The 576,716-nt window shown below is 40.9% G+C and overlaps 5 protein-coding genes across 8 annotated transcripts; all 5 read right to left on the bottom strand.

Annotated features, from left to right (window-relative positions):
* Positions 1–74,193: 74,193 nt before the first annotated feature.
* TRIM36 (tripartite motif containing 36) lies at positions 74,194–141,636 on the bottom strand. 2 transcript variants are annotated; one of them, XM_075179627.1, is made up of 10 exons: positions 141,358–141,636; positions 98,967–99,201; positions 90,394–90,719; positions 84,575–84,721; positions 84,033–84,128; positions 82,662–82,915; positions 82,010–82,131; positions 80,156–80,437; positions 77,166–77,463; positions 74,194–76,281 (listed from the first exon to the last, which is right to left on the bottom strand). In XM_075179627.1, exons 1-10 carry the CDS (start codon positions 141,427–141,429, stop codon positions 75,927–75,929), a joined length of 2,187 nt encoding a protein of 728 aa, XP_075035728.1. In that variant the 5' UTR covers positions 141,430–141,636; the 3' UTR covers positions 74,194–75,926. The 2 variants fall into 2 exon arrangements, with proteins under 2 accessions (XP_075035728.1, XP_075035719.1); XM_075179618.1 differs by lacking the exon at positions 141,358–141,636 and adding an exon at positions 107,038–107,261 and having other exon boundaries at positions 74,195–76,281.
* Positions 141,637–235,073: 93,437 nt separating this feature from the next.
* PGGT1B (protein geranylgeranyltransferase type I subunit beta) lies at positions 235,074–262,548 on the bottom strand. The gene is made up of 9 exons (XM_075179606.1): positions 262,378–262,548; positions 261,275–261,393; positions 250,463–250,530; positions 249,480–249,631; positions 248,592–248,724; positions 243,691–243,736; positions 242,396–242,580; positions 242,004–242,112; positions 235,074–236,484 (listed from the first exon to the last, which is right to left on the bottom strand). The coding sequence occupies exons 1-9, from the start codon at positions 262,503–262,505 to the stop codon at positions 236,303–236,305; spliced, it is 1,122 nt and encodes a 373-aa protein (XP_075035707.1). The 5' UTR covers positions 262,506–262,548; the 3' UTR covers positions 235,074–236,302.
* A 6,975-nt stretch (positions 262,549–269,523) lies between these two features.
* Positions 269,524–289,829, bottom strand: CCDC112 (coiled-coil domain containing 112). Of its 2 annotated transcripts, XM_075179555.1 has the most exons (10): positions 289,689–289,828; positions 287,353–287,465; positions 284,306–284,427; positions 282,118–282,207; positions 280,377–280,452; positions 277,792–278,176; positions 276,497–276,913; positions 273,288–273,383; positions 272,091–272,209; positions 269,524–269,905 (listed from the first exon to the last, which is right to left on the bottom strand). In XM_075179555.1, the coding sequence occupies exons 1-10, from the start codon at positions 289,737–289,739 to the stop codon at positions 269,875–269,877; spliced, it is 1,500 nt and encodes a 499-aa protein (XP_075035656.1). In that variant the 5' UTR covers positions 289,740–289,828; the 3' UTR covers positions 269,524–269,874. The 2 variants fall into 2 exon arrangements, with proteins under 2 accessions (XP_075035656.1, XP_075035663.1); XM_075179562.1 differs by lacking the exons at positions 280,377–280,452; positions 282,118–282,207; positions 284,306–284,427 and having other exon boundaries at positions 289,689–289,829.
* Positions 284,631–568,667, bottom strand: TICAM2 (TIR domain containing adaptor molecule 2). 2 transcript variants are annotated; one of them, XR_012678221.1, is made up of 3 exons: positions 568,478–568,667; positions 557,450–558,224; positions 284,631–284,652 (listed from the first exon to the last, which is right to left on the bottom strand). XR_012678221.1 is itself a non-coding variant. In XM_075179593.1 (2 exons), exon 2 carries the CDS (start codon positions 558,174–558,176, stop codon positions 557,532–557,534), a length of 645 nt encoding a protein of 214 aa, XP_075035694.1. In that variant the 5' UTR covers positions 558,177–558,224; positions 568,478–568,667; the 3' UTR covers positions 556,882–557,531. The 2 variants fall into 2 exon arrangements, 1 of the variants encoding a protein (XP_075035694.1); XM_075179593.1 differs by lacking the exon at positions 284,631–284,652 and having other exon boundaries at positions 556,882–558,224.
* Positions 481,184–498,258, bottom strand: FEM1C (fem-1 homolog C). Its single transcript, XM_075179542.1, has 3 exons — positions 498,119–498,258; positions 495,932–496,628; positions 481,184–483,434 (listed from the first exon to the last, which is right to left on the bottom strand). Exons 2-3 carry the CDS (start codon positions 496,473–496,475, stop codon positions 482,125–482,127), a joined length of 1,854 nt encoding a protein of 617 aa, XP_075035643.1. The 5' UTR covers positions 496,476–496,628; positions 498,119–498,258; the 3' UTR covers positions 481,184–482,124.
* Positions 568,668–576,716: the final 8,049 nt, after the last annotated feature.

Here is a 576,716-nt window from a genome sequence, read left to right as displayed (position 1 = left end):
CCACCATTTTATTACATGGGATTTTAAAATAATATTTATACTATACATTATGACACAATGGCACACTTTTCATTAAATATTACATTTATAAAATTGTTCATGAAATTGATACAAAATCGTTAATTAAAACACATGCAATTTATTTTGATAGAAGAGCAACCCTTCTGGGCATTGAGAAAGGAGTCTATAACTCTTATACTAAGTGAGGCCTATACACAGAAGGAATAGTCAAGAATACACTAAATATATATATATTGGAAATGTTTGAATTGACAGATTGGTACCTATATAGGAAGATTGGGGATATCTCCCCGAGATGAGAGAGACAATGAACAACAAAGCAATTTATCAAATCTGCAATCTCCTTCAAGGTGTTACCCTATGACTATAACCATGTAACCGCCCTCTTGGTTTTCTTCCTCTTCTCCCCCTTGCTTCCAAAGATTGTTTCAATAACTCGCTCTGTAAAGATTACTGCATATATCTTATTAAAGTATGTACCAGGTGAAACGACTCTGATTTTTCCTTTCTTTTTATTGTTGTTTTCATTTTATTTCTTAACCCTTTTATTTGTTCTCAAATTTGTTAGAATTGAAGCTTATAAAACCCTAATTGTAGAGGCTTCCATGGATACAAAAGATACTGACGGCCATGTACGTATCTTACAAGTTGTTGCTTAGATCTTGGTATTGTGCTTTCTTCTCAAATGTTTAAAACGTTATAACTACAGATAAGACTGTTACATAACTTGTACCCAGTACCTTTATTATACCTCAATTGTTTGGATTGTTCTTTGTCTCATTCTCTGTTAGCTGGTATTAAAACACTCAATAAAACACATAAAACTTATTGCAGTTTTATATATTGCATGTTAAAAATTAAGAGGCACTCAAAAACCCTTAAACATATATATATATATATATATATATATATATATATATATATATATATGTATGTGTTTAAGGGTTTTGAGCGCCTCTTAATTTTTATATAAAACATACATTATAATAAAACATAATTTTATATACATAGGAAAGTTCACGGAACACCTCGCAGCGGAGATTCCAACTGTAATTGCCAGCAATGTGCGCAGCCAATGTCCGCGTGCCACATCGCTGGCAATTGAATCGCCCCCATATTGTTCCTTTATGAATAAATTAGTTTGGAGTTATGTCATTTTCTCTCATTATTGAATTTATTTTTACGGGTTTTTGAGCACCTCTTAATTTTTATTGTGCGTTTATCTTTGTATGGAGTTGCAGAGTCCCTAGAGGCAGCCATTTCTCTTATACACTTACAATTGTTTCATTTTCTGACCATTTCCAAACATATAGGTATCTGCGATTATTTTTATCACACATATTTTGCTTGTTATATAATTATATACTGCATGATCTGTGTTGGGTACTGTGTTCACTAATTATTTTCCATATTTCATGTATCTTTACATTTTCGAAACAGGTCCCAACATTCCAGGATCCATACAAGAATCTAGTACCAGGTTGTGAAAGCTGCAATAACAGGTAGGTGAGAGCAAAACCATTTTAATACACAATGGGGGGAATTTAATTGCCGGTGATGTGACGCTCGGACATTTCTGACAAAATGTCTGCCGCAAAGTGTCTCACAGACGTTCCAGAGACACTTTGTGGCTAATAGACTTGCCCCCATAATGTCATGTGTAAAGAGGCGCAGCCACAGTCTATGTTGGTCACGTCCCTATCACTATGCAAGTATCACTTCTCCTACTATACGCGGAGGGGGGCCCAGAAATTTGCTGTAAAGGGGCCACAAATTCCTCTTGGCAGCCCTGGGGGGTCAGCAGAGGAGAGAATAGGAGGCATTCACATGTTTGTGTAATATAAAATCTGGTTTCAAGTATGGAATGAAAAAGGTAATTAACAGTCTGAAACATTAACGCTCGCGATTTGACAATATTGGGAATTAAACCTCACTTTTTACTGAGAATTTTTCTACTAAATAAATATTCATGATGATATATATATATATATATATATATATATATATAATATGTTATTGCTATTTTTTATATTATCATGAGGATCTAAGAAAATCTAAGAAATTCATACAAATTTAAAGTTCAGACAGATCAATTCGCTTGTGAGCTGTGAAAAACAGTGGGAGTGAAAGATAACTTTTGAATGAATATTTTTAATATCTGAATGAAATATACAACTTTCTCTCTTTACTTCCTACAGTGGCTTTTCAAGCAAATGGAAGTCAAAAGAGCAATAAAACTTCAGAAATAAAGTAATGGGCATTTAATGAGTGGAGGACCAAAAGAACAAAGATAAGCAGTGTAACGGCACCTAGAGTACACAGGACTCTTTAGTGAGTAGTAATCCCATGTTACAGATGATGAGCAATTATGGACAAAATCACTTTACATAGACTTGTGTATGTTTAAGCACTCAATGGATAAAATGCTTTACTTCGGTGACATATACTAGTATATTAAGTACTTCTGAAGGAAAATATTTTTAACTTTTAAACAAGTTTCTTTATGATATGATAAAACACAATTTGATGTAACATAATCTTTTCAACAAACCACAATCATTGTTTTAGCACAACGCCCTCATGCACACATAGATATTTTGATCTGGCTTTGTAACATTTAGTTTTTAATAAAAACTTGTTCTTTGTAGACAAATGTACTTTTGTGACATTTCACAATCTAAATCATTAATATATAGTCAAGCATGCTGCATACATCTGCAGAAGGCATGTATTATGTCAGTCTCTCACATCAACATTTTGTTTAAGCTCGAAATTACAGACAAAGGCATCTGTTGTCTTCAGCTTGACTAATATGTTTTGCAATTTGTCCTTTAATTCCACATGGGTGATTGTCAATCAGAATTTGAAAACACCCCAAAAAGTAACAAAAATAACACATTGCATTAGGGAAACCTTGTTTGATAAGCAATGTTCCAGTTCTTCCTCCTTATGAAATACTCAAGGTTACATTGATTAGATCACAATAATAGAAAGGGATCTGGGAAGCTGGGATGTATCGATTGAAGTAGATACATAACAATCACAGACTAACGGTCTATTACCTTCTGAAATAAAAGTTGAGCTCCAGCATCAGAGTATCCACCAAACTTCACCATGTACAAAATATTACTTTTTTACAGCAGATTTTAACTGAAAAGAAAGTGTTAAAAATTGCAATGTGTAAAAAGGAGCAACTAGTAAATGCATAAAGAATATTCTTTTCTGCCAGTGCTTAACAGATTTATACAGATGACATCTGCAATTGAATGAGACGGAAGATCATTTGCAGTCTGCATACATATCTGGCGGTGGAATATAGACACGTGCTATTGACGTATATATTTGAATGAATGAATGAACGAATCAAGCCTGTGCAATTAGAGAGGGATAGGGCAACTCATCACATTATACTTACATGTTAGTGGCTACTATATCCTATTTGGTCATTATATAATTTACTGATTTGAGTTCCATTCTATTTTATGTTTAACCGTTTCGGTGAATATCGGGAGGTGATCATTAGTTGACCCAGGTGCAGATCCCAATATATCAGGAACAGAGCTCTTAGACTTTGTGTAACCTAACAGACTGATTTATTCCTATCATTCTCTGAACCCCCAAAAAGCTGGGACTCGCAAACAGGCTTTCATATGAATTGGAGTATTATATAGTATAACTGTACATCACAGAACTGACACAAATACATATTATTATATTGCACACAATTAATAACATAAATCCAATATTTAAGTGCTTTTCAACATTAATAATCATTTGGAAATTTGGAATCATCTCCTCCCACGAGCAGCTCTTATGGATTAGCATGCACCAGTTGGGTAGGTTAATTAATATTGGTGTACTGTGTTTGGTTTGCACCAAACATAATGCATAGATCTCTGTTAATTTTGGTCTCAACGTTTTGCCATATGGCATCAGAGTCTTCCAGGTGTGTTTTTGCAAAGTGCAAACGAGACTGAGTTGAGGCACTTTTTCAGAAAAGGCTGCTTACTTTCCACCATGCCATACAGGGCAGCTTTGTGTAAAGCTTGTGAGATAGTTATCACATGCACAGACCAACCAATTGCAATCATAATGACTTAGTTGCCATTGGCCTCTTTGTAGCTTCCAGTATCCATTATTGGTGTACTGAGATTGCATTGTCCTCAACTACAACTCTGCCTGAACTCTTTGCTTTATTTGCTTCGCTGGGTACCGGACTCAGCTGCCATTGTCCATTGTTATTATAACTAATCTTTAGTGGCTTGCCTTCCTTCTTGCCACTGGACTCCAATTCAATTTCAAGACCATTATACCTCTCTAGAATTCCCCTGAACTTCCCAAGTTTGGTGTGGGAGGAACTGATTTCTCATTTAGGAAGCATTTAAAGAATGCAACAGACAGATTACCTTAAGAATGAGTAAAAATAAAAACCTTTACAACACGAGGAGGACCAGTGGTGGTCCAAGCACCTCTTTGGACATGAAGCTGCTCAAACGGACTGCGTTGCACTGCAACCAGGAGATTGAAAGGGTAGGCTGAGTGGATAGTGATGGCTGCCCCCCTGTGCAACAACTATCTGACTCCTTATCGTTATTATCAAAATTATATGCTATAGCAATCCTAGACCTCTATATACACATGTCCTATTGCTCACTCTCACCTCACCCCCCTTGGATTTTTATATAAAAAAATGTATGTAATCAAATTATATAGAAATTATATAGATATAAATAGAAAGCGACACATACAAAGATAGATAAATATTAACAATATAGGATTTGGTCCTTATGAATATATATATATATTTCTATAATATGCAACACTATATCTACTATATCACTATAACATTATATTTATATCTATTGAATTAAAATTAATTAACGGTGGCTATTATTTACATTGCTTGATCCAACCAGTTCCTTCTTAATTGCTCTTCTTAGTCTGGGATAAACAAGTGTCAGAAATGTTAGGAATTAGGGCCATGTAAAAAAATATTGATAAAACTAATTATTGACTATCCTAACTTTGTATGTACTAATTAAAATTTCTATGGCAATTTTAATTTATTTTTACTTACTTTTTTGCCGACTACTCAAAATTATATTTTTTAGTAAAGTTTTTTACTACCAGAAACTTGTAGCCTGACTTCAGAGGGCAATGGGATATGGACAAGTAGGCGTTCCTCATTAGGTTCTGTAGGTTTTTGTAGAGATCTGTGTGCTAAAATATATTGAGAAATGCTGGTTTTGGTATTATTATTATCATTTATTTGTAAGGCGCCACATGGTTTCCGCAGCGCCGTACACGGTACGAACAGTAGACTATACAGGGTAAAACAGTACAGAACAATAAACACAAAGTATCAGTACTTCAGAAACTCCGGGCAGGCAAATACAGTAGAGACGAAGTAGAAGAACAGGTATGGAGACAGGCGGGAAGATGGGCCCTGCTCAAACGAGCTTAGATCCTAAGGGAGGGTAAACAAATCAGGCACAGAAGGGAGCAAGTGAAGCAAAGAGGGGAGAAAAAGGGGTCAGTGGAGAAACAGAAGAGATGAGAGGTTAAGTGGATGGTTGGTAGGCCTTAAGGAACAGGTGAGTTTTAAGTGCCCGCTTGAAGGAGCACAGATTGGGTGAGATACGATTGGAGCGAGGGAGGTCGTTCCAGTGAAGGGGGGCAGCGCGGGAGCAGTCTTGGATTCTAGAGTGGGAAGAGGTGATCAGAGTGGAGGAACGGCGGCGAACATTGGCCGAGTGCAGGGAGCGGGCGGGAGTGTAAAAGGAGAGGAGGTTAGAGATATAAGGGGCAGTAGACTGGGAGAGAGCATTGTAAGAGGTGGTAAGGAGTTTGAAAAGGATTATGTAGGGCAAGGGGAGCCAGTGTAAGGCAATACAGAGAGGGGAGGCAGAGGAGGAGCAGCGTGAGAGGAAGATGAGTCTCGCAGCCGCATTGAGTATAGAGCGGAGGGGGGCGAGGTGGGAGCAGGGGAGGCCAGTAAGGAGGAGGTTGCAGTAGTCGAGGCGGGAGATAATGAGAGCATGGATGAAAGTTTTGGTGGCATCTTGAGAGAGGAAGGGACGGATGCGTGCAATGTTAAGGAGTTGGAAGCGACAGGCTTGGGCAAGGGATTGAATGTGGGGAGCAAAAGAGAGAGAGGAGTCAAGAGTGACTCACAGGCAACGGAGTTGGGTGACAGAGGAGATAGTGGAGTTGTTAACAACGATAGATAGGTCATGGTGGTGTCACGGGCACTAGGAGTCTTTACCCAGTATCACCCGCTGATGGTCTTATCAGAGCAGTTGAGTTGGTATATGATACTCTGATGGCAGGGTGATAATGGAACTGGAAACAGCAGATGGTTAGAGAATGCTCAGAAAGTCTATGATTAGCAGCACTGGTAAACAATAGGTAACTGAACACGAGGATCTGGATGGACAAGGGCACGTGAGGGTAGTCAGTGGTCTGCGCACGGCAAGTTGTACCACTGCTATAGTGAGAAGAATGTCCAGGAGTAATAAGGAGGTGGAAGTCAGCGGTCTGTGTATAGCAAGTTGTACCGCTGTCTGTAGTGAAGGAATGGAATCCAAGTGAAGGTAACGGGGAAGTCAGTGGTTTGCGTGTAGCAAGTTGTACCACTGCTTATGTGAGAGGATATATGCAACTGGTGACACAGGGAAACAGGAATCAGTGGTTTGCCTCTAGCAAGTTGTACCACTGAATATATATGTGAGGAAGGACACGAGGAGATAAATGCAATGCAGAGTCTACACGGGTACACTGAACTTGATCCCAAGTTGAACTGCACACAATAATAATAATGAATGAACAGCACTGCACAGATAAACAAAGTCACTCGAATAGTCCAGCAAAAGGAAACACAGTCAATAATAGCAATAGTCTCAGAGGATGGAAACTCCGGAGGAGAACAACTCAGTCCAGATGGATATGCAATACACCAGCACAGTCAATGAGAAGTATGCATACCGTGGTTCAGATGAGCAGGCTGTTAGAGATAGCTGCAGGGATACCTGAGCGGCAGGGAACAGACGATATGAGAAGTCCTTGCAGAATGGAAGCGGCAGGTAGGTGCAGCGCACTGTAGGTAGGCCAGCAAGGACGACAAATACTCAGGAAGCAGTAGTATATCGAATAGAACAGCAGGAGACCACGGGAGAGTTGAAGCGATGTAGCAGAGCTGGAAGCCAAGGAGCGTAGACTCGATGCTAACAGGCAAGTTGACACAAATGGATACACTGTAGAAGCAGTAGGCAGCGGGTCAGCTGACGGCAGGTAGAATGCAGACTGGAGTGCTGAGACGAGCAGGACTCTGTAGACACGCTGAAGTAGCTAACAGGAATCAGCTGGAGCAGTAGCGATGTAACACATGAGAGTTTGAAGTAATCTGTGACTGTAGATACACGGAGGCAGCGGATAGGAATCAGCTGCTGGAGTCACGATGACACACAGGGGAGTTTGCAGTAATCTGTAACTGTAGATACACGGAGGCAGCGGATAGGAATCAGCTGCTGGAGTCACGATGAAACACTGGAGAGTTTGCAGTAATCTGTAACTGTAGATACACGGAGGCAGCGGATAGGAATCAGCTGCTGGAGTCACGATGAAACACTGGAGAGTTTGCAGTAATCTGTAACTGTAGATACACGGAGGCAGCGGATAGGAATCAGCTGCTGGAGTCACGATGAAACACAGGAGAGTTTGAAGTAATCTGTAACTGTAGATACACGGAGGCAGCGGATAGGAATCAGCTGCTGGAGTCACGATGAAACACAGGAGAGTTTGCAGTAACCTGTAACTGTGGAGCAAAGAGGGGAGAAAAAGGGGTCAGTGGAGAAACAGAAGAGATGAGAGGTTAAGTGGATGGTTGGTAGGCCTTAAGGAACAGGTGAGTTTTAAGTGCCCGCTTGAAGGAGCACAGATTGGGTGAGATACGATTGGAGCGAGGGAGGTCGTTCCAGTGAAGGGGGGCAGCGCGGGAGCAGTCTTGGATTCTAGAGTGGGAAGAGGTGATCAGAGTGGAGGAACGGCGGCGAACATTGGCCGAGTGCAGGGAGCGGGCGGGAGTGTAAAAGGAGAGGAGGTTAGAGATATAAGGGGCAGTAGACTGGGAGAGAGCATTGTAAGAGGTGGTAAGGAGTTTGAAAAGGATTATGTAGGGCAAGGGGAGCCAGTGTAAGGCAAGACAGAGAGGGGAGGCAGAGGAGGAGCAGCGTGAGAGGAAGATGAGTCTCGCAGCCGCATTGAGTATAGAGCGGAGGGGGGCGAGGTGGGAGCAGGGGAGGCCAGTAAGGAGGAGGTTGCAGTAGTCGAGGCGGGAGATAATGAGAGCATGGATGAAAGTTTTGGTGGCATCTTGAGAGAGGAAGGGACGGATGCGTGCAATGTTAAGGAGTTGGAAGCGACAGGCTTGGGCAAGGGATTGAATGTGGGGAGCATAAGAGAGAGAGGAGTCAAGAGTGACTCACAGGCAACGGAGTTGGGTGAACACAGGAGAGTTTGAAGTAATCTGTAACTGTAGATACACGGAGGCAGCGGATAGGAATCAGCTGCTGGAGTCACGATGAAACACAGGAGAGTTTGCAGTAACCTGTAACTGTGGATATACGGAGGCAGCGGATAGGAATCAGCTGCTGGAGTCATGATGAAACACAGGAGAGTTTGCAGTAATCTGTAAATGTAGATATCCGGAGGCAGCGGATAGGAATCAGCTGCTGGTGTCACGATGAACCACAGGAGAGTTTGCAGTAATCTGTAACTGTAGATACACGGAGACAGCGGATAGGAATCAGCTGCTGGAGTCACGATGAAACACAGGAGAGTTTGCAGTAATCTGTAACTGTAGATACACGGAGGCAGCGGATAGGAATCAGCTGCTGGAGTCACGATGAACCACAGGAGAGTTTGCAGTAATCTGTAACTGTAGATACACGGAGGCAGCGGATAGGAATCAGCTGCTGGAGTCACGATGAAACACAGGAGAGTTTGCAGTAATCTGTAACTGTAGATACATGGAGGCAGCGGATAGGAATCAGCTGCTGGAGTCACGATGAACCACAGGAGAGTTTGCAGTAATCTGTAACTGTAGATACACGGAGGCAGCGGATAGGAATCAGCTGCTGGAGTCATGATGAAACACAGGAGAGTTTGCAGTAATCTGTAACTGTAGATATCCGGAGGCAGCGGATAGGAATCAGCTGCTGGAGTCACGATGAACCACAGGAGAGTTTGCAGTAATCTGTAACTGTAGATACACGGAGGCAGCGGATAGGAATCAGCTGCTGGAGTCACGATGAACCACAGGAGAGTTTGCAGTAATCTGTAACTGTAGATACACGGAGGCAGCGGATAGGAATCAGCTGCTGGAGTCACGATGAAACACAGGAGAGTTTGCAGTAATCTGTAACTGTAGATATCCGGAGGCAGCGGATAGGAATCAGCTGCTGAAGACACTAGGAACACGAGGAATAGAAGTGGTCTGGAAACCACAAACGACAAACAGGAATCAGCATGAGCTGAACACACGAGCAGGCACTGGAACACCTTCAGAGACTCATGAGGAATGAGACTCCAAGATCAGGCCCCGTGGTATTGACCACAGGTGCTTAATATAGGGAGTGTTGCCTGATCAGCCAATTAAGTTAAAGGAACAGAACTGAAGGTTAAAAGGGACTGCACATGCGCAGTACCTCATTATAATGGACGGACACGGTTCCTAGCTACCTTAGAAGTAGCACTCACAGTCCGGTGAGTGACAGGTGGGAATTATATTACTATTATATTACAAGTTAACCCGTGCATAATACTCATGCATTCTAGTCAAATCAAGCTACTTAAGGTGTTAAAAAGGTTCTTGTCATGCATTTGGGGCTAGGCCAGGCCTCCTTAGGGGAAGAGCGTTATTTCCCAACGTAAGCACCCTTTTTTAACAAGGTTTTGTCCACATGTCACCACCTCATCATTCTTCTCCATCACCTCATCCTTCATCTTCATCGCCACATCCTTAATCTCCATCGTCTTACTGTTCTAAAACCTCTCGATACACAATGTTTCTGCTAAACACCTTATCGCTGTGCTCAATCAGTCTTCCTTGAAGGGCAGTATTCATAACCTGCACTTTCACATCCCTGCTTCTCCGTACTCGTGAAAATGCGACATACAATTGTCCATGACCAAACACAGGCTCTGGTAAATAAATACCCACACGGTCAAGAGTTTGAGCCCTCAACTCGTAAATTTAGCTTTTACTACCCCTCCCACGGGGGGAAGGGGGGATAATGGGAGTTAACTGACTTCACTGTTATAATTTTTTTAATAATTATAACAGTGAATTTTAATAATGTCAGTATACCAAATTTCAGGTCAATTGGATGAGCCCTTTCTGAGAAAATAGTTTTTTCCACACACACACACTAACACACGCCGCTAGGCTTATATATATTAGATGTTATTATATGTTCTAGTTAGAAATATAAAATAGGAAAACATGCAATACTTGTGTTTCACAATATATTTTTATTCTGCACTTACAACTGAAGTATTATTAAATAAAGTGAAAACCTCTGCTTTTTTCTTCCATGGGGAAGGTTCCAGATCATGATCTTTTGGTTCCTTCACAACAATCTCTACCTCAAAAGGCATCTCATCCTTAATGATGATTTAATAAAAAATGACACACAGGCCAATAATCTCACCACTTGGCACATAGATGAGAGCTCCTTCAGACTGGTCAAAGCAACAAAAATGTGTTTTGAGGAGGTCAAATGTTAATTCAGTGTTGGTCTGTCGCTAGTAGTAAAATAGGAATGAAGAGCTGCTGTCAGAAAGGGTAAGCACTGTTTCCTGAAAGTATAACAAAATGCACTTTAGTCAAAAATAAAGCCTATGTTTGGTTCAATGGTATCTTACTACAGACAATTTAAAGTGTTTTAACATTTTAGAAAAGAAACATCATTAGACAAAATGGCTAAAAATGAGATTAAGACATGGAGCATTGTGGCAACTGTAGTGCTCTATGTCCATCAAAACTTACATTACCATAGTAATTTTCACTAATTTCTAATACATAAAAAAAGAATAGAAATATTACACTTTAGCCATGCGTGTTCACCTTGCCTCTGTGATCATCTATGTCATATTACTGATTACCTCATAATGAATGAGTCATTGGCACTTCTGGGAAACTTGGCAACAATGAGGTGAGGAGAAGTGTATCATATATAGTCTGAACATTGAGGAATGCAAATGTTTTCCATTCCTAAAAATGTATTCATTTCTTCCCGTGGTATCAGGTCTATATGTGTAGCATCCACTGCCCATATGACAAGTTGAAATTGAGCAATGGAGCAAAATTGCTGTTTTATTGGCAAAAGGGATTCCTCATCCAATGGCAAATAAATAAACTCTTTGATGCACAACTGGAATGTCCATAGTACCTATTTTGGTACCCCGACTAAAAGCAGTCTGGTATATTCCAGCCATCGCAGCTACTGTGGTCCAAAATGATCCAGCCAACAATTTAGTCAAACCAATATTGGTTTTACAGCTGCCAAGATGGATGAAAACATCAGAGCTGAAACTAGTTTGCTATATTGCATTCTGCAATCCATTCTGAAGAGGATCACCTCCGGGAACTTGTTGGATCAACTTTTAACAGACAACTTCATCTGTATTGTACAAATTGCACTTTGTTGACCAATAGTATCAATGGTCCTTATATGCTGCCTGACCTCATCACTGATATTGGCCAATCTCAGTACTCAATTGGATGGAAGAATTTGTTGTATATTCATTTCCTTCAGAAGAATAAGTATCAACGCTCAGACAAATATGTATGTCACTTCCTCCATATGTGTGTTAATAAAGTTGTAAAAACAATGCCGAACAATCTTCACTATATTGTTTCTCACATTGCCCTGAGACAATGTGAATATGCAAAGAAATACCAACTAATTAATCAAGGGGACATACCACGGAAGCTAATTTAATTATAGGCTACAATATGGCTCTCCATTTATGATTGTTGTATATTTATCCTGGGGGAGTTGAAATTGCATTTTTAGTTATCAAATGAAACATCTGCTGCCGAGTTGAGATTAAAGATAAATATAGAAGCCAGCACTGGCTGGGACTACATATCCAGTGAGAAAGTGAGAAAAGTGGCAATGGTATCATCAAACCCTGGTTCTTGTGAGTAAACCTGAGGAACTATCATATCCTTATATTACATAAACTTGAAGTGAAAATGAGCTATAGATTTAACATCTGCATCAGTATAAATATTTATTTCAGAAGCTGTGATATAGATCCATTCAAGATATAATCTGCATTAGTATAAATGTTTATTCAGAGACTGTGATATAGATCAATTCAGTATATTATTGAAGATATCATCTGCATCAGTATAAATGTTTATTTTAGAGACTGTGATATAGATCAATTCAGTATATTATTTGAGTCATTAGAAATACTTATTTCAAAGAGTTATATATAAATTTATTATATCATCTGAATCACTAGTGATTTGGAATTCAAATACATATCTGGAGAAAATAAAATGTACATATAACTAAGTGAGAAGTAGTTACCAGTGGTATTATAAGTGCACCAACGACAGCCTATCCTGAAAGTGAGGGATATTGTAAGAATTAATACTATGAAGTTTTAAATGTTTTATCATAATAATTAGTTAATATTTATTCTAAATAATTAATGTAATTTAGTATTACTTTCAGGCTATCATAAAGTAATTTAGTGTGATATGATCTCTATATATGTGTTAGACATAGTGATATTTTATAGTGAGTTAGGATTAGTTTATAAAGGGAATTTTGTAGTCTATTAGAAATAGTTAACATAATATCAAAATTACATAGATACTATGACACACAAATGTATTGATATATCTATAGTGAGTCTAATACTCAACTTCATAAAAGTGTTTGTGATTTTTATTATTATTTATTCCCTAATTGTACTTCTATTTAAAACATATATATTTATATATATAAATATTTTTTACAATTATATTTATATAAAAAAACAATCTTATTGTGTGTCAGAGTTGTGCGAAGTGTCACCTGGTGGTCATTACATCCTCTTCCATACATACCCAGACTAAGAAGACTGAGCATGAAGAAGTAAGTGATACACACAATGACATTACATGTATACCCCTTAGCATGAGTGAAGGGGTGTTACAGAAAGGATAAGCAACAATGGTGTAGAGGTGCTAAGCAGAAGCCATGTATCAGATGTAGTGTGACCTGAGAACAAACTATATTTAGAGTTTCTGACACCCAATCTACAGGAATTTATTTGCTTCAACACACTGTTCCAGTTGGACTCTTGCTTTCGAGATGCTGGACTTGCTCCAATTCTCTTTCAGGAGCCTTCTGTCAAGGGTATTTTCCGTAAGCAATCCGTGGGAAAGATTCTAAGCGTTTCAATGTTTATTTGTGTGACATGTCCAGTCACCTTCCACTATGTACTGTGAATTTCTGGGTCAATTTCATAACTGATGTAAAAGATGTTCAGCTAAACAAAGCTGTTGAAACTAACCGACAGATACAGAAATTGGAAGTTGCAAATTAGAAACAGGAAAGATGTCCAGGCAATATTTTTCTGTGGAAGTCTATGTCAGAATTCAGTTCATAGATATTTATTTCTTCAAAACCACACTGCTAACCAAACTCACAACTATTTCCATGTTGTAACTGTTCAAACGTGTCTTGGGATCCTTGCATGCATAGTACCAAGCAATCATCTTCCAGGAGTGGGCGTACAGAGAGGATAAACATGTAGATACCTAATGAGTGGATGTTCATATTATCAAAAACAGCTAAGATGCTTCAAAGAGCTGGCACAGTTTACACTTCCATGCCCATGTAGAATAAATGTTCTCTCAGGAATGAAATGTGTGCACAGACTCAGCACCAACACCTGTTGTGGGGGTTCATCATCTTTGCCAAGAAGCATCAATTTGCTAAAGCAGCTAAAAGTGACATCTCTCAAAAGGAAAATGAAGCCAGTGCATAATAAGCCTATATAGGTTAAGCTGAAGCTACTCCTAGCCTTTCTGTTGACTGTTGCCATGTATTACCACATAAATATTTTGCCATCTTGAGGTTGTCAACATTCATACTGCCAGTCAGGCAACAGGAAGCCTGTGCACAAAGCAGAAATCCCCCTGTACACTTGCACTAGTCTATATGTTTTAATATTATTAGTTTACTTTTAATTTAGTGGCCATTATTATACTTGTCTAATAACTCAGTTGGAATATTGTCCAGAGAACATTATGTTATTTTTCTCTTTATTTCAAAGTTATTTTCAAAAAAGTGTTATGCTTTTGTACACTATGGAAAATATTTTGGAGCTAAGATATGTTCAGCCCTCTATTGGTTTTATATGATTGTATCACATCAGCACAAGTTTTTGCCAGGGCAAAATGTATTATCTGACAGTGATTAACATTAAAGATGGAGCTATGCAAGAACTCTCAGTGGCCAAGTATCATTTCAGAGAGATAGATATGGAAAAAAAAATCAATAATTTCCTACTAAAATATATGAGATGTATTTATTCAAAAGGTAGAAGTAATTTATTGATAAAGGCAAATGTATACTCCTGTGAAGCAAAAAACACAATGAGCACTTCAAAGTGTTCCATTAATTCCACTCAAGCCTCTTTCCAAAGGTTTGAAAATGTTTTACAGTTAAAGTGTCTGAAAGGGTATTTGCACAGTAATAAGACTTATACATGATTTATTTATGAACGCCTTTTTTTAAAGATATCTTTTGTTACTTAGACTCGATTATGCATTTTTACCTAATGTTTTATCAAAGTCATAAAAAGCACTCAATTACAACTACCATGCCAAAATTAAGCTATGAAGAAAATTAAAGAAACAGTGTCTGTATTTTATTTTACTTGATTCGTTCAATTACTATATTACCATAATCATAGGCTTTATTTTGCAGTGGTACTCGTTACTACAAAACTCGTTATTGCGACACGTAATATATAGACAAAACAATTCCGAATAGTATCAGTGCGACTTGAATAAAATGTAGACTTACTATAAATGAGACACAGAAGATCTCCGACCTACCTGCCATTATTACCGATTAGAGAAAATGCCGGTGCTTCACATTGATGTCATATAATATAGCGACGTAGGGATTTCCCTATTTAAAGCGGCAATGTCAGGACAATTTTATCTAAGAGTTAGGGTTAGGATTAGGGTTAAGGTTAGGGTTAGGGTGACGGTTAGAGTTAGGGTTACGGCTTGTGTTAGGGTTAGGCTTAGGCGCCGGGACCCGCTTTAAATACGGTATTTCCAATGTCGCTATATTAAGTGACGTCAATGTGAACCGCCGGCATTTTCTCTATTCAGAATTAACCTCAAGCAGGTCGGAGATCTTGTGTGTCTCATTTGTAGTAAGTCTACATTTTATTCATGTCACACCGATACAAATCGGAATTGTTTTGTCTATATATTATGTATTGTAATAACGTACCCCACCATTTATTTTAGTTTGTGGCACAATAAGTATGGTTTGGTAGTTATCAACTAATTTCTCCTGTTATACCTACAGCATCTACTATTGTTACCTCTCAGGTACTCAGGTGGAACATCTGATTAGAATATTGCTCATCAGTTTGTCACTGTAGAGGGAGTGAGTATGGTTAGCGGCCCTTCAGCATGCATTGTTTTGAAGAGTTGGCCAATTTGTTAATCTCTTCCTATATGATCCAAACATTTTTTAAATAAAACATGGAATATGAGTGTGCCATAGGGGCTAAAAGAGCACAAAACTAATTAGGCATTGGAGGGGGAGAGATTCCCATTGCTAGGGTACCACTCAGGTCCCAAGATAGTCTTAAACCATGTCTGCCTTCAAAAATATATTTAGGGATCAGGCCAGAAACGAAAGGAGGAATAAAGTGATGAAGAAATTTTAAGTAAAGCAAATGACTTTAAAGTTGATTCTAAAGGATAAGAGTGCAGGTTATGACATAGAGTGGAAGCTGCATTGGAGTGATGAGAGAGGGGATCGGTCTGGAAGTGGCTTTGAGGACTAATTATAAAGTATTTGGAGTGGAGTTAATAATATGTGGTATTTGTCAATGTGAGATAATATGAATGGATTAATTGTTTAGTAGAATCTTCCGTGAATAAGGAAGCACTGCTATATTAGAACACTTATGCATTACACAAGACAAAGAGATTTTCTGTCACACGTAACACTGTGGCCTTAAGATATAGTGTGGCTTCAGAAACACAAAGGAGCTCATTAGTGAACAAAGAATTGCTAAAGTGCAGAGCAAAATCCTCTTTAGAGCTCTTTACTTTGATTTGTGCAGGTGCACCAAGATGGCAGCATTTGTGTCCAAACAGACGTTTGCCCCAAGAGTTGGGAGAATTCAGGGTAATCCTTGCAAGGTATATATCATACAGACACAGAGCAGTGCCAAAGTGAGATTTCATTTTGCGAAGTGAGATTATTGAAGTTAGATAGAGGGATGTTCAGGGCACATTTATTGGGCTGTTCCTTTATGTGTGGAAGGGACCGTAACCAGTTCCACTTGGTAAATGGAGTGGTGGAGATTGGGATTCATCATTTATGTTTAATTGGACGCATTACTCTCCATCCAGTGCTCCCCTTCAGATTTTTTCTCCCTCTCCACGAATGAAGTAGGTCTGCACCTCCATGTGCTGTGGACACACCATGTAGAAGCAGCAGTGAAAAACCAAGGTGTTTGTGCTGCATATCCAATGTGCTGTGTACATTAGGTCCAAAGCATGCAAGTATGTAGCAACTTGATTATTCCTATTGATTACATACCTGTCCTTTTGCTCCCTTTCTCTTATTTTTCACATGGAAAATCCCTTCGCCACTTACCTGCTATTGTCAGCAGTCAGAATGAAGAAAAATGGGGAAGATACATTTTTGGGAGAAAAAAAATAATTTATTTAACTAGGAGACATAAGCACCAGAAATTAAAGAGAAAAATACATCAAGTCTTGAGAAATTATATTAGACCCATTGATAAACAAATAAAATATTAAATACCGATTTATTTTACGTATACAGCATCATCCCTTAAGTAGACCTATTTCCCAGCACATCCATTGTCAGCAGGATACTGCAGGCAAATTTAACCAGGTGAGTCTGAATAAATGCTTTTGTTGAATGAGTGAAGACGCTCAGGAAAATATTTTATGCTGCTCAGTGCACAGTGGTGTCTAGGTTTTGGCATCTCCAGATCTATATGGCAAAAACACATCATATATGTACTGTATACTTTATAACCGTACAAATTGTTATGTAGAGCTGAAAGCGATCAAGAGAATGTTATTATCAATAATGCTGGACACACACAGGTCAATTCTGCAGCTCAGTCCAAGCACTGAGTGAGAGGATCAATGTCTACTTTAGATGAGATTCATCCATACAGCCAGTAGCCAAATCACTTTCAGCGTCAATGTGGCATGTTAGTGTCATTAACTAGATACATGTGAGTGTTTCTGCCTTTCAGTTTAGCCATATATATATATAATCAGAACACTTGTTAAAGTATAAACTCAAGAAATCATAAATCCTACTGTACAGAGAAGGGGAATGGCCAAGGTGGATTGTGGATGTGGTTGGATTGATGTATTTGGATGAATGGGCGATGTGTTCGGGAGGGTTGAAGGTAGTGGCCAAGGCAGATTATGGCATAGACAATTGTTTTCTGATTTTTTTCCAAGTTTTGGGAATATTGGAATTAATCAGAGTTCCATGGGGGAGTGTTGAGCAGAAGCATCTAAGGCAAACAAATAGCTTCATATGAGGATCATCTCTTTAAAGGGTGTGAGGCTTATAGACTTGCAATGTGGTCCAGAAGAATTTGGAACATAGTTGGGTGGATTGGAAGTGGATGGGGCCATGAACAAGTGTGCTCAGATTTTTTAAATGGGGAATATTGACAACTGTTATGTAATAGCATTTACTGGGGAGGAAATATACTTATTAAAATAGTGAAAGGCAAGCAAGGCAGCGACTGTACAACACTTTGCCTTTACTGTGTTATCCAACGAGGATTTACATTTAAAATTTAAGAGCCAACTGCATATATTGATCTTGCTCCAGAACAGTTCTAATCCAAATTTCATATATCCTCCTGTACTGTTGAAATTCCATCTTTGATTACTCCATTAAAAAGGGATTATTATCCCCTTTACACAGAGAAGCTTTTCTAATATACTCCAATAAAGAGTAAATCTGTGTAATCATAAAAACTTTGATTATAAATCTTTATGATAGCCTGCAAATGCTTTGCTTGGCAGACCTGCATTGCTTTTAAGCTATGTTGATCCAGTATCTCCTTCATTTTTAAACTGCAGCTCTGACGTATTGTGGCTTTTTCCCCTATTATGGGGGCTAGTCTATGGACATCGAATAGAGTTATTCTGATGTTAATGAATGAACCATTAAATCTAAAATGTTAATTGTTTTATATAAAATAGCTACTAATAACATTGACAAATACATGACAAGTATATATATATATATATATATATATATATATATATATATATAAGCTTATCAGATCTAAAGATATTTAAACTGAGTTTTCCACTTCTAATAACCACAGTGTTTAATACTAGAGATGGTCAGGCTCGGTTCCTCGAGAACCAAACACACCCGAACTTAGGGGATCCGAGTACCGAGCCGAGCCGGCTCGGTACTGTCGCTGGATGGTAAACGACACTCTCGGAATTGAAAACAAGGCAAAACGTCAGATCTCAGATCTCGCAAGTTTTGTATTCCTTTTAAAGATCCAACATCACGGAGGGTGGGAGGGAGGGCGGACCCCCATTTTTCTTTTTTGCCACTGCTGTGTGCCAATGTGTCCTAGATGTGCTAGGAACTGCCGTGTTTGTGTATTGCTCTGTCGTTTACCATCCAGCCAGGCCGATGCAGTCTTTGTTTGAAAGTGTATGAAAATAATATTGTGACCTGTGAGGTGGTCTAAATTGACTGAAAATGACTTGAAATGAGTGTTTTTGAGGTTAATAATAATGTAGGAACAAAAAAAGATCAAAATTAGGTGATTTTAGCATATTTTAGGTTGTTTTCTAAAAAATCCAAAACCAAAACCAATATACACGAGGGTGGTTTTGCCAAAACTAAAACACGCAGCTAATAAAGATCCAAAACCAAAACCAGTTTACGGGGGTCAGTGAGCATCTCTACTTAATACCCCCTCCCTTCTTGAGCATAGTACATTCTCTGGGCCTGATTAGTCTTCGGACGGAAGTGAAATAGCTCTGCGCATTTGTGCCAGAATGGGACAAATTCAAATGTACTCAATTGTACTTAATTCATGCAAATGACATTTACAATTGGCAACAATTTGGGCAAAATGGGTGAGGGAAGGGGAGGACTGAGGTAGGCAATGTACATTAAGGTTGTGCCAATGCAGATGTGGCCAATTCAAGTTATGGCTTTCCCTTAAATACATATTTTTTTAGCCGTATCATTTGCACCAGCTCCGGTGTAAGTGCTGACTGATGTTGATGACTGTCATGGCATCGTCTTTGTATTAAAAAGACATATATGTATGCCACTACATAACACAGAACATGTGTTTGCAAGTAAGAGAAACTATTAAAATGACATGTATGTACATTACGTTTTAAAAACATCCTGATTTATGTATTTAATGTAAAAAACATTTTTAATAATGATTATAGTATTAAGAGTTGTTCAATTATTTTATAATATTTTTTGCATGCATTCTTATTGGATCTTATATTGCACACATGCATGTACGTATCCTGCAGTCTATGAAACAGATATATCGCACCGGGAGGTCCTAGCTTCTCTTATATTACTGATATTTTCCCAATTAGTAGACTAATACCCATCAGTATATTTGTAATACAAGAGTGGTGCACCCACACATTAAGAACAGAAACCATAGAATAAAAGAAAAAGAAAAGTGTATATAACATAATATACATTTTATTGGTAAACATTAAAACTCATAAATATGCTACACACAGAATTAGCGAAATAATAAAAGATGGATGTGATATGAAAGACCAAAAAGAAAAACATAATAGTAAAACTGTTAAGATCAGCAGGAAAACACTGCTGAACTCATATATTTTTTGTTAATAAATGTAATTGCAAATATAGTATTATGCTACAGACAATGAGTCAAGAATCATCACCAATGGGGTATTAGCACTTAGGGTCTATCATAAAGACCACTGAGAAATTATATATATACAAGTTAACCCGTGCATGATACTCATGCATTCTAGTCAAATCAAGCTACTTAAGGTCTTAAAAAGGTTCTTGTCATGCATTTGGGCCATAGCCCAGGCCTCCTCAGGGGAAGAGCGTTACTTCCCGACGCAAGCGCCCTTTTTTAACGTGGTTTTGTCCACATGTCACCACCTCATCATTTTTCTCCATCACCTCATCCTTGATCTTTATTGCCACATCTATCCAGATGTCTATCCAGACACAGGGATCTCTCTCAGCGGTCCTGAGTATCACACTCCTCTCGCTCTGTCACCCCCGGCAACCACCAACCACTCCCCACTGTCACCCCCGGCAACCACCAACCACTCCCAACTGTCACTTCTTCTTCAAGAAATATATATATATTTTTTTAAATCTTTATAAACACTTTTAACAATTAACAAATTAAATTAACAAATTAAAAACATCTTAGTATACCAAATTTCAGCCCTTTTTTGAGTTTTTTTTTCCCACACACACTAAGAATTTAGTAGGTCAGTATATAACTCCGCCCAGCAGATGGCGTTGCAGCAAATTTCAGCCCTTTCTGAGTTTTTTTTTCCCACACACACTTAGAATTTAGTAGGTCAGTGTATAACTTTGCTCAGCAGGTGGCGCTGCAGCTTGTTTTTTTTTTTTTCACACACAGACACATGCCACTAGGCTTTTATATAGTAGATATGTCTCATATGTCAATAATGTGAGGCTCCTCCCCTTTTAGGGAATTGGAGTTAGTGGGGTATTCTGCAGTCTGTTGTGTCTGTCTACATAAGGCAAGTAATGTTTAGGCAGAGCGTAATATATAAAGCTGAACTTGTATTTTAATATGTTAGGAAATACGCTCAAGCTCTGTGTGTGCTTTTTAATCGCAAGATGCGTTCAGGTTAGGTGAAGATGAGCTTTCAATTTGTTAAATATAAAATGTATGTATGAATTTGCATGACAGTATTAACTAAGCATTATGTCATGTGATATTGTTACTAGGAAACAAAACTGTAATTTCGCATTTTTATAACATGTCATTTTTGTCATGATACTATGTTTTGAGTTTACTGCTTTTCTGGATAGGCTGCAGCAGCTTCCAGTTGTTCTAAAGAGAGAGGCATGTTGCAGTCTCTTATTAGTGTGCATCTGTGGATTGGATGACCCTGGCTGTATGGACACAATGGGCCCCTACCCCACATCTGAGTCTTGACTAGATGTCAAAAGTACATCATGCAATGCAGCCAACAAATTTTTCCTACATATCTCCCTGGAGAGTGTTATAGCGATAGGTGTAGCCCCTAGACTGAAGATTTAAATTTTCCAGGATGGCAAATAAGAAAAAAATAAAAATTATGAGAAAGTTTGGGTGCCACCACATCACTTTTACAACACTGGCACTTTGAATAAAAGCACTTTTCCAGCTAGGAAGTGTTAGCATCCATAACTCTCAAACAGCTTATTGCTGACACATTTGAAGTGGATGGAACAGTTAGTCCTCTATCACACTAGAAGTCCTGCAATAGAATGTGCCAGAGTATGCATGTGAGGTGTCTCTTCTCTCCCCCTTCACATAACTTCTAGATATGTATAAGAAGCCCATTAAAACAATGTATGTCACCTGTGTTATTATATTATTATTATTCACTATTTATAAAGCTCCATCATTTCATGTAGCACTTATAGATAAGAACTACACAGCTATTACACGCAAGAACAAACCAAAAGGATGAATCAGCCCAGATCCTCTGTATATCTCAGGTCAAATGTACAATTGTGCAGAAAATGTCAGTACATATAATATATATAAAAAGGCACATACTAGTGCATATGTAATAAGTTGAAAATAAAAAGTAAATGCAATAATATAGCCCAAACATAGCTTCATAAATATATAAATGCATCTACTTTTATCATTTTGTTTAGCTATTTACAGGCACAGCCAGAGCCGGATTAACAATAGGGCTAAAGGGGCTACAGCCCAGGGGCCTCCGGGCAGCTGGGGGGCCTGCCGGCATTCATCGGGTCAGGGGGTGTCCTTGCCCCCGGCTCAGACTGTCACCTGTTCAAGGAGAATGGCAGGCAGCTAACAGCAAATGTTATGCTGTTAGTTGCCTGCTGTCACTGTAGGACTTGCGCGGCGCGCAGTAATCTCCTTACTGAGGAGATGTTGTGAGAGTGAGACTGCGCTCCGCATAAGTCCTACAGGGAGTGGAACAACGGAAGGAGGTAAGCTCACGGGGGGGAGGGGCCTCATGGCTGGGGGGCCCTCACAGAGCCCTTAGCCCAGGGGCCTCCCTTCCCTTAATCCGGCCCTGGGCACAGCACTGGGACGTATTAAGCATTACTTTGAACAAGGAGGAGAAAACTGATTGACTCATGAATGCCAGCAGCTTGTGTTTTATCCTATAAATACCAAGAGCAACACATTTCTGTAGTATCCAGTTCTCATAGAAAGCCTGTTAATGTCCTACAGAGTAGCCATTAAATAAAGACAATAGCTGCCTAAATATCAATTGATTTAAACTTTTCCATTATGTGCAATAAACAATTATGTCTCCACTTATATTTAAGACATCATATTCTATGTTACCCCATATTCTATGTAGGTATATATGCTGTATTTTGCATGTATAAATGTGAAAAGGAGAATGTGTCATCTCTACATTTCTATTGTATAGTGAGTGCTATATGAATTAATGAAAAGTTATGGCATCTGGGATATCATAGTTTAAAAATTGCAAGAAAATGCCAGAAGTCTACTTAAGATATTTTCTCCTAATGTCGGAAATCTTTGATATTATTATTATTATTATTATTACTTTCTCCAGGGAAATCTTCCTTGTATCACACGGTTTTGTAAACTAAATGCAATAAGTAGTTAATGGCTGGGGTGCAAAGAGCATGTCAGCTTCACCAAACCAGAGAAATACTGCCATCTAGTGTTAAACTATGAGAAAGTTTACACAGGTTCCAAATTTTGGATATATTTTTTTATACAATAAGAAAGGTTAGGTTTTTTAGAAATAGCTAATTTTTTTAATTAGTGAACAGCTATATGATATTGTTTTTCAGTGTGGATGTTTTAAATGTGTATAAAAGCAAAACAAAAAAATAGGGTGAGAGTTCGCAGTAGAAATAGACTTCTTTCTAATGCCAACTTAACTTGCCACCAAGACAACAGATGACACATAAACCAGGATTTCAACTGTTTATGACAGATGAACAAAGAGTTACACATCGTTGCAAACATTTCTCATGAATACTTTGCTGCAGGGCAGTTGAATTTATTAAAATCATATGCAGCGCACTGTAGGCAGAGATATGCTATTGGAATTGTAACATATTGCTTGAAAAAATGATTGTAATGTATTTAAAGTATTACATTTCGTTAAATATCAATATGTACATCATATACATTAATAGCATAAGTTAGATTTATCATATTTCAGACGATAGGAGTTTGGTGGACTGGGGCTCTCCTTGCTGAGTAAAGATTAGGAGCATGAGTGCACCAATATGAGTGGAAAAAAGGAGGGTGCAGAGGGCGCATTTAGGGGGAGTTGCACTTTTACAGGAAAGCACATTTCGACCATTGCAATAAAACATATTCAAACAAATGGAAATGATAAATAAAGACAAACCTGATTTCCTGCACTCTCATGATTCATTTAAGACATAAATGAGGATTAACATTAGTGTTTTAGTAGAAAACCTATAAAGATGAGATAGGTAACCCGGGTAGTCCTGAAGTGGTAGTGAGTTGGACTTTGAAGTGAACAGTCACTCTGCCCAGCATACACATTTTAAGTTGCATGTAGAAACCAGCAAAGGAAGGTGATTAGATTACTTTGCTAGGTCGGGAAGCACACGCGCAACTTAAAATGTGCTAATTGGACAAGTAGCAACACAGATAAAGAAGCAGTTTCTGCCAGACGCCATCCTCGCTGATCTCCTGTCAGACGGGGACGGATGCCTGCCTCCTAGCCTCCTCCAATCAGAGGCAGCCTGTCTCTATTTAAACTAGAGATGCTCACTGACCCCCGTGTTTTGGTTTTGGTTTTGGATCTGGATTACCTTCGTGGATTACCTTCGTGTTTTGGTTTTGGTTTTGCAAAACCGCCCTTGCGTGTTTTGGTTTTGGTTTTGTTTGGTTTTGTTTTGCTATTATCATTAAAAATCAATGTTTTTGGCCCTAAAATAACCAAATTTAGTGCTCCACCTGTTTCTAGGATAAGTAATGTAATTGTAAAGCTAATAAATTATCCAAAAAAACAGTTTCATTCCTGGTAGGCTTCATTAATTCTACACACAAACCAGAATGTCTTCCTCTCCATCTATGAATATTGGCAATGCAGCCATCGTCTTTGGATGTATATTACACCCTACACTTATACTTAAATATGTAAAGAAATGAACAAAGGCAGTTTGGTTTCTGTCTCTCTAGGCCCCCCTCCAGTTGTTGTAAATACCAAAAAATTCAGCCGTTATAGACTGTACAATATTAATTGACATGGAGAAAGACAGTTTGGTTTCTGTCTCTCTAGGCCTCCCTCCACTTGTATAAAATACCAAAAAATTCAGCTGTTGACTGTACAATATTAAGAGAAATGGACAAAGACAGTTTGGGGTCACTCTGTGTATGACACCCTACCCTTAAGGAGAAATTGCCCAAACAGCAGCCTTTCAAGAAGGTACGTGATATGGAAATGCCACAAGTCCCTTTCCTCTTTGGGGGTATATTGCACCTTACACTTGCATAGAAAGTTTTAAAAATATGTTATCGTCATCATCTTCAGCTTCATCCTCACCCTCATCAGTGTGTACGTCATCATCACAGACTATCAATTCATCGCCGCTTGAATCCGCCATTAGAGAACAGTCAGTGCTTGGATGTCTTGGATGGTGAAGGCCTTCCTCGTGGGAAATGTAGTTCATTTTAGTAAACATCATTTTCTCCACATTTTTGGGAAGTAACCTTCTACGGCGATCACTGACTAAGTTCCCTGCTGTGCTGAACACTCGTTCAGAGTACACAGGGTGGGCAGCTTAAGTATTGCAAAGCAAGTTTGTACATGGGTTTCCAAATGGCCTGCTTTCCTTCCCAGTAAGGAAAGGGACTGTCTGACATTTCCATATCAAATACTCTTGAAAGTAATCCTCCACCATCCTTTGCATGTTAATACTCATATTGGATGGAGTTATGGGCAAGGTCACAAATTTTTTAGAAAAATCCTTCAAACCAACCCAGATGTTAAATTGTTCTGGTCTCCACTCTACGTCCTCCCTGCTTTTTTGGGGAAAATTCAAACTGTAGGAGGACACGTCGGCAAGCCAAGGCCCAGTTCAGCAGACAACTTGCTAAGCAATAGCTCCTTGCAAAAGTTCACATCTCGTTCATTTTGAAGCAAAGACTCAATGTAGGTCTTAATCCTTGGACCAAGCACAGTGGCCAAAACGTAGTGACTCGAGCTCAAGATCTTAATAACTCGAGGATCATTGTGAAGCAAATTAAGTACTTGATCGACAAGGCCAAACTTTGCAGAAATGCTTGCTTTCATCTCCTCCCTCAGTTTCTCAAGCTGCTTTTCCAATAGTCTAATTAAAGGAATGACTTGGCTCAAACTAGCAGAATCAACTTCAAATGGTTTCAGCACCTTGCACAGCACTGAAAGGATTCCCCACTGTGCAAAACTGAAATACATGCCCCCTCCTTTCCCAATGTCATGGCTTGTGGAATACGCTTGAATGGCTTTGCGCTGTTCCATCCTCTGCAGCATGTACAGGGTGGAATTACACCTAGTTACCACCTCCTGCTTAAGTTGGTGGCAGGGCAAGTTAAACTGCTCTTGGAGCTGCTGCAATGTCCTACATGCTGTGGCGGAATGTCTGAAATGGCCTGAAATCTTACAGGCCACCAAAGGCATCTCCTGCACCTCATGGTTATTTCGTAGGAAGCTCTGCACCACCAAGTTGATGGTGGGAGCAAAACAGGGAATGTGCTGGAAATCACCCAGCTGTAATGCTCGCACTATATTGTTGGCGTTATCAGAAATGACATTTCCTGGGGAGAGTCCAAGTGGTATAAGCCATGTATCAATCGCATCTCTGTTTGCGTAACAAATTGTCAGCCGTATGCCTGTTAGTGAAGCCGGTGATACAAAGAGTGGCCTGCCTGTGACAAATGTTATGTAGTGGTGAACATGCTGCCGCTGTTCCCTCTGGTGAAGGTGAATGACCAACCCAGTGGGCTGTCACAGTCATATAGTCTTTGGTTTGACCACTTCCACTTGTCCACATATCTGTGGTTAAGTGGACAGTGGGCAGAATGTCATTTTTCAGCGCAATCTCTACATTTGTACACACTTTTTGGTATAGTTGTGGAATAGCTTTACGGGAAAAATGGTGTTGCGATGGAATTCTGTAACGCGGACACAAAACCTCAATTAACTGTGAAAAACCAGCTGTGTTTATTGTGGAGATTGGACGCAGATCTAACACTAACATGGCAGCCATGGCGTCTGTGATTCGCTTGGCGACTGGGTGACTGCTGTCATATTTGCTTCCCATCACAAATGATTGTTTCACAGTTAATTGTTGAAATGTAGGACTGCTCTTTTTCTTGGCCTCCCTCTGGGCTGACGATTCACCCCCAGCAGCAGCAGTGGGACTAATGCTTTCGTCAGAGGAATCAATAATAGTGCAGGAGTCATCCTTAATAATTGGGATGCAGGGCTAACTCCGAGCACTACTGAGGATATTGATGAGGATGGTGTGGTGGGTGTATTTTGTAGCCGTCGGGATGTCGGTGAGCGGAGGGTCCTAGCTGATAATGGAGTGCTTGTAATTTTTTGGGAAGAACTTTCAGCTTTTCCCAACACTTTGCCATGAACTCTTGTCAAATGGCGTAACATAGACGAGGTTCCAAGATGGTTAAGTTCCCTCCCTCGACTGACTGTGGCTTGACATACACTACAAATGGCTATACAGTTGTTGTCTGGATTGGGGTACAAATAATTCCACACATAAGAAGTGGATTTTTTTGTTTTATGGCCTGGAATGACAATGGCCTTTTTCTAGTCACGTGCCAGAACTGCTGCCACTGGTGCAGGACTGACACAAACAACCTCATCCTCATCAACATCCTCATTAGCGCCCTCGTCACCTCCACAAATCTCCCCTCATCCTCTTTTATTTACAAAGTGGCATCCTCAATTTGTATATCACCAGTTACACTCGGGCTGTTCAGGCACACATCAGCAGAACTGCTGAAAGGGTCCCTCTTTATGGGTACACTAACAGAATGCTCACGATTAGACATCCCACTGTTGGATGGACTCTCCACAGGGATTGGTGTAATTTGTGATTCAGAGCAAACATTATCCTCTAATGCCTTACTGTTATCTTGTAGCTCGGCTTTGACCCATAACAGTAGTTTTGCACCACTTGTAGGCTCGGTAACATTTTTTGATCTGCCGCTAATAGACAAAGGTGAAGGCCTCATTCTCTCTTTGCCACTGTGTGTATAGAATGGCATGTTGGCAAAAAAAAATTTATCGGCACTTAACTTTTCCTCAGTTACACTTCTTTTGCGCTTCAACACGGTAAAAAAATTTTGGGTGTGTGTTTTTTTGTCTGATTTCAAAAGACTCTGTAGTTTGACATCGCCTTTCCCAGATGACATACTGGTAACACTACCATCAGGACTGGTGACAGAACCTGGTTGCTCATTCTGCTCATAGGTGGACTGCTTTGAATCCATTCTGAGCCCAACGCACTTGTAGTGCTACAAATTGTTTTAGATACTGCTGACAGATAGTACTTTTGACAGCCAGAAATATTAATTCAAAAGAATGGGGGACACCCCAAAAGCACTTTCGAGTGCTACAAATTATTTTTTTCAATCTGCTGACAGATACTACTTTTGACAGCCAGAAATATTAATGCAAAACAATGGGGGACACCCCAAAAGCACTTTGTAGTGCTACAAATTATTTTTTCAATCTGCTGACAGATACTACTTTTGACAGCCAGAAATATTAATGCAAAAGAATGGGGGACACCCCAAAAGCACTTTGGAGTGCTACAAATTATTTTTTCAATCTGCTGACAGATAGTACTTTTGACAGCCAGAAAAATTTATGAAAAAGAATGGGGGACACCCCAAAAGCACTTTGGAGTGCTACAAATTATTTTTTCAATCTGCTGACAGATACTACTTTTGACAGCCAGAAATATTAATGCAAAAGAATGGGGGACACCCCAAAAGCACTTTGGAGTGCTACAAATTATTTTTTCAATCTGCTGACAGATAGTACTTTTGACAGCCAGAAATATTAATGCAAAAGAATGGGGGACACCCCAAAAGCACTTTGGAGTGCTACAAATTATTTTTTCAATCTGCTGACAGATACTACTTTTGACAGCCAGAAATATTAATGCAAAAGAATGGGGGACACCCCAAAAGCACTTTGGAGTGCTACAAATTATTTTTTCAATCTGCTGACAGATACTACTTTTGACAGACAGAAATATTAATGCAAAAGAATGGGGGACACCCCAAAAGCACTTTCGAGTGCTACAAATTATTTTTTCAATCTGCTGACAGATAGTACCTTTGACAGCCAGAAATATTAATGCAAAAGAATGGGGGACACCCCAAAAGCACTTTGTGGTGCTACAAATTATTTTTTCAATCTGCTGACAGATACTACTTTTGACAGCCAGAAATATTAATGCAAAAGAATGGGGGACACCCCAAAAGCACTTTGGAGTGCTACAAATTATTTTTTCAATCTGCTGACAGATAGTACTTTTGACAGACAGAAATATTAATGCAAAAGAATGGGGGACACCCCAAAAGCACTTTCGAGTGCTACAAATTATTTTTTCAATCTGCTGACAGATAGTACCTTTGACAGCCAGAAATATTAATGCAAAACAATGGGGGACACCCCAAAAGCACTTTGTGGTGCTACAAATTATTTTTTCAATCTGCTGACAGATACTACTTTTGACAGCCAGAAATATTAATGCAAAAGAATGGGGGACACCCCAAAAGCACTTTGGAGTGCTACAAATTATTTTTTCAATCTGCTGACAGATAGTACTTTTGACAGACAGAAAAATTCATGAAAAAGAATGGGGGACACCCCAAAAGCACTTTGGAGTGGTACAAATTATTTTTTCAATCTGCTGACAGATACTACTTTTGACAGCCAGAAATATTAATGCAAAAGAATGGGGGACACCCCAAAAGCACTTTGGAGTGCTACAAATTATTTTTTCAATCTGCTGACAGATAGTACTTTTGACAGACAGAAATATTAATGCAAAAGAATGGGGGACACCCCAAAAGCACTTTGGAGTGCTACAAATTATTTTTTCAATCTGCTGACAGATACTACTTTTGACAGCCAGAAATATTAATGCAAATCCTCTATCCTCCTCTCTTCTCTATCGATTGTTAGCAGAATTGGAATCAAAATTGTATTGTCTGTCCCTGCTCTAATCAGCCTGTGACTACACCCTGCTCTCTCCCTCTGTCAAATGGCGATGGATTGCTGTGGAGGCAGGTATTTATAATTTTCAAGTATCGCGAGAACCGAGCCCCGAGATCTGACGACGTCACGATGACGTTCGGCCTCAATTTGGATTCCGAGCGGGCGGGAGAGTACTGAGCCTGCTCGGCTCGGTACTCGGATAGCCTAAGTTCGGGTGGGTTCGGTTCTCGGGGAACCGAGCCCACCCATCTCTAATTTAAACCTGCCTCTGGCGCCATTAGGGTGCCAGAGTAACAGGTTTACTCCTAGTGTTCCTGGTTCTCCTGCTCCTTTTCCTGTTTATGCTTCCAGTGTTCCTGCTTTCTCATTGTGACCTGGCTTGGCGACCATTCCTTCATCTGTGTGACCCATATTGTTCCTGCGACCTCGGCTTGTTGACTATTCCTCTGGATTCTCCCTGGTACCTTGCATTCCCGATTTGGCTTGACCCGGACCGTCTGACCCTTCTACACTACACCGGCAACTGGCTAGTAGGACCGCGACCTGCGTGCCCTGTGCAGTGAAGTCCTCCTTGCGGGGGTCCCTGGCGAATACCAGGGGTACATTAGACTCCGCACCTGCTAGCTCAGTAGTGCTAATACCGGTTAGTGTTCTACTTCATTGTAGTCCTCAGTAGGCCTACGGCCTGACAGTTTCGTTCTGCATATGTGCAATTTATGACTGCGTTTTAATGTTCATGTTGTAGCCACTATTCTTTTTGTCTACTACTACTGAGGTGGGTATAACACACTTATTAAAATTAGGATAGTGATCACGTCGTTAAAAAAAAGTGATGATGCGACAGACACACACACAACAATTGGGCTAGAAAAATGCTGTATTTTATTTGTTATATCACCTTTACGTGATCTAGATTTCTCTACATTTGTTTAATTACTTTTACACTAAACATCATCACCATTAATATAATGCTGAATCTGATTTATAAATACATACAGAGGGGTGATTTGCTCTTTTTAAGATAGTTACTGTGAATATATTAGGAATTCCTCCAACCAATTATGTTCAAATCTACCCTTTGCCAAACACTAACACTAAGGTTAGCTACAGCAATCAAGCTGGCACTGTTGTTTTTCAGATTTTATCTAGGAAAAGAGAAAATCACTTTAGCAGGTTGTTGGCTGCTTATATATAAGAGATAAGCTGATTGGATACTGCTGAATCTGGCAATGGTGAGTTTCACCAATCTCAAATTGATCCGGAAATTCCCTCTCACCTTGGATCTGAAAGAAAGGCAAAATGCACATTCCTGTTATGTCGGACTTTCACCAGTCAATGTGCAACTGACTCCTCGTGACAGCCATCAGTTTGTGTTGGGAAGCACATGGTAGAAGGTCACGTGGGAAGCACGTGGTAGACACTAGAGCACTCTGAGTCTGCAGCAAACAGCTGTGCAACGGAGTGCAAATAATTTTCATTAACAACATTAATAGTTAGCGGCTAATAATTAATTTAATTGGAATTACAATCCTATAGGCTGTGAAGCTGATGACCGGAGATCTATCCCTCTTTCTGCCAGACAACATACAGAAAAGGCATATACTGCAACTGTACAATGAAAATGGGTACCTTATATTACTCTGAGAAAAAGTAATCAGAGATCACTATTCAACCAAAGAAGGGAAAAGTAATTTCCCAGGGTTGGATACGTACAGCCAATAATGATAACCCAGACACTTACTATAGTCACATTAAAAACCCGGTGGTTACATGGCCGACCAGAATTGAATATACACTGACTTTATAAATGGCAGTGAATGTATTCGACACAGTTAAGATAAATTCCGAAGACAAGAAATGCAGAGACGCCAGTTTGATGTCACTTAAAATGTGACTGTCCTATTTGCGGTTTTAAAGCAACAATGCCGTGTCCCGCCGCATAGCTAATGTAACCTAAGTGTTAGGGTTAGAATTAAGTTTCGGAACCTGGCATTGCATTTTTAAGGTCAATGTAAATTTATTTGTGGTCGGCCATGTAATCATTGGGTTTTTAATGTCGCTATAAGTGTCGGGGTTATCATTATCGGAAAAGTGTCTACCACTGCCTATTCCAAGATGCTGCTATGTTTTCTTCCAGAGATACTTCGACTCTCCATGAAGATGATGCACTAGCACTTGCTGATCTCGAGCAGAGGCTCTGCCGGCACTTCAAAAGGATTGAAATCCGAGGAAAGCTATGTAGGAAACATTCAACCCTGCTAACACCAGCAATGCAAAGTGCAATTGAACTTCTTACAGAGAATGTGGAATGGCCACTGAAAATGGCTACATGTTTGCTCTGTCACATTTCAGAGGTTCTGATTGCATACGCCAGCGGTTCCCAAGCTGTGCGCCACGGCTCCCTGGTGTGCCACGATAAGTAGTGTCCGCTCATTCACCAGCCAGCAAAAAGTAAATACCAGTACGGAGGTGGCACCCTCCTCCCTGCTCCCTTAACACTGACTATCTGGTGTGACATATACAGTATTTGGTACGCAGATGTTTTTGCCACTTGTATTGCATACTACATGTCCATGCAGAACAGTGATATTGTTGTTGTAGGCAGGCTCTTCTTATAATACAGAGAGCCTCTGGTCACTTCTATGAGGCTATATGTTTAAGTAGAAATACAGATAAATGTAGCTCTAGTAGACAAGTCTAACTCCATCAATGGTCACTGGAAGAATGTCACAAAAGCTTAAATTCTGGTCCTCACATGTGCAGTAGCACAAAGTGATCATTCAGACTATGCCCCACTTCCTGTTAGCACTAGACCACCAGGGATCAATGTAAACACGTAGGAGATGGAGCGTAGCGCTCCTCATCTACAGTAAAGAAGTGAGGGGAAAAAACCTAGGACAGAGTGGAGGTTAAAGTTGTGAAGAAACACTTGGTGAAGTTTATTCAGACATACAGGGTGCCTGAGAAAGCCAGGAAAAATGCTTGATCATGACTATGCCATCGGCACTGAGAGATCGGAGCTGATTAGCTGTGACATTCTACAGATAACAGCTATAAAGAGAAATAAAAATGTTTGAACTGATACACAGATGTTGACCATGACTACAACCAGTTTGACTACCCATGGCTAGGTGTTAGTGTTTGCGTCTTTATGGATGTCCTCAGATGCCGGAACGCATAAAACTGTCCCTGCAAGGCAGTGAAATGTCAAAAAATAGGACAATCTGAAATCTAAAGTGATAACTGCAGTGTCAAACAGCTCATAAACATACCCATTTGATTGTTCTGTTGATAAGATATTAGCAAATGCCTATGAGGCATGTTCCAGATATGGGTCCTCATGATGCAATCAAAAGGAAGTATGTGTGTGTGTCACTGGCAGAGCAAAACACTGTTATTGTGGACAGTTACTGTTGATTTTAATTTATTTCATTGCAAGTTTGTCAAAATGGTCAGATCAATGTTGTATGGCAAAGCGAGGGGCAAAAAGTGGGTGGGAGAATAACATGTAGAGAAAGTGTTCAGCGGAGCACATACAAAATAAAGAAGCGGAAATCATTATTTAAAATAAATGTATGAAACAGAAAAATTAATAGTCAGATAGCAAAACAAAACTATTGATGTCACGCAGATCACTAGTTGAACTAATATTGGATACTAGTGACTGATGATTACGTTAGTACTATTAAGTTGAAAATGTTACACATTTAACACTATTGTTTATTCCAGTGGTAGAGCAAAACGATGTTGGTATTTTTGTTTTTAACTATTTTTGCTTTGCAAATCAATGATCAGACCAATATTGTTTGGCAGAACATGTGGCAAAAGTGGATGTGAGAACCACATATAAAGAAAGCAATCTGTGTAACACATACAAAGCAAACACAAGCACAAAACGCTATCTAAAATAAATTTATGACACAAAGAAATTAGAAAAGTTATGAGAGCAAAAATACAATATTGTGTGGTGGTCAGGGCCTCTTCTAGATGAAGTTGAGCCTGAGGCGAAAAGTGCCTTTTGGTGCCCCCTTCCACCTCCCAGATAAAAAAGACCTCCTCACAAATAATTCTCCCAGGAAAATATGTCATTATATGAACATTCAGCCCCCAATAATTGCTATTATATTTATTCTTATGCAAATTTATTTAAGGATTTTGCGCATTATAAAAACTGGTGGTATTAATATATATCTATGTACAATGCACATATATGCATTCATATCCCACTATTCTGGACAAAGTAATTTTCTTTTTCTCTCTCTATTTCCTTTGCTTGCCTTACTCTCCTATGAGCTATTCTCTATTAACTATAACGTTGAACAAATTGTTTTTCTTACTTTCCCTCCATGACTTTATACATAGAACTATCCACAACATCATTCAACCTTCCTGCATCACACCTCATTATTCAGATTCCCCCCCCCCGCCACAACTACACTCCCCTCTAATTAACACCCATGCACTTTCTGCCTATCTGTATTCCTTAACTGTAATATCTTCAAGCTGTCACCAGAAAATAAAAGTGCACGCATCTTACAATTATATTTTTATTTCTCTCATCTTATGCTTCTAATAGTTGTCTCATCTGTAGCCCTTTCACATGGTGGTCTCTACCACCCACACCTTCAGACCTGGAATCAGACAAGGAGATGGGGTTGGACTCCTCTATCCCCACATTACACATTCAAGGTTCTACTAACTCACGTTCACATCTTTTAAAATACATGCCCATGTCCAGATTATCAACCCCTTCTCTCTGCATGTTGCTGTTATCTATCATCCCCATGGATCACTCCTACAATGTCTTGAACTTTTATCTTCCTTGTTTCTTAAGTGTTGACATCCCCACCATGATCTTGGGTGATGTCAACATCCCTATTGATTATCCACATCCTCCAAACTACTCTCTTTAACCTCCTGTCTTTGTCTCTTCCAGTGGACTGACTCTTCTACTCATCAGCATGGGCACTGCTTTGATCTTGTTTTCTCTAGAAAATGTTTAGTTTCTGATTTCTTTAATACTCCATTCCCCCCCACTCAGATCATCACCCTATCACCCACAGGCTCTTCCCCATTGCATTAAACTCTTTGCTGATGAACTCTACCAAGCCTCCTCATATATGCAGAATTCTCAAGTCCTGTTAATAATCTATGATAATAATTAGCAACAACTCTTCACTACTCTGCAACAACTTCTCTCCTCAATATATACATTCTCATCTGCTGACTTCAGCTACACTCTTCATTCTGCTTTGACCATGAAGTACCCTAAAAAAACTGATATCTTCAAAACCTTCCTCGCAACATAGAACTTCAAGAGCAAAACTTTCATACTTCTAATGACTTCCTCACATATACTGCTATCGACCACTCCTGTAAGATTGCTCTGGACAAAACAAATATACTTCTAATCTTTCATCTCCACTCAGGCTTCTAACCCCAAATGCATTTTGAACACATTTAGGTCTCTTCTCAACCCTTCCACACCAACCCCCCCAACTACCATCTATACCCAAGATCTTGCTTCTTATTACAAAAAGTAGATTGATGAAACATATCATAAAATGAATCCCACAAATGAAGATGAAGTATCTACTTTCTGCCTATCTTCCAACTCTACCCCTTCTTCACTTGACTTTATACCCTCAATTGACTCTATATGCAATTAGTTAATCCCTGTCTCCTGTGCTCACTCCAGCCTTAATTAAAATCTGTAATCTCTGTCTCTACACTGGATTTTTTGCACCAGTATTCAAGCATGCTGCACTTACTCCTAACCTGAAAGCTAATTGTGACTCTTTCTTAGATTAACATACCTTCTCTTAACTCCCTTGCCCCTCTAAGCTTCTTAAAAGGCTTACCTACACTTGTCGCACATGCTTTATTTCCTTACACAACTAAATTCACCATCTTCGGTCAGTGTTTCGTTCCCAGCACTCCACAGAGACTTCACTGATTAAAGTGGTCAGTGTAATTAATCAGTTATAATTCTACTGAACATCTCTGCTGCAATTGACACTGTTAACCATTCACTTCTCGTACAAACACTACATTTCCTAAATCTTCAGGACACAGTCTTATCTTGGTTCTCATCCTAACCAGACTTTCACCCTTATAATATAACTACTAATACTGCAGGTAAACTAATTTTCCTTGTAAAACATTCTTTTACTGTTGCTCCGCTCTGTTAATCCCTACACTGGTTGACTGTATTTTGACAAACGAACAAGGCCAAAAACATCACTGCAACAACATACAACGCTTCACTTGTTTCAACATATCATTTAACTAGACCACTCTGCTCTGCATCTTTCATCCACACTCATCACTTGCTCCCAATCCTGGTTACAGGACCTGTTTTGTCATGCACCAACTCTGTGAATTTCCCTCCATTGCACAACAATACTTTCCTTTAGCCTCCAAACCATCAAATGTTCCTTGAAAACTCACCTCTTCAAACAATCTTATCAAATTGCCAAACTGACTTCCTAACCTTCCTTAGCTACTGTATCAAATTACTGCCCTCTACATAGTTCACACAAAACTTACATGTGTTCTCCTTACATGTGCAAACAACCCTCCGACAAACAGACCAATATTGCTGTGTGACTGGATCTAAGCCCACAAAGCACTTTTTTACATTTTCAATCTGGCGAGACCAATATCTAGTATGTGGCACTTACCCTCATGTATCAAATCTCCTATTGTCCTATAAATGGTAAGCTTGCAGCTGGGCCCTATTACCTATTTGTCTGTTTCTTTATACCTGTCTTGTTTAATTACTATATATGTTCTCAATTGTAGAGCGGTACGAATTATATTGGTGCTATATAAATTAATGTTAATATTAATAATAATAATAATAATTGCATTAACACAAACACCCCTACATCAATTCCTGCATAACATTAACTGCCCAGTCGCCACATAACATTAACCACCTACAATCTCCACATCAGTCTCCTCATAATCTTAACCCTTAGGGACAGATTCAATTTAGTGCATACTGCTGGCTATTATGGCAAGAAATCTCTACTCTTTTTTCTACACACCTCTATAGTATGCAAGAAATAATTAGCGGAAATTGCTGTAAAACCTCTGACACGATGTGTGTCCACGGACTGTTCCGGAGACACAACAGGTCATTTTGCGCCAAATTGAATCTGCCTGTATAGTGTTAGGTATGCACAGGAATAACAAGGTTGTGTTGTAGTGAAAAGCGTTATGGAGTTTAATACAGAATAAGGAGCAAACAAGAAAAACATAAAGATTGATGTATTGTAGGAATGACTAATTGACACAAAGAAGATAATTCTTTTGTTGCATCACTGAAATAAACAATATCTCTTGAAGTTATACTCGAGTGGATTATACAGTCTACAGCAAGACAAACTAATGCAAATTATCTCTTGAAGCAATGCTGGTGCAGATTAACACAGAGTCCAGTAATCGCTGCCAAGTCCCTCTCGAGAGCAAATGATAGTTACCGCAGTCCAAGCATGGGGATACTGAGTTGAGCTAATTGTGAATAGCTAGTAGATGCAGACCAGTAGACAGGAGCCAGGAGACAAACAGAAACATACTTGAATGATGCAACCAAATATCCCTAGTCCAATATGAGCAGAGTCAGAACCCAGTAGATTTGTATAATGCAATCCAGACATCAGAAATCAAATTAATGCAGAACCAGAAACTGGTGTGAGGTCATGAACAAACTGGACAACATAAACTGGAAAAGATACACAAATCCAACTCTATCCTACTTTATCACTGGTATGAAGGCAGGAGGGTTCTTGAAATAGTGTAGCTCACCAATCAGCTATTCAGTGAAAAGCACACCTGCACTGCTGCACAGAACTAATTAAAAGTGAGGAAGCAGGGAACAGTTCTTAGAGGGGGACACACCTGCACAGCAGCTAAAACTTGATAGAAAGCAAAGATGCAGGAAACAACCAGCTTAATCCTACCACTCAGCCACCATAACATTAACTCCAAAGTCCTCACACCAGTACCCAGATAATGTTAACCCCCTTTCCCCACAGCAGTCACCACATAACATTAACTTCCTAGTACCCATAGCTGTCACCATATAACATTAAACTGTCATTCCTCACACCAGTTCCCACATAATATTAACTCCCAAGTCTCCACATAACATTACCCACCATTGACAGGTAAAACATGTATTTGTAGTAATAACAGAAAAATACATATGAAAAGCCAGTGTTTCTGCAGCTTGCTCAATGGTCAACACTTCAGCTGCATGAAGAGCTCAACACTTGACATCAAAATCCCCAACATGTTCTGAGCATGAGCAGCATTTTAAAACAACATTGTGGGGAAAGAAGGGATCAGCTCAATGCATCTATGCTGAAAATGTGGCGACAATGTGGAACATACCCAACATACCCAACTCATGCCTAATTATTTTTATTTTTAATTATTTAAATTTTACTTAAACTAATCTATTATGGTGACTATGGCAGTGCCCCCTGCATGTTAGACCATGCCTTGAGCTAGTAGACGTGGCAGTAGCTGTTTTGCAATGTAATACAATTATGGAGTTCCTACTTTCCCCACCTCATTATGTATTCACATGAAATCAGATAATATTGTTATTTGAACTATTTTATTGATGACTTAGAACAGTCTTTTGAACAGGACCATACCATTGCTAGCACTGCCAGTAGAACATCTGCTAGAAGAAAAGGTCATATGAGAAGTAAGTCCCAGACAACACCTTCCAAAAAATGCTTGATGATCTCTCCCAAAACACCAGCTTAACAGAAAACAAAATGATAATAAAAATGATTGCAATGAATGTCATGAAAAAAGAAAGAAAGAAAACAAAATGCTAACATTACACACAACATACACAGTAGCAAGCAAAGGCTAGACCCTAGATAAACCTTCTTAATAGTGCTGGTCAGGGTCTGATTAAGGGTCACAGACGCCCTAGGCTACTACACCAGTTGCCCCCACCCCCAACCACTGTGTGTGTGTGTGTGTGTGTGTGTGTGTGTGTGTTTGTGTGTAATATATATATATATATATATATATATATATATATATATATATCTAATATATAAATGCTTAGTGGCGTCTGTCTGTCTGTGTGTGAAAAAAAAAAAACAAGTTGCAGCGCCACCTGCTGGGCAGAGTTATACACTGACCTACTAAATTCTTAGTGTGTGTGGGAAAAAAAATTCAAAAAGGGCTGAAATTTGGTAGGGCTCAAACTCATTTTCGTGAGGTAATTTTACCTCATGAACACACATGTGTAGAGGCGTGCGTTAGTGTGTGTGTGTGGAAAAAACTATTTTCTCAGAAAGGGCTCATCCAATTGACCTAAAATTTGGTATACTGACATTATTTGACAAAAAAATTAGAATAGTCAAGTCAGTTAACTTCCATCATCCCCCCTTCCCCCCGTGGGAGGGGTAGTAAAGGCTAAATTTACGAGTTGAGGGGTCAAACTCATTTTCGTGAGGTAATTTTACCTCATGAACACACATTAAAAAGGCCGCTTGCATCGGGAACTAACGCTCTTCCCCTGAGGAGGCCTGGGCTAGGTCCAAATGCATGACAAGAACCTTTTTAAGACCTTAAGTAGCTTGATTTGACTAGAATGCATGAGTATCATGCACGGGTTAACTTGTATATATATATATATATATATATATACACACACACAAAACATTGTAAAATATTAATTGATACATAAAACACACTTTAATCTACACTTCAAGTCTTACCTGATCTTGCAGCGTAGACTACCTGGTGTTCTCTTTTGCTTGTTCTTGGAGCATTGTTGTCAGTTGGCAGGCTTCTGGAAGTTGGAGTTTTGTATTTAAAATGTGCAAAAATTGTATTATAGTGCAAAATTTTAACAAACCCTGAATGTTTCAAACACATCATTCCATTATGACCATATAAAACAACCCCCTAATACAGATATAGACAATAAAATATATGAAGATGATTTACAATCATATACTAACATCTACTAACCCTGACTGTCTAGTATTTAACATTCTAGTCACAGTCACACAATACAGAGATCAAGCACCCCACAAGCTAATTCATCAACTCCCCCCACCAGCCACTACATCCCCCAAGCCATTTTTATCAACCCGTCAATTCGTCAACCTCCATAGTCAATTCATTAAGTCCTCCAGCCAAATTCATCAGGCACCATAGTCAATTCATTAACCCCTCCAGTCAATTCATTAACCCCCCTAAGTCACTTCATTAACCCCCCCTCAGTCAATTCATTAGCTCCTCCCAGTTAAATCATTATTAACCCCCTCCCAGTCACTTCATTAACCCCCCTCCCAGTCACTTCATTAAACCCCCAGTCAAATCATTAAACCCCGCCCCCCAGTCACTTCATTAACCCCTCCCAGGCTAGGGGAGGAGTATTTAAACCTGTATTATTGTATTGTGTTGTGTGACCAATGCCGAGCTAGCTGGCCGGTGACTATGTCTCGCCAGAGCTAGGGTTTCCTGGTGTTATCCTGAAAAAGAGTGTGCTGTGTATTATTGGAGATGTGTACAATAAAAGCACCCTTATTCAGGAAAGAAGGCATTGTGTCTGTCATCTGCTGGATGTCAGGGTCTCTCTCTCTCTCTCTCACTCTCTCTCTCTCTCTCTATATATATATGTATATAAATATATATACACATATATATATATATATATATATATATATATATACACATATATATACATATCACTCACTCTCTGCCCCCCCTTTTCTTCATCACTCTCTGCCTCCCCCCCACTCTGTCTCTTTCCGCTTCCTTCCCCTTATTTACATTCTTTTACTTATTGGCTTCTTTCATATCTTTTCTTCTCTTCTGTCTTCTTTATTCCGTGCTGGGTCCTCTCTGCACCGCTCTTCAGTCAATGTCGAGCGTGATGACGTCACGCCCGACATTCAATGCGAACGGAGCAGAGAGGAGGGAGGAGGGGCGCTGGCGCCGCGACGTGGTAAGTATATATTTGTTTTTTTAAAACAAAATCTGCTTCCTCCACCAATGATGGGGGCAGAGTTTACAGGGGTCGGGGCCTACCGGGGGATAGCCTGGCTTCCCGGCAGTCCAGGCCGATCCTGCTTGGTATATCCCATGATATAGCCGAGGCCTGCCTTCCACGTGCTCCTACCTGCTCCCTGGTTTGGATCCATCTCCCTGCTTATCGCTGCCTTGTGATCCGTCCTTCAACCCACTGTTTTCCTCCTTTGCATTAACTGTTTGTCCTCTTCCATCCACGGATCTCCTGCTGCCAACCTACACTTCTGGCCCCACACATGTGGCCAGCCCCAGAACCCCTCCTGGCTTCATTATCTTTTCACTAACTGCCCGCCCAACATCTCCACTTCTGCTGTACTGTGTCCTTGTCCTCACTCCCTGCACCTGGACCCTCCTGGACTTTATTCCCTGTAACTGTACTCACCTGTTGTTCTACTCACTACATCACTACCCAAATTCACCTGCTCCTGTGGACACTCATCCTGCCTTCCTCATTGGCTCTCTATCAAATCCCCTTTCACCAGGGAGGTTGCACCCCTGGATTCATGTTCAATACCTCCGGACCTGCTGCCCTTTTCCTGCTCACCTGCTAGATTTTCATTACTCCTGGACCTCCCCATACTTTACTCGTGGACTCTCAACTTCCCCTCAGGCCCACTCTCCCTCCCTCCATCCAATCTCCTCTTGGACTACTTACATCCTTATGTCTGGTAGAGTACCCACTGTTGCACTATTAGAAACTGTTTGCAATTTATACTTCTTACTTATCGTTGCACTGTATATTACCATTTATTACCATTATTGCAATTTATATTACCAATGTTGCTTTGTATACTACTGTTTGCTGCTAGTTTATGTTCTCTTTAGTCATTGTGTACTACATCTCCATTCTCCTGTTACCTCACTGCATACTGTTTGATCTACTTCCTGTGTATTGCAGTATGCACTGTTCTCGGTCATTATTCCGTGCCTCCCTTGTTTCCCCCTCGTCACTTTGTCCTTTCCCTCCCCCTCCCCTCCGCGGCTCTCACTGTGGGCTTCCTTTAAGCGCATCCTCCCGATTTTCACAATAACCACCCATCTCTCTCTCAATTTAGCCTCATCCTTTTCTTCTGTCTCACCTATTTGCTCTCTTTCTATCCCCTCCCTCTTTTCACACCATGCCTCCTTGCTCACGTCCCATAGCCATTCTTTTCCCAAGCCCTAGTCTATGGCCTAAACCCTGCTCTCCCACACACACCTGTAATCATGCTAATCTTATTCACATTTCCCCACTTCCCACTCTCTTGTGCCCTTTGGAATGCCAAATCCATCTGTAATAAACTGCCCTCTGTCCACGATCTCTTCATCTTCAGTTCTCTCAACCTCCTTGCCATTACCGAAAACCTGGCTCTCCTCCTCTGATACAGCTTCCCCTGCTGCTCTCTCCTATGGGGGTGTGGGCTTCTTCCTTTCCCCCACATGCTCCTTCCGTGCCAACCGAATTTGGATTCCACCTCCCTGTCCAATTACCGCCCCATCTCTCTCCTCCCCTTCGCCTCTAAATTACTTGAATGGTTAAGTCTACAGCCATCCCACCAACTACTCACTCCTTAATACTCTTCAATCTGGTTTCCGTCCCCTCCACTTCACCGAAACTGCACTAGCTAAAGTCACTAATGGCCTCCTTACTGCCAAATCCAAAGGCCACTACTCCCTCCTCATCCTCTTGGACCTGTCTGTAGCCTTTGATACTGTTGATCACCCTCTCCTGCTGCATACCCTTTGCTCCTTTGGCCTTTCCAACACTGTCCTCTCTTGGTTCGACTCCTATCTCTCTGACCGCTCCTTCTCTGTCTCTATCTCTGGCTCCTCCTCTGCCTCCTCACTTCCCGTAGGTGTCCCTCAAGGCTCCATCCTTGGTCCACTGCTATTTTCTTTGTACACCTCTTCACTGGGTGATCTTATCAACTCCTTCGGCCTTCAGTACCATCTCTATGCTGATGACAGCCAATTCTACCTTTCATCTGTACTCTACCCTTCTATCCTCAATAAGGTGTCCTGCTGCCTCTCTGCCATTTCCTCCTGGATGGCTCAACATTTCCTCAAACTTAATATGGGCAAATCTGAGCCTATCACCTTTCCCCCATCTAGTGACTCCTCCCCTCCCACCCTCTCCATCACTATTGGTTCTACCATCATCTCCTCTTCACCTCAAGTTCGATACGTGGGGGTCACCCTGGACTCCTCCCTCTTCTTCACCCCTCACATTCAATCCCTTGCCCAATCCTGCCGCTTTCATCTCCGCAACATAGTCCGGATCAGAGCCTCCCTCTCTTTCGAGGCCACCAAAACCCTCATCCACTCTCTGATCATCTCCCATCTGGATTATTGTATCCTCCAACTTACTGCTCTTCCCCACTCCCGTCTCGCTCCTCTTCAGTCCATACTCAATGCTGCCACCCAACTTATCTACCTCCCTTCTCTGTCAAGCCCTTCACTGGCTCCCCCTCCACTTCAGAATCCTCTTTAAACTCTTCACCCTCAGTTTTAAAACCCTTTCTAATTCCATTGCTCCATATCTTTCCAACCTCATCTCCACTCATACTCCTTCTCACCCACTGCAGTCATCCAACAACTGTCGCCTTACCTCTCATCTGATCACCACCTCTCATTCCCGCATTCAAGACTTCTCCAGTGCTGCCCCCCTTCTCTGGAATGATTTCCCCCGTTCTATCAGACTTTCGTCTAGCCTGTCAAACTTCAAACGCTCCCTTAAAACCTACCTGTTCAGGTTAATATAGGTTATACATTCTCTTCCACCTGAAAAGAGGAAAATTACAGGAAGGATGGTCTCCTCAGCTCCAATCCAGGCTTCCACTCAAGCGCTTGCTCTGTCAGAGAGGAGGGGAAGAAGTGCAAGGAAATCTTGACTTTGGATAGGAAAAGCACATCTCTAGACTATCCAGACTCAGGAAGCGGAAACCTCTTTTCTGGAATACTAGATGAGGCAGATTGTGGTCCTGAAGCTGAAGGAGGTAGACAGAAGAGTGCCTGATATGATGATGTATTTCTTTGAGGAAATGATTCTGTAAAAAGATGAGATCACCAGCATCCAGAACAACTTGAAAGGCAGCTTCCATGTGACATTTGCATTAGTAGTGATCTGCAAAGGTACTAGGAATGAGTAGTCTTTTTTCTCACTTTGTAGGCATTTGTACTATTTAAAGGGGGAAATGGAATGCAACACTTTCAAAACAGAACCACTCATACTCATCGTAGAGACATCACTAGTTTTCTTAAGAGCTTCTGCCCAATGGTAAAGAACCACACCCAGATCATGGACGGAACTGGCTTTTGGATCGGTAAGTGGTCTGTCATTGTCTAATTACAGAAGAATAAGAAAATCCAACACCTACCACATAGCTTCTCCCTGCTAGCCATAGATCTGCAGGAAATTCATCTAGACGAGCTATAAAGGACTGCAAGGAATCCAACTGATGGATGCTCGTCAAGATCGAAAGTTACAAGAGGTATGCCTTTTAATCTCTGTGGATTTACTATTCACATATACAGATACTGCCTCCCAACAAGTCACAAACTATTAGCTGTGAAGGAGGATGGAGGAGCCCCTCTTTGATTCTGTCATCGCACAAGGGGCACATGTGACAATACACTGCATCTGTGCAAGTGCCAAAGGCAAATTCATAGGTCCATTGTGTGTGGACTTAGTCAGCACGTTGCATTTTGGGAATAGTGTGCATATGGATTGATACTGGGAATAGTCTGCTGTATATTGGGAACATTTTACCTATGTGGTTAAGAAGGGCCAGATTAAGAGCCACATTGGTCTGGGGCTGAAAATTATAAAGGGCTTATTGCGAGAAGTGCCATCCCACCAGAGGTTTGGCCAGTGATGTGTGGATGGGCCAGCACCATGAAGGGCATAGCTTGCACTTCCCTCCAACCACCTACATCTCCCTCCCATCTTCCCTTATATAAAATGAGCTCTACTAACTGGTTCACACAGCATGTATGTAAAGTGAAGAGTGGAAATATGTCCCAGCTGTCCCTCATGCTACTAAATTGAGAAGAAATACAGCCTGCCATTAGTGGTCGAAAATATCCCGCACTGTGGAAGAATGTATCTTAAAAACACCAGTAATATGCAGATCAGCATGTTTCTTTATCCACACATGTCCACTACGTGGAAGCTACCTGGTTGATCCTGCAAGTAGCATATGCTTGTCTCAAAGATTAAGCCATGCACGTGTAAGTGCACACGACTGGTACAGTGAAACTGCGAATGGCTCATTAAATTAAATTAAATTAAGCAGGTTCACCTACGGAAACCTTGTTACGACTTTTACTTCCTCTAGATAGTCAAGTTTGATCGTCTTCTTGGCACTCCTGGCTGATCAGGATAGTCCCCTAAACTCAGAACTATACTGATGAAATCAGAACAGTTAAGAGGCAAAAGTATGCTATTTTCTAAACAACTAAAGACAAAAATACAAACAATGATTGATTATTTTTATTTAAAAAGAAATATATATGAAAAATGCTCATTTTCAGGTTTTTGTCATTGAACAAAGTACAGGGTGCTGAAAACTTAAGAAAAAAAACAAAACCTTGAATCTATGTATAAATATATTTATACACTGACTACTGTATGTATCTATATTGATCTCCTAATATATATATATATATATATATATATATATATATATATATATACTGTATATACATATACATTCAATGTCCCCTTTATTAGTTGTATCCAAACACCTGCTAGTTAATGCAAATATCTAATCAGCCATTCATGTGGCAGAAACTCCATGCATAAAATCATGCAGACATTGTTGTTCAGGCCAAACACCAGAATAGAGAAGAAATGTGATCTAAGTGACTTTTACTGTGGAATGATTGTTGGTGCCATACGGGCTGTTTCAGTACCTCAGAAACTGCTGATCTCTTGGGATTTTTTCCACACAACAATCTCTAGAGTTTACAGAGAATGGTGTTAAAAACCAAAGCCATCCAATGAGCGGCAGCTCTGTGGGTGAAAACACTTTGTTAATGAGAGACATTAGAAAAGAATGGACAGCCTGGTTCTAGCTGACAGGAAGGCGACGGTAACTTAATTAACCATGGGTGGTAGGCAGAAGAGCATCTCTGAATGCACAGCATATCCAACCTTAAAATAGATGTGCTACAGCAGAAGACCACACAGCACTCTTGTGACCGCCAGACAATACACAGTAGCCTTGTGACCAGGCCCGTCGCTCCCATTAGGCAAGGTTAGGCACTTGCCTAGGGCGCCTGGAGGGCGCCCTCCAGAATGAAAATTACTTTAAAACTGTGCGGCGACCGCTGACCATACCTGTCACGGCCGCCGCACAGTATTCAGATACACGGGGGAGGGGGGAAGAGGCTATTGCTCACCACCGCCGCCTCTCTGCTCCGTCTCCTCCCCTCCACTCACTTTGCGGGGGGTGGGGGGCGCCGATTTTTTCAAAATGCCTAGGGCGCCATGGACCCTAGCACCGGCCCTGCTTGTGACTACGATACAATACACGGCACTCTTGGGACCACCACATAATACACAGCACCCTTGTCACAGCCACATAATACAGAGGAAAACCTTGTCACCATCACACACTGTACAGGATAACCTTGTTAATGCCATGCTGCATGTTGGGCAAGCTTGTCACCGCCACACAATACAGAGGGCAAAATATGATTTGTATTGATAAAAAATGTGCAATTAATGTGTGAAAACATGATAATCAGCTGTTGGTTATTTTCATACCTCCTAACACCTCAAATGGCCAAAGGAGAATGTATAAGATTTGTTATATATAACTATTCTTTTTTCAAGTGTTCAGTGCCCTTGCTGCTGGAGAGGAGAAGAAAGAGAGTGTGTCACAAAAGTGGCAGAGCTAATCAAATCTGAAGAGAGGGAGAAGTAAACAGAAAAAGAAGGGCATACATTTTGGGGTACAGTATTATACAATTGTGGTAGGCGCAACACACTGAGTGATAGGACAGACTGCACAAATCTAGGGTTAACCACACCCCACATAAATGCAAACAAAATCAATAGAATTGGTGCTCAACATATAAGACAGCATAAAAGGAAATAAATAAATAGAAAGATAAAGATAAAGATCAGCTTTGCGGTATCATACAAGTATGTAAGACTCAATCGAGTCTATTCCAGTTGATGAATACATATATCAGAATGTCCAATAAAATGTCCAATATTATAGTCTATGCAGAAAACGATAGTATCAGTCCAGCGTTCGTCATAGATGTAAAGTAAGGTGATCTAATTACCTTGCACCAAAGATCATGCGCGTGATAGACAATATGTCCAGACCGAACTATTGTAGCTCTCACTCTTGCAGTCCCAAATCCTCCGTTTGTGTACATAGCTCAGCTAACTTGCCGTGTGGTCATCTGACTCAATGAGACCAGCTGTTTCTCTCTTTCTGCATTCACTTGCTGGTCTGAGATGGAGCATTGGGGACTGCAAGAGTGGGAGCTACATTAGTTCAGTCTGGACATATTGTCTATCACGCGCATAATATAGACTATAATATTGAACATTTTATTGAATATTCTGATATATTTATTCATCAATGGGAATAGACTCGATTGAGTCTTACATATATGTATAATACCACGAGGCTGATCTTTATCTTTCTATTTATTTATTTCCTTTTATGCTGTCTTATATGTTGAGCACCATTCTATTGATTTCATTTTTTTTTGCATACATTTTGGAGAGAGGAATTGAGGAGCGATTGGAGAGAGGTTGTCCAAGTGAGAAGGGGCAGTATGGCCAGCTAATGTGACTGAGCTCGGAAAGCTTGATATAACTCCTGATCCAGGAGACAGTGCTGGCAGTGATGACAGTGAGGACTGCAGAGAAGGAGAGAATTGCCAATCTGCATTGTAGGGCAGAAGTGTTAGCTGCAGGTGTGTACTAGATCACAGGCCATAGGCCATGTATCCTGACTGAGAGTGGTGACCAGCATATGAGATCTGTTGGAGACAGAGGGATGATGGAAGGAGTAGAGTAGTGTCCCTACAGAATAATGAAAGCAAAAAAAAAAAAGGTGGAGTTAATACAGACGGCCATTATAGTTATCTGAAGTTTGGACTACCAGAGTCAGTTAAGTGGTTGAGAAAGTAATATAACCAGTGTAAAAGTACAGGGAACCATCTTTAATACACACATATAGTGGTGGATAGATACTGTTTTCTAGCAAAAGCATGTATACTGTCATACTGCATATAGCATATATACTGTCATACTACAGGTTCTACTTCTAAATTGTTTTAAACCCTCACCTTTAACAACCATTTATAACAATTGCCTTTTTTATAAATACTTAAAAATGTGGTTTTACATATTTACTGTCTTTGCTTGTCATTGAGTGTCACTTGTGTAAGGAACAAATGGTCCCCCGAGTCGTCTCCTGGGGGAAAACAACACATTCCCACAAGGTCATGAAGACTCGGTTGGATGCACTGCCCCACGAGAAGCTGAGAGATACAACCACATCCATAGCAACATACTGTCACACCCTTCAGAGTTACAGAAAAGGGGTGCTACACTTAATGTGTGTGCCTTCACTGAGAAAAATAAGTGCTTAGAACTATTCCAAACCTTGCAAACCCAGGTTGCTTCCACTAGAGCAGAAGTGCTGGGAAGAGACTTCAACTGCCTCAAAGAGGTGGACAATGACAGTTCTCATAATACTGCTGTGGCTCACTGGATTTAATTTTCTCTCAGCTCTATAATGGTAAAACAGAATAGGAATTCCATGGTACCCTGCTTCTTCCCTGACTACAGAGGCATTTACTTTCAGGGGGACCTGAGTCACAGTTTCTCTCATGGCCTTAGCTTCTGGAAGCTGACATGTGTCCTGTTGAAAAGAGAGGACTTTCTCTAAGTGTAAATCCTGAAAAACAATGAGAAATATAATCCTTTCTTTTCCAGGAATTTCACTGCAGGCACACACCCCTTTCTGAGCTGTGGTATGAGACTGGGAGCATCAAGACAGGGAAGGAGGGTTGGAAAGAGAGATTTATATGGCAACCTCTACTCTCCAAAGATGACTGAAAAAGCCAAAGCTGATAGGTTCATGCCAGGTATCACTAAAACTGTTGATTCTGCAGGTAAATTAACTATTAACATTCCCTTAGCTTTGGAGGAGCTGCACTCTGTGGCTAGGTAGCACCATGGGCAGTGATGGTCTCCCAGCAGAGCTGTGCGTATCGCTATGAGTCCGCAGACAAGAGGCCAAGTGCAAGCCCTATATGGATGATGTCAATGTCTTGTGCTCAGACCTGTGTTTAGCGACAACACTGGTTCAGACCCATGAAGACTTTAGCCAAACTGCAGGACGTCAGAGGAAATGATCTTTGAGCAGTGGCATCTCTAATCCACTACACCTCATCTTTCAACATCAGACCAGACCTTATAAAAATCCTGTCAGTCTGGTTTGGAGCAGAAGGCATGGCCCTGAATTGATGGGACTAGAGATTGGCAAAGGTCAACCAAAAGGTTGTACAATGGAGCCTCAGAGACCTTACTAGTTAGTTAAACATTGTTGCAGAAGATTATCTAAAGTCAACAGAGTGAATCAATCATTGGCCCCTCAAAGGTGAAAAAGATATCAAGGACATGCCCTCCATGATGCAGAGCTGCATTTGTCTGCAGCTGCATCGGTAGGGTTTATTCTCTTATGAATGGGAAAATCTCTGGTTTTAACTGGATGTTCTTAAGTTTATAAGAGGGCACCAACTTGAGAAAGTTGAGCTGACTTGTGGAAAACAAAGTCTATCCACAAGCACATCAGGACTGAGTACATTATAGAGTCTATTCCCTGCTGGTAAAGTAAAGACTATATGGAAAATGCATCTTCCAGGAAGTTTACCAGGAAGCGTGGCATAGTTACCTAGGGTTCTGTCTCACCTGTCTCACATGTCAGGAACCTGTGGAGGAAACATCTTTGCACCTGCTCTTGAAGTGTCTCTATGCTTAGATCCTATTGGATGCCCTAGAACACATAGACTGTATGGCCAGAATCAGCCTTCCATTCCATTTGATACTTTATGGACTATTTTTTAGGGGAGAAATAAATTGGCCGTGTTACTGCCGAAAGGAACGCGGCCTGGGCTCTACTACAGTTAATATGGTCATTTTAACCCGGATTTCTGCACGCGGCTCCCTGAGCTGCAAGCAGAAATCAGCGTACAACATTACCCTACTATCGGTAATAATGTGCACTATTACCGAAGGAACATTAATAGTGGGCAGGCCACGTTACATTCAGCAGTAAAGAGGCCAATTGAATTCCCCCCTTACCATGCACACCTACAGAGAAACTAAGGAGGGCTTGTAATTCAAATCTCCCCAAAAATTCTGGCGTATAAGGAACGCCAATAAATGAAAAATTAAAATATTGTGTATTACATAACATCATAGGGCCTGAGTCATTAAGGATAGCAAAGCACAAAAAAGGAGTAACTTTGCACCTGGGCAAAACCGTGTTGCATTAAAGGGGAGGTAAATTTAATATGTGGGGACAGATTTACAGTTGGGGTAGGTCATATGCTAGATCAACTTTAAATTTCAGTGTAAAAATAAAGCTTTCAAGTATTTGTGTACTACATGAAAAAGCAACCAGTATTAACTTATGTGCAAAATAATAAACTCATTTGTACTCCTTGCATTGTAACATGGTTTGTCCCTGAGAACATTTACTCATATACTTTATTAGCCTTACTTTCTTTAATGACTCAGGCCCAAAGAGTATAACCAAAAAAAGTCTGTAGTTTCCAAACTCATCCAGCAAAGATGCATTGTCAGCAGCATATACAATGTTGTGTTGTCAAACCATGACATAAAACATAAATAGGAGCAAAGATAGTGCTCTCAATGTGTATCAAATATTCAAATAAAAAAGAGACTAATGCTCAACGTAATTTTGTTTTGTTTTTTGTTTTGGATCCCTATTTTTTTCTAAAATTCCATTTTTTTTTCTAAAATCACATAATTTTTCTTTTTCCTCTACATTATTATTAACCTCAATAACACTAGTTTCAAGTCATTTGCAGTCAATTTGGACCATCTCACAGGTCACAATATTATTTTCATACACTTTCAAACAAAGACTGCAGCGACCTGGCTGGATGCTAAGCGACAAAGCAATGACACAAACACACAGCAGTTCATAGCACATCTAGGAAACATTGCCACACAGCAGTGGCAGAAAAGGATAGTGGTGCAAGATGGCATTGTGCTTGGATTATGAAATCAGTTATCATTCATTTGATCACTCCACCCGTTCCTTGGATAACTGTAGAAATTCTACAGCTAATACATGGCAACGAGCGCTCCTGGTCTTCTGTGTATTGCTGTGAATCTATTTTGATAACATAGTACAATGTGACTACAGATTAAGAACAACACTGCCAGCCCTATTATTTCTATTTCAGCAATGACAATTAACAATGGAGCTCTCCTGAATGTCACTGGAGATTTTGAAGAACACCGATACCCCTCCTCTCTCTTTTCTACCTATGAGATTGCCCAACTGCGCTAGAGACTGCCAAGAACTGTGCTACCCCTTCTCTGTACCTCTGTGAAATGGTGCTGGATCGCCGTAACGGATGGTACTTCTAGAATCCAAAACTTGCGAGATCTGAGATCCGACGACATAACAATGACGTTTTGCCTTGTTTTCAATTCCGAGAGCGCGCGAAAGTACAGAGCTGGCTTGGCTCGGCACTGCTAAGTTTGGGTGTGTTTGGTTCTCGGGGAACCGAGCCTGATCATCTCTAATAAAAATGTGCTCAAATCAGAAAAATATATATATATAGTGGGTATTGCCATTACCATTTACTTTGTGAAGTGAAAATACCTAACCAACATCTTGTAGAAGACCGTTCAATTTATCCAGTCTTTGCTGTGTTGTTGCAAAATAATTTATTTTATTTAGATGAATTACAGCTAATTTTTAAATCAAAACTGAGCCTCTATTTAGGTAATTGCAGAGCAATCAGATCCTCATAAATAGCACTCAAGCGCGTTTTCCAGGCGTGCAGCCTGCTTCTTCTTGGGAGCGTCTTTTTATCCAGGAAGAAGGGGCTACTTCTTCAGATTTGTCCAGATCACCAAATACACCGCTAGGTGGCGCCAGTCTCTTTCCAGGTTCAAACCATATGCCTTGTGTTACAGACACTTTGTTGCTTGCCAGGAATTTCTTCTTGCTGAGAAGGGAGAAGTCTATTCAGGACTGTCACAGGCTAAACCAAAGCCTGATAAGAGACAATTCCATCCATAGACAGTACTGAGAAACAGGAGGATGATTCCACCACTCCTTTCCCTTCTTACTCCATATGTGCCTTCAGTTATCATTTACAGCATGGGGTACATTATATTATATATAACATATCAATGTTTATGTACTTGGGTATGTTGTTTCTAAGCTGAACTGCATGTTTTTCTAGATTTTATGTAAATAATGTATCATTTCAAATATAAATTGTTTGTTGAAGTTGCATGTTAAAATACTCATGTCAGTAAGGGGACATTATATCTTTATCTCACGTGTCACAACTTTACATATTCATACATTTCTTTAAGTGCCAAACAACCATCTTCTCTAATAAATAGAAGTTAAGCGCATTGGCCAATAACCTATGCAACCTGTCAGAAGTTAAATTAATTGCCCCCTGTCTTCCAAAGTTTTTACAAACTTTTAAGTACTTGAAAGGGCTGTTTACTATTATAATTTTAAAGAATAAATTCTGTATTTCTTTATAATTTAGAAACATGTATAATTCAGGAAACGAAAAGTCTTTAGGAAGTTGCTTCTTAAAAAATAGTTAATGACACAGCACCATTAGGTCTAATTCACCAAAACCCTGACATCTGCTTTGAAGATGAAACCACATTGCATGCGTGGGAGAATGTTACACAGTTACTCACTAAAAGCAATATGTTTTATGATTGAGAAAAGGAAACACCACTTATTAAACACAGAGAATAAAATTGAAAGACTTTTATTGTAACAAGTTAAATAAATAGAAGACTTAAAACAATAGCGGAATAATGGTGTTGTTATAACATCTGTTTTATTAAACTGATATCCCGCTGTAATTGATTTATGAAGTTATGTTATTTGTATTTTTATTTTTATTGTGTTGGTTATTGATCTAATTGTGTTTTTCATTTATCTTAAGTATAGGGATAGAAATGTGACACAATATAACGATCCAAATGTTACTTGATTGTTTTATTTAAGACGAGAGTAATGTTGTTTCAATTTGAAATATAAACCTGCCAAAGAAAACAGATCTTGAGTTCTGAATTAGCGGAGGTCTGAATGACCAAGATAGTCGAAACTGGATTTAATGATACTCGACTGATGGAGACTATGATTTTCAGGTTTTGAACAAGCGGGTGATTGATTAATCCAATTAAGGCTATAAAACAGGATATCCGGATGTAGCAAACTATTACCTCTGATGAAATCACTTTTAAGTGAAGAAACGCATCAGGTTACTTCAAGCTTCACTTGGCCATCTTCTATTTGCCTGCATTATCATATTTGAGCCATTTATGCCTTGGATTAAAGGCTTAGATTCCTGAGAATCAGTTATCTGACGTCTTGTACATCTGAGAGGCATGTTGGTGTCAGTATCTGAGAGGGGGTACTGGCACTGAATTGCTGTTTGGAGGCTTCTGGGGTACCTCTTTGGTAAGTTGGCTCTCAATTTAAAAACACATATGTATGGCCCAAATATATGGGACTCTCATTGTTTAGAGTAGGACCATCCTATTAGCAAAAGCGCCTTGGCGTGGCGGATGGCTTAAACATACATTTGCAAATGTGTGCAACAAAGACTTTTGCATTTTTATCTACAGTAGAAATGGCAGATCTGTTGCTGGCTATAGCAGTGTGCTGGGGGAAAAAATGTTGTGTGTGTATGTTCCTTGCAGGATAACCCCACCCTTTCAAGCACCTGTTAGGGCCTATAAATTGATTTGAGCAGCTTACACTTTTGTATTTGTCTTGTACATCACACAGACGCTAAATCAGCGGGATCTAGCTGTGGGATATGAGAGTGACTGTTACTTACCGGACCGTGAGTGCCTCTACGCTGGTGCGTGGCTCCCTAGCCTTCCTGCTGGCACCTATCTTGAACCGTGGCCGTCCGCCATCCTGATGGACTGCGCATGCGCAGCACCCAAGAACTCTTGTGACTGTTGCTTTTAATCTAATTGGTTGATCAGGCAACTCTCCCTATTTAAGACACCTGTGCTCATTACCTCATGGCCTGATCTTGAGTCTCATTCCCTGTGAGTCTCTGAAGGTGTCTCCTGTGTTCTACTAGTGTCTTCAGTTTCCTGCTGATTCCTGTTCTACTCATCGCTGGTCTCCATACCCGCTACTGTCTCCTGTGTACTACTAGTGTCTTCAGTTCCTGTGGATTCCCTGTGCTACTCATCGCTGGTTTCCATACCTGCTACAGTCTCCTGTTTCCTGCCTGTGTCCTCAGCTGGACTCTGATTACTGGATCTACTCACCTGTGGTTCCTACACTCGTCTCTGCCGTTCAGCGTCTATGCAGTCCCTGCATCTTCCTGTGGACAGACTGTTCTACTGAATAGCGGTATGCCTATCTGTTATTGACTTTCTACGTTTAATCTGCATATCCGCTAGGACAAGTTTCCACTCTCAGCAGCGGTATCCATACCCGCTATAGACTGTTATTGTTACGCTGCATATCTGTTTGGAATTAACCGTACTACTCAGTCGTTATATGCATAATTGTGATTGACTATCCTTTATTGGCCTGCATATCTGTGCTGAGCAAGTCTCTACCAAGCAGCGCCACATACCGTTATAGACTTTGCTGGATACGCTGCATATCTATTAGGATCAAGTTCCTCTGTGCTCTCAGTGTCTGCATCCTATTATCCTTTGTATGCCTCCACTCATAAACACCTGTACACATCCTCACCTATTAAGCAGTGGTACAACTTGCTGTACGCAGACCACTGACTTCCCCGCTACCTACCTGCACCTGGACAAGTCTTCTCACCATAAGAAGTGGTACAACTTGCTGTACGCAGACCACTGACTTCCCCGCTACCTACCTGCACCTGGACAAGTCTTCTCACCATAGCAGTGGTACAACTTGCTGTACGCAGACCACTGACTTCCCTACTACCTCCCGCATCTGCTCACGTCCATCCTGATCTCCGTGTTCAAATCTGCCTTTCCACTATATCAGCTAGTCGCTGACTCATTGACCAAGATTGCTGCAAGTCACTGACTTTCCTATTCTTTATTGGCATTCTCTCTCCATTTGCTGTGATATATGTTCCGCTAGTCACCCTGCTACCAGAGGACCGTTGTGTTAACTTCACTAGTCTGGTAAGCCCAGTCATCTGGTGAATTCCTGGGCAAGACTCCTAGTGCCCGTGACAGTAAGATCAGGCCATGACAGACCCAGGATCGGAACCAACAGCTAAAGAGATGCTGCAGTATCTGGTCACCCGAATCGAACAACAAGATGTTCGCCAACAACAGTTGTTGCAATATTGTCAGGTTTTAGCCTCCCAAGGAACCCCTGTGCAAAATGTAGCAGCTACCGTTGATCTTCCAGTATCTCCATCTCCTTCCCCAGTGCCATCCCAGGTGTCCATCGCTTCCACGCTACACCTGCCTACTCCTTCTAAATATGATGGAGACCCCAAAACTTGTAGGGGCTTTCTTAACCAATGCTCCGTTCATTTTGAACTTCAACCTCATAATTTCTCTACTCATCGTTCCAAAGTGGCCTACCTCATCTCTTTGTTTTCCGGACAGGCTCTCGCATGGGCCTCCCCTCTGTGGGAAAGAAATGACCCTTTATTACAAGATAGTGCCATGTTTATTTCTACATTTCGAAGTATTTTTGACGAACCTGGTTGTGTTATCTCTGCAGCTTCCAGTATCCTCCGACTACGCCAAGGATCTCGGACTGTAGCTCAGTATGTCATTCAATTTCGGATACTTGCCTCTGAACTTCAGTGGAACACTGAGGCATTGATCGCCGCCTTCTGGCAGGGGCTTTCCGATAAAATTAAAGACGCACTGACCTCTCAAGAATTACCCTCCTCCTTGGATGATTTGATTTCCCTTTGCCATCGTGTAGACATAAGATTTCGTGAGAGAGATTCCGAGAGAGTAACTTCCTGCAAAGCGCCTCTTCGCTCAGTATCTCAAGTTCGTCATTCTCCACCTCCAGTAGAACCTATGGAGGTAGGTCGCTCTAAACTAACATCAGAGGAGAGAGAACGAAGAGTGAAAAATAAACTCTGTATCTATTGCGCTGACTCTACTCACATGCTGAACTCATGTCCTAGGAAGTCGGGAAATGCCAGGCCCTAACCAGTTCTGGAGAGGTAAGGTTAGGGTCCCTGGAGTCCTCTCCATGTTCTACGAATGTGAAAGTTTGTGCTTTTGATGTCACCGTTTCCTTTGCTACCAAATCCTTTGTCTCTCAAGCACTTATAGATTCTGGAGCTGCTGGAAATTTTATCTCTAGTTCCCTAGTGAATCAATGGTCTCTACCAGTGATTTCCTTAAAGGTACCCATTGCCGTTACTGCTATCGATAGGTCACGTATAATTAATGGTCTCATTACTCAAAGTAGTCTCCACTGACTCTTCAAATTGGAGCCTTACACCAGGAAAAAAATTCTTTACTGATCCTTCCTGTTACTACCAGTCCCATCGTACTAGGCCTTCCATGGCTTCAACTTCATTCCCCTCAGATTGACTGGAACACTCCTCAAGTCACTTCCTGGGGTCCCGAATGTCATCATCGTTGTCTCTCTCAAGTTGTTCCACTCAAAATACAGCAGTCTTCCATTTCACCGTGTCCTCCGGGTCTCCCCCCACAGTATGCTTCCTTTGCGGATGTGTTCAATAAGGTTCAATCAGAACTCCTCTCTCCTCATCGGGCATGGGATTGTCCGATTGATTTACAACCTGGCAAGAATCCTCCTAGGGGCCGTGTGTATCCACTTTCATTACCTGAGACTCAAGCTACATCTGAGTATATTAAAGAGAACCTCCAGCGAGGATTTATCCGACCTTCTACCTCCCCCGCTGGAGCGGGGTTCTTTTTCGTAAAGAAGAAAGATGGATCATTACGCCCCTGTATAGATTTTCGTGGACTCAATGCCATTACCATCAAAAATCGGTATCCTATTGCGTTAATTACCGAGCTCTTCGATCGCATTAAGGGAGCCCGGATCTTTACCAAGTTGGATCTTCGAGGTACCTATAATTTAATCCGGATCAAGTCCGGAGACGAATGGAAGACAGCTATTAACACCAGGTATGGTCATTATGAATATCTAGTTATGCCCTTCGGGTTGTGTAACGCCCCCGCTGTCTTCCAGGGTTTCGTGAATGAGAAATTCCGGGACTTGCTGTATGTCTGTGTCGTCGTCTATCTGAACGACATATTAATTTTTTCCCAGGATCTGCCCACTCATCATCAACATGTGGCACAGGTCCTTTCTAGACTCCGAAGAAATTCTTTATTTTTCAAATTAGAGAAAGGTTCATTCGAGTTATCCGAGATTCCATTCCTGAGATATATTGTGTCCGGAGTCGGTCTTAAAATGGATCCAGAAAAGGTGAACGCTGTATTACGTTGGCCCCAGCCAACTATTCTCCGAGCAATCCAACGTTTTTTAGGTTTTGCGAATTATTACAGACGCTTCATTCAAGGTTTTTTGTCCATTGCCTCTCCTATAGTGGCCCTGACCCGCAAGGGGGCTAACACTAAGCTATGGTGCTCCGAGGCTCTTCAAGCTTTCCAGTCTCTCAAAGAGTCCTTCTCTTCCGCTCCTGTTCTTCGACAGCCTGATGTGACACTTCCCTTCTTCTTAGAGGTAGACGCCTCTAATGTTGGCTTAGGGGCCATATTATCCCAAAGATCGGAGCAACAAAAATTCCATCCTTGTGCCTTTTATTCCCGAGGTCTTCTACCCGCGGAGAGGAATTATACCATCGGGGACAAGGAGTTGTTGGCCATAAAAGCAGCATTAGAGGAGTGGAGATATCTACTGGAGGGAGCTCGTCATCCTGTAACCATTTTTACAGATCACAAAAACCTGTCATATTTACAGTCAGCTCAATGTTTGAATCCCCGTCAAGCAAGATGGTCTCTTTTCCTTTCCCGTTTTGAACTTATTATAACCTTCAAACCTGCTTCCAAAAATAAAAAAGCAGACGCCCTGTCTCGGGCATTCGTGACGTCCTCAGACGTTGAAGATGGTCCTAACCACTCTATATTAGACCCCAAGTGTGTGTCTCTGGCCACTTCGTCCACCAAGGTGCTACCATTTGGGAGAACCCTCGTGCCTCCATCTCTTAGGAAGAAAATTTTGTCTTGGTTTCATTCTTCACGTTTTTCTGGACATTCGGGTGAACGCAAGACCTTAGAAATCCTTTCTCGAAGCTACTGGTGGCCCTCTATGAGGAAAGACGTCAAAGACTTTGTGGCCACTTGTGAGCTGTGTTCCCAGTTTAAAACTCCCCGCAGAACACCAGCGGGATTACTGCAACCACTACCCATTCCACCCAAACCTTGGACCCATATTAGTATGGACTTTGTCACCGATCTTCCTCCAAGTAAAAAGTGTAATACCATCTGGGTAGTGGTGGATCGATTTTCAAAAATGGCACATTTCGTTCCTTTGACCGGTTTACCTTCTTCATCTACTCTGGCTGATCATTTCATCAAAGAGATTTTCCGAATTCATGGATGTCCTTCTGAGATTGTTGCGGATAGGGGAGTGCAATTCGTTTCCAGATTCTGGTGAGCCCTTTGTAAAACCTTGGGTATTCGATTATCACTCTCATCTTTCTACCATCCTCAATCAAACGGACAGACTGAGAGAGTCAATCAAGATCTTGAAACTTTCATTAGGATGTTCTCCTCAGCCAACCAAGACAACTGGGTAGATTTACTCCCATGGGCTGAATTCGCCCATAACAACATGTATCACGAGTCATCTTCAAGAAGTCCATTCTTTGTGGTTTACGGTCACCATCCGTCTTTCCTGGAATTTCCTGCCCTCCCTCCCACCCAAGTTCCTGCTGTGGAGACTGTTTGTCAGACCTTCAAAGATATCTGGTCTCAGGTTAAAACCTGTTTAAAGAAGACATCTGCCAGATACAAGTCCTTTGTGGATAAAAAGAGGCGGGCTATTCCACCACTTAAGATTGGAGATCGTGTATGGCTTTCTACCAAAAATATTCGTTTGAAGGTTCCATCTATGAAGTTCGCTCCTCGTTTCATTGGTCCATATAGGATCACTCAAGTGATAAATCCAGTCTGCTTCAAACTTCTACTACCTAAGAACATTCGTATCTCCAACGCCTTCCATGTGTCATTACTCAAGCCTCTTATCATCAACCGTTTCTCTGTTCCTCCTTCAGCACCTCAGCCAGTTCAAGTTCATCAAGAGGAGGAGTTTGAGATCACTCAAATATTAGACGCAAAAATTTCGCGAGGAGTTCTTCGTTTCCTTGTACAATTAAAGGGCTTTGGTCCAGAGGAGCGTTCGTGGATCCGGGCAGATGATCTCAACGCCCCAGCTCTTCTAAAACAATTATATTCCAAGAATCCGGGCAAACCTGGCTCCATGAGTTCTGTGCCCACCTTTAAAAGGGGGGGTACTGTCACTCACCGGACCGTGAGTGCCTCTACGCTGGTGCGTGGCTCCCTAGCCTTCCTGCTGGCACCTATCTTGAACCGCGGCCGTCCGCCATCCTGATGGACTGCGCATGCGCAGCACCCAAGAACTCTTGTGACTGTTGCTTTTAATCTAATTGGTTGATCAGGTAACTCTCCCTATTTAAGGCACCTGTGCTTATTACTTCATGGCCTGATCTTGAGTCTCATTCCCTGTGAGTCTCTGAAGGTGTCTCCTGTGTTCTACTAGTGTCTTCAGTTTCCTGCTGATTCCTGTTCTACTCCTCACTGGTCTCCATACCCGCTACTGTCTCCTGTGTACTACTAGTGTCTTCAGTTCCTGTGGATTCCCTGTGCTACTCATCGCTGGTTTCCATACCTGCTACAGTCTCCTGTTTCCTGCCTGTGTCCTCAGCTGGACTCTGATTACCGGATCTACTCACCTGTGGTTCCTACACTCGTCTCTGCCGTTCAGCGTCTCTGCAGTCCCTGCATCTTCCTGTGGACAGACTGTTCTACTGAATAGCGGTATGCCTATCTGTTATTGACTTTCTACGTTTACTCTGCATATCCGCTAGGACAAGTTTCCACTCTCAGCAGCGGTATCCATACCCGCTATAGACTGTTATTGTTACGCTGCATATCTGTTTGGAATTAACCGTACTACTCAGTCATTATATGCATAATTGTGATTGACTATCCTTTATTGGCCTGCATATCTGTGCTGAGCAAGTCTCTACCAACCAGCGCCACATACCGTTATAGACTTTGCTGGATACGATGCATATCTATTAGGATCAAGTTCCTCTGTGTTCTCAGTGTCTGCATCCTATTATCCTTTGTATGCCTCCACTCATCAACACCTGTACACATCCTCACCTATTAAGCAGTGGTACAACTTGCTGTACGCAGACCACTGACTTCCCCGCTACCTACCTGCACCTGGACAAGTCTTCTCACCATAGCAGTGGTACAACTTGCTTTACGCAGACCACTGACTTCCCTACTACCTCCCGCATCTGCTCACGTCCATCCTGATCTCCGTGTTCAAATCTGCCTTTCCACTATATCAGCTAGTCGCTGACTCATTGACCAAGATTGCTGCAAGTCACTGACTTTCCTATTCTTTATTGGCATTCTCTCTCCATCTGCTGTGATATATGTTCCGCTAGTCACCCTGCTACCAGAGGATCGTTGTGTTAACTTCACTACTCTGGTAAGCCCAGTCATCTGGTGAATTCCTGGGCAAGACTCCTCGTGCCCGTGACAGTGACAGGTTTATCCCCTGAGCGAAGCATCGGCTCTGCTGTTCACCACTGACTTTACGGTGTCGCCGTGTATACTTACGGATCACGCCACTACAGACCATTATACGGTACATCGCTACGGACCAGGTCTGTTTTTGTCAAACCGCAATTAGCGGTGAGAGGAGTGCTGTGTTACAAGTGATTATATTATATACATGGATTGACGGTCAGTTTATTTCCCAATTGTGTTGGCTTTTAGAGTATCTACATGTTTATATATATTGGAGGAGACTCTCTACTGATTAACGAGGATATTTATTTACTTTATATCCACTCACAATCAGGTGTGGCCACACCGTTCTATTCAGTTCTTTGGAATCGCCACATATTGGGACATTGGAGAGTTTATTGTCCATATCTCGGGGCATTGAAACGGCTATTATTCTGGCTCAATATCATATTTATGTATTTATCACCATATACTATTCCAGCTTTATATTCAGGCTACATTTATGTGTTGCATTGTGTTTTTATGATTGTTTACGATCTTATCAATTGTTTGAATACACTGGCCAGTGTTTGTTCTGTTATGTCATATACATTTTAATAAATTGGTTTATATCATCACGGATCAAGTATTGGGTTTGCGTGTTACAGAGGCCAACGCTGTTCTTTTTGGTTTTTTTAAAACAATAGCTAACAGTATCAAAAGACATAGGGGTAAATTTATCAATCTGCGGGTTTGAAAAAGTAGAGATGTTGCCTATAGCAACCAATCAGATTCTAGCTATCATTTGTAGAATGTACTAACTAAATGATAACTAGGGGCCTGATTCATTAAGGATCTTAAATGAAGAGGTATCTTATTTCAGTCTCCTGGACAAAACCATGTTACAATGCAAGGGGTACAAACTAGTTTTCTGTTTTGCACATAAGTTAAATACTGACTGTTTTTTCAAGTAGCACACAAATACTTGATAGCTTATTTGTACACTGAAATTTAAAGTTGATATCTGTGTGCTACATGAAAAAAAAGTGAGAGGAGAGAAAAAAAAGTGCTCTCACAAAAGTGATCAATGATCTACTTACTGCAAAGTCTAAAGCTGGGTACACACTACAGAAATTTCGACCAAATTTTTATGCCGAGCGATTTCACATGCGATCGATGTTCCGATCGCTCGGTCCATGGACTGCATACACACTAGCCATGTTTAGGACGAGAAAGGGAAGAGCGGACCTCACGTTAGCGACTTTTTACAGCCATGTTGTCGTGAGCAATGACTGTATTTTCATACTCACTGTTGTGGATCGGTCGGCAGTTTATACACACTACACAGCGGAAACGAAATTGGAACGAAAATATTAAACGGTACGACCAACCAAAAGAGGCGACAATCGTCCATTTGGGCAGACTTTCGACCATCGTGTCACTGTACACACTGACCTGACTTTTGAATGAGCGGTCGTATGTCGGCTGATTTAGCCGATTATTGGTTGAAAACTGTGTAGTGTGTACCCAGCTTAAGGGTCATTTCTGCATACTCATTCTCCTGGACCTCTCTGCTGTTTTTGACACTGTAGATCTCCCTTTTCTCCTACACAACTTTCACTCCATTGGCCTTCATGACACAGTTCTTTCCTAGTCCACTTCCTGCCTATCAAACCGCTCCTTTAGTGTTTCTACCACTGGCACATCCTCCCCTCCCCTACCACTATCTGTTGGGTTCCCACAAATCTCTGTTCTTAGCCCTTTACTTTTTGCATTGTACACCTCTTCTCTTGGGGCACTGATTCGCTCATTTGGCCTCCAATAATACCTTTTCGCTGATGACACCTAAATCTATATCTCTTCCCTTGACCTATCTCCTTTCTGCACATGGCTGTCCAAACGCTACCTAAAACTCAAAACTCCACATGTCCAAAACAGAGCTCATTATCTTCCCTCCTGCCAGAGTCACCACCTTCCCTCAAATCTCCCTCACTGTCAATAACACCACAATTTCCTCAGTCTCCCAAGCCTGTTGCCTTGGTGTCACACTTTACTCCACCCTCTGCTGTATTCCTTACATCCAGACTTTCTTTCAGTTCTGTTAATTTCACCTTAAATACATTGCCAGAACACGCTTTTTTCTTACTCCACATGCTACCAAAACTCTTATCCATTCTTTCATCATCTCCCGTCTTGACAAATGCAACCTCCTGCTATCTAGCATTCCTGACACCCATATATCCACACTTCAATCCATCCTAAATACTGCTGCAAGACTTGATCTTCCTCTCTCACAGCTCCACATTTCCTGCACCACTTTGATTATGGAGTACACAGGGAGCCAGTGTAGGAATTTGCAAATTCAAATTACTCACCCTTACCTACAAAGACCTCAACAACACTACCCCTGCATACATCTGAAATCTCATATCGAAATCACTCCCGGCCTCTTGGATCTACCTTTGATCTGCACCTTGTCTCGTCTCTGGTAACCACTTCTCACTCTTGACTTCTCCCGTGTTGCTCCCCACTTATGGCATTCCCTACCACGCTCATTTAGACTTTCTCAGCCTTCAAATCTTTAGAGGCTCTTTGAAAACCAATCTCTTTTTTTTTTTAGAAGTGACCTTATCCCCGATAACACTATTTACACTAATACATCCTCACAACTGTTCCAATTGACCCACATTTGCTCCTCTTGTTTCAGCTGTGCCCTCTTCCACTTAGTATGTAAACTTTCTAATGAGCAGGATCCTTCATACCCTTTGTTTTCACGTCTGCGTTAATTTTGTCTGCCTTGTATGTCCCCATTTGCTTTAAGTACTGTTTTCCCTACTGTATGGCGCTGTGAAGCACTGTGGCACCTTACAAATCTACGATGATAATAATAATGTCAATGGTGCTTATGTTCTGAGTGGCTAGATAGCACAAACATGCAGTTTGAGCAATCTTATCTCTCACAACTACATCTTTTGTTTTGCCCATTTGGATTGAGGTTTGCTAAACCCTAGCTTAGTAACTCTGGCTGTTTGTATGTCCCTCATTGGTTATTAAAAATGCTCATTATGTCTGTTTGGCCTCGAGTAAATCCAAAAACAGCCGAAAACTGGTTATTTCATCAAACCACCCTTTAGTAAATCTACCCCTAGGACTGCAATGAGTAACACGGATTCTTCCCTGGGGGGTATATTTACCAAATTGCGGATTTGAAAAAATTGAGAATTATACTCACCGTTAATTTCCTTTCCTTGAAATACTCCATGGCAGCTCTTACAATGGGTTAATACCCTGATCAGCTTAGTGTAGACAGGAAAAATTCGCCCCACCTGAATCATATATAAGGCAGCTCCTCCTCCTCCTCCTCCTCCTCCTCTGTGTCTTTTGTAACTTCCCAAGCCGTCCTTAGAACATAACCATTAGAACACGGGTGGGAAAACATAGGGCTGCCATGGAATATTTCAAGGAAAGGAAATTAACGGTGAGTATAATTTTCAATTTTCCTCAATTTATTGACACCGTTTGCTGGAGATATTTTCTCCAAACTGTGTTTCCGTAGAGGCTGATACGTCAAGCAGATAATGTTTAGAAAAAGTGTGCATCGATGACCATCTGGCTGCCTTACAGATGCATGTTGCCGATGCCTGGGTTCTATGTACCCAGGAGGTCGCCACCGTGATCGTTGAATGCGCCTTCAGTATTTTAGGCACTTCACGCCCTTTCCCCCTGTAGGCCTCTGCAATCACTTCTCTAATCCACTTTGCCAATATGGGTTTGGATAGGGTATGTCCTTTGCCAGGAACTTCAGGAAGTATAAATAGTTGCATTGTCTTCCTAAGATTTTCCGTCTTGACAATGTAAGTAGATCTAGCTTTCACCACATCCAAAGCATGAAGCTGTCTCTCTTCATTATTAGTGGGATGAGGGTAGAGAGACGGTAGTACCAATTCTTGATTGATGTGAAAGGAAGAGACACACTTGGGTAGATACTCCGTATTCGCCCTCAAGATTACTCTATCTTCGTAAATGTTCAGGAAGGGTTCTTCACACCATAACGCATGTATGTCCCCTATCCGACGAGTCGAAGTGATTGCCACTAGAAAAAGTATTTTCAGAGTGACCCATTTGAGAGAAATTTCCTGCAATGGTTCTAAGGGGTCCGAGGTTAAGGCGTCTAAGACAATATTAAGATCCCAAGGGGCTAAAAATGGTTTCACACTTGGTCGTAACCTCTTCAGTGCCTGAAAGAATTGAAAGACGAAATTCTGAGATGACAGCTTGGTATCAAGAAGGATGTTAAGAGCAGATATTTGCACCTTTAATGTAGATGGTGCTAGTCCTTTAACGAAGCCATCCTTAAGAAACTCTAACACATCTGGGACACAGGCGGACATGGGATCCTTCGCCATGTTCCCTGACCAACAAAATAATTTTTACCAAATTCTGTAATAAATCAAATAATTTTTCTTGCCTAAAATAGAATGTCTATTACCTCGTCCAAGACAACTTTGAATTTCAATAGCAGCTGCTCAGTCTCCATGCCATCTAACCAAGGGAGTTTGGGTTTGGATGCTGAACTGGACCCTGATGTATGAGGTCTGGTCTGACCGGCAATGGCCATGGTGGCTCCCACAGCATCCTCCATGCTACCACGAACCAAGGGTGACGTGGCCACAACAAGAGGACCGCTATCACCTCGACATTTTCCTTCCTTATCTTTCTGAGTACCTCAGGTATGACTGAAAAGGGAGAGAACACATACCGAGCTTGAAGTTCCACTGCACTGACAGGGCATCTATCTTTAGGGCCCTGTTGTCTTTATGGCGGGAGCAGAAGAGGGGTACCTTTGTATTGCTTCCTGTGGCCATAAGGTCTATTTCTGGCATTCCAAACCTGTGTCATATGAGCTGGAAGACTTCTTCGTGCAACTCCCACTCTCCTGGATGGACTTGGTGTCTGCTTAAATAGTCTGCCACCACGTTGTCCTTGTCTGCCACGTGGAGGGCTGAGAGACTCTTCAGATTCGTCTCTGCCCATGTTATTAGCCTAGTTACCTCGGTCAGCATCGCTCTGCTCTTGGAACCACCCTGCTTTTTTATAAAGGCCACTACAGTCCTGTTGTCGGAGAATACTCGCAGATGTTTGGATTGTAGATAGGACTGGAAGTACTGGACTGCATGCCAGACCGATCTCATCTCCAAGATGTCCCCCTGGAGAAGTCTCTCTTCGTCTTGCCAAGTGCCCTGCGGGACCATCGCCTGCATGTGAGCACCCCAACCTACTGAACTGGCGTCTGTGGTAACAACACACCAGTCAGAGAGCAGAGGATGGTGACAGCGGGGCAGAGAAGGGGGGACAGAGAGCAGAGGATGGGGACAGAGAGCAGAGGAGGGGGACAGAGAGCAGAGGAGGGGGACGGCAGGGCAGAGAATTAAGACTGTAAGCTCCAATGGGGCAGGGACTGATGTGAATGAGTTCTCTGTACAGCGCTGCGGAATCAGTGGCGCTATATAAATAAATGGTGATGATGATGATGATGATAAAAGCCTGACCTTTTTTTAATGATTCTCAAGTAGAGGCTAATTAATAATCAACTGTTAGGTTAATATCTTTCATCTGTGTAAAATTGGAGCTTCCACAGCATATGGGGTTGAATACTTATGCATGCACAATGTCCCTAAAATGATTTTTCAAAAGTATGCGCTAATCTCTATGAGTAGGTCTCAAGGCACTACACTACTCTGACCCAGATTAAGTCTTCACCTCTTTCAAATTAAGGCAGGAAACTATGCTCTCATTGGCTAAACCACCAAAAACAAAAGGAGAATAGGAACCTAACCCAGCTAGCTGACACTACTATAATAACAGGGACTGTTCGTATAATGAGAGATGGGGAATAAATCTTACCTCCAGGACCTCTTTTACATCTCTGTTATATCTTTACACCAAAATGACCACCCCTTCTTTCCTATGCCTGTGTTTTCCCAGTGGTAGAGGTTGAGGTTAAGACTATGGAGGAGCACATAGAGATTGAGGACATATGTGCATGGGCCTTGAGAAATTGTGAGCGAGCCCATGTATTTAAAATGCCCGATTGTTTGGCATGTGGGATGCCATGCAGCTAGAGCCACACAGAAGCTTACCCAACATGGTACCAGGATTTTCAGGCCCATGCTAAGCTTGAAATAAGCTTGGCAAAAAATTAGTCCTTAGTACGAGTATTGTATTGGGTAATCACTGATAACTTAGACAAGAAAGACGTGGTGACCCTTAATTTAGATAGTTGTTAAATACATATACAGTGCAGTCTGGCAGATAGGTGAGCAGAATTCTTGACTGCATATACAAAAGAATTAGCAGTGGGAGGGGGGCCTTTGATTCACTGTATATAACTTGTTTTACGCTTTAGTTAGATTATTATAATTTTGTTTTGGAGATCTCACTTTTAGAGGCATATTCAATTAAGCATGGAGTACCTCCGAAACAGGCACAAGGCACTCTGCATTACTGCCACATCATCACCTTGCAAAGGGTTGCAAAAAGAAATCCGCAATGTTGCGGTATCCTATTACCATAGAAAATGCGCAGCCGCGATATTCACCCAAACAACGCGGCTAATTGAATATGCCCCTTAGAAAGGTATTATAAAAAAGAAAGCTATTATAAAAATTAAAAGATGCAGAAAATGAGCAATAAGGATGTGTCTTAGCCACAAGATTTATAATAAAAGACTTGTGGCACTTGGAGCTAAGACAAGTAGGGGACATGACAGGTTTAGGATGGGAATATTTTATAAACTAAGTCAAGCTCTACTACGAAAGTAAGGCAGAAAAATTTAAATTTTACTAAGAGTAGTTGATGCCTGTAAGATACACCCTAAGGATGTAGTAAGAAAAACAATTACATAATTTAATCATAGTTGAGATGAACTTGGATTTGGCGTGAGGATAGATCATTATTTAATAAATGATCTATCTAGTCTTTATCTGCTGCCAATAGGGCTCATTTACTAATATTTGCATTAAGGTGCACAATTTAAACTATAGCAATGAATGATACACTTATTTTCATTGTCTAACTTACAAGGGACGAATGAAAGCTGATTGGTTGCTGTGTGTCAGTGCTAATTTGTAGCATAAAATGCAACATTAGTAAATGAGACCTATAATCTTTGTGTGATTTCATTTCCACTGTCAGTTGTTTCTCGTGAAAATTTGCAAATTATTAGGGTGTGATCAGGCCCTACCAGAGGAATGGGGGGGAGGGGACAAAAATTCCCCAGGCCACAGAGTGGTAGGGGGCCTCAAAGTTTTCCAGCTTATTGTTTTTGTGTTCCGACTTTCTTTATATATATACGTACATACACATATAGATCTATCTATCCATCTCTATATATCTATATATTATATACACATATATATTTATTTATATATACACACATTTATTTATATCCACATACTCAGTCATGGCCAAAAGTTTGGAGAATGACACAAATATTGGTTTTCACAAGACTTGCTGCTTCAGTGTTTTTAGACATTTTTGTCAAATGCTGCTATAATATACTGAAGTAAAATTACAAGCATTTCATAAGTGTCAAAGGCTTTTATTGACAATTACATTAAGTTTATGCAATATTTGCAGTGTTGGCCATTCTTTTTGAAGACCTCTGCAATTCGCCCTGGAATGTTGTCAATCAACTTCTGTGCTACATACTGATCAATGGCCACCGATTTTTTCCTAATCAATGCTTGGAGTTTGTCAGAATTTGTGGGTTTTTGTTTGTCCACCCGCCTCTTTCGGATTGACCACAAGTTCTCAATAGGATTAAGGTCTGGGGAGTTTCCTGGCCATGGTCCTATTTTTTCATGTTTTGATCCCCGAGCCACTTAGTTATCACTTTTGCCTTATGGCAAGGTGCTCCATCATGCTGGAAAAGGCATTGTTCATCACCAAACTGTTCTTGGATGGTTGGGAGAAGTTGATCTTGGAGGATGTTTTGGTACCATTCTTTATTCATGGCTGTGTTCTTAGGAAAAATTGTGTCAGGGAGGAGTAGGAACTGCAGCTAGAAACACCCAATGCTTTCTGAAGTGTGTGTGTGTGTGTGTGTGTAGAGGGGGGGGGGGTGTAGAAGATTATGGAACTGGAATAAGTTACAGTAGTGAGAGAAATGAGTAGAAAAGGTCAAGGGTATGAAAATTCATAACTGCAATCTCAGCAAATACTCATTTTTAAACAACTGATGTTTGATTATGAGAAACCATTCAGCTTTTGAGGAAATTTGAAAGTGGGGCATCTAAAAGGCGACAGCAACAATCAATGGAAGACGATCCTAAAAAGTTAAAGCCAGTAACTTAATTTCTTAAATCATCAGTATAAGAAAAAGCTCCTCGCCCAAGTGATCCAAGAACAAGTGATTCAGGATCAGGAGCTTCAGGTTCAAACCCAGTTGAAAGTGAAACCAGCTAAACCACTGCAACTGCAAAAAATGATAATTCTGTTCCAAATTCAATGTCTGAGGCTGAAGTTCAACATGCGAATGAAGACATTTGTCGAGAAGGAAATGTGCCAACAGCAATATCGTCAAGTCTGCCCACACAGAGACAAGCAGCAGAAGATCCAGTTTACAATTTTGCTTAAAGTTTTACTACAATCGACATTATGAACAAAATAGATGCTGCCCAAATGAAATAATTTCTTAAGATTCCTAGTTTTGACAGGTCAAATAACATTCCAAGATGCGAGTAAGCATATATTTCCCTTATCTGCTTCGGTTTTATCTGCTCAATCCATACGGATCTTAAGTAGATTTTGGAAAAAATTGTACGACCGAATACCATCACATGAGATTTCAACGCTGCATAAAAAAAAAGTTATGTGGCATGGAAGTCAGTCTTCAGAGCAATATTATCTGACATTTCAATTGACAGTTTACTCTCTGCCAAAGTCACTACACAAACATTTTGTTCCTTATTATTTCTGAGAGGGGATTAGCATTCTTTGGTTTCAGTGCTCGCACAGGTGACTGTAATAACGGAAACTTTTAGGCACGATTTTTATCGAGGCATGTTAAACTTGTACATGAATCGCAAGAGAGCAAGATACGCCTGGAAGTTCATTACCTTTCAACGTGCATACAAACAATTTTATTGAGATGGATCATCCGTACAAGGAGCAATTCTTGATGAAGTTGCCATCATAGTTGATGCCACTCCTTATAGTTCTCACAAGCAATTGACCTCTCTGGTGATTCATTATGTAAGGATTGTAGAATGCTCAAAATTTTCAAATGAAGAACAGTTTATCATGTTTGATAATTTCACACAAAAAATGGAATAGAAATTGCTGATCGAGTATTGGAACGTTTGGTGGGAATAAAATTGGATTTTCAAGCATGCATTGGCCAAGCCTACGACAATGGATCCAACATGGCCTTGACATACAACGTAGTACAAGCAATTCTGCATGAGCAAAACTCATACTGTATTTTCTCCAGCTATGGAAACCACACACTAAACCTGTGCTGAATCCTTTAAAGAAGCAATTACTTACTTTGGAACTGTGCAACAAATGTACAATATGTTCAGTTCCTCTCCACAACGGTGGGAAATTCTGAAGGGGCATCTCCCTGCTTCACATCATATTATATCCACAACTAGATGGTCTCTGCACGCATGGATTCTGTTAAACCAGCTGCACATCATTTGTATTTTTTGGGAGCAGCTTAACATTTTGAAATTCTCAATCTCACTGCACAAACTATCAGAAATTCAGTCCAGTAAGAAGAATTTGTGGAAATTTGAATTAGTCATCTTTGAGGATAAAGCTACTTATAATGATCCTACCCTCCATATTGAATGGTATTGAATGCATAAATGGGATGAGATCAGAGAGTGTAAAACTAGAGCAAAAAACATTGAGCTTACAACAGAGTTCTCCACCAGGTGCCAACCGATGCTGAAAAGCACTATTCTGTCTGGTCTATTTACTTTATTGTAAGTAATTTTTAACTTGTTTAAATTTCTTTGGTAATGCAACAAAATGAGTAATGTGCTGAATCATCCGCAGCTGAAAACTTTCAGCAACAATACAAGATAGATATTGCCCAAGATTTGAGTGAAACTAAAACTTTCCTGAAGCAAATTTATAGAGAACAAGCCAAAGGAACTTCTTACAACAATCCTAGAGCTAGGACTTTCTGGGACGTTTTCCAGCATCACAATTGCTTTGCGCATTTTCCTCAGTTTGCCAGCATTGATTGCTTCTGGTGAACACATCTAGAAATAGGATTTATTTACATGTAAGAACGTTGGACACCCAACTGGAGGAGTTCAGTTTTCTACGTTCAGTGTGCTGAAAAAAAAAAACCATCATCGCCCAACTATGGGGCAGTTGAATGGGCTGACCATGTTCAATATTAACTGTGAAAGCAGGATTTTTCCAAATTGCTGCATTTGCAGAAAAAAAAAAAAAAATTAAAGTACTGTGAAATCTCCAATAATCTAGTGCATCAGTATATGTATACACTATTTAACTTGTACATTTTAATAAAAATAAGAATTAAAATCAATTTAAAATAAAATTTAAAAGCATTTTTAATGGGGTTTTTTTTTTTTTTTAAAGAAAGATGGGGTGGGAGACCTCAATTTGCGATTCCCCAGGCCTCTATGAACCTCTGAAAGGGCCTGGGTGTGATAATTATTGATGACTATGTGAACACTGTAGTTTACTCTCGTTTGTTTGTATCTGATGTTTATGCTTATAAATTAATAACTGCAATCTAAGAACACTCCTAATAAGCAGCACAATGGCCAGAGATTATACTAAAGACCAGATTACAAAACTACTGTTCTTTAATGCACTGTGACTTTGGCCTAAGCATCATTCTGGCTAAGCATACGTTACATTTTGCTTTTTTTTTTTTTTTTATTATTTTATAGGTTATGCTACAGCCATATTGTGTTTATGCATTTTCATGTAAAACATCTACAAGCACTGTACCTGGGTTTAGACCATACTGTTTATTTCTGTGCTTGGGCTTATTACTATCTCTAAACTTATCTAAATATAAACTAATTTTAGGTATCTATATACATATAACTGATACTGGGTATCATTGATATGATTGCTATAAAGCAGTTTTCCTTCGTTTTAAATTAGTGCTGGTCAAGCATTACCAAGAAAAAGGTCCACATTTCTGTTATAGCAACTCAAATACTATTATAAAGAATTCACGTCCTCCTGCAGAGTTTATAGTGCCCAGAGAAGCTGGGAGTCAAACACAGTTATTTGGTGGGACACTTCCAGCACACGAGCCTCCAGATGGGTGTTCAACTTTCTTGCATGTAAATAAATAATATTTCTAGATGATGTGGCAGAGCCTTTTTTCTATACACTTTCTTCTTTGGTCATTTAATGGTTGAAATACTTTGGTTTGCAAAGCAATATAGTGCAATGCCACTGCCTTTATTTACTTAAGTTGAGTCTTAAGTAATGGAAAAAGGTGGTCGTGCATCCTCTGCTGTGTAGAGGAGTTAGAGGTGTGTTGAGTGACGCAGAGTTTGGGGCATAATTTGTTTAGATCATGGGATGAATAGTGAAGTTAGAAGTTTGTTGTAGGATCCAAGTGTCCAATATAAACAGGTCTATTCTTGGGTACATGTTGTGCACTCTGGAAAGAAAAGCTTAATCTGGTCACAGATCAAACTGAAAGAAGCAAATTAAAGCCTCCCATAATATTCAAAGATCCCTGGTGATATAATTTCATCAGTGCAATGAACACGGAAGAATTTAATTTGGTTGCCATTGGGAGCAATGAGGGACACTAATGTGGCTAAACTGTGTTCTCGGTAATACCCAGATTTATCTGCTATGACCTCCTATAGAGAAAAAAAAATGGGGAGGAATTTCTAAAGAGATTGGGAACACAAATGTGCTTGGTTGGCCCATTTGCAGTATAAAATAATAGAGTTGACCTCCAGACAAGACAACCTCAGATTTAGAAGTGTAATGTGAAGTGTTATGTACATTAATCTTTTATATAAAAATCATAGGTGTGTCTGTCTGTCCAGTTATACATTTGTTCACCCCTGCACTGATTGAGATGAAACCAACGCGAGGTGGTCCAGTTGGATCCTGGCCAGGTTTTAGAAGGGTTAGGGTCCCAGTCAGACCTCCCGTTGGTGTATGCTGGCCAGAACTTTGAGCCAGAGAGCCAGTTCTGGGCCTACCACTGGATGGATTTGAATGACATTTTAACTGCTAATTATTTTTAAAATGTTGACAATTACATGCAAGTCAATGATAACTTAACTTGAAGATTTAAACCCGGGCAACGCCGGGTACTTCAGCTACTAATGAATATAAACACTGCCTGAGGGAAAGGTAAATATACATAAGCAGGCCCCACAAAGTGGACTTGCATAGTTGGCCCAGAGAGTTTGGAAGGGACCATCTTGTGAGAAATAAAAAGCCTTACTGCACTGAAAGGCTAGAGTAGGCCAGAGAGTAAAGGTGCAATAAAGCCTATGACACTCAATTTAATCTAGTCTCCTAGTGCTCTGTAGGGGGTGAACCATATGTGCTTTTAGAAATATCAATTTACAGGTGTGTGTGTGTAAAAAAAAAAAAAAAAAAAAAAAAAAAGACACCATGGAAAACCAGCCCAGATGTCCATCTTGGCATGATCCATAGTTACTAACTGGGACTGGGAATAGGTAAGCAAGATTAGAAAACATACATACATGCCTGCTCCATAGGGCATACTGTACTAGTCACATCTATTCACTGTAGCTGGAAATACCAGTAGGTTCTTTGCATTTTGCACACAATTATTTGAACAGCATTCCCTATGCATTACCAGCTAAGCAACTTTTCAGGACAAATTATCCAACATATTTAACACGAAAGGTACATAGTTGCATTAATGTTAACCATTTTGATGGGAAGGGGATATTGACACCTTCACAACTGGTTCTATCAGTGTTGGTTTGGATGCAACAAAATAATCACCCATCAGCTAAGTGGCAGGTAGATTTTACTATCCAAATTAGCTCTGAATATTTGGAGCACCTACTCTCCCATAACACAATCTTTTTTTGTTTTGTTTTTTTTAAATCATCCAGATTGAGGATTATACCGCTGCAGAGTATACTGCCTTCAATACTATGTTCCACTAAAGTTTTCACCATCATACTGGTTTCCTTAAAATAATTATTTTTCAGACATACTTAACTTTTACAATCACTAAAAACCACTTTCAAACAGACCACTATGGCTAATAGACCAATAAAGGTTTCAGTAAATAGGGACACAAATACACTTTGTATAAAAAAAAGGAATTTTAATACATAAAAAACCCACAAACACAGAAACATTTAGTATTTTTACTTTCAGATGCCTTAATAGTAAAGCTTTCTTGGGAAATCAAGAACCGCATAATGTATTTCATTCATTACAGTAGTACTCAATATATTTTAGTTTAGCAGCTTAATTGCACATTTTTTTCTTCCAACCTTGCATAGTATGTAGCAAAGTTTACGCTATAAAGTGCCATTTAACCAAGGAAAATAGCCAAGCCAACCTTAGTACTTCTAAACCATTTATCAGCAATGCATAAAACCAGAAGCCGTACACCATGCATGGAATTTGTTCTGTGAATCACATCAAAAGATCTGAACCTTCACAAGTTTGACGCCCAAGTCCTTCACAGCCCACATTGCAATAAACCATGTTACATTACCCATAAGCCTTCAAGTTTGTGAAAATCTATAACTTCACCAAAAATACAGTATGCAATATGGGTTTAGATCAGTGCACAAAGGAAAGGAGAGTGTTTGAAAAGAAATAAAAATAACCTAAATGACCAGACACCTATGTAGTGTTAATCTCCCTCTAAATTGTGTTTTAATTTAAAGTGTTTGTTAAAGGTTAATTTTACTAACCTGGTATTCATAATTTACCGGGGGTTAAAAAAAAAAAAAAAAAAAAAAGTTTTACAGTGAACTTGGAAGAAAACATAATAATCTGAAGACATAATGGGGGAGGGAGGGAGCTCTCAGCCACTCTTACCTGTAGTGGGGGAGAAGTTCACCAGTGATCTTCCAGGTCTTGCAATCTGGACTGTGAATGTAAATAGCAGCAGATAGGGGCTTTTGATGCTATTTTTGGACAAGCTGAACTCACTTCCAAACCCCCTTTAACCTCTTTATAAACTTTGATTTCTTACCGCAACACGTCAGCATACTTAGGAAACTGGGTAAAAGACCCATATAATCATGCATTTCTCATTTCCTCATAAGGCAATGTAGGAAATCTAACCTATTGTGTGCAACACCCACTCCTATAGTGTAACATACTTGTGCCCAGTGTTTTTGGTTATCTAGGATTTCTGCTAATGCTTAATAAGGCTAAAAGATTTTCACACAGCATAAATAGTACATAGAAACGACAGTGTTTTAAGAAAACATTCAAGTGAACAGTAAGTCAATCAGTAATTTCAGACTAAAGCAAAAACAATAAATACACATACCAATAATTTCACCCTAAAAACTCCATCTGTGAATAGCTTTAAGCCAGTTTTACCATCTAGCGGTCACTGGCAATGTAGAAAGGGCTTTAAAAAGGCTGTATAGAAATAGAAATGTGATCCATATGTTAGAACATAAATAAATTTGTTTTATTCACCACAAATCAATTTAATCTCTTGAATACTTGAAAATTCTTCTGGATAAAAGGGTTTTCATGGTCATTCAGAAGATACAGCTAAAACAATCCAGAACCAGACGATTCTAGATATTAAAATATGACAATTGTCAACAAATATATGACACTTTAGCCCTTTTGGAAGAGTCATTTTAAAAGGGTCCCAAAGGAAGCTTAGACATACAAATATACCCGGTTGGAAGGCTTATATTAGTGGCCTTCAGCTTAAAAACACACACAGTGGAATGACATTTAAAATGAACAGACTGAAGTGCAAACGATGCACTAAAAGACATTTGTTGAAATGTATTCATTTGAGAATTCATAAGCATCATAAATGAACCACAATTGGTTATTTTCCTATTACATTTCAGGAGAGTAATCTAAGTGTTTCACAGTGATGACTTCCTCCAGATGAATTGCTCCACCACCCATCATTGCAAAGGCAGGATACATGGTTCCAATGCAGTCAACTTCCCGCTCATAAAGACATGTCATATTATCCGCATCATAGAACCCAACTTTGCCTTTATCGTAGTCCAGACAAACACCTATTCTGCTAGGAAGGGGAAGAACACGTTCCGTGTATGTAGTAGAAACGTTAGAGGCCTTTGGGATAAAAAGCTTCCTCATTCCTATTGTAGCCAGGGTAAAAGGGTGTGATATATCAAAGGCAACATCTTCACTGCCACTGTCATGACCACTGTCTTGATCATATCTGGGGAGGGGGGAAAAAACAAAAAAAAATTAGCATTATTTACACAGTGTGGGTTTACCTACAAAGGACGAAAAAAATAAATAAAAAAAAAAGTCACATAAACATGTCACTATTGGTTTAAGTGGCAAATGTCTTCAGATACACTCCACAGATGAATTCACACATAAAAAAGGCATGGCACAAAGGTTCAAGATTGTTCCTGGTTTAGTGTTGCCAAAATGCTGCATATTAAAAATTAGAATTTATGTTGATCATCCGTTCAGCTTGATATTGCCTGGAACGGAATCCTATGCTCATTAAAGTGTCAGTTTGGAGTTTTCTTAAACAAGTGGTGAAAACGAGCTGAACAAACACCTCAACACACATAGGATCCCGCTCAAGTCAGTATTAAGCTAACAGCATAAATACGAATTTCTCTGCACAACTTTTCATGCATTTATTTTCATTTGATTAATGATGAATGCACCCTGTAACGTGTAATGGGCTTTATTCTCCAAAATACTGGTCACACACACACACACATCAAGGATGCAAAAAGGATACTTTTACATACAATTCACCAAGTGATATACCAAGGCAAGTGCTTCCATAGAGCTCTATTGTGAGCTTTGGATGGCCTTAACCTATCAGGGCCAACAGCAGCACCATGACCCAGCTTTCAGATTCTGTTAATGGGGATGTGGAGAGGATTCTGGTAATTTAGTGTAGAAAGGGGTCATTTTTTGAGCAAAAGTTGTCCAACTATTTTGGGTTTGTGCAGCAAATGCATTTTAAAATGCACTATGGAAAACTAAGCGCCAACTCTTTTAGATAGAAGTGCAGATATTAAGACTGAACAATGACTTTAAATTGGACAGTTTAGCTATATCACTGTTATACATTACCTTGGACTGCTGATGTCACGAGGATTATGCAGCCATTCCTGTAGTTTGATATCGGATGCAACTCCAACTTTCACCATGTACGAGTAGGGCTCTACAGCGAAAGCCCAGAAATGCTTCCCCTTCGTGATTCCAGTGTCACCAATGATGTAATCAAGGCACATGTAACTTCCTACTTGTACACGCTCTGCCCCAAGCAGTAGGGGAAGCCCAGCCATGCTCTCCACCGTGTCCCTTCCATCATTAAGCAAGATATGTTCCTTGTTATATCCACATTTATCATCAAACAGAAAACTAAACACTACAAGAAAAATGAAAGTTTGTTAAGGTAACAAGCACAAATATATGTAATACATGACACTTGCACCGTGTCCACAAACTACTAATCTAGTATTTTAATTTCTTCTGCAAGAAAAAAAAAAATCCTACATCACTGCTGTCCAACTAGCGGCATGTATTCAGTCCACTAGGCTATTACCTGCTTGACAAGATCGAACAAGGGCAAGAGCTCAGCAATTTTTGGTTATAGACATCAGTATTTTTTTATTCTGTATCAGGAAAAGCGTACAGTGCTAATTTTCTTGCTTAGTTAGGCGAACATAAGTTACAATATCTGCTCTCAGCATGTATGGACATGGCGCAGTTCCACATTTACAGTTCTGTATTGTTACTGTACAGGAAGTCACTGTATCTGTCTTTACTTTGTATGATGGCTCATACTATGTCTCAATCTGTTCATCTGTATTACCATGTTATTCATCTGGACTACCAAGTACCTCTATCCACACTACACTAACTTCTTTGTATGTCTCTCCACAATCCTCTCCTCGCTCTCTTACCCATCCTGCCCAATATCCTTACAAAATTCAACACACCCACCTGCCAGTTGGACTGCTTAGCATCCACCTCCTCTGCTACCTGCCTGGACTGCTAATATTAAAGTCCCCTTAGCTCATAATGTCTCGCTTACCCCCCTGCCTCTAGAATGTAAGCTCTCTTGGGCAGCATCCTGTACCCCATGTCTCATGGCAATCCAGTTTCCATCTTCTTGTTTGTCACATGCATGTTTTATGTTAGACTATGTATGTCATGCAATTTGTGCTGTTAATTGCACCCATCCATTATTCGCTCTGTACCCATGTATATATTATGTTCATGGTTTTCATTTAGATCATATTTGAACTACCACCATAGTCCCTACGGAATCTGTGGAGACATACAAATAATGTATCGTGCACTGCACCATTTACATTCTTTATCTGGGGTGTTGATCCCATAGGACAAGGATAGGCATCTGAATACACAAGTCAGCATGCTGATTGTTTTATGCCCATCATGTACACGAGGGGCATAAAAAAAACAATTTGTCAAAATGCATGCTGCAAGTCTCACATATACATCTACCCCCATCAGTGTTTGAATACCAGAAACAAGATAAACAATAATTAATGTAAACCCCCCTACTTCTCAGGGTGTATCATGCGCTTATTAGTCAATTAGATCATTGGAATATGCAGCACAGCAAGAAATGATGGTGCTCATCTTGTGAGAGGCAGTGACCTGTTCACCTGTGTGATTATGTTATGATAGTGCTGGCTGTGAGAGGGACAGTGTCCTAATATGTGGGGGGATAGGGTTAAGCAAGAAGTCACCATGGTTAGATAGAGGAAGGAGCAGGGTGCCCAACAGCAGTAGTGATGATGTGTGACTCCTGCATACTGAAGAGGGAAGACTGGTGTCCAACATATCTCTATATGAAATTAAACTCATACATCTTGTTTTCCTCTGTGATGTTAAATTGGCTTATCAGATTGGTTGATCACTGGTTGTTAAAACAAACCATTGAAAGAAGACTACAAAATGTTAAAAGTTTGAACCTGTCTTTTTAAACCTGGGTAAATTTGGTATCAACAGTAAAGGCACATTTTATAGAACATCCTGTTGGATTGGCCAAATGTAAATTATAAAGACAAAATGTATATTATTCCAAGTGCTCCCAAAAGCTCTCCTTTAAAATCACATTTCAAATAAAATAAACTTCTGACACCACTACTCGAGGGGCATTGCTTACTGCACGGGGTCAAGCGACATCATTGGATATGTGAGGAGGTCTAGCTGGACCAATGATAATAGAAGGAATTGTTTACATTTTGTCATAGCATGTACCATCAGTTTTAACATGTCTAGCATATGCGTTCACCATGTACAACTAAATAAAATTGTTTGATGGTATAAGTTCTGCTAAAACACAGGCATAATTGCCAGATTGTTTTTGAATGATTAGGTCACCATTTTTTTTTTAAAAGTTCTATTTGTGGTGTGATACTAAATTATTGTTTAAAAATATTTTATTACTACTGTTTAGGAGTGGGTGTTTGAGTCTTGCATGAAATCTCCTAGTAATGATAGAAAAAATTAAAAAAAATAAAACAAACAGATATGCTTTTCACTTTGCAACCACCTGTACCACTCCAGCCCCCAATTCCACCTGGAAGCAACTGAACAACATGGGATGTAGTTATTAAACTACGGGTCTGAAAAAGTGAACCAAATCAGATTCTAGCTGTCATTTTGTAGAATGCACTAAATAAATGACAGCTAGAATCTGATTGGTTGCTATATGCAACATCACAACATTTTCAAACCCTGCCGTTTAGTAAATATACCCCAAGAGTTTTATTGAATGATTAATATATACTCTGCTGATCACAGACATTACACATCTTGGTGTTCCAAGCACAAGTTTTTCAAGGCCAGAACTCCTAATTTACTGAGTTTATGCATTATCTTACGCAGATGTAACAGCTATAACAGTGCTAGAAAAACACCTTGTCGTCCACCTGTGGGAATAAGATGGTATGCGTTTTAAGTACTAAGATGTAGCACCGACTACAGTTAACCGAAGAACGATATTCATTAGGAATAACAATCCTTATCAACTATGCAAATATTTTTTGTTGTTCTAATACTGGGCGTAAAAACAAAGTGTGTACCTGGAGCAGGAGGCGTATACAAGGTGACTTCCCTACTGTGGGGACTGTACACAGAACCTCGGAGCCCTTGCACTCGGAAGCAGTAAGAGCTGTTGAGGTCCAGATCGGAGATTACTTTACTTGTACTGGTGGCTTCAACTTCATTCCATATTGAATCTTCATTTTTTCGGTATTCAAGAATATAGCCATCTGCAAGACCAGAATCACTGGGCTGATGCCAACTAATTTTGGCGTTGTTATACATCTTGCTCTCTTTCAAATTAATTTCAGGTACATCTAGAGCTGAGGATATAAAGAAAACAGTCAAAAACCAAAAAGACAAACAAACCTGAAAATGGAACAGAAAATCCTACTGTGATAGCACAACTATGCAGTTATAAATCATTAAGTAGCATGTTATATCACGTAACACCTAATTATTATATCTGTGGGTGGGGTAAGATTGAACAAACTGCATAAAAAGTTATCAGCCATTGACATCTTCATCACTGATTATAGTTTTTAAACACCTTCATAAAATCTGAAGATGTAACAGAGCCACTATAAACATGACAGTACAGACTGAATACAAAAAAAATAATCTTAGTGGGCACAACAGTTATTGCCAATGACCAAAACATTTGAGAAGCTGGAGATTTTTTTTATGCTGCATAGAATTTTCTTGTTTGATCTTTAGTATTGGTCACATATCTATATACAGATTGGCAACTATGGTTTCTTTCGTATTTCAGGTTTGAAGGAATGAACCACCAAATCTGCTCCTCCACAGATATTGGTAAAGTCAAGAAAGGTCTTGAACGGATCAAGGAGAAGAGTTTAAAGCAGCAAGCCCAAGAAAAAAAAAAACAAAAAAAAACACAAATATAAATCTCTGTGGAAAATTATAACATTGGAATTTACCATTTCTTTTGACACATACTATCTCCCCCCCAACCCCGTAAGGCTGCTGCTAACGCTGTATGATCCTGGACTCCCATAGCAACCAGTCACATGACATATGATATAGTGAGCCAAAATACTTTAGAGCGCCCCTCTCTGTGTCTGCACTCAGACATCCCCTTCGCCCCACTCTTCACATACCATGCCGAGTGCTTTCAGCCTGTGCAGCGGACTGACTGTCAGTCATTTTTGTTTGCCAACCAGAGTGTGTTTGGAGTGAAGATGATTTTTTAGAAGGATAGCCAATGAGATGCACGTTTAAAAAGGGACTTAAATTGCTAATTATAAAAGACATATTAAATAAAAAAAAAATCTTCCATGTCGGCTTTAAAAACAGTTTTCTACCATCGTGATAATGTTACAAGTAGGTGAACTAAGAAAAACTTGTAGGCCTTCAATAATTTCAGAGGTTAAGGCTGCATACACGAGTGAATGCCATCATTTCCAGTGTATATTCCTTCACAGAGAAACATTGTCCACAAGAAAATGCTGTAATGTGCACTTCCTTATAGTCAACATAATGTCCAGTGTTTACCATACAATTCCCCAGCATTAGAGGGCTGTTCTCGGCAAAACATGGAATAGTCCTCTGATGCTTAGCATACTGTGCACACAGTCCATATGCCATCTTAAAGTGCAATTATTATTCCAGGTTACCAGCTACCCAGAACGGTGGCTACATATTCTTTAAACAAATCTAGTTAAATCATTTTTGTTTTCTTATCTACCCTATGATCAAACAGTTACCTCCAGCTCAGAAACTTTTCCATAATTATTCAGATAGTAATTGTATTTTACGAATCCTGTATGCCATTTGCAATTCTATCAGAAAGACCTTTGTTTTAGGTTTAGTGATCGTTTAATGCCAGATATAGACCATTCTTTTGGTGTAATATACAAGATTTCTAAATTTACCTTTAAGGAAGGACAAGTCAGTCAATACACTTTCTTCTTTGGAGACATCAACAAAATATTCTTCAAAGTTTGAACCTGCAGCTGGCTGGAAAATTTTCAAAGACTCAGTTGCTTTTTGAATTCTGTAACACAAAATTATACACATGTAACTATTATACTTACATATACATGCTGTATACCACACAACATAAAATGACCAACTTAGCGCATCTGCCCTTTTAAAAGGGAAAAAGCAATCATGGAAAACAATATTTAACTGCAAACTATGGGACATCACTCTTTACATGCTATTTTAAATGCTCAGATACCGATTTGCATTAACTGATGCAATAAGGTAAAAGGCACTATTTCAAGCATTATATCTTATAAAACATAACAGGGATACAAAAACGATGTATACATTATAATAAATGTGGCAGCTTAAAAACAGTTAACATCCTCTCCGTTTTGGAATACAGTTTACAAGTACGTTCTGCCTTTGATATAAGAGCTGTGGGAGCGCCATGTATGTGTGCATATACATACACTTTTTATTTTTTTTACAGTGAGGGGAAAGGTATTGCCAAATCCTCTGCTACAAACAATGAAACAGTATTTCTAGAGATTGCAATTTTGGATAAGACAAAGATATCATTCTAGACAATGCAAGCACCTGGTGTGTAGCTGTTTTGCAGTTTGAACAAAGCACGAATGATCAGTTTCTTTCAAAACTTCCTGTGCATAGCCTACTAGTCCATTATTCTCTAAGAGACCTTGGTATTCCTCCATTTGATCCTGCAATTGTTCCAGTCTAGCAGCTCGTGAGTCTTGTATAGATTTTAGCACAAAAGATTTCCGATCTTCCAAGATATTAAACAGCTTATCAAAATTGTAGGTTGCTTCTTCTACGGCTCGATCTCCATTGCTCTGAAACGCAAAGATCCCATAAGAAATATTGACAATGCTCATTACTGTACAGAGCTCAAAGGATTGCAAGAATACATGAGATTCTGAACGGAGCCCAAATAAATAAAAATGCAATTAAAACTAGCAGAGACTATTCAATGGTATCAAAGTGGCTTTTAGACCATCAATGTGATATGATGAACGACACTTGACAGATAGAACTATTAATATGAACAGTTAACAGAAATTAAGCATTGACAGGGTTTTTTAAATCTACATCAAATAAATACTACCCCCAGAATATTTTAGATCTGTACTCTTTGCATTTAAAAGAGGTTTAATGCAAGTAAAAATACTTATAAACCTCATTGCATTTGTATTTGTAAGTGTTATCTGTGCTGATGATCAAACACAATAAAATGGATCAAGAAACATTCAAAATAACTCAATGCAGAGCATCGCAAGTTAAACACACAGAAAACGCAAATAGGTATAGTCTCATTTGGTATAATCTGTTTACATGCACTTTACTTGCATCGAAAAGGCATATCAGAAACAATTTAATGGCACTTCATAAGTTGCCTAATATTACCAATTTTTCTCATTCCTTTTTAATAGTAAACAAGCACACTACATAAAAGATGGTCAATCCAAAGAAACATATTGCAATTGCAAATGTTTACAAAAGTCATAATGCAGAAGTAGTAGGTATTACAAATTATCATTTCATTCATTGTACTAAAGTTTATTCATAAAAGATGTTGTCCAAAAAAGCCACTCTTCCACAATGCTGGTATACTTATATTATCAGTGGCCTTCTAATAAAATTAGAGGACTAGGAAACTGGGTGGAAATCCTCTTTAAAGCCATCTTGGGACCAGGCACAGAAATCCTATCTGCGCTTAACAAAACTTACAAATGAACTCTCCAAGTTTGTGCAGTCAATGCTCATTTACATATCAAGGTAACAATTCCACCATCCAACTGACATTGTTACACACATGGTGGCAAAATCCCGGTGCAAAGAAAACTTAATGATTTCTCAGATAGATTCTCCTGTCTTCTCGTTTACAGCCACCTCATCCACCTGTTCATACCCCTTATTGCGCCGCTATATTCCGCTCTCCATTGCACTTACCTCTGTCCGTTTAATTAAGATTTCCAGTTCAGATATTTGGGTCTTTACTTGGCTTTCCTTGCTAATAAGATAACCGATGCCCTTTGTAAGTTTTTCCTGTACATGAAAATCAATGAGAATTACAAATTGTTCCAAAAGTTTAAATAAAAAAAACCTAACATTAGTCGCAAATACAAATGTGTAAACGTTTAGGGAGCCAATATAAAAACTCAAGATCTTCACGATAAAAGTGATCATGGGAAAAGAAAAGATCTCCAGAGTAGATTTGTGGGTTGGGACTTGACCATTACGAAGGAGTGTACAGCTGGAATTGTGGGGGTCTGAGGCAAACAAACCAAGAAAAGAAAAAAAACAAACAAAAAAAAACAAAACACACCCCCTACACAGCAGAATGAAATAGTTGTACACTCACACCCTTGACATGTTTGTGTACATGGAATTCTAACGAGAAATGAAAATACATAAATAATAATCTAATTTGTTATGCAGCAACTAAATTGCTGAATTCAAGTAACATTATATTGATCAGAAGACAAGCTTACCTTTAGTGTTTTGTAGGCATGACTCATTGTGGTCACTTTGTGGTTTGCATGTGTACCTGCAAGTTTACACAAGTGACAAACCGGCCTCCGGCAGATTTCACAATACATATTCACCTTTTCAGCCTCGTGTTCTGGACACATGAGCACCTGGAAATAGAGCAGAAAGATACAATCACATACTGACGGTACCCTTATTTGTGCAATTAAATCAATGTAATCTGCATAGCAACATGACATTATGACGTCGAAAAGATGAAAACATATGCTATTACTTTTGGATTTTAAAACAAAATATTATGTCCATTGGCATATAAAGTATTACATTAAATTAGTTTTAGGGTGTTGGTGCCATTATCTCCTCTTTATTGTAGAATGCTGGCGTACCGTTGTCTCTGGGCTAATAACCTTTATTTACACAATCACTCAGACAATCACTGAGTCCACCATGAACTCCACTTTATACCAGAGTATTCCAGAGGAGAACGTGAGGCTATGTGTGGTCTGACAACTGAAGCTCGGCTAAAACCAGATCATGCAATAGGACATACACCCTAAAAACATCAGCAGATCTACAACTGAGTGGCTGAAAAATAAAGGGTGGATTTCGAAAGGCCAAGTCAAAGTCCAGTCTTGTCCCCACTGAGCAGCTTAAACAGGACAAGAGACGAGAAATTTGTTGAAATCAGTTGCGTTATTTAAAACACGAGGAGTAGATTGTTTTCACTTGTGTCCCTAAGTGTAAAAACCATACTTGCCTACTTTCAGTAGGAGACGTCCGGGCGAGGGGCGTGACTAATGGGCGGGAAGCCTCGAATTGCGTCATTTTGGCCCTGCCCCCACGAGTAAAATGGCGTTTTGTCGCGGGGCCAAAAGGACGCAATTCTCGGTGAATCATGTCATTAACAACGGAATTTCGGGATGCGGGAGAAATGCCAGCTCTTGCGGGAGTCCTAACCCGAATTTCGGGAGTTTCCCGGACTTTACCGCAAGTATCGTAAAAACAGATATAAGAGAGTACATTATTTTTTATTAAAATACGGTGTTCTCTTTATTTACCTAGGAGGCCAACATTTCAAAAAGACTAATTGATTACATGGACCTCACCTCCACTGTATGACCAGAACTAGGAATTTACATCTGCAGCTCACATGCAATTTACTTGACAGATCTGCTGATCGATATCTGTGCAATAGTTTACAATATATATACACACACACATATATATATATATATATATATATATATGTGGTGTGTCTCAAGCATGATCATCTCATTGCCGTGTTCTTTTGTGCATGAATGTGACATTTCAGATTCCATATTATACCACGCTTGACTGAGGACCCAAATAGTTTTCAATGCTTGCAGTAAAAATATCAATTTAGCCACTTAAAAGGGAACGATTTGAGGTGAAACTTAAGTTCTGCTAGGCTACATGTGCTGAGCTATGCCACCATTTTCAACCTCTCCCCCTATTAATAATAAACTCTAAGGCCACAACTTAGAACACCATTATTATAGGCACATGGCGTAAATGATGTGTTACAACAGCTAATAGAAAGGATTGCCCAAGTTTGATTTTTATGCTGGCAAACAAAGTAAAAATAAAGTTGACAAGAAGTTTATACAATGGGCAGCCTGCAACCCCTGTAATTCTGCCATCCTAGGCTAGGGATTTATCTGACCTCTGCACAAATCTGTGCCTTCCTAAAGCCGGATATGGACTATCTGCTGCCAACTAGTAAAAGCGCCCCACATTATCCATTACGCCTCTTATCTATTATTATCTATTACGGTGACATGCCTCTTCCTCGTCTCAAAAGTACAGCATGGAAATCCTAAAGTGTATAGAATTAGGATTAGTAGAGAAAACAATTCTATACTACATAAAACAAGTTGGACAAGGAATGAAATACACGACAACTATTGTTCATAATTATGTAATCCTGTAATGTAAAAAAAAAAAAAAAAAAATACATAAAAACTTTGGGGAGATTCAGGGGTGCGCCACGCAGACATCGCGCTGTGCACATTGCCAGCAATTACAGTAGGAATTTCCGCTCCTTTTCCCCCCTCGCACCTCATCATCTATTTATATAGCGCCAGCAGATTCCGTAGCGCTATAAACCTCTATGGGGTCAAGTCTCCGTCACAAGATCTCTCTCGACCATTCCGGAGACACTTGTCGTCTAATGAAGTCTCCCCATTATGTATATAGCAGTGATTCAAATGAAAAGCATTAATGGACTCTGCATAAAAGCTAGTTGTGTGATGTGCTATTAGTTTTTAAAATATGCTTATTGTTTTGTCTCCATCTTAACTCTTACATAGGTCACTTAATCATTATGAAATCCATATATGGTTCAGCCCCTCTATACGATCATTCACTACTAAAGGTCAAATGGAAAAGATTCTAAAATTAGCTAAACTCGCCTGCAGTGCACAATACAGGAATTTGCAGCTTGTTCTTCTACTACATAGACATCACATTAAATAAAAAAATAAAAACCCACCTTCAAACAAATGGTTTTTAACAAAAAAATGGTCACTACTTTACCTACATCTAATCACTAGAAAATTATTTTAAGGGGATGCAATTATGTAAAATAGTGGGTGGTTTTATTCGGGACGTGCTGGTTTTGTTTTGTTTTTGTTTTTTTATTAAAATTATCCGTTCAAAAAGGACAGATCCATGTACAGGGCAGCACAGCAGGGACATCATACCCAGCACTGATCCCTATGCTCCTATACAACAAATTACCTCCATTCGTCTTCCGGACAAAGACAATCACCAGGTATTGTAAAGCTCTCTCCCATTGTTAGAAAAGGGCTGCACATATACCACCCATTGGCAGACATACAGCAGAGATATAACACCAACGGCTAGTCATGTCTGTTACAGATACCAACATCTCTACTGCCAGCCACACTTTTAGCACATATGGAGCGCCATTTTGCAGTGACAAAAGCTGTCGCGTCATCTGTGTATTTTGGATATGTGTGCAGTGGACATTAACAGCCTGCACTTTATTAGTTATAGAATAAAAGCTCGGGCCGTGGATGAAAATCAGGGAGTCAAAACACAGACCAAATATGATCTTGCTTTCTGTCCAGAGCAGTTGTCTATCACATCGCCGCCGCACAGCTCCAGCAGACAATCTGATGTAGAGTCTGAACCACACACGCTCTCATCTCACGATGTGAAAGAGCTACGAGATTCTGGTTTACTTCATTAAAGATTTTATGGGCGGCTACAAGACAGTTGTCACTTGTAACGCTTGTTTATCTTGCATTAAAGCCTGCTGATTTGTTACTACAGAATGGTGCTGTTCTTAGGATAGTCATGATGAAGTACCAGTGATTTTGCTTGATTTACACTTGCCCAATTTTCCTGCTTCCAACACATCACCTACAAGTACAGACTGCTCACTTGCTGCCCAATCTATCCCACCCCTTGACAGGCGCCATTGTAACGAGATAATCAATGTTATTCACTTCACATGTCAGTGGTTTTATTGACGTGGCTGATAGGTGTAGCTCGACAGCTAAATAAAAATAAATACGGAATCGGACACTGCAATAAAATAAGACCGCAAAGAAACATTCAGCTGAAAGGATGGTTTCAACAATGTGTATATTTGTAAAATCATAAATTTGATGAGCAGTAATTAAAATATATCTATTGTTATATCGCTGGGTTTTAAAATATACTGGAGACAGATGGTTCTGCTACACAACGAAACATAATATCCCAGCAACTGGGAATGATCTCACCAAAGATCATATACAAACCACTGAAAATGTTATGTGCCATATGGGAACACGCTTTACTTCTTATACAAGACTCATTTTCAAATTTGTTAGAATTTATGACCAGTATATTGTATTAAGAAAGCATAAATCACACAACACTGCTTTCAAAAGGTCTTAATAATAATAATTTGCTCATAAAAGGCACAAACAACAGACTTACAGGATCAATTAAAGTTTACAATTTCCCTCACTTAACATCTACAAGTGTATAGTTCAAGTTCTTCCTAAACATGAAAGGTTGCAGAGAGCACCTCTTAAATAAAATGATATCCACATCTCGTCCTCTGGATTGTAAAGTTTTGGCCGACTTCTACATTACTCATCCACGGACCTCAAAGTGAGCAAACAAATGAGGGAAGATATTGTCTGGTCCAGTATTAACGGAGCACTTTAGAGAGAACACATGAATCAAAGCAGTGTGCTACACTGCTATGAAGGGGTATACTTGTACATCCAACTACTGTACATATCTACAGTTATCTTTCTGGTCCAAGCCTCCTATAGTGAAATATCATCAATTGTGACAACCATCAAATAAAGCCGCTCACTTCTTGCACTGCACAGTCCTTCCTTGTCACCAGCAAATCTGCCCCAACCTTGCCAGTTCCCAAAACTTGCATAGCCCTACAAACTGGAACACTGTTGTAAAGAGCAGTGCCCTATAGCTATATTATCACAGGGATGCTATTTCAAAAAGTAAACATTTGAAGGGGTTTAAATATTTATTAGGTCATTTTAGTTTAAAGTGAAAACACATGAATAAATTCAGGCTGAACATGAAACAGTCAACTGTAACTGTCCCTCCTTTGCATTCCCCAGAATGGTATTTTAATTTTAAATGCTGTTATGTTATGTTGCCCAGCAACAGTCTGCATAGATATTACAAATAGCTGTCTCAGAATGCATGATGTCAGTGCACAGTATGAGTCAACGCCATTGGGGACGAGAATGAGGATGAAAGGTGATAACCGGCATGCTGGACACAAATATAACATTCGCTTTATGTGAAGCATAGGTTTTGTCCTTCCTGAAAAGAACTAAAGTATATAAGTATATACAGCCTTGAAGGGCTTGGAACAACTAATCAGACTGGCTCGAATAAGAAAATGTTATACCTATCTTTACATATCCATGGAAGCTGGGGGAAGGCAATAAGTGATGTATGGTCATTCTTATAATTCTGTATTAACCAAATATGCATTACTGCAAATAAGGTGTCCTCTTTCAGTTTGAAAGTGGTAGTTATTATGCCAGCTTTGCTTCATTTGTCCCTCACAGCCAAATTTTGCGGGGTAAGTATGTTAGTGCTACCCTGCCACAGTTATAGCTATGCAGGTGGCATTATAGTGCAAAACCAAACAAAATATGGAACTAAGCAACCCCTATTCTCCATGCACTAATACTACACTGAAAATTATCTGACCTTGCCCTGCCAGCTATATATGGTTCCACCACTGTCTGAAACCAGATTTGTCTTCAGTGACCAATGAAAGTAACAGAAGTAGTTAGATTAAGGGGCCATTCCATTAGATGCAAGTTGCCTCACACTTTGAGTTACTCTGCTCATTCCATGCAGGAAAATAATTACAGGACCTGTGATAATTAGCACATCTGAAAATAGGACTTTATTTGCTCACACCTCAACCAGCCCACCCGAAGAAGTCCTACTTATTTTTTGGGTCAGATATGTTGGCAATGCTGGTCAGCTGATCAATGTCTATGTTGGTGTTCAGACAGGGCAAATGCCACCATTAAGCAATCAGGCCACTACTCTTACACTGACCATGTGCAGGTGAGCATTAGTTTTGATATGCATTGCAAACTGGACAATTGACAATGGTCAAGACCTTATATATGTTCATTTATGCTTTACTGTTCCATAAGCAGTTTGGTCAGTACATAAAATATATTTTGAAAGGCTGCCATTAGTGGTTTTGTTTGCCTTGTTTTATCTAAAACTAAACAACTTTTGCCACAGATTGTCAGTATATGGAAACAAGAGAACTCACTTTTGGCCTGAAGTTTGTTGTAGGTGGACCATATTCATGCTGGGCTTTGATTGTTCCCCAGGGATGGTGAATTTTGAAGCACTCATTGCAGAAGCTGGCATTACAATCCATGCAGCTTTTGGTGGACTCTTGAGCTGGTGGCTTGCAGAGGTCACACATAATAGCCGTGGCTGCACGAGCTGCCTGTCTGTAGCGCTCCACAATAGCCTCCAAGGTAAAGTTCCGAAAAAGGCCATTAATGCCACGTTCTCCAAGGTCTACATCACGTAAGCATCCAGGACATGAGAGCGTGGTAATCCTGGGAGTCAAAGAATTACGCTTTGATCCTATAAAGATTATACATTTTGGTTAATAAAGAAAACAATACTATGCACGCATCTTACATAATGAACACTCAGGACATTTTTTTATTTAGTAGTTTATTTGTAGGTTGCAAGACAGCATTTGCAATGTATGCAAAGGGCATGCTTGTAAGCGACCATCCTCAAGATGGTGCGGCGCTTGGTAACGAAGATAAGCATATGCACTAAATAGGCTATTGCAGAAATTAACCAGGCTACTATTATGGAAAATACAAACACTAAATCAAGTGTTAAATCACAGCATATATGGGCACAAGCCATCAATCCTGATCAGCATCTGATGTATATTGAGGGTGAAATGGCAAAGATCTAGCCATTCAGGGATTCATGCAGTAAAGACAACTCATGACTACACACTTGCCAACGCAATGCATAGTCGCATCTGATTATCTTCCTGGATGATTGCCATTATGATTTTGTTGTAAACAACCAAATTGTAGACAGCATTGGCAGCTAATTTTTTTGCTTACACTAAATAAATTTATATAACACTAATATGTAATAATAATCGATAAACTCTAACAAGTCAAAATAAGCAAACTAAACAACTAAAAGTAATATAAAAGGGGCATTAAGAGTTAATGGGTAGCTATGTTGAAAGTAGGGGAATTCAAATACTACACATATGGTTGCATGCATGCCACACTTTTTTGGTATCGGTCAGATGTGTCTTTTTAGTAAAACATGGCTAAAGTGTGTAACGAGGGGGGAAAAAATTCTCATTAGCACAAGATTTTTAAGTGCACCTTTCCAGGAAATTCAGGGAATAGCAACTTGACCTCAGTAAGGTATTGGGCTAGCAAGAGAAAACCAAATACAAAAAAAAAAAAAAACACAACAAAAAACGGATATGTCTCAGTGATGCCATCTGCCACAATGAAGGAGAGGGGGGGGGGGGGGGGGCTGGGAGTGTGTAAAATGTTGACTACATTGCGTTTAAAAGTGGAAAAAGTGCTGTGCATAATGCATGCCTATTTTTAATATTTTCCCTGTATGACAGCAGTGCCCACATACACCATACTGACTAGTGCCAGTGTACAATGTTCAAAATAGGCACTATTACATAGTCAATGTAATATGACAATTTTAATAGTTTAGGATTATAATGTTAATATATTTAAAGAACTTTGGCAATGACAGAACACAGAGCTCTGCACCTTTGTGGGGGATGTACTAGTGTTAACCACTAGAGTTGCAGAGATATTCTAAGGGGTGAATAGTCCGAGACCACAGAGCAGCAGAGTGGAGAGGGCCTGGGCAGCCCTAGTAAAGCAACCTTGCGTTCATGTCACAGTGCTAGACAAGCCTGCTGCCCAGAGCTCAAGTGCATGCAGCACAACGACTGTCTATGTACTGCAAAATTGTAAATAACCAAAAACTGACCTGATGGTCTGTTCTCCAATTTTCCCACCCAAGAACCACAAATCAGGTAACTCACAGCTGGCTGTACTGCAAGTCTGAAGGTACAAGACCGTATGTAGATCTATTCTTTTACATGTCTAAGTCTTAGATGAAGGGCAGTGAACAGTAAACTGGATTGCCTTCGGCCACCCTTGACTCGCTGTATTCATCCATGCCTCATTTGGTAGATATTAGGGCCAAAGTTCATTTAATGCATACAAGAGAAGCACTTTAACAGCATTCTGAGATCAGGAATTACATTTTAGTATTTGTTTGGACAAATACTTTTATAGAAGGTTGAAGCTGCAGACTTAGACTTACGAGCCTGAACTTCTTGTTGATAACATTTGGATATAAAAATCAGAGTAACGCTAAAGGGATGCATCTGTAGGTCAAGCGATATGGATTTATCAACTGTACCACTCATGCTAAATCTGTACAGGTTGAGATTCTTGATTGATAATTAGTAAGACAAATTTCCAGACTGAGGCAGTGACTTGGAGACCATGCATTTTGGGAAACTTTTGATGTCTTCTGCGTGCACAAATTAATGGCATATCATAAGGATAATACTGTCTGCTTATTTGTAATTGTCATTTAACATTTAGATTCCAAGCACAGGAACCTAAAAACACAGGGGGCACTTTATTAGCTATGATAAGAAAGGCCAATATAATAGGAGAACCATTAAGTAAGACAGTTAAAAGGCGGGAACAAGACACAAACTAGGCCAACACTCACATTGGGGCATATTCAATTGGCCGCGTTACTGTCAAAAGTAATGTGGCTTGCGCACTATTACCGTTATGACGGTAATAGCGCGCGTAATTATCGTTATTACGGCACCTGTAACGCCGTAGGGAGCTGCGAGCTGAAATTCTGGTTAGAATCACTGTAATAACGGTAATACTTTTAACGCTGCATTACTTTTGCGAGTAACGTGGCTAATTGAATATGCCCCGTGGAGTCCCTGCATTTGCATAGCCTGTAGTGTTTTTCCAAGTTACCTCAATCTTAAGATTAGGTTTACCACCTATCTTACATTTCTTTTTTTGCACATTGTATCACTTTACTTTGTTTTAATGCACCACACGGCTGGGTAGACACTTAGGTGCTATAGTCAGGCTTTGCCGAGGCCAATCCAAACCTAACCAGAAGAGTGCGTGAGAATATCAGCACAACTTATACTGGCAGATGCGAGACGGCGAATCTTCCTCACACAGGCCTGGTCCAATTGAAATGGTCAGAGTAATATGTTTCGATGAAACTACAACCAGGTCAATTACATAAATTCACATCCGTACCGATGCTTTTTCTTAAAAGGGACAAATCAGTCTTCAACAGTTGCCTTATATTAAAAAGCATAAAAAAGTATTACAAATTTATAATACATGGACATAAGATTTATGGCACGTTATTTACATTTCAGCTGTCTTCAGCAATTACAGAAAGGAAAATAGGCTGCAATTATAGTTCTCTCAAATAAACTTCAGTTCTGAAACACTCCAGACATTTTTACATATTTGTTAATTTTATTAGCAACTCTTTTACATAGGGTAACTTGTAGCTTTTGACTGTTTAGTGGTCCCACAAGATCTAGATATTAAAAACACAATTAAAATCTCAGAACATGAAACAGTTTGTGTTCAGCAAATGAAAATGCATGCATACACCGAAGAGTGAGGCACACAGAAACAAACACCAATCCGGGCAACATAAGCTGCACTTTCATTCTGTTGGACGCTACTCCAAAATGGCATGAATTATGGTACACAAAACATATGCAGAAATACAACAGAATACCCAAAATGCTTGTATAAGTAAAAAAAAGTTACTTTACATGAAGGTTATAGTATAGGCTTGAGGAACTTCAAAACAAAACAAAAAAAAACACAAAAAAAAAAAAAAAACAATGATTCTTATTTCTATATTTTCACAATAAACAATAGGTGGTGCATTAGTACATTATACATAACATAATAGGCCCTAAGGCACCTATTGTTTAATAGAAGGATATTACAAGTCCCACAAGAGTTCCATGAAGCCCAAGGTGTTTCATAGAACCTTATACTTCATGAGTAGTCAAAACATTTTAGTATTTTAACTACTATTGTGTTAAATCATGTTTTGGTATACTTCATTTTTTCATTATGTACGCTCTGTTAATGGAAGGAAAGTGGTCAGTCTGTCACACAGTTGTTGACGTGTGAGGCTATTCCAGTGTTGGCTAACCTGTGACACTCCAGGTGTTGTGAAACTACAAGTCCCAGCATACCCTTCCAGCAATAAGCTGCTATATATTGGCAAAGCATGCTGGGACTTGTAGTTTCACAAACACCTGGAGTGTCACAGGTTAGCCAACAATGGGCTATTCCATCTGTTACAGGCGTTCAGATATATTTTTATCACTGGTAAAAAACGCATATCAAATGCGATATGTATTCGTTTTTATAAACATTTGAGAGATGGTTTACTATGAAATGCACTGACACAGGAAACGCACAAGAACGGAACATATGTTACTCATAAAGTCGCTACAACAATGCAGGCAAAAGAAAAAAAAAAAAAATTGACATGTATACACATTTAATAATTATTTTTAGGGGAAATTCAATTAGCCGTGAGGTGCCGCAATGTTCTCCTCAACAGTCTGCGAAACACAAATTGCCGGCCAAGAAGAGATTTGAGAAATCTGAGGCAATGTTCGCTGCCACTGGTGGGCAATTAAATTCCCCCCATAGTGTTAAATGCGTTAAAAGCTCATATAAAACAGCATAATTTAAATGCCAATGTGTGTGTACCCAGTGTTTAGTGTCAATAAGGTGAAAAGAGAAGCAACTACTTGCAGAGTAGGTTTTCTCATCCTAAACATCCATTAGCTTTAGCTGGCACCTTTAGCTTATATTTTCCGATTTAAGAGTATAGCAAACCATGTCTAAAATGTACTATAGGGACAGAATACAGAAGCTTCTGTTTTTAAACACACAATAGGCTACACAAACTCTTACTTAATGTTTTGAAGGCACCACTGTAATTTAAGGTTTAAGTTCAGTGATTCACTGTCAGCTGTTTACACAACTATATTCAAAACAAATATGGAAAACCTGCTCTTCTGTAGTGGTATTAGGAAAGGGCTTTACAAACACACAGCAAGAGAACCTGCTGCTTGTTTAAAAGTCCAGAAGCAAGCAAGAGAAGGAGACTGCACAGCATTCGGTCACTGACCATGCTGGGAAAGACAGAATAGACAGCCTGTGCAAGTACAGCCACCAAACATGGGAGAAAGACATCAAATATTGCAGAGTCTTCAGTTTCATACAGCAAGCTGCCATAAGAGACAGAGCTTCTACACTATCAGACAAGGCTGCAAGACTACTGAGAGAGGACTATAATGTGCCAAGGATTCTGTACAAGCAGCAAGAGAGAATGAGGAGTCCAGGTTCTGCACAAGGGGAAGAGAGCCAGATATCAGCACAGAGGAGAAGAGAAAGCTAGTTGCCAGACATATCACAGAGATCCAGAGAATGTCCAGAAATGCCCCTAGCTGTACACTGCCTGTTCCTTTGCCATTTTTACAGGGTCCTTCTGCCGTAATTGCTATTGCTCCCTTCACTTTGCCATATGGTGAGGAGACTGAAAGATCTGGAATGTCCTTCTGTCATTCATATTCAGAGACTACTACAACTTCCAGAGATGGTCAGTGTCTGCTGCATGTGCGAGTAACCCAACAACGCACTGCACCAGAGCTATTTGACCCAATACTGTTTAGAGACAGAGGTTCCGCCTAACACTGCTGGGACTACCGCGGTCTCATCCAATCCTACCACACATTAAGTAGGGACTACTCTGTCCCTTTTCATTACCTCTACCTCCATCTCTAGAAGACCAGTGTGCTGAAACTCCAGGTACACAATACTTTGAACATATTGCCTGCTGTTATAGGAACGTTACTCATATCTGACAAATATAGGGACTACCACCCTTGTTATTGTTTTCTGCATTATCTCAAAGAATATACCTAGCAGACTGCAGTACTTGTCTTCACCTGCTACAGGTTGTGAGTTACTGCATTACTGCCTGTGCCAGTGTATTGTTATTGCATTATTCAAAGCTACTGTTGAATTTATCGTTAATTTTTTTAAATTGCTATTCCATTTCGACAATGTTTTGTATTGTATCGTCCAAATGCATCCTACTCCAAGTGTTTGTTTTTGCTACACTTAATCCACAAAAGCTTACAGTTCTACTGCTCAATATCCTTGACCTTTATTGTTGCTACAAGTAAGCATTACAATGACCACCCACATAGTTACAAGTCTATAGGTTACCAGGCCTTATCCTAATAAATGTGCCAAGTGGTTTATCCAAGGGGTTTTGAGCGAGTCAGGTAGGGTTCCAGAGACAACACCTGGTGGTATCTGGAAGGACCCACAACCAGACGAGTGAAACAGACTCAGGTGGAGGCACGGAGTTAACAAGAGACCTCAGAAAAGATGAGACATGTCCAATTGTGAGTCTGAGAACCCATCTCCCCTCCAGGTGCAGGGGCTTCATAAATGAAACTGAAATGTAAAATCACATGGCTTACATCAGTTTCATAGCATTCTGCCTGACCTACCTGAATACAGTTTACTAAACAAAGGACTGCACAAGCCACTGTTGCTTATTTTTTATATTAAAAATCAGAGATCATGTTTATGTTTCAGGTTGAATTATATGATCTGAGAAGTCCTACGGAAACCCAGTTTTTGTGTTTGATTACTGTGTTTTTCATAAAAACAGGACAATTATAAATGATACATTCCATTTACATGCGAGTGATGCCCATTGGAGTGCTACCCCTGGCCTGCTCTCATCAACATAACATACAAAAGGGCTTGTCATATGGATTAATTAATGGTCCATATGACAATCAGTCTGTCTTCTTCTCAGGTTACTAAGCATTAATGCCAATGCATCCAAAATTCTCCTTGTGGTATTTTAGACAAGCTGGCATTAAACATTCGCCATGAGTGAGCAAGACAGACTGATTCCACAGACAACTGTATTTTTCAAACTATATGAAGGAGTCCTGGGGGTAAATGCATCAAGCTGAGAGTTTTCCGGCAGGTTTGAAAAACCAATCAGATTCTAGCTATCATTTATTTAGTACATTCCACAAAATGACAGCTACAATCTGACTGGTTGCTAAGGGCAGCTCCACTTTTCAAACTCGCTGGAAAGCTCTCAGCTTGATACACATTTATCCCCTGATCATGGGTAACTCTCCAGTGTTCCAATGTAAACAGATCCATACATGATATATCCATTAGAGAAAAGATAACCTATAATTACATTCTTTATATTGTACAATTGTATATAATATTAAAAAACACATTGCACCAGCAAATCCTATTAGTCATACTGACAGAATATGATTGGGTACCAAAACTCAAAGAAGTTTTACCTCTCCAACAGAATGAAACCTAGAACACACAGCAGAAACCAGGAGTAAAGCCAATGCACACAGAAGCACACAGTCTAAGATCTAGAGATGGAGAATAAGTCACCTCTACTTCTTAGTAGAAGAGAGCTCCATTGTGAGGCTGCAAAACATTAACATTTACAAATTAAGACATTTTAGAAAGTGACAGTGCTTACAGAACATGCATATCCTTTAAGCTTATACAACCTTAACAGTAACAATATAAATATGCAATACAATATTTATAAAATCTAATGTTATTTATTACATCACTACAAAATTACTATTGAGGAAATTAGATAACTTGTCTTGGTTTATCTGCAAAGAAGGTCATTATACGTAGGTTACATTACATGTGCATGTCTGTGCCCTGAAAGAATTCCATAAATTAGTAGTCAGTACCCCCAAATAGATCATGTTATATTATATAACTGCTCCCAACACCGTGCTGAAATTATTACGATCCTTCCTAAATATCTGGATGCAAAGTACACATCCAAAAACTTGATAAAAAAAGAAACGCCTACATTAAGTAATCCTTAAATGTATATGTTTAGCCTTTGAAGAGGTTCTCCGCTCAAGTTAATGAACAGAGAGCAGAATATAAATAAAGAGTATTCAGCTCCCATCTTTAAGAGCAACAGCTTATCCGGTCTTCAGACCCTTGTTTCCATGCGGCTCTCCTGCCTCTCAGATACAAGGTAATGTGCTATATTTAAAAGTACATTATGATGGAACCTAAACATAGGTAGCAAGACACACAAACAGGAGCGAGTCCAGACTTTGAAGTTGTTACCATGCAAGGCTGGGAGCTGAGCTGTGTAGTGTCACTACACCAGAAGCGGAACTAGTGAGCTGCGGGCCCTGGTGCAGGTAGACAGGAACTGGGGCCCCAGACACTCTGCATCTGCCATGCAGCGGGTCCCATTATCTCCACGGGCCCCGGTGCATGGCACCTTCTGCACCAATGGTAGTTCCACCATGGCACAACACTACTCAGTCATCAGCGGAATTAAAAAAATATAAGAATCTATTATGATGCAAGAAGATTGACAACACCTTCAAGAGGGAGGGACTTAAGAACATGTGATAGACACACCAAATAAATAAAGTTATCCGTGCCGGTTATAAAATATTAGTACGTTTTATAACTAGTCAAACACATCAAAATCAAAAACTTTTTTATATGTTTCAACAAATAAAGCCTAATATTCCACTAGTTATTTATTATATCGTTAACATGCCAGCAGTTATCCAGTCCCTATATTTGCTGAGGAACTGGGGTACAGAGGGCCACTAGCAAAAAATAAAAGATTTTCATAATAAAAAGGCACTACAGCACCAACCTGATCGGAGAAGTCTGTCGATTCTTTCGACACTAGGAGAGCCTATACGGATGCGCGGGCTTCCAGGTGTGGAGGTTTCGGAGCTCACATCAGTGGAGTCCTCCAGGGTCATAAGAAGCAGCTCCTTCACGCACTTATGACAAATGCTATGTTGACATGGTAAAATGAGAGGGTGCGTGTACAGTTCCTTGCAGGAGGGACATAAAAGTTCCCGCTCAATATTTTTAATTACAACCTGAAGAACAAATACAAACAAAAACAAAAAAACACAATCAGTACAATTAGATAAGTCAAATTTGAACCTGCAAGTGATTTTAAGCAATGCAAATTAAGCATGTTTAAAATAGCAGGCAGGCTAGCCAAGCTACAGCAATAGCAAAATATAGACATAAAAATAAAACATAAAACACACATTGCAAATTTTTACAGAATGAACAGAAATAAAGTCACCTAGTTTCCATTTAAAATTTCCTACTTCCAATACAAATTTGTACATTAGCAGTATATGTAATAAACCTGAACAGCACTGGGCCTTATTCATAGACGCGAGTCCACTGGCGCGTCATATCTTGCGTGAAATAGCTCTGTGCATGCTCAGAAACGGCCCTTATGCCAATGAACACAATTCATGACCAAACACAAACATTTACAACGGTCTACGGCTTGACGAACAGAGCGGGGGAGGGAAGTGGCGGACTAATGTAGGCAATGTACAGTAAGGGAGAGCCAACACAGATGCTACCATTTAAAGTTTCTACCATTTTCTCTTCAGTACACTAACTACTGGACAGGTGTAAATGCAGACTGTCACGGTATAGTCTTCGTAAAAAAACACGTATGTGTGCCACTAGCCAGCACAGAACATGTGTATGATAGACCATAAAAAAGCATTGTATGTACAGCACATATTAAAAACATCTTGATTTATTTAATGTAAGACATTTTTTTTTTTTTTTTTTTTAAAACGTTTTTAAACCAACCATGTTTATTAATGATTATACCGTTTAATCAGTTGTTTAGCATTTTGTGTGTGATTTATCATACAAGATCAGAGTCACAAATCTAAAAAACAAACAAACACATGACAATCAAGTTAAGACACACAGCCTACAGAAGTGATATCATCACAACACTGCATTTCCCTTGAGGATATGACACTGATCTCATATTACTTCCTCTATTACTTGGTCAAGGGTGCAGTTTCACATGTCTTAGTCTGGTGTCATATTTTACTGCCATCTGGTAATATAAGAGGGAAATACCATGAACAAGATTATGTGCCATCATTAATACATTTTGTATTTATTCAAATTTACAGTCACTGTGCAAGCAAATATTAAATATGCATATGTACATATACAAACACACACAGATATACACATACACACATCTATACACCCACAGTAGACCAATAAAGGGATACCACAATAAAGTAATAGGGTCACTTAATAGGGCATGACTAGTTGACGGTAGTGGAACGAAACAATGCAACTTAGTATGAAGACGATCACTCAGTACCATTAAGTAGCAATTAGCACTGACCTGGCCTTCTAAGGCAATGACTACACCCAAACCATGCAGGGATAATGACTCCCTACCTACAACATTATAGAACGAGAACTCTTCACTTTTGGAAACATGTACTCCAAACTATAGCAATCTGTCAGTTGGGGCCACACTTCACAAGTCTGTTTGTCAAAAACATGGTGAAAGATGCTTCATCTGACCGCATCACTTTCTTCCACTGCTTGGGAGTCCAATGCCTATGTTCTGTGCACTACAGAATGCGCTAGTGTGCATTGCTAGGTGTGATGAGCGGTTTATGCACCCGACTACAAAATCCTCTCTCTCTCTTTCTGGAGGTCTCATCAGATTATTTAATGAACAAAAAGCAAGGACAAAAGAACAAACAAAAATTGTCTAGAATTTGATGTGCACTGACTTTTCTTTTACTTTCAATTCAAATTAATTAACATATATCACAATCTGGAAGTACTCGCTTCCACCAGCTATTACCCTTAGCGGATTATTTTTTTTTTACCTCTAAGTGATGTCATTTACCTCTATGATGACATCACTTTAGGCACAGTAGTAGCTCTTGAAACATTAATCAGGTGAGCAGTTTGATCACGGTTTCTCTCCTCTTTCAAACTCATCAAGATCTCCTTTTCCAGCCATGCAAGACATAGTTACAGTCAACAAAGGCAGTCCAGCATTTTTATACATAAAGGACTATGCTGGGATGTTATTCGCTTAATTAACATAGGAAGCCTTTGCTTTCATATGCTTACTACACCTCACTTATCAGCTATTTATATTGCGCCACTAAGCAACGTGAATAATATTGATTATCTTGTTACACTGGCACCTGTCAACAGGTGGGATATACTAGGCAGCAAGTGAGCCATCAGTTCTTGAAGCTGATGTGTTGGAAGCAGTGAAAATGGCTACACGTAGTGATCAGAGCGACATTGCTAGGGCCAAATTGTGATGGCTAGAAGACTAGGTCAGAGCGACCTCCAAAATAGGTCTTGTGGGGTGTTCCTGGTATGGAGTGGTTAGTGACTACCGAAAGTGGTCCAAGGAAGGTCAACCGGTGAACTGGCGACATGGTGACGGATGCCAAGGATCAATGATATGCGTGGAGAACGAAGGCTAGTCTGTCTGATCCAATCTCACAGAAGAGTTAGTGTAGCACAAATTGCTAATAAAGTTAATGATGGCTATGATAGAAAGGCGTCAGGTCACACAGTGCATCGCAGCTTGCTGCGTATGGTGCTGCACAGCCCGGTCATGCCGACCCCTGTCCACCGGCAAATGCACATACAATGTGCATGCAAATGCTAGAACTGGACCATGGAAGAAGGTGGCCTGGTCTGATGAATCACGTTTTCTTTTACATCATGTGAACAGCCGGGAAAGAGAAGGCACCTGGATGCACTATGGGAACAAGGGAAACTGACGGAGGCAGCGTGATGCTCTGGGCAATGTTCTGCTGGGAGACCTTGGTTCCCAGCATTCATGTGGATGTTACTTTGACATGTGCCACCTTCCTAAAGATTATTGCAGCGTACACCAAATACACCCCTCTTTCAGCAAGATAATCCTCCCTGCCACACTGCAAAAATTGTTCAGGAATGGTTTGAGGAACCTGACAAAAAGTTCAAGGTGTTTACACCTTTAGAGGCCTTGTGGAGTCCACGCCTCAATGGGTCAGAGCTGTTTTGGCAACACGAGAGCGACCTACACAATATTAGGTAGGTAGTTGTAATGTTGTGGCTAATCGCTGTATATGCTGTATTAGCAATGGTGCCATGTTATCTAAAATTGCATTGATTCCTTGAAATGTTTGCGACGTGCAGAGTTTATTTTACAATATTACTGGCTCCTAAGCTTATAGAGGCCTTCTCTGTGGCAAGAGGGATGTGCTATGAAAGGACTACATAGAAGTGGTGTTCTGTCAAACTGGTGAATGGTAACGTAAATTTTGTTCTTTAGCTCTTTAGGAAAGTCAACTTGACCAATTTTACTGGAAATACATTTGATATTCGTGAAGTGAATTAACCTGGGCTCAATCAATATTTGTATATGTCTGATGAAACTGTAGGTCTGCCATTAGGGATTATGTACTTTGACATCCTTCATGCATATAAACGAAACCATATCATATTAAACATCTTCTGATGTTATTCAGGTTTGGGAATGGAGTCTTGTTTTTGTTTTAATTCAAAAAAATATTTAAATGTTTTCTCCGTCAATATGCAGTGTAGCAAAACATGCAGCTCTCCATCAAGACATATTAGAGGCCACATATGCAATTAAGCATGACAATCCATAGATTCATAGAAAGGACAAATGTACAACAAATTTTTAGGTCTATTTTTCTTTTCCTATTAGGACTTTCACTCCTATCACGTAAGGCCACTTACTGCCTGAAACCCAGGCAGTAGAGCTTGTTCCCGCCATTGCACAGAACTCAGCACAAACTATTTCATACATTAACGTGCACTAGCAGCACAAGGGGTTGTATTGGTGAGACACTCATGAATTTTTACCAGCACATGTGTGTGAACAAGTCTTTACAGAAAGTGCTTTGTGGCAGTTTGTTTTAAATGGAGATAATCACCACTAGTTACTTATTCAGATTTTGCACAACTGCAAAAAAGGTAAACAAGACAACTACACTGAAACTCTTGTATATGTGCACCAACACTATCCACTGTAGTCTGAATAAATTACATTTGGTGGCTGCAGGATGGGAGACTGTCACCTTCAATTACACAGATGTACAGATCAGAGTGAATTACAATCCAACTGAGCGAATTAGGAGAAAGCTTAGGACTGCAGTTAATCATTTGGAAGAGGAGTTTTGACTGCACATTTCAGATTTCTGTGGGAAAACAAACTGAAGGCACCCATGTTCTAGAGCAAGATATACACATGTCACTGGGACATGCTTGTACTGACGTGAGACGTCACGTACAATAAAGTTAATTTTGATAATCATATCTTGCCATCAACAAATTAACAGCACAACATGCAAAACCATTACGTGTTTTGCAATGCATCATCTTCTCTACTAACCTGCGGAGGGTTTATGCACGAGTCATCTATAAAATACATTAGTGTATTGCCACCTAGTGATCTACTATACAGGAGAAAAGTCAGCTAAAGCATTGCTGCTCTTACAAAAAAACAATATACATATTACCACTGTTTAAATGTCCGTTTCTGCCTTCAATACAGGAGCTACAAAAATCATATTTGATATCAAAAGGGGAAAAAAAAAAAAGTAAAGGGCACCATACACCTACACATGGTGAAAGCAGCAACAATTTACTAGGACCAGTTACAAAATTATTAGTGTGGTTTCTCAGGAATGAGTACTGGGTCCTGTCCTCTTCATGGTGTAACCATGCCTGCCAGACGGGGGTGTGGGTGCATTTCTTCAGGACACCAACCTCTAGAACAGGCCTGTCCAACCTGCGGCCCTCCAGATGTTGTGAAACTACAGGCCCCAGCATGCTTTGCCAGTAGACAACCTGTTGATAGCTGGAAGGGCATGCTGGGACTTGTAGTTTCACAAACTTCTGGAGGGCCGCAGGTTGGACAGGCCTGCTCTAGAACAAACTTGGGTCCGCCAACCATCAATCAACCAATCAGGCTTCAGTGGGTGTACCAGACACAATCATGTATAAATACAACAAAGTACATGTAGCACAGACACAACAAGAGTAGCACTAGGGTTGTAATAAGTGGGTGCCAGACAATTTCTTGATGAAAAGAAATAAGGTAGGACTTTATTTACATTCAGTTATTTACATTAGGTACCATAGTTCTTAACACCAGAGTTGACAATCTCATAGTGGGACTGTAACTAACACTCCTCCTAATTGTTTCTATCAACACAGCCTGAATTACTCACACTGGGTGCTGGCTCCCCTCCTCTCATATTTAGCTACACTCCCCTTTGTTTAAATAAAAAAGGAAGAATTTTCCCCCTTTCAAATTTGGCTGCCCCAAGTTTTTCCTGTATGTGGTATATGAAGTTTGAGGCTCTGATCCCCGCTCACAACCCTTACTACTGGCCCCTGTCTAGAGGCATACTGTGACATACTCACATTACCCTGTGGCAATGCATCTCCCCTGCAGAGCAAGAAAACCCACCAGTGGGCAATACTAGGCTTTCTTGTAACCCCACAGAGGAAGGGATCACCTTTAGCAGTCAAGGGATTAAACACCCAAGTCCCACAAACAATCTCATAAGACCCTGGGGATGGCACACAAACCAGGGGCAAAACATTGATTCATACATGCTTGAAGGCAGCGTCACAATTCTACAAATATATTCACTGACAATAATTTATGCCTAACAAGCTTTTTACACTAAGGACTGTAGAGATGACATCCACTACGATTGCAAGAATTAGGTTTTTACTACCACGGTTTTCACCGCGGGGGTAAATTCAACTGTGGATTTCAATCTCAAGGCAGGTAGTAATAGCAGAATCATATATCAATTTAAAAGTTAAGTAGCTCCCTTTCTTTCCCCTCTAGGATTAACCTGGCAGAGGTTTTTGGTCTATCATTCCTCTTGATCAAAATATGTAAAATTTATAGAAGGTTGAATTTTAGAAACTTGTCTTTTTTTCATCTTCACTATGTAACTATGACATCACGGAGGCACTTCATAGCCTTAATAACAAGACATACGGTTTCTAATGAATTGATAGGGTTAGTTTCATAAATATTGGTCCAGCTTACATAATAGTTAATTCACGTCATATGGACGTTATACTACATTGCTCCATTGGAGCCTATTGACTGGGGGGGTGCAACAAACAAGAAAAATGGCAGCTCCCATTTGCAAAATCCAAATATAGGGTAAAAAGTGTGTACAGAAGTACATTTGTTGTACTGAACATTAATTATACACAATCTTCAGGTCAGGGGTAAGCAACTTTTTTTTTGTAATGTCAGTGTGCCATAGACGTCAGTCTCTAGAGAACGTATTGTATTTATGACGGACTACAAAAACAAAATTCTGGGACCCCCCTTGGTATCACAACCCATAGATTGCTCTGGGACATAAATTTTCTTTAAGCCTAAAAGAAACAACCTGTTCTCTTATTAAAGTATAATCAACCAAGGAAAACAATAGTATCATTATCTGGATGCTATATTGCTTTAGAGATTTGACATCAAATTTATTATCATTAGCTTTCGTGTGCAAAACAGCAAAGTTCAGAAAGATATGCATATTCTTGGGAAGAACAACTTTGGAAGCAAATATTATATACACACACACATACAAATATCCAGCTCCCCAAGCCTACAATTTAAAACTCTGCACAAGTGGGTAAACTAGCAGATAATCTGCAATGAGTCATTAGATCAGCCTAATCTACTATTCTTACAATGAAAAAGGGAAACTAAAACATTAAGTATTATCATTCATACCCACAGGACAGTTACAGATGCTAAACAAGTTTTACAGATCAGTTATTAAAGATTATTCATTTTATTTATAGACAAAGCACGACTTCCTGTAAAATAGATGCTGAAGACAGCCAACATGCAGTAAAAGCAGAGTGGAAGTGAATTTGCTTGGTCACTTTTAGATCATCAATATATGTTACTGCTGAAATGCTGTTACTAACAGGAACCGCCCCTGACTATTACTGCAGCCTACAATAATGATGCAAAGTTACCATTCTAAAAACTATATATTTAGTGGTGTAACCATCAAAACCACAGGTGCCATTAACGTGGGTGAAAAGTCACAACTAAATCTGCTCATTCCAGTAACCAATAGAATGAAAATTTTAAAATTATATATAAGAAGAGAGATAAATAGCACAAGTAACTGCACAGAATCTGGTACAATTATTTTTCTTAAATGAATATTGGCTTCATTCAGGTAATCTGGTTTCCTCCCACAATCCAAAGACATAATGGTAAGGTGATTTGGTTTCTGACTAAATTGGCCCTAATGCGTTTCTTGGTGGGTGTGGTACAGGATCTAGATTACAAGTGTCTATGGAGTAAGGTACTGATGTAAATTAATAAACATGCATTGGACTGTAAAGAACATAATATTTTGGCACAACAGAAAAAATAGCACAATAAAGCATACAGCATTATAAAGTATATTTTCAAGATTTGGAAGACAGCAGTTTGGAGAATGGGAATAACGCCTATACAAGAAAGTATTACAACCATGTTCTCTATGCTCTTCCACAAAATACCCCAATGTACTTTAAAACACAAACATGGTCCATGTACTGTACTATATGTGCTGGGGCTCAAAGTGTCCCACTCATGTACAGCTCCATTCATGTACAGCCTGCCTGTCAGTAGTCACTGTAGCCGCATTATCACCAATCACAGTGACCTGTGGCTGCAGGGAGAGGCAGACACACATCATGCGCATGTTGGAGACACACATGGACAGCATCTCACACCCCAGCACACTACATCACGTGCATGACCAGACTGACTCTCGCATGTTACACACTAACTTATGCATGTGCAGCCGGCCACACACGTTACATATACATAAGTCACTTACTTTGCTATCCCCGGACTCCGGCAGCGGCTGTACTTCCATCTCCGGCTCCGTGTGAGAAGAGTAGTCCCCAGACATACAGCCCAGAGATAACACACCCTGCGGGCTGCTCCCACGCCCTATCAGAACCTCTTGGTCTGTCGGCTAAGGACGAGTAACTGAGCCGTACGCGGACAGGTCTAACACGTAATAATGACAGAGTTGTGTTGTCACCCACTATACGTCCAACAGACGGATCTCCCAGGCTGCTACCACTATACGTCCAACGGACTTCTCATCAGCCGACTCTCACTGCACGGATCTCACAGGCTGCTGCTTCTTCGCTCTGGAACACTCAGCCATTACCATAGGAGGCGTGGTCAGGCTGGCGTGGAAAAGTGAATGGGATGCTGTCTATTGGCTGCTTACTACCGAGGGGGCGTTCCTAGTGCCTCGTGGCGGGGGCGCGGCTTCAGAATACTCCCTCACCCGGACCTCGGTATTGCTCTCGCGGCGCAACGACTCGCTGCCCGCTAGGCTCGTGGCACGTCCAGCTGTTACCTGCGGTGAGGGGCGGAGTGTGTGTCACCATGGCGACCAGGACCACCTGCACATTGTGATGACAGTGTCCCACTGCGGACCATGACCTGGACACTCAGTTCACGTTAGGAAAGATGCGTTCTGCAGTGGGTGTGGTGTATGGCTTGATATATACTATACATATTTTATATGCATCATATATAGGTTTGTCTCATTAAAGCTGGCGTGGTACGTTGTGACTTATTGTTCCAGTAGGCGAGTGATAGTGGCGTCTATGTACATGTGGAGTCCTCATCCATGGTATGAGCAGCTGCACAGGACAAACAGTTGCTCCTTATCCTATATCTTCTGTTGCACATCCAGGGCTGCCAAGAGGAATTCAGGGCCCCGGTACAACAAATTTGTGGGGCCCCCCCTTATAGTTGAGCATGCAAAAAAATTTTGCGCCGCCTCACGGCGGCGCAAATTTTTTCAAAGTTGTAGTTAGGCATTTGGGGGCGTGGCTAACATCAAAATCACTAGGCACTCAATTCGCCGGAGCGTCACATATGTCCAAGCACTCCTGACTTTCAGGACATCTACCACCACAGTGTAGTATACAAAGAATGCAGTGTGTACACAAACAGTTCAGTCTTGGCCTGCACCTAACATTGGGCACAACACTCACCAAAAATTGGTATTGTCCCTACTAGAATCACAACATTTCACACACTCTGCTGCTCTCTCCTACCTGTTCTTCTCACTTTCTCCACCTGTGGCTGCTGGTTTCTTTAGTTGTGGCTTGTCTGGATCCTGGAATGTTGAAGGACCTATTTGGAAAAAAAAATGGCTACACTTAGAAAATTACAGCCAGCCCCGGCGTTAAATCAATAGCACCCACAATTAATAATTAGGCATTCCTCCAGCCCCAACATTAAAATAATAGTATTCACATTTAATAAATAAACCTATTCCCTTCCTGCAAACAGCAATACCTATTTCCCGCAACCATCACTGCCATTAAATAACTCATAGTCACATTTAATAAATAGACCTCATTCTCCCCAAACTCATCCCCACATTCAATAGCCCCCAAACCACCCCATCTTAAATTAAGTCCCCACTATTAAATTGCCTCCCCATCACCCTACAAACAAAATAGCACCCATTAATTTGCCACCATCTACCTCACACTCACTACATTGCAACAAGCCCCCTGTGCACATTACTGTGCCCCTTCATCACTACACTGTGCCCCCTTATGTTCACACTGCGCCCTCCATGCTGCTTCCCCTCCTTTTTATTCACTCTGTACATTTCTCCCACTTTTTTTTCATTCTGTACATCTCTCCCCACTTTTTTTTCATTCTGTACATCTCTCCCCACTTTTTTTTCATTCTGTACATCTCTCCCCACTTTTTTTTTCATTCTGTACATCTTTCCCCACTTTTTTTTTCATTCTGTACATCTTTCCCCACTTTTTTTTTCATTCTGTACATCTTTCCCCACTTTTTTTTTCATTCTGTACATCTTTCCCCACTTTTTTTTTCATTCTGTACATCTTTCCCCACTTTTTTTTTCATTCTGTACATCTCTCCCCCTTCTTTGTCACACTCTCCCTTTCTACTTTCCTTCCCTTGACTCTCTGTTCTTTACTTACTTGTTAGTTTCTTTCTTTTCTTCTGTGTTCTCTTCTTTCTTCTTGCTTGGTCCCCTCTGCGACGTTCCTCACTGACTGTCGGGCGTGACTTGATGACGTCACGCCCGACAGTCAGTGTGAAACGAGCAGAGAGGAGGGAGGGCGGCGCGATCAGGTGAATATGTAAATTTTTTTTTTTTTTAACTATCTAGCTCCCCCCACCAACGGACGGGTCGGACACCCCAAGCCCCCCCCCCCCCCCCCTCCCCGGGAAAAAAAAAATAAAAAAGAAGACAAAAATAAAAAAAAATTGCAATAAAGAAAAGTGTAAAAAATAAAATAAAATTCAGCGGTGGGGGCCCGGTCCGGGCCCCCTGGCATGGCCGGGCCCGGGTAAATAGTACCCGCTCCCCCCCCCTCTCGGCGGCCCTGTGCACATCTCTATCTACCTGTCACATTTTCCCTCCCATTACTAGAGCTGCCTCTAGGTCATAAAATGTGGAATAATAAAATCTATATGAAGACATGAAGCCCATTGAGATTGTGCAATGTGTGTATTTACTGCTGCTAGCTACTAATTGCACCAATAAAGAATGTCATCACTGGATGCACAACATCGATATTTGCATTGTTCCAAAACCGTCATAGATTAGAGATGTTCACTGACCTCCGTGTTTTGGATCTGGATTAACTTTGTGTTTTAGTTTTGGCAAAACCGCCCTTGTGTGTTTTGGATTTTGTTTTGGATCCTTATTTTTTTCTAAAATTCCAATTTTTTATTTCTAAAATTACATAATTTTGCTTTTTTCCCCTACTTTATTATTTACCTCAATAACACTAATTTTATGTCACTTGCAGTCAATTTGGACCATCTCACAGGTCACAATATTATTTTCATATACTTTCAAACAAAGACTGCAGCAACCTGGCTGGATGCTAAGCGACAGAGCATTGATTCAAACACACAGCAGTTCATATCTAGGAAACTTTGCCACACAGCAGTGGCAAAAAAGAAAAGTGGTGCAAGATGGAATTGTCCTTGGATCATGAAATCCGTTATGGTTCATTTGATCGCTCCACCCGTTCCTTGGATAATTGTGGTAATTCTACAGCTAATACATGGCGACAAGTGCTGAAAAGAAGACAAAGCTCTTAAACCGAGGATCAAGCACAGTCGCCAAAATGTAGTGATCAGATTTCAAGATTTTGATAACTCTTAGATCCTGGAGAAGCGAATAAAGTATTTCATCTACAAGTCCGAAATACTTAGCATTATTGCTTTGTTTAATCTCCTCCTTCAGTTTCTCAAGCTGCTTTTCCAAGTCTAATTAAAGGAATCACTTGACTCAAGCTAGCAGTGTCTGAACTCACTTCACAAGTGACTACATTGAATGATTTCAGCACCTTGCACAACACAGAAAGTATTCTCCACTGCGCTTGAGTAAAATATATCCCCCCTCCTTTCCCAATGTAATGGCTTGTGGAGTAAGCGTGGATGGATTTTCACTGTTCCTCCATCCGCAGAAGCATATACAGGGTGGAATTCCAACTTGTCACCACCTCTTGCTTCAGTTGGTGGCAGGGCAAATTAAATTGCACTTATAGCTGTTGCAATCTCCTACATTCTCTTGCCGAATGCCGAAAATGTCCAGATATTTTACGGGCTACAGACTATCTCCCTGTCATTTTTTAAAAAGCTCTGCACCAACAAATTTATTGTGTGAGCAAAACAGGGAATGTGATGGAATTCACCCAGCTGTAGTATTGGTGGCGTTATCAGAAATGACATATCCTGAGGAGAGTCCAGCTACACTTGGGCTGTTCATGCACACATCTGCAGAAATGCTCAATGGGGCCTTCTTTATGGGTACATTAGCAGACAGGTAAGGATTACACATAGCACTCGTGGATAGACTCTCCTTAGGAATTTGTGTCATTTCTGAATCTGAGCATACATTTTCCTCTAATACCTTACTGTTTTCTTCCAGCTCGGCTTTTACACGTAGAAGTATTTGGACACCAGTTTTGAAGTCCAAATGACAAGGTCTTGCTTGGTCATGACTGATCTTACAAGAAGATGCCTCAGTGACAGTTGCAGAACTAGCACTCATAGAGAAAGGCAAAGGCCTCCTTGCCACTGCGTGTGTAGAATGGCATGTTGACAATTTTATTTTTTTCTGCAAATAACATTGCCTGGATTACAGGTGTTTTTTTCTTGACCAACGTAAAAGGTGTTTTTTTTTTTACATTTTCGTTTCCCTGACTTAAAAACACTATGCACTTTAACATAGGCTTTAGCAGAGGGAGATTACTATCATCATGACTGGTGCCAGCAGCTGCTTGGTGCTCCTGGTTTTCTGTGTACTGCTGTGAATCCCTTTTGATAACACAGTACAATGTGACTGCAGATTAAGAACAACTCTGCCAGCCTTATTTTCATTTTTTTCAGATAATGACAATTAGCAATGGAGCTCTCCTCTTTGTGTTTTACCTATATAACACAGTACAATGTGACTGCAGCTTTAGAAGACCAAGCCTGCCAGACCTATTATTTCTATTTCAGCAATGACAATTAGCAATGGAGCTCTCCTGAACATCACTGAAGACTAGAAGAACAGTGCTACCCCTCCTCTTTCTTTTCTACCTATGACGCTGCCCAACCACTAGAAACTGCCAAGAACTGTGCTATCCCTTCTGTGTCCCTCTATGAAATGGCGCTGGATCGCCATGGAGCAGGGGCGGATCTAGAAATGTAATGTTCCCGGGGTGATTTAGGGGGGGAGGGATTTAGGCCACGCCCCCTTTTTTATTGTACCGCTTGCTTGCGGCTGCACACTATGTGCAGGTCCATTAAGCAGAGACAGTGTGCTGCCTGGCTGCTCTGATTGTGTTTTAAAAACAATCAGAGCAGCCGGCCAGCACACTGTGTCTGCCGAACGGACCTGCACATAGTGTGCAGCCACCGGCAGCAAGTCCCTGCTAGGGAGGGGCGATCACCCCCTTCCCCCCCGGATCCTCCGCTGTTGCGGAGGGTGGTACTTATAGAATCCAAAACTCCCGAGATCCGATGACGTTTTGTCTCGTTATCAATTCTGAGGGCGCGAGAAAGTACCGAGCCGGCTCGGAACTCGGATCTGCTAAGTTCAGGTGTGTTCGTTTCTCGGGGGAACCAAGCCTGAGCATCTCTATCATAGCACTTCTGCCTCACAGCGCTGGGGTCATGAGTTCAATTCCTGACCATGGCCTTATCTGTGTGGAGTTTATATGTTCTCCCCATGTTTGCGTTGGTTTCCTCCGGGTGCTCCAGTTTCCTCCCACACTCCAAAAACATACTAGTAGGTTAATTGGCTGCTATCAAAATTGACCCTAGTCTCTCTCTCTCTCCATCTGTGTGTGTATGTTAGGGGAATTTAGACTGTAAGCTCCAATGGGGGCAGGGATTGATGTGAATGAGTTCTCTGTACATCGCAGCGGAATCAGTGGCGCTATATAAATAAATGATGGTGATGATATATATATATATATATATATATATAGTTAAATAAAAGTACTGTATGTAGATATTATAAAATAGAAGGTTGTGTAATGCAATACAAATGTATGCCAATCTATTTTTTTATTATAGATGGCCGCGCGTTAAACCTTCCCATTCACGCTCCTAAAAAGTTGCAAGCACCAATGATTAACGCGCGGGGGCTGAGTTACCTGTTTTCAAATTGAATAGCACGCTTTTTTACGCTGCGGTACCTAAAAACGGTCATGCCCGCGGGTCAAAACCCGTGCGGAGAATTTTAATTTTTTAACGCTGAAAAAAATATGCAATACGCAAGCAATTGAATTCCCGCCTCTGTGTACCATACACTTCTTTCCAAACATGACTTATGCTCAGGTGACCAGCCACACACTTGTAGTAGTACATGCCTGTCATCTTACAATAAATAAATTTATTTTTTGTTTGGGGGCTAGCAGTGGCGCACACAGGGCGGGTTTCTGGGTCTCCAGAAACCGCCTCCCCCTCCGCTAACTAAGTGCCAACCATAGCGGCACTGTACTATACAGCAGCCGCAGCGCTGTCCAAGAAGCGGCCGTGGACGCTTCTTGGACAGCGCCACGGCTGTTGTACAGTGGTCGCTGCCGAAAGAGAGCTGCTGCGCATGTGCTCTCTCGCGTGTTTTTTTTTTTTGGTCGGGGGGCGGGGGGGGGTTCCTTCCCCCCCGACAATCCTGCGTGCGCCCCTGGCTAGGGTACGGTGAAGTTTGGAGAGGTTTGTTGTCTTTACAAGTTATGTTTTTATCATATTTCAGGAGGTGAGGAGTAGAAGGGAGTCTAATTTAGCTTTTCCAAAACCTATGGCTATGCACACCATCAATAAAACAATAATAATAATAGACTAAACAGGTGTCAAATTTAAATAGGCAAGTGAGCATAGACTGCTAGTACAGTTTTACTTTATGTGGAACCCAAAAGAAAGTATTGGGTTCATTTTATAGAGTAAGCAAATATCAGATCATTGGATTTCCTAATTTTTTTTATTTTTTTTTTATTTTAATTTACGGTAGTTCCAGGGGCAAACGCAGAATTTGCAGAGGGGAATTTCCACACCACGCCGCCTGTGGGTGTGGCCAGCATGCATGGGGGTGCGGCTATAATTTTAGAGAGTGCTTGGCTGCTCTCCAACTCTCTGTATCCCTATAATATACGCGGGGCCGCCGAGGGGGGGGGGGGGTTGGAGCGGGTACTAATTACCCGGGCCCGGGCATGTCAGGGGTCCGCCCGGGCCCTTGCGCTGCTGATTTTTTTTTTTTTAAAAAAAAAAAACTTTTTATCTTTTTTTTATCTTTTGGTTTTTTTTGCGGCGGGGGGAGCAGGCTAGTTTAAAAAAAAAAAAAAACATACTCACCTGATCGCGGAGTCGGCATCCCTCCTCTCTGCTGCTCTGTGCTCCATTCAGACTGTTTAAATGCCGGGTGTGATGTCATCATGTCATGCCCAGCATTCAGTCAGTCTGGAGCAATGGAGCACAGAGCAGCAGAGAAGACCAAGAAAGGAGAAAAGGTAAGTGATGGGAGGAAAACGAGGGGGGGCACAGAGGGGTTAAAAAATGGGGGGGGGCAGCATGACAGAGGGGTTAAAAAATGAGGGGGCACAGAGGGTTTAACAGTGGGGTTAAAAAATGGTGGGCAGCATGGCACAGTGGGGTTAAAAAATGGTGGGCAGCATGGCACAGTGGGGTTAAAAAAAGGGGGAGGCATGGCACAGTGGGATTGAAAAAGGGGGGGGGGAGCAGCATAGTATAGTGTGATGAAGGGGAGCCAGGTAAAGGGGGCAAAAGCAGCATGGAGGGCACAGTGTGCTCATAAGGCATGGCGATGATGAAGGGGCACATAATTGTAATATTGGAGCTGGAGGAAGGCCTAATTATTAATCGTGGATGGTATTGATTGAACGCCAGGGTTGTTTGGAATTATCTAAATGTAGCTATTTTTTTCCAAATAGGGCATTCCAGGATCCAGACAAGCCGCAAGTAAAGAAACATGCAGCAACAGGTGGTGAAAGTGAGAAGAACAGGTAGGAGAGAGCAGGACAGTATGTGAAATGCTGTGATTCTAGTAGGGACAATGTAAATTTTTGGTGAGTGTTGTGCCCAATGTAAGGTGGAGGCCAAGACTGAACTCTTTGTGTACACACTGCATTTTTTCTATATTACACTTTGGTGCTAGATGTCCTGAAAGTCAGGAGTGCTGGGACATATGTGAAGCTTGGGCGAATTGAGAGCCTAGTGATTTTGATGTGTTAAATGGGCGTGGCAAATGGCGCATTTGCCACGCCCCCAAATGCATGATCACAACCCCGAAAAATTTTGCGCCGCCTTAATTTTTTTTACCATACTCAACTATGGGGGGGGCCCCATGAATTTGTTGTACCAGGGCCCTGAATTCCTCTTGGCAGCCCTGAATATACATGAGCAATGCTGCGTTCACTACTGTTAGATGCACGCAGCTCTCTCTTTTCAAGCAAAGCAGAGTGAAGCGGGGGCAGGGTCCAGCCACCTCAATCATACAGTGCCCCAGGCTTGGAGGCGGGTTTCCAGGCACTAGGACCCCCCTCAGTTTGCCTATGAGTTCTACATTCAGCCCAGCCGCTAAGCATATTGGACAAATTACACACAAAATCTATCGTCTTCTGAATAGGTCAAACAACCAAATCTGATTATATGTGACCACTTATCAGCAAAAAGGGTCCAAACTTTAAGAAGCATTTCTATTATTGTCTGTACTTTAGTTTCTGTCTGTTATAATGCTTTCATACTTGTCTTACCTTACATCATTTTGTATTGCCATAAAGCCACACCCTGGCAATGACATAATACTACTGCAAAGGATAAACTATTGTTACTGAACACATAATAACTCCCTAACATACACCTCTTAATGAATGCAAAATCATGCAAATTAATGCAACACGCATATTACAAATATAAAATGAAAAAATCTATGCAAATAAATGTAAAACTATACAAATACATGCATAGTACCAAAACAATCCTGTGCAACCAAGACACTTGGAGCTAGATTTACTAAACTGCGGGTTTGAAAAAGTGGGGATGTTGCCTATAGCAACCAATCAGATTCTAGCTATCATTTATTTAGTACATTCTACAAAATGACAGCTAGAATCTGATTGGTTGCTATAGGCAACATCTCCGCTTTTTCAAACCCGCAGTTTAGTAAATATACCCCTTGGGGTGTAGTAGCCTCTTTAAAAAGTGTCAATGGCCTTCACCAGTCAGCGACTAACATTTTCTGATTACATATATGGAAAATACCCGAATACGTAAAAATTGGTACAAACTCCAGAAATGCTTCTTTTGCTCTAGTATTAACAGTGTCCTATTTGCCCCTACTTTTGACCCGGATAAACAATCTTTACACTCAAGGGAGAACATCCTACAAACCAGTGTATTACTGATTCTTTACTAATTGCTAGATCACAAGACCATCTCATTTGGACATTGTCAGTCAGAATATTTTTACCCTTTAAGGTGGGCACACACCTATGCAATTATCATGCAGATCATACGATTCACAACTATTTGTTCAGATATTGCAAGAGTGTGTACGCTGTTTTATCGTACCAAAACACACTGCATCTGTTGAGTTGGTTTTCTAAACCTAAAAATCAGGATCAACAATGGAACAATGTGGAAGTGTGTATACACTTATCTGGAAAGTATGTGCAGTCAGGGTCTTTTCAGGAGATGGTTATGAGAGATGAAGGTGAATTGTGTAGGTCTATACAAATGAATTTGCACATTCATCAGGACTTTCAATCACTGGTGAAATTGTTGCATCTGAAGTAAGATTGCATAGGTGTGTACCCAGCTTTATGTCAGACAAGTGGGTCCAGGTACTATTGATCTCTTTATGACATACTCAGACAGAATTAAGGTATCCTTCTCTAAAGATATACGGTTATTCCATTCTCTTAATGTGTTTCAAGTCTTGTCCAATATCAGTTGCATCCATTTAAAGCATACCTGGCCAACCTGTGGCTCTCCAGCTGTTGTGAAACTACAAGCCCCAGCATGCTTTGCCAGAAGATAGCCAATCGATAGCTGGCAAGGTATGATGGGACTTGTAGTTTCACAACATCTGGAGAGCCACAGGTTGGCCAGGCCTGATTTAAAGGTTAAATGATGGGAGACACATTGGTAATACATTCTCATATAGTATAAGGTGAAATGTGGAAGAGGACAGCAAGAGTAATTACAGCAGCTGTGCTGTTGTTTTTTTAAACGCATACTCAAGTAAACACATTTATTACCAACAAATAATATGCTTGGGTGACTAGTCCACTTGGTGGAGTTGTGCACAGTCTAGGGAGGTCTATATTTATACCATGCTGCTAAATACTTTGTTGTTCTGTCTACTATTCTTAGCAGATCCCACCTAAAGCGGTTTCTTGTGCTGATAGAAAGATGGTCTGGTTGTGCTGTCCATCTGATATGTTTACTGTACATGGTAGGCATGAAAAGAAAGTAATTATAACCATAGAATTGTTTTAATTATATAAATACAATAGTGCTCATTAGTCCATGTGGAGGAAGTTGAAGATAGGTACTATAGCATGTAATTACATACTGTACTTCTCTATGGTTGTGGAAACATAATAGCAGCGTTGCTGTAGTCTAATCCAGTCTTCTCTTGTTTCTTTGCAATAGCTCCAAACTGGTACCAAACACGAGCAGCCATAGAAAATGTACATGATGGCAAAGATTCTGGTTGCCACTGATCTCTTTCTATTCATGGTGATATAAAATCACTCATTGTTACTGTATTCCGATTTACACTCTACTGTTAGTTAACATGATAAAAAATAGATTTTTAAGAAAGACATTTGCACTATAAATCAATGCATAAAATATTACATCGCAGACAAGCCTTCCTGGGATTTAGTAGTATCTCCTAAAGTGATCTATGGAGAGATAGTGAGCATTACAGAGAGGACTGCACTAATGGTATTTCAGCCTTCATCTGAGACAAATGTTTCCATTAGCGGTGTATTCTGATTCAGCATAACGAGAAGAATAGTATTTAATTAGTTTTATGCATTACTAGGAATACTCTGAAAGTGGGAGTTATTGGAATATGGGGCAGTAGACACAGTATAAGTATTGATATATAATACAAATAAAGGACAAACTAAATTGTTATTGTTATTTTTTTATAACACTGTAAGACATATGGTATACTGCACCTATACAAATCTCTTTGATATAAAGAGCAATACCTAAATATGAGATTAATGAGGTAAATATAAGCCAGAAACAGTAATGTGTTTTGCTTATTAAATCTGTTCATCATGCATTTTTCTTATTCCTTTGCTGACCAGCTTGCAGACACCAGTTGTACTAGTGTTTGCTCCAGAATCATTGTAATAAACAATCATAATCTGGTCAGATATAAAGAAGGCAGAAACAACCCAACTGCAGCCAGTAACAGATGTGAGGTCATCAGCCGCCCAATAAACCTTAAATGCAGATGTGTCTCTAGCTTTATATTGTAATTTAGTCATTCATCATGGCTCTTTTACAGGAGGATCTGTGTAATCTGGCCCTAAACATGTCACAATGCTATTTTTAACATTTAGCAATAACCTGTTATGCAGCACTTTACAGAGAATGTTTTCAATCATTCACATCAGACACTGCCCCAATAGAGCTTACAGCCAAAATTCTCTACCACATAGTGCACTGTTCGGAATACATCCGATGTCTGCGAGGCAACAATGCCAACCACTGTAACCCACACAAACAGATTTACTGCTATTGGGCTCAGTGGTCGGTGGACATTTAGAATTGACGGTATGAAAAATTGTAATAGGAATATAAGTGAATGGTATGTGATAGTTTTACAGTGAAGCCAGTAGAAATGGCAGTGTCGTATACTACTGTGTGCACCCCCACTATGACCACCGATTGGGCTATATAACTGAATCGCACCATGTTGCCGACAGTCACTAGCAGCCTAAGACTCAGTCCTGTTACATTTAACATACCTTCAAGATTATTATTTTTACTGCCAATTATCTTACTATACATGGATAATGTTAATATTTTCATTATGTGACCAATACAGAATAGTTGTAAAATCCATCATATATATTCTATATTGCTCCATCTCAGAACACACTGGGAGGAATATTATGAATCCTGGTGCAAAATAAAATGTTACTGTCAAGAGGAGCCATGCAGATTCTAAAGCTGACCTTACAATGGCTAATCTGGCCTCTCAGTCCAATTTTGGCCATACATGGACATAGATGTACTGTGCCAACGACTGGATCAGGCAGGACACCATTAGTGCGGTCGGATGACAACCACATACACACCAGGTACAGTCATCATCCGACTATTTACAATATTACAATATATCCTGACCAATATCTGATGGCTACCCATCAGATGTTTATCTGGAAGAGTGGTCTTTTGGGGCCCATACACACAGGGCCGGTGCTAGGGTTTTCGGCGCCCTAGGCAAAATTTCAAAACGCCCCCCCTTCCTGCCCCGCCGCCCCCCGACGAACACAATAAGTAAATAAATGATTAGATTTTATTTACCTGGTCTGTAGATGCAGGGGGGCTCTTCAAACCTCTTCTCTTTTCTTTTCTTCACTTCTCTTCTTTTCTTACAGTGTGATAATACAGCAGGCGCCGCCGGGTAAAGATCTGTCACCTGATCACTGACGTCAGTGATCAGGTGTGCAATTTAGGCCACGCCCCCTTTCTGACATCTAAGGCTGCCGGCGGCTGCACACTATGTGCAGGTCCGCTCGGCAGTGACAGTGTGCTGCCCGGCTGCTCTGATTGTGTTTAAAACACAATCAGAGCAGCCGAGCAGCACACTGTCACTGCCGAACGGACCTGCACATACTGTGCAGCCGTCGGCCACAAGTCGCTGCTATGGGGGCCGATTGCCCCGATCAACCACCCCCCCCCCCCCCCCCCCCGCCCCCCTGGATCCGCCACTGTTGAAAGCAACACCATACATTGTATATATCGCTGGAAAAGTACAAATGTCACTGTCTGCAGAGTAGAACGTGTGCAAGTGTACTGTAGACAACTAGTGTCATAAGAGCATATAAACAAATCAGCCGGGAACACTTCCAAAGCCATCAATGTTTGCCCTCTGCAACGTGCTATACTGCTATGGCACGAACACACGTGTCTGGTATTGTATTCATGAGTAAATTTACTTCTGGAAATTGCAAATCACTCAATAATGAAAATTATATTGCAAATAAAATAAAGGAAATGAGGCACAGAAAAATACTGCCTTAGTTTTATAAACTGTTCTGTAAGAGTCTGGACAATATTTAAATAACTTGTTTTACATACGACATTCATCAGAAGAGGAAATGAAAGTTTTGAAACTGGATCCTTTAGCTTGGAGATGGGAGAAATAAAACAAAACAGAGTAAACCATGTAAACATGTAATAAGACATACTTGTAGTTACAGGCCTGTTGTACACATACAATCACTCCGTTGAAATGGAACATTGGAGGTGTTCAAACACCATGGGGATGAAGAGGAAAATGTAATATAAGATTACAGGGTAGTAACATGGCAGGATGCACACATTTGTTAATTCCCCTCTGTCAGGTAAGAGGAAATTAAAGGCTGGCCTTACCCACCTCAAATCTAAAAAAAACACATAAATAATTGCATACTTGCCAACATAGGCAGGTGGGTGACTGGTGACAGTTTGGGGGTGGGGCTAATGACAATATTCTTCGAGTCCCGTCCCTAAACTGTCAGCAGTATTTTGAATCAATAAAAATGTGGAGGGGCCACAATGACGCATGCACAACGTCACTAAGACCCGCCCCTCCATTTAATTTAACAGAGCTGGCCGGGATCTGGGAGAATTACCCGCTCTCCCAGGAGTCCGAGAGTCTCCCGGACATTCCAGGAGAGTAGGCAACTATGAATAATTGCTATGATATTGTGCCCGATGCCATGTTTTAGTCCAGCAAATGAAAATTAAGGCAAGTCTGATTTTAAATATTTGTTGCACACATAGGATTGAGCAAGTAGTCAAGTATAGGATAACACTTTTATTCACATTATTTATTTATATTTTATACATAACATGTTTGGAGGACCTTTAAGCTAAAGTGAGTCTGGCTACCTTCAAACGTGCAGTGTGCTGAACGCCAACATGGAAGACTAAAAAGCAGCCCTCCAAAAGATCTTCTGGAGGAACACAAGTAAGGAAAGGTAGACATATACTGGCAGAATCTGCCTTAACATTATCTGGTTCGGCTTTATTACGGCTCCTTTTTAAAATCCCTTGTGATGCAGTTATCCATCCGACTCATCTGAGATTTGGAGGCTTTTTGTCCTCATTTGTTTCCTGAATGAAGTATAAAGAGGAAGGTGGACATTTTTAAATCTGCCATTCTTTGTACATAGATTGAACCACATCTAAGTTCGGACAGATTTAGGGGTAAATTTATCAAACTGTGGGTTTGAAAAAGTGGAGATGTTGCTTATAGCAACCAATCAGATTCTAGTTATTTATTTAGCACATTCTACAAAATGACAGCTAGAATGTGATTGGTTGCTATAGACAACATCTACACTTTTTCAAAACCGCAGCTTGATAAATTTACCACATGTAGAGTTGGAAGGGAGACACATTTACACAAATAAAGCCACCCAGTATATGTTTTCTACATGTAAAATCAAGCATTATTTTCCATTCATGCAAAAATTAGATTCTTAATGAATTCATAGAGGTTATTGCAATGAAGACCTGTGAAGTAGTCATACTATACTGAGAAGACCATGGATTTCTATGCCACCATGTAGCTACATTTATAGAAAGATTTATTCTATCGGTTTGCAGAGAACGATGACGGCCACTGCTGCCTGCTTTTAGAATAATGGCAAGTAGCTTTAAACAGTTGGAAAATACTTTCAAATGTTTATATTTGTTCCTTTCAAGTGTTTTCTTTGTCACACCTGTGACCTACACCTACATTAGCTTCATTTCATTTCTCTAGGGCAAGATGCAGGCTAGTTCATGTAGTGCTTCCTATGGGACCCTATGATTATGAGTTTCCATGTAATTTGTTTTCCCCTATTCCAAGTTTTTAAGATTGCATACCCTCAGCACCTGTGGTACAATGATTTCGATAATGATCAAATGAAACCAATAGTCCTCTGTGAAGAAACACACAGTGAATGCTATAACGGGCGTTGACTGCAAGAAATGTTTTTGGGTTTTTGTTTTACCTCCCACGTTTTTTTTTTAACATCAGCTACAGTGTTTCAGTGTTTTGTGTGTACTTCTAGCCTCAGATGTATTCAGCAAGAGGGTGAAGCTAGCGTACCATGGAGGCCCAGCAGCATGTAGCCAAAGGCTCAGGTTGTCTAACCAATATCAATTTAACATATAACACTCCCTTTGCCAAACAATTAATAAAATATATTAGCCAAATTTATTTACTCAAGGTAGAATGTTCAGTATTATACGGCATTGTAGAAAACAACAAACATGATTTTGTTACCTGGCATGGATTTAATATCTGTTCTGATTAACAACCTTCACCTGTAGCCATGTGGTTAGATTTCATTGCAGCAGTCTTTTAATGGGTAAATCTATCTCTGCCTTGTTATAACTGGATTATACAAACAGACAGGCTGTTTACTTTAATGGGTGTGTTATAGCACAGGTTGTTTGTTCAATCCTTTGTAAGCTCATTAAGTTATTGTCTGTATGTTTGCATGATACTTTATCTTCTGCTTGTACACTATTAGTTAGGGATGTTTTATCCAGTGGGTCAAGGTTTTCGAGGAAGGGGGGCTCTATTGGCCTTAAATGTTACAGAGGGGGATGGAATGCATCTGTTCACTATCCTATTCATGCCACATTTCTCCCATTGGTAATCAATGTGAGAAAAATCTCAATGAATGGACTCCAGCTGGGCTATCTAAGCCTCACAGTATAATTGAGGGTCTGGTGCAGGGCATGTGTATGTGTATATATATATATATATATTAATTATATATATATATATATATATATATATATATATATATATATATATATATATATATATATATACACACACATTTTTGCTCCCAGCATTTCTTTTATTTATAAAATGGCAAACATGACACAGACCCAGGGCCGGATTAAGGGAATGGAGGCCCCTGGGCTAAGGGGGCCTCCATTCCCCCGTGAGGGCCCCCCCCCCATGATCCGAGCCACCCCTGACGCACTGTACGCTCTTTGCTGAGGAGATCTCGTGAGAGTGAGACTCATGAGATCTCCTCAGTAAGGAGACTACAGCACGCCGGGGAAGGACCGCAGTGAAAGTGCTCAGTAGCATTGATCGCGCCGGGGGCGTCCCTGCCCCCGACCGATCAATAATGCTGCTGAGCACTTTCAAGGGCCCCCTGGATGCCCGAGGCCCCTGGGCTGTAGCCCAGTTAGCCCTATGGTTAATCCGGCCCTGCACAGACCTAATATATTTGAATGAAGTTAAACGATAACATTTTAAATAAATAAATAAAGCCTGTGTTCAGGGCTCTGATAAACAGAGGAGAACTCTACATTGTAAATGGCATTTCATTGTATGTTATAGCCATTGAAATAGGAGAGAGTTGGAGCATGATTATAGAAGTCCTGGCTAGGAAGTGAATGGGATCTTTCCACATGGGTCTTTATTGAGAGTTATTTCACTGTGCTCTGAGTAGGGCTGGGTACACACCAATGGGTTTTTTTCCACCCATTATCGGGCAAATCAGTTGATATATGACCGGGTGGCCCGATATCACAGTAGTGTGTACCCTGCAATGATGAACAATTATCATTCCACAGCCCATCGTATCATTGAACGAGATTTTTAAACTAAGTAAAACAATGTTGTTCCAATTCTGCAGTGAGTATGCACTCAAAAAATTTTGGGACTCTGAATAGAGACACAAAGTATTAAATTTGAACAACTTTGACTTCAAAGTGTGATTTATGAGAGGCTCCCCTAACGGACTTTGAACTGTCAGCGCCATTAAGGCCACAAGTAACAGCACTGCTGAATCCTACAGAAATACTACCAAATAGTAATAACTACTGGCAAATCTATACTCCTGGACTATAGTCAAGAACACTTTCATTCAATAAAAGTGTTGTAATACTATTGATATAAATTGGTGAACTCCGTTATCTTCCATAAGTAGACAGCTATATACTAGTTTAAATAGAACCAGGTGTATTATAAGGACAGCCGGATACTTCACGGAGAAGACTACTGTGATACAGGCAGTGGGCTAGATTTACTAAGCTGCGGGTTTGAAAAAGTGGGGATGTTGCCTATAGCAACCAATCAGATTCTAGCTTTCATTTATTTAGTACCTTCTACAAAATGATAGCTAGAATCTGATTGGTTGCTATAGGCAACATCCCCACTTTTTCAAACCCGCAGCTTAGTAAATCTAGCCCAGTTTCTCCTTCTCCTCATCCTCCTCGGGTGGCTTCCCCTATGACAGTGGAGACCTTTTCCCAGGAATAAATGGGGGCAGCTCGGCTGTGAAGCGGAGAAGAAGGATCAGGTGTTATACGGAGATGCTGCAGATGAGACAAGCAGCCAATGTGGAGAATACAATCCATCAATGATATCTTTGAGGGACTTAGATCGCATATCCCAACAATGCCCTATGAAAAGAGGCTATGCAAAGTTGACACTCTGTGTCTGGCCATCGGCTACATCAACTTTCTCCACGTGCAGTCTGATCTCCAGCTGAGGAACCCCAACACACAGAGCTCACTGCAGCCTAAGAAAGTCATCATCTGTCACAGAGGCACAAGTGAGTACTGGAAAGATTAGATCTGAGTCAGGCAACCTGTGGCTTTCCAGCAGTTGTGGAGCCACAAGCCTTATGGAATACTGGGGCTTGATCCACAATCACTGCTTAGCCAATATTTGACTAAGCCTGCACTAGATGCATTGTCTTGTTACATAGTGTGGCCAATGTATCCACATGTCTGGTAACTGATCATCACTGATCACAAAACAACTATGGATGTAATACGTTTTTTTAATCAGTTATTACAATTGTGTCAAGCTGCTTGTTGCTGACAGTCTTCATTTTACCACAAAGTAGTATTGTAACAACATTGTTTTAGTAAACTTTTCAGCCGATGGTTATGACAGATGAAGAGCACAGATCTGAAGGTAAATCTTGTAAAATGTGTATAGTGTGTACACATGAATAGGCTGCTGATCAGGACTTTTTTTTTTCTGACTGGTAAAATCGCTAAAACTATCGCATCATTATAATTTTCTGTAGTGTGTACCCAGCCTAACAGTGCTGATGTGACGGTGTAATACTCTTCTGGGGTTGCTCAAGGCGTGGCTATTGGCAGTGTCCAAATGCTCATTATATCCAGTTAGAAACCTGTGTGAGTGAACAACTGAGTAGTAGCCTGGCCTGAGTTCTTGCAGGTGCAGCTCGGGAGAAATCTTGAATTCTGGGGTGGGATGAGGTTGAATTCTGGAGAAGAGGCGATGGTCATTGGCTGATTGCAAGGAGCGGGTGGGAGTGTGGATGGAGAGAAGATTGGAGATATAAGGGGCAGGAGAGAGGGAGATAGCCTTTTAGGTGAGAGTAAGAAGTTTGAAATGGATTCTGTAGGGGAAGGGGAGCCAGTGTAGGGCAAGGCAGAGAGGGGAGGCAGAAGAGGAGCTGCGTGAAAGGAAGATAAGCCTCTCAGCCACAATGAGTATAGAACGAAGGAGGGTGAGGTGAGAGAGGGGGAGGCCGATGAGGAGAAGGTTACAGTAGTCAAGCCAGGAAATGATAAGCGCATGGATAATAGTTTTGGTTGCTTCCTGAGATAGGAAGGGCTGGATGCGGCCGATGTTGCATAGTTGGAAGCGACAGGATTGGGCAAGGGATTGCATGTGGGGGGCAAAAGAGAGGGAGGAGTAGAGGGTGACGCCCAGGCAGCGAACTTGGAGGACAGAAGAGATGGTGGAATTGTTAACAGTGATGAAGAGATCCAGGTGGGATGAGGACTTAGGGAAAACAATGAGTTCAGTGTTTGCAATGATAATTTTGGGAAAGCGTGAGGAAATCCAAGAGGGGATGGCAGAGAAGCAGTCAGATACACGAGAGAGGAGGGGGGGGGGGGAGATTAGGAGAAGAGATGTTGAATATCATCGGTTTATAGGTGTTTCTGAAGACTGAATGAAGTGATGAGAGCACCTAGGGAGTTAGTATAGAATGAGAAGAGTAGAGGGCCAAGAATAGAGCCCTGAGGGACTCCTATAGGGAGGACGGATGGGGGGGGGGGGGAGGATGAACCGGACATGATTACAGAGAAAGAGCGGTTGGCGAGGTATGAGGTGAACCATGTGAGGACAGAACCAGTGAGACCAAGAGAGTGAAGGGTCTGCAAAAGGAGGGGGTGGTCCATGGTGTCAAAGGCTGCAGATAGGTCCAGCAGGATGAGCGGGGAGAAGTGACCCCTGGATTTAGCAGAGAGGAGATCATTAGTTACATTGGTCAGGGCGGTTTCAGTGGAGTGGAGGGGGCGGAAGCCAGATTGGAGAGGGTCAAGGAGGGAATTGTCTGTGAGGTGACTGGTTAGGCAGTTGCAGACAATTCGCTCGAGAAGTTTAGAGGCATAGGGGAGAAGTGAAATGGGGCTGTAGTTAGCGAGTGAGGTGGGATCAAGATTAGGTTTTTTTTAGAATCGGAGAGATAAGGACATGTTTAAAGGTGGAGAGGACAATGCCAGTGGAAAGAGACAGGTTGAAGAGGTGAGCTAAATAAGCACAGACAGTGGGGGATAGGGAGCGAAGAAGGTGAGAGGGGATGGGATCCAGGTGGCAGGTAGACGGGGGAATGGAAAGAATGAAAGCGTTGACTTCTTCGCCCGTAGTAGGGTGGAAGGAGCACCAGGGTGGGTTGTAGGAGGGAGGAGCGAAGAGAGAGGCAGGAGAGGAAAGGGAGGAGAAGATGTCAAGTCTGATGGCCTTAATTTTGCCGGACAAAAAGGAGGCAAAATCTGTAGCTGAGAGGGAGAGTGGGATAGGAGGAGGGAGAGGGGTGAACGTGGCAAAGAGGCGGCGGGGATTAGAGGACTGAGAAGAAATGAGGGACTTAAAGAAAGATTGTTTAGCAAGGGAGAGGGCGGAGCAGTAGGAGGAGAGGATGAACTTAAAATGAAGCAAGTCAGCCAGAGAGCGAGATTTCCTCCAGAGGCGTTCAGCATATATATACATATATATATATATATAGGGGCGGGCTATTAGGGCCGGGGGGTAGGCCGGCCGGCCGGCCCCGGATGCAATATATCACATATTCACCAATGACGTGGCCGCATCCCGTGTCATGTGATGTGCCCGCCTGTGTGCCCCCCGGGCTTCCCTCTCCCAGCCCGCACCTGTATATATATATATATATATATATATATATATATACATACATACATACATACGTTGGCTAAGTGGTTAGGATCTCTGCCTCACAGCGCTGGGGTCATGAATTTAATTCCCGACCGTGGACTTATCTGTATGGAGTTTGTATGTTCCCCCCATGATGATGATGACATAGGTGACCAAATTGGGTGAGATACTCACAGATGAACTGATAGCCTGTGCAGGGTTATATCACCTATAAATAATATACAGTACATGGTGTTAGACGTGAAAATGAAAACTGTTCCCTTATTCCTACCACAAAGAAGCTGGTTTAATGTGCTCTAAGGTCAGACTTTTTTTCAGGACCATCGGGATCTAAGAGGAGGAAGACAGACTACAAGGGCTCTATGCCAAGACACTATGCACGCACGTTACTTTTCTCCCAGGACAATATATCCTTTAAAAAATTGATGAAGTAAATAACATCAGTTCATGCACTAACAATCAATGACAGGAAGACAGGATAGAGTCAATTTTTATGCATGGTGATTAAAACGAAAAATAAGCTTTTAAACGTTTATTCAGCCACAGACATTTTATTATATTCTGTGCGGGTTATTATTGCAACAGTTATAAAGGAGCTTATTCTTACAGCATACACATTGCAATTTATAATGTAATTATCAAGGAAGTAGTTTAGTTTAATTTCATAATCAGTGTTGGCTAAAATTACCAGGAGCCACAACTACCTTTGTAAAAAAAGAATCAGATGATGTTAAAAGATTAGACTACCAGTAGGACAAGTTCACTTAGACCAAACAGTAGGTGAAGCTAAGTACACACTACAGAAAATTTATCTTGAAGGACTGAAAGTCCCGATCAGCATGCTGATTCATGTGTATACACTTACATGATTTATCTTCAGATCTGTGCTTTTCATTTGTCATAACCATCGACTGAAAAGATTGTCACTCTGTTAACTCTATGGAGATCTGCCTACACTGCTAGTCGTGAGTGCATACCCACTTCAGAATTTGCCCGACATTTTTCCATCATTTATAGAGATTTTTATCTGGTCATAAAATCAAATGAAAAGACACGATGTTCTTTGGTACAATTAAACATGAACGTAGGAGTTTACACACTAATGCAAAATCGGACCTAACACTCGTTTATCGTGTGATTGGCACGATGATTGGATAATAAACCTGTTGTCATGGAATTGCAGAGATGGGCGCTAATCAGTATTAGTGCAACTGAACAGGGAGGCGCAGAGTCTAACATACCCCCGGTATTCACCAGGGAACCCCGCAAGGAAGTTTGGCCTTCGCTGCAGAGGGTAAGCAGGTTGCGGTTCTCCAAGACAGTCACTGATGTAGCGACAGTAGTAGACAGGAATAGTTAGGTGGTCTAGGTCAAACCAAACAAATAGTGCGGTACACAGGGAAGATCCAGGAGAGAAGTCAGGACAAGCCAAATAGTCAAACCAGCCGAGCAACGAAGAACCAAAATGCAACACAGGAGAATAGAAGCAGACAAGTCGAGTCAGGACCAGGAACACAGGATCAGAATTTCAGGAAGTGCTGGAGTAGGGAGTGAACCAATATTCTGGCAACCAACAGGTTTCAGAGGGCGCTATATATACCATAAGGTGCATCCTGATTGGGTGATGGAGATTCGGTGGTCAGAAACGCTGACCGTCGACAGGAGAGCGGAGATAGTGTCCCGTTGCTAGGCAACTGAACCGGGCATGCACACACATATCGTGCAAAAGAACAAGGGAGCGGCCTGTTGCTAGGCAACGGGACACAGCTGCCAGGAATGTGCAGGTGTCCATCTCTTGCACCAAGTGTCGGTATGCACCTAGCTTTACTTTATGGATTGCTAGTCAAGTTGGTGTAAATACAAATCCATGGTATGATCCTGTAGCTAGGTCCAAGCACTACAGTTCCTAATAGTACCAGTGATGCTGGAATAGATCAAAGTGCAAGGTTGTGTCCAGTTGACTGCATAAGGTGCAGGCCAAATTGGACAAAACCTGGCCAGTCGGTGCTCGGGATGAGCAGTTGGATCTGTTCCAGCATCTTGGGGCTTGTTAATGCAGTGAGAAGATGAACGATGATGGTCGTCTGTGGTCATCTTCTGAGCGTATGTAGCAAAATGCACCATAAATATCTAATGAATTTCATATCAGTCACTAGAAAGAAAACCTTTGGTCAGGAGCTCTGGATGTTACCCACCAGTGATGTAAGCCGTGGTTATATTTATATTAAATCACACACCTTAGGAAATAAATTTACTTAAAACAAGGGCACAGAATAAAAAATAATGCAGTGATATGAAATTCTTCCCTAGAGTCTCAACTTTTGTGGGACAGTTATTCATACTTACCAACTTTTGAAAGCTGATTTCCGGGAGCCTGCCGGGGGAGGTGGGCGTGGTGGGGGGCAGGGCTCCAAATGGCGTAATTTTGGGCCCCTACCCCTGACGTAATGACGCAAACGCATCATTTTACAGCAGGGGGCAGGACCTAATTCTGCCCACTTCACTAGGAAGTGGGCAGATGCAGGAGATTGCCACACTCTCCCAGGAGTCCGTGAGACTGACGTGAAATGCGGGAGTCTCCCGGACATTCCAGGATTCCGGGAGAGTTGGCAAGTATGCATTACATACATCTGGTTGCAATCCTCAACCAATTATTACTGAAGATTATTATCTTCATTATGATAACAGTGATATGGTTTATAAGTGGATCTTACCTGTCCAAGTCAATATTCTGGCACCGTAACGCGTCATTTTACAGCAGGGGGTGGGGCCAATCGGCTTTTTGGATCTAATTCTGCCCACTTCACTAGGAAGTGGGAAGATTCGGGAGATTGCCACACTCTCCAGGGAGTCCGTGAGACTCTCGTGAAATTCCGGACATTCCGGGAGAGTTGGCAAGTATGCAGTTATTTTGGAGATAAGAAGAACAGTGACGTTTGTTGGATATGGTTATGTCATGGGCGTAATACGGATAAACCCTGGGCTGGGCCTAGTTACATATTTATTGGTAAAGCTTGTTTGTTCTTTTCCAGAATGGTTGTTCTTGTCTGCTAGTTGAAGTTCCATTTAAACAGCATTGTAAAGGTGGTTTGATCAAATAGGTGTACAACATACAAGAAGAGACTTGAATGTTTGTTTTTCAACCTTTTATCTATGATCAAGGGTAAATGCAAAGCATCAGGTCTATCTATACAAGAAAATTACAATGCAAATCCTTTCAAAGTAATTCCGTTATTATTTGTTTGAAGTTTAGTAAATAGGCTATATCTGGTGCCTGAATAATGAAAGTGAAATATCACATAGCACCTTAATCATCACTTGAGACAAAAGAATAAATCAGGACATTGTTCTCCTACAACTTTGCCTCCAATATCGGGACTTCTGCCTCACAATCCAAGGGATGACTCTCAAAGATTTTTTTCAGAAAAAAAACATCCATTCTGCGCTAGCCTCCTACATCTAGAGCGCAAAGTTGCGGTCAAGTCTTCCGTGTATTGTATTTAGCGACAGAACAGGTAATTTCACAAGTCTTCCGTGTATTGTATTTAGCGACAGAACAGACCATTTCACAAGTCTTCCGTGTATTGTATTTAGCGACAGAACAGGCCATTTCTCAAGTCTTCCGTGTATTGTATTTAGCGACAGAACAGGCCATTTCACAAGTCTTCCGTGTATTGTATTTAGCGACAGAACAGGCCATTTCACAAGTCTTGCGTGTATTGAATTTAGCGGCAGAACAGGCCATTTGACAGAGGTGTTAAGTCGACGCAATCTTTAAATTCTGCAATCTGCAGAATTCAGAATCTATAAATTCGGCTGGACTGATGACGATTTATTCTGCTCTGTGTCGTGGCTGCGGTAAGACTGGGAATTCCTGATACACCAAATATAATAAGCCTAAATTTCCACTGGAGAAAGGTGTGAACTTTTGCAGCCAAATGTGGCATACTGAAAATATTCTATAGAACAGCTTTGAAAATTTTGCTCATCTGTACTAACATCTGAAATCCTGTCAAAATATAATCACATATACTGTTTATCCATGGGAAACAAAGGCATGAGAGTAAAAAGAAAGCTTGGTTCTGTAATATGCACTACTGAAGCCTGCCTAATACCGTTTAACCCTGACAGAACAAAAATAATACAAATACAAAAAGAGAAAAGAAAATGTGTAGACTTGAGGCACTCATAGACCAATACTTCAATTAGCTAAAAACTGCATTACTGCTTTATTAGTATTCATTAAAATATCACATTTTGTTGTTTATATGTAGTATACTAGCGAAATATTAAAACGGAAAATAAATTGAATTGACCATGAAAGTTAAGTTCTGTTAAAAAGCAGTGATTTACTGCTAGCAATGTCTTTCCTATAATCAATATATTTGTTTTTAGATCCTCTAAGGATGTCCACTCTAATAGCACCACTTATATAGCATTACGGTGCCAGAATATTGACTTGGACAGGTAAGATCCTCTTATAAACCATATCACTGTTATCATAATGAAGATAATAATCTTCAGTAATGATTGGTTAAGAGGATTGCAACCAGATGTATGTAATGCATATTTGCCAACTCTCCCGGAATGTCCGGGAGACTCCCGCATTTCACGTGAGTCTCACAGACTCCCGGGAGAGTGTGGCAATCTCCCGCATCTGCCCACTTCCTAGTGAAGCCCGGCCCAGCCCCTTGCTGTAAAATGACGCATTTGCGTCATTACGTCACGGGGACGGGTCCAAAATGACGCAAATTTTGGAACCTCGCACCCCATCCCGCCCACCTCCCCCGGCAGGCTCCCGGAAGCCAACTTTAGAAAGTTGGCAAGTATGATGTAATGCCACAATTTCAAATAGTATCCTAGGATAAATATTGCTGTTAATATTAATATTATTATTATTATTATTATTATTGCTGCTACAACTTGATATCTTGTAGGCAATAAACCACACCTATTCATTTATGTTATCAGAGTGTTCCGTAATGGCTTAAATATTGTGAGACCTTGCAACTGATAGGGCAGTCCTATTCACTACTTATAATATTACAAAGCTTAATCATGCATCTGCATTATATATATCTCACGCCCCCTGGATTATTGTATGACCCCTAATTTAAATAGTTTCCTTGTTCTACAGAACAGCTAACTATTGTATATTATTCCTAGGATGCATCCATACTCAGGTCTTAAACTTTAAATATAGGAGTAGCATATATATAAATATATATATATATATATATATATATATATATATATATATATATATATATATGTCCCAAATACATTGTATTTTGAGTATTACACACAAAGTAATAATAATTATAAGATATATTAAACATTCATATTTGACAATAAAATCTGCGTTTGGGGCAAGCTTTAATTAAACATGCATATAAAAAACACCACTTAAAAATATGCACTATATACTGTTCACATGGAGAACACAGTTGACTATCTTGACCAAATCAATTAAAAACTTGAAATTAAAAGCTCCAAAGTCAAAGGCTATTTTTGTTGGCATGTGGTGTTCATTAATACTGTCTGATATCCTACAGAGATGCAAATGTTCAACATGTACACTAAAATATAGGACAAGGTAAAATTGTTTACATTTGAAAGAAAAATTAACTGTCTTGGTCTCCTAATGCTGTCACATGTTTGACAAAATAAATCTGACCACATTTGAAGAACTAAAGCGCTCTGTTATACTAGGCGCAAGTTAAACTGAAAGACATATTTACTACTTAGCATGAAAGTCACGCACAAGTGGTGCTGCTTGAATGCACACTCAAAAATATAAATTTTTTATGAGCTATGCACACAAATGTCAATGATAATTAGACAGGTCTAACAAAATAAATATTAATAAGAGTTTACTATTTTTGCCGCATCCAGTTTTCTTGCCCCTTCTTCACTATATTGGGACAACCTGTAGACAGCACCAGGGTCGGACTGGGCCACCGGGGAGCCAGGCTATCCCCGATAGACCCTGACCCTGATCGCTCCCCTTTTCGTTGGTGGGGGGAACGGGTAACTTAAAAAAAAAAAATTAAAAAAAATACTCTCATGACCGCGGCGCTCCCCGATTCCTCTCTGCTCCGTTAGCACTCAATATTGGGCGTGACATCATTACGCCCAACGTTCAGTTAGGAGCGGCACAGAGCGGAGTCGGCAAGAAGAGAGAAGACAGGAGGCAGAAGAAGAGAAGAAAGAAGCCAATAGAAAATGTAAGTGTAAGAACGGAAGCAAGGGGGAGTAAAGGCAGCATGACAGTGAGTGAAGTGGCAAAGGCAGCATGGCAGAAAGTGAGAAGGGGCAATGGCAGCATGGCAAAGAGTGAAGGAGGGCCAAAGCAACATGGCAGAGTGTGAAGGGGGACCAAAGCAGCATGGCAGAGAGTGAAGGGGGGCCAAAGCAGCATGGCAGAGTGGAAGGGGGACCAAAGCAGCATGGCAGAGTGTGATGAAGGGGGGGCAGGAGAAGGGGGGAGCAAAAGCAGCATGGAGGGCGCAGTGTGATCATAAGGAGGCACAGCATGGTGATGAAGGATTGAAAGTTTGTGTGTGTGATGGCACTGTGGGCTTGTGGCAATGTAATGTGTGTGTGTTAGGTGGTGGCTAACTAATAGGTGCTATTTTGTATGTGGGGTGATGGTGGGACAATTTCATTTTGTAGTGGAGACTATTAGTTTAAGATGGGGTGGTTTGGGCGCTATTAATTGAATGCGGGGCTGAGTTTGAGGAGCATGAGGTCTATTTATTAAATGTGAATATGAATAATTTTATGGCAGTGAGGGTTGCGGGAAATAGGTATATTTATTATACGTAAATGCTATTAATTTATTTCTGGGGCTGTCTGGAGGGAGGGAAATAAGTTTATTTATTAAATGGGAATACTATTACTTTAATGTTGGGACTGGAGGAAGGCCTAAGTATTAATTGTGAGTCCTATTGATTTAACGCCGGGGCTGGTTGGAATTTTCTAAATGTACTAATTTTTTTTTTTCAAATAGGGCCCCCAACATTCCAGGATCCAGACAAGCTGCAACTAAAGAAACCAGCAACCACAGGTGGTGAAAGTGACAAGAACAGGTAGGACAGCCTGTCAAATGTTCTGAGTCTAGTGGGACAATCACGATTTTTGGTGACTGTTCTGCCCAATCTAAGGGGCAGGTCAAGACTATGTATTCTTTATATACACACTGCATTTTTTATATACTACACTATGGTGCTAGCTGTCCTTCATGGGCTGACCACTCCCCCTCTAGTGTCTGATCTCGCCTCTTTGATGGCTGGCCACACCCCCTCTGGTGGACCCCTATCGTTGCAGTTCCGCGTTGGGCCCTTCATGCCCCAGTCCGACACTGGACAACACTCAAGAGTAACACTATCCTGGTGTATGTATTGTCAGTATTTTGGACTGGTGGTGGTACATTTGTGCAGGTTCTCCTCCTCTAACTTGTTATAGCCCACTTGTTCCCTTTCAGTGCAGGTAGTGTGGAGGAGTTTAGATGGGAGGACTGTTACTCCACCCACCTGTCATCCACCAGTTATCTTCTGACAGGTATGAGTGCTGTGTAGAAATAAGTGACCCCCATATAACCAATAACTACTTTTTTTCAAAAACAAAAAACTTTTGGCTTTGTTTGAACTTGAATTTTCTGGCTTAAAAGCAAATTATAGATAATGGTGCTTAACTTGGGGATCACAATCCAAAATACTAGGAAAACATACCTGTCAACAGTTTGTAAATTCTGACAGCCACAAAGGACATGGCCTCAGCCAAAATGGGACAGTTTGGCCTGATCAGGGGCCTAAGTCCCAATTTTGCAAACGCAAAGTTGGTAGGTATGAATTCCAATGCCATTCAGAGTAAGTGGACATGTTCATTGTTTTGCGAAACTATTGTGCAATGCCAATTTATAAAGCACTATACAGCATTACGGTGGTGGAGCGCAAATGTACTTGGTACTATGTAATAAAATAGATTTTATATCCATGGTAAGGGGGCATTGAGGAAATAGTGATCACAACATGGTAACACTTGACTTGAATAAAACATTTTGCAAGTAAGCTACAAAAAAAGTTTAGAAGAGCAAGGTTTAATCAGCTCAGAGAAGTACTTACAGTTGTAGAACAGAAAAATTACTTTAAAGTAAAAGCACAGAGACCAAATGAGAAGTTATTGAAAATATTTTAAATAAACTTTATAGCAAGTACATACTTTATGGCAACATTTCTAAGAATGAAAGGCAACCCATGCGGTTAATTAAAATTACATTTTATAACTATTTTAACAGGTTTTTTTAAGTGAATACAGCAAACGTTACTGTGTTCGAAGGATTTGTTTATTGTTGGAGGCTAAATTTGTAACCGCCACACTGAGGGTTTTATTTATCCTTCCTCTGGATCAACATAATTTGAATTTATGAAAGGGTGAACTTAATTGACCTATGTCAGCACTTCAAACTTACTATGCATATGGAAGCCTTTCCAAGTTCTAAAAAGGAAAGACATTATTACTGAAACAGTGAACTGTAGGTGCCAAAGCTGATTCACAGACAGAAAAATGCTAAATCCTTTTGACTAAAGATGTGTTGGGGTGATTATTTAAGAACACTTGAAAATAAGTAACCGTTATAACCAACTAGTAAAAGTTACAGGAAAGCACTTACATGCCCATAAATTATCACATAAAGGCCTAAAACCCCTTTAGGGGTTAGTAGTCACCCATTTTATAAGCTATAAAAAGTTTAAAATTCTCCAGTAGTTGAATATTTTTAAAGTAATAGGGTATATAGAGACATTAAAACAAAATGCAGTTGAATGGGTCTGGAACAAGTTTCGGATATGTTATGTTCAGTAAGTATATACTGAACGCTTCCTAAAACATTCAAATAGAGGTCTCCCAGTTTATAAAAGTGCAACGCATTGCAAATCATGACCAAGATTTCATAGGAATTTATGAAGGAAAGTGCGTATGAGATCTTGGTTATGGACATATTGCATTGCAAACGCCCATGATCTAGGCCTCATAGGCATAATACTCTTCTGTTCTTTCCACTTGTGCCTTAAATGTGTGTAGAAGATATTTATAAAAACAAAACACACAAAAAACATCCATATGTACATATGAAGATATTATGCACTGTTTAATATGTATGTAAGGTATTTCAGAATTCATAGCTCTTAGCTAACCTAATATTGTCTTCCATTTTTAAATTAAAAACACAAATACGCATTCTACATCTGCCTCCACCAATTGCGTAATACCATGATCCCATTTTACAGGCACATTAGCTCTCCATATTATATAACACCATGCACCCAAAACAAGCTATTTTTGCAGTATCATAGTGTGGTCAAATTTAAACAATTTTGTATTTAGCCTCTGATCAGGTTGCAGACTATGGGGCTGATTTAGAATTAGATTCAAGTGTATTTGTACATTGTAATTGTGTTTGTTATGCACAATGGGTCGCACTGTGTAGGCACACAACTTCTGACAGTATTTTCATCTGCATGTATAGGACACTTGTGGCCCCTTGAGCTTTGATAGGTCGATCTGTGGTGCCATCATGCATGTGGAGTAGAGTAAAGGTGTGGAGATGTAATTTAGTTACGCCTTTAAACTGCGTCAGGTCTTTGGTTTCCATATAACCATGAAAACATTACTTCCAAAATTTAAATAATGTAACTATGCAAGACAAGTGCAAAGTCTGCACTTTGCAACGACACAACATGCACGTATTCACTGTTTTTAAGGTTGCACGTATCAGAAGATATGTCTTGCACAAAATACAAGTGTGCACCAGTTCGGCACAGGAGAGATGTTTTCAGAGGTGGCATCCTGTATTACGCAAACTGTATTAGGGCTTATTTACATGAGAGGTTTTGCTATTTGGAACTTCCTTTTGCCCTGTGATTAATTTAGTTCTTTGTATTACACTCATAAGTTTGTTATTTACCTCTAATTTCAGTTCATAGAACGCTTTCCACATGAGAAAGGTGACAGAAGTGAGCATGAAAGTTTTTGTCCAAAAGAAAGTACGACTTATTTTGTCTATATTTTGTATCAGTTGTATAACATATAAAAATGTATTATGATTATATAATGAATATGGACCTGACTGGATATGTTCCATAGCCAGCTAACCACATTCACTACACATCTCCTCAACACAGATTCTAATATTTCCTTGTTGCACACATTCTCCAATTTTCTGCAAGGTGGCTTCTACGAAGTGCATCAACAGCAACTAAACGGTAATTGTGGAGTTTGTAAGGGTTGGGGATTTTTCTAAAGTGGACAACGCCATTAGCCATCAAAGTAATAGGACATGACATAAGTGGATAAAAGAAGGGCATTTAAAATGTTCTATGGCTCTCTGACATGTATCACTACACCACTATCAGTCTAAGAGTCTGCAGACAGCAGTATATAAAACACATAGGTGGTCATAGACTCTAATTATATATTTCCAGGAATATCATTCCAGCAGGACACTCAATCTGCCAAGTGACTAGAGCAGTTCAATCGATGTGGCTGACTGAGCAAACTTGCGAGTGCGAGTAATGGGGAAGATTATAAAAACTGGGGCACCGTAGTATTAGAGCAATCAGATATTTTCTTTTAAGAAAGTGGTTATTTTCCCAGCACAATATTTATATAAATGTTAAACAGTTTCGACTGATTGCTTTTTTCTGTTTAAAGGTCTCCTGCTCCTGCCGTACACCAGATCTATATGGACAGTAACTGATCGCCATTTTTGTGACTTAAAACATTTTGCACTTCTGTCAAATATGTCTCAAGATTGTTACTGAAAATTCCCACCCAACTCACAGCCCCCATCAGCGTCATAATTTGAAAAGAAGTTGCGCTTGGAACACACAGCATACCTACCAACTGTCCTGATTTAGGTGGGAAAATGAGGATATTTGACCCAACTACTGGGAATATTGGGTGTTATGTACTGATCACCCTGCGGGTGCCGCACATCCCCACCACTGGCGCTCGCAGGAGTGCAGGGGTGTTTTTGGGGAGGGTGTTTGTGGTGGCCTAACAATTCCCCCACAATGCAATCATGTAGTCAAAGTGGCGCAAGCATAGCCATTTTTTGTGTACATTGTTCTGATTTGCATTGGTAGATCGTTTAAGGGTATGCTCAAAAGGAAGGACAAAAATATGCATGTTCAATTACAAATATATTGCATGTGGTGTGCAGATTTTTTACACACAATTCCAGTGCAGGAATTTTAAAAAAAAATGGCCCTCCAAGATCCTCCTTGCTCCTAAAATGCCTGAAAAAAAACGTCAGTGTGGACGTAAATCTTATTCCACTACTGCACATAAATCAGTAGCCAGGAAGACAAGACAAACAAAAATGATATAAAACAATATTATGATGAAGTGAATGGGCAAATCTCATATAAAAACAAAAACAACTGGTTGAATTACTTCAATTGAAGTTGCATATATTAACTATTGATAGTTTAAGGTTTACTTTACATTATAGACCAGTTAACACAAGCAGGTTTACAATTGTAATTCGTCTCCAAGAAATGGGGAAGGGGCGTATGCACGCAGTCAGTGTACAGTAAGGACGTTCCGAACTCGAGCGCACAATGTCATATCACTTGCACCAGCTACAGGTCTGGTGTAAGTACCGAGTGATGGTGATGCACGGTTGCTTGATGGTCAGTCCTTCTGCCTCACAGCACTGGGCTCACGAGTTCGATTCTCGACCATGGCCTTATCTGTGGGGAGTTTGTATGCTCTCTCCATGTTTGCGTGGGTTCCCCTCGGGTGCTCCGGATTCCCCCCACACTCCAAAAACATAATATTAGGTTAATTGGCTGCTATTAAACTGACCTTAGTCTCTCTCAGTCTGTGTGTGTGTATGTTAGGAAATTTAGATTGTAAGCTCCAATGGGGCAGGGACTGATGTAAGTGAATTCTCTGTACAGCGCTGCGGAATTAGTGACACTATATAAATAGCTGATGATGATGATGGCGGGGTACGCATGCTAAAATGTGTTTGAAATCAAGAACAATTATAAAAAAAGGAATTCTATGTACAGTACACATTAATAACATCATGATAAATTTATTTCATGGGGGGGGTATATATAACTTTTTTCATTTTCCATTAATTACTAGATTATTACAAAGTGACAACAATTATTTTTTGTGTGCATTCTGCTGGGACTTCATATTTCACATATGTATTGTACTTATCTCTTTCCCTATAGAATTATTTTCAAATTCCTCACCTTAACTTACAAGGCTCTCTCCCACCCAACTGCCCCTTATATCTCCTACCTCCTCTCCATTCACCCTCCCTCCCTCTTCCTGTGCTTGGCCAATGACTCAGCCAATAGCCTCTCCCCCCACTCTGATCACCACATCCCATTCTAGAACCCAAGACTTCTCCCGAGCTGCCCCTCTCCATTAGAATGTCCCCCCACGCTCCACCCGACTGTCCTCTAATTTCTGCTCCTTCAAATTCGCACTTACAACTCACCTCTTCCTCAAAGCCTACCAGCTGCCCGCCTAAACCTCTCTCCATGCTTGTTCTCATCGCCTCTCTCTTCCCGGCACCCTTTGCTTACTCCTCCTGCACTTGATCCCCTCTACTGACTCCCCTTTGTGTCTGCTATCTGTTTGACCTCCCTTTAGGATGTAAGTTCTTATGAGCAGGGATCTCTTCCCTCCTGTCTTTATACCTATTCTTTTGCTCCAAATTCACTGCATTTGCTATGCCTGGAGCTTCTGGAGTCTTGATATTACTCGTTTTTTGCTCTGTACTGTTTTCACTGTATGTTTCTATGGTGTGTGTGCGGCGCTCCAGAAGTCTTGTGGTGCCTTACTAATAAAGGATAATAGTTTTTCCTACACGCCTAATTGCAAACAGATATAAAATGCGATTGTGTAAAACCTCTACATGAAGAAATGACGCAAATTACTATGGCCAGAGTGAGATTTCCGTTTTTAAAGCGCCAATGGCTGGACCCAATGCCTGGATTACATTATAAAGGTGTTGGGACCAGCCATTGCCGCTTTAACAATCTCCCTTTGCCCATTGTAAGTAACCTCATTTCTTCATGCAGAGATTTTACACAGTTGTATTTTATATTTTGCTGCAAATTAGGAGTGTAGGAAACATTCTATGTCACTTCTATAGTAAGTCTATATTTAATCCATGTTGGGCTGATACTGTTCAGAATATTCATGTCGGGCCAACTGCTGTTGGGATTATTGCAGCCTAAAAAAGGTACCCCACCCAGAAAGTCAACTATTATTAAAATTCTTTACTTTTACTGTCTATTTGAAAAAGTTGGCTGTAGCATTGAGATATGGCAGTAAACATTGAGAACCCCTTTTCAGTAAAATTAGTTTAGTTCACTGTCACCCTGCATATAACAAATGTACAGCAGCTTTTTATGTTATGTCCCTCTATAAATGTAATCATATTTCACTTCACTTTATATTTCAAACTTCACTGAAATACCAGGGGAAAAAAACTATGCATTGATCTGATTTAATTTGTATTACTGGTTGCTGCTTTAATTAACAATAGTTATAACAATCTCTAGAGAGAGGTCAAGGACAACGGTTGGCAGCTTTTGACTCCTTAATCTCATAACAGACGCGATCATATACTTTGTAATATCTTGTTTAGCATAGTGTGGACTAAAACAGACCTTTACAGAAATTTGCACTGGGCCCATCTGGACACACAATTATCCAGGATGTATGATGTATTTTGGAGCAGCACACAGATAAATAATATCAGGCATCACTGAGATGCACTAACCAAGCGTATAGTGTAATATTGTTAGAGTATGTGCACAGCATAGAAGTTAGATAACACAAATAATAGTTCTTAATGCACAAAACAGTGTAATAGAGCACCTGTAAAACACACGAAGCATTGTAGTGAACACACACAATGGACAAATGAGCTTTTTCAGACATTTGTATGACTTGCTAAGAAGACACACGATGGAGTGACACTTGGCAGAGAGATCGCCACACTTCATTACAAAGACCCCATTCTCTGCACAGATATCTGATAGGCAGAAACCAGTATTAGCAGCTTTGATTTTGCACTTACTTTATAATAACATTATAAAGTCTGCTAACCTGCTCCTGTATTCACTTATCACACGCAGCTACGATCTTATCAGCCTTTAATGCTCTTACCTGGTTTGTGGAAATTGTATCAATTATAAAACCAAACTGATTGATTTCTTCCGACCCAATCATTGTAACCATCAGCTCCAAAATAGCAGTAATTCCCCCGGAGCAGTCAGCACATGGATGTCAGGGACAGCTGCAGCCAAGTGTGATACAGGGATACTGAAGATAACGGCACTATAAAGAGACCTGCTTAGAGATCTGGGCTGTTGCCTTTATTGTGCAACTGAATCCAGCTCATGGAAAATAAGGACAATAAATTTGATAGGCTGTGTTTATGTGCTGAAAATTTCATGAGAGCAACTCAAGCTGTGCAAAGATTTGCACCGCCCACCACCGACAAAGCACCCTCCTCCAAACTCAAAGACTTCAGTTTGTCAGGGTTCTTCAAGACAAGAGTCTGAGTAACTGATAGCACAAGAGGGGTAAAGCAAACACCCCTGCTGATTTCATGGACTTGTATGTATATTACTGGGTGTATTACATATTATGTGAATAGACACCCAAGTTTTTTGGTAAAAAACTGAATATCAATTTACTATATTATAGAAAATAGAGTTTGTAAATATATGTTTATAATTTGGAAAATAATTGCATATATTTTCGTTGTTATAATTATCACAATATCTTTGGTTTAGGAATGCTTTGTGGGTGTAATATTTGGAGTATTAGCATACAATGGTATGAGATAACTAATCCATAAGCCACCAATAAACATACATCCTAATCAACAAAAGCAAAGTGCAAAGGTGCATTTTCTAAAATAAAATGCAAGCAGTGGGTTCATTCCAACATGTTCAAAACTTTCATTATGTTACAATTTTGATAAATTTAACAAAATAAATTGCATTAGAGATGGCAAGTTATTTCATTATGAAAAATCCATATTTTGGATAACATTTTTTTATGATGCCCTTTCTTTCTGTTATGTTTTTCTTTTGCTTTGTTTTTATACTGTGCAGATACCACTTACTACTGCCCATAAAGAGGTTGGACTAAAAGATCTTAATAGAGATCAATATGCCTGAAGCAGGGCACTTGAACTTTATACCTGGCACCACTTAACTCCGCGCACCTGCCAACCCAGGGAGAATTCATTTAGCTTGAGCACATGTGGGGAGCTTAAGATAACCTCAATAAGACAAGTGTAGAGTAACAGACTGTAGTATATGGGAAGGCATCTCTGTTTATGAATAATTCCTGCCCCCCTTCCCAAGCCTCATCACCGCCTTCAGAGGGGTTACAGGGCCTTTGCAGATAATGCTTAGGCAAAAAGATGTGACCTTTCCAAGCTTCTGTAAAGAATTGCAAGTCCCTGCATGTCACTGGTGACAGTTACACAACAGGTTTTGGTACTTGATAATCAAAATGACATTTGGGTGGAGTGCACTCTTCAAGCGGTGTTCAGGTCTTTAACAAGCACAATCCATTTGTACATATTTATGTGCATACATTAAAACAAATACTTCAAAGAAAATTTTCATATATGCATTTCATCTATATTTATTAATAATATGCTCCTTCAGCCTCTCCTAACACTTATATACAGACAACACACAAATTTACCTCTCCTTCCCTGATCTCTCTCTTTCTCTTTCATCCCGTGTGTTCAGTCAACAAGATATTTGTTAAGTCCAGCCGCCAGCTGCAGGTTCTGCAATTGGGACATGACTCACGATTGGCAGGGCATCCTGGTATCAGGAAGACTAATAATTTGGTCCTCCAATTTGGTCCACTGTCTAGAAGGATGTTGCTTCATCCAATCTTGCACTGCTTGTGCATGCACCAAGGTACCATGGATACTGTTTTCTGGGATTTTGATGCCCCTGTACATTCAACAGAGGCCATGGAGTCACGTGTCATGGATTTCATCACCGACCTTTCCAGCTCTCAAGACAACATCACCATCCTGGTGATAGTGGAATGCTTCTCCAAGAAAGTGCACTTCACTGCCTTGAAGAATCTGCCGTCAGCACACCAACTCTCCCAGATCTTCACCAAAGATGTCTTGATTGGACTGCCCTTATTAGGCAGGCTGTGGCACTTATCCAGTGCAAGAGTAGTAGATCACTCCTCTAGTGATCTGGTGTGGTTCCTAGTGCTTCTAGTTCCTCTGTACTCCTAGGTACTGTTTGGATTTCCTGGTTCTGACTCAATATGTTCCTGACTATTCTCCTGCCTCAGGAGGTGGTCATTCCATATTCACATGCCATCTCTGGGGTTCCTTTGGCAGACAAACATGCACATGATTTCCAGGGTCTGTGGAAAAGGTTGCAGGAGCAGCTGAAGACAGTAGCTAACCAAAAAAGGTTTGTGGTCTAGTGGAATGGGATGGGATGGTATACTCACTGGGTGATAAACATTGACCTGAAGATGCCCTCTTTCAAAATGGGGCCTATATACATCAGCAGGAAGATTAGTCCAGGCTACGACTACCACCTTCCTTTTGGAACCATCCAGTATTCCACATTTCCCTTCTGAAAACGGTGGTGAAGAATCTATTTCCTAGATGAGTGGAGGTAGAGGACCTCCAAGAATATATTATTCAGTTAATCTTGGACTCTGGGAGAGGAGTGCAGTTCCTAGTGCACTGAAAGTGCTTCAGTCTGAGGACCGCTCTTGGATTAAGTCAATCAAAGTTTACGCACCTGAAATGCTCACCAAATTCTTCAGGTTGGCAAGTCTAGAGGGTAGTCTGCTCCTCAAAGGGGGATCACTGTCAGAAACCACAACACTACCTCCACCTTCTCTCACTTCTGTAGTCAGCAATCTGCTAAGATCAGCAATCTAGCTAGCCACCTCACCTGGACTACTGCACAGCTTTCTTTGCTCTGCAATCAACCCTACAATGAAAAAGTCAAGTCAATAAGAACAATTTATCTCATCTATTTGTAGCCTTTATAAAGTCCCTCAGTTCTACCAAACCTTTACATGAGCAACAATTTCTATGCTTGTGCTTTGAAGAAAACTTGTTATGTTTGACTGTAGTTCATGATTCTACCTTCTCCAATCCTTCAACCTCAGCTTTGCCCCCCACTATTCTTCCTTCTGCAATCCTTTGACTTCAGCTTGTGTCTCACGACCAGTCCTCTCAGGAATAAGCAGCTTGGTCATAAGTGATGTGTCTCTGATAGCTTTCTGAGCCAAGTGGTTCTTTCATGGGAGCAGCCAGCACTGTGACAATTTGTAGTATAAGTTCAATCCTTACATTTTATATCTCTCAATGGAAGTTGCAATAGAGAAAACAGTAAGAACAGTAACAAATCATAGAAACAGTGTTTTACAGCTGAGCTAGAAATGTATCATTTTTAGTTATTTTCCCATTGATAAGGTCATAGCTTTCTTGAAGCAAGTATATGGATTATATTACTTAGAAATTCTAATCATATTTTAAAGGTTAAGTAGAAATAAACTGATATTATAATTCAAGTATTATAGAATCAAACCAGTGACAATGAATTGCTACAAAACATTTTGTGTTCTAATTATCAATAATTAAGTACATTGAATGATGAGATGAGCTTATGTTGATATGCACTATACAGTGTTTTTTTGTGTGCCTAAAATATATATATATATATATAATTAATAATGCCGTCAGATTATTTTTTTTGCTAATTTTTAATCTGTAGCTGAGATGACTGCACTCTCATACTTTGCAACTGCTGTGACATTTAAGTGGCAGCTTCTGACTAATCAGTAGTAATGAATGAATCAATTAATCAAATTTCAAGTTCTTTAATGAATTTCAGCTATTTGCAGCCATCAAATCATTTCACAAATGAGAAGACTCAAAGGGCCAGATTTACTAAACTGCGGGTTTGAAAAAGGGGGGATGTTGCCAATAGCAACCAATCAGATTCTAGCTTTCATTTATTTAGTACCTTCTACAAAATGACAGCTAGAATCTGATTGGTTGCTATAGGCAACATCCCCACTTTTTCCAACCCGCAGCTTAGTAAATCTAGCCCAAAATGTTTCTTAAAAGTTCCAAAAGTAAAAATCAGCCATTAAGAATGCAGTCCTAATTGAGCTTAAATTCTAAATACTCCACTAGGCACTATTTTCATTTCAATACAGTAGTGATAGGAAACTATTGTGCTGCTGATATTATTAAAGCTTAGTGCTACCAGTATTTGAGTAAACTAGTCTGCAGGCCAAAGGGCATGAAGAAGGAACAAGAGACCAAGCCAAGGATGACCAGAGTAAAAATGTCACAGACCTTGTGAAATAGTGACATTGGCTAGCTGTCTATCACTCTACAACCTCCACTCAGTGCATAGTGATCTTTAGTGTTGTAAAAAGTTTATTAAGTCTATTAAAATATATACACCGATCAGCCACAATATTAACACCTTGGACAAGTGAAGTGAATAACATTGAATATCTTATTACAATGGCACCAGTCAAGAGGTAGAATATACTAGGCAGCAAGTGAACAGTCAGTTCTTGAAGTTGATGTGCTAGAAGCAGGAAAAATGGGCTAGCATGAGGATCTGATCGACTTTGACGAAACTGTGATGGCTAAGCGACTGGGTCAGAGAATCTCCCAAACGGCAGGTCTTGTGAGGTGTTCCCGGTATGTGGTGGTTAGTACCTACCAAAAGTGGTCCAAGACAGGACAACTGGTAAACCAGCAATAGGGTCATGGGCCCCAAGTGTCATTGATGCTCATGTAAAGTGAAGGCTAGCCCGTCTGGCCCAATCCCACAGAAGAGCTACTGTAGCACATATAGCTGAAAAAGTTAATGATAGGTATCAGAAAACACAGTGGATTGCAGCTTGCTGCATAGCCCCAGACCGGTCAGAGTGCCGATGCTGACCTCTGTCCACCACCGAAAGTGCCTGCAATGGGCACCTGAGAGCCAGAACAGGACCAAGGGGCAATGAAAGCAGGTGGCCTGGTCTTATGAATCATGATTTCTTTTACATCATGTGGACGGCCAGGTGCGTGTACGTTGTTTTCCTGGAGAAGAGTTGGCACCAGGATGGACTAATAGAAGAAGGCAAGCCAGCGGAGGCAGTGTGATGTTTTGGGCAATGTTCTGCTAGGAAACCTTGGGTCCTGTCATTTATGTGGGTGTTACTTTGAAATGTACCTGTAAGGAGCAGCAGGTAAATACTGTTTTCATTTTGCAGCTGCAGTGTTGTAGTCAGCCTGGGTGTGATCACATGACTCCACTCACCTGCAGCTCAATCTGACACCTGCCCTGATTGGCTATTGCTGCTTTAAATACCTGTCAGTTTCACTGAACCTTTGCAGGTTATTGTGTTCATACACGTGCTCCTGAGAATATTCTGCTCCTGTCTGACACTCTGTTTTGTCCTCTGCCTGTGACCAGACCATCCCTATTGCTGCCTGGATAGACCTTTCGCTTGTGACCCTGACTACATATATTGCTGCCTAGACTGACCCTTTGCCTGTTGTTTGACTCTGCCTTTTGTCTATGAAACCACCTGCCAGCTGCAGGATCGTGGTGCTAACTATATGCTACATTATTATTATTATTATTATTATTATTATTATTATTATTATCCTTTATTTGTTAGGCGCCACAAGAGTTCCGCAGCACCGTACACAGCACAATTGAACTCACCTGTGTCAGCTGTGTTTCACCTTCCAGATTTACAGCTCAATCTTGGTCCGGCACCTACCCTTGCACTGTGTTGCTTTCCAGCCCCATCCTGTACTCTATACTGGTAGAGGTTGGTACTACATCCTATTGCAACTCAGTATACCTGCTTAATCTGCTCCAGGTGCATGCTGCATCCCTGTTGCCATAGAGAACTCTGCTCAGCATCCCACCTCCAAGTCATCTGTGGTGCCCATCTACCCGAGTTAAGTTACCACTACTCAAGATGAATAAGATTTTGGTTGCAGGATAGAAAACAGAGAGTTATGGTAAATGGAGTACATTCACAGGAGGGAAAGGTTACAAGTGAAGTATTCCAAGGATCTGTACTTGGACCAGTGCTTTTTAATATCTTTATTGGAGACATTGCTAATGGTAGTCAAGGGAAAGTATGCCTTTTTGCAAATGACACAAAGATATGCAACAGGGTTGACACACCAGGAGGGGTAAAACAAATGATTGATGATTCATGTAGATTAGACGAATGGTCAAGAGAGTGCGGCCTCATATAGAATACTGTGTTCAATTCTGGAGGCCATAACTCCAGAAGAATATAAATACATTAGACACTGTACAAAGAAGGGCAACTAGAATGGTGCATGGCCTACAGCACAAAACTTACCCGGAAAGACTCAAAGATCATAATATGTATACTTTGGAGCAGAGAAATGAAAGGGGGTTTCAACAAGGTACAGAAAGGAAGCATTCTTCAAAGGAAGAGAAGTACTAGAAAACGAGGACATGCACTGAAACTGGAGGGATGTAGGTCCAGAGGAAATTTGAGGAAACACTACTTCACAGAAAAAGTAGTGAATAAGTGGAATAGCCTCCCATCAGAGGTGGTAGAGGCTAAAACAGGAGGCTAGAGCAGTTTAAACATGCTTGGGATAGGCATAAGAATATCCTTCTAAAGAATAAAGGATCAAATAGGGTTTAAGGTACCATAGGTTAATAAAAAAAATGGGCAGACTAGATGGGCCAAGTGGTTCTTATCTGCTGTCAAATTCTATGTTTTTATGTTTCTAAGATTAAGTCCTGGGGACAACTGAATACAGGCGAACATATCTGGATCCATGGGATAGGGGGGTAGCTAAAGGTGAAGCTCTCATTAACAACAGGATCTGATAACTTAACTTATAGGGTAATTTGTGACAGTACCAACTACATAAACATTGTTGCAGACCAAGGACACGACTTAATGGCAACAGTATGAGGACAGCGAGGCACAGAATTGGTATCCTGGAGGAGCATCAAACAAGCCAGGAACTGGTGCACTGATGGTCAGAGGAGTGCAGAGTCAGGATCCGAAAACAGTAGTCAAACAAGCAGAGAATCAATACACGAAGGATTAACAAATGCAGAAGCACTATCCAAGAAGATATCACAAGGAGAGCCAAGATCAACAGCAATACAGCATAACAAGGAGTCAGACTGGGTATGGATACCTGTTGCTCTGACACTGCTGCAGTGTCAGAGTGAGCTTTATATACTGTGCAGATGAAGATGCCGGCTGTCAGCAATGATCACGTGACTGCCCGAACCAAGAAGAGCTGACCTCTACACAGAGGCAGAGAAAGTCAGCAGCACAGGAGCGTGAAGCAGGTAAGTTTGTGACACTCTTCCACCATGGCTCCCTATTCCCTCCAGAATACAATTCAAGTTGCTTAGCTTCACTTATAAAGCCTTCTTTAATGCCTCCCACTGTTACATCTCCGACCTTGTCAAGATATACTTCCCTACTCATCCACTACCTTCTATCAACGACCTTCATCTCTCCACCTCATCTGTCACCATTTCCCACTCCTGTCTTCAGTGCTTGCCTGCGCAGCTACCCACATTTGGAACTCCATGCCCTGCCTGACAAGGCCCCCAACCTCGAACCTTGCAAGTCATCCCTTAAAACTCACCTTTTCTTACTTGCCTAGCCCACCCCATCCTATGTCCATTCCCTCTTCACGCTCCACGTGCCCCTTCCACTCCTTTCCCTCCACCTTTAATATCTGAATTTACTACCTTGCCCAATTCCTAAACAGCTCCCTCTTCTTATTCCACATTTCTTTTCCTCTCGCATTATTCCACTCCTATTGCCTTTGTTTACTTCCCTAATACTCTTGAATATTAACTCACATAAGCTTGGTCTGTACTACCTTCCATATCCTCATTATCTTTGTAATGTTTGCTTTGTTCTAGGTGTGCCTTCAATAGTTGCTTTCTCTATTGTCTCTTGTATTTATTTTTACTGATTCTATTGTTTCTCTTGCCCCTTACTTATCTTTATTTTGTTCTGTTTATTTTTTGTTAGTTGTCTGCTACTGCAGATACTGTGATGCAATATAAATAAGATGATGATTCCTGTTGTTCATTAAGCAAATTATTAATTGGCCATTGGATGAGGAATCCCTTTTGCTAATAAAGTTTACTCCATTGCTCAATTTCCGCATGTCATACTGGCTGTGGAGGGTACCCATGTAGCCCTTGTACCACCAGGAAGAAACGGATTCATTTTTCAGATCCAGAAACATTTTCATTTCATCAATGTCCATGGTATGTATGAGGCATCCATCATCCATAGCATTGTTGCCAAATTTCCATTCCGATATTTGGCCTTCTCAAAGTCCATTTTCGTTGCCTTTACCGGTCTAGAGGAGCCCTAATGTGTGTGCCGGATGTTGTCTACAACATTATTGGTCTGTGTGCCATTCTTCAGCACATTGCCATTAAGAATGGGAAATCTTTTGAGGAGGAGGTTGACATTTTTGTGAAGGAAACCAGGAGATCATAATCTGGTACCTTCTACCATGGAAAAAAACCAGAGTTTACAAAATGATGATATTTAACAATACTTTTATACATACAACCTAAAAATACATATTGAGAAACAGCAGTACTGTATATGTTTCTGTTTTCTATTTGTGTATAAAACCTTAATAATTGATTACCTAAACCATGCTAACTTATTTTAAAAATAATTGGATCAATATTGCATACATCAGCATTAAATAAATGCTGCATGAAAATTTTGTAAAACATTTTGACACATGGTAATTCATAAAAACATTCATAATTGTACATTTAGCCATGCAACATTCAGTATTATAGTCAACCAAATGTATTGCCCATCGTTTCTAAGAACAATTTATAATATTTTTTATTCTATTACATGTGTAAGATTAATTGAAAACGACCAGGAGACTTTTTGTGAATTAACTACATTTTTTAAAAAATAGTAAAATAACTAAATTCTGCAATCACAATATGCCACTATTTAGAGTTTTCAGAAATTTCCCCTTGTTTCGTGTGACCCGAGCACTAGGGGGTGCAGGAACAGAGACAAATGATGATGCCTCTGCTCCCTAAGGCTCGCTACATGGGCAGGACTTGGGGCTGGGGAGACTAACCTATTGAGCATGGCCATCATTGCAGTGCCAGCCTCACCCAGATATCTTGGCGGACATAATGTTGTACCTGCAAATCCTGGAGGATTGATGGATGACATACAAGAGTTGTTTTACTTCATTTAAAAGACCGGTGGAGAGGAGGTAAGCATCACTGGTGGCTCATTCTTAATCCTGTCATCAATCATCTTGTTTGGAGTTGGAAATTAATTTATACACTTTTTAATAATATTGAAAAAAATGTTTATACTAACATAATATAGATTAAAACTTAAGTAAAAATGGCCCTAAATCCTGACACATTTCTGACAACTGATCATACCAAATTTTTTTTAATATGTTGCCAACTCCATTGTTATTAAGAAGGCATGAGTTGTATCGAGTGATATAATTAATAACAAGCATTTAGTCATTTTAATTCAACGTAAAAATATTATCCTATAGAATGATAAACAAATATTATTTTTTAAGTTTCAGTGGAAAAAAAAAAGATTTATGAGCCCCTAATCCTTTTTTTTGCTAAATATTTATCTCTGTCTGCGGTTCTTCCTATATCTATATACTGTATGTATATATACATACAGTATGCTACAACTTACCACTGCTTGATGTCACGCTTCAGAGGATATCAGAGTTACGGAACCCGAGATATGATGGAAGCATAAAATGTTTATTAAATTGGTTTAAATCAGAAGATACAGGAAATGGTACGAACCGAGCATAGAACATACTGAACAGGGATTTCTGAGTAACGCTGAAAACTAGTAGCAAAGGAATGCAGCAGATGGAGGTAGAATGGTTGAGTGGAGAGAAATCTGGTGCAGAGATGTCAGAAGCAGCATGTAAAAGTCCTAGAGAACACGAGAAGCAGGAGAACATAACTTAAGGAACAGCAACCAAACAACAATGGCCAGCACAGGTAATAGAGATAGGCAGGTATAAATAGGGAACCACCAGGTACAGAAGATAATTAGTGCAACAGGTTAACCCCTAGTAGTGAGAAAGGGAATGGCGCAATTACGGCACCTCTGGTGAATTAGATGTATTGCCAGATAATACATACAATGTACAGTCCAATATAGTCCTGGATGCAGGAGCTGCCAATACAAAGCAGTATGCAGATGCAATGCTGCAGAAAAGGTGAAGGCAGATCCTGATACTTGCCTCTACTCCAGTCCACCATCTCCTCTTCTGGACAGCTGATTCTCTGAATCCGAGTCTTCAAATCTGCAACTGTGCAAAGTGGTTTCATTCAATGATCCTAGAATTATTATTATAATAGATAAATAAGTCGCCTTCTCATACAAAAAAGATTATTTAACTATTTAATTAAATAAACAATATAAACACATCAGACTACGGAGTACATAATACATAAAATATAAATGATGTACCATACAAACAAAAATAGTAATACATAAAGAATAATATATATATATGTATATATATATATATATATATATATATATATATATTTCCAGTATTTGTTGATAATTGAGCAAATCGAATATAAATGTGCACAGTATAAATCTTAATAATAAAAAAAAGGAATAAAAAATTGCTATGCAAAAAATTCTGAAGGTGAATGGTATATGTGCTGTATTCACATGTAGCCGGCTACTCACAGTTTGTTGTATTGGATCGATTTGGTCAATCTAATTAATTAACAAATAAATTAAACAACTATTTTCTGTATTTCATAGAGCAGCAGTGTGTAGTGCAGGCCGCATAGGTGGCCCTGGCGGCAGTGGAGAAGGAATGCTGAAGGAGTAGGTGCTGAAAGAGCAGGTGCTGGATAAGGAGGCCTAAGAAGAAGTGAGCCTGTGGGTAGAGGGGTGAGTGGAGGAGGCAATGGCAGCGTAAGTGGATGGCCTATCAAGCTGAAAAGGAGAAGAGGGTGAAAAACATCTTTGTCTTTGTAGGCATTACCCTTTAGGCTTTTGATGAGTCAATGTTGGCCAAGTCAAGTGATTATGTGTGTGTAACTTTAGTGTCCAGATATCTGCATTAATTGAATTGTAATATGTTTTCACAAATTAAAAATATCTGTATTTGCTTACAGAAACAAGTCTGGAGCAAATGTACATTTTCACAAAGTGCACTACATTGGCAATCTGTAAGAGACATGTAGAACAGATGTGTTAAAGTAATGTAATAATAGAGGTTTCCGCATATTCTTGTCATGGGAACAGACTTGTTGCCTTCTGCTTTATACAGTAGAGCTATGTATAATAGTTGCTCTTGTGCAATCTCATGCTGTTTATCTGGTCCTGGGTCTGGCATGCTCTCTGAAGGTTTCATCCCTCCTTCACCTGCTACAGCAGTGGGCGCACAGCGACACCAAGATTTAAAGATGTGTTTACATAACCATCTTTCTCCGAGGCCTCACCCCTCATCTCCAAGTGGGTTATTTAAACTCACTCTGTGCACTTTAAAGTGCACAGTCCTCCTGTGCCTTAATATCCTTTTAGCTCCCTACCATTTTGTTGGACATTTCTCCTTTTCCTATTGCTGTTTCCTCCATGGTATCTCCATGCTCCATGCCTGCAGTTTGTCTACAGTTATTCTGTGTTGGGAATCCTCATCCTTTCCTGGTGGATTCCGACTATCTGATTTCTACCTGGCGCTCATGCTTAGCAATGAAACAGGAGATTTTAATAACAGTATGCAAATAAAGTGAACGCATTATTAGTAAACAGTGTTTTTAATGTGATTAATATGAGCTGTCAGTGGTGCTGAGGCAGTACATATACATAATAAGATGTTAATAGGAAAGGTCCAAAAGTGTTTATTGGTTACAAATGGGGCAGTCACAGAACATTCTCAGTTGCCAATACATAGATAAGCAATAAACACATAATAAAGTGATAATAAGTATGCTCCAAATAAATTAGTCAGTTCCTAATGGGATGTGGCAATACACAATAAATAGTGCCCGATTCATCTTCGGACGTAAGTTCCGTTGCATGTCATATCTTGTGTGAAATTGCTCTGCGCATGCTCAGAAACTGACTTTAAACCAGAGAACGCAATTACATTCAATTAATGTCCACATGCAAATGACACTGCCGAACACCTATGACTTGAGGGGCGGGAAGGTGCGTACGTACATAGGAAATGTACAGTAAGGGCTTACTGAGGTCTAGCGCACACACATTTGTCCAATTCAATCTCTGAGCATCTCCTTGGTACGTGTTTTTAGCTGTATCACTTGCACCAGCTACAGAGCAGGTGTAAGTGGCGACTAATAGTGATGACTGACATATATGCATGCCAGAATATGTGTTTGCAAGTAAGAGAAACTATAAAAATGCATTATATAAGTACACATTAAAAACATCCTGAATTATGTATTTAATAAAAATAAAGATTTTTTTTTTAATGATTAAAGTATTATTAGTTGTAAATTTTATAAAATATTTTATTTTACATGTGTTCTGATGTGGCTTTATATCCTGCACTGTCTGCAAGTGACGTATAGCCAGCGCGTACTTATACCCATATTGAAGTGGAAAAGTTTCTTGAGATCCGCTTGAACTTCAATATGGGCGTACGTGTGCAAATGGTTTTATGTGCAAGTTGTGTTCACTATGCATTTGAAGAGGAATCAGGTCCACAGTGTACATGAAACATTACTGTGTTCCTATAGAATATGATGTAAAAGGACCTTTCTTAGTTGTGAGCAGTCTTAATTCAGAAATGCGGAAATCACTGCACTCTGCATTTGTACTTTATGTACTTTATGCTATATGCACTCACCTGTACATTCTGAGGTCTTTTGGGTGTAAGTTTACCTACTACATATTCTACTGGTGCAGAGCTGGACGCATCTTGAGATGTGTACATCTCATCATACAGTTGTAAAGGCGCAATTTTTATGTGCGGCTTTCTTGAGGGTAAATTTTAACACAAATCAAACTCAGCACCAGGCTCTAAGAATTCCCAAGAGTATAGAGCCACATGCATGGCACAACACTGGCTCTTGAGCCTCTCCTTCCCCCTGTACCAGCCCACCGGTAATATACCCGGGTTAACCAATACCTATCAATGGATTAACTAGCTCTCCTATTGGACTCACTGAGAGCCCCCTTTGTTATCATCTTACGTGTTTGTTTTCACGCTTTGCCCAAAATCTCTTAATAAAGAATTTGGTATTTCATTTAAAACACCAAAATCACCAAAACACTTTAAACAATAATTACACTACAGAGTATAAAGCAATATGACATAAAAGAGGGTTACAATACATCAATGAGCAATAGTCACCGGGCACTTCGGCATTGTTTATCCATAATGAATCCCAGGGATACGCTGCTTCTCTTTCTGGTTGGCAGGTAGTGGTCTGACCCAGAAGTCATCCCACATTCAGCAGACACAAAAAAATGATCAGACCCTTTTGGGGAGCTAAGGTTCAGAATATCTTTGCAGTCTTTTTCCATCCCTGTAGCTATAAACTCCAGCCAGTACTGCAATAATGAATACCCTGATTTGCTGCTGGCACAATCCTTTTAAGCACCCCTGAGTTACAATAGTCCAGGGAGAGTTGGTGCCTCTGGAGTTACCCTCCCTCCTCATCAGGATTGGTGGCCTATATCTTTCTGGGGGTGTCTGTGTGTCAGCTTCTTCCTTCACATAGCCTGGGGCTCCCTGCTGTTTTGGCTCCCCAGACTTTGTGGCTTGTTTGTATTGAATAATAGGAGACCCCACTTGCCACACCATAGGCTTATTTATGCAAGATGATATTAATTCCTAGCTTGTGCTGTAGGTTACCTCTTTAGTGTCTTTTTCCCCCTAAAACATGGCCAAGACCAGATCAGGCTGACGACTATAGGTAGCCAATCACTACTGCTCAAAGACCCATAGACCATAAAGTTAGTGGTTGGTACAAAGAGAGATGTACAGTTTCACTTTAGAATAAGTAAAACCCCAAGTGACCATACTTTTTTGGATAACAATGTAATGTTGCATGGAATTAAACATTAACTTGGCAGAATTTAAGAGCAAACTGGGAAATGCCACTGGCATTTTTCCCAATGAGAGGGTTCCCCAGCAGGCTTAATCTTTACTGACAGTGCTGAGTACCCCGCTCTTATCATAGTGGGCTGTCATCTTTTTGAGACAACTTTGCCTGACCAGGCCAGCAACGACTCGCCAAGAGTCCCATCTGCATCAGATGGACACTATTCACAAATTGTGTGACACCCCATTCCCTACAAGGGTGGCCTTCAAGCCACAACTGTTGTACATCTCTTTAGAAAATTGTGCAAGCAAACCGAAGGAGAGACTTCCTCTTAACAATTGACAAGGTGTATCCTTTCCCGGCATCTGTTTTTCGCTTCACTCAATGTTTTGAAAAGATCATATATAGATCAAGGTATCTTATATAATAATTTTTCATTCACTTTTTTTTCCAGCCATGCTATTGGTAGGGTTTTCATTGTGAACGTTTTAGATCCTTGTCTCGCCTGGGGTCCCTAAAATATTATTATTATTATTATTATTATAAACAAAAGATCCAATAACAGTCCCCATGTTGAGTACTCTCTGGCCCAAGGGTTTTCTTTCCCCAAATGTAATTCTTTTTGACAGTTACTTATGAGGCTGGAAGCTTGGCCAATAATAATATTCTTTTTGTAGCCTTACAATGGAGACCTGGTGACTGTGTGCACTTTTTATGCTGCCTATAATGACTCCACAATATTTATCGGTGCAACAATTGACTTTTGGAACCTAAAGACCCTACTAAGATCACTGAGAAACCTAGTTTTACACATCAGCTCTTCAATTTTCCACACAAGAAACCTGACATTAGATTTACCTCACTAAATGTTAAAAGTTCATATAAATACTGTACCTGAGAAACACAGAAGTGTGCTCTGCAGCTTACCTAAAACTAAGGCTGAAATCATATTTCTTCCTTCATTGCAATTAGAGACTCTGCAGCATAAAATAATGCTTCTATAGGTTTCCACAAAACACTTGGTTTCATCAGTCTTTCAGAATTAAAAGGAAAAAAGTATAATTTTATTATTTAAGGGAATAATAAGATTATGCAAACTAACATTGATGAACATTTCTGCTCCTAACCTGGGTCAAATACAGTTTCATATTTCCACATTATTTACAACAGCTCCATAAATGGTAGGAGGACATGTTTATGTCGGAGGGGGGTGAACTTAGTTATACACCCCACCCAAGACTGCTAAATATGTACTTCTACACTTCCTTTTAGTATTAGCCAAGTAAAACATACCCTACACACGTTGCAGTTGGTGGATTCCTGGCATATTCTTCACCTCGACACTCCCCATGATATGGTCAGATCATGCACCTGTGCACATGACTTTAGCATTTAGAGAGATCCCCTAGGCAAAGATTATACAATCAATCACAGATTTCACTAAAGTCCCAGAAGATACATCTTCTGTTATAAATTGGAAAGCACTAATTTGTGCACTGAGACGGACCTTGCATGTGATTGCAGAATTGTAGGTAAAACATGACCTTGATGGTAACTATTCTTACACAGGTGGCTTGAGTTGAAAGAGGTATTCTCACATCAGACAGCTAAACTTTACCTCTAGACAGATAAATTTTGAATATGGAAGCAGCAAATTACTTTCTAGAGCTTTAGCTGGGTACACACTACAGAAATTTCCACTAACTTTTTATGCCGAGCGATTTTACATGCGATCGATGGTCCGATCGCTTGGTCCATGGACTGCATACACACTAGCCTTGTTTAGGACGATAAAGGGAAGAGCGGACGTCCCTTTAGCGACTTTTTACAGCCATGTTGCCGTGAGCAATGATTGCAATTTCGTACACATCGGTCGGAAGTTTATACACACTACACAATAGAAACGAGATTGGAACAAAAATATTGAACGGTATGACCAACCAAATGAGGCGACAATCGTCCATTTGGGCAGACTTTCGACCATCGTGTTGCTACACACACTGACCCGACTTTTGAACGAGCGGTCGTATGTCGGCTGATTGAGCCGATTATTGGACGAAAACCGTGTAGTTTGTACCTAGCTTTTGAGAGAAATCCAAGCCACCACTTACATTTCAGATATAGTTGATAAATTAGGAGTTAAAAGTGCAAGTTGAAGGAAATTGCAACAAGATTCCATTCATTCTGCTCATATTTCTACAACAATGGCCTATCCTAGGTGCGGCAGCCTAACAATTCACACCAGACTTACAGCCAAAACTTCATAAGACAACACCCACTAACTCAAATCACACCAGAAATGGCAATTAAATTAGAAACCCCATTCACTCTTCAAGTAATACAGGATGCAATTAAGTCCTAGCCCATATCGGTTCACTACTGAATTTTATTACAATCTGCAGGAAAATCTGTCCCCACTGTTTGTAGTAGTGATTATCTACCTTTCTGAAATCACTGAAAAATCACTTTTTGGAAAGTGCATTCGAAGAATACATTAAAACCTAATCTCCATCTTGGATATATAAACAGATTCCTTAAAGTTATTATTCTATGTATCATATATCTTGACCAAGTGGGCTTTATTGGACTAAGATTAGGCACAACACAAGTCAAAACAATAGGTGCTATTCAGTATGCTTAATGCCAAAGTACCCCAATGGTGCTTTGATCCACTGATGCAGAAAAAGCTTCCAATAGGGTCTACTGAACATGCATGGTAAGTACATTTTGGGTGGTGGGATTCAGAAACCTTTTTGCTGCTAGAATACTGGCTCTATGTAAGTCTCCAAGAGTGAGTATCAGAATCAGCGTCATCCTTTCAGAACCATTTCTCATAACAAACTAAACTAGGCAGGAGTGTCCTCTCTCATCCCTGATCTATATTTTACAAATGGAAGATTTGGTGGTTTTGATCAGAAATAACCCAGATGTTGATTCGAGGAAAAGAATACTCTGCTGGGGTAGCTGCTAGAGACATGCCACATCCAGCCATGCCCTTTACTTCTGAGGGATGAAGCTGAAGTTGAAGGGATGGAAAAGGTAGAATTATGAATTATGTGAAGCTGAAGTCAATGGGTGAGAGAAGATATAATCACAAGGGTCGAAGCTAAAGTTGATGAACAAGCACATTAAACAAGACTGTTTGAAATACCAACAGATAAACACAAAACCAAACTTTACTCATGTAAAGCTAGATAGAACTGAAGGCTTCATAAAGGCTACCTATAGTTAAGGTCTCTTAGTCCGAATTGTCTTGACATTGGTAAAAGTATAAGAGTACTCATGTACATACAGTATGCTTTTGTTATGATGACGCTGGAGTTAGTGTTGACAACGCACTGCCACCTGTTGTCTGTAGCCTGTAATCTGGTGGATCTTCACTGACAACTTGCTTTGTGTTTCACTCCAACCCTGATGACTAGCAATAAGGTTAAGATATTTTCCTCTGCAGATGGGCATGAGGGGAGAAGGGATGTGCCACAACACCCCCACTAATTAAATGCTAATCACTGGTGAGCTGCCAATTGCCAGATATAGATGGACAGTTCCAAGAGTTAAGCTTAATGGATTTGTAAGATAGATGGCATAGAGCAGGCTTTTGCAAGAGTAGAGGGGAAACGTGATGATTTTACAAAGTTTCAGGTATTACTGTTCCTACAATTAAGAATATTCCCTAATAGGGAGGGGATGGAAGTTAAATCAAGCTACAGCAGAAAGCAAATTTCCATTTGTGTCTATTGTTCTCTGCTGGTATTGCAAACTTTTCATGTGCAAACACATATTTGGATATTAAAAATGTAATTGCTTAAAACAATATACACTTTGATTTCATTTTCAAGCCAACAAAAGATAAAGAACCTTAACATATCTGTCTATTTCTGTCTACCTGCTAGTCACATCCAATACCTTGGAGGATCGCGACCCTTGTGGGATTCCTGGTGAATACCTGCCCTTCGTTAGACTCCACAGCTCCATTCCAGTTGTCATAACGATCTGGCTGTTTGAATCCAAGTTCTTTTGTGATTCATGACAATTATCTTTATTTTCAAGTCCTCGGACAAGTGCCCATGGTTGTTGAGAGCAAGCCCAACATCATGAGAGGTAAGATGGTGAGAGTTTTTATTCAATTACATAGTTCACAGATACTTATTTGCTTAATTTAAGACCCAATGAGTCAATCAAGTTTTGGAACCTTGGGGCTATATTTACTAAGCTGCGGGTTTGAAAAAGTGGGGATGTTGCCTATAGCAACCAATCAGATTTTAGCTGTCATTTTGTAGAAAGTACTAAATAAATGAAAGCTAGAATACGATTGGTTGCTGTAGGCAACATCCCCACTTTTTGAAACCCGCAGCTTAGTAAATCTAGCCCTTAATGTATTACTGAATCAACTGGATTTGTGCCCAAACTTTGCATAAGTTGTGTTCACTGTTTTATTTTTCAAGAAATAAACAGTTATAGTGCAGAAATATGTCAACAGTACAGTCAATCAGAGATGATTTGCCATGCAGTTCCCTCCAGGTTTAAATCAGCATTGTGACTCCACTAAGAGTAGTATTCACCATCCATTAGGGTGTTTTTTATTTCCTATTATAAAAGAAAATCCTCCTAGATTTAGGAGTCAAAAAAGGTAATACCCTGGAGGGTATGTTTAAATTAAAAAATGTTTTTAAACCCTTGTTTGTGGATTGTTTTCAATTACATATTGTTCCAGCAACCCTTGACTGCCAGAGCATGCTGGTGCTTGTAGCTTTACAAGCTCCAACATGCTCTCACAGCCATTGGCATGTTGGTGCTTGTAGTTCCCCAAGGGTCAGCATGACCAAGCAGTCACATGCCAATGCTCTTATCAGCAGCAGCAGAAAATATATTTACACCAAACCCTTCACTGTGGCCAAAAGATACATATTTTATGAGGTATAACTTTGTTGTGTATGTGCATTTTACAAGGCACAAATGGTCTTATGTCCAACCTAATATTAGGCCCATAGAATCAAACATGGCTCTGTTGGGAAAGGTTTCATACACTGTTAACATAACTCCCATGTTAAGTTTATCAATTTGTCCAGTTTTAGGCATGTCCTTTTAAAAATCTAGTGCTTACTGGATATGGAGGGCCATGTACACAAACAAAGTGAGGTTTTTTTAAAGTTTTTTTCAATTAAAATAAATTAAACTATTCTCAACATTCTTACAGAAGCACCTCATCTAGTTAAAACTGAACTAGCCCAAGTTTGTCATGTTTATATAAAGTCTGCAAGCATGCCTGGCACTACCATTAGGCAGCTTCGGGCAGCTGCCTAGGGCGCCGGGACTTGGGGGGTCACGGAGGAGGTCATCTGGCATAAAACTGAAGAGCTTTATTAATTCCATGTTGGTGGTGTCTTTGGTGTTTAATTGAAGTAACGTAAAAAGCCACCAGCCACCCCACACCTGACATACTTATTATTTGTCTCCCATCTTGGTTCTGAATTCCCAGGTCTAAAACTGGTTGAGAGATTACATCTTCATTAGCAGCTTTTATCTACTTCTGCTTCTCATAGATATGTATTTTCATCTGCTTCCATGGCTCAGCTGATGAAGTTGTTCAAAACAGGGTAAATAGGTGTTTGGATGGGATACTCTTATTACATTTTGTAGATTTTCTAGCTGAAGGTAGAGGTGAGATGGTATTGCTCTTTCTATTTCTCCCAGAGTCTTTGGCAATCACTATGCCTTTGCTAATTGTTGCCTTGATGGTGCCTTGGTGCAGAATCATGCATCCCTTTTGGCTTTTGTCATAGCCTAACAGAATTGCCTTCCTTTGCATGAACTTCCCACTTGGTATGTTTTTCTTTTGTAAGATAAACATAGGCTTTGCTTCCCAGTATTTTGATATATTGTGGCTCAAGCTTCTCACTGTTTATATGTGTTCTATGTAATCTTACTGGGTAAACGATTTTGGTGGAGATAACAGGCTGCCATGATTGCTTCATCCCAAAACATCTTTGGTATATCTGTGTCAAAGAGCATACTTTGCCTGCTTTCATATACCGTTCCTTCTCTCTGCTATACCATTCTGGTTGGTGTTGTATGATACTATGGCCTTAGTGGCACACGCAGGGGGGTTTCTGGGTCTCCAGAAACCCCCCTTCCTCCGCTAACTAATTCCCCCCCCTGACAAAAAAAAAACGCCCCTGGGCCTGGAACACAATTCTGTGCTTTTTCAAGTTGGCTCGTGTCTAACCACTTGTATTATCTGCATGTAATATATTTAACATCTTGTTTCTCACTTGAGAACTATATTATTTGAGTTTCTGTTGTACTTTATCCTTGCTCTGAAGCTGCTTGATTATTGTGTGTCTTGACCAATCATCTAGGAACATGAGAAAATAATTCTTTCATCGGGGGTCTCACTGCTCAATGGCCCACACAAACTTGAATCAAAGCAAATCCAGGGTCTGTTCTGGTGTGCTGCCATTGGGTTTTGTAAAATATTTCCTTGTCATTGTCCCTTTCAAGCCCCTAGTACACTTTGTCATGTGGCTGCACTAGTCAGTGTTGATGCCTTTTGAGAGCTGCTCTATAGCTATTTTACTTGTTGCTTCAGGTCCTGTTTGGCAGCTTCTTAGTATTTCATCTGGTACAATTCACGAGTGATTTTTCTTTCTGCAAGATTATGACTTGTAATAGTGCTGCTGTCATCCTTGAATGTCACAACATTGCCTTGCATTGCAAGTTTCTTCATAAATTGCTTTCAAAATTAGGCTTTTATAGTACATTATTTACTGGTATTGGGGCAATGAAGATAACCTTCCCATCTTCTTTCTGAGGTCATATACTTGCCATCAGCTACAGAAAACTTTCTGTTTTACTTTAGTTAGGATGAGAGAAGAAACTTATATCATTAGTACATGACTCATGGCTCTGGAGTTACTACACCATGTATGCTTTGATGATGAACGCTCACAAGAGCTACTGAGACTTTTTCATCCCAGTGCTGAGCTACATTGGCTCTTGCTGGTCTGTTCACGTTACAACATCAATGTTAGTGATTTTTCTGTACAGTACCCAGACAAATCATACATTGTTTTATCAAAAGTCTGTATATTTAAACATACAATTGGGTATTGATGAATATTGGACCCTTGGAATGACAACTTTGCCAATGTAGCAGGACCTAGTTTAATGGCAACGGTTCAATAATACAAAAATAATAGTGAAGAGTAAATGAAACACATACATGTTTGTTACAGAAACTTTTCTAAAAATAAAAATCTCTCCAAATCCTTGTATTCCAATATGATCTTCTTTGGGAACTCAAATGATATCAATGGCATATTCATTCCAATGAAATGTCTATAAAAACACAATGCCATTAAAATGAATGGGCCATTAACATGAGTGTGAAAATACAGCACAATGCTGGTTAAATTTCTAGTGTTAGCCCTTCATGGGTATGTATACAATGGGCCTGATTCAGAATAAGATGTACGTCCATATGCATAGCATATCTTTGTATATTTATGTACTGCTCAGAAAGTGAATGTATGTAGCTGCAGCTGTCTGGTCCTGCAACTCTTTGGTACATATGACTCCTCATGCCTTGAGAGACGTGACAGGGAAGGGAAGGGTTGTAATGTAGGCAATATACAGTAACTGGGGCAGATATGGCTGACAAAGCATTTTTTTGGTGTAAATAGTGAATGATGTTGATGATGAACCCCAGAACTAGCAAACTGCTTGTAATTAGAGCTTTGTGAATGATTCACAGGCACTTATTGAGACTTGTAGTAGCTCAGACATAGATTAGGATTTGCCGGGCATGTTTCTTTATACCAATTATGTTCTTAACTTCTAAAATAAAAGGTTTTGTTCTAACAATTTTCACCCATTTTTCTTGCAATCATGAAACCTGTTACAAAAGATCAGAATAGGCTTCTGGGGCTACTAACTGAAACATCACTGCTAAGAATTAATGGAAATGTTACTTAGCTATAATTATAGCTGTTCTGTTGTTTCTGATGAGAGAAATCATCATACTAAGTGTACTTAAACTAAGAGGACCATCTTGCATATATAGGTGAGATGATTGATAGTTCCTAGCTCAGTGCTAAGTTGGACAGTCTGAGGGTTATGCCTGTTGTCAAGCAGACACATCTGCTATTCATTCAGACCTGAAAGCGTCTTCAACTCTGAATAAAGCCCATATTCACAGTCAGACATAGGACCTGATTCATCAAGGCAGGTATCTGCTGATTTTGAGTGTATCAAATGCAAAATCACTCTGCGCATGCCCAGAACTGTCAGAAACAGCCGGGAAAGCATCGCACGGAAAGGGCATTTACTAGAGCCTACAATTTAGGCCGGCATTCACACGTAGTAAATGTATAATAGGAGTGTGTATTATTTCTCACCTCTCCTCTGTGGGGGTATTATCTCTCAACCCTCCTCTGCGGGGTATTATCTCTCAACCCCTTCAGTGTTTGCTGCCTCTCCTTTCTATCATCCTGTCACTTTCTGAGATAGTTTATCCCTGAAATCTGCCCCATGTCACTAGTATTATATCAGTGATGTTGTACTTTGGTCCCTTGTGGCAGCAGGAGATGGACCAGCTCCCCAGATTACAAAGGGGGTCCCAGGACCTCCTCCCCTCTGTCCGGGGTCCCTGACTGTCCCTTTCCCTTTCCACACAGGTTCTGGCTCCCTTATACCATCCTGATGTTGGTGTTTGCATATGTTTGCAAACTTACTTTTAATAAGCAGAAGGTGAACTGTATTCCTCCATTTTCAGGGACAAATCTTAAAAATTTCCCTGGAAATTAAGGACAGTTGACAAATATGATATTATTTAGCTCTGTAATGCATAGCCTTTGATATACAGTGTATGTCAAATAGTGGCTTTACTTACTCTTTAACAGCTTTATATTAGAAAAAAATATATATCTAATAATAAATGATTCCTAGATTCTAATTCTGGAGCAATACAGGAGGGATACGTTTACCCCCCCCCCCCCCTCTAGAAGTCAACAAACCATAGGATTTTTAGTATATAGCAAAGGCTCATATATAAATACTAGAAGAGCTTTCATTAAATTGGTGTATCCCTTGAGATGTAAGTAAACCAGGGTTCCAAAGTTTGAGTATATTTATCTCTTTTATCAAGTAAGTAGAAATTGAGTAGTCTATGAATGCAGTGAACTATATATTATTCTTTACTACTAGAATGTAGACAGGCACAAGTTTTCTCCAGAACTTTGCATAAGAAAAAAATTTATCAGAAATTAGCAGAAAAAAAATTAGCAGAAAAAATCAACACAAAGATGTAGGAGTTAAATACGTTTTATTAATTCTAATGGATGCCGAATAACATCTTGTGCAAACTTTATTTAATTAATGTTGAAATGGAGAATCTAGACACTCACTGTCTTACTTTCAACCAGTTATATTCAACTGGTGGAAGGTCGAGGTTCTCTCCCTGTCATTCTCATGCTTCAATAAAGGTTTTAATTTACCAGATCTCAGAATATAATAAAGTATCCATATCTATTCATAAGAATAATAGCATAATCTCTAAAAAGGAGTAGATGGCCTCATCCCTTGGGATTGTATACAGCAACGAATCTCTAAGTATTTGTAAAGCCTTGGACAGAATAAGTTCTACTTTTCAGTTAATGGGACTAGGGATCGCCACATGGCTTCATCTACTAAATCAAGTACTAATTTAGGTCCTTGTCTAAGCTTCTTCTTGGATGGGACTGAGAATGGGGATGTCTGGACTGTCCCAGAGTTGAGTTAATGAGGATGAAAATTTAGTCAAATCAAATTGTCTGATAAAAGTATTCCAGAAAGGTGGGGAAATTTAAGGATGGGATTTCACCATATCTCTATTTGATCTCAAGGGCTATAAAATAGATATCAATAAAATCTCCTTCGCACTAGAAGTTTCAATCTGAACCCAACTCAAGGTTCCTAAGTTGGGTTCAGACAACTTAGGAACAGGCAAAGAGCTGACTCAAGTGTTTGCCATAATAATATTTTTTGATATCTGGTAATCCCCCCCCCACACACCCACAATAAGTTGTTCAGGTCAACATGGGAAATTTTAACCTGGGTAGGTTACCCATGCAGATAAATCGAGAGAAATACTTTTTCATCTGCTTAATAGTGTTTCCACAAACATAAACTGGAATTGTTTGCAAGAGATACTGTATCTTAGGAAGGACATTCTTTTTATTATCCACTATGCATCTGAACCAGCAGATGATTTACTATCCCTACACGTGGAGCCCCCTCCTTCTGCTGCCCATACTCTATAACTGTGACAATCTTTTAACACTTCCTGACACAGATTCTGCCTATTGATCAGTCACTGCAATCTCACCTCTTCTCCAACACAAAGTATAAACGCTGGCTGCTCTCCAGCCAAAATATAGCAGGCTTTAGTTGAAAGCATCTAGGGCATGTTTAGATAAATTTGTAAGAAAAGAACGGGTCACTTTATACACCTCAACTGTATCTTGTGACAAACAGAAAGGATATCTGCTAACATGCCCTACTTCCTCACAAAGAGATATCTAGTTTCACATTCAGCTCTGATGAAGGAGGCTCAGATGATGTTTCCTCCATATAATGCTTATGCAGGAATAGTGTCGGCTAATGGGAACATGTTGAAAAGAAACTAAGAAATAAAGACTAATTATTCATGGAATTAAAATGAGGGTTAATCACAGTCAATCTACAAAAAAATGAGTGTTTTAGTAGCAAAGAGTTTTTACAAAATTGCCGTTATCTTGCTCAGTTCCCTGGGGAACATGTCCTGTCGATGAAACATGAAGCCTTATCTCAATATCCTGTAGTAACACAAAGTTCTTCACATATACATAACAGGTAGCACCAGGGGAGCAAATAAAAATAAAGTGACCCCATAACAACCTCTCTTCACTTCCCTACACAACACCGCTCTGTGAGTAGGCTAAAGGCATAGAAGTGCAGAGCTGGCGCAAGCACCCTGAGTGCCCCTTACTCAGTTGCCCCCTCACAGGCAATGTCACCCCTCCCCCACTTCTTACTTTAGTAGGCAGGAGGGATGGGCAGTATCTTCTACTCTGTCAGACTGCGACTATGAATAAGAGGCACTAAAATGTTCCTGGCATACACATAATGGGGAAGCTCTAATATGTCCATGACATATATATAATAGGTAGCACTGACATGTTCCAGGCATACATATAACTTCCTGACACACATACACGGATTACTGACATATAGATAATAGGTAAAATGGTCCTGACACGCAAAAACTCATTCTTGACATATACATAATTATTATCTCAAACACATTCTTGATTTATAGATAATAGGCAGCAATACCATGTTCGTATCATACACACAATAGCATTAAAATATTCATGGCATATACATAATAAGGCATATATACATGCGTATACACATAATAGGTAGCACTAACATGCTAATGGCATACGCATAACATGCAGCATTAACATGTTCCTGGCATATACTTAATAGGTATCTCAAACCGGTGGTAGTCATTTTCCCGAACCTCTAAAAGCCGACAACAGTTACCATAACATTTTAAAACCGACTGATATAATTTCCTACTAGATGTTAATAGCAACAGGTATAAATGCTGACATACATAAAAATAGACATCTTGAAATAGTGACCTACCAGAATTGAGACAAGCACACATCCCGACACTGACACTGACGTCACTTGTAAGGGCTGATGCTATTAAAGGGGCAATACGAGTGCCCAGTGGCTGTAAAACATTATACAGCCCCTTCCCCTTTTGTCCCTGGGATTTGCCAAAGCTTCGCCCAGGGCACGACAAGCTTGCCAATCCTCTGGTGGGTTCAGGGGGGCTGGAAACTAAGGGCCAACAGAGGTCCCTTCTAGATATTCGGGGACGCTAAGCCTATAAGGACCTACCCGCACGTTTAAAAATCTGTGAAACTAAAAGAGCATAAAAGTGAAGGTGACAAACAAAAGGTGTAGTACATAGAAGAATGCAAAAGTGCAGAGTGGTTATGGCCCCAGCCTCATGGCTGGGCTCTTATAAAAATGCTCCCACCAAACCAGAAAGCCAGAACAAAACGAAGGCGAGTGCATAAAAGAAAGTGGTCTAAACTGCAAGATGCCAACAAAATCCTATGTTTTAAGGTGAACCAGTGGATTTATGGCACCCCTGGGTCGCCACTCCGCGGGCACATTAGCCCCGGGCTTTCAATGCAGCCTGCCAGCCCTCTGGTCAGAGAACCAAGTACAGCTCTGCCAAAACTGCACTTGATCTTAGCTAAAAGTGATATTTCTTATTATTCTAGCCCTGCACACACTTTAAGGGAAATCTGATTGTGGTCCATACTCTCCACTATGCAGATCTTCTCTGATTCCAACTTGTAGGGAAACACAACAGGTATAGTATAGACGTAGTTTTAGATTATCCCTCTGTGCAGACTATGAGCAAATTTATAGCGTTGTTTGCCTGCTTCCTGTCATATTTCGCTCCTAATGACATCACGCATATCTCTTGTCATATTTCAGGTGTTTACTATAACACGTCAATAAGACTGACAATAGAGCTCTGGAAGGAGAGGAGGAACCTTGTGGACACCAAGCATTAGGTCCTCCAAAGTAAATAATTACCTGTTGCACTATTATGCCAAAGCAGAATATCATTTCTGGCTCTCCCATTTGTTAGCTGCTTCCAGGACTCCCACAGTGGTTTTCTGGCTTCAGTTGAAGCACTATACAAGTATTTAAGTTACACAAAGCAGTAGCAAACAGGAAACAGACTGGTAGAGAATCTACTCAGTGTGACATGTCTTGTAATATGCGGTGCTGAGATAATTATGTGTCACACAGGGCCAGTGCCTCTATATTCTTCTACTAAGGGGGCAGGGGGTATAACAACACATTCTGAGGCAGCTGTTTTTATGGAACTAATGTAAAAGATACCAATTCAGATGATGTATACGTTTTGTAAGTATGTCTAACAATGCAGTATTTGTCTTCTGAAGTGCACTCAACTCATATACAAATATTTACAGTAGTTTTTGTAAAGAATACGAGAGGAGCCATATCAGTTGTCAGCTCAGGCAGCCAAATTAATAGACGATACAGAAGTGGAAGTTGCTCAATCAATTTATAGGTTCATAGCAGGTGGGGTTATCCTGAAAGGAACAAATACAGAGAAAATCCCCCAGCACACTGCTATAGCCAGCAAAGGAGCTGCCATTTCTATTTGTACATAAAAATGCAGAAGTCTCAGTTCGACACATTTGCAAATGTATGAAAAGCCACCCGCCACTCCACGGCACTTCTGCTAATATGGTGGTCCTAACTCTAAACAGTGAGAGTCCCTATATTGGGCCATAAATATGTGTTTTTAAACTGAGAGCCAAATTAATAGGCAAACCCCTGTTCTACCCAAGATAATTATGGGAAAATAAGGTCTGCTATAATGGAGGGGAAGGCGCTGAACAATATTGCCATGAAATAGTGTGCAATTTCATCATAATTAAATATTTGTTTATTAAGATCAGACCAATGTAAGTAAATACAGCTTAGGAAATTAAATATTTCCTTTCAGATCAAATGACATGCTCTTTAGGCTTTATAAACAAATGTAATTGTTATACATTATTATTTTTACATAAAAGTTGTACAAATTTGAGTATGGTAGGTTTCCGTGATACATTTTTTTTCTTTTATTTGGACTATGTACCCTGCAGCTACAGATTATTTATATGCAATGTGCCAGGTGCTGCAAGAGACAGAATCATGGGCATTGTAGTGTATGCAGCTGTAGTCTTATTGATTCATAACAAACTGAGATAGGTCAGCTCATAGGGCTAGTAGACAGCATCCAGGCGAAAAGCAACATTGACATATTGGCATAGTTGCCTACTCTCCCAGAATGTCCAGGAGACTCCAGAATTTGTAGGAGTTCACCTGGGCTCCTGAGAGTTACCTCCCGCATCAAGCCCACTTCCCTTGTTAAGTGGGTGGGGGAGTGGCCTAATGACGAGATTCGCTGAACCTAGAAAACCTAGAACCACACCTGGCTGGCTGTATTATCCCACAAATCGCTGCATTTTAGCGGGCCTAATGACACGCTCTTCACGGCCACGCCTCCGCACTTGGCAACAGGATCTCCCGGAGGGGATATCATAGCAGTTGACAAGTATGAATATTGGCCTTAAGAAATAGCCCTTTTATGTAACTTTAATTTATTAATCGGAATTGAAGACAGGTTTTCAGCAATGTATATGTTATGAATCACAGTGTGTTTTTACTGAAGCAGGAATCAAGATTAAGTGAAATATTATTTTTCAATTTTTATTTTTCATTAAAGCATGTTAAAAATAACAGAAGTGTATGGAATAGGATGCATACATTATACAGCATAGACAGAAACACTCCAAACTTATAATTAAACAGTGGTTACGCCTAACATCGGAGATGAATTCTGGAAAGCACTCAGCACAGCTTATGGAACAATGTCAACAGTCAAAATAAAAACAAAATTAGGATTATATAAGAAAAAGGCGAGTAATAAATGCACAAAGAACCACAGCATAAGTAACAGAAACAATATATGGGAGCCACCCCTGGAGATGAAATGGGAACAATAGTAGCTGAAGAGTTATTGGTGGGTCATTAGCACACATACGGGTTTCATACCAAGTGGTATCTCTAAAATAACTTTGAATTCTAGCTTTAAATGTCTATGAAGCTCTCCAAAGATGCAAAAATGACTGTATTTTTTTCAAGAATGCCTCAAACCAATCCATTCGGAAAATATGGAAAAGCTTTTACTGCAGCAAGGAGGGGGCAGGGGCACGTTCTGGACCCACATTTGGAGAATACTTTTCCTTGCAGCTTCTGAGACTTAAAAAAAAAAGTTTCCTACTACCATTTGACACTTGCAAACCTCTAGACAATATTCCAAAGATAGCCCACTCCACCATCAATGGAAGATAATTAACCAGGTAGTCATTTGTAAATCTCCAGACATTGGTCCAGAATCGTTTTACTGGTGGGCAGTGGATGATATCCACCATTGGGGAGCCACATTTCACACATGAGCAGTCAGCCGTTAAACCCATTATGAAGCGATGTGGCGGGGACAAGTAGGCTGTATGGTAAATATTAAGATACATTACTAGGTAAGTTGTTGCTGGGAATAGCCTACTAGAAAGAGCCAAGGAGCGAAGAAATCTGAGGTCAATTCAGGAAAGCATTCATTTCATTGTCCCAGTCCCGTTGCCAAAGTGATACGAGAGGCGACGACCCTGCTTGCATCCCAGCTGTCATGGCAACAGTCGGTACGTCACTTTCTGTTTCTAGGTCCCGGGCTGTCACCGTGGCAATGACTGGGACGCTCTCATTGACAGCCCTGCTTCCCGGCATTAGAGGCAGCCGGGTGCAGGTGCAGAATTAATTAATCATGTATTTGCAAACCTCATGTGGCTGATTTAACCTCCAGCACCTGTATTTAAGGCAGGGACGACTTAGCCTCCCTGCCAGTTATAGCGACCTGTGTATCCACATTGCTGACCAGCTCCCTGTTTCTGCCTGTACTGCTGTATCCTGATTGATCTCCTGTTGTGACCGTTTGCTTGATTTCGGACTGGCTGTACTCCTGTGCCCTCTGACTTGTGCTTGTACTTGGATCATCCGTGTTTGCAGCCAGCCCTGATTATTTGCCTGTCCTTTGGTTATCCTGCTTGTTTGTTGCTCACGACCACCGGCCTGTATTTGACACCTGCTTCCAGTATTCCGGTTACCTTATCCTTGCACTGCGGCATTTTAGGTAAGCTTCCACTACCTTTGAGCGTAAGTCCTGGGGGCACCCGAGTACCTGCGAACAATAACAGTTCTATGGGAAAGGCAGCTGCTAAAGGTGAAGACTTCTGTTAGCCTGGTTCTAAAAGCTCATCTAATAACAACAGTCCTAACACAAAGTATCATAGTCAAGTGTGGCCCATAGAAATTTATCATGGATGGAAATAGTCCAGCGTAAAGGAGGTTGTTTAAGAAGCAAATAATCTAGGGGGTTTTCCCAATCAAAGCGGAAAAATTATCTGCCCACTGCACTCGCATAAGGTTGAGCCTAAAGGAAGGCCAAATTGAACATCTTGACCACTTCATGACGGTCTCCTGCTTGTTGAAAAGTCATGGGATTTTTAGAAAATGAATCAAGAAATTGCCCTACTGTCCCTAGACCAGCACTATTCCAGAGAGTAAAGGGATAGGCAGCCATGCCATCTTGGAAGCTAAGATTCTCTAGCAAGTAGAGATGAACAAACAAATATGGATTTAAGTGTTGTTAATGTTGTAAGATGTGCTACAATGTTCTAGTAGACATCAAAAAAGGATTATTAATAACTTTCGCTCGCACCTCCTGGTCGTGGAGATGTAGAAAGCTAGTTAACTGCATGCCAAATAGGAAATATGGTTCACAGGAAGTGCTGGCATAGGTATCACAGCCCCACAACCAGTCCCACAGATAGCGAAATTGGACAGCTTGGCTATAAAGTTCTATATTGGGCAAATTAATTCCACCATTTGCCCAGGGCTGTTGGAGGGGAAAAAACTTAATTGAAGTCATAAAAATTCTGTGAATATCACAGATTTATTTTGCATTTATAATACTGGTAGGGATTGCATAGAAGTCTGGGGAAAGATATCACCTTAAGTAAATTCGCCCTCCCCATGTAGGAGAGACGTAGAAGATCCCCAACCTCCCACTTCCCTATTGAGGTCGTCCCAAAGTACTTTTGTGAAAGTGAGTCAATATAGTTGGCTAAAATGTTTAGGAATGTGCACACCAGCATAAGTAAGATCCTTTGTCGACCACTTAATTGGAATGTCTCTAGCCCTGCGAGGTTGAATAAATCGAGGTCTAAGGTAGAGAGCCAAGGAATTATCAAAGTTCGCTGAGAACCCCGAGACTCTTCAATACAAGACATTAGGAAGTCCTTATGATTAGATAAATATAGTAAGATATCATCCACAAAAGCGGGTAGCTTGATCTCCATGTCAGCTACAAATATGCCCTTAAATGCAGGTCATGATTGGAGGAAGCTTAGTATCTGGTAACAAATTAAAGAGTAATAAAGACATAGGGTATCCTTGTTCGGTGCCCCTAGTCATGGTTACTGCTTCACCTATCAAACCATTGATCAGTAAAAAAGTACAGTCATGGCCAAAAGTTCTGGTATGGCACAAATATTATTTTTTACAAAGTCTGCAGCCTCAGTTTTTATGATGGCAATTTGCATATACTCCAGAATGTCATGAAGAGTGATCAGATGAATTGCAAATAATTTCAAAGTCCCTCATTGCCATAACAATGAACTTTATCCCCAAAACAACATTTCCACTGCCATTCAGCTCTGCCACAAAAGGACCAGCTGACATCAGGTCAGTGATTCACCTCGTTAACACAGGTGAGAGTGTTGAGGAGGAGAAAGTTGGAGATCACTCTTTCATGCTGATTGAGTTAAAATAACAGACTGGAAGCTTTAAAAGGAGGGTGGTGCTTGAAATAATTGTTCTTCCTCTGTTAACCATGGTTATCTGCAAGGAAACATGTGCAGTCATCATTGCTTTGCACAAAAATGGCTAGGATATTGCTGCTAGTAAGATTGGACCTAAATCAATTATTTATCGGATTATCAAGAACTTCAAGGAGAGAGGTTCAATAGTTGTAAAAATGGCTTCAGTGCACCAAGGACATCCAGCAAGCGCCAGGACCATCTCCTAAAGTGTATTCAGCTGCAGGATCAGGGCACCACCAGTGCAGAGCTTTCTCACTAATTGGCCACAGACAGGAGTGAGCGCATTTGCAAGCACAGTGAGACAAAAACTTTTGGAGGATGGCCTGGTGTCAATAAGGCCAGCAAAGAAGGAACTTCGCTTCAGGAAAAACATCAGGGACAGACTGATATTCTGCAAAAGGTACAGGGATTGGACTGCTGAGGACTGGGGTAAAGCCATTTTCTTTGATGAATCCCCTTTCAGATTGGGGCATCTGGAAAAAAGCTTGTCAGGAGAAGGAAAGGTGAGAGCTACCATCAGTCATGTGTCATGCCAACAGTAAAGCATTCTGAGTCCATTCATGTGTGGGGTTGCTTCTCAGCCAATGGAGTGGGCTCACTGACAATTTTGCCTAAGAACACAGCCATGAATAAAGAATGGTACCAAAACATTCTCCAAGTGCAACTTCTCCCAACCATCCAAGAACAGTGACAAACAATGCCTATCCCAGCATGATGGAGCACCTTGCCATAAGGCAAAAGTGATAACTAAGTGGCTCGGAGATGAAAACATCGAAATTTTGGGTCCATGGCTAGGAAACTCCCCAGACCTTAATCCCATTGAGAACTTGTGGTCAATCCTCAAGAGGCGGGCGGACAAACAAAAACCCACAAATTCTGACAAACTCCAAGCATTGATTAGGCAAACATGGGCAGCCATTATTATGTGGCCCAGAAGTTGATTGACAGCATGCCAGGGTGAATTGCAGAGGTCTTCAAAAGAAGGGTCGACACAGCAAATATTGACTCTTTGCATAAACTTAATGTAAATGTCAATAAAAGCCTTTGACACTTAGGGAATGCTTGTAATTTTACTTCAGTATATTATAGCAACATCTGACAAAAAGGTCTAAAAATATTGTAGCAGCAAACTTTGTGAAAATCAAATGACTATAGATGGGGAAGAGTAGAAAAAAATGATCAGGGCAGTAATTTCATCTCTGTGTCAACGCTCTGCCTGCTACCCAGTAGTTCTGATTGGTAGTAAGCGGTCAGGAGGAACCAGCCAACCCACAGAAAAAAGGTGCTGTAGCAGCTATACGAGTCACCCAGAAGTAAGCGGCTCTAGGTGCCGTAAAGGAGTCTAGTGGTGGTGAGATTCTCCTACAACTATTGTGCATTTATCATTCACAGGCCGAGTGTCTGGTGGCAAGGTGACAACAGAAAGAGTTGTCAGTAACAGTCTGTTACTGGCGGTGAGAAAGAAGAACATCCCTTCACCCTCTTCCCCTCAACAACCCGGTGGAAAAACAAGCTCTTCTGGTCACAGCCGAATTAAAGGTATGATAATGGGATATCAGAATCAAGTAATTCCATTTGAGCAGTACTACATTTTGGGAGTTTAGCTTAATTCAAGAGATCATCCATTAAAGGGACATTATGTGGGTTGACAGTCGTCACTTGGATACGAGACAATAGCGCTATAGCGTATGTTGATGTAAGGAGGAATATTTTCCCTATTCACTTTATTATAGGTGGATGTACATGTAAGAATATGGCCATGCTATGGATGCCTGCCAAAAATGAATTGGGGAATCCCAATGGTCAATATTACCAAATTCTTGACATTTATGGAAAAGAATTTGTAGAAATTTCTCAGAATGATAAAGATGAGAGGGGAACCTCCACGTACGAGTCAGTGTTATAGGGAAGGGTAGTCTAATGATGACAGAGACTTTGGCGTGATCAGAGATCAAGATATCACCAATCATTGAGTCACAAATTTCAATCAGATTAGCAGACATCAAGATATAATCAATATGGGAAAATGATCCGTGAGCTTTCAAATGGAAAGTATAAGACCGCTCAGTTTCAGAATTTCCATTGGTCCACTAAATCTTGAGCCGCTTGAAACCTAAACAGTTGTCCTTGTTCCTGAGGTGTGAACAGATTAGGGACTGGGAATTTATTAAGTGTGGGGTCATCTACCTGATTGAAATCTCCCCCTACAATAAGGTTGGGCATGTCTCCTTGAAGTAGCAAATTATAGATCTACAATATTAAGTCCTTTTGGTTAGAATTATGGGCATAAAAATTGAACAAGGTGTAATTGGTGTCCATAAACCGTAGGTCTAGCAAAATATATCGACCATCAGGATCGATAACAGTATCTAGCACAGTGAATACCCCAGGTTCACTTCTCTGGCTGCGTCTCACATTTGAAGGAAGCGCGACTCATCCCAACCTCTTCTAATTATATTATACCAAAATCCCTAGGAAAAGGTCAGCAGCATCCTTCACTTTCATTTCTAATTTATTTTATCTTTACATTTATCCATATACATTCTGAGTTTTAGGAATGATACACAACATTAGGATGTAAAGACTTATTAGGGCAGGAGATATCTTTTCTAAGAAAGAAAAGATAATAGCCCCACAAGTAGACGATGACAACTTCTGTTCCTACTATATCAGATATGAAAAATTATTGACTCTAGAAACAAAGTATTGGTGGGAATCCACCACCCTAACAAAATATATAGAACAAAGTCTAATTCCCAGAGGGTTAAGAATTAAAAAGACCCAACATTTACACCTGAAGATAAAGATTTTCTGAATAAATGTAACAGCATATTAGACACATGTTCCTACTCATTAATGAGGCTTATCATTGAGAGTAGAACTGCCTCTCTTTTAAAGATAGATGAGGAACTGAACCTCATACTGAAAAAACTCAAACCTATTGAACATCTTGCAGATTTCAAAAATCTAGAAAAACTGACCCTGAATAAAATACAAAGTATTGAAGAGGACATCATTAGGTTAAAAGAGAAAACATTTCAGAGAGACCTCAATGATCTGGAACAAGGTTACCACTCTCCCCCAAAAGAACGAGAATCTCAGTCCCATCAAACTTTGAAACCTCAACTGAGGAAACAAACCAAACAATTCAATCATGTTGGACATCCCATTAATACACCTAAGAGGAATGTCCATCGTCTAAACACATCTAGGTCTCCCTTACTAAAGAATCCACCAAAATATACAGACACTACCAGAATTTACAAACCATTAAATTATTGGAATTTAGGACCAACACAGGGTCCCACCAAGGGCCCTCCCAAGATTAGAAAGGACAACTATGGTGCAGTCGCTAAAGAGGGATTTTATAGAGTCATAAAGGAAGCACGCCATCTACTATCCCAAGACCAGTCCACATTATTGGACAAACTTAAATACATTGACCCATATCAGGGCACAACTGAAACAGAAGAACCTTATGCAGATGATCTCATAGAACATTTTTTAGAACTAGCTAAGGGGACCACTCAAGTACCTCCAAGCCCAATGAGTATCAGAAAAAGGAAGGAAAGATCTCCATCACAAGAGGGAAACAAGGAAGGGATAAGGGAAATAGAGCACGAAGGAGCAAGGCCCAAAACAAAACTAAAGAGATAAACCCTGAGACCAAAATAAGCACAAAGGGAATATTCAATCTGAGCAGTCAAGAACTAACCACACCTCAAATGGATCTTTTAAAAAAGGGCCTTAAATTTGCACCAAATAGATCATTGAATACGTTCGAGACATATATAGATTTACACAAATTCATCAGGAATTTAACTTTAAAAAAGTTTTTTCTCAATAATAAAACTACTGCCAAAGCAGACACAATAAATACAGGTGAGGAGATCACCACGTACAAACACACCCAATTGAAAAACAAATCTACCTTCTTTCCCATTCACCAAAAAGGTCCATATTTGGAGACTTTCCAAACATTTGTAGAGAACGGTCTCGCTAAACTAAAGACTAAACCCACCAATAGAATGTATAACATCACCAAATTAGAAAGAGGAGCCCTTAAGGATTTACAATCCAGTAAAAACCTGGAGCCTGATTCATTAATGATCTTAAATGAAGAGGATTCTTATTTCAGTCTCCTGGACAAAACCATGTTACAATGCAAGGGGTACAAATGAGTGTTCTGTTTTGCACATAAATTAAATACTGACTGTTTTTTCATGTAACACACAAATATCAACTTTAAATTTCAGTGTACAAATAAGCTATCAAGTATTTGTGTGCTACATGAAAAAAAGAACTGTAATCCCAGCTGAAAGATACATCCACATATAAGTCTCTACCTGGGGATCCGACCCCCAAGTACAAAAAAGAACTTACCACACTTCTGAACAGAGCACTTGAAAAGGGAATACTCACAAAAGCAGAATACCAGTATTTACTTATTCAACACCCAAGACTCCCGGTTATATACTATCTGCCCAAAATCCACAAATCCATCACTCATCAGCCCGGCTGACCTATCATATCTGGGCAGTGGCGCATGCAGGGGGGGGTTTCTGGGTCTCCAGAAACCCCCCCCCTCCGCTAAAAAGTGCCCTACGTATCAGCACTGTAGTAGACAGCACCGCCGCGGACGCTTCTTTGACAGCGCCGCGGCTGCTGTATACTACAGTGCAGCCGAAACGGAGCAGCCGCACATGCGCGGCAGGTCTCTGGGATTTATTTTTTTTGGGGGGTGGAGGAAACCTCCCCTGAAAAATCCTCTGTGCGCCCCTGCTGGGATCGAGTCTCTCACTACACATCTCTCAAGCTATATTGATACTTTTCTTCAACCTTTAATCACTAACCAAAGAAGTTACCTTAGGGATACCGGTCACGTTCTACAAATTTTACATAACATAGAATGGCACACAGGATATTTACTCATGACATGCAAAGTCTTCTCACTCTATACCATTATAGACCACAAAGCAGAATGTGAGCATGTAAAATGCAGCCTTACCACGGAAACCAACATCCATTTTGAACAAATCCAGTTCATCATGCAAGCCATCGACTTCACCCTACATCACATCTTTTTTTGGTCTAATGGAGGCTACTATGAACAGGTTCCCGGAACCGCTAAGGGCGCGAAATTCGCGCCCAGTTATGCGAGCCTGTTCATGGCCCATTGGGAAAATCTCACCATCTGGCAAAATAACCCATATAGTCCATACATCTTGGGATGGTTTAGATATATTGATGACGTCCTATGCATTTGGACTGGGAGCAAGGATACACTTCAGGAATTCCCTAACTATCTAAACACCAATGTTCTCAATCTCAAATTCACTGCCCAAATCAGTGACACAAGGGTAGAGTTTCTAGATCTAGATATTTCCATTGTTGATAATTGCATTCAGACTAAGTGCTAGATTTACTAAGCTGCGGGTTTGAAAAAGTGGGGATGTTGCCTATAGCAACCAATCAGATTCTAGCTTTCATTCATTTAGTGCTTTCTACAAAATGACAGCTAGAATCTGATTGATTGCTATAGGCAACATCCCCACTTTTTCAAACCCGCAGCTTAGTAAATCCAGCCCTAAGACTTTTTTAAAACCAGTGGATTGTAATTCCTATATTCCAGCATCTAGCAACCACCTAAAAAGATGGCTTACAAATGTATCCAAGGGCCAGTTTTCCCGGATTAGGCGGTATTGCTCGAACCTCATGTTATATGAGGAACAGTCAGAAATTTTGAAAGACAGATTTCTGGAAAGGGAGTACAAAAGCGATATAATCAATACAGCATTTCAAACAATAAAAAAAAACTGACAGGGAAACTCTTCTCATACACAAAATAAAAAAAGACACAGGAGTTCTGTCACAAACCGCTTTCATTACCAAATACAGCTCCAATCATAAGGATTTGGAGAAAATTGTTCGAAAACATTGGCATATATTGCTGATGGATGACAATCTGAGAGGTATTCTCCCGAAAAATCCAAGGGTTATTTACAGAAAATCTGATTCCCTCAACACAAAGCTAGTCAAATGTTGTATCCCTACAGCCAACAAAGGGCAAAAGAGAGCTGACTAAAAGAGAATCGTGGGTTTTTTTCTCTCCTATAACAGGTGCCAGGCTTGCACACTAACCCAACATAGGGGACTCAAACCCATCACCAGCTTCCACTCCAACACTACAGGTGAGTCCTATAAAATAAAAAATAAGATCACATGTGACACCATTGGTGTAATCTACCTGTTAGAGTGCCCATGTGGGCTGCAATACTTAGGGTGAACAATCCGAAAATTGCATGTAAGGATCTCTGAGCACATCCGTAATATCAAGAATCAGTCAGAGAGCCACAATGCATCAGCCCATTTCCTTGAACATCACAACCACAATCCCAACACTCTCAAATTCATGGGGATCTGCAAAGTTAATAAACCGTGGAGAGGCGGTGATTATATCTCCCTCATCTCAAAAGAGGAAACTAGGTGGATCTTTAACCTTGACTCCAAAAGGATTAAATATCGATTTCGACTTGGGGTATTTCTTAAACTCCTAGACATTAGATCGAGGGTTAATACCTCACTCAAAACCTCACACACTACCTCTGTGTGCCACCCCACTCCCGCTGTGTAATTATCCATTTCTTTTACATGACTACACCTCAAACACATACAGCTGTTCTATGTTTAACTATCTTGTATAGTGTCCATACTCTATCTGAGATCTGCATACGGTTTATCAGCTTACATTCGTATTCTGTCTAGATATGGCTAATGCATAGCCTAGTCCGCTTCCCCCATCATCTGGGAACACTGTACACCCGTCATAGATTGCAGGTTGCAATATTCTAACTCTCCCTGCTTGGTTATTTGTAATTTTGTGACACAGTCTTTTACAATGTTATTTCTCAATATCGCTGACTGCAAAAACTTCTTTTGCATATCATCACTGTTCAGCACACCAGTCTGCATTCTTTCTGCATACCATTATTCATTTATTGTGCATAAACATGCCAATGTAAGACATATTTTTTTCTCTGCCAGTCTGGAAATTGAATCATAACTTGCTTACAACCGTTGACTGTCATTAATGGGGGTATATCGAAGCAACTCTATTACCATTGTTTTGCTTCATATACATCATCTGCTTACATAACAAGCTGTTTAATGCCTCTTTGTTTCACCAAGCATCAGCTAAGCTATTGCTTAATTGGAGAATTGGAGAATTAATTAATTAATTATACACATCTGACAAGGAATCCTGGATCTTACAAATACTGTCAAGAATGACCAGTATGGCTGCACAAATTCCTGAGGAAGCACATTGGCATTAACCATGGGAGAAACGCGTAGGTTAATTATTTTGCTTATAACCATCAGAATTTATTCACTCAATTGAACTATTCTCACACTTTCTGGCATGCTAGAAAAACTTCATTCATTTAAACCCCACGGAAACACTCAGGCATGCTCCGTCCACGATTAGAAGTTTAGATCGCGCATGCCCCACCTCCGACAGAGGCTGCGGGACCGCCAACAACTAGTCACCTATACTTGGGGGAGAAAAAGGCGTCTCCGCACCCCAGGAGGATTCACCACTCTGGACCATACCACCATGCCTACTTCTGCATTGTAAGTGTCTTTTATTCTTACTTGGACTTTTATTTATATTGGAATATCAATTGGACACAGCTGTATTTCGGACATTAACTGCTTTTTTCTGCCACATTTTTTTCTGACACAATTTTTCTGTGTTTTTCTCTCTGCTACATTTATACATGGACTTTGCTATACCCAACTAGCGGGTTGGACTTGTTATATCGGGCCTTGAGGCTATCTTTAACCAACACCCACACAGCAATTGTGTTATCGTGTGTACACTATTGCTTACCATTTGATATTATCAAAGTTATGTATTACAGAATTATATGTTCCGGCAGGAATTGCTGCTATATACCAGTTTGTACCTAATAAAACATCCATATATTTTATTCTATCTCTCCCAGCGCCTAGAACCTGTCTATATCTATTGTAAATGGTGAGCTAGTATTATCACTACACCCCTAGCTTTTGTGCGATAGGAAGCCAAAATACAGTCCCCAATCCGCATCTCTTTAAGAGTGGAATCGACTCTGCCCCACCAAAGTGTTTCCCGTAGAAACGTGATGTTTCAATGAGAGTTTAAAGATGAATGATTACGCTTTCGTTTAACTGGAGTGTTCAAATCGCCCACATTCCAGAAGGCTATGGTGAACTGAGGGGTGGAAGTAGTGTAAATGTGTACGTCAGTGACAGATGGCGTGGCTAACATATACCCACTCCAGCGGATACTCAATAGAAGAATCAGTAGCCCAAAGGGCAGGATACCACTCATCCCAACTTTGAGTAGGGACCGTTGCGGCAATGAATCAGGGTGGCTCCCAATTATAAGTGAGTAATGAATCTTCAGCTGTAGTGTATGCAGTAAACAATGAAAAGAGAACAACAGACATGCTTTACTCCATTTTCAAAATGTTCCTAAACTAAACAAGTGTAAGGGTGAGGCCAGGGTATAGCCCCAGGCAGGGCCCTCTTAAGAACCTCTTGGGCCCCCGGGCACAGCAGTGCACCGGGGAACCTATATATACGGGAAAAAAAAAAGATTATATATATGGGCCCTGCAGCCCAGGGGGGCCCTCCGGAGGCAGGGAAAAAAAAAAACCCTGCAAAAAAAGAAGAAAATACTTACCGTGCTGTCAGCTGGCGATCCGGCTCCCTCCCTGGTCTCCTCCTCCGTCGCGCTCCGCAATGGATGTCGGGCGGGCGTGATGACATCACGCCCAACATGCACTGCCAGCCACCTGGTCTGCTTCTCTGTCGCCGACCTTTGCATGGATTCTGACTTTGATTGATTGCCTGTGACCTTGACCCCTGCTTGTTTTAGACGCTGCTGATTTTCTTGTGACCCTGTACCTTTTGCCTGGACTTGAACTCTGCCGTATTGCTTGTGACCTTTTTGACCTCGGCCTGGACCTGACACTGCAGTTCGCTAGCCACCATACATCCCTTGCCGGGATCTTCACTCCACCTCTGTGTGAACATCTGCGCGACGTTCTCAGGTATCAGCTCCTACTACTAGAGTACAAGACTTGGGGGCATCAGAGTACCTGTGAGCGCATCTAGCTCTACGGGAAAAGCGGTTCCTATAGGTGAAGTCCTCTGAAGCAGTTCTAGGAGTTGATGCCTGGGGTCGTGAGCCGTAACACCTACAATAATAAGGGTGAAGATGTTGGACTTGTACTCTATAGTGACAGTCTTTGGATAGCTAATAATCAGAGTACATGGTTGTTAAGGAAAGCATGGGGCATTCACCAAATGAAGGAGGACAGAAAATCTGGTAACCAGAATCAAAAGGCAACTGAGTCTGACTAATGGATTGGCAGCAATAAAAAATATGAAAGTGGAGCACCTTCACCTTTAAATGTTACAGGAAAGCACAAGAAATGTAAGCTACAAATACAGTAGGAAATACAGAGCACTGCTTGGAGGAAATACTGAGCAAACCATATAGAATAGAACAGGTTAATGAAAGAGAAACAAACTGCATTCTGTTATGGCACTATCAATGACGGTGCAGTTTCTTCATAACAGGCAGGTGTGTCAGTAAGGGTAATATAGCATCACGGGAAAGGGAGACAAAGTCACAATAGAAGATAATTGTAACCTTGGGCAACAACTGATGAAACAGTTTATATGATTTCAAAGTCCATCGTAGGCTCTCAGCAGAAATCAATAAAAAATTGCAAAGTAGGCTGTGGAGTAGCTGTACTTGGGGAAAGAAAATAATACTAAAAAGGCCCGGAAAAAAGTAGTTGTAATAACATTCCTATAGCAAGATGTCAATAAGAACTAGGGGATCTAAGTCATATGGGAAATGTGATCAGGAGTATAGCAGGAGGCTCCAGTAGGCAATAAGCCCCTATTCAAGGAGGGCACCAATGAAGGAGTCCAATTAGGTAGGACATTAAAGCTTCCAAGAAACTGGAAACAGCAATAGTGGTGTATTGGGAGGACACACACTCCTGGGCCAGGAAGGGGTGACTGGCAGTTTTCTAGGCTCCAATGAACAGGTATCATGGAGTTACTCCAGGTAAACTTGATGGTGTAACAGTAGGTATCTCACATAAATCACCAAAGGAAGAAGCAATACGTCTCAAGTGGATACTAGACCATTCCACTAAGCCACGTGTATAGTGTACTTTGGGGGGAAAGAGGCCTTCATCTTGCAGTAGTGTAACTCGGCTCCAAAGTGGCCAAATTGGCAGTGTGGTCAGAAGTCCAAGAGTAAGCCTCACACTAGGAGCCAATTAACACTCAACCCTCCAGCGACAGTCCAAAGCGGTTGGTATCAGATTGCAGAGTGTTAGCCATCAGGGCATTAGTCCCTACTGATATAGCCAGGGAGACTGAAGAAGACTGATGTGGTGCGGTGTCTCCACAATGGTGGAGGCAAGAAACTGAAACTGTTTGCCCCGTCAGGAGGCAATGGCAGCGGCGGACGTGATTATTGCAGGGCTCAACCCCTGTTATCTTCAGGAGGTGTAGATGGTATACCCGAGCAGCAATTTTAGTATTTTAGTTTGTTTCTCTGTCTCATTAAACATTTATTAGCCACATACATCTTTAAAGGAAGTAAAATCCTAAAACTACTAACAATCATACTGTGATCATTTCCTTCATTTGCTTTCTGGTACTATACCAGTGCCCATTTCTGCTTGTCCACACCCTTCTGTATGTTACCATTGACTCTAGAATCATTTATTCTCTTTTTGTTTGACTATATCCCCCTCCCCCTCGCTCCCCCCCACCGTGTCCCTCTGTTTGCATATTTCCTATTGTCTCTTGTCTGTCTCCAATTGTTTGTCCCCAGTTTTATATATGCCTCCCTGGCTACTTGCATGAACTACCTCTTGAATGTAGATTTGGTACTATGATGACACAGGTGTGAGGAATGTTCAAATGGCGGTAGTCTAATTTGGCTGCAGAGTGGCCCAGCCGGGAGTGTGCTCAGGAATCAGAGAGTAAGCCCCACATGAGGAGCCAATTAGCACTCACCCCTCCAGCGACATTCCAAAGTGATGCGTAGCATAGTGGTTGTCTTTAGGGTATTAGTCCCTATTGAGAGCCAGGTAGAGTAGATGGTATACCCGAGCAGAGTGCCCCGGAAGTCCAAGGTATGTATCCCTGGTCAGACAGGAGATAACAGAGCCTCCAATTACCTGGATAGAATACAAAGGGGGGACTTCATGCCAGAAATGTTTGACAGCCGAGGGATCACCAATTCAGCTGCTGAAATCTGCCACCACAGGTTGCCAGTTGGGTGTCCCCAATAAGGTTCACAAGGTACATTTGGGTAACAGAGTTGCTAGACAAGTGACAAACTTATTGTTTCTCTATTTTTGCCACCTGAGTGACCTTTGTTAAACATTTTTTTTAGTTTTAAAAACAGCAAAGGGACATACTTTTATGACCAAACTTAAATTCCTCAAGTTAATTTTAATTTCTTATTTCATTGATAAGAAATGAATTAACATGGCAATTTATTAAAATTGATTAGCTGGGACAGTGGATCCTGTAGGAGTCTGTCCTAGTGAATAATCTATAATAAAGTGAGCACAATTGTGATCACTTTGCTTATAGGTTTCTATGGCCAGGCAGAATGAGTGCATGAAGCCTGCAGGGGAGGAATCCAAAGATCCCTTTCCTGCGATGCTATCAGCATAGATTATAACTGCTAATGCCATCTCGCCATCTCCTAATTTTGGAGCTTGACAATTAGGGCAAAATCACAGTCTCCATAGACATCAATGGTGATTGGATTTGTGATTGAAGAGAGATATCTGCTGTGGTCTATTACTTGCAGTAAACAGAATGAAAATATTGCAGGAGTTTATTCGAAATTGGTTTGTAAATCTACCCCAAAATGAAACACAGTATAAATGCCATTTTTTTTAAAAAAAACACATTGCTATTATTTTCTGTACGTGCTAAAGTATATGCAATATGTGCAAATATTTATTCTGACTCAAATGTAGACATCATGTACTGCTTTTTAATTTTAGTGCCAGAAATGAGCCTGTGGCAAATGTCAGATTAATGAAATATGCTTTGCGTGTTAAACTTGGGTGCGACTTCTTATTATAATTGTTTTCAGCTGCTGATGTCCATGTTAACCCAATTTTGCACTGTACGGCTTTAAGGTTTTGAGGTGTTTAGTAGGACTTTATTCATTTAGACTGGAGTGCTAATGAGTTCATAGCAGCATAGCTGAGGCTTAAATACATTGTACAGCGAGTCTCAAGTATAGTATGGAGTGACAGACATTCACAGGTTCCAGGAATAGTTCCTGTTCTTGCAAGGTGTCCGCAAATATAAAGTGTCTCTGGATGAGTCCCCAGATAGAAGCACATTTCTGCTGCATTTCAGCACCATTACCTGAGATCTTGAATCTGCAGGAATAAGAAGCACATCCATTGAATTAGACTCTGAGCCTTGATAAAGACCCTTATTGTGCGGGTCGAAACCCGTTCGCAAGAAGCTGTTGTTTGGGCATAGACTTTTACCAGTTTCAAAAGGAGAATCTTTTTAGTGTGAAGTAAGCACTCTACTAAAGGGAGCACTTAAGGTGTTCAAACTTTGATCTAAATGCACATATTATTAATAGTTAATATTTATATATGAATAGTGCAAGATATACTGTTTGGATTTTCCCACTGTATTAAAGCATTCAGCACCATATTCCTGTACTAGTTCTTTTGCATATACCGAGGGAATGGACGGTGGAAAGATCTTCACTAACACCAAACTGATCTTATGGATTGAGCTTCCATCTTGTGGAAGAAAAAATCATTGTGTGAAGAACACAATATCTATTTGTATGAACTAAAGCCTGGTCAGATTAATTTGAAATGCATTACTTATGCACATAATTGTTCACAGGTATGTTTATATCTCTAGTAACTGAACAATGTGAATGCTTTCTTTTAGGTGCAAGATTTTTGTTTTTGATGTATTTTTATATCTAGATTTTTTTTATTTTTTCCAAAAAAAAAAGAAAAAAAATTTAAACTCTTCATTTTCAAACCATAACAGTAGTACAATGCAAAATGTCAATCCATTGACAAAATATGTTTAAATCTTATAGCAGTGCTATTGTATGCCAGCGTTAATGGAGACCTTAGCTGTTTTGGTGCGAATCACAGACCAGTCCTCACTGTCCAGGGAGACCCCAAGGTCGTGTTCTCATGACTCCTCGTGGGGTGCAAGTATTAGATCGGGTGGGGCTGTTATGGAATGTAATTGAGTTGGAATTGTCACAAATCGGGATCTTAGCCGCACTTACTCCATCCGCCGCTGTCATATCATGGCTACCTGGGACCCTTCTGGTCGTCTGCAACATTCCCGTCCTCCACACCTCCGTTTGTAAACAAACACACACTGTTTGTTCTGCTGCATGGGCGCGGCCATCTTGGATGCAGTCAGGTGATCATTCCAGACCAACCAGATTCAGCAGCTGTGATCACATGAACTGATCAGCGAAAAGTTGTTTGGGACACCCTATTTAAACCTGCTGCTGTGATCTGTTCATTGCCAGAACAACACACTTCTCTCCAGAGGATAGTTCTTGGCTCCAGTTTTCCTGTCTGCATTACAAGTGCAGTGTTCCTGTCTGCATTACAAAGTGCAGTGTTCCTGTCTGCATTACAAAGTGCAGTGTTCCTGTCTGCATTACAAAGTGCAGTGTTCCTGTCTGCCTTACAAAGTGCAGTGTTCCTGTCTGCCTTACAAAGTGCAGTGTTCCTGTCTGCATTACAAAGTGCAGTGTTCCTGTCTGCATTAGAAAGTGCACTGTTCCTGTCTGCATTACTAGTGCACTGTTCCTGTCAACATTTCCAGACTGCTCATTCCCCTGCTATATTCTACAATCAGCAAGAACATGAGCAGAAAGATCATCCAGGCTGCTAGGTTCTGTTTCAGTCCTGCTCCAGCTAGTCCCAAGGGTCCCGAATCGGATCAAGAAATACAGACGACCGTGACAGGAATGTTCCACCTACGGCCAACAGAGTAAATGCAGTTACGTTCAAATGGTGAGAGAGCGCTGAGTTTCGTTGACTGAGACTAGTACTGAATAAATCCCCAGATTTGAAGAAGTGCATATTTAGCGTGGATTTCTGTATATGACATAGGGGCAGATTCGTCGATAATATGGATGAAAGGGTCAAATTTTTACGATTTTCACATTCCTGTGACAGTGCCTGACTGACCCAGGGGAAACAGAGGGTAGTTCCATAGTAGTGTCAGAGGGGAGGGGTAGGGGGACAGATCAAAATGGCTTTTGGCCAGATCCCATGTCGATAAAGTGAATGAAATAGAGGGGCAAGCGTAGACCAAGGCAGGCCTAGGATCCTAGTGAGCCAAGGGAGGTAGTGCAGGGGCATGTCTGAGGCCGAGTCATTCTCTATATTAACCAATTTTTTGTGACCCGGGTTAATGTGCCACGAGATGAAATGGCTGAGTTGTGTGGCAAGATGGTAGTTATGGATTAAGGGAAGCTCCAGGCCTCTAGATTCTTTAGGCTTGGACAGTAAAGCCTTGTCTGGGCCTCCACCCTCCCCAAATAAAACAATTGCACAAGAATTGTATGCTGGCAATAACATGTGGCGAAACTTTTGTAATAAGACATAGGTAGACCATCAGGACCAGGAGCCTTGGAGGGTTTCTGGGAGCTGAGAGTGAGCTTAACCTCCTCCTCAGTGATTTTCTCACACAGAGGATTTCATCTAAGTGGCATTATCGAGGTGGTGCAATGTGATATCCCCCGGAGGTGGGAGGTTATAAAGAGCATTGTAGAAAGAGTGAAAGGTTTTATTCATGACCCGGAGATCATAGGACAGAGAGCCCTTGGGATCTCGTATTGCATTAAACATTTGTGAGGCGTTTAGCCTTAAGACTGTTGGCTAGGAGAGTATTGGCCTTGTTTCCTTTTTTATAACGGTGGTAATCGTTTTAACGATCGTTTTAACGATTACCACAAATCCAACAACGAGAAGGCCTACAAATAAAATCTGAATTTACCAAACACTGATTGCAATATAAACAGACTTAGCTGAAACCCGACTCTGCAGATCTCCGATGGCAGCTGCATGCTGACAACAACTTTTTTCGAATGGACAGCTCTCCGGCACTACACTTTGACGTCATCGCGACCTCTATCAATGTTAATTTAAAGCGCCAATGTCGGGTTAAGTGTTTAAACACTTAACCTGCATGGTTCCGACATCGCAATTGGTGTTTGGTAAATTAAAAAATTTTTTGTAGGCCTACTTGTTGTCGAATTTTTGCTAATCAATAAAGCGTACCCAACCCTTTCATAAAACCTCTGGCCCAAATAGCAAAGGCTCTTTTCTGTTTTTTCGGCCAGGAGGTGGCTTAACTCACCCCTGAGTTGACTCAGTGACTAAGAAAAAGCATGGAGATAGAGAGGGTGCGTTTGTGCTGTAGTTCCATGGATTGGATTTGAGAGGTGAGCAAATCGATCTGCTTCCTTTGTTGCGTATTTCATTATCTCCCCGCATAGCACCGCTTTGTATGCTTCGATAGAGAACGTCATCAGTAGTGTTATTCTTGAAATATTCAGATAATTTCTCGCTCACCAAGTCACGAAATTGCATTACTTGGTGTAGTCCATGAAGCTCGACCGCCTCTACTGTCAGTGAATTTGAAGGTGGCCTAGGTAGCCGATTGATCAGACCAGGGGTTAGAGTGGATATCCACAGATGCAAGGGTGGACTTTAATGAGGGGCAGCAGAGGACCAGATCAATCCTAGAGTACGAGCTCCAGGTTGGTGGGAGTAGAAGGTGTAATCTCTTGCGGTGGGGCACAAAGATCAGCTTGAATCAAATAGGCCTGCCTCTGTCACATATTTGTTGAGTGGCCTAGATCCCAGCGTGTGGGTGTTAGTAGAGGGTGTGCTAGAGCAATCTAGAGATTGTGAAAGTCCCTCCCTAGTAAAACCTTGCCGATGCGACGAGTCTCTAACTCATGAAAAAAGGCGTGCGAGAGAGAGGAATGACCTGTGGTTAGGTGTGGCGATATTCGCCAATGTAAAAGAACCTACCTTCCTCTGAAGTAACCGCCTTGAAAATCATTAGTGGTGTTGTGCTACAAACCATAAAAACAACCCTATGGCGCTTAGTGGAGATCTGCGAGGGATGGTGACCTTTTTTGAGGTGAGCTTCCTGTAAAAAGACAATGTCTTCCAATGTCTTTGAAAGGAGAAACCATGGGTGTTACACCACATCCCTTGCAGTATTTGACTGAGAAAAGTCTGCTCCACACAGGAGGTGATGGGGCATTGACTAAGTCCAGCGAATATATTCATCTTCCTCTGAGAGGAACATCTACTTGGTTAGCAGATTGTTGTGCAGCGATAACCCAGTGCCCCGGTCCGGGGGAAGAGGTTGTGGATGAGCACATGTTCACTTCATATACATTGTTGCTTTCAGCAAAGCAGCATTTTATAATCAGGATCAGACGCTATAATATCCATGCCACAGGACTTTATAATAAGAAGACCTTATTCTCAACAGCTGCCAATCACATTAGATATATCATTCTTGGTAATGAAGGATATCAAGTGATGTTTCTATTTTTTAGTGATGTTCCTATTTCAATGGTTTAAAATCGACTAAGAGGAAGAGACTGTTCACTATTTTCATTTTTGGCAATAGAGTAATTTAAGTGTGTATTTATGTTTCTTATTCATTTCATTTAATTTTCTTTTTATGTGGTGTGTACACCAGTGCACTGATTTAAGATGTATTACATGTTTTATTTATTGAATTAAATGTATGATGGATAATCTATCAGTTTCACAGATTCAGATATTGGTCAGTGGTGTTCCAATACTCTGGCGCTGTCATTTTTGTTTATTGTATGCATTTTTTCTTGACAACCCACAGGTTCTGTACAGCTGCGGGTATTGGGTCACTAGTTAACTAATCATTTTGGAACATAGTGTTACAGCGCCAGGAAAACTTTTTGTGGTCATGTAACGCCCCCTGCGGGGAAAGACAGGGACAGACGCAACAGAAAAGAACTCACCTTGTAAACGATGGTCACCTCCAGTCCACTTCCGATTTCCCAGCTGCGATCTAATCCCAGCAGATCCGCAGCCGCAGTCACCTCCAATCACGTCCCTCTAAGATAGAGACAGGGATTACGGCCGTGCCTACCAGGTAAGGGCTGTCCGAGACTACGGCAAAGGACAAGGACACGGTCAGTCCAAGCTCCTTGCCGCCTCCTCACTTTGTTCTTGCCAAGACGCGGGGGACTACAGGCACTGAAGGCCAAGACTAATCCGAGGACTAATCCCGCCTCAAGTGCCTCACACACCTGCCGGTGAGGGCCTAACCGAAAGGAGGAATCGAGCGTGATACTCACCGGGACACTCCCACTTCCGATCCGGTTCTCCTGCACCTTCCCGACTCCTGCGGATGACAAGAACACACAGCCTCCCTCTACGCTCTCCGTGAGCCTAAGATGGCACCCACAAAACTGAACTGACTACAACGGCGACCCGACCCTAACAACGTTCTAATGGTCGGCAACGCAACTACATCAAAACACTAGGACTAACTAGGTGTGGTGCACTAACAGAACTGCTCACTTACACGCTACGGGGAACACCAGCCGGTGTTCACAGCCTAAACCGGAGGGCGGTTCCTAACCCCCTCACCCAGGTCGTACCAAGAAGCTGCCTTCTTGCTATGGAGTCACACACAGGCCCTAAGTACGGGTTCTTTAGGCCCGGCTGAGGCTCAGTAAAACAGCACACTAACCCGCGGGCCGACTGCCGCACGGAACAGCCGATCGAACTGAACCGCCCGACTGCCTGTACTCGGGTATCTCACACGTGTCCCTACGTCCGGAACCACAGGTCCACCTGCACGGAACCGGCCTTGAGGACCCTTGATCAGAACCACGGCCGCCCCTGGAACTGCCTCAAGGTGTGCTGTACTGCCACCAACTCACTCAGCCACCCCCCTCTGGGTACCAGTGTGACCCCGGGGACCTAAGGGACAGGGAAACTACGTGTGTTCTCCCCTGACTATGTGTATGCTGGTACTTACACTTGTCCCCCACAGCACGGGTTAACACAGGAAAACCACAGGAAACAAGAGCCTACCTTTAATGGGGGCCTGACGTCTTGCCCCTGGACACAGTTAGAAAGCACACCAAAATACTGTAATGTAAACTACACTCGCCACACAGACAGAATAAATAGATACAGTATACAGTACCTTGCCCGCTACTTACCCGAACACACCGCTGCTAGCCAACCAGCAGGTTGCTACAGCACCACAGGAGCCTACGCTCGACCGTACCTCCTAACCACGTGTGCTCACCTCACACAGGACCGCGCCTACTCTCACGAGGCTCCCACGCCTCTACCTCACACCACCAGGGCCTTATGCCCTACACACCATGGGTCTCTGCCCAGCTACACACAGAGCCTTGTGCTCTGATTAATGGGCTTCAGCCCCCTCTCTACCTCAGGGCTCTGAGCCCACGCACTAGGGCCTTATGCCCTGCTACCTAGGGGTCCTAGCCCCTGCCTGAGGCCTGTGGCCTCCCTAACTAACTGAGGGCCTTGTGCCCTTAATAGCCTACAGGCTACCAGCCTCTAACCAGGCCCTCTGGCCTTCCTATGGCCTCTAGGCCACTCACTACCTAAGGGCCTTGTGCCCTTGTATCTGGGCTCTCACGCCCCTGTCTGACTAGCTAACCGGGGCTTGTCCCCTTTATCATATATATACTAATGGCCTACTGGCCCACTACTTCGTTGGGGCCTAGTGCCCAGGTCCCTGGGCCTTGTGCCCCTACTTTACAGTGCCACGGGCCTTGTGCCCGACTGTGCCACGAGCCTAGTGCCCGACGTTATTGTTGAGTCTACTTACCTGCTCTGCGCAGGATACTCAACTTGACACGCCGTCTTCTGTTTCTTTCTCCGGGTCTTCCAGACCCTCCAGCCGGCGGCGCCTCTTCTCCGCTTCGGCGCTGGGTCTCCAGTTGCAGCTGGGGCGGGGGCGCTCTCAGCCCTGACAAGGGCTCCCCGCCGGCGATCTCCGCTCCGGCGGCTTGCTTGAAGTCTTCTGGCGGCAGGGTAGCTCACGGCCCTTACAAGGGCCCCCTGCCGCCGCTGCCGCTGGTCTTCTTGCTGGACGTCTTGCAGAGACGTCCTCTCTCTTCTCCGCCGACGGACTTCTGGCAAAATGGCGCCACCCGGCGACTTATATAGTCGCCGGCGTGACGTCATTAGCCGGCGCGAGCGCTGATTGGCTCGCGTCGGCGCCAATCTTTTGAATGGCCGGGCGCGAGCCGCGATCGGCTCGCGCATCCGGCCGCTGATTGGCCAGCGGGGAAAGATGAGCCCTGATTGGCTCATCCTTCCCCCGCGCACAGGACCTGCAAGAAAGAAGTTATACTCACCGCCGCTGGATCGATGGACGGGTAAGTACTTCTTCTCTTCCTTCTTCCTGCTGGGCACCATCGGGGACCTCTTCAGCCCCTCCAGGGGCACAGCGCTGCCGGACATCTTCGCCCTCTTCACGGGCACCGGCTCCGGCGTCTTCTGTCCCTCCACATTTCCGCCGCCTTTTTCCATTGTGGTCCCCACAATCAACGTCTCCTCCTCTACGTCCACCTCCAAGGGTCGCTTACCGGCATCCCTGACTTGCGTCCACCGGGTCCTTCGCGGTAAAGCCCTCTCGCGCAGGATCCACACCATCCTGGCAACTTCCTCGCCCGAAGTCGGTATCCAGGGAGTCTCTTCCTCGGCGCATGCCGGAACCTCCCATCCGTCCGATACCTCCTCGGTTGTGCGGGAAGCTTCTTCAGAAGGTGACAACATCCACCACTCTCCAGCTGCGCTCTCTAAAGTACAGTCTTCGTCAGGCAGTACTTCTTCAGCAGCTCTCTCTTCCGGGGTACTGATGGCTTCCATCCTCTCAGGTACCACCGGGCAGACATCTTCACATGTCTCCGGACACAACGTTGCCCCGTGGAGGGTCTGCTCAGTTCTCCCTTCGTCCTCAGGGACCAACTCTTCCACAGCCACGGACAAGTCGTCTGACGTATCCGACGTCTCCAATACCCCGGCTCCAGCATCCGGCTGACGCGGGTATTCCTGTCGCGAATCTTGCTTAGACGGGACGATCACCTGCGATCCAACAGTCAGCAGGCTCTGCCAATCCTTCCCTCCGGATTCCGACTTCTCTTGAGACCATGGATGGAAGGCTTCCTCGTCCTTCCACTCGAAGACTTCTACGTCTTCCCATTCATCGGAGACTTCTTCATCCTCCCATTCATCAAAGAGCTCCTCGGCAACTGGGCACTGGTATGCGAAGTGTCCAGGCAACCCACACTTCCAGCACAGCATTTCTTCCACCGGTTGCCGTTTAGTACCTTTGTTCTTCTTCTTCCTTGTCTCACAACGTTCCAGGATTTGCTTCGTGAACGCTGCCACTTCGTCACGAGAGATGACACAGCTGTATCCCTCGTACAGCGGAATGATCCCCCGATGAGCCATCGTTGATCCTGCCGACTACGCCAAAATGTAACGCCCTCTGCGGGGAAAGACAGGGACAGATGCAACAGAAAAGAACTCACCTTGTAAACGATGGTCACCTCCAGTCCGCTTCCGATTTCCCAGCTGTGATCTAATCCCAGCAGAACCGCAGCCGCAGTCACCTCCAATCACGTCCCTCTAAGATAGAGACAGGGATTACGGCCGTGCCTACCAGGTAAGGGCTGTCCGAGACTACGGCAAAGGACAAGGACACGGTCAGTCCAAGCTCCTTGCCGCCTCCTCACTTTGTTCTTGCCAAGACGCGGGGGACTACAGGCACTGAAGGCCAAGACTAATCCGAGGACTAATCCCGCCTCAAGTGCCTCACACACCTGCCGGTGAGGGCCTAACCGAAAGGAGGAATCGAGCGTGATACTCACCGGGACACTCCCACTTCCGATCCGGTTCTCCTGCACCTTCCCGACTCCTGCGGATGACAAGAACACACAGCCTCCCTCTACGCTCTCCGTGAGCCTAAGATGGCACCCACAAAACTGAACTGACTACAACGGCGACCCGACCCTAACAACGTTCTAATGGTCGGCAACGCAACTACATCAAAACACTAGGACTAACTAGGTGTGGTGCACTAACAGAACTGCTCACTTACACGCTACGGGGAACACCAGCCGGTGTTCACAGCCTAAACCGGAGGGCGGTTCCTAACCCCCTCACCCAGGTCGTACCAAGAAGCTGCCTTCTTGCTATGGAGTCACACACAGGCCCTAAGTACGGGTTCTTTAGGCCCGGCTGAGGCTCAGTAAAACAGCACACTAACCCGCGGGCCGACTGCCGCACGGAACAGCCGATCGAACTGAACCGCCCGACTGCCTGTACTCGGGTATCTCACACGTGTCCCTACGTCCGGAACCACAGGTCCACCTGCACGGAACCGGCCTTGAGGACCCTTGATCAGAACCACGGCCGCCCCTGGAACTGCCTCAAGGTGTGCTGTACTGCCACCAACTCACTCAGCCACCCCCCTCTGGGTACCAGTGTGACCCCGGGGACCTAAGGGACAGGGAAACTACGTGTGTTCTCCCCTGACTATGTGTATGCTGGTACTTACACTTGTCCCCCACAGCACGGGTTAACACAGGAAAACCACAGGAAACAAGAGCCTACCTTTAATGGGGGCCTGACGTCTTGCCCCTGGACACAGTTAGAAAGCACACCAAAATACTGTAATGTAAACTACACTCGCCACACAGACAGAATAAATAGATACAGTATACAGTACCTTGCCCGCTACTTACCCGAACACACCGCTGCTAGCCAACCAGCAGGTTGCTACAGCACCACAGGAGCCTACGCTCGACCGTACCTCCTAACCACGTGTGCTCACCTCACACAGGACCGCGCCTACTCTCACGAGGCTCCCACGCCTCTACCTCACACCACCAGGGCCTTATGCCCTACACACCATGGGTCTCTGCCCAGCTACACACAGAGCCTTGTGCTCTGATTAATGGGCTTCAGCCCCCTCTCTACCTCAGGGCTCTGAGCCCACGCACTAGGGCCTTATGCCCTGCTACCTAGGGGTCCTAGCCCCTGCCTGAGGCCTGTGGCCTCCCTAACTAACTGAGGGCCTTGTGCCCTTAATAGCCTACAGGCTACCAGCCTCTAACCAGGCCCTCTGGCCTTCCTATGGCCTCTAGGCCACTCACTACCTAAGGGCCTTGTGCCCTTGTATCTGGGCTCTCACGCCCCTGTCTGACTAGCTAACCGGGGCTTGTCCCCTTTATCATATATATACTAATGGCCTACTGGCCCACTACTTCGTTGGGGCCTAGTGCCCAGGTCCCTGGGCCTTGTGCCCCTACTTTACAGTGCCACGGGCCTTGTGCCCGACTGTGCCACGAGCCTAGTGCCCGACGTTATTGTTGAGTCTACTTACCTGCTCTGCGCAGGATACTCAACTTGACACGCCGTCTTCTGTTTCTTTCTCCGGGTCTTCCAGACCCTCCAGCCGGCGGCGCCTCTTCTCCGCTTCGGCGCTGGGTCTCCAGTTGCAGCTGGGGCGGGGGCGCTCTCAGCCCTGACAAGGGCTCCCCGCCGGCGATCTCCGCTCCGGCGGCTTGCTTGAAGTCTTCTAGCGGCAGGGTAGCTCACGGCCCTTACAAGGGCCCCCTGCCGCCGCTGCCGCTGGTCTTCTTGCTGGACGTCTTGCAGAGACGTCCTCTCTCTTCTCCGCCGACGGACTTCTGGCAAAATGGCGCCACCCGGCGACTTATATAGTCGCCGGCGTGACGTCATTAGCCGGCGCGAGCGCTGATTGGCTCGCGTCGGCGCCAATCTTTTGAATGGCCGGGCGCGAGCCGCGATCGGCTCGCGCATCCGGCCGCTGATTGGCCAGCGGGGAAAGATGAGCCCTGATTGGCTCATCCTTCCCCCGCGCACAGGACCTGCAAGAAAGAAGTTATACTCACCGCCGCTGGATCGATGGACGGGTAAGTACTTCTTCTCTTCCTTCTTCCTGCTGGGCACCATCGGGGACCTCTTCAGCCCCTCCAGGGGCACAGCGCTGCCGGACATCTTCGCCCTCTTCACGGGCACCGGCTCCGGCGTCTTCTGTCCCTCCACAGTCATAACATCCTGAGTGTGTGCAACATCCACTCTGCTGGCAGGGAACCAGAGTAGAGCTGTGAGGGGTAAATGGGATAAATGTGTCCTTGTGCACTGGAACAGGGTAGAGTAGACAAGGTTAAAAGGTACAGTGAGTGAAAAACGCAACCTACATGAAAACATGTCTGGTAAACAATTTAAACAACATATATAAAACATGCCTAAAAGCAACATAAACAATCAAGGACTGTCAATGCGTGCAGCATCTGTGACCCCAGATAGAGACCAAAATAAGGGGTGTCAGGTTCTCAAAGAGGAACAAGAGGGGCTTAGAGTAGTGCACACACAGGGAAGTCAGACCAGCAGGCTCAAAAGATATATTGAGTGGGAATAGTAACAAGTAATGTCGAGTCTCTGCTTAGGCAGTTATCAAACATGGTTGTGTGTGCTCCACCCATGGTTCTGAGTGAAACCCAGCACAGTGGAATATTGCGAAATAGCAACATTGGGTCAGGGCGGTACCCACAGAAACATCTCAGGTTAGCAAACATAAAAGGCATATAAAATTTGAAGATCAGCGGTCATTCTAAGGGAAAAAACAATAAGAGACATCAACACTCAGGGTGGTTGGGAACCAGAGGCCTCCTCTTCCGGACCCAGGCCAGTGAATGAGTTGAAGCTGGAATAGAAGATTTTTGCCCTTCTCCAATGTTCTTATTGAGACCTGGCGGCCCCCGGCCTCCACCACTAGGCAGAAGGAGAACCCCCATTGATATTTGTAACCTTGGTTCCATAGCGCCAAAGTGCAGATCGCACTTTTTGGCAATAGTAGAGGGGCCAGATCCTGAAATATTTGTAATTCGGGGCCTTCAAAGTAGATGAAGTTAGAGTTCCTGGATATGAGAGTTATATGGTCTTTAATTTTAAAGAAAAAGAACTTCAAAATAACATCCCGCAGTGTGGCGGAGTCTTTCGGTTTGGGATGGAGAGCTGTGTGGGCCTGTTCGATGAGTATCTCGGAGTCAAAGAGGGAGGGCACCATGTGTACAAAGGCGGGCAATAGGTACAATTCATGAGATGGTGCATCAATATCCTCTAGTATGTTCCAGATTCGGAGGTTGGTCCTCATTTTTGTCTCGTAGAAATTAAATTTCTGTACTGCAGTATTCAATGTCCTGACCCACTTCAGTCTGGAAAGTCTGACATTGCGTGTGGGATTGTTCCAGTGTGGATGTGTGTTGACTCAATTATGTCCTTTTTTAGTTCCCCCCACAGTTATTTGAAGTTCATTGGTGAGAGTTTTTTTAAGGTCCATGAGAAGATTGCGTAGGTCTGATATGTCTTTTTTAGTAGCCGGGACATCTTCAGTCTCAGTGTCCTCCTCCTGCGTGGTGTGAGACAGAAGGGGAGCGAAGGGCCTGTGGTCAGAGTTTTTTCTTGTTTGGAAGTGGTGCGTGATTTTAACAGCATTTCCCTTCTTATTTCTGGATGTTGACTTATTTATGATGGAAGTGGTGATGAGATCAGGTAAGACAACTGAGTAAAAAATATACTACAACTCGACATATCCGATTACAATGGCCGCTTAGCCACGCCTCTGCTAGATTATTTTTTTTTAAGACATACCCTGTCTCTTTAAGTTCATCCGAAACCATGGGGAAATAATCTAATTTCAAGCTTAGTCCTGGGAGCAGCCTATGTAAGACGGCCCTGAATAAGAGTTGTCATTACTATGGGGTAAGGTAAATGGTCAGCCCCAAAGTCTTTTCAAAATTAACCTTGTCTTTGTGACATTTCTTGGAACTGTCATTTCTGTTGATTTCTCTTTCAATCCCAAGTTACACACAGCTAACACACTGCAAGAACTGATATATTTACTGTTCTACACAGCCATATGATTATTATTATTATCTTATTATTATTATTATTATTATTATTATCTTTATTTGTTAGGCGCCACAGGAGTTCCGCAGCGCCGTACAATGCACAAACAATAGACAGTACAGGGTAAAACATTACTGAGCAGTAACCAAAAATATCAACACTTCAGAAGCTCCAAGCAGGCTAATGCAGAAAAGACGGAGCAGAAGAGTAGGTAAGGACACAAGAGGGAGGAGGGCCCTGCTCAAATGAGCTTACATCCTAAGGGAGGGTGAACAAAACTCAGGTACAAAGGGGACCAGTTGATGTAAAGGAGAGAAGAGATGACGGGAGGAGGAAGGGGAGAACAGGTTAGGTGGAAGGTTGGTAGGCTTTAAGGAACAGGTGGGTTTTTGGTGCTCATTTGAAGGAGCTTAGAGTGGGAGAGAGACGGATGGAGCGAGGGAGGTCATTCCAGTGAAGGGGGGCTGCCCGGGAGAAGTCTTGGATTCTGGAGTGGGAAGAGGTAATCAGAGTGGAGGAGAGGCGACGGTCATTGGCCGAGCGTAGGGAGCGAGCAGGAGTGTGAATGGAGAGGAGGTTGGAGATGTAGGGGGCAGTAGACTGGGAGAGTGCCTTGTATGGGGTGGTCAGGAGTTTGAAGATGATTCTGTAGGGAATGGGAAGCCAGTGTAGGGCAATGCAGAGAGGGAAAGCGGTGGAGGAGCGGCGAGAGAGGAAGATGGGGCAGCACAGTGGCCTAGTGGTTAGCACTTCTGCCTCACAGCACTGGAGTCATGAGTTAGATTCCCGACCATGGCCTTATCTGTGTGGAGTTTGTATATTCTCCCTGTGTTTGCGTGGGTTTCCTCCCACACTCCAAAAACATACTGGTAGATTAATTGGTTAGTTTTGGTGGCATCCTGAGAGAGGAAAGGCCGGATGCGTGCAATGTTGCGAAGTTGAAAGCTACAGGCTTGGGCAAGGGATTGAATGTGGGGGGTAAAGGAGAGAGAGGAGTCGAAGGTAATGCCCAGGCAGCGAAGTTGGGTGACAGAGGAGATGGAGGTGTTGTTAATAGTGATAGAGAGGTCATGGTGGAAGGGGAGCCTGGGGGGAGGAAAGACAATGATTTCAATTTTAGAGATGTTAATTTTGAGAAACCGCGAGGACATCCAGGAGGAGATGGCAGTCGGATACACGAGAGAGAAGGGAGGGGGAGAGATCGGGCGAGGAGATCTAGAGTTGGATGTCGTCAGCGTAAAGGTGATACTGAAGACCGAAGGAGGAGATGAGAGCACCAAGGGAGGAGGTATAGAGCGAAAATAGAAGAGGGCCGAGAACAGAGCCCTGAGGGACTCCAACAGGGAGAGGGGAGGGGGTGGAGGAAGAGTCAGACGTGGATACAGAGAAGGAGCGGTTCGCGAGGTATGAGGTGAACCAGGCAAGGAGGGGGTGGTCAACGGTGTCGAAGGCCGCAGAGCGGTCGAGGAGGATGAGTAAGGAGAAGTGACCCTTGGATTTGGCTAATAGGAGGTCGTTGGTAACTTTGGCCAGGGCAGTTTCAGTGGAGTGGAGGGGGCGGAAGCCTGATTGGAGAGGGTCGAGGAGGGAGTAGTCCGAGAGGTGTTTAGTGACTGATCTGTTTTGTGTACTAGCAACCAGGAATGTTTGCTTTTTGTCATAACCACTAGGACTGGGATCTGCTTTGTGCAATAGCAACCAAGATTATTATCTAATTTTATACTAACCACCAGGATTGTGATATGCTTTAAAAATTAGTCACAAGGATGATAATACTGAGTATATTCAATTTGCATGAATATTGTACGTTAGTGTTACCCATCAAATTGTAATCTGTATTTTATACTAGCTTTGTACACAAAAGACTGCTTTGTACTCCAGTCATCAGATTTTGTCTGCTATGTAAACCAGCAATCTGATTGGAGCCTGGTATCAGATTCGGGACTGTTTTATATACTAAACATCAGAATGGCTCTACATTGTATTAGCCATCAGACTGGCTCTGCTTTGTGTATTAGCCATCAGATTTGGGTCTGCTTTGCATCAATGTTAAAATTTGATCTATTTTTTCGGTGCATCTTTTACCCAAAAACTTTATATGTCAGCCTATGGCAGGTATGGCTCAATAAGATGTTGGTGGATTTCACATGAAATATTGGTATCATATGCTGTGTGGTGAACATGTTCCTGGATTTCATTTGAAAATCTGGTTACCTTACTATAGTAACCCATCACTGCCCCTTAAACAGTCTTATTTTCCCCCAAAAAACTGATAATATCACCATTACAACTGCTTCTGGCTTCTTTCATTATTGAAACAGCCCTGTGTCAGGTGCAAGTGTGTAAGGAAATCTTCAAACACACAGTTAACATAAGGGTCCTATTATGGCTCTTGGAGGGGGCAGACCCGGGCACTGCTGCGCTTCCTGATGGCTGACCTTTTTTCTGGAATTAGCCACTTGTAAGTGCCACCCATTTCTTCCTCTTCAGCTTCCTTCACTCCCCCTTCCAATCCTGGGCACCGGCAGGGCCTTCACTTTACATAATTTCTGGCAGGCAGACAGAGGAGTCTTCCACAGCATTCTACAGATAAGAAAAAGGTGTTGAGGGGGGATTATTAATATACGGTGGGATATTAATGTTAATTGGGGACATGGTCAGGGTTAGAAGGATCCTCTGGGTCTTCTTGGCTGGACACTACCAACAAAGAGACGCAGAGTTTAACAGAGAGAGAAGTTTATGCCAGGGATCCCCACAAAGGGAATATGGATTTTGCGGCTCCCAGACTGCAGCTAGCGGCCCTTTTAGTGGGTGACAAGCAACACCTAGTGGAGAGGCCAAAGACTAAGGTCTGATGGACAGAAGTCAGATGGCAGGAGTGGTCTACAGTAGATGTAAGAGGTGCAGAGCACTAGGTGAGTGGAGTAGACAGTAAGGGTGCATTAGGCTGCAGAGAGGAGAAGCACTGAGACGCTGGAGATCTTGACAGTCCTGGAGCAAGTCAGAAGATCACAGTAGTGATAGTTTGCAGTGGAATGTAGCGCTGAGGTCCTAAAGAGCTGGAAGCCCCAGTGCAGGATCAATAGGTGGCGTAATGATCTGCAGAAGATTACTGGAGTCCAGGAAACAGATCTAACGAGTCAGAGGATCACAGAAGTGAATGGTCTGCAGAAGAATGTAACACTGAGGCCCTGAAGAGTTGGAAGCCCTGGTGCAGGATCAATACGTGGCGCAATGATCTGCAGAAGACTACTGCAGTTCAGGAAACAGAATAAACAGGAGCCAGAGGTAGGAACGTTCTTACAGGTGGGGAGACTTGAAAATCTGGCACTGATAGAAGGTAGGAGGTGCTTTTTATAGAGGGAGCTAGCCGGCAATCAGCCTATACTTTGAATGAAGGCAGATTATAAAAGCCAGGTCTGCGCATGCACAGAACAACCGTTAGCATGGCACCCACCAGCGGGAGCACAGCACTGTTTACTGAGAGGAGAGTGGCTGCAGAAAGGGACAGGTAGGAGTGCTGGACCCCGACTGTGGGGTAAACAGGTCAGGTGCGTGACATGTGGACAATAATGTTTATGGAGTGTTTATGAGGGGGAGGTGTTATGTGGGGATTTTTATGGTATGTGGGGATTGGTGTGCAGTGCGGTTAATGCTACATGGCTATTGGTGTGTGTGGGGGGTTAATGTTACGTGGAGACTTGTTTGTGTGGGGAAGTTAATGTTATGCAGGGTTTGGCTTGTTTGGGAAATGAGGTAAGTTAATATTATCTGGGAAGGGGTTAGTGTTATGTGAGGACTGGTGTATGGGGAGTAAATGCTGTGGGGACTGATGTGTGTGGGTTAACCTTAAGGAGGCATTGGTGAGTGTGTGGGTGGGGTTATGTTATGGGAACACTGGTGTGTATGAGAGGGGATAATGTTTTGTGGACACTGGTGTGACAGGATTAATGTTATGTGAGGATTGGTGTGTGTGGGAGGCTAATGTTATGTGGCCACTGGTGTATGTGTGGGTGTTAATGTTATGTGGGTGTGAATAATGTAATGTAAGGTTGGTGATGGCTACTAATTTATTTTAGGGTCTACTAATGCAATGTGAGGTCTCTTTATTAGTCAGAGCTACCGTAACAGGTAGTAGAGAGCAGTACTCTCTGACAACTCTCCCAATTCTGGTGGGACAGTACCGGTTTTTTGGCATTATTCCAAGCTATCCCGCTTCATGCTGCTCTACTCATGAAAGGGAAGCAACATGCTTCAAACAGTGGTTATTTAATGGAGAAAAGTGCCTCACCCCTTCCTGATCTGAGGAGCTTAGCAAATTGGGCAGTTGACAACTTAATGTGGGCTGGGCACCCTTGTGTGCCTAATGTCACATACAGATACAAAAAATTTTTTTTGCAGGAAGATATATTAAAATTATATTTGTCTTGTTTCTGGGCAGATGGAGAGCATTTTTTAAGGTGCGTGAACGGGGAGTTAGGAGGTTGGAAGGTGATCTAGTGCTACGCATACACTCTCAATATACTGGGCCAATCAGGAGGACTGTCATCATGGATTATAAGTTTCCAGCAAGCCATTGATTCTGTTGCAGACTTAAGCTAACTGTGGCTTTCTAGTTTTTCTACCAGCATGACCTGCAATACATTGGCCAGAAGTTGATCCCTCCCCCCATTATCTTAAGATGGCTGTGGTTGTAAGTATAGTAAGTGCTTGTGGCTTCTACCTACAATATAATGGAGCTTCCCTGTGTCAATTGTTGGTAAGCACATTTGAGAAAGAAGGAACAAAAAAATGCTATAATACAAACTAGTCATTAAAGATTACTTGCCAAATGTATCGGCCGATTGGGGACTACAGCAGTGGCATGCCTGTCCCCGGCTTGCCCATCATTAAAGGTCTTCAGCATTTGCCTGTCTTGCCCAGGCTCTCCTCCATCAGAAGTCTGGTTTGGTTTCCTTTGTTGCTTAGCAACAATCCACAGATGTTCTGAGTATGTGCAGAACTTTTTCATTCACACTGAAAGTTTGCTGCTGAGGTCATCAAGAAGCATCTATTATCACTATAAAAGGGACCCTCTGTCATATAGGCTTTGCGAGGTGATTGTGTTAACAGTCACCTTGAATACTTAGCAGTGACCTCTTGCTTTGGACCCTACTTTGCCTTAACCCCTTGGTATCCTGTTTGCTGACCTGCAATACTGTGTATGCACCTGGCTTTGGATTCTGGACTAACCCTTGCTTATTCCTTTGGCACCTTGCTTCTTAATTTGGCTATTACTGTGTACCGACCCGACTAAGCCAAGTGGACTTGTTTTTGTTTCATCCTCTGGAACTTGTTTACTAACGTTAACTTACCATTTCTTGACGTGATTTGCATTCTGCTCACGCTGCAGTCTGTTTTCTGGGAGTCTCCTACCTTGACCATCACTACATATATCTGTACACACATTTTGCATTGTGTAGCCCTGGACATACAGTCTCTGAATATTAATCACTTCAGGCTGTACTTTCTCCAAGTCTCCTCAGTACTGGCCAAATTGGCTGGGACTTTGGATAGTGACTTATTTATTGTGACATTAAGCCGTCAGTCTTCTTCACGTCTGTTTCTGTGTCTAGAAACTAACTCCCTGGGATCATCACATCTACAGCTTCACGGATCATTTTCAGCTAAGTTTCATCAAGAACTCCTTTCTGACAAGCCAACTTCCAGCCTTTGGGATCCGATCGCCAAAATAAAGTAACAGACATTATTAATTGTTATTGTGACACCAAAATGCAAAACATATGTTTCCTGCAGTGCATTTGCCATATGTGCCTATATGTTTCCAAATTAACCTTAATAAAATTATGTTTATGGTGGGGCAACATTTTAAATGGACGACATATGCAGATTAGCGGTGTTCCATGCTGAGTGCAACCTAGACATACAGCAACAAGAAAAAATGAGATATGGTTTTGCAGGACAAAATTATTTCAATGAGACAGCACCTCTGAGGTTGTTACCTGTTTAGCGTGGGAGGGGAGAGTGTAATCTTTTTCTCCCCACAAAATGACTTGAAAGTTATGAGTGCTTAGGAGGTGACAATAATTAGAAGATGTTTGCAACACTTTCCATGTGCTCTTTATAAGGCAAAGCACTGTGACCAATGTAATGAAAACATTCAAACACATAAAATGAACAGTCTCAATGGTCCATCCGTCTCAATTAATTTACATTATAAATGAGGCAAAACCAAGCAGCATTGTAGGAGTAAACCTGAAAAGTATAAATGAATAAGGAAGTCATTCTAATGTGGTAGAAGACAATACTTTGAACTAACATTTCATTCTTTCCACCATGTACATTTCCAGTCAGACCCACAACACAGTACCGTATATACTCGAGTATAAGTCGACCCGAATATAAGCCGAGGCACCTAATTTTACTACATAAAACTGGGAAAACTTATTGACTCAAGTATAAGCCTAGGGTGGAAAAGAGCGCTAATTTAAAAACCTAAATAAAAATGATAGGTTCAATCTATGAAATCATTTTTAGCTAAACCATAAATAACAGTAGATGACAAGGAAAATTCATAAATGATTATAAAATCATTGGCATTGGGTACAACCTAACCTAAATAAAGGGGTATATAAGGGGTAGGGATATAAATGTATGAACATGGTGGCTGCATTGTTTGTTCATTATGTAATTGCACTGTAAATTAAAAAAAAAGAGAGAGAGAGAGAGAGAGAGAGAGATTTTTCCACTTACCCGGCAGTGGAACGCATATGCGTTCCAACAACAGGAAGTTCGGCATTTGGAACGCAAGTTTGCGTTCCAAATGCCGAACTTCCTGTTGTTGGAACGCATATGCAGAAGTTGACAGCCGAGGGACCGGACACCAGGTAAGTTCACCCGTGTATAAGCCGAGTGCCCTTTTTCAGCATACAAAAGTATGCTGAAAAACTCGGCTTATACACGAGTATATACGGTAAGTATGTATTAGTTTTCCCTGGGAAAATTCCCAAAGCTAGGATGTAGGTGTGCATCTATTATGTTAAGTGGACAGTAAGGCACATTTGTGCAAATAGCGAAGCTTTGCCTGTCTGCAGAATGTGTGTATTTTGTAAATCGCCTTCAATGGGTCTCAGACACGTGACTCCCCCATCCACAATAAAATAAAACCAAGCCCAACATAGTGAAGAGACCACCAAAATCGCTGCCCATTATAGAATTCTCTACAAGTAGAAAACATAAAGTAAATAAGATAAACACAAGACAAAAACACTCATTAAATTATTTCAATAAGTTATTACAAGTTTTGCCTTTCACCGACATATTTTTATTCTATGTATATTTATATTGTGCAGTATAGATAACAAGCATATACATCAAATAGGAAAAACTTCACTAATAACATCATTGAAGGTCTATCAAAGCCAGATAAAACAGGAAATATCCTAATTAATTAAAAGCAAATGACATAATTAATCATATCACTAGTAATGTCACATAGAACAATCCATCATCATCATCATCATCATCATCATTTATTTATATAGCGCCAACATATTCCGCAGCGCTTTACAATTGGGGACAAACGTAATAAACTAATAAACAAACTGGGTAAAACAGACAAAGAGGTGAGAAGGCCCTGCTCGCAAGCTTACAATCTATGGGACAATGGGAGATTGACACATGAGGTTAAGTATACATTTTGCATCTTGGCCCAGCCAGACTGCAAAGGTAGGGTGACTCATAAGCTAAATGATCCTGTCACACAACAATGTTATTCCGGGGGTAGTTGTCTTGTGTGAAATTGTGTAACAGGCTAAAGGTAGTGAGGTTAAGATGGTGGTTGAGGAATATTATAAGCTTGTCTGAATAGGTAGGTTTTCAGAGAACGCTTGAAAGTTTGTAGAACAGAGGAGAGTCTTATTGTGCGAGGGAGAGAGTTCCATAGAGTGGGTGCAGCCCGAAAAAAGTCCTGTAACCGGGAATGGGAGGATGTAATGAGGGTGGATGAGAGACGCAGATCTTTTGCAGAACGGAGTTGCCGAGTTGGGAGATATTTTGAGACAAGAGAGGAGATGTATGTTGGTGCAGCTTTGTTGATGGCCTTGTAGGTTAGTAAAAGTATTTTATATTGGATTCGGTAGAAGACAGGCAGCCAGTGTAGAGACATACAGAGTGATTCAACAGAGGAATAGCTATTTGCAAGGAAAATCAGTCTTGCCGAAGCATGTAAAATAGATTTTAGGGGTTTGAGTCTGTTTTTGGGAAGACCAGTAAGGAGGGAATTGCAATAGTCAATGCGGGAGATGATTAGTGCATGAATTAAGGTTTTAGCAGTGTCTTGTGTGAGATATGTGCGGATTCTGGAAATGTTCTTTAGATGTATGTAACATGATTTAGATATAGAGTCAATGTGGGGAACAAAGGATAGGCGTGAATCAAGGATTACACCTAGGCAGCGAGCTTGTGGGGTGGGATTTATGGTCATGTTATCAACAGAGATAGAAATGTCAGGTATGCTCTTGTTGGCGGGTGGGAATATTATTAACTCTGTTTTAGAAAGATTAAGTTTGAGTTGACGAGAGGCCATCCAAGATGAAATGGCAGAAAGACAGTCAGTTACACGGGACAACACAGATGTCGAGATATCAGGAGAGGATAGATAGATTTGGGTATCATCCGCATAGAGATGATACTGAAAGCCAAAGGAACTTATTAGATTTCCAAGAGAAGCGGTATAGATAGAGAACAGCAGAGGACCTAGCACCGAGCCTTGTGGTACTCCAACTGATAGGGGAAGCGGAGCAGAGGTGGCTCCAGAGAAATTTCAAGAGATTTCAAGAGAAATCCAAGCATCTATTATATCACTGAGATCACAACATTTGTCATATGCTTTTGATAGAACCTTAATAGGGTTGTTAGTGAGCTTTTTCCATTTAATTTATTGTTTTTCTCAAAGTAATTTATATTGGTCTATTACTTTGAGATTTAATGTTGTCACTGAAGCGCTGTTTGTTAAGCAACAGGCACACACTTCCAAGCTTGGTTCTGATGGAAATTAAATGAAGGGGAGAAGTATGCACATGGACATTCCAAGAAATGCTCTACAAGGCTATATATGTAATTGATCGTCTGACTGAATAAGGCTGAGTACACACTAGAGAAAAATTGTCCCGATGCACAGGGCTGGTGAAAGGTTTCTGGGCACCCTAGGCAAAGCTTCAGCCTACTGCCCTCCCAGATACAGTCGACCCATACTCAAACTCATCAAGAAGAGAACTGAAAGCTTCAAGCCAAATTAAAGGGAATTTAAAATGCTATTCATTTGCATAAAAAAAAATGAACATTCACATTTCCATAGTGTGTAAATTTACAGTGATTAAAAAAAAGAGAAAAAAAATAAAATACTCACTATATCGTAAAATGAAGTAAATAAGTGACGTATTATTGAGATATAATGCAAGAATATTACATGTGAGGTAGAAAAGCGATATACCCTGAAACTAAGTTTAATCAATAGTATCATTTAAGTTTTAATCTTTTGCTATTTAACGTGTTTGTTTTATGGAAATATAATAAAGGTTATTTTTTAAGTGTATAACATCCCTCTAGATCATTTCTGATGAGTAAAAATGGACATTTATAGGTTATTGTTATTGTTAGGGTTATTTATTAATGACTGAAGTCACTTACCTACAAATGAATATATACTGCCTGTCAAGCTGTCAAAACACTGGTGACTCAACTGCTGCTGTTGTTCTTCAAAGGCTACGTTCAGGGCTGGATTTACCGCTAGGCAACCTAGGCACCTGCCTAGGGCCTAGCGGTTCTCAGGTGGCCCACGGCAAAGCAGATGGGGAGGACAGGAAAAAAAATTGAATCTGGTGGGATTTATATTATGAGGAGGCCTGACTTGTTTAAATGTTGCACTATGGGATTCATGCAGAAGACTGACATATTAACATAATTATTACATTCCAGCACTTTTTCATGTTTCTGTAGGTAGAGGGCTGCAGTCAGTAACTGTAGTGGCGGACGGTCTGTGACGTGGTAGTGATAGGAGACTGCTGTTTTTTTGATTACTGGGCTTTCTAACCCTGAACTGCAGTTTCTTGACATGTTAATTATGAGTAATACCTAAGTTTAGTTAAAGATAAAGTACAATTTGTGTGAATTGAAAGGTAAGCAGTGGTGGAAGTGGGGTGTATATGGTAGTAGGCCATACCGCTACTTCTCATACTGCCTTCATTGTAAAATAATAAAATTTAATTCACTTGTTTACATTCCCATTACATTTTTCATACCACCACTTCTAAATTTCCACTTCGATCACTGAGCTTAATATTCATTGTATGGAGTATATGATTAGAATAATTCAAAAGTCTGCTAGATCCTTTGACAAAATATGGGGTCCATGGTCATTATTCTTTAACTGCTGTTACCACAGTGTGATGCAGTGTAATGATAAAGGAGGGCACAGTGTGATGAGAGGGACAGTAATGAGGGGCCACAGTGTGATGTAGTGTAATGATAAAGTAGGGCACAGTGTGATGTAGTGTAATGATAAAGTAGGGCACAGTGTGATGCAGTGTAATGATAAAGGAGGGCACAGTGTGATGTAGTGTAATGATAAAGGAGGGCACAGTGTGATGAGAGGGACAGTAATGAGGGGCCACATGGTGATGCAGGAGGAGCAGCGTGATGTGCGACAGCACATAGCTTACCCTTCTACTTAACTATAGGAGTATATACTATGCTAAAAAATTATAGTACTATGGATTGTTTCAGGGAGGGGGGGCCCAAACCAATATCTTGCCTTGGTCCCAATGAGGTCTAAATCCGGCTATGGCTATGGTACATAAACACTATAAGAGCTGGTTTAAGGCTTTGGGGAGTCCAGAGCAATTCAGACAGGGGATCCCTATTGTGTAGACAGAGTTGCACACATTCACACATGGGCATGCATGAGCAGGGGGACACATGGGCACACATGAGCAGGGGGACACAGACACTTGTGGGTGTCGTGTCATGGTGTTCTGCATTGCAATCTTTTTATATTTGATGATGGATGTGTTTAGGCATTGTTTGCCGGCCTTTGTAACAGGCTTGAATCATTCCACCAGGTTTTGTATTGCCGTACAGAATTCCTGGTCAGACTGGGGAGATCTTTCTTCATAGTTATCTAGTCACAATCTTGTACCAGATACAGAGCAATAGTGCAAAAACAATATTTCGCCTCTGTACTGGAGATATTTAAATGAGCTGTAAGAGATGAGTGTTAGAAGATGCTACCTTTTTGCCCATTGCAAAGCTTTACACTGTGTTTTTAACGCACAGTTCTGATGTGTCATTAACCACTGTATTCAATAAATAAAAAAAAAAATACTTTCAATAACTCCCATGACTTTCTTTCTAGTTAAATAATAGCCTAAAAAGCAGTTTATTGGAAGAAATCAGGAAAAGTTTAATTACCTTACACTCCAAGTTTTCTATTCCAGCTATTCAGAGCTGCTCCTTTTTCACAGCAATTCTAAACAGTGTTAACACTACAGCACCTCCCCTGCCTGACTCTTAGCTTTCTGGGCTGCCTTCAGGCTGCAGCTGAAAGTAGCAAGGGTGGAGAGTCATTGGATGCTTTGGCTGGTCACACAATCGAGCTTCTCCCAGAGAATGCTTCTAAGGCTAGGTACACACTACAAAAGCTTTAGACCAATTTGTTATCTCTAGCGATTTTCTGAACGACTGAAGTTCCAATCAGCAGACAGATTCCTGTGTACACACTATTGTAGTTTTACACAATTTAAATCTCTTCTCAATCCTCCCACCCCAAACCCTCCATCTACCATCAGTGCCCAGGATATTGCTTCCTATTTCAAGGGCAAGATTGATAAAATGAGACTTCAAATGGTATCTTTTCTCTCGACTAGCAATCAGCTCAATTCCTTCCCAGCATCCTCTGACACCCTCTCTTCATTTGATCCCACAAATGAAGATGAAGTTTCTACTCTCTTTTTATCTTCCTACTTTACCTCCTGTCCTCTTGATCCCATACCCTCACAAATTGGTAGGTCCCTGTCTCATGTGCTTATACCACCTCTAACTAAAATCTTTAATCTATCTCTCTACTGGTATCTTTCTCAACACTCCACAGAGACTGCGCTGACCAAGGTTGTTAATGATCTGATCACAACTAAAACTAAAGGTAATTACTCTCTTCTAATTCTCCTGGATCTCTCTGCTACATTCAACACTGTTGACCACTCTCTACTCATACAGACGCTACAATCCCTAGGTCTTCAAAACACTGTCCTATCCTAGTTCTCAGCCTACCTATTATTATTATTATTATTATTATTAATTTTTATTTATAGGGCGCCACTAGGTATCCGTAGCGCCGTACAGGTACAGACAGAAACACGATACAGGGTGAGACAGCACAGTACAGTTAACAGAAAGCACAGTAACTCAGAAGCTCAATGAACAGCTAGATTAGAGGTGAGAGCCCCCAGCGGGGTAAAGACAGGGGCCGGACCTATCTAATCACTCTTTCAGTATTAATTTCTCTGGAACAACATCCACTCCGCTTCTTTTACCAGTTGGAGTACCACAAGGCTAAGTCCTAGGTCCTCTGCTATTCTCTATCTACACCACTTTTCTAGGAAAACTAATAAGCTCCTTTGGATTTCAGTATCATCTCTATGCGGATGATACACAAATCTCTCAATACTCTCCTGATCTCTCGCCATCTGTGTTGTCTTGCATTACTGTCTTTCTGCCATTTCAGCTTGGATGTCCTCTTGCCAACTCAAATTCAATCTTTCAAAAATTAAGAAAAATGCAGAATTAATAATATTCCAACCCAACAATAGAAGCTTACTGCCTGACATCACTATTTCTGTTGACAACATGACCATAAATCCCACACCGTAAGCTCGCTGTCTAGGTGTAATCCTTGACTCGCAACTATCCTTTGTTCCCCACATGAACTCTACATTTACATCATGCTGGAGACATCTAAAAATCATTTCTAGAATATGTACATATCTCACTCAAGACACTACAAAAACTTTAATTCATGAACTCATCATCTCCCGCATCGAATATTGTAATTCCCTCCTTACTGGTCTTCCCAAAATCAGACTCCAGCCCCTTTAATATATTTTGCATGCAGTGGCTAGATTGATTATCCCTGCAAATCGTTTTACATCTGCTGAGTCACTCTGTCAGTCTCTACGTTGGTTGTCTGTTTTTCAACAAATCCAATATAAAATTATTCTACTAACATACAAAGCATCAACAAAATTGCACCAACATACATCCCCTCACTTGTCTAAAAATATCTCCCAACTCGACACCTCCGTTCTGCCAAGATCTGCATCTCTCTTCCACTCTCATCACTTCCTCCTATTCTCAGTTACAGGACTTTTTCGGGCTGCACCCACTTTATGGAATTCACTCCCTCGCACCACAAGACTTTCCTCTAGTCTTCAAACCTTCAAACGTTCTCTGAAAACCCACCTCTTCAGACAAGCTTATACTATTCCTCTGCCACCCTCTTAATCTCCCTAGGTACCTATTACCACCCTCTACACAGCTAACACAAGGCAACAACCCTCTGATCAGCATAGTTGTGTGACTGAGCTTACAGCCCACTAAATACTTTGTAACCTTTGGATCTAGCTGGACAAATATTCAATATGATGTAGTACTTACCCTTGTGTATCAAACCATTGTTCCATAGATTGTAAGCTTGCGAGCAGGGCCTTCTTACCTCTAGGTATGTATGTATTACCCAGTATTGTTTTATTACTGTTTGTTCCCAATTGTAAAGCACTACAGAATCTGCTGGAGCTATATAAATAAATGTTGATGGTGATGATCTGTGTTCTTCACATGTCATAAACATTGGCTGAAAAGATCCTGACTCTGCCACTTTAGTGAACTGTTGCAATACTCGGAAGGAAACAGCCCATCTCACCCTGGTGTCAAAAGTGCTGTAAAGAGTACTCGATACAAGCAGCTGCCTTGATTTATTTTTCACTTTCCTGTGTTCCCTGTGCAATCAACCAGCCTGCAGTTCCTATGTTACAAAAACAAGCAGCTTGTCACCTTCAGACAGCATGGATCTGACACAGCATGAGCTTGAGCTTTGTGGAATACACTGCACTGAAGCGTCTTCCTCTGCTGAAAGGCTGCAGCTCTTGTTATAGAGGACCAGAGGGGCATTAGATCTCCTTACTACGTTAATTTAGATATGTAGTCATTGCGCTGTCATGTGTGCCTCTCATGGCACAGTTTAAAGGGATATGAGTTGTCAGCTGACGCCAGAACATGCATCCGATTGGCAGGTTGTCAGACCTTCACTCCGCATGAATCCGCCCCTCATGCTCTCAGTCTGCAGAAAGGTTTCCTCTCCAGTTCTTTAAGGTATGTGTGACAGCCCCCCCCCCACCTGATCTGTTGTTCCATTTCTGCAGAGTACATACACACTGCAGAATTGGACCGACATTGTTCCATAACTGATCGACATCTTTTAAGCAGCGTGACTAATCTGTACTTTGGAACGGTCATCGTTGCAGGGTACACACTCATGTGATATCAGTTCAATCAGTCGTTTATCGTCTGATTGGCTCGATAATTGGCTGAAAACAGTGTAGTGTGTACCTAGCCTAAAGCTGCGTCCGATTTCACAGAATCCCCCTTACTTGCCCACTCTCACAGATCAATGGACGAGGAGTTGGCAGCACCCCTGCAGCCACTGACACCCGGAGAACCTATATGTCACCCTGACTGTGAGTAGCTACCCAGGATCCCCCCCATAGTGAGACTCTGGGCGCCATGATTAGTTCATGAGCTCCTCCGTGGGCGGAAAATAGCTGTTCAGGAGTGAAGGCTAGGACGCTTTGCTGCATTGCTGTGCATTGATTCACTGAATGACGCAGTTGTAGATCCTGGATAATTCACAAGAAGTGCGGCAGCTAACGGCAATGTGGGTGAGTTTAACTGTGCCAGCGACTCATACTAGGATTAAAAGACATTAATGACATTTATACCTTAACTCAGTGAAGCCCCCCAGAGCACAGCGCCCTAGGCACCTGCCTAATGGTAGCGCCAGCCTTACCGATGCAACATCTTTGATGATTTTGCCAACAACTGGGGAAGAAAAATACAGATCAGCATGCCGATTCATGTGTACCCACTAAACACATTTTACACGATTTACCGAAGATATGTGCTCTTCATCTGTCATAACCATCGGCTGAAAAGATGGTGATTCTGCACACTCCATAGTGATCTATGACACTGTCGGTCGCGAGTGCATACACACTGCAGAATTGGAACGACATCGTTCCATCAATGAATAAGATTTTTAGCCCAGTTTAAAAAAAATAAAAAAATTATACGATTGACTATGGAACACTTATCGTTCATCAAAGGGTTAATGTTGCCCTTGTACCATTGTACTAGTATTATCCTGATGTGAGTCACTGATCTTTGTGCTTTATAATACTGACCTGTCACTCTATCTCCAGGCAGCAAAATGCACATCAGAATATGAAACAGACTTTAATGCAGCATGGTGACGTTCAGCTTACAGCCTGTGTATACAGATACAGATGTCACTGTGAATCTGTGTGTTCTTGTATATATGCATGATGTATTGGATGTGACGATACGAGAAATAATTATTATGAACCAACCAGTGAAACAGGATAATAAAACATGTAGGGTGGTCTTGTTGCAAGTTTTATTATCCTGTTTCGCTGGTTGGTCCGGACCTGTGACAGCGCTTTATGCGACAATACAGATAAGCTCTCTTTTTATTTATTATTGTAAGTGGGTTTTTTTTTTGCTTTTCATAGGAATTTACCATTCGCTCCTTGGATTCATACCCTGATGTGGGACAACATAAAGAGTATTACAAATAAGCCTTTTTGAATTTTATTAATTGTAGGCAGTTTATGTAAGAACTGTGCACATTTTATTTGTGTTAAAAATGACTGCAATATGAGCGCTCCAGTTCTATTTGTGTCTCCATTTCTAGACCGCTCTCTTGCTGGTTGGGGTGTGTTGAGCTGGCGTAGTTGCTATCAAAAGAGACTTTTCACGTTGGACCGCTGATATCAGAGTTTTTTGTATATGTGGTGTGTGTGTATATAATATATTTTCCATTATATATATATATATATATATATATATATATATATATATATATATATAATATTGTTGTTTAATGTAAGAAATATATGATATCAAAATTTGAATATTTTTATAATGGTTCCAATATATATGAATAAGTTAGCTGAGATGCCTCTTAATACATGATGTGTAGAACATTGTATATAAACTAAACATGCATTTGAAATTAATTCATTTTAAAGAGATTAATGTTATCAGTGGGGGATTTTCTATCTTGTATTCTAACCTTAGACTCCACACACGACTTCCAAACTTAAATGAAAGATAAGCTCACTATTGTCCTATTGAATCCACTGTTTTGTGATTATGTTGTCATTGAACTGTAGAGTACTCTATTGGTTTTGAAGATGGTTTTTAATAAACTTACTGTTAAGACAACAGCTAAATATACAAAGTATTGTCAATTGAAAAAATGGAGTAACTATGTTTTGTTTTTTAGTAGTGTCAGTGTTTGATTCAATTAAATGTGAAGTATTTAAAATTCTAAATAAGTGTCCCCTTATGTTTCAATTATCATGTAATTGTCAGATTTTTTAAATAATATGTAATTTCTTTGTACCCCAATGACACACTTTTACTTGAGTCTTGTTTTTTAATTTTTTAATAAAATTATCGTTGATTATTGAGAATGCATAAAAAAATGTTTGTTTTTTTAACTTATAAATGTTTTCATACTCCAGTATTGGTGAGAAGGTTTTTGACTCTGCCCAGGAGACGACAAGAAAATAGTTCACAAAAGAGTAAAAAAAAAAAAAATCACCTTTTTTTCTCAAATACTGAAAATGAGGTACTAGTAGATGGAGTATTTAGACATTACGCAGTCTTGAATGACCCACTGGATATAGTTATGGAACCAAATCAAAGGAGGCAATATGGAGGACAATTGCGGATGAGGTGACATCAGTTGGCAGGTATTGGAGAATGGCATATGTATGTAAAAAAAAGTTTTCTGATTCATCAGCTGCTATAGGGCAACTAATTCTGCAACACTGTACAGAGAAATCACTCACATCAGTCCCTGCCCAATAGGAGCTTACAGTCTAAATTCCCTGACACACACCACACAGAGCGAGAGAGATTAGGGTCACTCTTAATAGCAGCCAATTGATTGCAAGAAAACTGTAAAGAGGAAGCTGTCCCTTGTTCATCATGCCAAAGTAACTGGTGGTGGATCCCCATGGAACATTGAGATGGTGGAGTAGGAAACAAAATTAAGAGATCATTTATCTCCTGTTGCTGGTAACAGCAACAGGAGATAGCCCCAGTGAAATTATATTATGTACCATATAAAAATGAATCCCTTTGGTTTGATATAGATCACAACTCACTTGTATTTTGTTTTTGACTAATTATAGATGTACAGGCCAACATTCAATCCACTGGGAAAAATGAAAATCCGTCTCCTCCTTGGAAAATATTAAATTGGTCATAAAATGATCATGTTTTAACCCTTCATGCTATCATTTGATTACACTTATATAAAATCATGTTACACAAAGACAGACTCCTCTCCCACAAAAACAGGTATGTGGACAGTGAAACATTAATTTTTGGAAAGACTGCTAGTTTTAAAACAGGACATACACAATGTTTGAGCCTCTTACATCTTTGGCCTATATATCTTGTTTGTTTGTTTTTGTACAAAATGAAAGAAATGCTCCTTGTAAATGGCGCCCACCCTTCTCTCTCCATTTACACCTCAGGTACCCTTTTTGGCCTGTGTCTAAAGCTGAACACACTGTTTTGGGAAGCTGCTTCCCACATAAAACAATCTCCCTGGGGTTTGTAAAACATGTAGGTCAGAAACCTGGGACATGCATACCTGTCCAAAAATGCTTTTCCAGTGTTTTTTTTTATAGAAAATAAATTACGTATACTATATTTTTATAAAATTGCCCTTAAACTGTTGAATGTATAGGATTGGCAAACTATAGATAAAAAAAAAAATCAAACACCATAATGTAATACTGTTGATCATTATCAGTGGGATCCAAACTGCAAAATAAATGCTGTTTGGAGATTATAAATTTCTGGGTAAGGCTTCAGTTCTAGGCCAAGGCTCATTATAATATTCTGTATTTGAAGATACAATTTGGTATTTATGTTTGTACAGATTTTGTGGAACCAAAGGATGTGTATGAACTGAAAGCAGCTGATCCAAACGGTAATCATACTTACTCAAAAATTCTCAAATTTGATACCTGCCATGCAATTGGTCAAGCTAATCTGTCAAGAAATTGCCCAATGAAAAAATCAACTTTAAAATACATGTACACTTGCATTACATCTGGATATATTTCCAAAAAATAATTGGTTCTCGCTGTGCTTCTAGTAAGATATAAAATCAATTTGCATTTTCTACATAGACAGAAAATATTTTGGGTGTGTATTAAGACTTTTCACATGTAATGTAATCATTTATTTATGTGATGTTTCTGTATTATTATTTTTTTTTGCATTGGTGGATAATGCTAAGGAAAGAAGAATATTAACAGTTATGTACAATTGTCATTTTTTTCCTTTATTAAACTTCATTATTAACACGTTTATATTTAAATTAAATTGTTTAAGTCTACGTTTGTTAATGTAAAATTAAATATAACCCACATGAAATATACAGATGACATTAACAGTGAGCTACTACAGAGTATTGGGAATTACATTTATTAAATACATATAAATATTTTTTTATTTTTCTAGTTAATCTTTAAAATTTCTTGATACAGACATCACTCCCAATGTTGGATCGCTACAAGTTTTTGCTTTATTCCTGTTTTTTGTGCATCACCAGCCCCCCTGTTCCCTTTAATTAGCGCAAATCGTTCAGCAGTGGTCACTTTTCCATAGCTGACATCCTCCTTATGGCAAACTTGTGGTCGCTATAAAAACAATGAAAATTCATCTCTCAATTTAATCTTGTAACAGAATACTTGGGACTTATAGATTTAATATCTATATAAAATACTATACTATGTTATTATTCTTTCTATTTATATACTACCTTTGGGAGATTGCCTAACGGACTATTTTGGGAGGTTGCTATATGAAAAAGAACTTTGATCAAATTTACTGAAATAAATGTCTATCAAAGGACTTATTTTGAAATACTTGAAAAGTTGAACATGTTTTGGAATAGTTCATATGCTGTTAATACTGTGAATTGACATAGATTGTTTGTGCCTGATTCATACACATGTATTGGTATTTCCCATTGTAAGTAGGATGAAGTGGCAATCATTAGTGTAAATTCATGGCATTCATCATCATTTATTTATATAGTGCCATTAATTCAGGAGGCAATTGTAAGGAGTATCTTACTGGAATTATTTGTGGTAATGAAGTGTCAATTAATATTATAGTTGGTGGTGGAGAAGTAAGCGCGCTTTGTATTGCCTTTGAACATATGAGTACTCAATGATGGGTGGTAAGTGTACAAATTTTGTAATGGATTATAGATGAGGGCAACAAGGAGTAACTAAAGGTGAAGATGGACAGCAGAGATTTAAATATAGGCCTGATGAAATTATATATAGAAGTAACACTGACCCTAGCAAGTCAAGTTGCAAGGCAGGGATATAGAACAGTGATTTAATATAAGGTTATATATTTCTATTCAAGAATATGAATTTCAACAATTCTTTGTTAGCAAAGACAGTGTATCTTGCATTATATGACAATGCCATGTACACTTTCATTAAAGCAGAGGTGCTCATACTCAGTACTCACGTGCTATCTATAGTTCAGGTTTTCAGGATTTCTTTTTGCATGTACAGGAGTTAATCTATTTGTTTGGGTCAATAGTTATACCTGTTTGTACAGTCAGAATTGCTGAAAAGATTACCTTTTGTTAACAGTAGAGTACTGGGTTTGAGCATCTGTTGCTTTTCAAACTTGTTTCCATGCACTGCTAGAACTGTATTGTGATCTGCCTCTGGCTTCACTGCAGCACCTTCTCTGGATGCTGCTTTGCCTTCTCCAGACCCTGCCTGCAAGGAGTTATCTTCTCACAGTTGAAGTGGGATACAAATCACCTGTGTCTGACCTTTATAAGACTGCCTGTTCCAGCAAACTGTGCCAATTCATCATTTGTCCCTGCTGCTGGTTTCTGTGAACTCCTGTTTTCTGCTCCTGTTTTTTCCTTGACATATGACTTCTACTTATCCTGCACTATTTCCTGTGACTCAGACCCCGGCTACATTTTCCCTTACACCTGTCTACTACCTGGCTTTGTTGTGGATCGTCTGGCTTCTGACCCTGGCTTGTTTAACCTTCTCCTGTCTGATTCTCCCGAGGTTAAACCAGTATTTCTAGCTCCAGTGGCTAAACCTAGTAATTGTCTCCTTGTACTTGCACTTCGTCTGTTATATCTGAACACCAATATCTCCTACTCCTGTAGCTAAACCTGGCAATCCTGATATCCTGTGCCTGCAGCCATCCTATTTGTACCAAGTCTCAATCTTCCCAGCTAACCTGAAAATGCTACTGTCCTGCTACCCCTAAGGACTTTTGCTTGCTATTTAATAATTGACTGCACCTAGTTTACCTGTGTAATCTGTGTTTACAATAAAGACACTTTTGTTTCAAGTATTCTATTCTCTGTGGAATTCATACTGGAAACCTGGCAAACTGACCTGTAAAGCTGTGTCTTCCTACATTCAGCAATATGTTGAACTGTTACCTCATGAGAAGCAAACTTAAAATTTCATGTTACATTTTTAAGATTTGTTAGAAATAATAAAGATCCCCATTACTGATTTTGTGGCCTGTTGACAGTAAAAAATGCACTACCCTAAAAAATGTGATTTATGTGTTCACTCACATTCAATATATTAATCTTGTAAACAAGGACTTCCACACTGTCTTCTGCATCCAGATGATGCTCTGCCAAAAATAAGCTATGATGAAAGTCAACTGGGGGATGCATGCTTAGAGGGCCCTAATTAAAATAAAGAAATATGAGAAAAAAAAAACATTAAATGCAAAGATAGAAACAAAATTGAACTGCAAATGAAGTGTCAAATATAAATGTATAGGTACAGTTTTCCACAAGATGGATTAAGATGACCCCTCTGTTTGGTGAACAAATAGGGTTGGCAACGCTACATGTTTGCTCCAGGAATCCATCCACCAATGCTGATGGGATATCTGTGAAATGTTCTCAAATGGATACCTTTTGCATATAAAGTCGTATTGAAAATAAAAATGCCCTTGTACGACAACATACTTAATAATTGGGAATGTTAAGTATACATTGAGGTTTCTCAGGAAATGACTTATTGATTTCTTATCGATTTGGAAGAACAGAAACCTAATGTAATTAACAAATAAGCTGAACTTGGTAAAATTATGATGTTCATGAGGAATACAATTACAAACATGAAACACAACAGTTTTTGTATTTTGTATTTTTTTTATTTTTTTTTAAAATATGAAAATAAGGTTGTTAAAATAAGAAATCAGTGAACTATAAAACCAAGGCTTAAAAGTAAATACATTGTAAATTAAACAATCAAGGTGATACATGTCAACTGCTGAAATTAAACTGAATAAAACAAATAATTATGGAGACTATATATATATATATATATATATATATATATATATATATATATATATATATATATATACACAAGTATGGAAATGTAAGGTTTTTTTTAGTATACACCTATTCAAAAATAATGGTGGAAATATGAATATTAATAACACTCTCAGGGTGGGAAATTAACAATGATACAGTGTTCTTGTCTGTGAGCATTAGATCTGTTGCATAGTTTTGCAAAGTATAATGTTTCTTTACTGTCAAGGTGTAATTTCTAGAATATCCATAGTTACGATGTGTGTCTATCCATCAAAGTTTTGCTGTATTGCACAAGTCCATGTGTTTTTTCTCTTCATCGTCTTCCTCTCTTAGACCAAGAGCTTTGCGTTAACTGAACACTAGCAGCATCAAAACACGTCATCTTCTACGTTGAAGCTCAACGACATGTGTTTGTGATAGAAGAGAAGGCAATATATTCTCAAATATTCCATTAGTACTTCCATATTATGTTGTAATTGATGTATTCAATTTGAAATAGAAAACTATGTAAGAAAAAATAAATATATTAATAGGAAAGAATCAGATATTTTATATACAAGGGGGATGACAATGAAGACACTAGTGAAGGTACATATATAAAAATATTAATTAGTAGGTGAATTGCATGAGAAAAAAATAACATAACATAAAACATTAATTTGTGAAAGCGCAGTATAAAATTAATTTACTAGATGCAAACAAATAAAAATTAAAATAGAACTTGACATGTAAGACAGATTCCAAATTTATATTGTGATAGCCAAAAATTTATAAATTATTATTTGTTAAAAAAATAACTATATGCAGTAAAGAAAATGGAAAGTAGACAAAATAACTGTCCTAGGAGTTGGAGTGCCACACGGGAAAGGACCAACCAAACTCTGTATCACATAAAAACACCAAGGACAGTACCCCTGTTGGTGCTGAAAATAATAAACTATAATATACCAAAAAGAAGCTGCTGTCACCAGGGATAGTGGTGTTATGGCAAACAAAAAAATAGGAAAAACATTATATATATATATATATATATATATAATTATATTTATAAAGGCCACATAATAGTATGATACACACAAATAAAACACACTGATACCGACACAAAATAAAAACTAGTAAAACATTTTTAATATAATACATACACTGAATATAAGCCTAAATGACAATACCTGCTTAATTTAATATTTATTAATATTCACTAACAATAGTTATACATAACATACTTACCTTGCTGCCACTGTGTATCATGCTCACAGTGGTCCATTAGTGTGGAGGAAACGAGGAGGAGCTTCAGGCATAGAGCAAAGGGATCTGAAAATAACTCTCTACCCCATTCAATGTCCATTAACACGAGGGATTAACAGTATAAAGAAGAAGATAACGCCATCCTGAGATGGTGTTAGCTAAGGGGAACTAGTTCTGAATACGGTTGGCATTCAGAACTCCTTAAATATCACGACTGCCATTCCCATAGTGGCTTATGTGACGGTGGTCTTCTGCAGTCCACATCGGGTAGTGCAGTAATACAGGAGATTATTGCGATGTCTCCTGCGTTACACCATTAATAAATGTAAACTATACTTTAAAATTTCATAATCATGCTGAAACAGCCGTATGATTTCAGGCACCTTTCATTTTCATAAATAGACCGCTTAGTGTTCTGAAAGATTTTCCTTTCTAATGTAATAGGATTAATTTTGCACTTCTCAGCAGCTGAGACAGAGCTTTATGGACAATATAAGAGGCTTCATTATAAATATCCTTGCCAATGAGCATACAAGGACTAACGTTTCTAAAGAAAAACAAATCTTTAAAAAATGTATGTACCATCACACTAATTATAAAATTGTTGCAATATCTTAGAAACCAGTACCAACATAACTTTATTCTAGTATTTTATATATATATATAAATATATATATATATATATATATATATATATATATATATATATATATTTAGATATATATATATATATATATTTAGATATATATTTACATATAGATATACAGCCAGATGGTCGTCACTCTTCTTAAAATATCTCACTGCCTGGGTGCCCTCCTAGAATTTTTTTTCCGAAATACACCACCACATGGGGGTGACATTCCTTGGTCTTCCAAAGAATCTATACACAATGTTGTTCTAATTCCAACGTTCCAATCATGTTTAATGATTTTCATCAGGGTAGACCAAGGAGTACGGTCCCCATGTGGTGACGTGTGTGTGCATATGTGTATATACGTGTATATATATATATATATATATATATATATATATATATATATATATATATATATATATCACACACATATAAAGATCTGGATGTAAGACCGAAATATAAAGGAGCTGGATTGAAAATAAAGAATAATCTATCTGTTTTAAATGGTGAGTGCCCTCTCTGAGTTTTACGTTTTGAATATGTACTACCTGCAATGGAAATGGGAGCTATTGTGGAGCACCCCGAAGAGAATTAACTTGAGAATGTGAGTGCAGTCTTTTCCAATAATTATATATATATATATATATATATATATATTTTGTTTACTATCCATGCATAAGGGTTTTTTTTTGGTTTGCTTGTTTGTAGGCGAATATCTTCGACAGCCCAGCACCGATTTGGATGAAACCAATGCAAGGTGTTCCATATTTTAAGGGGTTTAGGGACCCGGTTGGACCTCCCGTTTAGTGTACGCTGGGCATAACTTTGACCCGGAGAGACTGCTCTGAGCCTTCCACTGGACGGATTTGGATAATAATTTCACAGACTGGTAACATTGGATCCCAGAAGACAAACTAGGGGGTTAAGTTTCTGGTCAGACCTCCCATTGGGGTACCCTGGCCAGAACTTTGACCCAGGGAGCCTGTTTTTCGCCTTCCACTGAATGGATTTGGAAAACATCTATATAAATATATGTCATATGTCTCTTTTGAAACATTTTCGTCAAGATGACCGATTTCATTGTCAACATTCTCCTCCAAAACCCACACACTGGTAGGCGTAGGCTTCTGAGGAGAGATCTTGGGAACTTAATTCTTCAGGTTCATGCCCCATGTTGCATTCAGGTTCCATTGGCAAAACACTTCTCAACCTGAGCCATAGCACTGATTCTGTGCTCATTCACAACAATTGTAACTAGCCTTTAATCACAGCTCCATTTGCCACAATTAGTCATTCAGATTATTCTGTTCCAGTTTTCTGGCTGTTACTATTCCCTCAATCCTGTGTTGGCTATTAAGCTGTTTTGTCTCTTGTCTCTGAACAAAGTGACATCAAACTGAAAAAACTCTTTACAACTAATAGTTAGAGGTCAGTTAGAAGTTTTTCAGATTGCCGTCACTTCTGGGAAGTGACACTAACAGGAATGTTGCACATTATACAAGGCAGGCGTTAAGCGTCAACCGTGCATGTACAATAGGAAGTATGCACCAGCTGTTAGGAGCTTTATTTAGAGGGTTAGAGGTGTTTGAGGTTATATGCAATTTTTCTGCTGATAAAGTCTTCAAAAGGATGCAACATGAAGGGAATTACATGTAGGAGTCCACATCTGGAAAGTATACAAGAAGTTACACCTTACACTTGGTGCTATAGAAAAGCCTACCTAGGAAAATAAAACTACCTGGGAATTGTGCAAGATTATATATATATATATATATATATATATATATATATATATACACACATACATATATATATATATACACATTTTTGCATCCTTTACAGTAACGTCATATTGGCAGCAGCAGTCCCTTATTATAGATATTCCAGTTTTGAAACATGATTATCTGGATGAATTTTGATTCTCAAACCCCCAAGGGTTTTTTTTTAGCTATGTAATTTTCCAAGCAAGAAATACTCCCCCATAGCTGTATTTGAGTTTGATATGCATTTTTTTAGAACATATATTTGTTTTTGTTTTAAATACCTACATCAGAATGCCCAGTATTGAAACTAGATCTTGTATGATAAAATGTGTTGGCCTATTTGTGCCTTATCTCTATAGTTTCGAAGAAAAACTTCAAGCCATTGTATATTACTACAAAAACAATGTAACAATACAATAATATGTAGGAGTGATTTAAATACTACACATCTGCAATTAGAAACAGAATGGATTCATTGATTAAATATACTTTTATATAAATGAAGAAATAGAGTCCCACTTGTTTATTATAGGTTTTAATCTGTTGTTACTTATGTTTGTCATTGGATCAACCTATATACACACACCTGAGCCTGAATGAGTAAATTACTACTAGATCACCTGGTTTGCGTAAAAATATATATATTTTAAATATACTTTAAACAATCTATTAATTAAAAAACTACCAACTTCAAGTTTTGGTATCAAAGATTACACTATGAAGAAGTCTTAGGTTACTCCCCTTAACTAAAAATACCATCACAACTTACATCCCACTACAGTTCAATTTAATTTAACAAGAGTTATTGTTAGCCAAACAATCCCAAGTGACTTAATTAAGAACACAAAAGTAGAACATTATTGAAATAATGTGATCATTCATTTTTCTTTTATTAACAAACAAGATGGAGTCTGTCATTGTTTTTTGTGTGTTTCTTTATGAACAGATGCTTAGTTGGTGCTGTTTCTTGACAATATTTACTTTTATGGACATGTTATTCCTAAAACTGGGGCAGTGGACTTTGCCCAGGCAAACTCAGCTCTTTAATAATTTATGAATGTAATTGCTTAATTTGCATAACTAGGCTGTTATGCATAGAATAATACTGTCATCTACTGCCTGTATTGCATCAGGATCCACTTTAATGTAAGGAAAAGTATTATATAATGACGTAACTATATAACTAGTCAAATAAATATAAGTCAATTTTGGTGACCTGAATGCTTATTATGGGTATTTCTCTTCTTTCTATGGTTGTAATTAATTTGCCAAATGTACCACTCCAGGGATACTTTACAAATAATGGGTAGGACTTTTTGTATGATATTTAGTTTGTTGCCCTGATTATCAAATTTGGTTCCACTATCTTATAACACAGCAACAGGAACCGTATCATAGAAAAGTTACAGTTGGTTAAAATTGATTTACTTAAAAGTTAAAGAGGCATACCCAGTAGTTTTAAAATTTGAACTAAGCTGCTCCTCCGCCTTAGTAGAGCCTCGGGAACTGCCTGCTGAATTTAGCCAGGGTGCCTCTTGTTTTTGCAATACTGCATCAGAAAATGCTTACTGTTCATCATTCTTAGATGGATGTGAGTGGGAGGACCAATAGAAACCTGCAAGCTTCGTGCAGGTGCTGTACTACAGAAATTGAGGAGCCCAGGGAAAGTGTTTCAGCATGCAATACCCTGGGGTTCCACTAAGCAGAATAACTGTAAATTCTGCTTTTACAAGTATTTTAAATATAAATTGCTATATTTTGTTAACTGAGCTATATTAATAAATGTCCCTGATATATCAGGGATAGTCTCAGAAAGTGGTGGTAAGCCTTTTCCTGCAGTAAAAGTCAAAAATAAGTCATTTTTATTCCGTTTTACTTTCAAACACAACAATAAATGTTTTCCCATGTTTCATGGAATATAAAGGTAAATAACGTCAAATTGGGCAGTGACAGTTTTGATATCAATACAATTTTTAGAGCAAAGTAATTATGAATTTCAGTTAATCAAATAAGGTGCAATTAAACATTTACATTTGTAATATTAAATATACATTTTGGGGGGTACCTCTTTATAGACGGTTTTTGAAAATGGAAAATGCCAGAGATGCAGTGAAAATGATTCTTTTTCTACTGCTATGATGTCATGTGACTATTTTTGCACAATTGTCACCAGTTTGTGACCAAAGACGGTGTCTGTTCTGGGAAGGGGTCTCCTGGGGGGGAGGGGCTCGCTGGACATGTGTGAATTGTGCGTGTGCCATCCTGAATGTGAGCTAGTTGCAACAATGCATCCAAGTGCAAAACACAAGATTGAGTAAGGAGGGTCAGAGAACGCACCTTTACGAAAACATTCATGGTTTAGAATGGGCTATTTTCTATTATTTGTATCATTGTAAACACTTATTTATGTAGCACCAGCAAACTCTGCAGCACTTTACAATTGGAATCAATCACATTAGTAAAACAAGACTGGGTAATAACAGCCAGACAAAGAGCAGAGGGCCCTGCAAGCTTACAATCTACAGAATAACTACATTTTTACTTGCCCTCTATTATGGTAGGAATCAGATGTCAGCCATTACTTTCAGATGGGTCTTTTCTGTACCATACGGAGGTCTTTTCATACAGGACATTTGCAATCACAGGAAAAAGAAAATACAAGTTCAATTTTGTGCTTTTACAAATCAGGACATAATTACCAATCATCTAGTCCTCACCAGGTCCTAAATCTAAGCTCACATGACAAATAACACATAACAGATTTTACTTTCAGTAACAGACAATAAGACCAACATGAAGAAAACCACCGGAGTGATCAGTAGTAGTTGCTCCTACTAGCTCTCCCTATCTCCAGTTCTATGTTGTGACTCAGTGGGTAAAGTTACCCACCTGTGTATCTATCCGCTTCGGCAAGGACAGAATAAAAATACAAATACTAACTTTTTTTTCCAGTAATCCAAGTTATATACAGGATATCTTCTTTCATTTTATATTTCCTTTGTCCAACCAAAGCATCATTTTGGGCCTCTGTACAGTTGCAGTAATGCAAATTGTATCACTCAGTATAGTTTATTTTTCTCTACTCCCTTATTAATAAAACTTTGAGCTAAATATTATCAGATAACACATTATTTTCACGCTGAGAGCATTTAAGTCAATGTAATACATCAAAATCAGCTTCAGTAGTTCCCCAGGTACATTCCAGCAGTGTAACAAATTGCCGATGAGCCGCTCTAGCACGATCAGCTCTTAGTCTTCAGAACACCTGCTGTGATGTTCCCATGCTTGCAGCTTAGCGTCTCCTTTTATTAACAAAACAAGTTCCATCAGGCAGATTAACAGACATGAACAACCACGTTTCCAAATGTGTTTCCCAGGTACTAGATATGCTTCATTAAATGTTTTTAAACTATACAATGATATATTTTAAGCAACTTTCTTACAAAATGAACAAAAATAAATATCTGTCAATGTCATTTGAAATAACATTAGGATTGCTTCTGGGTGGGAAGAGACATGAATGAAGACCTTATATAGCTCAATTTATCGAGGAGACGCCCCACTTCTTTTTTACCACGCTTCCTGTATTATGATATTGTCTGCTATGTTAACCAGCAGGGTCAGTACAATAGGGTTTTCATCTATTAGATAGACATACGGACTAACCTCACCCAATGGGGCTAAACATAGCAATGAAGAAAGGAGGGCTAGCAAAAGTAACTCCCACTAGCCACTCCCATAGGCAGGACAATGGTTGCTGTCACACCTCCACATTTACATCTCTACCATGACATGATTGTTTCCTACAATTAAGATTCCGCGCGAACACTGATAACAGATATATGTACAGAGCTTAGCTTTAGGGAACCATGAATTTAATGAGAATAATGGTGTGATTGAATGCCTGTCCTGAGTGGGTAGGTTAGTGGGTATCACTTTGGATTGAGCGGACGTACATTTTATCTTAAGTGTTGCTTCATTTTTAACTAGCTAGGGTGATTTTTATGGACTAAAAAACTTTATATCAAATGGATGTTGGTTTTTTTCTGATTAAAAATAATATAAGAACACTGAACACTAATATATAACAGGGAATTTCACTATACGGTGATCCACTATAGATCAAATAAACATTGTCAGAGGCTTTCAGCCATAGCTCACACCAGACATTCAGGGCTTGCTGCATAGAGACATAAAGAGGAATGTAAGCAGCTATGCCTATCAGGCTGAAAACAGCAGTAGCTTGCTCCATAGAACATCAGTCCAAAACTTCTATTGGAATGAGGATCCACCCTCTTCTTCCAATCCCTGCTCTAGAGTCCTGTATTCAGCTTTTGAGAAACCAGTAGAAAGACCTAACACAAGCATTTTCTCTTTAACTAGATCACATACGACAAAAATCTAGAGGAAACATCTTCCTTCCAACACTAAAGGGTAAATGTATCAAGCTGCAAGTTTACGGCAGGTTTCAGAAGTGGAGATGTTGCCTATAGCAACCAATCACATTCTAGTTATCATTTATTTAGTACATTACAAAATGACAATTAGAACCTGATTGGTTGCTATAGGCAACATCTCCACTTTTTTTAAACCCGCAAAAAACTATCCCTGTCTCACTAGACCTAACCAAACCCCTGCATTCAGACACTGCTACCTGCCAAATATTGAACATTTTTATTATTGCCGTTTGTTAAAAATCATTCTCCAAATTTGCCTTCTAAAGAATCTCTGTTGTGCTCTTAAATAGACGTACAGCAGTTTTGTATTACAGGATATACGGTGTGTGCAACAATGGAATTAAAAAATCCCCAGATCTGCATCTTGAATCCCTCCGGGCCACAGGCCTATGCACCAGTGCCCTGACTGTGCTTCAGAAACCAGGGGGTAAATGTATCAATATGCGGGTTCTTCAACACCCGCGTGTTCAGCCTCTTCCGCGATTAAATTTCAAGCGGCGCTGCATTGTAAAGGGAAGTTAACCCTTTATAATGCAGCGCCGCTTGAAATTTAATCGCGGAAGAGGCTGAACACGCGGGTGTTGAAGAACCCTCATATTGATACATTTACCCCCAGGTGTCAATACAACAGCTGATGATGTCTTTGCAGTATTTCTGTGTAAAACAGCAGGAGGGGTGAAGGGGAATTTTGGGAAGAGGGAGGAGGGGATAATATTTGAACAATTTTGTTTAATGGTGGTGGTCCTTTTAAAATGAGTCTAACTCTCTACAAGCATCTAACAAGTACTCAAATTAAAAATGGTTTGTCTCTATGGACACCTATTACTTATTATTAGTTAGTAAAGCTACAAAAGACACAGGTTCATCAATCTCAACCTTTCATAAATTCTAATTGTGTTGATCCAGAGGAAGGCAATACATTATTCTGAGGATTTTATACATTTGATATCCTATTTCCAGCTAAGTAAATATGTGCAGTGTGGCACTTGTCAAGAATTTTAATCAAATGTCAAAATGTTCTTTGTTTTCAGAGACTCAACAATGGCCAAAAAAATAACCCTGTGGAATTTTGATTTATGGATATTGGACAGAAGGAAAACAAAATCTTACCAAATATTGTGCTGCTTCTAACATTTCTACTAGTTTTTGTCACTCTTGTATCCCATGCCATCTAATTTGAGGGTTGGAGAGTGTGTATTTAGCACTATATGGCTCATCAAATAGTGATTTCCTTCTTTGTTTTCTACTGTAACAAGTACAATTAAAACACAATCTTCTTTGTGGAGACATTCCTAATGGATTAAACACGCATGCAGAACATATACTCATGAACAAACTGGATTAAACCTATATAAGGCTTGTGACACATGTATAAGGTGTGAGAAGACATTTGTTAGCACATCCAGATGATACAGTATACTGCAGAAAACTAAAGACAAATTACTGACATCCTGTCCGTGATCACAACAAAAGCTGTATGATCATCACCCCTGGACAGTTCAATGGCAAAGCTGAAAGATGCACAGAATGTAAATATCTATCCAATAGTTTGCCACATGGCTCCCTTTGTTATGGTACGTATGTTTATGGTCAGAGCATATAATTACAACAATCTTCGTCTCCTGTTAGTCCAAGATGTGCTTTGTTCTAAATTGGGTGGGGATATAACAACCTGTAGCCAGGTTTAAGCTGGGTACACACTACAGAAAATTTGTCCCAATGGGATATCTTTAACCCATTAAAGCCAGCCGAGGCAGGCCCTGGTGTCGGAATAGTTCTTGTAAGAGGTGGTCTCGAAGAGGCAACCAAAGTCCTTAACACACTCCAATGTCTGCATACCAGACCCAACGCAGGCAAGCGGGAGCCACCACAGTTACTGGAAGATCTCCCTGCTTGACCCGCCTGAGGACACGGGTAAGCATCGGATCCGAAGTCCCAGGGCATGGTCATGACGTCGATGGCCACCGCCAATGGCTTCCTGGCCCTTGAGCAGAACCTGGGGACCCGCCGTTTGTCTCTCAACGCCATCAGGTCCAGGTCTGGAAGATCCCACCTTCGGACCAGCGACTGGAAGACCTCTGGATGGAGCGTCTACTCCCCCAGCATTATCGCATGACGACTTAGCATGACTCCCAAATTCTGTATGTCTGGAATGAATACTGCAGAGATTTAGGGAACCTGGCATTTCTGCCCATGCTAAGATCCGAGATGCCACCCTCATTGCTGCAAAATGTCTGGTCCCGCCCTGTCTGTTGACATAAGCCACTGCTGTGGCATTGTTGCACTGCAGATAGACTGGGGACTCCTGGAGGATGCTCTGTGCCCCTTGCAGAGCCATAAGCATGGCTTTCAGTTCCAGTATGTTGATTGGTAGAGATGACTCCTGACGTGACAAATGACCCTGAAGCCGGAGATGGAGGACCACAGCACCCCACCCCAGTGGCGGATCCAGCAGGGGCTTGCTGCCGACAGCTGCACACTATGTGCAGCTCCGTTCAGTAGTGACAGTGTGCTGCCCGGCTGTTCCGATTGTGTTTTAAACAATCAGAGCAGCGGGACAGCACACTGCCACTGCCGAGCGGACCTGCACATAGTGTGCAGCCGCCGGCAGCCTTATAAATCAAAAAGGGGCAGGGCCTAAATCGCCCCGGGTATATCAATCTAGATCCGCCCCTGCCCCACCCTGTCAAACTGGCGTCTGTGGTCACTACGATCCAAGACAACAGGGTAAAGGACCTGCCTTTCTACATGTGTTCCTGGACTGTCCACCACCAAAGCGACACCCGCACAGCTGGGGATAACCGGATCAATTGGCGGCCCTAGTGCAAGTTGGATCTTGACCACTTTAAGAGGTTCCACTGGAAGTAGCGGGAATTAATTCGCCCATAGGGAAGTGTTTCGAATGTGGACACCATCTTGCTTCGAAGGCGCATTGATGGTCTCCTGCAGGCCAGAACTTGAGATGTTGTGTTCTGAACTGATTCTGATCTGGGCGGAATATTTTCTGTATGCTGGTATCCATGGTGAGCGCCAGGAAGGTCATCCTCTGGCAGGGAACCAACTGGGATTTGTGGTGGTTGAATATCCAACTGTGGCGCTCCAGGGTGTTGATGGTAAGTGCAAGGTGCTGGAGTAGCAGATGTGCTGAAGTAGCCTTGATGAATAGGTCGTCTAGGTATGGAACAATTCTCACTAGCATGGCGTGAAGACAGGTCACCATAACAGACATTTTTGCAACCACCCTTGGCACTGACGAGAGGCCAAAGGGTAGCGCCCTAAATTGGTAGTGTAAGGTACCTACGGTAAAGCGAAGAATGGCCTAGTGTCCCTCCCAAATGGGGACATGCAGAAAGGCGTCCTTAAAGTCCATCAACACTAGATATTCACTTGCTTTCAACCCATTCATTACTGACCGGAGGGACTCCAAGCGAAACCTGCCCACCCGCAGGTGGAAAATTAGCATCTTTAAATTTAGAATGGGTCAGAAAGAGCCATATGGCTCGAGAACCAGAAAGAGGTTGGAGTAAAAACCCCTGTCCTCTCTGGTTCCCTGGCAACAATGTGGTGACCCCTGCTGAAAGAGGCGACACATTGAAGAATCGCCTGTCTTCTTTCTGGATCGCGGGGTTTGTTGTACAAGAAAAAACAAAACAAAACAAAAAAAAAAACAGATATTATGTAGCCCCTTGTCATGATGCCGCAAATCCAACCTTCTTTGGAGGTCGCCATTCACTGCTCTTTGAACAGATGTGGCGAGCTAAGCGTGCCACCGGAGTATCAACCTTTAGAATCTGTTCCAAAAGGGGGATAGTAAATCATTGGTCTGGCTGTTTCCAAGCTGCTTCTGCGATCTAAGTTAACTCCGCTGTCGGAGGAAAACGGATCGCGCGTCTTCTAATCTTTTTAATCGGACCATGATCAGAAGCCTTTGGTTCTTCTAGGTCCAAAAGGTCTAGAGCTTGACATACTGCCAATACCAGGTTGTCAATACCCTGATATCTGTGGGATTCCTCCTAGTCTGTTACCTGTTCGGAATCAGAATCATGCATGAGTTCTCCCTCCTCTGCTGATGATCCTTCGGAATCAGAGAGGGACAAAAGAGGATGCGTGGGCCGGTGTCGTTTGTTTCTTGACGAATTAGGTCTTGGCGAGTCCAAGAAATGGTTTAACCGACCAGGTATTTGGACCAAACCGGTCCCCTGGGAGGAGGCCCTGTGATAGCTAGTGAAGCTGATGAGCCAGCTGGCCTAAAATCCACTGCCTCGGCCGTCACTGGAAAGGTGACTGACGCAGGGGGGTCAATAGCTACTGATGTGGAGGGGAGAATAGCAGCAACCGCTGGCCTAGCAAGCAGCTGAACCAATGTCGCAACTGATTGCGCCAGAGAAGATGCCCACGCCGGTTCCTCCACCAAAAGTGGTACACCAATCTGGGCCTGCGCAGGCTGGACCTCCGCATCACAGTAAATGCAGAGCGCCCCCGGGTCCTGTTGTCCAATAGGTAACTTAGCTTAACACTTTGAACAAGTAAAGTATTTTGCACATGTTGTCTTACCCTTGTCAGACATGTTTCTGAATGGGAATAGTGTCACTACACGCAACAATACGCAATACAGACAGTCACACAGGAAAACTTTGGTATAGATACAAGGATACAACAAATCTATGACTGGTAGTCAAAAGCAGCATCCTGTCATAACCCATGATAGGAGTCCAAGCATAGAATATAAAAAAAAAAAAAAAAAATATGTATACTAATGCACAACAGTACTAATATACCCCTAGTAATATAAAATATAGAAGTATAGAGCAACATAAAAATATAAATTGTGGTACTTAACCTTCCCACAGGCTAAGCCAGGAGAGGAGTCTGTCAGCATCGTCTGCAGTGTTCAGGCTGAGAGTCTGCTGGTTTCCCTGGCATTATTTGGCACCCCTGGATGAATCCAAAGTCCTGTTTACGGTGGGGGGAACTCTATCTTGTTTAGTTCCGCCCCAAAATCTTTCCAGTATCTGTATTAGCAATCTTAAACTGCAGCTTCTTCAGTTAATAAGCCTGCAGCGATCGCTCCGTTCTGTATCCATTCTTGATGGATAATAGTTATGACTAAGTTTCCCCTCTCCTATTCCTGAGGGAGAAACTTGGTCTGATCCAAAAGATGACCGCCACCACCATTGCGACTACTGGCGCTTCTTGCCTTTGTGTTAGCACTGGTATATTGGGAAACTGTCAGTGTGACAGCGGGTCCTGAGGCCGTCTGTCAGCACTGAAAAACCGCAGGTGCTGTCAGCGAGAGGTGCACACTTTCACTGTAAGACAGCTATTGTGCAGCTGTATAGTGAGGAAGCGTCCACTCTCTCTCTAGTGCACGCTACCAGGATTCTATTAGGAGAAATAAAAAACAAAAAAAACACCCTTTAGTAAAAAAGAATAAAAGGAATAAAATAAAATCTAGCTAGCAAAAAGGAGTAAGCCCAACTCTTTGGGCACTTAATCTAAAACCGATAAGCTACAGGGGTTGCAGAGGGGAGGGGTCTGTCAGCTTAACTACCGTATATACTCGAGTATACGTCGACCCGAATATAAACCGAGGCACCTAATTTTACCACAAAAAACTGGGAAAACTTGTTGACTCGAGTATAGGCCTAGGGTGGGAAATACAGCAGCTACTGGTAAATGCACAGCCTAAGGTCAGCATCTGTAATCCAGGTGACAGAAGTAACAAAGGCCAGGAGACACTTACAGAATGATTTACTGCCACCCAATGAGGTTATCTTCTGTCAGTAACCAGGGTCTAGCTAGAAAGAGATGCAGGTGCCCAACTGTGGCGGACAAATTAAAAACGGTAATGTGCTTGAAAGGCAAATTCAGCTTGATTAATATATTCTCCCCCTGATGTCCAAAGAAGCCCTTTTAAAATGTAGAAATTTAACTGGAGGAAAAAGCTCTAGAAAAACATGCTAAAGCATGGTGTGCCCGCTATCTATGCCTTAGCACAGTAAAGCATCACAGGCCCTACTGGTTTAGCGATAAGGAATATAGTGAAATCAGATGCATGCAACATGGCCCCAGCCCACGTCTGCAGAATCTGAGAAAGCGGAAGTCCAGTGTCTGCAGACAGCTACGGAATCAGGTCGACAATGAATGAATTCATTAAATTTATAAAAAGATCAACGTAAAATACAGAAGATGGAAATATGTTTTGCAATATTCTGATTTGAGATGAGAAGGGGCCGACACAACATGCAAGCTCCACATCACCTCCGCTGACCTTCAGTAATGCACTGGCTCTCCAACAAGCTGGTGTATGTGTGAACATCTTTGTACATCAAAGCAGCGTGGACAGTGAGAGAGAAAGTCACAAACAGACTGAGCATGTGCTACATTATCACTTAAACAGCAAGTTCACGGAGAGGAGAGGGATTTTTAAGCCTTTTACTTACCGCCGCAGTGGAACACACATGCGTTCCACTGACAGGAAGCAGGAAGTTCGCCATTTGGAACGCACATGCGTTCCACTGCGGAACTTAAGATCTGAGGGACCCGACACCAGGTAAGTTCACCCGTGTATAAGCCGAGAAGGCTTTTTCAGCATGAAAAAATGTGCTGAAAAACTCGGCTTATACACGAGTATATACGGTAGTTAATTTTGTTAATGTACTAACTGTTAACTCCACACTCTACTCATACAACCCATGGCAGTGTCCCACAGATTGGATGAATGAGAAAATATAGTTGGTTAATGAATGCAATCTATCATTATAAATGGTCAGCTGAATCCACTAGCAAAAGACCCAATACAATATGACTACTCATATATGGTCTGCTTGTTTATAAGGAGTTTTAATCTGCCACTTTATCAAAGTACAGGACCTGGTTCTTTGTTAATGCAAAGTTCAGGGCAGTGCTCAGATCACCCTCTTGCTCTTTGATTGCCCTTTTTTTTATTCTAATGAAGAGCAATATAAGCAACTAGACCAATAAGAGGCAAAGGATATAAAAGTCAAAAACATTAAATAATTTACACTAGCCTGCTCTCCACCACAAAAATATTAAACACAGAAGCATTAAGACCATAAACAATTTTTTCCTGAATAGGATTATGAATGGTATAGTTTTCATATTAGATTAAAGTAGCTCCTGATAATATGGCAACCTGCTGCAGAAGACTGAAAGAGTGTGGTAGATATATTTATTAAAGTTACTATACATTATTTGGCACAATTACACACAGATGTAACATAGATAGTCTTTATGGGTAGCCCTTAACTTTTTTCAGAGGAACTGGCACTGTTACTTATGTACACATGTATATGTCATTACTCTGTAGTTGATCAGCTCAACAAAATACAAAAACACTTCCATGCATTTTTGAACAAATAAAAACATTCACAGAAACCAACTGTACAATTATTTTATTGTAAAAACTGTAAAAATTGACTAATTTATTTGGTTAAATAATATTTCTGTAATAAATTACAGTGGATAGCACACATTCTGTGGTCATTACTTGGCAATAATGTGCAAAGAAGATGGACATAATGAATTGTGTCGTTCCACAAAATATCACTATGCCACGGTTCTTTCAGTACTGGTGAAGCCCTAACCTGTGAGATTAGAAAAAACAAAACAAAAAACAAAAACAACCCCCCACTCCACCCCAAAAACATGATTTGTGGAGTGTTAGGAAAATGCACTACAATAATAGTTATTTTAACTAATCATAATTTGTTTTTGAATTTCAATTCAAAACGTTATTAAACTAGATATTGCCAAGCTCCAAAATAACTTGCTTCTAGTTCAAATCAAGTAAGTAATTCAAAATACTTTATGGTAAAGGTCTCATTAAAAACCTCCCAGCCCACATGTTCAACCATTTTTCACCCCTGCTCTGAAGACGTGTTGAGTATATAAACAAGCTAATAAAATTATATAGTCATTAATATATTCATTACTCAGAGTGCATAATTGTGGTCCAGTGTCTGCAACAAGACCCCCCCCCTCCCGCCCCCAAATAAGGTCTGTCTTTATGCTCTACTTGTTGGACATTATAATTATACTTTGCATATGTGCTGAATGTTTATTTTAATTACTCATTAAAGACAAATCTGAATATCTTCAGCAATGTTTCCAAGATGTATTTAAAAAACAATAAAAATAAAAAGCGAGCGCCTTTAAAATAATACGTCTTATAAAATATGTTTTATTGAGGTGCAGGGAACTGGTTAAAGGCTGTTGTACATTATAGTGCTACTAACCAACCACAATCCCCCCTCCCCCCCAAAAAAAACCCCAAAACACTTTGTTCGAATGACTCCAGCATGAAAAAAGCACACTTTGTAAATACATGGCTTAGAAGTGGGGCTACAATCCTCCAACCAAATGCGATGATGCTGTAGGTCAGTCAAGTGCTGAGGTGCACGTGATCTGAACTCTTTACATAGTTCTTGGCTTTCCATGTGTCATGAAGCTGCTGGAGGCGTTTATACGTTGTTACGCTTACATTCAGTGCCGGGTGTACTTCATTAATACCAGACTCCCCCATCAAAGAAAGGCCACAGATCCCAAAATACGCATGTAGGGCATCTAATAGAAGGAAGAAATTGTGATGAGTCAGCGCTGTTAATAAATCCTATACATTTAAGTCATTTTATAAAATATACAAGAAAAAAGTTGATGCATGAATAAAGAGATCACAAATAAAACAACACTAAAGAGTGGTAAACAGAAATTCACAAACAAAACAATGTATGTATGTATATATGAATATGTAAATAAAGCACTGTCCAAATGGGATACAGGAACATCAATGCAAAGGTATTCACATAGCTAGATTAGTATGTTGTAAAATATCCACAAATGGAAACAAAGGTGAAGGAGAATATTAAAAGCAGCAACTAGGAACCTACACGGAGTTCATTTTCCAGATAATCAGAGTGCGATTTCCATTGTCCTATTCTTGTAGATAAAACTTATAAGAGACATGAATTTCATACAGATACTTTCTTTACTTAATCAATAAACTATATACAGATGTAGCACGCTTCAAATTTGTCTAACTTTGTGGTGCCGATTCAATTTGGCCATGTTAGTCTAGGATTAACGCTAGTACTATTAACTTTAGTGCGGTAATTTTAACCCAGACTTTTGCTTTCGCCCAGAGAGCATAGAGCAAAAATCAGCGTTAAAATTACCGCACGAACAGTAACACTGCACACTTTTACCGTAGTAACGCAGTTGAATTGAATTGGACCCTGTGTGCGCTAATCTTATTTATTTATATATAGAGCCAGCCTACTCGGCAGCCCTTTACAAGTGGGAACAAGCATGGTAATAAAAAAAGTATGATTATTAACAAACAGACCAAGAGATAAGAGGGTCCTTGCATACAATTTACAGGTAAAAACCTGTATATGAATTTTAGTGTCAAACTAGCGGATATATATGATAGTCACACAGTTGGTTTGGGTGTGACTTGGTTGTTTGCGGATAAAAAAAATAAATAAATGTTCCATAAACGGGATTGACAGTAATCGAGTAAAATAGACTGGAGGTTATCAAGGCGGTGCTTTCTGAATTTGATAAGCTTGTCTGGTGAGGTGAGTTTTTAGGGAACACTAAGGTTTCAAAATTTGTTGTATGAGAAACGAAGTTCTACAGAGTGGAAAAAAGTCTTGTAACTGGGAATTAAGGGGAGGAAGGAAGGAGACTATATTGGGCAATATTTTTAAAAAAAAAAAAAAAGGTTTTGGTGCAGTTTAGTTAATGGCTTTGTGTGTTCATAAAAGCTTTTTTGCATTGGATTCAGTAAAGTACATGCAACTTATGTATGGACAAGCAGAGAAGAGCAGCAGTAGAAGAACGTTTGGTGAGGAAAATTAGTCTAGTTGCTAAAAGAGGATTGTAGGGAAGAAATTCATAGATAATTAGCAGGGTCAGGTGAGTTACGTGCACATTCTGTACATGTTACTTAGACTTATGTAACAGGATTTGGAGACAGATTGTAAGTGAGGAACAATGACCACAAAGTGAACTTATGGGGGGTGGATTGTTGAATGTTGTCAACAGAAATAGAAATGTCAAGTAATTGGCTATGGATGACTGTTGGAAAGATTAATTGCTTAGTTTCTCAGAAGATTAAGTATGAGGTGGCAAGGGGACATCAAAGTTGAAATTACAGAAAGACATTCAGTAATGTGGCCACATATGCCAATGTCCAGAGCATTTTGGTAGGATTAATAAATAAAAGTATATTTGAGGAAGTCACGGAGGTAGAAGACCAACGCCAATGACATTCTACTTTGAGACACAGTTTCGGAAGGCAGCACATTGCGTTTGTTACATGGCTGAGGTTGTGGATGATACTGGAAACAGTAGCTGGAGCCACTTGATCAAGGTCTGTTATTAGTGTGTGATAAAGTAGGTCTGAGAACAGGTTGTGGGACTGTCAAACATGGTAGAAGAATGCAGACACTGGGAAGAGCAATTGTTGCAGAGGTTAAAAGAGAAATTAGAAAATGTGTGTGTGTGTGTGTGTGTGAAGTGGCTCTTGGTTGAGCCGAGAGTGAAAAGATACTAAAATGATGGAGGAGAGATTGCAGTTGATTAAGCGATGGCCTGAGAAATAGTGCGTAGAAGAGTCAGTCTGCTGGGAGAAGCTGATAGAGGTTAGAAAGAATAGTTTACATGCAGAAGGAGACTGGATCAATAATAGGGATGTTTAAAATACTCTAGACGATTGTGGGGAAAAAATGAGGGAGCCAAGCTGACAAATTTTAAAGCAAATGCTGGGGTGATCCAGGGGACAATAGATTATAGCAACACACAGGCGGCTGAAAATCTAGATAGCTTGTATAGTATGTAGTTTAAAAGATGGTAAGTGAAGGAAGAATGTGGGAGAACGTTATAGTGTAGAGAGAGAAGGCCAACTCCACCTCCCTGTCTGCTTCTTGGATGGAGGACCGAGAGACCACTGGCTGCAGGTGAGGAAGTGTCCGATTGTGTGAACTAGGTTTCTGTTATTGCTATAAAGTTGAGCTTGTTTGAGATGAAGATGTCATGGATGGGTGTTAATTTGTTACAGACAGAGCACATATCTTTAAAGTGGAGTGGAGACAGGTTACATGTTTGAGGCTTGGTGGATTTCTACAAAAGAAACTAGTTGAGGACTCAGGAGGGAGCACGCTGTCTGTATTTAAACTTATTTCTTTCTTTCATTATACAGTGCAGCATCTGGTGGTCTCAGCAAAGGTAATTGTCAATTGCAATTCTGTATTTTTACTGCAAGTGACCGTTACCTCTGCTCAAACCACAGATGCTGCTGAATGATTAATTTAAAATAAATTAAGTTTTGTTTTTCATGTATTATCATCTGCATCCATCATGCAGTTTAAACTGCAGTTCTAACCGCAACCTCATACATTTGCAATTATTTAACAGCAAACCAGACTGTTAGAATGCAATAGTTTCCTTTGCAGACTTGCTGTATATCAATGTGACAGGCTCCCTGCAGGTTAAATCCTTCTCTGGCTTTCACCTGCCGGTCTTTAGCGTGCAGACAATCATAAAATAGAACAGGAGCACTGGGAGTGAGTAGACGTAATTTATTGGACAATAAAAAGTGAAACATAACCCTTCTATATATGTTAGGGAGTTGGCAGCATTGCAAATTAGTCTGTGTGTAGTCCTCGCCAAATGCTGGATTGCACGGCGCTCCAGGGTATGAATATCAGCTAGCTGGAGGGGATGTTTGCGTTCCACAGGGATTTCCCACAATGCCTAAACGCGTTTCACATGAGATACCGGTAGACTAGCTTTTTAGAACACATTATTATTGCCAAAGAGCGACATAAAAAGCCAGTCTACTGATATCTCCCACAACCCCCTACTAAGGAAGAACCAGCTCATGTAAAACTAATTTAGGCATTGTAGGAAATGTCTGTGGTAGGAAACATCCCCTCCAGCTAGCAGATATTCATACCCCGGAGCTCTGGGTACAACAGCAACTGGAGAGGACTGCACAAAAACTGATTTACAATGCCGTCAGCTCCTATTATTTTTTTCATAAGGACCCAGAAAAGCACTGTATATTGGGGAAGTAAAGCATATAACAAAGACATACCAACAGGCAAAGCAACAGTCATACAGGAAGCAGTATACTGTGCATAACACGCAGTAGGCAGGCTGTATAACAAGTGTCAAAGACCATACATGAGGCCAAAGAAAAGGACACACAGGCAAACAAGAAGACACTAAATGATATGTAAGTGCTACTTTATCATTTATTTGATAATGAAAAAAATACATCAACTCACTCCTAGGGCTGTAGTTCCATTTTGAGACAATAATGCGGGCAGCCACCATATTGAAAGCAATAGTTATATTTGGTGTGTAATGTGAAATCATGCATGGAGACTGCATGGGCTCACGTGATCACAGCAGATTCACCACACTTGATGCATGCTACAATTATAGACCCACTAAATATAGTATATAGTCTATGGTATATTCTACACTCCTTTTGCCGAGTATTTTGGTAACTCTGCATATAGGGTCTTGGTGCCTTGAAATTTTTTTTTTTGTTCACAGAACATAACTAGAACAGTTAATTTATCCTATATAGATTTATACTCATATCTTTTGCCCCACCCTATTTAAAATGTTAATCCTATATAAATAAGAAATTATAGTAATAAACTGAAGACTAACACATAAAGCTTTGCAATTCCATATCGATCCTCAATGCATGTAGCAATTTAAATGGAACCAATGGAACATTTATATACACCGATCAGCCACAACATTAAAACCACTGACAAGTGAAGTGAATAATATTGATTATCTCATTACAATGGAACCAAGTGGTGAGATATATTAGGCAGCAAGTAAACAATCAGCTTTAGAAGTTAATGTGTTGGAAGCAGGAAAAATGGGCAAACGTAATAATCTGAGCGGCTTTGACAGGTGCCAAATTGTGAGGACTAGATGACTGGTTCAGAGCATCTCCAAAACAGCAGGTCTTGTGGGGTGTTCCTTGTATGCAGTGGTTAGTACCTACAAAAAGTGGTCCAAGGAAGGACAACCAGTGAACCGGCGATAGGGTCACGGGCGCACAAGGCTCATTGATGCGTGTGAGGAGCGAAGGCTAGCCAGTCTGGTCAAATCCACAGAAGAGCTACTGTAGCACAAATTGCTGATAACGTTAATGTTGGCTATGATTCAAAGAAGTCAAAACACACAGTGCATCGCAACCTGCTGTGCATGGGGCTGTGTAGCCACAGACCGGTTAAAGTGCCCATGCTGACCCCTGTCCAAAAGCCACCTACAATAGGCATGTGAACGCCAGAACTAGACCATGGAGCAATGAAAAGGTCACGTGGTTTGATGAATTACGTTTTCTTTTACATCATTATTTGGATGTCGTTTACCTGGGGAGGAGATGGCACCAGGATGCACTATGGAAAGAAGACAAACGAGCAAAGGCAGTGTGATGCTTTGAGCAATGTTCTGCTGGGAAACCATGGGTCATTCATGTGGATGTTACTTTGACACATACACGTGGCCTCTTTCAGCAGCACAATGTGCCCTGGCACACTGCAAAGATTGTTCAGGAATGGTTTGAGGAACATGACAGAGTTCAAGGTCTTGAGTTCCCCAGATCTCAATCTGACCGAGCAGCTATGGGAAGTGCTGGAAAGTCTGAGCCATGGAGACAACACCTCGCAAAATACAGGACTTAAAGGATCTGCTGCTAATGTCTTAATGCCACAAACCACAAGACACCTTCATAGGTCTTGTGGAGCCCATGCCTTGATGAGTCAGTGGTTTTGGAAGCATAAGGGGCACCTACACAATATTAGGCAGGTGGTTTTAATGTTGTGGCTGAGCGGTGTACAATTACTACTTCCACTATGAGTTACAGGAAATGAAAAAGACAGATTAAGAGACTGAATAATGTTTTATATTTTTGGTCCTGCACAATTTTTATTTCCCTCCTCAGTCACAATCTAACAGGTTAGGCCTCTGTCTCCCTAGAGTAACTGACTGTCTGTACAGTGCATCACATTGGACACACAATGACAATAATAATGAGAAGAATGCATTACCTGGATGGCTATCTGGCCATTTAGCAAATCCCCCAACAAGCCGGTCTTGAGTGGACAAAATAAAATTTCTGTTTTTCTCAAAATTCGTATACTTGAAGATGTTTAAGAGCTGAAAATAAGCAGAATTACTGTAAAAACATAATCACAGCAAAAAAAAAAAAAAACATTTTCACAATATTAAAACGGTTTATTTGTAGAGATAACAGTACAAACATGCCATAAACCATAGCAGCCAATTAATATACAAGTAATGCTCAGGCTGGTGAAATTTAGGCATATGAAATTTAATTGGTTAAGGTACAGCAAATCTGTCCTTTAAAAGTGTGTGTGTGTGTGTGTGTGTAACATTGTACACTATTTCATTGATCAGTTTAAATTATACAAGTCTTTACCGTTAAAGTTGCTCCCACCCAAAACGAGTAGCAGGTGTCCACTGGTTTGTTTGGTCGCCCATGGAAGCCATTCTGTTGCCTCAAGATGCACCACCTTTTCATTCTGTTTAGTTCTCTTTCAGAAAAGACATCTTCCAGCTTTCCCATGAGACAAAGAGAAGCAATTCCACAAAATGTGGATCCACCTGATGAAGGAAAAAAAAGCCCAAAACAATAAAATTAATCCAGTTAATCCATATAAGTAATAAAATCTACTGTATCATGTTAATATAAACGTGCTTTATGACAGCATGTAAGAGGTAAGTCACGCGGCCCCCGTTCAACAATGCTCTCCCACATTTCCCACCTGCGGGACACAGCTATCGGAACAGAGTACTCAAATTGGGACTGTCCTGCCTAAATTGTGATGTTTGTATTTATAATGTGGTCTAACAAAAGTTAAGAAACTGCTTTCTACAGACTGACCAAACCTAAACTAACTGTTGTGTTACTACGTCAAATATATTAAATATATTTACAGACAAAATATGCATAGAATAAAATCTTTACACATTTCAGATAATAGATAAAATTAGACACAGATCAATTCAATACAATCAAACCTGGAAATCATTGTGCCAGATTTTATAGATCTTCATTAACAGAAGATGTTACATTAGGCCAATGAATGGGAGATGTTTGTATCACACACAAAAAAGAAAGTTAAATAATAATTTCACTAAATGTCATATGTACTATTAATGCTTCTAAATTCTGTAATAAAAACATTAAATATGTATTGATAACTGGAACTAGATTATACATTTAATGTACATGTCCTTTTATGCACAGATGGGACATTTCAGTAAATGGTGATTACGATATCTCAAGTTTTTTTTTGAACACTTGTTCAAATAAAGCACATTTCCAATTTTGGGCACATAAAAAAAGCTTTGGTATCTTGGTAAAGGAATGTGACAATATCCCATTCCCACATTTCAACTGCTTTATTAGGAGACCAGTGGCCCCATACCAAACACAACATTGCTGAAAATAACATGAGACATGTGTTCAGTTCAAAAGGAGTGAACAGATTTTATTTTATTTCTATTTATGAATTGGGAAGACATCTGTCATTTACACTGGCAGAACTTAAACACGTCGGTTACCATTATAATGCTAAATATTTTCCTAGAATGTCACAGGTCACCAAAGCGTACCCTGTAAGTCTCCACAAGATCAATTACACAACTAAGTATATGACCATCTTCACACACAATATTTATTTTACAAATACAAAGCGAAAGCAATATTACCATGTGCTTCTAGTCCATCTCCTTGACCCAGTGCATTCTCATATGACTGAAATGATAAAAATGAAAATAAAATTAAAAGTTAAGCCAAACCGATACAAAATTTAGTTTGTGAAACGAAGGCAAGAAACTGGGGACAATCTAGACCGGCAGTCTTGAAAACATCTAAACAAGCCTTTTTAGCCAGACGTTTGAGCTAAGCTACGGAAATATACCCAATTACATTATTTTGTCCAAACAGCTTAAGTAAATGAAGTCACACAGGAACAGATCATTTAATTTTAAACACAATATTTCACCACTAGACCATATAAGTAAAAGAATAGATATGGTCAAATGTCACGCACACCATCATGTTATTGTTTGAAGTACAGGTTCAAAGTTGCACAATGAAGCTCAGACATAACTAAGATACTCATTGTTCCATGACAATATTTCCCTACAGCGGAGAGTGGTTTGCAAATCATGACCACACCACCTTTCTTTCAGACTTGTTCATGGGGATTTGCAAATTACAATTCAGTATAAATATGAAAAACAAACTGTCATTCATGAGAAAACTGGTCATCCACACACAGCACCTTATTGTCACTATAGCAAATGAAACAATGCCACATTGTACACATTTCAAACAAGTCGGTCATTTTAACCTTTACATTAGAAAATCTCACACAAAAGATGTAGAAACGCACATCGATACATTTGCATACTCAATAGGCCACAAAATATTTAAACATGGCTAGTCTGGAAACAACGCCAGTCATTTGTGTCCCTCTTACCGATCCCAGCGTTATAAATACACTTTGCGGACAGAAATACTTTGCGTAAAAAAAAACCCATTATGTTGATTACCATGTTTATATTTACATGCTCTCAATGTTGGTTGTACTATGTTGATTGATCATTCCAAAATAAAACATTAAAAACGAAAATCAAAAACAGTATAATTGAGCACAATATCTGTTCATGCATTTACCCCAACAGGATAGAACGATGAAGGATTTGGTTTATTTGTAGAAATGCAGCACATGAAATCTTTATGGAAATATGTAATTTAAGGCTAGAATCCAACTTGAAATAAACAAGGGTATATGGGGATGCACTTAAGAGCCTAATTGGCAAAATGCATTATTTCCAGGCAAAAATGCTATAGTAAAGGTACTGAGAGACGGTTCAGAGGCAACCAGCCAATAAAGCAGGCTACATATGATCATTCCATTTTCACACTCTACTCCATTGTTAAACTAAATAGAAATCCTCCACAGATACTGATGGTTGCCTTCCTCCATTTGTTCAAACAAAAACACAAACCCCCATTGCTATTGTGCTAGGTTATCACAGGATGTCTACACAAAATGATCACCTGCAAGATCAACTGGTCCCTTCTGATGTTTCAGCATCAAACTGAGGTTTTACATGCTAAACTTGCTGGATTACAATTGGAGCCTGGCCTCGGATTGCTCCTACAGTTCTCCCTTTTGGCCTTTCATTTCTTCCATTTTTTTTCCTTTTTAGAAATTATAAGAGAAAAGTCTTACTTGTTGGAGCTTCAGAACTTTGGTCACATATTTTCCTAGTCTGTTACTGATGTCTAAGCTCGTGGGACGTTTTCTTTATTTTCTCTGTTAAGACTTAAAATATTTTTGCTAAGATTTTCATGTTGGCAAACACGTGGGATAGTTTATCCCCTACTGTACATTGGAAGGCTATTAAAAGTCAGTTAGTTCTGCGATTATATGAAGGCATGAGTCACAGGTAAAATGTTTTCATGCAGGCCAAGGAAATTCATGGCGACTTCTAATAGCCAAAAGAATGTTCAGTACAGGGTGCATTAATCTATAGTACACAAGATTTCCTTTACATTGAAGTGCACACTCAGATTATAAGCAACATCAAAAATTACTATTCATGCATAGGAGTAGCATAATTTGTGTATTATATAGAAATTCTCCCTCTCTTTATTTTCAAGGTGCATTTGACTAAGATCTGAGCTCCTTATAATCAATCTTGATCATCCAAGAATAATGAAGTCATCAGAATGGACAATCCCGCAGGAGAGGAGTGTGCTGCTCTTGTGGGAAGCAGCGACCTGTCCACCTGTGATTAAGCCCTTAAGGACTGAATGTGACAAGGGTAGTGTTATGGTGTGCTAAGGCTTACAATGGCAAGCCAGAGGACAGACTTAGGGGTATATTTAGTAAACTGCAGGTTTGAAAAAGTGGAGTGTTGCCTATAGCAACCAATCAGATTCTAGCTGTCATTTTGTAGAATGCAATAAATAGGGGGTGGTTTGGACGCCATGATCACTGGCTGCACTTTGAGAGCTCTGTGCAGTCGGAGGGGAGAAAAAGGCAATATCTGGAGATTACCCCCTTCTCCACTTACCATATTTGCCTGTGGTGGTTGTGGGAGCTACTGGAGCACAGTCCGAGCGGGTCTTTCGGAGCCGTCATGTTGGGAAAGCTGAGTGGACGGCCTTGGTGTCCCTGGTGCAACTCTCCTGCCTGCCCCCCCCCCCCACTCCACACTACTATGTCCCGGTTTTGACCTACCGGGAATCCACGCTGGGTGTGTTGAGACGCTGGTGGCCGCTACGGTCCGGTACGGGACCTACTTCCGGTGCGGAGGCCTCCTCCTCAGTTACTCACTACCCCACCAACGAGCGACTTCCAGAAGGGGCGGAGCTATGCGGCCACAATCACTGGCACCACACTGCTCGTGGCTCACAGTGCTGACCACTGAGGACGTGCACCAACCCATCCTCAGGTGTATCGTGGGGGAAGTGTGCCTGCCAATTAAAGTACTGATCTCTTATTGGCTCCTCACCTCTGGGCTGGCTGGGTCTATGCGACCTGAGGGACATAATTACAACGCTGAATCAAACCCTGCTGTGGTGTTTTGCCCCCTGACAGTCCTCAACTACCTACCATTCTGTATTGTAGTCGCCAAGCAACCGCAAAGTCCACCGTATAACATCTGGCACCATAGCGTAGCGATACACCAGTTACCACATTGCGGGCCATAATACTGTACTTCTATAGAGATGACCGGCATAATAATGGAAGTCTTTTGAATTAACATGTAAAATACCCACCCAGTGTGACACCCTAAGCAACAGATCGTCAGTCGAAGTCTACCTTCAAACCCTGCAGGCCTTACATATCAGGCAGTCTATCATGGCTTCTAAAAAGATTAAGCCTACTGTCTTGGCCCCTCCGATTAAATTTTAACCAAAGCATACGTCCGCATCAAATTCACCTTCTACCTCAAAAGATTCTCCTCCATCGGCCCTGACCAAGGAGGCGGAGGTTCCCCCTCCACGCAATCTTGTCCCTGACCTGGGAGAGGATGACGCATTAGATGCTCCATTCTATCCTACACCAGATGCTAACTGCTCTTCGGGCCAATCTGACTTCTGAGATTAGATTGGCAATCAGAGGCTTGAAATCTGATATTGCTGAGATTGGAGATCGCACAGACCATCTTGAAACAAAAATATGGGAGGTGGTTTCTTCCCATAATGACCTTTCCTTCTCACACCATTCCCTTCAGAGTGAAGTTGAATTTCTGAAAGCTAAAGTTGCGGTTTGGAGAAGCAATATCAAGATCAGAGGCATTCCTGAAACTGTCTCTAATGCACACCTACAAGACTATGCAGTTTTAATGTTCAGGAAATCACTACCATTGGTGGATGTTAAGGACCTTCTCACTGACCGCATTCACCGCCTCCCACGTTCTCGATCTGCGCCCTGGGGAATGTTTCGAGAGACACTCTCCTGCGGGTCCCTTGACTGCATGTCAAAATGTATCAGCCACACAGAGATGCAGGTCAAACTTATCAATCGGCTGTACCTTACCCCAGACCAGCTATACAAGTTCTGGCCAAGTCCATCAAAATTTTGCTGGCGCCACTGAGCCCAGATAGCCGATATTTTTCACATCTTCTGGACATGTCCGGTGCTTCAGCCGCTCTGGGTAGAGGTATTTGCCTTGATCTCAACTGTCCTAAACACCACTGTTGCTCCAGACTTAGCCCTAGCGCTTCTTAATGTATACCAGACCTCCTGGAAGTCGCCTGTCTCCCCAATTATTACCCGAATCATATCCAAGATTCAGTACAGCTTTGAGATGGAGACAATAGGCATGCCCTATTCCTCATCAGCCCCCATCATAAATTGATCTAGGTGGCATGAATATATCACAGAAGGTCCTGGGGCTACCCGCGATACCCCCTCGACAATCCACCAGCCCTCTCACCAGTGACCCTTATAGAATACACCAACCCATCAAGCAGTCTACACCCCCTTGCACCCCTCCCATGTTGGAATCATCTCGATTGGCAAACTGAGGGTTAATGTGTTTTGATGTATCTCTACATTCTTCTATTTGTATATCGCTGACATAGTGAGCCTTAACTCCTGTTGAGACCGCTAAAGGTTTCATTAAAACTCTTAAGGTACTATTTAAAATGGTATTTGTGTTCTATAACAGAACCAAAGCTGTTCATAGAGCTGTAATGTGATGTTCAATACTTAATTGGTTGGGTTGCCTGAGGTGTTACTAGAATTCACTTTAGATTAAATCAAAATTAACAAAACAAGTTAATTAATACTTGTCAGCTTTGTTTTAGATGTGATTTCTATATATTTAAAAGGTCAGCAGCTTTTGATTTAATTTTGCCACCCTTCTTTCTTCAGTACTTTGAAGATTCCATTAGGTGCCCAGCATACGTTCTCTAATTGTCTGACATCTGCTATCTCTGTTCAAGTCACATGATCATGTTCTCAGTCTGGACGTCATTTTTATGTGATGTTTGTTTTTCTGTAAACTCGATAAATATTGAATCAAAAATACACAAGTAAAATAATGCAAGAAAGAAAATTACAATTTGAAAAAGTACATACCATACTTCTTCTAATGTATTCTATTGACTTTTCCATATCCATTCCTGACCAGTCATTGAGCATGTAACAAATGCAGGAAGCGCAGTACACAAACCTCATGTCATTCTCACTTCCCTCGGGCACGGCACAGAAACTGCAAGAAACACAACATTTTGTTTTTTCCCATTCATTGTTAAACATGGCCCTTTCCAGTCCTTATGACAGTCGGCAGGACTACAACATGTGGGGATAGGGGACTTTTACTACTAATATCTTTGATAGCCAATCTATTGTTTTGGAAAGGCCAAACAGATTAAAAAGCTGAGACCTCATTGGCTTTGTCCGTGTATGAATCAACCAAACCAAACAGTGCAAAGTAAATCTGCCTAGATGCCTGCTTGTTTAGATAAAGAAGCACCTCCCTCCTGGCAAGCTGCTGCAGAGAGGTAAGAAAGAGAGGGTGGACATATTTAGTATACACACTCATCATCATCATCACCATTTATTTATATAGCGCCACTGATTCCGCAGCGCTGTACAGAGAACTCATTCACATCAGTCCCTGCCCCATTGGAGCTTACAGTCTAAATTCCCCAACATACACACACAGACCATACACACACAGACGACAGAGAGAGAGAGACTAGGGTCAATTTTGATAGCAGTCAATTAACCTACTAGTATGTTTTTGGAGTGTGGGAGGAAACCCACGCAAACACGGGGACAACATACAAACTCCACACAGATAAGGCCATGGTCAGGAATCAAACTCATGACCCCAGTGCTGTGAGGCAGAAGTGCTAACCACTTAGCCACCGTGCTGCCCACACTCCAGTGAGTTCACATATAAAATTCAGCTTAGTAATACACAGCCAACGATAAAGGGGAAGTAAAGGATTTGTTAGATACCTTCCATCAGGAAGCTGGAGAGCACGCAGTCCTGCAAGACATGCTTCCTTATTAACACGGCTCAAATCATCTCCCAATATGAGCAAACTAGACAGAGCTGTGTATGTCATTGCTATGTGCCCACTGTCATACGGGTGGTAAACTCCATGGCCCTGAGAAGAACACAGAATAAAATACATAACTATCCAAGCTTAAGTGTTTTAATTTGTAATATACTTCATTGTATTATCAGTACAAAGGTCTACAAGTAAATATTGTGGTAATATAACGCACTTCACAATTCATTTCATGGTTAAAAGTATAACCATTCGTATGTCTCATATAATCTTTATATAAAAATAAAAAATAATCGATCAGTGATATAAATAATTGCATTGGGCAACTATAAAATTCATGCTGATCTCTAGTTACCAGGGATGTTGGCCACCAGAGATAATCTATTTTTTTTTTTAAGTGTCCATCTTAGGACATAACTCATCAATGGCAGAGTGGCAAGAAAACATTTTACAGTTATTCAGTGTGTTTATTACCAACTCATTTCTCATTTTCACTACACCGCCAACTATAAGTACAAGAGTGGTCCAAGCAAACAGAACGGCCACCTTTACATCCTCTCTTCCTCCACCTAAGACAGTGGACTATTATTGAGCTGCCAAAATATACCTGATCAATAATAATCATTAATTATATAATAATTATATATTATAGATATCAGAATGGACTTAAACCATGTTACTGTGCAGTGATGCTGACATTCTGAAGGCTGTAAGTATGTGTTTTAGGTCAGTGTTCACCTATGCCCACGTGAGCCTTACAAAGGAATCACTGTCCACTGTTGGCGTTGGGCAATGTGTCTGTATTTCATGTCATTCTCTTGGGTCTAGTGTCTGCACTCTAATGACAATGTGAGATTGGCAGGGTGGAGTCTATTTCATTGTAGAATTATTCTGACAATCAAATAAAAAAGGGATGTGCCAACATACCTTGGATGGATTGAAAGGTAACCCTAAACATGATGAACCCCGAAATCCGCAATGATCTAGATTTGTTTCTGTAGAAAATGACAAGAAAAATAATTGTTACTAGTGTCAGTATGTTTAAAAAATACTCAGGAATTACAAAATTACATATTTATACAAAAAAACACATATAGAAAATAAGATAAAGACACATTAGTAAAATACACGTTTGTTTATTTCACCTTTCTAGATTTATTTATTTTTATCCTTAGTCTTACATTATAACGCCAAGTCTGCCTGTGTTACTCTGTGGCTGGCAAAAGTGTAACATTTAGGAGAAGTAAATCTAAACTACTTTATTTTGTGCTGAAAATTGAGAATCAAACTTAATTTTGCAGCATACAAAACCAATTGTCAGTAGTTTCTCATTTGTAATTAACAAAATCGGAAACACCTAGGAAACTGAGGAACTCGGGGTTTATTCAAGGTGAAGATGATCACAAATTATGGTCAAGACTTCTTCCCTACAAACATATCTAGACAACTACAAGAAGCCTCACCAACTCGGAGGAGAAATAGTTGGGAGTGATTATAGTATATAGAGGCAATGATAGCTGAACCAACAAACAGCACCACAAAGTGCGATTATAATACCAGCAAGTCAGACAAGTCACTTAATCAGATTTTCTCATACTTTGTGGCAGATTCAAATGGCCGCGACGTACCTCATAACATCGCAGCCGGTTTTTTTTCCCGGTAAAAAGTAATGCTCATTTTTGCTCACACCTCTATGGGGTGCGAGCAAAAATGAGCATAATAAGCATTATGTTAAAAGAAAAAAAATCCATGCATGGCACCCCGCGTGTTTTCTTTACAACTGAATTCTCCCCCATTGGGCTAGTTCTCTTCTATTCCATAGATAGCGAGACAAATTTTTATTATTTTTTTTTTGCATAAAAGCAGCCATTGTAAGTTTATCAGAAGAGACTAAACTTAACTGAATATATATGGAAATAATGTTATACTATAGAATAGAATATATCGGAGATGGCACAGTTTGTCTCTCTACTGATCTGTACACATTAGATACATCCCTATTTTTATTCTAGAAGTGGCAGCGAAGGTGATATTTCTCTCTATGGAGATTTGTAGTATACAATAACATCTTCAAACTAATACAATTACCTAAAGAGTACACCTGTAAATTAGAATATAGAATCAAATATGTTAATTGAAACGTTTTCCAACAACATTGTGGCACTCATCTACTCTGCATGGATCGTGCTCTTTACTTTGTGTTTCCTTGGCAACCTCCATGGTTTGTGCCAAGATATGTTTTAGTACGATCAGGAAAGAACCTTCTTTCTCCTGTCATTCACCTTGTTTTATAGAACCAATCTCGACTCCTTGCACTAATCCATTAAATCAACATCTCCCTCTACTTCTTTCACAAATATCCCCTGCAGCTTCTTTCCTTTCCCTCCTTGTAACCTTCTGCAGACCCCTAAGCTCAGCCCTACTCCACTGCCTTATTCTAACTACAGTGAGCATTGTATATGCCAATCCCTTACACTGCAAGGGAATTACGCAAATACAGTAAACCTGTAGCTTGTTTATTGTTCCTGGAATTTTTCAATGAAAAACAGGGACAACTATGTGACCTGATGTTTGCATGGACTGTAAAATCAAAATTTCCATTTATGTCCCACATAACATTAAACAGTTAAGGAATATATTTCCACTTCTCCTGTTGATTAAGTGTCTATAGGAATTTAAATGATGGGAAAGAACTGGGAGTCAAACTTTCAAGTGGGAATAAGGGAAAACTAGGGACACATGGGAGCCATAAACGTGTTTGTCTGTCTTCAATTTTGTACAATACATTTTGATAAGCAGAATAAATGGTTGAAAGTAGAAAATGTTTTAATGTCAGTATATTTATTGACGGGTGACGACCACAATACTGTGTGTTAGATATAGTCCACAACAGAAAAATAATCTAGACAGCATAGTTCATAATTTAAATCTGCTCAATGCATTCATCCTAACATACCAGACAAACTGAGGCCAAAACAATCTTCACTCCTGACAGTTCCAAGATACACCCCCACTGCACTCAAACCACACCCTAGTCAGCAAAACCCACACCCATTTGTCAGTGATGTCCAGCGAATCAGAATAGTTGGGAGGTATGTATAATGTCTTATTAGAATCTTTCAACACAAACTTTATGTTACAGACTCATTAGCTCACTATGAGAGACATTAGCATACCAGCTATATTAAGTTGTTCTAGACTTAGTTTCTTAACCTGTAGTTTGTTTTCCCTAGAAGCACTCCCAAATAGATTCAAGGTATCTTTTAAATATAAAGCAAAACTCCCTGAATAAACGTGGATCCCGACTAAAAAGTACAACCACCTGGGGGTACATGTTAAAAATAAGATCAACAAACCCTGTTCTAAAACTAAGAGCTCTTCATAAATCAAAGTTGACAAGAAAAGCTAATCTGACACTACAGGGCATGCGATTCTCTGCAAAACCAAGGACACCTGAGGCAAAAGGTAATTAATGTGTTAGCTGTCATTTGGTGCTGACTCAGGGTCTGAGCTGCAGTCTGTGCTCAGTGTGTTCAGTGCACAATATGACTTCAAGATATTGGTCATTTGCAGACAATGATTTGGCTGCTGAGTCAGCTCCATTTCTTTTGCTCACCTATTCATGCTCTCTGAAGGACTACATTTTGCAGAATCATCACAATTCACTAGCATGCATTAATGCTAGCAACTGTAATGGCTGTAATTACATTAAAATAAATAAAACGTTTCTAAATGAACGTTTATAATTGTTAAATTCAGCAGTAGCATTTCATCTTGCTTCAATACATTAATAATTTGTCTGCACAGCAAAAAAAAAAAAAGAAAAAAATTGGGAAAGTTTAATTTGCTTTGAAGAAAAAAAAAAAAAGTAGACCTCTTGCCTCCACACCAAGTGGATGTACAACATAAAGGGATAGGATTCCTTATATGGAAGCTTGTAATCCATAAAGTTCTATATACAGGGTAATGTGGAGGAGAATGCCAGGCTGGAAGACACAATAAAACAACCCTTATCTGAAAAACCGCATTCTGCATAATAGATCCCATACCTGTACATGTTGTCGTAGCCACTATCGGGCAGGTATAAAATATTGATGAGAGTTTACCCCTCCTATCTGTTAGGAAACTACATATACTATGTGAAGACAATAAAGCTATATATTATGTGTCTATATTACCCAGTCAGATAAGTTACATGTAAGAAGCCGTGGCCAATCAGGTTGCAGCTCTATGTGTGGCCTATGGAGGAGGAATGCACCCAGGAGGGCAGAATAATCAGTAATGCTGTTTAGTTACTTTAACACGTTTGTATGAGCAGTGATCAGGACTTTTTATTTGCTATGTACTATAATATGGCATTCCCTATATAGATTGTGTGCATGGGCTGTGCTAAGATTGCAATATACTAATGTACGAGTATAAACGACATCTTGTAAGGGAGGATGCAGGTAGCCCTTTTTAGGCCATAAAAATTATTGGGTGCTTTGGTGAAGCATTTGAATGCGTTTTCCATTTGGTATACTTTTACCAATAAAATGTATTGTACACGTGAGAAGCACATCATCCTGCATTCTAACAATTTAAACACAGCGCTACAATTTAAGAATGCAATAGCGGTAATGGCACCAGTGACTTGTTCGGTTTTTAATACACATTTATTAATGTGTGAAAAATACAAAAAAGTGAATGAGTCCTAAAAGCCTGCATATAGCCCTGAGAACCAAAGCCTAACATACAGAGCGAGAGTCTCTCTTAATCTGACCGTTGTTTTGAATTTGAATGGTTATTTATTCCCATCGATGACCCTATAATTGAAACTATATGCAATAAAAGAAATTGCTCTGCAACTCTTTTACAGGATTCCATTTAACTATACAATTGCAGTAAAGGCTGAGGTAGGTCATGAAAGCAGACAGTTGGATTCATTAACTGAACAAACACAAGTAGCATTTGTTTTAAGAACAGACACTGCCATCTGCTGTTGCATATTTTACCCTCAACCGAAAACATAAAATGCTACTAAGTGACCACACTAACTGGATTTCATTTCCACTTAGTAGGACAGCTCAGGACAGTGTGCATCCCTTCCTCTCTATCCACCAATAAGGGAGGGGGGGGTCACTAAGATATGCAGCCAGTGGGGGAAGTGAGTCAGACTCACAGCTAAGCAAAGAAAAAAAAGATTATCGCCGGTGGCCAATGCAGCGAAGCGGCTCATATAGTGCACAAAACAAAAGACCGATAAGTGTTAAAAATAATGATGATACAATAATACTGCTGCCTGCAGGACCTGAAAGAACTGAATTCTGTATCAAATGGCCTTCTAGGATATGTCTCCACGACTTTTCAGTTGCAGTATTCAAAAAATAAAAATAAATCTACATTTTTTTTTAAATATGTCACAAACTCTATACTACTTACTGTTAGAGGAAAGCTGGAGGCATCGGGTGAATTATCCTTGAGAACCTTTTTTATATGGAAATCTGGAGAGCGCAAGTTGGGCTTTACCAGGCTTTCAGTTATACTACTTGTCGGGCCGACTGAAGAATTTTTTTGGATGGAGTCTGCTGATGTTCCCGTGTCTGAGGCCATGCTGGCTCAGTGTGTTAAAACTTGTCAACTATTCCAATATTTACAATCCTGGGATATGATAAGGTTGGTAACGTGCCTGCATAGAATGGAAGGGTGCTAAAATTTAGAAATTAAGTATAGAAGCTATAATACAGAGATGCCTTTATTGGGCAAACACAGACTCAAAAATGTAGTCTCTCTGCATGGCACAGCAGTGTGGGCCAGACTGGGTATATGTCAGCTATACAGCAAAGGTCCACTTAGCTCCTGCATAAGTTATGAGGGAATTTAATATACCATGCAGTCACTTCTTAAACTAGAACAAACTTGAAAATATCTTATGTACTTTTTAATGGCTTCTTGCCTCATCTTGGGATAGCTATTTACTGGAGTACCTCAAAATCAGGGTGTGCAGGGCCTCACATCCAGACTCAGCTATCAGGCAACAGGACTTCTTCGCACAAGAACTAGCAGTCAAATTAAAGATGATATTTTGTCACTCCAGAACAGATGGACCCAGGAAAAACAAAGATAGAATAGTGACTATGCACCATTCAGATAAATATATTCACTAATTTGTTGTGGTAAATTTGCCTGTAGAATTGCATTAGTCATTTCTTAGAAGATGTTGGAACAAACATGAAAACCTTGTGCTTTCTGTGTAACATAAAGGGAATCAATTGATGGTGGACATCAACTGAAAAAAGTAGTGTATGGGGCACTCCTGTCCCTAAGAGTTTAATAAAATCAACTTTATTAATGACTATTAAAAAATTAGACAATTATCGGATATGAGACTAGGCGAATTATTAAAATAAAGAGGTGATGAAAATAAAGACAAGTGATAAAGATGATTAAAAATGCCCTTCCGGGAAGCCGGTGGTCACAAAATTGTGACACTTATAATTGACTGGGGAAAATACCCATAAGTGTAAACCTTGTATCAATTGAGTTCAAAATAGCACAGTTTATTCAGATTATATTTCATATATTCATTGAGAAATTGTGTTTCACATATAGTCAGCAAATGTGTCCACTCTGATAGGATAACAGTGATTCTAACACACATGCGCTTCTAAGGGTTTGTAGTTATTAAAGCCGCTAGAATATTGAAGTCTAACACAGATATTGAGGAAAACTTAGGTCTGGATGTATATAATTTCAAAAGTCAGGGTTAGTAACCTGACTTGTGTGGGTTCTTGGAGGTTAAGAGTTTATACATATAGTCCCAACAATTGAGATTGGTAGCTCAAATTGATATATAATATCCTCTAATATGATATGTGAACGAGAGGGATTGTTATTATCATGACCACAGAGGATTTTCCTCTACAACATATCTGCTGTATTACGAAATAAATAGGCTCTGCCTATACTCATACTGATAGCGAGACTAGCGGTATTGAAGGACCATAAGGACTAATCTTTCTGGTCACCCTCCTATAATAGGATAATTGTACTAATATAGACCTTAAACACAGCGCATTACAGCAGTCTAAATGAACTGCAAGATTAAACAGAGTGTGGCACGATCACGGCTGGCTCCGCTAACCGGCTTCACACTTCCGGGTGTGTGACGTCACGCGTCACACATGACCCGACGTACGTTTCGCCCTATCGGCTTAGTCATGGGAATTACCTGTCTGTTGCGGGTTGGAGGTTTATAAACTCATAGCGGCCAATAGTTAACTTCCATTTATGATTGACAGTCACAAGGACCAATGAGGAGGTGTGTCATGTTAGTTCCATCGCGGCCAATGGTTTGTTTTCATTTATGATTGACAGTCACGAGGACCAATAAGGAGGTATATCATGTTTGTTCCATAGTAAGCCTCTCCACTTGCAAGTTAAATAGGTAAATAAGTGGATAAAAAAGAATATATAATCTAGGTAAGTATGTACAGTTTATAGCCTAATTGTCTTGGATATTATTATCAAAATTATTATGAGTTAATGCACTGACACAGTCACTCAGATTCAGTGCACTGTATTACTTATATAAAAGATTCTTTTGTTATGGTAATAATAAGGATAAAAATAAAAGTGAAAAAATAATTTATGAATAAAAAGTGGAAAAAATGTGGGATAAAGGTTAATGTGCTAAGACCATGTTTTCTTCATGGATTATACGAAGTGACCATATCATGTTATTTATGATAAAGAAAAAAAGTCATTAAAGATTCCTGTGAAGTGACACGGGGAAATGTCAATGTAATAATAAAGTGACAACATTGGTACCAATGACGTCATGTATGTCAGATGCCAAAAGTGTGGTCTGAACGAATTCAATGTGCACACAAACAAATATAGAGTGCTTACATAATAATATATCAGAGTGAAATTGTATTACTCAATGCCTAATCAAAATAGCATGTGTATCATATTCATGAGTGAATATATTAAGCATAAAAATAATAATAATAATAATAATAATTATAATAATAAACAAATGAATGAATTGAATGAAATAAAAAATATATAAGTCTGAATTCTCCAAATTTTATAGGACTATAAAGTTTCTTGGCAAATAGTCCAAATAACCCATTATGATGTCCTTGTAGTTGGATATATTGAATCTGAACTTCAGTCAGATACCTAGATCTCGTGGTGATAATAAAGTTGGAATTGTCAGAAAATTTACCCAAGGTACTATGGAAGGATATACACATCAACATTCTTATACCTAGTACATATGGATGACATGGGTCATCACACAAACAGTGAGACCTGTAAAAAGCTAGAGTGGAAAGATGTACATATCAACATTCTTATACCCAGTACGTATTGATGACATAGATCGTCATACATATAATGGGACCTACAAAAAACTAGAGTAGTTAATATTGTCATTCAGACCAAATGGCATGAGGGAATGGAGTAAGAAAATCCATCTGCTTTCTTTTTGAAGCAGTGTTTTCATGGTGTCCCCTCCCCTTATGCCCATGGATATTTTTTCTATCCCAAAGGCACACAAGTCGTCAGACCTTCCTCCATGTATTTGTAGGAAATGGCGTGCTACAGAAGTAAGTGGTTTAAAACGTTGTTGATCCATTGCAGCGTTTCTAATACCTCCTACATGTTCAAGGACTCGTTGTTTTAAAGGTCGACTAGTCATGCCTACGTAGGTCTTATTACATGTACATTTCAAAACATAAATAACTCCTTTGGTGTTACAATTAATAAAGTTATTAATAGTATGTCTTTGCCCATATCTATCATATATTTCAGTAGTTTTGACCATCACTGAACATGCTTTGCATGATCCACATTTATGTGAGCCTTTTACAGTCAATGTTTGTTTTCTTGGGTTATAATGACTTTGTACCAATTTATCCCGTAGGTTAGGTGCGTGCCTCCAGCTAAAATTGACCCTCTCATCCAATGACTTGGCCAATTGTTGGTCTGACATCAGTATAGGCCAATGTCTTTGTACAATTGATTTAACTTGTCTCCATTGCTGGCAAAAGTCACCAACAAAACGAATTTTATTAACCGATTCCTTTCTGTGTAATCAAGGAATTCTCTTATGTGTAAATTTATCACGTCAAATAGAAGAGTGAAACTTACTTTGCCCCTTTATATAGTCATTTTTTTGAATGGCACACACTATGATATCCATCTTCTTTCTGAGAGTAACTGCTACAAACTGTCATATCATCATCTACTAAAGAAGTTGTTCTGGGGCTCCCATTATATCATTTGCAGCAATATATGGACTTTACACTATTATTTATTCACACAATTTAGTCACTATATTCAAGTATATGGTATTCATCATCTGGTGCTGGTCCTACTATTATCTATCTAATGGCTGGCTTATATACTTACCTTAGTAGATAGAGAGATAAGGCAGCCACCACAGCTGGTCCACGGCCCGCTATAGATTAATACAGCTCTAAAAAGTGTACCAGGCCTATATAACACCTCCAAAGTTATATCAGCTCAGAGCAGTAAGCTCTGGCTGTCTTATGTACCAACAACAGGCATGCTGGCTTCTGCCATCTCCTCTGGACGTACCACCCTCCTGTGATTCGTTTCTGGAGACAAGTGATGTATTTTCCATGATCATGGCATGTGTGCCTTAACAAGCCTTCTCCACCAACTCCAGCAGAAGCACAGACACAAACAACATTAAAAAAGCACATAAAATAAAGATAGTTGACTCTCAAACCACCGCAAGAATGTAACGTGAAACTGATAATAATGTGGTGATAACAATGTGGCGAGACCACAATGCAAATAGACAGCAGCCTCTGCAGATCTGCCAGCACAAGCCCGGGTCGCTCTGACCATTATTAACACAAATCCAGGGTTGAATGTGTGAATTCAGCAATGTGCACAGAGCATTTCCTGTACCCGACTACAAACTAATCACTCACACCAAGTTTTAGGTTTTTTGTACTGCACCTCCTCTCCTACCCCTTTACTTTATAGATGCACTGGAGACTTTTGTGATGCTAATGAAGTGGTGGTGCTACTTTGACAACCACTTTCTTTTGGTAAGGTTAGTGGTCAGAAACAGCAGGGAACTTCCAGTGTAAGGATGGCCTAGTGGAAGAAATTACCCCAATAGCTAGCCATATCTATGTAGACACAGAGTTAATGGAAAGCCAGAAATTACTATAAGCCATTCTTTAGAACCCTATTTATTTAGGCCTTATCTGGTATCTTGTGTACTGAGCTACACGATGATCCAATCATTAGAATGTTATAGAATTGTGTTAAAAGCTTTGTTGCTTATAAAAGGAAGACTCTGGCCTCCTGCTTTGCTAGAAGAGAAATGAATTGCACATTAGCAGAAAGTCCTTGCCTATTGGTCCAGTCAAGTCTATTATAGTCTTCATAGAATGACCACCCTGCTCACACTTCCCCTACTAGCTGTGCTAGTATCTATTTAAATTTATGGTAGGTGTCAAAATGATTTAGGCTCTAAACAAACAGTCCATGATTTTGTGTTTGTACAAAACTCAACTTTAAATGGTTTTGTGTGTATAGCTCTTGTCAGAGCTATTTTAAAGACCAATTAACTTCACTACTTAACCCACTTTATTTCTATGAGACAACTTCATCTGTTGCGTTCCTATGACCAACTGATAAGAGCTAACACTTTAATCCATTCTCCGTCTGTCCTGTCTTAGCGCTCTACCTCCTACCCCATAATCCTGAACCAAAGTAAGTGGTCAAAAGGAACCAGCGAATATATTCAGCAACAAGGTGTGCAGCAGCTCCACATACCACACAGAAGTGTTGGCGGTTTCAGATGTCAGTGAAGGAGCTTGGTGTTGGCAGCTTTGAAAACATTCACTGCAGTGAATAAAAAGTGTCAGCCCGTGACTTTGATATCTCCATATAGGGCTGATCAGTGTCTCTGCAATGGGTAATAGACAGACTACTATACTGATCTGCGGGATCAGTCCAAGTTCAGATCTCTAACAACAATATTGGAATTAGATCTTTACTTCAACATTCGGAAACTGGAGGCCACCAAATCTAACTGGATATTTACCAGAGGACATTTCCAAACGGTGGATATGCCCTAAAAGATAAAATGGAGAGAGACTTTGCTGCGATCCTCAGCAAGGGTAATTATTCCCCTAGCACTGGGATAAGATAATGCATAATATTATACAGTATATATACTTTTTGTTTATAAGATTCATCTCAATTTCTGATAACCTTTGTTAACGTGATACATACATCAATTTTTTGTTTCATTATCAAAATGTGTGTGTTTACTTTTAATTTGTGTGCAAGTCAATTCCTATTTACAAATTATTCTGCATGTATAAATGAACAGATTTTTCTATAAATACTTGCATTTTGGGAGTAATGTTTCCCCAAGAGCTGTTTTAAACACTGCTCAAACAGTTACTTAACATTTGATGATTTGTAGCGCCGAAAGTAGAATTTATTTTTCATGATTGTGACAGCAATAGCCTTCTATAAGTAAGGATACCAAGTTGGTGCACATTTGACACTTGCAGTCGGTGAATGGCTGGTTTTGCCAGGTGGTGCCAGTAAGAGTGGTCAGTGACAACGAAATCCCATGATCTGCTCTGGTTCCTGTTTGGTAATTAAAAGGAAGATTCCCTAACAGACAATTTTAAAATTTGAGGAAGTATTTCAGAAATGTGATATCAAAGACATAAATTTTAAAGAGATACTTACTATCTTCAGTGGGGAGGACTTGGAGGGAATAAATCCATTCAATTATTTCAGTTTTGTTCACAACATGCAAAGAGTCCAACATGTCCAGACCAGACAGTGCAAAATATGCAATAGTTAACCTAAAAATAAATATTGTGTAAATTTCAAAACCAAGAACACCCTTAGATTACATATAATACAATATATCTGTCTATCAAGTGCATGCTTGAAGTAACAAACGTACAAGTTGTGGTTTTCTTTAGGGGTGTGCTGCCTTCAGATGAATTTATTGCCTTGCACATGTTCTCCTGCAATATTACTACATATTACAGCTCCATCCTGTGCTTCTTATTCATGACTTTCTGTTATCAGGCATTACCGTGGTATAACCAAATCTACCTAATTATATAACTGCATGGCTGCAAAGTACAAAACTAACACAGTAAAATAAAGAAATGTATCTGAGGGTGGACAACCCATTTAAAACAATGCCTCTACCACACAAAATTTAGATTATGTGCAAAATAATGTCATAATGGAACAACTGATCAAATATAGTGGCAAGGACATTTTCTACATGGAGATGAATGAAAAATTGTTAATATAAAACATTAATGCAAGACTAGAACTTAAAACAGTAAAGTAATTTTAAAGTTACCAATAAAAATAATACAATGCAGGATCTACTATGCTTGAACGATCTCAGCCAACAAGTTCCAAAAAGCATTACTTTAACACTAAATCAAAATAAATTAAATCTATGGCAATAGGGTAAAAATAAAAAGCAAAACTATCCATTATTCTTACATGATAGACCATCTGATAAACAAAGTGTTGGGTAATTTAACAAATATTGCAAACCACAACAAGAAAAATAAAATTTACACCATAAAAAAAAAGTTTAATAATAATAATTGTCAATGTAAGTCTCGTATTCCCAGTATTAGCGTCCCTGGAATAACAAAATTCATATTTTGTACCATGTCCTGAACCAATTAAAAAAAAACAAAAAAACAACACAAATGGATATAATGACTGGATGCCCACTAGGTTCTAAGTGAATTGACACCACCACCAATGTATTTGTGTGCATGCAGAGAACACCCATACCGCCTACACATTACCTGCTGGTCTCCAGCGTACTGCACTGCTCGGGAAGGGCTTGGAGGCTTCGTTGGAAATACCGGACATGTCGATCCGGTAGAAAAAGTAACCTCTCCCCAAGCAGCCCATCGTCCTCCTCCGCCGCCATCTCCCCAGCTGTCTTGGCTTCTACCACTTCCCGTAGCTCTCCCAGCATCAGCACTTCCGGGACAGACGGAAGTCGGATTTGGAACCATGGAAACCGCCAGCCCAGCGTCTGTCACGTGACTACGGTCCTGATAGCAAAGATAAACACACGTAATATTGACGCCATCTTACGGTTGGCGATAGTATCAGGTAGTAATGTATATACATAGCTGGAATGCAAACCTAGTGGTTGCAGCCTGTTGCGATGTTACAAAGATGAGTTATTGGTGATAACTTCATATCAAAAGAGAAAGTTTATTTTTTTCGGGTTATCAACATTTAGATTTAGAATAACTAATATTAGGGCATGTAAATTAAACAATCGTGTATAAAACGGTGCAGAAACGTCAGTTTCCGCATGGTTTTGGTAAAATTAAATTATGTTGCTGTTTAACATTAGCCCAATACAGGAGATGTCAGAAACATCTCCTGCATTAAGCAACTGCTGTCACCATTATTCTCAAAGGGGGGTGCGGTCTGCACTATTTACCAATCTCATCCCTGATCAGTAACGCCATCTTAAGATGGCATTAACAGCTCTCTCCTATGGGGAAAGTATTTCAGGAGAGGGGTCTTTTAATCCCTCCCCGACAGGCTTTGTGCTACTCCCCTCCATACTCGGGGCCGCCATCATGGAGGTACAGGGGGTACCCTTGTACCGGGCTCACCAGGGGGCCCGCTATCTTTAGCCTGGCTGTCACTGGGACAGCCAGGCTGAAGACAGCAGCGTAGACGCTGGGACTGAAGGACAGCGGACAGAGCCGTGACTGTACCTTCAACCTTAATTTCCGCAGTGGAACGCATGTGCATTCCACCAACAGGAAGTTCAGCTTCTGGAATGCAAACTTGTGTTCCAAACGCCGAACTTCCTGCTGGTGGAACGCATATGCTTTCCACTGCGGAAGCCAAGACCTGAAGTCTCTCTCTCCCTCCCTTTCCCCTAATACTAATATATATATATATATATATATATATATATATATATATATATATATGTATATATATATATATAAAATCACTTTTTACACACACACACACAGACACATATGTATTATTTATATATATATATATATATATATATATATATATATATATATATATATATATATATATATATTAGGGCCGCCCTTAACTTACCTTTCAATCGCCTAAGTCTGACCCCCTTCATGGAAGAGAGGACCTTTCCCCCTGGGCCCCCAGGCACCTGCCCATGGTGCCCAGTCGGAAAGATGGCCCTAGTTCATCGGGGGGGCCCTGCCTGCTTCATTGTACTGGGCCCCACGATTTCTGATGGCGGCCCTGTCCATACTATTGCTAATTGTGTTCTGATGGCCGCGCATGAGCTGTGCAAAAGCCGTGTCAGAACCTGGAAGTAAAGTGAACACGACTAACGGAGCCTCTGTCCCAGCTAATCAATCTTAATAAATAGGCATTGTTATCATTGAGATAAGAAATGATAAACAACATGCAGAAAATGCTCAGATCGTATAACACTGCAGATAAGATGTGTCAAATGTATTAATGTTTCAACCAAGAGTGAAGTGTCATTCCCTGATGGAATATTGTAACCTTTTAAGTGTATCTAGCCAAATAGCTAATTCAGTCACACCATTCCATAGTGTAATTAAGGTAACAGAGACAGTATGTCTAACAGTTAAATGATTTAAGTGTTCATTGATAGACCCCTGCTGAAAGGGGGAGGATTGAGACATTTGACCATACTCCCTATGTAAACATCCAGGAATATAAGGACAGGAAAATGCCATTAGATTCAGGCTATCTTGGAGGATCCTGGTGTCTGTAATACCAGCACAAAGGACTCTGGGCCAGGCATTGCAATGCCACCAGAGGAAACCTTACCAAGTCTGTGTGAGCCAGTATGCCAGGCTGGGCGACATAGAAACGGTCTAGCAAAACGGTAGCAGTAATAATGCGGGAGATTAAGACTCTGAAGGATACTGAGATTGTTACTGTGGAGTGCTGACTGCATGTGGCTGTTGGAGGGTACAACAGCATTTATCCTGTACCTTGTGAACTTCCTATGGAGTTGTGCCGTCATAATAAAGCCTTATTTTGCATATATTCTGGTCTGCCCAACTGAGTTGAATCCCATGGAGGGTAACCACCGTCCCAACGAAGGGTGGTTTCCTCACACCTTTTCATTTTGATATGAAGTGTGCTGTCTGAAACCCTGATTGTAAAAAGTTTAGTGAAGAGGGAAGTAGACATTCTATTGTAAATGGGGCTCTTTAATTTAAGGGCAAATTGGCAGGAGCTGAACTAGTGATGGTTTGTTGGAAACAGGATCTTCAGCTTGTGACGTGAGAAGAGTGGTCTCCAGGTACTGTACAGAGGGAGCCAAGTATAGAGTCGGAAATGTGCTGGGTAACTAACAGTATGGTATGTTTGGTGGTATGTAATGTCACGACAGACAGTAGATTTGTTTTATTTAAAAATGTGAAACCCCCAATTTTTTTTTATTCTAGATAAACCTCCCTCTCAAAATGAACTGGGAGGTGATAAGTACCTTTGCAGATCCAGAGAAGCTCACCCTTGTCAGCAACGTCATTGGTCACACTGTAGAATTTTGATTTTGTAATTTGTCCATATAGCTTTATTGATACACAGTACTGTACTAGAGATGTTCACTGACCGCTGTGTTTTGGTTTTGGATCTGTATTTTTTTGAAAAATTGCTAAAATATTCTAAAATCACATACTTTTGCTCTTTTTTTGTTCCTACTGTAACAAAAGGAGGCATTTAGCTGGCAATGTGCAGAGAAAGCAGGGAAGTAGAGTAAGACATTGGCACAGTTATGTACCTAGGTGGAGATTAAACCAGGTAAAAACATATGTGTAGTTTAAAATTGGTTTACTTACATGATTTAAAAGCTGCTTCCTCTCAGGAAACAGACAGGGTGGGTCTGATAGTCTAAACAGAGCCAGGGATGGGCGTTTCCTTTTAAAGAGAAGGTGGGTGTGTCACCTGTCCATCAAGCTAGGCCTGTGGGAGGAGTGTCAGGTATAAAACCCTGCTTGTTTCATTGTTCAGGGAGATCAATGCTGGGCTAGGTGGCTGATCTGGGCAGAGAGCTGGACTATGTATAGTAAGCGTTGAGGGTCTCCATAATTGCTGTGCAAGTATACGGTGTCAAAACATTATTACCATCCTGACAATAAAGAACCATAAAAAGGAAGAAGTTGTACGCGTGTGCTTCTGCAGTAGCGGGCTCTTGCCACACTACATTATTATTAACCTCAATAACACTAATTTCCAGTCATTTGCATTCAGTTTTGACCACCTCACAGGTCACAATATTATTTTCATACACTTTCGGACAAAGACTGCAGCGAGCTGGCTGGATGCTAAGCGACAAAGCAACAATACAAACACACAGCAGTTCATAGCACATCTAGGAAACATTGCCACACAGCACTGGCAGAAAAGAAATGTGGTGCAAGATGAAAAAAGCTTTAATAAACACACAGAAACAGGAGGGGTAGCAAGCACAGTTTAACAAACCAAGCACTTTAGCGACAAGGAGTGCCACTTTTGTGGCTGAAGTGCTTGATTTGTTTGGGCCTCCCACAAAACAAGAACAATGAGCTTAAGGTACCTAAGCTAACAGTGTTGTCAATGAACTCTACAGTGGCAAGATTTTGTTGTCATCATCTTCAGCCTCATCAGTGTGTACATCATCCTCACACAATACTAATTAATCCCCGCTTGAATCCACCATTACAGAAGTCTCTGTACTTGGATGTGATTGCCGGTAAAGGCCTTCATCGTGGAATTTGTAGTTCATTTAGATGAACATCATCTTTTCCTTATTTTTAGGAAGTAGCCTCCTACACCGATCGCTGACAAGGTTCCCAGCTGTGCTGAAAACTCTTTCCGAGTACACACTGGAAGGTGGCCAGCTTAGATATTGCAAAGCAAGTTTGTATATGGGTCTCCAAATTGCCTTTATTTCCTCCCAGTATGTAAAGGGCTGACATGTCTATTTGTACGTTGTCATTAAAATAATCCTCCACTATTCTTTGGATGTTGATAGTAGGCTCAGGTGGAGTTACAGCAGAGGTGTCTTGATTTTTTGGCAATTCTTTTAGTCCAGACCAAATGTCAAAATGTTGTGCTGGGTCATCTGCATCACCACTAAGTCTCTTGGGAAAGCTTAGTTTTTTCCTAGCAGCAGTAGCCTGAGAAACTGAAGGAGGAGATGGGCTTGTGTCACGTAACACTCCTGTCAACTTGCTCATCAGGAGCTCATTGCAGCTCTTGTGATCTTGGGCAGTTGGTAAGAAAGAGAAGAAATAGCTTTTAAACCTAGGATCAGGTATAGTTGTCAAAATGTAGTGATCCGATTTCAAGATGTTGATAACTCTTCGATTCTGGTTAAGCGAAAAGTACTTGATCTACAAGTCCGACATACTTAGCGTAATTACATAGTTTCATTTCCTCCTTCAATTTCTCCAGCTGCTTTTACAAAAGTCTAATTAAGGGAATCACTTTGCTCAAGCTAGTAGTCTCACTCACTTCACTGCTGAAAACTTCAAATCGTTTCAGCACCTTGCACAACACAGATAGTATCCTGCACTGCGCTGAACTAAAATACATTCCCCCTCCTTTCCCAATGTCTGATATATGTATGTATGAAAATATATATGTATCTAAGGGGAGAAAAAGCAGTGTAGTTTGACAGCAGCAGCCTTACATAGAGCAGTTGACAATGTTCTTATATACTGGCAAAAAGTCAGGTCAGGGCAGGAGAGGATATACAGCTGAGAGGAGGAGATGGGGTGAAGGAGAAAAGCCCATATGTAGTAGAAATGGAGAGGAGATGAAATGCAGCAGTGATGGGATCATGTAGACAAGGATAGCTGGAAGTCATGAGGCAAGTTTGTCAATGATTTGGGACTGGCTAAAATAATAAAATTATGTGGAGAAAGACAGAGGCCAATACTGGCATCTGTTCTTTGCTAGGTTTTGGAGTGTGTACAGTGCAAACCTCCAATAATTGCTTCTTTTGCAAAGAAGTTTAAACTGGTTAAAAGCAAGTTCTAATAGGGTTAAATGAATTTGAAATATGAGAAAAAAAAATGTCAATCTTCAAACATACAAAAAAGTCTGTCAGCTTGACATTGATTCTGTATTATCTTAAATTTAGAAAAACATTTAACTGCTAATGTGCAATGCAATGAATATTCCCTAATAATAAAATCCCTTCGTATGTAATGGAATGCTCCATTTTCGGCGTGCATCATCTCTGATTGGTCCACAAAAGAAACGAACGACCATGTCCGAGTGTATAAAATGACAGAGGAACCTGTTTGGCGCCGAGGAGCGTCAGAAGATAGCGAGTGAGAAAGTGTCAGTGGGTGTTAAGGTTGAGGAGAAGGTGTCAGTGGGGGTTGCAGCTATGGAGACGGAGACAGAGTCAGAGATGGTGCTGGAAGGGCCAAAAAATGTTGGAAAAGTTAAGGTGGAGGACGGAGATACTCAAGAAGAGCAAAGAGCAAATCCAATGAGCCCAAGAGAGGTGAAGATGATGGTCAAAGTACTGGACCAGGACGACAACGACATTAAAAAAAGGTCAGTAGCACGTGTAGTGTACCTGTTAGAAGGACTTTATTTCATTCTAGTGTCACATAAAGCAATGTAAACTAATTTGTAACCTAAATTTTTTTATGTCAGAACGAAGAATTAACGGTGAGAAGGCCTGTTTAGATACCACTGATACCACTAATGTTACACCTGTAGCAAACAAGAAAAAATTGAAAAAGAAAAATATACTAAAGAAGTTCTACACGAAGGTATTTCAGTAAACATGTGTAGACAGGTAAATGCTTTTGGGCACATACCTGTACTGTTATAATAACCAAAATGGCGCCTGTTTTACAGAATGTATGGAGGTTAAGCCCACTATTATTGCGATTTCGCCACAGGGACCAAAATAAAAACTGATCTCGAGCAGTGTGAAAGGTAAGAAAATTAGAGTATTTATGTCGTTGAATATAAATTACAGATATAGAAGTTAAATGGTAAACATTTTTTTATTTCCTTGTATCGTAGAGAAAGACATCAAAGGGAATAGATACCCAAGCGACATCAAGACCTGTTCTGCCACAAACCAGTAGCACCTTTAAAAATACTAAATACTAAAAATAATACTCTGCAGTACTCAGCTCTCTGATTGGTTTGGGCGCGCTCACTTCTCATGTGGATCTTTCAGACAGCTGTGTGTGTAAAAAATTTTGTACCTTTTTCCTGCAATAAAAATGTTGCTTGAACACTGTGTGGTTTATTCTGGGTACTTCACAATTATAAGTTAATAAAGGTTAATATAACTTTAATAGGTTATAAAGGTATAAGTGTATAAAGAGTAAATATGAATATGTGCTTTATACAAGTGTAATGGTCTGCAGCCAGACAGGTGCAATATACATCGATACAAAACACAAGCCTGTGCTGTGTGGATTCTGCACCACGTGGGACTGGGACAGACATAAAAAAAATAACATACACACACCCCCCATGTCGAGGAAGTATCGTTGGATTGTCGTGGATCGGTCGAAAGTCTATACACACTGCACAGCGGAAACGAGATTGGAACGAAAATATTTAACGGTACGACCAACCAAATGAGGCGACAATCTGACATTTGGGCAGACTTTCGACCATCGTGTCAATGCACACACTGACCCCGACTTTTGAACGAGCGGTCGTATGTCGGCTGATTCAGCCGATTATTGGACGAAAACCGTGTAGTGTGTACCCAGCTTAAGACAGCTGTCTTTGATTATAATGCGAACAAGCATTGTCCTGTTGTTCTTATGTGCAGACTTCTCACACAAGTACTCATGAGACAATGTATGCTGGTGATTGTGTGAACATTTCTTCTCTTGGGAAAGCACAAAGACAAGTTTCTACATGTCCTTTTGATTTTCAACTATATTTTCATTTTTTAAAAGAATGTCACTTCTTAGTTAAAAAAACACAACATATTTTATTACTGAAAATAAAAGTCAAAAAAGTTAACTAAAATGATCTGGGAAGCATTAGAGCATATAGTCCATTTACCAGGTCTGGCTATATACAATGTTGGTAGACCGTTCAGAGAGCTTGCAGGCTTCAGGAGCTGCCCCATTCCCTCCACAAACACAGCAAACAATACAGTTTATTAGTGTTCAAATCTGGAGCAGTGGTCCTCAGCAATTAGTCTGCAGAACTATTGTGTAACAACATAAGATTTGCAGACAGAAATGTCTCAGATTATCCATAGGTGTTCAACGCCATAAGTCCGACAATCTTTTTATTTAAATATTAGCAGCCTATAAACCTTGCCTCCAAGTTGGCACGGCCCTAAAAGAGAAAAAAAAATCTCATATTAACAAAGGATGTATGTTATGTAAGTACATAATGAATGTGAATAGATAGATATAAAAATACTCCATGCATGTTAAGCAACAGGTATCAATGCTAACATGCAGGTGGCAGTTAGAGATGGCTGCAATTTTGAAATTTAGAATAGCTCTGTCCATACCTCCCATATAGTCTTCTTAAAAATTTAAAGCAGCTAACATTTTATGAAGGAAGTGGGAAATTACTAGGTGGTGCTGAGGAATGTCCTTACACCAAGTACAGGTTTGTTTTTTCAAGACCTATTGGAATACCATCTCAGTTCAGCTGCTGAACCCAAAGTTCACCTGTCATTGCTGTTACCCCATCTCTACTCCTCCTCTAGTGATCAATGCAGCCTCCTTTCTGTCAGCAGCTGCTGTAACTACAACTTCAGGGAACATGGACAACACATTTCTTGGCTCTCTGTCCAGCATCGAGCATGATGCCAAAGGAAAATACCGAGCTACACCGAGCTGACAGATAACCATAAGAGTGCCAATGCAGCACAAAGGCAAATGTCTTCTGCAGACCCAGAAGAGGACAGAGGTTCAGTTAATGTCAATGGTGAAAGACAGTCATGGCTGCCAAGAGGTGACCGTCTTGAAATTTCCACAAAGGCTAGTTTGTTTATGTCTCCACCTTCCACTGTCGCCAATTATTATTTATTTATAAGGCGTCATAGATTCCGTAACACCAGATACAGTAAGAAATTCACAAATGGATGAGGTATCATACCTAAGTAGCACAGATGAGTGTGAGTAATGCTATGGAGACTCACACAGAGTGCAGCAAAAAATGCGTCAGGACATACGAGACGGACAGTGGACAGACATGAAACAATAGGTAGAGCGGACCCTTCCCGTGAGAGCTTACATTGTCTGTGATGGGTGGTGAGAGACAGGGATTAAATGAAGATTGTGGGCAAAGGAAGAGGAGGTGATGGACAGAATGTTGAGGAGGTGGTAGGATAGTCAAGCTTGAAAGGGTGAGTTTTGAATGAGCATTTGAAGAATTGTAGGTTGGGGAGAGTTGAGTGAGGTAGGGCAAGGAGTTCCCAAGATTGGAGGCAACACGGAAGAAGTTTTGGATGCGAGCACGGGAGGAGTTAAGAGGGGAATTAAGGTGGAGGTCAGAGGCAGAGCAGAGGGCCGGGTGGGTATGTACCTCGATACAAGGTCAGAGATGTATGGGGAAGAAGTGTTGGTAAGGGCTTTGTAAGTGAGGGTAAGGAGCTTGAAACGGATAGAGAGCCAATGAAGGGATTTCTGCAGAGGGGTAGAGGAAGATGAGTCTAGCTGCAGCATTCTGGATGGATTGAAGATCAGGTGAGAGACAGGAAGGAGAGTGTGAAGGAGGTTGAAATAGTCGAGATGAGAAATGAGGGGTTAATGGGATTTTGATTGTTTCCTGAAAGAGAAAGGGACAGATTTTAGTGATATTACAGAGGAGGAAGTGGCTGGATTTGGTGAGGGCCTGGATATGAGGGGTGTAGCTGAGGGCAGAGTCAAGGGTGACTCCAAGGCAGCGGGGCTTGGGTAGCAGGAGATGGAGAGTTATGTTATCAACCATATGAAGAGCTCGGATTTGTAGATGTTGAGTTTGAGGAATCGCTGCGACATCCAGGTACTGACAGCAGAGAGACAGCTAGATAATGGCTGCTGATAATGCTTCTGCCTTACAGTAGCCACACACACTTTCCTCACCAGCAGCTACAACTGATACTACACTACCTTATGTATCAGGCGTTCCCCACACCCCTTAGATCGTAAGCTCATTTGGGGAGGACCATCTTTACCTTCTGTTTCAAGTCATTGTATGTTATTTATTTGTTTCATGAACCCCTCAATGCACAGCGCTGCATATAAATTAACATTCAATAATGTATTTTATCTTCATGGTCTACATAATAAAACTAAAATGTAGGGATTAAAGGGCCCTTGAACGAAAAGCTTTGAAATCTCAACATTTCACAATACAATTTTATACATGTATTTAGCTATAAAAAGTATTGCTGCTCATTAGTCTGTAACTTGCCCTTAATTGCAAAACAATATTAACATGATCTAAAAATAGACATATTACTATACTATATTTAAAAAAAATAAAAATAAAATAAAAATGCAGAAACAGATACAATCAGTATTACCGGTGTGGAATCTGTAGAAGCGGTGCGGATCCCGTTGGGCCTATGTTTTTACAGCGCTCTTCCCATCCTTTAGTAAGCTTACACAGTCTGGAAGGATCTCTTTCAACATTAACTTGCACCTGTTTGTGATATAGTAAAAGGCATCATACAATGACACATAATTAAATAACTTTAGCTAAAATAAAAAAAACAGGTAAGATTAACTGCAATATTCACTCCAAGACAAAAAATAATCAAGTATATCCACTTTTTCTAGAAAAGAAACAGCAAATACAACTGATAAAACAATATTAACTTGACATATTGCAGGACAATTATGACAAATGTTATAAAAAAATAACTGTATTGAAAAGGTGATATCCCAACCAATCAGGTACATTTTTGTAACATATTGTAGAAAATGAATAAAACAATTCTCAGTGGTTGCATTGGGTTACACCCCTTTAACATTTACAACTTCTATATTCTTGTACATATGCCCACTATTTAAAATATTCCACATTTTCTGCAGTTTCAAAAAACCATTGATCACCTTCTTCTCTTGTACATCCGTCACTCCATTGACCTTCATGACTTAATTCCACCCTTTTGCTAGCAACATATTGAAGGTGGAGGCAACACGACTGGGATAGAGACCGAATGTGAGAAGTAAAGCAAAGGGCAGAGTGGTAACACCAAGGTTGCGAGTTACGGGAGTTGAGGAAATAGTGGTGTTATTTGATGGAGAGAGGGATCTGAGGAAAGGTGGTGACTCAGAGAGGAAAGATGATAAGCTCTGTTGGATATGTTGAGCTCCTTAGATAACATTGGAACATCAATGTTAAGACAGCCAAGAGACAGTTGATCACACAAGATAAGTAGAGAAGAGGAGAGGAGAGGTGGTAGAGTAACCCTACTACCACCGTTACTGCTTACATTGGTACGGTCAGGGTCTCCGCTTAGAACCACACTCTCTCCTCTTGTCTCAGATGTGCCCTCTTCCCAAGAGAATGTAATGTCTCTTGTAAAGAGGGTCCTCCCTACCATTTATTGTCACATATGCATTTATTTTGTCTACCATGTGTATCCCTGTTTTATGCATATTCTGTTTTGTCCGGCACTGCGGCTCCAAATAACAATAATAACATTTAATACAATTTATTAAAGGTGGACATCTCCTATAATAAATCAAATTCAATAAAGATGAAAAAACATTACCTTTTCTTTTAATTTTGCTAGTCTCTTTTCTTTTTCTTTTGCAGCTTCTTCTTTAGCTCTTTTTTCATTTGTTTTTTCCTCAAGTTTATGCTGATCCTAGAACAAGGTTATAAAAAGTTACTCTATGTAAATCCAGCTTTACACATTACAGCATTTGTAAAGTGATGAAAACACGTTCTGTGGAATCTGAGACATGGTGACTGATAACTGGAAGTCCATAAACAGAATTTCTAAACTGTATGGCCTTAATCACAACTTATAGTTTCACTGTATTTGCATTTTACCTTTTATCTTTACTATTGTTTCCCCATTTACAATAAGTACTATATCAAAACATGGTTAATCAATTACATGGCCAAATGTGCGTACCAATAAACCTGACTATTTTTTTTTTTTTATATAAACCATGAAAACATACATTGTTCAGTGTTACCCAAAGATTCCACTGCAGCTCTTTTAATACTTGAAAGACTCTAATGAGTCGAAACGCGTTGGTAGGATAGGTGTGAGCGGGACTCCGGTACATTACAGATCGATATTGTGGAGGTTTTTTTCATGTGAATATCCTGAATGCATCTGGTATGAGTATACACATTACCATTTTGGGATATTTTTGATGCCATGTTGTATAGTTTTCATGTCTCTGTTTGAGAGATGATGTCCTTTTATTAAATGGTGTTTTATGATAATGCACCAGATTGTTTTTTATTTCTTTTTACTCTGTATAATATGTCACCACTCTGTGGAGGAAATTGAAAGTGAGACCCATGAAGGAGTATTTGAGATGCCTTATTAAAGCCAACCTCTTGTAAGCATATATCTTTGGGGGAGATGGTGTAAACAGTCACAAGAGTTGAGGTGGTATTCTGTTGTTTCCTCACAAGGTTGAAGACTCTACTCACTTCCGGGAACCTTTGTGGACTTTTATATGTTCATTTAGACATATTGCACTATTATTTCACTATTTTTTGTTTTGTATTTCCATGAGTCTGATTCCCAGACTATAGGAATTGAGGAGAGAGATAAGGATCATTTTATCCAGTGAAAAGAACACATTAGGATAGAACTATAGGAGACCCCATATCTCCTGATATATGTGAAAAAGGTGCACGCCAAGTGTATGTTATTATATTTTATGTCTTTTAATACTTATATCACCACCCACTCCATTACAGACAGATGAAGCTCCTTCTACATCAGGCCTGAACAAACAGTTGTTGTGAAACTACAAGCCCCAACATGCTTCGCCAGTTTATAGCCAGCCGATAGCTGTCAAGGTATGCTTGAAATGTCGTTTCACAGCACTTGGAGGCACAGGTTGTCCAGGCCTGTTCTATAAACTACATGTTTAGGACATAATGGGATCTGGTGCAGGTTAAACAGCTTGAGACTACAGTCAGTTAAGCTGCTGTGATATTACTGGCCCTGTCCAGATATATGAACCTACCATCCACACAGTGCTGTCCTGCAAATCAAGTCAGACAATCTGTCTACTGTGTTAGAAAAAGCACCTCCCTCCCTAGATGTCAACCTTCTGCAGAGGAGTGACAGAGAGCATCCTTTATGAGCTTTCAATTATTTTATTATTTCATGTATATGATTAAGGTTAGTAATTCACAGCCTTTGAGGTATTGGTGTCAAATAGTTTCTTCACTTGCTATTCACACAAGGTGTCTGTGCTCTGGCAGTGCCATTAATGGTTAGCATTAACAGCAAAAACATGCAAAGCTGGCAAGGACAGTACAACCCTGTTCCCTATTGTTTAATTATCAAAAAGATTTCACATTATATCAAGTAAAAATATACAATGACTTGTTTTTGTTTCTGAATATAATACAATGTAATTAAAAAAACTGCTTAGAAAAGCTGCCTATGAGGCTTCTCAGTCTTCCAGGTTAGCTGTCCCGGACAACCATCTCCATGGTGCACATATCGGCTCACCCATCCTTTATAGTATGTCGCCAACTACACCACAGAAAGTGTTGCAAGGGACAGTTAACCTGGAATACCCGCATCAGACAGAAAACAAAATTATGGATTGTGCAAATAGATTTGTAAAATTAAAAATTAGAATATAGAAGTCATTTAAAATGTGTATTGTGCCTTTAAGATGGCTTCAATTATAATGCATAAGTCTTAAAGAAAAATAATGAGTATTTGGCAATGTTCCAGGAAACATATGGGACATATTAAATAGTAGATAAGACAAGCTCTGGTAAGAAGTAGTTTATTGTAGATAACATTTTAATTGGTAGTGTTTTGAAATTCACTTTGCAAGGTTAAAATCATGACAGATTTATTGCCTCAATTACTTTAGACATATGATGCCAGGTGTTATATCATTTTGCATGCTAGAAAAAATTTCTGAGTGCTATAAGAATGTGTAATCGTGATTGTAATAAACAGAACAGTTTCTATACACACAAGAGATGGTGTGTTCTCTCTGTTCTCTAATTGATCAATCAATGCATGCATGAAATAAGAATTACTTTGATTGTGTATAGCTTGGCTTCAATCCACAGATAGCATACGTTGAAATTGACATAAACTAAAAGTATTTTTAATCACATCATAAATAACATTATACCTACAATGTACCACAATGATTTGACCCCTAAGTGCACTGTACCATTCAATTCTATGATTGGTTTTTCATTCCACCTCACTTAAGCAAGCAATATGACAGCTCATTAATAAATGCAGGTATGCAAAGATATACCTATATTCCCACTATTTATTGAGGTTGCTGTCTATACCGACACAATCTAGTTAATTAGTTTTTAATATTTGTTTGATTACAAAAATGTTGCTGTGTACTTGCTTATCATCTGCCTACACATTACCTTTAATGTTTAACAGTCAATCACTTAAACCGTTTACTACACCTATTGCGGTCACCAGTGTTTCATGGCTGATTCCTTTGTTTTGATCTTTTTCTAATTGTTTTTTAAGTTCAACAGACTGCTACACTCTCTGATAGATACTTGTATTATGCTGGAGATGGAGGAGTGTACATTTAATTAGTCTCCAAGTGGCATTATGTGTTTTTTTTGGGGAGGAGACCCACTTTAAATAAGTGCACCCTAATAAACATGTATATATATATGTATATGTATATGATCTTTTGTAACATTTCTGAAAACATTAACGTGATGATGTTGTGATCTATGATACTTTACTATTACAGTACAGGCACCACTGTTACTCACCCTATCTTGAAATCTACATATCTCATATGCAGCCACCCTTCTCTTCTCTTCCCTCTCTGCTTCCTCCATAACTTCCTTTTCCAGCCTGAGAAACTCTTCTTGCTCCTTCCTGGTGCGCGCATGTTCCTCTACTATCAGCCTGACTTCCAGCTGACGCTGGCGCTCTTTCCTCTCTTTCCTCTGACGCTCTTCCTCTTCTTTCAGTCTTGCCTCAAGTTTCGCAGCAGTCTCAATCTCCTTATGCCTCTTCCAGGCCTCCAGTTCCTGTTGTCGCTTCCTCTTTTCCTCCTCTAGCTTCTGTTTTTGGGCCTCTTCCCGCTGCCACCGACCAAATTCTGTAACGTCTTTTGTCATTTCTTGAACCTTTGACATGTCCTGCTTTTCCTGCTGTTTCCTGGATTTCCACTTCTGAATAGACTGAAACACCAAAAGCACAAAATGATATCACAAATCCAACATGCAATCTAGTTACTGAATTTGACATGCTTCTACGGTATTAAGCATACACGTTAAAAAATAGCTGATAATTCATTCCACAAATTATATCAGTGTATTTGGCCGCCTTTTATGGCAAGACATGCCTTTTTTGTTTACGGAAAATGAGGACTGCTGGCAGGTATGCTTTGCAATCTAGTCCTTATAGAATATGTGGACTTTTTTAACACTTCTAGCATTGTGTTAAAATAATGTATTCAGGCAGAATCTAAAGGATAGTTGTATTAAATCTAACAAAGTACACCCAGTAAAAAGTATCTAAAATGGTATTTTATCATCACCATAAACTTGTCATTTGAAAAATGTTGTGTTTTTTACCCAAACAAATATTAGTAAAGAAACATTTCATAGCTGTTGTAGTATTATCAGTTATTATCATATATTGTCTGGCTGTCTGTTAGGGAATTTAGGCTTTAAGCTCCAATGGGGCAGGGACTAATGTGTGAGAGTTCTCTGTACAGCGCTGCAGAATTAGTGGCGATAAATAAAAAATAGCTGATGATATTAACATTAGAGGACGACACAAGAATACCCAGTCGGCCATGTTTAAGGATATCCATTACACAGTGCATGCAAATTTGTAGTCACCCAGAATCCTTACTCATGAACATAATTAAAACATGGTCTGTTTGAACAGTATGTGATGAGAGGTTGGGAATAATTTGAGGGGACTGTATTCCACTTATTACATCTATCAGATTTTCTTAAAGTGTTAAAATGTTAAATATATTTAAATATGAAACTCCAAAAATTAGCAAGGTAGAAAATTTGTAAATTCAAGTAATAATAATTGTTCTCACCTCTTTCTTCTTCTCCTCCAGGGAGAGAAATTCCCGATACCAGGCTTCATGTTGTTGTACATCCTCTTGTGTCCTACTTGGTAAGTATGCCAGGGCCTCCTCTAGATAAGAGGGCTTGCCCTTATGCTTGGTCCACACTTTTAGGAAGCTCTGGTGGTCAAAATCATCCCATCCTCCCAGACGACCTCCTGTCTGTTGCAGAAACTTTTCAAACGCCACCACTTCTTCTGGGAGCCGGCTGAAGACCAGGGTGTCTATCATGGCTTTACCAGATGGAGCCTTAAAGGACTTTTCTGGCACATTGTTTAATGATGCTTCTATTTTTTTCTCCAGGACAGAAAGCTCAATAGTAGTTGTCTTTTCTTCCTTCATTAGCTCTTCAAAACTAAAACACATAATGAAAATAGAAGTGAAATATATCCCAGATCCCTAAACATTTCAGTATACTGTTCACACAGTTCTCCAGCATAAAAAACTGAGAGACACCTTAAATAACCTGGGGCTGGACTACATATATTAATGCAGGGGTCAGGGAACTTTTTTACCTTTTACCCCCAAATATATTTAGATACGTCGACGTTACCCCCTTGATTTGAAAGGAAGGAAATCATATATCATTAATTATTGGAATTCAAAATTTTATTGAATCTATTCAAACTTTCTTTGAAAGCTTCAACTTCAAAATTTTAGGTTTTGGAGAAATGATGTTGCTTCATTTTTGATACGAGAGCATCAATATTGGGGCATTTTGAGGTCAGAGCAATTTGGATACAGTCTTCAGCGTCCAATCGATTTCTCTGCTTTGTTTTTATATTCGTTAGAGTGGAAAATCCTTTTTCTCAGGTAGGTTGTTGCAAAAAGCAGCAACTTTTTGACTGCCTCCTTATGTGCAATTTTGAATGCCTTTGCAGCAGTTGACATCCAAAAATATGACAGATCTGCTTTGTTTTCAAATGCAATACGTGCTTCATTACTGCATCGAAGCTCAAGAAGTGCCTCTGCCAACCCTTGAGGCTCTTCTGGTACAACAGCAATTTCACATTTAAAGGAGTCTACAATCCAACTGACAGCATGTGAATCTACAGCATTACCCCCAGGAATTTCATTTTTACCCCATTTGGGCTAATTTACCCGTTCTCTGACCACTGTATTAATGGAAGGTGTTCGGCAGCTTTAAAGTGTTGTATTGAAAGTAAATTTTACAGAAAAACTAAAACCACCTATTTTTTAATTAACATATCTATTGTATCACTCTTGTTGTGGGGAGTAAAAATTGATTATGAGTTGTTTGAGACATACTTTGTCCCAAATAAATTTGTGGAAATCTTAAACAAGAATTATCCCATTGATTTCCCAGTAATTTTTATACTCTGGGTGCTCTGTCATTAAAGACTATAGATGGAATTTCACTCATATTAATAGATGCACAGATGGAGAGGAGCAAGATTTATGGTGGAAAATAAAATATGCCCATATACTTACTGTTGCCAATATGTTCACTGAACATTTATATTGTGGAAGTAATCAATACAAAGTAATGAGCTTTTTATTGACTACACTGTGTTGGGAGCACACAGATATTGATCCTGAACCAGCTTAAGTTTGCACTATTGGCTCAGAGTCTAATGTGAGACCGAAGTTCACCAAAAGAAGAATGGGCTTCACTGCATGCTCCATCCAGGTCACCCTGAGGTGGGATTTAAGCGTAGTTCAAATGCGGGGTGGGAGGTCAGACAGACATAGAAGTGGAACTGTAAAATACGGCTTCTCAGGACCAGATGATGATATCCAAAACAGGAGAGGCAGCACAAGAGGGCTGACACTCAGGAGAGGACTTAGATAGAAACTGTTAGCAGGACAGCTTGGTATAAAAGTATAAGGAGGCTCTGAAGAATAGTAATGGCAGGAAGTGGTCAGGAACCCCACAGAAATGTATTGGAGCCAGGAACACTATGAAGTATTCTATACAACATAGGTGCCCAGAGCGGTTTATATAGTGTGCCAAATGCACAGGGGCCAGGGGGTCCTGAGCAGTCATGTGTCCACATTTATAAAAGAACGTGTCCGGGAGCAGTCGTCGCCGCGTAGAAGACCCAACAGTACCACGAAGAAGAGAGTCCAGCGCGTGACACTTTGCTATGTATATCTTGACACCAGAATTTCAGCCAGCGTCTACAAGTGTCGTTGTTACATAGTCAGCAGTCAGAATATGTGAAACCGACACCTCTCAAGAATATGACAATTCATATTCATTCATAGTGGTACAAAATACCTTTAATCATTAAGGAGTTAAGATGTGAATTCAACAGTAACCTGTGCACTATTTGCCATTCTTCAGAATTGTTTCCTACTTTGTTGTTATTTTCTAAATTGTTTTTTATTTATTAAAGAAAATATAAAAAGTGTAAAATTTGAATAAATATGTCCATGATAACAATTACCATGACTGCCAAATACAATGGACTACTTAAAGGAACACTAAAGACAAAACTTATACTTACAAGATATGAAAGAGCACAGTTAAAATTGCTATACACATCAGCAAAATTACAGGTAATTCAATCCAATCTGTTTGAATAGCTTACATTATACGCTGTTCTTCTTTAAAAGCAGTGATTGCATTATCTACTTCTTCCATCATTTCTCTAAGTTTCTCAACAACTGAAAGATAAAATAGTAAAATAACAGAGTCCCAAGTCTTTCTGTACAAAGAGGAGTCAACTGATATTTTATATAGCTTACATGTGTAGGATATTCATCATCATCATCACCATTTATTTATATAGCGCCACTAATTCCAAGATAAATCATGACATTCATTAAATATAAACTACTTTTTTATATGAAAATTAACAGGTTTGACTGGAGTTAGATTCTACACATTCAGTTCTTACAAGAGGCAATATGGTATTTGTAAACTCCTTGTTGCCCACTTTTATATAAACTATACTGGAGATGGCACCTATTCAGAACCTTAGCCGTGTGTCCCCCAGCTGAAAGTAAGTACATTACAATGTCATTGTTTCCTAAACAAGCTTAAATGGATACTGGAAATATATAACAATAAGAGAATTAAAACATAAATAGATACAATTCATTAAGAACAATCTACAATGCACACTATAAGGACACTAGAAAAACGAAGTAAAAGAACAGGACTCTTTAATGACCAATTGCTTGGAGGAACTAAGGACTAGGAGGAGAAGAGGAGAAGATGGGAAAAAGATTTTTACGTTTTGAAGCTTTTTTTTGGCAAATATATTATTAACTCCTTAATAGTCAGAGGTATTTGTATATTAATGACCAGACACATTTTCACATATTTGAAATATGTCCGGCTCCCCCGGGAATTATTTTTTACTCCAAGCACATTTTATATTGTCTTCAGAGGACAGATAGGGACTCCATTTGGTATCATATTGGTACAGATACAATTTACAGGGGAATAACAGGCATATGTCCAGTTATACTCTGCAGTGCTTCACAATTGGGAACACACAACGTAATAAAACAAGACTGGGTAATAACAAAACAGACAAGAGGTAGGAGGGTTCTGCTCCCAAGTTTACAGCTCCAAAGATGTCCAGAGGGATTATCAGGACTGAAACCCTAAACTACCGCTACTCCAGACAACATCTTTTCTCACTGATCTAGCTGGGATGTTAATAGTAACTAACAGGCCATCACCATTTTACCTAGTTTGTTAGTTCAGGTTAGCAGAGAAAGAAGACCTAAATCGGGTCTCCCCTTTTCTCTCGGTCTGCTTGACACTAGGGGCTGCCCTAGTCACAGTACAACCAAATTAATGATACCTGTTTTAAACTGAGAATTAGCTTTGTATACACCATTAAATGTGTGCTATCATTATGTGGGAACTCAAGATCCTATGTATAATATTTAATACATAATAATTACTATTTTGTTTACAAAATAATCTATAGTACTTAAGTATAAACTATAATAAGGAAGCAGAATTATAGTACGAAAAAATAAACTATGTATTTATTTCGACCTCTCTTAAATACATAATTTTACTTCTTACTGCAAACTACTAATTATATCTTTCCCTTAACTTATATTCCCTTCTGGTAAGCTATATTATCTTCCAGCTGCTTGTGGACAGTCCTGCCCCCTCACTGGGGATACTTGCTTCTTAAACTTCTTCTTCTTCTTCTTCTTCTTCTTCTTCTTCTTCTTCTTCAGGTAGAAATAAGAACTGAGCAAATCCAAACTCACAGCTGCCTACAACCTATAGCTCAATAATATACTCCCACAATTAGCAGTCTGATGGGAGGTAAATGCTGTAAAGGGAAGAGGTGAACTTACACTCTGGAGTAGGTTTCACATCTTTTAACTGGAGTTGTAGCCTTTTGACGTTGTTATGTATTTTAGAAAGTTGTTGTTCAGTCTTAACTTCTGTCAAGTAATAAACAAATGAAAGTACATATCATTATGGATCATTTCTGAACACACACACACAAATGTTTGATGTGGGAATAGAATACACTGAGGACAGTGTGGCTTGCTGAGTCACATCTGAAGTGGATATTCCCTATTACATACATATCTATATAGATCAGTGTAAATAAATATATCCATAGACATAGATATCAATGAAAATGATCAGTCATTCTGGATTCACATCCATGGCCTGGTTGTCAGTTCAGAAGACTTAGGGGTATATTTACTAAACTGCGGGTTTGAAAAAGTGGAGATGTTGCCCACAGCAACCAATCAGATTCTAGCTGTCATTTTGTAGAATGTACTAAATAAATAACTAGAATCTGATTGGTTGCTATAGGCAACATCTCAACTTTTTCAATCCCGCAGTTTAGTAAATATACCCCTTAGTCTATGGACCAATAGAAACATTAGAGCACAGAGCTTGTGGCTTCCTATTGGTCCCTGTGGCCATACCTTATTTCTGGTGCCATTTTAAAATGACAAACAAACAGCTTGTCTATGACTTACGGGAATTCAGTACAAAACAAAGTCAGGTTTCGGAGCTGTGCAAGCTTTACTGCCAGCTGTCTGAAAAGTGTTGGTTCGGTAAAAGAGAAGTAGTGTGTAATATAGTGTAGACCAGGAACAGGGCTTAGTAAAAAAAAATGGTGGAGCAGTGAGGAAGGGTTTAGAAGAAGCAATAAGGTGCATAAAGTTAAGAATGGCATTATAAATAACAAGTGTATGGTAAGAAATGCTAAGAGTCTTCCACACAAAATAGGTGAACCAGAATTAATAATGTGGGAAGGTAATTATAAAATACATGATAGAACTGAAACTTGGTAGGATGAAAGTCATGACAAGTAGTGAGATTGGAAAAAATAGCATGTTTAGGAAGGCTATAAAAACAAGAAAGATGGAGAGATATTTCTATATGTAAAGCAAAAGAAAACTACCTTTTGCAATTTGTAGATGAACCAAGTAGAGGAAGTGTTCTGCTGGACCTGGCACTACCTAATGGGACAGATATTACATCTACAGTACAGCCGACGGGCACAATTTAAGAATAGGAAGCCCAACATGGTAACATTTGACTTGCGTTTCAATAAAATGTTGGGTAAGAGCTACAAAAACTACGAATTTAAGAAGAGCAAAGATCATGCAGCTCAGAGACCTTGAAGCTTGTGGACTGGGAAAGTGTCCAGAAAAAGGATCACATAGGAAAAACAGGAAATTTGAAAACTACCTTCAAAAATACTGTTGCAACTACAAACTGCAATACAACAACATTTCTATCAATTAAACGCAACCAATATGGTTAAATAAAAAAGTTTTGGAGGCAATACAATGGAAAAAAGGAACATTTAAATTGTGATAACTAGAAGGGATTGAACATGAATTAAAAAAGTACAAGGAGTGTAGCAAAATATGTAAAAAGGCAATCAGGTTAGGAATGACAAGATATAAAAAGGAATGCATAAAACAGCAAATCTAATGCTGAGAAAGATTATTTGAGCGCCTAAACAGCAAGAAACATAAAAAAGTATAATATTGGGTCACTAATTATTATTTATTTATAAGGCGCCGCAGATTCCATAGTGCAAGATACAGTAAGCAAGTCACAAATAGATGAAGTAATGCACATAAGTAGCACAGAAGAGTGTGAGTAATGCTATGGGGACTCGCACAGAGTGCAGCAAAATACATGACAGGGTGCACATCTTAAATGACCCCTGGGGTAACAAATTGATGATGCAAAAGTGTAAGGATTGCTAAAAAAACATATACACTACTTACACTATTTACAGCAATATATGACAAACACTCAACAGCTGTAATTTAAACATATCCACACATTAAAAAAAACCAACACATCACAGTACAAAGGTGAAATAATCAATCACTCCAAGACAAGACAGATGCGTGAAACATGCAAATAAAGGCTAGTTGGAAAATATGAGTTGACTTGCATTTTAGGTTTATATTTTTCTCCATCGTATATTAGAAATCAAGAAAAAAAATAATATTGAGAAAATGTGTGCTTGAGAGCAAGAACTAAAAACATATTTACTGTCTGCTTTCCTGCTGTTTGCCAGCTTGTGCTCATATTCTTCAAGTGCACTGTAGTCAATTCTAAAGTCGTTATTCTTATTATAGAGATGTCCATTCTTGTCTTTTTCTAGGACCGTTATTCTGAAAGCAGGGGAAATACCATTATAAATCAGATGTCTTAACATACAAGTCTAAGGGGTATACTTACTAAACGGCAGGCTTCAAAAAGTGGAGATGTTGCCTATAGCAACCAATCAGATTCTAGGTGTCATTTTGTAGAATGTACTAAATAAATAACTAGAATGTGACTGGTTGCTATAGGCAACATCTCCACTTTTTCAAACCCGCAGTTTAGTAAATATACCCCTAAATCTCAATATGATGTAATTTCATACATACCATATACTCCCGCATATGTTAATTTTTAATATCCATTATTAAAAAATATTTCATATAAACTGCAAATATGACATACCCTCCCTCTTTCAATCTGTAATATTGTAAATGACACTAATGCCTGACCAAGATTCAATTCAAAATGGTTTCTAGGAAAAGCCAGTTAGTTACAAACACATCTAATCCACCCGATCCCACTCACCACGAATCGTAAGTCTGACATCCCTGCTAGAGACTGTTCCAATGCCAGGAAGTGGTGAGGGCTAGCATGTGCATGTAACAGGGAAGAGGTAAGTGGCTTTATGATTATATATTTACTATGATCAAAATTACTTGTGAAATATTTAGTTTGTATAGCGGACATTCCCCTTTAAAGGATATATCCACCTTTCTGAACATTATTATTCACTTACAAAATTTATGCTAGGTTATATTTTACAAATACAACTCCCTTTGGTATCATGCACCAATGGTTAGATACACTCTCCACTACAGTGTATCTGCCAGTATCTGTACCAGCTAAAAACAAGGAGACTTCTGGATATAAGGCAGCATAGTATGTTGACATTCCCATCCACACAATAGTATCATCAACTGATGTTAGTGGGTTTGAAGTCTATAATGCACAGAGCTATTCATGCTGAGGGGTTCACAGATGTTGGGCAGCTGACATTGCTATCTGTGCTGGCATGCTATGCCACATGAAGAGAGAAGGATCTTAGTTTTAGCAGAATCAGGCACTGGTAGGTTAGTCATACAGAATAACCATTGCTAGTATGCTTTGCTTAACACTTATCCAAAAATCAGATCATCAGCTTTTCAGAGCAAGCACTTGTTTCCTATTATATTCTTAAGGCTAAAATTGCGGTTTATACTAATTTGTTTGTCATTTATGCTGTGGGTATCAGAGTATAATTACAAATGCTAAATACATTATCTCTTTCATACTTACAAAGTATTGCCTATGGGCAATATATAATGAAAGAGTAGGGTTACCCTCCCTGCAGTCTGTTGAAACCCCAGCGTCTCTTTTCACTCCCAGCGCCTGCTCTCGCTGCAACTTTAAACTGCAGATTAAATTACAATTTAACATCCTGCCCCTTTGTCAATATCTTTGTGAATTAAACTATAAGATTAATTTACATACAAATTAAAAATATGTGGACATGCACTTCTTCTTAATAAGTGCACCTATTTATCTGTCTAGAGCAGTTCCTTTAAACTGCCCCTAATATATCAATATTTGTCTAGTGAAACATCACTTTGTAGTCCCACCTACTTACACTATAGGAATATCCCCTTTATTCTATTAAACTTTCCAATTGTTCTCCTAAAATACTGCTTTGTCTAAACGTTACGTCTTAATTATAAGTGTAGTGGAACATCAGGATTGTCTATATTACATGTATCACTTTTGTGTACTTGGAATGATTTTGTTACATTGGTCGAAGGGTGACTAAAAATGTACTGGTCACAAAGAAAGTGTAAAAGTAGGCGCACAAGTTCAACTGGAAGGTGCAAGATAAGTCCTTCTGCAGGAGTAAAAATCTATACACCATCCTGCTAATGGACCTTCCCTGTACATGGGCACACTCTTCCTCTTTATTTAATTTAAATAATCTTGTCCCCAGGGCCGGATTAAGGGAATGGAGGCCCCTGGGCTAAGGGGCCCTCCATTCCCCGCGAGGCCCCCAATGTGAGCCGTCCACCGCCCCCAGCCGTCCGCGAGGACCCCCCCCAAGCACTTACCTGTCAGTGCAGTCCTCCGTCCCGGCGCGCTGTAAGCTCCTTACTGAGGAGATCTCGCGAGAGTTCATGAACTCTCGCGAGATATCCTCAGTAAGCAGACTACAGCGCGCCGGGACGGAGGACTGCACTGACAGTACTCAGCAGCATTGATCGGGCTGGGGGCGCCCCCGCCCCCGACCGATCAATAATGCTGCTGAGGAGTTTGAAGGGCCCCCTGGATGCCCGAGGCCCCTGGGCTATAGCCCAGTTAGACCTCGGGTTAATCCGGCCCTGCTTGTCCCACAAAACTAGTTCTCATTTTTGCATGCTGGTTCAAAAGTAAGTGCCCATTCCGTACCTATAACCCTGATCTGCCAACTTCTCCTAAAAGGTGGTGCAAAATTTGGTACCCCTGTAGACGCCACTAGTTTAAACAGCAAATCCATGCACTTACCTGTAAAACAAGGTGCATTCACACAAAAGTAGATAAATTGTGTGCAAAATATCACAAAACAGTATTAAACCTGCAGGGCTACACTCTGCTTGTAAGCAGGCCTTTATGTTTGTATATTTTCATTATTACTGTGAATAACAATACTTTGAAGTCAGATATCGGCATCAGGTGTTGTAATGAGAAGTTGGGTTGAGAATGACAGGAAATAAGGATGATTGACAAAGTCAGGTGTAAGTCAATCATTATTCTTAAAACTAATGTGACTATAAAGTTTATGACATTTGATGATATCCTAAATGATCTGTAGACTATACAAGGCAGCTTTAATGTCTTGAGCTATGGTAACCTATATATATTGTTCAATTAAAGTTGGGTTATTACCACTATCAACACTAGAAATATTATATCAGGAAAACTGGGGGGATAAAGTGACAGAGAGTTGCATTACTCATTGGTAAATCTCTGATAACTGCTAAGCGATCACTTACTGGTGTTTGAGTTTCTCCACCTCACGGAGGAATTCAGCTTTTTTTGATTGTTCAACTTTTAGCTTCCAGTTTTGTGCATTATCTTCACCAACATTGCAAAAGCTACTATCATCCTGTACAAAACATACATTAATATAATTATGCAAAAATAATTTAAGTAATTTAAATTCTTATAACTTAACACAAATTGGAAAACAAATTGTGTGGCCAATTTTAGCACTTATTTTCCTATTGCAGTTACCTATCCTGAATGAAGATCGGGGTCAGAGCATTTTGTACAGGTGAAATAAGTCATGTTAGAGAGTCACAACACACTTTATGAGACACTAAAACCTATTTCTCCATTATATAATTTATAACTAAAAATTACTGCAATTAAAGGAATATAATCCTTTCGTATGCCTGCATATGTTTATTCTAGCATGCAAAACAAAGTTTTAGGATTCTGGAAGGATATGTTTTTGCATCAATATTACTTTTTATGGATATCAAGGTAACAATTCAGAAGACATACTGAAAGAATACTGTGCTATGTATTTTGCGGGTTTTCAGCAACTAGTCCTAACCAGCAACTCACCAAATGTGAATGTCAACCACACACCAGCGTGTGCAATTGACACACTTATTGTAGGAGGGTATCCACAGTCACCCCCAAGTTCCTTCACCAGCACCTGGAACCGCTCACACCTGTTGGGCAATGTGTAGCTGTTCCAGCACCTCTTTCCTGGTTGTTTTGGCTGAATTCTTCCTGACTGTGGATCAGTACTGCTCTCAGGAACACAGCAGTGCTTTTATGAATGTAATGTATTTTACATGGACTACTAGCCCTCAATTTATTTACATAAGTCTTGGGTGGGGAGACTAGTACCCTTACTCAATCCAGGCTGACCCCATTACCTGTACATGAGGGTCGGCCTGGATATCTTTACATTATGGTGGGTCCACCGCTCTGTCAACGTGCAGCCAAGGGGGATCAGCTCACTCTCAGTATTGTCACATGTTATTTTGGGCTGAAAGATCTAAATTCTAGATTGCCCATGCTTACTTCCAAGGCTTTGTCTCGGGAGTCTATTGTCACCTCCAAGTCAAATTCAGCTCCAAGAAGTTTGGAGCCAGATCCCAAGGCACAGCCTGACATTCAGAAATCATGAGCTCCACTGCAGTCCTGGGACTCACAGGAGGGAATGCTCCTACCGGATTCATTAGAAACCTTCTGGTCCACATAATCAGACTCTCCCAGACCCTACAAGGCTAACAGGTAACTATTTTTACTATATATCACCTGTTTATTACGATTGGTTAATCATACACCGGACTATTTCCCTAGAAAATTTCTGTCTTTGTGCAAGTGTACCTAGAAGAATTGATGTTTTGAAGACAAAGTGTGGTCACATCAAATATTGATTTGTTTTAGATTTCACTTCTGTTCATTCACTTTGCATTTTGCTCATTGATAAAATGCCGGAATTATGACCATTCTCTGTCCAACTCATCACCTCTGACTGTGCAAACTTCTGCTCCACCTTGTTTCATGACCCAAGCACCTCAGAGGAGACCTAGACGCACTTGAGCAAATCGAAAAAGCTGCTTTTGTACTGTGCAGCAGACAATCTGAGTTTAAAAGCCATCCATGGCACCCACATCTATGCTCTTCCCCATAAAAATTGGTGCATTTGCACAAAAACATGTGAAATCATAAAACAGCATTTGCACTGCCTCATTGCACTTCTGTAAAGGACACTTTCAGAATAAATCAAATGTATTCACAAAAAAACCTTGCCATGAGTGGATTGCACAACCTAGACCCTAGTAAATCCATTGCGTATGCATATACAAAATGGATATTTGTCAAGCATGCTCCTCTGGGATCACTAGCAGCAACAATTTTAATATGTCACCGTTTAAGTACAATCAGTAGTTTAGTAAACAAATTGCCATTTGGTAAGTTATAAACTTTCCTGATCAGCCTTTTTAGTAGCATTGACATTTATCCAGCTGCGCTTCCACTAGAACACCCTTGAACTGTGGCAGCGTTCTAGAACACTACTTTACTATTGTTCCCCTGTTTGTAAACATTCTTCCAAATCATTCATTAAAATAACATTTATTTTTGTCATTTTTCGAAAAACGAAAATGAATTTATTAATTACAACTGATGATGAAACATATGAGAGTACAGAAAGTGAGGGTGCATGGTCCGTTTTACTATATCCCATTACAGTCTGAGTTTAGCATGGATCCAGGTGGCAGCAAACATACATATCCCCGTACTCTACTAAACGATTACACAGAACAGTGCCAGACCACAAAAATACTCCATTATTGACAGTAATTACCTGTGAGCTGGGCTCTTCCGTCCCCACGAGTCCGGTTGCTAGGGAGGCCATGTTACTTCTCCAACCGTCACACTAAATGTGCAGCCGCTCACAATACACACTTGGGTGGAGCTGTGGCCGGGAAGACACTCGGGAGGAGGACGCAAGGTACACACAGACTGCCACACAACTAGACAGCAAGGATTCACAGTAACCTGATATGCTTTTGTATTTTTTACTTTTTGCAGTCTCAGTCTGGATAGTTAATTTGTAACATTTTGTCTTAAATAAACAAAAAAAGAAGATATAAGTAACTTGTATGTTCTATCAGGCTTGTTTATGAGAAACTTATATAATTAACCATTAGGTACCCATTTTAATTCCCTATCCTGATCCATGTTGTTTAGCTTTGCAGGGGTGGTGATTCCCATGCAAAGCTGCCTTTCAGAGCTGACTGCCTTATGGATTTTAACACCTTCATCAGCTGATAAAGTGAAATAAGTGATGTGTTTAATATATACTTGCCCACAGAGCTGTAATTTAAAATTTTACCACCTGGGATGACAAAGAACTATATGCACCCCCAACCCCCCCCCCCCCAGCCCTCAATTTTAACCAAAGGAACCTAAAATATTTGTTAACTGCGCCCCCCCTTCAGCATTGCAACCTGGGCGGTCACCCCCTATTGCACAGCCCTAGTTACGGCCTTGCTTGTCCACTCTCCCGGAATTTCTGGGATACCTCTGAATTCCAGGTAGGACTACTAGGAGAGCAGGCTATTCTCCCTCACCCTGCCTACTTCCTAGTGAAATGGGGACCTCCATCATGCAATTTGTTGTGAATCACATCAATTTGCTCCCACTCCTTGCAACAAAACAATGCGACCATATCTTGGTGTGGGGCCAAAATGACATGATTCTCGACGCTCCATCCCCCTCTGCAGTTGTATTTCACATCCTCTTCAGGTTGAGTGAGCACACCCTACGCGCTTCTTACCTATAGCATTCCTCCGTTTGTCCCTTCGGCAGCGGGCCAGGGACGTTACCACAACATGCTGGGGCATGGCCACGACCTGCTGGGGGCGTAACCACACACATAGGGGATCTAAACCTTACTTAAGAAAGAAGTCATGCAATCCACTTATTGGGTGGTGTAAACCTTTGCAGCCCCTCAGATGCCATCTTGGCCTACAACTCCATGCTCTTCCCCAGAAAGACTGGTTAATTTACGCAAATGTTTAGGAGCATGACATCAAATAGCATTTGCATCTTGTTTTTCCATGTTTATAAACTTCCACACAACAGTGACAGAAGGCATACACAGGGTTCTTACGGATTGGTTCTAGTTTTACCATTCAGCAGAGTTTTTATATTCTTTATAAACTGTATGCCTACTGTACATATTGTAGACATTGGTGTGGATTATAATAAGGACAGTTAAGGTTATATTCCGGGGCTTAATCAGGATTGCCAAAACAGTGTCTAGTGATAGTGCAGAGCAATAGCAAAGAGCTTGCAGCTTTCTATTGAACCACACAGTCAACCACCACTGGCTGGTAAATGTTAGCCAAGGGGACCCAGCAGCCTATTAGGAACATTTTAAATAAAAAAAAAAAAATGCAGGTAGCCCAGTGACCCAGCCCAAGGTAGCCCACTATGGGACATGCCCGGGGGTTAGATGATCCCTTTCCCCACCTGCCCCTGCCACACCCCTAGTCTGCGCAGCATACAGCACGGGACACTCCTGGGAGAGGGGGTGCAAGAAGCTGCCAAACCCTCTGCCTCCCAGACCTGGGCCTTTGTGGCCTCCCCACAAATATGGTCCTGACTACTTTACTGCAACAGACATTGAGCACAGCACTGCTCGTCTTTGTGACTGTTATAGATATAGCATCTTTTTAGGATTACATAAAGGTGTTTAACCCAAGCTTGCAGTCTGAAAGCTGTTAACAAATATGGTATCCAAGACACACTGGATGTGGTCAGGAAAGGCTTAAATAAAAAGTCCATGTCTGGTCTGCAGGCCACTAGTTGGTCCACCTGGTATGATTATGAAACTTGGGGTTATATGAATATGAGAGTGTAGAAAAGGCATCTAAGGAAATAAGGCTAGTATATGCAGTACTACCATCCCCTCATGCCATAACCACTATACACGGTCACTGTGTGAATTTATTGTAAATGAGATATTGTATTTCATTAAATGACCAGAGAAAAAGAGAAGTTACATGTCGTAGTAGATTATTATGAAAAAACCCAGAAATCGCAGAGCCAAATATCTAAAATACGGGTTATGTCTAAAAATCAGAGACGTTGTCAACTGTCAAGATTACCGTCTAGGGCCCCAAATCAGGTTAGTGCGCTGTGTGCGGTCTAAAAATTATTACTATTATTATTACTGCAGAACTCAGGGCTATCGCATCAAAACTGGGAAATTTGAGTATGTATAATAAATCATAAATTGGAGAATTGTAATAATAATGTTAAAGAATGATTTATAGTTGTTAGTCGACAACAGGTTTTCAAAGAGAGGGAATGACATGTTGACCTGGGTTTTGGATTCCCCACTCATTAGTTAAAAAAAAAAAAATGACTCCACCACTGCACACATATATACATTTGGCTTAATTTTCACTGACTATCAGGGCCGGACTGGCCATCTGGCACTTCTGGCAAATGCCAGAAGGGCCGATGGCCAGATGGGCCGGTTACTAGCTGGCCGGCCCCATCGCTCAGCACACAGACTGTCATGCCAGAATTCAGCATGACAGTCTGTGTGCTGAGCAGTGGGGTCGGCACTACACTTACTTCCTGGTGTGGTCGCTCCTCCCCTCTCTTCTATGAATGGCTCTGGAGATGTCACATGGGACGAGCACCATGTGATAGGTGCCGTCCCATGTGTTAGGAGAGACTGTACAGCGCACTGCGGAGCGCACAAGGTAAGAGGGAGGGGGTAGTTTGTGTGACAGGGGAGCTATATGTGTGACAGGGGAGCTATATGTGTGACAGGGGAGCTACATGTGTGACAGGGAAGCTATATGTGGACAGGGGAGCTATATGTGTGACAGGGGAGCTATATGTGTGACAGGGGAGCTATATGTGTGACAGGGGAGCTATATGTGGACAGGGGAGCTATATGTGTGACAGGGGAGCTATATGTGTGACAGGGGAGCTATATGTGTGACAGGGGAGCTATATGTGTGTCAGGGGAGCTATATGTGTGTCAGGGGAGCTATATGTGTGTCAGGGGAGCTATATGTGGACAGGGGAGCTATATGTGTGACAGGGGAGCTATATGTGTGACAGGGGAGCTATATGTGTGACAGGGGAGCTATATGTGTGACAGGGAAGCTATATGTGTGACAGGGAAGCTATATGTGTGACAGGGGAGCTATATGTGTGACAGGGGAGCTATATGTGTGACAGGGAAGCTATATGTGTGACAGGGGAGCTATATGTGTGACAGGGTAGCTATATGTGTGACAGGGTATCTATTTATATGTGTGACAGGGTATCTATTTATTTGTGTGACAGGGTATCTATTTATTTGTGTGACAGGGTATCTATTTATTTGTGTGACAGGGTATCTATTTATTTGTGTGACAGGGTATCTATTTATTTGTGTGACAGGGTATCTATCTATTTGTGTGACAGGGTATCTATTTATTTGTGTGACAGGGTATCTATTTATTTGTGTGACAGGGTATCTATTTATTTGTGTGACAGGGTATCTATTTATTTGTGTGACAGGGTATCTATCTATTTGTGTGACAGGGTATCTATCTATTTGTGTGACAGGGTATGATTATAGTGTAACAAAAAATAACACAGAATTTACTGACAGGCGCCAATAAAAATGGAATCGACAAAGTTAAAAAATATATAAATCAAGCTCTGAATGACAATGAATACAAATTACCAAAAAAATAACCCCCCCAAAAAATATCCAAAGAATGACCTTTATGATTATAGTGTGTATGTGTGTAACAGTATAACTATAGTATGTGTGTGTGTCAGGTTATGATTATAGTGTGTATGTGTGTAACAGTATAACTATAGTATGTGTGTGTGTCAGGTTATGATTATAGTGTGTATGTGTGTAACAGTATAACTATAGTATGTGTGTGTGGGCAGGTGTATGACCATAATGTGTGTATGGGTAGCTCTTAATATAATGTGGGAGGTAGGCTGTTAATCTAATAGGGAATTGCAGGTGGGGGCTAATTATTGGGTGCTTTTCTATTTGTGGGGTGAAGATGGGGGCAATTTAATAGTGGGGCCTATCAATTTCAGATGGGGTGATTGGATTTTTAATTTAATGCTGGGGTGCTTTGGAGAGAGGGAAATAGTTTTATTTATTAAATGGGAATACTATTTAATGTCAGGGCTAGTTGGAGAGAAATAGATGTATTTATCAAATGTGAATACTAGTACTTTAATGTTGTGGCTGCAGTGAGGCCTAATTTTAAAACATGGATGCTATATTGATTTAACACCAGGGCTAAATTTCATCTGCTCATTTTTTTCTCCAAATAGGGCATCCAACATTCCAGGATCCAGACAAGCAGCAACTGATCTAAAGACACCAGCAGCCACAAGTGGTGACCATGACAAGACAGGTAGGAGAGACCAGGACAGTCTGCCAACTGTTCTGAATTTGATGGGTGACTGTCCCACTTAGTCAGGATTTGGTCTGACTACAAGGACAGTTGGGAGATATGTCCTGCTTCACACTGTACTGCTTGTTAAGGCAGAACTGCGTGCACCTAACAGTAGTGCACACTGTATTGCCTTTGTATTTGTCAAAAAATTGTCTAATAGCCAAATTGCATCATAGGAGCCCCCCTGACTTAAGTGCCCGGGCCCCCCGAGCCTTAATCCAGTTGGTCAGCAGGAGGATCTGTGCTCCGTCCCGGACAGGGCACAGCCTGCAGAGCAAGCCGAGGAGCTCTAAGTCTCACGAGATTTATTAATCTCATGAGACTAAGAGCTTCCCTGCTCACTCTACAGGAATGTCAGCAGCATCAGAAGCATAGATAAGTACAGTGGGCTGGGGGTGTCATAATGTATCTGGGGGGGTGGCGTAATGTGGATGGGGAGGGTCTGATAAATGTAATGTTTTATTATAATGTATGTATCAACGCACCATTTTGACCACGCCCCCAACATAATGTAGCTACGCCTTTGGCGGCACCGCCACTGCACTGCGGCACACTTTTTTTTTTCCAGCTTATCAACAGAGGTGGGCCTGTGTGCTTTAAATGCCAGGGCTGATTTTTAGTCCCAGTCCGGCCCTGCTGACTATACATTATCAATTACATAAAAAGGGAAATTGGGATGACTGCTGATACTCGTGTAATGTTCATCTTGTCGCTACCAATAAATATTGTCCAATGTGATTATTGTGGTTCCAACGCACAAAGAGATTTAATAGCAAAAGATAGCAGGATAACAGCAAACCATGATGATGCTTAAAAGGTATAACAATAAACAGGAAAGTATAAACTAAATACATTACATTTCGCAAGCGCTTCCCCTGGGCCCAGGTTCATATTCAGTCTTGTAGTCTGCAGTCAGAAAGAGAGATTTAATAGTGGCCCAGGGACTTGCTTATATGCAGTTTGAGTTAACAAAAAACAGTGATGTACACAAAGATAAACTTAAGGTCTTTCTACATTGGTCCAGGGGTCAGGTCAGTCCAGTACAATGCAGATCATGGGTCCGTTCAAAGCATTCCTTTGATAAGGTGGGGGTCAGCTCACTCCAACAGCTGAGCACATGTTGTGCCTGAGCGAACCGACTTAATTCAGTTTAAACCAACCTATAAATAAAGTGTTTTTGAGTTATAATCTGATACCATTCAAAACTTGCGATCTAAATAGGCTATCGTTTCCCTATTGACACTGGGTTTCAGCTAGTAAAATATAAATCAATACATACTTGCCAACCTTATGTTGGCCAGGTGTATGGGCGGGGCTTTGCGAACTGTGTCATTTTCGCCCCTCCCCCGGTGACGCAATGCCTGTTTTGGGTCTTTTTACAAAGACCCCAAACAAGCATTACATCACTGGGGCGGGGCCAAAATGACACGAATCGTGAAACCCCGCCCCCTCCGCCAGTACATGCCGGCTCTAATTTTATTGAAGTGGGCAGAGGCGGGAGAATCGCCAGCTCTCCCGGGATTCCGGGGGACCTACCCGAAATTCGTGAGTCTCCCGGAATGACCGGGAGTTGGCATGTATGAAATAATATGAGACCAAGCTCCACATATTTCTGTGGACCTGAACCATAGTTACCTTAAATATAAATTTATCTTTGTATAAATAGCCTTTAAGTTTTACTAATTGATGTGAGTTGGAGCTTTAATAAATGTGTCCTATTTACAAGTGTATGTGTGAATATAAGTCTGTGTGTTATTAATCTGTGTGATTGCATCATTACACGTGGCGTACTAATTGCATTCGCACGGTAAATCAATATTAATTAATTTAGCCGACTTCATCCAATTATCTGACTTCCACACGCTTCGTGCCAAAGAAAAATATTAAGTCTGAAATTACTTTCTTTCTTCAAATCTTAAAAGACAGTATTTTCTATGTACATTGGGACCCACCTGTGCTGCCTCGGAGTTCACATGTATGGTTGTGAGAAGGTAAGCAAAGATGGGTTAAGTCCACAAGGACTGGTAGAGAAGAGGCAGAAACGGTGTCTGTCATTGGTTTGACCTGGATACTGTGCCAAGTATGTACAAATACTCCCACCCAACAAAGTGTTCCTGGAAAATTAATCTTCTCCAGCATGATTAAACAATTAATCATTGATGAGATAGAAGCTGTGACATGACCTCAAAGCAACATTTTCCTGCTTTACAGATGTAGAGAACGAGTCAGTTGGTATACTGGTTGAATATACAGTTAAAACAATTTAAAGTGTTATCTGTTAGTCACCATATTCAGATAAACTTGTTTTTTTTCTGTGCATTTTACATGCATTTATTTTTGGAATAATGACGAATTTTATCCTTAAGTTACCTGTGTCTTAGCAACATTGACTCATCTACCTAGGTCTGAAATAAAAATATATAGGGGGAATTCAATTTCCAGCGATGTTGCACGTAGAGAGACAAGCTGCAGTCAGTGAGTATTCACAAAACAATATATAGTGCCAGGAGTGGAATTATGCACACAATGGTGTGTATGCTTCGTTAGGTATACACCCATTTACTTTGCCTAAAATATGCACATTTGGACCGCACATGGCCATAAAAAAGTAGGTACATATGTAGATCTGACATTTGCAGCACAGTGGCTAAGTGGTTAGCACTTCTGCCTCACAGCGCTGGGGTCACTTGTTCAATTCACAACCATGGCCTTAAGTGTGGCGTTTGTATGTTCTCCCCGTGTTTGCGTGGGTTTCCTCTGGGTGCTCCGGTTTCCTCCCACACTCCAAAAACATACTGGTGGGTTAATTGGCTGCTATCAAAATTGTCTATGCTGCCTGGATCATTTGGAGTTTTTATATGCCAGTGATATTTGGCAACAAATGGAACTTTCTTTTTGATACTTGTAACCAGTCCGGACTCTCTCGAGGTGCGCACCGAAGAGACCAACTCCATTACCAGATTTGTGAGCCGTAAATCATGCCAATATTAAGAAGGTAAAACCCTTTATTATATTCATTTGACCCATAACGAGGAGAGCTGGGAGCAAGATCGGATTTTCACTATCTCCGCAGTTACGCTGACTCTGTCTTCATTTCAGCCGTTCAGTCGGTAAGAAGATCTATCCCACGAGTCTGCATGACCCAGCACCCTGGTAACAATAATAACCAGTCCTTACGAGGTCTATGTATGTGCTAGCCGTAGCAACGGTAATAAGGAGTCCACTCCTATTTTTCAATCCAAGCAGACTACTACTTGCTTTTCAGCATATTTACATGGGAGTGAATATATCTACAAGGACAATTTTTATACCTCCCCATTAACCACATATTATGTGGTCCATGATCAAGAAATTCCCATATTCCCTTTTCTTTACCATTTGAGACCTAGTGCATATTATCCATCTACATAATCTATGTGAGATATTTTTATATAGTTCATTCATACTGTTATATGTTTTTATTTGTATTCAACTGTGTCGCTATTTCAAGACAATATATATGATTGAAATTACCAATCTAATCATGATTTAACATCTGTCAAGTCCAGATTGTCTTTTAGTAACACAATTTTGTGGTTGTTGTAACGATATTAAACCCATTATTCAGTGATTCTGCGTAACTCTGTGTTTTTTCTTTGCTATCAAAATTGACCCTAGTCTCTCTCTGTCTGTCTTTGTCTGTGTGTGTATGTTAGGGAATTTAGACTGCAAGCTCCAATGGGGCATGGACTGATGTGAATGAGTTCTCTGTACAGCGCTGCGGAATCAGTGGCGCTATATAAATAAATGGTGATGATGATGATGATGATGATTTGCGCATTCTTACGCTTGGTAAAAAGGAATGGGATAGGGAACTGGTGTGCAAACACAGACCAAATACACTAATGAAGTGTTTGCATAATTTGAACTGAGACCCACACGGAAATGCATATGTGCATTTCAATAGTGGATGCCTGAGAGCTGGTGCAAATATACACTGATGATGATGATGATAGTTGCCAGCACTAGCTAGCCATTTCTGGCCATTTTCTGGCTGTTTGCGGATTTACCTCTGAAGCTGATAGCACTTTCTTCATTGATCGTGTCCATTTGATATGCTTTGGTGGGCTTATCTTGTCTTATCTTATCTTATGTCATTTTTGCTACTTACACACTTCCTTCTGGTGTACAAATGAATCTGCTGGTCTATAGCATACCTCCCAGCTGTCATGATTGAAGGGCACTGTTCCGCCATCCCAGTCTAGCAAGAAAGGCATCCTGGTAAAATTAAAGAACATTTGTGGGCCTGAATGAACCACAGTCCACAATAAGGATATGCAGGAGCACTATGCAGATGTTTTTAAAGCTTCGGACTATTTGCCAGGATTATGCTCCATCAAATTGCAACCTGGGCACAACCAGGGAATTTAGTCTGTAAACTCCAAAGGGGCTGGGACTGATGTGAGTTCTCTGTACAGCTCTGTAGAATTGGCGCTATATATATATAGCTGATGATGTTATATATATATATATATATATATATATATATATATATATATATATATATAATGGCATAGGTCATTACAGCTATATGTCTCTTTCATTAACAGGGGTTTGTTGATTCTATTACATTTTTGAATAAAGAGTTCTTACCTTCTCATTTATTTTGTATAGACATAAATCAAAGAGGATATTGTCACGATAAATAAAGGAGATGAACAGATGGATTTGAGTTCTCATCATCTCTAACATATACAGCAGTCAGGAGAGTGTTGTAAAGCAATTGCCCAGAGGATGTTGTGTATTTTTCAAATTATGTGTGAGAAAGTATAGGAAACAAGAACAGACAAAGAAATGCCTGGGGAGCCTGTGATCACCAGATAACATATATCCCAAAGGAGAATCCTCCCTAAACTCAACTTTTAAATTAAGTTTGGCAAAAGGGGGCAGCCTGGGAAAATAGATTTGAGGAACACATCCCAGAAACAAAAGGTGACCAGGTCTCACAGGGCTCTTTACCCAATTATTGGTAATTATATTGGGGGTTCGTTATTATTGCTTTACTTAATATTTCTATGGTATTGTATTTATCATGTCTGATACTGTGACATATACTTTGTTTACTATTATTTTTATTAGTTGTATTTCTGTGAATTATCGTTGTCAGCAACAATGTGTACTGAAGAATTTTTTCTTTTCGTTACTGGAAGTCTTTCTGTTGTGCTGTTTTTTTGTTTGTGTGCTTGATTGCTTTGTGGATAAGATATGGATTGCCTTTCTTTTTATAATAGTATGTGTTCACTGTAAAAGAGTGTGGCTTTTGTGCATAACATATTTGTTTATACTGTTGTTTGTGTGTGTATTCTGTGTTCACCTACCCTAGAACCAGAGGAGTATCCATGGATTTGTCGGTCGCATAGCAACATTTTGTAAGGGGTAAGGGCCCCATGTACTGTTCAAGGGTTTTGACAGGTATAGTGGGCCCAGTAGCAGCTGCACTCCCTGCTACTATGGTTGTTACGTCTGTGCCTAGAACATAGAGGTAAGTATTCATAAGTAACTTGTACACTACAGCAGATATTTTGAAATAGCCAAACTACAGAAAATTGCAACAGTCAGAACAAAATCACATCTCAAACCAGTACTGGGAAGACATGGTGTTTGTGATAAGGTGATTATAGAAAATATGCATTATAAAAGTTTAATGACTTAATAACACACAACCTCTAGTCCAAATTTGCATAATCAAATAGTCTGATGAAAAAATATGTGAGCATTGCTCCATATGGAATATGGGCTCAGGGTTAGTGACTGAATATACCAATCTATTGGTCCACACAGTCACAACTCTTCTAGGCTGAGCACGCAGCAGTGGTTTTTGTAAAGGAAGTACATGTAGCCAGAGGGCAGAGGGTCTCAAGAAAGAAGTAACTGCACCTGCCCAGAGATTTGTCTTGGTGGCTCTTATTGTGAGGAGAGAGAAAGGCACTATGAGGCACAGATAGTGTCTTACTGTCTCAGAATGCCAACTTATAAACAGATAAGGAGAAACAGGAATTATCTAAGACACAGGGAGACAGATGTGCCCACTGTGAGAGTATAAAACAATGAATAGTTATTAAAGGTACAAATATATGTGTGAAATACCTTAAAAAAACTATAACTACAGATATGAGAACTACGCCCTTGACATAAGATTCGAAGAAAAAACAAATGTTTCCCATGAAACAGGGACAAAAACAGGATGTAAGACTAAAAACAACGCCTGAAGGACATTATGCAGTACTGGACAAAGGATATTGCCTTATATGTACTTATTGTTGCAAAGAAATATTTGCTGAGCTAAAGAGATTTCCTAATATGTACTTGTTTTTAACCAGTTAATGCTCGAGCTTAAGTATATATTAAAGTCATTTTATTGCTTACCAATAAAACATTGTCCAATGTGATTGTTGTGGTTCCAATGCACAAAGATATTTAATTGCAAAATATAGCAGTATTTACAGCAAGCCATTATTACGCATTAAAGATGTTACAATAGAGCAGAAAAGTATACAAACACCAAATACATTGCATCTCCTCTAACACTTCATCCAGGCCCAGGATAAGGTCATCATGTCTACTGTGTAGTCAGGCAAAGAGAAGGAGCCTTAGATGGTAAAGCAGCTTGATAGTATCTAGTTTCAGTATAGAAAAAACTACTGATGATGTCATGGCATGTGTCCATTGGTTCAGGATTCAGGACAGTCCAGTGTAATGCAGGTCATAGGTTGGTTCAAACAATGCTCTCCAAAAGTGGGGGGATCAACTCTCCCACAGCTGCATGTGTTTCTCAAGGAAACTGACCCAAACCAGTTCTAAACAAACTTAAAACACAATGTCATTTTGATCATTAAATCTTTTCTTTTCCATAAATATTGATCGCAGGAAGCGATCGCAAAGCTGAAAGTAGCAGATTTGAGAAGGTAATCTGCAGATCAAAATGACACTAAATATGATATATTTCCTATGTCCTGAGCCCTAAATACCTTTCATATATTATCACCTATGTACAAACAATCTCTAACACATTTTGCTAATAAATAAATGGGGATTGGAACCTTAATAAATGTGTAATATTTACAAGTGTAAGTGTGAATGTAAATGTGTGCGTTATGAATCCGTGCGATCAATTTGGTTTCTGTCATCCAATTATTTGACTACCACATATAAATAAAGGAACAGTCTGGGAAGTCCCTCAGAGCTGATTCTGAAACTACAACTACTTGTCTGTGTTTCATTTCATCCTTCTCCGGTTGACAATATTGCTGCTGAATGGAAATCAGGTTATCAAAGATCAATAATAGGGGCACCAAGCCTCGGTACCCCCATATTTACTGGGTGCTCGTCCGGGATACCCCAAATACCAGCCCTGGACTGACCAAATACCTTCTCAATCTTCGGGAATGGCAGACAAATCTGTACAGTGAGTAGTTGAAGTTTTGTGCATTTGTACCTCTCTACACTATCTGCTCTTCCTGTAAGATATAAGGTGCGGTTCAGTAGGGGATGGTTTGAAGGGTATCTGAAAAATTACTGAATAACCTGTTTTCCTCACTTAATAATCAATTGTTTTGTGAAAAATAGATAAGAGTGAATGTATGTATTTGTGTCGATACATGATGTATATAAAAGGATACAAATAAATAACTTATTAATTGACCTCAATAATCAAAGGCATTCCTCTGTATCCGCAACTGATGCTTGAGCTTGTCCTTTGTAGATCATTATCCCTGGGTTTGAGAGGTCATTATAAGAGATCCTTCGCTCCTGTAAAGACTGATTGACATTGTGCTGATAAGAGATGTATAAGGGGACAACATAACCTTGAAAAGGCTGACCTGATCAATGATCATACTTTGCACCTGCAAAAGAGGCTTGCCCTTGTTCTTTGTAAACTGCGACCACTGAGTCAGCTGTCAGTCCACAAGGGTCCTCAGCTCTCTTAGAAGTTGAAAGAAGTTACAACTAAGTAACAGGGTAAAAGTGTGATATAAAGTTGCTCAGTGATTCTGGAGGAAAAGGTCCTTAGCATTTCCTTGGAGGTACCCCTGTTGAGGGGTGTGTGAGGTCGGAGGGTAGGTCTGTCTATTGTCTTAAAAAGAAAAATTAAATAACACTTTCAGAAGAAATAGCTGACTATATTGGTGGAATCATTGTAATTATAATAATTGTACTATTCTTAATATATTGTCTCATAACAACATCAAGGGGAGTGGAAGAAATTAGAGACATGCTGTGGGGAGTATAAATGTCAGAAAATAATCTTAGTTGTCCAGACTGTAAATGTTTATTATAATTCAAAAGACATAGACAATACTAGTAAATTGATAGTGGTGATAGGAACTGGCACAGATTGTTCAATAACATATGGTAAACATAAGGAGGGTGTGACAGGATGGACCGCCTATGCCACCCTGTCTGTTGTTGCTGGGAACCGGCTGGGCTTATTTTGCCACCGTCCCCTTTCGTTATTCCGAATACCCCCCTCCTGCCGCAGTAGGAGGAGCCTGCTGCCACCACTGGACTTCTTTATGGCACCCACAAACACGTTTTTTCTGTGTAACTGTCGTTGCTAGTGTACTCCAGTGCTGGTATACTTGGATCAGGGTGCTGTGGATGGATCCACCCTGGCCTAATCACACTGGCCAGAGCTGCTGGTTAGCGGCAGAGCGGTGGTACTGGAGAGCTGGGTTCAAATCTCAGAAACAGCTGGAGGAAGGATTAGATTTAGGGACTAATCTATAGGTCACAGGATTACAGCAATATTGAAGAAGATGTCAAGCAGGGTCTTGAAGCAAAGAGTGATGTTTATTTTGCTTGTGTCCTGACAAGGACAGTTCCACTGATTAAAGGTATCAGTGGTCAAGTCAAATGGGACATCAGAATGATATATTTCAGTTTACAAGGGCTCCCTTTTTATACTATTTTAGACACAGCCTTACAGGCTATTTTTAGAATCAGGATGTAACCTGTTTACCAAAACATAGATTTACATGCAATGCAAAGCTAACAATATTTACGCTTATCTGTGATATCTTAAAACCTTGCTGTGATATCCTGTATCTTAATTTGGACACAGTGGAGTCTAATTACATCTTCCTATGCTTTCAGTGCTAGATCCTCACACATCAAAAGGTCTAATTAGCATGGGTCCTTTCTTCAAACAGTTGCAGAATACACATTTCCTCCAAAGAAAAGAATTCCCCCAAAAAAAGTTGCAAATCCCAAACAAGACATTTCCTTACACCAAGATATAAAAAGGCTTTCTAAACAAAGGCTTAGTGTATCAGATATATACATCAGAAATAAGGCATTTCCTCCAGCAAGGTTAAAACAGAAAAAACATATTTTCTCCCCTGGTCTCAGAAATAAAGATTTCCTATATCAAAATATACACAATATCAAAAATAAGTGCATTGGCAATTATATAAATAAGCGCCCTGCACTATTTCCCCTCCAATAAATTTATACCATAAGTTATTTATAAATGATCCAGTCACATAGAGATTTATATTCCAACAATATATACAGCAATAGTTGGAAGTCACGGTTGTCCAGACTATCTGAATACCCAGGTAGGACTGGAATGGTGGCAAATATATAATTTTTTACCAGAAAACATTAGAAATAATATACCAGGAAAATATGTTCCCAAGCTGATCAAAGAATCCATACAAACAGTATTTAATTGTAAAGGTGTATAAAAATAGAATAACAGTCACTTCTCAGACACACTAGGGGCTGGTATTCCCATAACTGCTGTAATGGGGGCCCAGGGCAGTAAAGGTATGATGGTACAGACATCATACACTCCTGTGGATCTAGTAAAGGAAAGATAAGATAATGTGGCTGTTAGAGGAATCCATATCATCTTCAGGAAGGCAGTGTCACGGTTTGGTATTTTGGACTCTGGATCTGTTCATAGGTGTTGTGGGAACAGATCCTCGGGGAGTGAGAATATGGTAATACACTGGTAAGTGGTAATGATAGCCTGAGGTTCAAATAGATGCCAGATGCAGGATAAAAGTACAATCAGAGGTTTAATGATGACTGGATGAATATACAGGAAAGTCTTGATATATGTATATATATATATATACACACTAGGAGCGTAGTACAAGGTGGGCGGAGCCACCGGCAATATCACATGTAATATGAACAATCCGCATATAGTTATATATGGTTTTGAATGCACAGCCCAGCAATAAGGTGGAAAAAATAAGGCAGCAGGTAAATGGTATCACAGTTGAGCAGCCCACATCAGAGGAGAGATTAACTGTCCAGGTAGCAGTATATGCACAATAGATGCGGCAGTAATCAGGAACCAAATAATGCCTTAATGCTTTCAATAATACATGAACAGTTCAGCCAGAGAAAAGAACAACAAGCAGCTTGATGATACGACCTGTGGAGTGTCATACAGCTGAGATAGTTGCAGCATGAGCTGAATAGTCTGTGGAATAGTACACAGCAGAGACAGTTGCAGTTTGATCTGTATGGTCTTTAACAGCAACACAATCAGCTTGATGATATGACCTGTGGAGTGTCATACAGCAGAGATAGTTGCAGCATGAGCTGAATAGTCTGTGGAGTAGTATACAGCAGAGACAGTTGCAGTTTGATCTGTATGGTCTTTAACAGCAACACAGCAAGGCACTGACGATCCAGGTGAGAGCTCACAGAGTAGGTAGGAACCTAATCAGACTGGTAACATGATCAACAGGCCCAGAGGAAAGAAAGGAAGTGCCTTTTCAAGTCTGGAGCCAACGCAGGAGCCAATAGGAATCTAATTAGAAGTAGACAGGTAATCAGTCTGCACCTGTGCAGATCAGAACTTGGAGGTTTGAAGTCTGTTAATGAGACACCTGTGAGTGTCTCAGTCTTTGTCTGTGGAAGCCAAATGAGCAGCGTGTGACAGTACCCCCCCTTTTAAAGGTGGGCACCGCACACCTAGGATTCGGCTTAGAAGGAAAGTTCTTGTGAAAGTTCTTAACCAAAACTGGAGCATGAACATCCGCAGCACGGATCCAGGAACGTTCCTCAGGACCAAACCCTTTCCAGTCTACTAAATACTTCAAACTTCCTTTAGAGATTTTTGAATCCAATATTTGTTTGACCTCGAATTCTTGATCCAAGTGAACTTTAGGTGCTGTAGAAGAAGTATGGGTAGACGAAAAACGGTTAATGATCAATGGTTTCAACAAGGAGACATGAAACGAATTGGAGATCCGAAGAGCAGCTGGTAAAGATAATTTCACAGAAGCTGGATTAATAATTTTTGAAATAGTATAAGGACCAATAAAGCGAGGAGCAAACTTCATACAAGGAGTCTTGAGACGGATATTCTTTGTAGAGAGCCATACTCTATCACCTATCTTGAAGGCAGGTGCGGCCCGACGTTTTCTATCCGCCGCAAACTTGTAACGTTTGGAAGATTTCTTAAGGCAGCTCCTCACTTGATTCCAGATAGAAACAAATCTCCGTTGAACGAGATTAACAGCAGGAACCTGGGTGGGCGAGAGGGAAGTAAACCTGGGAAAGGATGGATGAATCCCATACACAATGGAAAATGGTGATGCAGAAGTTGACTCATGAAGGGCATTATTATGCACAAACTCTGCCCAAGGTAGAAGATCCACCCAATCGTCCTGATTGGCAGCAGAGAACATTCTAATAAAAGTCTCTAAATCTTGGTTTACACGTTCAGTCTGTCCATTAGACTGGGGATGGTAGGATGATGAGAAGTTTAATTGGATACCAAGAATTTTACACAAGGCTCGCCAAAACTTAGATACGAACTGAACTCCACGATCTGATACAATTTCTGCGGGACAGCCATGCAACCGGAATATCTCTTTAACGAAATATGTGGCAAGAACAGATGACGATGGTAGGCCAATAAGTGGAATAAAATGAGCCATTTTTGAGAACCGATCTACCACAACCCAGATGGTATTATATTTTTTGCTAGGGGGTAGGTCGGTGATAAAGTCCATGCTCAAATGGGTCCATGGTCTGTCCGGAATAGGAAGTGGGATTAATTGTCCAGCAGGAGATTGGCGAGATGACTTGTGTTGACTGCAAATTTCACAGGAAGCAACAAAGTCCTTAACATCACGATGAAATTTTGGCCACCAATAATTACGGGAGACCAACTCAATGGTTTTACGTATACCAGTATGGCCAGCAAAACGAGTAGAGTGGAACCAAGTCAACAGTTTCTTTCGTAAATCCGGTGGTACAAAAGTCTTCCCAGGTGGTGGTGTACAGGCAGGAGACAAAGTAGAAGTAAATATACACTTGGGATCTAGTATAGGATAAGGTTTCACCTCTTCGGTCTTGGAATCACAGGAAAAGGCTCGGGAAAGAGCATCTGCACGTTTATTCTTCTCACCAGGTTTGAATGTAATTCGAATGTTGAAGCGAGAGAAAAAGAGAGACCACCTAGCTTGTCTAGGATTTAAGCATTGAGCGGATTGCAGATATAATAGGTTTTTATGATCCGTAAAGATGGTAACTGGGAATTTAGCTCCCTCTAGGAGATAACGCCATTCCTCCAATGCTATTTTTATGGCCAGTAACTCTTTATCGCCGATGGCGTAATTCTTCTCTGCAGGTAAAAATCTTCTGGAGAAGAATGCACAGGGATGGAACTGGTTAAGATGAGACTTCTGAGATAACACAGCCCCTACTCCCACACTTGAAGCATCAATCTCGAGGAAGAATGGCAAAGACATGTTAGGTTGTTGAAGTATAGGTGCCGAGGAGAATGCTTCTTTTAGAAATTCGAAAGCCTTTAAGGCCTCTGGCGGCCAGGATTTGGGATTGGCACCCTTCCGGGTGAGAGACACAATGGGTGCCACTATAGTTGAGTATCCCTTGATAAAACGTCTATAATAATTAGAGAACCCCAAGAAGCGTTGCACAGGCTTCAATCCTAAGGGAAGAGGCCACTCGAGTATAGCTCGAACCTTCTCTGGGTCCATCTCTAATCTTGAGCCTGAGACAATGTAGCCAAGGAATGACATTTGGGACTTTTCAAATAAGCATTTCTCTAGCTTGCAAAAAAGTTGATTCTTACGAAGACGTGAAAGAACCTCTGCCACTTGAAGGCGGTGAGAATGAATGTCCTGGGAGAAGATCAAAATGTCATCCAAATATACAACGACACAATCATAGAGGAGGTCTCTGAAGATTTCGTTCACAAAACCTTGAAACACCGCAGGGGCATTGCACAAACCGAAAGGCATCACTAGGTATTCGTAGTGGCCGTCGCGAGTATTGAACGCTGTTTTCCATTCATCGCCGGCTTTAATTCGGATGAGGTTATAAGCTCCTCTGAGATCTAGTTTTGTGAAAATCTTCGCCCCCTTTATACGGTCGAATAGTTCGGTGACGAGAGGAATGGGGTACCGGTTCTTAATGGTGATGGCATTAAGACCTCTGTAGTCAATACATGGGCGAAGGGACCCATCCTTCTTTTTAACAAAAAAGAAACCGGCCCCAGCAGGAGAAGATGAAGGTCTAATGAATCCACGAAGAAGATTTTCTTGGACGTATTCGGACATGGCTTGAGTCTCTGGCAAGGATAAAGGATACACACGACCTCGCGGAGGGATTTGATCAGGCAACAGATCAATAGGACAATCCCATGTTCGGTGAGGAGGAAGCTGTTCAGATCTGGCCTTGTCGAACACATCCCGAAAAGACAGATACTGACTTGGAAGGCAGTTGGATTGAGATTCAGACGAGAAGCTAGTAGAGGCCAGTGGATGAACACGTGAAAGACAATTTTTAAAGCAATTAGAACTCCAGGATAACACTTGTGAAGTGGTCCAATCCATCTGAGGAGAGTGTTGTTGGAGCCAGGGTAATCCCAGAATGACAGGACTAGTAGAAGATGGCAAAACATGGAAGGATATCATCTCTTTATGTAATGCTCCTATTTGTAGAAGAATAGGCGGAGTGCATTTTTTGACGAGACCATTGGAGATACGAAATCCATCAATTGCAGAAATAGATACAGGATGCTCTAGGAAGGATACGGGTAAGGACCCTTGGGACACGAGAGAAGAAGAAATAAAGTTCCCAGCAGCTCCTGAATCCAGCAAGGCATAGGAGTGAACAGGGCCAGAAGGGCCATATAATATAATTGGAAACGAGCACACAGTGGGTAACGATGATTGAGGAGAAGATTTGACATTGCCTAATTTGACTTCTCCGGAACAAATTAGGCTTTGGTGTTTCCCGATTTCTTGGGACACTTATTAAAGATATGCCCTGGATCGGCACAGTAAATACATAATTTATTTTTAAATCTTCGATCGCGCTCCTCCGGAGTCAAGCGCGATCGTTCCGATTGCATTGATTCCTCTCCAGAAGCTGGAGAGAGATAGCGAGTTAATGTTCTGGATACAGAACGACGGGAGTTATCCTTTTCAGCGGCTCTTTCTCTGAAATGTAGATCCACTCTGTTACACAAAGAAATTAGAGCATCCAAAGTAGCAGGTAGTTCCTGGGGGGCAAGAGCATCCTTGATTTTATCAGATAAGCCGTGCCAGAAAGTAGCCACTAGAGCATCATTATTCCAACGTAGTTCTGATGATAAAGTGTGGAAGGAGATCACATATTGCGCCACTGATCGTGACCCTTGACGAAGCCTGAGAATACTTGAAGCTGCAGAGGTAACACGACCAGGTTCATCAAAAATTTTACGGAATGTGACTATAAAGGCAGAGCTGTCGGACAGGAGAGGATCATCACGCTCCCAGAGGGGGGAGGCCCAGGCCAAAGCCTGGCCAGACAATAATGATATTATGTAAGCAACTCTTATTCTTTGAGTAGGAAAGTTCTGAGGTTGTAATTCGAATTGAATCGAACACTGATTGAGGAAACCTCTACAGGCTTTAGGGTCGCCATCAAACTTAGCAGGAGACGGAATCCGGAGAGTAGAATGAGAATTACTGGGTAGCTCTGGTGCAGGTGGTTCCGATGGAGGGGCCAGTGGAAGAAGTGAGGATATAGCAGATTGAATAGAATCCACTCTAGAGGCCAATGTCTGGAAACATTGAAGGAGTTGGTGTTGAATTTCATCCTGTTGTTCTATCCTATGGAGTAACAGCCGCAGAGTCTGTTTAGCCGGCGGTTCCCCAGGGGAGTCCATTGTGGCCTGTTGATACTGTCACGGTTTGGTATTTTGGACTCTGGATCTGTTCATAGGTGTTGTGGGAACAGATCCTCGGGGAGTGAGAATATGGTAATACACTGGTAAGTGGTAATGATAGCCTGAGGTTCAAATAGATGCCAGATGCAGGATAAAAGTACAATCAGAGGTTTAATGATGACTGGATGAATATACAGGAAAGTCTTGATATATGTATATATATATATACACACTAGGAGCGTAGTACAAGGTGGGCGGAGCCACCGGCAATATCACATGTAATATGAACAATCCGCATATAGTTATATATGGTTTTGAATGCACAGCCCAGCAATAAGGTGGAAAAAATAAGGCAGCAGGTAAATGGTATCACAGTTGAGCAGCCCACATCAGAGGAGAGATTAACTGTCCAGGTAGCAGTATATGCACAATAGATGCGGCAGTAATCAGGAACCAAATAATGCCTTAATGCTTTCAATAATACATGAACAGTTCAGCCAGAGAAAAGAACAACAAGCAGCTTGATGATACGACCTGTGGAGTGTCATACAGCTGAGATAGTTGCAGCATGAGCTGAATAGTCTGTGGAATAGTACACAGCAGAGACAGTTGCAGTTTGATCTGTATGGTCTTTAACAGCAACACAATCAGCTTGATGATACGACCTGTGGAGTGTCATACAGCAGAGATAGTTGCAGCATGAGCTGAATAGTCTGTGGAGTAGTATACAGCAGAGACAGTTGCAGTTTGATCTGTATGGTCTTTAACAGCAACACAGCAAGGCACTGACGATCCAGGTGAGAGCTCACAGAGTAGGTAGGAACCTAATCAGACTGGTAACATGATCAACAGGCCCAGAGGAAAGAAAGGAAGTGCCTTTTCAAGTCTGGAGCCAACGCAGGAGCCAATAGGAATCTAATTAGAAGTAGACAGGTAATCAGTCTGCACCTGTGCAGATCAGAACTTGGAGGTTTGAAGTCTGTTAATGAGACACCTGTGAGTGTCTCAGTCTTTGTCTGTGGAAGCCAAATGAGCAGCGTGTGACAGGCAGGAATGCCAAATATAGGGTAATTAGATCTGAGACAATGGGAGACTTCAGAAAAAACATAATATATGGATTACCAGGAATAAGAAAGAACACCAAGTATTAGCATAGATAAGGGCATATAAACAAATAGAACAGGAACAAACGGTAAAGGATGGTGATTGATGCAACTATTGTACCCAACGCACATACCCTCCTCAATCAGATCCCTGCAGAAGCAGAGTATTTTACTGTTATAGATCTGGCAAATGCATTATTCTCTGTCCCTCTTACGGAGGACAGCCAACTTTGCCTAGCATTTACACATGGGAAAACAATACTGTGGGACTAGACTTCCACAGGGGGGAGCCACTACACCCTCAGCATTTTCAGAAGCAATGAACCTCATATTACAGGCATGGAGACCACAATATCCAGCCACATAACTGCTCCAATATGTAGATGACTTACTACTGTGTTGCCAAATGATTGAGGGGTGTCAAGAAGAGATTATATCCTTAATTAACTTCTTAGGGCAGCAACATTGCAAGGTATCACCCACAAAAATACAAACAGCACAGAGTACGGTAATATTTTAGGACATTGCATCTCACAAGGTACCAGGCACCTGACACAGGACAGGATAATTGCAATCCAGCAGGTAAAGCCACCACAGAACACGAAGGAATTAAGGGCATTCCTAGGTTTGGTAGGGTATTGCAGGGAATGGATTGCCGGAGCATCCCTCCAAATGCAACCCCTCTATGATGCTCTTAGTGAGGTAAAAGGGTCCAGGATATATCTAAGTGAATCACAACTAACAATGTTTGAAACATTAAAACAAGCCACTGTGCAGGTACCACAATATGATAAGGCATTTACCTTGTTCTGCAGTGAATCTAAGGGACATGCACAAGGAGACCTTTTATAGGAACACGCAGAGAAACAGAGACTGCTGGCTTACTACTCATTACAGCTAGACAGTATCATATGAGGAGCCCTGTCCTGCATAAGGGCGGTGGCAGCCACAGCCTTGCTAAAAGATAAAGTGGCAGACATAGTCCAGGTATTGTAGAACATAAAGAAACATAATCCGGGTGTGGCTGTGTAGAAAGAAACAGCCTCTGAACTAATACTGGATAATAGGTAGGAATAAAGGACACTTGCAAAGCAGATGATACAAGACACAGGCAATTGCTGGGAACTGAATCTGGGAGAAAGCAGGAATGGTGGTAGCAGGGAGCATGAGGTCAAACCCTGGAAGCAGACAGTCCAAAACACAGAATAAAGACAACAACAATTTATGACCAGCAATGTGCAAGGTTTGGGCATCTAAAGCAGTGGGGTAGGTGAAGGTGATAATCAGGAAGGAGGTCAACTCCTGCAGGTGTGGTACAAATAGTCCCAAAAGAGCAGGACATCTGGTAAGACAGAGGTACTGCAGAGGGAAATATATTTTGTAACTCAACACAATTATGTTTTATTACTAAGTTTGTCCCTCCAGAGTAGAGTTGCATCTAAATTTTCTGCAAACTGAGTTTTGCGGCAAAATAGGCCATTTCCCACAGGTCCTTCTGCTGTGGTGTGGTTGAAGTACAAATAGGTACTTTTAATTCTATGTTCATAATTACCTAACTGAATGTAGAATGAGGTGAAATTCTATTCTAGACTCTGATATTTGAGCCTTTAGGCGATTATACCGAATTATAAGCCCCTTGATAAATGTTGATCCTGAGCCCACCTCTCCTAGAGAGATGAGTTTATTTACTTCCAAAACTTCAAGCGAAGGTCCATGGTATGTACTCTATGACTATATGCAGATTTGGATGAATGAGTTTTGGTGGTTTGTATCAAAGATTCAGAACTCCCTTGACTCTGTCCACCAAGCTCTTGGGTTGAAGATGAAATGTGCTATATGTGGATATTTACCCTCCCAGTCACTTTAAAATCGCTTTGGGCAGAGAAAGATATTTCATGGTAAACCACTACACCTGTTTTACAGTGGTGTGTAGACTATAGATAGTACTGTAGCCTTTACTGTACTATAGAAATTTAATTTATAGGAACTATATTAAGTAGCAGAACTATTTTGATAGTGGGGAGTTGTCGCGATCTTCTCACTAGAGAAATGACAGTGCTGTAAACAGGGCCGGACTGGCCATCTGGTACTTCTGGCAAATGGCAGAAGGGCCGATGGCCAGATGGGCCGGTCCGCATGTCCGCCGAGCTGCAGCACTCTGTGCGCTGCTCGGCGGATGGAGAATCAGTGACTGCCGCCTATGCAAGTAATCACATGGGACGGCACCACGTGACAGGTGCTGTCACGTGGTGATTACTCGCATAGGCGGCAGTCACTGATTCTCCGTTCGCTGACCAGCGGGGAGAGTGCTGCTGCTGGATGTAAAAAGGTAAGTGTCTGTGTGTGTGTGTGTGTGTGTAAGTAACAGTGGGGCAAACAAACAGTGGGGCAAACAAACAGTGGGGCAAACAAACAGTGTGGCTGTGGGGCTAATAGTGTGTGTGGATTATTTTGTGAATGTTTGGCCCCATGTTGCTATAGTGTGTGTTTGGCCATGTTCATATAGAGTGTGTGTGTGTGCGCGCGCAGTATTTTAAATATAGCGTGTGAGGGAAGGGAGGATCTTAATATAGGGCCTCATTCATTAAGGATCTTAAATGAAGAGGATTCTTATTTCAGTCTCCTGGACTAAACCATGTTACAATGCAAGGGGTGCAAATTAGTATTCTGTTTTGCACATAAGTTAAATACTGACTGTGTTTTCATGTAGCACACAAATACTTGATAGCTTATTTGTACACTGAAATTTAAAGTTGATATTTGTGTGCTACATGAAAAAACAGTCAGTATTTAACTTGTGTGCAAAACAGAATACTAATTTGCACCCCTTGCATTGTAACATGGTTCTGTCCAGGAGACTGAAATAAGAAGTTTCTCAAGTTAAGATCCTTAATGAATCAGGCCCATAGTGTGGGAGGTAGGCTATTTAATGGTGGAGTGTAAGTGAGGGCTAATTATTTAAGGTGAGGTGAAGGAACCTTTAATTTAATGCTGGGGTGGTTTAGGGCTATCAATTGAATATGGGGCTGATTTTGGGAGGGGGGCTATTTATTAAATGTGAATATGAATTATCTGTTGTCGGGGATGGTTGTGGAAAATGGCTATATTAAACTTTAATGCTATTTAATTTATTGCTGGGACTGTTTGGAGGGAGGGAAATATGTTTTGAGTAAATGTGTATACTGTTAATTTAATGTTGGGGCTGGTTGGAGGGAAATAGGTCTACTTATTAAATGTAAATATTATTATTTTTGTGGGGACTGGAAGGAGGCCTAATTATAAAATGTGAGTGCTATTTTCTTAACACCGGGGCTGGTTGGAGTTTTCTAAATCTCATGTACCCATTTTTTTTTCAAAATAGGGCATCCAATATTTCAGGATCAAGACAAGAATGAACTGAGCTAAAAAAAAAACAGCTGCTACAAGTGGTGAAAGTGACCAAGACAGGTAGGAGAGAGCGGGACAGTCTGCCAACTGTCCTGAATCTGGTGGGGCAGTCCTGAATTTGGGTGACTGTCTCCCTTAGTCAGCATTTGGTCCGACTGCAAGGACAGTTGGGCGGTATGTCCTGCTTCACAATGTACTGCTTGTGAAGGCAGAGCTGTGTGCAACTAACAGTAGTGCCTGTGTATTTGTCTGAAATGATAACCATGTTAGGAGACCTGCTGTTTTAAATACCTTGGGCCTTAATCCACCTCTGGTTAGGGGAAGGGAACTGATTCTGCTTCTCCCAGTCCCTGGATAGTACACAGTCTGCAGAGCAAGCCGAGAAGCTCTAAGTATCACAAGATTTGGTAATCTTGTGAGACAGAGCTTCCCTGCTCACTCTACAGGAAGTTCCCACCCTTATGGATGTCAGCAGCACCAGAAACATAGATAAGTACAGTGGGCTGGGGGTGTCATGATGTGCCTTGGGGGGTGGCGTGATGTGGCTGGGAGGGCGTGATAAATGTATTATTATAATGTATGTATCAATGTCTCATGTTGGTCACACCCACAACACAACGGTCACGCCCTGTTCGGCGCCACCACTGCGCAGCGGCACATATATTCTTTCCTGCTGGAACTGAGGTGGGCCTGTGTACTTTAAATGCCAGGGCTGATTTTTAATCCCAGTCCGGCCCTGGCTGTAAATCACACTGGCAGCTACAAGATTTGCTCTTCATCAAGACAAAGCAGTTGTGGTGCATGAGCATACGAGAGGGGAGTGTTTGAATGGTGGCAGCATCATCATCATCATCACCACCATTTATTTATATAGCGCCACTAATTCCGCAGAGCTGTACAGAGAACTCATTCACATCAGTCCCTGAACAATTGGAGCTTACAGTCTAAATTCCCTAATATACACATAAACAGACAGAGAGAGAGACTAGGGTCAAATTGATAGCAGCCAATTAACCTACTAGTATGTTTTTGGAGTGTGGGAGGAAACCGGAGGACCCGGAGGAAACCCACGCAAACACAGGGAGAATATACAAACTCCACACAGATAAGGCCATGGTCGGGAATCAAACTCATGACTCCAGTGCTGTGAGGCAGAAGTGCTAACCACTAGGCCACTGTGCTGCCCCATCTTCCTCTCTCGCTGCTCCTCCTCCGCTTCCCCTCTCTGCCTTGCCCTACACTGGCTCCCCATTCCCTACAGAATCATCTTCAAACTCCTGACCACCACATACAAGGCACTCTCCCAGTCTACTGCCCCCTACAGCACCCGGAGGAAACCCAGTCAAACATGATTGAATTCTTCAGAGACTAAAATATTACAGTAATGCCACTGGCCCTAACATATGTCCCCTTCCACCCCTTTGGGAAGCTATAGTTGTGCTTTCTTATTTTTAGTACATATATAGAGACATTTTGTTAGCCAGGAGTTGCTGTATTATGGATGTCTGACAAAGAAGCACCAATGTAATGCAGACAGAATAAGAGTTCAGTGCAAAGTGACAATCTTCACTATGTGAGTATTTACAAAACAATATAATTGGGAGATAAGCTATGACCTTCACGGTAATTGTCTCTCCTTTAGTAAGCTTTGATTGAAAGCCAAAGCAAAATTAAGGATAACAAATTGGTTTCTGGGTGGCAGATACTATAATTTGTCTGTAAAAAAGAATGCAGCTCGGGGTCTCACCTCTGATAAGTCAGGTGAATGGATTACTGTGGGGCGAAAGGTCAGGGGATTACACATTCCTCCCTTTTTGTGGGCTGTGGCAGCAGAGTTCCATGTATACTACCTATCTACCACATACAAGCTCCGCCCCAAGGCTGTACTAGACACAAAAAGTAAGTGACAATACTGAATAATTGGTTGCATATTAAGCTTCTGATAAAGGTCAACACAGTTATACATAATTAACCAAGTGAAATGATGTAGGTGCAAGTGAAATAAATTAAGTGATAGTGTCACTTATTAATTATATGCACTTACAAACAAGAAAAATATTTCACTCGATAATCACATAAAATGATGGCTGCCTTCATTAATCACACCACTTATTTCTTTGGTGAGGTAAATTGGTAAATAATGGAAAAATAAATGGTGCCCAATGGTGACATTTTTAAAGCAAAATGACACTGTGATAAAACCCAATAAAGGGAGTGGCCTTGTACCAAAGAGATAATTTTGGGGAGCTTATTTCAATTTGTGGGAATTTTTGAAGACCCGATTAAAGATTTTATGTTAGTAGGATGGATTAACCAGCCATTGTGCTGCAAGAGTGGAGCCATGAAGAGGCAAATGGCATGGCCACATCCCCTGTAAATCTTCTCGCTGGCATATCCTGGAGGAGAGAAAATGAAAGATGGCAAGTATGGGCTGCTGTTGTGCTGAACATTAATTAAAGATTACGTGTTTGACAAAAAAAAAATATTTATATTACAAATTCTTATATTAAAATGCATAAGACAGCAGAATTTATGTTTTGGTAAAATAATTACCTAGCTGAGTGGACAGTGCATCTGCCACTTCCATCTGTAACACCTATACATTGGAGATGGAGGAGGCCAGGTCTCATACTCCAGCTATAGCAGTGTGCTGGGGGAAAAAATGTTGTGTGTATGTTCCTTGCAGGATAACCCCACCCTTTCAGCACCTGTTATGGCCTATAAATTGATTTGAGCAGCTTCCACTTTTGTATTTGTCTGAGAGGCATGTTGGTGTCAGTAGCTGAGGGGGAGTGCTGACATTGGATTGCTATTTGGAGGCTTCTGGGGTACCTCTTTGGTAAGTTAGCTCTCAATTTAAAAACACATATGTATGGCCCAAATATAGGGACTCTCATTGTTTAGAGTAGGACCATCCTATTAGCAAAAGCGCCTTGGCGTGGCGGATGGCTTAAACATACATTTGCAAATGTGTGCAACAAAGACTTTTGCATTTTTATCTACAGTAGAAATGGCAGATCTGTTGCTGGCTATAGCAGTGTGCTGGGGGAAAAAATGTTGTGTGTATGTTCCTTGCAGGATAACCCCACCCTTTCAGCACCTGTTATGGCCTATAAATTGATTTGAGCAGCTTCCACTTTTGTATTTGTCTGAGAGGCATGTTGGTGTCAGTAGCTGAGGGGGAGTGCTGACATTGGATTGCTATTTGGAGGCTTCTGGGGTACCTCTTTGGTAAGTTAGCTCTCAATTTAAAAACACATATGTATGGCCCAAATATAGGGACTCTCATTGTTTAGAGTAGGACCATCCTATTAGCAAAAGCGCCTTGGCGTGGCGGATGGCTTAAACATACATTTGCAAATGTGTGCAACAAAGACTTTTGCATTTTTATCTACAGTAGAAATGGCAGATCTGTTGCTGGCTATAGCAGTGTGCTGGGGGAAAAAATGTTGTGTGTATGTTCCTTGCAGGATAACCCCACCCTTTCAGCACCTGTTATGGCCTATAAATTGATTTGAGCAGCTTCCACTTTTGTATTTGTCTGAGAGGCATGTTGGTGTCAGTAGCTGAGGGGGAGTGCTGACATTGGATTGCTATTTGGAGGCTTCTGGGGTACCTCTTTGGTAAGTTAGCTCTCAATTTAAAAACACATATGTATGGCCCAAATATAGGGACTCTCATTGTTTAGAGTAGGACCATCCTATTAGCAAAAGCGCCTTGGCGTGGCGGATGGCTTAAACATACATTTGCAAATGTGTGCAACAAAGACTTTTGCATTTTTATCTACAGTAGAAATGGCAGATCTGTTGCTGGCTATAGCAGTGTGCTGGGGGAAAAAATGTTGTGTGTATGTTCCTTGCAGGATAACCCCACCCTTTCAGCACCTGTTATGGCCTATAAATTGATTTGAGCAGCTTCCACTTTTGTATTTGTCTGAGAGGCATGTTGGTGTCAGTAGCTGAGGGGGAGTGCTGACATTGGATTGCTATTTGGAGGCTTCTGGGGTACCTCTTTGGTAAGTTAGCTCTCAATTTAAAAACACATATGTATGGCCCAAATATAGGGACTCTCATTGTTTAGAGTAGGACCATCCTATTAGCAAAAGCGCCTTGGCGTGGCGGATGGCTTAAACATACATTTGCAAATGTGTGCAACAAAGACTTTTGCATTTTTATCTACAGTAGAAATGGCAGATCTGTTGCTGGCTATAGCAGTGTGCTGGGGGAAAAAATGTTGTGTGTATGTTCCTTGCAGGATAACCCCACCCTTTCAGCACCTGTTATGGCCTATAAATTGATTTGAGCAGCTTCCACTTTTGTATTTGTCTGAGAGGCATGTTGGTGTCAGTAGCTGAGGGGGAGTGCTGACATTGGATTGCTATTTGGAGGCTTCTGGGGTACCTCTTTGGTAAGTTAGCTCTCAATTTAAAAACACATATGTATGGCCCAAATATAGGGACTCTCATTGTTTAGAGGAGGACCATCCTATTAGCAAAAGCGCCTTGGCGTGGCGGATGGCTTAAACATACATTTGCAAATGTGTGCAACAAAGACTTTTGCATTTTTATCTACAGTAGAAATGGCAGATCTGTTGCTGGCTATAGCAGTGTGCTGGGGGAAAAAATGTTGTGTGTATGTTCCTTGCAGGATAACCCCACCCTTTCAGCACCTGTTATGGCCTATAAATTGATTTGAGCAGCTTCCACTTTTGTATTTGTCTGAGAGGCATGTTGGTGTCAGTAGCTGAGGGGGAGTGCTGACATTGGATTGCTATTTGGAGGCTTCTGGGGTACCTCTTTGGTAAGTTAGCTCTCAATTTAAAAACACATATGTATGGCCCAAATATAGGGACTCTCATTGTTTAGAGTAGGACCATCCTATTAGCAAATGCGCCTTGGCGTGGCGGATGGCTTAAACATACATTTGCAAATGTGTGCAACAAAGACTTTTGCATTTTTATCTACAGTAGAAATGGCAGATCTGTTGCTGGCTATAGCAGTGTGCTGGGGGAAAAAATGTTGTGTGTATGTTCCTTGCAGGATAACCCCACCCTTTCAGCACCTGTTATGGCCTATAAATTGATTTGAGCAGCTTCCACTTTTGTATTTGTCTGAGAGGCATGTTGGTGTCAGTAGCTGAGGGGGAGTGCTGACATTGGATTGCTATTTGGAGGCTTCTGGGGTACCTCTTTGGTAAGTTAGCTCTCAATTTAAAAACACATATGTATGGCCCAAATATAGGGACTCTCATTGTTTAGAGTAGGACCATCCTATTAGCAAATGCGCCTTGGCGTGGCGGATGGCTTAAACATACATTTGCAAATGTGTGCAACAAAGACTTTTGCATTTTTATCTACAGTAGAAATGGCAGATCTGTTGCTGGCTATAGCAGTGTGCTGGGGGAAAAAATGTTGTGTGTATGTTCCTTGCAGGATAACCCCACCCTTTCAGCACCTGTTATGGCCTATAAATTGATTTGAGCAGCTTCCACTTTTGTACTCATACTCCAGTGGTTGGGGCTCCTTGCTGGTCGGTGTGGTGTGGGGCTGGTGTGGAATGGGTTGGATGATCTCCAGGTCTGGTACGCATGGGGTGGTCTCCAGGCCATCAGAAAGGTTTTAGCTGCCTATGTAATTAGTTTTATTTGGATAATAGAAGTTGTTGTTTAATGTTGTTTATAATTTAAGAGCATAAATATTTAAAGCCACACATCTATTACTATTTAGTAACTGTAACAGCAGGATAAGCACTTTGGAGAATATTTCATACGTCTCATTTCCATAGATCTTGAGGAACAACAGCCAGAGACCCAATCATCACCAAGGCTGGAGCCTCAAATCTTGTCACCACCACCACTAACTGTCTCAACACCACCTGCTGAGACCTCTCCAGAGCCGGTTACAGTTTGTAGAGCAACTCCGATTAGACAGGACTGCAGCACAAGAAGCACATGAACGCCTAATGAACGTTCACCTACTACAGGTGTTACTCCAACAGAGACAAGCAGCAGCTCTAGAAAGAAATTATTAATTAGCTGTTTTGGTTTTACGCTTTTACATTTCACATTACATAGTATACTCAGATTGCTGTTTTTTGTGCCTTTCAGGTTTTGCTGGTACTATGTCTCAAAGGGCTGCAGCACAGGAATGCTTTACAGCTGCACAGTGCAATTGGTAGCAGCACAGGAGAGGCAAAATGTTATCCTGCAAGGGGTGCTCTCTGTTTACCAGCCAAAGTATTGCCCCCACAATTTGCCCTTAGTGTCCCATCTGCCACATTTCAGCCTGCTTCTTCCCCACCTGCTCCTTCCCATCCTGCATCCTCTTCTGGTCGCAGTAACCAGGTGTGCCCCCAAGAGCCTACTCCAAGTTTGAAGTGCAAACGCCCCAAAAGAGCCAAAAAATAAGGTTAAAAATCCACATTGTTCATTTTTGTTCACATTCTTTACATACATATTACACTTTATAAAGTATGTATTTGTAAGTTATGATGGTCAACAGTCATGGTATGGTACAAGATGCTGTTTTATAAGGTTCTGAAAGTATAAACTGCAAAATAACAGGTACACAGGATTGTAGGCAACATTCATTAGATGAGCTATATGTATGAGTCCTTTATATTGGTAACCGTTGCATTAATACATATTCCATCATGGTATCATCAGGAAGATATCTGTTTGAGAAGGTGGTAAGCAGACCCATATTAAAATACACAAAAGTATATAAAACATATGAGGTACATGTCTAATAACAAATATGTTCCATTTGCAGCAATGGTTAGGCTGTGGGGTGTTCTTGGGAACTTTGGAGGGTGACATCTTATAAGCCCATTAATGTGTTGAGTTTGAAATAGCAGGTGAAGTGAAGTTTGAGGATTCATTCTGTACATGCCTATTAACTATTGCATGTATCATTAAGAAGCATGACTTTGCTTCATACAGGGTTAGCAGGAAGAAGAAAATTGTATAAAGTGTTAAATAACACCATATTGTAAACACATTTCCTTTTATGTAATTCTATTGTGTACTCACAAGTGAAATAAAGTTGGATAACACAATCTCTGACACTTGGTACCTTGCAGACTCCCAGGATAAAGGTCAGGCTTCAACTCCTCCTCCACTACAACATCCTCCTCTGTAGGCACCCCCTTATGAATTGCGATGTTGTGCAATAGACCATGCAAAGCGATTATTTGACATACAATTTAAAACCGCATATATAAGGGATCCACCAGTCCAGCCCACTTAGCAGAACAAACGTTCTTTCTATTACCGATCTGGTAGATACCAAATTATCTGTGACAGGGTGCAACAGAGGAGTGAGGAGCCAGAGTTGCATAGGAAATTCACTGTCTCCTGTAATAAAAATAATACAATTTATAGAAAGGAGCAATGTGAGCCTACATCCAATTCTGTGTGTCAGTCTGATTAATTTGGATATTTGTAAAGCATCACCAAGTATGGTGTTTTCTCAGCCTAGGAAAAATTGAGCACGGGGTACATTATTTAAACAGGATCCACCCAAGAAAATATCAAAATGTCTGTTGCCAGACAGTAGTCCAATATAGATAATAAAGTATTTTCATTTAAGTGTAGGGGAACAGTGGACATCAGTGTCTCATATATGATTACACTCACATTACTTATATGAAGTGTAGACTTTATAAATATACTTTCTGGAAAGGTTGTCTGCTGTTAAGTTGGTGTGGAAACTACATGCAAATTGTCCTGTTGTCTTCCTCCTGTTTCTCCTGTGGCATCCCTGGAGATTTTCTTTTTTTCTTATTAAGGCGATAAGCAAATTAAAAAATAAGAAGAGAAGGATTAAGACTGTTGCATCCATTATTGAGCATAGTGTTTTATATGCATGCTTATTGTGGATAGACATATCCCAAGATAGCCTGTGACTTGTTGAATTTAGGATTTCACACGTTTTCCTGAGGGTGTTTAAACATTAGTAGTAGTCTCCCCTTGGTGTGTATAGCTTTACAAATGTTCACAGTCTTTCCTTCACTTCTGCAGACAAAGATCATCTAAGATCTAAAATCTTAGTATAAAATTATTTTGCACATCTCACATTTAGAGTATTGTGCATACCAGATTGGCTACAGATGCAGTCAATTGTACTAGAGCAGCGTTTCCCAACTCCAGTCCTCAGAGACCCCTAACAGTGCAGATTTTCCAGGTCACAAGTGAAATAATTATACCACCTGTGGATCTTTCAAAATGTGTCAGTTAGTAATGAATACACCTGTGCACCAGCAAAGAGTTATGGAAAACATGCACTGTTAGTGGTCCCTGAGGACTGGAGTTGGAAACCAGTGAACTAGAGAATATCATTACTGCTTGTGTCTCATATGATGACCACTGATATCCAGTGCTATGTCTCTGTGCCAAACTAAATAATGATGTATAATAAACAATATGAGCAAAGAATAAAAGATAGACCTGGTCAATGGAATGGAGCTGGTCTGAAGCTGCGATCAGTCCTATAGCCAAGTAGTCTCTGATATATACTGCAATCTCTATTCCAGCTTTGTGCACCGGGGCACAGTTATGTTGGAATAGAAAATAACCTTTCCCAAACGGTTGCCACAAACTTGGAAGCCTAGCATTGTCCAAAATGACTTGGTATGCTGAAGCATTAAGATTGCCCTTCACTGGAGATAAGAGGCCTAGCCCAAACCCTGATAAACAGCCCCATACCATTATCCCTTCTCCACCACACTTCACAGTTGGCATAATGCAGTCAGGCACGTTCTTCCAGCATCCGCCAAAACCCAGACTCGCCTATCTGACTGCCAAACAAAGAAGCATGATTCGTCACTCCACAGAACACGTTTCCACTGCTCCAATTCCAGTGTCGGTGTGCTTTACACTACTCCATCCGACTCTTGACATTGGTCTAGGTGATGTGAGGCTTGCATGCAGCTGCTGTCACACGCCAGGCGATTGGGCTGCACACCTGATCCCCAGCGCTCTTACCTGGTCCCGCCGACAGTTCTCCCAGTCCCGGCCGCTGCCGCCATCTTCGTTTCTATTCATTCCCTCTACTCCCTTCCTATTGGCTGATACATTTTGGCTCCAAAATTCAAAAGGCACCTCCTCCTGATGTTTAGTGCCTGTGCTTTGAGTTACTTCTTAGATGCTAGACGTGGCTCCATTTCTCCTGCTGTGAGTTCTCTCTTCTGGTGAATTGCACCCTATTTTAAACCTGTTGTCCGCAGAGCTGACATTCTTCAGAGTACTTCGCCACCATTCCAGTAGTAACCTGCTGACTGCACAGCTGACACTTCATTGTGTACTTGCTGCCATTCCAGTGGTAACCTGTTGACTGCAGAGCTGACACTTCATTGTGTACTTGCTGCCATTCCAGTGGTAACCTGTTGTCCGCAAAGCTGACTCTCTACTGTGGATTTCACCGCCATTCCAGTGGTAACCTGTTGACTACAGAGCTGACAGTTCATCGTGTACTTGCCGCCATTCCAGTGGTAACCTATTGTTCGCAGATCAGAATCTCTACAGAGTATTTCCTCGCCATTCCAGTGGTAACCTGTTGAATGCAAAACTGACACTCCATCGTGTTCTCCTCCTCGTGTTGTCTGCCATTGTTGACCATCTCTGTATATTCCCCTTTGGGTTTCGCCTGGTACTCTTAGTAGGGGCCGCAACCTGCAGGATAGACGCAGCAAAGACCAAGAAAACCGCCTCCCCGTTAGACTCCGCACCTTACTAGAGTAGTGCCAATCTAGGCAAACCGAAGGATCCATTTCTGAACTGTGACAGCTGCTCGACCATGGAAATCCATTCTATTAAGCTCCGGTCACACAGTTTTTGTGCTTACATTAACGCCAGTGGAAGTTTGGAACACTTTAGCTATGAAATCAGCAGAGCACCATGCGCCTTAGCAGTCGTTGACCCTGCGTTGTGATTTTACGCGGTCTTCCGCTTTGTGGCTGAGTTGCTGTTGTTCCTAAACGCTTCCATTTTCTAATAATATCACTTACAGTTGAATATCCAGCAGGGGTGAAATGTCACAAGCCATCTTATTGCAAGGGCGGCATCCTATCACAGTACCACGTTTGAAGTCACTGAGCTCTTCACAAATGTTTGCAAATGGAGACTGCATGGGTAGGTGCTTGATTTTATACACCTGGGTCTGATTGAAACACCTCAATTCAGTAATTAACAGGTGTGGTCAAATACTTTTGTCCATATAGTGTACATGTTTCTTTTACATTCAGTATTTCACATAAGGGATTGATTAAGACTATCTATTGGGTCTTTTTCAAGAAAAATATATGAATTGTTATCATATAATCTTTTGGCCTCAATAATATAATCTTCATTGTTTAAAAGAACATCCCCATTTATCTGCTTGTTTAATAACTTATTATTGTTCATAAGATTTTTTTAGGACCTGTTTCTCTTGAAAATTGTATTTGTTTATTTCTACAGTTGATGTAGTTACATGCTATTATCATCACTCCCCACTTTTTCAGCTTGCTTTATAACAATATTCTCGTTTACAGTAAGTCTTTCGTATTTTTCTAAATTATGACGTGTATGAAAAAGTTTTAAATAATTCTTATGTACCTAATAGAATTATTGAATATTTTTGCAATCAGAGGATCATACCTTCTCCTTTTCTGGAGTTGTGGTGGAACAAGTAAATATTCTTTGAGTTTAGATGAGGCAAAATACATAGAATTAGAAATACTTGTCCTGACTCCACTAATCTGTTTCTTCATTAGTTATGCATGTAGTTTAATAATCTATGTCAGGCACCGAGGTGGCTTACCTACATTATTGTGGACATGGACACCTCTGCAAATCGTCTGGCGCACCAGTTGCCTGGCAATGGGACACGATCCCCGGCTCTTTCTTTGCCGGCCTGCGGTTTTCTCTGTGCATGCGCACCTGTTGCCAGATAACGGGACACGCTTTCTCTGATCCTGTCGGTGGTTAGTGACATCATAGGCCGCCCAATTGAATTGCCTAGTTAAAGCTCTGACATTCTATTGCTGCCAGAGTATACGGCCTTTAGTGTCAAGCTCCAGCATTTGTTTCTGCAAGTTACCATTGATTTATTTTGGTTTACAACTAGAAAAAAGACCGCACCAGGTGGTCCATATAATTCCTCTAGGTATATATATCAGTCTGGCTACATAGCATTGACTATACCACCTGAGGTTAGGTGCACCCGATCATAGGCTTACTAGAAACATAAACATGAGAGAAAAAAGAAATGATCTAAGTGGGGCACTCAAATGGACAGAAATTCTTTGATTTATATACATAATATTCTGTTAAATACTCCTTTATTAATTCATTGTTAAAACATTCCATTAGCGAAATATAAAACTTGTATATGAATAACACCATGAATAAAGATAACTGTTAAAAAGACAAATGCTAGTTTGTCTAACCGCGACACTGCTCTGATTAGGAATCTACTTTGATAGTTTATTGTGTAACATGTATAATAAATGTTCTATTCATACCATATCCCTCTGGAAAGACGTGGTGTAACATAAAATAGTCTTTATTCTTACATCTTATTAACCAGAAACAGAGGTGGGATGAACTAATGAGGATTATAGAGGAGCTGCTGGTATTACACACTATTATGTGTTGAATATATTTCTTCTATCCACTGTGTGCCAGCTTATTTCCCTCTAAAACAGCTAGTAGTCATACCCCTGAGTTAACCTAAATAACGGGTTAGCTATTTCCTAGATAGGTTTTCTATTAGATTGTGGTGGGGTAATAGTTACTAGGACCATCCCGCTAAATATTCTGTGTATATCAGGATTGTCACTGCTAGCTATTACTATCCTTACATCTGGCTGTCTCGCTTCTCTCAATTTCTCACTCAGCGAGCAGCATATAAGGATTCCTAACTAAACTTCCTCTATATCGCTAAATAGCTTAAATTTAATTTGACAGAGCAGCGAGCGCGGCGTCCGCCGACGCGCGTTTCGCTAAGGCTTTTACTAAGGCAAAAGGCCGTAGCGAAACGCGCGTCGGCGGACGCCGCGCTCGCTGCTCTGTCAAATTAAATTTAAGCTATTTAGCGATATAGAGGAAGTTTAGTTAGGAATCCTTATATGCTGCTCGCTGAGTGAGAAATTGAGAGAAGCGAGACAGCCAGATGTAAGGATAGTAATAGCTAGCAGTGACAATCCTGATATACACAGAATATTTAGCGGGATGGTCCTAGTAACTATTACCCCACCACAATCTAACAGAAAACCTATCTAAGAAATAGCTAACCCGTTATTTAGGTTAACTCAGGGGTATGACTACTAGCTGTTTTAGAGGGAAATAAGCTGGCACACAGTGGATAGAAGAAATATATTCAACACATAATAGTGTGTAATACCAGCAGCTCCTCTATAATCCTCATTAGTTCATCCCACCTCTGTTTCTGGTTAATAAGATGTAAGAATAAAGACTATTTTATGTTACACCACGTCTTTCCAGAGGGATATGGTATGAATAGAACATTTATTATACATGTTACACAATAAACTATCAAAGTAGATTCCTAATCAGAGCAGTGTCGCGGTTAGACAAACTAGCATTTGTCTTTTTAACAGTTATCTTTATTCATGGTGTTATTCATATACAAGTTTTATATTTCGCTAATGGAATGTTTTAACAATGAATTAATAAAGGAGTATTTAACAGAATATTATGTATATAAATCAAAGAATTTCTGTCCATTTGAGTGCCCCACTTAGATCATTTCTTTTTTCTCTCATGTTTATGTGTCTAGTTACCATTGATTCCCAGTTTGACCTCTGCTGTTCTACTACCCCACTTGGATTCTGATTTGGCTATACTGATTGCCCGGTCTGACCATTGATATTCCTGATTATTTATACTGGCATCCGATTTGGCTCCATTGATTCCGTGGCTCTGATCTCTGCTGTTCCTGACTACCCTCCCTGTTGGTTCCTGATTTGGCTTTAGTTTTACCGTATGGCTTTGGATTGTTTGACCACTTTGTTCACCTTCTGCCTCACCAGTGGCTGATATTAAGGGCCGCGACCTGCACGCCTCCTTGTGGGGGTTCCTGGTGAACATCGGGGGCACGTTAAACATTAAGAATCTTTACTCAGTTGCGCCAACTACTGGTAAGCAGTCACCATAAAATTCTAGTGTCATCATGACACTATACTGTTCACTTGACAAAAACAGATGGAGGAAAAACAGATTGAATGACACATGGCCATAGGTTATTAGGTGGGCTGCTCGTTATAATGATCACCTGCCATCATCAAGACATCTCCTGTAGGTGAAACTTTAGCCTATGTATCAACAAATGTGTTCAGGATGTCACAATTAAAACCTTCCTGTATCTCAATTTTCAAAGTATGCAGCACCTTTGAAGGGGGGTTCTGACTCCCAAAACCAAAGCAGAAATCAGAGAAACCAGGGTGCGTTCCTTTAAATTAATAAAATGTGTACAAGGGAATAAAACCATTTCCCTGAGGAAGCTCGCCGAGCGCGGGAGAAACACGTTGGAAAAATCAATACAAACATCTTGACTCATCTTTATTGTCAAATCTGATTCATTCACCATCCACTGCTTCATCGCTTCATATCTCATTCATCCTCTGCCGCTGCAGCGCTGGACTGCATTCACAGCCTGTTTAGTGAGACACGAGGAAATCAGTAACAGCCGGGACGTCAGGAACCTCCTGCGCAGGCGCGTCTGAAGAATGGAAACATCACTACTTCAATCAACTATGGGAACATAGAAACGGACCTTGTGCACAAGGTAACCACCAAAAAAAGTGAAAGGTGTCTCTTCTTCTTCAAACCATGAGTGTACAGACTTTTTACATTACTGCCAGCCGCACAATCCTTGCAATATTCACGGATGTGACTTATCTCCTTCTTTGTTGAAGTCTCATTTTTTGTTGAAGTTCTGGCCAGAACATATATTCTGTGATACACAATAAAACTACACATTTTATATATACTGTTAGCGCCGAGGTGTTTTATATTTATGAGAAAGTGCTGCCAGGACAATTAAAAACACTGAATATGTGCAAAGAAAAGATAGTCCGTGCTCTAAAAAAATCAATATATAAATAACTGTCAGTATATACAGAATTTGTTCACAATATAGCCAAATTGGAGTAAGCTCACCTCTCTTTAGGTGAGACCTAGCCTGTGTAGCAACAAGTGCACTTAGGATGTCACAGTTAAAACCTTCCTGAGTCTCCATTTTCAAGTATGCTGCACCTATGAAGGGCAGATTCTGACTTCACTTGCACACATTTCATTACTTTGAATGAGTGTAGCATTGATTTCAATTTGGTAGGAACCTGAATCATGAGAACCAGTGTAAAACAAAAAGTTTTGAATGTCCTCAGAGTGCTCAGTAAATGGAAATATAATTGCCTGAAAAAATATATATTTTTTGTTGAAATGGTATTTGTGGTGGTGGCAGTGGCAATTTGCATGGAATACCTGGCCATATGGGCAAACAGCTGACTCTGAGATTTTGGTGGTGTGATAAACTGGTAGGGAGTAACATGAAAGTGGTTAAAAGCACCATATGTGGGAGTGGAGGTCCTTGTGTCAGGCATTGAATTATTCCTCCTCGAGGGTCCTCCACCCCACGTCCACTCTCGCTCCCCCCTGGGGGTCTCCCTGTCTTCCGCGCCCTCCTTCTTGGGCCCCGTCGTTTGCGGATCCTCCCTTCCCCGCCCTCTCTAGATGTGCATTGAGCTTACTGAGTTACTGTGCTTACTGTTTACTGTACTGTGCTGTCTCCCATTGTATTGTAATTTGTTTGTCCCTGTACGGTGCTGCGGATTCCTTGTGTAATAATAATATTTCCATACCTAGGATGACAAACCCTATACTCTCATTTGGAAAGGGTAATGTAAATCTCTGGGTCAGAATCTCCTACCTATGACAATATGAAACCTAAGTTTCTACATCCTGATACCTCAATTGCAGTAGTTGCAACCTAGACACCAAGCATCATCAGCAGACTTGGAACTCCATCTCTAGTGCATCTGAGGACAGTAAATGTAATTGCTGTTACATCAGCATTAGACCCTGCTACTTGGGTATCCTATAACAAGCATTAGGATGAATGGATTTCATTATATGATTAATGGGAACCAAGTTAGCGGAGTGGGAGAGGTTAGATATTGATAATTGATGACTTTATTAGTTTTTGCAAATAGTTAATTTTTCCTTCAAATTTTAGTGGGGTTGTTGGTAAATATTATTTGATAATAAAAGTATTTAAATTGGAATAGGTGGTTTACAGATGCAAATTGTTTTGAGTAAAAATGGGTGGGTGTGTTTGAAGTTAAAGAATACAGTGATAAAAACACCAAAGACATTCAGGTTGAAATAGACATGTACATTTTACATGACATATTTTATTGTTTCAAAAAGTACATGGAGGTGAGGTAGTTAAATCACCGTTGCCTATTGGCTCATGAGAATTGTGTAGCTCTTTCCAGATTACAGTTTACAGCTACTATAACAGTTTGAGCGACTTGGGTTTATTCTTTGCTCAATTTACCACTCATTCTTTTACACTTGGTGTAGCTATATAGGTTATTAGATGGGGCCTTTGAAAGAAGCAAGTTGAAAGAACAGGTAGGTTTGGCAAATTTAAATCATACATTGGTCTACGTCTAATAAGAAAAGTAAGAGGTTACAGCTGGTTACATCTTTTTACTATAGCCTGCATGCTGTTTGGTGTCCAAGAAACGTGAAATGGGTGTTTAGGAATTTATACTTTTTGGATGCCCTAAAATAAAGGCAGTGAGATCAATTTGAGAAGAGCAGCCTATTGATGTCATTGTGCACAATCTGGGGATACAGAGGAACACTCAAAATTGTTCTTAATTTTACATTATCAGGCAGGTCATTGGCAGATGGGAAGGACGTGAAATTGAAAGTGAACATAATTCTTTTTTGGGAAATTTTAAATATGGAACATTTGTAAGGACAAGAGACCTTTTGGAGGAAATTAGTTGAAATGGTGGGATGACGTCAAGGAAACTCAGGGTGCCCATTGTATAGTGTGGTATTTCTGCACATGCCAAATGCCAAGGGCCTTATACTAATTGATTGATCGTTTATGATAATTTCAGTAGTTTTATAAAATTATGTTACTTTGTTTTGTTAATAATCATCCGTGTTGACACATATGTGGTATCATTTGTTGTAGTAGTGTAATTCTGCAATCTGGTTCTACAACCAGAACAGTGGACACATTTAGTGCCCAATAACACAGGCCTATGTTAGCAACTATATCCCAATAGAAAGGTACCTACTACCAGGTGGTTGAATTACATCACATACTCATCGATGGGAGATCATTACCCAGATTGGTTTTACATTTTGTCCAATTAAATTTGATCCAATAGAATTTTGATTGTCTAGAACAATTATTTTGTTGGGCCACATGTTGTGCAAGAAAGCCAAATTTGAAAAACAAATTTACATGAGTGAATCATATTTACTATCGTTCCACCATCAAGTGTGTAGATCCCTTTGTTGTAGCCATTGCAGTGCTCTGCAATCATATGATGTGAGATAAGCAAAGAAACAAGATATACATATGGTGCATAAATTATTGGTAACAGGACCAATATAAAAATTGGCCCAATATAAAAATGTTTGGACTGAAAAGAAGCCCTAAGTCCTAAAATAATATGGTCAAAATTGGACATATTGGTAAATGTACAGACAGCTGTGTTGCCTTCTCATTTTGAAAGCCAAAACCCAGATCTTGTCTACTTTGGCCAGTTACATATATGGCTACATTGAGCCTGTTGCTTTGTGCTCAGGATGAGCAGCAGAATCAGCCGATGTATCGGCATCACTAGGATGTGTGCTGGACATTTTTCAGGCAGCATTGAATGATAGGCAGAGCTGTTCTGACGAAAGCTAAAGACTATTATATTTAATTTCTCTTTAGCAGAGATTTCTATTTCTATTAAATGAGGTATGTTGCATGAATATGTAGTTATAAGAGAGATAACTGTAAAGCTCTGCCATCCAGTACATTACAAGGATTCCATCAGGTGTTTCCCATTTTCAACCACTAGATGTCCTTACTGTGCTAGATGTCCAATATAATAAATGTGAAAACAGACCAGTCGTAAATAATGTGGTGCCCCAAAATCTGAGTACCCTGGGGTGTATCTATATGTTTTTAATTTGTTAATTGTTAAAAGTGTTTATAAAGATTTAAAAAAAAAAAAAAAATATTTTCTTTAGGGAGAAGTGACAGTTGGGAGTGGTTGGTGGTTGCCGGGAGTAACAGGAAGGAGGAGTGTGTGGCATAGCAACAAGTCCACTAACTTTGGTAATAACTGTGAACTCCCAGAAGGCAGTGGGAAGAGGAAAGTTCTAGACTTCTGAGGGAGAGAGATCCCTGTGTCTGCATAGACTGAGAGAGAAAAATAGGGACAGAATGAAAATCGGACAAAGTGATATATAAGCAGATTTAAAGTGAAGTAAGTGTAAGAAGAGAAGAAGATAAGAAGTGAGCCAAAGAGAGGTGTGAGTAAAAAGGAAAGTACTGAAAACAAATAAGCAGTATAGAGATCTGTGACATCACACTAAACAGACTGAGCTATGTACTGAGAACAGTGTGAGAGGAGAGCAAATAGAGAGGTTTGTGAATACACACAAAAGAGACTGTGTAATACAAAAGATCATCAGTTTATTTGGCGTGAAAAAGTAATTTATGGGCCCCAACCACGTGCAGCACTTCTACTAAATTCCTGTGCACAGTTCAACCCAGGACTGAGTGTAAAATATGGTAACGTTACCAGGGATAATATTGGTGCACCAAATGTTTTAGTTGAATGTTAATGTTAAGTGATTTACCTGAAAATTGATTTATTGTATATTATATGTTAAATGCTATTGTGCTCTATGTTGATCAAATGAGTGTTTTGTCATTGCCATTGAGTTGAAGGGGTCAGTGGCGCGGTGGCTTACCAAAGTTATCTTTACTGCATTATTAATAAACCCAAGTTATTTGACCAATCCTTGTCCCTCTCATTGAAGTATTTATCTCCTGACCACCGGATGTCCGAATAAAAAAGAACCTGAATCGTGCCTGGAGGACAAAGTGAGGGAAGGAAATCCCAAAATACTCGGCCACCACATAACTTTGGCGTCAAACCGAACATGATCCGAGTGCATCAGGAGAGTAATACCTTCAGTGAAAAATGGACCAGCAACAAGGCGGGGGAACAGCACAACCAGCAGCAACACCAAATGTACCCATAACCCTACCGTACTATTTCGGGGCCCCTTGGCTCCCGAAGTACAGCGGAGACGACGACAAGCTACAGACGACTTTATTCACAGAATTCGAGAACAAACTGGAATCCATGTTCCGGCTATACCCGTTGAATGAACAGCAGAAAGTGGAGATCTTAATAGGGCAACTCACAGGGTCGGCGCTCAGAGAAGTAATCTCATGGCCGATGGACGACAAGAAAGAAGCGGCACAAGTTTTTAAAAAAATTTCCACAACGTTTGAGACAAGAACTCTTCCGGAGTTGAAGATGAAACTATATGCTCACAAGCAACAACCGAACGAGACACTGCGGGAATATGCCCTGAGCCTACAAGAGATGTTAAGAGCCATTCAGGCAGTGGACAAAGAGGAAGTACGAAACGCGGATGAAGCCCTAACCGTACAGTTCGTAGAAGGAGTCGCCCAAGAAAGCGTTAAGATTCAGCTACGACTGATGAAAGCACAGATGCCAGGCAAAACCTTCCGAGAGTTTAAAGAGACCGCCATCGCCATTGTCGGTAACCAACGGGGAAGGGAGGAAGAATACCCAGAATTGGTAGGCTTCAGAGAAAGCGCAAGCTCGACGGGAGCCATAGCAAGCAGCACGGAAAAATCAACACGGGCTCAAGAATCGGTAATACAGAGCGGTCTGTATCCCACCGGAGACCCAATGCAAACGCTCAAAGAGCAAATGGAGGAGCTGGCCATCGGAATGGCAGAAATCCAGCGAGAGATGCGCCAAATGGCGAGGCCACCGGCACCCACCTACGGGGAACCAGAGTGGAGGCCCGAAAGACAAAGACCAGTCTGAGGCAGGTGGGAACTACCTCGTGAGTATGTACAGCGATCGCCCAACCAATTCGATAGTCAAGGGTGCCCGATATGCCGCCGGTGCCATGGGATAGGACACATAGAACGAAACTGCGACCAAAATGAACATTTAAACTCTGACACCCCAAGATTGAGGGCCGAATCTCGGGGCGAGCCCCGGGAATAGATCCGGATCCAGAAAACTGGAGGCCCCAGTTCATCGGACAATGTCCCACGTTACCCGTTACAATTAATGGAGTGGAGACCCTGGCTATGCTTGACACGGGGTCGCAGATTACGACCATCCGGCTCCCTAAATTCCACAAGTATTGTGGCAAAGAGCAGTTGTTATCACCACCCCCAACCTGGCTGCAGCTGACCGCCAGTAACGGCCTTGAGATTGCGTGTGAAGGGTATTGGGAAGCGGACATCCAGATCAGAGTGACCTTGTTGCCAAGACAAGGCTGTCTTGTCACCGCGCCCTGTAAAGGGAACATAGCCCCCATCATCCTGGGGATGAATGTGCTGCAAAGATGCCCGGATGAGCTAGTGGCGACTTTGAAGGGTAAATTAACCCAAGCGGCTTCCCCCGGTCATCAGACCTTTCAACATACTGTTCGGCTTCTACAAGGTTACCAAAAGTCTGCTGGTTCCCATGTAAAGGTTTCGGGCACTGTCACTGTCAAGTGGTTTAATGTGCTGAATGGATATGGCTTCATCAACAGAAATGACACCAAAGAAGATGTTTTTGTCCACCAGACAGCAATAAAGCGAAATAACCCACGGAAGTTTCTGCGCAGTGTTGGAGACGGGGAGACTGTGGAATTTGATGTTGTGGACGGAGAGAAGGGTGCCGAGGCAGCAAACGTGACTGGCCCTGGTGGTGTACCAGTAAAAGGAAGCAGTTTTGCACCCCACCGACGAAGGTTCCACAAACGTTTCTACCGGCCAAGAGGAGAGAATGCTGCAGAATCTGGTGGGGAAGTAAGTACAGAGCAAGTGAATGAGGGAGAGAGAGCAGAAGAAGTGTCCTCTCAGCAGAGACCTGTCCAGCGCAGGCGCCCTCTTCCGTTCTTTTACAAACGGCAGCAGAAAGACTACGTCTGGGATGCGCAGGCCTATCGGCTGTCAGAAGGAAGCATCGTCCTCAAGAAGAAACATCAAGGGATGACTGGGACGAAGAACCAGATGATAGACAAGGGACTTTGCCTCAGCTGCCCACCGACCCTTTCGAGCTACTATTGGCGGTATCAGGATTAGAGATCTTTCTCACTGAAACTGTTGTATATAATGTATATAATGTATATTAAAACTGTTGTCATTGAAAATGTTTGCTATTATAAATGTTGTAGATGTGTGATTTGAGTTGATAAAGAACAACCACCTTTATGTCTTAATGCGTGAGGACATGCACCTGAAAAAGTGGGTGTGAATGTGGTGCCCCAAAATCTGAGTACCCTGGGGTGTATCTATATGTTTTTAATTTGTTAATTTAATTTGTTAATTGTTAAAAGTGTTTATAAAGATTTAAAAAATATATATATATATATTTTCTTTAGGGAGAAGTGACAGTTGGGAGTGGTTGGTGGTTGCCGGGAGTAACAGAAAGGAGGAGTGTGTGGCATAGCAACAAGTCCACTAACTTCGGTAATAACTGTGAACTCCCAGAAGGCAGTAGGAAGAGGAAAGTTCTAGACTTCTGAGGAAGAGAGATCCCTGTGTCTGCATAGACTGAGAGAGAAAAATAGGGACAGAATGAAAATCGGACAAAGTGATATATAAGCAGATTAAAAGTGAAGTAAGTGTAAGAAGAGAAGAAGATAAGAAGTTAGCCAAAGAGAGGTGTGAGTAAAAAGGAAAGTACTGAAAACAAATAAGCAGTATAGAGATCTGTGACATCACACTAAACAGACTGAGCTATGTACTGAGAACAGTGTGAGAGGAGAGAAAATAGAGAGGTTTGTGAATACACACAAAAGAGACTGTGTAATACAAAAGATCATCAGTTTATTTGGCGTGAAAAAGTAATTTATGGGCCCCAACCACGTGCACCACTTCTACTAAATTCCTGTGCACAGTTCAACCCAGGACTGAGTGTAAAATATGGTAACGTTACCAGGGATAATATTGGTGCACCAAATGTTTTAGTTGAATGTTAATGTTAAGTGATTTACCTGAAAATTGATTTATTGTATATTATATGTTAAATGCTATTGTGCTCTATGTTGATCAAATGAGTGTTTTGTCATTGCCATTGAGTTGAAGGGGTCAGTGGCGCGGTGGCTTACCAAAATTATCTTTACCGCATTATTAATAAACCCAAGTTATTTGACCAATCCTTGTCCCTCTCATTGAAGTATTTATCTCCTGACCACCGGATGTCCGAATAAAAAAGAACCTGAATCGTGTCTGGAGGACAAGGTAGGAGAAGGAAATCCCATCATACTCGGCCACCACATAACTATATGTTGACTTGAACAATTTAGGTTTTAGAGAAAAACGGAAGCAACTGAACACCCACCTACAGCTAAAGTTCCCTGTTGAGTGCACTATTACTAAAAAGTAATAATTAATACTAGCACTGTATTAAACTGTCACAGAATATAAAAATGTGGTTTAATAGAAATGCACTGCTGCCCAATGCAATTGTAAGTATGTACATGGAGGAGCAGGGCCACCTTCAGCATTCATGGGGCCCAGTACGGGCCCCCCGTGTCCCCCTTCTCCCCCCGATGAGCACCCCCCCCATGAGCAACAGCAACACATACTTACCTGGGGCCCCGCTGGTCTCCGCTATTCTGTCTTCAGCCTGGATGTCACAGGCAGATCACATGATCACAGGGGAATGATTCCTCCACCCCTGCGATCGCATCCTGGTGCCTGGCTGTCACCGTGACAGCCAGGCTGAAGACAGAGTAGCGGAGACCAGCGGGGCCCCAGGTAAGTCTGTGCTGCGCTGTTGTACCGGGCCCCCTGGTGAGCCCAGGCCCGGTACAACAGTACCCCCGTACCTCCCTGACGGAGGCCATGTGGAGGAGTAATGTTCTCCAAGGGCCTGAGTCATTAAGGAAAGTACTCCAAAAAAAGGAGTAAATGTTCTCCACGACAAACCATGTTACAATGCAAGGGGTGCAAATTAGTTTATTGTTTTGCACATAAGTTCAACACTGGCTGTTTTTTCATTTAGCACACAAATACTTGCTAGCTTGATTTTTTCACTGAAATTTAAAGTTGATCTAGGACATGCCCTACCCCAACTATAAATCTGTCTCCACATTTTATATTTATCTTCCCTCTCTAATGCAACATGCTTTTGCCCAAGTGCAAAGTCACTCCTTTTTATGCTTTGCTCTTCTTAATGACTCAGGCCCCAAGAGATTAAATTAACTTAGAAAGAAAGTTTTGTGGTGTATTTTAAAAATAATTGCTTACTCTCCCTGAATTACCGGGACTCATGAATTAGGGAAAGGTGAGTGGACAGTGTTATGGTGATGGAAGCCACATCATAAAACGCCATCCATCTCAGTTAACATTGACTTGTTGAATCAGCTTAGTACATGCCCAGAAAGCAGGGCCCTCTTAAGAACATCTTGGGCCCCCGGGCACAGCAGTGCACTGGGGCCCCTATATATATACAAAAAAAAAAAAAGATTATATATATGGGCCCTGCAGCCCAGGGGGCCCCGTCGGAGGCAGCAAAAAAGAAAAAACCTGGAAAAACAAAAAGACAATACTTACCTTGCGGTCAGCTGGCGATCCAGCTCCCTACATGTTCTCCTCATCCGTCGCGCTCCGCAATAGATGTCGGGCGGGCGTGATGACGTCACTGCCTCCGACGGGCCCCCCTGGGCTGCAGGGCCCCCGGGCACCTGCCCATTGTTCCCAATGGGAAAGATGGCCCTGCCAGAAAGTGTACAGTGTACAGCAGTATGGGGCCCAACAGCAGAGTGGGGCCCCACCAACCCTGGGCCCAAATAAATATATTATCGGCAGGGACCTCTGCAGTGAATTAAGGGAGGAAGTGACTGCCATTTCTAGGCAGCAACTACTCCTGAGATGTGAGAGGTGGTGTGGGGAGAGACTTCTGCACGTAATTAAGAATGTGTCAGCGGGTCCCCTTGTAGGAAACATGTCTGCCTCCACTCCCAAGATGTCAGGGCCCCACAGATGCCACCATTTGCTCCAGTCCCAGCCACCAAGGTGCCCGGCTCCCTGACAGAGAGCCACGACAAGTCAGAGAGGCCCCCTCTATCATTGCTGACATCATGTAATCATAAACGTCACAGCGCTGTCAATAGAGAGGAGTCAAGAGAAGACAGCAAGAAGATGCAAATGGATAAGTAAACTACTGCAGGAGTTAGATGGAACCAGGAATAGGGGTGACTGAAGATAATGGGGCGGGAGGCAAATGTCGGGTAGAGAATAATTTAAAAATAAGGGTGGGGTAAGAGAATCAAGGAAGGAAGGGGGCCCTGCCTGTTACATTTGTACTGGGCCCCGCAATTTCTGGTGGCAGCCCTGCCTGTATGAGCCCCTGGGTATTCCATACAATTAGTTTCAATCATCCGATTACTTTCAATTTCACTTATTTTGAAACCTGTCCAGACCATTAAACACGAATGAGTTGCTGTCTATGAAATATGAGAATGTGAGGTATGGAATAGTAATGAACTCGGTTGGGAGGGCCTGCTGTATATTCTAATGAATGTGCTATTAGAGATGTATTTTAAATATAAACTCAAAAGGGGGCTCTGGGATCAAAATTTTATGAATAATAATGTAGCAGTTAATTAACATAGAACATAGTAAAAAATGCAGGTGCAGGTGGAGCTATCCAAGGATTGATTATTACTGCCTAGGGCACTGGGTAAGACACCAGTGACTCTCTCTATAGATCACATAGATGACCGGAGGTTTAGTTTGCTTTGGTTGACTTAATGGTTAGCTCATAATTCACAATAACTTCACTGTTCCAGCACCGAAAAATATCATAAGGCAACAATTGCTGCATTCAACTACATGATCCATACAGTATGGGTTGATGTTCTGAGCTTACAGCACTAAGCTGTAGAGGTTGCATAAGGCTTAAACATCACTTCTATGTGATAAATGCATCTTCAACAACCATTTATGTATTTACCAACCCTGTTGAGGACATCACTTTTTAGACAAGATCAGAAACAATAATAATGCAATTTTTCTTTTTTTTCTCTGTACCCCAGTAATATGGTACTTCATGTGTTTTGTACCATGTTACAGAATCACACAGTGAACTCCATTACCAGGAAAAAACATGTGTTCATGAATCAGGTTCACTACAAGAAACTAGTTAGAGTATAACCTGTGCTGTCCTTGGTTACAACACTGAAGTTGTGCTTCATAAGATGTTGGTGTGCGGATGACAACCTGCATGATGGCTGCTATTTTGAGCCCCTAATAGTTTGCAGTCAATCTGGAGGATTAAAAACTGGAGGGGCCATGGAAAAAATCACATACTACCTACATGACAAGCACTCAGGTCTAGGCTCCTTGGCTATTCCTTCAAAATCAACCCACCCGCTCTCATGTACCAATGTAAACTGGATTCCTGCCTTTGAGACACCCCATTTACTGAAACTCTGCAAATTTCCTTCCTCTGAATAAATATTAGGCCCTATCCATAAGAATCCTCCCTCTACACTCTCTACCATCTACAAAAAATTGGACATTAATGTCCACATAATTAGTGAGCATACACCCCCTCTGTCAGGCGCCGTCCTGCACATCCAGAAAGTGCCAGGGATGGGCGTCTTTCTCTTCTAAGTAGTCAGGTCCCGTTGCCTAACAACGGGACGCATCCAGTTCCTGCCCAGCAGCTGCCGGTGCCTGCGCAGTCTCACGTATCCATTGCTAGGCAAAGGGAGGCATCTTCCTGACTTCCCGTCTGATCGCCATTCTCTCTGCCACCAATGACAGCTCTCTCACACATATTTAAGGGATACTCTGGCGCCATTCTGGGCCAGAGTATCAAGGTCCATCTTGTCTCTAGGTTCTGTACTTCCTAGCTTCCTGACTACTTTTGGCACGTGACCCGGATTGTTGACCCTGATTCTGGGATACCCTTTTGGCTTATTTTGGATCTCTCGGCTGACCTTTGCTTTCCTGACCCTGCTCCTGGTATACCCTTTTGGCTCATATTGGATCTCCCGGCCTTGACTGGGATGGTACGACCTCTCTCTCATCTCGCGGGTGGCTACCCAGATGGGCCACGACCTGCGTGTCTCTGCCGTGAAGCCCAAACTTCCTTGCGGGGATCCCTGGCGAAGACCTGGGGCACGTTAGACTGCGCGCCTCCTGGACTAGCTGCGCCAATACCTGCAGGTGAGCCTGATTCTCACATCTAGCCTGACACCCTCCTTCCTTACCCCTTACCTATTCTTTGTTTTTCAACCCTTGTTTTTTTTTTGTTACATTGAAATTGCTGTTAAACTTCGGATTCTGTAGGCTTGCACATATATTGCAAGTTTCTTGTACCTATAGATTTCATCTGATTTCTGTTAAATAAAAACTCACGATTTGAGGTCTCAGGATGCCCATTAGACAGGTACCTAGAAGGGGCACTTCCTAGAGTCAGAGATCTTCTTTATTAAGCACACAGTCTGCATAAGCATTAGTGAATGTTTTTCTCTATGCTGCTATTGGCTATTACACATACAATTTATTCATGGAAGAGAAATCTGCACACAGGTGCATACATGTTTACAAAACATTTGCAAAGTCAAGGGGTTGTCAATCTTTGAACATCACTTTAAGCTATTACTACCTGTTTTCAAGCATCCAATTGAGGAGTGCTATTTTTCAATCACTACTTTTTTCCAAGTGTACATTAGCTGCTTTCACAAAGCACTTCTGCATAAGAATCCCATTCCTACACAGATCTGAGTGTTGATAACTTTTTATGGTTTGTTGTACTGGGATGTTTTGTTTGCAATGGGTTTTCTTTCATTCAAAAAGCTGTTCAGATGCTGTCATTCCCAGCTGTGGAACCAGTATTACTTTAACAATTAATGAATTAACATTTGCTAAGTATATTTTAAATGCCTCAGCAGAAAAAGGCAAACACATTTGCTGTTCTCATTATTACCACTGTACCACCTGCATCGCACAGTGTAAATCTATATGCACATCCAAATAAACATCACATTCTAGATACTTGGAATCTGTCAGTGATTTAGCGCTATTGAAGTGTGTTTATATGCTATTGACATTGATTATGCTTATTGTGTTTTCGAAAAGAGTTTTGTATGGATGCATCAAATGTAAATGAGAACCCAAAAATGTTTCAGCTTTGCAAGATGTTTCCATGGGAACTGGCATTTTCTTGTCAATTCTTTGTTCAGTAATTTCTTTTTTTCTTGGACAGCTTTCAGTAAGTTAAGTACCATTAATTGTGTATAAGAGAGATAGGGTGTCTTGTGATGATGGAGGGACTGTAATAACAATTTGCTAATCAGTCAGTTAAACATCTGCTGCTGTGTTGAGCACTTTACTGATTACAATTATGATTGGTAATCGCAGATGCTTCAGGTCCTGCTCTACCTGACATCTCACTTTGTAGTAAATAGAAACATCTTTAGATAAAGGGAATGGATGTGTTAAACACCTGCTATGCTCCATGTGCAGTGCAGCCTGAAATGAGACCTTTCACAATGCAAAAGGTGGACATAGGGCAATTCTGCAATTGCTTTGTCTGTCCTCCAAGGCACAGCCTTCTGGAATGTTTGTTTACTTGTTTGTCTATATTAAGTGGTTCTCAATTAGAGTAAATCTATATAGAAGGTGCAATTTAGCATCTTGGCAAACCATGATGCGCAGCAGAAGGATCAAATGTAATACGTATGGAAAGAATTAGAGAGGAGGTATCCTAGCTTAGCTGTAAATCACAGTGTAAAAATAAAGCTGCCCAGCATTTTTGTGCTACACCCATTTTAAAATAATTTTCACCGACATGTTGCTGCTAAACAGGTACAATTAAACACATTACATGCAGTACAGTCTAGGCGGACTTTGCTGCACTATAACTTGCATCATATGATCATTAAACAAGATCATTAAACTGTTTCTCATATTTGATAAATTTTAATTTATAAAAGAAAATAGGAATAGAAAATGCAAATTGCAATTTAGATATGAAATTAAATATAATATTTTGTGCAATTAGTCAATGTTGAACAAATCCTTACATCGTGGGACTGTCTGTGGAAACTATGGACAGTTGATAGCTCCGTGTTGGAGCTTCATGCCTCTTGTTGTTAATATGTTCAGTGTTAAATGGTGAAAATAGTGGCAGTGTAGGTCAGATGAGCTAGTACATGTAAGTGGCCATGATATGTTTATTTTTACATGTTTACATTACTGACAAGCTATTATAACAATGAAGTCCACTTCCTTGGACAAAGCCTCAGTCACTGCATTCTTGGGAGAGGTGAAGGAAACCAATGGAGATAGGAGGATCACAGCAGATTGCAGTTGGTGTGAGGCATAAAATGAAAGTGTGACCACTACTTTGGTAAAGTTCAGCATCTTTTATTTTATCTGCAGTGTAAGAGAGCAGGTTGACTGGGAGCTTTTATAGATTACCACAAATGACAATGTTGTAATGTAGTTGTTCTTCTATAAAGAGAGTACTTGGGCAGGTGTTCAGTTCTGGTTTTAATGTCTGGAAATAGAGTACACACACTTTTTAACTATTATGTTTTCTGAAGCCCTGATACGTCTTCAATAACTTCATCCTGGTTTTCCACCTGAACTCACCTGGGCTGTATGAAGTCATACAGGTAGTGGTGGGATTACCATTGGTGTGGTAGGTGCCGTGCACCAGGGCCCATGGAGATAATAGGGCCTGCTTATGGCAAATGCAGGGTGTCGGGGACCCTGGTTCACTCCACCGCCTCCCCGCACTGTGGCCCACAGTTCACTAGTTCCGCCTCTGCATACAGATATATTTCAATGTAATTTTCCTAAGTTAGTCCAACTTAATACCACTGGGAAATGAGTTAGAAAAAAATGGTGAATTGTGTTGACGTCTGATGTATCACTGTTAAAGGTGGGTGAGACCCAATAGACATCCACACAAGTGTGTGTAAATCAGCAGCACAATCGCTCTGTTGTGATGTCACCTACTTTGTACAATTGCACCTGGAGATAGGGGGAAGCACATGGATTTGCAGGCTGTAGGACTGCACCAAGCATGTCGTGTGGAATGTTCCTTGTTGCACGTGGAACCTGCTGTGCTAATGTTGCCAGTGTCTCTGGCTGTAAAATGATAGGTAAAGTGTGAATATTTCTCAGAATGTTTATCACAGGCTGTGACTATTTAACATATGGCAGTCTGGTGAAAATGCTAAACAAATCAGCAGGTAAAAAGAAATTTGTCAATCTAAGTATGAGAGAGGCCATTAAGCCGAAGGAGTTTAAAAGCATGTGTTGTGAGCTGAATATGTTACTTACCAACAAGGGGTTAAGCCTGGGACGGAATCAGCCAATTGGAACAAGGTGGGAGTGGTTGTGGAAAGAATATATCCAGCAGCAGAAGAGGGAGAGCTTCCTGTTTCCTGGATCCGGATACCCACCCACCCGCCCTGTATTAAGTATATCAGGTTTACTTCTTGTCACGAGGAACGAAGGTTAGTGGTGGGAGAGCATGGCAGTCAGATGGTTGTTAAACATACGGTACGTAAGTGGGCAATGTAGCCTTGGTTCCCTCGTCGTTATCAGACTCGTTGATGCTCTAGTAAGGAGTATCAGGTTTTGCCTTGAAAGGGTTTGACCAGTTTTGAGTCCAGAGGGTATTGAGTTAATTTATAGTCGATAGTACCGGCCAATAGATAAGGTTTTAAACCAGGTTGGTGGAAAAGAGACGATCTTCCACAATATTGGTTTATGTTGGTTTAGCTGGCTGCCTTGCTCTTCGCCACCTATATAAAAAAAGGTCCAAATTGTTGATAGAAATTTTGATAGATTTTGATAGAAATAAAATAATAAAAGAAAATAAAAATAAATAAAATAGTTTATTAGAAAATAAAATAAAAATAAAATAAAAATAAAAATAAAATTAATAACAAAAATAAAAGGACCTTTTTATTTCCAAACTTAAGTCGGTGTCCGTGTCTTTATTTCATGGTTTCTAAGTATGGTGTAAGGTAACACAAAGGTGGTTTTACATATGGGGGGGGAATCAACACTATGCATTTTAAAGTAAAAGCAGGTAGATTAAATCAAGCCAATATTTGCAATATCTAATTCATCCACTTTATATTATTTAAACCAAAACAGGTGTAATGTAGCAAAATGTAGAAAAGTTGTTACACTACAGGGAAATCCAACAATAGAAGCATTTTATGGATGTATCTTTCTTATACTGCAAAACTAAGCATTGCAAATAAATTGCTTTAATTGCATATATTTCTATAGAAGAAATATTTTGCTTATGGACATAATAAATCACACACATTACAGACTGCTTCAGAGGGGACTGAATTGCATGCTGGGAGGTTTTTGGAGTTTACAAAAGTGGTACAAACATGATATTTTTTCAGTTGCCTAAAAAGTGGCACTTTGCCCTACAAGAGGGCCTCACATTACCTTTGTAGAGAAGCATAAGGCCACATCAGAGCAGCCATAAGAAGTGATCACTTAGTTTTACTTACCTACTGTTCTGGCAGTGAAGGGCGGCAAATTTTAGCCCTGGGGGCAAGACTCGACTCGACAAGACTGCAGCCTATTAGCAACATTTTAAAGGAAAAAAATGCAGGTGGCCCAGTGACCCTGCCCAAGGTAGCCCACTAGGGATCAGCCCGGGGGGCACATGCATAATGGGAGTTACCTTAAACCTTGCAGGTGTCCTCAAAAGTTAGCAGCAAAAATCTAAATGGGTTCAGATTAAATAACACACCGTCACTGAGAATAACAATCACCTTAAAAATATTTTAATAAAATAATAATATATTAAAACAATGAAATATAGACCATCAGATACAGACCAATATGACACCTCTATTGCAAATATCTAGAGGTCTCAGAAATTTGTGTTTAAAAGGAACACTCCTCTTATTAGCTCAGAGTTGTGCAATAATGAAGAAAATAAAAATAAACTCACATAAGCCATACGTTTACAACTAACACAACAATATTAGGGTCATAACATAATTGTCCCAGATTTAATACAAGATGATCTTATTATCTTATTTTCCCCCAAAAGTTGTAAATAATTTTTCAATCCATTTAAAGACATTCAGTACACACTTACCTCCAGCAGATTTTGTATTCAGATTTACATAATACATAACTGCAAGCACCACAAAGCTCTAAAATAAAAAAAATATGTATACTAAGTGGATGCTTTTATAGGCAGACTTCTTGGAAGCAGGAGGGTACCAATACATATATTATATGTATTTGTATCCTCTTTCCTTTTGTTATATGACTATAAGGAAAGGAAAGAGGATCTTTTGGGTCCAAAAGAGGCTCTATCAGCTGACAGGTACAAATGTATGCAAATATATGCAATAGATATAACAGTGCTATTACAAGGAAATAGACAGGAATGAAGTTTGTGCAAAATAATATCCCTTAAGGCTTGTTCCTATTGCCTGTTCTTACTTGAAAACCAATAAATAAATGGAAACCAGTCTGAAGATGAAGCATGTTGCTTTTTGAATCCATTCTGTGTGTACTTGGGTACAAAGTTCAATGCAATCCATTTACAGTGGTCATCAAATGCTATGATTACCATGACCATCTATATTTTTAAGGTGTGGTTAACTAGGGTTAGAGCACCTTTTTGTATTCAATCTTTATCTCATGTCCAACTATTATGTCCTCAGTTTTTAAGCAGCTGGCTACCTGTAGGCTATGGGAGGAGCCCTGTAGCTCTGTCAAAGAGAGGTATTGTTGACATTCTGCATATGCGGTGCCGTCCGCATATAGAGAATGCTATCCGGTGCACAGGCGGCTGCATCACATGTCACTCGATGCGGCTGCGTCATTCATTAATAAAATATGGTACTACAACTTGTAGTACAATATTTTATTAATGAGTGATGCGGTCGCATCACGTAGCATGCGATGCGGCCACCTGTGCACTGGATAGCATTCTGTATATGTGGACTGCACCGCATATACAGACAGGCAGCCCAAAGAAGGTACCAGACCGAGCGGCCCCCCGGTCCAGCCCGCTCCTGGTTGTGTAGTTATTAACCAACTGTACAATGATACTTGTCTTGTTCTAAATGCATGTGTGAGTTACTGCTGCACTACCAGCTACAGATGACAGTAGGCAGTGCATCGTCATCACTGACAACTGTATATTGCTTTTCACTTTCTGCAATCAGCACTTTGCCAAACGTCAAATCAATTAGGACTAAGGGACGTCACTTGTATGCTTGGTTATCAACTTGAGCTTCATCACTCATGAGACTACATTCTCCAACTCATCGATTTTGGCTTCATCCTCACAAATCTACCTTCTCCAGCCCATTGACAGCTTTGTCCCTTATGAAATAATCTCAGGACTAAGTGGCTTGGTCAGTTGTGCTTTGTTTCTGATAGTTACCCCAGCCAAGTGGTTTTTCTCCTGGGAGCAACCAAAACCATGACAGACAGTTTTAAGGTGTGGTGATTGGATGTGGTGGGCTTAGGATACAAATGATGTGTGCCTGCTTGCATGCTCCAATCATGAAAATACAACCCTGAGTAGGAGAAACTGTAGTGCAGTGCTGTGTTATGAGGGTTATGTATGAATGCAATCAGCTTGCATCAGAAATTCCATGGAACATTCTACAAATGATTTTGACAAATTAGTCTACTAATCAAGTGTTGGTAATTTGATATTGAATAAAAAGCTTTATTGCTGATTGATATAAAACAACAACAGCTAATTTTAACATCAAGTTAACAACAAAATATTAATTCACATTATGTATACTGAAATACCATGTGTAAACATGCTGGAACAAGGAAGGCCGGTCCTCTAAGCTCACAGTTCATTGGAATGCAAAGGAAATGATTCCCCTGCTGACATATGCACTAAACACACAAATTAATCACAATCATCAATCAAGAGAATTGCATTTGAAAGCAATCACAGGAGTATATTCTGTTCTGGAAGTTAGTCAATATATGAAAGAAAGTAGAAGTTACATTTTTCACTGCAATAATATAAAGTAGCAAATTGATCTTCATCTGATGAATGTGACTTTGTGATTTGTAAAAGTCACTTATATTGTAAACAATCATCACTCCAACACTCCAGTAAATGTACTGACCTAATTTACATACATATTTATACTAACCTTACTGTACCGACATATGTACATTTGTGTCTTTAAAACACCAAATTACAAATTATTAAACCTAACAGAACCAACCGTATGCTCTATTCTTTACAGCTAAAGTTACCTTTTCTTTATAAGTATTTTGCTACTAAATTATTATGTGTCCCATACACAGGGGTGCTGAGAGGGGGCGGCAGTACAAATTACCGGGGCCCGGGCCTGAGCCAGCCCATGTTGGCCATGCCTCCATCATTATATGCTTCCCGTACTATATGTGAAGGGGGGCAGGCCCGGAAAGTTGCTGTACCGGTCCCCAAATTCCTCTTAGCAGCCCTGTCCATACATCCCTGAACTCTGTGTTTACCATCACATATTTTTTGTAACCCATACCCGCAAAACCAGCAGCGCTTTCTGATACAATTCCCAGAGCCTATTAAGCAGAAATTAAAATAGCAGATATTGCAATTCACAAAAGTCCGAATTTTTACGTGTGCCTACTTGTCTGTACAGCACATTTGAAAGTTCCCACATACTGCACAGTCCTTGGAACCGCCTTCAGAAATGCAGTCTGCACCCAGATTTGCAGGCTTGCATAAATAGAGGAAATGCATGTGGTGGAAAGATTGAAACATCACTTCAAAGTTTAACCTAGAAACATTTTAGTATCACCTTCTTCATTGATACCGGCATGTCCGGAGAATCTGGAATTATGAGCCCATTTCAAAATCTTCATGCGCAAGTGATTGTCCACAAAAGAACGACCAATGGAAGGGGTCTTGATGGTTGACTTAGTCAGAGCCAGAATCCTGGAGGGGTTTATAATGGGTTTAGCCAAACAGAAGGAACTTGAATCGGAGGAATCAAATGATCTGGATAGAGCGTCCGCTCTAATATTTTTAGTACCTGGACGGAATGACAGTGTCTGTTGGAATCTTCTGAAGAATAATGATCAGCTGGCCTGGGGAGGATTCAAACACTGTGCAGACTGCAAATAGGTGAGGTTTTTATGGTTCGTGAACACTGTAACAGGAAAGCGGGCACCCTCCATCAAGTAGCGCCATTCTTCTAGAGCGACTTTGATGGCCAAGAGTTCTTTATCATCAATACTGTAGTTGGCTTCACTGACGGAGAATCTTCTGGAAAGAAAGCCACAAGGTTTAAATATGCCAGCGGCGTCTTTTTGGAAAAGAACAGCACCTACCCCCCCACAGAGGAGGCATCCACCTCCATAAAAAAAAGGTTTGTTCTGATCTGGTTGTCTCAAAATATGTGCAGATACAAAAGCCTTCTTGCAAGTGAGTAAGGTAATGGGAGAGATAAGAGTAGAAAATCCCTTAATGAATTGGCGGTAATTGTTGGTAAAGCCAATGAAGGGTTGAGTGGCCTACAGACCGACATGTTGGGGCCAGTTGTGAATAGCCTCCCCTTTACTTGGGTCCATTTGTAAACCTGTACCTGAGACTAAGTATCCCGAAAAGGATACCTGAGAGCAGTCGAAGAGACACTTCTCCAGTTTACAGTATAAGTGATTCCTTCATAACCGGGAGAAAACCTCCTTAACATGGCCCTGATGGGACAAGGAGTCTTGAGAAAAGATCAAGATGTCATCCAAATAGATAGCCACCGACTGATAAAGCAGATCTCTAAAAATCTCATTAACGATGTCCTGATAGACTGCTGGGGCATTATAGACCCTAAAGGGCATGACCAGGTATTCGTAATGCCCATCTCTGGTGTTAAATGCGGTCTTCCCCTCTTCATATTCTGATAAGGATTTTAAGCACTTCTGAGGTCTAATTTCTTGAAAATTTGTGCCCCACGAATGCGGTCGAACAGTTCCAGGATGAGGGGGAGAGGGTAATTTTTTTTTTACCGTAATGGCATTTAATTTCCGGGGTCTATGCAGGGTCTAAGGGAGCCATCTTTCTTCTTAACGAAAAAGAATCCTGCTCAGGCAGGCGAGGAAGACTTACGGATAACCCCTATTTTGAGGTTCTCTGTAACGTATTCAGACATTGCTTGTGTCTTTGGTAATGACACTGGATACACCTTGCCTCTGGGAATTTTCTTGCCCAGAATGAGTTCAATAGGGCAATCCCAGGGTCGGTGAGGAGGTAGGACATCCGAGGCAGACTTGCTGAAGACATGGGAATAGTCTTAGTAGACCCTAAGAAGGACCAGATGGGAGGACATGTTGAGACAAAAAATAGCAGGCTTGGAATGTAATATCGGTCTCAGGCATTTATTGGTACAGGAGGAACCCAAGCAGATAACCTGTGCTCATTGTCAATAAAATTGTAAGAATTGAGTCCTTAACCAAGGCAGGCCCAAAATGATTGGGTTTACAGACTGTGGAAGAACCAAGAAACTTATGTGTCCGGAGTGGAGAAATCCTACCTCCATTTGTACAGGACAGGTTACAAAAGAAATGGAACCATTGGCGACTCTCTTGCTATCTACAGCAATCAAGGGCTAAGGTGAGGGAAGCGCAGAAAGACGGAGTTCTGACACCAGTCTGGCATATATGAAGTTCCCCGCACATCCTAAATCCATGAAAGCCAGAATAGGATGCGGGCCTTCAGGAGATAGCAGGGTAACAGACATCAGAAACTCAGATTCTTTTAGAGAATAGGGAGTAGAAGACTGGGATCATAAGTTGACCTCCCTTCTATCACCTAGAAGGAGGCATTTCTTGGCTTCTTTGGACAAGCAGAGAGAAGATGTCCAGGTTTACCACAATATAGACACGGCCGGTTCCTCATTTGTCTATCTTGTTCTTCTGGAGACAGGCATAAGCGACCGATCTGCAATGGCTCCTCAATGGACAGTGTAGGCAGCTAAAAGTTAGGTGCCAGCCGAGGTAATGGTCGGAGGGCATGATCTCGTTCAAGTTTGCGTTCTCTATGGTGGATATCCACCTTGATACAAAGAAAGATCGGGTCATCCAGACTGGATGGAAGATCGTCAGAAGTAAGATCATCCTTAATACGATCATTTAGACCTTGCTAGAAGGCAGCTATCAGGGCTGCGTTGTTCCACCGAATTTCAGAAGCTAGAGTCTGGAATTGTACCGCGTATTGCCCAGTCGAGAGTGATCCTTGGCGAAGGCCTAGAAGTCGAGAGGCAGCAGAAGATACCCGTCCGGGTTTGTCAAAAACCTTGCGGGAAGGTTTGAATAAAGAATTCTGAAGTATGGGATCGTCCTTCTCCCATAAAGGAGATGCCCAAGTTAGAGCTTGCCCGGAGAGGAGGGAGATCAGGTAGGCCACTTTGGCGCTTTTTGAGGAGAAATTCTCCGGTGCCCCCTCAAATTGGATGGCGCACTGGTTCAGAAAGCCACAACACTTCTGGGGGTTTCCATCTTATTTCTCTGGTGGAGGAATACGTAGACTTCTGGCGGAAGGTGTACTGGTGGCAGTAGGTGCAGAGATAGTGGCTGTTAGAGCTGGGGCAGCCATATGAGCAAGTAGTGAACTCTGCAGAGAATCCAGGCGAGACATGACTCCCTGGATACATTGCAGTAGCTGGGCCTGTTTAGACTCTTGCCGTTCTACTCTCTGGGCCAGATGTAACAGAAGTTCATGGGCCGAAGGTTCCTCTGGTCCGCTCATGGCCAGAGTATACTGTTACGTAGTTAACACTGGAATTATCACTGACTGGTATTAGCGCAACTAAACAGGGAGGCATGGAGTCTAACGCATCCACGGTGTTCAACATAGACCCCCACAAGGAGGTATGGACTTAGCTGTGTGAGGTGCGCAGGTCGTGGTTCTCCCAGATAGTCACCAGTGCAGTGATGAGAGAAGAATGGTCGGAGAGTCCGGATCAGAACCAACGGAAGCACATTACAATGGAGAAAACCAGGGGAGTAGTCAGAAACGAACCAGGGGTCAAAACCAGAACAAGCAGAGCAGTATCAAACGGAATTCACAGTGAAGGTCAATAACAAGCTGAATCAGGAACCAAGAAGCAATAGAACAAACACGAACACTGGAGCAGGGTGAACCAATACTCTGGCACTCTAATGGCGCCACAGTGAGGTTTCAATAGAAGGCAGTATCTTCTGATTAGAGCCTGCGGTCTCTAAAGTCATAACACAGCTGACCGCTGACAGGCTGAAGAGGACAGCGTCCCATTGCCTAGCAACCGGACATGAGTTGTTGCGCATGCGTGCGCTGCGCTGCCAGGACATGGAAGAACATCCCGTTGCCTAGCGAGTGAGCAGAGAGAGGCGTCCGTCTCCAGCACCTATGAGGGGTGCGGAGGCGACGCCTGACAATGCCCTTGAGTTTGACCTCTTCACTGGGCCCATCTATAATATCTATGGTAATCTCATCACTATAAATCTTATAGTCTGTATTATAGGAATTTTCCTTCACAGACAATTGCTACAGGTCTAGATTTTTATCTGAACCATACCAACCAACTTTTAAGGTAATCCTAAATTAAGTAGCACTTTGGAAAAATGATTACTGGTGGGTTACAATTAATGTAACAGCTCTCTATTGAAATATTATTTACAAGATTCCATGTGAACGGAGCAGCTGGTGCCAGCAGCACCCGGCTTCACTACCGTCTGGATGTCATGGCTAATTCTAGGCAGGAAACCAATTAATTTAAATTGTCATGACACTATTGCTTGTGTATATGACTCATCAATACCTTATTATATTGCATACAAATAGAGTAATACACTTCTCTAAGCTTTCTCTGCGGTATCATGGGATGTAAATATACACCTTTGTAGCAGGATGTACACCTGGTGGAAATGCTACTGTGTCTGAGCTGGATGCATCTTGTGTGAGCACTTCTACATGCTTTTTCTTTCGCGCTTGTTTCCTACGTATTTTGGGGTATAAATGCATCCCAATCTAAATGGGTCCAATAATTTTCTGTTTTTATTACATATTCTATTTAGTTCTCGTTTAACATTGTCAGTGTTAGAAAGTTCCAAATTTAACTTAAATGTCATGTGCTGCCTTCCACTGCAAGGCTGGACATGATAACGTCTAGTATTTATTTGATTGGGGGAGGTCTTGTGATGTTTTGTGTTAGATTGCACCAAACATCAAAACTTTGAGGATCTGAGAATCTGTACAACTTGCAACTCTGTATTGCGGCTGCCACCTACCATGATAAAATAGTGTATGCTATGTAGCATCACTGTCGCCATTAATTGTCTTTTCTTATGGGTATAAACCAAACAAGTTATTTGAAATTTCTTCAGTGGACACAAGAGCCCTGGGACCCTTCCTCTAAAGGTCTTGGAATGTTTTGGGTGCAGGATCGGACAGGCCCACCGGTTTGCCCCACGGCTCTATTTCTCGTGCTTCCATGTGCCTGGCCCTTCCCACTTCCATTTATGCAGCAATTAGTGTGAAATATAATACTACCAGGTTAGTATTATGGAAATAATTTTGACAATGACATACAGTATTTATTTGCCCCTCCAATGATTCAACCATATATATCCCAACTGTGTATTATATGCAGTGAATGTTTTACTTTCATTTAAACTCAGGTTTGATTGCACAATCAATGAAATATTGATATCTGAGAAGGAATAATAACAGTTAGAGTGATATAGCAGCAGAAAGAAACAGATTTACAGATCACTACTATTTATACCACACATCCACAGTCCACAATAATTCAATATACAAGAGGATGCAGGGACAATTTATGAACTTAGTGAACCTATGTGCAAGATTACTGAGAGAGAGAGGATAAGGCACATGTGAGATATGCCCTCTTCCACTGTCACATGTCCCCCAACCTGCATCCTTCCACAGTTGTGCTGCAGTGTATGTTGGATGTGCACAGCAGCTGTCACCTACTCCATGTGGGAAGAAACTCTGTGCAACTCTCCCACTGATGATATCACAAGAGTTTTGAACTGACATCATAGAATGACAGTGTGAGCTGCTGTAGTGCAGTGCAGTGCAGCACTTCGACCCCTCCAGAACTGAACATCACAGCAGGGTAATATCTGCTGGCAGTGGCAGATTGGGAGAGCCACAGGAAGGAGGCCGTACTCCCTGATTGTCATGAGTGGGACACATGCCCAAAATTGTGACTCCCACACCAGAATTAGGACAGTTGGCAGGCTGTGCTGCTCTCCCCTACCTGTTCTTGCAGATTTGACTACCTGCTGCTGTCTTAAGCTCTGTTGCTGCTTGGGTGGATCCTGGAAACTTTGGGCCCTGGTTTTAAAGTGATAGGTACCATACACCTCATGGAAAGCCAAGCAACACATTAGGCTCTCTGATTTCCTCTCCTCAAGCATCCCCGACATTAAATCAATAACGCCCACATATAATAAATAGACCTCCTTCCCCCCAATTATCCCCCCATATAATAGTCACCATATTATATTAATAGCCCCCTCTAGCAGTTTCATTATAAATAGCTCTTATGTTACATAAATAGCCCTCATATTACATAAAGAGCCTCCAAATTTAATAAAAAGCACACCCCAAATTAAGTCAATAGCCCCTTTTACTGCCACATTACATAAAAAGCCCTACGACATCGCATTATAGCTTCTATATTACACTAATAGCCACAATACATAACCTTGATAGCCCACACTACATTACATTAATATGCCACTACATTATTACAATCTTCCACATTACATTAATACGCTTCGACCAGCAAACTAACCTGCTGAGCAGACTCCTTTGTACATCTCCTGTGCTGTGTGCATGTGGGTGGTCTTTCATACATGGAGGGAAGGGGAAGAAGGGTCAGAGAAGTAAAAGCGAGAGGCAGGTTAGGAGCAGAAAGGGTAAGTACAGGAGAGGAGCCAGCGGGATATCAGTGAGGAATAGTGGATCAGCCCCCTTCCCTGACTGACTCCAAGCCAAGCCACCCTGAGGGAGCTGAGCCAATCAGGACAGGGGCCGATTCCCACTAACAGCAGGATTTGTAATTGGGTGTTTGGTCCCTGGGGAGGAGCCAACCACCAGGATGGAACAAAATTCTAGGGCCAGTCAAACCCTTCCGGTAAAAAACAAGATGCCATAAGGGGTGAGCAGGGGCAGTGGGAGACAATAACAAGGTTTTAGTGGTCTCACACTCCCTGAATTCATGTTTTTTTTTAAGGAAATGTATTTACCAAATACCGAAACAAACTATATTTTATGGAAGAGGAAGAGGTCAGAAGCAGGATCTTTATGACTAATTTTGTGGGAATATCTTTTTACTTGTATGGTAATTGAGTACTAATCGATATTTCTTGTTATCAGTTGATATTTACACATATATTAAACATTGACAATAGAAAGCCATTAATTTATTTACAGATATGAAATAATAAATTAGTTACATTAATGTTGCTTCTATTCTTCCACAGACTGGCAGACTTTAAGACAGTTTTATGTGTAGCATAAACAAGGCAGAAGCTGATTTATGATTTAATCCTGAATGTTTGACAGACTTGCACTATATCACATACATGTCATACATTCCATACAAATGGCTCATGAGTAAGATGATACTCATGGACAAATTTATAACACAGATGTGTCACAGCAAATCAGCTTCCTTACATAGCATTTCTATGGTTCAACGTTTCAGCAAACCTATTTTGTTAGTTGCAATGAGCGACACCCTATGAATCTCTCTTAACAAAGCTGAGAGTTGAAGAGATATACACACATGAGGCATGCTCCTCATTCATTTGAAAATCTAATTAATTTCCTGATGATATGGTGTTTTTAGTTGAAACAAAGTACCCTCTACCTCCTGCTTACCCAATTCTCCATCGCCCCTTGTCTTTACACCACTTTTTCTAATCACATATGTACAGATGGAATAACTATAATATTGACACAGAATGTGAAATTAATATGATTACACTAACAGAGATGCACAAACAGAGCTGTAACTTCTGGCGCCTGGGGCGAGAAAGACAAACGCCGCCCCCCTAGCCCTCAATTTTAACCAAATGAACCTAAAATATTCCTAAATTGCGCCCCCCTTCAGCGTTGCACCCTGGGCGGTCACCCCTGTCGCACAGCACTAGTTACGGCCCTGTGCACAGATATCAATGAGTACATCTGCATATACATGAAAACAGGAGGTGAAAATTCTAGGTTTATTTAATGCTGAAAAATGCTGTCAGGAACTTTTTAAATATTAAAGTAGACTGTCACCTATACATACTGGAAGCAGCTATATTGTTTGCTTACCCCATATTCAGCATATCCGCTCACTTATGTCACTAGTAAAAAAAAATAGACTGAATATGGGTTCAGTCCACAAAATGGCTGCCTTCATTGTGTAAGTAATGATCCACATTATATGTCCTACTACCCTACTATTTAGTATGCAACAGATCTCCACCCTTCTTAAAAAATCGATTGGCTGGTATTAGTGCTGCTCGAGAGAGAGGTGCACTTGCACCTTCCCTTCCATCTTCAAACATGCACTCATCACTCCTATTCTCAAGAAACTATCTCATGACGTTACCTCTCTCTGCAGATACCGCCCCATTTCCCTTCTCCCCTTTGCTTCCAGACTACTTGAGTGGCTTGTATTAAACAGCCTGACCCACTTTCTCTCCAATCACTCTCTTCTCAACCCTCTGCAATTAAGCTTTTGGACACTCCACTCCACAGAGACTGTCCTCATTAAAGTGACCAATGATCTACTTGTGGTTAAGTCGAAGGGTCACGTCTCCCTACTCATCCTCCTTGACCTCTCTGCAGCTTTTAATACAGTCAATGCCCTTTACTTCCTTGATTCTCTCCTGGTTCACCTCCTACCTTTCTGAATGCCTTCAATGTCTCTACTACTAACACTTCCTCTCCTCCACTCACTCTATCTCTTGGGGTTACTGAAGGCTCTGTTTTTTGGCTCTCCACCTTTCTCTCTTTATACCTCTACGCTCTGTGTTGAGTCCATCAACAATTCTGAATATCTTTTCAAAAAATAACAGTTGTCACATTACACGGTACACATCTCAGCAAAAGTATAATTCAACATGTATTCTATCACCATGAATACTTAGCCAAATAAAAATAGCAATGTTAAGGTAATTAGTTATTCGATGTTTTAGCTATAAATAGAGAATGGAAAAAAGACAAAATTATTGTTTCATGGCGGCAATGTGGCATGCGGACATCACTGTGATGTCCGGCAGGTATCTCCACTCTGTACATCTCTATGGGGAGCGAGAAAAAGTGAGCAGAGATTCCTGCCATAACTTTTGAGTAGGGCGTCTGAATTGAATCTCTCCCATTGTATGTATTTTTACATTGCACTAACAACCGAAGTATTGTTGAGTAACAACATTTTTGAAAAACTCTGGTTCTCTTACACAGGGGAATGTTCCACAAGAATCTCAACCTCCTCCTCAAAAGGCACCCTGTTCTTAATTGCAGTATTATGAAAACAGGCACACAAAACAATTATGTCTCCTACAACATCCGGAGTAAACATGAGGGGTCCTCCAGACTGTTCAAGGCAACTAAACCGGGCTTTGAGAATGTCAAATGTTCGTTCAATGACCAAAATGGCAAAGACATGTGTAATACTGTATGTAACTTGTTGGTCTGTGGCTAGATGTATGAGTGAGGAGCAACAGTGTCACGGGCACTAGGAGTCTTTACCCAGGGATCACCAGGTGATAGGCTTACCAGAGCAGTATAGGTGGTAATATGGTACTCTGGTAGCAGGGTGATCACGGAACAGAAAAATAGCAGATGATGAGATGCTCAGGAAAGTCTATGACTAGCAGTACTGGCAATATGGAGGTAGTAATACACGAGGAACTGTATGGACAAAGGACACGTGAAGGTAGTCAGTGGTCTGCGGTAGCAAGTTGTACCACTGCTATAGTGAGGAGGAATGTCCAACAGAAACGAGGAGGTGATGAGAGTCAGCGGTCTGCGGATAGCAAGTTGTACCGCTGTCTGAGTGAAGGAATGGAATCCAAGTGGAGGTATCCGGGGAGTCAGTGGTCTGCGTTAGCAAGTTGTACCACTGCTATGTGAGAGGATACTGGAACAGGTGAAACTGTAAACAGGGGTCAGTGGTCTGCCACTAGCAAGTTGTACCACTGAATATATATGTGAGGAGGTGCACGGGGAGAGACTGCAACACAATATATACACGGGCACCTTGACTTTGATCCACAGTAATATGCACAATATGAATGTATAAATGACTGAACAACACTGCCAATATAGAAAGTCTCTTGAAGTAATCCAGCACGAGATAACAGAGTCAATGATGGCAATAGACTCAGCGGATAGCAAACTCCAGAGGAGAACCAAGACAGTCCAGCAAGGTATGCAATACACAGCACAGTCAATGAGAAGTATGCATACCGTGGTTCAGGAGAAGGCAGTCAGACAGGAGGGCAGAGATACCTGAACGGCAGGAGGCCGGCAGGATGCAAAGTCCCTGGATGGGTGAAGCGGTGATCTAGTAGGTGCAGCGCACAGGTAGGTAGACCAGCAGGGAACACAGAAAAGCGTGGAGAGCGGATCAGCAGTAGGTGGATGAGTAGCGCTGAGCAGTAGCAGCAGCGGGTCTCTGCGGGAACACGGAGGTAGCCAATAGCAACCAGCAGGTGCAGCAACGATGGGACACGGGAGAGCAGAGTTGAACTGGAACTGTTGATCACGGAGAGTAGCGGGTAGCAATAGTGGCAGCAGACTCAAGGAAACACGGGAGAGTAGACAAGGACTGAAGACTGAAGCGCACCGAGGCAGCGGATAGGAATCAGCCAAACAGTCACGATGAAACACAGACGGGTTGCAGGTTGAAGACTGTAGTGCACGGAGGCAGCGGATAGGAATCAGCTAACAGTCACGATGATGAAACACAGACGAGTTGCAGGTTGAAGACTGTAGTGCACGGAGGCAGCGGATAGGAATCAGCTAGCAGTCACGATGATGAAACACAGACGAGTTGCAGGTTGAAGACTGTAGTGCACGGAGGCAGCGGATAGGAATCAGCTAGCAGTCACGATGATGAAACACAGACGAGTTGCAGGTTGAAGACTGTAGTGCACGGAGGCAGCGGATAGGAATCAGCTAGCAGTCACAATCATGAACAGGTGAGTGGATGTGAATGAAAGACTGTAGTGCACGGAGGCAGCGGATAGGCATCAGCTAACAGTCCCAATAATACATGGTAGAGTTGAAGTGGTTAGAAGACTGTAGTGCACGGAGGCAGCGGATAGGAATCAGCTCACAGTCACGATGATACACAGAAGGGTAACTGTGGTATGGGAACCACAGTAGTAGAAGTGGTTTGGAAACCACTAAGGTAGAAGTGGTTTGGAAACCACAGGAATCAGCTGGGCTGAATAAACGAGGAAACACAGGAACACCTTCAGAGACTCATGGGGAATGAGACTCCAAGATCAGGCAACGTGGTGTTGACCACAGGTGCTTAATATAGGGAGGTTGCCTGATCTGCCAATTAAGTTAAAGGAACATACACTGGAGGTATAGAAAGGGCTGCGCATGCGCAGTCCCTCAGGATGGAGGACGGCCACGGTTCCTAAATGTCCGGGAAGAAGCACTCACAGTCCGGTGAGTGACAGTACCCCCCCTTTTAAAGGTGGGCACAGAACGCCTGGAACCGGGCTTGTCCGGATTTTTGGAATAAAACTTCTTCAGAAGGGCAGGAGCATTAAGATCTTCAGCTTTGATCCATGAACGCTCTTCAGGACCAAAGCCCTTCCAATGAACGAGGAAACGGAGGACTCCTCGCGAAATTTTTGCATCCAATACCTCAGTAATCTCGAAATCCTCCTCCTGATGAACTTGAACTGGCTGCGGTGCTGAGGGAGGAGCCGAGAAACGGTTGACGATGAGAGGTTTGAGCAAGGACACATGGAAGGCATTGGAAATCCGAAGATTCTTAGGAAGAAGAAGTTTAACACATACTGGATTGATAACTTGAATGATCCTATATGGACCAATAAAACGAGGGGCGAATTTCATAGATGGAACCTTCAAACGAATATTTTTGGTAGATAACCAGACACGATCTCCAATTTTTAGTGGTGGAATAGCCCGCCTCTTCTTATCTGCGAAAGACTTATATTTGTTAGATGTCTTCTTTAAATAGGTTTTGACCTGAGACCAGATATTTTTGAAGGTCTGACAAGCAGTCTCCACAGCAGGAACTTGGGTGGGCGGGAGGGCAGGAAATTCCGGAAAAGACGGATGGTGACCGTAGACCACAAAGAATGGAGTTTTGGATGATGACTCATGGTACATGTTGTTATGGGCGAATTCAGCCCAAGGGAGCAATTCTAGCCAGTTGTCTTGGTTGGCTGAAGAGAACATCCTAATAAAGGTCTCAAGATCTTGATTGACTCGTTCCGTTTGTCCGTTAGATTGCGGATGGTAAGAAGATGAGAGTGCTAATCGTATGCCCAAGGTTTTACAAAGGGCCCGCCAGAATCTGGAAACGAATTGTACTCCTCTATCTGACACAATCTCAGACGGACATCCATGGATGCGAAAGATTTCTTTAATGAAATGTTCAGCCAGAGTAGACGAGGAAGGTAAACCGGACAGAGGGACGAAATGGGCCATCTTCGAAAATCTGTCTACCACTACCCAAATAGTATTGTGATTCTTACTTGGTGGCAAATCAGTAACGAAATCCATACTAATATGGGTCCAAGGCTTGGACGGAATGGGTAGTGGTCGCAGCAACCCTGCTGGAGTTCTGCGGGAGGATTTGAATTGAGAACATAAATCACAGGAAGCAATAAACTCTTTGACGTCTCTCCTCATTGAAGGCCACCAGTAACTTCGAGAGAGAATCTCAAAGGTCTTGTGTTCACCGGCGTGTCCAGAAAAACGAGAGGCATGGAACCACGAAAGGATTTTCCTCCTCAGAGTAGGAGGCACGAGGGTCTTCCCAAATGGTAGCATTTTGGTGGATGAAGCAGCCAGAGAAATACATTTGGGGTCTAGAATAGCATGGTTGGGAACCTCTTCTACATCAGAGGACGTCACAAAAGCTTGAGATAGAGCGTCAGCTTTCTTGTTCTTAGCGGCTGGTTTGAAGGTTATAATTAATTCAAAACAGGAAAAGAAAAGAGACCATCTTGCTTGACGAGGGTTCAAGCATTGGGCAGATTGCAAATATGACAAGTTCTTATGATCCGTGAAGATCGTCACCGGATGGCGAGCTCCTTCCAACAAGTATCTCCATTCCTCTAATGCAGCTTTGATGGCCAGCAACTCCTTGTCCCCGATAGTATAATTTTTCTCTGCGGGCAGAAGACCCCGAGAGTAGAAGGCACAAGGATGTAATTTTTGTTGCTCCGAGCGTTGGGAGAGAATGGCTCCTAAGCCCACATTAGAGGCATCTACTTCTAGGAAGAAGGGGAGTGTCACATCAGGCTGTCGAAGAATGGGAGCAGACGAGAAGGACTCTTTGAGAATTTGAAAGGCTTGGAGAGCCTCAGATGACCATTGCTTAGTATTAGCCCCTTTCCGAGTTAGGGCCACAATAGGAGATGCAATGGATGAAAAGTCTTGAATGAAGCGTCTATAGTAATTGGCAAAACCTAAAAAACGCTGGATGGCACGAAGAGTAGTTGGCTGAGGCCAATGTAGTACAGCATTTACTTTGTCTGGATCCATCTTCAGGCCAACTCCGGAAACTATATACCCCAAGAATGGAATCTGGGGTAACTCGAATGAACATTTTTCCAATTTACAGAACAATGAGTTTTTCCGTAGTCTGGAGAGGACCTCTGCCACATGTTGGTGATGAGAAGGCAGGTCCTGTGAGAAGATCAATATGTCGTCCAGGTAGACAACGACACATACATATAATAAGTCCCGAAAGATCTCATTGATGAAACCCTGGAAAACAGCGGGGGCATTACACAGCCCGAAGGGCATTACTAAATATTCATAATGCCCATCTCTGGTGTTAAACGCGGTCTTCCATTCGTCACCGGAACGGATTCTAATTAAATTGTAGGCACCACGAAGATCCAACTTAGTAAATATCCGAGCTCCCTTGATGCGATCAAATAGCTCAGTGATCAGCGGAATGGGATACCGATTCTTGATAGTAATGGCGTTGAGTCCACGAAAATCTATACAAGGGCGTAATGATCCATCCTTCTTTTTGACGAAGAAGAACCCAGCTCCAGCGGGAGAGGTGGAAGGTCGAATGAACCCACGCTGGAGATTCTCCTGTATGTACTCAGATGTGGCTTGAGTTTCAGGTAACGAGAGAGGATAGACCCGACCCCTGGGAGGAGTCTTGCCAGGTAGAAGGTCGATCGGACAATCCCAAGAACGATGAGGAGGAAGACGTTCAGACTGAGCTTTATCAAACACATCGGCAAATGAAGCATACTGAGGAGGGAGTCCCGGGGAGGAAGATGAGATGGAAGATTGCTGTACTTTAAGAGGAATAACTTGAGAAAGACAACGATGGTGACATTCAGACCCCCAAGACGTAACTTGAGGGGTGCGCCAGTCAATCTGGGGAGAGTGACACTGAAGCCATGGAAGGCCTAAGACAATCGGACTTGTCGTAACTGGAAGAATTAAAAACGAAATTTCTTCATGGTGTAGTACACCAATCTGAAGGGTTACTGGAGACGTACTCTGGGTGATGAGACCATTGATGAGACGTGATCCATCTATAGCCGTCACAGTAATGGGTGTTTTTAAAGTGATCACTGGTAGGGACCATTGATTCACTAGTGATTTAGAAATGAAATTTCCTGCTGCTCCGGAATCAATCAATGCCTGTGACTCAAAGGATTTGGTAGCAAAGGAAATCGTAACATCAAAAGCGCAGACTTTAGATTTCATAGACAATGGAGAGGACTCCAGGGACCCTAACTTCACCTCTCCAGAACTAGTTAGGGCCTGGCATTTCCCGATCTCTTAGGGCAAGAGCTGAGCATATGCGTGGAATCAGCACAATAGATAGAGTCTATTCTTTACTCTTCGTTTCCTCTCCTCTGAAGATAATTTGGAACGTCCTATCTCCATGGGAATCGCAGAGGATGGAGCTGGACGAAATTGAGGGTTTGAACGAAGAGGTGCTTTGACAGCCGTTGTTTTCTCAGACTCTCTTTCACGAAATCTCATATCTACACGATGGCAAAGAGAGATCAAATCTTCTAGTGACGAAGGAAGCTCTTGGGTAGTCAGTGCATCCTTAATTTTATCGGAGAGCCCCTGCCAGAAGGCGGCAACTAATGCTTCAGTGTTCCACTGAAGTTCAGAGGCTAAGATCCTAAATTGAATGACATACTGTCCTACTGTATGGGAGCCTTGTCGCAAACGAAGAATGCTGGAAGCAGCGGAGGTCACACGACCTGGTTCATCGAACACACTTCGGAACGTGGAAATGAATTTGGCACTATCTTGTAGAATTGGATCGTTTCTCTCCCACAGAGGGGAGGCCCAAGCCAGGGCTTGTCCAGAAAACAATGAGATAAGATAGGCCACTCTGGAACGATGGGTAGAAAAATTTTGAGGTTGGAGTTCAAAATGGACTGAACATTGGTTAAGGAAACCTCTACAAGTTTTGGGGTCCCCGTCATATTTTGACGGAGTAGGCAGGTGAAGCGTAGGAACTGTAGACACCTGGGATGGCACTGGGGAAACGGAGGAAAGCACAGGAGCTTCAATATTAGCTGTAACAGTCTGTCCAGATGTTCCTTGGGAGGTTAATGATTGGTAACATTGAAGTAACAGCTGTTGGCGAGCATCCTGTTGCTCCACACGGCTGACCAGATGCTGCAGCATCTCTTTAGCGGTAGGTTCCGTATCTGGGTCTGTCATGGCCTGATCTTACTGTCACGGGCACTAGGAGTCTTTACCCAGGGATCACCAGGTGATAGGCTTACCAGAGCAGTATAGGTGGTAATATGGTACTCTGGTAGCAGGGTGATCACGGAACAGGAAATAGCAGATGATGAGATGCTCAGGAAAGTCTATGACTAGCAGCACTGGCAATATGGAGGTAGTAATACACGAGGAACTGTATGGACAAAGGACACGTGAAGGTAGTCAGTGGTCTGCGGTAGCAAGTTGTACCACTGCTATAGTGAGGAGGAATGTCCAACAGAAACGAGGAGGTGATGAGAGTCAGCGGTCTGCGGATAGCAAGTTGTACCGCTGTCTGAGTGAAGGAATGGAATCCAAGTGGAGGTATCCGGGGAGTCAGTGGTCTGCGTTAGCAAGTTGTACCACTGCTATGTGAGAGGATACTGGAACAGGTGAAACTGTAAACAGGGGTCAGTGGTCTGCCACTAGCAAGTTGTACCACTGAATATATATGTGAGGAGGTGCACGGGGAGAGACTGCAACACAATATATACACGGGCACCTTGACTTTGATCCACAGTAATATGCACAATATGAATGTATAAATGACTGAACAACACTGCCAATATAGAAAGTCTCTTGAAGTAATCCAGCACGAGATAACACAGTCAATGATGGCAATAGACTCAGCGGATAGCAAACTCCAGAGGAGAACCAAGACAGTCCAGCAAGGTATGCAATACACAGCACAGTCAATGAGAAGTATGCATACCGTGGTTCAGGAGAAGGCAGTCAGACAGGAGTGCAGAGATACCTGAACGGCAGGAGGCCGGCAGGATGCAAAGTCCCTGGATGGGTGAAGCGGTGATCTAGTAGGTGCAGCGCACAGGTAGGTAGACCAGCAGGGAACACAGAAAAGCGTGGAGAGCGGATCAGCAGTAGATGGATGAGTAGCGCTGAGCAGTAGCAGCAGCGGGTCTCTGCGGGAACACGGAGGTAGCCAATAGCAACCAGCAGGTGCAGCAACGATGGGACACGGGAGAGCAGAGTTGAACTGGAACTGTTGATCACGGAGAGTAGCGGGTAGCAATAGTGGCAGCAGACTCAAGGAAACACGGGAGAGTAGACAAGGACTGAAGACTGAAGCGCACCGAGGCAGCGGATAGGAATCAGCCAAACAGTCACGATGAAACACAGACGGGTTGCAGGTTGAAGACTGTAGTGCACGGAGGCAGCGGATAGGAATCAGCTAACAGTCACGATGATGAAACACAGACGAGTTGCAGGTTGAAGACTGTAGTGCACGGAGGCAGCGGATAGGAATCAGCTAGCAGTCACGATGATGAAACACAGACGAGTTGCAGGTTGAAGACTGTAGTGCACGGAGGCAGCGGATAGGAATCAGCTAGCAGTCACGATGATGAAACACAGACGAGTTGCAGGTTGAAGACTGTAGTGCACGGAGGCAGCGGATAGGAATCAGCTAGCAGTCACAATCATGAACAGGTGAGTGGATGTGAATGAAAGACTGTAGTGCACGGAGGCAGCGGATAGGCATCAGCTAACAGTCCCAATAATACATGGTAGAGTTGAAGTGGTTAGAAGACTGTAGTGCACGGAGGCAGCGGATAGGAATCAGCTCACAGTCACGATGATACACAGAAGGGTAACTGTGGTATGGGAACCACAGTAGTAGAAGTGGTTTGGAAACCACTGAGGTAGAAGTGGTTTGGAAACCACAGGAATCAGCTGGGCTGAATAAACGAGGAAACACAGGAACACCTTCAGAGACTCATGGGGAATGAGACTCCAAGATCAGGCAACGTGGTGTTGACCACAGGTGCTTAATATAGGGAGGTTGCCTGATCTGCCAATTAAGTTAAAGGAACATACACTGGAGGTATAGAAAGGGCTGCGCATGCGCAGTCCCTCAGGATGGAGGACGGCCACGGTTCCTAAATGTCCGGGAAGAAGCACTCACAGTCCGGTGAGTGACAAACAGTTTGAAAGGGTAGGTGCTGGCTCCTACAAGTAGAAAAAAATGCTTTAGAGGGAAAAAAAAAAACCTATGTGTGGTTCAATGGTATCTTATTACAGAAACAGTAAAATCTCTAAAATCTGTAGCTTTAGAAGAGAAACAATTATCTACCTTATTTTTTTAAAAAAAGATATCATTAGAAAAAAGTTAATACATTGGAGCATAGTGACAACTCTAATACTTTATGGCCATACCAAAGTAATTTTAACTCATTTCTAATTAACAAAAAAATACGTAGTAGCCACACATGTTCACCTTGCCTCTCAGATAATCTATGCCCTATTACTGATTGACTCATAAAGTGGAGTCATGGGTATTCCCTGGAAATTTGGCAACAGTGCTACGGATGAGTAAAGATGCATCACAAATAGCTTGGACATTAGTGAAATGAAAATGTGTTTTTGTCCAAAGCAGGACTACAGGAGTACAATCCACAACCCCTATGACATGCTGAAATTGAGAAATGGATAAATCATCTAATGACAAACTAAGAACTGGTTGATGCATGATAGGAATGCCCATAGAACCCATCTAAGTACCCGCTAAAAAGCAGTCTGTGGTCTGGAATGAGCCAGATACACATAAATGTAACACAGTCAACAATTTAGTGGTGTTCAGATGCTGATCATTTGCTGAAGGTCACTGTGCACAATCTGCAGAGTATCCAGGATGACATGAGGTGGGAGCCTGAATCAGCATATTAGCTCTGTGTCTGACATCCCAAAGAGGATTTCATGTGAATGTACACAAGCTTCCTGTGTCTTTGGTGTGGTAGCAGCTGTTGGCTGTGGAGGCAAAAACACAGTCATTGAAGGATAATATTTAAAGCCATTGTACCAAGAATATGCAATATAGCAGAAAAAATAACAATTGTTTCATTATTTCAAGTAATGTTTATGTTACGCTCAGGGGTACACTCAGTCTAGATTTACACAGGCCTAGCAAGGCGCAGAGACTAACAGCCCCCCGGTCTTCACCAAGAACCACCGCAAGGTGGGATGAATTGGCTGCAAAGGGACTGCAGGTCGCGACCCTTGGTTGGCCCCTAGACGTGAGAGGGATAGGTGATCATTGGCAACAACAATATATATATCAGATGGTACCTTGAGGCGTGCTGTGCCGAGATACTGGTGACAGCTGAGGCCCCGCAGAGGATCAGTCCCACAGGAGGAAACTAGACACAAGCCGAGTTCAGTACCGAGGTCAGATGGCAGACAGCACACTGGAGAACCCAATAAAGTGGTCAGGTCACAAACCGAGTTTGGTACACAGGTCAGATGGCAATCAGCACACAGGAGTATCCAAGGGAACAACTAGCAAGGAAGCCGGGTCTGGTACACATGACAGGCAGCTGCAGCAGTTACACAGGAACAAACTAGCACAGAGTCAGAAGGAGGCTAACCTGTTGATCTGACACAGGTTCAACGTCAGATCCTCCATTTTATTCCAAATTCCCCACCATGAGATCACGACCTCCGATGAGGAGTCACGTGACCTCCTCGCCGCGAACCCAGAAGTGCGGCTGACAGCGCTGGATTGCGGACAGGTAAGAATCCTTACTGTTTTAAAATTAAGTATTGTTTACTTTTAGCTACATATAATAAAAAAGTGGCAACAAGGGCTCAATAACTTCAGATATTTACAGGAATGACCAGGATACTCTCACAAGCTGCTGCGCTAGCTGCAACGGCAGGGCTGTTTCCTCCTGTGGCTGTGTCCCTATTGTTGCCAGGGCGATCAGTACGCTCCTGTCAGTTCGCGGCGTCCCGGCAGGCTGGAGGGGGCAGTTGAGTAGTCTGAAGGGGGCAATTGAGCAGGCTGGAGGGGGCAGGTGACGTGGCTGGAGGGGGTCAGGTGAGCAGGCTGAAGGGGGCAGGTGAGCAGGCTGAAGAGGGCAGGTGATCAGGCTGAAGGGGGCAGGTGAGGTGGCTAAAGGGGGCAGATAAGGGGGTTGAAGAAATTGCTGAGTAGATTTTTAGGGGCATGATCTTCGTATTGTGCAACGGTTATGAGGAAGATCTCTGTGGTCTCTAGGGTCACTAGAATACTGAATAATAGTCAGGTGGGGCTGGTAAAGGTTTGTATTTTTTTATGGCTCTTTGACAATAATTTTTATATATTTTATTGCCTACATATGCCTGTGCTATGGGTAGTTTTATCTGGCCATAATGGACTGTTGTGTTTGGACTAAAGGGACTAATCATTCAGGGGTTGTTAACATTTTGCCTTATAATACAATTGCTGCATGTTTTCAAAACAGGACCTCGAATTTCCAGAATCCAGCTAGAAGACAACAAAGATGCAAGAACAAGCAAGAGAGAAGAACAAGAACTGGTAAGAGAGATTGCACAATCTGTCTAAATGTGAATGCTGGAGAATACTCCTGAATATTCATGTTCAAGAGTAGTCCTAAATGCCTATATTGGGGGAAGGATGGGGGGACGGGGGAGGGCGCTACAGCTGAAATAGCCTAGGGCGGTCGGAACCCTTATTTGGGCCCTGTCTGCAGCGGAACAAACAGTATGTTATGGTCAGGAATACTAAAAAGTTAATCACACTGTTTCCTCATGCCCTCATGTTTCTTTTGGACAGGGAAGGCAAACTCTGATATCACAGAGATCATAGAGAGATGAATTAAAGAAGTAACATTCATAGGGGCATATTCAATTGTCCGTGTTACTTGCAAAAGTAACACGGCGTTAAAACTATTACCGTTATTACTGTAATTCTAAGCCAGATTTCAGCTCGCAGCTCCCAGAGCTGCGAGCTGAAAGCCGGCATTAAAGTTACCGTAATAATGGTAATTAGGAGCACTATTACCGTAATCACGGTAATTAGGAGCACTATTACAGTAATAACGGTAATAGTTTTAACGCCGTGTTACTTTTGCAAGTAACACGGACAATTGAATATGCCCCAAAGACAAATTAGTTCCAAGGAGGGACAAAATATTTTATTTTTTAATTTTAAATTTTGCAGCATTGCAACAACATATTACATATTACACCGAGAACATTTAATCATTCACATCAGTCACTGGCCCAGTTGAGCTTATAGACTATATTCTCTACAATACAAACATTAACTTTTCAGTATGTTATTGGACTGTAGAAGGAAACCCACACAAACATGGCGAGAGCATAGAAATTCCACAGAGGTAGTGACCTGGTTAGTATAGAATCCATGACACCAGCACTGCGAGGCAGCGATGTAAACCACTGTGCCTTTTACTAAGCATTTATTAAGAAATTGTAAGGAAATAAAGACTCCTTTTAAAAAGGACATATTTCTCTTTAACGTTCAGTGTGAATCAGTGCTTCATAATTTACATCAACAACTCTAAACTTTACTGCTTTAACCATAGTCTTTTACTTGTGAGAACTAAAGGTCTTTACATAAAATGAAAACACATGTACATACACACTTCATACTGACTTGTGAAAGGCTTAAATACTGGAACCAGCAGAAAATGATTGAGGTTTTCAAATAATTGAGAGAGGCAGTTTAAAATATAAACCTTGCAGTGAGTTTCTGGATACTTGAGAACAATATACCACCTCCTCACCTTGCTGGAGACAACTGGTAGGCTGAGAATAATTCCGCTGATGGGATCTGCTCCAGTTTTGTGTTCTGCTTTTAGACACTGAGCAGTTGATTAATTAGCTAGTAGCTGCCTCTGCAATATGCAAAAAAATATGAGCCATGGATTAACAATCTGCTATAATGCACCATATATTACCCTCTCATTTATATCTCCTTGTTAAAAAAATTATAAAAACATGTACCTCCCACAGTGCTTATGCCATTAACTCCTATATTTGCATGAATACACCAGTTTCTACAAGTGGATTTGCTGACAAAATGGCAGTATCTATGGGGGTTCAAAATGTAGCATCTTCTGATGGGAAGAACTAGGTGAGTCAGGTGTGTGCCTTGCTAAGTCTGACAAGTCGCATGAATGTAGCTAGGTATGTGAAAATGAGATTCAGTCTCAGAGTAGATAAAATTTGCCTAAAGGCCATTTATTATTAGAGATGGTCACTGACCCCCGTGTTTTGGTTTTGGATTCGGTTTTGGATCTGGATTACCGTCGTGTTTTGGTTTTGGTTTTGGTTTTGCAAAACCGCCATTGCGTGTTTTGGTTTTGGTTTTGGTTTTGTTTGGTTTTGTTTTGCTATTTTGTTGGAAAATCCATGTTTTTGTGCCTAAAATAACCCAATTTAGTGCTCCAACTGTTTTAGAGACAAGTAATCTAATTGTTGAGGTAATACATCATCCAAAAAAACTGTTTAATTCTTCGTTGGTAGGCCTTCATTTATTCTACACACAAAACAGATTGTCTTCCTCTCCATCTTGCATATTGGCAATGCAGCCATCGTCTTTGGATGTATATTACACCCTACACTTATAGTTAAATATGTAAAGAAATGGAAAAAGACAGTTTGCTTTCTGTCTCTATAGGCCCCCCTCCACTTTTTTTAAAAAACAAAAAATTCAGCCATTATAGACTGTACAATATTAATTGACATGGAGAAAGCCAGTTTGGTTTCTGTCTCTCTAGGCCCCCCTCCACTTGTATAAAATACTAATAAATTCAGCCGTTATATACTGTACAATATAAATTGAAATAGACAAAGGCAGTTTGGTATCTGTCTGCATCAGATCCTCTCTCCACTAGGAGTAAAATAGAAAACTATTCAGCCGTTATATAATCTAGAATATAAATAGAAACTGAGAAAGGCAATTTGGTATCTGTCTGCATCATAATCATCAACATCATCATTAGCACCCTCGTCGCCTACACAAATCTCCCCCTCATCCTCTTCTAATTCCAAAGTGGCATCCTCAATTTGGGTATCACTGGCTACACTCGGGCTATTAAGGCACACATCAGCAGAATGCTCACGATAAGACATCCCACTGTTGGATGGACTCTCCACAGGGATTGTTGTCATTTGTGAATCAGAGCAAATATTCTCCTGTAATGCCTCACTGTTATCTTGCAGCTCGGCTTTGACGCTTAACAGTAGTTGTGCACCAATTGTAGGCTGGGTAACTTTTTGGGATCTGCCACTAATAGCCAAAGGTGAAGGCCTCATTCTCTCTTTGCCACTGCGTGTGTAGAATGGCATGCTTGCAATTTTTTTATTATCGTCACTTAACTTTTGCTCAGTTACACTTCTTTTTCGCTTCAATACAGTAAATTATTTTTGGGTTTTTGTTTTTTGCACTAATTTGGAAACACTCTGTTGTTTGGCATCGCCTTGGCCAGATGATGTACTGGGAACACTAACATATGACTGGTGACAGAACCTGGTTGCTCATTCAGATCATATGTGGACTGCTTTGAATCCATTCTGAGCGCAAACCACTGGGGAGTGCTAAAAATTATTTGGTAGATACTGCTGACAGATATGACTTTTGACAGCCAGAAATATTAATGCACAATTAGGGAGGACACCCCAAAAGCACTGAGGAGTGCTAAAAATTATTTAGTAGATACTGCTGACAGATATGACTTTTGACAGCCAGAAATATTAATGCACAATTAGGGAGGACACCCCAAAAGCACTGAGGAGTGCTAAAAATGATTTAGTAGATACTGCTGACAGATATGACTTTTGACAGCCAGAAATATTAATGCCCAATTAGGGAGGACACCCCAAAAGCACTGAGGAGTGCTAAAAATTATTTAGTAGATACTGCTGACAGATATGACTTTTGACAGCCAGAAATATTAATGCACAATTAGGGAGGACACCCCAAAAGCACTGAGGAGTGCTAAAAATTATTTAGTAGATACTGCTGACAGATATGACTTTTGACAGCCAGAAATATTAATGCACAATTAGGGAGGACACCCCAAAAGCACTGAGGAGTGCTAAAAATTATTTAGTAGATACTGCTGACAGATATGACTTTTGACAGCCAGAAATATTAATGCACAATTAGGGAGGACACCCCAAAAGCACTGAGGAGTGCTAAAAATTATTTAGTAGATACTGCTGACAGATATGACTTTTGACAGCCAGAAATATTAATGCACAATTAGGGAGGACACCACAAAAGCACTGAGGAGTGCTAAAAATTATTTGGTAGATACTGCTGACAGATATGACTTTTGACAGCCAGAAATATTTATGCACAATTAGCGCTGGGGAGTGCCAAATATTAAGAAAAAATAATAAACCTCTATCCTCCTCTCTGCACTAGCGATTTTGGTTAGAGCAATTGCAAGAACAATATTGTATTCTCTGTCCCTGCTCTAATCAGCCTATGACTACACCCTGCTCTCTCCCTCTGTCAAATGGCGATGGATTGCTGTGGAGGCGTGTATTTATAAAGTTGAAGTATCGCGAGAACCGAGCCCCGAGATCCGACGACGTCACGATGACGTTCGGCCTCGATTTGGATTCGGAACGGGCGGGAGAGTACCGAGCTGCTCAGCTCGGTACTCGGATACCCAAAGTTCGGGTGGGTTCGGTTCTTGGAGAACCGGACCCGCCCATCTCTATTTATTATACACTGAAACAGATAATGGATGAAAGGGGGGCAGAAATGTGATGCTTTATAGCACACATTGGTGTGTTTTTAGGGACAGACACTTTGAAAAGATTATTGTAAGTAGAGATGCTCACTGACCCCCGTGTTTTGGTTTTGGTTTTGGATCTGGATTACCATTGTGTTTTGGTTTTGGTTTTGCCAAACCGCCATTGCGTGTTTTGGTTTTGGTTTTGGTTTTGTTTGGTTTTGTTTAAAAATCAATGTTTTTGGCCATAAAAGAACCAAATTTAGTGTTCCACCTGTTTCTTGGATAAGTATTGTAATTGTAAAGCTAATAATTGATCAAAAAACCAGTTTAATTCCCGGTAGGCCTTCATTAATTCTACACACAAACCAGATTGTCTTCCTCTCCATCTATGCATATTGGCAATGCAGCCATCGTCTTTGGATGTATATTACACCCTACACTTATAGTTAAATATGTAAAGAAATGGACAAAGGCAGTTTGGTTTCTGTCTCTCTAGGCCCCCCCTCCAATTGTAGAAAATACTCAAAAATTCAGCCATTATAGACTGTATAATATTAATAGAAATGGACAAAGACAGTTTGGTTTCTGTCTCTATAGGCCCCCCTCCACTTGTAGAAAATACCCAAAAATTCATCAGTTATAGACTGTACAATATTAATTGAAATGGACAAAGGCAGTTTGGTTTCTGTATCTATAGGCCCCCCTCCACTTGTCGAAAATACCCAAAAATTCATTCGTTATAGACTGTACAATATTAATTGAAATGGAGAAAGCCACTTTGGTTTCTGTCTCTCTAGGCCCCCCTCCACTTGTATAAAATACCAAATAAATTCAGCCGTTATAGACTGTACAATATTAAGAGAAATGGACAAAGACAGTTTGGTTTCTGTCTCTATAGGTCCCCCTCCACTTGTCGAAAATACCAAAAAATTCAGCCGTTAGAGACTGTACAATATTAATTGAAATGGAGAAAGCCAGTTTGGTTTCTGTCTCTCTAGGCCTCCCTCCACTTGTATAAAATACAAAAAAATTCAGCCGTTATAGACTGTACAATATTAAGAGAAATGGACAAAGCCAGTTTGGGGTCACTCTGTGTATGACACCCTACCCCTAAGGAGAAATTGCCCAAACAGCAGCCTTTCAAGGCGGTACATGATATGGAAATGCCCCAAGTCCCTTTCCTCTTTGGGGATAGATTGCACCCTACACTTAAATAGAAAGTTTTAAAAAGATGTTATCGTCACCATCTTCAGCTTCATCCTCACCCTTATCAGTGAGTACGTCATCATCACAGACTATCAATTCATCACCGCTTGAATGCGCCATTAGATAACAGTCAGTGCTTGGATGTCTTGGATGGTGAAAGCCTTCCTCATGGAAGACATAGTTCATTTTTATAAACATCATTTTCTTAACATTTTTGGGAAGTAACCTTCTACGGCGATCACTGACTAAGTTCCCTGCTGTGCTGAACACTCGTTCAGAGTACACACTGGAGGGTGGGCAGCTTAGGTATTGCAAAGCAAGTTTGTACATGGGTTTCCAAATTGCCTGCTTTTCTTCCCAGTAAGGAAAGGGACTGTCTGACATTTCCATATCAATTAACTTTTGAAAATAATCCTCCACCATCCTTTGCATGTTAATACTCATATTGGATGGAGTTATGGGCAAGGTCACACATTTTTTTGAAAAATCCTTCAAACCAGCCCAGATATTAAACTGTTCTGGTCTGCCCTCTGCGTCTTCCCTGCTTCTTTTTTGAAAATTTAATTTTTTACGAGCAACAGCTGCTTGAGAAACTGAGGGGAAGGAGGATGGTGTGGTGGGTGTATTTTGTAGCCGTCGGGATGTCGGTGACCGGAGGGTCCTAGCTGATGATGGAGTGCTTGTAATTTTTTTGGAAGAACTTTCAGCTTTTCCCAACACTTTGCCATGAACTCTCATCAAATTGCGTAACATAGACGAGGTTCCAAGATGGTTAAGGTCCCTCCCTCGACTGACTGTGGCTTGACATACACTACAAATGGCTATACAATTGTTGTCTGGATGAGGGTAGAAATAATTCCACACATAAGAAGTGGATTTTTTTGTTTTATGGCCAGGCATGATAATGGCCTTTTTCTTGTCACGTGCCAGAACTGCTGCCACTGGTGCAGGACTTACACAAACAACCTCATTCTCATCAACATCCTCATTAGCGCCCTCGTCGCCTACACAAATTTCCCCCTCATCCTCTTCTATTTCCAAAGTGGCATCCTTAATTTGTGCATCACCGACTACACTCGGGCTGTTCAGGCACACAGCAGCAGAACTGCTGAAAGGGCCCCTCTTTATGGGTACACTAACAGAATGCTCACGATTAGACATACCACTGTTGGATGGACTCTCCACAGGGATTGGTGTAATTTCTGATTCAGAGCATACATTATCCTCTAATGCCTTAGTGTTATCTTGCAGCTCGGTTTTGACGCGTAACAGTAGTTGTGCACCACTTGTAGACTCCAAATTACTTGGTCTTGCTTGGTCACGAGTGACCGTACAAGAAGAAGGCTCGGTAACATTTTTGGATTTGCCACTAATAGAGAAAGGTGAAGGCCTCATTCTCTCTTTGCCACTGCATGTGTAGAATGGCATGTTGGCAATTTTTTTTTATCGGCAGTTAACTGTTCCTCAGTTACACTTCATTTTCGCTTCAACATGGTAAAAAAAAAATTGGTGTGTGTTTTTTTGCCTGATTTCAAAAGACTATGTAGTTTGACATTGCCTTTCCCAGATGACATACTGGGAACGCTACCATCAGGACCTGGTTGCTGATTCTGCTCATATGTGGACTGCTTTTAATCCATTATATTGAGGCCAAAGCACTTGTAGTGCTAAATATTGTTTTAGATACTGCTGACAAATATGACTTTTGACAGCCAGAAAAATTACTGCAAAAGAATGGGGAATAAGGGACACCCCAAAAGCACTTGGAGTGGCAAATATTTTTGTACCTACTGCTGACAAATATGACTTTTGACAGCCAGAAAAATTAAAGTAAAATACTGGGGAATATGGGACACACCAAAAGCACTTGGAGTGCTATATATTTGTTTTTTTTATACTGCTGACAAATATGACTTTTGACAGCCAGAAAAATTACTGCAAAAGAATGGGGAATAAGGGACACCCCAAAAGCACTTGGAGTGCTATATATTTGTTTTTTATACTGCTGACAAATATGACTTTTGACGGCCAGAAAAATTACTGCAAAAGAATGGGGAATAAGGGACATCCCAAAAGCACTTGGAGTGCTAAATATTTGATTTTTAAACTGCTGACAAATATGACTTTTGACAGCCAGAAAAATTACAGTAAAACACTGGGGAATATGGGACACCCCAAAAGCACTTAGAGTGCTAAATATTTTTTTTTTATACTGTTGACAAATATGACTTTTGACAGCCAGAAATATTACTGCAAAAGATTGGGGGATAAGGGACACCCCAAAAGCACTTAGAGTGCTAAATATTTTTTTTTTATACTGTTGACAAATATGACTTTTGACAGCCAGAAATATTACTGCAAAAGATTGGGGGATAAGGGACACCCCAAAAGCACTTGGAGTGCCAGAAGTGGAAAAAAAACCCTTCTCTATCCTCCTCTTACTGCTGTACCAATTGGTATTAAGATTAAAATTGTATAGAATAGAAACGATAATGTGTCCAATTATTGCTCTGTCTCTGCGCTGATATAGCCTGTGACCTAGCCCTGCTCTCTCCTTCTGTCAAATGGTGATGGATTGCTGTGGAGGCTGGTATTTATGCTTTTCAAATCTCGCGAGAACCGAGCTCAGAAATACAAATACGTCACAATGACGTTTTGCCTCGCTTTCGATTCCGAATGGGCGGGAGAGTACCGAGCGTGCTCGGCTCGGTACTCGGATAGCCTAAATTCGGATGGATTCAGATCTCGGGGAACTGAACCCGCCCATCTCTAATTGTAAGTAATAATTAGAAAAATAGCTGCCACCCTGTTGGACATCTAATTGCCAATCACACCTTATAAACTATGCATAGATTTATGCTATCTCTCAGTACATGCTGTGAGTAGACTTGGTGTAGGGGTCTCTTTCCCCTTTTCCTGCACTCTTTTAGCTGTTGCATTGAGAGATAATTATCACAAATTAATAGAATTAATGGGGGAGTTTTAGAGGTTATAAGGGCATTATGTAATGGGCAAAAACAACACCACTCAAGACAAACTAAATTGTTCAAGAAGGCTCAATAACACCTTATGGAAGGTAGTTTTGTTGTCTGTGTGAAATGCTTATTTATATACAAAGTGCTCATTACTGTAAATAATATGGATATTAGAAATCAATAAGGAGTTCTGTGTCCATGTAAAAGCAATAGGGTTATCGCGGAGCAAAATCAAGCCATTTTGCTGGCAAAAACATCTGGTTTTTTAAAGCAAAATGGCTTTTTGCACCATGATAAATCAGCCTCTGGGTTCAGTACTGTAATAGAACATTATTATATAATCTATTGCTAAACCCCCCTCCCACCTTTACGAACAAGCAAAAGCATGTAAACATGCTAAACCCGTTGTACAGCACCCCACGACAGCTGTATAGACTATCACTGGCAAAATGGAGCAGCATGCTCAGCCGCAGCAGCTCCTCCCAGGCATAGCCAGACAGTGGAAATCGTCTCTGCCGTCCTGCGGCTGAACGGTAAGTCCCAATAACACTGGTCGTTCAGCTAATTATATATAAAAATATAGGATATATATTCTTTATTTAAATATACTATATTTTTACTTCAATTGTATTTTACAGTTACTGGGTACTATATAAACTGAAAGTTAGCTAGGTGGCATAGGATTGTTTTTATCAGTTGAAGCAGCAAAATTGTTATAGGATTTGCTGTTTTATATTTTATCAATCATTACTAAAGTAAGTACTGAAGCCTGCCTCTAAGCTTTAATCAGATTTCATATATATATATATATATATATATATATATATATATATATATATATATATATATGTTTAAATAGGAGACACCCAGGGGTTTACCTAGGGAGGGGAAAACACTGTGGAAATTTGACCCTAAATATAAGGGGCCACCCGGGGCTGGGGGTGATGTTCATTCTGTAATTTAATTCCTGGAAGGTGCAAGATCTGGTGTTGAGTTGCCGTTCTCTACCAGTGAAATACATCGGCAGATCCATGGGTCGTCAAGTCGGGACAGCCAGGTGACTGTAACTCATTAAGCTAGTAGGGACAGATGATGTGGTTAACCTGTCTGGTATTTATTTACTGGTTGTATATAATATTCTAGTGATTGTTTTTATTACAATAAATGTATTGTTTTACTTTCTAACTACATTTGCCTGAGTGACTATGCGAACCTTAGAAGGTACTGGGGTAGGATTCATTGGCATAGTAAGGCACCCCTGGGTGGGCAACCTGCGTGAAGTGGGTAGAATTGGGCCAGAAACCCCGGTATCTTTACATAAGGCATTGCGGAATCTGTGTTGCCTCATAAGTAAATATTGATGATGATCTGTTATGATGATCTCTGTGTACTGCAGCAAGTGTCACATGTCATCTGATTTGCTGAAACCTCATCTAATGGGTAGTCGCCTGTTCAAGCAATCAGTCCAGTATATATTGCGTTCATTATGTCAGTGGGTCAGGCACACACTCATGGGGGGTCCCCCACCCCTCCAGCCAGGACTGTAGTTCCTTTCCTCGGGACCAGCTGCAGATCTACAGGTCCATTCCGATCTGGTGGGCAGCATGTTATATTGCATGAAGTAGGAGACAGAAGAGTCTGCCAAATGGAAGAAGGTAAGTGAGGGCTTATTGCAATAAGGGTAGAGGCTGGGTATTCATTTATTGGTGAGGGTGGGTAGTAATCATTTAATAGTGGGTGGGAAATATTAATTTATTATTCGGGCAAACTAATTAATGGTGAAGACTATTTAATTTGAGGTCATAGTAATAAATTCATTTAAACTGGGGTGTGCTTATTAATTTAATGTAGGACTGAGTTTAGGGAGAAGGAGATTCAATTTGGGGGGAAATATGTTTAACTTTTAAAAGGGAATACCAATTGTTTAATATTGGGGCTGTTTGGGGGGAAATAGGAGTATTTCTTAAATGTGAATACCATTAACTTAGTATCAGGGCATGGTGGGGGAATTAGATCTACCTAATATTTGTGAATGCTATTTATTTAATGCTGGGACTAATCGGGGGATTAGGTCTATTTATTAAATGAGAATGTTATTAATTTATTGTCGGGCTGGTAAGGTGGAAACAGGTCTGTTTATTAAATGTGAATGCTATTGATTTAATGTTGGGGCTGGTAGGGTGGAAATAGTTATATTTCTTATATGTGAAATCTATTAATTTAATGTTGGGATGCTTTCGGGTAGGAAGGCCTATTATAATGAAATGTAGGCGGTACATTTAACATCTGGGTTAGTTGGGGAAGGAAGGCCTAAATGGGCTCACTCACTGCTAGACTTTCTATAGTTTATGTGCCTTTTCCTGTTTACCAAACATGGCTCCAACATTCCAGGATCCAGACAAGCAGTAACTGAGCTTAAGAGACCAGCAGCTGCAGGTAGTGAAAGCTGCAAGATCTGATAGGAGAGAACAGCACTGTCTACTAACTGTCCTCAATCTGATTGGACAGTCCTGATTTTGTGTGACTGTCCCACTCTGCCACAATAGTTGGGATGTATGTGCCACTTCAAACTGTACTGCTCATTAAGAGCAGGCAACATAAACTATAGTTGGATGCAAGCAGCTTGTCCTTAATAAACAGTACGGTGTGAAGCAGGACATCCATCCCAACTACCCTTGCAGTTGGAACAAATGCCTGACTGAGCGGGACAGATAATGTCGGCAAAGTAGATAATAATTAGATTTTATATCTAAAAAGCAATAACCAAACAGCTACCATATGGGGCTTGGCAAAACTTGAATCAGAATTATGTGAAACTAAAAGAGGCCATGATACATATTGTAATCACCTAGGATCAGTCTTATAACTTCTAAGGCAACTCTTAGTAACAATAAACAGTAATTAAAGTTTTGATGTTATCTATATATATATATAGTTTTGCAATTGACTAGTGCATACAGTGTAAGGAGAGTTACTTGGCAATCATAGTACAATTATAAACTAGATAATAAGTGCTGGATTATATATTGAGCTGGAGACTGTTGGGATGTATGTCCCACTTCACATTGTACTGTTTGTTAAGGGCAAACAACATGCACTACAGTTAAATGCAAGCAGTTTGTCCTTAATAAACAGCAGTACAGTGTAAAGCAGGACATCTATCCTAACTATCCTTGCAGGTGGAACAAAGTCCTGACTGAGCGGGACAGTCATATAAAATTGGGACTACCCCACTAGAATCAGGACAGTTGGCTACCATTGCCTGTGTATTTGAAGAGGATGGGAAGAGTTGGAGAGCAGTCTAGCACTGTCTCAAATGATAGCCACGCCCCTTTCATATACTTGCAGTGTGGAATGGAAACCGCCATCTTGAAATTCTGCTTTTTTTCCCTTGGGCATAAATGGGGTGAGTAATCTGAAAACTGATGTACTTGGAGACGGCCTTTGCATGAGTGTAGGATAAGAAACCATGAACTTGAAGTGAGTGTGCAGACATATACCATGTTGGGATGTGACAGCTGTAGATATGAGAGTACTATGCTATGGGTCTGGTATCCAGCTGTCATTTCCTTACTTCAGCTGTGGTTTCCACTTCCTATCCTAGATTAAAATCTTCCATCCAGTACTGACATATGGGTAACAGGCACAGACATGGCTAATAAGGAGAGATCATTGTGCAGATTATGTCTAAAAGTAAACCACTATGCAGTTCATCTGAGCTTCAATACATTAATGGGGCATGTACCACTACTAGTGCAATTTAAATGGAAAAACTGTTCTAATAATAAATATGAGACATTTTCTTTGAAATTGGCGTACAGATAATGTTGGCATAGTAGATAATAATTAGGTTTTATATCTAAGAAGCAATAACCAAACAGCTGCCATATTGGGCTTGGCAAAACTTGAATCAGAATTATGTTAAACTAAAAGAGGCCATGAAACATATTGTAATAACATAGGACCAGTCTTATAACTTATAAGGAAACTCTTAGCAACAATAAACAGTAATTGAAGTGTTCCTGTTATCTATGTATATATACAGTGTAAGGAGAGTTACTGGGCAATCATGTTACAGTTATAAACTAGACAATAAGAGCTGGATTATATATTGAGCTGGAGAATGTTGGCTGTATTATATTGATGTATAATGGGTGGAAATGGATGTAACATATGCTGATGGGTGTTAGTAGGGGTGTAGGAAGCCCTGGATTTCTGAGGCTGCTGGAGGGTGTGATGAGGCTCTATCTAGTGAGGCCACTCATCTATGTTGCCATACTTCAGAAAAAGACTGTCCCATTCAGTCAATCAAGATATAACCAACATTTTAACAGTAATGTTTCTTACAATAGTCTTCTTTTTTTTAACCCATCAGATCAAATACCAAAGAGGCATAGTAGCTTAAATCAGTCCACTGTCAACAATGGCTGACATTGTAGCAATGATATAAATCATATAAATCAGTATGTTTTCATCATGTTTCCTCTACTGCTCTTCAGGACATTTTCTGTTGTAATCTATAGCTGTGAGACAGAGTAAGGTAATTTATTGACAAATTATGACAATAAACTAAATCCAAATTATTAGTTACTTTGAGCAAACTGATTTGTACAGTTATAATTCCCAGTAAATTAATTTACATTGTGATTGCTTTGTGGGACATCAAAGTTTTATGCAAATCTCATTATTAGGGGTTATAACAGTTACAAACACCTGCTGTCTCTATTATGTGGCCAACCACATCAATACAACTGTAATGCAACCTTTAAACGCGAATGTCTCTTACTTTCATGATAACATATCACACTATAGAATTGAGCTGTGTTTGTTTTTAACATAAAAACATTCTTCCATGAACCACACTTATCCTGTTCAGGGTTCCAGTAATGCAGCATTACATGTAGATGGGTTTAACATGCTGCAGACAGATTTACTGCTGTACTATCCACACATAATTCCTGAAATCCTATGTCTGTCTGGTAGACATCCCTTTGTTAGTGCCTGTCTTACTAGAGGGAAGCCCTGCACCCAGCCAAACAAACTCACAGCACTATAACCTCCTTTTCTACTCATGATCCCTTCAACAATTCTCCCAGGACACTGACTTTCACAGGATCTCTTATTTTTACCTCTAAAGTTTAATAGCCCTGTTTGTGTGCATCAACAATCTATGTCCTTGTACTATGGCCAGGAATCACTCATTACCAATACAGAGTGCTGTGCATGGAAAGCTATGTCCTTTCGTCTACCTTCAATGACAATTCTCAATGACAATTCTTAATGAAAATTGACTCGCTGAGAATTCCATAGAGGATGGGGAGCCTCTAAGTCTTGAAGAGACCGACTGCACCTATTTCTTAGATAGTGTGTTAAGATGCTTTTAGACAGGGTTGTCCAACCCGCAGCCCGCGGGCCGCATGCAGCCCAGCACGCCTGTAAATGTGGCCCAGAAGGAGTTTTGGTCGTGGCAAGGGGGCAGCGCTGTTAAAGGTAAAAAAAAATTCTGAAAACCCCCCCCCCCCAAAAAAAACTTACCTTGCGGTCACGTCAACTGGTACTCCGGCTCCCTCCCTTGTCTCCTCCTCTGTGCGGTGCTCGCAGTGAATGTCGGCATGATGTCATCACGCCCAACATCCATTGCGGAGCGCAGCACAGAGGAGGCACCAGCGCGAGAAGAACAATCAGCAGCACAGAATTGGAGAAAAGAAGAGAAGAGGATCGGAGAACAAGCCGATTAAAAGATAAGTTAAGGGGGATTTTTTTTTATTATTTCAAGGGACGCTGACCAGTGAATAAAAGTCACCTGGTCCTGGAGCATCATGGACCTTATCTCCCTGCTACATACTTCTACTTGTATTACTAATGGGGCATTATATATTATTCTCTTTGGCCCATTATAAGTTGTTATCCCTTAACTAACATAGTGGTGTAATTATCAAAACAGGTCACAATTTGGGGTCACAGTGGTGTATATGTCAGGTACCGCAGGCCTGGTCAGGGCACCCTGATATACAATGCCTGGCTTAAATGCACTTTATTGATATTGCATCGAAACAATACAAAAAGTGATTATAGTATAATAACTAGAAAGGATTTTTTGAACAGGGCGATTGAAAGGTAAGTATAGGGGGATTTGAAAATAAAGTGATATATATATATATATATATATATATATATATATCCCTTTTTTCTCATATATATATATATATATATATATATATGTTAACTATGTTTTCTATGGTTTTTTGGATGATCAGCTATCGTTATTGTTAGTGTATCTTATGTGCGGCCCAAACCAACTCGTCGTCTTCCAATGTGGCCCAGGGAAGCTAAAAGGTTGGACACCAATGCTTTAAGATAAGGTTAAATCTTGCTACTATTAAAAGTTTCATGTATTAAAAGATAAGGAAAAAAGTCTCTTCATAAGATATTAATAAAGTAAAATGTATAGATTTGTCTATAAATCTTGATTTGTGTCACCATTCTAGCGGATGTAGTAGAGTCCCTGCGCTGGTAGTAATATAGATGAGGGGGTAAATGTATCTGCGGATCTTGAGAAATAACCGGGCTTTCACTTTAATAAAACTGCTTGTTTAAATACCGCCGACAAGTTGCCGAAAAGTGGCGATTTCTCAAGGCCGCAGATTGAACCAATTACCTGAGGAGCCTAACAAACCTCCAGTTATCACTAGGGAGGTTTGGGCTTTGTTTCTGGTGGGTTCACTCCCTGCCCTGCCTCCAGGCATGACAAGCTGTTATCGGACAAAAACAGGGACAAACCAGGGACAAACCAGATAACAGAAAGGAGTGTCAGAACAAGCCGGGTCACCAGCAATCTGGAGCAAAAGCAGTACCAAACGACTGGCAGGCAGAAGAGAGGTCAAGAAGGGTCCAGGTCAGAACTCACAGGAATCAGCCACAAGATGTAAAGGAATGCTGAAGTACAGGTATGGAGTCTAATACTCCGGGACAGAACTATGGTTAGACCAGGTTTAAATAGGCTTAGTAAATTGAATAGTGCTATCAAAACAAAGTACAATTGGTCCAGAAAAAAAGAAAATGAAAAAAGTTACTCCTGATAAAAAGAAAAGCCTTATATTAGCCTTACAAAAGCCATATGGGCCAAGCACATGTAGCCCTGAAGGTGTTAAAGATTGTCTTGCTAGATATATGTAAAAATGAATGGCAAGGCTCCTAGTTTATTGAAAAGGTGGAAGGCTTGTATATGTATCCAGAGACAAGTCAATGTTTCTTAGGTTGTGCAACACTGTATGGCGACACACAAACATAAACAAAGGATTTACTAAATGCTACCCTTTCCAACATTAACACCATGAGCTAGGGAGAAAGAATGCATGACGCTAGTTAGAGGAACAGCTGTTACACTGTTATCCCCAGTCCCACTCATTAAAGCACCGTTGTGGCTTCTGGTGCTTATTGACTGGTAATTCAAGCTGCTGTTATTTTTGCTAAGCATTCTGCCAAAAAGCAAAAGTACATGGAGAAAGGTGTACTTTTACTAGCACTATTACTTTACACTATTACTATCTATATATTGAGAATGTGCATACACGTGGTACTAAAATGCAGTATTGACATTATTTAGACTCATTGGAAAAATATTATACCCTTTTGAAAGACTGTGGTCAGTTATGTTTAAGAGTCTAGACTAAATGGAGTCATTTATTTTATCAGTCTCATATATATGTTCTCTAAACTTAATCTACTTAGGGAACAAACCAAATCTAAATAAATATAATTTTATGTACAGTTTTATATTTATTTCAGTGTAGTCTTTAAGTTTATGCTGTGGTTATAGAATTTCACAGTTCGCAACCACATTTTGGTGATGTTACAATTGGTAGCACAGAGCCATGGTGCCTGCATAGGGCACCTGACTAGACCCCCCTCCCCTTCTCCCCAGTGCTTATAGGTACAATAGAGCGTTTCAGCAATGGAGCATCAGCGGTTAGCCAAAGGGGGCATCGCCAGCTCACAGAGGGGATGTGATCAGTGTGCAAGTGCCGCTAGACTTTACTTCAGCCATCTTCGTCTCTAAACTACCCCGACATTGTATAAAACAGTTGGGGTGAAAAAAACATGTTTTCCACCACAGCCACACTTCCATTCTCATTAATTAAGACTCCGAAGGGCTGCTCCCTGACCTTCACCGATGATGACTCCTCTTCACACCGACTTCAGCCAATGATGATGAAGTAAGAATGCGGCTGCACTTGATGACGACATTGACCATGCCGACGCGATTATCGTTGTTAAGGGGGTAATGTCAGTATGCAACCATGTACAATGTAATTTATAAAGGCTTCTACATTGTGCATGGGTGCCTACTTACTTTAGCCCCTTAACAACAGCAATAATTGCATCAGCCAGGTCAATGATGTCATCAAGTGCAGCCATCTTCTTACTTCATCGTTATTGGCTGAAGTCGGTGTGAATAGGAATCCTAATCTGTGAAGGTCGGGAAGCAGCCCTTCGGAATCCTGATGTCGGGGTAAGTCTTGTAGGGGTATTCAGCATCGATATGCTGACTACTGTTGAATCTAATTCAGAATGTTCACCTGTAAGTGTCAGTCTATTAGTTATGAGCTCATCAGCTGGAGAGAATTAAATACACTTCATGGTTTGAGTGTACCATAAACTCTGCTTTATTAGTTACAAGTCCATATCTATATAGCAAAAATCACGTATATCAGAAAACTACACCCCAAAAGGTTTTAACCACTCATGCTCCCTGTACACAGATATTACTATATTCTCTCATTATCACACAGGAATACTCCCCAGGGGGGCTTGGCTTATCTCCTGTCTTCTCTGTCCAAGGTTATAAGCATATTCTTGCAAATAATGAATTACTCCTACAAAACAGGTGCATCTAATCTCTCTTTAAGCTATAACAGAATAAAATGGCTATAAGGCAGCAAGATGGCGTCAGCTTAGCAAAATCACATTTCTCACTACCACCGATCATCCCACCATCCCTCTTCATCATCCCCAAGTTCCACCTTCTTTATCTACCTTAATTTCACCCTGTTAAAACCTACCAAACCATTTCTCTTCATCCCCTAAATGATTCTGTTGCCCTACACTTTTGAAGTTGCTGGTAGAGGAGCAGTAGTCCATCTACATCTGGTAACATGATGTTGGGAGTGTGCTGCTTGTGATGAGATTACTAAAGTATTGTGATCCTATCCCTCACTGGGAGCAGTAGAACTAGCAGGAAATAAAAGGATAAAGGGTGGAACCAGTGGCTGGCACCCAATGGCGTGGCTGGTGACCGGAGCACACGTTCCGATTGCTCCGCCCATGCTACACACTTGGATAGCACTGCTAAGGGTGAGTAGCCTGTAAAGCTGCTGTGGACAACCTGATACACTTCAAGGGCCACCTTTGTGACTCTCTAACCTGAAAATGGGCCACACGTTACCCTTAAGAAGTAATAATAGCCCATTAATAAGTTAAAAACAATACATTTAATCAAAGAAAGATATACCAATCTGTAATAACATATCAGCAAGCATTTTAATGTAAGATAAAAAGTGTTACAAGTTATAACAAATAAATATAACAATTCAATGACTTATGCATGACCAGATTTTCCACAAGCATTTGAAAATTAGGTGTAAGCCTAACAACTAAATTATGCAGGAAGGTTTCCATCCCTCAACATGTTGGCTTGTTATTTTAAATGTGACCCATGACAGTGAATGTCTGTTCACATGTGTAACTGGAGGCAAAAATAGACAACAACTTTGCAGCACCCTGGTGCATAACAGTACCTGTCTAAATCTTCCTAACCTTGCTTTAAAGAAATAAGCAAAAACTACCATACCTCCAAAGTGTCCTGATTTTGGCGGAACATCCCAGTTTGGGGGCCGCAAAAGGGGTGGGGCTTAGCAGGAAAGTGGGTGGTGTTTTACAACATATGTCCATATGTGGGTGGAGTAGTTGGGTGGATAGGGGACGGGTCTTATTTTGTCCCCCTTTCCGAATTCTATATGTTGGGAGGTACAAATTACACAGTTCTCTTCCAAGGAAGAAGGAGGGAGACCATGTTGACTGCACGTCCCCCTTCCTCCACTGAACTCAGATATGCTGTTGGTGCTGTAGTAATTTCAAATGCTATACATTTCTTTGAGGGCTTAATTGTAATTTAGATGGTTTCATATTCATTTGGAGATTTTTAGATTAATTTAGAATTATATTATTGATTTTCAGTGCTCTCATGTTGAATGTGTATTATTGGAAGGCAGGAACAGCTTCAGATATTGGAGATGAGATAGCAAGGATGGAGCATTAGGGCAGTTCCTTGTTGTGTGTGTGTGTGTGTTTGGGGGGTGTACAGGGCCATTATCACTACACAGGACTTGATTTTGCTCTGACTCCGAGTTGGAGCTCGGGTTTTGTCCTAAGCTTCCCATGGGATGCAGTTTGCACCTTTCAGCTTCAAACACATCCCAGATGTCGCTCCCTCTGATGATTAATTTAAGCAATAAAAGATGTTCAACCAATGAGTAATGAAAGGGGTGGATCTAAATTGGTAAGAGGCCGGACTTTTGCTGTGACATTTCCACTTTTGCACGATGCGCCTCTTCATTTTGTCCCACCCTTCTGCACACCTAGGTGCAATAGTAGTTTGTGGTGGCATCGACCGAAAATTGAGAGTAGGCGGACACCTGATGTGTGCAGGACGGCCCATATAGGTGCCCAGCTGCAAAAACTAAAGCAACTATGTCTCGCTAGTGTCATCCACAACATTTAAACCAATGCAAAATACAGACAAAAACAGCAAAATGACATTTCAGTGTTTATAGGACCAGAGGTCGACAAGGGCTGGTATACGGTGGTATGCCATACCGCCACTTCTACTGTCTTCATTGTAAAACTGTCAAAATCCATTCTTATATTTTCCATGTCACCACTTCTAAATTTCCTTTTTCACCACAGTATAGTACATTAACATTTTAAAACATATGAACATTAAACATTGTTTCATGATGCCAGTTTAATATCTACTAATTTTTTTATTTATGAAATTCATACTCTCCAGTTGGTAAGATGATTTTTAAACATAATAATACAAGCTTCTGTTCTCATATTGTTCAAAACAAGATTTAAAATTTTCAGGGTCCTGAAAACAGTAAGGGGGGTATTCAATTGTCGGCGGGATTGCCGAAAATCCTGCGGTCCGCGCACGATTACCAATATTACGGTAATCGTGCACAGAAAAACATGTAATACGGTAATTTACTCACTGGATTTCAGCTCGCAGCTCCCTGAGCCGTGAGCTGAAATCCAGCTACAAATTACCGCATTCCATTTATTAGTTTTTCCGCGGCGGGATTTTCGCCGACAATTGAATATGCCCCTAAGAGTTTACTGCTTTAAAGAGAGCTGCAACATTGTTGCAACAATGTAAATATGATCAGTACTCCTCCTTCATTATAGTGAATAGTGAAGCATTGATTATTATTACGATATCTCTGATTACTATTTTTTTTTAAACTGGATTAATACATGCCAGCTGAACTGAAATCATCACTCCACAAATAGATAAGTTAGCTATAACTATAATACATACCATCCTACTTTCTTGATTGGAGGATTGGGACAAATTAGGCCACAGCTGTCTGATCCACTTAAGTGTAAATGCCTAGATCCACTAATGACATTCCTGTTTCCAATGAGACTGTTCTTACATTCCTGTAGGTCACATCCCTTTCAGGTATGTTAATATAAGCTTATATTTCCACCAGAAGGCAGAAGCCAAAGTAATAACCAATAATTTTTTTATGTCTCTTAAGTATGCTTATCTTGTTAGCAATTGTAGGGATCATAGAGGAATTACAGTTATAAGGATTAACCTAGAACAGTGATGGGCAAACCAGTCCTCAAGGGCCATCAACAGTTCCTAGGATTTCTGTCTGTAGAAACAGGTGGGATAATTACTGACACAGCCAAATAGATTAACTCAGCTGTGCATGATTAAAGAAATCCTAAATACATGAACTGGTGATGGCCCTTGAGGACTAGTTTGTCCATCACTGACCTAGAACATAACTGGAGGGAATAAGGCCTCTGTTGTGTGTTTATTCGTTGGCTCTGCACATCCCGGTGTTAGAAGTTAGCAGTGATGGTTGTGTCAGCTTCAAAGACCTCATGGGGTGAGCTATATCCTAGCCTAGGATGATGTTTTGACACCTGAATAGACTTTTAGGAATCGGTCAGCATGGTGTCTGGCACAAGGAGACCATGTGGTGACTGGCTATATTTTATATAGACAAAAAATAATTCAGTTTAAAAATATGCCTCTTAAAATCAATAAAAGTAGTGACCATCTACATATTCCTCAATAGCATGCTGAAGGGCAGCTCATGTCAAATTAAGCATTCTCTCACACAGAGAAGTTGAGGAAATGAGTATAAGCTCAACTAATACCCGGTACCTAGGTCTGTTTGGCATCAATAGATGGGTAAATTCAAAGAGGATCTATTAATAATAAAATTGGGTCTGTGGGACACTCCACAGAAAAGTTAGGTCACATAGTAGAATTGGGTAGTAAATCATGCAACATGCAAATAGTGATTGTAAAAAGTGTCACAGACCACAACCCCTGGAGGTGGGGTAAGGTGTCTTTAAAAAGGTGAGACCAATTACAAGTAATTGTCAGTCTTTTGGAAAATCAATCTTCATTGATAAGCTGTCCATTTTCAAGCCAATATCCCTTGGCTCTGAATTTAATCCATTTATTTTAAACTGTTTTGCTTGTTATGTATGTCATGTGATCTTAGTTGTTTTTAATAACCTGTAAGCATTGTACTTTTTGTATATTAAATCTAAAAATGTAATCGTTTATATGCTTATTGCTATAAACAAATTCATTGCCTGTTTAGAAGAGAGCTATTGCTTGGCTGGGTTAAATCTTTAGAAACAAGTGTGTGAAGGGTTAACTGTTTAGCTACCAGAGCACAGAGTTTGCGCAATTGGAAAATTAAGTCATAGGTTTGCTATATATAGCTGGTGGCAGTTGCTGAGAGGTGTGAAACGTGTCTGTGCTGGGAAAGGGACCAGCTAAATCCGTATCTTTAAAGAGAAAGGTGAGAGTGATGTTTAGGCTGAAATCCTGTGTGTTCCGTTACAGTAAGCTTCCAAGTCACAAGTGCGGTTTGTGACAGATAAAGGAGGTCAGGAGAGGTTTCCTGACAAATTAGAGGTGATATATTGTTTGACTGTGTGAATAAATGACATTAAATCAGGGAGTAGCCAATTTAATTTCCCTAGTTTGTAAGGCCTATTACACAACAGAAAAGTGCAAGCAAAACCTTATACATTAATTGCTCTGTTAAAGCAATATGCAGCATCCTTACTTAGTACTTGTGAACTCTATAATGTCCATTATACTGTGAATCAAATATGGCCTCAGGATGTTATGAATAATTATGGGGCACTTGATTTTAATGCCAATGTTTAGGATACCTCATGGTATCATGCTTTAATATTTTAAATTGTTCTAATTGTTTAAATTGTTCTTATTTTATATTTGTTAGCAAATATTAAAATGTGTGGTCTTGGAAGTTATCAGCAAAAGCACATATATTTCTGCTGTGACAATCTAGTCACATGCTTTAGCAAACTGAATTTTCATTGTCAATTCTCATTTGATATGCATACCAAACATCTACTGTGTCTAGCTAGCTTCCTCCTTTTAAACAAGATACAATTCAAAGAATCTGGCATGCTCCGTGTGAGTGTTCTTTTTAACATATTGTAAATTTTACTTTAAATAGCCTAAAATGCAAAGACCATAGCTATAGGAGCCTTTAAATTCCAGATCCATCAATATTTCTGTAGTGGAAATACACATAACTTCTGTATTATATCGTTTACTTAAAACCTATTACAAGTTCTAGGGACATAAATTTAGTTATCTTTGAACTTTTCATTATATTAAATACTATTACAGTTACTAAAGGTAAACAAAATAAAAACTATGTACAAATGTAAAGTCTGGAAACAATTTTATTATTTACTGGCCAAAGTAATATTTTAAAACTATACAATTAACCCTTTCCTAAAATGAAGTTGAAGCCCAACATTACCAAAACAATGATCACATTACGGGGTCAAAGTAATGTAACTTCTGATACTACAGTGAGTAAATATTAAAATGGATTATGCACTTTTGGACAGCCTGTAATTAATCATGCAGATATTCACATATAATTTAAAAACAAACAATTAGCACTTTTACCACAAATGCTGTACCAAACCAAAGTAAAATTGCTGCAGGTATTTACATCTGTATCCAATAAGTTCTAATTCAAATCGCGACAGTGCCAAAAATTATTATGGCAGGAAATAAATAAAAGAGAGATAAACTGGATAGTTTCTCATACTCAATCAGCTCAACCATATATTATACTTTACTTCATCTGAAAACACTCCCCATATGAAGGAAATAGGGCTTCCCTCGCCCAGAACCTCTCCTTATGAGCTTCTTTAAAACTCCAGTGGTGAGAGCCAGTTCTCCAATTGTGATAACGGAAATGGCTGGGAGGTGACCCGTATTTGCTCTATGTGGGGGGAAGGACACGTAAGTCTGAAAAGCAAAGCTAAGCTGTAAGTAAAATGTACCTAATAAAACAAAATAAATATGATTATCACTCAATATACCCTTATGTGACAAAGCACACATAATCTCAGGTTTGATCCAAGAACATGACAATAAATTTATTTTACTTTGATGACTTCCACTGTCAGCAGATCTCAATGCAATAGAGCACATTCGAATGTGGTGGAACAGGAAATTTGAAGCATCAATGTGCATCCAACAAATCCTTAACAACTGCGTGATGCTATGATGTCAATATGAACCAAAATCTCTAAGGAATGTTTCCAACACCTTGTTGAACCTACGCCATGAAGAATTCAGGCTAGGCTGGGGCTAAGAGGAGCCCTAGTGATATATCATTTAAAGCATAGAAATCTGACATATTGCCTATTGCTCAAATCAGATATGAAATGCACAGTATGCATTTTTGCAAAATAAAAACAGTAGGCATGCAGCAAACTTGAATTAGTTGTAGTGCAGTCATGTAGCATATGTATTTTATATGTTGTATATAATATATTATAAGGGCACAGTCATGCCCTTATATTAAGGTTACATGTAAAAAACGTAATTTTGCCATAGGGAATCTGTGAGAGGGGGGGCATGGTGTTTGAGGGCCTACATCTTAAAATGTATTAAAGCTATTAAACTGAAATTTGGCATGCTAATGGAGAACTGTCCACAGGTGCTGCATGTGAAATTTCAGAAAAAAGAATAATAAATGACAATGTAGGAACAATCTAAAGTTCAAAATCTCGCCGTTTTTTTCCACTTCCTGTTTCGCAAAAGTCCCCATTTTTCTTTTTTTTTTGGGGAGAGCGTAACTCGGTGTACAGGGTGTTTAAAGACACGCGGTAAGTTTTGTTACAAAGCTATTAGGGCTGAGGAGTGCCTTTGAGGGTTCACAAGTTTGAGAAAGTTACAGTTTTTTTACAATTTGGTAAAACATGCCCCATTTTAAAGATAGGGGATTTCAGAAAAGTTCGTAATGTTGCACATGTCAGATAGAGTCTTGTGCTGGGTGTAGTATATGTGGCTTCACTTGGGAGCACAAATATGGCTGTGTGTTCCCCCGCATACCGATTTTGATTTGTAAACTACAGACAAATTAGAGATATTTACTAGCTGTAGGTGGGCTCGTTAGTGTTTTGTGTCTGAGGGGGGGCACACTGTATAATTTTTAGCCCTGGCACCGCTTTTATTTCAAAGTTTATCCCTCAGTGCGATGCCAGAGGAATGGATAGGGAATGCACTCAGCAAACCATTCCGGCAGCCGGAATGGATGGGGAATGCACTCAGCACTACATTCCGGCAGCCAGAATGGATGGGGAATGCACTCAGCACTCCATTCCATTCCGGGAGTGGAATACACTCAGCCATCCATTCCGGCAGCTGGATGGCTGAGTGCATTCACCATCCATTCCAGCAGCCGGAATGGATGGGCAATGCACTCAGCACACCATTCCGGCAGCCGGAATGGATGGGGAATGCACTCAGCCATCCATTCCGCCAGCCGGAATGGATGGTGAATGCATTGAGTCATTCATTCCGGAAGCCAGAATGGATGGGGAATGCACTGAGAAAGCCATTCCGGGAGTGGAATGCACTCAGCCATCCATTCCGGCAGGCAGAATGGATGGGGAATGCACTCAGCACTCCATTCCGGGAGTGGAATACACTCAGCCATCCATTCCGGTATCCGGAATGGATGGGGAATGCACTCAGCACTCCATAACGGCTGCCAGAATGGATGGGGAATGCACTCAGCCATCCATACCGGCAGCCGGAATGGATGGGAAATGCACTCAGCACACTATTCTAGCTGCTGGAATGGATGAGGAATGCACTCAGCCATCCATTTCGGCAGCCAGAATGGATGGGGAATGCACTGAGAAAGCCATTCCGGGAGTGGAATGCACTAAGCCATCCATTGCGGCAGCCGGAATGGAAGGGGAATGCACTCAGCACTCCATTGCGGCAGCCGGAATGGAAGGGGAATGCACTCAGCACACCATTCCGGCAGCCAGAATGGATGGGGAATGCACTCAGCACACCATTCCGGCAGCCGAAATGGATGGGGAATGCATTTAGCACTCCATTCCGGCAGCCCGAATGGATGGGGAATGCACTCAGCAGTCCATTCTGGCAACCGGAATGGATGGCAAATGTACGTGCAAAAACATTCACGTATCCTGAATAAGGTCTTTATCACTTTTTCATGGAGTTCTAGTAAATTGTATATTTATGTCAAAATTTAGGCTAAGCCACAATATCTTTGATTTATTCTCTATGTAAAATGGGTCTTGTATCCACACATCTTTCCTATTGTATGTTAACCACGCTGCTTAAAAACGCTACTCAGAATAATACTGCTACATTTTCACTTTTAACGGCAGAACTGTTTGAAAATAGAGCTAGTGAACTTTTACAATAGAGACACTTTGGAACTCAATACATATATAGAAAGAAGAAAATTATTGATTCCACACGCACAAGAGTGTTTGGGAGGAAATGAGCTAAGCTCATTGCGTATCGGAGCTCCTACTAGGTAGGAGCTGTTTGCGGCGGCTTCTTCCTTTTTTTATTTTTCTTCAATCAAGCAAGAAGATTCGTGGATCTTACAAATATGGGGCCCCCCTGGCCGAAGAACAGAAGACTGCAATCAACAATGGGCCCCGCCTGTGCAGAAGAACTGAAGAGATTTCAAGCATGGACATTTGGAATTACAAATTTATTTGGGACAGGGGCAAGCATGGACATTTGGATACAAATGTATTTTTGAATTTGTTTACAGCCATTTTTGGATTGAAAGCTGCGGACAAGAAAAGAAAACTTCATTGGTGAGTATATCGAGGATTTATTATTTTTAATAAAATATGTGGTGTAAATGTGGGTGTTTACTGTCTTTATTGTGGGTTTATTATTTTTAATAAATGTTAGTGGTTTTAACCCAGGGTGTTGTGATTTTGTTAACATTTTATTTTGTGGAACTACTGGTCCCAGCCAGCCCTGGGTGTCAGGGCTTGTTGGCACTTATGATTCTCCATGTGCCAACATGCCCTGGCTGCCGTGGGTATGCTGGTTCTTGTAGTTATACAAGTAGCAGCATGCCCACACTATAAGGTCAACCTGGCTGGCTGGGACTTGTAGTTCCACAAACCAAAATGGCGTTTTTTTTTTTTTTTTATGACTTATATCTCCATTATTACCCTACACCCACCGCCCAGGGATGTAGGAAGAGCCCTAGTGCTATCAGCACTGGGCTGGGTGTCCCTAGGGGAGGAGCCCGCTCAATTTGTTTTGTCGGACCCCACTCCCTAGAGAATCCAGCCCAGCGATGAACAGCCTGGGGTTGGTTAGTCATTATGGCAGGGGGACCCCTGCCACGTGTCCCCCTGCTATAGTGCCTCCAACCCCAGCTGGTTTGTCTAGTGCTGGTTCCGTGAAAATAGGGGGGACCCCACACAAAATTTTTCCCCGATTTTCACAGAACCAGCGGTGGGCTGGCAGCACTAGGTTTAAGACTAAATAGAGGGGGGACCCCACGCTTTTTTTTTTACTTTGATCTATTTTTAACACTTTTGACAGCTGCAGGAGCTCCAGCTCTATTGCAGAACAGTGTAACAGTGATGTGTTTATACAACACACTGCTAACAAGCAGCATGTTGTATCTGGCGTGTTTGAAAGCAAACTCTCCTGAGTTTGCTTAATCGCAGCTTCATACATTTGAGACTTGTATAGCTGCAGTGGCAAACAGTCGGGAGTTTGATCTCTATCGATTTTGCAAATATCGATTTTGACAGAAGCATGAAATCTCAGCTTCATACATCTGCAAGTTTCAACTCTCTCTCTCTCTCTCTCTCTCTCTCTCTCTCTCGAAAATCGTTGGATTGGCAAAATCGCACCTTGATACATTTGCCCCCAGGACTCCAGTATGACAGCCGATGGGAGTTCCTAATTTAACGTGTCAGCAGGCTAGCGATTTTCTAATTGGAAATAAACTATTCTTTGGAATGCTGGAGTGACATTACTCTAATTCTGTAAAAGAAACTCATTCTATTTTGTCTGGTCTGTTTTGGTACATTAGATATGGTCCAGGATGCTTATGTTCTGCTTCCCTTGACTATCTCCAATGTATGTGTAAAACAGAGGATTGATTGATTGACCAATTACTATTCATACTCTCATGTTAAGTGATGTATACTTAATATAACATAATACAACATTGGACTTTAATGCTCTTTTGAATTAACATTTAGAATTAATAGCGCATCAGATATTTCTAGATGACTTATAAAGAACATAATTGTCAGGGTAATAAGATTGGACATTTACAACCCTCTGATTTAACAGAGATATGTAGATGACAGCAACTGATGAACTCCAAAATTGGATCTTGCAGCAGGATGATATAATCATATTGGATGCATCCGATCCCCTTCTCCTCTGCCTGTCATCCGATCCCCTTCTCCTCTGCCTGTCATCTGATCCCCTTCTCCTCTGCCTGACATCCGATCCCCTACTTCTCTGCCTGTCATCCGATCCCCTACTCCTCTGCCTGTCATCCGATCCCCTTCTCCTCTGCAGTCATCTGATCCCCCCCTCCCTCCCCACAGCAGTGTATTTGTGATCCCTTCCCCCCCCAGCACTGTGTTTGCGATCCCGATCCCCCCTCCCTCCCCACAGCAGTGTATTTGTGATCCCTTCCCCAGCACTGTGTTTGCGATCCCGATCCCACCTCCTTCCCCACAGCAGTGTATTTGTGATCCCTTCCCCCCAGCACTGTGTTTGCGATCCCGATCCCCCTCCCTCCTCACAGCAAATTTGGTGCACAGGGGTGACGTGAAAGAAAAGCTGGTGCGCAAGGTATGATATGTGAAAGAAAAGCTGGTGCAGAAGTGGCGATGTGAAATAATAAAATCTGGTGCATAGGCAGTGACAAGTGAGAGAAAAGCTACTGTGAATGAGGGTGACGTGAGAAAAAAACTGGTGCGCAGGGGGTGACATGAGAATAAAGTGCACTTGGCAATGGCATGTGTACATGTGATCACAAAGCTGGTGGGCATTGGGGTATGTGTGAGAGAAAGCCATGCACTGGAAATGGAGGGTGCTAGGTTTAGAGGAAATATTAGGAAAAATTACTTTATCAAAACTGTAGTGGATAGGTGGGACAGTCATCCAACAGAGGTGGTAGAGGTTAGTATAATAAAGCAATATTAAAACTCTTGTTTTTTAGGGATTAAGAAAAATAGTGGAAATTAGATTGGCTAAGTTATTTTTAAAGGTCGTACAATTTTAGGCTTATAAATTTATTATCAATATTTTTACTTTACAAAAAGCCATGAAATTCCATATACAAAAAACCTTACGGTTTAACATGTCCGATTAAAATGTAAGAAAACTATTGAAACTCTTCCACTCAAACTCAAAAAAGCAATGAAATTACAACGATTAGGGCAGAAACCTTAACGGACGTGTTACTTGCGCAATACAGATATGGTATGTCATCACATCCTGTGGTTAGCTGCAGATTCAGCACTATCATGGAGTGAGATTGCTGTCACTCACAAAACGGTGGAGCTGCTAATTCACAGATTTGTGTGTTCACTGGAATACACACATTCAGTACTATTACATTTTCTTAGTTTAGCATTATCGTAGTTTAGGGCCTGCGTGTCTTAGAAAGTGACATTAGAGCAACTTCATAAAAAAGCGAGTTTTATATATATATATATATATATATATATATGTATAATTATATATAATTAATATTAGAGATGGGCTGCCTAAACCGAACCCGCCCGAACTTTGGGATACTCTCGCGCCTGTTCGGATTCCAAAACGAGGCAAAACGTCGTCGGATCTCGCGAGTTTTGGAATCAATAAATTCCCGCCTCCACGGCATTCAAGCGCTATTTGAGAGAGGAACAGAGAAGGGTTAGGTCACAGTAGAGCAGGCAAAGTGATAGAGTAGAAATAGAAGGATGGGTATTTTTCTGAATTTGCACTACAAAGTTTTTGGGATCTCATATACCCACTTATAAGAAAGCTGTATTTTTCTGAGTGCTGAAAACCTAATATAGCACCGTATTTTTCTGAATTTGCACTAATAAGTGTAGGGTCTAATATACACCCTTATAGAAGAGCTCTTTTGGCCATTTTTATTAATCTACAAGTCTTTGCAGGCTTTTTTTCTTAATTTGCACTACTAAGTGTAGGGTCATACTGGGTTTGCTGGGAATTTCAATGCGCTTTTTTTAGTGCATTGTCTGGCACCCTGGATTGGTGTGTGTCTGATAAAAGCACGCATCCCGGGGGAGGTCAGTGCTCGTTGCCATGTATTAGCTGTAGAATTACCTCACTTATCCAAGAAACAGGTGGAGCGATCAAATGAACCATAACTGGTTTCATGATCCAAGGACAATTCCATCCTGCACCACTTTTCTATACTGCCACTGCTGTGTGGCAATGTGTCCTAGATGTGCTATGAACTGCCGTGTGTTTGAGTCATTGCTCTGTCGCTTACCATCCAGCCAGGTCGCTGCAGTATTTGGCTGAAAATGTATGAAAAGCATATTGTGACCTGTGAGATGGTAAAAATTGAATGGCAATCACTGGAATTTAGTGATAGTGAGGTTAATAATAATGTAGGTACAAAATAATACATAAATTATGTGATTTTACCACAAAAAATTTAATTTTGTAAAAAAAAAATAGCTAACCAAAAGCAAAACACACGAGGGCGGTTTTGGCAAAACCAAAACCCGAAGCTAATCCAGATCCAAAACCAAAACACGGGGGTCAGTAAGCATCTCTAATATATATACACGGGTATAATATCCTTCATGTAGGATAAACCATTAATACAAGCCCTCCTTGCAAAAATCTCACGTTATTCTGCTTTTTCATGGTTTCACTGATCACAACACAAAACTGGTCAGTTGTGATGTAGTTTCTTATATTTATACAGATATATAGAAGTTGCCTCCAGAATTGCAGCCTTTGGAGAGGGACATTGCATGAAACATCCAAATACAGGGAATTGTGTCATCGCTTCTTTTTATATAGCACCAATCATATTATGCAGCTCTATACAGAGAATATTTGTCATTCACATCAGTCCCTGTCCCATTGGAGCTTACAGTTTATATTCCCTAACACACACACACACACACACACACACACGTCCATTGTTGTCAGACCTATCAGTATGTTTTTGGACTGTAGAAGGAAACAGGAGCGCTTAGAGGTAACCCGTGCAAACAGGATGTTTTCGTAGCATCCAATATTTCTAGATCAATAAAACTGTAACAATTTTAAACCGGCATTAATAAAACAATATATTCGTGCAGCATGGCATACACCTGAGAGAATATCCTCAGTAATGTTCTCTGTACGATAGTATAACTGTACGAATCAATACTGTTATAGTCTCGGATCAATATGTACACTTATCTTTATCATCTTTAGTTTTACCTATAGTTTGGTTGGTTTTCGGTTTGCAGCCTACAGATATTGGTAGCAATGTCAATAACACAGCTTTACGCACGTCCCAGTGTCTGTGTGACAAAAATATTTACAATCAATTTACATATGATGACAAAAAAAATGCTTTTTGAATTTGGCGCAGGATTTGTAGCTCAATGAGTTTTTATGTGGATATGATAGAAAATTGTCACATGATCTGGTACCCCCAGGGGCCAACTCTTATGGGGGGTTCCAATTGCCCAGAAACCCCCCTATACTTGAATCATGACAGTACTGTGGTACCTGCAGTCTAAACCCCATTTTTGTGGGGATCTGCCTATGTGTTAATGAACTTTGGCTTCAACAAAATGGCCGTAGTGAATTGTCTCACTTTTGGCTCTAGCGTTTCTGTGATTTTAGAGAAAAGAAAGATGCTTTAAAAGTAAGTTACTTGTGGTATTCTGCAATTTCTAGACTGCTGACAATGATGTGAAGCACTAGGTGAGTAAATGTGACACTAATTGGAATGATTTTTTTAATTGGATGTGAGTGGGAGATTAATATTCATTTTGCTATATTACTTTAACAAGGTGTTACGTTATATTATTTTGGTAAGATGGTCAAGAATCATTTATTTAAAGTAAATTATTATTGTGTTTTTTTTAATCTACAGGTTGAATTTTGTCTCATTATTTTCTATTTAGGATTAGTTATTACATTCCTATACATTGTACTTTTCTAATTTTACTATTATTGCAGCAAGTGTTTTTTGGGGGTTTTTTGTTTGATTTTTTTTCTGAGGTCAAGCATTTTGGACACCCCTTCTGGAAATCCTGTGTTTGGCCCGTTACCATACTCTGTCCCCTCCCCCCCCCCCCCCCATTGTGGATCTGCATTATCTCTCAGCATCTATGTTTAAGGAGATCCTTTCTCTGTCTCCAATCCGGGGTGTCATACTGACTATCGCAGTAATGCACTCTGAGATTACTAGATTTACTCAGTGCCGGATTAAGGGAATGGAGGCCCCTCCCCCCCGGCACTTACCTCCTTCCCCGGCGTGCTGTATGCTCTTTACTGAGGAGATCTCGTGAGAGTGAGACTCACGAGATCCCCTCAGTAATGAGACTACAGCTCGCCGGGGAAGGACCGCAGTGAAAGTGCTCAGCAGCACTGATTGCGCCGGGGGCGCCCCCACCCCCGACCGGTCAATACTGCTGCTGAGCACTTTCAAGGGCCCCCTGGATGCTATAGGCCTATGGTTAATCCGGCCCTGGATTTACTAAAGGGTGGCTTGCTCAAACCACCGCTTTTTGACTATTTTTCCGGTGGAAAACCGCCGGATTTTCTAAAGCCCAAACCGCCGTTAAAACGGTCAGAATTGACATTTTTCAAAACCACCACTTTACAACTCTCCATCCCGATTTCAACAATGATGAACATACAAACAGCCGGATTTACTAAGCTGGTCTTTTGAAAAAAACGCTGCAAAACCGCCATCCAAACGGCCAAAATGAAAGAGGTGGTTGTGAGAGGTGAGATTGTTCAGACTGCTGCTGTTTGAGCTATTGTTCCATTCAGAACATAAGAGAAAACACCATTGACATTTAAATTATTTGGGCAATCATTATTTTTTTATGAAGGGGCAAAATTAATTTAATATTAAATTATGAGGGAATTTTTTTGTTTCACATTTTTTTAAGCGGACACTATTATAGCATTATATTATGTGGGAAATGTGAATATATATTATTAGTTGATTGATAATGGTGGATATTATTTATGTTGCACAATTTGTAATTACATATTGCCCGAATAATATAATAATGAAATACATTTATCCCTTTAATATAATGACATTTTTTTTTCCCCCTCATAAGTTAAAATAATTTTGCCCCTTAATCAATACATAATGATTGGCCAAATAATTTAAATGTCAATGGTGCTTCCTATTATGTTCTCAATGGCAAAATAATTCAATCAGCACGTTTGAGCAAGCAAGCCATTCTGAAGCAGGTATTAAAACTGTCCTGTCCTGTCTGTTGGATGGCGGTTTTGATTCTTAGTAAATATACAGTAAAATATAGATAAACTGGGCAGAGGCTGAAATATGGTAAATAGATGCTCGTCCAGCAAATACGCCACAGAAGGTGGCTCCTGCCAGACTCGCTTGGTTGGGGATACGGAGATGAGTCTGGTTGGGGACACGGAAAGAGGGATGGTTGTGGTAACTTATAAGGGTATATTTTGTATTGTGCCTCTTAAGTACACAAATAAATTGCTCAGAGATGGCAGTTTATCTTTAATTGTTGCTAACCCAGATTTAATGGGTCATGTAGATTTGGACACACAGGGCTAGATTTACTAAGCTGCGGGTTTGAAAAAGTGGGGATGTTGCCTATAGCAACCAATCAGATTCTAGCTTTCATTTTGTAGAAGGTACTAAATAAATGAAAGCTAGAATCTGATTGGTTGCTATAGGCAACATCCCCACTTTTTCAAACCCGCAGCTTAGTAAATCTAGCCCACAGTTGCTGTGAATAATACGCTTTTTACTCCTGCGCATGTACACTGGTTACGGTTGTGGCAATATGAAGACTGAACCGCATCTTGCCCTTAAGACCCCTCGAGGCTCATTATGAATGAAAAGGCGGAAGTGGAAAGGAGGCCGCCTGTAAGCGTAAGCAAAATACGTTATGGGCGTGTTGGAGCAAAATACGACTTTTTACAGTATAATGGCCACACAATTTATTTAATTTTTTTTTTTTTTAACAATTCTTTAGTTATATTTACAAAGAATAATGGTAATTTTGACGGACAAATAATCTGGCAAAAGAACATCCCCTACGGCTGAACTTGAATTTCTATAATCGAGGTATTAAAACTGAACCTAGCTATTTGTGAGTTAGGCAGGGAGTATAATATATTAAGTTCATGAGGACCACAGCCCTTCCAGTGGACCAGATACTGCAGATCTCTCCTGGATCTGCAGGAGTCAGTGATTGATTGAATAATATATTCCTTCTGGCCCTTCTACCTCTACTGCAGGAGGAAAAACCATCTTTCATTGGGCAAATGGATCCTCCGCCACCAGTTTCAGAAGAGAGACGTGAATCGTGAATCAAACTGATGTAGAAATGACATGAATGGGATTTCTATTTTTATATTTTAGGCTTGCACCCTCCACCACCTCTGGTTATACTTTCATCACTTATCAGTAACATGAGGTCAGAGCCTATTATGACATCAGATTAGGTGACATAGTTTCCATGGCGACCATTATGATGAAATGATCATGAGACTGTATATAAAGGACCAGAAACTGCTGCAGTCAGTCAATCAGGATGTCAGTTGGGAGGGTGACGCCGAGGATCACTGATACCAGCGAAGAGAATGAAAATCAGGGTTGCTCAAGTAACTTGTTCTTTTAACAGTTACTGCGTGGGATCCCCTGCTCTCTTCGAATGTTGCAGGATTGTGTGAGCCCTATAGGCAAGAACCAATCACATTCCAGTTCTAATATATGGATGCTATTCTGTAGAGGTAAGTGAGAAGCATTAATTTTATCTGTATAGGCTCCCTTCCCTCTTCTGTATAGATGAATCAAATTGTAAGCCCTAGTGGGCAGGATTCATCTCATTAGATTGTAAGCTCCATTGAGCAGGGCTCCCTCCCCTGTTCTGTTTAAATGAATCAAATTGTAAGCCCTAGTGGGCAGGATTCATCTCATTAGATTGTAAGCTCCTTTGAGCAGGGCTCCCTCCCCTGTTCTGTGTAAATGAATCAAATTGTAAGCCCTAGTGGGCAGGATTCATCTCATTAGATTGTAAGCTCATTTGAGCAGGGCTCCCTCCCTTGTTCTGTGTAGATGAATCAAATTGTAAGCCCTAGTGGGCAGGATTCATCTCATTAGATTGTAAGCTCCATTGAGCAGGGCTCCCTCCCCTGTTCTGTGTAAATGAATCACATTGTAAGCCCTATGGGCAGGATTCATCTCATTAGATTGTAAGCTCCTTTGAGCAGGGCTCCCTCCCTTGTTCTGTGTAGATGAATCAAATTGTAAGCTCTAGTGGGCAGGATTCATCGCATTAGATTGTAAGCTCCATTGAGCAGGGCTCCCTCCCCTGTCCTGTGTAAATGAATCACATTGTAAGCCCTATGGGCAGGATTCATCTCATTAGATTGTAAGCTCCTAGGAGCAAGGCTCCATCCCCTGTTCTGTATAGATGAATCAAAAAGTAATCCCTAGTGGGCAAGATTCATCTAATTAGATTGTAAGCTCCTAGGAGCAGGGCACCCTCCCTTTTATTTCTCTACAGAGCTATATATGATCCAGGATGAATATTGATTGCCATATGTGTAGTCAGGAAGAAATAATTTTTCCCTCTTTGAGAAAAATGAAATGTCTCTGAAGGGTTTTTCGCCTTCCTCTGGATCTATAAAAAGAGTAACTGAAGCCAGATCACGAGAGCTGAAACAGGACCAGAACAATGGACATTATTACGAGAAATACTGGTGAATTTCACCTGTATGGATCAACAAACATTTCAACTTTACACGTTATCTCTGCAGCCCCTTAATGCCCAGAGGGAAGGGCAGTCCTCGCAGCCATGGTTCCCCAGAGGTTTCCTCCACAGGGGGGTTTTTCCTCTCCTGAGTGCTGAAGGATGACTCTTCGTGAGTCCAGGGGTATCCGTTATCATGGTTCTCTTATAGAACAAGTTTGTAAAAGACATAGGACAATGTTCAAACATGCGTTCCTATTTTATGCAGAATAACAAATGTATGTCTTAATTTGAAATAAAACATCAGCAATATTTAAATTGCATTTCTAAATATTGTTAAATAAAAAAAAAAATATTTGAAAATAAACTCTGTGTGATTCTTGTTTAAATTAAGCTGCACACACTCAAACACAATTATCAAATTTGGTATAACTAGGTAACTGGTTGGTTATCAATGGAGTTCTGGGAGAATGGGGAGGTGATGATTGTGAGAGGACGGATAGAGCTCCGGCCACACCTCCAGTCCCATCAGAGCCTGATTTTGGGGAGAGTGACTGGGAGAACGAATAGCTTCCTGCTGGTCTGCATGGTCACCCCCCATAAGCCAAGACTAGGGGGTGTCCATAAGAAGCACAAACACAGGGACCCTAGAGTCCTATTGGAGGCCCTGAGTACCACGGATACAGACTGCCAGCTGATATACAGAGGAGGTTTGTTTATAACCAATCAGTGGTTCAGCAGGACATGAGCCGTCCCCATTCCGCAATACTCTTTGTTGCTATCTCATGTTAGGAATTCTGGGAAAGTGGTTTATTCTGCAAAAATACAAGAAGGAAATAAGAATGGAAGGAAGGGTCACATGACTACTAGGTAATCATTATGAATACAGGTACAGTTAAGGTTTATTTGATTTGGAAACCATTAACCAGAAATCAGAAAGGAAGATTGTAAATAATTGCTGCTATTTGGTGATAATGTCATGCACACAGACATGATCAGAAAGTGTCTCCTTCAGTTACTGTGAGGAGCTCTGCTTCACAACTGTCAGGAGGAGAGGAATGCCAGGGGTAGTAACTTGAAAGACTCTGGGTCTATTTATAATTTAGTATATTTAAGGCAAAGTGCTTCAAATTATAGAAATAATCCCTTCTTCAGATCACATAGTCCCGTGTATTTTGGATAATAGATCCCATAGTGTAAAATAATGTAATGGTGATAGGTGATTTCTCAGCCTCTTGGTCACACTATGGGTAATCCCACTCCTACAGACATTGGCTAATTAATAACAGTAATATATATTTACATAAAACGGTGTGTATGACATACATAAAAAAAATACATATATAAATACGTAAAGGTTGTAATGGGACTTTTCCAGAAAAAAACAACAGCTTAGTGTATTGTTAAATAAAATGAAATTCCTAATGTGTGGAATGCTTTAGTATTCTTTAATGTACAAGTTGTTAGACACCTGGATACCTGAGTACAGTGTGGATCTGTCACGAGCTGCGTGAACTAGCAGCCGGGCGTGTACTTTAGTTTCTGTGCTTGTGGCATAGATGTTAGAAGGTGTAGGGATATCCTCCAACACCAGGGGGAGCTCTCATATGATTTAAACTGGTTCACTTATATTTTTATACATGCTTCCTGGTTATGTTATTACCTATGCTAGTTCTAGCTAGCAATTAATTAGCTGCCTCCTGAGGTTGATTGTCAGCCCTATCCTCCTCTGTCCTGATTGGCTCTTAGGACTATTTAAGGCAGTGAGATCTGGGCCTCACTGCCGGTTATAGTGTCCAGTGCTCCTGCGCCTGCGCCTGCGCCTGCTCCTGCTCCTGCGAATCCTGTGAATCCTGTGAATCCTGTTGGACTGATTGCCTGTGTATGACCCCTTGCCTGGATTTGGACCCTGCCTGTGTTTCTTGTGACCCCGACCTCTGGCGTGTTTACCGACCTTCCTGTTTGCTCGTGACCCTTGACCTCGGCCTGTTTACTGGATCTGCTGCCAGCCCTTGACCCTTGCTTGGACTCCACTTCGCTTGCCTGGGTTCTCCCTAGTCGGTACACACTTCACGACCCTCTGTCAGTCTGCAGCCAAGTCTGTCCCCACCATTAGGGGCTCCAGTGAACACCTGACTGGCGGAGCAGACTCCGGGTTGTGCTGTATCGGCTAGAGGGGTTCCTAACAGGGTCTAAGTAAATACCACTGACCTGAGTGCAGACGCTACGATTTTTCTAGATTTGCTTTTTAGGAGCTGAAAAACTTGTTACTGATACTTTTAAAAATGGCTTTGTATAGCTTATAATGAAAAATATAAGTGGATACAATTTCATATGAATGTAACTCTTGTACATCTTAAGTGCAAAACCAAGCAAGACAATTGTCTGAAAAACGCATTTGCTCTGATAAGTGCAGACTGTAGTTAAAGAGATAGTTCACCACAAGATAGTAGGATATCAAGGTATATTTTTACAATTTGTTTTTCGTTGTTGTATGTATCAAATAAAAGTTTTTTTCGTTTTTTTTTAATACTACTTTTTAGTAGTAAGTAGTGTCTAAGACCACTGTATTAATACACTACAGTACTATACTCATATAGCCTTAATTAGTGCTAGTTAAATAGTTTTCAATGCTTTCATTTTAGTATTAGTATCCACATATAGTTGAAATAACACTCAATAAGTGAGTGTTCCGTAACTGGTAATGCCACCCGGTATACATCATCTAGAACCACCTAGAGGGTGAATGCCGTTGTTCCAGATGCAAACGAGTTACTAATTTGGAAGCCCAGATTCTGGATCTAAATGTACAACTGGCAAAACTGAGGTTCAGAGACTACATGGAGAGGAGTTTGCTGCTAGCTGAGCAGACAAACACTGGTTAGGACCAGTATAGAAAGGGTTTTAAACATGGGAGAATAGGATCCTGGGCAGGCACTGGATAGGGCCAGTACAGAAGGGTGTGTGGACATGGGAGAGCAGGATCCTGGGTATGCACTGGATAGGGCCAGTACAGAAAGGTGTGTGGACATGGGAGAGCAGGATCCTGGGTATGCACTGGATAGAGCCAGTATAGAAGGGGGTGGAGACATGGGAGAGCAGGATCCTGGGTATGCACTGGATAGGGCCAGTATAGAAGGGGGTGGAGACATGGGAGAGCAGGATCCTGGGAAGGCACTGAATAGGGCCAGTATAGAAGGGAGTGGAGACATGGGAGAGCAGGATCCTTATTAGGCACTGGATAGGGCCAGTATAGAAAGGGGTGGAGACATGGGAGAGCAGGATCCTGGGACAGTCGTGCCCTTATATTAAGGTCAGACTTGCCAACTCTCCCAAAATATCCGGGAGACTCCCGCATTTTGCGAGAGTCTCCCGGGCTCCCGGGCGAGTGTGACAATCCCCCGCATCTGGATAATTCTGCCCACTTCCTAGTGAAGCGGGCAGAATTAAGTCCCAAACGCCGCGATTCCCGGTGAATCGCGGCGTTTGGCCCCGCCCCCCGCTGTCAAATGACGCATTTTGCGTCATCACGTCATGGGGGCAGGTCCAAAATGACGTCACTTGGAGCCCCGCCCCCCCCCCCCCCCCCCCCCGTCACGCCCACCTCCTCTGCAGGCTCCCGGATTTCACCAACAGAAAGTTGGTAAGTATGATTAAGGTAATTACATGTAAAAAACGTAATTTTGCCATAAGGAATCTGTGAGAGGGGGGGGGGCATGGTGTTTGAGGGTCTACATTTTAAAAAGTATTAAAGCTATTAAACTGAAATTTGGCATGTGAATGGAGAACTGTCCACAGGTGCCGCATGTGAAATTTCAGAAAAAAAATAAAAAATGACAATTTAGGAACAATCTAAAGTTCAAAATCTCACCGTTTTTTTTCCACTTCCTGTTTTGCAAAAGTCCCCGTTTTTCTGTTTTTTTTGGGAGAGCGTAACTCGGTGTACAGGGCATTTAAAGACACGCAGTAAGTTTTGTTAGGAAGCTATTAGGGCTGAGGAGTGCCTTTGACGGTTCACAAGTTTGAGAAAGTTACAGGTTTTTTACAATTTGGTTAAACATGCCCCATTTTAAAGATAGGGGATTTCAGAAAAGTTCGTAATGTTGCACATGTCAGATAGAGTCTTGTGCTGGGTGTAGTATATGTGGCTTAACTTGGGAGCACAAGGCTGCGTGTTCCCCCGCATACCGATTTTGATTTGTAGACTACAGACAAATTAGAGATATTTACTAGCTGTAGGTGGGCTGGTTAGTGTTTTGTGTCTGAGGGGGGGCACACTGTATAATTTTTAGCCCTGGCACTGCTTTTATTTTAAAGTTTATTCCTCAGTGCGATGCTAAAGGAATGGATGGGGAATGCACTCAGCACTTCATTCCGGGATTGGAATGCACTCAGCCTCCATTCCGCCAGCCAGAATGGATGGTAAATGCACTCAGCACACCATTCCGGCAGCCGGAATGGATGGGGTTTGCACTCAGCACTCCATTCCGGCAACCGGAATGGATGGGGAATGCACTCAGCACTCCATTCTGGCTGCCGGAATGGATGGGGATTGCACTCAGCACTCCAGTGAAAAGCACTCAGCCATACATTCCGGCAGCCAGAATGGATGGGGAATGCAATGAGAAATCTATTCCGGCATCCAAAATGGATAGCGAATGCACTCAACACTCCATTCCTGCATAGATGAAGTCAGTTATAACAGATAACTGTAATGTAAAGGAGTAATCTCAACATATATCTATGGAAGTAATTAGCAAAGTTGATCCCCATATTCCAGAAAACATATCTGTGTAGCATACCAAAATGCAGTCTACAGGCTTAGAAAAGACAGGCACCGCCCAGGGGTGTAGGAAGAGCTCTAGTTCTATCAGTACTATGCTGGGTGTCCCTAGGGGGGTTCCACTTGTTTTTTTCAGCAGACCCCACTCCCTAGGGAATCCAGCCCAGCGCTGAACAGCCTGGGGATGGTTAGTCATTAAGGCAGGGGGACCCCTGCCGCGTGTCCCCCTACTATAGTACCTCCAACCCCGGCTGGTTTGCCGAGTACTGGTTCCGTGAAAGTAGGGGGGACCCCACGCAAACTTTTTCCCCGATTTTCACGGAACCAGCAGTAGTCTGGCAGTACTAGGGTTAAGACTAAATAGAGGGGGGATCCCACACTTTTTTTTAAAAAAACTTGTATCTATTTCTTACTGTTTTGTAAAAAAGGAAAGTGACTAGTTTGGGACTAAAATCACGGGTTAACACCCACGATTTGCCACGATTTTTACACGCTGGCAAAACCGGACCTTGATACATTTACCCGTAGGGGGTAAATGTATTCAGCTGTGAGTTTCCGGCGTGTTTGAAAAGTGGAGCTGTTGCCTAGAGCAACCAATCAGATTCTAGCTATGATTTTGTAGAATGTTCTAAATAAATGACAGCTAGAATCAAACCTGCCAAAAACTCACTCGCAACTTGATACATTTAAGCCCAGGAATGTTTTAGTGAAAATTATAGTATCAAAATACATCACTCTGTATTGTGCAGGGACCAGAGGATGGCTCCCTGTGTTGTGCAGGGGTCAGAGGAAGGCTATCTGTGCTGTGCAGGGGTCAGAAGAAGGCTTTATGTATTGTGCAGGGGTCAGAGGATGGCTCTATGTATTGTGCAGGGGTCAGAGGATGGCTCTATGTATTGTGCAGGGAGCAGAGGATGGCCTCTGTATTATGCAGGGGTCAGAGGATGGCTCTATGTATTGTGCAGGGGTCAGAGGATGGCCTCTGTATTGTACATGGGTCAGAGGATGGCTCTCTGTGTTGTGCAGGGTCAGAGGATGGCTCTCTGTGTTGTGCAGGGTCAACGGATGGCTCTATGTATTGTGCAGGGGTCAGAGGATGGCTCTATGTATTGTGCAGGGGTCAGAGGATGGCTCTATATATTGTGCAGCGGTCAGATGAAGACTCTTTTTATTATGGAATTCTCTATCATGTGTAGGGGTCACTAGAAGATTGTTTGTGTAGTGCCGGTTTCACTAAAAGGCTCTATTTTGTACAGAGATCGGAGAAGGCTCTTTGAATTGTGAAGTTGTCACTGGCAGAGCAGAGATTGGAATGTGAGAGAATAGCTGGTGAGCTGGATGGCATGTGAGGGAAAAGCTGGTAGACGTGGGGTAACTTGAGCGAAAAGCTGTTGGTTATGAGGTGGCATGTGATAGAATAGCTGGTGTGCAGGGCAGATATTAGAAGCTTATCGTTATGGAGTTGCATGTGAGAGAAAATCTAGTTGATAGGTGGTGGCATATAAAAAAGTAGCTGGTCAGCAAGGGCCCATATGTGTGAAAGGCTGATGAGCAGGAGATGGCATTTGAGAAAAGTGGGTGTCATGTGAGAGAACCTGGTTGGCAGTGGAAGCGGCATGTAATAATTTAGGGGGCAGGGTGGCATGTGATAGAGAATTGTTGGTGGGCAGAGGGTGGGTGATTTCACATTTAGATACATAGAATTTGAAAATGATCAATATTTTTACTTTACAAAAAGCCATGAAATTACATAGACAAAAAACCCCTTACAGTTTAACATGTCTGATTAAGGTCCCTTACACACCATCTAAAATGTAAGAAAACTATTGGACCTCTTCCACTCAAACTCCAGAAAGCAATGAAATTACGACGATTAAGGCAGAAACCTTAATGGACGTGTTACTTGCGCAATACAGACATGGTAAGCCATCACATCCTGTGGTTGGCTGCAGATTCAGCACTATCATGGAGTGAGATTGCTGTCACTCACAAAATGGTGGCGCTGCTAATTCACAGATTTGTGTGTTCACTGGAATACACACATGCAGTACTATTACATTTTCTTAGTTTAGCTTTATCGTAGTTTAGGGCCTGCGTTTCTTAGAAAGAGACATTAGAGCAACTTCATAAAAAAGTAGAACTACAAAAACCCTACAGAGCATTCTTCCCTCCAAGACTGTGCCTGTTCATAAAAGATACCTGCAGAACATAGCTCATCAGCAAACAGTATTTGTCCCCGAAAGATCCCTGCAGAACATCCCTCCACCCAAAATATTCCCCGCTGCTGACAAACCCCTGCAGAGCACTCTTACACTCAACATACTACCCCCTCCTGACAGATCCCTGCAGAGCATTCCTCTCACCAACACTGTACCTGCTCCCAACAGATTCCTGCAGAATATACCTCCTCCTGAAACACAATACTTGCTCCTGACATACCCCTGCAGAGCATTCCTCCCTCCAAGACTGTGCCTGCACCAAGAAGATACCTGCAGAACATAGCTCATCACCAAACAGTATCTGCTCCCAAAAGAATCCTGCAGAGCAATTCTCCAACCAAAACACTCCCTGCAGCTGACAGAGCTTAATCGGATATGTTAAACTGTAAGGTTTTTTATCTATGTCATTTATAGATATATTCTAACGTGTGTGTAGTATATTGTAGTGTAGTGGGACGCATGTCTGGGGCAGAAAAATACCTAGTTACGCTTTTGCATCTTACAATATGATATTCATAGACTGGCTAAATCACCCCTCCCCTTTAAAGCAAAAGTATAGATCTGCCCTTGGTAGTAGTAATAGTAGTTGTTCTAGAAGAGCTGCTGCAGCTGGTGCTGACACTGCCTGTCCTGCTTTCTAGTACTACATCTACATTCTGCCTCTGCTGTCTTGCCTGGGCCAGGGCGCTAGTGGCCGGCACACCCAGTAATCCACACACAAGTGCGCTCATCTTGAATATCATTTAGACAATGATGTTTTATTGCCAGTGGCTCATAAAAGGGTATTGCCCTGTGACCCCCACAAATCTTAACCCATCCCTTAATTTAAACAACTATTAAGGCAATCATGTGCATTAATGTATGGACAGCACACAATGTTTTTCTAGTGCTTTTTTTGAGTTTAAGAATGTACAGTATATTTATAGGCTTAAGATGCTATATAAGAATATATACAAAAGATGACATATATGTATTATATATAAAATGTAAGAGAGTAACAATAAGAATGAAACCAATTGGTGGATCTGGAATAAGCCATGTATGCTAGCACAGGCACAGTGGTTTTTAATCATGGCCATACATGAAGAAATATCGACGTGTGTGTGTCTGCAAAATGCATGTAGTGACCTATAATAGTGTGGAAGATAATCACTATTGGCTTGCATGTGTGGTCAATGTGATCTGGCCAATCTAAGCATGAAACTGATGGATCTGGTCAAATCTCACCAACCACATGTGTATCTAACTTGGACAGAGATCTGGAACTATCCACTTGGTCCTATCTCATACTATTCAACCAGGCAGTAAATGAATTACTCCAACATTGTTAAAAGTACATTACTGGTGGTCAGTGGATCAGATAAAGTTAACCCAAAACTCGCTTCTAATTGAGCAGGCCACAAAGTACTCTATTAGGTCTATTTTTTAGAGTCCATTAGTAAAAGCTGCAGTTCTAGCTCAGGAGTGTACTACTTACAGTAGACAGTCTAACACCTACATTGTACATCACATTCTACATACACCTATATTCTACATCACATTCTACTTACACCTACATCACATACTAGATACACCTACATTCTACATCACATACTACATACACCTACATCACATTCTACTTACACCTACAGTCTACATCACATTCTACATACACATGAATCACATTCTACATCCACCTACATTCTACATCACATACTACATCCACCTATATTCTTATATTCTACATCACATTCTACTTACACCTACATCACATTCTACTTACACCTACATTCTACATCACATTCTACATACACATATATTCTACATCACATTCTACATACACCTACATCACATTCTACTTACACCTACATTCTACATCACATACTACATCCACCTACATTCTACATCACATTCTACATACACCTACATCACATTCTACTTACACCTACATTCTACATCACATACTACATGCACCTACATCACATTCTACTTACACCTACATTCTACATCACATTCTACATACACATACATCACATTCTACATACACCTACATTCTACATCACATACTACATCCACCTACATTCTACATCACATTCTACTTACACCTACATTCTACATCACATTCTACATACACATACATCACATTCTACATCCACCTACATTCTACTTCACATACTACATACACCAACATTCTACATCACATTCTACATACACCTACATCACATTCTACTTACACCTACATTCTACATCACATACTACATACACCTACATCACATACTACATACACCTACATTCTACATCACATTCTACTTACACCTACATTCTACATCACATACTACATCCACCTACATCACATTCTACATCCACCTACATTCTACATCACGTACTACATCTACCTACATTCTACATCACATTCTACTTACACCTACATTCTACATCACATACTACATCTACCTACATTCTACATCACATTCTACTTACACCTACATTCTACATCACATACTACGTACATCTACATTCTACATCACATTCTACATACACCTACATCACATTCTACTTACACCTACATTCTACATCACATACTACATACATCTACATTCTACATCACATTCTACATACATCTACATCACATTCTACTTACACCTACATTCTACATCACATACTACGTACATCTACATTCTACATACACCTACATCACATTCTACTAACACCTACATTCTACATCACATACTACATACACCTACATCACATTCTACTTACACCTACATTCTACATCACATTCTACATACACCTACATTCTACATCACATACTACATCCACCTACATTCTACATCACATACTACATCCACCTACATTCTACATCACATTCTACATCCACCTACATTCTACATCACATTCTACATACACCTACATTCTACATCACATTCTACATCCACCTACATTCTACATCACATTCTACATACACCTACATCACATACTACATACACCTACATTCTACATACACCTACATCACATACTACATCCACCTACATTCTACATCACATTCTACATCCACCTACATTCTACATCACATTCTACATACACCTACATTCTACATCACATACTACATCCACCTACATTCTACATCACATTCTACATACACCTACATCACATACTACATCCACCTACATTCTACATCACATTCTACATCCACCTACATTCTACATCACATTCTACATACACCTACATTCTACATCACATACTACATCCACCTACATTCTACATCACATTCTACATACACCTACATTCTACATACACCTACATCACATACTACATCCACCTACATTCTACATCACATTCTACATACACCTACATTCTACATCACATTCTACATCCACCTACATTCTACATCACATTCTACATACACCTACATCACATACTACATACACCTACATTCTACATACACCTACATCACATACTACATCCACCTACATTCTACATCACATTCTACATCCACCTACATTCTACATCACATTCTACATACACCTACATTCTACATCACATACTACATCCACCTACATTCTACATCACATTCTACATACACCTACATTCTACATACACCTACATCACATACTACATCCACCTACATTCTACATCACATTCTACATCCACCTACATTCTACATCACATTCTACATACACCTACATTCTACATCACATACTACATCCACCTACATTCTACATCACATTCTACATACACCTACATTCTACATACACCTACATCACATACTACATCCACCTACATTCTACATCACATTCTACATCCACCTACATTCTACATCACATTCTACATACACCTACATTCTACATCACATACTACATCCACCTACATTCTACATACACCTACATCACATACTACATCCACCTACATTCTACATCACATTCTACATACACCTACATTCTACATCACATACTACATCCACCTACATTCTACATCACATTCTACATACACCTACATTCTACATCACATTCTACATACACCTACATTCTACATACAGTTACATTCTACATCACCAGAGAAAAAACAAGCCAGTGCTCGTTATAGCCCATATTGTATATGGTACCAGCTGCGTGGTAATATAAATGCCCATATATGTGTACAAAACAAAAAAGACAGTTGTCAGAGCGTATCCTTAACACTGCATATCTGTGTGTGTCTAGCAAAATTAAAACATGAGGTATTAGTTCCTATTTTGATCAAAACTTTTAAGCCTGCATCCCAGCCTCAATGACACCTCATTATATTCAGGTCCTACACTGACCTATATTTTTTAAACACCATTAAAATGCAGTTAAAATCAGATGCACTCACCTCCCAGTAATAGGGGTTTACATCTAGCAAGGTCTGGCTTGTGAGCCACACCCAAGTGTGCCTTAAATAGGCTTGATGGACAGTTGCTATGACATGCTAAATCACATTCTACATACACCTATATTATACATCACATTCTACATACACCTACATTATACATCACATTCTACATACACCTACATTTTACATCACATTCTACATCACATTCTACATACACCTGTATTCTTCATTACATTCAACATTCTTCATCACATTCTACAGCACAGAATATGACTGTACCTTTTATTTTAAAGACAAAAATTATTCACTATGGGCCTCATTCATTAAAGAAAGTTAACCAAAAGTAAGTAAGGGAAAACCAAGTTGCCTTTGAGGGGGAAGAAATTTAAAATGTGATGGCAGATTTATATTTGGGGCAGGGCATGTCCTAGATCAACTTTAAATTCCAGTGTACAAATAAGCTATCAAGTATTTGTGTGCTATATGATAAACAGACAGTATTTTCCTTATGTGCAAAATAATAAACTAATTTACACCACTTGCATTGCAACATGGTTCTGTCCAGAAAACTAACTCTTTTTTTTTTTGCTTACCTTTCAGGCCCTGTATCAGTCTATCACTGTTTATTATTAATGTGTTTGTTTAGTGGTTGCTACTGTTCCCTTCCCTCACACAACAATGTGTACTTCCAGTATCTGTATATAAGCAACTAAGCATCCAGGAATAAAGATTTGTAGTAACGATTTCTAGATAGTTGTCTGTACATAACATGCTGTTCTGTTGGGTGTGAACTGAACAAGCATACAGGAGACCTGGCTCATAAGATGTACCAGTAGATTAAATGAAATACATGCATGCAACCTAGTGTAATTATACAAGGAGTAAACAGGGACAAAATAGAACTTGCTATACATAGAACAATAGTCAACTAACACATGGTGACTGTAAAATATCTCACATTGGCACACATACCTTCCTCTAGGTTTACTTGGCTTCTGCAGTTGTAACCCTAAGAGCTGAATTCCCACTGTCAGCTGTCATGTGATTGGCATACTGAACATCTAGTGTATCCAGCACAGACCTATTTGCACAGATCAGGTGACCACTAGAGATGACAAGCTACTAATCTGCTTTTTATGTGTTTTTTCCAGGAAAGAGAAATCTCTATTCATACTGATTGATCAAGTTAAGAATAAATGGATTAGAGTGTTTCTAACACTTTGTTAAGTTTAGTATACACAGAAAATTATACTAAGACACTTTACGTGAGATGCATCAGCTAAAATTGAAGCATGTTTTTTTGTGCTGCATTTTTACTATAATATTCAGCATAACCTAACATGCGATTATTGGATTATTGTAATAGAACAACCCTATGCTACCTATCAATAGGTATCGTATAAACTGTATTCAAGACTACCATGAACAACTAGCTATTTATGTGGAGGTAATGATGCAACATGCAAACACAGAGCCACATAATAAAAACTTGAGCCAGTGATACGTGTCCATCCACTCTGGAGGCCTCTGCTTTGCTTTCTTAAGTATGTACACTTACAGCACAGTGCTCCACATGCTTGGGAAGAGGTGGTCCAGTATCGCTGGGTATTTTAACAACTGCATTGTTTGTCCCGGCGGTTGTTACTCCACTGGGTCGGAGTTTCTATTAGAATTATTGTTGGTCAATTGATTACTAGGAAACCATAGTTAAGTTTGACAAATGTTAAGTTAGCCTGTAATGGCCCTCTCTCACCTTCTCTTTTTACCTTCATTTTCAGTTCCTCTCTCCTGTCCAGCTTTTGCTTTTAGCTCCCTTTTGTCAGTTAAATGTCACTTATCACTGGTGAAAGTGGTTATTGGTGCGTGTGTTGTTGAGTATAATATATACAATTTTGAAATTTCAGCTTCAATTTTTTGCATCTAGATGTCTCTCACATATGAAAATAGAAATATTAAAGGCTGAATCTCAGCATTTGTTATTTTTTGTAATTATTCTTTTGGTATATCTGCATTACTATAACATATCATCCTTCGTGTCATTTATTAAGGAGTAGGCAGAAAATAAATGTTTAGTATCCTACCAGAGAAATTTAACCGGCACAAAACATTATGTCATGTTTGTACGGACAGTATCCATGGAGATAATAGCGTATGTCTATATCCGTTTAAACTTATGTCTGAGTTCTTAGACCAAAATATATCATCTGTTACTAGATAACAACAATAGCTAATATGTCATAAACACAAGCCACTATAATACTCAGAATAAGCATTGTAGCATTCTGTTTGAAATGTAAAGCAAGGTAACTGCAAAATGGATACAATAGGATGATAGATATATATGATTTCTATCTTCGTATTCGAAGACTACAATAATAAAATGTGGGCACTAATTTATTTAAATGTATAATACACTATCAAAATGTTATAGAAATACTTTTTAATGCTTTAATTATTTTCTTAGTCTTTCCATTTCTACTGGTATTGAATGAACGGAGGAAGACAGATCTATCTGGTATTCTAGCTATTTGGCCCACTGGCATAGATGCGGTAGAAACTGCTCTGGGGCGCAGAGGGGCCTCAATACGCTATGTGGTCTTTGAGCTACCTGGTTCTTCCCCGCAATGTCTGATCGTGGAAGCATGGTCTGATTGCAGTTATATGAAATACTGGACATCATTGATGTAGTGCACAGGATGGTCCACCCAGCACAGATCAACGAGCACAACTACACTCCGCTCTCGGAGATACATGCGCTAACTTGAGGTTTGTCAGAGTTGCAGGGATGTGGAAAACTTTTAAGAGGGGCCATTCTGCAAAATGTAATGTTCACATCAAAGGTCCAACATCTGAGCTCATTTTAGCATCACCCCTGTCATTAAATAACTATATTTTTTCTGCTGAAATACTGTTCCATTTAACTAAAATTAATCATGAGAGTAATGGGATATATTATATGTGGAACTTTTATGTGCTTGCACTTATTTTACATTAGGCAAAGTCTCTATTGAAGTGCAATAGAAAGGTGCAAAGTTAATTCCACTAAAAGTTTAGAACGAGACTGATCTTAAGTCCTTTTGAAGAGTGGAAATGTCTGTGCATCCTCTCCATAGCAGGGAACACCCATACAATCATATCCTCTCCACCTCTTTATTTTACTTACATAATCTCGCTCCAAAAAATTAAATCTCTCTGCCCAACTCCGCCAATCAGCCAACATAAACATCTGCTCCGCAAACAAATGTGCTTTGGTGAAAATCTAGGCGCACCTGTCCAAACTGAGAGGAATGTTTTATTGCACCACTGCCATTTTGGGTTTGTACATGAAACCTACTGACTGCACTCCAGTATACACTCTCTATTATACAGGCCATGCTGGAGGATTGATTTTGCACCAGGGAAAATGTTTTGTTTTGCCACATACAATGAGAGTACACTATGTACACAAACTTTATAGCTTGTGATACCAAAGTAACCATTTACCATTACCATGTGCTATTTTCCATGATATCTTAACCTCTTCATCACTCTGTTCCATTGCCATGTATGGATACTATTTAATTTTACATCTGCAAAGTAAGCAGTGCCACAGCTCGAACTCATATCAATATATAGAGATAAGCTTACCCAATTTATACACAATATAATGGAATGGAATATCATATAGACAAGAGGAAATAGTGTCTGAACACAGTTCTTAATAAATGCAAAGTTGGATTTTCAATACAAAATGTAATTAAATACAAATTAAAATACAAATTAAATTAAGTACAAACATATTTTGTTTTCCCCTTAAAAATTAAATGGGAATGTCCTTTCCTCCAAATGGAAATGTCAATTAAGTAATAAAATAGGAGGCTGCAACTAATATAGCCGCTAATGAATTAAATATAGCAGTGAGGTCAATAACAATACGCAATAAGCCAAGCAGAAGAGGCTGTACGGTGCATTCCATGGTCGTCATCAGTCATAACATATCATTGTACCTTCCGTCCACCACTTGCAAAAGATACAACCCCCAAAAGCCTACACTTGCCCTCTCTTGTTCCACCTCCCCAGGTGTAGGCAGATGCAAAAATGTATGTACAGATGTGTACGTACATATGTTTCGTCCACATGGCAGTACAGAAATGTGTCTCCTACAAATTAATCCATAAATAGTGTACCTAATCATTCAACGTCCAGGGAAGGCTGATATAATAGTGCTATTCGCCATACCTTCTCATTCATTATATAACAATCTGTACACATTAACCAAGTTATCTGGTCTGCACAGGACACGCCCCCATTTTGATAAGGCCATGCACAGTCCATAGTGTCCACACCCCTGATCCAACCTGGCCACGCCCACTTCTACAGATAGCTATAGGACTGTGCCACTAAAAACTGTGACTGTTGAGACTCTTGCTAGTCATAAGCATCTGTATTAAAGCAAATATTTTCACTTTAATCATTATCACATCTCAGGTAAATTGTATTGCTTTCATTTCATCTAGCAAAGGTTTTACATTAATTCCATACATTTTACTGCCTGAGACAACTGCCTCAGTTTGCTGCATTATAGAGATATTTGACATTTTTTTTGCATATAGCTCATCCCAAGAGGTAAACTAAACTATTTAATTTATGTTAATTTTTCTTCTTTTTACCTTTTGCTTATGGTCAACAGAAAACAAAATATCTCAGTCAGCTGGCCCTTCGTCAGCCCTTTCCAAGAGGTGCAGTTATCTCTAACATGCAGTCTAAAGCCAGTTCCAGTTCTATTTTAGACGCAGAGGGTTTGCCATAAATCCACACTGGGGATCCTCCTTACCACATTTCACAATAAGTATAATAATAGACACTTACTCTGGCAGTATAGACAGTTACTTGTATTGCTGCAAATGATCAAACAAGACAAATAAATAAATAAAGTCCACTCTTCACTTTGTAGTAAACTGTGTTTGAGGTGATTAAATATGCAGAGTTCTTGAACGCTACTGTAGGAAGCAAAGGAGAGAGAAATTTGTGTGCATCACGGAAAGACAAAGAAATACATGAATACATTACACAGTGAATGGTAGTAAGAAAATATTTAAAAAATCTATAACACATTTAGAAAATGTATAGTAAACCCTTCCTTAGAGAACATTTTCACTTTCAAATAAGCTACTATGAGATTACATATTTTCCAATGCAACATGATACCTCTGAGCTTTAGTGAAGAACAGGGATTCTTAACCTTTATAGTCTCACATCTACCCCCCACCCCAACCCCCTAAGTAAACTTGAAATTCACACCTCCCCTCCTTTTGGAAAGCAATTAATAATAGATAAATTATGTAATTGACATGGAAATTTTATTTTACAATCTTCAGGTACACAGAAATAGTAAAGAAAATTTTGATGTTCTGGAACATCTTTTTTATCTTTCAGTATTATTATTAGAGATGGGCGGGCTCAGTTCCCCGAGAACCGAACCCTCCCGAACTTAGGCTATCCGAGTACTGAGCCGAGCAGGCACTCTTCAGCCCGCTTGGAATCCAAATCGAGGCCGAACGTCATCGTGACGTCGTTGAATCTCGGGGCTCGGTTCTCGTGATACTTGAAGATTATAAATACACGCCTCCACAGCATTCCATCGCCATTTGACAGAGGGAGAGAGCAGGGTGTAGTCACAGGCTGATAAGAGCAGGGACAGAGAATACAATATTCTGATTCCAATTGTGCTAACAAAAATCGCTAGAGAAGAGAGGAGGATAGAGGTTTTTTGTTTTTTTTTCAATATTTGCCACTGAAAGTGCTTTTTGGGTGTCCCCCATTATTTTGCCTAAATATTTCTGACTGTCAAAATTACTATCTGTCAGCAGTATCTACCAAATATTTTTTAGCACTCCCCAGTGCTTTTGGGGTGTCCCCCATAATTGTGCATAAATATTTCTGGTCTGTCAAAATTACTATCTGTCAGCAGTATCTACCAAATAATTTTTAGCACTCCCCAGTGCTTTTGGGGTGTCCCCCATAATTGTGCATAAATATTTCTGGCTGTCAAAATTACTATCTGTCAGCAGTATCTACCAAATAATTTTTAGCACTACAAGTGCTTTGGGCTCAGAATGGATTCAAAGCAATCCACATATGAGCAGAATGAGCAACCAGGTTCTGTCACCAGTCCTGATGTTAGTGTTCCCAGTACGTCACCTGGGCAAGGCGATGTCAAAATACACAGTGTTTCGAAATCAGTCCAAAAAACACACACCCAAAAAAAATTGACTGTGTTGAAGCGAAAAAGAAGTGTTACTGAGCAAAAGTTAAGTGCTGATAAAAAAAAATTGCCAACATTCCATTCTACACACGCAGTGGCAAAGAGAGAATGAGGCCTTCACCTTTGTCTATTAGTGGCAGATCCCAAAAAGTTACCGAGCCTACAATTGGTGCACAACTACTGTTACACGTCAAATCCGAGCTGCAAGATAACAGTAAGGCATTAGAGGATAATGTTTGCTCTGATTCACAAATGACACCAATCCCTGTGGAGAGTCCATCCAACAGTGGGATGTCTAATCGTGAGCATTCTGCTGATGTGTGCCTTAATAGCCCGAGTGTAGCCGGTGATACACAAATTGAGGATGCCACTTTGGAATTAGAGGAGGATGAGGGGGAGATTTGTGTAGGCGACGAGGGTGCTAATGAGGATGTTGATGAGGATGAGGTTGTTTGTGTAAGTCCTGCACCAGTGGAAGCAGTTCTGGCACGTGACAAGAAAAAGGCCATTGTCATGCCTGGGCATAAAACAAAAAAATCCACTTCTTATGTGTGGAATTATTTCTACCCAAATCCAGACAACAATTATATAGCCATTTGTAGTGTATGTCAAGCCACAGTCAGTCGAGGGAGGGACCTTAACCATCTTGGAACCTCGTCTATGTTACGCCATTTAACGAGAGTTCATGCCAAAGTGTTGGGAAAAGCTGAAAGTTCTTCCAAAAAAATTACAAGCACTCCATCATCAGCTAAGACCCTCCGGTCACCGACATCCCGATGGCTGCAAAATACACCCACCACACCATCCTCATCAATATCCTCAGTAGTGCTCGGAGTTAGCCCTGCATCCCACTTACTAAGGTTGGATGACTTCTGCACTATTATTGATTCCTCTGAAGAAAGCGTTAGTCCCACTGCTGCTGCTGCTGCTGTGGGTGAATCGTCAGCCCAGAGGCAGGTCAAGAAAATGAGCAGTCCTACATTTCAGCAATTAACTGTGAAACAATCATTTGCTAGGGGAAGCAAATATGACAGCAGTCACCCAGTCGCCAAGCGAATCACAGACGCCATGGCTGCAATGTTAGTGTTAGATCTGCATCCAATCTCCACAATAAACGCAGCTGGTTTTTCACAGTTAATTGAGATTTTGTGTCCGCGTTACAGAATTCCATCGCGACACCATTTCTCCCGTAAAGCAATTCCACAACTATACCAAAAAGTGTGTAAAAATGTAGAGATTGCGCTGAAAAATGCCATTCTGCCCACTGTCCACTTAACCACAGATATGTGGACAAGTGGAAGTGGCCAAACCAAAGACTATATGACTGTGACAGCCCACTGGGTTGGTCATTCACCTTCACCAGCAGGAACAGCAGCAGCATGTACACCACTATGTAACATTTGTCACAGGCAGGCCACTCTTTGTATCACCAGCTTCACTAACAGGCATACAGCTGACAATTTGTTATGCAAACTAAGAGATGTGATTGATACATGGCTTATACCACTCGGACTCTCCCCAGGGTATGTCATTTCAGATAACGCCAACAATATAGTGCGAGCATTACAGCTGGGTGATTTCCAGCACATTCCCTGTTTTGCTCACTCCATCAACTTGGTGGTGCAGAGCTTCCTACGAAATAACCGTGAGGTGGAGAAGATGCTTTCGGTGGCCCATAAATATTTAGGCCATTTCAGGCATTCAGCCACAGCATGTAGGAGATTACAGCAGCTCCAAGAGCAGTTTAACTTGCCCTGCCACCAACTTAAGCAAGAGGTGGTAACTAGGTGGAATTCCACCCTGTACATGCTTCAGAGGATGGAGGAACAGCGCAAAGCCATCCAAGCATATTGCACAAGCCATGACATTTGGAAAGAAGGGGGAATGTATTTCACTCTTGCACAGTGGGGAATCCTTTCAGTGCTGTGCAAGGTGCTGAAACCATTTGAAGTTGTGACGTGTGACGTGAATGCAGACTCTGCTAGTTTGAGCCAAGTCATTCCTTTAATTAGACTATTGGAAAAGCAGCTTGAGAAAATCAAGGAGGAGCTGAAAGCAAGCAATTCAGCAAAGTATGTTGGCCTTGTCGATCAAGTACTTAATTCGCTTCACAATGATCCTCGAGTTATTAAGATCTTGAACTCGGATCAGTACGTTTTGGCCACTGTGCTTGATCCAAGGTATAAGACCTACATTGAGTCTTTACTTGTAAATGAGCGAGATGTGAAGTTTTGCAAGGAGCTATTGCTCAGCAAGTTGGCCGCTGAACTGGGCCTCGGCTTGACGACGTGTCCTCCTTCACTTTCTCAAGCTGCTGCTGCTCGTAAAAAATTAAATTTTCCAAAAAGAAGCAGGGAAGATGCAGGGGGCAGACCAGAACAATTTAACATCTGGGCTGGTTTGAAGGATTTTTCAAAAAAAATTGTCACCTTGCCCATAACTCCATCCAATACAAGCATAAACATGCAAAGAATGGTGGAGGATTACTTTCAAGAGGTAGTTGATATGGAAATGTCAGACAGTCCCTTTCCTTACCGGGAAGAAAATCAGGCCATTTGGAAACCCATGTACAAACTTGCTTTGCAATACTTAAGCTGCCCACCCTCCAGTGTGTACTCTGAACGAGTGTTCAGCACAGCAGGGAACTTAGTCAGTGATCGCCGTAGAAGGTTACTTCCCAAAAATGTGGAGAAAATGATGTTTACAAAAATGAACTACATCTTCCACGAGGAAGGCCTTCACCATCCAAGACATCCAAGCACTGACTGTTCTCTAATAGCGGATTCAAGCGGCGATGAATTGATAGTCTGTGATGATGACGTACACACTGATGAGGTTGAGGATGAAGCTGAAGATGATGACGATAACATCTTTTTAAAACTTTCTATGCAATCTACCCCCAAAGAGGAAAGGGACTTGTGGCATTTCCATATCACGTACCATCTTGAAAGACTGCTGTTTGGGCAATTTCTCCTTAAGGGTAGGGTGTCATAGACAGAGTGACCCCAAAATAGCTTTGTCCATTTCTCTTAATATTGTACAGTCTATAACCGCTGAATTTTTTGGTATTTTATACAAGTGGAGGGGGGCCTAGAGAGACAGAAACCAAACTGGCTTTCTCCATGTCAATTAATATTGTACAGTCTATAGCAGCTGAATTTTTTGGTATTTTATCCAAGTGGAGGGGGGCCTAGAGAGACCGAAACCAAAGTGGCTTTCTCCATTTCAATTAATATTGTACAGTCTATAACGGCTGAATTTTTTGGTATTTTATACTAGGGATGAGCGCGCTCGGATTTCTGAAATCCGAGCCCACCCGAACGTTGCGGATCCGAGTCGGATCCGAGACAGATCCGGGTATTGGCGCCAAATTCAAAAGTGAAACTGAGGCTCTGACTCATAATCCCGTTGTCGGATCTCGCGATACTCGGATCCTATAAATTCCCCGCTAGTCGCCGCCATCTTCACTCGGGCATTGATCAGGGTAGAGGGAGGGTGTGTTAGGTGGTCCTCTGTGCTGTTTAGTTCTGTGCTGTTTAGTTCTGTGCTGTTTAGTTCTGTGCTGTTTAGTGCTGTGCTGTGCTGTGCTGTTTAGTGCTGTGCTGTGCTGTGCTGTGTTCTGCAGTATCAGTCCAGTGGTGCTGTGTGCTGTGCTCTGTCCTTCTGAGGTCAGTGGTGCTGCTGGGTCCTGTGCTGTGTCCTGTTCAGTCCAGTGGTGCTGTGTCCTGTGCTCTGTGCTTCTAAGGGCATAGTTATTTCCCCAATATTCCCCTGTGTTTAAAAAAATAAAAAAAAGTTTTTTTTATAAAATACCAAAAACTACTTTAATATTTTTTAATTACCACAAAATTTTCACAACCAATCCTGCAGTATAAGCCCATTGGTACTGCAATATTACCAAGTTCACACATTCAGCAGTAAAAGTCCAGTGGTACTGCAATATTACAAAGTTTACACATTCTGCAGTATCAGTCCAGTGGTGCTGTGTCCTGTGCTCTGTCCTGCTGAGTTCCGTAGTGCTGCTGGGTCCTGTGCCGTGTCCTGTTCAGTCCAGTGGTGCTGTGTCCTGTGCTCTGTGCTTCTAAGGGCATAGTTATTTCCCCATTATTCCCAAGTTTGTAAAAAATAAAAAAAAAGTAAAAAAAAAAAAAAAATTAAAAAAAAAAAAAATATGTAATAATTATAACCAAATTTGCAAAACCAATCCAGCATTATAAGTCCATTGGTACTGCAATATTACCAAGTTCACACATTCAGCAGTAAAAGTCCAGTGGTACTGCAATATTACAAAGTTTACACATTCTGCAGTATCAGTCCAGTGGTGCTGTGTCCTGTGCTCTGTCCTGCTGAGTTCCGTAGTGCTGCTGGGTCCTGTGCCGTGTCCTGTTCAGTCCAGTGGTGCTGTGTCCTGTGCTCTGTGCTTCTAAGGGCATAGTTATTTCCCCATTATTCCCAAGTTTGTAAAAAATAAAAAAAAAGTAAAAAAAAATAAAAAATTAAAAAAAAAAAAAAATATATAATAATTATAACCAAATTTGCAAAACCAATCCAGCATTATAAGTCCATTGGTACTGCAATATTACCAAGTTCACACATTCTGCAGTATCTTGTGCTACATATAATGGAGAACAAAAATTTGGAGGATAAAGTAGGGAAAGATCAAGACCCACTTCCTCCTAATGCTGAAGCTGCTGCCACTAGTCATGACATAGACGATGAAATGCCATCAACGTCGTCTTCCAAGCCCGATGCCCAATCTCGTAGTACCGGGCATGTAAAATCCAAAAAGCCCAAGTTAAGAAAAAGTAGCAAAAAGAGAAACTTAAAATCATCTGAGGAGAAACGTAAAGTTGCCAATATGCCATTTACGACACGGAGTGGCAAGGAACGGCTTAGGCCCTGGCCCGTGTTCATGACTAGTGGTTCAGCTTCACCCACGGATCTTAGCCCTCCTCCTCCTCCCCCCCTACAAAAAATTGAAGAGAGTTATGCTGTCAGCAACAAAACAGCAAACAACTCTGCCTTCTAAAGAGAAATTATCACAAATCCCCAAGGCGAGTCCAAGGGTGTTGGTGGTTGTCAAGCCTGACCTTCCCATCACTGTACGGGAAGAGGTGGCTCGGGAGGAGGCTATTGATGATGTAGCTGGCGCTGTGGAGGAACTTGATGATGAGGATGGTGATGTGGTTATTGTAAATGAGGCACCAGGGGGGGAAACAGCTGATGTCCATGGGATGAAAAAGCCCATCGTCATGCCTGGTCAGAAGACTAAAAAATGCACCTCTTCGGTCTGGAGTTATTTTTATCCAAATCCAGACAACCAATGTATGGCAATATGTAGCTTATGTAAAGCTCAAATAAGCAGGGGTAAGGATTTTGCCCACCTAGGAACATCCTCCCTTATACGTCACCTGAATAACCTTCATAGTTCAGTGGTTAGTTCAGGAACTGGGGCTAGGACCCTCATCGGTACAGGGACACCTAAATCCCGTGGTCCAGTTGGATACACACCAGCAACACCCTCCTCGTCAACTTCCTCCACAATCTCCATCAGATTCAGTCCTGCAGCCCAAGTCACCAGCCAGACTGAGTCCTCCTCAATACGGGATTCATCCGAGGAATCCTGCAGCGGTACGCCTACTACTGCCACTGCTGCTGTTGCTGCTGTTAGTCGGTCATCTTCCCAGAGGGGAAGTCGTAAGACCGCTAAGTCTTTCACCAAACAATTGACCGTCCAACAGTCGTTTGCCATGACCACCAAATACGATAGTAGTCACCCTATTGCAAAGCGTATAACTGCGGCTGTAACTGCAATGTTGGTGTTAGACGTGCGCCCGGTGTCCGCCATCAGTGGAGTGGGATTTAGAGGGTTGATGGAGGTATTGTGTCCCCGGTACCAAATCCCCTCGAGATTCCACTTCACTAGGCAGGCGATACCAAAAATGTACAGAGAAGTACGATCAAGTGTCCTCAGTGCTCTTAAAAATGCGGTTGTACCCACTGTCCACTTAACCACGGACATGTGGACAAGTGGTTCTGGGCAAACGAAGGACTATATGACTGTGACAGCCCACTGGGTAGATGCATCCCCTTCCGCAGCAACAGCAACAGCTGCATCAGTAGCAGCATCTACAAAATGGCTGCTCATGCAAAGGCAGGCAACATTGTGCATTACAGGCTTTAATAAGAGGCACAACGCTGCCAACATATTAGAGAAAATGAGGGAAATTATCTCCCAGTGGCTTACCCCACTTAGACTCTCATGGGGATTTGTGGTGTCAGACAATGCCAGTAACATTGTGCGGGCATTAAATATGGGCAATTTCCAGCACGTCCCATGTTTTGCCCACACCATTAATTTGGTGGTGCAGCATTACCTGAAGAGTGACAGGGGTGTGCAGGAGATGCTTGCGGTGGCGCGCAAAATTGCTGGACACTTTCAGCATTCAGCCAGTGCCTACCGCAGACTAGAGGCACATCAAAAAAGCTTGAACCTGCCCTGCCATCACCTCAATCAAGAGGTTGTGACGCGCTGGAACTCCACCCTCTATATGCTGCAGAGGATGGAGGAGCAGCAAAAGGCCATTCAGGCCTACACAGCCACCTACGACATAGGCAAAGGAGTGGGGATGCGCCTGAGTCAAGCGCAGTGGAGACTGATTTCCGTGTTGTGCAAGGTTCTGCAGCCATTTGAACTTGCCACACGAGAAGTCAGTTCCGACACTGCCAGCTTGAGTCAGGTCATTCCCCTGATCAGGCTGTTGCAGAAGCAGCTGGAGAAAGTGAGGGAGGAGCTGGTAAGCCATTGCGATTACAGCAAGCATGTAGCTCTTGTGGATGTAGCCCTTCGTACGCTTTGCCAGGATCCGAGGGTGGTCACTCTTTTAAAGTCAGAGGAATACATTCTGGCCACCGTGCTCGATCCTCGGTTTAAAGCGTATGTTGTGTCTCTGTTTCCGGCGGACACAAATCTACAGCGGTGCAAAGACCTGCTGGTCAGGAGATTGTCCTCTGAAGAGGACCGTGACATGCCAACAGCTCCACCCTCATTTTCTTCCACATCTATGGCTGCGAGGAAAAAGCTCAGTTTTCCCAAAAGAGGCACTGGCGGGGATGCTGATAACATCTGGTCCGGACTGAAGGACCTGCCAACCATTGCAGACATGTCTACTCTCGCTGCATTGGATGCTGTAGAAAAAATTGTGGATGATTACTTTGCTGACACCATCCAAGTAGACATGTCAGACAGTCCATATTGTTACTGGCAGGAACAAAAGGCAGTTTGGAAGCCCCTGTACAAACTGGCTCTATTTTACCTGAGTTGTCCCCCCTCCAGTGTGTACTCGGAAAGAGTTTTTAGTGCAGCGGGGAACCTGGTCAGTGAGCGGCGAAGGAGGTTGCTTCCTCACAACGTTGAAAAAATGATGTTTATAAAAATGAATAATCAATTCCTCAATGAAGTACAGCACTGCCCTCCAGATACTACAGAGGGACCTGTGGTTGTGGAGTCCAGCGGGGACGAATTGATAATGTGTGATGAGGAGGAAGTACACACTGTAGGGGGAGAGGAATCAGAGGTTGAGGATGAGGACGACATCTTGCCTCAGTAGAGCCTGTTTAGTCTGTACAGGGAGAGATGAATAGCTTTTTTGGTGTGGGGGCCCAAACAAACCAATCATTTCAGTCAAAGTTGTTTGGTAGGCCCTGTCGCTGAAATGATTGGTTTGTTAAAGTGTGCATGTCCTATTTCAACAACAGACCTCTCAACTGCAGCTCATCCCTCCTCTGCGGGGATAATGTCTCCTGTGCTCTGACACGTCACTCTGTGTACTCTCAGCCTCAGGATCTGACACTACAGCTACCATGCCTCTTGTAGCAGCCCTCACTCCAGGGCCTCTTCCATGTGCAGTGTCCCCCTCTCTCTTGGGTTCACTATAGTGGCATGGAGTTCTCCCCCTCATCCAGGGCACACATTCCTTGCCCTGGCTCAGTCACCACGCTCAGACTTCCAGGCAATGCTGGGGGAGCCTGGGAGCTTCCACCCCAGGTCCCCAGCTACAACTCTCCTCTCCTGTGTCTTCTCTCTCTTTCTGACACTTTAAAGATCGTGCCTTTAAATGAAAAAGTCAGTCTTCATTGCACGACTATGTGCAAGTGCAACAGGGACATTTTTTTGGGTTTACAAAGTCAAACAATAACACTACGACCCTGTCTGTCTGGGGTCTGTCAATGACGAATTGTCTGGAGCATGTTTTGAGGAGGTATTGTGGCCCCGGTATCAAATTGGGTACCGGGGCCACCCCACTACGCAGTCCAGATACTTGTTTGGTGGAATTCTGACACGTGGAGGGTTTTTTAATTATATTGTGGCCTCGGTACCAAATTGTGTACCGGGGCCACCACACTACGCAGTCAAGATAGATAGATGCGTATCATAGATAAAGTACATTCAGTGGTGTGGGGCAAATTGAAAAATATTCAAAATGCACTGACATTATCAAAAACAAGAGGTTGTCACACGCTAAAACTCCAACATGTATATGATGGAGAGGATGGAGGAGCAGCCGTATGTGTAGTGTAATGCAGACCTGTTGAAGGTTTTTTATATATTTTATTGTGGTGCCCAGTGCCCACTCCTCTACACAGTCCAGGTACATTTATTGGTGCGATTCATAAAAGTTCAGGGTTTTTAATATATTGTGGTGACCCACTCCTCTACGCAGTCCAGGTACAATTATTGGTGCGAATCATAAAAGTTCAGGGTTTTTAATATATTGTGGTGACCCACTCCTCTACGCAGTCCAGGTACATTTATTGGTGCGATTCATAAAAGTTCAGGGTTTTTAATATATTGTGGTGACCCACTCCTCTACGCAGTCCAGGTACATTTATTGGTGCGAATCAAACAAGTTGATGGTTTTCTTATTATATATATTGTGGTGACCCACTCCTCTACGCAGTCCAGGTACATTTATTGGTGCGATTCATAAAAGTTCAGGGTTTTTAATATATTGTGGTGACCCACTCCTCTACGCAGTCCAGGTACAATTATTGGTGCGAATCATAAAAGTTCAGGGTTTTTAATATATTGTGGTGACCCACTCCTCTACGCAGTCCAGGTACATTTATTGGTGCGATTCATAAAAGTTCAGGGTTTTTAATATATTGTGGTGACCCACTCCTCTACGCAGTCCAGGTACATTTATTGGTGCGAATCAAACAAGTTGATGGTTTTCTTATTATATATATTGTGGTGACCCACTCCTCTACGCAGTCCAGGTACATTTATTGGTGCGATTCATAAAAGTTCAGGGTTTTTAAGATATTGTGGTGACCCACTCCTCTACGCAGTCCAGGTACAATTATTGGTGCGATTCATAAAAGTTCAGGGTTTTTAATATATTGTGGTGACCCACTCCTCTACGCAGTCCAGGTACATTTATTGGTGCGATTCATAAAAGTTCTGGGTTTTTAATATATTGTGGTGACCCACTCCTCTACGCAGTCCAGGTACATTTATTGGTGCGATTCATAAAAGTTCAGGGTTTTTAATATATTGTGGTGACCCACTCCTCTACGCAGTCCAGGTACATTTATTGGTGCGATTCATAAAAGTTCTGGGTTTTTAATATATTGTGGTGACCCACTCCTCTACGCAGTCCAGGTACATTTATTGGTGCGATTCATAAAAGTTCAGGGTTTTTAATATATTGTGGTGACCCACTCCTCTACGCAGTCCAGGTACAATTATTGGTGCGAATCATAAAAGTTCAGGGTTTTTAAGATATTGTGGTGACCCACTCCTCTACGCAGTCCAGAAAGATACCTTTTTGCAACGTTTTGGACTAATAACTATATTGTGAGGTGTTCAGAATACACTGTAAATTAGTGGAAATGCTTGTTATTGAATGTTATTGAGGTTAATAATAGCCTAGGAGTGAAAATAAGCCCAAAAACTTGATTTTTAAACTTTTTATGTTTTTTTCAAAAAAAATCCGAATCCAATACCTTAAATCCGAACCGAGACCTTTCGTCAAGTGTTTTGCGAGACAAATCCGAACCTCAAAAATAACGAAAATCCGGATCCAAAACACAAAACACGAGACCTCAAAAGTCGCCGGTGCACATCCCTATTTTATACACGTGGAGGGGGGCCTAGAGAGACAGAAACCAAACTGCCTTTGTCCATTTCTTTACATATTTAACTATAAGTGTAGGGTGTAATATACATCCAAAGACGATGGCTGCATTGTCAATATTCATAGATGAAGAGGAAGACATCAAAATTCACTAGTATGTTGACTGAAGAAACTTTGTTTCAGCAAAACCTTTCTCTGTAAATCAATGAGATCAACTTTCCTTATATCAGCATCATCCATTGAGTCCAAGCTAAAGGTGAATGGGTCTTGAATCCACTATTCATTTTTCAACTCTTCTTGAACAAAGTATTTATCAAATGTATAAAAATATATATGTTACAATTTGCTTCTAAAAGAAAAACCTTTGGGCTAGATTCATCAAGGAAAGAAAAGCAAAATAAAGGAGTAACTTTGCACCTTGGCAAAACCATGTTGCTTTGGAGAGGAGGTATATTTACAGTGTGGGGACATATTTATAGTTGGTATAGGGCTTGTCCTAGATCAACTTTAAATTTCAGTGTAAAAATAAAACTATCAAGTATTTGTGTGCTACATGAAAATGCAGCCAATATTATCCTTATGTGCCAAATAATAAACTACTTTTGCACCCCTTGCATTGTAACTTGGTTGATCCGGAAGACAATTTCCTCCCTTTTTCCCTTACTTTCCTTAATGAATCAGGCCCTATGTATCTTGAGAAAACAATATAAATTCACTTTGGTAGATTAAGGAACCCATGTCACTGAAGTATGTCATTGCTGAATGGGTTTGGGAAGTGTAACACATTTGGACAGGAAAGGGTAAAGATAGAATTCTGCTTTAACCCCTTTGTGACCACAGGTGTTTCACGTTTTGTTACACTAAAGCTTTTCCTGCTGCAGCAAAACAGCTATGGAAAGAAGATGTATAATATCTCAGAGCATCCTGCCAGCAACAGTTGCTTTAAAAGTTCTATATAGCTGCCAAACAGATTTTCAGCAGCTATTGAATCACTTGTGTGACAGGTGCAGGAGAAATAACTTAGACTGCAATGAAACACTTTCTTTTGCATGCGCTATTTCACTGCAGCTTGCAGCTTTTTTTAACACTGGTCAGATGGGAAAAGCTGCTTTGTGTGACACCCTCTAGGAAAAACACATCTATTTCAATAAGACAGTATCTTTAAATAAAAGCACAGGAGTAAAAACTGCACCAGAAAAAGTTCTGATACCACATTTTCACGTATCAGTTACTTTGCTGTTGTACAGTTTACCCATAAGAAGAAACAGGTAGACCTGTGATTATTAATTTAGTTTAATTTGTATAGTACAAGATGGATGGAAATTCACCAGTTATGGAAGTTTATATACAGACGTGTAACTAACATGTATAGTATATTTGCGTAGGCTATTTCTATAAATCCTTGAGCTGATATGTCCACTTGCCATGAGATATATTTCTACATAATATTGCTTTGCTGTAAAAACATGCACTTGTACTTTTTTCTTAGTAATGTGTATTACCAAAACCAAATTTGCTATCTCCACAATTATTTAAGACAAGCAGGGTCACCCGGCGTTGAGCGAGTCTGATTTCTAATGTGTAGCAGTTTTTATATATTAGCAAATTATTTGGTAAATAGACCAAAAATGCTATTTAGAAAATAAGATTTGTTGCTTTGTCGCTTTGTCATTATGTCGTGTTGTCACGAGGTTCCTTCCAGCAGTCAAACAATTGTTCACAACAAGGAACAACTTCACAACTTGTTTTGATAATACATTATTATTAACTTCAATAACACTAATTTCAAGTCATTTGCAGTCAATTTTGACCACGTCACAGGTCACAATATTATTTTCAGTGCTTTTTTTCCCATTGAACACTGGGAACGGCGTTCCGGCACCTTTTTTTTTAAACTTTTTTTTCTCTCTGCGGTGCTGCTACAGTGCAGCACCGCATCTGTGTGTGTGTGTGTGTCCTGCTTCCGTCGGCCGGAAGCAGGGCAGCGGGAGGAGCAGCGATCGAACTAAGGAGAGTGAAAAGAAGGTAAGTAATACTGACTACAGAAAGCGGGAAGGGGCGAAAGTAGAAGAGGGCTACAGAAAAACAAAGGGGGAGCAGAAAGAAGGCTACAGAATAGAAGGGGAGCAGAAATAAGGCTACAGAATAGAGGGGGAGCAGAAAGAAGGCTACAGAATAGAGGGGGAGCAGAAAGAAGGCTACAGAATAGAGAGGGAGCAGAAAGAAGGCTACAGAATAGAGGGGGAGCAGAAAGAAGGCTACAGAATAGAGGGGGAGCAGAAAGAAGGCTACAGAATAGAGGGGGAGCAGAAAGAAGGCTACAGAATAAAAGGGGAGCAGAAAGAAGGCTACAGAATAGAGGGGGAGCAGAAAGAAGGCTACAGAATAAAAGGGGAGCAGAAAGAAGGCTACAGAATAGAGGGGGAGCAGAAAGAAGGCTACAGAATAAAGGGGGAGCAGAAAGAAGGCTACAGAATAGAGGGGGAGCAGAAAGAAGGCTACAGAATAGAGGGGGAGCAGAAAGAAGGCTACAGAATAGAGGGGGAGCAGAAAGAAGGCTACAGAATAAAGGGGGAGCAGAAAGAAGGCTACAGAATAGAGGGGGAGCAGAAAGAAGGCTACAGAATAGAGGGGGAGCAGAAAGAAGGCTACAGAATAAAGGGGGAGCAGAAAGAGGGCTACAGAATAAAGAAAGGGAGCAGAAAGAGGGCTACAGAAAAAGGAGGGAGGTGGAAAGAGAGGGCCACAAAAAATCCAGGTTGCAGAATAGGGGTGAGAATAGCTACCGGCCATATGTGAGAAAAGTTGGTAGGCAGCCGCAGCAGGGGACATGTCAGTGTGTAACAGGTGAGTGATGTCCAGTTGTTATGTTTGTTTTATTAAATTAACATATGGGGCCTCCCCTCTAGATATCCTGCGTTTACTCCATCAGTCATCTGGACTGCAGCCTTGCCAGCCAACCAGGAGGAGGTAGGAGTTATTATTTTTATTTTACAATTGTCAAGTGTGTGAGGGGCAAGGAAGGGAGTAAATTTATGTGTGTATATATATATATATATATAATTTTTTTCATAAAAGATTAATAAGACGTGAGTTCCGGCACCTTTTTTTTTACAAAAAAAGCACTGATTATTTTCATACACTTTCAGACAAATAATGAGGCGACCTGGCTGGATGCTAAGCAACGTTGTTGTCATCATCCTCAGCCTCAACATCCTCATAAGCGCCCTCGTCGGCTACACAAATATCCCCCTCATCCTGTTGCAATTCCAAAGTGGCATCCTCAATTGGTGTATCACCGGCTACACTCGGGCTGTTCAGGCACACATCTGCAGAAATGCTGAAAGGGGCCTTCTTTATGGGTACATTAACAGAATGCTCACGATTACACATAGCACTTGTGGATGGACTCTCCTCAGGAATTGGTGTCATTTCTGAATCAGAACATACATTTTCCTCTAATGCCTTACTGTTTTCTTCCAGCTCTGCTTTTACACGTAAAAGTATTTGGGCACCACTTTTAGAGTCCGAAAGACAAGGTCTTGCTTGGTCCCTACTGACCTTACAAGTTTCAGATCTCGCACTAATAGAGAAAGGCGAAGGCCTCATTCTTTCTTTGCCGCTGCGTGTGTAGAATGGCATGTTGGCAATTTTATTATTTTCTGCAGAAAACTTTGCCTGGATTAAAGCTCTCTTTTTCTTGACCAAGGTAAAAGGTGTTTTTTTACATTTTTGTTTGCCTAACGTAAATTCACTATGTACTTTTACAGAGGCTTTACCAGATGACGTACAGGGATTACTATCATCATGATTGGTGGCAGCAGCTGCTTGGTGCTCCTGCTCTTCTGTGTACTGCTGTAAATCCTTTCTTATAACACTGTACACTTTGACTGCAAATTCAGAAGAAAAGCCTGCAAGGACTAGTATTTGTATTTCAGCAATGGAGCTCTTCTCTTTGGGTGTATATAACACCGTGCACTTTGGTGCAAATTTAGAAGAAAAGCCTGCAAGGACTAGTATTTGTATTTCAGCAATGACAATTAGCAATGCAGCTCTCCTTTTTGTGTTACCTATATAACACAGTAGAATTTGATTGCAGGATTACACCAACCCTGACAGCACTAGTATTTGTATTTTTCTGCAATGAAATTTAACACTGGAGCTATGGATCTTTTCTGAATGTCACTGATTACTTTGTTTAACACTGCTACCACTCTCCTCTTTCAATTCTATAACTTTGCATGCCCAACTGCTCTACACTCTATGCTACCCCTTCTGTGTCCCTCTCTCAAATGTCTCTAGATTGCCGTGGAGGGCGATATTTATAGATTCCCAAACTAGGGAGATCCGGCTACATCCTGGTGACGTTTTGCCTCGTTTTTAATTCCGAAAAAGCGTGAAAGTACTGAGCCGACTCGGCTCGTTAATCGGATCCCCTCAGTTCGGGTGTACCGAGCCTGAGCATCTCTATTAAAACATTTTAAGATTCAATGCTTTGTCGCTTTGTCATTATGTGGTGTTGTCACAAGGTTTACTTTCAGCAGTCAAACAATTATTTACAACAAAAAAAAAAATATGTTTTCACTATTTGTTGCTCTGTCGTGTTGTTGCTATGTGGCCCAATAGTTTACTTTTTTGATACTAAATAACTATTTAAGATTTGGCAGACTTACCTTGAGAGCTGTGGAAGATAAATGCCAACAAACAAACAAACTAACTTTCTGCTGGACCACTTTGAAGTCTATTTACTTGTCAGGATGGATAAACATTCTTGGCAGTGTCTTCAGCAATCAAATGAAACATTCATAGAAATAAACACAGTCCTATAGCCTTAAACTCTGGCTATCACAGTTAGGTCCCTAACTGGTCACTGGCCACTTTTTGGCAGCAGTCTCCCACATACAGCTCAGGCATCACTCTGGCTCCTGGGCTCTTGCTCTGTGTGCATGTGCAGATTCAGCCCTCTCCGCACCTTTAGCAGGTGGCAAAGTGTCCCAATTTTTATATATATATATATATATATATATATGACATAAAGATAGAGGAGTTATGTAGAGTCAGACGTAAGCAGAAAAAGAAACATTTAGGTCTCCATCTGCTCTCAGATAGAAACTTGTACAGCTCTATGCTTAGAGAGGCGGAATGGGGGAGGGAGTGGACAAATAGGCGTAAGAAGTGCAGTAAGGACATGTTAGCGAATGTTATGTACTATGCTGAGGGGAGGTAGCTGCAAATAAGCCTCTAGGATTTGTACCTAGTGCTGCGGTTTCCTTTCTTGTGTAAGACCCGTGCAATGAAGGTGTTGGGATTACATAACCATGTGATCCCAACACATACACTTCTGCATTGAAGTCATTTTGAAGGATACAGTTATATCTGAACAAATAGACTGATCCACAAGGCATATTGCAAAACTATTAAATTGAGACTATTTGAACAGCTGCAACTGTAACATTTAAATATTAATAACATTTAACATAATATTTTGTCTGGAGTTGATTATGCTAAATATGCATGATGAGGTCCAGAAAGACTAGTAAATAAAATTGAGTATAAAAAAATTGTTGTAGAATTATGTGACAAATCCTAAAGATTCTTGTGTGCCAGATTAAATAAAGATTTCATCTATGTATAGTACCAAAAACCAATAAAGATCTTAGCATAGTTTGGCACAAAGGTTGTGCCCATTACCATTCCAATAATTATCAAATAATAATGAATAAACTTTATACAGGAAATCATTATGGCGATGGATGCAAGGTATGGAATGTAAAATAAAATACATTTTGGAGTACTATTAGCTCACAATAAAAAGTGATTGCTTAAAAACTGTGTTGATGGTCTATGATAGTCAAAGAAGTCACTTAACGTGGAGATTTGTGGCTGTGAAATCTGTTGCAAAAATGCTGTTTTTCTGGAATCCACAAGACTGCAATGTTTTGACACATTTTGTATAATGTTTTTTTTGTAAAATGCTTTTATTGAATTCTGGTAGATAATAAAAGGGTAACATTTTTGTTTTCACTTATTATCAACTTTGACAACCATGTGGTCCCCCTGTCATAATATGAAACCAGCCTGAGCTTGGTCAGCACTGTGTGAAATTTCCTAGTAATATTGAGCCAGCAAAAAAATGTGACTTTTTCTCACGGCAAACCAGGTCTGTGCCATCTGCTAAAGAAATAAACACACTCTCAGCATCAGAAACAGCAAGGGAAAATGTCACTCGTAATCATGCTGCTAATACATAAAAACATTGCCTCAATTCAAACATCTGTCAATACAGTGCTATCACATCTAGACTCTAACACCTTATAATTATTAGTATTCCAGAGCACATAAAACGATCAAAGAGTGTGGATTACCTTAGCCTTGGTATATTCCATACCCTCATTGTCGCTGCAACTCAAGGATCGGTGCAAACTGAAAGGGCAGATAGATTAGGGTCGGAAAGGACTGGAAAGAGAAAACGGGGTGTCTGCCCCAGGGCAGTAATTGTAAAATATCATCTCTAACAACCAGATTAGTAACCTAATTTTTCATGATTTATTACAATCAGTGTCACAAAAACAGAGGGATTTCACTTCGATTTGTGAAAGTCCATATGACAACAACACGAAATGTGCCTTTTTAAACCCAGCTGAACTCTGTGTCATATTAGACACCAATCCTATCGTGTTTGACTATCCACAAAAAAAGCACAATTGGCTTGTAGTGGAGGTTCGACCTCATAGGTTGTCCAGGGAGACCAAGTATTCCAGAAGCTGTGTCACGGGCACTAGGAGTCTTTACCCAGGGATCACCAGGTGGTAGGCTTACCAGAGCAATGTAGATGGTAATAGGGTACTCTGGTAGCTGGGTGATCACGGAACAGGAAATGGTAGATGATGAGATGCTCAGGAAAGTCTATGACTAGCAGCACTGGTAATATGGAGGTAATAATCTACGAGGAACTGTATGGACAAGGGCACGTGAAGGTAGTCAGTGGTCTGCGATAGCAAGTTGTACCACTGCTATAGTGAGGAGGAATGTCCAACAGAAACAAGGAGGTGATGAGAGTCAGCGGTCTACGGATAGCAAGTTGTACCGCTGTCTTAGTGAAGGAATGGAATCCAAGTGGAGGTATCCGGGTAGTCAGTGGTCTGCGGTAGCAAGTTGTACCACTGCTATGTGAGAGGATACTGGAACAGGTGATACAGGAAACAAGGATCAGTGGTCTGTCATCAGCAAGTTGTACCACTGAATATATATGTGAGGAGGTGCACGGGGAGAGACTGCAACACAGGATATACACAGGCACCTTATACACGATCCACAGTAACATGCACAATATATATATAAATGACTGAACAGATCTGCAATTATAGAAAGTCTCTTGAAGTAGTCCAGCACAAGTTAACACAGTCAATGATGGCAATAGACTCAGCGGATAGCAGACTCCAGAGGAGAACCAACACAGTCCAGCAAGATATGCAATACACCAGCACAGTCAATGAGAAGTATGCATACCGTGGTTCAGAAGCAGGCAGTCAGATAGGAGTGCAGCGATACCTGAGCGGCAGGAGGCCGGCTGGATGAGAAGTCCCAGAATAGATGAGGCAGCGGTCTAGTAGGTGCAGCGCACAGGTAAGTAGACCAACAGGGACACGAATCCACAGGAATCAGTAACACGTGGAACTGGACTCATGGAGGACCCAGGAGAATGGAAATGATCCAGCAGAGGAGTAGTTGATGAGATACGAATCCAATGCTGACAGGAGGGTAGAGACCAGCGGGACACGTGAAGGCATGGAGAGCAGATCAGTAGTAGATGGACGATAGCGCGGTCAGCAGCAGCAGGACTCTGCGGGTACACGGAGGTAACCAGTAGCAACCAATAGGTGTCAGTAGCGATGGAACACGGGAGAGCAGAGTAGACCAGGAGCTATTGATCACGGAGAGTAGCGGATGGCAATGAGAGCAGCAGTCTCGAGGCAACACAGGAGAGCTGAGAAGAGACTGCAGTGCACAGGAGCAGCGGATAGGAATCAGCTAACTGTCACGATGATGAACACAGGCGAGTTGCAAGCTGGAGGCTGTAGTGCACAGAGGCAGCGGATAGGAATCAGCTAACAGTCACGATGATGAACACAGGCGAGTTGCAAGCTGGAGGCTGTAGTGCACAGAGGCAGCGGATAGGAATCAGCTAACAGTCACGATGATGAACACAGGCGAGTAGCAAGCTGGAGGCTGTAGTGCACGGAGGCAGCGGATAGGAATCAGCTCACAGACTTGATGAGGAACAGGTGAGTGGATGTGAAGTAAAGGCTGGAGTGCACGGAGGCAGCGGATAGGAACCAGCAAACAGTCACAATGAAATATAATAGCGTTGATGTGGTTTAGAGGACTGTAGTGCACGGAGGCAGCGGATAGGAATCAGCAAACAGTCACAATGATATATAATAGCGTTGAAGTGGTTTGGAAGACTGTAGTGCACGGAGGCAGCGGATAGGAATCAGCAAACAGTCACGATGATACAGTTGATGGTAGAAGTGGTATGGGAACCACAGTAGTAGAAGTGGTTTGGAAACCACAGAGATAGAAGTGGTTTGGAAACCACAGGAATCAGCAGCGCTGAATACACGAGGAATACAGGAACACCTTCAGAGACTCATGGGGAATGAGACTCCAAGATCAGGCCACGTGGTGTTGACCACAGGTGCTTAATATAGGGAGTGTTGCCTGATCTGCCAATTGAGTTAAAGGGACATACACTGAAGTATAGGAAAGGGCTGCGCATGCGCAGACCCTCAGGATGGAGGACGGCCACGGTTCCTAAATGTCCGGGAAGAGGCACTCACGGTCCGGTGAGTGACAGTACCCCCCCTTTTAAAGGTGGGCACAGAACGCCTGGAACCGGGCTTGTCCGGATTTTTGGAATAAAACTTCTTCAAAAGGGCAGGAGCATTAAGATCTTCAGCTTTGATCCAAGAGCGCTCCTCAGGACCAAAGCCCTTCCAATGAACGAGGAAGTGGAGGACTCCTCGCGAAATTTTTGCGTCTAGTACCTCAGTAATCTCGAAATCCTCCTCCTGATGAACTTGAACTGGCTGCGGAGCTGAGGGAGGAGTTGAGAAACGGTTGATAATAAGAGGTTTGAGCAAGGATACATGAAAGGCATTAGAAATCCGAAGATTCTTAGGAAGAAGAAGTTTCACACATACTGGATTGATTACTTGAATGATCCTATATGGACCAATAAAACGAGGGGCGAATTTCATAGATGGGACCTTCAAACGAATATTTTTGGTGGATAACCAGACACGATCTCCAATTTTTAGTGGTGGAATAGCCCGCCTCTTCTTATCTGCGAAAGATTTATATTTGATAGATGTCTTCTTTAAACAGGTTTTGACCTGAGACCAGATATTTTTAAAGGTCTGACAAACAGTTTCCACCGCAGGAACTTGGGTGGGCGGGAGGGCAGGAAATTCCGGAAAAGACGGATGGTGACCGTAGACCACAAAAAATGGAGTTTTGGATGATGACTCATGATACATGTTGTTATGGGCGAATTCAGCCCAAGGAAGCAACTCTACCCAGTTGTCTTGATTGGCTGATGAGAACATCCTTATAAAAGTCTCAAGATCTTGATTGACACGTTCAGTTTGTCCGTTAGATTGCGGATGGTAAGAAGATGAGAGTGCTAATCGTATGCCCAAGGTTTTACAAAGGGCTCGCCAGAATCTGGAAACGAATTGTACTCCTCTATCCGACACAATCTCAGACGGACATCCATGGATACGGAAGATCTCTTTAATGAAATGTTCAGCCAGAATAGACGAGGAAGGCAAACCAGCCAGAGGAATGAAATGAGCCATCTTCGAAAATCTGTCCACCACCACCCAAATAGTGTTATGATTCTTACTAGGTGGTAAGTCAGTAACGAAATCCATACTAATATGGGTCCACGGTTTGGACGGAATGGGTAGTGGTCGCAGCAACCCTGCTGGAGTTCTGCGGGAGGATTTGAACTGGGAACATAGCTCACAGGAAGCAATGAACTCTTTGACGTCTCTCCTCATTGAAGGCCACCAGTAACTTCGAGAGAGAATCTCAAAGGTCTTGTGTTCACCGGCGTGTCCAGAAAAACGAGAGGCATGGAACCACGAAAGGATTTTCCTCCTTAGAGTAGGAGGCACGAGGGTCTTCCCAAATGGTAGCGTTTTGGTGGATGAAGCAGCCAGTGAGATACATTTGGGGTCTAGAATGGTATGGTTGGAAACCTCTTCTATATCCGAGGACGTCACAAAAGCTCTAGATAAAGCGTCAGCTTTTTTGTTCTTGGCAGCTGGTTTGAAGGTTATTATTAATTCAAAACGGGAAAAGAAAAGAGACCATCTTGCTTGACGAGGGTTCAAGCATTGGGCAGACTGGAGATATGACAAGTTCTTATGATCCGTGAAGATCGTCACCGGATGGCGAGCTCCTTCCAATAAGTATCTCCATTCCTCTAATGCAGCTTTGATAGCCAGTAACTCCTTGTCCCCGATAGTATAATTCTTCTCTGCGGGCAGGAGACCCCGAGAATAGAAGGCACAAGGATGAAATTTTTGCTGTTCCGAGCGTTGGGAGAGAATAGCTCCTAAGCCCACATTAGAGGCATCTACTTCCAGGAAGAAGGGGAGTGTCACATCAGGCTGTCGAAGGATTGGAGCCGAAGAGAAGGACTCTTTTAGTGTTTGAAAGGCTTGAAGAGCCTCAGGTGACCATTGCTTAGGATTAGCCCCCTTCCTAGTCAGGGCCACAATAGGAGATGCAATGGAAGAAAAGTCTTGAATGAAGCGTCTATAGTAATTGGCAAAACCTAAAAAACGCTGGATAGCACGAAGAGTAGTTGGCTGGGGCCAATGTAGTACAGCATTCACCTTGTCTGGATCCATCTTCAGGCCAACTCCGGAAACGATATACCCCAAGAATGGAATCTGGGGTAATTCGAATGAACATTTTTCTAATTTAGAGAACAATGAATTTTTCCGTAGCCTGGAGAGGACTTCTGCCACATGTTGGTGGTGAGAAGGCAGGTCCTGTGAAAAGATCAATATGTCGTCCAGGTAGACGACGACACATACATATAATAAGTCCCGGAAGATCTCATTGATGAAACCTTGAAAAACAGCGGGGGCATTACACAGCCCGAAAGGCATTACCAGATATTCGTAATGCCCGTCTCTGGTGTTAAACGCTGTCTTCCATTCGTCACCGGAACGGATTCTGATTAAATTGTAGGCACCACGAAGATCCAACTTAGTAAAGATACGGGCTCCCTTGATGCGATCGAATAGCTCAGTGATCAGCGGAATGGGATACCGATTCTTGATAGTAATGGCATTGAGTCCACGAAAATCTATGCAAGGGCGTAAAGATCCATCCTTCTTTTTAACGAAGAAGAACCCAGCTCCAGCGGGAGAGGTGGAAGGTCGAATAAACCCACGCTGGAGGTTCTCCTGTATATACTCAGATGTAGCTTGAGTTTCAGGTAACGAGAGTGGATAGACCCGGCCCCTGGGGGGAGTCTTGCCAGGTAGAAGGTCGATCGGACAATCCCAAGAACGATGAGGAGGAAGACGTTCAGACTGAGCTTTATCAAAAACATCAGTAAATGAAGCATATTGAGGAGGGAGTCCCGGTGAGGTAGATGAGATGGAAGATTGCTGTACTTTAAGAGGAATGACTTGGGAAAGGCAACGATGGTGACATTCAGACCCCCAAGACGTGACTTGAGGGGTGCGCCAGTCAATCTGGGGAGAGTGACACTGAAGCCATGGAAGGCCTAAGACAATTGGACTTGTCGTAACAGGAAGGATTAAAAACGATATTTCTTCATGATGCAGGGCACCAATCTGAAGGGTTACTGGAGACGTACTCTGGGTGATGAGACCGTGGATGAGACGTGATCCATCTATAGCCGTCACAGTAACGGGTGTTTTTAAGGTAATCACTGGTAGAGACCATTGATTTACTAATGATTTGGAAATAAAATTTCCTGCTGCTCCGGAATCAATCAATGCCTGTGACTCAAAGGTTTTGGTAGCACAGGAAATGGTAACATCAAAGGCGCAGACTTTAGATTTCATGGAAGATGGAGAGGACTCCAGGGACCCTAACTTCACCTCTCCAGAACTAGTTAGGGCCTGGCATTTCCCGATCTCTTAGGACAAGAGCTGAGAATATGAGTGGAATCAGCACAATAGATACAGAGTCTATTCTTTACTCCTCGTTTCCTCTCCTCTGAAGATAATTTGGAACGTCCTATCTCCATAGGAATCACAGAGGGTGAAACTGGACGAAATTGAGGGTTAGAACGAAGAGGTGCTTTAGCAGAAGTTGTTTTCTCAGCCTCTCTTTCACGAAATCTCATATCAACACGATGGCATAGAGAGATCAAATCTTCAACTGACGAAGGAAGCTCTTGAGTAGTCAGTGCATCTTTAATTTTATCGGAAAGCCCCTGCCAGAAGGCGGCAACTAGGGCTTCAGTATTCCACTGAAGTTCAGAGGCTAAGATCCTAAATTGAATGATGTACTGACCTACTGTATGAGATCCTTGTCGTAGACGGAGGATGCTGGAAGCAGCGGAGGTCACACGACCTGGTTCATCGAACACACTTCGGAATGTAGAAATGAATTTGGCACTATCTTGTAATATTGGATCGTTTCTTTCCCACAGAGGGGAGGCCCAAGCCAGGGCTTGTCCTGAAAACAAAGAGATAAGATAGGCCACTCTGGAACGATGGGTAGAAAAATTTTGAGGTTGGAGCTCAAAATGGACTGAACATTGGTTAAGGAAACCCCTACAAGTTTTGGGGTCTCCATCGTATTTTGACGGAGTAGGCAGGTGAAGCGTGGAAGCTGTAGACACCTGGGATGGCACTGGGGAAACGGAGGAAAGCACAGGAGCCTCAGTAGTAGCTGTCACAGTCTGTCCAGATGTTCCTTGGGAGGTTAATGACTGATAACACTGAAGTAACAGCTGTTGGCGGGCATCCTGTTGCTCCACACGGCTGACCAGATGCTGCAGCATCTCCTTGGCGGTAGGTTCCGTATCTGGGTCTGTCATGGCCTGATCTTACTGTCACGGGCACTAGGAGTCTTTACCCAGGGATCACCAGGTGGTAGGCTTACCAGAGCAATGTAGATGGTAATAGGGTACTCTGGTAGCTGGGTGATCACGGAACAGGAAATGGTAGATGATGAGATGCTCAGGAAAGTCTATGACTAGCAGCACTGGTAATATGGAGGTAATAATCTACGAGGAACTGTATGGACAAGGGCACGTGAAGGTAGTCAGTGGTCTGCGATAGCAAGTTGTACCACTGCTATAGTGAGGAGGAATGTCCAACAGAAACAAGGAGGTGATGAGAGTCAGCGGTCTACGGATAGCAAGTTGTACCGCTGTCTTAGTGAAGGAATGGAATCCAAGTGGAGGTATCCGGGTAGTCAGTGGTCTGCGGTAGCAAGTTGTACCACTGCTATGTGAGAGGATACTGGAACAGGTGATACAGGAAACAAGGATCAGTGGTCTGTCATCAGCAAGTTGTACCACTGAATATATATGTGAGGAGGTGCACGGGGAGAGACTGCAACACAGGATATACACAGGCACCTTATACACGATCCACAGTAACATGCACAATATATATATAAATGACTGAACAGATCTGCAATTATAGAAAGTCTCTTGAAGTAGTCCAGCACAAGTTAACACAGTCAATGATGGCAATAGACTCAGTGGATAGCAGACTCCAGAGGAGAACCAACACAGTCCAGCAAGATATGCAATACACCAGCACAGTCAATGAGAAGTATGCATACCGTGGTTCAGAAGCAGGCAGTCAGATAGGAGTGCAGCGATACCTGAGCGGCAGGAGGCCGGCTGGATGAGAAGTCCCAGAATAGATGAGGCAGCGGTCTAGTAGGTGCAGCGCACAGGTAAGTAGACCAACAGGGACACGAATCCACAGGAATCAGTAACACGTGGAACTGGACTCATGGAGGACCCAGGAGAATGGAGATGATCCAGCAGAGGAGTAGTTGATGAGATACGAATCCAATGCTGACAGGAGGGTAGAGACCAGCGGGACACGTGAAGGCGTGGAGAGCGGATCAGTAGTAGATGGACGATAGCGCGGTCAGCAGCAGCAGGACTCTGCGGGTACACGGAGGTAACCAGTAGCAACCAATAGGTGTCAGTAGCGATGGAACACGGGAGAGCAGAGTAGACCAGGAGCTATTGATCACGGAGAGTAGCGGATGGCAATGAGAGCAGCAGTCTCGAGGCAACACAGGAGAGCTGAGAAGAGACTGCAGTGCACAGGGGCAGCGGATAGGAATCAGCTAACTGTCACGATGATGAACACAGGCGAGTTGCAAGCTGGAGGCTGTAGTGCACAGAGGCAGCGGATAGGAATCAGCTAACAGTCACGATGATGAACACAGGCGAGTTGCAAGCTGGAGGCTGTAGTGCACAGAGGCAGCGGATAGGAATCAGCTAACAGTCACGATGATGAACACAGGCGAGTAGCAAGCTGGAGGCTGTAGTGCACGGAGGCAGCGGATAGGAATCAGCTCACAGACTTGATGAGGAACAGGTGAGTGGATGTGAAGTAAAGGCTGGAGTGCACGGAGGCAGCGGATAGGAACCAGCAAACAGTCACAATGAAATATAATAGCGTTGATGTGGTTTAGAGGACTGTAGTGCACGGAGGCAGCGGATAGGAATCAGCAAACAGTCACAATGATATATAATAGCGTTGAAGTGGTTTGGAAGACTGTAGTGCACGGAGGCAGCGGATAGGAATCAGCAAACAGTCACGATGATACAGTTGATGGTAGAAGTGGTATGGGAACCACAGTAGTAGAAGTGGTTTGGAAACCACAGAGATAGAAGTGGTTTGGAAACCACAGGAATCAGCAGCGCTGAATACACGAGGAATACAGGAACACCTTCAGAGACTCATGGGGAATGAGACTCCAAGATCAGGCCACGTGGTGTTGACCACAGGTGCTTAATATAGGGAGTGTTGCCTGATCTGCCAATTGAGTTAAAGGGACATACACTGAAGTATAGGAAAGGGCTGCGCATGCGCAGACCCTCAGGATGGAGGACGGCCACGGTTCCTAAATGTCCGGGAAGAGGCACTCACGGTCCGGTGAGTGACAAGCTGTCTGTATATTATTGATTGTGGTGGATAGAGATGGTAGTTCAAAGTGTTTTCAATTGTATGCAAATTGACATTTGGGGCTAGATTTACTAAGAATCGATTTTGGTGGCGGTTTTAAACCACCACACATCGCCGGCGGTTTAGCGGTCCAACCCCAAGCTTAGTAAATCTGGTGATTTGTATGTTCATCATTGTTAAAATCGGGACGGTGACTTGAAAACTCGTGGTTTAGAAAAATGACCATTCTGGGTGGTTTGGGCTTTAGCAAATCTAGCAGTTTCAAAACCGCCATAAAAATCGCTGAAACCCGGCAATTTCACCAAACTGCTCTTTAGTGAATTTAGCCCTTGGTGTAATTTGGGATATGCCAGATTCATTTTTCACTGTATTGCAATATATTTTGTATGGGCGAGAGAGAATTAAGAAGGGACCTAAAGGTGAATGTTGACTCCCCCTCCCTAATAACATCTTCAACAACTCTGCCAGCTTTTCCCATCCTCCTACTGCTACTATTCCTGCTGCATATCCCACTCCACTTTCCCCTATAATGGCACAAGCCAACTCCCTCTTATTTTCTTCCTTCACCACAATTAAGACATGATACACTGCCAGTCCACTGCCCCCTATATCACTGACCTCCTCTCCATTCACACTCCTGCCCGCTCTCTGCACTCGGCCAATGACCGTCGCCTCTCCTCCACTCTGATAACCTCTTCCCACTCCAGAATCCAAGACTTCTCCCGCGCTGCCCCCCTTCACTGGAATGACCTGCCACGCTCCATCCGTCTCTCTCCCACTCTTAGCTCCTTCAAACGGGCACTAAAAACCCACCTTTTCCTCAAAGCCTACCCACCTTCCACCTAACCCTGCCTCCCCTCCTTTATCCGCCAACTCACTCCCTCTGTACTTGTGTTTTGTTCACCCTCCCTTAGGATGTAAGCTCATTTAGCAGGGCCCTCCTCCCTCTTGTGTCCTTACCAGCTCTTCTGCTCCATCTCTACCGCATTAGCCTGCTTAGAGCTCCTGAAGTGTCAGTATTTTTTGTTTACTGTTCAGTAATGTAATACCCTGTACTGTCTACTGTTTGTGCATTGTACGGCGCTGCGGAACTCTTGTGGCGCCTAACAAATAAAGGATAATAATAATAATAATAATACACTGAGATTTTAAAAATGTCTGTGGTTTAAAATGTTTTAATATTCAAGCATCTAAATCATCTAGAATCCATTTGACAACATTGTTACTGATAAAACTGAATTTTTGGAATTTAATTTTTGGCTTTGAAGATCATACGACATGTCTTTCTAACTGAACTGATTGCATTAAATATTGTATTTACTGATCCAGTCCCCCACTCCCTCCCCCTTCCTTTTTCTTTTCTCTTCCCTAATTCATCACCCCTCCCTGAAATAATTCCAAAATTCAATTCAAAATTTATTTTTAAAAAAACCCAAACAAAAACAGAAGCATATTTTAAAACCTCTACATTCTACAAATTATGGCTCTACCCCTCAATGCATAAATACCAAGCGGATTTACATAATTGCAAACATCTATCAACAATTACACACTGTGCCCTAACCCAAAAGACAATACTTAAAAACACTTTGATTCAGAAGTGTATCTCTACATCTTATATAAAGAAAAAAGACTGGTGGCAATACTATTTGACAAACATCTGACACGCACCATAAGAGATACATTTCTGGGTTCAGATGGGGGATTATTAAACGTAACAATATTTGGAGAGAAATGTACCCTTCTTAACATCTATACACCAAATGCACCTAACCACACTTTCTTTACAAATTATAGCAAATCCTTATACTAAAATGTACCTGATGGGAACTATGCAAAACCAATAGGACATACTGCATAAGTTTAAATCCAATGTTCACAAACCACTAATACACATAGACTACCTTTTGGTGGCAGATAACTTCCTCCCTAGAGTTAGCATTGTTATACCTGACCTTGCCGAAGTCCATATAGACATAACCTGTTACTACTAATAGCTTTTGCCATTTCAAATCATACCTAAAGTAACTTTCAAACATATATTCATAATACATAGCAAGAATAAATGGATGACGAGAAGTCATCTTGACATGCATCCATCTCAACATATGTACATAAATATGTTTTTATGTGTGCATCTTATATAAGTATATGTATGAAACATGCTTTTATTTTAATTCATTGCATTTTATCCTCATATCTTAATGTAAACAATGATTTTTTTCTCTTTGATTTTTATTTTATTTTTTTTAAAAAAAGCAGTGGTAACAGAGCCTGATTGTTCAGATGTACTTTATGCCTAAAAATGCTCACAATGTAACTACTATTACTATTAGGAAAAATGCTACATAAAACACAGGCTAACCTACGTATTATTTGACAATGCTAATCACCTTTATCTTCTTTATCTTCATTTTTTTCCTCCCTCTATCAAATCCTTAAGTTCAATAAAAACAGTTAAGAGTTAATAAAGAGTTAAGAAAAAAAAAAACTGTCACCTAGATTGTAAGCTCCTCTGCTGTGATCTTTTTCCTGTATCAGGAAGTCTAAGGGGTAAATTTATCAAGATGAGAGTTTCCGAGGTAGGTTTGAAAAGTGGAGATGTTGTCTATAGCAACCAATCAGGTTCTAGTTACCATTTATTAAGTACATTCTAGAAAATGATAGCTAGAATCTGATTGGTTGTTATAGGCAATATCTCCACTCTTCAAACCTGCCAGAAACTGTCAGCTTGATAAACTTACCCGTAAAATTATAAGTTTGAATCCTTATGTATTATTCTGCCTTATCCTTCTACTGCATATTGATTGTTGCACTTGTAAAAAGAATGTTTCAATCTTCTACCCATGTATGAAAGTCTATCTGTACATAGATCCCTGAAAGTATTGAGAAGACAGACGTTCTTGTTTGTTACTTTGTATTATGTTTGGTCAGAAGAACATGAGGAGTAGGTTGTGAATGGCAATTTTAATTAACCAGCACAGGCTGTTCTGTGTTCCTTCCTGCAGAAAACCCTTGCAGTTTACATCCCACGCACCGTGGCTTTTCATCATCAAGTGAGTTATTCTACCAGTAGACAGCAGCAAAACAGTTTTCCTCAAGTATTCCCCTGTAATAGTACCTGCATACTCAATAGGAATAGATTAGGTGTAAAGAAAGGTGTGTGTTGCACAATCAATTTAAAATATAAACTAAAGTGCCATATTTAATAAACACAGACCCAATCCCTCTTATTCTGAGCAGTATTTTAGGAAAGAAACAGAATGTTTTATTTAATAAAAGCAGTGGTACTAAAGCAGTAGTCGGTTGAACTTTGCACAGTGTGTCTCAGTTTCCCACCTCCCTGCAAACCTACGCACACTTCTAGTTTGCTTAGGCACCCCAACAGGGGCGGACCTAGACTTTATTTTTAGGGGTGGCGATTCAGCATAATCATGGCCTCATTCATTCTGATTGGCTAACCCCAGTTGGCCCTGCCCCCACTATTGACCCTGCCACTCCCCGTTTTGATCTGCATCTTGGAGGCAATTTAAATATTTCTGCTGCTAGAGAGAGGGGTGTGGGCATTGCCCCCATCTGCTATGCGCATTAAGGGGGGTATTCAATTGACGGCGGGATCGCGAAAATCCCGCGCTCAAAGAATATTACCGTTAATACGGTAATTACTCGCTGGATCCAGCGAGTAAATTACCGTATTAACGGTATTTACGTGCAGGATTACCGTATTAACGGTAATACTCTTTGAGTGCGGGATTTTCGGCGATCCCGCCGTCAATTGAATACCCCCCTTAGTGTGCTTCTTAAATTATGCTCAGGTAGTCCAAAAAGCTCACACTGTATTCCATTTTAGTTAGCTATTAACATTAACATACCAATGTCACTTTGTATTTGATGGCAGGAGGACACATTTTGTCCTCTAATTTACTGTCTGGGAAGCAATAATATACCTTTTATACATCCATCATCCATTATGACATATAAAACTCAGTACAAGAATTACTTCTAGAAAACACATGGTTAATTTGTGACTATGTGATTATCAGTAGCAGTGTTTAACATGTGTAACCTAAAAATATCGACATAGTTAAAAAGAAACATATATAAGAGAATGTAATTTAACAGCTACCATTTCCATGGTAACAAACGTCCCCTCCTGACCGTGATCCCAACATCGTGATCACATTTTCTCTTTAATGAAACAAATATTTCCTTATGTTTCTGTCATTTATATTTTCATTTGCAACCAACAGAAACTGATACGAACATTAAACGAAACAGGACGGAAATGATATTTAATTAGTGTCCTTAAATATTCCTAATGTTGCAGACTATACCACTTATACAGTCAAGTATACAACCCAGCTTGTAGTACATATACTAGATCGGTTAAGAACCGAATCGCATATAAGACCTTATTTATTGTTGGACCAAAAAAGTACACTTAAAATGCGTGTTGCCAAAATTGCCTTTTTGCATGGTTATGTTGAGGTGCATATATCTTGAGATATATGCAGCCCAGCATTGATTGCTATATGCGCTAGCATGAAGATATGTTAAAAATGCATGATTAAGTAGCCGCATACTAGAGACATCAGTCATCCTCATCCACTTGATGCTGATTGGAGTTTTAATGTATATTTAAAAAAAAAAATGGTTAAAGAAAGTCTCTCTGATTGGCTAGTTGTGCCTAGATCCCATATGGGGACTCAATGATCTTTATTATTTATAGCCTCAATAACCAATCAGGCAGTATTTAACTTATGTGTAAAACAGAACACTTATTTGCACCCCTTCCATTGTAACATGGTTTTGTCCAGGAGACTGAAATGAGAATACTCTTCATTTGAGATCCTTAATGAATCAGGCCCAGTGTTAGTAAAGGATAAAATGCAAATTAAAAAAAATCATCCATCTACATAGTAATATAAATGTAAAATACTGCAATCAGATATCATCACTTAAGTGCACAGGGTAAGTTGTGTGGCCAGGCACAGTGTTACTAATAAATGTGAAAGTGACATTTTCCATATAAAGTGTAATAAAATCCAAAAAGCAGGGTGACCCTGTGCAGGTGGTGGGCTGCAGGGATACATTATCCCAGCTCTCCCCGGTTGTTGGCTACAGAAGCACATGTGTATCTTTAAAGCTGCGCTGCAGCAGCGGATCCTTGGTTACTCTTTCTCATTCTTTGTTCTTGTGGAAAGGAGGAGATTAAAGTGTCAATGGAAAGCGACACACAGTGAATGGATGGCCTGTCATTGGCAGATCAACGGATAATTTTTACCAAAGTACAACATTGACTGAGAAGATAAAGCTGTCAGTGTCTTTTTGATTGATGCTTTATTATTATTTTTTTAACGTGATGCAGTGCTTTTAAAATATGTTGAAAATGAAACTGCTTTTGCCCTTTCTAATATCAGTGAGGAGCAATGCAATCAAAATGACCGTGTTACAAAACAGAACAGCATCAGATTTTCTTTAGGTTATCAGAGGAGGGAATTGTACAAAAGGAATGTTGCAACTTTATTCCTGATATTTCCGAGGAAATTTTTGAGCATGCTGATAACATTATGAAAGTCATTCATTGCCTCACATCAAAGATGGTTCCTGGAGCCTAATGGCATGGTTTGAAACATTAGGTTCAAATATTATACTGTATTATAATTTTTGCATTTGTTTATAGCCTTCTTTAAATATTGCTTGAACACAGTTGGTAATAAAAATTAATGAACAAGATGTATCTTTGCCACGTTATGCTAAAAGTTAAGTAGCCATGATCTACTATGCAGAATGAGAAGGAGTTAAATAAAAATGAAATAAATGAGCTCATGAATGCCCAGTGTACCTGTGTAAGTGTAATGCCCCCTGAGGCAGTTTGTGAGTAAGGCGTCAGGATAGTGTTCACCAGACCTAAGTGTTTAAAAAAATGTATTTCAGATGCCTGTATCTACCCTTAGTGAGATTATAAGCTGGTCTCCAAGGCGATTTAATCAGCGATTTAATCAACAGAATCTGAGTAAGCCTGTGTGCTTGAATGGGTCCAAGCCAGTATTGTTAATACTCTTTTTTTCTCCAGTATAAATAGAGAGAGACTGTGGACATCAAAATGAGGATCAGGAGATTGAAAAGACTGAGGGCTAGATTTACTAAGAATCGCCGGCGGTTTAGTGGTCCAAACCACCGCATTTACTATAGGGCGGCTTGAGGCTTCAATCTAAAATGACTGGCGATGTATGGCGGATTGAAAAAGCTAAACCGCCGGCGGTTTGGATGACACCACCATCAAAACCGCCATCCAAAAGACAGGACAGGACAGTTTTAATACCTGCTTCAAAATGGCTAGATAGCTTAAATATGCTGTTTGAACTATTTTGCCATTCAGAACATAAGAGAAAGCACCATTGACATTTAAATTATGTTGGCAATCATTATTTATTTATAAAGGGGCAAAATGAATAAAATATTAACTTATGAGGGAATAAAACATTTTCATTATATTAAGGGGATAAAATTACTTAATTATTATATTATTTGGACAATGTGTAATGACAAATTGTGCAACATAAATAATTATATCCACCATTAACAATCAGTTAATATTATATATTCACATTTTCTACATAATATAATGCTATAATAGTGTCCCTTTAAAAAAAAAAAAATAAATTCTCTCATAAATTAATATTACATTTATGTTGTCCCTTTATCAAAAAATAATGATTTTCCAAGTGAATAAAATATCAATGGTGCTTTCTCTTATGTTCTGAATGGCAAAATAGCTCAAACAGCAGCTGTTTGATTAATCTCGCCTATTGCAACCACCTCTTTCATTTTGGCCGTTTGGATGGCTGTTTTGCGGCGGTTTTAAAAACCCCAGCTTAGTAAATCCGGCTGGTTGTATGTTCATCATTATTAAAATCGGGATGGCGGTTTGTAAAGTGGTGGTTTTGAAAAATGTAATTTCTGCTCGTTTTGACAGCGTTTTGGGCTTTAGTAAATCCGGCGTTTTCAAAACCGCTGGAAAACTAGCCGAAAACCGCCCTTTAGTAAATCTAGCCCTGAGTGTGTGTAGTAAGAGCAGGCTGCAACTAGCCTGACATGCATGTGAATACATTGTTGTAAGAGCTTGGGTGCTCACTCAGAGATACATCTTAGAGGTTTCAAGATTTAATTCCATGGGTTATATTTACTAAACTGCGGGCTTGAAAAAGTGGAGATGTTACCTATAGCAACCAGATTCTAGCTGTCATTTTGTAGAATGTACTAAATAAATGATAACTAGAATCTGATTGATTGCTATAGGCAGCATCTCCACTCTTGATTTTTTTGTAATCAAGAGTGAGCTGAAAGTTAAAACCTGGTGCACTATGCATAAGTTAGAAGAAGAGGAAGAAGTGAATTTTGAGGTGCACTCTCAGCTTCAATTATAATATTTAGTGAAATGATCTAATATTAAAATATAACTTTTATTGAGGAAGTTAAAATAAGCGAAATATAAAACAATTAATATGTATACATATTATAAAACTAAAATGCTGTCTGCACAGAAATCTTCTCTATTCATAATTGGACTTATGCTATAGGCAGTAATATAGATATAATTCAGTAGGGTATCCTTAATGCATGTATGTCTGAATATCTAATATATTAGCAGCGTTAAAATAAATACTGCTTCACTATCACAAGCTATTAATTTTGACTACACTTTCCCAGTGATTGTCATAGTTAGTTCATAGCAAAGTGAAAACCCTTTTGACCAAAGACACTATCTATTTCTGGTTATAATAAAGCAGTTGCCCATACATAGTACGGGGAGTGTCTTGCTGTCTGCCTAAATAATAGCTCCAAGCTAATTGTGGGTTTATCGGAGCATTATTGTCATAAAACAATTAACTGCCAAGTAAATAAGATTAAATAGTGCAGACAGCGAAGACGCCGACGCGCATTTCGCTTAGGTTTACTTTCTCCTTTGCCTTGGAGAAAGCAGGCCTAAGCGAAACGAGACAAGATATTTAACAGACTACGGGTTAGATTTACTTAACTGTGGGTTTGAAAAAGTGGAGATGTTGCCTATAGCAACCACTCAGATTCTAGTTATCATTTATTTAGTACATTCTACAAAATGACAGGTAGAAACATCTCCACTTTTTCAAACCCGCAGCTTGATACATTTACCCCTGTTAGGTTTAACCTATCACAAATCAGGGTTGCCAGGATTGTCATCCTTGTATCATTGTAAATGTATCATGCTGAGAGTTTTCCAGCAGATTTGAAAAGTGGAGATGTTGTCTATAGCAACCAATCAGATTCTAGCTTTCATTTTGGAGAATGTACTAAATAAACGCTAGCTAGAATCTGATTTCTGATTTTTTTCAAACCTGCCGGAAAACGCTCAGCTTCATACATTTACCCCTAAGACTCTTTTGTGCATGTATTTTTTTTTATAGTACTATCATATCCTCATTAACACAAACAGGGAGAGGATTGGAATTAGAACTTGCTGTAAACAGATGAGCTGGCCACTCATCCTTATTCTGAATATTGTTCAGCTGTTATTTTTCAGTGAACACTGAGATGATATTCTATACAAGATTGCTATTTCTAATCAATTTTAATGTGCACTTTTCATTTTGCAATGTAATTTTTATATATGCATATGCATTTTTCATACTATCTATGAAATGCCATTTTCTTTTTATTAGGTATTTTGTTTTTTATCAGCATATTTTTATGTATAATTTATTGGACATTATTTTTCATTTCACAATAAACATTTAGAGTATAAGATCCAGGAGTTGTAGTGTTCTGTCTGCCATACTACTTCATTTAGACATCCACATTGTTCTCAATATTACCTATGGTGCATACTGAGTTTATATATATATATATATATATATATATATATATATATATATATATATATATATATATATATATATATATATATATATATTTTGTAGGTAATATGCACCTGCTACATCTGCAAACCACTTGTTCCACTGTTGTGATACCCCAAAACCTGAGTACCCCAGGGTGTATCTATACGTAAACATATTTAAATATATGTGTATACCATACTTGCCACTTATGGCAAGTATGATCTGGGAGCTGCAGAGGGAAGGTGGGCATGCAGGGGGCGGGGCTCTGAAAATCGCATCATTTTTGGCCCCGCTGCCGTGACTTAATGTCGCAAACGCGTGATGTTACAAATGCTACATGCCGTGATTCCCAGTGAATCGCGGCATTTTAGACCTAATTCTGCCCACTCTCACTAGGAAGTGGGCAAATGTGGGAGATACTCTCCCGGGAGTCCGTGAGACTCCCCCGAAAATGCGGGAGTCTCCCGGACATTCCGGGAGAGTTGGCAAGTATGGTGTATACACATGGCTATGTTCATCTACCTGCCTGGTTGCCTGTGGTTACATTTGTTTGGTTGTAAGTGTTTATGAAGAAATAATAATAAAAAATAATAATAATAATTCCTGCAGGGAGAAGTGACATTTGGGGAGTTGTTGTTGATTGTCGGGGGTGAGAGAGAGAGGATTGTGATACACAGGACTGATGAGAGAGATCACTGGACCTGGTGTGGAGAGCAAAAAGATAGGGACAGAATGAAAATTGGACAAAGTGATATATAAGCAGACAAAAAAGGGAAGAAAGTGGAAGAAGAGAAGAAGTGATAAACAGAAAGGCGTGAGTAAAATGGAAAGTACTGAAAATTGCTAAGAAGTAGAGAGCTCTGTGAACACAAACAACAGAGACTGTGCCTATGTACTGAGGACAGTGCGAGAGGAGAGAGACAAGCTGGAGATGTGAAATAAAAGTTAAGCAGACACAGTTCACACCCACCATTACATCACTGCAACTGAAACAATCAGCAATCACTTAGACACATTTATCTGATCCATATTTACCTGAACTTCTTACTTGAATTACTATAAGAAAGAATCAGGTTTTCAGGCAGCCTACAGACAACAGTGTTTTTATCAAACTCTTCTTGTTAAAGTCTGTAACTGCTTAATAAAGTGACTATTCATAAAGTCCAAAACGCTAAAGATATAAGATATTTTTTTTTTTTTAATAAAGTGTTTTTAATATTTAGATATTTAAGGGACAGTACAACAAAACAAATTACATAACAAAACATACATACCCAATTCCAGGATAAGTATTCTAAAAGTTATTGTCGCTTTTAACATATAACAGACAAATATATTAATTGACTCTAATCAGATTAAGTATTTTCATTGAGGGAAGTTTCCCTTTACAAGGCAACGCCGCTTTAAATTTAAACGCCAAAAAACGCCGAACTCGCGGGTGTTGAAGAACCCGGAGCTTAATAGATTTACCCCCTGGTGTGTAGACTGAAGAGGCTATGATGGGCTCCAAGGAGCATAAAAGTCTCAATTATGCACAGTATAGTAAAACTCTTATTTTGTACTGATGAGATCTAATAAGATGAAAATAGCTGTCTGCTACCTGGATTTAGTGCATTGCAACTCTGACTGGATCTGTAATATTAATGTAGATATAAGAAGTGATGTCTCCACGCAAGACTGAGATTTTGATTTTCATGGATTCATGAGCTATTGTTGGTTTTTAAAAAACTAGCTAGGGCAGCAGTCATTTTAGAATCCATGTAGGCCACCAAACTTTAAAGAATTATACACATTAACTAAAGATTAGATACAATCTCCAAACTAAGTAGCCTTCTAAAGAGTTTATGGCAAGAAGCCACTTTTCTCATCTCCAAAGCTGATAATAGCCGCTTTATAAATCCTTCTTAACTGCGATGAACAGCTGTGGTGGAATCTGCCTGTTGCTTGTAACACTTTTGTAATGTGCAGATTAAGGGTAGCAATAAGCATTCATATTCTATATGAAGCCAAAGAGGGTTCTCATATCATCTTATAGCAATAGACAAATTCATTGTACTTTTATATTTTGATGTGTGTGCAAATATTTGACTTTGCAAGTCCTCTTATGGAGTTATCTCTTTATTGACAATTTTTTAATAGATTTTATGAACGATCATGAATAGTCAATAAAAACAGAGTTATATAACACAATATTGTCATTTTCTTTTAAGCAGTCTAAACTGCAGAATTTTAAATGGTAAAACAACAAAAAATAGAATGCAGTGTTTTTTTATGATCGTAACAAAATGTACAATTGAAAAATAAATTTGCATTAAATATGGATATCTTATTTCCACCTATATTTTTCAACTTTTTTTTTTTTTTAGAAACAATTCCTCATGTAGAATACTGTGTTCAGTTCTGGAGGCCATATATCCTGAAGGCTTTAAATACATTAGAGACAAAGAAGGACAACTAAAATGCTGCATGGTCTACATCACAAAACTTAACCGGAAAGACTAAAAGATCTTAATATGTATAGTTTGGAGCAGAGAAGGGAACAGGGGGACATGATAGAAACTTTCAAATATGTCAAGGGTTTTAACACGGTACAGGAGGGAAACATTCTTCAAAGAAAGAGAAATATTAGAACATGAGGACCTGCACTGAAACTGGAGGGAAGTAGGTTCAGAGGATTTTTTTAAGGAAAAACTACTTCACAGATAGGGTAGTGATAAGTGGAATAGCCTCCTATCAAAAGTGGTAAAGGCGAATACAACAGAGAAACTTAAACATGCTTGGGATAGACATAAGTATATCCTTACAAAGAAGGTTACAATAGGTTAACAATTGGGCAGACTAGATGGGCCAAGCGGATCTTATTTGCCATCAAATTCTATGTTTCTAGGTTTAGTCCTGACAGATGAGGGGTTTTTTTCTCACCAATACTAATAATGCACCGGATTTGGAATCAATGATACAATCATGGACAAAAGTTTTGAGAATGACACAAATATTATTTTTCACAAAGTCTGCTGCTTCAGTTTTATAATGGCAATTTGCATATACTCCAGAATGTCATGAAGAGTGATCAGATGAATTGCAATTAATTTCAAAGTCCCTCTTTGCCATGACAAAGAACTTTCTTCCAAAACAACATTTCCACTGCATTTCAGCCCTGCCACAAAAGGACCAGCTGACATCAGGTCAGTGATTCTCTCGTTAGCACAGGTGAGAGTGTTGGCAAGGACAAGGCTGAAGATCACTCTGTCATGCTGATTGAGTTAGAATAACAGACTGGAAGCTTTAAAAAGGAGGGTGGTGTTTGAAAAACATTGTTCTTCCTCTGTTAACCATGGTTATCTTCAGATCATTTATCAGATCATCAAGAACTTCAAGGAGAGAGGTTCAATAGCTGTGATTAAGGTTTCAGGGCGCCGAAGAATGTCCAGCAAGCAACAGGACCGTCTCCTAAAATTGATTCAGCAGTGGAATCGGGGTACCATCAGTGCACAGTTTTCTCAGGAATGACAGCAGGCAGGTGTGGGAGCATCTGCACGCACAGTGAGGCGAAGACTTTTGGAGGATGGCCTGGTGTCAAAGAGACCAGCAAAGAAGCTACTTCTATCCAGGAAAAACATCATTGATAGACTGATATTCTGCAAAAGGTACAGGGATTGGACTGCTGAGGACTGGGGTAAAGTCATTTTCTCTGATGAATCTCCTCTCAGATTGTTTGGGGCATCGGGAAAAGAGCTACCATCAGTCCTGTGTCATGCAAACAGTAAAGCATCCTGAGACCATTCATGCGTGGGGTTGCTTCTCAGCCAAGGGAGTGGGCTCACTCACAATTTTTCCTAGGAACACAACCATGAATAAAGATTGATGATGAACAATGCCTTTTCCAGTATGATGGAGCACCTTGCCATAAGGCAAAAGTGATAACTAAGTGGCTGGGGGATCAAAACAACGAAATTTTGGGTCCGTGGCCAGGAAACTCCCCAGACCTTAAACCCATTGAGAACTTGTGGTAAATCCTCAAGAGGCGGGTGGACAAACAAAAACCCACAAATTCTGACAAACTCCAAGCATTGATTATGTAAGAATGGGCGGCCATCAGTCAGTATGTGGTCCAGAAGTTGATTGACAGTATGCCAGGGAGAATTGCAGAGGTCTTCAAAAAGAAGGGTCAACACTGAAAATATTGACTCTTTGCATAAACTTGTAATTGTCAATAAAAGCCTTTGACACTTATGAAATGCTTGTAATTTTACTTCAGTATACCATAGCAACATCTGAGAAAAGTCTAAAAACACTGAAGCAGCAAACTTTTTGAAAACCAATACTTCTCAAACCTTTTGGCCAAGACTGTAGATAGATAGATAACTTGTCATTTGTCCTAGAGTGAATGTGAGTCCTGTTTTATATAGAACTGTGCTAGTTTCAGCATTGTTGCCATCTACTGAACCTTTGTGATCTGCGTTAATCATCAAGTTAATAATACCTATATATTATTTTATATAAACTGACACTCTACTAGTCTAAAATGTCAATTCACAATTTTATCATTTGAATTAAGCTTTGTATATGTACAAACTTTTTTATAGTCCTAGATTCTAGAGATTCATCAATGGCCACTCAGCTCTGACTACTTTATCACACAAAAGTCTTATAGATTAGAATTGATACGCTAAAGAGTGCTTTAACTGGAGGCTTATGGGTCGATTTATAACTCCTTCTTAGCTGTGATAAACAGCTGTGGTGTGATCTGCCTGTTGCTTGTAACACTCTTGTAATGGGCTGATTCAGGCAGCAATAAAGCATGCATATAACATTAGGAGACAAAGAGGGTAAGCGACTCTGTAATAGATGAATGGATTATTTGCAAAGGTTACAAGTATATTTGATGTCTGTGCAGTGGCGGAATTACAGTGGTTTACAGGGCCTATGGGGAAATGGGCCCCGGCAATTCTGAGGACTCATCAGAGCCGGCACAGTGGGCATGTGTTAGCCTCATGTGCTCAGAAGAGGCCCCAGTTATGTTGTCTTGAGAGGCCAGAGCGGCTTCATGGAGCTCCTACCCAAATTTTGCTATGGGGCCTGTCAATGCCTGTTCTCCTGTAATTCCCAAGATGAATTTGGCGTTATGGTTTGTTCTCTGACTAGTGAATGATACCATGCCACTGATAACAGCTGTACTCTAAAGCCATTTGTGACACTGGAGCCTATAGCTGCAGATATATTTACATCTGAACGTAGCTCCGGAGTCAATTGACTGTGGAAGAAACCTTCTCATGTCAGCAATGTTTTCAGCACCACAGGCCTATGTTGTAAGTAACTGTATATCGCATAACATACTCTGTGGGAAATACATCGGCATAAAAAGTGCAAACTATTTCTATCTACTTTTATATCCATATTGCCACATCAGCTGTGAAAACACCAACAAAATAACGGAGGATTTATTTTACCATACATAAATATTATTCTATTCCAACTGTTATAAATGAACTATACAAGCAAAATATTATATTCAATAGTTATATATATTTTAAATATATATTCCTATCGAGTCTCATGTAGAGTTAGGGGTAAATTTAGCTAGATCGTTTAATATTGTAAAAATAAAGATGGTCAGTGTGTGTATTTATTTTATTTTTTTTGTGTGTATTTTGTATTTGCATTGTTTTGTATGTGCAACATACAAAAGCAGGCAGTATTCATTACATGCAAAATATAAATTGTTTGCTTTGCACCTATTTAATAGCAACATAGTTTGTCCATGTGCATATGTGCACCATTTAGCTGGGTTTGTTCAAGGGCATGATTAAGGGTTCAGGCTGCCCTAGGCTAATGCGCTCCTAGCTCCCCATCGCCTCTCACGCCATGCTTAAAAAGTGGTAGGTAAAAATGAATTTGTCCTTAATTTAAATTCCGACAACGCCCCCCCCCCCCCATCCCCAGCACACACACAAAGCAATGATTATGTGCCCATGTTTCAAGAAACTGACTTTTAAAAAGGGAAAACACACAAACACACACACACATCCTAGCAACCTGGCTACTAACTAATACAGGGGTATTTCGTCTCTAGAGTGAGGGACCTTGTGTCCCCCTCACTTAAACCCAACAATGGAACTCACAGAACAAAGCTGCAGCTTCTGTCAGGAGTCATCTGACCTCCTCCCCAGATAGCGGGAGGCAGAGGGATCAGAGCTGCAGCCTTTTACAGGCAGCACATAGGTGCATTTCCTAATTAGTGTGCTCTGAATCCTGCACTGGGAAGCTTTTCCCTCACAATATATATATATAATATATAAAGATACACAATACATATATATATATGTGTGTGTGTGTGTGTGTGTGTGTATTGTGTAAATAAATATATATATATATATATATATATATGTATTATATGTGTATATATTATATGTGTATATATTATATATATATATATATATATATATATATATATATATATATATATATATATATATATATATATAAAAACAAAGTGGAGGCATGAACAAGTGTGAAAGGAGAGGGGGCTGTCTCGCCTACTCCTGTCGCCATCCTTATCTCTCCTACTTGCTTATCCTTAAGCTTCCGTGCAAGGATGACTCACTGCCTTCAGCCTTTACCATGGAAATACATGAGGAATAAACACTTATGGAGAACAACTATTGTCTCACACTTTAAAATTAATTTTAGTTTATACCTCTCCGCCACAATTTTGCACCCGCCAAGATCCTCCCGCCCTGGGCTGCAGCCTAATCAGCCTATTGGATAATCAGGTCCTGATTTTTTCCTAATTCTAAATGAGGACCATTGTATATTGCACCGTAGAAAAATATCTTGTCACATAAAATTGTTAAAAAATACATTTAGAAAAGGAAACATGTACAGACGGACAAGCTTGCGGATGTACACTGCCTTTTATACGTGATAGCACATTACTGTATAGTGAACCTCATTCAGATGCAGTGACTGCAGGAGAGCAAAAAGTTACTCCTTCATGTGGGAAGAGCTCTACAAATCGCCCTACAGAGAAATGAGCAAAATGCAAAAGCTGTACTGTATTTTCAAACAAAATATTTTTCCCCAGATATTTTTACTTTTTATTAAATGCACATATATTGATTTATATTATATATTTATGATAGATTTTATAGCCTATAAAATATGGAACATCTGTAAACACATGTACTGGTTCTCTATACCCCTATACAGGTAATGGCTAATTCTTGCCAATAATACATTGTATTTGGAACTATTGAGTTTACTTTAAATTGTCATTTGACCTAGTGTCCTTTTATCAATGACTGTCCTAGTTTCAGCTTCATTATGAATGAAATCTGGTGCACTGTATTCATCATGCTCTTGTATTTCCAATTATGTGATTAGCTATAGAAAAAAAATTATACAATGTTTCAAGGGGAAATGCATATTCATAATACGTTTCTTTATTGTACATAAATTGACACTCCACTAGTCTTAAATATCAATTTACACATTTATAATATAAACTAAGATTTGTATATATGCAATTTGGTTGTATAGTCCTAGATTATGCTACCACTTGCAGTGACAACTGGCTATATATAAGGTCCATGAATGACTGTGCACAGAATTAACTGTAAGTGACATCGTAAATCGATATCTGAACTGCCTTGGTTCAAGCCAATTCAGACATTCTCCTATTTGGGCATAACGGCAATTGTTTGGGTGAACACTTTAATGAAACCACAGGTTTTTGCAGTGGGGACAGAACAATATGGCAAACCAAATCATGTGACATTTCCTTATCTCTATTCATAAAAAAAAAATTCCTTTTAATATAGAGTATTTAATCGCAAGTTATACACGAAGAACGACTTTATATCCAGTAATATTTCTATTCATTTATGTGAGAACTACTGCAAACACATGGACCTATATTAAAACAAACCATGGAATAAACTGGTGAGTTACCATTTTGATCTGCGGTCTGTTTGGCCAACACGTGTAGTGTTTACTTATTTTTTGGTATATTGTATTGCCATAACTCTTACATAAAAAAATCAAAAGGTTAGGCCACATCCGGCCAAACCGGGCCCCAGTCTGCTAGTGCCACACAAATGTCTGGAAAAATAAAAACAATTTTTGGCTGTCCAGTGAAAATTGGAACGGTTGGTAGGTAGGTATTGCTAGTATGTAGTATATGTAATTTTTATTATTCATCACCTGGGCCGAATTAAGACATTGTAGGCCCCTGGGCTAGTTGTACTGGGAGGCCCTCATTTGTCAAGCGACTTATGCCCAATCCGATATTATTGGGGGCCCCCAGTAATATCGGATTGGTTAAAGTCGCTTGACAAATGTACATTTTAATATACCTACTCAGTATTTTCAAAATGCAAAAAAAGAAGTTGGATCCAGAGTTCTCACAAAAAAAGAAAAAGGTAAAAAGATAACAGAAAAAATATATCTTATGACATCGCCATGTATAAAGTGATTTAGTTGCATGCACACCAATAGTCCCAGAATAGACCTAATAAATGTGCCACTTCAAATTCCAATAGCTCAAGGAACCAGAAAAAAACAGGAGAGGTAGAAAAGATGGTGCTAAAATTAATAATAATGGGGGACCCTTCACCTGTTTTGGTCTATTTCGGGACATTCTGTGTCTATGTTAGGGAATTTAGACTGTAAGCTCCAATGGGGCAGGGACTGATGTGAGTGAGTTCTCTGTATAGTGCTGCGGAATAAGTGGCGCTATATAAATAAATGATGATGATGATAATATTGGTGTGCATGCAAGGGAATCACTATATACGTGGTGATGTCCTAATTAATTAAAACATTCTAAACTATGTATTTTTTCTGTTATCTTTTTTCTTTTTTTGCTTGTTGTTATTTTTTCTGTCCCCAGGCCCAGTCATGATCACCCCCCTACACACACACACACACGTTATGTCATGATCCATTTGAACATATTAAACTATATTTTTTTCTCATTTTTTTTTTGTATTTTTTCTGCCCCAGGCCCAGTCATGATCTCCTCCCCAGTCATTATCCATTATCTCTGCTCCTCTTCTACCCCCCCCCCCTTACAGTCCTCTTGTCGCTGCAGCGGGTGTTCTTCTATCACTGTAAGTGCGGCCTCAGTGTGCAGTAAACTCCTTAGTGAGATCTCGTGAGCGTGAGACTGTGACCCGGGTTACATGACTTGGGTTACATGAACTTGGCAGTAATATGTATCTTTAGTGAATATCTGTAACAGTCCTCCAGAAGGAAAAACACTACCAGGCTGAAGTTGGCCGTGTCCATGTATGATGAGGAAATGCTCTACAGAAATCAAACTGCAAACACACTTATCTCTCAAGTGAAGACAAGACACGGGGCAGGACTCGGCCGTAATCAGCAGGGACCAGATCTCCTCTTGCTTACGATCCTCACTGCTAACTTGTTATTTACCTAGGCCAGGAGAATTCCTCTCTGGCCAGGGACAAGCTTTGAATGCCCATAGCAATGGAAGGTTCACTGGCACAAATACCTTTTAAAACATGTCCCTCACTCAAGACACTTTTAGCACTTCTCAGCAAGATTTGCCTCTCTTTTCTCCTCCAAACCCTCCTCTCTGGCTGACTCAGGGCAGGCTGGATATTTTGACGTTGTGCTCCTCTCAGCATCTCTCTGTGTGTGGTCACTTCTTCCCAATATGGCTCACCTTTCTTGCCATCCCATCCCCTATTTATGTCATATCCAGCATTAATTCTCAACGGTGGGTTCTCCTTGCCCTCATCCTCATCTTCCTCTATGTAGGCAGTGACTCTGCTCTGGCAGCGCCATTTTCCTGTAGCCCTGCATGCAGGATGCATGCAGCTACCCCTTCATGAGCAGAGCAGTGTGAAGAGGTACATAGCTCCCAACTGTCCCTGAAATCCTGACTGGGTGGGTCAGTTCCCAAACTCAGGACTGCCCCACCAGAATCAGGACAGTTGGCAGACTGTCCTGCTATCTCCTACCTGTTCTTCCTGCTTTCAATACTTGTTGCTACTGCTCGTGTCCTAAGCTCAGTTGTGCTTGTCTGGATCCTGGAATGTTGGGTCCCTGTTTGGAAAAAGAATAGGTACATGAGATACAGAAAGCCTATGAGTGAACACTATAGGACTCCCTCCCTCTATGCAGTCTGACATTAAAGCAAAAGAACTCATGTATTATTATTAGTCCTCCTTTCTTGTAACCAGCCCGACTGTAAAAGAATTTTATTAACCTTTAATAAAAAGACCCATTTCCCCCAAACAACCTCAACATTAAATTAATAGTAATAACATTTATTAAATAAACCAATTTCCTACCATACATTAAATAACTTGCATTCACTTTTAAGAAATAGCTATCCTTTTTCCCAAACTCAGCCACACATTTGATTAATAGCGCCCAAACCACCCCAACATTAAATTAATCACATACAACACCGACATCAGCCCACTCCCGTTGCCCTCAAACACAACACTGACATCAATCCCCCCCGTTGCCCTCACACACAACGACATCAGCCCCCCCTGCTGTCCTCACACACAACATTTACATAAGCCCCCCCCCCTGCTGCCCTCATACACAACATTAACACAACATTAACATCAGCACCCCTCACTTACCTCACTTACTCACTTAGGTGCTCTTCTGCAGCATCACTCCTCGCTGCTTAGACAGGAAGTGAAGTGCGCACTTCCTGTCTAAGGCCAATCAGCAACAGGTAGCTTCGCGATTGGCTGCCTCAGGCAGGACAGGGGTTTCCGGAGACTAGAAACCCCTTCCTGCGTGCGCGCCTGTATGTACTGTGCCAGCCATTCTAAATGATCCTCAACTTTTCAACGTACCTTTTCATTTATGTAGCTATCCCATTTTTAGATGAAATAGCTTCTTGTTTGCTTGTGACGGACATCAAATTTCATGAAATGTAATAACTAATACATGTTAACAATATGAAGATCACTGGGAAGGTTAAAGGACACAGTTTCACTATAGGATGGAAAATGTGCATATTCACTAGGGCTGGACATATATCCACATATCTGAGAATTAACATGATATTTATTTTAATGAACAAGCTTCATAAAAAAAGAAAGTTCTAACATGAGCATATTATTACAATGTGGAGGCGAACTTTGGTCATGGTCAAAAATATTAACAGAAGTTTCATTAAATGTAATTAATTACTGTCACTACTACAGTTGTTTGAAGCATTGTATGGGTCTAAGGGTTATACAGAAGCTTTTCCTAATGTATTACTAAATAAATTTGAACAGATTTTAATCTGGTAATTGAGAGTTTGGGGTAATTTGCAATTAAGGGGCATATTCAATTAGGATTCCGGTCCGAGGTAACGCGCGTTACCGCGGAAAGTGCGCACTATTGCCGGTAATACGGTACCGCAATAACGCAGATTTTTGTACACAACCCTATGGGCTGCGAACGAAAATACACGTTATTGCGGTACCGTGGATTAAGTTCGCGGCCCGTTCCAGCGCGATCCTGCGTACCAGAATCGTAATTGAATACGCCCCTAAGAGAGAAGCTACTTTGTTTAACACATTAGTATGCAACATGGCTGCTCTGACCTATTCATTGGGCAGCATGGTGGCTCAGTGGTTAGCACTTCTGCCTCACAGTACTGGGGTCATGCGTTCGATTCCCGACCATGGCCTTATCTGTGTGGAGTTTGTATGTTCTCCCCGTGTTTGCGTGGGTTTCCTCCGGGTGCTCCGGTTTCCTCCAACACACCAAAAACGTCCTGGTAGGTTAGTTGGCTGCTGTTAAATTGCCCTTAGTCTCTCTCGGTCTGTGTGTGTATGTTAGGGGATTTAGATTATAAGCTCCAATGGGGCAGGGACTGAGAATGAGTTCTCTGTACAGTGCTGCATAATTAGTGGCGCTATATAAATAAATAGATGATGATACAAAACACCGCGCCCGCACTTACAGTGATAGCCGGCAGCTAACAGCATCAGATTTGCTATTAGCTGCCTGTCAGCCTCCCTAACCTGACAGTCGGAGTCCTACCCCCGGCCCGATGAAGAAGAAGTTGGCGCCTCACGAAATTAAAAAAAAAAAAAAAAAAAGCCCCATATTAAAATATTTTCTAGGGCCCCCCATTTGCCCGAGGCCCCGGCCCTATTAATCACGTTAAAACAGGCTATTTAAGCAATTCTGTATTTGCATTCCAGTGAAGAAATCTGTATTTCTAAAAAGCCTGAAAAAAGTGATCTAAATCTCAGGTGATATATCAGGATTAATTTAAAAAAATGTAATATTACTGAATTGAATTTGTAATAACTATGTGTACGAAACTGGGCAACCTAGACCCAAGACATAATATAAAAAATAATAATTTCCAAAAACTGATGGTGGCGTAGGGAATTAAGCTATATAGAGCTTAATGATTACTGGAGTGTACAGTACAGCAATGCAATAATCTACATGGCAGTAATCCATGCAACAGAGGTTTATATAAACATGAAATAAGTGTAACCCCTATTTACAGGTGGTGTAGTGTAGGTACCTACTTCTTGGTCAGTCATTCTCCAGGTAGGTTAGGTCTCTTTGTTTCAGGCTCTGGTGGGTTTAAAGTGCTTCTGCACATGCAGGCTTTGTAGCAAGGTAGTTGAGGAGTAGCTGGCACTGGTGTAGTAGCGCAGTACTAACACAGTTGTAAGGAAGAATGGGTGCCAGGCCATCTTAAAGTAAAGTCCCAATTTATTTACATCTCATTTCTCTTCTGTTTGTAGTTATAGCACACAAGAAAGCAAAGGCTTCTCCAAAGAGATGTTCACTAACCCCCGTGTTTTGGTTTTGAATCTGGATTAACTTTGTGTTTTGGTTTTGGCAAAACTGCCCTCGTGTGTTTTGGTTTTGGATCCCAATTTTTTTGCTAATATCACTTAATTTGGCTCTTTTTTATACCTACATTATTATTAACCTCAATAACATTAATTTCCAGTCATTTCCAGTCAATTTTTGTCAAGTGACAAGAACACTGCTACCCCTCCTGTGTCTGTATGTGCAATGGCACTGGATACTGGAGAGTGACAAGAACACTGCTACCCCTCCTGTGTCTGTATGTGCAATGGCACTGGATACTGGAGAGTGACAAGAACACTGCTACCCCTGTTTCTGTGTGAGCAATGTCACTGGAGAATGGAGAGTGACAAGATCTCCTGGGGAGGGAGATAATTATGGAATCCAAAACCCGTGAGATCCAACAACGCAACGATGACGCTTTACTTCGATTCAGATTCAAGGATGTGCAGAGATGCAGAGCCAGCACGCGAGCCTACTCAGATCCCATAAGTTCGGGTGGGCTCGGTTTTCAGAAAACCGAGCCTGAACATCTCTAGTTCTCCAGAGCTAAACTTCTCTGTACTTCAGGCTTATCACTCTACACTGCTAACCTCTGCAAGTACCCCCTTGCTCTCTGTTGTCTACCAGCGAGCTGTCACTTTGGGGCATAACAGGGGTAGACTTGTTATACATGTCACTGCTAGTGTTTACCCAAGACAGGTGTCACTGCCACATCCCTCACTATGGCAGCTTTACTACACTCTGCACCTGTCTATTATATCAAACTCTCATGAACTCAGCATATTTCAGACCCTGCACAATATTCTCTGAGTTCTGTAGTTCCGGAACCCCCCTCCTAAAAATGCAGACTCACTTTACACCTGGCTGTTAGCTATCTTGGCATTCATTACAGTCTGACTAGTAATACATCAATATCACACACCATTTGTCAATCCCCAGGGGAGTTGCCTTGTAGCCTACAGGATGCATTCAGGAAGACACAACACCCTTACTCAAGGGCCCGAAACATCAACTTATTTGATGTTTATATAAATCTTTGTTGCATGGATTACTGGTGTGCGGATTCCAGTATTTCTATACTGGATTCTACTGACAAAGCACAATTCTATGAACACAGCACCTAGTAAGGGGCTAATTTAGAGATAGATGCATAAGGGTTAAGAACATATGGATATAATAAAAAGATTATTTTCATGCATATATTCAGTCACATGCAAGATATGGTCAGTTTAAAAACAATAGCATTTGTGACAGGTGTACATCAGGCATAACAGACGTGTATACCTACGCCCCACAATAACTTACAGATGGTGCAGATAAAGTATAGAGAAAGGATGGCTTCACAGTGTTATTAAATACTGAAGTTTCCTTATATGTACCCTATTTGCACACAGTATAACACTACAATGAAGTATCATTTACACTAAAGCGAAAAGTGTTTTAACAATCTTTAATATATGTGAATGTAGCATGTTCCATACTGATGTGGAAGCCAACCTGACTGACACAATATTGAATGTTTATGGTCAATACTGTATCTATTAAGCAATAACTTATACTTCTATTTTAGCGAGGTAAATAAACGTGTCCAACTCTATACTTACTTCTCAAAAGTCGATTTGAGGCGGTCAAGGGTTGACATGGTCTGAACAGATGTTAGTGACAGCTGTACAAACATATTTACCTTTAGGTTTAAGAAAGGTCAATGACAAAGGTCAAGCAAAAGAAGATGACATGAGATTTACGATGCTAACACATATACTTTAAACAATGTTGATGTATGTTGTTCTTTAGCTCAAGATAGCCAATGTCAATTAGAAACTTGCTAACCAAATTAGGAAACTGTAAAATAGGAATAGTCCAATAGAGTTGTTAAGCAATCACACATCTCTTGCCGTGTTAATCCAGATCCTTCATAGTTCTGCATGCGGAACTTCAACGAACAAACCGCCTTACGGATGTCATAAACTATTTGAATGTTGTTATTTAACAAACAGCTTGTAATATTGTTCAATCGTGTTTATATTGTTAGGTGCATATATATACGCTGTTCCATTTTCAATAAAAACAAACTAAATAAAAAAATAGGAAGTGTCATTACCCTGTGTAATATATGTTTTTAAAAGGTATAAAAGCTTATACTTATAGAAGGATACACTTCTCTCTGCTTGAGAAGTGTCCACATCTGATATGAATGCAATAAAGACTTCATATTTACTTCAGAAGACTTTGTGCCTTATCAAGAATATAATTGTAAACCCCCTGCTCTATATGAGCCCCTAGGTGGTCATATGATTGACTACTTAACAGAATATTAGCACTTGGAACTATACAGGGAACTTTCCCGATACTCTAATGCTGGCACAGGTGCAGCAACATTGGGCAAATGGTCCAATATTGTTGCATGTGTGGTAACAAAATGATTAATAATTGTCTGAAATAACCTCTATATCTGAAAATAATCTGATTGAAATCGATAAAATCATTATTGGGCATGTTATGAAATGCTGCTAGAAGATTAGGCTTGCACACAGGGGGGGAGTTTCCAGTTGCCCGGAAACCCCTCTGGCCTGGGAACGTAACAGCATAACAGGACCCTCGCCAGACCCCACGAGTCTCTAACACCCCGCTGGGCTCCACTTCCCTGTGCCACTGACCCGGCTTCCTGTTTCCAGCAGGAAGCGAGGGGGAGTCAGGACAACGACGGTTGCCATGGCTGGCTGCCTGTGCTTCTGTTTGGTGAGTGCTCCTGTGGCCCCCTCTTCTGCGTGCTGCCTCTCCACAGCCTAACAATAGCACACAGCACAGAGGGCTCCCGGCACTCGGCAGCACGTTCTCATCTAATGACTGTATCTCCCTTCAAGCCTGCTGTCTAACCCTTCCTGCTGCACACCCTGGGGACATAAGTGCAAGCTGTATGTGACTCTGCCCCAGCCACCTATCTGACCTTCCACATGCTCCAGCCATATAAGGGGGCATAATAATAATAATACTGGTGGTGACAAGTGCACGGTACTTTGTATGCAGAGCCTGACCAGCCACTCTGCATTGGAGCACTACTGTGGGGCACAATATGAACTTGGGGTACTACTGTGGGGCATATGAAATTGGGGTACTACTGTGGGGCATAATATAAATTGGCGGCACTTCTGTTTGGCATAGTATGAATTGGGGGTACTACTCTGTGGCATAAAATGATACCTAGGTGGTGCTAGATGTGTCCCTCTGATGGTGAGGTGCGGTGCAGAGTATCCTTCTCTAGGATTGTCTGGGTGCACACCTATGTGTAACACATGGGGCATGTACCACCTAAAATGATAGCCACGCCAATTGCATGATGGTCAATGCTCACTCTGGCAGCCTAGATTGGAAACCCCCCTTTAGAAATCCTGCGTTTGCCCCTGAAGAAAACAGATGACTGTCTACGGAATGGTGTGCGCTTAACTTCCTACCACACAAAGAGGACCCAGTGATGCAGAAAAAGATCTACCTGTGTTGCCAAACTGGATTTTGATCCTGTTTGTTGCTCAGTCTGAGTGCCAGCATTTTATTGTGTGCTGATTGAGTGAAGATTTCTTCTTGTTAAAACATGTTCCACTTAGGTAAGGGGGAGGGGGTAACACAACATCGAACATCTTTCCTTATACTATTGGGTCTGCAGACGTTTTGCATGATTCACTGTGTCCCAACCTGCACTGTATCGGTAGAGGCAGTAGGAACTGTTAGAGACAGTGCCAGGATCAAACACACTCTTAAAAATGAGAGTTTGCCTCCTAAATGGAGAAGTACTATGACCATCCAATGAGGATCCCGTTCTCATTTCTATTACTGTCTAAAGCAGCTTATTCTGCCTCCATACAGCTTCACACAAACACTGGGGTTTCCAGAGAGGGAACTCACAAAGGAGCAATAGTCTGGTGGTTGAAGGGCTTGTGTAACTTACAGCTTCACATAATATACTGTGTTAAAGACAAAGTTCCAATGCACTTGAATCCACAGAGGAAAGGACGGAAAGAATATTCTCCCCATGTTCTAGCAAGTTGGATGTATGAATCTCACTTGGTAAATGTGAACAATTTCCCAGCAGCAGTTTGACAAGAGCTTCACATCACTACGCTGTGTGTTTGGGGAAACCTGTTCCTTCTACTAGCTCTCGGTGTGTGGCTTCCTGCTTACCTCCATTCCACTAACCACTTTGTGACACTGTCCCTGCCACACCCAGCCCTGTTCTCAGTACACTTACTTCTGACATAAACAACACACTCAGCTCCTAGATTGTAGGAGAATACCATGTGCTTCACTGTGAACATTCTGATGATCTCATTATACAGACTGTTCCAGCCCAGCCCAATTCACAGCTGGTTACACATATATGTGCAGGAGATGAAGAATGAAGGAACACAATGTTTGCCATGAAAATACCCAACAACATTCCAACACCGTTCCCAGCCTGCATTGTTGTCACCTAGCAGTAAGGGTGGATTTAAGGACTCATGTGAGTTTTGCTATATCCAGGTTCTCCCTTCAGTATGAAATCAGGCACTTGCAGATGTTTTCTGATTCTCCCAATGTCCTTTGTATTTCTTAGCCCAATACAACTGCACCTTATTGTTTATAGTTGACAGGAATATAACCTGGTTTGGTCTTTGGCTGACATACAGCATATGAAACATATTAGTCATGTATGTCTTAGTCCGAATCTTTCAACAATGATTTATTCTGAACCACAGTATTATCAATAGATGAATGTTATCTCAGTGTTGACCTACAGTACCCAATACCACTATTAAATTCATAGCAGGGTCACTATTCCTGATACACTCATACAAGTGGGTCTGGTACCCATCACCACCCTCAGTATTGTACACACGCATGATCTTTTTATACCTACCTACTTTACAAAGCATAGTCTGCACACCAGCTGAGCAGTCAATTCTATTGAATGGGCTGGCATCCCTAATACACTGAGTAATGGAAGGAGTGCAGGGCAAAGGCATTTTATGACATAAATATTAGTTGTGGGCCTTCTTTAGGTCTTGACTTTTCCTTATACTGCACCTCTCCGATACCAAGCTTGTTTGGGCAGGACACCTTTATCTTTACTTTCAATATGTTATTGCATATAATCTGTCTCTAACATGATCCCACAATTGTAGAATATGTTGGTGCTTTATAAAATACTTATAAAGTGCATTCATTCACAATACCTAGGAGATCAAATCTAAATATATGGGAAGCAGGTCTGGAGTGGCCTGGTAATGGATGGGGGGATTTGTTTCTCTCTTATGGGGGAATTGAATTCCCCTCAAATTTGCACGGCGTTAAAACCATTACCGTTATTACAATACTTTTAACCCAGCTTCCTGCTCGCAGGTCAGGGAGCTGCGAGCAAAAAGCCGGAGTTGAACCGCAATAATGGTAATAAAGCCCAGTAGTCTTCCACAAATAGCTTATCAGAAAGAGCATTCAGCTCCCCGTGCTGCCCAAGGTGGCACCTCTCCACACCTGATATTCCAGTTACCCTACACACACTGCAGTAGGATTAGGGCACTGACTGGCACAGTGAATGGAAGAGAGGGAGAATACTTGCTCTCCATCTACTCCTCTCATACTTGTCAGTTAATAGGCTACAGGGATAGCGAGAATCAGTGCTTAGTCCTGCAATCAATATCACAGGACAGTGGGTGAACGGAGACCTGAAGGAGGTGGGGAGAGGCAAGCTGAGGGCCAGTAGGAGAGGTCTTTCTATTCCCCCAGAATTGTGTCCAAAGATCTCACCTCATCTGAGGAACGACCCTGATCATCAGATGGGAAGTTACACATTTCTTAACAAAAAGAAGTGTAATTGCAATATTACAAATAAATAAAATTGGAAGGATTTTTAAGAATTATTTTGGTTGATTAGCATATTTTATGAAATGTGCCTGTTTATATTAATGTTTATATGTTGGTTGTGTAGAATAATCATTATTGTTAATGAAATGACCTTTACAATGGAATCTGTCTCATGTGCTAATGTAAAGTTAGCGCTGTTATGTGCGTATTGTCGCTAACCAATAACGATTGTCGAACCTCGAGTTGTGTTTCCAACGCACAAAGATTTATTCGCAAATAGTAGAATAAATATGCTCAAGCGAAGTAATAGTAAATACAGCCATTACTTATCGCAGGCGCTCTGGATCCAGTGCATTCAATCCTGAAGTCTGGGGACAAGATGTCTGCACTCTGGATCACAAGCTGCTGCTTATATACACAATCAAATACAGTAATACAAAGAAGATGGAATAGCTTGCATCTATTGGTCCAGGTCTCAGGAAGGTCCAAGGGGTCGTCATCATTGGCCAGTTCATACAAAGGAATTCAAAGGAGGGGGTCATCTCTGCAGGGGGTATGCTCTGCTCTTCCCGCCAAGATTCCTTAATCTTAAGTAGTTCATAATTCCCTATCATTCATAACTTGTGTATGCACTCGGCGATTCCCTCGCAGAGTGAACCAAACAGTATGATATGTAACGAGGTTTATTATGATACCACTCATGATGTGATTCCCTCAACCTGTTCAGTGTATTTCATTAATATACATGTAACTCTGATATAACATATAAATACTACTATATTTCGACATAACTGACTATGTGTTGCAACTACCATTAATGTGTGCTATTTTATAAGTATGCGTGTTTGTGCAAATGTATGGTAAAAGACCGATTACTGTTGCTGCCACGTGTAGTGGATGCGCATGCCCATTCACACCGTAGCGTGCCCTTGTACGCCGTAGTGTATCGTACGCATCTTTTCAGACAAAGACAACCAAGTTTGCTAGACTTTAATTGAAATGACTCTATCCAATTTGCTGACTTCGACAGCGCTGTTAGGTCATTAAAGCAATCCTCATAAACCAACTGAATTTGTTTTAGTTTCTATACACTGGTTCTTGCTCCTTGACAATCTGCAAGCTGCAATTATAATGATAGTGTTTATTCAGAATTCATGGTTAAATTCAACAAAAACAGGTGTTACTTCATCTCTTTGTAGATGTGAAATTACCACACATGGATCCTGTTGTCAGTATATGGTTTTCCTTCCCTTGTGTTAAGCAGGCAGGGACATGATTACATGGTATAAAGTTAATAAGATGGGACATTTTCGAAAAGGTTTGGTAATTCATAATATAATTATAAAATGCTGTAGTATAAATGCAAACAATTGTATGTGAATACTTATTAAATTGCTATTAAATGGGCTGTCCCATCAATAAAACTTTGGAAAAGTACCTCTATACAACTTCAGTGACATGACTGTAAATTGCTTGACACATCAACATGACCCCTTCCCCCGGTACAAAATGCTTTGCTCCTGAATATCACACTTCTTTTCCATTTAGCTGGGCTGAATTAAAAGTGCTAAAAATAAAAATGTCAGTACAGTGGATGCTGTGCAGTGGTGTTGTTCTAAAACAGAGAATTCTGGGGAAATTATGGTATCAGCAGGCGGGAAAATGCAACTGTAGACCATATTACCATCCACAATTGTGTACATACTTGCTTAATTAAGGGTAAAAAAAAAATAATCTGAAAAATAACAATTTATATAAGCTACTTATTGCTAATTAAGATTTTTTTTAAAAATGAACTTTTAGTACACGTTATGTGGACATCCTTTTAATAGGACATTGCCTTTTCTCACAAGAGGAATATTTATATATATATATATATATATATATATATATATATATATATATTACATTTCCACTACTACAATTTATAGAACCTTGACCTAAATTTACTGTTATGATGTAAAATTAGATTAGAGTTTCGGAAATTCTTAGGTCGATGTCAAGTTTAGGGTGGATTAATGTTATGGCTATCTACTGCGAGATACTGGACTCCTGATCTCCCAGTTCAAAGGCTGGAGACTTATCAAACCCTTCTAAGCAGACTATGCAAAGACTTTCACAGTAACTGATAAGCATCACTGTTTGCATCTAAATCCATACAGTGGCCAATCAGTGAAAATGTCAATTTTAAACCAGCCCTTCCAGCCTTCAAATGTTCCCTTTGTGTGAAGCTGCAGAGCCTTGTGATTCAGACTCTATAGTATACTATCTCTACGGTATCTCATCCATCTACATTCCTTACTTCTTATTGTCCCTTGCTCCTGCTCTTCTTGTACCTGCGTTGACCTTAGCCTGTTACCTGTCTGTATCTTGTTTTTCCAGCATAGGACCAACATTCTTGCATTACGTTCACTGACGATACTATCCTTACTTTATATACAAGTTATAATAAAGACTACTAGGTAATGTTGTACCCATCATCACATAGGTACAATTTACCTATGTCATTATTCCTACCATTACATACATTACATAAGGAATTTTAACTTTGTTGTTCTCCAAATTGATCAAAACTCAGTTCTTTGTTTCTCATGCCCTAGTTTGTGATATGAACACCAGACACTGCTAATCCTTATGTCTGGGGATTCAAACTGTAACTTAAATAATAAAGTAGGTATGTGGGAGAGGCGTTATGCATTACATAAAACAATCATTAGGGTTTGGGAAGTAATTCTCAATACATGTTACTAAAATTAGAAACCCGTTTCCACTTGCATTTTATACAGAATACGCTGTGCGAGCCCTCTTCACTCTAGAGGTTTTCAAGTTTCTGTGTAGCATCCAAAATCTACTTCCACCTTGATTTACAGATCTCTTTGTTTGTGCTCATAGATCTTGTCTTTAGTGTTTGCCATAAAAACTTTGAGAGCTATTCTCTATCACACACAGTAATCAGTTTCTTAGCAACATCCTTCACACTTAGAAAAAAAAGCGAAGACAATGTTGCTGCCTCTAGAGAATTAGAAACTCATGTTTATTAACCAGGATACAATGTGCATTTCTACTGCAGTGTACTCTGAAATGTTAGAAACATACAATATAACACTTCCTGATTTAAATTATGTAACACCCTTTCCTTTACAAAGGCGCTTTTGGCCAGGTCACAATTATTATAATCAAACCCACTTGTGTTAGGTATTCTTCCACTCTTACCAGAAATTGGGAGATGGCTGCATCTGCTCAGGTTGTCTGCAGCAATTCTGTAGCTCACTGCAAGGTATTACAATCATCTACTCCTCTTCTCTAGTGCTTGGATGATGATGATGATATCTGGGCAGATGGAGATTTGCAGCAGAAAGCTGTGGCACGGTTGGTGTCCTGGCTTCCGGGATGGGTAGAAGTGGGGTGTGCAAACGTGGCCTCCACATTCTACTATCTAGTGCAGCGCAGGTATGATTTAAAGTGAGAGTCTCACACACACACATTCCTTTGATTGATTGGATTAAGCTCACAATTTTTAATTAATCTGATTTAGCAGAAAAATCCTAACAGTCAGATACATGTGAAATGGTGTAAACAAGTTTAAACTATTTCCCAAGTATGATATTGGTCTACTTCTCCATTTAATGAGAATATTGTCTCTGAAATTCCTGGTCTGAATCTTTGTTTTGGGAGATTTTCTTAAGCAAGATGTTTGTTTTTTAATAACCTACTATTTACTTCAAATAAAAGCACAATTTAAAAACGTATCAATTTTCCCACTTAAGTCAGATATTGAACAGTGAGGAAAATAACAGTACACAGTATATTTTCAGGGCTTAATAATTAGTTGTAACAAACAAAAAATACTAGTGTGAGGGAAAAAATAAAAAGGTCTGTTTAAAGCCAAGCTCAGGTCTAAAATTAAACTCCCCTCGGATTGAAGATGCCGAGTTCTATATCATGCTTTAGCTCTCATTGTGGGAGTACAAATTCAATAAAATCCAGGTAAATATAGCTGGATAAGAGCAGTCTGTAGCACTCTATTGCAGAGGGCTGGACATTCAGTTTGCCCCGATTATGAGCATCAAGTGACTATAAACAGCAAGAAGGGGCGTAAATACAAGAAATGTTCTCACAAATGGTTTAACATCTACATGCAGCGTCACAACTTGTGGCAGGCTGCTGTTGCTGTTAAACGGTGCTTACACACCCTTAGGGTAGACTCCCAAACTTAGGTCATAATAATTAGAGCCTGTGAAGACACATATTCTGACTAAGTCAAAGTACTGTGATCAATCTTCAGTTGTCTACAGAGATCTACATCATATGGAATTCAACAGATAACCAGGTGTCTGCATAATAAATGTAATACAATTTGCACATTTTTAGTTTAATTTTATTGCATCTCATCAGTGCAATATGCAGACAAATTGCTTGAAGAGAAGACGGAACATCCAGTAATAGGGGGGCTAACGTGAATCTACAAGTGTTTCACTGCAAACACAGTAAAAGACTTTTGTGAATGCAACAGTCCCAATTACATAGTTGGCTTCGGGGATAAAGTAGCAATGATTTATCTGCATTCCAGGAGCAATGATTACATTTTCATTTTTCTTGGTTCTTTTGGGTGATTCTTGTTATTGGTTATCAGCATGTAAATATATTTCATCTTCAACTACAAAAAAAAAAATATTTACTCAATTGTGCCATCTGCCTCAATTTAGAAGTCTCCACTCTAACTTAAGTATAAGTTAATGTATATAAATGTGTATATATATATATATATATATATATATATATATATATATATATATATATATATATATATATATATATACATACATACACACACAGGGGCATTTCTGCCTCCCTTTGCCTGAAAACATGAATATTTGGAACTTAAAAAAACAAAATCAAATGATCATTCATATACCTTGCCTGCTGAACAGTTTTTACTCCTTGCATAGTTATTATAATGAAAATGGCTTGTATCTAAGCAACAGTCCATCCAAGTAACTGCTGTTAATGGAATGAAGTGAATACATAAGGCTTATTCTTCAGTTAGACAAGTCATTTTATTGTTATTGTCATCTTGAAAAAGGCCATAACTTTCATGCTGTATCTAGTGTGTATGGATTGTTCAGAAGTGCCCTTCTGCTCCCACTTCCATATACCTGTGTGTGAGATCGATTAATTGGAGCCCCAAAAATTGTAATTTTAATGAAAAAAAGTTTTCATATGTTTCCCCTTTACTTAGGCTGACAGTTGCTATCTATGTCAATTATAATTCAATTTCTATTAACTTGATCAATGATACTTTTTACTATGGTTAATGTGCATTGATAAACCATTCATTCTAGACTACATTAAAGATGTTCATAGGAACTGTAGCATTAACTCATTAAGATTTGATCGCTGCAGTAATAAGAAACCAGTTACATTTTACAGTGCAATTTTATCAGAGCACCTTTTTTCTTTCAGCTCTTGCGCGTGTGTGCGTGCGTGTGTGTGTACACACTCTTTTTAAGTGGATGGAGAGGAACAACCTTAAGCCTAACAACTCAGAATGTCCACAGCAACACAGTGACTTGCAAGATTTTAATGGAGGCACTTGTATGATTATATAAGCAATGATAATGATATGGGGAAGGGACCTGTAGCAGGATACCAAAACACAGTATCTGATAGCAGAAAGAGCAAGTTCCTCCAACAGCACAGAGGAAGACGAGGGTCTTACAAAATGTTGCAGAATGTTTTCAGTGTCAAATGTACCTGTATATGAAACAAAGTGCACACTTCAAACTTGTTGCAGTGTTACCGAAAGAACCAGTGTTTTGAAAGTTACAAAATATTGTCATAAAAAGATGTTTTATCTGCCATAGCTATAAATTTATGTAGCAATTTTAAGTGTATAAACAACTACCTCTAGCCCTATTTTACTATATACATTTGTATTTCACAGGTTTAGTTCCATATTAAAGGGTCTTGCAGCTAAATTATAATTGGAGACATTTTTTTTTATTTCTTCGCCCCCCCCCCAAAATGAATAAAAATAAGAAATATCCAATCCGTGAGATGCCAAATGATTTTTAATCCAGGGGGTAGTGACCTAGACAATGTGGAGGAATAAAGGAATGTGGTATACATTTGCTTGAAGTGATCTAGTGCATGTATAAATTTTGTCAATATGGTGAAGCATTTGACACCGCAATCTTCCTCCATTAGATTGACAAGAGCCTTGCATTAATACTGTGTTGAACCTGCTCCACTGTCTAACAGTCCGAAGCTACCCCCCCATGCCTCATGTCATGCCACGGGCACCTAACACATTTAGCCCTACCCGCACTAATATAACCATGAGTGGATAGGTCACAGTTCCCACTGTGACCCCGATTGTTCCATTCTCACATCAAAACTGACATCTTGGATGTGCAGGAGATGAAGACTGAATACAATAGGGTGGTTGGACCAAGTCAAATCCACCTTAAACACTATACAAAAATTGTATTTACTAAAATAAAACAAAAAAAAAAAAACTCCAGGAATTTCATATCAAGCGAGTCTGGATACCAATCTTTATTTTTTTTTTATCTACCGTTTGTGGACTCAAAACTCCGTAGGCATCAGCACTCTACACATGATGAGCCCGATTCATTAAGAAAAGTAAAGGAAGAGAGTAACTTTGCACCTTGGCAAAACCATGTTGCATTGGAGTGAGAGGTAAATTTAAAATGTGGAGACCGATTTATAATTGGGGCAGGGGCATGCCCTAGATGAACTTCAAATGCGAGTGTAAAAATAAAGTTATAAAGTGTCCGTGTCCTACATGTAAAGAACAGCAAATAGTATCCTTACATGCAAAAAAATAAACTAATTTGCACCCCTCGAATTGCACATGGCTTTGCCAAGGTGCAAAGTTACTCTTTTTTTGCTTTAATTTCCTTAATGAATCAAGCCCGATATGTTTGATTTTGGAGACTAGGGGGTAAATGTATCAAGCAGAGAATTTTCCGGCGAGTTTGAAAAACCAATCAGATTCTAGCTATCATTATTGTAGTACATTCTACAAAATGATAGCTAGAATCTGATTGGTTGCTATAGGCAACATCTCCACTTTTCACACCCGCCGGACGACTCTCAGCTTGATACATTTACCCCTGGGAAATATTTTTAGTTGGCCTTTATGCAGGATGACTTTTGGACACTAAAGAGGACTACACAAGCAGGGATATCAAGCAACAGACGTGACATTGAAGTGCGTGTGTCTCCAAAATCTGAATACCTATAATAACCCAAATAAAAGATTATTAGGAAAGTTGGTAAATGTTGGAAGTTGGAAAATACCATTAAAATCAGCCACACTAAAAAAATAAAAATAAATACCAAGATTACATCAAAATTGAGCAGACAGCTCCCTACTAGAAAACATGCCCACCATGACCCATGCTTTTACCTCAAACAGTGGATAAAAAAACCCAAAACATTGCAGATGTTGGAAGCAGACAGTAGACAGCTTAATGTCACTGGATGAAGCAGAGCTCTCACCTGAAAAAAAAAAAAAAAAAAGTGGAGGTGCATAACAGGTTCTTGGCTACTATTCCTCATGTATTTGTAAGTGTAGCAAGATACCCTTTTAACCTGAATCAACTGGTTTATTGGATATCTTATAAAGCATAGTTTAGTTTCTAAGTTTGTGTTTGGGTTGTTCTGGGTTTTAAAAGTTTAAGAAAGGCAACAGCAATCATAAGACATAAGCTGTACAATGATCAATGCAGCTATTCAGTTACTTAGTCTTACAATGTAATGTCATTTCCTGCTCTTTCAAACCAACCAGCAAGCTTGTTACATCAGTCCTTAAAAATCTAAGATAATAAAAATGTTTATACTGTTTGTGAATACACTGTTAAAGAGAGGGAGGAGGTCTTGTTTTTAACAAGAAGCTTTCAATATTTTTGTATAGTGGTACTATTTTTAAAAAATAAAACAAAACAAAACAACATAAATCTGAAACCTAATCTCTATACAAGTATATTAATATAATAAAAGGCAATATAGAACATAAAAAAGGGTCGAGAATGTCTTTCTCAATGTAACAACTGAATGTGTCCCAAACTCCCCTTAGTGTATGCAATACCCTTGTTTCTGAAACGGATAAACCACAAAACCATTTACATTTACTCATCTAAAGCAACACTTACAGTATGTGCAAAGTCTGAGCAATTGAGAAGCATGACCAAGCATCCCAGAACCTGTACAGAGTTGTGTGTGTAAAAAAAAAATATATATATATATATATATATATATATATATATATATATATATATATATATATATATATATATATATATATATATATATATATATATATATATATATACACTTTCAATTAAAGAGTTTTATTTGAAGACATTTGCAGGGCCAATATAAATTTTATTCTGGAACAATAAAGTGCTGTGTTAAGTTAATCACCTGAATCTTACTCATGCGTTATACCCTCCTTATGACCACAGAGAGAAACTTTCCTGTTAAGGGGGAAGAAAAAAAACAAAACAAAAACAAAAAAAACCATAATGGGTAGCTAAAAAAAAAAAAAAAAAAAAATCTAAATGCAGGAAAAAAGTATAAAAGTTTCTGCTTCTCTGAAAAAAAGTTTGCTGCAGATTTATGTTAAAAATAAAAACCAAACAAAAAACCGCATCAAGGCATGCAGGTTACTTGAACTGATTATAGAGAACAGAAAGGACATTAATACAATATGGAAAAGCCCTGGCCACAAACGAAATCCCTACCTCTTGTATTATCACACTAAATACCATTGATGCAGCATGCCATAGACACGTAAATCTCTGAATTTGTTGCAAATTTAGTGTAAAAGGGACATTATCACCAAAACTGTGTACATCATTCCACTGAAGGTATAGTTTTTAGTTTTATATTGTCAAAATGTATTACAAAGTGTTGAAATACATGGTTATGCTGTAGTTTTCTGTCTCAATGGTTTATTACCTTTTCCCACACTGTTTTATCGCTAACTTGAAATCAGTGCTACTTATAATTTAGATTAAATAAGTTTCATCGCCAGATGAGGCTGAGCGCTGCTCGTCAAAATCATATTGGCCCTTTATTTTACAAATAAAAAATATAACAAAAAAACCCCCAGAAAAACATGAATTTGTTTTATTTCTGTAACATGGACTACTGGGCACTCCTAGATTTAAACACATAGAACACACATTTTCTGATAGTGTCCCTTTAGAGTATGGTACTGTGTGAAAACAATTAAGGAATAAGAGGCATTCTGCACAAGCGTGTTGTTATTTTAAGGGTTCAATTTAATTCAAGAGAACGGACGAGCCAGAATACTCCAAATCCACAAGATATCTCCTGTAATATCTGGTTACGGGAAGGTACTATTAAACGAATCCAGCAAAATGCTGACAAAATAGCCATGCTGCTTTGTGCAGAATAGAAACTGAATTTAAACGAAGTACGAATTGTGTTTTAATCGGGCTCGCAAAATGCTGCATAGATGTATGCTAACACACAACAGTCATGTCTAAGCCAGTGCATAGAGGAGATAAAGCACTTATGGTAATTGCAAACATTAACATGTTCATAAAGCTTTTAGAACTTAGCAAATGGTCCATAGAAACTGATACCCATTCACACATTGTGAGTGAAAGTCTGGAGACAAGAGTGGAAATTACCTTAGACTGATAATTAAGAAAAAAAGCCACAAAATTGGCAATAGCAGGAAATCACCAGAAAAGGCATAAGAAAGAAAATACAATTTGCCACTCTCCCCATCCCAACACCAACAGGCAGAAAACAAACCAAATGGAAACAGAATTTGGCAGAGTTTACAGGTCAGGGTCCAGAAATAGCAATGTAAGATGACATACAAAACCAAATGTTATATAGCATTTTTATATTTAAATATGGGTAACAAATTCTTTGAACGTTGATGAGGACGATGTTGGTGACGATTGGATCATTACATTACCAGTTGAAGCATAATTGGTGTCTCCTATCAACAGTGTTTTAATAAGAAACCAACAGTCAAAGCGCACATCCTTCGGTTGTACTAGAGGTCCCAGCAAAGCATCATCTATGAAGCAACACAAAGCTTTCCAGCTTCTCGGGGATTTCCTTTCGGTACTGTAGATTGTGTTTGACAATTATTCGTGCAGCAAGACACTGCAGTGTGGTGTGATTAATGGGCTGGATCAAGTTCTTGGCCATTTCCTTCTCATCCAGCAAATCACAGGCAGTTTGGTTGTGCGAATTTGTAGAGTCAAAGTGTGCCCCAGATTTTATGAGAAGATTCATGATATCTGGGTGGTTGTTGAGAGCAGCAATGTGTAGCGGGCTGTTCTGATCAGAGTCTCTGACATTAACATCAGCGCCACACTCCAATAAGATAGCGGTCACCTGAAGAGAGGGAAATTTGCAAACAGGGTAGCGACCAACACATGTGGTGTTTTTGTCTACAGCCAGGTGCAGAGGGCTAAAGTTGTTTTTTCCTTTGGGATGCAGCTTAAGGAACCTATAGATATTCTGTTTTTTTAAGTGCTCCTGGTCTGCGCTGCAGGGAACCTTCTCCAGCAAACAGATCAAGTGCAAAATAATAGATAGGGCCTTGTTTAGCTGAATTTGGTCAGGAGGCAATAATGCTTGTTTGACAGCTCTGTCTATTTCCAATACACTTTTACACAGTACACCCATGAGGTCATCAAATGTAACTGTAGTACCAAGCAAGCCTTTAGCTCGATCCTGAAGCATGAAGGAAAAAAGCTCAGCAAAAGACAACAAGCTGCTGGCTGTCATTGGACTTAAAGGGTCCAAGTTGTTCTGCTGCATGTCCAACGCATACTTCCATAAATTGATGCATCGTTTGAAGTTCCCAGAGTCTGCATAGACTGCTCCTCGGTACCTGATGTAATAGGATGTATCTGGGTGTGACGGGCCCAAGATTCGTTCTCTAATTAAAAGCGCTTGCATCCTCATCTCATCAGGGTCAGCAATTAGGTTGTCCAACTCTTCTGCAGTATTTACCTCCTTGGCATAATCATAAGCCATAATCAATGCTTGCGGTACAGGCTTGTTGATAATGTTAGTCCTGTCACTGTACCTCATATCCATTGCTCTTTTCCAATACTTTAAGGCACCAAGAAGGTCCCGCTTTTTGTCAACAAATGTAGCTCCGAGCAGTTCGAGTGCATTAATGCGCTCTGTTTTGCTGGTCTGTGGGTGCTGAGTCAGGAAATCAACAATATTCGTGTGGCCTGTCACACTGGCGGAAAGGAGTGGCGTCATACCATAGCCATCTTTCTCCATCCTCGCTCCATATTTCAGAAGCATTTTCATGATTTCCAAGCTTCCCGATTCAGCACAGTCGTGCAAGGCTGTATTTCCTGTAAAGAGAAGAGTTACTTGTATTACACCACAAATCATATAATCTGAGGAATAACCACAACGTGCACAAATACAAGTAAACAACCACCATTATGAAAATTTAAGAAGGGGTAAGAACAATAGAAGAAAATTATCTGGTATATTTGAGTTGTAGCTGCTACACAATCCTAAATGCACAGTCTCTGAGATACATCACTGCAACTGCTTACGTGATGGCACCAGCTCTAGGTTGGTAGTGATGGAATTAGGGCTACTGCTGCGACCAATGTTAAAGACAACTAAAACAAGTGCAGGTGAAAAATAATTAGTGACTTTCTTCCTTCACCAAACACAAAAATATAGCAGGTCTAAATAACACTTGAAGCTGAAAACACATTTCAAATAACCAGATCATTGGCCACACAACCTGAAACCATACAGATGTGATCATAAGCAGGTCCATGTATTGTGGTTGACAGATGACTGAACACACAGAAGACGTGATCACCTGCAACTAGACTGTTCTATGAAACAGATTCAGATTTGCAGGCAGACTTATTTTTTTAGAACAACATTTTCATTGGATTTTTTTAATGAAACAAAGGATCGAAAGGGAAACAAAGGGGTATATTTACTAAACTGCAGGTTTTAAAAAGTAGATGTTGCTTATAGCAATCAAATTCTAGTTATCATTTATTTAGTATATTCTACAAAATGACAGCTAGAATCTGATTGGTTGCTATAGACAACACATCTACTTTTTCAAACCCGCAGTTTAGTAAATATATCCCAAAGTGTAACTGATAGGTACCACATCTACTTTCTGACAATTTTGTGGCATAGTCATTTAGGGATTAGACTTATTATCATTAAAAATCAGTTTTTCAACTTCACTATTTACTAACCAGATTTCCTTTTAACAAATTTTGCTACATTTGTTGTATTTGCCAAATTAGTTTTCAGCCCCTTCTAGTTTTAATAATTTAAATGCTCTTTTTTTCACCTTATTACAGTGATCGGCAACATGAGGTAGCTGAAGGGTCACATAAGCGCTGCCCAGAGGAAGGAGAGGGGGCACAGTGCACTTCCTGTCCTGCCAAGTATGCCACAGTACCTCCTTGCACTGTGCAGAGGAGGTCACGTGACGCGGAAGTCAGCTGCCCACGTACCGATACCCACCACTGCCTTATCACCTGCAGTACTTTTTATTTAATCACCCTTGTTGCCTTTGAAACCTACAAATTGTGTTGCCATACGGTATCTACTTGAAACATTATTTATTTGTATTATTTTATTTTAATTTTTTAAAACCTTTTATTTGGCCTCCAAGCTTTTGAGACTTTTATAGGTCAATGGATGATATTATTTTGTCAGGAACAGATACATACGTTTTTATGTCTACATGGGTTAGTTGGCTGGAGTTTAAAGAATCCAGTGATTACATGGATTCATTGTCTCTGCCTAATTCCACCAAGCTCACATCTTCCTAGTTTCCCTGGGGCTGCCTTCTTCTGGTATGTTCGTCCCAGATATACCGATAACACTCCACATTCTTGTATAGGATTGATCTCCTTAGTTCATAGTCCTTTAAGATAAATACCCCCTCCTCCTTTCCATGTTTTATATACAAATCAGAAATGTTCTGGTGTTCTCTATAAGTTTTACCATTAAAATTTATCCAATGGTTAATCTTATCATTTGCTACATTACTTCTGTTGAAAGGCTTCTACCATTTGTTGTCATATACTGGATAGATTTATTGCCACTTTTAGTTTTACATACCTCCTTATAGCCTCTTCTAAACCTTACCCCACTATTGTTGACCAAGCACTCTTCCTGGTCTACACTATATATTCAAGTTTATCTCCTCCAGCCATCTAACCACGTTCCACCCCAGCACTGGTGCACACTCCTCATTGAGTTGCAGCCTGTACCTACAATAATGGATGTAGCTGAAAGAGAAATCAGCACAGTTCTCCATAACTCACCACACTCCTTAATACACCAACATCTTAACCACTTAGTTACTTCCCTAAGCTCCTGCTATCTGTATGGCTACAGAAGGCAATTTAAAAATCATAACTTGGATGTCTACTTAAAGTTTACAGTCCAGTTCCCTGACATTGTTGGAGGAATATCCACCTACCTTTATCCTGTATATATATTCCAGGAGATGTCAGGCTGTTTGTCATTAACAGTCCAGCAACTCTTTACCCATCTGTCCTCCAAATAATTGAATCCCTTGCAACCAACACCAGTCTGACCTTCATTACACTCCTATTCCCATCTTTACTGGAGCAGTCATTCCCCTAGTTGCTAACGAAAGTATTCTGCTACAACAAAGATATTCCTTAATGAAAATTCATAATATCTGTTAATTTGGCATATTTATTGGACTGTGTCTAGTGAGGACTCAACTGCTTACCTTTGGATCCTGCTTCCACACATCTCCAACTCATGTCTTTCTTTCTGCCCCCTCCCCAATTGGAAAACACAATGCCCAGTATGTCATATTTGCAACCAAGCAGATCAGATTCACCAGCTGGCTCTGCACAAACTGAGCATGCATGAGGCTCAGACTGAAGCTGGAAGGGGGGGAATCAGAACTAGCCATATACTGTCAAATGAATATTGAGTAGCGGCCCAAGTAAGGACTGCAGCGATATGGCGTCCTCTATGGGCGTGGTGAAAATTTTTTTTCACACAAATTGTGTTACACAAATCAGTCTTGCTCTGATGAGGCCAAACTAGGCTGAAACAGATCTGTCTACAGATGAATTTTCTATGTCAGTATAAGTTTGTGTCCTGCTCTAAAACACCAGTGGGTGAGGCTATAGAAGACTTTACCCAGAAAACGCTTCTCCTTTTGGAGAGGATTGTTTGTCTGTAGCAGATATTTTTCTTCTGGAATCTCTGTCTGGTAGAAAATAATGATCAACTTGCTATGTGCACTTCAAACACTACACAAGACAAATTACATAACTCAGACCTTGACCATTCTGTGTTATTGCAGAGTACAGATTTTACAGTCTGTAGAAGCTTTCAGTGTTCTCAATATGCAGACACACCCAGAGTAGGAATGAACCTGTACCTAACCCACAACCTAATGTACAGTACCCTGTCTATTTACATAAAAGTTTGCCAAGTATTTCTCACAGCCATTAACCCCTGCCACTTGCAAGATATTCTAGGAAACAGACAGCTAATTGCCAAATGTTTTTGTCAGCTATTCATTAACTGAAAGACAAATCATATAGACAAAATACCTTCAAAAACAAAAACACAAAATCCATTTAACTGAATTTTAATATGTATTTAAAAAAAAATGGCATGTTTGCATAAGAATGCCAAAGCTCAGAGAAGTGATTAAATCCAGAAGAATATACAAACGCTACTTGAGAAATGCTCACATAGAAAGTAAGGCATTTGTAATGACTCATTAGTTTCTATGGGTGTGATGTGTGCAGCATGTGTTAGTCATGCCAGCAGTTCTGGGAATCCGTTTTAAAACAAACACTAGGGAAAGGAGAAATTAAAATTAGCTTGTATGCAGTCAAAGTGTTAGATGTTCACTTAACTAGAATGAGCCTCTTAACTTTTCTTGTTTTTGGGGGCTTTTGAGATGATTTTTTTAGGGGCAATAAAGTGGCATGTAAAGCGAACAGAGATGATTGCATTAGATTTAATGGAATTAATGGAAATGTTCTTGAGATGTTGGGGTCAATGTCCCTATAATGGGCGATAGGCCACAGGGCTCATATATGCTGGTAACACAAACTCTCTACCTGTGGTGTGATTAGCTGCATTGGGGACCCAGTTACAACACATCTTTCATTATAGAGAATTCACTACTTTTCTATGAAATAGGATACACCAAAAATAGTCTGTTTGGTAGTTGAAGTCAGTACCTCCAGTTCTGACACTGTGTTCCTCATAGGGAGATTGACTTTTGTCAGCTGAAGTACCGCTCCTTCCTAATTAACTTTTCTCACTTGCAAAATGCATTGTTCTAATGCACTAATGAAATTTTCAGTATAAAGTTTTATTTCTGACTTAAAAGCCACTTTAAATGATCTGACAAAACATGTATGTAAAATGTAATCGCTCGGTAGGTCTGTCAAATCTCTTACAACAGATTAATAGGATTTAGCAAAGCTATGCATAGTAATGTGTCAATTTCCAGTTTACTCCAAAGCCTTTAAATAGCCCTAATAGGAGTCAAGTGGTGCGTATATGAGAATAGACAGGGCTATCTACAGGTGCAGCCATCTCCCGACTCCACAGAAATAACCTACAGGAAGATTATGCAGATGCCTCTCCAGAAGTTATTTTAAGGCTGGCGTTACCATGCAAGGAAGACATCCTTGTCAGGTAACAGGACTCAAAAACAGAAAGAGCTGATCCCTGCTGGACTCCATTCAAAAGTCTTCCAGCCTCTGGTGCTGGGCAGTGGGAAACACTGCTGTACAAGTATGTACGTCTACTGAAATGGTGGTGAGCATATGCAGCTTCCACCAAGCATATTGGGCAATACATAAATAGAAAAAAAAAATATAACAATCCTTATAGAAGGTCATCTTAAACAGATTAAAACCAGTGAGTGCATATATTAGCTTCCCCTAAAGCACTACTGAAAGGCCACTAAACCCCAAAATGTAAAATTTCAGATACAAACTATCAATGTATTCCACTGCAACTCTCGTTATCTCCTTACTACATTTCAGAAAGCTGAAGCATATCCCACATCTTTAGGACAGTGTCCTAACAACATCCGATGCAGGTCAAAAAGCAGTGACTGCAGAGACATAAGTGGTCCTGCCGCCGACTATCAATCAGTACACCCTGTGCATTTCTGTAACAGAGGTCTGCATGCCTGTTAATCAGACTCTGCCTGCTCCGTTCAAACAGAACATCCTTACACAGAAATCAGCTGTAAAATGGGGAAAGAGGACATGATGAACATATTAAGTGAAGTAGAAATACTGTTAAGAAATAAACAGCCTTTGACCTACATTAATTTCAAATTATGTCTTTACTTCCTTGTAAATTTCTATGACAGGATTACCATTTCTTAGCAAAGCACTGAATTGCCAAATATTCAGAGAAGCAGCATTTTGATCCACAGAATTTTACCAGTACCAGATTTGGAAAGTGTGCATTATTAGTAACTCCAGCGCCTAACTATAAGTGAAGTTTAATAAATAAGAGCCAATGAGGAAAAAGAAAACAAATTACTGTATATAGTAAACTGAAAGCTGTCAGTCCTCCATGGTCTTCTGGCTAGGTGGACCTTTTATATACACTTCTATAACCACACACTCAAAAGGAATCGGAAACTTTAGTTAGATTGAATAGGTTCAAAATGACAAATGGTACAATGCAAAACATTTGTGACATCACTGCTATATTCCATGCCCCAGGAACCAGTCTGCTGGTGTGTAGAGGATATAAAGGCAAGTTTACACATGCATTCCCTCCTCATCACATAATAAATTTATATAATACAAGACAAAAGAGGCTATTGGTAGACATCACCATAAAAAGTGTACTATTGTTTCCTTTGTAAGGCCCCAAAAAAGGAACAAGGTTTATTCTAATGTTGTACTTAGGGCATGACCTGCCTATCCCTTACACCCAATCATCTCCAATAATAGAAGACTTGTGTGACTGTGAAACAGACATTATTGATGCTATAACTACTGCATTGTAAAACCAGGGAAACAGGTCTCATCATGCAGATAACAAAACTCTCCAGTTTTTAATTGGTTAAAGAGGGCTGATCAATAGTGTGAAAAACCCTCTTCTACTTTCAGAGCATGAGGTCACCTTCTCCAATACCTCAAGCACAATGGGAAGGAAATCTGATCACTTCAGCACCGGGAAGTCAATGATCACAAAGATGGAGGCAGTAGAAAACTACCCATGGTTAGTTTAATATAATATGAAGAAGTCTAGTTAGCAGTACCTGAATACTGACATAAAAGATGGGGAAAAAAACAACAACCCCTCCTCCACAAACATTAAAGTAATTCAGTCACATTAAAAGAATATTCAACAAGTCAAATATAAATGTGATCGGCAATCCAGAGAATTTACTCTTTGATAACATGATAACAACAGGAACAAAGACATCTTCCCCGACGACGAGACACATTGAGAGAACCACCAGAGCTCAACAACATAGACAAGTTGGACATAAATGCAAAATGATTTATCAAGTTCTGCTAAAAATGGGTATTACCCTTTAAACCCATACCCACAGGTAAACAAAAGCATACAAAACAGCTGAACAGAAAAAAACACCCATTTTAAATTGGATCTTTAGCTGCACAGTTATCTGCTACACATCACATAAGTATGTGTTTAAAAGCCTTTGAAAAGAGACTCCCACCTTAAAATCAGAATCTGACTATTTCAAGCAAGTGTGTCATATTAGCAGCATAGATCCTTTCGGTCTGTGGACGGATACACCAAAGTAATAGTCTTAAGCTGGGTACACACTACAGAAATTTCAACCAACTTTTTATGCCGATCGATTTTACATACGATCGATGTTCCTATCGCTCAGTCCATGGACTGCATACACACTAGCCTTGTTTAGGACGATAAAGGGAAGAGCGGACGTCCCTTTAGCGACTTTTTACAGCCATGTTGTCCGGAGCAATGACTGTAATTTCGTACTCACTGTTGTGGATCGGTCGGAAGTTTATACACACTACACAGCGGAAACGAGATTGGAACGAAAATATTAAACGGTACGACCAACCAAATGAGGCGATAATCGTCCATTTGGGCAGACTTTCGACCATCGTGTCACTGCACACACTGACCCGACTTTTGAACGAGCGGTCGTATGTCGGCTGTTTGAGCCGATTATTGGACGAAAACAGTGTAGTGTGTACCCAGCTTTACTTGGGAATAGGGTGGTGGCCATAGATAAAAACAAAACAAAAAACACACACCTATAACAAAAATAAAATACATCAAGGAATAACAGAACACTTGTAGATACGTCTGCTCCATGTCCGTTCTATCCTCTTCCGTAAGTGGTCAGAGCCTTTTCATATCTTACACAGAAATAACTGAGAATGAGGATTCACTCATTTTCATATTACAGCTACTGGTATGAGGGAGAAATGACAGACTGACCAGGATAAATTCATGAAATAGTAAGACAGCTTTATGGTAAAAAGCCCACATCATAATGAAATGACTCAGAAGAAAGTTTTCCAATATCACTAGGTGCCCATTAATAAGCATTTATACACCGCAGGAACCAGAGAGTATATGATTTTGTAGCAGTTACTCAAATAAAAGCTAGCTGAAATACACGCTGTAAGTGCTTAATAATCAGACACATTTTCTTTATTTAAAAATGTCCTAGTGGAATTTAGTCATATGTGCTCTCACATATAAAAACAAAAAACTTTTCTCTGAATCAGTGTGAAAACTATATTATACACACACACACAAGAATTATTCAAAGAAATGAACATAATAATTTTAAAACTACATGATGCACCAAGCTTCTATCCATACTTTTGATGTGTGAATAGATTTAAATTGCAGCAAAAAAAACTTGAGCATGATGTGATATGTAACACTATGTAACACAGATAAAAAAAAAACAAAAAACCCCCTGCAGTACATACTACTGCTGACACAAGTCAGCGTATTTTTGATCCAGTGCATCAATGTTGACTGTTGGACTGTCTCTAACATAAATTTGGCAGAGACATGAGAACTTCTGGAATGTTCCACTAAGTGCTGTCTAATACTTATTCCCTGTAGATCAGGGCTGGACAAGGTAGTCAGTCAATGAGCTCTCAAAACACAGGAACAAGAAAAAAACAAAACAGGAAAAAAAACAACAAAACAAACACTAGTGGAGAGAGTCTTTTCAATTGATGTAAAAAACAAAAACCCACATTTTCCGTGGCTCTCTATAATATACTGCTAGCTACTCGATTTTGTACTGTACTGTACCCACCCTAGCTTTAGATCATGTGTCGTATTCCATCACTAACTGAAGTACAAAGGCAGCTATAAAAACATCAAATATGGATAGTCGCATATTGGAAATACAAGCTTGAAATAAAAGGTGACATACAAACTACAGTTAACAGTGCCAGATGGTCATATTGGTTCATGATAGGACACTAGATTTCAGTAAAGCTGTTCACATTTCACCCCTTGCTTTGGTTTGCCTGTTAAAGAAATTAAAAGTGGGCAATACTGAAATGATACTGTATTGTAGATTTCTTCCTGCAGTGCCATGAGAGGGACATCCATTGCAAAAGTTCTTAAAGTGCACCAGTCATTCACACAAAGTTTAAAGGATAAAAAGTTGTTAGTGTATAGTCTACCACTATTGTCATATAAAACGGGAGGACAAACACAAGCCACATCTCTTGACTGCTGCTGCGGATCCATCTTCCCACTTAAGTGTACCCTTCCCCCTTTCAGCATGAGCACCAACAACAGATAAGTCTTGGGAAAAAGAGCAGCAAAGAGTTGTCCCCGGGAGCAGATTAACATTGTGTTAAATTATATCTAATTTAATATGAATTGTCTTTGTTTAAACGAGAGAAAGCAAAGCCGTCAGCCAGAGCTGGATTAAGGGGGGCCCAGTGGGTAAGTGCCCCAGGCACCCTTGTTTCTTGGGGGCCCACTGGACCCTGGCTGCCCAGGGCACAGGGATGAAGAGGGTGCTGGTTCTGTCTCTGGACACCAATATACAGGGAGCTGAGCTCTACACTTAACTGCACCCGGCAGCACAATCCGTTGGATGCGACCAATACAGTGTCTATTCTCCATCCCACAACCTCCTTAAGGCGTGACATCATAGCTTCACGACTCCTCCATTAAAGAAGAGCCAAGAGGAGCGGTGCCCCCTGCTGGGGCTTAGGCAAGTGAACAACTATAGGGGAGAGGGGATGTAGGAACTGAATAAAGAGACAGGGGTGAAGGAAACCAGGATGTGGGTAGAGAAAGAGAGGCCTAATGCTACCTTTACTCTCGAAAGAAAAGAAAAAAATGAAAACTATAACTAAATCAGTGTTTGTGGATAAATATATTTCAAGCAGACAACCTTCAAAATATAAACCCACCATGTATGCAGTGTATAGATATAATTCAAGCCTAGATTTACATATGTGTGCCTTCTGTGTAGTGGGAAAAATTTGAACGATGTCAAATTATCAGTAACTTGGCACAAGACTTGCAGGCAAGCAGTATAGGTTGTGTTGTAGGCTAGAATCTTATACTTGGTGGATGGGCAGCATTGGGAAAGGCTGTATTTGCCTCATAGTAGTCTAATTGCTTTGGCTGGCTGCTTTATCAACCCTTATCAAATTGCCATGAATATACAATTAGATTATCAAGGGTCCATCACAGAATCATCCTAAAATAAATATTTCTAGCTATAATAGGGGGTGGAGATGTGTATTTTATGTAGTATCATTTCAGAGATAAGGATGGAGAGAAAATATATAAGGATTGTCACCAAAGTTGGAAATATTACTCTTTGATGACTAGTGGAGCCAATTGTCTATAATACAGTTATTCACGTCAGTTATGTATTATCTTCATTTTTTAAATGCCATTTGTGAACGAGTCCCCAACTCCCACCACTACAACCCTGTCTGTGCAAGGCTTTAGTCAGAAGCCATCCTGCCAAAGAAGCAGCGTCTCCATAAGCAGCTATCACCATCTTTAGGTGATCTGCCATATGATTAAGATCTCCTGTCAGACAGTGCACTTCCCTCCTGTACTCTATAGACAGGGAATGGTGCCATGCAAAGCCAAGGTTGTGGGGACAGGGAGGCTTTTTCAATGTTTGACTGGGCATGGACAAGACTGTAAAACATAATTATAATTTGTACATAGTGGAACGGTCTCTATAAATGAACAATTTCATAAACACATCACAAGCTACCGCTGTATCACGCTATACATTTGCTCATAAAAAACAAGTAGGCTGCAATCTTCCAAATTTACTACACAGATGGGTGGCCTAATTGGGCAAGGATTCAGATGTACCAGGCTGTATGAGTTACTGCACCACTGGGGGCCAATAGCAGTCATCGTCCAAAAGCAACATTTAACATACACGAAAATTAGCCTATTGATTTCTGTAGGATCATTATTAGGCACTGTTCTTTTGCGTTCAAATTAAAAAAAAAAAAAAAGGTTTGTGTGGAAGCTCCCCAAAGTCTTTCCAAGTTCTCAAGTAATGAATACAAATATCTGACAGCGCAGAGGACCAAATAAAGGGAGATAGTGTCCGAATATGCTCACCTTTACACTAGTGAAAAACAGGTATAGCATCCAATGCTATGGTGTTATATATTCCAAAACCACATATATGTCAAGAAAGAAAATGTATTTACATGCTCAACCTTAATTGGTGAAAGCCAAGCATAGTAACCAATTTCGCAGATACACACTTTTAGCATACAAGGCCAACCACCAAGTGTAGATCCTTAGTTCTTCCCTTGTAGTAGAATAGTTTCCTGCAGTCATTAAACAATCACCAAATACATTTATTTTGTGTTCCCAACAGTGACTGATGTGACCATTAAGTCTGGCCAGCATGGTAGGAGTGACAATTCTGCACAGGCTGAGCCCTTTGTGTGCACCTGCTGCATGATGAGCTGTCCAAGTCTCTGGTTGGAGACTTGGACAACTTCACCACTTATTAATAATTGTATTTCTCTGCAATAGAACAGTGACCCTAGTGACAAAGAGAATACTATATGTAGTATTCTAAAATACTATATATACACAGAAACATTTAAAATACACAAAAGTCATAAAGACAATCACAATACCCCTTCATTGAATGTGACATAATGAGGCCAAATGGAGCAGGAGAAAAACTAAAAAGATCTAATTAATGAGGGAAAGGACGTGGGTAGTCTTAAAGCAAAGAACTCAATGTTTGCCCCGTTTTTGCTGTGCGCATTTACCACATTTTTTGCAAACCCGCAACTGTAGGAGTGGGTGGATTTCACAGGCATTTCCAAGGAATGGGAAGTGGGTTGTGCTTAAATGTGTTTGTTTGACACTTAGGTGCCCTTGTGCGCAAAATAGAAACAGTAAGTGATCACAAGTTTTCGTAAAAGAGTATTTAAGCAAGTGAATAAAAAATGAACATGTAATACAGGCAAGAGCGATGAAATATAGAGCTAACTAGATGAATGATGGTACACTCATTTTAATCTAGAAGGGTACAAAGGGCAGAGGTCAAAATTTATTGAGGGTTAGAAGGTTTGGTGTATTGCCATATACCATTACAGAGATTCTATTAAAAGGTCATTACTAAAAAAGACAAAAACACTAGAAGGTATTTGTGACAAGCTTGTAAACATGTGGGAAGTAGATATAAAGAGCCATATAATATAGGAATAACTGCCATATAATATAGGAATAACATTATGTATTTGTTGTCCTTATTAAGCAATGTTTGTGATGAAACTTGTACATATTGTATCTGTCACTGAACTGCTTATTTGTACGAAATGTTCTGGGACCCCCCTTCCCACCTCCCCTTTTATGGACACAAAGCAGACTCAACCAAAGAGAAATTGACAATCTGTAATTATAGGTTTTGGCTAGAGAGCAGTAGATTCTATATATACACCAAACTATTTCATGTTCTATTAAAAACACTACAACATTTTGCACAAACGGCAAAAAAATAAATCTTTGCACATAAAATAAACCTTATATTTAAAAATGTCAGTCTCATTCCAGCACGGTAATATTTCCACTAACCCCAGTAATTAAGGAAGCTAATCAATGGAGGATTGTGTCAATAAAATAATGCACCAAGGAATAAGTTACTGGTAGAATTGGTGGCTTCAAGGAGGCTCAAAACACAAAGCTGGGAAATAAAAACACAAAAGTCTTAATATATGTATTTACAAACATATAAATATAAATCTCTTATTACAACTTGCTCTGATGCTTCCATTATAGATGCTTCAACCTGCTGCTGGCTACTGTAGCTAGCTACCACATGAGGGTCCAAGGCTATATCTACATTACTGAGCTGCTGCTGCTACTGATCAGGTAAAACTTGAAACCAACACCTATACTCAGCTGCTCCATACATAGTATTTTTAACATGTCCAAATGTGTAACATATATTATTACAGCAAATGTCACTCAAACTGTAAACCATACGAACCAACACTGCAAACCAAAAGATTACAGTCCATAAATGCAAAAAAGTTAAGCAGTTTATTATGTGCATACATGCAGAACAATGCACTTTCAGAAATGCAGTTATTTCAAAAATAACATGCAAAGGATTCAATTGGGCTACTGTACTTTGAAATGCCCCTCATGTTAACATACCACTCGGTTTTTGTGATACTTTACTATAAGCAGCAGATATGTCATAATAAATATAGTATTATATGTTCAGGGAGCACAAAATATGATTTTCCAACATTTATTTCTAGCCCCAATAGAAACAGATGTCACATATCGAGTTGAATTATACATTTACCTTTCACACTTTTCCTATTAACATCTGCTCCTTTCTCAAGCAGGAATTGGGCTATCTCTTTGTGACCTTTATAGCAGGAGATCATCAGACAAGTGTGACCATGACGGTTGGCTACTTCCAAGTCAGCTTTGTGCTCTACTAAATACTTCACAATCTCCAGGTGTCCGTCAAAGCAGGCTGCTCGCAAAGGAGTGGAGTTGGTGAGGGTTGTGTTGTTGACGGAAGCTCCGTGATCCAATAACGACTGAACCACTTTAAGGTGACCAGCTGCAGATGCAGCCCAGAGTGGCGGTGCCCCTTCTATGGTCTCGCCATCAAAATTAACAGATCCACCAATCTCCACAGAAGCACTGCACTGATCTAACAGGTAATCCACCATATCTAGGTGGCCATATCTGGCTGCCATTAAAAGTGGTGTTGCCCCATTGGTTTTCTCCGACATAAGGATAACTACTTCATCTTTGGCCTTGTTTTCCAGCAACTTGGAAAGAAGGCGCAGTTTGCCATCACGAGCAGCATTAAACACTGCTGTCTTGAGATCCATGGTTGCTTTACTGTGACAAGCTTGTGGGGGTTTGATACCAAATCTGTTCCAACAACAGAAAGAAATTTCCAGGAAAGGCACAAAGGAGAAATGAATGAGATCCTGTCCGTTGTCTCAGGAGAAGCATAAATATGGGCTCACATATGCATAAAGCTGGACAAAAAGAGAAGAAAAATGGTTAACATGTTTCGCTAAACACAGATATCTCTTAAGACAGCAGTATCTCATCTTACAATGTTAGGTTTAAACTACTTAACAGCACAGCCTGTGGGCTTCATAAAATGCTAAAAAAAAACCCACTCATGACTGTACTGAAGGTCCAGTAAACTCCAAAAGCAAGAAGTTCAAATATTGAACACCCATCAAGAGAATGCCTGTCAGTTGTGATTGTGTTCTCATATCTCTAATTTACAATATAAAGTGATGCTTAAATAAGCTTTAGGAAAAGAAAAAACAATAAGTGATCAATCATTTGCCAGATGTTATATAGTCATGGACCCAGTTCCTAGTTCGTTCCAATCAAGCTGTAATTAAAACCCTCAGATGTTACAGATTACACTCTATACACAAGTCTAAACAACTCCAACACTGCATTTGGTTTGTTATACATGTCTATAGGGCAACAAATAATAGTTTGGTTGTTTCCATGAAAAATGTTATTCGATTACATGACATATTTTATTTGGACACAGCCTTTTCTACCCATCATCATCATTTATTTATATAGCGCCACTGATTCCGCAGCACTGTACAGAGAACTCATTCACATCAGTCCCTGCCCCATTGGAGCTTACAGTCTAAATTCCCTAACATACACACACAGATAGAGAGAGAGACTAGGGTCAATTTTTGATAGCAGCCAATTAACCTACTAGTATGTTTTTGGAGTGTGGGAGGAAACCGGAGCACCCGGAGGAAACCCACCCACGCAAACACGTGAGAACATACAAACTCCACACAGAATATACCAATGTATCAACACATGACATATGTCATGCAAGAAGCACAACACACCCTAACAGCATATCTATCACAATTCTCTTAACTTGCAAATACTGTATTTGTGGAATTAGGAAATATTATTTAGATTCTGGGAGTTATAAACCATATGATACAGCTACATATTTACAATACATGCATGATATTTTAAGCTAAAGCATGGAATAATTTAAGGTTATAAATAGAATAAACCCCATCAGCCAAAGAAGTCACTTCTATGGATAGGTTTTGCTACTAAGGTCGGGCAAGGTTAATAATGTGTAAAATATACAATAGGGAAACTTTAACTATGAAGCATGAGTACTAAAGAGTTAAACATATTAAGCCACATAAAATAATATACACGGACATTGACAGAAGCCAATGGAATGGAACTGACAAACGTGACTACTATACAGGACACACCGATTAAGACTACATGTACAGGAAGCAGTGAGCAGAATTGCTTAAACACCGTATAGAAAGATCACGAAGGTGTATTTTAAGTACGTATTAGCAAGTGTCACCTAAGACTACATATAGACATGTATTATATATAGTGTACGGTGACACAATGTAATCACTAGGTGTAGGAGGACGACAAGGAACCAGTACATCCGATATACATATGTAACACACTATAAAGAGAGACAATAGGTCATTACCACGGCCATGACTGCTGCTCTTAGCCCCAGGTCTCCCCCCGGGACAACAGGTACCGTGTGAAACCTCCGCAGCGCTGCTGCCGGTGTGACGGTGCAGGCGGGGCTCTCCTCCGTCTGATAGGGAGCGTATCTAACCTGCTAGCTGCCGTTAGGCTCCAGTAGGACGAACCGCAGCCAATCACAGCTGAGAGGCGGGGACGGAGTGTGACAAATGCGGTCTCGTCCAGCGCATCGTGACGTTATGGCGTCTAAGGTTTGGTTGAGACAACAGCGGCGTCGAGTGGCTGGGCGGAGGGAGAGGACAATGGTGTGGTGGGGGGAAGGGGTGCGAGGAGGGACGTCATGCAGGGACAGTGCAACAATAGTGGACGGGATCACTGTGTTAGATTTGTCTGCTGAGGAAGTAACTTATTTACTAATTACGTAAATAATAGTTACTCCAAATCGCAGACCCGTCGCCTGGCGATGTTCACAGGGTGAATACTACAGGATGTAGTGTAGTTATAGGCTGTGTGCTTGACACGTGTGCAAAATCATAGTAGCCCGTCCTGAGGCAAACTTAGTCTCCAGCATTTGTAGAAATACTTACCCTAGGTTGCCCTATTGGCCTCTTTCAAAACAGCTGGAAAATCACAGGTTGCCTTATGGACATGTTTGCAATCTTATACATGCATACATACATACATACATACATACATATATACATATGCATCTAAATTGCTAAAACAAGATATAGCTATGCACATAATATATTAAAAAGAGCTGCAAGATGTATAGATAACACACACACACACACACACACACACACACACTTGAACTTATGTAATCTAGATTTTAGGTTCAGCTGTATTGGAGCTTTCTTGTGCTTCATTCCCCCATCAGGTAAAAGAAGCACATTTGTAAAAGATGGGATCTGACTAGGTGGTATCACGCAAGGAGATTTTCTGCTCTGATAGCTGTTAAAAAGCTGCATGCAACATTTAGGTCCAGTAGGAAAACAACTCAACCAAAAGTGCTTTATAGGAGCCTGTTAAATTTTCATTAAGAGATATTTATATAGCGCATACATATTGCACAGCACCTACAGAGAGTAATTAATCATTAACATCAGTCTTCGCTCCAGTAAAGCTTACCATCTATATTCCCTATCACATGAACACACAGTAGGGTTAATTTTGTCAAAAGCCAATTAACCTATCACTATAGGGCATATTCAATTGTTGGCGTTACAACCTAAAGTAACGCGCCCCGCGCACTATTACCGTAATGACGGTAATAGTGCGTGTAAATACCGTTATTACGGTACCTTTGAAGCTGGATTTCAGCTCACGATTCAGGAAGCTGCGAGATGAAATCCGGCTTATTATTACCGTAATAACAGTAATACTTTTTCCGCGGCGGAAAAAGTAAACAATTGAATATGCCCCTATGTCTTTGGAGTGCGGAAGGAAACCCACGCAAACAGGGGGATAATATACAAACTCCACACAGATAGGTTGGAATTGATCCCATGATTCCAGTGTTGTGAGGAGGCAGTGCTAACCATGGTGTAACCGTATTTCTCCTACATGTGTTACACAAGAAATTAAACAGTTGCAGAAAAAAACACTTTGGTACAATGTCAGATGGGAAATTTTTAACAACAGTTAACAGTCTTAACCAGAGGATTTCATGCAGCATTTTTACTGTCAACATGAAAAAACCCTCTAAACTATTGTAGCAGTTGTTTTTTTTACCTAGCTGTTTTTAAAACTTGTGTTCTACCACAATAGATAATAATCTAAGAAGGGCAATTTAGAACACTCAAGTTTTCTGGCCAGGAAACTACAGTGTTATGAAGTGATGAAATGCTCCCACTGGTTAACATTAATGTGAATTTATGTGTGGTAGGTGTATATGATACGTGTATTTAGTATTTGTGGTTATTGTGCGTTTGTATGCAATGTATAAATTGATATATAGTGTCTTGAATTGACAGCGCTGGATTTGCTGTTTAATCAACTAGTGGAAAAATATATTGAATAGTATACAGAACTATGCCACCTAACTAACAGTAAAAAGGAGAGCGACTACCCAGCCTATTTACCATTTTTGTTATAGTCGGAAATTCATTTTACCCACTGAAGTGCTCTTAATTTCCATCAAGTAGGCTATTGTTAAAGACATCTTCCACTCTATTTAAGGATTCTTTGATTAGTAAATGCTGCAAAATACTTATCATGCATAAGGTTGTTAAAATAAAGCCCATTAATAACAATTTCTTGGTCCACTTGAAGATTGAATTGGCTCCATGCTTGTGGTTCAGTTCACAGATTACCTGTGGTGACATTTGGTGGTGTGGTGGGATCTAGCACCAAGTGCGATTGGGAGACAGGTGCTGGGAGATTTGTCCCTGACCACACTGGGGTACTGGTGTTGGATTAGAGCTCTAAATTCATACTGCAAGAAAAAGAAAAAATATTCCTAGTTACTGAATGAAGAGCAAGGTGTCTCAGCTGCCCCTGCCTGTCAAAGATGTTTCTGTTGAGCAACCTCCTACGTCAACCACCCAAACTGCCTTGAAGTTAGTGGACCAAATATTTTGAAGAATGTTGGTGTTGTTGAGCAGATTATTGACTGTTACTCTGGAACTGTAGCTAATGAAAATCCTTTGCTGTAACTGAGAAGCAAGAGCAGGCCATTTGAGGGGACTATCAGCATTTGGTGATATCAGTGGCTGCAATATTTTAAAACTGAGATCTCTACTCCACATTACATGAATGTAATAAGGTTATTGATGTCTAATTTAAAATATTTGACATGTTAGTCTCGTAATATTGTGGAATAATGTTGAACTTTGAGTCTTAATTGAAAGCTCACCAACAGGACCAATTATGAGTTGCTAAGATTCTGTTATGAAGAAGAGAAATAGTCCTATTGTCCCACTATGCCATTACATGTGATACATATAAACAGACTTTCCAGACACTTATGAAGGCCTCCAATCACCCAGTGGAATCATGGGTTGAGAAACAAATGTGTGGAAACTCAGTCACAAAAAGGATATCTTAACATTCCCAAACTATTACCCTGTATATCATGGATCCCTGCAGACTCAAGGGCAAACCGACTAATAAGAACCATGGCTTGTTTTGGATGTGACCAGCAAACAACTTGGTTGCTTTTTGCTCTTTGATCATACTTCTCCTATATCCAAGATCAGAAAGTCCGTTCTTCAGCTAATAGCTGTTGCTGCACAGGATGAAGTTATGACCTATTCCTTTTATCCTGACAATTTACATGTCTATCTCCTGCCAATTCCCAGCTCCTATACTAATAGTCTGTATTTCGCAGGAACGTACAAATTCTGAACAGAGGACTGCCTCAGAAGAATTAACAGTAGTACCAACCACACACTTGATAGCCATGTTAGGTCTGATAAAGAAAACAAGATAATTGTACAGTAGTCAAAGATAAGCTTTGATTACTGTTGTTATATTGTAATGCTTTGTAGTTAACAACTGCTGAATAAAGACTGAAGCGAGCAATCATTTAGTGAAGGATTCACATATCATGGTGAGAAATTCTCCATGAAAAAGCTTACAGCAAGCTGTAGCAGCCAAATCTGATAGTAAAGCCAGGTACACACTACAGAAAATTACTATTCGATTCTGTAACGATTTTACCAACGACTGAAAGTCTCGATGAGCATGCCGATTTATGTGTACATGTTTACACGATTTACCTGCAGATCTTTGCTCTTCATCTGTCATAATCATCTGCTGAAAAGATTGTGACACTGCTGTTCGTGAGTGCATACACACTTCCACATTTGCCCGACATCGGGCAAATGTGGAATGTGCAACGCAGTGGTAAGCAAGTTGAGAGAGGCGCCAACCCTGAGAGGCGCTCCCCTCCGCCTGCCATCCCTGCTTGTCTGCAGGCACAAAAAACAAAAAAAACCAGCGGCAGTGCCCTCCTGCTCCTCTTTGCTCCCATCTCACTGATAGTGTCGGTGTGACGTCATTACAGTGAGGAGCGGCACAGAGAGGAGTCAGACACAGACAGAAGGGAAAGAGAAGAAGAAAAGACTAATGAGAAGAAGGCAGGAAGAGAAGAAAAGAAGGTCATAGAAAGTTAAGTAAAGAACGGAAGGGGCAGCAATGAAGGGCATACAATGTGATGGAGTACAATGTATTGGAAGTGGAGAGGTACAGTGATAGTGAAGGGGACAGTGTGATGAGGGGGCAGAATGAAGGAGGGGCACAGTGTGATGAAAAGAGGGCATAGTGATGAAGAGGGGGCACAGTGATGATGAGGCACAGTGGGATCATAAGGGGCACAGTGTGATGTTGAAGGGGGTACAGAATGATAAATGAGGTGGCACATCCAGACTAATTTGCACAAAATGTAAATCTTATTACAAAGAATACATATTCTTCATTTATATTAATTATATAGCAATTCATGTTTCCTGTTTAAAGTATTTATTTGTATTAATCTCTTTGTTAAATGTTATTATATGATTTGTATTAAGAAAAAGAATTATTGATTGAACAAATAATTTTTAAAAGAGGAGAGAGCAAATTTATTTTTTGTAGGGGGGGGCGGTAGACATGTTAGCACTGGCCCTGGCGGTATGGCTACTTCCTGTTGGCCTACTCCTTCCCAGGTAGCAGCCACCTAAGTACTTGTCCAGTGGCCGCGCAGTCCTCCCCTTGCTGATCCCCACCTCTTGCTCCCGGCTGTGCGCACAACAAGTGTATGGCATACAGCCTCAGGCAAGAAAAAGGGTGCAGTGTACAGCCAACTAGCTGAGCATGCAGCAAAGTGAAAACTGTCACAGAAAGTAGACAGAAATTGAGACCTTACTAGGTAATTTATTTTAATTCCTTTTCTCAGGCTATAGTTTAATATATGTAATATCTTACATGTATAAGGCTTTTTATAAAAATACTTAACATGTTACACAATAAAATCATCTAAATGTTTACTATGGCAACAAAACATTAGCCAATTCTTATAAGTAAGAAATATTGAGCATAATTTGAACTGGTGGCACTATTGTGTTGTATAATATGAATTAGTGGTACTACCGTGTGGCATAATCAGAACTGGGGGCACTATTGTGTTGTATAATATGAATTAGGGGTACTACTGTGTGGCATAATATGAACTGGGTACACTATTGTGTTGTATAATATGAATTAGGGGTACTACTACTGTGTGGCATAATATGAACTGGGGGAACTATCGTGTTCAATAATATGAATTAGGGGTACTACTGTGTGGCATAATATGAACCGGGGGCACTATTGTGTTGTATAATATAAATTAGGGGCCTGAACTGGGGGGATTATTGTGTTGTATTATATGAATTAGGGGCCTGATTCATTAAGGATCTTAACTTGAGAAACTTCTTATTTCAGTCTCCTGGACAAAACCATGTTACAATGCAAGGGGTGCAAATTAGTATTCTGTTTTGCACATAAGTTAAATACTGACTGTTTTTTCATGTAGCACACATGAATTTTGAGACCTATACTCTATTTTCTATAAATGAAATCATGTATCTACTTATGCACAATCCCATAGGCAAATACATATTTTTTTTACATAAACAACTTCCAATGTCATCATCACAACGTATGGCTATCAAGGCATTTCTTCCACTTTCTCATCTTTTAAGCCTGTTTTTACACAATTTCATATGGATTCTTCAGTCAGTTTACTACACAGAAGACAGAATTTGATAAAAATGAAAAGGAAATATATATATAAAAAAATACACACAAATAAATATCAAGTTGCCATACAATATTTTTGTTCCTAGAGTTAATTCACAACAAACAAAAGAGATAATCTAGATGGAGTTTTTCTATTTTTATAATCTGCTCAACATGGTCAAATAACTATGTGGGGAATGTATGGTAAAAGACCAATTACTGTTGCTTCCACGTGTAGTGGATGCATACGCCCTTTCACGCCGTAGCGTGCCCTTGTATGTCGATGCGTACCGTACGCATCTTTTCAGACAAAGACAACCAAGTTTGCTAGACTTTAATTGAAATGACTTTATCCAATTTGCTGACTTCGACAGCTCCACCCTTTGATAGTGTACTAAACTATCACCCAATCACCGTTTCAAGTTCAGGATTATACAATACTTCTTCACAGACCATGATCTCGGTATTTGGTACCACCCTTTCAGTCTCTTTCTCAGTGTTACTCCTATGAGACCGTTTTCCACACTTCAACACAGTAGGAACACATTTGACAACTAAACCAATTGCTAAGATGACACCCAGTATAAGGAGAAGGAGCTTACCTACACTAGCAACCATTTCCTATACCCACTCCCCCAGACCGGAGAACCATTTCACAGGGTTCAACCACGAGAACCAACCCGCCACCTTTTCCCCGACCTCATATAACGAAGAATTATGGCTCTTTCGAAATTCCCATTTCAGCTGCAAAATTTCATCCATCTTCCGGTCTATAACCTCTTTAGGGTCATCCGTATTTTTAGTAATGTACGTGCAACGTTTGACACCGAACTGGGTGGCCAGTGTCACACAGTACCCACCAGTAATAGAGGTGAGATAATTTAGTACCAGTCTATGTTGCACCAACTCCTTCTTGTACGCTTGTAGCTCCCTTCCAGTATACCTGAAAGTGTCATCATACATCTCGGTGATATTATCTATTAATTTAGCTAGGTCTTGGATATATTTAAAGTTTATCGTTCCCCCGAGCGGTCCTGGTGAGATCTAGAGCAACCATAACTTGGAAACCAGCAGTTTCACTAATCAATTTTGTAGCTATGGGTTCCTCACCAGGAATCATATTTCTCTTGCCACGGTGTTCATACTATGTGTGTATGTATGGTGGTGATGTAGTCTTGTGAATATCAACCATTTCTTCATGAGTAATAGTCATGATTTCAGGAACCAGTTTAGCTAAGAAACACAAGCCCTTGGAACTCGGAGTCACCCAGGAATAAGCTTTCCTCCCACAAACAAAATACACATCATCAGGGAGAACATAAGGAACAGTATGCCCATGAATTATATCACACAGAGTTTTGATAAAACTACCCATGCCCAGTGTCTCCATTTGTTCTAGACACGTGTCGGCATTAATGACATTTTTACATTTATCTGTAGAGACTTTTCCAATGGATACCTTCTTATGTTTGGTTATACGCCCTAATCTGTGACTTCCATCAACATTCCTGCCTAGTAGTGACCTTGTGAGTCTCCCTCTAAAATGAGTGTGGCGAGCCATTGTCTGATCTGATAGGTCAGCCTCCCAATTCTCCAGGCGCTTTGCATGAGATATGTTTAGGCACAGCAAAGATCTGCCTATGGAGTATTGTCGAAGCGTCAGACTAGGGGACCTAGTGTTGTTGTACCTCCCGTCTATGGGCCTCCCATCCCTCAATTCGAGTACTTCAGATATGTTTAGAGGAAATGGCACTAGTCCTATATTATGCTGCCCTTGCGGCACGTGAGAGCACACCCAACACTAGGTTTGGTTTAGCACCTTACCCACCAGGGAGTGATAATCCTCCAAAGGATGCCCGCCTATATTCAGAGTACTGGGGGACTGGCATCGTTGGATGCATCTCTCTTCAACTAGGGAGTCGCAGAACTTGCAGATACAATACTCATCAGACAATAGCCCCTCACACTGCCTCCGAGTTCCTGAGCTAGCAGACCTTTTCATAACCCCTGGACCAAGTTTGATAATGGGCTGCTCTGAGTATCCTATTAACTTTTCTTCTGCCTCCCTTTCATCCGTATCACTCCCAGAACTCTCCTCCGTCCTCCATCCTCTTTCACAAAAATAGAATGTCCTAGAAAGAGTAAAAACAAGGAAAATCCTGGAACAAAAGAAAAACAAAAACCGCCACTCCATCGCTGGAAAGATAGTTCTGAGGCAACGTCTCTGGTTCAGGTGTCTCGACTGCAGGCTTTAGGTCTCCCGGAACAGGCTCACAAGTGACAGTTCGTTTCTGGCATACCAGATGACAGCATTTTTAGTTTTTGTTGTTGTTGTTTTAGCTGTCTACTCATTCTTATAAGATATTGTACAGTCACTTCATTATTACTCTTCAAGTCGTCTTGTGGACTCACGATCAATTGAGGTTGTCGTCCGAACAGTATCTCAAAGGGGGACAGATTAAGAGGAGGTCTAGGAGTGGCCCGAATGCTATGGAGGACCAAAGGCAAAGCCTCAGGCCATGCCAACCCAGTTTCAGCCATTATCTCTTACTAAGCTTGTTCTTTATAGTACCGTTTACTCTCTCCACCTTACCACTGGCTTGTGGTCGGTAAGGGGTGTGAAGTCTGCCACCAATTCCCATGAGTTTACACATATTTTGGAAGATATCACCAGTAAAATGGGTACCCCTATCACTTTCAATGATTCTAGGGATACCGAACCTTCACACAAAGTCTTGTACAATTTTCTTTGCAGTGAACACAGCAGTATTAGTGGCTGCCGGATATGCTTCTACCCAACCGGAAAACACATCAATACACACTAACACATACTTTAAATTCCTGCACGGTGGTAATTGGATATAGTAAATTTGTATTACCTGAAAAGGTCCGTCTGTAGGAGGGATGTGGGATGGCTCAGTTGGAATAGTTTTCCCAACATTTTTCCTCAAACAAGTAAGACATGACATTGCTTTCTTACCAGCCTGAGAGGAAAATCCGGGAGCACACCAGTATGCTCTCACCAGTTTGCACATACCTTCTTTACCCAGGTGAGTCAGACCGTGTGCTGCTTCAGCCAGGCTTGGATAGTATGTTCGGGGAGCTACAGGCTTACCTTGTCCATCCCTCCAGAGTACTGAGGACTCTTGACCACATCCCTTCACCTTCCAGACCGCCTTTTCCTGCAGGGAACACAAATCTTGCATTTCAATTAATTTCTGCATGTCTAATGTCTGAAAAACCACCATAGTCTCGGTCGATACAGTCATAGGTTGCCCTGCTGCCCATTTAGCAGCTTCGTCTGCTCTGTTGTTGCCCAATGACACTGGGTCTTCTTCAAAGGTATGGGCTTTGCACTTTATGAAGGCTACTGTTCTGGGTAACTGTATCGCTGTCAGAAGTCCTTTTATGTGTTGTGAGTGTGCCACTGGTGTACCTGCTGCTGTCGTAAAGTTTCTAAGACGCCAAAGGGCCCCAAAATCGTGCACTGCCCCGAAGGCGTACCTAGAGTCAGTATATATATTGGCTGATTTACCCTCTGCCAATTCACACGCTCTCCTTAGTGCTACTAGTTCCGCCACCTGGGCTGAGTGAGGTGGGCCAAGGGGTTCAGCTTCTACCACATCCTGATCGTCTACAACAGCGTAACCAGTACATAGCTCTCCTGTCTTCCGTCTGTATAAAACGTAAAATCTACATTTTCTAAGGGGGTGTCCCGTATGTCGGGCCTTGCAGTAAAGGTCTGATTCAGGTATTCCATACAATCATGCATGTCAGTATTCTTGCCTAACTCATCATCAACCAGGGTCTCCTCACCTCCCACCCTTTGTGTCTCTAGAGACACATACGGAAGGTATGTAGCTGGATTTAAGGTGCTACATCATTTGATGGTGATGTTTGAGGGTGCCATCAGGGCTAGTTTCCACTTTGTGAATCTAGCTGAAGAAACATGTCTGGTTTGGGCTGAATTTAACAGAGCTGATACAGCATGGGGTGTATAGATAGTTGAATTATGTCCTAATACTACGTCCTCGCTCTTACTCACCAGAAGAGCCGTTGCTGCTACACTTCTGAGACATGTTGGGAGTGATCTTGCCACATTGTCTAATTGTGCACTGTAGTATGCTACCGGTCTGCTAGCGTCACCATGTTTCTGTGCGAGGACACCTGCTGCACAACCATCAGCTTCTGTACAAAATAGCTCAAAAGGCTTTTCATAATCAGGTATTCCCAATGCAGGTGCTCTAGTCAAACTATCTTTAAGATTAAAGAACGCTTGCTCTGACTCTTCTGTGTGTACAACACGTTCTGGTTTTGAGGAAGAGACTAGCTCCTGCAATGGTAATGCCAGAATAGAAAAACCTGGGATCCAGGATCTACAGTATCCACACATCCCCAAGAAAGTACGAATCTGCTTCTGGCTCTGCGGCAGAGTCATGTGTTGTATGGCCTCAATTCTGTCAGTTGTCAGGTGTCTTAGCCCCTTAGTGAGGCAGTGTCCTAAGTATTTGACCTTAGTCTGACATGGCTGTAATTTATCCTTTGCCACCTTGTGCCCTGTTTGTGAAAGATGAAGCAACAACAATTTAGTATCATGTAAACATGACATAAAAGAATCAGAGCACAACAACAAATCGTCCACATATTGAATTAGAACAGACCCATTGTGGGGTTGAAAGGATTGCAAACAGTCATGTAAGGCTTGGGAGAAAATAATGGGGCTGTCAATGAACCCCTGGGGTAGTCTGGTCCATGTGTATTGCACTCCCCTGTAGGAGAATGCAAAAAGGTATTGGCAGTCAGGGTGAAGAGGGACTGAGAAGAAAGCAGAACATAGATCAATGACGGTAAAATGACTGGCAGACGGTGGAATCTGCATGAGGATGACAGCTGGATTCGGCACTAGGGGGAATTGGCTCTCACCAACTTTATTAATTCCCCTTAAGTCCTGGACTAATCTATAGCCTCTCCCCCATTCTTCTTCACAGGGAAAATGGGACTATTTGCTGTACTGGCTGTACAAATTAAAATCCCTTGTTGTAACAGCCTCTCAATAACAGGCTATACCCCTAGTTCCACCTCCGGTTTTAATGGATACTGTGGGATTTTTGGAGCTATCCTACCACTTTTTAGATTGACCATGACAGGGGCTACGTTTGCCATCAGTCCAGTGTCCTGTCCATCTCTGGTCCATAGGGAACCTGGTATTTCCAGCAACATCCCCTTTACTTGAGATGGACTTTGTTCTATAACAGGAGAGTGTAACATTAACCTTTGAGGGGTGTCCAATATATCCTGTACCTCATGTGCGACCTTCTCCGGTATATCTAAGAACACACCATCAGAAGTACAGTATATGACACATCCCATTTTACATAACAAGTCTCTCCCTAGCAAGTTAGTAGGAGCCGCTGCAGCCAAGAGAAACGAATGCTTAGTATGCAGGGGCCCGATAGTAACTTCAGCGGGTTTAGTTAGAGGATAATGTAACACTTTTCCCGTTACCCCCATAGCTGGAATAGTTTTACTGGTCACCTGTAGATTGAAAGGAGAGGTTATCACAGATCGGGCCGCCCCTGTATCTACAAGAAAAGTTTGTTTCCTACCAGCTATGTCAACTATCATTTTTGGTTCTTCACTCTGACTCTCAGTTAACCTCACTGGCTGTAGACTACAGGTATGACCTGACCCCTAGCGCTGACTATCATTTTCTCGCGCAGCATTTGCTGCTATAATATGCGCAGGTAGCTGTGTGTTCTCTTGCCTATGTGTGTTTCTCCGTGGAGGATACCTATATGATTCCCCCCTTGATGTTTCTTTCCTTGCTTCTGGACAGAATCTCCTTATGTGTCCCTCTTTCTTACAGCGAAAACATACCATTACCTTTTTGCTTGGGTTGTATGCTTGGTATGTTTGTGGTTGTGTGTGTGTGTATTCCTTCTAAAGCCTGAATACTCACCGTCATTAACCTATCACCTTTCTCTTCTTTCTTTCTAAAGATATTTTTGTCATGTTCCACAGCAGACTCCCTAAGAGAGTCTACTGTGATACCTCTCCAATTAGGTTATGAGGTTTGTACTCTGGTTTTTAAATTTTCCCTAAGACCATCCATTAACACTCCTACAGCTACTTCCCTGTGATGTGGGTCCTCTCTTATGTCAGTTACTCCCGTAAGGTGTGTCATTGATGCTAGTGCCCTAGAAAAATAGTCTGCTGCTGTTTCACTATCCTTTTGCTTAATGGTGAAAATCTTACTCCAATTTACCACTACTGGAAAATAGATGGCTAAGTGTTTGACAATTTGTGCTATATTTTTTTGGTTAATCTCATCAGTCAAGGTGTCATCTTCCTCCAACAAACAATCTTCAATAAACTTTTGTATATACTCAAAATTCTGTTGAGTATTACTGAACTGGTAGTACCGGAGTTTACCCGTTTGTACCAGCGTAATTCCTCCAGCCGTTCAACCCAAGTCACCAGCACGGTTGCAAAACCATGCGGTCCGATCTCACCGCTTAGCAATACTAACTATCGCTAAACCTTGCGATTGCCCTTGGGGAGAAAGTTTCCAAAAGCTTTTTAACTGTTCTCTTTTCAAACAGGGCTTTTGTTGCCAGTATACCTGCCTTGTATACTACCTCGGTTGCAAGCCCGCCTCGTCAAACGGCAACCGATATCCCTGTCTTTTTGACAGTAAATCAACTTTCACTTCAAAATCATACAATCACCAAACAAATACACCTTAGTTTTCTGCGCAGAAAATCAACAATGTTCCCAACAATAGTAATAATGTTTCAGAGACTTTCACAAGTGATTTATACTATGCATATATAACTATCAAATCGATTGTTTAACCACGTGGCAAATCTACCGGAAGTTCGCGTACGCACAGCAGGAAATACACATACGCTAAGCAATGCAATACAGTTAAAATGCACAATGACAGAAAAAAGAAACAGTTTTCTCTTTTGTCCCTAGGTTCTAGTTAGCGTGCCCTAGATAATGCAAAACGGACATTCGGTTTCACAACACAGAGTAAAATTCATGTTTTGAACACAATGCGTTCTTACCCGTATATGACGCGTCTCCACCCTTTGTTGCGGAACCGAAATCCGTTGGTCTTGCGTATCATCGGCAACGAAACCTCCAAAGCTCACGAGCCCCCAAATTTTTATGTGCGTATTGTCGCTAACCAATAACGATTGTCGAACCTCGAGTTGTGTTTCCAACGCACAAAGATTTATTCGCAAATTGTAGAATAATATGCTCAAGCGAAGTAATAATAAATACAGCCGTTACTTATCGCAGGCGCTCTGGATCCAGTGCAGTCATTCAATCCTGAAGTCTAGGGACAAGATGTCTGCACACTGGATCACAAGCTGCTGCTTATATACACAATCAAATACAGTAATACAATGAAGATGGTATAGCTTGCATCTATTGGTCCAGGTCTCAGGAATGTCCAAGGGGTTGTCAATCATTGGCTGGTTCATCCTAAGGAATCCAAAGGAGGGGGTCACCTCTCCAGGGGGTATGCTCGGCTCTCCCCGCCAAGATTCCTTAGTCTTAAGTAGTTCATAATTCCCTATTATTCATAACTTGTGTATGCACTCTGCGATTCCCTCGCAGAGTGAACCAAACAGTAGGATATGTAACGAGGTTCATTATGATACCAATCATGATGTAATTCCTTCAACCTGTTCCGTGTATTTCACTAATATGCATGTAACTCTGATATATAAATAAATACTACTATATTTCGACATAACTGACTATGTGTTGCAACTACCATTAATGTGTACTATTTTATAAGTATGCGTGTTTGTTCGAATGTATGGTAAAAGACCAATTACTGTTGCTGCCACGTGCAGTGGATGCGTACGCCCTTTCACGCCGAAGCGTGCCCTTGTACGTCGATGCATACCGTACGCATCTTTTCAGACAAAGACAACCAAGTTTGCTAGACTTTAATTGAAATGACTTTATCCAATTTGCTGACTTCGACAATAGTTTCATTGCTAAACTTTTTTAGCCTTCTGGATAATATTCTAACATCCTTCATAGTCCTACCGTCGTCATCCATTTTGAGGTACCAACAGTAACAGTTTCAGAAGTTTCCTTCATATTCTTACTCCTACCTTTAGAAAAACAATTAATAAACTAATTGCAGTAAATATCTATAATAAATAACGTCTTCTGCACCATTATTTTGGTAACCATGATTAAGCTTTTGCTCTGCAAATAAATTTGTATTATTGTTTTGTGCTAATTCACGCCCTCCTATTTGCATTGTCCTATTATAGTTGCCACTAAGTGGACATCAGCAGAGTGTCACAGAGTGTAATATACAACCAAAAGATCTCCATGTAGTCTTCCAGACTCAAGGGCTTCATCTTTGAGTTTAGCAAGAGTTGAGAGTGGTTCTTCCAGTTAAATCAACTGTCTGTTACTTGGTGTGATATGAGACAGCTGTGATTTGGTGGTGGGGTCAGTCAAGGCAATTCCTTTGGAGACATCATCAAGGTGTGCAGTACATTTAATGATTGCAACAGCAAAAGGTTATAGTAATGCCTCTATAAAGGATGTTTGTTTAGATTTGTAGCCCAAATGCAGTAAGGCACACATATTGGGCATGATATATTAAGGAAAGTAAGGCAAAAAGGAGTATATTTTCTCCTGGACAAACCATGTTACAATGAAAGGAGTGCAGATTAGTTTATTATTTTGCACATAAATTAGGCTGTTTTTTCATGTAGCGCACAAATACTTGATAGCTTTTTTTTACACTAAAATTTAAAGTTGATCTAGGACACGCCGTACCCCAAATATAAAGATTTCATTACATTTTACATTTACGTCCCCCTCCAAGGCAACATGGTTTTGCCAATGTGCAAAATTACTCCTTATTTTTGGTTTACTTTTCTTAATGAATCAGGCCCTTTGTATACATAGTTGCTCAAAATCATTTACTACACCAAATGCATACCGATAATCAATGTGAACAGATTTTTCTTTGCCAAATGCACATGCTCTTGTAAGGGCCCAAACTCAGTAATTTCAGCTGATTAGACAGAATGAATTGGTCATTTTAAATTGCTTTATATTGTGAACAGATAACATATCCTGCGACCAGTGTCACTTTGTCAATTCTAAAGCTAGGTACACACTACAGAATTTTCCACCAACTTTTTATGCCGATCAATTTTACATGCGATCGATGTTCCGATCGCTCGGTCCATGGACTGCATACACACTAGTCTTGTTTAGGACGATAAAGGGAAGAGCGGATGTCCCTTCAGCAACTTTTTACAGCCACGTTGTCGTGAGAAATTACTGTAATTTCGTACTCACTGTTCTGGATCGGTCGGAAGTTTATACACACTACACAGCGGAAACGAGATTGGAACGAAAATATTAAATGGTACGACCAACCAAATGAGGCGACAATCGTCCATTTGGGCAGACTTTCGACCATCGTGTCACTACACACACTGACCCGACTTTTAAACGAGCGGACGTATGTCGGCTGATTGAGCCGATTATTGGACGAAAACCGTGTAGTGTGTACCCAGCTTTAGACAAGGTCTGTGAGATCAGGATTTAATGTAAATGTACATAAAATATGAGATGAGAGTTTATCTTAAAAGGGTAGTAGGGCTTAACACTGGACATGTTTTTTTTTTTTTATAAAACAGAAAAAACGGTGATATTTGCTCAGTCTGGCATGGAGTATGTGTTGTGTCTTCGTTTTTAACATAAAAGCAGCTACCACATGTGAAACAGGTTCAGCGAGTCGTGAACCGAGAACAAGAAATGCTGAGGATTCCATAGCAATTGCAGCAGGAGCAACAGCCCAAAGACATGGCAGGAAATCACAGGCTACCAAATGAAGGGATGTACTGTTATATGTAATAAGTACCCCTAAAGCAATGCCCTCCTTTTCATGACAGTAACAAGTGAAATATTTAGAGTAGTGTAGCAGGTATGGAAGAAAGTGCATGTTTTATGGATGTGAAAACTTCTGCTTCTGTGTCCCAGGGGAGAGATTCTGGGGAGTTTATATTAATCAATGCTTGAAGGGGTTTGACATTTGAAACATAACCCGGACTGCTCTAGTGGCAATAGATAACCATAAAAGGTTCTTATCTGGGGGACAGTGTTAGGTCTTGGAACCTTGGTAATTACTTTGATTTCTTCAATAGAGAGGGAGCATTTCCCAGCTGAACTGTCATTTTCTAAATACTGCTCTTTAGGTAAACAGAGCTAAAGTTTTCCCTAGAAGTCTTGTGTGTCTTCTGAGTAAGACAGAAAAGGAGATGCAAAGACTCATTTTGGAAGCTTCCAAATATGTTGAGGAAACAAACATATCATGTATATACAAGACAAAGACAGATGCCGCTGTATAAATGTCATATAAGTCTTTCTTAAAAATTTGCAAGAAAGGGAGCTGTAATGTGCCAAGCTTTACAGGCCTGGTGGGAGCCACCCATCCAGGCTCACTTGTATTATTTAATTATTATTATTTTTTTTGAAATGTCCCCTTACATTCCCTAACAGCCCAGCCTTCTAAGCATTGGGTTCAGTTGTTTAGGGGAAGAATCCCAAAAAGTGATCGGGCGCCCTCACCTATAGAGTCCTAAGCAAATGCTGACTAGAGCTGGGCCTCTCCTGGTATGCTTGGACACAGGCTACTAGGGTAAAAATGTAAAAACATAGTGCAACCTTTTGTGGCCCTACAAGGGCAAGCATTCACTGACAGCACATGAGTGTTATTGCATTCTGGCACTTGTAGAACTACAAGTGGCAGCATGCACATGGACTCAAGTGCATCTGCACACTTATAGTGCCACAAGTGTGCACTATAAACGTCCCCATAATGAAATTTGTATTTTTTTTATGTGCTGTGAGATTATTTACCCATACAAAGAACACAGATCCAGGTAAGGAATGAAGGTGTATTATAATGAGTTTCTGAACACCCACATCACCCAAAGGTACATACTCTTGGAAGATCCCAATTAGGCACATGCAGCAGCAGTCTGTCTCAGAAATACAGCAAATGCTGTTAATGCTTGGAGCAGTGTTTCCCAAATTCAGTCCTCAGGGAGCACTAACATTGCATGCTTTCCAGATCACATGTGTAATTAGTATTGCCTGTTCATCTTTTAGGATCACCGGGCCGGATTAAGGGAATGGAGGCCCCTGGGCTAAGGGGGCCTCCATTCCCCTGGGAGGGCCCCCCCCCTGTGATCCGAGCTACCTGCCTTCCCCCTGGCACTTACCTCCTTCTCCGGCGCACTGTACGCTCTTTACTGAGGAGATCTCGTGAGAGTGAGACTCACGAGATCTCAGTAAGGAGACTACAGCACGCCGGGGAAGGACCGCAGTGTAAGTGCTCAGCAGCACTGATCGCGCCGGGGGCGCCCCAGCCCCCGACCGATCAATACTGCTGCTGAGTACTTTCAAGGGCCCCCTGGATGCCATAGGTCCCTGGGCTGATGCCCAGTTAGCCCTATGGTTAATCCGGCCCTGAGGATCAGCAATGAATACACTTGTACTCCAGCAAGGAGATATGGAAAATATGCACTGTTAAGCTGGGTACACACTACACTGTTTTCGTCCAATAATCGGCTAAATCAGCCGACATACGACCGCTCGTTCAAAAGTCGGGTCAGTGTGTGCAGTGACACGATGGTCGAAAGTCTGCCCAAATGGACGATTATCGCCTCATTTGGTTGGTCGTACCGTTTAATATTTTCGTTCCAATCTCGTTTCCGTTGTGTAGTGTGTATAAACTTCCGACCGATCCACAACAGTGAGTACGAAATTACAGTAATTTCTCACGACAACATGGCTGTAAAAAGTCGCTAAAGGGATGTCCGCTCTTCCCTTTATCGTCCTAAACAAGGCTATTGTGTTTGCAGTCCATGGAGCGAGCGATCGGAACATCGATCGCATGTAAAATCGCTCGGCATAAAAAGTTGGTCTGTGTACCCAGCTTTAGTCCTTAAAAATTGGATTTGGGAAACAATTGGTTGAAGGGATAACTGGAGTATGCATAAAAAAAAATCTGAAAGGTTCTAGTACACAATATGTAAATTCTAATAAACTTGTATTAAAAATTAAATTTACATATTGACATATCAAGATAATAGACAAGTGTTTAATGAGCCCAATTTCCATTTTCTTATTATTATTATAGATTTGTAAGGCGCCACTGTGCTTTGCAGCGCCATACAGTATGGAAAACAGGACATACATAAAACAAGGAGATACAAGGCAGACAAAATAAATGCAGACTACAAAACAACGGCTATGGAGGACCCTGCTCATTAGAAAGCTTACATTCTAAGTGGAAGAGGGCACAGCTGAAACAAGAGGAGCGAATGTAGCTTAGAGTTGAGAGTGCGATAGCTATTAAGGTGTATTAGTGTGAATAGTATAAACAGCGATAAACGGGCAAACGCAGAATTTGTAGAGAGGGGTTTCCATGCCACACCGCCAGTGGGCATGGCCAGCATGCTTCGGGGCGTGGCTATAATTATAGACAGTGCTTGGCTGCTCTCCAACCCTATCCCCATCATATACATGGGTAATTCTGCATGCACTACTGTTAGGGGCATACAGCTCTCCCTTTTCGAGCAGAGCCATGTGCAGCGAGACATACCTCCCAACTGTCCCTACAATCAGGACAAAGTTCTGATTGAGTGTGTCAGGATAGTTGACAGACTGTCCTGCTCTCTCCTACCTGTTCTTGCTGCTTTCAATGCGTGTTGGGGAGAGATGGCTGTGAACAGTGCTGGCAGAAACAATCTGCACACAATCTGCAAAGTGGCTGGTCCTGGGGCATGGTCCAGCCACCTCAAGCATACAGTACCCCAGGCTGTAAGGGGGGTTTCTAGGCACTAGGAACCCCCCCCCCCTCGGTTTACCTATGATAAGGTAAACTGGTAAACTTTAAAAAAGAGATGAGTTTTTAGAGAATGTCTAAAGATTTGAAGGTTGTGGGAAAGCCTGGTTGGGCATGGTAGGGAAATCCATAAGTGGGGAGTAGCACAGGAGAAGTCTTGTAGGCGCGAGTGAGAAGAGGTTACCAGAGACGAGAAAAGGCACAAGCCAGAGATAGATCTAAGGGGGTGGGAGGGAGAGTATTTTGATATGAGATTTGAGATGTATGAAGGGTTGGTGGTGTCGAGGGCTTTGTAGGTTAGGATAATTAATTTGAAATGAATTTCAGAGGACACAGGGAGCCAGTGTAGGGATTTGCAAAGTGGTGCAGTAGATATGGAGAGGTGAGAGAGGAAGATCAGTCCTGCAGCAGCATTTAGGATGGATTGAAGTGTGGATATATGGCTTTCGGGAATGCTAGATAGCAGAAGTTGCAGTAGTCAAGACGGTAGATGCTGAGAAAATAAATAAAAGTTTTGGTAGCATGTTGAGTAAGAAAAGGCATATTCTGTCAAAGTTTTAAGGTGGAATGAAACGGATTAGGAGAGAGTCTGGATGTAAGGAATAAAGCAGAGGGTGGAGTCAAGTGCGGCACCAAGGCAGCGGGCTTGGGAGACTGAGAAAATTGTGGTGGTATTGACAGTGAGGAGAATTTGAAGGGAGATTGTGGTTCTGGCAGGAGGGAAGATAATAAGCTCTGTTTTGGATATGTGGAACTTTTGGTAGCGTTGGTACATCCATGTAGAAATAGCAGAAAGACAGTTGGTTAACACGAGATAGTACAGAAGGAGATAGGTCAGGGGAAGAGATATAAATTTGGGTGTCATCAGCATAGAGGTGGCACTGAGCTGAATGAGCGAATTAGTGCCCCAAGAAAAGAAGTTTACAATGAAAAGAGTAAAGGGTCAAAAACAGAGTCTTGTGGGACCCCATCAGATAGTGGAAGTGGAGGGGATAATGTGCCAGAGGTAGCAGCACTAAAGGAGTGGTTCGATAGGTAAGAAGTGAACCAGAAAAGAATTGTGTCATGAAGGTGTAACCGCGGCTCGCTTCCCCCAGTTGTGTCCCAGCTGTCATAGCAACAGCCGGAATGTTACTTCCTCTTTCCTCCGGGTCAACCGTCACCATGAGCGGGATGATTTCTAAGCAGCACCGAGTCCCAGCAACACTGGGTAGCCGGGCGCGTGTCATGAAGGGCTTAGGCTTCCTGCCGGTTATAGCGTATCTTGAGAAACTGCTGACATGTTGTGTTTAGTACCTGGTGTATGCTGCTGATACTCTGGATTGACCTATCATTGTAACCTTTTGCTTTTTATTGGACCTTGCCTGTTTGCTGATTACCCTGACCTCTGGACCTGTTTCTTGGATTCTCATGTTTTCTGCCTGCCCTGATCTTATTACCTGTCTCCGACCTTCCTATTTGCTACAGACCCCCTGACCTTGGCCGCCTTCTGACTACTCGCTACCATCCTGATACCATCCATCTTCCATCCGCTGTGGTGTTGCTCATAAACTTACACTACATTAGAGTTAAGTCCTGGGGGCTTCTTTGTACCTGTGAGCATATCAAGCTCTACAGGAAAGGCAGCTGCTATAGGTGAAGACCTCTACCACCAGTTCTGTAAGTTTATGACAAGACCCGCCAGCCTAACAGAAAACCAATGAAGCGAAGAGTGTGTAGGAGAGCAGGGTGATCAACTGTGTCAAAAGCAGCAGAGAGGTCCAGGAAAATGAGTATGGAGAATTGACCCTTAGACTTTGCAGTAAGTAGATCATCGATCACTTTTATGAGAGCTGTTTCAGTGAAATATTGGGGATGGAATTTGGATTGCAGAGTCGAGAATGGAGTGAGAGGAGAGAAAGTGAGACAGGTGCCTGTACATTAATCGCTCAAGCAGTTTGAATGCAAAGGGGAGGAGATAAATAGGGCGGTAGTTGGAGAGAGATGCTGGATCAAGGATGGTTTGCTGAGATGAGCGCATGTTTAAAGGAGAATGGAAATGTGCTGGTGACAAGATTAAATAAGGGTATGTTAATTAACACATTTTAAGGTCTGTTTGGGCAGCGAATCATTTCCATATATTAAGTATATTTTTGTTCAGTTTGTTCAATTTTCAGTTGATAATTTTCTGGATATAGAGCTGCATAATAATACCTTCAGGGTTCTTCGTGAGTCACACATTTGTTTTTATCTTATTCTTTGCTATATTTTGCTAGAAAATGTTTTTTACTAACTGAACAATTGGACTTTTGTGGAGCCCCAACATTAAAATGTTAGGTGTGTGCATTTCATTAAATATATTATTTTCTTTCTCAGTAAATTATTAATTACACAGTTCCACATTTCTAAATCAATAATCTAAACCACACCGCAGTATAATAATGCATGGTATTACTGTTGTCTATAGCGGGGGAGTTTCTCTTTATATTTTAGACAGAATAGGAACCAGATTGCTTTCCTTTGCAGACATCTGCTTGTATAAAAGACTCCTGGGTAAAGTCCATCACGTTAGAACACTAAAATCTGGGATAACTTTATCAGCCAAGAAAATATGTATTTTTCTATGACTGCAAGACTTCTTGTTTTAAAGGAAAAAATATTTTATATAGATCTCTCAGCCTCTTCAATGGGGACTGGGTCTTTCCCTTGTAGATCTACAAATAGGAATGATAGAATAAACTATGTAGTTGTTTGTCAGAAAAACTTTAGATAATTAGCCTGGATATTCCAGCCCTCAGGTTAAAAACAAATATGTTATTGAAAATAAGTAACAAATATTGTCAGTGACCAGAATAAAATCTATAATTTCGCCGGATTTACAGATGATTGATATCAGAGGTGCGTATTTTCAACTTCTGGTAATGTCACATCAGAAATGTGTGTGGTGTGTATATATAGGTATATATATATATATATATATATATATATATATATATATATATATATGTCTATATTTATATCTATCTATCCATATATATATATATATATATATATATATATATACACACACATATATATATATATGTCTATATCTATCTATCTATCTATCTATATCCACACACAATAAGCAAATTTATTTAAATTATATATGTGAGTGTATATATACTAAACATCTATATATCAAACTAGGGAAAAAAACGGCACACACGTATTTAAAAAAAAAAAGAAAGAATATACAAATTTGTTTCTAAATGTACACACTGAGCGTTAGGGGGGTATTCATTTGTTAGCGAGATTTTTTTTTTTTTCCCCCGCAGTGTTAACAAAATAAAATCTCCTGCGGGATTTTGCCCGTTTTGAGTTAGCGCAGCGGGAAACTCATGCAATTCAATTGAAAAAGAGGGAACGCTGCCCCCGCGCGTTAAAAATTGTGTAAAAATTTTAGGGGAGTGAAGGGGAGTTTTAACGCTGTCATGTATAACACAAAAAAAGGTTTTGCATACATTTCCATACATTAGATTGCATTACACATTGATACACATTGATAATATCTACATTGCAGTACTTACTTTTAGCATATTTTTTTATTGAACTATTTTTTTCCATAAAATAATCTATACCATGTCAAAACACATTACTACATTCATATTTGTACCAAAAACATACATAAATCTAACTAATTAGTGACTTTATTTTTTATGTTTTTTTTATTTCAATATTTTTTCACAAGAAAATCAACTCACACAAGTTAGGTATTAGTGATAAACATAAGTTTAACTTTTTTCAACATTTTTACATGATCTAAATACTTTTCAGAGTTTTTTTATTTTTAACAGACCCCAAGGAGATAAAACAGCATATTTGCCTGTTTTACTTGCTGTGTTAAAAAACAATTGAATAGCTTTTAACGCAGCTGCCTCTAGCACACCCTATACTTTCAATAGCCCTTCTACTAAAGCGCGATAGGAACGTTTCATGAAAAAAAACGTAGCGTTAAAAAATGGTATTGAATTACGTGTAAAGTTAACCTGCTCGAAAATGATAAAAAGCAGTGTTAAAATGACTTAACAGGCTCAAAAAAAACCCAACTCACTGACAATTGAATACCCCTATTACAGTCAGATATACTGATTTTCCTATTTATACTTGAATGATATTGCTATCCTGTCAATGTTTTTTTTAAGGTAACAATGTTGCATAAAGCACTTTATGAAGCACACAATTAGGGGGGAATTCAATTGGCCGTATTACTGTAAAAAGTAACATGGCCTGCACACTATTACCGTTATTCATGTAATAGTGCGCTTAAATACAGTTATTATGGTAATTTCAACGCCGGCTCCAAGTAAGACATTATTTAAAAAAAATTCTCCTTGAACCCTAAGATTGGATGCATTTTGTGATCAATATATTTCAACACTTTCCTATTCTGCTGAAAGTAGTCAAACAAAATTTAAGAAGACAGGATCTTTAATAACCTAATTTCACTGTAGTGAGCTTGCAACTTACTATTGAAACTGTCCTTGGCAGAAAAAAATTTACTCCATGTAGAAGATACAGGGTTTATCAGGCCCAATTAAACCAACTCCGCGCTGTCTAGTCACCCAGGTGTACCACACTATACCAGTGTCACAAGCCTGCGTCCGTATTAGTTTTCACTTACCAGTCTCAGCACCAGGGAGTAAATGGTCTAATCAAGGTCTGATTTTTTCAGTGGTTTAATATCGCAGCACAAGTTGCCAGATAAATTAAACTGCGATTTTTACTCTGACATCGCAGCAAATCGCCAGAGATGACCAGCGATTTTTAAACACTCCAATGTTTAGCTAACTCTCCTGTTTTTAGCTAACTCTTCTTTAAATCCCTCATCCCTCATAAATCCTTTAAATCCCTTCTTTAAATCCCTCATCTCCTCCCAGTCCTTCAACCCCCACTGCCTCTTCGCCACCTTTAACACTCTCCTGTCTCCCCCCCTCCCCCCCTCCCTTCCTCCCTCTCTGCCACTGACTTCGCCTCCTTTTTCTCCTCTAAAATTGCGGCCATCAGACTTGAAATCTCTTCCTCCACCAACCCTTCCGCCTCCCCCCCTCTCGCCCATCCTCCCCCCTCCACTCTCCCCCCCCTCTCCCCCAGCCACCAACTCCTTCTCTCCTTCCGCCCTACCTCGGGAGAGGAAGTCCACTCTCTCATTTCTTCTTCCCCCCCTTCTACCTGCCCCCAGGACCCTATCCCTTCTCACCTTCTTCGCTCCCTCTCCGCCGGCACCTGCTCCCACCTCGCTCACCTCTTTAACCTGTCACTCTCCACCGGCATCTTCCCCTCCGCCTTTAAACATGCTCTCGTCTCACCCATTCTCAAGAAACCCAATCTTGACCCCACCTCACTCTCTAATTACCGCCCCATTTCCCTTCTCCCCTTTGCCTCCAAAATACTCGAGAGACTTGTCTGCAACCGTCTCTCCACCTACCTCTCTGAACACTCCCTCCTTGACCCTCTCCAATCAGGCTTCCGCCCCCTCTATTCCACTGAAACTGCCCTGGCTCAAGTTATGAATGATCTCCTCTCGGCTAAAGCCATGGGCCACTACTCCCTCCTGATTCTCCTCGACCTCTCAGCGGCCTTTGACACCGTTGACCACCCCCTCCTGCTTCACACCCTCCAGTCCATTGGCCTCTCCGGTACTGTCCTCTCCTGGTTCAACTCTTACCTTGCTGACCGTTCCTTCTCTGTTTCCTCCTCTGAGTCTCTCTCCCCCTCTTCCTCCCTTCCAGTCGGGGTCCCTCAGGGCTCTGTCCTTGGACCCTTACTATTCTCACTATACACGTCTTCTCTGGGTGCACTCATCAGCTCCTTCGGCCTCAAGTACCACCTTTATGCTGATGACACCCAACTCTACCTTTCTTCTCCTGATCTCTCTCCCTTCTCTCCAGGGTATCCGCATGCCTCTCTGCCATCTCCTCCTGGATGTCCTCTAGATTTCTTAAACTCAATCTTGCTAAAACTGAACTCATTGTCTTTCCTCCCTCTCGTACCTCCTTCCCCTGTAATCCCCTCTATCACTGTTGACCACTCCTCTATCTCCCCTGTTCCCCAACTCCGCTGCCTAGGTGTCATCCTTGACTCCTCTCTCTCCTTTGCCCCTCACATTCACTCTCTCGCCAAATCCTGCCGTTTCCAGCTTCGCAACATTGCCCGCATTCGGCCCTTCCTCTCCCAGGATGCCACCAAATCTCTCGTCCACTCTCTGATTATCTCCCGCTTGGACTACTGCAACCTTCTCCTTATCGGCCTCCCCCTCTCTCATCTCGCTCCTCTTAGATCTGTACTTAACGCCGCTGCTAGGCTTATTTTCCTCTCTCGCCCTTCCACCTCTGTCTCCCCACTCTACCAAGCCCTTCACTGGCTCCCCTTCCCCTAAAGAATCCTTTTCAAGCTCCTCACTCTCACTTACAAGGCCCTCGCCAACTCCACTGCTCCCTACATCTCTAACCTTATCTCTATTCACACTCCCTCCCGCCCTCTGCGATCGTCCAACGATCGTCGCCTCTCTTCCCCCCTGATTACCTCCTCTGACATACGTATTCAAGACTTCTCCCGCGCCGCTCCCCTCCATTGGAACAAGCTCCCCCGCTCCATCAGAACTTCCCCTAATCTGTCCTCTTTCAAACGAACACTAAAAACCCACCTTTTCCTAAAAGCCTTCCAGTCTCATGCCTAAACTCCCACTGGTCGGCTTTCTCTCTTTCTCATCCCTTCTTCCCTTCTCCCCCTTCCTCGACTCCGTCTCCGTCTCTCCCGTCTCATCCATGTGCCTGTCTGTCTTCCCCTCCCTTTAGATTGTACGCTCCTTTGAGCAGGGCTCTCCTACCTCCTGTTTCCATCACTTTTAACTGCGCTCTCCAGCTACTCAGTTCACCTCCTCTCCAACCCTCTGCCCTCTGTCTCCTCTCGCTTCTCTCCGCTCCCCTCAGTGACTCTTTACCTGTCATCCGTGCCCACCCTCTTGGGCCATAGTTACCTGCCTGTACTCACTTTTCTCCTCCCTCTCTTTCTTGCTGTGACTGAGCCCCCAGAGTTATAGTGCTTACTGTTACTTGTACTGTGCGGTTTCACCTTGTACTGTGCCATTGTTTGTCCTTGTACGGCGCTAAGGATACTTTGTGGCGCCCTATAAATAAAAATTAATAATAATAATAATAACTCTCCTGTGTTTCCTAGATGTGTGATTAGTAAACACATCACTGTTACACTGTCTGCCTATAGAGCCGGAGGTCCATCAGCTGTCAAAAGTTTAAAAACAGATAAAAGTTAAAAAAAAAAGTGTGGGGTCCCCCCGTCCTACCACTATTAACCCTAGTGCTGCAAGCCTACTGCTGGTTGTGTGAAAATCGGGGAAAAGTTTGCGTGGGGTCCCCCCAATTTTCACATAACCACCTGCCATAATGACAACCAACCCCTGGCTGTTCAGCACTAGGCTGGATTTCCTAGGGCCTCGGTTCCCAGGGGTGCCATGGCATCATCACGCCCGACATTCAGTGACAAGCGGCAGGAGAGAGGATGCTGGGTCCCAGGCACCGCCGAATTGGTAAGACAGAAGAAAAGACAGATGAAATAGAAGAAAGAAGATCAAGTATGGTAAGTAAAGAAACGGAGGGGAATGGTGATAGGAAACAGCAATGGAGGGGGCAGAGTGAGGATGCAGAGAGCGAGGATGCAGAGGGGGCAGAGCAGGCATGCAGAGGGGGCAGAATGAGTGGATGCAGAGGAGCAGAGTGAGTGAATGAAGGGGGCACAGAGTGTGTGGATATAAAGGAGGGCACAGAGTGTGTGAATATGAAGGAGGGCACAGAGTGTGTGGATGCAGGGGCACAGAGTGTGTGGAGATGAAGGAGGACACAGAGTGTGTGGAGATAAAGGAGGACACAGAGTGTGTGAAGATGAACAAGGGCACAGAGTGTGTGGATGCAGGGGGCACAGAGTGTGTGGACGCAGGGGGCACAGAGTGTGTGGATGCAGGGGCACAGAGTGTGTGGATGCAGAGGGCACAGAGTGTGAGGATGCAAAGTGTGTGGATATGAAGGGGTACAGAGTGTGGATACAGGGGCACAGAATGTGTGGATGCAGGGGCACAGAGTGTGTGGAGATGAAGGAGGGCACAGAGTGTGTGGAGATGAAGGGGGTACAGTGTGAGTTAGCTGTAAATTATTCTTTCACAGAAATATAATTGAAAAAAAATATAAAAATATTATTTTCCCTTGGATTAATGTGTATTATTTTTGTCCTGACCTAAATACTTATTACAGTTTTTTCACCCAACTACTTATAAAATGGGACTGCTCAGTAATTATTTTGGAGGGGTGTCTTGAAAAAATTATGGAGACTGTAAGTGTGCCGAGAACTGCAAAAGTTTGGGAACCAATGCTCTAGGGAGTGGGGTCTGCCGAAAAAACGAGCAGCCCCCTCTCTAGGGACTCCAGCACTGGGCTGGGAGTTCCTAGAGAGGGGGCTGCTTTAACGAGGGTGTAGTGGTTTTAATGAGGGTGTAGGGGGCCGCTACACCCTCATTAAAACCACTACACCCTCATTAAAACCACATACTTTTATTAAAAATAATAAAACCCAAATACAGTAAACACCCTCATTAATACCACATAATTTTATTAAGAATAACAAAAACCTCAATATACTTTCCAATCAGATTTCTTCTTCTTTCGTCAGCAGCTTTTAATCCAAAAATGCTTGTAAACCATGTCCCAATTTGTAATTCCAATGTAACAAATTGGCTCTTTGCCTGAGAGAATGGTCTCAAGAGAGTAACCAGTGTTATGAGCGTATTGTCGCTATCCAATAACGATTGTCGAATCTCGATTTTGTGTTTCCAGCGCACAAATATTTATTCTCAAAAAGTAGCAGAATAATTCAAGCAAAATAATAATGAGTACAGCCGTTACTTATCGCAGGCGCTCTGGATCCAGTGTACAGTCATTCAGTCCTGAAGTCTGTGGTCTAAGTGACTGAACACTAGATGAGCTGCTGCTTATATGCAAACAGAAATACAGTAAAACAATGCAAAGGTGTGGCTTGCTTCTATTGGTCCAGGTTTCAGGAGGGTCCATGGGGTTGCATATCATAGGCTAGTTTAAGCTCAGGAATAAAGGAGGGGTCATCTCTCCAGGGGATGGGTTCTGATCTTCCCGCCAAGATTTCTAATCATAATAGTCCATAATTCCTTAACATTAATAACTTGCGTATGCACTCTGCGATCCCTTCGCTTCGTAGAGTGAACCGGACAATCGCAAATGTGAAGGGAATTAGTATGATACCACACATGACATGATTCCTTCAACGTGTACTATATGTTTTACTGATATGCATATAACTTATAATATTACACATAAACTCTACTATATTTCGACATAAATAACTATGTGCTGCAACTACCATTAATGTGTACTATTTTACAAATGTGAGTGTTTGAGCGAATGCATGTAAAACCGTAAATACTGTTTGTGGCACGTGTTGCGGCCGCGTACGCCCTTTCACGCCATAGCGTGTCATACGCATCTTTTCAAACAAAGACAACCAAGTTTGCTCGATTTTAATTGAAATGACTTTATCCAATTTGCTGACTTCAACACCAGTCATGACACCAAAACATGGCTCCCGGTGTCATCCGCTGAAGAGCCTATGCATTTGGGTCACTCCAAATTAACACCAGAAGAGCGTGAAAACTCTCTATTGTGTGGCCCCAGATCACTTCACTGTCTGCCCCAAGAGACCGGGAAACGCCAGAACTAGGTAGTACTATGGAGACTATGTTAGGTTCTACTTGTCATTCTTCCTCGATAGATATCTCCCAAACATTTTCTACTCCGGTGTCTCTCATCATCTCTCAGGAGGAAGTTCAAGTGTCAGCCTTCATTGATTCTGGGGCAGGGAGGAACTTTAGCTCTTCTTCTCTGTTTTCTAAATATAGGATACCTGTCACGCCTGAGGATCTGTCTGTACCCACACTGGGTGGAGTCTCTTGAGCTAGGCTGATGACTAGATACACAAAGTTAGGTGGCCTGATTATGTTCAACTAAATGAAAGGACAGAAACAGGTGGTGATGAACCAGCAGAGGAGACCAGGCAGGAACTGATTTGCTGAACCCTGAATGGAATTGTAATGCTGGAAACCGGAATGCTGGAAAGCAGAACCGGAACAGAACCGGAATGCTAGATGATGGAACCAGAATGGAACCGGAATACTAGAACCAAAATGGAACCAGAATGTTGGATGACAGAATGGAACCAGATTGCTGTAGCCAGACTGGAGCTGGAATGCAGACTGCACTGTCTGAGCTGGAAGAATAGAAAGACTGCAGACTGCTGGAAACCAGGTTGGCATTTGGAAATGCAACGTTGCACTGGCAACAGGTAAGGGCTCCAGGAAGTCCTTTTATAGTAGTTGTTGATTGCTGATTGGAGACTGCGGTCAGCTGGGCAGAAGTAGAACTCTTGCTGATATGGATCAGGTGACTATATCCAAGATTTCAGCTCCCAGGAACTTGGTCTGGAGGGAAATATGGATTGGAGGCTGTTGTCCCCTGAGTGGCTGAGAGGAAACATGTGACCAAATCCAAGATGGCAGCGCCCATACCCTGATCCTGGAGGGATCTCTGAAGTGGAGACAGAGTGGGCAGCATCTTGCAGAGTGATCTGAAACCAGTAGAGCCTGATGACCGCAGGGACAGTTTGGAAAGACAGCAGAGAGGTAAGTGACAGACCCTCCCCTTTTGAGGGTGGACCCTAGACAGCTCTTGGGCTTCAAAGGAAATTTTGCATGGAAGATACGGACCAAGCGTGGAGCATATATATCAGCTGCTTTAATTCAGGCTCGTTGTTCTGGGTCGCAACCCCTCATATCTATAAGATACTGAAAATGATCATGACGAATACATAAATTAAGTGTCCTTTCCACTTAATACTCCACTACTCAAAGAGTTTCGACTTTAGGAGTCTTTCGTAGTGTAGAATGAAACCTATTCAAGACCAAAGGCTTCAACAAGGTTTTGTGGAAGGAGTTTGGGATTTGTAGATATGGAGGAAGTTTGAGTTTGTAAGCTACTGGATTGATTACTTGCTCTATGGGAAATGGACCTATATAGCAAGGGGCAAAATTCATGGAAAGTACCTTAAGCCTCAGGTTGCAAGTGGAAAGCCAGACTCGATCCCCTGGTTTGAGGCTGTGTATTGCTTGATGTTTGCGATTAGCAAATTTTTTGTAATCGGAGGAAGTCTTTAACAGGGAAAAACGGACTTCCTTCAATATTTTAGTGAACTCACGTAAAGTATTATCAGTAGCAGGTACAATGGCAGAAGAAAGAGGCTGGAATTCAGGTATTCTAGGATGAAGACCATAGACTGTAAAAAAGGGTGTAGACCCAGAGGAGGAGTGGTACTGATTATTGTGGGACAATTCTGCCCAGGGTAAATGGTCTTTCCAGTTGTCTTGTGAAGATGAGACAAATATGCGAAGAAAAGTTTCTAAATCGTGATTCACCCTTTCAGTTTGGCCATTTGTTTGGGGGTGATAGGCAGACAAAAACTTGAGCTGCACTTGGAGAGCTGAACACAAAGACCGCCAGAACTTGGCTATGAACTGGACCTCACGATCGGAGATTATTTCTGAACGCAAGCCATGGAGTCTGCAAATAAAAGAATGAATAAACAATTGAGCCAGTTTTGGAGCGGAGGGTAGTCCAGTGAGAGGGATAAAATGGGCCATTTTGGAGAACCTGTCAACTGCAACCCAGATGATGTTGAACCCATTAGAAACTGGTAGATCAGCATTGAAGTCCATAGACAGATGAGTCCAGGGTTGATGAATAATGGATAATGGTTGAAATTGGCCGGCAGGTGTCTGATGAGATATTTTATGTTGGGCACACCTGGAACAGAAACCTATGAATTCTTGGATGTCCTGCTTGAGAGTAGGCCACCAATAGCATGTTTGGACAAATTTAAGTGTATTTTGAACCCCAGAATGTCCGGAGTTTTGGAGGGCATGAGCCCATTTCTTGCCGAGTGTCTCCATATCTCCAAAGCCAATTTAATGGTTAATAATTCTTGATCTCCTATAGAGTAGTTTTTCTCTTGCGGCAGAAGTTTGCGAGAAAAATAGCCATAGGGTTGAAGATATCCATCTTCAAAACGCTGGGATAAAACATTACCTATACCTACTGCAGAGGCATCCCCTTCCAGGATAAAAGGCAGGGATAAATCAGGCTAGCGAAGAACTGGAGCAGAAATAAAAAGTTGTTTGATGCAGTGGAATGCTGCTTTAGCTTCTTCAGACCAATTGTAGGGATCGTACCCTTTTTGGTAAGCCACGAGTGGAGAAATTTCTAATGAATTTCCTGTAATAGTTCGCAAAACTCGGAAAGCATTGAACTGCCTTGAGAGTGGTTGGAAGAGTCCAGTTGAGAATCACCTTGAGCTTCTCTGGGTCCATCTGTAAGTCAGTAGCAGAAATAATGTAACATAAAAAGGAGATGGATATTACTTCAAAGGTGCATGTCTCCAATTTACAAAAGAGCCGGTTGGTACAGAGTCGTGAAAGAACCTCTTTGACATGGGCACGATGTGATTCCAGATTATTGGAAAAGATAGGAATGTCATCCAGGTAGACAACAACTGTTTTGTAGAGGAGGTCACGGAAAATTTCATTGACATAATGCTGGAATACCGCTGGGGCATTACTCAATCCGAATGGCATGGCATTGTACTCGTAGTGCGCGTCATGAGTGTTAAAAGCAGTCTTACATTCATCCCCATCACGAATTTAAATTAAATTGTAAGCCCCTAGTAAAAAGGTTTCTAGGGTGTCTGTGGTTTTAATCTCCCTATTATTCTGGCAAATGTATGGACGACCATTTCATACCGACTATTATGACTATTACCGTCAACCTCACAAAGGTAATTCTGATTTAACCTAAGAAATATTATTCTTATTTTCTCTTAAATCCACAGGACCAATATTCATATAATAACTTATGCTCATATCTTCAAGAAAAACTAAGCACAAAATATAGTTTCATTTAAAACGTGTTGTATTATTAACATTCTAATTGTAAAATGTATGTATATATTATAAAACAATAAACAGTGTATTTATACAAACTCAACAAATTTCTTTTCATAAAATACTTTGCAGTCAATTTCCTGTTGTATAAATATACAAGCCATTATGTCTGTGTTTTGACTAGCTATTGTCTAAAGGTGTGTGGGTGGGTGTGTGGCAATGTCGGGTTAAGTGTTTAAATAATTAACCTGCGCAGTCCCTACATTGCTGTTTTAAATTAACATTGATACAGGTTGCAATGTCGTCAAAATGTACTGCCGGTCACCTGTCCATTCGGAATAACTTGCGTTCAGCCTGCTGGTACCATCGTAGATCTGCACCGTCAGTTTTAAGGTAAGTCTGTGTAAATTGAAATTGGATTTTGCTACATTTGGGTTTTACTTGTAGGCCTCCTTGTTGTTGGATTTCTGGTAATCGTGAAAACGATTTCCAACGCTGTCAAGTACCATCTCCTTTATCACCATAGATGGTAATAAGGTGTCAGAGGGTACTGTTTGCCACTGAACCCTATCCGTTCTTATGCAAACTGGTGTTTTACATCAGGAGCATATCTCTTTTTATGTTGTTTCCAAAGCTATCACTCCCCTAATCTTAGGTCTACCATGATTACAATTGCATGACTCGGTGCTGGACTCGTATTCTGGTTAGGTCCTTTCCTGGGGATCGAAATGCAACCTTAAATCTTTACAAAAGGTGTTTCCCAGCCGGTCTATGTTTGTGTGTTCTTCTGACATGAAGGTTATTCTTCCTCCTTCAATAATTGTCCTTTTCGGATATTTTCTTTAAGGAAAAAGCTTAGACACTACTTCCTCATAGGAAGGGGGATTGCCCCATCAATCTCCTACCTTGCAAGACACCACCCAGAGGTCGTGTCTACCCTTTATCCTTGACTGAGTCCCAAGCTATGGCAGAGTATATCCAAGGAAATCTGGAAAGGGGGTTCATACAAAAGTTCTCTTCACCCGCTGGAGTGTTTTCTTTGTAAAGAAGAAAGACGGAAGTCTCTGTTCTTGCATTGACTATTGTAGTCTCATTAATATCACCATCAAGAATAAGTACCCTCTTCCACTCATCTCTGAATTATTCGACCAAATTAAGGGTGCCACTTTTTCAACAAACTGAATAATCTCTGTTATGCATACAACCTCATTCGTATTAGGTGGGGTGATGAATGGAAAGCAACCTTCAACACTAGAGATGGCCACCATAAGTACCAAGGGATGTCATTTGACCTTTGTAATGCCCTGGCAGTTTTCCACAACTTTATCAATGAGATTTTCAGATACTTATTATATCAATTTGTTGACATATATTTGGATGGCAGCTTAATATTTTCTCTAGGCGTGAATTCCCATCGCAGGCATGTTAAGCAAGTTCTGTTCCAATTTTTTTGAACAGACCTCTGTGCTTTTCCTTGGCTACATAATTTCTAGTACTGCCCTCAAAATGGATCACAAGATGGTTAAAGCTATTAAGGAATGGCTTTAATCAACTGGACTCAAGGCAATCCATTGTTTCTTAGGATTTGTTAACTACTATCAGCAGTTTATCCAGGGTTTCTCCACCATAGTAGCTCCTATCTGTGCACTAACCCGCAAATCCGCTTATCCCAGAATGTGCCCACCGGATGCTGCCCAAGCACTTATTAAGCTCAAGCAAGCTTTCCTTTTTGCATCAATCCTCAGGCAACCGGACACCTCCCAACCTTTTTTCTTGGAGGTTGATGCCTCCTCCTTTGCAGTTGTATCCCAAAGAGGGAAACTTCACCCTTGTGGATTCTATTCCTGGAAATTTTCTGTGGTACAGAGGAATTACTGCATAGGGGACAAAGAACTCCTGGCTATGAAATTTGCCTTAGAAGAATGGAGACACCTTCTGGCGGGAGCAATATTTCTTGTAATTTTTTTTCCTGACCACAAGAACTTACTTTATCTGCAAACTGCTCAACGCCTTATCCCACATCAGGCTAAATGGTCTCTCTTTTTTTCTCGCTTCCACCAACATATTACCATCAGACCAAGTTCCAGGAAAAGTAAGGCGGATGCTCTATCTCACTTCTTTTTTCCTTCAGACAAAGAATCTAGTCCTAGACCAAAACCTATATTAGAGCCCAGTTGCTTTGAAGCCACCACAACCCTTGATGTCTCTAAAACTCCTGCCGGCAAGACATTTATTCCACATAATCTTTGTGCCACCAAACTTCTTAATTGGGCTCATAGTTCACATTTTTCTAGGCACGTCGGCAACAAAAAAAAACATAGAATTAATTTCCAGGAGCTATTGGTGGTCTACATTTCAACAAGATGTTAAATATTTCATATGTGCTTGAACTGTGTGTGCTCAGCATTTAGTGCCTCCTCGGAGCCTGCTGGTCCTTTATTACCTTTACCTATCCCGGATAAATCTTGAAGTCATTTATCTATGGACTACATCACTGACCTTCCCCCAACAAAGTGGCATAATACTGTCAGGCGCCGCCTGTAGGTCAGGACGGAGGTCCCGCTGTCCTGCTCTGCGCGTCTGGTTGCCTAGCAACCAGACGCGTCACTTCCACCATGCTCGGCCACCCAGCTACAGCTCTGTAAGCGTTCCCGTTGCTAGGCAACGGGACGCTGCTTTCGGCGCTAATTTTGATGACAGAGCTGCAGCGCTGAAACTGATTGGGTATCAGAAGTATTTAAGGCTCCCATGGTCCCACCTCCAGTGCCAAAGTTTCAGGTCCTCCTGTCCTCCAGCGTTTCTAGTGTACTCTTGTGTTTCCTGACCGTTGCCTGTCTCCTGCTTATTTGCCGTTTGCCTGTGACCCTTGTGACCCGGATTGCCTTGACTACTCTTTAAGTCTCCCTTTTGTACCTCGCTGTCAGAACGTTACCGACCCGGCTAGACGCATCACGCCTTCGGTTTCTCCTCGTGTACCTGCATAACCCGCACCATTACTGAACCGGCCTGGCTGACTTTCCTCTCGTTCCTCGCTATCTGACTCATGGAAGGACCGTGACCTGTGTGTTCCCTGCAGCTGAGTCCATACCTTCTTGCGGGGGTCCCTGGTGAATACCAGGGGCACGTTAGACCCCGCACATTCCTCCGAGTAGTGCCAACGATAGCAGGTACGCTATACTAGTCATGACAGTAAACTCTGGCCATGTCTACCGAAGGAACTGGTGAACCCTCAGCCCAGGACCTTCTCATTCATTTGGCTCAGCGTGTAGAACAGCAAGAAGCAGCCCAAGCACATCTCCTACAATGTATTCAAGGTATCGCTACACGTTTCGATGCTTTACATGGCTCTCTGCCTGCTACTCCAGCCATTACCTCCTCCTCAGTGGCGTCCTCTAGTGTGGTTACCGTATCTACAGCAACCTCAGGCATGCGTATCCCCGCGCCTGAAAAATACGACGGAGATCCCAAAAAATGCAGGGGTTTCTTGAACCAGTGCTCCATCCAGTTTGAGTGCAATGCAGGAGCATTTCCTTCAGAGCGTATGAAGGTGGCATTCATGATCTCCCTCCTGAGCGGTCAAGCACTAGCATGGGCTTCGCCTTTGTGGGAGACTGGAGACCCTCTTCTTAATAACACCGCCTCCTTTATTGAAGCTTTCAGGAGAGTCTTCGATGACCCTGGGAGAGTAGCCTCTGCTGCCACCAGCTTGCTGAACCTGCGTCAAGGCAACTTGTCGGGCAATATGCCATCCAGTTCCGGACCTTAGCGTCAGAGCTGAAATGGAACAACTAGGCGCTGGTCACAACTTTTTAGCAAGGTCTAATCGACCGTATTAAAGACGAACTCGTTTCTCGGGATCTTCCCTCTGACTTTGATACCATAATTGCGCTATGTATCAAAGTAGACCTACGTTATCAAGAACGCACCCAAGAACGTCCTGTCTCTAAGTGGGTTGTTCCTCGTCTGGCTCCTCAATTTCAAAACCCAGTTTTGCCTATGGACGAACCCATGCAAGTAGGACGTTCTCGCCTATCCCCAGAAGAAAGAGAGAGGCGTTTCAGGCAACGTCTCTGCCTTTACTGTGGCGATTCCAGACATGTCCTTAAGGTCTGTCCTAAGAGACCGGGAAACCCGTAACCCTAAACGGTAGCAGGGAGGCCGGTTTAGGAGTATCCACAGTTGCTCCCTACTCTAACCACACCCCTGAGCTTCTTATGGCAGTCACCCTGAGCACCCCTAGAGGTCCCTTCTCCACCATTGCCTTTGTGGATTCCGGCTCCTCCGGGAACTTCATTTCTGCTACTCTCGTTGCTGGGCTTCAAATTCCAACCCTCACCTTGCCTCAATCATTATCGTTAACGGCAGTGGATGGGAACCGTGTCAACAGTGGCTCCATCTCCTCCATCACCTCACCCATTCGGTTAATGGGAGGAGCCCTCCATAGCGAGATGATTCAGTTGTTGGTGTTGCCAAGATCCATTAATCCCCTTATCTTGGGGCTTCCGTGGCTACAAAGACACTCTCCACAGATGGATTGGGATCAGGCTCAGGTTACCCGTTGGGGTACAGGATGTCATCATAGATGTATATCTAGTGTTCTGCCTCCCGGTTCCCAAGTTATTGCTCAGTCCACTGTTACGGAATCAGGCCTTCCAGCAGCATACGCAGAGTTTCAAGATGTATTTAGTAAGACTGAGGCCGAGTTGTTACCTCCCCATCGGCCCTGGGACTGCTCCATTACCTTGCTTCCCAATCAACCTATACCCAAGGGGCGAACTTATCCTCTTTCTCGCCCAGAGACCTTTGCAATGTCTCAATATATCAAGGAGAATCTGGAACGTGGGTTTATTCGCAAGTCTACCTCTCCTGCTGGGGCTGGATTCTTCTTTGTCAAGAAAAAGATGGGTCTCTGCGCCCGTGCATTGACTATAGACCCCTAAATCGTATTACCATCAAGAATCGGTACCCGTTACCTCTTATCTCCGATCTATTTGACAGGATCAGCGGGGCTCAAGTGTTTACTAAATAAGACCTAGGAGGGGCCTACAACCTCATTCGTATAAAGAAGGGTGACGAGTGGAAGACCACCTTCAATACGAGGGATGGTCATTTTGAATACCTGGTAATGCCCTTCGGCCTTTGCAATGCCCCTGCCATCTTCCAGACTTTCGTTAATGACATCTTTCAAGATCTGTTGTACACATCCGTAGTTGTCTATTTAGACGACATTCTAGTGTTTTTAAAAGACATGAGTTCTCATCAAGAACAAGTAAAGGAGGTCTTACGAAGACTGCGCAAATACCATCTCTATTGCAAATTGGAAAAATGTGCCTTTGAAGCTCTCCAAGTGTCTTTCCTTGGGTTTATTGTGTCCGGTTCTGGGTTACAGATGGATCCCACCAAGGTGTCGTTCATCTTGAATTGGCCTCAACCGCAGGGCCTTAAAGGTATCCAAAGATTCATCGGATTCGCCAATTATTATCGGCAGTTCATCCAAGATTTCTCTTCCATTATTGCTCCAATCACAGCATTAACTAGGAGATCTGCCAATCCAAAAATATGGTCTCCAGAGGCTGTTTCTGCCTTTACTACTTTGATAAAAGCCTTTTCCTCGGCCTCTGTTCTCTCCCAGCCGGATCAACAGCGACCCTTCTTTGTGGAAGTAGACGCCTCTTTAATAGGCATTGGAGCCGTGTTATTCCAAAAGACACCTTCAGGTACCCATTCTCCATGCGGGTTCTTCTCCAGACGATTTCTTCCTAACGAGATTAATTATGGAATCGGAGACAAAGAGCTTCTTGCTATCAAAGCAGCTTTGGAGGAGTGGCGACACTTATTAGAGGGCGCTTTATTTCCTGTTACCATATTCACAGATCACCGAAATTTGACATTCATTCGTGAAGCTTGCTGTTTGAATCCTCGGCAGACCCGTTGGGCATCATTCTTTGCTCGCTTCAATATGATTCTTACCTTCTGTCCAGGTGCTAAAAATGGGCGGGCAGACGCTCTATCCCGTTCTTTTGATGATACAGATCACCTGAATCCATCGATTCAGCAATGCATTATTGAGCCTTCTAACATCGTTGCGATTACCAATACTGTTAAGGATGCTCCTCCCACAGGACGATCATTTGTGGAACCACAATTACGACTCAAGGTATTGCGATGGGCCCATTCGTCCTGTATCACGGGTCACGCTGGCATAAAGAAGACCACATTCCTTCTCTGTCGTCGTTTCTGGTGGCCTACTATACGTGCTGATGTACGGGACTTTATTGCAGCATGTACCATTTGTGCCCAACACAAAACTTCCAGGAAGGTCCCTGCTGGTTTGCTCCAACCCCTGCCTACGCCTGATGCTCCCTGGGAGAGTATAGCCATGGATTTTATTACTGACCTTCCCTGCAGTTCAGGATTCAATACCATCTGGGTCGTCATTGATCGATTCTCTAAAATGGTGCACTTCATTCCTCTTTCAGGTCTACCTTCGGCCAGTCACTTAGCCGACACATTTATCAAAGAGATCTTCAGACTTCATGGTTGCCCAAAAGAAATCATCTCTGACAGTGGAGTTCAATTCATCTCCCGCTTCTGGAGGGCCTTCTGTAAAAAACTGGGTACGGAGTTAAAATTCTCATCGGGGTATCACCCCCAGACCAATGGTCAGACTGAGCGGATCAACCAGGATTTAGAGACTTTTCTTCGTTGCTTTACCGCTGATAATCAAAGCAGATGGTCACAATTCCTTCCCTGGGCAGAGTTCTCACACAATCACCATGTCCATGAATCTACCGGGTTTTCTCCATTCTTTATTGTGACCGGGATGCATCCTATTATTCCAGACCCGTTTCCAAATTCTTCCTCCTCAGTTCCGGCTGTGGACTCACTTTATTGAGAATTCTCTCTCATTTGGGCCACAACCAAAGCAGCTCTGCAAAAAGCATCACAGCACCATAAGACCTTTGCAGATCGCCACCGAAGAGCTACTCCTTTATTGAAGGTAGGGGATCAAGTATGGCTTTCCACTAAAGATTTAAAACTCAAAGTACCATCTATGAAAATGGCTCCACGTTTTATTGGTCCCTACATCATCTCACAAGTTATTAATCCTGTGTGTGTCAAGCTAAAGCTACCTGCTTCCTTACGATGTCATAATACCTTTCATGTGTCCCTACTCCGACTATTGGTGCTTAACAGGTTCTTTGTACCTCCATCTCGACCTCCTCCAGTTCAAACCTCCTCTGGAACAGAATTTGAGATCAGCCAAATCCTGGATGTTCGTATCCGCTATGGTCGTCAACAGTTCCTTGTTCACTGGAAGGGATTCGGTCCCGAAGAGAGATCTTGGGTGGACAAACCAAACCTTCATGCTCCTCTGCTACTCAAAAGATTTCTCCAATCAAGGGGAGGAGGAGGAAGAGGAGGGCATACTGTCAGGCGCCGCCTGTAGATTGGGACGGAGGTCCCTCTGTCCTGCTCGGTGCGTCTGGTTGCCTAGCAACCAGCCGCATCACTTCCACCATGCTTGGCCACCCAGCTACAGCTCTATAAGTGTTCCCGTTGCTAGGCAACGGGACGCTGCTTTCAGGAAGCGCTACGGCGCTAATATGATGACAGCGCTGCAGCGCTGAAACTGATTGGGCATCAGAAGTATTTAAGGCTCCCATGATCCCACCTCCAGTGCCAGAGTTTCAGGTCCTCCTGTCCTCTAGCGTTTCTAGTGTACTCTTGTGTTTCCTGACCGTTGCCTGTCTCCTGCTTATTTGCCGTTTGCCTGTGACCCTTGTGACCCGGATTGCCTTGACTACTCTTTGGATCTCTCTTTTGTACCTCGCTGTCAGAACGTTACCGACCCGGCTAGACGCATCACGCCTTCGGTTTCTCCTCGTGTACCTGCATTACCCGCACCATTACCGAACCGGCCTGGCTGACTTTCCTCTCGTTCCTCGCTATCTGACTCGTGGAAGGACCGTGACCTGCGTGTTCCCTGCAGCTGAGTCCATACCTCCTTGCGGGGGTCCCTGGTGAATACCAGGGGCACGTTAGACTCCGCATCTTCCTCCGAGTAGTGCCAACGATAGCAGGTACGCTATACTAGTCGTGACAGATACCATATGGGTTGTAGTGGACTGGTTTTCCAAGATAGCTAACTTTACTCCCCTCAAGAGTCTTCAATCAGTGCCTAAAATTGGCCTCTTTTGCTGTGATAATTTCCTTGTCCATGATTGTCCACTAGAAATTGTTTCTGATCAAGGAATTTTATTCACTTCCAAATTTTTGTGAGCAGTGTGTAAGACTATCGATATAAAACTTTCTCTACTTCATATCATTCTCAGTCTAATGGACAAACTAAAAGAGTTAGCTGTATATTTCAGCAAGTCAGGATGACTGGGTGGATCTTTTGCCTTGAGCTGAATTTCGCCAACAACAAACTTTATCTCTACCTTTGCTTCCTCACTCAGATGTTTTGGCAGTTAAACCCCTTCTTCTGAAATTCTCTTGCATCTGGGCTCAGGTCAAGTCCAGTCTTGAAAGAGCTACAGCTCATTACAAGCTCTTTGCTAACAGCAAGAGAGATGCAAGGCCATAAGTTTGTCTTCTGGTGATACAGCATGGTTATCTACTCAATATTTGTGACTCAAAATCCCCAGGATAAAATTCGCTCCTCAATATATTGAACTGTATACAATGTATACCAGTTTAAAACATTTACATAACAAATATATGATTTAAAAACATAATTGGGAAATCTAGGGATCCAACTAGAAAAATATACATTTTAATATTCCACACTTTGTGAGAAATGATATACAGGTTGTTTGAGTTGAAATAAACCATTTTATCGCACTCCCCTTCTCCATCCTAAAACTCATGCCTTTAATTTAGTAGGATGGCAGTTAAGGAGAATGCATTACTGGAGAAAAGTTTCTCACAATCAGTGGTACTCTCAATGAAGCAGGAAAGTGTTCTACTTACAAGGTTATATTGTTATTGTCATTATATTGTTATATTTTGGGAAGGGAGGGGGATTTGGGTCAGAGACAAAAGTATTAATGCAAGTGTTCAAGCACAACATTACAAATTTTCTATTCTAAACAATAATCGTAAAGGGATTAGCAAAATGGCCTCATAACACAGCTATATAAGCCATGTCATGCCTCCATAGAGTGACAAAATCGCAGAATTATGCCTCCATGTTGTTTTTTGTCATGTCGTATAGACAAATTTGTGATTACAGCTGTCTTGTCAGAAACTTAATGACTTAGCAACAATCTTGTGCGCAGGATTGGAGGCATAGAAATCAGCAATGGGGCAAGGAGTATGAAACCCAGAGACCAGCTCTCATGACCATTCCTTCCAGTCTTGGCCCTTTCACTTACTCAAGAATTTTAAGGTACAGCTGTGGATCCTGGAGTCAAGAATGGTTTCCACAACAAATTTCAAGTGACCTATAACTTTTACAGGTACGGGTACTGAGCATTTTGAAGATAGAGGTATGGGAGATTTTAAACAAAGACACATTGAAGTTAGCATGGACCTACTACATAGAAAGCGGTAACGAGCTGGAATGGGTTTATTTTTATCAGCTTGCTGCTATTAAGCATCCTGTGCCTTGCTAAGAGAATCAGTGGATATGTTCATGGTGGTTTGAAGAGTTTGAGGGAGCTTGGAGATGACAAGAATCTGACCATGACTGAGGGCCAGGTATGAGTGTGAAAACCACAGAATGTTAAAAAATAGACTTGCTGAATTGAACAGTTAATGACATTGTTGTAGGCAAACTCGATAGTTGGCAGCAGGTGGATCCAGTCATCTTACCTAAAGTTGTTATAGTTTTGTATGTATAGTTGAATAATTGGTTCACCTGCCCAGACTGTAGATGATAGGCTGTGAAAAAATGGAGTTTAATGTGAAGCATTGCACAAAACTCCTTCCAGAACTTTGAGGTTTATTTGAAGGGAATCCATGCAAGCTCTTGCTGTTCTTGAGGCTGATGGCAGCCCCTACAGTGTTACAAATTGGGCCATCTCGCAAACAGATTGACTATCAATATAATGGTGTAATGACCTTTCAATTGAAAGTTTGGTGATAAAGTCCAGATACAGGTACGGATCTCAATGGGAAGGAGAGTATTGGCTGAGGTTTAAGGAAACCCACTGGGTGTAATGTCAGACCACCAATAGTTTTCACCGACCAGGTCAATGGTCTTGTAGACAACGGCCCTGCTATGTTAAATGTCTTTGAAATCCATATAGAATGCCCAGGGGTTTATAACCATCTTTTCTCCATGGTGTTGTCATAATACAGTCTTCACAGCCTTGTCAGAAGCATCAACTTCCACCTGGAAAAGGTGAGTCAGATTGGAGTGAAAAATAAAAGGAGCCATGTTGGTGCATGTTCTTTGAGCTTTAAGAGTCCAGTTAAACATTATGTATATATTGGGGCAATGATCATAGAAACATTCTTGATAAATTACTTAGAATAGCTGGAGAACACCTGCAAAATGCTATAAGAAAGTCTATAAGAAAGTAGGAGCTGCCCATTCTCTAGTTGCAGTGTTTTTTTCTGGATCCATTTGTAGACCCTTAGGGGACATGATTTGGCCAAGGAAAGAGATGTTGATAACCTTCAAAAACTATTTATTTAGCTTGTGCAGATTATGTTCCAGAAGACTATTTAATATCATATGGGCATGCTGATGATGTTCTTATGAACACTGGGAAAATATTGAAATATCATCTAGGTAAGCAACATACTGATCAAGTAGTTAATTTAAATTGTCTTTCACAAAGTGCTGAAAGTTGCAGGAAGATTATCACAAGATAATCAAAATGACCATACTGGGCTTGATTCATTAAGGAAAGTAAAGAAATTAGTAGCTTTCAACTTGGCAAAACCATGTTGCATTGGAGGGGGTGTAAATTTAAAATGTGATGGCAGCTTTATATTTGGGTTAGGGCATGTCCTAGATCAACCTTAAATTTAAGTGTGCAAATAATAAATAAATAAACAAGTATCTGTGTGCTACCTGAAAAAAACAAACAGTATTTAACTTATGTGCAAAATAAAAAAAAATAATTTGCAACCCTTGCAAGAGATAGAAAACTTACTAATTTTTTTGCTTACTTTCCTTAATGAATCAGGCCCACTGAGTCTGAAAGGCTGTCTTCACTCATCTTATGTAGCTCTTATTCAAATGAGATTGCAAGCTTGTCATATATCTAGTTTAGTAATAATTCTAATTGAGCAGAAGAAGATATCAATTATAGACGGTGGAATTATTTAAACGTATTTAATATTCTTCTTCCCAACAAAGAAAGTTAGTGCTCCAGTAAGGGTTGTAAAGTGTCTGATAAAATTTCACTTGAGTTTATGAGCTTAATTTTCCCTTAGGGTCTTTAAATAATGTTCCAAACGGGAGTAGATTCCACCAAAAGGAATTTGTGTAAATCAATTGGGCAAAAATTTCCCATTGGTTTTCTTATCTCCTCCAGAAAGTGCTTTGGACTGGCACAGTAGATGATCAGGTTGTTAGTCTTTCTCTGTTTTGCCCATGAGGGAACCTGTATACTACCACTCCACATAAGATCAGTCATTTGAGAATAAAAGGTATATTTGAGGAATTTGAACAGGAGAGGAGTAGATAGACATTGAAGAACTAAGCTGCTCCCTTCACTTCTCCTGCCGCTGTTGAGTTAGATGGGAATCGAATAATAGTAATCCAGCATGATATATATACTTCCAAATCCTCTGCAGAATCCATTCGGGCCAGCTCACCTTTCATGTAATCATTTAGTCCTTTTTAATACTGCATAAGCTCAAGTGGTATCCATTTTTGGCAGGCTTATATTGTCAGGAATTTACTAGTTTAGCAACAGTCTAGTGTACAGGAAAATATGCTGATGGCAGGGAGCTGGAATAGCAGTGGTGGGATCTTGACAGGTTACTTTCAGAAGTCAGCAGTGTTGTCAGACGGGCCAAGGTCAGTGTCAGGAGTGAAAAGCAGGATTCAGTAGTGCAAACTAGAGATAAGGATTTACTATGCAGCATTTCAGGAGATGTCCACATTTCTGTTAGTGACCAAAATTCTGCTAAATGTTATACAATGCTCCTGTGCATATGACAATAAAAAAATGTAATAACGTCATACTCCAATATATGCACTTACCATACTAATATGTGTTTTTGTGTTACTGTGCGCAAAGAAAGGACTGTGTCTGTGTCATTTTTTCAGGGTCACCATTCGAGTTCATAAACAAAGTTATAGAAAAGTCAAAATGTAATGCCAGGGGCATTTACTTTTATTCATAGAAGAGAATGCAACAAAATCCAAACCATAGAGTATTGCACCACTTCCATACATAAAACTCTGCTTTCATAAATCTTTACTTTTTAGTCTTTTCACCTTTTGTTTGAGGACATTTTGATTTTGCTGTTGTCATAGTTACAATTTCTTGTAATTGTATATTTGATGTCCAACTTTTCTAAGATTTTGCAGTTACTTTTAAAAGTAGAAATATATCAGTTTACTAAAATGTACTGGAGGACAACAGTTGTCGCAAATCAGTTAAATCTCCTAAAGAGAATAATATGAACCTGAAGTCATAAGCTGTCAATTTGTTGATATACAGATTAACCACTTCTAGGTGTGTACCTAGCCTAGTCTAGTGCTTGAGGCGGCAGCTTAGTTGAGTGCTCTGTAATGCTGATGGAAATCCCTGACCACATCACAGTATTTCTCCCTGTTGGCCAAGGGGACCTGGCAGAAGAAGGGGTTACCTTAAAAGTTCCACCCCAAAATTGAATGTGAGCATCAGGTGATCATCTTTCACCCTAATATGTAGCACATTGTAGTCTAACACAGCAGAAATAAGCTTGTTATCTTTTAGAATGAGAGGCTCATGTATACTTGCAGTTGCAAGTGTAAGATGCAGCCCAATCTGTATACAGATGTACGCATGTGCATTTTTTGATTGCATGGGCAGTACGGAAATGCGTAGTTTATGCTGATAAAACAGATGTAGAACTAAAATACTCATTTCTGTACTGCCCATGCACTCCAGAAAATGCATATGCTTACATCTGTATACAGACATGGCTGCATCTTACACTTGTAACTGCAGAATGGGAGAAGGAAGTGGTGGGCAAACATAGTGTAAGTACAGTAATGGTGTGTTTGCATAAATGCAACTGAGGAAGACCTGGACACAGACGTGTCTGTCGGGAGGTGTATATGTTGCAGGCGGTGGAGGGCTGGTGCAATGATATGTAACAATGATGACGCAGCAATAATTAGCAGCTTCTGATTACATTTTTGCAGATTCGCCTCTCCTTTTGATTGTACTTAATGCATTAGTATGGTTCCTATATTATGGATATTGTGGCTGTCCATTCCTATTACTTAATTGATATTTCCAATTTGACTGTGTCAGAGAAGGATTTTTAAAGGTGAACTTAATATATGTTTGTATTTTACTAAATTTAATTTAATTTGTATTTGATTATATTTTAGATGGTAAATGTGAATTTCACATTCATTGATAGCACTGTCCATAGACTATTCTTTTTAAACTTCATTACATTTTTATATTGTGCAGATATAGGTTTACGTGAGGCCCTGGCATTTTAATTATGGCACTGCTGGTGGTGATCAGCTCCATGCTGGAGCATAAAACTTGCAAATAGCCACCTGTGGGCAGCTCTTGCGGGCGGTAGGGTAAAAATAAGCTTGAATACTTTAAGAAACTGCTATGTTTGACATGTGCTGTTTTCACCAATGTTCCGTCATCTGGTTGGTTATCTGGTTAAGGTTTGAACATCTTTTTAATGAGCAGGTTGAGGAGTATAATGGTAGGCTGGTATGCTCCACTTGGTGGAAACAATAGTGCGGTCAGCGGCCCCTCCAGGAAACCTGTTAGGAGTTCTCCTGCCTCCTCCTCAATGACCGGTAAAGGTCCATTGGATCCAAGCATTAGCCTAAGACTGCCTATGACCTTTCCTTGAAGTTACCCTCTGCAAGGCAGAGGCAACAGTCAAGTAAGCAGAGTCAGAGGGGAACTTAACTCTAGAGCAGGATTTGGTCCTCTTTACACAGGAATACTTAACCATCTGCCTTGCAGTATTGTATTACTTAGTGTTACGAGCCGCGGCGGGGCCCAGCCGCCGCAACTCTCCTACCTGCGTCCCGGCCGTCGCTATGACGACCGGGACGTCACTTCCGGGGGTCAGCCGACCGTTGCCGTAGCAACAGACGGACGGTTCTCTGATCGGCGCCGCGTCCAGGCACTATGGGGCAGCCGGGCGCCTGCGCAATCCTGTGGCAAGCCTGCGGGCTAATTTATTTAATCATGGGGCAGTCTGTGTGTAATTAGAGAGCTAGGCTCTCATTGGTCCATTTCTATATTTAAGGCAGGGAGGGCTTAGCCTCCCTGCCGGTTATAGCTTCCAGACCTCTGTGTTGCTGCCTGCTGTGTGCTGTTTGTGTTAAACCTTTTGGACCTCTGTTTGCCGTGTATGACCCCTGCCTGTACTCTGGAATTGCCTTTTTGCCTGTGCCCTTGACCTTTTGGCTTGTACCATCGTTTCTGCTGATTTGCTAGTGACCCCGACCCCTGGCATGTTTCCTGACGATTCTATCTTGCAAGTGACCCCTGACCTCGGCCTGTTCTCTGGTTCGCTGTCTGCCACAACCCTCTGCTCCTGGGTTCTCCACATCACACGACCCTCTGTAGTCTGCAGCCAAGTCTGTCTCCACCACTAGGGGCTCCAGTGAACACCAGACTGTCAGAGCAGACTCCGGGTGTTGTTGTACTGGCTGGAGGGGTTCCTGACACTTAGTGTGTCATGCAAGGGAGGTTTCTGGAGAGTGAAGCACACAGATACCACTGGAAAACACTTACTTTCTCAGCATCCTGCTCAGTTCTGCTATTTGGATTGTGATGCGGTCAGAGTTATGACTCTATGTATCCTTTCGGTTTCAGTGTCACAGGTCCTGCTCAGCTTCTTCTATGCTAAACCAGATTTCCTTTAAATCCTGCTATCTATTTGTAGTGTACCTCTTACTCCCATAAGCACTGCAAGTTGCTTGAACATCTATTGCTTTACCCCTCAGTGTGAATGCTGATAAGTATGCACTTTCTTTCCTGTGATTGCTGGACCCTTTTGGAACTTTCTGCCCAAGACCATCAATGCCAGACATCCAGCACAGAACTTCTTAGCACTCAACTAGGCTTACGCAACTAACTATAACGAGAGGATGTTCAGCAAATGTTCTACATATTCTATTGGTCCATCAGACTTTTGTTTAAATGACAGGGGTACTGTCACTGTGGACCTTGACCTTTGTCTGTTCTGTTATTGGTCCATCGTGTGACTGGTAAAAGCACAGGGACACTGTCACCGTACTCTTCTCTAGAGATCTATGATCACTATTTTCAACTACTTTATTGATATTGTTAATACACTATGATACACCAAGATTCCTGCTGAATCCATGGCTTATCTGCATCAACTGATCTACTGTGTACCGACCCGGCTTGTCAATTAACCCTTCTTCTGCTGAATCCCTGGCTTAACTGCATCAACTGCATATAAAACATTTTTTTATATGCCATTATTTTGTTTTTCCTAAATGTACATTTACAAGTAACTACTTTTTACCTGTTATTATTCTACTATTTATATGCCTTTATCTTGTTTTTCCTGATTTTATATTTACCAGCAACTACTTTTACCTGTTATTATTCTTGCCTATTTCCATTGTCCTTATTACCTCTCCTTCTATTATTCCTTGCCTTCCACGCCCTAATTGGTTATCTTCCACGCCCTAATTGGTTATTGTCCTCCATCTTGCTATTGTCTCCCTGCTTATTATTACCTGTTATCCGCTGTCCTTATTATCTTACTGTTCTGCTATCATTCTTACCTGTTTTCATTGTCCTTATTATCTCACTGTACTGTTGTTCCATGCCCTCCATGCCCTAATTCGTTATTATCTTCCACCTTTTCATTGTCTTTCTGCCATTGTTCTTACCTGTTTTTCACTGTCCCCACTATCTCACTGTTCTGTTACTCTCTCTCCCTACTATGCCTCCCCGCTCTCACTCCATACCCATACTCTCCCCCCACCCTACCTCTCCCGTTCCACCCCGCCCATCCCCGCGCGCTGCTCATCTTGCTAACCTCATCCCCATTTCCCCCCTCTCCTCTCCCCCTTTCTTTTGTGCCCTCTGGAATGCCAGATCCGTCCGCAACAAGCTGACTGCTATCCAAGACCTCTTTCTATCCAACTCCTTTAACCTTCTTGCCGTTACTGAAACCTGGCTCTCCGATTCTGATACTACTTCCCCCGCTGTCCTCTCCTATGGTGGCCTCTCCTTCACCCACTCCGCCAGGCCTGGTGCCCGCCCAGGCGGTGGAGTTGGCCTCCTCCTCTCCTCCACCTGTACTTTTCGTGTCATTCCCCCTGAACCCTCCATCTCCTTCTCCTCCTTTGAAGCTCACTCCATCCGCCTCTTTTACCCCATCCACCTCCGCGTCACTGTCATCTACCGCCCCCCTGGCCCCACCTCCCTCTTCCTTGACAACTTTGCTAGCTGGCTTCCTCACCACCTCTCCTCCGATCTCCCCTCGATCATTCTTGGTGACTTTAACATCCCCATCGACAACCCCACCTACCCTGCTTCCAGCAGACTGCTTTTCCTCCCTTGGTCTCACCCAATGGACCTCCTCCTCTACCCACTGCCTTGGTCACTCCCTTAATCTTGTCTTCTCCTACCTATGTAGTCTCTCCGACTTCTCCATCTCTCCCTTTCCTCTATACGACCACCATCTCCTCTCCTTCTCTCTCTCCCCTCTTCTCCTGCTCCCCTCCCCCTGCCCAAACCTACTCTGTCCATACGCAACCTTGACGCTCTTGACCCTGCCTCTCTGTCCTCCTCTCTCGATACCCTCCTTTCTCCCCTTTCCTCCCAGGCCTGCCCCAAACAGGCGGTCTCCCTCTACAATTACACCCTCACCACTGCTCTGGACGCAGTCGCCCCTGCCCACTCCGTCCACCCCCACTGCTCCAAACTCCAACCCAGGCACTCCAAATTTACCCGCTTCCTCCAAAAATGCTCTCGTAGCGCCGAACGTCACTGGAGAAAATCCCGCTCCCTGGCTGACTTCCTCCACTTTAAATTCATCCTTTCATCCTACAGCTCTGCCCTCTCACTCGCTAAACAATCTTTCTTTGAATCCCTCATCTCTTTCCAGTCCTCTAACCCCCGCCGCCTCTTCGCCACCTTCAGCACTCTCCTGGCCCCCTCCCCTCCTCCCCTCCCCTCCCTCCTCCCTGACTTCCTCCGATTTCACCTCCTTCTTCTCCTCTAAAATCGAGGCCATCCGACTTGAAATCTCCTTCTCCACTCTCTCTTCCACCCCTCCCACTCTTCCGTCCTCCGTCCTACCCCCCCAACCACCTTCCCCTCCATTCCTTCCGTCCCACCACCGGCGAGGAAGTCCACTCTCTCATTTCATCCTCCCCCCGCCCACTACCTGTCCCCTGGATCCCATCCCCTCCCACCTTCTTCGCTCCCTTTCCCCCACCACCTGCTCCCACCTCGCTCACCTCTTTAATCTCTCCCTCTCCACTGGCATCTTCCCCTCCACCTTCAAACATACTCTCGTATCCCCCGTTCTTTAAGAAGCCTAATCTCGACCCCACTTCTCTCTCGAACTATCGCCCCATATCTCTTCTCCCTTTTGCCCCCAAAATTCTTGAGAGGCTCGTCTGCAGCCGTCTCACCTCCTACATTTCTGAATACTCCCTCCTTGATCCTCTCCAGTCGGCTTTCCGCCCCCTCCACTCCACTGAAACTTCCCTGGCTAAAGTCACCAATAACCTCCTCTCTGCTAAAGCCAGGGGCCACTTCTCCCTTCTCATCCTCCTTGACCTCTCTGCAGCCTTTGACACCGTTGACCACCCCCTCCTCCTTCAAACCCTCCAGTCTTTCGGCCTCTCCGGCCCAGTCCTGTCCTGGTTCACCTCTTACCTTACTCACCGATCCTTCTCTGTCACCACCTCTGGGTCTCTCTTCCCCCCCGTCCACCCTTCCAGTCGCAGTCCCTCAGGGCTCTGTTCTGGGACCCTTACTCTTCTCTCTATACATCTCCTCCCTGGGTGAACTCATCAGCTCCTTCGACTTCAGCTACCACCTTTATGCTGATGACACTCAACTATACCTCTCCTCTCCTGATCTCTCTCCCTCCCTCCTCTCTAGGGTGTCCATCTGCCTCTCTGCCATCTCCTCCTGGATGTCCTCTCGATTCCTCAAACTTAACCTTGCCAAAACTGAGCTCATAGTTTTTCCTCCCTCTCATACCTCATCCCCTTCTGACCTCTCCATCACTGTCGACAACACCTCTATCTCCCCTGTCCCCCAACTTCGTTGCCTTGGTGTCATCCTCGATTCCTCTCTCTCCTTTGGCCCCCACATCCTCTCTCTTGCGAAATCCTGCCGCTTCCAGCTGCGTAACATCGCTCACATCCGGCCCTTCCTCTCCCACGATGCCACCAAATGCCTTATCCACTCTCTGATCATCTCCCGCCTGGACTACTGCAACCTTCTCCTCACTGGCCTCCCCCACTCTCATCTCGATCCCCTTCGATCTGTACTTAACGCTGCCGCTAGGCTTATTTTCCTTTCTTGCCGCTTCTCTTCTGTCTCCCCCTCTACCTAGCCCTTCACTGGCTCCCATTCCCCTTCAGAATCCTCTTTAAGCTCCTCAAACTCACCTACAAGGCCCTCGCCAACTCCACAGTGCCCTACATCTCCACCCTCCTCTCTATTCATGCTCTATCCCGCCCTCTCCGTTCTGCCTCTAGCCGTCGCCACTCTTCCCCCCTTATAACCTCCTCCCACGCACGTATCCAAGACTTCACCCGCGCTGCCCCCCTCCACTGGAACAAGCTCCCTCCCTCCATCAGAACTTCCGCTAATCTGTCCAGTTTCAAACGGGTCCTAAAAACCCACCTTTTTCTTAAAGCCTTTCTGTCTCCCACGTAACTTCCTACCTTATCTTCTGCCTCCATCCCCCTACTCTCCCTCTCTCCCCTGCGTCTCTCTGTCTGTCCTTAGATTGTACGCTCCTCTGAGCAGGGCCATCTCTCCTCCTGTTTCCACCACTTCTAACTCTGCTCTCCAGCTACTTAGCCCTCCTCCTTGAGGGTCCTCCACCCCACGTCCACTCTCGCTCCCTCCTCCCCCCTGGGGGTCTCCCTGTCTTCCGCTCCCTCCTTCTTGGGCCCTGTCGTTTGCGGATCCTCCCTCCCCCTTCCCCGCCCTCTCTAGCTGTGCATTGAGCTTACTGAGTTGCTGTGCTTACTGTTTACTGTACTGTGCTGTCTCCCATTGTATTGTAATTTGATTGTCTCTGTACAGTGCTGCGGACGCCTTGTGGCGCCTTATAAATAAAAATTAATAATAATAATAATAAGGTTGCATACCCAAGCACCTCTATGAAAACAACATTTCTGGTTTGTCTAAAAAAGAAAAAAAAAGGTTAACAGTTGAAATACAGAATTTACACTATACAGTAGCAAAATACAATATTCTTGAACAGTTCAGAAACTATTTTCATATTTTCACAAGCAAACTACCACAACACTATTACAAAATTGCTGACATAAACTACTTTAGGAGAAGAAGTTATTCATCATTGCAGTTATCTCTGCTAGGTCTTTGTAGTAAACATTAATTTCAAGCATCTGCAACATTTAACAGATTGGTGTTTCAGCAGCTAATTATATTATTGCAGTTGAAAGGTTTGCATGTTTCAAATACATGGCTAATTTATTGATGGCTGACATTCAAGGATCAACATTTACGCTTACAAAGAAATCACAATGTTCCAGGACCAACAATGAGAGATTTTTAACTATATATATATATATATATATATACCGTATATACTCGAGTATAAGTCGACCCGAATATATAGTCCGGGGCACCTAATTTTACCACATAAAACTGGGAAAACTTATTGACTCGAGTATAAGCCTAGGTTGGAAAACAGCGCTAATTTACAGATACAGCGCTGAGAGTTAATCACCCAAGTGTGTTGTAATTGAACAATTTCAACAGAGATAATCACATGAATGATCTCTTGAAAATGACATAAAATTTATTCAAACATATAGAACATAACAATAAACCACAATACTGGATGCATCAAGCACTTGAATGAAATGGGGTCTGTCATAGGTGATTGACACGACATGAACCATATGGAGAGATGACGGAAAGATAGCACTGCCTAATAACAATGATGAGATGAGTGAAATTGAGACTGACTTCAATTTGATCCAACGATGTAAAGGATCTATATATTATGCCCAATGATAGGTCTGTATAGCTGGGCAGTATATGGTGGATCAATAAAATAACAGTGTGACAGTCAAACTGGAGGAAGATGACATATCTTCATAGGGATCGTAGTCCCGCATAAGGTACCTCCGTACTTGCGCTAACGGCGTGTCAGCAATAGATGATGGATCAATAGATGTACAACGTGACAGTCAAACTGGAGGAAAAAGACATCAAACTAAAAACGCAAGAAATGCAGGGCACACTTACAAATCTTCATAGGGATTGTGGTCCCGCATAAGTGCCTCCGTACTTGCGCTGACAATGTGTCAGCAATGGAATCCGATGTCCGGAAGATGAAACAGGTGCGCACCTGAAAAAAAGTCTGTAGAAACTCACTACCGCAGAAAGGGTTCCTAGTATGTCCATGGATGATAACACATCAGCGATCTTAGCGGACTGGATCTCCGTTCATCAGGTGAGTGTGGAAGTTGGTCACAGGAGTGTGCAGCAATATGCTGGTGACTTGGAACACAGCAACGCGTTTCGTCCACCCCTTGTGGACTTTCTCAATCAGGAAATAGATTGAGAGATGCTAGGCTTATCCCGCAGTGGAACGCACGTGCGTTCCAACAACAGGAAGTTCGGCATTTGGAACGCAAGTTTGCGTTCCAAATGCCGAACTTCCTGTTGTTGGAACGAATATGCGTTCCAATGCAGAAGTTAACAGCCGAGGGACCGGACACCAGGTAAGTTCACCCGTGTATAAGCTGAATGGCCTTTTTCAGCATACAAAAATGTGCTAAAAAACTCGGCTTATAAGCGAGTATATACGGTATATATATATATATATATATATATATATATATGTGTGTAAATAATTATTATTTTATTTTCTTTCTATATATATATATATATATATATACACAGGGCCACCATCAGAAATCATGTGGCCCAGTACAAATGACGCAGGCAGGGCCCCTACCCCCTCCCGATGAACCCCCAAACAGAAAAACCTGGAAAAAAAATCTTAAAAATATACTTACAGTTTGAGATGTTGCAGCTGCTGCTCCTTCTTTGCGGCGGCGGGAACAGTGGTGTGACGTCAGCTCACACCACATAATCAGTGAGAAGAGAAGATCACATGATCGCAGGGGTGGAGCAATGATTCCCCTGCGATTATGATTGGCAGCTGCCTGGCTGTCACAGGCAGATCACATGATCGCATGGGAATGAGTCCTCCACCCCTGCGATCGCATTCTACTGCCTGGCTGTCACGGTGATAGCCAGGCTGAAGACAGCAGTAGACAGCAGCGGAGAGCAGCAGAGACCAATGGAGACTGGAAGACAGCGGACCCCTGGTAAGTTTGTGTTGCACCGCCCCCGGGCCCCCTGGTGAGCCCGGGCCCGGTACAACAGTACCCTCCGTACCCCCCTGATGGCGGCCCTGTATATATATATATTTCACTATATATATATATTTTATTTGCGTTCTTTGGCAAATTTATATTTTTTAGGGGTTGGACATATCCTGCAGTGTTTTGTGCAGTAGAGCACAGTAATCCTACACCCAAATTCAACAGCGCACGTATCTTGATATCCGTGCCTTGATGATTTCGGGACTGCACAAATCCAAAATACGTGCATTTAATGCCAAAGGCAGGTAGTGCTCAGTATGCGTGCCTTGATGAATCAAGCCAGAGTTGTGAGCCAGGTGATATTTCAATTTTTGTGGGTGCTGTATCTCATGCAATAAACCTTTACATTATTTTTCATGCAGCTTATTTGGGGAAAATCCCAGACAGAGCACTGGTATGTACCTATTCTGTAATTATCACTAATTCAAACTTGCAGCGTTAGTAGCACACAAGTTTAAAGCAAAGCTTGGTCTGGTACTCCACCCTTCTTACCGGACTTTCTAGATTGCAAAATAAGCTTATGCTCTTCATATAAATATAAATATTTCTGAATACAATTTCCTAGGTTAGTGGCCAGGGAGGGACTTCACTGACATCACATTAACATATGCATGAATAAGTACATAAGTCATCTTTTACTTTGCTAAAAGAAAGAATCAAACAGTTTTTCTTTTAAATAGTTTTAATTAGTGCAGAGTGATTTCATGATTGTAGAAAGAATAGTAGGAGTGCTGAGACCAGGGGAAAATGAGTGATTTAAAAGAAAGGAATTGCCACTACATGCCCTATGTCCATATTGGCTTATACTACCAAAGTAAGGGCTAGCTACTGTCTTGCCCATACTGGGACTGCTTCATTAAGAAACTTAGGCAATATTTGAATAAGTTTTATTACTTAAGTTTTCTGGACAAAATCATGTTGCAACTTGCAATGCAAGGGTTGTAAATTAGTTTATTATTTTGCACATAAGATAAATACTGGCTGTTTTTTATGTAGCACACAAATATCAACTTTAAATTTCAGTCTACAAATAAGCTATCAAGTATTTGTGTGCTACATGAAAAAACAGCCAGTATTTAACTTATGTGAAAAACAATAAACTAATTTACAACCCTTGCATTGCAACACGGTTTTGTCCAGCAAACTTAAGTAAGAAAACTTACTCAAATTCTTGCCTAAGCTCCTTAATGAATCACGCCCACTGTGTGGAAAGGTAGGGGATTTGGGCCTCCTGCAAGTCTCATCTAAGGCGCAGTTTGATTATTTTTTACAGTTGGGATTGGCTCATCAAATTTGACTGTTTTTATGCTTCTAGTAAAGTCTTTAACTCTGGTGTTTTCTAGTAGATAATTGAGTCCTGGAAGAATTTTTATTCCACTTCAAAGTGAAGGATAATTCAAAACTGTTTCCTATGCAGTAAGTGCAGTGTATTATGTGGGCTTCTAGAAAAAGGGATGGATATTACTAGGACTTGAGTTATGAGCTATGGACATTTGGATCAATAACATGGTGGCTCATAGAGTACCCTTTGGTGAGATCCAGGGAGGATTATTACCCCACTGCTAAGTCATCTCTTCAACCCTTGTTTTTTCTTTAAAAATATAACACTATTCAACTGTGCCAGTCTCTATCTGTTTGGGTACCTTATGGCTCTATTCTGAGCTCATTGCTTTTCTCACTCTACATTTCTTCTCTTGGGGAACTAATACACTTATTCAGCCTTCAGTATCACCTCTTTGCTGACAATACCCAAATCTATCTCTCCTCTCCTGACCTCTCCTGTTCTGTACAATGGTGTGTAACCAACCATCTCTCTACTGTCTCAACATGGATGTCCCAATTATACCTAAAGCTCAACATGTCCAAAACAGAGCTTATCAGCTTCCCTCCTCCCAGAGTCACCACCTCCCCTCAAATCCCTCACCATCAACACCACAATATCATTTTTCTCCCAAGCCCCCTGCCTTGATTCACATGAACTCTGCCCTCTGCTTTATTTCTCACATGCTTCTTTCCCAGTCCTGCACTGTAGAAATATTGCCAGAATATGATATTTTCTTACCCAAGATGATACCAAAACTCTTATCTATTCTCTCATCATCTCCTGCCTTGACTCCTTTCTTGCATTCCGCTCACCTATCTATCCCGAATGCCGCTCCACATCAGCTGCAACACTTTGCAAATCACTACACTGGCTTCACATGCACTACAGAATCCAGTTAAAATTACTCAACCTTACCTAAAATGACCTACCTTTTAACCTTACCTACAAAGCCCTCAACAAATCTACCCCTTCATACTTCTCAAATTACTCTGCCCATCTCACCCTCTTAGATATACCTCTGACCTGCACCTAATCTCCACTAACCACTTTTCACACCCACCTACCTACTTAAGGAATTTCCTAACATGCCCAAACAGACTCGCTCACAGCCTTCAAATCTTTAAGCAATCTCTGAAAACCCATGTCTATTTTAGAGCTTATCCAACTCTTACCTATACTACCCAAGACTCACACTCACAACTGTCCCAATCTCCACTCGCTTCTCTTGTTTCAGCCATACCCACATTCCAATTAGAATGTAAGCTCTCTCATAACCAGGGCCCTCCTTACTGTTTGTTTTCATGTATGCATTTTTTTTATTTTTACCCTGTATATCCCTGTTTTCCCCACTGTCCAGCATTGAGGAGCACTGTGGTGTCATACAAATCAACTATAATAATATTCCTTCTTTTGATAAAGGTCTTAGTGTATGGTATTATTCAGGCTTGAGTTGTTTAAAGGTCGCTATAAGGCTGGAGCAGATGCTTTTAAAGAGGGAAGCTGTATAATATTTTTAGCTGTCCAGAAATAGTCATAGGCTCCAGCTTGCTAGTGCAAGCCTGGTGAGCAAAGCAGAAAAACAAAACACAAACTGCCAAGCAACCAGCTGAACATGAGCTGAACATTTGGAGCTTTGACAAACATTGCAGATTAGCCAGGGGAGATATTGCCAAGAATCTGTAGACCTCACAAGTTACAGTTACAATAATGAACAAATCAGCAATGAATTAAAGTAGCTTTTATTTAATAAATGGATCGTATTAAATATTAGCAAATTCAGCTTGTTGTGGACTGTTCACAGCGATGAAGGACTCTGTCTGCTTGCTCATGCTGCTTTCTCCAGCACTTACACTGGCACTAGAACATTCTGTGCTCTTGTTGAAGTGAGAGAGCTAAAATTTGAAATGATTAAGAAAAGTCTGTCAGCATGGAGTTCACACTAGATAAAGTTTTTAATGCTTTCATTTTTAGAGTGCACAATTTAGAAAGAACGGTGTTTCTTACAGGAGCACAGATGGAATAAGAGTCACGGGTGGAGGCGATTAATCATGTCAAGGTTTCAGGCAATGTCAGTACATAGATAAGCAGCGATAATTTGAGCGCCCAGGTAACAGCAATTTAACCTATAACAGAGTATGTGTGAATGCAGGCATTAAATGCACTATATGTAACTATAAGAGTACACAAATGAGACATGTTACTGAACTTGTGCACGCCCATGTGGATGCAATGCTTGATGAGGTGCATAAGTAATGGCCAAATGAGTATGCAGTTTTTGTAGGGGTAAGGACCTCACAATGTGATCCATTCTCTGCCAGATCTGCATTAGTGGAAAAATCTAAGTCTAAGTCAACTCTGTTTGATTTTGGGAATGGCTGTGCGCTCCTAAGCACAACAACAAACAACCTTAAAATTGTGCCCTCTCAACACTTTTATCCCATTTCAATAATCATATTCCATAGATGTACATCTTGGACCTGATTCATTAAGGATATTAACTTAAGGAACTTCTTATTTCAGTCTCCTGGACAAAACCATGTTACAATGCAAGGGGTGCAAATAAGCTATCAAGTATTTGTGTGCTACATGAAAAAACAGTTAGTATTTAACTTATGTGTAAAACAGAATACTAATTTGCACCCCTTGCATTGTAACATAGTTTTGTCCAGGAGACTTGTTTTTGCATTGCTCCACAAAACTAAGTGCATCTGTGCACTTGCACAAGGTAAAGCTAGTGGCATCTCTATGAAGGTTTTTGCATTGAACTTTGTATATTTTGCACTTCCGAAATAAAAGCCAGAGCAAGCTGGATAATGCAACAGGATTTATATCTGAAAACTATTCAACTATACTGAGACTAGTAGGTAAAGCATAGGTCTGAAGAATAGGTCTGCACAATATATACTCTACCTCCTTTATGCAAGTTCTAGTATGTTGCCTGGAATGGCTGAAATTTTGAAACAATTCCTCAAATAATGAGTAAGTCCAGCCATAAACTGCAGAAAGACACTGTCTGTTCTGCCGGCAGCGCAGTGTCTATATTTAGAAGGGGTGGGGATTTGGTGCTCTTAGAAATATAAGGACACCATCGCTAATGAGTAAGCAGTATGTTTCTTGGTCAACAGTCGATGTAAATACTGACTAACTTTCCCACTAAGTAGGAGGCACTGGCTTACATTTTGGTAACCCTTTAGTCTGGTTTGTGACCTTGAAACTTTGCATACTCAAAAATTCAGCATAGGTTTCGGTCAGTTCAGAGACATCAACCGTGAGGGGTGAAATGTAAGAGAATTTTGTGGCATGCAATGTGCTCTGTTAAACTGTGGATGCAGCCAAGAGGTGCCTGGTGAGGTGCCTGGTGAGGTGCCTGGTGAGGTGCATGGTGAGGTGCCTGGTGAGGTGCATGGTGAGGTGCATGGTGAGGTGCCTGGTTTTACATAGCCAGTGAAGTTTATGAGGAAAAATAAATAGAAAGCAGTAACCAATATAAACAACTCCGCTTGTGAAAGATGATAACACAAAAGGATGGTAGAATATAACGGAAAGTAGTAAGTAAAAGTTGATGCAGGGCATATGAAAACTAATCGGTTAAAAACAACTCAAGCTCAAACTATAACCTTAAACTCTACTATGCTAAGATAATATTTTTTCTCCCCTTTTTTTCCAGTACTACAGAAGGGAGGATTCACATTCATATGTAGCCCAGATATTTCAGTTGTACATTTGTATAAAAATAAATGCCCCCTATTTATTCTTAGGGTATAGTGCCCTTTATTGTCTTCCGCTAAGAAACTACAGTCAGAATATGGATACACTTCTCAGTGTACTGTTTAATTGTAGGATAAGCTGGGCAGTTAAGTATATAATTATATCCAAAACAGTTTCAAACGATCAGTGTCTACAGCAGTGTAATTCAGTATTATTTCACTTGTATGAAGGGCCTTGTCAAATACAGATGCTATTTGGTAGCTTCCTATGAAACCAATAAAAGGCTTCTGAAGAAACACTATAGGTTTTCACAATATAACCCCATATTTAATGTGATTACATACATTTCCAGCTATCAGAATGAATAACAATTGCCAAATTGGTTTCTTTATTATGTAGTGGGTGGAGGATTGGGCATATATATTGGGATTTATTTCAGTTTTTTTGGTGGTGGATTGCCAACTTTTTGCCATTACCATCACTATGTGTTTGAGGTGATATCGGAGAATGTTCCATTGCTTGAAAAGTGGCAGTTCCTAGCTCAGCGATGGAATAGCTTTGTTGTTTATGTTTATTATTCTCTAGATTTGAAGTGCAGATGATTTTATATGCACCACATGATGTCCATTGTTTTGGCTGAACCAATATTCATTAGTAATTATTATTATAACTGAAGCACAGAATGTTACCCTGAGTTTATGGGGTATATTTACTAAGCTGTAGGTTTGAAAAAGTGGAGATGTCGTCTATAGCAACCAATCAGATTCTAGCTGTCATTTTGAAGAATGTACTAAATAAATGATAACTAGAACCTGATTGGTTGCTATAGGCAACATCTCCACTTCTTTGAAGAATGCAGTTTAGTAAATATACCCGTGTCTTTACTGTAAATGAAGTAGGAAAGATACATGTCTGTCATATTGCGCTGCATGTGCCAATCACACACAAATCATTGTTATTGCTGCTCAATGCCCTCCTCCTCAGCCCTCCATATTGCATACTGTTTCTGATATAGGCACTCCTGAAAGGTTTTCTCCACTTGCTTTGTGAATTCAGGATTCCCTTCTTCCAATGCATTAATGAGATTGAGTGGAAAGGGTGTCTTCTCTCTTGGCAGGTTATTGTGCTTTGGTCTCACAGGAATCACAGTGTTATATTTATGGTGCATGTGAATGGAATTGATTAATGTCGCGTGGGACTGAAACTCGCACCATGTCTCTCTAATGAAGTTTTCAGTTAGTAATAGAATAGTCCAGGCTGAACCATTCACGGCATCATCTAGATTTTTCAGAATGTGCTGCCCTGCCGGCATTTCTCCAAATATAAGTCCTGGTTTAATGCGGAACTTGTCTTGCAGCATCTTCTTCACTCTTATTGCCTCTAGTATATCAGTTTCTGCATGCAAAATGACAAATTTATAAAACACATTCCCATCGGTTTTCTCATAGATGTCCTCTGTCAGTGTTGCACTTGCCATCTCCTCTGGAGGGCAACATTCACCAACTGCTTTGGGATGGGTAGATTCTTCTTTAATAATTTGCTTTCTGTCCTCCCCACAGGTGTCCGATGGAGGTTTTCTTCGTGGACTGCTGTTTCCCATAATGCTCCAACATACCTGTTTCAGTTGATAACCATGATAGGTGGAATACTGAAATAAAAATAAGATGGATTATTTGTATCCTAGATGTAAAACAGAGGCCTATATACCTTGTTATTAATTCATATACCCTGAAGGTTTGCAGCTATGTTATTCGTGTTTCTATTGCCTCCTGTTGAAAAATAAGCATATATTCAAATTGCTTTAGCCATCTGCAATCTACATTTGTGCTGGAAATTTTAAAGTACTTACCAAATTTACTCTCTACAATAGAATATAGCCCATAACCATGTCTATCAATTTTTTTATTTTACTGCATTGCAACAATGTTACAGAAAGACAGTCTATCCTTTTAGTGGTACAGAGAAGCCGATACAGAAAAAATAATAAAATGTTTGTAGATCATAATTTTATCAATTGGAAACTATATACACAGGACCATCGGAAGCTCAGAGGGATCCCTTGTCGCTCACAGACCCCTACTTCTTATTTTAGTAGGCTGGGGGCAGCATCTTCTGCTCTCACACTGAGAACGTGGCGTTGGGCTGTGCCATCATAGCCAAGTACCAAACTTCCAGCATATAACAGACATGGAGGTGCTGCAGTTGGCAGCTTCATGGGCTATGTGTGGGCACCCTGGGGACATTAAAAATACTGAATGAGTGATTTTATGTTCTGCCCCCAAAGCCTGGCACCCTAGGTAGAAAGAGAGATACACACTATATGAACAAAAATATTTGGCCACACCTGTTAATTATTGAATTGAGGTGTTTCAATCAGAGGAGGGATATTGGTATGGGGCTGTTTTTCAGGGTTTAGGCTAGGCCCCTTATCTCCAGTGAAGGGTAATCTTAACGCTTCAGCATACCAAGTCATTTTGGATAATGCTATGCTTACAACTTTGTGGCAACAGTTTGGGAAGGCCCTGTTCTATTCCAATATGACTGTGCCTCAGTGAACACAGTAAGGATTACAAAGACATGGTTTGATGAGTTTGGTGTGAAAGAACTTGACTGGCCCACACAGAGCCCTGACCTCAGCTCCATCCAACACCTTTGGGATAAACTGGAACGGAGATTGCGAGTCAGGCCTTCTTGTCCAACATCAGTCTGACCTCATGAATGCTGTACAGCATGAATGGGCACAAATTCCCACAGAAACACTCCAACATCTTGTGGAAAACTGTTATCGTGCTAAAACTATATAGTATATGTATTTGAACACAATATCATTACAGTCCCTGTTGGTTTAATGGTCAAGTATCCGAATACTTTTGTCCATATAGTGTGTGTATATATACACACACACACACACACACACACACACTCACTCTATAATACGTAATACTATAATAGAATAGAAAAAAAATGTCCTTAAAAAAACCTGGCACTTTGGGAGAAGGAAGGTTATGTGGAGTTAAGGTACCTGGAGATAAAGTAGTGGATGAAATAAAACAGAAGTCCTTCAACCACACAGGCGACATTTGGTTGCCTGTAAAATCCCCAGGCACAAGGTAGCAGATCTTATAGCCTCCAAACTGTCTCCTCCATGAGACAATGTAATTGAAGTTAAGTTTTTAATGTATACTTGGAGAATTTCGGTGAGGACTTCAGCCTAGATTAATAGAACCACCAATGCAAATAATAGGTACATGTATCAATAAGAAATTTGTCACAGGCATGGGTGTTGGTGCAATGGTATGGAGAACCTGGCATAACATGCAGGAGATGATATACTCAACTAGATATGAATCACATCCTTGAGGACTTATAAAATGGTCACAGAGATGCTCTCTCTATATTTTAGCCTTCTGATAAAAGTTTAGGAAATTGGTAGTGGGTCTAATTTTGGAACAGTATACAACTCGGCAAGCTTTAGTATGCTTACAGGTTTAGAGTGAACTCTCAAAGAACATGTTCACCTCAAAGATAAGTTTTGAATTCACCTTAAGCTTTATCTAGCACATCTAACTATCTAACAAGTACATTCCTGTCATTTTGTGCTCATGACAAAAATGGACAAGTTCCTGCCATTCAACCGCTTCTCTTTTTCCCTAAACTTAGTCCCATGTTAAATTAATAAGCACACACCACCACTTACACCTGCCCCTGACTTGTAAATAAAACCGCTCTTACAGCCGTATATGCAACTATGTTCCAGTCTAAATCGAACACGCCTTACATTAGAACACCCCTTCCTTCCCCCATCTTGCCTCTTTAAGATTAAGGAGACATAAGTGCCAAACGGGTATAAATAGCCACAGTTGCATTTGTTTACCTTCTGAGTATGCACAGTGCAATAAAAACACAAAAAGATACGGTACATAAATGGGCGTACATCTCACTCTGCATGAGCCCCTATAGCTCTACGTATTGTCATCAGCTGACCTCAGAATTGGGGTGTCAAGGGATTAAGATGATTAATGTTAACACAAACATATTGGGCACAGATCCAGCCTTTTAGCAATCAGGACAGTTGTCTGAACAATTTATACAGCCAAATAGTATCGTTTTTAGTTGTAATTAAAATAATAAAACAGATTTTACTCCTTTCTCATATGACCATAAGATAATGGACATTACACCTCTTTTCTCTTTGAAATAACATTGCTCTCAAACCACAAAGCAAACTGTTCTCCAGTTAAGGAACACACTGGTTATGTAACAATCTATAAATAAAAGCAATATATACGTAGTCTAATGTATAACCTATACTTAAAGCTATGAATTATAATTAATGTCTGCTCCATTGACTTCTTGATTAGTTAAGCCTTCTCATAAACCTTACCATTATATAATATTAAAATTGCATAATATATCCGTATAAAGAAGTTGTTGGGTTTTTCTATAAAAGGTAAATATTTTTTTCACAGTATCTGTAAATTGTCATGCAATTGTAGAGATTTCTGCTTAAACAGATAGCACTTTGCAACTGTAATAACGTTTTGGCTAGTGTATGGGATACAGAATGGTGGAGAACAGTATACAGAAAGAAACCCGAAAGACGTAAACCAATGCAAAATATTCAAACTGCATTGGAGGGCCTGTGTAGTCAAATCGGAACCTGACTGGATGACCATAGCCCCTGTCAAATCAGATAATGCCCTTATTGCACACCTCCACTGACATACTGTTTCCCCACAGCTTGTCCACAGACTTCTGTCTCCAGGTAACCAGCTTATCATACATCAACCATAACAAAATATCTGTGCTGATCCCAGGAGAGGAACCTCCACCTCACTTCAACTTACGATGGGGGGACACTTCTAAAAGAGGAGAGGTATAGAATACAGACATCTATTTATGTGTAAACTTATTTTTGTGCATACTCCTGAGTCACATATGTACGAATGAGGTGTCAGTGGTAAAATGTTCTTATGAGAGAAATAATAGGAAGAAGAAGGATGGGAGAGATAGCTTGATGCTCATGATGAAAAATATCCTCTAGGTCTAGTAATGATTTCACCCTGCTCATCTCAAAAAATAAAGGGTAGTAGTAACTGGATAACCAGCTTCAGACGCCCCTGTTCATATACTGTATGGCTTTCATTACACATGCCCTTTAAATGTTTACCTGTGACACCAGTCCTTCAGCCCTAAAGATTAATTCAAGCACACTATCCCCAGGAGCAAAGTGAAGTGGGGATCCCAAGAACCACTCACCTGACATAAACATGGGGGCCTCAGTCATTAAGGAAAGTACGGCTAGGTACACACTGGCCCGATGATTGCACGAAAAACCTCCAATCAGCCGACATCCGACTGGTCAGTTATCGTGTGAGTGTGTATAGTGACACAATGATCTAAAGTCGTCCCAAAGTGCCGATCATTGTTTCATTTGGTTGGTCGTACTGTTTAATATTTTCCGACCAACCACCAACCGATCATGTAGTGTGTTTGCAGTTGCACGAATGCTGACGATCTCCATAGAGTTTACAGAGTAGTGTATGAATGAATATTGTGCTGTTATTCTCTGAAGACTAGAGAACCAGATGAAGAACACAGATCTGAAAGTAAATCATGTCAGTGTGTATGCATGTATGACTGATCAGACCTTCAGTTGTAGGTTCATTCATTTGAGATAACACGTTGATCAAACAATCCTTCACTGTGTAACTAGCCTAAGGCAAAAAAGGAGTAAATTTGATCATGGAAAAATCATGTTACAATGCAAGGTGTGCAAATTAGTTTATTATTTTGCACATAAATAAAATATTGCCTTTTTTGTCATGTAGCACACAAATACTTGGTGACTTAGTTTTTACGCTGAAATTTAAAAGTTGATCTAAGACATGCCCTATCCCAACTATAAATCTGTCCCCACATTTTAAATTTTACCTCCCCTGCAATGCAACATGGTTTTTGCAAAGTTACTCCTTTTTTTTGCTTTGCTTTCCTTAATGACTCAGGGCTGGGGTTTCTGTGCAGATGCATGACTGTAAGTATACTTTGTCTTTTCAATACACAAATATAACTATTGTAAAATGGTGTCTTGTTGCCCCCAAACAACAAATGTCACATCACCCAGATTTCTGCTTTAGTGATCATTTTTAATTATTAAGATGAATCCAGTTTCAGACTACTCAGTTTATTAGCGGTGACAAACAATATCATCAGCATCCAGGACTGGATTAAGGCATGGGCTGTCTGGGCTATAGACAGGTGCCTGGGCCAGCTGGGGCCTAAAAAAGATGAAAAGCCTTTTTTTATGCGTTATATTTTTTTTCTTCTAAATGCCAGTGATTGGCTTCTTCAGTTGCTGTCACAGTATCCCTCCCATTCCCTCTAGGCAGCTAACAGCAAATCTGATGCTGATAGCTGCCCTGCTGTCAGTGTGGGCGTGGTGCACTGCTTAGTGTGATCTCATAAGACTATCACATCTCACGTTACCACACTAAGCACAGAGACCACGTCTGCACTGACAGTGCAAAAAGAAAGAAGATAGCAAGGTAATTGCTGTTTTTTTTCTATATATGACAGGGAAGAGGAGCAGGTGATACATTGGGGCTGTCAGTGGAGTGGGGGGGGGGGGGGGCGATCATAACTGGAGGGGAAATTAATTGTCTGCAGGCGTGGGGAAGCTGATGAATTGGCTGCAGGGGGAAGAAGGTGATGAATTGGCTGCAGGGGTGGAGATGATGAATTGGCTGCAGGGGGAATGGTTAATGAATTGGTTGGGGGGGGGTGATAAATTGCCTGGGGGTGGGGTTAGCAAATAAGTGGTTGGGTAGGTGACGAAATGGATGTGGGGTTTATAAACTGTCTGGTGAGGGATGATAAAAATGGCTGAGGGGAGGATTAATTGGGTGGCAGGGGGAGGTGATGAAATAGCTTGTGGGGGGCATGATCTCTATATTGTGTGGCTGTGGTCTCAACGATCAATAGAATGCTTAATACTAGACAGACGGGGCAGGTAGAAATTAGTATATGATTATAAATAATTTTCATATATCGAATTGTCTATATATGCCTGTACTAGGGGGTTTATTTGGCTATAATGGAGTGTTGTGTTTGTGTCATTCAGGGTTTGTTAACATTTTGTACTATAATACAATTTTTGCACATTTCCAATACAGGACACCAAGTTTACAGAAGCCAGACAACGCTCCAAGAACAAGCAAGAAAGAACATCAGGTCGTTTACACTTCAAGCTCAGGTAAGAGAGAACGCTACCATTTGTCCAACTTTGAATGTGGAATTTTACGGTAATGACATTTTAATATGTCTGTAGAATGAAGTATAATTTATATATTAATAATTTACAATTTTGTGTGTATAGAGAGAGAGAGAGACATATAGCTACTGTATCTCATGTAAATAATCTTGCCTCCCAAAAATTGTATCTAATTTTGCATGTTCAAGCACCCAATCCGTACTCCTCAATCCACCTATCTCCTCCCTTCAGATGTTGCAAACCTTTGCATCCTGCTATCACAATCTTGATGTGCTTACCCCTAAAACTGATTGCACAAAAATAGGTGTGTGACAACACAAAAGGGGATTAGGAGATTCAATTAGCCCTGAGTCCTGTAGAAACCTTGCACAGTGAGTCTCTGCAGGATGTTTATTACTAAAATCTTCTCACATTTTTGCTCCCCACAGAGGTGCATGCAAAAATTACCAAAATTTTCTGCACGATACTTGTTGTATTTCTGCGCAGTAACACATAGCGCAAGGGTTCCTATGGGACAGCTAATTAAATGTCCCCCTTAAATTGAAATATCTTCTGTCTTTGTAAACATTTACACTTGTAAACATTAGAATATTCTCTTTTGTAAAAAAAAGAAAAGAAAATTAGCTAGTTTTGTACTTTTTAATATAATGACATGCATGTAATATAATAAGCTAATGTTATATGTTTACTGGGGGTATTATTTTGCTCCCCACGGAGTTTGATGATTTTTCTTTTCTTATTGATATGTAGAATTGTTGTGCTTCTGGCTCTTGTCAGCCAAATCTACCGTTAACATGACAGCTTAAATTTAAAAGAGGTTTTAACACACTTTTAATATTTCATCATCAGCAATTATATAATCTTGTTTTTAGAAAATATTTATCTGTTTATCAATGATATTGAATAAGATAGGGGCAATTGTCACTACCAGAAGGTCCAATGCATAGTGATGGCTGCCTTGATTAGCTTTTGCCCACAACCCTCTGTCAGTTCCATTTGGGTTTAATTTGTATATAGTTCAAATCCTTACTAGTCTACTTAGTATTAGCGATGCCTGACTACATAGAGATATAGAGCAGCACCTAACTAAAATGAAGAAGTTATATATTGGTCCGTTCTCCAGTGGGAACTTCTCCACCTTATCATAAATGGCACCAGGCTGTAAATATTAGCCTCTAAGCCTATTCATGATCTGTACTAAGGTCATAGTATCTTTACTCAGTAATCTGACACTGACTAAGGTGGCCAATTTTTTGATCACTGCTAAAATATCTAAAGGCCAAAACTTACATCTAATTCTCCTCGACCTCAATTGACACTGTTGACTACTCACTTCCCATACAAATGCTACATTCCCTAGGTCTTCAGGACACTGCCATATTGTGGTTCTAATCCTACTTATCAAATTACTCTTTCAGTGAATCCACCTCCTCTGCCCCTTCCTCTATCAGCTGGAGTACCAGAAGGCTCAGACCTTGGCCCTCTGCTCTTCTCTATACCAATTATCTTGGAATATGAATAAGTCCCTTTGGATTTCAGTATCATTTCTATGAGGATGATACCCAGATTTATCTATCTTCTCCAAGATCCCTTGCCATTTGTGTTAGCACACAATACTGAAAGCGTCCCTGCCATTTCATATCGCCACCAGCCAACAGAAGCTACCTGCCACGGTTTATGGTATTTATGAAGTGGATACTGATTTGGTGGATTTCAATAGCAGGAGCAGTTTTAGAGAAAAAAAAATGTACTGTACTTTTAAGTACAGAGATTGAGACTGGGGACTCAAATATACCAGGTACAGAGATGGTATTGGTCCGAGCGCTAGGGGTCAGGATCAGAGAGGTAGTTGTCTAAAAGCCAGTGTCACACATCAGGGTCTTAGCCGCGCTTATCACATCCGCCGCTGTCATACCATGGCAACCCGGGTCCCTTCTGGTAGCCTGCAGCATTCCTGTCCATCATATCTTCGTTTGTAAACAAACACATACTGTTTGTTCTGCTGCATGGGCGTGGCCATCTTGGAAGCAGTCAGGTGATCATTCCAGACCAACCAGATTCAGCCGTTGTGATCACATGAACTGTGCAGCCAATAGTTGTTTGGAACACCCTATTTAAACCTGCTGCTGAGATCTGTTCTTTGCCAGAACAATACATTTCTCTCCTGAGGATAGTTCTTGGCTCCAGTTGTACCTGCACTGTTCCTGATTACCCTGCATTTACAAAGTGATCATCTTTTTCTGAACATCCTGCATTACAAACTAAATAACACTTTGCAAGTATCCTTCATTTTCAAGTACACATCTTTCTTCAAATACCTGCAATTTCAATATGCATATCTTTCTACAAGTATCCTGCATTACTTTGAGTTAATCATTCTGCAAGTACTCTGCACTTCAAAGCTGTTCATCTTCCTGCAGTATTCTGCATTCATCAATAGTGCTTACCTCAGTAAGAACTTTGCACTATCCAGTGTTTATTCTGCAGTACATGTGGTTTTACCGGTATCACCAGTTCTGTTGCTGCAGCTGGTTCTGAGTCTCCAGGGCTTACTTCCAATTCCGTGTATCTGTATGTGGGTTCTAGGTCTGTGGCAGTCACGCAGTCCTGAGTTCGCCATTATGTGTCAGGGTTCCGAGTTCCTGTATCCAGTTCCAGTTCATTCTGTTCTGAGTGTCTGTGTGTTTACTCTCTGAGTTCTTATTAGTGGGTTTCAGTCCCATGTACCTGGTTACATGTGCCGGGATTGAGTTAGAACAGTTCTAGAGTGTTATTACGCCAGATTGCAGTTCCTTACTCGGGCGCAGACTCTGGTCCTAGTCTCCTATACTGCTTGTTCTACTCAGAGTACTCTAGATGAGCCGAGAGATCATCAAGGCCTCTAGGTTCAGTTTCAGTTCTGCTTCAGCTAGGGTCAAGGGTCCCAAATCGGACTGAGAAATACAGACGACCGTGACAGCCAGGAGTCAAAGAATGTGAAATAAGCCAGGAAGGTACAGTGTTGAGCATGCTGGTTCACAGAGACAAGCGCGATAAACTGGCAGTGAATGTATTGCAGGAAGCAGTTTATATAGCCCTGAAGGTTAATGAATGAGCCTCAGGTGCTTGCAGCTCATTAAAAGTAATTAGTTGATAATTCCCCTGTACAGTCTAATGTTCATTGCTGCTCAGGTTCAATGGTAATACTTCTGAAAGTTAATGAGTAAAGTTGTGGTTCATTGTATAGATTGCACTGCTGTAACGCAGAATTCACAGTTCAAATCCAGCAGCACCATATTTCTCCTGGGCATTAGTGGAACCTGATAGCATGAAGAACCTTGCAAGTGTGGCAGGGAAGCAGCTGTACCATTCCACAGAAGAGGTGTACTTTTAAACGGTGACCCCTGCGTGTTAACAGAGAGTCTCTTAGGCCATACAACCTTTTGCTACCCGTCACAACCCAGGGTCAGAGTTCTGTGTTGCCATGCACGTGAGCAGGGCCCTCTTACAGTGGATATAAAGTCTTCACACCATTAATGAAATGTCAGGAGTTAACCTTGCAACCATTTTCTTTTTCTTTTTTTTTTTTAGGAAAAAATAAGTTTAAATAAAAGAGGGGATTATGTTCCTGAAACACTAGTGTCCAGGTCAGGTACCGAATCAAGCCCATCAACATAGCCTTGACCTTATTTAGTGATTGACCAATGTAGGCTGATCCAAGCACTGACAGCAGGGACAGTGAAAGTTGCAGTCAGGAGAATGCTGGCCAGAGTCCTGAGTGGGAGACTATAAGGAGTCATGTAGAGCCCGACAACCAGCTTAGTGAGTAAAGACGGTGAAACCAGGAGACCCAGGCATGATAGGAGCCAGGCCTCTGCAACCTGTGTGATACCCCAATGTCTAGTGACCTGTGATTTGGATATATGTGGAGCATACTTGCCTATTTTTTAAATCTGTACTCGGTAGATCCCGGAGTTAGGTCATGCAACAGAGGGTAGGAGGGGGCATGACGACATCGTTATGTCAGCATAGCCCCGTCCCCACTAAAATTACAGCATTTCAACGTGTTGAATGGTGGGAGCGGGGCTTAATGATGCGATTAAGCCCCCCTGCAATTCAATGCTGTGAATTTCTGCATTATAGGATCTGGGAGGTTTGCTTACTCTTCCGGGAGAACTCCCCGAAATTCGGGAGCCTCCCGGAAATTCCGGGAGAGTAGGCAAGTATGATGTAGAGCTATTGTGAACAGTACAGAGGGGGGGTTGTGCTGAATTTCTCAGAAGTTGGCTTCTTAAAGTCAATATAAGCTTGCTATTTTAATCTTTATATTGTAAAGCACCACAGGGTCATCTTGTTACAGCTATGTTCTACAATAGAAATAACAATTAAGAAATGTTTAAGATTACATTACTATGGCTACAATTTATTTATATCATACCAACATATTCTGTAGTGCTGTTTATAAAAAAATATAATTTAGCATATATAAACATACCTATAACTGTGGATGGTCCTTCCCCATATGGTTTACAAGCTATTCTGTATACACATAACTGTACAATATATGTGTGGTAGTCTGTAGCTGCTAGTATTGGGGAAATATAGACCATATTAATAAATTACTGAATATATTACTTCTTTCTGCCACTGACCTGCAGTTCCGTTCCCCTCTGTAAACACAGCTCATATGCTTCGTTCAGGCACCACAGGCTTTCTGAAATCCTAATATACCGCTAATGGGATATAGGAAGAATATCATTGCTTTGCACATGTAAAACAAAGAAGTAGATAGAGATAAATAGTCAAGACACGGAGACATGTAACACTAATGTCATTTTCACATATATCATGTGACCAAAATGAGGAACAGGACGCATTGGGGATTTTTACTTTTATTTTCATTCTTACATTTTAAAGAGACAAGTACTAATTTTTCTGTTACCAATACTACCAGCATGTTGTAAATATATTTAATGAAATATATAATAATAATGAAAATATATTTATATGTATGCCTCCACCTTCTGGTGTTAGGGAGAACTTCTCCTGCTAGGTAATTTAATACTGCCTTGCTATTATATGAAATATACAAGGACTTGTTTAGATTCCATTTATATATGTGAATCAGGTTTAAAACTCATTGTTTTGATTCTCATTGCTGGTATAGTTCTATCTTATTCCTCCAGAGTTGTACAAATTTAATTATATGTAAAAAATATATTGAATATGAACTACACAAAATAATGAAGGCATACACAATAATAATGTTAAAATATGATTAATAATTACATCAATATTTGGTAATAACATGATCAGATCATGGGAATCCATCCTAAATGACATGTAGTTTTTTGGGACTTGACCCATAGGTTAAAAACTAGTTTATTCCAGGAAGAAATGTTGAAATATGTAGTGTGACTGGATGGACTTACTCTGCCACCCGGTTCCTTTTAGAGTCTTCCACACAGTTTATCTGACCACTCCCACTGGTGTCACCTGCCACCAGACACTCGACAACTGTGCACTAGTTGTAGGAGGAGAGTACTGCCACCACCAGGTTCCATCACTCGTACCTGGAACAGATTACTTCTGGGTGATTGTTATAGCTGCTGCTGCTGCGCCTCTTTGCTGTGGACTGGCTGGTTCCTACTGACTACTTACTATGGATCAGGACTGCATTACCGGGGAATGCATTACAGTGTAAGCTCTTATCTGATGGTCACAGGGTACAGCAGACAATCAGGTGAAATCTTGAAGCAGTGATAGTTTATTACTCTTAAGGCTTTTTATAAGGACTATTACTCACTAGTTAAAAGGTACTAGTGATAATCCAGAAGCACAGTATAGCTCTTTTTATACAGTTCTCGACACATAACCTAGCATGAAGAAATCCAGCCTCCTGTTCCTTTAACCAATCTAGGCTGATACGCGCAGCTAGCATGTGTATCAGCCTGGAGTGGTTTAACACTGTTGACATTGTTGCTAGTGGCAGGAGGGAGTGTACTTCCCCCATGAGCTGGCAGAAAGATGGAGAAATCGCCACCTCTCCTTCGCTGATGCCACCAAGACTAGGGCTCCAATATGTCTCCTTGTTTGCTAGGTTCCCCAGCATGCCCTGCATCTCCTGCAATCATTGGAGACACAGTGCTGCAACACCCACACATTAAATACTTACATTTATTTAATATACATTCATTACTGCATTTTTACATCTCCAGCGCATTATGCTGGGGGGTTAACCTATCCGGCACCTTAGCATCACGTATTACCCCTTCAGATGCTGTAGCTGCCGTCTTGACATGCAGAGGGGAACCCTGACAAATTTAGCCTGATATATTTTAAGGACCATTTAAATATCAATATCCAAACAAGTGAACTGTCAGCACCAGAATATATACACTATTTCACTCTTTAAATGCTTACATTGTCAGGCTTCAGCCGTAGACTAGAGAGCAGAGGCCACTAACCGCTATTAGCGCTACTGAATTAGCAGGTGCGGAGTCTAACGTGCCCCTGGTGTTCGCCAGAGACCCCCGCAAGGAGGTTTGGACTTCGCTGCTCAAGGCACGCAGGTCGCGGTCCTACTACCCAGTTGCTGGTGTAGTGGAGAGAAGGGTCAGACGGTCCGCGTCAGAAGCCATTCGGTAATGCGAGGTACCAATAGGAAGATCCAAACGGATAGTCAAAACAGGCCAAGGTCGCCGGAACAATATGGGGCAGAATGCAGAATGGTTGCAAAGCTGGGTCACAACAGGAAGGCACACTCCTGGAAAATTGTCGGAAACGCCGGGTGAGAATCCAATATACACACAGAGAATAATGCTGGAGACAGGAACCTGTTACTCTGGCATCCTAATGGCACCAGAGCCAGGTTTAAATAGTAGAAGGCCAGGGATTGGAGGAAGCTGGATGGAGGATGGAGAGGCACGCTATGTGCTGACAGAAGCATCCCATTGCTAGGCAACAGTACGGGCCAGGGCGCATTTGCCTAACAGCAGGGGGAAGCGGAAGCCGCAGCGCACCTGTTGCTAGGCATCAGGGCGCCCCGGCCAAGAACTACCAGGCATCCATCCCCGTATAGCGGAGGAACAGCGGGGACGGCGCCTGACAAACATATAAGGTAATAGGATTCATTGTTGTTCTGGCCCACCGTAGTACCAGGGAAATTCCTGATGGCCCAACCTCTAACATAGTGAGACATGGCAAAACCCTGCAAAGTATCTAAACTGAAGATCTAAGATGCATGGTGTTCTGATATAATAAATAGCACCACCATAATTTTGGAAACGGTGAAGAAAATAGATTATGTCTATAGAAGAAATCTTAACGTCAGCACAAAATTGTTATGTTGTTATGTATTATAAGTAATCTAACCTCATGCCTTATTTTCAAAGACATGCCAAGGTGAATCCTACATTTTCTTTGCTAATGTTCTATGGCTTGCCCTTCCCTAATCCTCGTGACTGTGATCTTATGTCACTAATAAAGAATATATTTTAAAAACACAGCAAAGCCAATTTGTATTTTGTGACGTCATAAGACTATTTTAGAAGTACTGCACCAATTTTTATTGGTAAGCCCAAGGTGCTTACATGCCTGCCGACATGGTTTTAACTGGAAATTTCTCCTACTTTGAAAAGGAGTTACTTGACAGATCTAGACATTCCCTGCTGAATGTTACATTCCTTATTCACAGAAACACACCTGATTTTGCACCTCAATGCAATACTAACTCTTCTATTGCAGGATGAAATATTTTAATGACCATCAAATGATGGGCACTGTGCATTTAGGGAAGTGTTATTCCTTATAAATAAAGGATAATAATAATAAAAGTGTTCCAGGCTTTGCATCTGCAGAGTCTTTTTACTTCTGTCAACGACTTGAGATTTACGCATCCATTTATGTGGCTTGATTGAATACCAGCTATTATTTTCAATGGGAGATCTATTGCGCCATCCAGCAGCATTATATGTAGGAAAGCTCATGTATTTGCTGACATAGACTAATATAATTTAAACATTAAAATGTACAAATATGAAACTTGAAATAAAGATGTGCCAACATTCTTGGCCTGGCTCACCAGGGTGGGGGGGGGGATCCCTGGTTGGCTCTACTGCGTGGTCCTGCACCCATCCCCATTATATTGCTGGCAGCCATGGATCATAATGATGTGCTCCTCCCTTCCTCCTCTTTCCTCTGCTGAACTCATCACAAGTGGGGCATGCACCACATTTTGTGTGCTTTCTCACGTGTGCAGGCAGCTAGAACAGACAGAAGACTCTGCCTCTGCGGTGCCCAATGGAATAAGGTAAGTGTAGGAAGATGGAGGTTATTTTAGTGTAACGTAGGTAGGGGCATGGGCTGTTAATTTAATGGGGAGTGTAATAGTGGGTAGGAGACAGGGGGAGGGCAGGCAAATTTTAGCCCGAGAGGCAAGACTCCTATTAGGAACATTTTAAAATGCAGGTGGCCAAGTGACCCAGCCTAAGGTAGCCCAATATGGGTCCGGCCCAGGGGGCAGATGCCCTTCTGCCCCCCAGCCCAGTCTGCCCGATAGGAGATATTAATTTATTGGTTGGTTAATGTTGGGGGATATTTAATGGTGGTGCCTATTAATTTGAAGTGGTTTGAGGGTATTATTTAATTCTGGGGTAGTTTAAGGGCTAATAAATTAATGTGAGGAGTTTAAGGATAAGGAGGGCTATTTATTGGCTGTGAAAACAAATTATTTAATGTCGGGCTGTTTAGGGATGGACATTATTGTATTTACTAAATGTATACAAAACAAATAAAAAAAAGTTGTTGTCAGTGCTTATCCTTAACACTGCATATCTGTGTGTATCTAGCAATATGAAAACATGACGTATTAGTTCATATGTTGATCAAAACATTTAAGCCTGCATCCCAGCGGGATTAGAGACACGCAGCTGGTACCATATATAATATGGGATATACCGAGTGCAGGCTTATTTCTTCTCTGGTTTTGTTTCAAAATATTGCCTATGTTGGCATAGCAGCTGTCCATCAAGCCTATTTAAGGCACATTTTGGTGTGGCTCACAAGCTAGCCCTTGCTAGACTTAAACCCCTATACCTGGGGAGTGAGTGCATCTGATTTTAACTGCATTTTAATGGTGTTTAAATCATATAGCTCAATGTAGGACCTGCATATAATGAGGTGCCCTTGATGCTGGAATGCAGGTTTAAATATTTTGATCAAAATATGAACTAATACCTCATGTTTTCATACTGCTAGATACACACAGATATGCAGTGCTGACAACAACTGTCTTTTTTTGCTTTGTATACATATATGGGCATTTATATTGCCAGGCAGCTGGTACCATATATAAGATGGGATATACCGAGCGCATTCTTCTCTGGTCTGGTTTATTTATTAAATGTAAATACTATTTAATGTTCGGGGAGGTTGATGGGTTATAGGTGTATTTATGAAATGTAAACACTATTAATTTAATGTTGAGGCTGGTTGAGGGGAAATAGGTTTATATATTAAATGTGAATAGTATTAATTTAATATATGGCATAGTGTAGGGAGCAAGGACTAATTATTAAACATGGTTGCTATTGATTTAATGTGTTCACTGATTGCTAGGTTTTCCATATTTCATGTAATTGTTCTTTTTTCAAACATTGACGGATCCAGACAACTAGCCGCAGGTAGTGAAAGCTGCTGAAACAGGTAGGAAAGAGCAGGACAGTCTGCCAGCTGTTCTGATTCTGGTGGGACCCAGACTATTATATAGTGCATTATTTTTTCAATTTAAGTATGAGTATAGGCACTGACTTGTATATAAAAATATAGAATTCTATAGAAATATAGATGCAGTCTTATACACCTAAAGTCCATAAATGCTGAAATAAAGTCTCTGTTACTTTGAGACTCTTCCCTTTAATGGCTCTTTTTCTTTCAAGTTTGCTTGGTGTATAAATAAGAAACAAGATGAAGATAAATATGACAGTATCTTTTACATCTTTGAGACATCTCCAAACTTGTGTTATATTATATAAATCGAGGAAGTGTGATAAACAGCCCAAGACATAAATGTTAAATTTTTCTTTTGAAAACCACCAGAAACACATGATTTGGGGTAGATATGTGATACTCTCCTTATACTACTCCCATATGTTTGCACTCACAGTACAGAAAAAAAAAATCTCGTTTTTCGTAATATAGATGAACTCCTCTCAAATTTGTTCAAAGTTCACTCCCTGTAGCTCAATGACTCAGGGTTTTTTACAACATCACTGATTCATGTAACAAGTAAAATAAACAAAAGATGTTGCACATTACCCCTTCTGAAACTAAGAATCAAATTAAAAACACACTCACTTGAAAAACAATTGAAAGTGCAATGATTACAGCAATAATCAGTTAACTGTGGACCTTGGTTATCTTAATGGAAGTAAACTCATATCGGAAGCTTTGGGATAAAAGGGATATTTGGTATCTTATAATGTATGCCCCAGGAAAACAGAATTCTCCTTCCTCTCAGGCAGATTTAATGTCAGCATCGCCAAAAGAGAAACTACAAGACTTTCTTCCCTGTCGCCTCACTGCATTATTTATATACTACACTATGGTGCTAGCCATGTCCTCTGTGGGATGATCATGTCCCTTCTAATGGCTGGCCACTGGCCCTCTGGTGGGCCTCTTTCATTATATTTCCCAGGTAGTATTCATTTAAAACGGCTAACTACCTGAGAATCAGGATTTTAAATACTGTACACGCATCACAAATGCAAGAATAGCTCAGTCCAGAACTTTATGCTAAGATGTTGATTGACTTTCTGTTGCTAGTGTCACTTAGTCTATGCTGCCACAGAGGATATGTCCTATTTTTCAACTTTCCTTGTTTAATTCACTTTCCTTTGCAAACATCAGAATACATCTATACCTAAATAATAGTAAAACATTATTATTATTATTCAGCTCCAGAACTAAAACTGAACCCGCCATACAGTTTTACAAAAACTAATATTAGTATACAGCCTTAGTAAAATACAAGCTCCAAAGTACATGTTCTAAATACACACTAAACCCATGATTTATCTAATGGAATTATAAATATATTTATATAAAACGTTTCTGGAGAAAAGCTTTCTGTACATTCTGTGTGTGGTGCCTGCTACAAACAGCAGCATAACAACAGTCCATTTGAAGCACCACCATAGTTCAAGTCTTTCCAGACTAAGTCCCATTGGGGCAGGAGTGATGTGAATGGTTAAGTACTTTATCACATTTTTAAGTTGGTAGGAGCATGTAAGGGAGAGGAGAAGCACCACCACTGAGGACTAGTCATGACTGCTTGTTGTGTGTAAAAAAAATAAAAAAAAATCAGTTAGTGTCCCACTAACATGAATACCAATCTTGATAAAATCAGATAAAAATAACTGTGCTGGACCCTGTATTGTTTTTCTGGCAGTTATGCAATAGAACACATTAAGCAGTATTTAAATTAGCTGTTGTGGGCAGTCCGGTGGGCGGACACTTTTTTTTTGTGATCATTAGAAGCCAATCAGGAGCTGATCTGGAAAGCTGGAAGACTTTTCAGTTTGAGAAAGGAAAAGAACAGACACAGAATGTTTAGCAACACAGTGAGCATGCACCTACCAGACATGGGATGTTTATACTCTCAATCACACGCTTGCCCACAGGATTAAAACTTAATCTTGCAGACGTATAAAGTTTTCAAAAAAGTATATAGCTGTAACTCACAGCAAGGGCTCGTGGTTTCACCAAAGTGAGGCCATGCTGATCACACGCATGGAAAATAGAGCAGGCATCAGAATATTTGCCAGCACCACCTGCTAGAAAGGCAGCTTGCACTATACATGGTGCAGTGGACATTATCATGGGGGTGCAGAGGAATCAGGGATGAATGATCCCAATGCACAATCTAGTTTTTGTATGTTGTGCATGTGTCAAACTAATATGCAGAGCACATTTAAAGCCCCGATATCTGGACGAGCCCAAACAGTAACATCTTTATACTTTACTGTTTTATGTATAGGAGACAAATCCACATTAATATAGCAATGAGCAGTTATAATATTAATAATCCGTTTTATAAACGGCTATGACCAAAAGTTTTGAGAATGACACAAATATTATTCTTCACAAAGTCTGTGGCCACACTTTTTATGATGGCAATTTTCATGACATTCTGGAGTATATGCAGATTGATCAGGTGAATTGCAATTAATTTCAAAGTCCCTCTTTGCCATGACAATGAACTTTATCCCAAAAACATTTCCACTGCATTTCAGCCCTGCCACAAGAGGACCAGCTGACATCAGGTAAGTGATTATATCGTTAACACAGGTGAGTGTGTTGACGAGGACAAGGCTGGAGATCACTCTGTCATGGCGATTGAATTAGAATAACAGACTGGAAGCTTTAAAAGGAGGGTGGTGCTTGAAATCATTGTTCTTCCTCTGTTAGCCATGGTTATCTGCAAGGAAACACATGCAGTCATCATTGCTTTGCACAAAAACGGCTTCACAGGCAAGGATATTGCTGCTAGTAAGATTTCACCTAAATCAACCATTTATCTGATCGTCAAGAACTTTAAGGAGAGAGGTTCAATAGTTGCGAAGAAGGCTTCAGGGCACCCAAGAATGTCTAGCAAGCGCAATGACTGTCTCCTAAAGTTGATTCAGCTGCAGGATCAGGGCACCACCAGAGCAGAGCTTGGGCAGCAGGCAGGTGTGAGTGCATCTGCAAGCATAGTGAGGCAAAGACTTTTGGAGGATGGCCCGGTGTCAAGAAGGCCTAGACAGAAGCCACTTCTCTCCAGGGACATACTGATATTCTGCAAAAAGTACAAGGATTGGACTGCCGAGGACTGGGGTAAAGTCATTTTCT

Source organism: Mixophyes fleayi, chromosome 1 (genome assembly GCF_038048845.1).
Source record: "Mixophyes fleayi isolate aMixFle1 chromosome 1, aMixFle1.hap1, whole genome shotgun sequence".
NCBI lineage: Eukaryota > Metazoa > Chordata > Amphibia > Anura > Limnodynastidae > Mixophyes > Mixophyes fleayi.
This window is presented reverse-complemented; position numbering and strand designations above follow the sequence as displayed.

Coding starts and splice junctions, on each gene's coding strand:
- TRIM36 (XM_075179618.1), bottom strand. CDS start 107,112: ATGTCTGGGGACTACTCTTCTCACACGGAGCCGGAGATGGAAGTACAG. Junction 84,129..84,574: donor ATGCCTACAAAACACTAAAG/GTAAGCTTGTCT, acceptor TTTCATGTACAG/GAAAAACTTACAAAGGGCAT. Junction 76,282..77,165: donor CGTGACATCAGCAGTCCAAG/GTAATGTATAAC, acceptor CCCCCTCCCCAG/ATATGATCAAGACAGTGGTC.
- PGGT1B (XM_075179606.1), bottom strand. CDS start 262,505: ATGGCGGCGGAGGAGGACGATGGGCTGCTTGGGGAGAGGTTACTTTTT. Junction 243,737..248,591: donor AATACATTAGAAGAAGTATG/GTATGTACTTTT, acceptor TTATCATTTCAG/TCATATGAGAATGCACTGGG. Junction 242,581..243,690: donor AGATGGACTAGAAGCACATG/GTAATATTGCTT, acceptor TTCCTTCATCAG/GTGGATCCACATTTTGTGGA.
- CCDC112 (XM_075179555.1), bottom strand. CDS start 289,739: ATGGCCTCCCTAGCAACCGGACTCGTGGGGACGGAAGAGCCCAGCTCA. Junction 280,453..282,117: donor TGTGAAACCTACTCCAGAGT/GTAAGTTCACCT, acceptor TTTATCTTTCAG/TTGTTGAGAAACTTAGAGAA. Junction 278,177..280,376: donor AAAGAAGAACAGCGTATAAT/GTAAGCTATTCA, acceptor TATGTGTTTTAG/TTTTGAAGAGCTAATGAAGG.
- FEM1C (XM_075179542.1), bottom strand. CDS start 496,475: ATGGATCTCAAGACAGCAGTGTTTAATGCTGCTCGTGATGGCAAACTG. Junction 483,435..495,931: donor TAATAGGAAAAGTGTGAAAG/GTAAATGTATAA, acceptor TTCTCTTTACAG/GAAATACAGCCTTGCACGAC.
- TICAM2 (XM_075179593.1), bottom strand. CDS start 558,176: ATGGGAAACAGCAGTCCACGAAGAAAACCTCCATCGGACACCTGTGGG.